Genomic DNA, 576,716 nt, shown 5'->3' with positions numbered 1-576,716 from the left:
GTCTTCAGGTATAATAGGTACTGGGTCTGGAGCTGTATATACTATTTCATCTATGCCCATGCGAGATAAGGCATCCGCCTTTCCGTTTCTGACTCCTGGTCGAAATGTGATTACATAATCATATTCGGCGAAGAAAAGGTTCCACTGTAATTGGCGCGAGGACTGGGCCTTGGCTGTTTTGAGATATTGCAGGTTTCGGTGGTCTGTGATGACTGAAATGGTGTGTCTGGCCCCCAGAAGGTAGTGCCTCCAGGCTTTAAAGGCGGATTTGATAGCCAGGAGTTCCTTGTCCGTGATGGCATAATTAATCTCTGGAGGTGAGAACATTTTCGACCAGAAGGCCACAGGATATAGCTGACCGGTTTCCAGGTCTCTCTGTGAAAGGACAGCTCCCGTTGCGAGACTGGACGCATCAGTTTGAACGACATAAGGGAGGTCTGGAAGAGGATGTCGCAGGATTGGAGCGGAGGTAAACCTTTGTTTAAGTTCCTGAAAGGCTTCTTCTGCTTCTTCGGTCCAAGCAAACTTTTTATTGTTTTTTCGTAATAGTACTGTGATTGGGTGCACAACCTGAGAGAAGTCTGGGATGAACCGGCGGTAGAAGTTCGCAAAGCCCAGCATGCTTTGTACCCCTTTCAGAGACGTCGGTGAAGGCCATTTCAGAATGGCATCTATCTTGTGCACGTCCATTCTGATGCCTCCTTGAGTAAGGATAAAACCAAGAAATTCTACTTCGGTGACGTGAAAAAAGCATTTTTCAAGCTTTGCAAACAAGCGATGTTGACGGAGCTTGGTGAGGACTGAACGAACGTCCCTGACATGATCTTGTTCTGAGGCTGAGTATACTAAGATGTCGTCTATGTACACTAAGGCGCACACATCAATTAACTCCCTTAAGAAGTCATTCATGAAATATTGGAATGCCGCAGGAGCGTTGCATAACCCGAAGGGCATGACTTGATATTCAAACAAGCCGTACGGAAGTCGGTTTTCCATTCATCTCCTTTTCTGACTCGGACCAGGTGGTACGCTCCTCGAAGGTCCAATTTGGTATAAATCTGGGCATCTTTAACTCAGGGATAAGTGGCAAAGGGTAGCGGTTCTTCACGGTGATCTGGTTCAATGCACGGTAGTCAATACAGGTTCTCAAGTCTCCTTCCTTTTTCGATACGAAGAACAAAGGATTGGCTGCGGGGGACTTCGAAGGACGGATTGTTCAGGTAGGACTTATTGCTGTTCTTTAGTTTTGTTGCTATCCTGCATGCCTTTCTTTGTTTAAAATGTCTCTTTTTTCTCCCTTAGGTATGCGCGGCTTCAGCGCGGCGAACTGGCTTGGTTGAGCCCCGCTGGTAAATGATGGCGCATTAAGAGCGCTATGATGCGGTAAGTAAGCGCTATGCGCAGCGTTGCGAAGTCTTGCCTTTGCTAACCTGTGTTTTCCTTCGTTGTAGGTCGTGGTGTTCTTCAGCGCAAGTGGAATTTCCGGAATGGTGCCAGCCGAGAGGCGACCAGCCAGGTAAGCCTTTTGAGCAGTTCGTAATTTGTAAATGTTTCTACAGCTTTCTTTAATGTTGCCTTTATCTTCCTCTTTCAGGTCGTTCTGTCCGGGAGGCGTGCAGATTCGAGGAAGCTGTTCTCAGTAGCTGCAAGTGTTTAAAGATGAAGACTGCAGGTAAGATGCTGCTGCTAATGATGTTCCTTTTGTCTCCTCGCAAGTTCTGCTTCTCTGAGGCTCAAGGGTATAGCTGGACACGGTGAGCGTCACGTTGAAAGCTGCAAAGTAACACAAAGCATGTTCTGCAGTCAGGGTGTGGTTTATATAGCCCAGGTAAAGTAGTACCAGGGAAAGTAGTTCCAGGCCTGCCACACCCAAAACACTAGACCGCATAGCTTGGTTCTTAGGGAACCAAGCTATGTGGATGCCTCCATGTTGGCTGACAATACAATAAAGTAGTTCCCAAGCACATTGTTGTTCATGGTGTATGAGCCTGGTGCCATAGGTGCCAGGACTGGCTCCATGAGGGCTTTTGAAGAGGATGCCAGGCTCTAGAGGCCTGAGTCCTGACTCCACCTGGCCAATGGGTTTGCCATGAAGTAACAGTGTACAGTGACTCCGCCTATGTGACATCTACCGTGCACGCCGGCTTAGCACGCTAGAAAAGGAGGGGCTACCTCCGGGCAGAATTAATATGAATAAAGAATTAAATACACTAAAAGCTGGAAACTGAAGCAGATTCATGGTGAGCTAACACGTGACCAGCCAGGCGTGAAGAGGTACCACCGCCTGATGTCATCCAGAACCCGAGGATGCCATAACATTTCCTGATAAGAGGCTACAATCCCGAGGCCATACCCAGCCAACTAATTGACACATAGCCCTAAGATACTGATTGATGGAAAGGAGGCAGGGTGAATCCTGGGGCACTAGGCACCTGGGTGTCCATTCTGCATGCTGCTAATTAAAGTGGAGATTTATGTCTAGGGGTGTAACCCAGCCAATCACAATGGACCTTGTAATCTAAGGTCCTATAGACAATATAACCAATAGGACGTTGTACTTGTAGTGACGTCTATTACACGTGATGTAGTGGGATGGGTGTAGACGCCCACCCGATAAGAATTAGCCAATCCGCATGCTTTATTACCATATACAGATATAGCACCTATGCTTAAGTTACCTTTTCCAACCAATTATATTGCATGACAAACTTGTAGAGTTAGACGTCATTGATGACGAGTTTTGAGTATAACTACTGCTGTTTGAATGAGGATCGTGGAAGTTGAAGCAAGTTAGGTGATCGCAACAATGCTGATTTCCAATTGTTTCCCTGTTTGATGTACTTGTCATTAAATTGACTTCCCTTTGCCAAACTACTGAGTCCTCATTATTGAGTCGTGTTGGAGTAAGTAAATCCTGCACCCCCATTCCTCACTTGGTGCAGCTATCATGTCTTACAGGTACTTGAGGGTGAGCACTGATCCATGGGCCCGTCAGTGGAAACACTGCCCTCCTGTACACTTGGTAGCATGAGGATGGTTTCGGCTATCGATTATTGATTATGTAATTCTAAGACACCTATAGACCGACGGCACGAAGTAACTCTAGGCCTTCGGCAATATCACAAGTCCTTTTGCCATTCCAGCTGAGTAGACTGAGAAGCTTCCCGTGGACAATGATAGAATAATTTCGAAAAATCTGCAGTGGGTCTGAAGGAACCTGCTTTCCAAGCATAACCCTTCTCATTCCCACGGGCAGCCAATCGGACGAAAGGACCGCAAGAGGCTGAAGAGGAAGGGCAGCGATCCCGAAGTTACAGAGAGGAAAAGATGCGAGCGGTGAGTGAAATAATAAACTTGTCACTTTGGCAAATGTCTTATAAGCATTAGAACAGGTAAGGGAAAGGTAACGGAGGGTGGCGGAGAAAAAATCAAATAGTCAGAAGTAGAGTAGACTGTATATATATAAGGGGAAAATGACTCAAGTATATGAGATAAAAAGTGGTTACCGGGGTAGACACCCGAGATAAAAAGTGGTTACTGGGATAGACACCCGAGATAAAGAGTGGTTACCGGGATAGACACCCGAGATAAAAAGTGGTTACCGGGGGGGCACCCAAGAGAAAAATGAGTGGTTACCGGGGGGGCACCCGAGAGAAAAACAAGTGGTTACCGGGGGGGGGGGCACCCGAGAGAAAAAAGTAAGGATTCGCCTTGTTCCTGCACTTTAATACAGCGGTCAGAAGAAACATGAACCCAGAACCCACATAATAGGGGACGATTAGGCTACGGTGACGATTAAAGACGGCACAAATGGGGTTCGTTTAGACCCCATGGTGGGGTAGTGATTAGAAGGCAGGTATATGTATGACCAGCTGGTGTCCGTCTAGTCTGTCAAGTGTCTGTCATATGTGTTCCGTTGTATGTTGAATCTAAAAACTGCATCATTTATTGGATTTGAAATGAAATTTGGTTTTAGGCGATTCTGTAACTGAGAGGGAATCGCCAATGAGTTGATGTTCTTGAGTAAATTGATAGTATAAAATTCTGGCAGGAAAAGACTGGATTGGAGCTTGCGTGTTTGGTGCTTGCTGATACTATTGGAAGACTAAAACTGCATAGAATATTGTTGGTGACGAAATTGAGAATGGAGGAGGTTACCCCACTTGCACATTTATGTAAGCAGTTACTCAAGCATGCGCCCAAACTTAAAAAGTACAGTACTGAGTGGGTTAAGGGTACTGCCCACAAGATGTTTATACCTTGGTCACAAAATGGATCCTTATCTAAAGCCGTCTTAGAACACATGACGACCTACCTACATGCCACATACACAGGCAAAAAATTGGAGAAACGCCTCGCTGTTCTAGAACTGGGGAAGATGTTCGAACAGGCGAAGGAGGAAGAACCACCCACAGACTGGATATTAAACGTATGCACGGAGGGGGGTGAGACACCTACAGCGCCACCAGCCCCGCCTGAGCTGCAGATCGAGGGGAGTAAGTCAGAGGGACTCTATCCGTTAAGAGAACTAAAGGCAGCCACAGGGTATAGCAACCCCGCATATGAGTCACTTACGTATAGTAGTGACGACAATAAAGGAAAGGACCAGGAAATTATCTTGCCTCCACGGTCCCGAGGGACAAGGAGAGACGCGATGATGAAGGGAAGGACCAGGCACAGAGTTGTGCACCCCTCGTTAAGGGGAAAGAGGAAAAGAAATGGAAAGGAAGTGATGACAGAACAGATGAGATAGCATTCGCAAAAGACGAATGGATGGGAGGTCAGATATTGCTGAAACTTGATGGTAAAGGAAGTGATGATGTAAGGCCGAGAGAGAGGTCTGATGAGGCACAAAGAAGGGAAAAAGAGAAGGAAAAGGAAAAGAGGGAAGAGAGGATAAAAAGAAGAGATAGGCTGAGGCAATAACAATTATATCGCGAAGAGCAAGAGAAACAGCTCGATCGCAAACAGAAGGCAGCCTATGACCAGTACAGACAGGATAATGAAAGATTGGAAGAAGAGCAAAGGGTATGTGAGAAGAGAGTGAAAAAAAGAGAAGAGGAGGAAGTCAGAAGGGCAAAAGAATGTAGGAACGAAAGGATGAGGGAAGTAGATAAGACTAGAGAAGAAGCGAGGAAGCGTAAGGAAATGGATGACGAAATAGAACGTAAGCGCAGACAGAGGGCACGAGATCTTGAATATTTGGAGCGGGTAGTTAAAAAACCCAATCCTGTTGTAGAATGGGAAGGCATAGAAGAATTCTTTCCTGCAAATGACTCGGTAACAGGTACGAGTGGGACAAATATTGAGGATGACTTCGACACCAGAAGCATCGGGGAAACGATTGATAAAATATACGATGAGATAGGGCTGGAACAGATATCCCATGGGGGAAGGGAAGACGAGCACTTGGAGAGCCCTCAGCTATATGACACTGAGGATGTCACCCGAAGTAGTGGGAGCAGGGGACTGCCCCTGGATAGGCTAGAAATTAGTAAGAATGAAGAATATGCAAGGAGTTGCGTGAACTGGGAACAATCCGCGTCCGACTCCGGTGGGGAAACTGAGGACGAGGCACATGAAGAAGGGAGTGTTACGCTCACCTGGTATGCACAGGGACGCCACACAGCCGGGTTACTCACTGGTATGCTTCTCAGCTTTGCCCTGATGTGGTCTGCGGGGAAGGTTCTGCCTGAAAATACAGGAGGACTGTGTCGAAGACTGACCGACTGGGGTAAGTATCCTCCCTCCACCCCGGTATGCTTTCAGTCCCTCTGGTGCCTTCTCCTCACCTTGTGGTAGAATTATGCGTGCTCTCCGTCCTGCCTTCTTTGCAGGAGCGCGTTGTTTTTCATGGGCGAGTGCGGTCCAGTTACTTCACTGACACCGGCCCGTTTGATATTGTTCAGGTAGGTCTTATTGCTTTGCTGTTCATTAATTTAGTTGCTATTCTGCATGCCTTTCTTTGTTTAAAATGTCTCTTTTTTCTCCCTTAGGTATGCGCGGCTTCAGCGCAGCGAACTGGCTTGGTTGAGCCCCGCTGGTAAATGATGGCGCATTAAGAGCACTATGATGCGGTAAGTAAGCGCTATGCGCAGCGCTGCGAAGTCTTGCCTTTGCTAACCTGCGTTTTCCTTCCTTGTAAGTCGTGGTGTTCTTCAGCGCAAGTGGAATTTCCGGACTGGTACCAGCCGAGAGGCGACCAGCCAGGTAAGCCTTTTGAGCAGTTCATAATTTGTAAATGTCTTTACAGCTTTCTTTAATGTTGCCTTTATCTTCAAGTGTGCAATGGGTACATGTGTTTAATTGTGGTGGTGTGTCCATTCTCTAGATGGATAGAAGCAGGTCCCTGTACACACCCAGAGTCTACCTGTGCTGCCAAATTTCTGGTGAGGGAAGTGTTCCTTAGATGGGGGGTGTGTGAGGTATTGAGGTCAGATAACAGGGCTCACTTTGTCAACTCAGTTTTTGAGCAGATCAGCTTGTTGCTTGGTATAAAGCACAAGTTCTCGTCGGCGTATCATCCGGAGGGAAATGGTATATGTGAGAGGCTCAACGGCTTACTAAAAGAGAGGATAGCCAAGTTGAAACTCACATTAAAAAAGGGATGGCTGCACTGTCTACCACTGGCATTGTATGCACTTCGGAACCAACCAGGCTCCGACCATCATCTCACGCCGCACAAGATAGTCACTGGCAGAAGGATAAGGACCCCTCTTACCCCCCGAGATAGAGTTAGATATGATGCCCAGCCAACTAGAGAGGTCTTGGGGACCGAGATGCAGGATTATTTGAACTGCATGACATCCAGCATCTCTCTCATTACAGGCCAATTGCAACGACGACGAAAAGGGCACAGCACAGCACAAAACACAACAGGAGGTGCTGAAACAGACCCAACTCAAAATATATGTACGCCTCTCGTCTTCCCTGGTGATGCTGTTTTAATCAGAAATTATACAAGGAAAAGATGGGACGAACCAAGATTTAATGGCCCGTTCATCATGGAGGACTTCACTCCTTCTGCTGTCAAAATCCAGGGAAGAAGGGCATGGCTCTTCCTAAATGACATTAAACCATATATAGGGGAGAGCCCTCCAGCTGCATCTACCTGTGAAGAAACCACAGACAACGGAGAAGAACCTCAGCACGTGCAGACAAGATCCATGGTGAGGAAGAAGGACGCATGAGCAGAAAAATCAAGGCAAAGTGAACTCTGGTTTGAAAGTGAGGCTTCAAAACTGGACTTTTCCGCTGGGAAAAGAGAGAACGGTGATAAAAGACAATAAAACGAACACTCTGTGCATCACAAGGTGCAGGGTAAAAAGAAGCGCATCCAAAGTCACAACAACGTTTATCATACGAACTTTCAAATCAAATCACCCAAGCTGAGTGAAAAACCTAAGACTCTGATAAACCACAGGCAAGACTTTTCCAAGAGCTTAACACAGAATCGTGAAGCAACCAATGTCAAGACTTTGTTTACAGAATTTATGGTATCTCCCAGCAGAAATCTGACGTGGGATGTGCTCACTTATTTCCAGTTAGTGGTAGTATCATATCCGTCACTCGTGGGGAGAGTAACCTGTGTCACAGACTTCATTCTAGATCCCGCTAACAAGAAAGTAATCTGGCAACTGTTGACCGTCATCGCGGAAGCTTTCACCGAAATACCCGAGCACAGTGAAGAGGACACAAATTCTTCCACCACCGGTAGACATTGATGAACTCACCTTCACGCTGTTCTTTCAAATAATCGAGAAGTGCCCAGCACTTGTCGGAAGGACCATGGACACACGCATCTTTATCAGAGACCCAAGAAACTTAGAACAATTGAACCAGCTATGGACTAAGCTAAATTACTTAGTGGCAATCCACGCAACAGGAAAGTGCAGAGACTGTTTGAATCCAAAGAAAAACTTGTGATCGCGACCCAGCAATACAGGACAAATGTCCCCGTCACCCGAGGACACTCAGTTAGCACATAATGTCCTGTTCAGACTAGTCACAGACTATCCAGAAATGTTGGGAAGGCCTGCAGATGTTGACGTCATCACCTTCCTCAGAGATCCAGCCAATATCTCACACATGGGCACACTCCTCCACGGCATAATGCTCCAGGTAGAGCTATCTAACTTCCAGCGAGAATACCGGAGGAGATTCCAGTGAAACTTTCCGCCGTGGGACAGATCGAGGAGACGGAGAGACAGTGATTTTTCGTTCCGCTGTAGGACAGATCGAGGAGACGGAGAGACAGTGCTTTTTCTTTCCGCCGTTGGACAGATCGAGAAGAGCAGAAATGAGAACTCAGCCATCTTGTTTTTCTTTTACTTTTATTTTTCTTCTATTTTTTCTTATTTTGATGTTTGATTTTTCATGTTTATTTTTACAATATTTTATTTTTGTGTGATTTTTAGCAGTTCCATCTTTTCATTCCTTCGCATTGAACAGGTTCCAGCATGTCCTCAGGACCAAAGCAAATTCGAGGAGTGCACTGGGATTTTACCTATTGTAGGTATGTATAAGGAATGTGACGTGCCAAAGATGCTAGCCTAACCTTTTTCCTTAGTCTAGCGAAAGAACTGTACTCCATATCCAGAGACTACCGTCGTCACCCGCAAGAGGGGAGACACTTGAGAAGCACACATCACTTTAGTAATTCATAAACTCTTGAGCAACGAAAATTGGAGTATGAGAAAGAATTAAACGCTGACAATAGACTTATGTTCGACATGGGGGCCCAGAACAGTACCTTGGTTTTACCACCAACAGAGCGGCGCTCCCGCTTCCCTGGAAGAAAATGCTGCCAGCTATCTTATAGATCTATTATGTGTATATGCATAGTAATTACCATTGTGTTTCTGTCATTAACCATCAGAACTGCATTCTTTATCGGTGCACGAAGCGCCCTAATTTCAGTGCACCCACCAGATAATGAACGCCTGTGTCCCACAAAAACACCCAGACCCTATATAGTTATCCCAGTTCCAAGAAAAACGGATGGTAAAGTAAACGAGCTAAAATTGAATGTAATTAGCAGTGGCACATACACACTTGAGGTAATGAATGAAGAAAAAGGCTGGAGACAGGGTCAGCACGGAACGGATGAAAATGTAGCACTGACCACTGCACGCACCCACACACTGAATGCACACGAACAAGGGCAAGTGTCAATGGCTACAGGGTCTCAAATGATGGCAACAGAAAGCAAGAGATTGCTGACCGAACAACCAGTTCCAGAAAATAGTGGAAGTGAGCAAGAGGAAGCAAGTGAAAGGCTGACTGGAACAGATATAACCAAAGCACTCAAGAAGAAAGAAACTGCTACAAAAGAATTCACTGCAAAGACACAAATGCTGATAGACCATTTGTTCCCGTTTATAGCTAGAGCAAAGAAATTGCATGAGGAACTGAAAAATTGAGCCGCAGTGACTATCGCAGAAAGCACAACAGTTCCTATGAGCACCAGGCATGTGATGAGGCCACACGTAGTACAGACAATACACAGATGGTGGTTAAAGGAGCCCTATGGGAGAATGCAAGAGGGGAAGAAGAGAGACACAAAACCGTCTCCTACCACAGCGGTACAGGTAATGAAGCATGCTCCTCCAACAAGCATGCCCGAGAATCCTCCAGCAAGAAAAAGTCGCATAGGCGCATTTAGAGACGTAGTTATAGCTAACTACAAAAGGACATTGAGGATCAAGAGAAACCCACATGAAGACCATAATGAACTCAACAATTACCTAGACAGCACAGCACATCTAGGAAATAAAATTTGGTACCAACACATGAAAGAGGTCGGAAGAAGTGAAGCTGGGGGAGAATGTTATGTCTGTGCACTCCTACCGTACAGCATGGGAAAACCCAAGATCTTCGTGGCTGAAGAAATTGATGTCCCAAAGGGCACACTGTCACATGTTGCAATGTGTAACACCAGAGGACAGTTCATGGGAAAGGATGCCTCACTAATATGGGCAACAGAAACAGCATATCCCGATGCAGATGACTATATCCAGGACATTAAGACAAGAAACAGAGCCCATACAAGGATTCAATTGATCAGGTATGCCAGGCCAGAAGCAAAAGGAGCAGGAATTAAATGGGAGGTTAACCCGAGATTGAACGTCCGAGGAAAAACTCCAGAAGAAGCCAAAATCTGGAAGAACAGAGGCCAAATGCAGATCTGGGGAACAGTGCTATCCCCAGACGGATGTGAAGCAGGAGTAGTGATATGCCGAGTATGGATGATCCTTGGAGCCTGCAGGGAAGCAGTAGAAAACACACAAAAATTGTGCAAACCCCTGCGGCCAAAATTGGTAAAATTACTTACATGGGTCGAGGATAGAGGAGGACCCCTGCAGATAGTACCATTGGAGAGCCCAGAATTATGCTTCAGCAACAATGGTACAAGGAAGATGGGGGAGAATCAGAACTGCGGACGGATTTTCGAGGCACCAGGAATGACACAAGGAACCGCAGTAATCATGGATCATTACTGGGCGTGTGGATGCAAGGCATACATAAGACTGCCGAAAAAACTGGAGAGGCATATGCACACTAGTGAACGTCACGTTCCCGCACTAGTGATCCCTAAAAATTACCTGAATTTGGACAGTTTTCCGAAAGCAGATGCTCATCTAAGAAAAAGAAGATCTGTGGAACTGGTATCCAGAATTAAAAGAGAAAATTACTTTTCTGCCAAATCAGAAGAAGCATTCCATGCAATCCCCTATGAACACAGGCTGTTTAGCCTCACCTCAACGGTATTCACAACATTGCTCTTACCCCACATCCAAGTTGGAGTAAACGCTAAATGGTTGCAGATAACCAGATGGGAGTTATTGCAGACCATCAATACCACTATAAAAGGATTTACCGCGATCAAAGAAGAACTGAGAGCAATCAGACTGATGACCCTCCAGAACAGATATGTACTTGACATGATCACAGCGATGGATGGAGGTGTTTGCGCAAAAATCAGAGAATCATGTTGCACATTTGTACCATCACACGATGAAGAAAATGGAACCCTAACTGAGGTCATGGGCCTCATTACGACCCAGGAGGTAAGGGGTTAACGGCGCCGTAAAAGGTGTCGGCGCCGTTAAACCCTTACCGCCTAATTACGATGTTCCTTTGCAGGTCCCGACCTTAACGGCTGGTTTTACCAGCCATTAAGAAAGGAACCCGCAAAGGGACTTTCGAGGTAATTACGGTACCGCAATTTGCGGTACCGTAATTACAGCCTTCCCCATTCCCATTGATCCCTATGGGGGAAAAATGGGAATGGGGACGAGCCAATGGTAAATGGGGAATAACCGCCCCGCCAACCTTGGAATGGGGTGGTAATTCCACCATTCACCATGGTGGGAGTTGGTAAAATACCAGCGTCAACCATGGCGCTATTAGCGCCATGGTTAACGCCAGGGTCGTAATGTGGCCCCATGACTATGTTGACAAACCTAAAGAACCAGATGATCGATGAAAGTGATGAAGTGGACGATGACAGCTGGCTTGGAGCCCTGTTCTCATGGGTCCCACAATGGATGGCAGATATATTCAAGATTCTGGGAGCCTTACTAGCAATGATACTGTTAGGAGTCTGTGTTATCAAGATAATCATCACACAGTGCCAGAAAACTGCGAAGAAAGTCATTGGGATGAAAATCATGGTCGATGTCGAACCAGGTTGGAAGCCCAAAGACCTTACTGATGAAGAAATAAGAGACTTTGTGAAAGCCAGTGAATTTGAGCCAGAAGGAACAAAGTTTACGTATCCCAGAAAACGGAGAAAGTACGAAGGAAAATTGATCTATTGCAGCCCAAATGGCCAATGTCAGCTAATGACCTGGAACAAAGACGAACATGTAAAAACAACAGGAAGTTTGAAAGGTGTGATAAAAATATGGACTCCTAAGATGCACACATTCACACCATCGTGTACAAACCCTGAAGATGACGAACAAGACATAGATGAATCAAATAAGATGAATATGAAGAAGGACTTAGAAATGGTCGATGAACCGACCAGAGGGGAGAGTGTAGAGAAGGTCCCATACATGGCCTGCACCCCTGCCCCCAATTTCGAGGTACCAGGAGCATACTCGCCAAGGTATGTGACGTATGAGGAGCAAATGAACCAACAGAGAGCTGCACTGGGATTCTGCCCAGTATACATCTGAAGAGCCATACCTGTTAAAGCGCACATAACCAGACAGCTATGAGCTGCACGATACCCTCTTAGACAACCATACATGCAGCTTAGACGAAATGAAGAGTACCTACAGTCAGTCCACGAAGAGACCCAAAAAGCTTTAATGGAAGGCCAGTGGAAATGACACAAGGGCCTGGACAGACTCGCGAATGAACGAAAACGGCTATCAAGGATAACACGCCAGTGCGAGCAGCTGTGAAAACTAGATGTAATGGACAGAGAAAAGAGATGATGTTGAAAAGTAAGGAAACGTTGCCATAAGGCAAGATGGAAGTAGCTAACCAGTTAACACGTGTAAATAGGCTTGGAACGCAAGAAGCTAAGAAAACTATACTGCTTGCAATCCTTAGTAGAAAAATAGAGCTGCAAGCGCCAACCATATATCTACCTCAATAAGGCACGCTATATAAGTGTGACTCGATTTTGTAAAGCAGAAGTATGCCCAGGCGGCCAGAGGCCTAACAGGCCAGGTTTCATATCCCAGCCAGAGCCAGGAGGAAGAGCGGAATTGAAAAACTCAACAAAGAGCAGCTCATGTCTGGCAAATCAAGGTCAACCAGAGAAAGGGAGGAGAGCGTCAGCTAACAAGAATCAAACTTCAAGAGCATACCAGCCTGCCCCGTGAAGGTCAGGATAAGGGAGGCCCAGGCATATGGCAAGGCCAAAGAAGAATTAAATACACTAAAAGCTGGAAACTGAAGCAGATTCATGGTGAGCTAACACGTGACCAGCCAGGCGTGAAGAGGTACCACCGCCTGATGTCATCCAGAACCCGAGGATGCCATAACTTTTCCTGATAAGAGGCTACAATCCCGAGGCCATACCCAGCCAACTAATTGACACATAGCCCTAAGATACTGATTGATGGAAAGGAGGCAGGGTGAATCCTGGGGCACTAGGCACCTGGGTGTGCATTCTGCATGCTGCTAATTAAAGTGGAGATTTATGTCTAGGGGTGTAACCCTCCCAATCACAATGGACCATTTAATCTAAGGTCCTATAGACACTATAACCAATAGGACGTCGTACTTGTAGTGATGTCTATTACACGTGATGTAGTGGGATGGGCGTAGACGCCCACCCAATAAGAGTTATCCAATCCGCATGCTTTATTACCATATACAGATATAGCACCTATACTTAAGTTACGTTTTCCAACAAATTATATTGCATGACAAACTTGTAGAGTTAGACATCATTGATGACAAGTTTTGACTATAACTATTGCTGTTTGAATGAAGATCGTGGAAGTTGAAGCGAGACAGGCGATCGCAACGATGCTGTTTTCCAATTGTTTCCCTGTTTGATGTACTTGTCATTAAACGGACTTCCCTTTGCCAAACTACTGAGTCCTCATTATTGAGTCGTGTTGGAGTAAGTGAATCCTGCACCCCCATTCCTCACTTGGTGCAGCTATCTTGTCTTACAGGTACTTGAGGGTGAGCACTGATCCATGGGCCCATCAGTGGAAACAACCCCCTCCTGTACAGATGTCTGGGAGTAGAGCGCTTTTATTGGTCCTATTATGTCTTTTGGACAATTCCATGCTGACAGTTTTTTACATAACTTCTGGTGGTTAATCGTGTTAAACGCTTGCTGTAAGTCTACAAAGATTGCTTATATGTTTTTTTCTTTTTTTACAGCTTCATGTTTTAGGAGTTTTAGCATTATCAGATACACGTTTGGGCCCACGTTCTTAGTAAATCCAGTTTGTCTTGGATCATAGCGCCCTTTCCTTGTAGCCCATTCGGTTAGTCGTTTCAGTAAAATTGCAGCAAAGATTTAGCCCAGTGGGTCAAGGAGGGCTATTGGTCGATAATTTGAAGGCAAAATCCTGCTCCCTTGTTTGTATATTGGGATTAGTGTTGCTGTTTTCCAAGTCTTTGGCAGCCAGGCTAATTCTTTGCTGCTGTTAAATAGATATAGACAAGTGTCTGCCCATATTTTTGGATTCTTTTTGATGACTGCGTTTCTGTGGCCATATGCGCCCGGGACTCTTGAGCCATTTAGATGTTTGATCTGGGTTAGAATTTCATCATAATCCTAAATGATGTCCCATTTGGTTAAGGGTTCAAGGTTCTCTTCTTCAATTGTGTTGATCAATCAGTCAGCCTGATTTTCTTTGTCATTGATTAGATTCCATAAGTCTCTGGTGTTTTATTTTGATAGCGCATTAAGCATATTCTCAGCATCGTTCTGAGCTATCTGTGATTGACAGTTTCTGATCCAATTTCTATATTCTTGTTTAAGGTGTTTCATTGGTGTTATCCATTGTTCTGGGCTTATATTTCTTGCTGCTTCATTCTTAATTCATTTTTTTTAACAATCTGGGTATTATAAGCATGAGCATGTTTGTTTCTGTCTTTCTGTCTTCTTACTTTATAGATCTGAAAGGTATTAGCAGTCATTCGTAATCCAGTTTCTCTCTGTCTAACGATGTCATATTGCAGAAAGCTTCATTTAAGGATCCTAGCTGCCGGTCAGTTATACGCAATCTGTTCAATCCTTTGTTTAATTCCAACTGTGGCAGTCGCTCTGTTTTAGCTCGTTCGACTGCCGCTTCCCATCTCATCGCCAATTTATGATGGTCAGTCGTGTGTGAGGGTATTACTTTTAGTATTTTGATTTTATGTCTCATCATATCAGAGACATAACTGTAGTCCAAATGTGCACTTATACCACAACTCATCCATGTAGGTCTAGCTGGTGAGTCATCCATGAACAACCCATTTGTGAGTATCATACCTTGCTTGTCCATTTCGTGTGCCCATGATTGCGCTTTGTTGGCAAAATGCTGCCCATTGTTCGATCTTATCTCCTCGCACATCCCCATCTTTTAAACACCTCCCTCACTAAGAATTTTGCCACAGATCTCGTGTGATTCTTTGCACAGGGTCCCGCCGCAAGCCAACGTGAGAATGGACAAACAACCACAATAAGATACCTATAGTATGTCAACATGATTGATATGCAAGTGCCGGAAGGGGCCTTCCGGCCGAGCTATTGTTCCCTTTAGTTTCTTCAAGGTATGACCAGACAAAAATGTTGGCAAATCATGCAGTTTCCCATAAACTCAGCCACTCTCTCATGCAGATTTGGCACAAACCACCCTTCATCCAGTTCTGCCGCTATACTTTCTTTTGATGCATGGGTGGGAAAGTGCAGCTGTTGTAGTGCTACACCAAACAGTTTTTTGGGCATCAAAGGCTTTCCTCTGCTATTTTGTCACCAAATCAGGTTGGTGGGAGAAAGTGAGCACCCCCTCCAAATATCCTTTTCCTCTTTTGGTACCTCTCCATGTAACTCTATTATTTGGACAATGGGGATGGTGTTGAAACTTTCCTCTCTTTCCTCCCCACCCACTTTGCTCTCTGCAGCCACAAGGGGTACTTTTTCCTCTTCCCCGAGGTATCATTTGATGGTTCCATCGAGTAAATATGCAGCTTCTTTTGCCGCTCTTTCAGTCATTTTGTTCCCTTGTGAAATTCTGTCTAGTTTACCTGTGTGAGCAGTGCATTTTAATATTGTCACTTCTACTGGAACCTTTAGGGCTTCAATCAATTGCTTTATCAGTTCCACATGTTGCACAGGGGACATGCCACTTCTTCTTAACCTTCTCCTTTCCCATTATGCCAACCCTGAATGTATTGTTGATGTAACATAGGCAGAGTCAGAAAAGATGTTAGCTGCATGTCCTTCCATCATATTTAATGCTCTTATCATAGCCGCTAGCTCTGCTGACTGCGTTGAACAGTATGAGGGTAGTATAAATCATAGAATTGAGAGTGTTGCTGTGCCATGGGTTTGTGTTTTGAGAAGACGGGTGGGTAAATATTATTCCATGACCTACCCTTAGTTAACCCAACATTGTTGCAATCAATGCTTCGATGAATGTCACCTCTAATTCTATTGACTAAACAGGTGGGATACCTAACGTGAGAAAGAAGAGAGAGACACACAGTCTATGAAAAAAAGTACAAAATAATTTTGTATTAGCAAGATAAAACATCAAACAGAAAATTGTTTGTAATCATTAAAGGCATAAAGCTGGGGGTCACTGTTGGGATGCTATTACATAGTCCCCATTTATGTAGCACACCACTGCCACACCAGTATGTCTCCTTCCAGCCTCTGGGACAATACTCGATGACCCCTCAATATAGACCATGTCAGCCCTGCTACTACTTCTTCTTTACCTGTATGTTCCCCCTCCATCCTATCCATGTGTGTTGCACAATCGTGTATGTAGTCCCCTTCCTATACTGGTTCTGCTAGGTAGGTAGCAGGGTAGATCACTCTGAACCTTACCACCTCTATAGCTTGGTTTGTTAGGATCACATCGTACCCTGATGCCCTTTGTCTTGTCAATGTACTCTTGGATTTCTCGAGGATGGCAAAACATAAGTGCTCTACGTACAATACTATGGAGCACCCCATGAGGATGGTAGCAGCCTTTTCTATTGCAAACGCTGCAGCCGCAAGCACTAGTTCACAAGGGAAGTGTCCCTGCATCACATAGGTCAAGAAGACCACTGTAATAAGCCAGTGGCTGGTGTCCCTGTGGTTTAGTTTGCGTGAGGACAGCAGTCATCACTGAGCCATTTTAGTGCATTATTTGCAGCCATTTGGCAGTGGTAGCCATTGCGTCTTATAGCTCTGTGAAACTCTCCTTAATTTCAGGTGTCCATTTTAGTTCCCTCTTCTCTTTTTGTGCCTCTTTACGACCTTGCAGTAGGGGTTTGGTGAACGTGGAGTAATCAAACACCCATGCCCTGCAGTAATTGCATAGTTCCAGAAATGTCTGCATCTCCTTCATTGTACGTGCGAAAACTGTTGAGTGAATGGCCTGTACCTCTCGGTGTTATCCTGTGTCCATCTATGGATATTATTTGTCCCAGGTACGCAACTTCTTCCTGGCAATACTGCAATTTCGTTTTGTCCACCTTGTATGCTTTTTCTGCTAGTAGTGTCAGAATATGTACTGAATTTGCTCTACAATCCTCTTCTGTCTCACTACATATCAACAAATCATCCACATACTGAATCACTGTACTTGACGTTTGTACGTTGCACAGGTCCATCTGTATCAGCCTGTTGAAAATGCTTGGGGACTCACAGTACCCTTGTGCTAAACAAGTGTGATCAAATCTGGTTCCGCGATACATAAATGCAGTCAGGTACGTTGAGTCTGGGTGCAAGGGTATAGAAAAGAAGGCTTTATTCAAGTCAATTACTGGGAAGTATTTAGTCGTCATCGGGATATTGCACAATATTGTGGCAGTGTTCGGGACTACAGGAAATTCTGCATCGACCATATCATTCAGGGGGCATAAATCCTGGATAAAACACCATGATCCACCCTTGGATTTCTTTATTGGGTATATTTCTGTGCTACATGGCAACGTGGATGTCTGGATAAAGCCCTGCTGCCATAATGCATGTAAAGACGAGTATATCCCTTCATCTGCTTCTCTGGACAAAGAGGTATTGCTTTGCTCGGGGCAATAGAGCCCCCTCATTCAGTTTTATTTTCACTGCCCCAACCCCTTTCAGTACCCCTACAACGTGGGGCCCCTAGGTCTGTAATTATGCTCTTACTTTTTTTTAGATCCTCTTCTGTGTGTCTGTTGTCTCTTTTCATTACCTGTTTCAGAATTGGTACTGGCTTCTGCATTATTTGAACTGTACACAGTAACTGCATCTGAAAAACCATTTCTCTTTCCTCCTCCTCGTCGGAGAATAACTGTTCATCCGATAGTCCTAGAACTGTCATTGTAGGGTGGATGCATAGCACTGTTCACCATTCCATATTCTCTTTGTCCATCCCACACAAGATCATCATGTCTTTGCCTATCACTACTTCTTCCAGGTGTAACACTGCCATGGTCCCCTTCAGGTCATTCTTCTGGCATTGTGGTGTGAACAGGAATTCTGAAGCCAATCGGAAAACCTTCCCCTGTATTCCCGGGACCCACACCAGCAGGATTTCGACTCCGTACGGAACATGCTTGGGTACAAAGGCTGTACTCGCAGGGTGACTTGAGTGTGTTCTGCCAAGAGGAGGGCGGCCACGCGGGCATAGTAAATGCTGGGAATACTACACACCATCCATTTCTCTGTGAATTATATTTCGACATTCAGTTTGCAGAGTAAATCTCTTCCTAGAATGTTAATAGGAGTGTCTTTGGAATATAGTAATGGTGCTACAAGGTGTTGTGTTCCTATTGTCAATGGTAAATCTTTTGTAACTGGAATGTGACCACCGCCCCAGAGAAGCCCTGCGTATCCATCACCTTGTTAGATAATGGGGACTCCGCCTCCCTGATGCAGGATTTAGTTCTCCTCTGTCAATAAGAAAGGAGAATTCTCTTGGTCCTATTTATCACTGCCACCTTGGCTTCCTCTTTGGGGTTGTCAGTTACTGCTAGGACTAGACACACTCGTGCTTTCTGTGGGCTCCCCTATTGTTGCATGTTATTTGGTGAAAAAGGGAAGGGGTTTGTAGAGGAGGAGGCAAGTACCCCCACTCCAACTGCCTCGCCTACATTACCTACAACGTATGAAGCAAAATATGTGACGTATATTGAACACTTAAACCAACAAAGAGAAGAGAGAGGGTTCTGTGCAGTACCCATAAAAATACCAATACCTAAGAGAATATGGGAAGTAAAGTACCCATTGAGGAAACCATACTTGCATCCAAGACAATATGATGGCAATTTGAACGAGATTCCTGATGAAACAAAGAAACGGAATGACCAGGATGAATGGTGACATCATACAAAGTTGAATTGACACCCAGATAGAAAGATAACCAGACGAGAGAGGGAGACGATTTATAAAGAATAAAGAATTACCAAGGATAAGTGACATCTTGGGATCAAGATGAAGAAACTTATTCCACAAACGTGATGAAGATATTTAATTAGTTTAAATGTGTACAGATGCAATGAAACGCACGCAGCAAAGCAATCATGAAACTAGCCACATGCTTAAATAGATTAGACAGCGCAAGCATCAACATATACCTCATAGATACATATGGATTAAGTGAAGAATGAATGTTTCCACTATGTATAAAGCAGTACTGAACAACGTGAGAAGGCCTCATTTCAGTGTTGCAGTTATAAATAGCAATTGAATTAAGCAGAATCCATTTCAGCTAAGGAGTTCACTGACCCAAGGAAGCCAAGGTCTTATCAAACTAGGAGTTGGCTGACATTGGATACAATTAACGTGAAAGAACAGAAGCTCCTGTTCAAGAAGGTCAAGCAAAAACAAAAAGACATCAGAGGACTATTGAAGTATAAAATCAAATACACGAAAAGGCTCAATTCATGGTGTCCAGTCACGTGATGGAAGGAAGTTGGACGGACGAGATGGTCACACCTATGCACGGAAGCCGGATAGTACCCATACTCCTTAAAAATTCTCAGAGAACAGTACAGATTCAAGGCCAACTTCAAAAGTACTAATTGACACTAGACCATTGAGGTGATAATGGATCCCATTTTAATTGGAGGGAAGCTGGTATCAAGAAAAGCTTATCTGCACCTGGTTGTTCAGTCTGAGTGCTGCTCACGTAGGTGGAAATTACTGAGCTATGACCAGTTATGGGTATAAGAACCCAACTTTTTTATAAAGTAGTTTGAGTCAGAGTATCGAGCGATTGCTGATGTTCGTTGTACTCCCTGTTTTAAGACTTGCATTAAAACAGACAGACTTTGCCAAACTATTTGTGTCGTCTTGATTATTGATGTATGAGTAGAATCTGCATACCCACCCATCTCCAGGGTATTGCTTCTCATCTTAAAGGGCTGGAAGCCTCCAGTTCAGGTTTCCTCCTACAATGCTGACCCCATTGTATTGGGGCAACACGTTTTGCCCTAGTTCCAACTGCCACCGCCAAAGGTTGTGTCCCAGCAGGGACTGCTATCACGCCGTTGGAGGTCCCCCCTTGTATCTGTTTCCCTCCCTGCTGTAAGGATGCCTGTGCCTATTGTGATTTCCCTGGGAGGAGCAGCATCTGTTGCCACTGGGGTTGTACTGTAACAATTCCCAGGTGCTGTACCGCTTGGATCGCCTCTGCCTGAGCCTGCTCCACAAACGGGCAAGTGCGCACCAATTGTCCCATATTCTGACATTTATTTATCTATTTATTGTATATTTGTAAGGCGCTTTTACATTAAGAAAATATGTTTCAAAGCGCCCACAGGGCAAAGGGGAGGGAACATGTGAACAAAGGCAAATAGAATAAACAGATGAACAAGAATTGGGTGGTCCTACTAGGCCTTGTGAGCATTCAGAATGTGCAAGTGCAGGGAGAGAGGGAAGGGACAGGGAAGGGGATAAGTGCGAGGTTTTCCATAGAAGTAAGTGGCAAGGAGTCAGTTGTGCAACAGTAAATGCCTTTCAGAGATCTCTTGATACAGAGTGATCACCTCCCAATAATAGATGCAGGCCTGTGAGAAGCTAGTGGGTGCTGTGAGAAACCTGAAGGTGTCTCACCCACTAGTCCCCGGGGATCTGTAATCCAGGTGGCCAGGACACAGCCATCACTTTTGGATCCAGTTCCTTGGGATGGACCAGTGCGGGAGGATCACCTGGGTGAGGGGTCTTCGGGGAGTGGAATTGGGACACCGGATGTCAGTAGCGCTCTTGCCCTCGTAGTGTAGCCAAGGAATTCTTCTCGCCAATCTACCGAACTAGTCAGTACAATGAACAACCAGAACAATTGATTGGCGGAAAGATGGAATGCCAATGAAGAAACCAGAACCGCATGGAACAGGATACTAGAACGGGATGTCTTCTCAAGGTGTACAGGCAAGACCCCCAGACAGCTGCAATAAGAGCAATAATCACACTGATGCGACTCTATGCCAAAAATGCAGACATCAAAATAGAAACCAACCACTAACCTGTGCGGTTCTTCAGAATCTCCGAATCTCCGAATATCCCCAGGAAGGAATAAGAAGTAAGGTAGTGGCAAACCCAAAACGAAAGGACCAGGAAATCAATCCAGAAATGAAGGCAAAGCAAGAAGCAGGGTGAAGATCCAAGCTGAATGTCCAAAGACCAAAATCTAACCCAACGGCACGAGGACGCCTAAAGGTACATTAAAGGCAGTGTCTAGTCCGTGTACCAATGGTGCAGAGTTCCAATGCAGGAGAAAAAACGGTAAGCGGGAGACAGTACAAATGAGTAGCAGGGCAGGTCCGTGGACGGTCCGAGGTCGAAGAGCAGGGCTGGCAGCAAAAGTACAAAGGAGTAAGCAATGCAGGTCCGTGGACGATCCGAGGTCGATGAGCAGGGCTGGCAGCAAAAGTACAAAGGAGTAAGCAATGCAGGTCCGTGGACGATCCGAGGTCGATGAGCAGGACTGGCAGCAAAAGTACAAAGGAGTAAGCAAGTCGGGTCCGGAGGCAGTCCGAGGTCGAGAAACAGGAAAACAAGGCAAAAGGGACAAGAACCTGGATACGAGAGAAAGCAAGCCGCTAGAATGAGAAACAGGAAAACAAGGCAAAAGGGACAAGAACCTGGATACGAGAGAAAGCAAGCCGCTAGAATACAAGATTCAGAAGCACCGGCAAAACGCACAGGCATGGCTTAAATAATAGTCACATGATCACTATACGTCTTTCAACGTGTACGGGGAAAAGTGAAAGACGTGAGAGGACGCCATCGTCTCCATGCCAACTTCCAAGCTCCCGGCAGACGAGGTCTTAAAGGGACCGTAACCACCGTTCGTCGGCAAATACGAGAACCACAAGTATTAGGTCTCGTGGAAGCCGTGGAAGCCGGATAATTACGGCGTCCTAACACTGATGATTTCTGCCGATACTTGACACCGGAGGGCGAGACACAGTATCCCCTTCCCTGTGACACCTCGACCCCATCCTACCAGGTAGGATACTTAGGAACTCAACCCCTCTTTCGCAACTTGAACACTTTCTCACAGACAGCTCGCTATGAGGAAAAATGAACTAACATCCGAGCTGTATACCTGACATGTCTCAATACAATGGTCAGCCAGGGTCAGGTAATTACAGACCATCACACACACCTAACTTCCATTACACTTCCCCACATGGATAAAAGAACACAAGAGCACACTCTGAGTGAGACAAAGCACGCAAGGAAACAGCAGTTCCAAGATGACAGTTTAACAAGAGGAGAAAGACGGCGAAACAGATTGTTTACATTTAGGATTAGATAGGCATTTTTCCAAACCCTTTTTAAAGTTCCATAAACACCCTTGAACTGTGGTCAATTCTGTCTGTCTTACTGTTGATAGCATGCCTTGCTTACATGTGTATCTTACTCAATTGAGACAAATAGGGGAACCCTAAAATTCCAGGAGCTTAGTCATGGAGCCTCAGATGCCTCTATCGTCTATCGGCACGAAAGAATCCATAGGCGCTGATATCTGTAGCACTATCCCTCCAGGGAAAAGAGGAATGATTCCCACAGACTATGTTTTGATAACCCTCCTGGGTGTTCTATACGATTGGCTCCAAAATCTGTCCTGGCTGTAAACTAGGTCTAGATGTCCAGGCAGGCGTCATCTGTCCCGACTTCCGGGGAGACATAAAGATTCTCATACAGAACCATGGCGAAATTCCATTTGAAGTACATCGTGGGGACAAAATTGCACAAAAAATTCTTGAAAGGGCTCTATTTCCTCATTTTAGAGAGAGTGAACCAGAAGATACTGAGAGAGGTACCTTTGGCTTTGAGGAATCTGATGAACCATCTACCACTGAAGCAAAAAGGAAAGAAGAACCTACCATCCTTCCCGACCTAGCCTTCGTCCAGTGAAATGATCCAGCACTCGCAGAGGCTTTCTTGCAGCTGATTCCTGAAGGGGAAGGATTAGAGAAGGGAAGTCCCTTTTTCTTCCTAAAGCAGGGATTACTGTACAGAACAGAAACATCCACAGATGATGCAGAGGGATTTGAATTTGATACTTGCAGCAACCCTGAGCCAGTGGAGATATTTTAGAGCAGGAGAGATACGGTCTCTGGGCTTGAGGTCAAGGATAAGTTGGAGGGGGCAGAAATAGGAAGAGGGTAGATTAAGGAAGAGGCTGTTGCAGTAGTCCAGCCTAGAGAGTACCACAGCTATGGAGACATTGAGCTTCTGGGGGAAAGTGAGGAAAGGAAGGATACCTCTGAGGAGTGAAGACATGAGATATTTAACGTAGTCGAAAGGCCCTATACCCGGGTCCTCTATACCCCCCTCTTCTGTGCTGTTGGCATCCTCTTCCCACAGAAAATAATCCCCCATGCATGTATTTGCCCTGCGGTGGCACTCCCAATTTAGGTGTGTATTGTGACTGCATATAGCCTCATTTCTGTAGTACATTACCTGCAGGAAATCCCCCCTGCGGTGCTGGTGCTACGGCGGCAGTATCTGGCATGAGCATCGTACCCTCCTTTGTGTACTTTGCCAATTTCTTTGGCACCAGCTTGTTCTCTGCCTTGGCAGCATTTTCCACTGCCTGCCTATCACATTCTTGTTTCCGCTTGCAATAGTGTACTATTGTTGCCTGTATTTCGGTCCAGCCTTTTGCTTCAGTACCCACTATTTTATCCAAAGATGCCTGTACTTCTGTCTGCAACCCTTTTATCAGAATGTGATAGAACAAGGGTATACATTTGTCCTGAGACCTTTGCGTCTCTTGTGTCCATAGGTCTTGTACTCGCTTTATGTATTCTGCTGGGTCATCATGACCTTTCATTTTATGGGCCATTGCTGTCCCCAGGTCATAACTGTCTGGATACATACTCTTCAAGACCTCACAAACATGAGACTGGCAATTAATAAATGGAACCCCGTCATGAGCATGTGTGCTTAATTTTACTCCATTGTAACCTGCCTGGTTCCATATTTTATCTGCCTGTCCTCCTATAGTTGCAGAGAATACACTTTTCATTTTACTGATTGCCAGTGTCACCCCCGCCATCTTTTTCTCGAGTGCCTGTATCCATTTACTGGCCCCAGCGATGAGGCAGGGCAGGCTGCATATTAGGTTGTCTCGGTCCATTGTTTGCCATGGTTCACAATGCGCACCCCCTCTCCCTTTCTGTTGTAATGTCATCACTCGTGTCTTGGGTCCTACCCCTTGCCCTTTAGTAGTCTGTGTTAATCCCATTTTCACCATTGCCACACTGTTGTGGAGGGAGGTGGACCAGTCCCTGTCACTCCAGCCACTGTCTTGTCTTTTCCACTCTTTTCTCCCTCTCCTTGTTTTGTTGGGTGTCCACTCGTCACTGTCCAAATCACTCCATTCTTCCGAGGCTGCATCGTCATTGTCGTCTCCCTCTGCTTCTTTCTTTTTTCTTTCTTCCTCCTAGTCATCTAGTTTAAATGTCATTCTCCCTAATAGCCAGTCCCCCTTGTCTCCCTTGCTTTCCCTCCTGGCTTCCTCCTTTATCACTCGTTCAGCCTCATTGAATAATGCATCCACTTGTTGGTGCGTATTCTCCTCTATGTGTGCTAGATATTTCCGTTCCCCTTTTGTGCACATTTCTTCCCTGCATCCCTATATTTTTCCCCCTGGAATTTCCCCGTGATCTCCCCCTGTGGTTTCTCGCTGGATGTTAGTATACCCTGCTGCAGGTCATAATGTGGGATATAGCCCATAGGGCGGAGGCAAGACCTCGATCTGCTCCCTCCTGCACTCTCCTCTTCTTCCTTTGTCGTTTTTTCGTCTTTTGTTTCCTCATATGCCAGAGCCCCAAGACGTTCTGTCCACTCTTCAATTTGGAGCCCTTGTATTTTGTCAACAAACAGGAATATTTATTTTCTATTATTTTACTGTTGAATGTACCTTCCCCTGGCCATGCATGGAAGCAATGACCTGTTGTCTCCTTAGCCCATTACAAATTGCTATTTAATAGTTTCTCGCGATACTGGGGCAATTTTTGACACATGTGGTACAGGGGGCTGTCCATATAAGCCTCACTCCCACTCAAAGTTCACTCTGGCCCTCTCCGCAGGCCCAACCAGACACTCCAGTCGTCACACTGGCCTTCTCCACAGGCCCAAACAGACACTCAGTGTTTGTATCCAACAGCCTTCTCCATGGGCTCACCGTTCTCTATGTTAAGGCAAAAGCATGCACCATGCCTTCTCTGCACCGTCTGCACTCGTCCACTGCTACATATGCCAAGAGCCCTATTTACACGAGATACCTCCGGGTGTGTGCTCTTCCACCATGTGTCTACATCATAAGACAACACAAACTATTGCATGTGTGTCTCCCTCTATACCCCGTAAATAAAAAAACAACACAACTCTTCCACTATTGATGCAACTATACAATAGCTGGCACTATGCGCAACTACTGTCTAACGAGGTTTGCCACAAACTATGCACATCTCATGCTCTATTGCAGGGGTGCTCACACCTGCGTCAACTCCCTAGTGGGTGGCCCGCACTAATCTCTACACTACTACAGCCAATCGTCCTCCCTCCTCGAGGATGCATCCTAGACACCATAAAGATCTATCCCTCCCCCTCTCATGGGCACACACCACTATGCAGTGTGTTCTTGCATGGTTATACTCATGTTGCTCCGGACCAAACAGACCTTTGTGAACTCGGCATCTGCAGGGCTGCCTCAGTGATGCACGTTATTCACGTCTGCGGTCGCTAGACCCATGCCCCCAAAGAGGATGTCCTGGATACCCTTGGCTGACCGGGAGAAATTAGTATCTCACTGGGCCTCCAAAAATGTACTCAGGGGTCCTCCGATCACACCATTAAATCCCATACTTAAAAAAGGAGCATACACCGGACAAGAAGCAACACTGTATATTACAGCCAGGTAAGCACAAATCAAACAGAGCAGTGGAATAGATCTGATCGATGAGAGCTGACATCTGAATGCACTGCGAACATTAGTTTTCTACCATAGAAATCAACAGTCGGAACTCATTGTAACACTTGCAATCGGCATGTTTGTATACTCAATGTATCCCCGAAATCTTATTTGTTGGTATACATCATATCCTCAATGCTAAACATACGTTAGTAAAATATGATTGGTGCAAATAGTTCAACATTATCCCAACACATCACCCCCATGTGGCTCCACATCGATTCTCAGCCCATGCCGGACCAATTAGTAGTTAGTAAAATAACATTTGTGCTGACCGTCGGAACGTTAATACACTACCATTGGTCAGCACCATTGAGACCCAGGCCTTCATTACAAGGTGGGCGCAAAGGGATAACGTGCACCGGTGATTACACAGGTGCCGGTAATGACTTTGCGCCCCATTCCCATTACCAGGCGTTAAGTCCGGGACCTGCAAAGGGATACTGGGGTCAATAACGGTACCGCAATTTGCGGTACCGTTTTTGCCGCCTTCCCTTCCCTATGGGGGCTTAAATGGGAATGGGGAATGGCTCTGGTGAATGGGGAATTACCAGTCCCTCCGAACTCGGACTGGACCGGTAATTACTCCCTTCACCAGACCGGAGTCGGACCGATTTTGGAGGCAGCCATGGCGCTAATAGCGCCATGGCTGCCTACAAACTCGGAATGAGGGCCCCTGTTTATGGTGGGAAAGGAGACACTCATACAACACCGAATGGATGATGACTTTCGCAAGTCAGGTGGTGGATACTCCAAAGGTTAGCCATCTCCCTGGAGCAGAGTGACTTACCATCTGATTGGCCCTCGCAGAAACGCCACATTCTCTATTTTCCCTTTCCCACCGCCACCTGCCGATGGGCATAGGTTGCCATGTGACTGGTACACTGGCTCAGGTCCATTTCCCATCTACCTGTGTGACTGCTGCATTGGCTGGCCGCTGTGTAATTACATCACCCTGTGCCATTCTAGCTGCTTTGATGTGCCTATGATGAACAGCTTGAGCTCTGTCTCTTTTCTTGGATTAGGCACGCCCCCGGGGTTTCTGTCTTGCATGTGTTTACCAAAGATATTGTTTATTTCCCATCTTGTGCTATTTTATAGAAAAATCCCTTGGGCTGACTGCGCACGCTATGCATTATTACCCCTGTCCTTCACAGTGGGGTCTTCTTTTATCAGGTGACTTTGGCTTGGAGTTCTCTCTTTGGTACTCCCAAGCAGGTGTCCTGTCGGCCCCCTTCTTTACTCTTGAAGGTGGTAGGTGTGTCCCCCTATTTGCCGCTGAATTAGAACCTTTAGTGCACAGTCATAAAAACATGTTCAATAATAAATATTGACGAACATTTAATAAAAAACAGTAGATAGAAAAATATTTAAAGATCTACTTTTGCACAAATAAATATTTTTTATCAATACAGTTTCTCAACATAAAGTAAATGAAACTTGCTTTGGATGAAATTGTAAAGACCACAACACTTTATTTTGATCTTGAAGTCAATGTTTCAAAAAGTCGAAGTTTTGTAGGATGAACCACATTAGCAATTTTTCTGTGAAATGGATTGGGCCCGCAAAACATGTTTGGGTGCCAGCCCATACCTTCGCATGGACAGCACAGTCAGATATTTCACAAAGTCAAATTCCATCTGCTGTAATATTGGCTTGGCAACCCATTGCTTTTTTCTTTTTGTAAAAGCCATGGTGTCAAGTAGCATAGTGAAAGTGCCTGCAGTCTGTGCTTGTTCCTTACCAGTGTTCTCAATTTGTGCAAGGACAGCCAGCCTTGTTAACACCTCTATGCCATGTATGGTGAAATGCAATTTTTAGGCCTGCACTTTAGGCACATATTAAGGAAAACCTCCAAATCACCAGTGTGGCAAAATTTTGTCAGGCCCTTCAAATCTCTGGTAAGTATTTTGTTGCACACAATGTTTTCAAGGGCAGTGTGAGGAGGTGAGCCTTGAACCAACCATTTTTTCTTACGTTCATGCTCCTCACTCAAAGCTCCATGTACACACTTGTGAAAATGCTGGTTTTCCTCCCATGATGAATGTTTGAACAATGGTGGAGCATTGAATGCCACTTTTCAACAAGAATATCTACGGAACCCTCACAGGTTTTTTAACTCCACCAAAGACGGTTGCTGATAGACTGTAACCATTTTAAAAGTTCTTCTGAACCCTTTCTTTACCAGCAGCTGTTCTTTTTTTGGATATTGATTTTTGGAATGTGACTTACATCAAATTGATGTTTTATGTGCTGAATCTTCTCTCACATGGCCTTTGCTATTACGATGTTCCTGTCAGTGGCTATCCATTCTATTTGCATTCCCCCTAATTGCAGAAATTCAATGTATTTAATAAATCATATTTATCCATGGCAACAGAAGATGAGCATTCATATATAAGCACCACAATAGAACTCACAGTTTTTTGGGTGTCCATGTCCCAAAGTGGTAAATGCAGTATTTGGCTGAAAATCCCAGACTGCGCACGGCTCATCACCAGAAAGCCTGACCCTTATGCCTGCAACAGCACTGTTTATGGATATCTGTTTGAGGTTCCAGGCCTGATTTATTAGCGGGGACCAAGTAATTTCTTTGATATTTGTAGTAAGCAGTTTTCGCAAGGAACTCAAGTCCTACAAATTCACAGAAACCTGACATCTTACTGAACGTCAATCCACTGAACAACAGAGCAGAAGAACAAAGTACGTTTCCAGCAGGACGTTTTCCAAGAGTGGGTTTGTGCAGACCATGAACATGTGTTGTCTTGGTGGACACAGCTACCCTTTTTCTTAAGTTTTGTGCCTTTGACTACTCGAGTAAACTTCTCCAATGGCTCTCCACATATCCTCTAACATATCCTGTGGTTGTATTTAATCAATTGTATGATCTGTAGCAGGCAGCTGTCAAATACAAGGTATGTTGGCTCCTATAATAGTCATTCATCCTGCAGTAGAGTGGTTTGCGATTCTATGGTGGTAGATAAGTCCTCCACACTAGGAATAGTGAAGTCAGGGTTCTAAACATAGTCATCGATCAATTCTGAAGATGCTTCAGTTATTTCAATCTGTGAGATTTCGTGATGTTCAGAATGTATTTAGGAAACAGAGAACATTATGTCTTTTTTATTGAAATTGTTTTGAGGGTGTGGATTGTGTGAGAGGATGTGCAAGTCATGATGAAACATCTTCAGTGTTGTCTGACACTTCCTGTGGATGATGTGTGATTTAACAATGATCCATTGCTACTTTCCATGGTTCACTTGTGAAATTCAATTCAAATTCCTGCCACTGGACATTGGCATCTTAACTCGCAACCTTGGGACAAGTATGCTCAACCTCAGACACTAGTTGCTCCCAATTCACATTGGTTTGGCCAGCAACATCATTTGTTAGTGGTGTGGTCTGAGTCTTCCTGCTCTTCTTCTTCCTAGGCCTCTAATACATTAAAAAAAACAAGCACTACTTATTTGACACTTACTGAACATATGAATATTCTTCTTACAATCTAACAGCAATTAAACATTTTCTAAACAGCCACTTAAAAAACCATGAAAAGCTTGGATGGTATTTGAGTCACCAATTTCCTCACCCAACTGTAACAGAGCTTTCACAAAAAGTTGGAAAAAACTAATACTATTCAATTTCACGAAACAAACATACAATTACAACAAGAACGCTATTTCAGTATGGAAAACACTTAACAGACAATCAAAAGTTACATTAAAGGTACAATAGATGATACATGATGACTATAGCTATTATTTGTCTACCTGTGGTCCATGTGTCTCTTCCATATCAACTGCTCCAGTAGTAGACTCCTTGAACATAACACATTCAATGAAAATTGGATAGTAGTTACAGCAATTAATGTTACCTTCTTTGATCACATAGATTACATCTTCATACGTAAAGTTGTCTGATTGTTCATTTTCCACCATTAGTTATCTGTGCAACACAAAAACAGTAAATCACTTGAAGAGATTTTTAGTAAAAACTTTTTTTAAAGTATTCTTCAAAAGATAAAGTAGAACATTAAAAGTGAATTAAAAACATTTAAAAAATACATTTTGAAAGGTACCTGTTGAATGTCACTAATGTCACAGGGATTTGGCATTAAAGGTAGCACTATGCTGTTGTCTTTCAAAAATAAACAGATTAAATTATTGACTCCCAAAATCAGCTGTATTGTCATGTTGATTTTCATGAATGGAACTTTAGATGTCGAGCAAAATCATGTTAATACATACATAGACCATTTTGGGAAGAATATAATTCTTCCACTGTCATAGTATTTTGGATGGATTACTGTCCATGGAGATGTAACTGAGAGAATATGCATTAAAGAAACACCAGAAGACGACATGAATGACAGAATCTTGCTTACAAAGTGTCCAGGATCCAGAGGACACCAAACGCATGCAAATTGGGCCACGAGGACCAGAGATCACAGGAGATAGCCTCGCTTCTTACGAGGCGCGGGCAAAAGCCTGCCAATTCCACCCTGCATCAAGAATGGGTGATAGTACCGCAACAGCGAGCTGCCAGAACGGGGCCCGCGCAAGCTCTACCCTGGACAGTAACGGGATGCCCATCACGCAAACTGGAGCCCGTCCGACACCACTGCGCACTCCTAATGCGGAGCAGACTGCTATGCCGAGCGACAAACGCAGCGGAACACCCTTGGCGGGATAGCGGGATAGCGGGATGTAGCGACAGCCGCCCCTGCTGCACCGCACACACTGACACCTGCCGGTCTGCTGCCATTGGAGCCGGAAACGACCCGGAGCCTCCCAGCACCCGCTAGTCCACAGCAGGACGCGGAAGGCCCCCCAGGGAGCACTGCCACAATACGACTGGATCGACCAGCCAACATCCGCAGCAGCACTAACAAGTAAGCGGGGCTAAGTGGGAGGCCCCCAGCGCAGACCCGATGGCTAGCAAATTCATCTGCCCCCAAACCCACATGAGTGCAAAGGGGAGGGGATCAAAATAAAGTCACAAGGCCGCCACACTACCACCAAGAGTACCCCAACATAGCGCCGCGGGACGCCATAGGGGTTTGGCACTCGAAACCTGCGCTCCCTACAAGTCAACCACCCCCAAGGGGCCGTCCAGCCCCAAGGCAGCACACAGCCTGTGGAACCATAACCTACATGCCAGGCCCGTTCCAGCACCAGACAAGGCAGAGGCCAAGCCAAACTAAGCCCCCCACCCCCAATCAGGGGAAAAGGAGAGACACACGAGACTTATGCCAAGGGAAGGGCAGGAGGGATAGAATCTAAGGAGGAGCCGCCCTGAACCATATCTCTCGGTGGCGCCGCAAAGCCTCCATACCAAGCGCTCACCAAGGAGCAAATCAGACCTGGATCCCTGTAGGACTTCCATGCATCTGTAAACCCCACACAAGTGGCGCCAGCAATTGGTGAGCTCGCCAGCCCAGGGCCACGTGGGTCACGAAGAGCCCAACCCGCTTACTGGAACAGCAACCTAGGGGAGGTCCCTTCACAGGCCCTCTCCCACTCCTATACAAACAGGGGTCAACAACCGCTTCACTAACTGTGCACTTCAACAAAGAACGCTGCGGGAAACCGAACAATAGCCCAGATAAGCAGCAGACCTGCAAGGGCACATAGGGGACAGCGGCAGGAAGCAACAACATAAAAAGCAGCACAACAGGGCGACAAGTATGCCCCTTGAACAGGGGGCCCGGTAGCTCTCACATCGGACAGGGAGGCTAGCCATACCCCAAGACAAAGCTCAGCGAGAACAGTGAGCAGCTAAGCCACTGACTGAAGCCGCAAGGAACCACAGCCCACCATGCCGCCAACCTTCAACCACGGTCTAGCACCAGAGACCGTAGGGGCATGCAAAAAGAAGGTCGCGCCCCTAAGCAGGAGGATTCATTGGTCCCTGCCTCACTCAGCCAACCACAGAGATCTAACAGGAACAAAACGGAGATGGACGTCCAGACTCAACTTCAAACCATCCTGGCAGAAATGAGGATCATAGGACAATGCACCCAAGAAACAAATAACACAGAGCTAGATATTAAGCGCGACTTCAGGACATCCAAACCCGCCTGTCGGCCCAAGCAGAGCAAATCACAGACAATTAACAAAGGATACACGCACTAGAGGACAACCAGACAACAACGGATAATGGCCTAGACAGGGTCATTAGGGTGGTCCAAAGGCTAGGTGAAAAAATAGACGATCAAGAAAATCGATCCTATCGAAACAACCTACGGGTGGTGGGCCTGCCAGAGAACGCAGAGGGAGTTAACCTAGAGACCTACATGTATGACCTCCTCCGAGACTCCCTCCAAATCAAGAACCCTTAAGAACTCACAATAGAAAGGGTACACAGGGCACCGATTCCAAAACCACTTCCCGACCAACGTCCCCGAACCATTACCATGAGCATGCTTCCAGCACAAGATGGAAATCCTAAAAGCGTACAGAGCAGTAAGCCCACTCAGAGCTGGAACAGCAGATATCTGCATTTTCAACGACTACTCACTGGAGATCTCCAGAAGATGTCAGGAATTCAGCATGATCTTTGAGGCTATGAAGGCCTCTGACTATTGCCACTACCTGAAATTCCCAGCAACACAGTGCGTTCAAATCGACAAGCAATGGCACACCTTTGAGGACCCGGAAACAACGTGGCGCTTCCTACAGCAGCAGGAAATAGTCAACACAGACTTTGAACAAATACCACCTGCATCCCAGAGATTACATCAGCTGCCCCCCCGTCCCGCAACCCAGACAGACTACAGATGAGGGGGAAGTGGCAAAAGAACAGCCGCAGACCTAAAGGGTGGGGACCAAAGCACTGAAAATGCAAGGGCAACAGTGCCTCCTCACTACAAACCTCCACCTAGGCCCAAACTCAGGCTAAAGCAGAAAGAACCTCTGGATCCATGCGATCGACGCAACACACACATTCTCAACAGAACACCAAGGTGACAAGCTCAAGACTTTACAACAGCTGCCTGCGGCCGAAAGAGGAACACCGCAGCCTTGTCAGGGACAAGAAGCAGTGAGAAGCACTCAAAACCGGGTGCAACACGGGGAGAGGGGCCACCATGAACAAGGCCCCCCAAACCTCGCACTGGGGCACAATTGCCCGCTGTTGGGGCTGGGTGAGTGGTTAAGCCCACCCAACGTTTGAATCAAGTTGTTTGTTTAACGGTTGTTTGAGGCTCATGTTGGAGCCAAACCAAGTTGCATGCTCCGAACATCGAACACAGCTGGCCACATCATGGTCTCATAAAGGGCACAAAAACACCCAGGCAAATACAATATATTAATAGCACATACACAAAAACATACACATACAGACACTGACATCGAATATCACCCTGGTAACATTTAGCATCCAAGGCCTGGGCCACCCCATCAAACGCAGACGATTACTCAGCAACATGCAGGATTTCCAGGGGGCCATAATCTTCCTCCAAGAAACCCATCTAGATGCCATAGAATCTGGGAAACTACAATGGGGGTGGGTCAGAACAGCCTTCTACTCCCCACAACAGGGGAGAAGAGGGGTATCCATCCTCATCAATAAGCTAGTCCCATTCCGAGTCCAAAATACAATCGCGGACAAAAAAGATAGATACATTCTAATCCAGGGACTCTTGCACCACCACCCATTCACACTTGTAAACGTATACGCCCCCACCGTAGACACCCCCGCCTTTTTCACCAAGATGTTCGCAACAATCGCACAGTACATGGGCAATATCATGCTCATAGGAGGAGACCTCAATAATACCCTGGATCCCATAATAGACCGCCAAGGCACTGCCCCCGGAGGCCCCACCACACTGAAGAAACGAGCAGCCCTCAAATCCCTAATGCAAGCTCTTTGCCTGACAGACATATGGAGAGAGAAACACAAACAAAATCAAGACTACACGTTCTACTCCCACCCACACAATACCTACTCCCAACTTGACTACTGGCTGAGCCCAGCAAACACACTCCACTTGGTAGATGAATGCAAGATCCTCCCAACAGTCCTCTCAGACCATGCCCCGGTCTTCCTACGCATCGCTCTCCCTGACACCGCACAGAAGCCTCCCCCTTGGAGACTAAACCTCTACATGCTCCACTACCCAGTCCTCCTGGAGCACCTCACAACTGACTCCGAGCAGTTCTGGGTATCTAACCTAGTACAGGGCTACACAACCCATAAGTGTTGGGACTCCTTCAAGGCCTACATAAGGGGACAGTGTATATCGCGCTGGACACACGACGCAAGACCTGGGGGGAGGAAATCATCCGCCTAACAGCTGTTCTGAGTATAATCGAGTAGGGACACAAGCGAACAAGAGACAACACCTAAAACTGCAACTGAACAAACTCCACTCCAAAATCAAACAGATCACTACCGACAGGGCCCAAAAGTCCAAACCGCTGAGGACAATGGCCCTCGCTCTAAAACAGCGACAAGCCGTGCAAACCACAGTCAATATACGCGATAAAGGGGGCACCTCACTTGCAGGAGACACCCCAATTCACACTTGGTTTGCAGAGTTCTATAGAGAGTTATACATGGCCCCAGATGCATCTGCGATCCCAGATATAGATCACTTCCTAGACTCCATACAGATTCCAAAAATCCCCACAGGCCACATACCCGCACTGGAAGCACGCATCACAGCAGCCGAAATAACAAGCGCCATTGACGCACTAGCCGCTGGGAAAGCAGATGAGATTCCAATAGATCTTTATAAGGAAATAGGGGAGACATCGCACTTCGACTGGAAGAAGTATTCAATGAAGCAATCGCCTTGGGACACCTTCCCCAATCGATGCACTCCGCAAATATAGTGGTCTTTCATAAGGAGGGGTGGGATCCCGAATTATGCAGATTTTATAGGCCCATATCTCTCATAAACGCAGATGCCAAGATACTGTCAAAGTGCCTAGCCAGACAGATTGAAAATAGCCTCCCAAATATCATCCACAAAGATCAAACCGGAGTTATATGAAATAGACATTCGCGTGACACCATTAGAAGACTGCTACAAGTGGTAGCGGGAGACAGAGACCCAGAAGATCTAATACTCGCCGTAGACGCTGAAAAAGCTTTTGACAAAGTGCAATGGGATTTCATTTTTAAAGTCCTACCGCGATATGGCTCCCCCCCGCACTTACTCCAATTGATCAGACTGCTATACACGGGCCCCACCGCAGCTGTTGTCACCAACGGCATTACCTACCCGGCATTGGAGCTACAGTCAGGCACACGCCAAGGATGCCCGCTGCCGCCTCTATAGTATGTGCTATCCATAGAGCCTATATTGATCAAACTCCAAGAAGACATATGATGGACGGGCATCACACAGGGCGGAGAGGAACACTGTGTATCCCTCTGCACAGACGATATGCTACTTTCTGTCAGTAATGGCCGCACATCCCTCACATACATCCGAACACTCCTTTTGGAAATAGGTCCAATGGCGGGCTACACAATCAACTGGAGCAAATCTGAGATCATGCCACTGCGCCCAGATATCCCATGGGATCCAAGGGGAATAGCCCCTTTTACCTTGCAAATGCACCACATTAAGTACCTCAGCATTAATAGCAGCACCTCTTTTGACAGCATCAAAGACCTAAACTACCCCAGTAAAATATTGTACATATGCCAAGACCTAAAAAGATGGGACACGCTAGCCCTCTCCCTGGCCGGACGAATAAACGCCCTTAAAATGAACTTGTTCCCCAAGCTTACATACATCGCTATGATGATCCCAATCAGCCCAGCTACCGACTCCTTGAAAGAGCTAGACAGTGCAATCGCTAATTTTATCTGGAGGGGGAAGAAAGCGAGAATCTGCTTACCGGTCCGACAGGCCGCTAAACCAAGCAGAGGTCTTGCAGCCCCCTCCCCGAGGGCCTATTACGAAGCAGCGCAGGTCTGTTGGATAAAACGGTGGTTAGACACTTCAGACGGATCCGGCTGGAGGGCAATGGAAATCGGAACTATGAAACCACTAACCCTATCAAAATAATGGCCATTCCCCCAGGCGAGCTCTGCCCCACGTTTAAAGGAACACCCAATTATCGGGCCCACCATAAGCCAATGGCACAAACTCAGGGCGACACAAGGGGTCCAAACCCAGCAGGCCCCATCATGGTCCAGCATTAGGGCAATCCTATCATTCGGACAAACACAAATAATTAATCGCAAACAAGACCTAGAATGGGGCAGAGTACGAACACAGGGGACTGGCTCACATACCACACAATCTGCAACACTATACAACATCACACCGGACAGCCACCACAACCACTGACCCTGGCCCCCTGCAAGATGGAAATGGAACACCACCTAGACACATTCGCACACCTAAGCACCTTCTATCAAATGGCGATTCCGAACAACCTAGGGCGGAACCACACATTAGCGCACACTTGGTCCGAGGACCTAAGCACCCAAATAGAGGTATCGGACATCCGGAATACTTTGCAGCCATACCCCTAATCTCCACCTACCCCAAGAACAGAGAGATCCAATATAAGATCATACAACAACTATACTACACCCCTATAGCACTTCACCAGATGGGAATCGCTCAATCAAACAAATGCTGCAGGGAGTACGGATCCTTAGGCACGATGGGCCACACTCTATGGCACTGCCAGAAACTCTCTGAATACTGGCAGGCAGTACACAGACAGATAGGGGCCATCAATGGGGCTACGGTCGAATTCACACCCGAGGTGATGCTGTTAGGGGCAAAGGCGTATAACTGGCACAAGGACCCTCTAACCCACAGACTCAGAGGATTAATACTATTCACGGCTAGGAAAGTAATGGTCGCCCGCTGGAAGGCTAAGACCCCCCCCTCAAAGTCGGATCGCACAGATCTTCTATCAAAAACATGCGGAATGGAACTAGCGGCAATCGCTAGAAGACAGACATACAACCGCTCTAGGGTGACAAAATTCCATGCACTCACAGACTTGTTCACGTAAGAGGCGAGTGAGAGGAAAAGGGACAAACACCCACACAATCAGGGCAAACAACCACAATATTACCAGGGACCACCAGATCGTAAACCGAATACTTCAATGCATAGTGCTCAAGGACATTGAGGCCTCTAGTCCTCGGAGCAACTCAGTTCGGGGGGCAGGGGGAATGAGATGTTAGGTTATGGTTTATAGATCAGCAACTATTTCTGGTTAAGGGGCATAAGATCCATAATGGGGGGAAGAAGGATGGGGGGACAGCGGATGGAAGCTGAATTGTGAAAAAACGCATACAACACACGCGGGAAGGGGCGCACATAACAACACGTTGTAACAGCCTCAGCCCCCCAAAGCAAAGTAAAGTATTGTACCATGATTTATGAAAGGCCAATAAAAAGATGTTTAAAAAAAAATAGCACTAAATGAAAGGTCAAAATGGACAGAATCGTGGTCTCCTCACACGTGGTGCAAGACTGGAAAACAAGGCCTATTCATTAAGCTCCAGATGAAGATAGCAATGTAGCTTTACTCCCTTAAAGTCCAGAGGAAGAGAACAGTCAGCAAGGTAAACTGCAAAGAAGAAGCCTTGGCTTATGGCTTGACTGATGAAAGGTGGTAGGCTAATTTTCCAAGTGGGCAGTGGTCTGACGTTGTTCTCCGCACCTGGGTTTCATTTTGCTTATGTGCTGGTAATGAGCTGAATGTCCAAGGTTGGGAGAGAATGCCAACCAATCACGAGGGCCTATGTAGCAATGGATCATACATTGTTTGCAGAAGCCAATCCGCTGCAGTCATTCTGCTGTTAATCTGTATTATACGTATTATACGCAATGAACGGTAGTTAAAGGCCTGCCTACCAGATATGGGGCAGCCAATTGTGTTACTAACACCTAATCAAAATATAAGTATGCATGTTCCCTTAACCAATCCCTCCACCTGATATGTTTTTAATATTTGGAAGTAGGCTGGCGTCATAGCTGATGTACATCAAGGTATAATGTTTTTGTGTAATTGACATGTAGTTGAGAGTGAGTGAGCTGCAATCTGTTTATTCACCAAGTTTCCCTACTTTATTGAGCTAATAATAAGTAGTATTTTGCCATATTCTTAAGTCAGTCTGGTTTTGGGTCTGAGATTGTTTATTGGTAATTCGATCGGGCACTTGGAACGCTCCAGGTGCTATTGCACATTTTGGTAGCAGTGCAGATGGTTTTGGTCCAGTCTCCCGGGCCCAGATCCAGGCACCAGATTTTTGACATCTTCCACCATTAGCCAGAAGATCGCAGAGTTTCCTGTGGAGAACGAGAAAAAACGCAAGTGTGAAAACGAGATGGTCAGCAGGTGGAAGAAAGAAATTGTTGCATGCTATTTGGTGAAAAAGGGAAGGGGTTTGTAGAGGAGGAGGCAAGTACCCCCACTCCAACTGCCCCGCCTACATTACCTGCAACGTATGAAGCAAAATATGTGACGTATATTGAACACTTAAACCAACAAAGAGAAGAGAGAGGGTTCTGTGCAGTACCCATAAAAATACCAATACCTAAGAGAATATGGGAAGTAAAGTACCCATTGAGGAAACCATACTTGCATCCAAGACAATATGATGGCAATTTGAACGAGATTCCTGATGAAACAAAAAAATGGAATGACCAGGATGAATGGTGACATCATACAAAGTTGAATTGACACCCAGATAGAAAGATAACCAGACGAGAGAGGGAGACGATTTATAAAGAATAAAGAATTACCAAGGATAAGTGACATCTTGGGATCAAGATGAAGAAACTTATTCCACAAACGTGATGAAGATATTTAGTTAGTTTAAATGTGTACAGATGCAATGAAACGCAAGCAGCAAAGCAATCATGAAGCTAGCCACATGCTTAAATAGATTAGACAACGCAAGCATCAACATATACCTCATAGATACATATGGATTAAGTGAAGAATGAATGTACTGAACAACGTGAGAAGGCCTCATTTCAGTGTTGCAGTTATAAAAAGCAATTGAATTAAGCAGAATCCATTTCAGCTAAGGAGTTCACTGACCCAAGGAAGCCAAGGTCTTATCAAACTAGGAGTTGGCTAACATTGGATACAATTAACGTGAAAGAACAGAAGCTCCTGTTCAAGAAGGTCAAGCAAAAACAAAAAGACGTCAGAGGACTATTGAAGTATAAAATCAAATACACGAAAAGGCTCAATTCATGGTGTCCAGTCACGTGATGGAAGGAAGTTGGACGGACGAGATGGTCACACCTATGCACGGAAGCCGGATAGTACCCATACACCTTAAAAATTCTCAGAGAACAGTACAGATTCAAGGCCAACTTCAAAAGTACTAATTGACACTGGACCATTGAGGTGATAATGGATCCCATTTTAATTGAAGGGAAGCTGGTATCAAGACAAGCTTATCTGCACCTGGTTGTTCAGTCTGAGTGCTGCTCACGTAGGTGGAAATTACTGACGGGCGTTAGAAGCCAACCAATTGTAGGGGACCACGCAGTTAGGGGTCCTATAGTTTGTGTAGCCAATGGGACGTTGTACATTTAGTGACGTTCAAAGTGGCCATTTTGGAGGGAGGGCTTAGTTGCCCCACCTGATGTTAGCCATCCTGTTACCTTTCTTTGATACTCCATGCAGATATAGTACCTATACTTAGTTATTCACTTAGACCCGATCCCGCTTCCAGATAGGTTTTAGCAGTTTGCCACGTAGAATGACGTTGGTAAGGACGCAAGTCAACACGTCAGCTATGACCAGTTATGGGTATAAGAACCCAACTTTTTTATAAAGTAGTTCGAGTCAGAGTATCGAGCGATTGCTGATGTTCTTTGTACTCCCTGTTTTAAGACTTGCATTAAAACAGACAGACTTTGCCAAACTATTTGTGTCGTCTTGATTATTGATGTATGAGTAGAATCTGCATCCCCACCCATCTCCAGGGTATTGCTTCTCATCTTAAAGGGCTGGAAGCCTCCAGTTCAGGTTTCCTCCTACAATGCTGACCCCATTGTATTGGGGCACCACGTTTTGTCCTAGTTCCAACTGCCACCGCCAAAGGTTGTGTCCCAGCAGGGACTGCTATCCCGCCGTTGGAGGTCCCCCCTTGTATCTGTTTCCCTCCCTGCTGTAAGGATGCCTGTGCCTATTGTGATTTCCCTGGGAGGAGCAGCATCTGTTGCCACTGGGGTTGTACTGTAACAATTCCCAGGTGCTGTACCGCTTGGATCGCCTCTGCCTGAGCCTGCTCCACAAACGGGCAAGTGCGCACCAATTGTCCCATATTCTGACATTTATTTATCTATTTATTGTATATTTGTAAGGCGCTTTTACATTAAGAAAATATGTTTCAAAGCGCCCACACGACAAAGGGGAGGGAACATGTGAACAAAGGCAAATAGAATAAACAGATGAACAAGAATTGGGTGGTCCTACTAGGCCTTGTGAGCATTCAGAATGTGCAAGTGCAGGGAGAGAGGGAAGGGACAGGGAAGGGGATAAGTGCGAGGTTTTCCATAGAGGTAAGTGGCAAGGAGTCAGTTGTGCAACAGTAAATGCCTTTCAGAGATCTCTTGGTACAGAGTGATCACCTCCCAATAATAGATGCAGGCCTGTGAGAAGCTAGTGGGTGCTGTGAGAAACCTGAAGGTGTCTCACCCACTAGTCCCCGGGGATCTGTAATCCAGGTGGCCAGAACACAGCCATCACTTTTGGATCCAGTTCCTTGGGGTGGACCAGTGCGGGAGGATCACCTGGGTGAGGGGTCTTCGGGGAGTGGAATTGGGACACCGGAGGGCGAGACACAGTATCCCCTTCCCTGTGACACCTCGACCCCATCCTACCAGGTAGGATACTTAGGAACTCAACCCCTCTTTCGCAACTTGAACACTTTCTCACAGACAGCTCGCTATGAGGAAAAATGAACTAACATCCGAGCTGTATACCAGACATGTCTCAATACAATGGTCAGCCAGGGTCAGGTAATTACAGACCATCACACACACCTAACTTCCATTACACTTCCCCACATGGATAAAAGAACACAAGAGCACACTCTGAGTGAGACAAAGCACGCAAGGAAACAGCAGTTCCAAGAGGGCAGTTCAACATGAGGAGAAAGACGGCGAAACAGATTGTTTAGATTTAGGATTAGATAGGCATTTTTCCAAACCCTTTTTAAAGTTCAATAAACACCCTTGAACTGTGGTCAATTCTGTCTGTTTTACTGTTGATAGCATGCCTTGCTTACATGTGTATCTGACTCAATTGAGACAAATTGGGGAACCCTAAAATTCCAGGAGCTTAGTCATAGAGCCTCAGATGCCTCTATCGTCTATCGGCACGAAATAATCCATAGGCGCTGATATCTGTAGCAGCAGTGAAGCTACTATCCCTCCAGGGAAAAGAGGAATGATTCCCACAGACTATGTTTTGATAACCCTCCTGGGTGTTCTATATGATTGGCTCCAAAATCTGTCCTGGCTGTAAACTAGGTCTAGATGTCCCAGCAGGCGTCATCTGTCCCGACTTCCGGGGAGACATAAAGATTCTCCTACAGAACCATGGTGAAATTCCATTTGAAGTACATCGTGGGGACAAAATTGCACAAGAAATTCTTGAAAGGGCTCTATTTCCTCATTTTAGAGAGAGTGAACCAGAAGATACTGAGAGAGGTACCTTTGGCTTTGGGGAAGCTGATGAACCATCTACCACTGAAGCAAAAAGGGAAGAAGAACCTACCATCCTTCCCAACCTAGCCTTCGTCCAGTGAAATGATCCAGCACTCGCAGAGGCTTTCTTGCAGCTGATTCCTGAAGGGGAAGGATTAGAGAAGGGAAGTCCCTTTTTCTTCCTAAAGCAGGGATTACTGTACAGAACGGAAACATCCACAGATGATGCAGAGGGATTTGAATTTGATACTTGCAGCAACCCTGAGCCAGTGGAGATATTTTAGAGCAGGAGAGATACGGTCTCTGGGCTTGAGGTCAAGGATAAGTTGGAGGGGGCAGAGAGAGGAAGTGGGTAGATTAAGGAAGAGGCTGTTGCAGTAGTCCAACCTAGAGAGTACCAGAGCTATGGAGACATTGAGCTTCTGGGGGAAAGTGAGGAAAGGAAGGATACCTCTGAGGAGTGAAGACATGAGATATTTAACGTAGTCGAAAGGCCGTATACCCGGGTCCTCTATACCCCCTCTTCTGTGCTGTTTGCATCCTCTTCCCACAGAAAATAATCCCCCATGCATGTATTTGCCCTGTGGTGGCACTCCCAATTTAGGTGTGTATTGTGACTGCATATAGCCTCATTTCTTTAGTACATTACCTGCAGGAAATCCCCCCTGCGGTGCTGGTGCTACGGCAGCAGTATCTGGCATTAGCATCATACCCTCCTTTGTGTACTTTGCCAATTTCTTTTGCACCAGCTTGTTCTCTGACTTGGCAGCATTTTCCACTGCCTGCCTATCACATTCTTGTTTCCGCTTGCAATAGTGTACTATTGTTGCCTGTATTTCGGTCCAGCCTTTTGCTTCAGTACCCACTATTTTATCCAAAGATGCCTGTACTTCTGTCTGCAACCCTTTTATCAGAATGTGATAGAACAAGGGTATACATTTGTCCTGAGACCTTTGCGTCTCTTGTGTCCATAGGTCTTGTACTCGCTTTATGTATTCTGCTGGGTCATCATGACCTTTCATTTTATGGGCCATTGCTGTCCCCAGGTCATAACTGTCTGGATACATACTCTTCAAGACCTCACAAACATGAGCCTGGCAATTATTAAATGGAACCCCGTCATGAGCATGTGTGCTTAATTTTTCTCCATTGTAACCTGCCTGGTTCCATATTTTATCTGCCTCTCCTCCTATAGTTGCAGAGAATACACTTTTCATTTTCCTGATTGCCAGTGTCACCCCCGCCATCTTTTTCTCGAGTGCCTGTATCCATTTACTGGCCCCATCCATGAGGCAGGGCAGGCTGCATATTAGGTTGTCTCGGTCCATTGTTTGCCATGGTACACAATGCGCACCCCCTCTCCCTTTCTGTTGTAATGTCATCACTCATGTCTTGGTTCCTACCCCTTGCCCTTTAGTAGTCTGTGTTAATCCCATTTTCACCATTGCCACACTGTTGTGGAGGGAGGTGGACCAGTCCCTGTCACTCCAGCCACTGTCTTGTCTTTTCCACTCTTTTCTCCCTCTCCTTCTTGTTTTGTTGGGTGTCCACTCGTCACTGTCCACATCACTCCATTCTTCCGAGGCTGCATCGTCATTGTCGTCTCCCTCTGCTTCTTTCTTTTTTCTTTCTTCCTCCTAGTCATCTAGTTTAAATGTCATTCTCCCTAATAGCCAGTCCCCCTTGTCTCCCTTGCTTTCCCTCCTGGCTTCCTCCTTTATCACTCGTTCAGCCTCATTGAATAATGCATCCACTTGTTGGTGCGTATTCTCCTCTATGTGTGCTAGATATTTCCGTTCCCCTTTTGTGCACATTTCTTCCCTTCGTGCATCCCTATATTTTTCCCCATGGAATTTCCCCGTGATCTCCCGCTGTGGTTTCTCGCTGGATGTTAGTATACCCTGCTGCAGGTCATAATGTGGGATATAGCCCATAGGGCGGGGGCAAGACCTCGATCTGCTCCCTCCTGCACTCTCCTCTTCTTCCTTTGTCGTTTTTTCCCCTTTTGTTTCCTCATATGCCAGAGCCCCAAGACATTCTGTCCACTCTTCAATTTGGAGCCCTTGTATTTTGTCAACAAACAGGAATATTTATTTTCTATTATTTTACTGTTGAATGTACCTTCCCCTGGCCATGCATGGAAGCACTGACCTGTTGTCTCCTTAGCCCATTACAAATTGCTGTTTAATAGTTTCTCGCGATACTGGGGCAATTTTTGGCACATGTGGTACAGGGGGCTGTCCATATAAGCCTCACTCCCACTCAAAGTTCACTCTGGCCCTCTCCGCAGGCCCAACCAGACACTCCAGTCGTCACACTGGCCTTCTCCACAGGCCCAACCAGACACTCAGTGTTTGTATCCAACAGCCTTCTCCACGGGCTCACCGTTCTCTATGTTAAGGCAAAAGCATGCACCATGCCTTCTCTGCACCGTCTGCACTCGTCCACTGCTACATATGGCAAGAGCCCTATTTACACGAGATACCTCCGGGTGTGTGCTCTTCCACCATGTGTCTACATCATAAGACAACACAAACTATTGCACGTGTGTCTCCCTCTATACCCCGTAAATAAAAAAACAACACAACTCTTCCACTATTGATGCAACTATACAATAGCTGGCACTATGCGCAACTACTGTCTAACGAGGTTTGCCACAAACTATGCACATCTCATGCTCTATTGCAGGGGTGCTCACACCTGCGTCAACTCCCTAGTGGGTGGCCCGCACTAATCTCTACACTACTACAGCCAATCGTCCTCCCTCCTCGAGGATGCATCCTAGACACCATAAAGATCTATCCCTCCCCCTCTCCTGGGCACACACCACTATGCAGTGTGTTCTTGCATGGTTATACTCATGTTGCTCCGGACCAAGCAGACCTTTGTGAACTCGGCATCTGCAGGGCTGCCTCAGTGATGCACGTTATTCACGTCTGCGGTCGCTAGACCCATGCCCCCAAAGAGGATGTCCTGGATACCCTTGGCTGACCGGGAGAAATTAGTATCTCACTGGGCCTCCAAAAATGTACTCAGGGTCCTCCGATCACACCATTAAATCCCATACTTAAAATAGGAGCATACACCGGACAAGAAGCAACACTGTATATTACAGCCAGGTAAGCACAAATCAAACAGAGCAGTGGAATAGATCTGATCGATGAGAGCTGACATCTGAATGCACTGCGAACATTAGTTTTCTACCATAGAAATCAACAGTCGGAACTCATTGTAACACTTGCAATCGGCATGTTTGTATACTCAATGTATCCCCGAAATCTTATTTGTTGGTATACATCATATCCTCAATGCCAAACATACGTTAGTAAAATATGATTGGTGCAAATAGTTCAACATTATCCCAACACATCACCCCCATGCCGGACCAATTAGTAGTTAGTAAAATAACATTTGTGCTGACCGTCAGAACTTTAATACACTACCATTGGTCAGCACCATTGAGACCCAGGCCTTCATTACAAGGTGGGCGCAAAGGGATAACGGGCACCGGTGATTACACAGGTGCCGGTAATGACTTTGCGCCCCATTCCCATTACCAGGCGTTAAGTCCGGGACCTGCAAAGGGATACTGGGGTCAATAACGGTACCGCAATTTGCGGTACCATTTTCGCCGCCTTCCCTTCCCTATGGGGGCTTAAATGGGAATGGGGAATGGCTCTGGTGAATGGGGAATTACCAGTCCCTCCGAATTCGGACTGGACCGGTAATTACTCCCTTCACCAGACCGGAGTCGGACCGATTTTGGAGGCAGCCATGGCGCTAATATCGCCATGGCTGCCTCCAAACTCGGAATGAGGGCCCCTGTTTATGGTGGGAAAGGAGACACTCATACAACACCGAATGGATGATGACTTTCGCAAGTCAGGTGGTGGATACTCCAAAGGTTAGCCATCTCCCTGGAGCAGAGTGACTTACCATCTGATTGGCCCTCGCAGAAACGCCACATTCTGTATTTTCCCTTTCCCACCGCCACCTGCCGATGGGCATGGGTTGCCATGTGACTGGTACACTGGCTCAGGTCCATTTCCCATCTACCTGTGTGACTGCTGCATTGGCTGGCGACTGTGTAATTACATCACCCTGTGCCATTCTAGCTGCTTTGATGTGCCTATGATGAACAGCTTGAGCTCTGTCTCTTTTCTTGGATTAGGCACGCCCCCGGGGTTTCTGTCTTGCATGTGTTTACCAAAGATATTGTTTATTTCCCATCTTGTGCTATTTTATAGAAAAATCCCTTGGGCTGACTGCGCACGCTATGCATTATTACCCCTGTCCTTCACAGTGGGGTCTTCTTTTATCAGGTGACTTTGGCTTGGAGTTCTCTCTTTGGTACTCCCAAGCAGGTGTCCTGTCGGCCCCCTTCTTTACTCTTGAAGGTGGTAGGTGTCTCCCCCTATTTGCCGCTGAATTAGAACCTTTAGTGCACAGTCATAAAAACACGTTCAATAATAAATATTGACGAACATTTAATAAAAAACAGTAGATAGAAAAATATTTAAAGATCTACTTTTGCAGAAATAAATATTTTTTATCAATACAGTTTCTCAACATAAAGTAAATGACTGAAACTTGCTTTGGATGAAATTGTAAAGACCACAACACTTTATTTTGATCTTGAAGTCAATGTTTCAAAAAGTCGAAGTTTTGTAGGATGAACCACATTAGCAATTTTTCTGTGAAATCAATTGGGCCCGCAAAACATGTTTGGGTGCCAGCCCATACGTTCGCATGGACAGCACAGTCAAAGTCAGATATTTCACAAAGTCAAATTCCATCTGCTGTAATATTGGCTTGGCAACCCATTGCTTTTTTCTTTTTGTAAAAGCCATGGTGTCAAGAAGCATAGTGAAAGTGCCTGCAGTCTGTGCTTGTTCCTTACCAGTGTTCTCAATTTGTGCAAGGACAGCCAGCCTTGTTAACGCCTCCATGCCATATATGGTGAAATGCAATTTTTAGGCCTGCACTTTAGGCACATGTTATGGAAAACCTCCAAATCACCAGTGTGGCAAAATTCTGTCAGGCCCTTCAAATCTCTGGTAAGCATTTTGTTGCACACAATGTTTTCAAGGGCAGTGTGAGGAGGTGAGCCTTGAACCAACCACTTTTTCTTACGTTCATGCTCCTCACTCAAAGCTCCATGTACACACTTGTGAAAATGCTGGTTTTCCTCCCATGACGAATGTTTCAACAATGGTGGAGCATTGAATGCCACTTTTCAACAAGAATTTCTACGGGACCCTCACAGGTTTTAGAACTCCACCAAAGAAGGTTGCTGATAGACTGTAACCATTTTAAAAATTCTTCTGAACCCTTTCTTTACCAGCAGCTGTTCTTTTTTTGGATATTGATTTTTGGAATGTGATTTACATCAAATTGATGTTTTATGTGCTGAATCTTCTCTCACATGGCCTTTGCTATTACGATGTTCCTGTCAGTGGCTATCCATTCTATTTGCATTCCCCCTAATTGCAGAAATTCAATGTATTTAATGAAATCATATTTATCCATGGCAACAGAAGATGAGCATTCATATATAAGCACCACAATAGAACTGACAGTTTTTTGGGTGTCCATGTCCCGAAGTGGTAAATGCAGTATTTGTCTGAAAATCCCAGACTGCGCACTGCCCATCACCAGAAAGCCTGACCCTTTTGCCTGCAACAGCACTGTTTATGGATATCTGTTTGAGATTCCAGGCCTGATTTATTAGCGGGGACCAATTACTTTCTTTGATATTTGTAGTAAGCAGTTTTCGCAAGGAACTCAAGTCCTACAAATTCACAGAAACCTGACATATTACTGAACGTCAATCCACTGAACAACAGAGCAGAAGAACAAAGTACATTTCAAGCAGGACGTTTTCCAAGAGTGGGTTTGTGCAGACCATGAACATGTGTTGTATTGGTGGACACAGCTACCCTTTTTCTTCAGTTTTGTGCCTTTGACTACTCGAGTAAACTTCTCCAATGGCTCTCCACATATCCTCTAACATATCCTGTGGTTGTATTTAATCATTTGTATGATCTGTAGCAGGCAGCTGTCAAATACAAGGTATGTTGGCTCCTATAATAGTAATTCATCCTGCAGTAGAGTGGTTTGCGATTCTATGGTGGTATATAACTCCTCCACACTAGGAACAGTGAAGTCATGGTTATAAACATAGTCATCGATCAATTCTGAAGATGCTTCAGTTATTTCAATCTGTGAGATTTCGTGATGTTCAGAATGTATTTAGGAAACAGAGAACATTATGTCTTTTTTATTGAAATTGTTTTGAGGGTGTGGATTGTGTGAGAGGATGTGCAAGTCATGATGAAACATCTTCAGTGTTGTCTGACACTTCCTGTGGATGATGTGTGATTTAACAATGATCCATTGCTACTTTCCATGGTTCACTTGTGAAATTCAATTCAAATTCCTGCCACTGGACATTGGCATCTTAACTCGCAACCTTGGGACAAGTATGCTCAACCTCAGAAACTAGTTGCTCCCAATTCACATTGGTTTGGCCAGCAACATCATTTGTTAGTGGTGTGGTCTGAGTCTTCCTGCTCTTCTTCTTCCTAGGCCTCTAATACATTAAAAAAACAAGCACTACTTATTTGACACTTACTGAACATATGAATATTCTTCTTACAATCTAACAGCAATTAAACATTTTCTAAACAGCCACTTAAAAAACCATGAAAAGCTTGGATGGTATTTGAGTCACCAATTTCCTCACCCAACTGTAACAGAGCTTTCACAAAAAGTTGGAAAAAACGAATACTATTCAATTTCACGAAACAAACATACAATTACAACAAGAACGCTATTTCAGTATGGAAAACACTTAACAGACAATCAAAAGTTACATTAAAGGTACAATAGATGATACATGATGACTATAGCTATTATTTGTCTACCTGTGGTCCATGTGTCTCTTCCATATCAACTGCTCCAGTAGTAGACTCCTTGAACATAACACATTCAATGAAAATTGGATAGTAGTTACAGCAATTAATGTTACCTTCTTTGATCACAAAGATTACATCTTCATACGTAAAGTTGTCTGATTGTTCATTTTCCACCATTAGTTATCTGTGCAACACAAAAACAGTAAATCACTTGAAGAGATTTTTAGTAAAAACTTTTTTTAAAGTATTCTTCAAAAGATAAAGTAGAACATTAAAAGTGAATTAAAAACATTTAAAAAATACATTTTGAAAGGTACCTGTTGAATGTCACTAATGTCACAGGGATTTGGCATTAAAGGTAGCACTATGCTGTTGTCTTTCAAAAATAAACAGATTAAATTATTGACTCCCAAAATCAGCTGTATTGTCATGTTGATTTTCATGAATGGAACTTTAGATGTCGAGCAAAATCATGTTAATACATACATAGACCATTTTGGGAAGAATATAATTCTTCCACTGTCATAGTATTTTGGATGGATTACTGTCCATGGAGATGTAACTGAGAGAATATGCATTAAAGAAACACCAGAAGACGACATGAATGACAGAATCTTGCTTACAAAGTGTCCAGGATCCAGAGGACACCAAACGCATGCAAATTGGGCCACGAGGACCAGAGATCATAGGAGATAGCCTCAATTCTTACGAGGCGCGGGCAAAAGCCTGCCAATTCCACCCTGCATCAAGAATGGGTGATAGTACCGCAACAGCGAGCTGCCAGAACGGGGCCCGCGCAAGCTCTACCCTGGACAGTAACGGGATGCCCATCACACAAACTGGAGCCCGTCCGACACCACTGCGCACTCCTAATGCGGAGCAGACTGCTATGCCGAGCGACAAACGCAGCGGAACGCCCTTGGCGGGATAGCGGGATAGCGGGATGTAGCGACAGCCGCCCCTGCTGCACCGCACACACTGACACCTGCCGGTCTGCTGCCATTGGAGCCGGAAACGACCCGGAGCCTCCCAGCACCCGCTAGTCCACAGCAGGACGCGGAAGGCCCCCCAGGGAGCACTGCCACAATACGACTGGATCGACCAGCCAACATCCGCAGCAGCACTAACAAGTAAGCGGGGCTAAGTGGGAGGCCCCCAGCGCAGACCCGATGGCTAGCAAATTCATCTGCCCCCAAACCCACATGAGTGCAAAGGGGAGGGGATCAAAATAAAGTCACAAGGCCGCCACACTACCACCAAGAGTACCCCAACATAGCGCCGCGGGACGCCATAGGGGTTTGGCACTCGAAACCTGCGCTCCCTACAAGTCAACCACCCCCAAGGGGCCGTCCAGCCCCACGGCAGCACACAGCCTGTGGAACCATAACCTACATGCCAGGCCCGTTCCAGCACCAGACAGGGCGGAGGCCAAGCCAAACTAAGCTCCCCACCCCCAATCAGGGGAAAAGGAGAGACACACGACACTTATGCCAAGGGAAGGGCAGGAGGGATAGAATCTAAGGAGGAGCCGCCCTGAACCATATCTCTCGGTGGCGCCGCAAAGCCTCCATACCAAGCGCTCACCAAGGAGCAAATCAGACCTGGATCCCTGTAGGACTTCCATGCATCTGTAAACCCCACACAAGTGGCGCCAGCAATTGGTGAGCTCGCCAGCCCAGGGCCACGTGGGTCACGAAGAGCCCAACCCGCTTACTGGAACAGCAACCTAGGGGAGGTCCCTTCACAGGCCCTCTCCCACTCCTATACAAACAGGGGTCAACAACCGCTTCACTAACTGTGCACTTCAACAAAGAACGCTGCGGGAAACCGAACGATAGCCCAGATAAGCAGCAGACCTGCAAGGGCACATAGGCCGCATCACACCCCGCTACCGCCCAATGGGACAGCGGCAGGAAGCAACAACATAAAAAGCAGCACAACAGGGCGACAAGTATGCCCCTTGAACAGGGGGCCCGGTAGCTCTCACATCGGACAGGGAGGCTAGCCATACCCCAAGACAAAGCTCAGAGAGAACAGTGAGCAGCTAAGCCACTGACTGAAGCCGCAAGGAACCACAGCCCACCATGCCGCCAACCTTCAACCACGGTCTAGCACCAGAGACCGTAGGGGCATGCAAAAAGAAGGTCGCGCCCCTAAGCAGGAGGATTCATTGGTCCCTGCCTCACTCAGCCAACCACAGAGATCTAACAGGAACAAAACGGAGATGGACGTCCAGACTCAACTTCAAACCATCCTGGCAGAAATGAGGATCATAGGACAATGCACCCAAGAAACAAATAACACAGAGCTAGATATTAAGCGCGACTTCAGGACATCCAAACCCGCCTGTCGGCCCAAGCAGAGCAAATCACAGACAATTAACAAAGGATACACGCACTAGAGGACAACCAGACAACAACGGATAATGGCCTAGACAGGGTCATTAGGGTGGTCCAAAGGCTAGGTGAAAAAATAGACGATCAAGAAAATCGATCCTATCGAAACAACCTACGGGTGGTGGGCCTGCCAGAGAACGCAGAGGGAGTTAACCTAGAGACCTACATGTATGACCTCCTCCGAGACTCCCTCCAAATCAAGAACCCTTAAGAACTCACAATAGAAAGGGTACACAGGGCACCGATTCCAAAACCACTTCCCGACCAACGTCCCCGAACCATTACCATGAGCATGCTTCCAGCACAAGATGGAAATCCTAAAAGCGTACAGAGCAGTAAGCCCACTCAGAGCTGGAACAGCAGATATCTGCATTTTCAACGACTACTCACTGGAGATCTCCAGAAGATGTCAGGAATTCAGCATGATCTTTGAGGCTATGAAGGCCTCTGACTATTGCCACTACCTGAAATTCCCAGCAACACAGTGCGTTCAAATCGACAAGCAATGGCACACCTTTGAGGACCCGGAAACAACGTGGCGCTTCCTACAGCAGCAGGAAATAGTCAACACAGACTTTGAACAAATACCACCTGCATCCCAGAGATTACATCAGCTGCCCCCCGTCCCGCAACCCAGACAGACTACAGATGAGGGGGAAGTGGCAAAAGAACAGCCGCAGACCTAAAGGGTGGGGACCAAAGCACTGAAAATGCAAGGGCAACAGTGCCTCCTCACTACAAACCTCCACCTAGGCCCAAACTCAGGCTAAAGCAGAAAGAACCTCTGGATCCATGCGATCGACGCAACACACACATTCTCAACAGAACACCAAGGTGACAAGCTCAAGACTTTACAACAGCTGCCTGCGGCCGAAAGAGGAACACCGCAGCCTTGTCAGGGACAAGAAGCAGTGAGAAGCACTCAAAACCGGGTACAACACGGGGAGAGGGGCCACCATGAACAAGGCCCCCCAAACCTCGCACTGGGGCACAATTGCCCGCTGTTGGGGCTGGGTGAGTGGTTAAGCCCACCCAACGTTTGAATCAAGTTGTTTGTTTAACGGTTGTTTGAGGCTCATGTTGGAGCCAAACCAAGTTGCATGCTCCGAACATCGAACACAGCTGGCCACATCATGGTCTCATAAAGGGCACAAAAACACCCAGGCAAATACAATATATTAATAGCACATACACAAAAACATACACATACAGACACTGACAATGAATATCACCCTGGTAACATTTAGCATCCAAGGCCTGGGCCACCCCATCAAACGCTGACGATTACTCAGCAACATGCAGGATTTCCAGGGAGCCATAATCTTCCTCCAAGAAACCCATCTAGATGCCATAGAATCTGGGAAACTACAATGGGGGTGGGTCAGAACAGCCTTCTACTCCCCACAACAGGGGAGAAGAGGGGTATCCATCCTCATCAATAAGCTAGTCCCATTCCGAGTCCAAAATACAATCGCGGACAAAAAAGATAGATACATTCTAATCCAGGGACTCTTGCACCACCACCCATTCACACTTGTAAACGTATACGCCCCCACCGTAGACACCCCCGCCTTTTTCACCAAGATGTTCGCAACAATCGCACAGTACATGGGCAATATCATGCTCATAGGAGGAGACCTCAATAATACCCTGGATCCCATAATAGACCGCCAAGGCACTGCCCCCGGAGGCCCCACCACACTGAAGAAACGAGCAGCCCTCAAATCCCTAATGCAAGCTCTTTGCCTGACAGACATATGGAGAGAGAAACACAAACAAAATCAAGACTACACGTTCTACTCCCACCCACACAATACCTACTCCCAACTTGACTACTGGCTGAGCCCAGCAAACACACTCCACTTGGTAGATGAATGCAATATCCTCCCAACAGTCCTCTCAGACCATGCCCCGGTCTTCCTACGCATCGCTCTCCCTGACACCGCACAGAAGCCTCCCCCTTGGAGACTAAACCTCTACATGCTCCACTACCCAGTCCTCCTGGAGCACCTCACAACTGACTCCGAGCAGTTCTGGGTATCTAACCTAGTACAGGGCTACACAACCCATAAGTGTTGGGACTCCTTCAAGGCCTACATAAGGGGACAGTGTATATCGCGCTGGACACACGACGCAAGACCTGGGGGGAGGAAATCATCCGCCTAACAGCTGTTCTGAGTATAATCGAGTAGGGACACAAGCGAACAAGAGACAACACCTAAAACTGCAACTGAACAAACTCCACTCCAAAATCAAACAGATCACTACCGACAGGGCCCAAAAGTCCAAACCACTGAGGACAATGGCCCTCGCTCTAAAACAGCGACAAGCCGTGCAAACCACAGTCAATATACGCGATAAAGGGGGCACCTCACTTGCAGGAGACACCCCAATTCACACTTGGTTTGCAGAGTTCTATGGAGAGTTATACATGGCCCCAGATGCATCTGCGATCCCAGATATAGATCACTTCCTAGACTCCATACAGATTCCAAAAATCCCCACAGGCCACATACCCGCACTGGAAGCACGCATCACAGCAGCCTAAATAACAAGCGCCATTGACGCACTAGCCGCTGGGAAAGCAGATGAGATTCCAATAGATCTTTATAAGGAAATAGGGGAGACATCGCACTTCGACTGGAAGAAGTATTCAATGAAGCAATCGCCTTGGGACACCTTCCCCAATCGATGCACTCCGCAAATATAGTGGTCTTTCATAAGGAGGGGTGGGATCCCGAATTATGCAGATTTTATAGGCCCATATCTCTCATAAACGCAGATGCCAAGATACTGTCAAAGTGCCTAGCCAGACAGATTGAAAATAGCCTCCCAAATATCATCCACAAAGATCAAACCGGAGTTATATGAAATAGACATTCGCGTGACACCATTAGAAGACTGCTACAAGTGGTAGCAGGAGACAGAGACCCAGAAGATCTAATACTCGCCGTAGACGCTGAAAAAGCTTTTGACAAAGTGCAATGGGATTTCATTTTTAAAGTCCTACCGCGATATGGCTCCCCCCCGCACTTACTCCAATTGATCAGACTGCTATACACGGGCCCCACCGCAGCTGTTGTCACCAACGGCATTACCTACCCGGCATTGGAGCTACAGTCAGGCACACGCCAAGGATGCCCGCTGTCGCCTCTATTGTATGTGCTATCCATAGAGCCTATATTGATCAAACTCCAAGAAGACATATGATGGACGGGCATCACACAGGGCGGAGAGGAACACTGTGTATCCCTCTGCACAGACGATATGCTACTTTCTGTCAGTAATGACCGCACATCCCTCACATACATCCGAACACTCCTTTTGGAAATAGGTCCAATGGCGGGCTACACAATCAACTGGAGCAAATCTGAGATCATGCCACTGCGCCTAGATATCCCATGGGATCCAAGGGGAATAGCCCCTTTTACCTTGCAAATGAACCACATTAAGTACCTCAGCATTAATAGCAGCACCTCTTTTGACAGCATCAAAGACCTAAACTACCCCAGTAAAATATTGTACATATGCCAAGACCTAAAAAGATGGGACACGCTAGCCCTCTCCCTGGCCGGACGAATAAACGCCCTTAAAATGAACTTGTTCCCCAAGCTTACATACATCGCTATGATGATCCCAATCAGCCCAGCTACCGACTCCTTGAAGGAGCTAGACAGTGCAATCGCTAATTTTATCTGGAGGGGGAAGAAAGCGAGAATCTGCTTACCGGTCCGACAGGCCGGTAAACCAAACAGAGGTCTTGCAGCCCCCTCCCCGAGGGCCTATTACGAAGCAGCGCAGGTCTGTTGGATAAAACGGTGGTTAGACACTTCAGACGGATCCGGCTGGAGGGCAATGGAAATCGGAACTATGAAACCACTAACCCTATCAAAATAATGGCCATTCCCCCAGGCGAGCTCTGCCCCACGTTTAAAGGAACACCCAATTATCGGGCCCACCCTAAGCCAATGGCACAAACTCAGGGCGACACAAGGGGTCCAAACCCAGCAGGCCCCACCATGGTCCAGCATTAGGGCAATCCTATCATTCGGACAAACACAAATAATTAATCGCAAACAAGACCTAGAATGGGGCAGAGTACGAACACAGGGGACTGGCTCACATACCACACAATCTGCAACACTATACAACCTCACACCGGACAGCCACCACAACCACTGACCCTGGCCCCCTGCAAGATGGAAATGGAACACCACCTAGACACATTCGCACACCTAAGCACCTTCTATCAAATGGCGATTCCGAACAACCTAGGGCGGAACCACACATTAGTGCACACTTGGTCCGAGGACCTAAGCACCCAAATAGAGGTATCGGACATCTGGAATACTTTGCAGCCATACCCCTAATCTCCACCAACCCCAAGAACAGAGAGATCCAATATAAGATCATACAACGACTATACTACACCCCTATAGCACTTCACCAGATGGGAATCGCGCAATCAAACAAATGCTGCAGGGAGTACGGATCCTTAGGCACGATGGGCCACACTCTATGGCACTGCCAGAAACTCTCTGAATACTGGCAGGCAGTACACAGACAGATAGGGGCCATCAATGGGGCTACGGTCGAATTCACACCCGAGGTGATGCTGTTAGGGGCAAAGGCGTATAACTGGCACAAGGACCCTCTAACCCACAGACTCAGAGGATTAATACTATTCACTGCTAGGAAAGTAATGGTCGCCCGCTGGAAGGCTAAGACCCCCCCCCCCTCAAAGTCGGATCGCACAGATCTTCTATCAAAAACATGTGGAATGGAACTAGCGGCAATGGCTAGAAGACAGACATACAACCGCTCTAGGGTGACAAAATTCCATGCACTCACAGACTTGTTCACGTAAGAGGCGAGTGAGAGGAAAAGGGACAAACACCCACACAATCAGGGCAAACAACCACAATATTACCAGGGACCACCAGATCGTAAGCCGAATACTTCAATGCATAGTGCTCAAGGACATTGAGGCCTCTAGTCCTCGGAGCAACTCATTTCGGGGGGCAGGGGGAATGAGATGTTAGGTTATGGTTTATAGATCAGCAACTAGTTCTGGTTAAGGGGCATAAGATCCATAATGGGGGGAAGAAGGATGGGGGGACAGCGGATGGAAGCTGAATTGTGAAAAAACGCATACAACACACGCGGGAAGGGGCGCACATAACAACACGTTGTAACAGCCTCAGCCCCCCAAAGCAAAGTAAAGTATTGTACCATGATTTATGAAAGGCCAATAAAAAGATGTTTAAAAAAAATAGCACTAAATGAAAGGTCAAAATGGACAGAATCGTGGTCTCCTCACACGTGGTGCAAGACTGGAAAACAAGGCCTATTCATTAAGCTCCAGATGAAGATAGCAATGTAGCTTTACTCCCTTAAAAGTCCAGAGGAAGAGAACAGTCAGCAAGGTAAACTGCAAAGAAGAAGCCTTGGTTTATGGCTTGACTGATGAAAGGTGGTAGGCTAATTTTCCAAGTGGGCAGTGGTCTGACGTTGTTCTCCGCACCTGGGTTTCATTTTGCTTATGTGCTGGTAATGAGCTGAATGTCCAAGGTTGGGAGAGAATGCCAACCAATCACGAGGGCCTATGTAGCAATGGATCATACATTGTTTGCAGAAGCCAATCCGCTGCAGTCATTCTGCTGTTAATCTGTATTATACGTATTATACGCAATGAACGGTAGTTAAAGGCCTGCCTACCAGATATGGGGCAGCCAATTGTGTTACTAACACCTAATCAAAATATAAGTATGCATGTTCCCTTAACCAATCCCTCCACCTGATATGTTTTTAATATTTGGAAGTAGGCTGGCGTCATAGCTGATGTACATCAAGGTATAATGTTTTTGTGTAATTGACATGTAGTTGAGAGTGAGTGAGCTGCAATCTGTTTATTCACCAAGTTTCCCTACTTTATTGAGCTAATAATAAGTAGTATTTTGCCATATTCTTAAGTCAGTCTGGTTTTGGGTCTGAGATTGTTTATTGGTAATTCGATCGGGCACTTGGAACGCTCCAGGTGCTATTGCACATTTTGGTAGCAGTGCAGATGGTTTTGGTCCAGTCTCCCGGGCCCAGATCCAGGCACCAGATTTTTGACATCTTCCACCATTAGCCAGAAGATCGCAGAGTTTCCTGTGGAGAACGGAGAAAAACGCAAGTGTGAAAACGAGATGGTCAGCAGGTGCCCCTTTGAAGAAAGAAATTGTTGCATGCTATTTGGTGAAAAAGGGAAGGGGTTTGTAGAGGAGGAGGCAAGTACCCCCACTCCAACTGCCCCGCCTACATTACCTGCTACGTATGAAGCAAAATATGTGACGTATATTGAACACTTAAACCAACAAAGAGAAGAGAGAGGGTTCTGTGCAGTACCCATAAAAATACCAATACCTAAGAGAATATGGGAAGTAAAGTACCCATTGAGGAAACCATACTTGCATCCAAGACAATATGATGGCAATTTGAACGAGATTCCTGATGAAACAAAAAATGGAATGACCAGGATGAATGGTGACATCATACAAAGTTGAATTGACACCCAGATAGAAAGATAACCAGACGAGAGAGGGAGACGATTTATAAAGAATAAAGAATTACCAAGGATAAGTGACATCTTGGGATCAAGATGAAGAAACTTATTCCACAAACGTGATGAAGATATTTAGTTAGTTTAAATGTGTACAGATGCAATGAAACGCAAGCAGCAAAGCAATCATGAAGCTAGCCACATGCTTAAATAGATTAGACAACGCAAGCATCAACATATACCTCATAGATACATATGGATTAAGTGAAGAATGAATGTTTCCACTATGTATAAAGCAGTACTGAACAACGTGAGAAGGCCTCATTTCAGTGTTGCAGTTATAAAAAGCAATTGAATTAAGCAGAATCCATTTCAGCTAAGGAGTTCACTGACCCAAGGAAGCCAAGGTCTTATGAAACTAGGAGTTGGCTGACATTGGATACAATTAACGTGAAAGAACAGAAGCTCCTGTTCAAGAAGGTCAAGCAAAAACAAAAAGACGTCAGAGGACTATTGAAGTATAAAATCAAATACACGAAAAGGCTCAATTCATGGTGTCCAGTCACGTGATGGAAGGAAGTTGGACGGACGAGATGGTCACACCTATGCACGGAAGCCGGATAGTACCCATACACCTTAAAAATTCTCAGAGAACAGTACAGATTCAAGGCCAACTTCAAAAGTACTAATTGACACTGGACCATTGAGGTGATAATGGATCCCATTTTAATTGAAGGGAAGCTGGTATCAAGACAAGCTTATCTGCACCTGGTTGTTCAGTCTGAGTGCTGCTCACGTAGGTGGAAATTACTGACGGGCGTTAGAAGCCAACCAATTGTAGGGGACCACGCAGTTAGGGGTCCTATAGTTTGTGTAGCCAATGGGACGTTGTACATTTAGTGACGTTCAAAGTGGCCATTTTGGAGGGAGGGCTTAGTTGCCCCACCTGATGTTAGCCATCCTGTTACCTTTCTTTGATACTCCATGCAGATATAGTACCTGTACTTAGTTATTCACTTAGACCCGATCCCGCTTCTGGTTTTAGCAGTTTGCCACGTAGAATGACGTTGGTAAGGACGCAAGTCAACACGTCAGCTATGACCAGTTATGGGTATAAGAACCCAACTTTTTTATAAAGTAGTTCGAGTCAGAGTATCGAGCGATTGCTGATGTTCTTTGTACTCCCTGTTTTAAGACTTGCATTAAAACAGACAGACTTTGCCAAACTATTTGTGTCGTCTTGATTATTGATGTATGAGTAGAATCTGCATACCCACCCATCTCCAGGGTATTGCTTCTCATCTTAAAGGGCTGGAAGCCTCCAGTTCAGGTTTCCTCCTACAATGCTGACCCCATTGTATTGGGGCAACACGTTTTGTCCTAGTTCCAACTGCCACCGCCAAAGGTTGTGTCCCAGCAGGGACTGCTATCACGCCGTTGGTGGTCCCCCCTTGTATCTGTTTCCCTCCCTGCTGTAAGGATGCCTGTGCCTATTGTGATTTCCCTGGGAGGAGCAGCATCTGTTGCCACTGGGGTTGTACTGTAACAATTCCCAGGTGCTGTACGGCTTGGATCGCCTCTGCCTGAGCCTGCTCCACAAACGGGCAAGTGCGCACCAATTGTCCCATATTCTGACATTTATTTATCTATTTATTGTATATTTGTAAGGCGCTTTTACATTAAGAAAATATGTTTCAAAGCGCCCACAGGGCAAAGGGGAGGGAACATGTGAACAAAGGCAAATAGAATAGACAGATGAACAAGAATTGGGTGGTCCTACTAGGCCTTGTGAGCATTCAGAATGTGCAAGTGCAGGGAGAGAGGGAAGGGACAGGGAAGGGGATAAGTGCGAGGTTTTCCATAGAGGTAAGTGGCAAGGAGTCAGTTGTGCAACAGTAAATGCCTTTCAGAGATCTCTTGGTACAGAGTGATCACCTCCCAATAATAGATGCAGGCCTGTGAGAAGCTAGTGGGTGCTGTGAGAAACCTGAAGGTGTCTCACCCACTAGTCCCCGGGGATCTGTAATCCAGGTGGCCAGGACACAGCCATCACTTTTGGATCCAGTTCCTTGGGGTGGACCAGTGCGGGAGGATCACCTGGGTGAGGGGTCTTCGGGGAGTGGAATTGGGACACCGGAGGGCGAGACACAGTATCCCCTTCCCTGTGACACCTCGACCCCATCCTACCAGGTAGGATACTTAGGAACTCAACCCCTCTTTCGCAACTTGAACACTTTCTCACAGACAGCTCGCTATGAGGAAAAATGAACTAACATCCGAGCTGTATACCTGACATGTCTCAATACAATGGTCAGCCAGGGTCAAGTAATTACAGACCATCACACACACCTAACTTCCATTACACTTCCCCACATGGATAAAAGAACACGAGAGCACACTCTGAGTGAGACAAAGCACGCAAGGAAACAGCAGTTCCAAGAGGGCAGTTTAACATGAGGAGAAAGGCGGCGCAACAGATTGTTTAGATTTAGGATTAGATAGGCATTTTTCCAAACCCTTTTTAAAGTTCAATAAACACCCTTGAACTGTGGTCAATTCTGTCTGTTTTACTGTTGATAGCATGCCTTGCTTACATGTGTATCTGACTCAATTGAGACAAATTGGGGAACCCTAAAATTCCAGGAGCTTAGTCATAGAGCCTCAGATGCCTCTATCGTCTATCGGCACGAAAGAATCCATAGGCGCTGATATCTGTAGCAGCAGTGAAGCTACTATCCCTCCAGGGAAAAGAGGAATGATTACCACAGACTATGTTTTGATAACCCTCCTGGGTGTTCTATACGATTGGCTCCAAAATCTGTCCTGGCTGTAAACTAGGTCTAGATGTCCCAGCAGGCGTCATCTGTCCCGGCTTCCGGGGAGACATAAAGATTCTCCTACAGAACCATGGTGAAATTCCATTTGAAGTACATCGTGGGGACAAAATTGCACAAGAAATTCTTGAAAGGGCTCTATTTCCTCATTTTAGAGAGAGTGAACCAGAGAGGTACCTTTGGCTTTGGGGAAGCTGATGAACCATCTACCACTGAAGCAAAAAGGGAAGAAGAACCTACCATCCTTCCCAACCTAGCCTTCGTCCAGTGAAATGATCCAGCACTCGCAGAGGCTTTCTTGCAGCTGATTCCTGAAGGGGAAGGATTAGAGAAGGGAAGTCCCTTTTTCTTCCTAAAGCAGGGATTACTGTACAGAACGGAAACATCCACAGATGATGCAGAGGGATTTGAATTTGATACTTGCAGCAACCCTGAGCCAGTGGAGATATTTTAGAGCAGGAGAGATACGGTCGCTGGGCTTGAGGTCAAGGATAAGTTGGAGGGGGCAGAGAGAGGAAGTGGGTAGATTACGGAAGAGGCTATTGCAGTAGTCCAGCCTAGAGAGTACCAGAGCTATGGAGACATTGAGCTTCTGGGGGAAAGTGAGGAAAGGAAGGATACCTCTGAGGAGTGAAGACATGAGATATTTAACGTAGTCGAAAGGCCCTATACCCGGGTCCTCTATACCCCCTCTTCTGTGCTGTTTGCATCCTCTTCCCACAGAAAATAATCCCCCATGCATGTATTTGCCCTGTGGTGGCACTCCCAATTTAGGTGTGTATTGTGACTGCATATAGCCTCATTTCTGTTGTACATTACCTGCAGGAAATCCCCCCTGCGGTGCTGGTGCTACGGCGGCAGTATCTGGCATTAGCATCATACCCTCCTTTGTGTACTTTGCCAATTTCTTTTGCACCAGCTTGTTCTCTGACTTGGCAGCATTTTCCACTGCCTGCCTATCACATTCTTGTTTCCGCTTGCAATAGTGTACTATTGTTGCCTGTATTTCGGTCCAGCCTTTTGCTTCAGTACCCACTATTTTATCCAAAGATGCCTGTACTTCTGTCTGCAACCCTTTTATCAGAATGTCATAGAACAAGGGTATACATTTGTCCTGAGACCTTTGCGTCTCTTGTGTCCATAGGTCTTGTACTCGCTTTATGTATTCTGCTGGGTCATCATGACCTTTCATTTTATGGGCCATTGCTGTCCCCAGGTCATAACTGTCTGGATACATACTCTTCAAGACCTCACAAACATGAGCCTGGCAATTATTAAATGGAACCCCGTCATGAGCATGTGTGATTAATTTTACTCCATTGTAACCTGCCTGGTTCCATATTTTATCTGCCTGTCCTCCTATAGTTGTAGAGAATACACTTTTCATTTTCCTGATTGCCAGTGTCACCCCCGCCATCTTTTTCTCGAGTGCCTGTATCCATTTACTGGCCCCATCCATGAGGCAGGGCAGGCTGCATATTAGGTTGTCTCGGTCCATTGTTTGCCATGGTACACAATGCGCACCCCCTCTCCCTTTCTGTTGTAATGTCATCACTCATGTCTTGGTTCCTACCCCTTGCCCTTTAGTAGTCTGTGTTAATCCCATTTTCACCATTGCCACACTGTTGTGGAGGGAGGTGGACCAGTCCCTGTCACTCCAGCCACTGTCTTGTCTTTTCCACTCTTTTCTCCCTCTCCTTCTTGTTTTGTTGGGTGTCCACTCGTCACTGTCCACATCACTCCATTCTTCCGAGGCTGCATCGTCATTGTCGTCTCCCTCTGCTTCTTTCTTTTTTCCTTCTTTCTCCTAGTCATCTAGTTTAAATGTCATTCTCCCTAATAGCCAGTCCCCCTTGTCTCCCTTGCTTTCCCTCCTGGCTTCCTCCTTTATCACTCGTTCAGCCTCATTGAATAATGCATCCACTTGTTGGTGCGTATTCTCCTCTATGTGTGCTAGATATTTCCGTTCCCCTTTTGTGCACATTTCTTCCCTTCGTGCATCCCTATATTTTTCCCCCTGGAATTTCCCCGTGATCTCCCGCTGTGGTTTCTCGCTGGATGTTAGTATACCCTGCTGCAGGTCATAATGTGGGATATAGCCCATAGGGCGGGGGCAAGACCTCGATCTGCTCCCTCCTGCACTCTCCTCTTCTTCCTTTGTCGTTTTTTCCCCTTTTGTTTCCTCATATGCCAGAGCCCCAAGACATTCTGTCCACTCTTCAATTTGGAGCCCTTGTATTTTGTCAACAAACAGGAATATTTATTTTCTCTTATTTTACTGTTGAATGTACCTTCCCCTGGCCATGCATGGAAGCACTGACCTGTTGTCTCCTTAGCCCATTACAAATTGCTATTTAATAGTTTCTCGCGATACTGGGGCAATTTTTGACACATGTGGTACAGGGGGCTGTCCATATAAGCCTCACTCCCACTCAAAGTTCACTCTGGCCCTCTCCGCAGGCCCAACCAGACACTCCAGTCGTCACACTGGCCTTCTCCACAGGCCCAACCAGACACTCAGTGTTTGTATCCAACAGCCTTCTCCACGGGCTCACCGTTCTCTATGTTAAGGTAAAAGCATGCACCATGCCTTCTCTGCACCGTCTGCACTCGTCCACTGCTACATATGCCAAGAGCCCTATTTACATGAGATACCTTCGGGTGTGTGCTCTTCCACCATGTGTCTACATCATAAGACAACACAAACTATTGCACGTGTGTCTCCCTCTATACCCCGTAAATAAAAAAACAACACAACTCTTCCACTATTGATGCAACTATACAATAGCTGGCACTATGCGCAACTACTGTCTAACGAGGTTTGCCACAAACTATGCACATCTCATGCTCTATTGCAGGGGTGCTCACACCTGCGTCAACTCCCTAGTGGGTGGCCCGCACTAATCTCTACACTACTACAGCCAATCGTCCTCCCTCCTCGAGGATGCATCCTAGACACCATAAAGATCTATCCCTCCCCTCTCATGGGCACACACCACTATGCAGTGTGTTCTTGCATGGTTATACTCATGTTGCTCCGGACCAAACAGACCTTTGTGAACTCGGCATCTGCAGGGCTGCCTCAGTGATGCACGTTATTCACGTCTGCGGTCGCTAGACCCATGCCCCCAAAGAGGATGTCCTGGATACCCTTGGCTGACCGGGAGAAAATAGTATCTCACTGGGCCTCCAAAAATGGACTCAGGGGTCCTCCGATCACACCATTAAATCCCATACTTAAAAAAGGAGCATACACCGGACAAGAAGCAACACTGTATATTACAGCCAGGTAAGCACAAATCAAACAGAGCAGTGGAATAGATCTGATCGATGAGAGCTGACATCTGAATGCACTGCGAACATTAGTTTTCTACCATAGAAATCAATAGTCGGAACTCATTGTAACACTTGCAATCGGTATGTTTGTATACTCAATGTATCCCCGAAATCTTATTTGTTGGTATACATCATATCCTCAATGCTAAACATACGTTAGTAATATATGATTGGTGCAAATAGTTCAACATTATCCCAACACATCACCCCCATGTGGCTCCACATCGATTCTCAGCCCATGCCGGACCAATTAGTAGTTAGTAAAATAACATTTGTGCTGACCGTCGGAACTTTAATACACTACCATTGGTCAGCACCATTGAGACCCAGGCCTTCATTACAAGGTGGGCGCAAAGGGATAACGGGCACCGGTGATTACACAGGTGCCGGTAATGACTTTGCGCCCCATTCCCATTACCAGGCGTTAAGTCCGGGACCTGCAAAGGGATACTGGGGTCAATAACGGTACCGCAATTTGCGGTACCGTTTTTGCCGCCTTGCCTTCCCTATGGGGGCTTAAATGGGAATGGGGAATGGCTCTGGTGAATGGGGAATTACCAGTCCCTCCGAACTCGGACTGGACCGGTAATTACTCCCTTCACCAGACCGGAGTCGGACCGATTTTGGAGGCCGCCATGGCGGCCTCCAAACTCGGAATGAGGGCCCCTGTTTATGGTGGGAAAGGAGACACTCATACAACACCGAATGGATGATGACTTTCGCAAGTCAGGTGGTGGATACTCCAAAGGTTAGCCATCTCCCTGGAGCAGAGTGACTTACCATCTGATTGGCCCTCGCAGAAACGCCACATTCTCTATTTTCCCTTTCCCACCGCCACCTGCCGATGGGCATGGGTTGCCATGTGACTGGTACACTGGCTCAGGTCCATTTCCCATCTACCTGTGTGACTGCTGCATTGGCTGGCCACTGTGTAATTACATCACCCTGTGCCATTCTAGCTGCTTTGATGTGCCTATGATGAACAGCTTGAGCTCTGTCTCTTTTCTTGGATTGGGCACGCCCCTGGGGTTTCTGTCTTGCATGTGTTTACCAAAGATATTGTTTATTTCCCATCTTGTGCTATTTTATAGAAAAATCCCTTGGGCTGACTGCGCACGCTATGCATTATTACCCCTGCCCTTCACAGTGGGGTCTTCTTTTATCAGGTGACTTTGGCTTGGAGTTCTCTCGTTGGTACTCCCAAGCAGGTGTCCTGTCGGCCCCCTTCTTTACTCTTGAAGGTGGTAGGTGTGTCCCCCTATTTGCCGCTGAATTACAACCTTTAGTGCACAGTCATAAAAACACGTTCAATAATAAATATTGACGAACATTTAATAAAAAACAGTAGATAGAAAAATATTTAAAGATCTACTTTTGCACAAATAAATATTTTTTATCAATACAGTTTCTCAACATAAAGTAAATGAAACTTGCTTTGGATGAAATTGTAAAGACCACAACACTTTATTTTGATCTTGAAGTCAATGTTTCAAAAAGTCGAAGTTTTGTAGGATGAACCACATTAGCAATTTTTCTGTGAAATGGATTGGGCCTGCAAAACATGTTTGGGTGCCAGCCCATACCTTCGCATGGACAGCACAGTCAGATATTTCACAAAGTCAAATTCCATCTGCTGTAATATTGGCTTGGCAACCCATTGCTTTTTTCTTTTTGTAAAAGCCATGGTGTCAAGAAGCATAGTGAAAGTGCCTGCAGTCTGTGCTTGTTCCTTACCAGTGTTCTCAATTTGTGAAAGGACAGCCAGCCTTGTTAACACCTCCATGCCATGTATGGTGAAATGCAATTTTTAGGCCTGCACTTTAGGCACATGTTAAGGAAAACCTCCAAATCACCAGTGTGGCAAAATTTTGTCAGGCCCTTCAAATCTCTGGTAAGTATTTTGTTGCACACAATGTTTTCAAGGGCAGTGTGAGGAGGTGAGCCTTGAACCAACCACTTTTTCTTACGTTCATGCTCCTCACTCAAAGCTCCATGTACACACTTGTGAAAATGCTGGTTTTCCTCCCATGATGAATGTTTGAACAATGGTGGAGCATTGAATGCCACTTTTCAACACGAATATCTACGGAACCCTCACAGGTTTTTGAACTCCACCAAAGACGGTTGCTGATAGACTGTAACCATTTTAAAAGTTCTTCTGAACCCTTTCTTTACCAGCAGCTGTTCTTTTTTTGGATATTGATTTTTGGAATGTGACTTACATCAAATTGATGTTTTATGTGCTGAATCTTCTCTCACATGGCCTTTGCTATTATGATGTTCCTGTCAGTGGCTATCCATTCTATTTGCATTCCCCCTAATTGCAGAAATTCAATGTATTTAATGAAATCATATTTATCCATGGCAACAGAAGATGAGCATTCATATATAAGCACCACAATAGAACTCACAGTTTTTTGGGTGTCCATGTCCCGAAGTGGTAAATGCAGTATTTGGCTGAAAATCCCAGACTGCGCACGGCTCATCACCAGAAAGCCTGACCCTTATGCCTGCAACAGCACTGTTTATGGATATCTGTTTGAGGTTCCAGGCCTGATTTATTAGCGGGGACCAAGTAATTTCTTTGATATTTGTAGTAAGCAGTTTTCGCAAGGAACTCAAGTCCTACAAATTCACAGAAACCTGACATCTTACTGAACGTCAATCCACTGAACAACAGAGCAGAAGAACAAAGTACATTTCCAGCAGGACGTTTTCCAAGAGTGGGTTTGTGCAGACCATGAACATGTGTTGTCTTGGTGGACACAGCTACCCTTTTTCTTAAGTTTTGTGCCTTTGACTACTCGAGTAAACTTCTCCAATGGCTCTCCACATATCCTCTAACATATCCTGTGGTTGTATTTAATCAATTGTATGATCTGTAGCAGGCAGCTGTCAAATACAAGGTATGTTGGCTCCTATAATAGTCATTCATCCTGCAGTAGAGTGGTTTGCGATTCTATGGTGGTAGATAAGTCCTCCACACTAGGAATAGTGAAGTCAGGGTTCTAAACATAGTCATCGATCAATTCTGAAGATGCTTCAGTTATTTCAATCTGTGAGATTTCGTGATGTTCAGAATGTATTTAGGAAACAGAGAACATTATGTCTTTTTTATTGAAATGGTTTTGAGGGTGTGGATTGTGTGAGAGGATGTGCAAGTCATGATGAAACATCTTCAGTGTTGTCTGACACTTCCTGTGGATGATGTGTGATTTAACAATGATCCATTGCTACGTTCCATGGTTCACTTGTGAAATTCAATTCAAATTCCTGCCACTGGACGTTGGCATCTTAACTCGCAACCTTGGGACAAGTATGCTCAACCTCAGACACTAGTTGCTCCCAATTCACATTGGTTTGGCCAGCAACATCATTTGTTAGTGGTGTGGTCTGAGTCTTCCTGCTCTTCTTCTTCCTAGGCCTCTAATACATTAAAAAAAACAAGCACTACTTATTTGACACTTACTGAACATATGAATATTCTTCTTACAATCTAACAGCAATTAAACATTTTCTAAACAGCCACTTAAAAAACCATGAAAAGCTTGGATGGTATTTGAGTCACCAATTTCCTCACCCAACTGTAACAGAGCTTTCACAAAAAGTTGGAAAAAACTAATACTATTCAATTTCACGAAACAAACATACAATTACAACAAGAACGCTATTTCAATATGGAAAACACTTAACAGACAATCAAAAGTTACATTAAAGGTACAATAGATGATACATGATGACTATAGCTAGTATTTGTCTACCTGTGGTCCATGTGTCTCTTCCATATCAACTGCTCCAGTAGTAGACTCCTTGAACATAACACATTCAATGAAAATTGGATAGTAGTTACAGCAATTAATGTTACCTTCTTTGATCACAAAGATTACATCTTCATACGTAAAGTTGTCTGATTGTTCATTTTCCACCATTAGTTATCTGTGCAACACAAAAACAGTAAATCACTTGAAGAGATTTTTAGTAAAAACTTTTTTTAAAGTATTCTTCAAAAAGATAAAGTAGAACATTAAAAGTGAATTAAAAACATTTAAAAAATACATTTTGAAAGGTACCTGTTGAATGTCACTAATGTCACAGGGATTTGGTATTAAAGGTAGCACTATGCTGTTGTCTTTCAAAAATAAACAGATTAAATTATTGACACCCAAAATCAGCTGTATTGTCATGTTGATTTTCATGAATGGAACTTTAGATGTCGAGCAAAATCATGTTAATACATACATAGACCATTTTGGGAATAAAATATTCCATATAATTCTTCCACTGTCATAGTATTTTGGATGGATTACTGTCCATGGAGATGTAACTGAGAGAATATGCATTAAAGAAACACCAGAAGACGACATGAATGACAAAATCTTGCTGACAAAGTGTCCAGGATCCAGAGGACACCAAACGCATGCAAATTGGGCCACGAGGACCAGAGATCACAGGAGATAGCCTCGCTTCTTACGAGGCGCGGGCAAAAGCCTGCCAATTCCACCCTGCATCAAGAATGGGTGATAGTACCGCAACAGCGAGCTGTCAGAACGGGGCCTGCGCAAGCTCTACCCTGGACAGTAACGGGATGCCCATCACGCAAACTGGAGCCCGTCCGACACCACTGCGCACTCCTAATGCGGAGCAGACTGCTATGCCGAGCGACAAACGCAGCGGAACGCCCTTGGCGGGATAGCGGGATAGCGGGGTGCAGCGACAGCCGCCCCTGCTGCACCGCACACACTGACACCTGCCGGTCTGCTGCCATTGGAGCCGGAAACGACCCGGAGCCTCCCAGCACCCGCTTGTCCACAGCAGGACGCGAAAGGCCCCCCAAGGAGCACTGCCACAATACGACTGGATCGACCAGCCAACATCCGCAGCAGCACTAACAAGTAAGCGGGGCTAAGTGGGGGGCCCCCAGCGCAGACCCGATGGCTGGCAAATTCGTCTGCCCCCAAACCCACATGAGTGCAAAGGGGAGGGGATCAAAATAAAGTCACGAGGCCGCGACACTACCACCAAGAGTGCCCCAGCATAGCGCCGCGGGACGCCATAGGGGTTTGGCACTCGAAACTTGCGCTCCCTACAAGTCAACCACCCCCAAGGGGCCGTCCAGCCCCACGGCAGCACACAGCCTGTGGAACCATAACCTACATGCCAGGCCCGTTCCAGCACCAGACAGGGCAGAGGCCAAGCCAAACTAAGCCCCCCACCCCCAATCAGGGGAAAAGGAGAGACACACGACACTTATGCCAAGGGAAGGGCAGGAGGGATAGAATCTAAGGAGGAGCCGCCCTGAACCATATCTCTCGGTGGCGCCGCAAAGCCTCCATAACAAGCGCTCACCATGGAGCAAATCAGACCTGGATCCCTGTAGGACTTCCATGCATCTGTAAACCCCACACAAGCGGCGCCAGCAATTGGTGAGCTCGCCAGCCCAGGTCCACGTGGGTCACCAAGAGCCCAACCCACTTACTGGAACAGCAACCTAGGGGAGGTCCCTTCACAGGCCCTCTCCCACTCCTATACAAACAGGGGTCAACAACCGCTTCACTAACTGTGCACTTCAACAAAGAACGCTGCGGGAAACCGAACGATAGCCCAGATAAGCAGCAGACCTGCAAGGGCACATAGGCCGCATCACACCCCGCTACCACGCCATATGGGAAAGCGGCAGGAAGCAACAACATAAAAAGCACCACAACAGGGCGACAAGTATGCCCCTTGAACAGGGGGCCCGATAGCTCTCACATCGGACAGGGAGGCTAGCCATACCCTAAGACAAAGCTCAGCAGAGAACAGTGAGCAGCTAAGCCACTGACTGAAACCGCAAGGAACCACAGCCCACCATGCCGCCAACCTTCAACCACGGTCTAGCATCAGAGACCGTAGGGGCATGCAAAAAGAAGGTCGCGCCCCTAAGCCAGAGGATTCATTGGTCCCTGCCTCACGCAGCCAACCACGGAGATCCAACAGGAACAAAACGGAGATGGACGTCCAGACTCAACTTCAAACCATCCTGGCAGAAATGAGGATCATAGGACAATGCACCCAAGAAACAAATAACACAGAGCTAGATATTAAGCGCGACTTCAGGACATCCAAACCCGCCTGTCGGCCCAAGCAGAGCACATCACAGACAATTAACAAAGGATACACGCACTAGAGGACAACCAGACAACAACGGATAATGGCCTAGACGGGGTCATCAGGGTGGTCCAAAGGCTAGGTGAAAAAATAGACGATCAAGAAAATCGATCCTGTCGAAACAACCTACGGGTGGTGGGCCTGCCAGAGAACGCAGAGGGAGTTAACCTAGAGACCTACATGTATGACCTCCTCCGAGACTCCCTCCAAATCAAGAACCCTTAAGAACTCACAATAGAAAGGGTACACAGGGCACCGATTCCAAAACCACTTCCCGACCAACGTCCCCAAACCATTACCATACGCATGCTTCCAGCACAAGATGGAAATCCTAAAAGCGTACAGAGCAGTAAGCGCACTCAGAGCTGGAACAGCAGATATCTGCATTTTCAACGACTACTCACTGGAGATCTCCAGAAGATGTCAGGAATTCAGCATGATCTTTGAGGCTATGAAGGCCTCTGACTATTGCCACTACCTGAAATTCCCAGCAACACAGTGCGTTCAAATCGACAAGCAATGGCACACCTTTGAGGACCCGGAAACAACGTGGCGCTTCCTACAGCAGCAGGAAATAGTCAACACAGACTTTGAACAAATACCACCTGCATCCCAGAGATTACATCAGCTGCCCCCCCGTCCCGCAACCCAGACAGACCACAGATGAGGGGGAAGTGGCAAAAGAACATCCGCAGACCTAAAGGGTGGGGACCAAAGCACTGAAAATGCAAGAGCAACAGTGCCTCCTCACTACAAACCTCCACCTAGGCCCAAAACTCAGGCTAAAGCAGGAAGAACCTCTGGATCCATGCGATCGACGCAACACACATTCTCAACAGAACACCAAGGTGACAAGCTCAAGACTTTACAACAGCTGCCTGCGGCCGAAAGAGGAACACCGCAGCCTTGTCAGGGACAAGAAGCAGTGAGAAGCACTCAAAACCGGGTGCAACACGGGGAGAGGGATGAACAAGGCCCCCCAAACCACGCACTGGGGCACAATTGCCCGCTGTTGGGGCTGGGTGAGTGGTTAAGCCCACCCAACGTTTGAATCAAGTTGTTTGTTTAACGGTTGTTTGAGGCTCATGTTGGAGCCAAACCAAGTTGCATGCTCCGAACATCTTCCAAGAAACCCATCTAGGTGCCATAGAATCTGGGAAACTACCACGGGGTTGGGTCAGGACAGCCTTCTACTCCCCACAACAGGGGTATCCATCCTCATCAATAAGATAGTCCCATTCTGGGTCCAAAATACAATCGCGGACAAAAAAGATAGATACATTCTAATCCAGGGACTCTTGCACCACCCCCCATTCACACTTGTAAACGTATACGCCCCCACCTCAGACACCCCCGCCTTTTTCACCAAGATGTTCGCAACAATCGCACAGTACATGGGCAATATCATGCTCATAGGAGGAGACCTCAATAATACCCTGGATCCCATAATAGACCGCCAAGGCACTGCCCCCGGAGGCCCCACCACACTGAAGAAACGAGCAGCCCTCAAATCCCTAATGCAAGCTCTTTGCCTGACAGACATATGGAGAGAGAAACACAAACAAAATCAAGACGTTCTACTCCCACCCACACAATACCTACTCCCAACTTGACTACTGGCTGACCCCAGCAAACACACTCCACTTGGTAGATGAATGCAAGATCCTCCCAACAGTCCTCTCAGACCATGCCCCGGTCTTCCTACGCATCGCTCTCCCTGACACCGCACAGAAGCCTCCCCCTTGGAGACTAAACCTCTACATGCTACACTACCCAGTCCTCCTGGTGCACCTCACAACTGACTCCGAGCAGTTCTGGGTATCTAACCTAGTACAGGGCTACACAACCCATAAGTGTTGGGACTCCTTCAAGGCCTACATAAGGGGACAGTGTATATCGCGCTGGACACACGACGCAAGACCTGGGGGGAGGAAATCATCCGCATAACAGCTGTTCTGAGTATAATCGAGTAGGGACACAAGCGAACAAGAGACAAACCCCTAAAACCGCAACTGAACAAACTCCACTCCAAAATCAAACAGATCACTACCGACAGGGCCCAAAAGTCCTATACCAGCTGGTCACAATAATTTTATGCGGAAAGTGACAAACCGCTGAGGACAATGGCCCTCGCTCTAAAACAGCGACAAGCCGTGCAAACCACAGTCAATATACGCGATAAAGGGGGCGCCTCACTTGCGGGAGACACCCCAATTCACACTTGGTTTGCAGAGTTCTATAGAGAGTTATACATGGCCCCAGATGCATCCGCGATCCCAGATATAGATCACTTCCTAGACTCCATACAGATTCCAAAAATCCCCACAGGCCACATACCCGCACTGGAAGCACGCATCACAGCAGCCGAAATAACAAGCGCCATTGACGCACTAGCCGCTGGGAAAGCAGATGAGATTCCAATAGATCTTTATAAGGAAATAGGGGAGACATCGCACTTCGACTGGAAGAAGTATTCAATGAAGCAATCGCCTTGGGACACCTTCCCCAATCGATGCACTCCGCAAATATAGTGGTCTTTCATAAGGAGGGGTGGGATCCCGAATTATGCAGATTTTATAGGCCCATATCTCTCATAAACGCAGATGCCAAGATACTGTCAAAGTGCCTAGCCAGACAGATTGAAAATAGCCTCCCAAATATCATCCACAAAGATCAAACCGGAGTTATATGAAATAGACATTCACGTGACACCACGTCACTGCTACAAGTGGTAGAGGGAGACAGAGACCCAGAAGATCTAATACTCGCCGTAGACGCTGAAAAAGCTTTTGACAAAGTGCAATGGGATTTCATTTTTAAAGTCCTACCGCGATATGGCTCCCCCCCGCACTTAGTCCAATTGATCAGCTATACACGGGCCCCACCGCAGCTGTTGTCACCAACGGCATTACCTACCCGGCATTGGAGCTACAGTCAGGCACACGCCAAGGATGCCCGCTGTCGTCTCTATTGTATGTGCTATACATAGAGCCTATATTGATCAAACTCCAAGAAGACATAGGATGGACGGGCATCACACAGGGCGGAGAGGAACACTGTGTATCCCTCTGCACAGACGATATGCTACTTTCTGTCAGTAATGGCCGCACATCCCTCACATACATCCGAACACTCCTTTTGGAAATAGGTCCAATGGCGGGCTACACAATCAACTGGAGCAAATCTGAGATCATGCCACTGCGCCCAGATATCCCATGGGATCTAGGGGGAATAGCCCCTCTTACCTTGCAAATGCACCACATTAAGTACCTCAGCATTAATAGCAGCACCTCTTTTGACAGCATCAAAGACCTAAACTACCCCAGTAAAATATTGTGCATATGCCAAGACCTAAAAAGATGGGACACGCTAGCCCTTTCCCTGGCCGGACGAATAAACGCCCTTAAAATGAACTTGTTCCCCAAGCTTACATACATCGCTATGATGATCCCAATCAGCCCAGCTACCGACTCCTTGAAGGAGCTAGACAGTGCAATCGCTAATTTAATCTGGAGGGGGAAGAAAGCGAGAATCTGCCTACCGGTCCGACAGGCCGCTAAACCAAACAGAGGTCTTGCAGCCCCCTCCCCGAGGGCCTATTACGAAGCAGCGCAGGTCTGTTGGATAAAACGGTGGTTAGACACTTCAGACGGATCCGGCTGGAGGGCAATGGAAATCGGAACTATGAAACCACTAACCCTATAAAAATAATGGCCATTCCCCCAGGCGAGCTCCGCCCCACGTTTAAAGGAACACCCAATTATCGGGCCCACCCTAAGCCAATGGCACAAACTCAGGGCGACACAAGGGTTCCAAACCCAGCAGGCCCCATCATGGTCCAGCATTAGGGCAATCCTATCATTCGGACAAACACAAATAATTAATCACAAACAAGACCTAGAATGGGGCAGAGTACGAACACAGGCGACTGGCTCACATACCACACAATCTGCAACACTATACAACATCACACCGCACAGTCACCACAACCACTGACCCTGGCCCCCTGCAAGATGGAAATGGAACACCACCTAGACACATTCGCACACCTAAGCACCTTCTATCAAATGGCGATTCCGAACAACCTAGGGCGGAACCACACATTAGCGCACACTTGGTCCGAGGACCTAAGCACCCAGATAGAGGTATCGGACATCCGGAATACTTTGCAGCCATACCCCTAATCTCCACCAACCCCAAGAACAGAGAGATCCAATATAAGATCATACAACGACTATACACCCCTATAGCACTTCACCAGATGGGAATCGCTCAATGAAACAAATGCTGCAGGGAGTACGGATCCTTAGGCACGATGGGCCACACTCTATGGCACTGCCAGAAACTCTCTGAATACTGGCATGCGGTACACAGACAGATAGGGGCCATCAATGGGGCTACGGTCGAATTCACACCCGAGGTGATGCTGTTAGGGGCAAAGGCGTATAACTGGCACAAGGACCCTCTAACCCACAGACTCAGATGATTAATACTATTCACGGCTAGGAAAGTAATGGTCGCCCGCTGGAAGGCTAAGACCCCCCCCTCAAAGTCGGATCGCACAGATCTTCTATCAAAAACATGCGGAATGGAACTAGCGGCAATGGCTAGAAGACAGACATACAACCCCTCTAGGGTGACAAAATTCCATGCACTCACAGACTTGTTCACGTAAGAGGCGAGTGAGAGGAAAAGGGACAAACACCCACACAATCAGGGCAAACAACCACAATATTACCAGGGACCACCAGATTGGAAGCCGAATACTTCAATGCATAGTGCTCAAGGACATTGAGGCCTCTAGTCCTCGGAGCAACTCAGTTCGGGGGACAGGGGGAATGAGATGTTAGGTTATGGTTTATAGATCAGCAACTATTTCTGGTTAAGGGGCATAAGATCCATAACGGGGGGAAGGAGGATGGGGGGACAGCGGATGGAAGCTGAATTGTGAACAAACGCATACAACACACGCGGGAAGGGGCGCACATAACAACACGTTGTAACAGCCTCAGCCCCCCAAAGCAAAGTAAAGTATTGTACCATGATTTATGAAAGGCCAATAAAAAGATGTTTAAAAAAAAAATAGCACTAAATGAAAGATCAAAATGGACAGAATCGTGGTCTCCTCACACGTGGTGCAAGACTGGAAAACAAGGCCTATTCATTAAGCTCCAGATGAAGATAGCAATGTAGCTTTACTCCCTTAAAAGTCCAGAGGAAGAGAACAGTCAGCAAGGTAAACTGCAAAGAAGAAGCCTTGGCTTATGGCTTGACTGATGGAAGGTGGTAGGCTAATTTTCCAAGTGGGCAGTGGTCTGACAACCTAGGGCGGAACCACACATTAGCGCACACTTGGTCCGAGGACCTAAGCACCCAAATAGAGGTATCGGACATCCGGAATACTTTGCAGCCATACCCCTAATCTCCACCAACCCCAAGAACAGAGAGATCCAATATAAGATCATACAACGACTATACACCCCTATAGCACTTCACCAGATGGGAATCGCTCAATGAAACAAATGCTGCAGGGAGTACGGATCCTTAGGCACGATGGGCCACACTCTATGGGACTGCCAGAAACTCTCTGAATACTGGCATGCGGTACACAGACAGATAGGGGCCATCAATGGGGCTACGGTCGAATTCACACCCGAGGTGATGCTGTTAGGGGCAACGGCGTATAACTGGCACAAGGACCCTCTAACCCACAGACTCAGAGGATTAATACTATTCACGGCTAGGAAAGTAATGGTCGCCCGCTGGAAGGCTAAGACCCCCCCCCTCAAAGTCGGATCGCACAGATCTTCTATCAAAAACATGCGGAATGGAACTAGCGGCAATGGCTAGAAGACAGGCATACAACCCCTCTAAGGTGACAAAATTCCATGCACTCACAGACTTGTTCACGTAAGAGGCGAGTGAGAGGAAAAGGGACAAACACCCACACAATCAGGGCAAACAACCACAATATTACCAGGGACCACCAGATTGGAAGCCGAATACTTCAATGCATAGTGCTCAAGGACATTGAGGCCTCTAGTCCTCGGAGCAACTCAGTTCGGGGGGCAGGGGGAATGAGATGTTAGGTTATGGTTTATAGATCAGCAACTATTTCTGGTTAAGGGGCATAAGATCCATAATGGGGGGAAGGAGGATGGGGGGACAGCGGATGGAAGCTGAATTGTGAACAAACGCATACAACACACGCGGGAAGGGGCGCACATAACAACACGTTGTAACAGCCTCAGCCCCCCAAAGCAAAGTAAAGTATTGTACCATGATTTATGAAAGGCCAATAAAAAGATGTTTAAAAAAAAAATAGCACTAAATGAAAGATCAAAATGGACAGAATCGTGGTCTCCTCACACGTGGTGCAAGACTGGAAAACAAGGCCTATTCATTAAGCTCCAGATGAAGATAGCAATGTAGCTTTACTCCCTTAAAAGTCCAGAGGAAGAGAACAGTCAGCAAGGTAAACTGCAAAGAAGAAGCCTTGGCTTATGGCTTGACTGATGAAAGGTGGTAGGCTAATTTTCCAAGTGGGCAGTGGTCTGACGTTGTTCTCCGCACCTGGGTTTCATTTTGCTTACGTGCTGGTAATGAGCTGAATGTCCAAGGTTGGGAGAGAATGCCAACCAATCACGAGGGCCTATGTAGCAATGGATCATACATTGTTTGCAGAAGCCAATCCGCTGCAGTCATTCTGCTGTTAATCTGTATTATACGTATTATACGCAATGAACGGTAGTTAAAGGCCTGCCTACCAGATATGGGGCAGCCAATTGTGTTACTAACACCTAATCAAAATATAAGTATGCATGTTCCCTTAACCAATCCCTCCACCTGATATGTTTTTAATATTTGGAAGTAGGCTGGCGTCATAGCTGATGTACATCAAGGTATAATGTTTTTGTGTAATTGACATGTAGTTGAGAGTGAGTGAGCTGCAATCTGTTTATTCACCAAGTTTCCCTACTTTATTGAGCTAATATTAAGTAGTATTTTGCCATATTCTTAAGTCAGTCTGGTTTTAGGTCTGAGATTGTTTATTGGTAATTCGATCGGGCACTTGGAACGCTCCAGGTGCTATTGCACATTTTGGTAGCAGTGCAGATGGTTTTGGTCCAGTCTCCCGGGCCCAGATCCAGGCACCAGATTTTCGACATCTTCCACCATTAGCCAGAAGATCGCAGAGTTTCCTGTGGAGAACGGAGAAAAACGCAAGTGTGAAAACGAGATGGTCAGCAGGTGCCCCTTTGAAGAAATTCCTTTCCGGTCCCTGCAGTCACCCCGTGGATTGAAGGCAAACTGGTCGATTGGGGAAGAGTCGATACCACGGGACTCGAGCTGAGAAATGGATGTAATTAGAGCATCAAAAGTGGAAAACAAAGGGTATTACCCAAATTGATCATTTCGAATTGACCGAATAGTACAATTGGCCGAATTCGGCCAGTACTATTTGGTCGAATTAAAATGATCAATTTGGGTAATCACTACCAAACATGGGTAATCGGGAGTTGCAGAGGTGTCCCCTGCTCCCCATTTCTGGTAGTGATTGCCTTTGGGGATAGCAGGAGTGTCCCCTCTTCTACACATATGGAGGTGGGGGACAAAAAAAAGCACAAAAAAAGCAGATCCTGAGGCATCGTATCCGACCCACGTAAAAGAGACAGAGCCAATGCCACAGGGTCATAAAAGTCCAAGGTAAGTAGGGGGTGGGCGCTGTGGGTATGGGTGGGGGGGCTTTATAACAGGCCAGTTTTGGCCATGGCAAAATTGGCTTCACTGCAGTTTTGGCCACTGTCAATTCGGCCGCGACCAATTGTGCCACGGCCAAAACGTATACATCCAAATAAAGGTGAGGGATTGCATTGCATGTGTAAATATATATAGTAACGGGAAATTGGTTTTAAGAGAATGAGAGAGATACCTCGATCCCTGGTACTAAGAAGACAGAAGGGCACAAATTACACTCCAAGTGGGGTGTTTTTGAGGGATTCCTGAGGTAAGGCTGAGATGAAGAATGCGCTCCAAGATAGGGTAAAACTGAGATTAGATACCTTTACTTGTGAAAGTAAGAGAAGACGTTTGCAGAAACTTAAAGTGCACATTTGTTTGGGGTTTTCAACATGTTAGCGTAAAACCTTTGATTTGTTTAAACTAAAAGACATAAAACAATGGTAATAATCTGGTTGGTTATCAGACTCAAAAATCAACAGATTGACATCATTCAGAAGAGGATAAAAAATTGAGAAAAAATAGTAAGTGAAATAAGATTCTTAAAGTGTCAAAAATAAAATAGCAGGACAGCAAGAAGTGATAGGACAATAAACGAAGGAATAAAGAGAACATTATTATACAGGTGTTAAAATTGGTTAAAGAATTGTTTTTATTTGGGTTATGAGCGGCGATTGATGTTGCTTGCCCAGATTGATTGTTGTGGTATAATTAATTTGAGTAATAAATGGAATAAAAGAACTGTTAAGTATTGACAGTTGAAAACGACTTGTCATTATGGTGGACACTCCCCTGTTATACTTATGCAAAACATTACTGAGATACACACGCATGATCAGGAACAACCAAGCCAAATGGGTAAAAGGCACTGCTGACAAAATGTTCATGCCTTGGCTCAAGAAGATTCGCTATCAAGAACAGTATTGCAACACATGACAACATACATACTACATATACAGGGAAGAAGTTACAGAAAAAGTTAGCTATTTTAGAGTTATGGAAACTGTATCAAGGTCGAGAAAGAAGACCTGCCCGAGAAGGAATGGATGCTCAATCAGCATATAGGGGAGGACTTAATGCTCTTGGCTCCTCTTTCTTCTCCTAAAGATGATAATACAACTGAAGACAAGCAGGAAATGTGTCCTTTAAATGAGTTAAAATAATAGTGAGGACTATATGACGCAATGAACATGAAGAGCGTGATGAGAAAATGGACAGACAGAAAGAAATAGAAGAAGAAGCTAAAAGACAAAAAGCAGGAAAGGACAAATCCCAGGAAGTGACAATAGTACAGAATGAGTGGATGGGAGCATAGATATTACTTAAGTTAGATGGAAAGGGCATTGATGATGTCAGAGAAAGAGAAGAAAGAGAGGAATGAGAAAAGAAGAAAAAAGGAACAAGAAAGGGCATATAAAGTAACAGAAAAATAGAGGACTCAAAAGGAAGAACGAAGAAGGTATGAAGAACAAAAGAAAGCAAAAGAGAGAATACTGGAGAAGAAACATGACGAAATAGAAACACAGAGATTGAAAGAACGTAGGTTGCAAAGAAGGCAAGAGGAAGAAGAGAAAAAGGAGATGAGAAGAAGGCAAGAAGAAATGAGAAGTAGTAGAGGACAAAGGGATGACAGACATGGGCTGATGAACATGTGGTAGAAGGCATAGGGAAAAGGTTTGGGGATTTATATAGGCAAATGAGAAAGATGGTTATAAAACCAAGGGGAGTATCAAAGGATCTCCACCAAAGGAAACAGGAGAAAGATTGGATGACATAATGATGGACAAACATAGAACACTGTCCTTAAGTAGACTAGATCATGATGACGAGGAAAGGAATAACAGCCATACAAGCTGGGGAATAATGATGTCAGACGAAGAAAGGGAAAAAAAGAAAAGAGCGCGGGAGAAGGCACATGCAGTTTTTTGGTAGATCCAAGCATAGAAAGAAAGGTAAAGTGGTCAGATTTGGAAGACCCAAAAGAAAAAACATCAGAACCGACACCATCTTCTGAATGACCACCAGCACAGTCATTCAGCGCAGGGGATATATCAACACCTTATGTAAGTAGATTAAGGTAATTGCCAGGACGGAGATGAACGGGTGAAACTAGTCCCACCTGGAAAACAAAAAAGCATAGGTGGGTATGATTTTGGACCAGGATTTACACATTTCCAATTATTAGAGAAAGGGGGAGGACGACCACACTATATTCCGTGGCCACAAATGGACAAAAATTATTTGAAATGTTAATTACCTAGTTTGCCTTCAGGTGCAGGAAAATTGATTTATGAGTTAGAAAAATGACAGCGGGAATGATGTTAGCAGTAGGTGTTATGTCAATGACTGCCAGAGCCAGTATAATGGCAGATGAAGAAACAGGTAGGGATGGAAGCGATGCGATGGCCAGAAATACAGTTGACTATCGTTCATCATTGTCAATTATTACAACAGAAGAACAAGAAGAAAGCTGAGAGTAGAAAGCAGGAGTAAGCAAAGTTAGCTCAGAAAATATTTCCAAAATTTGCTATAGAAGGAGCAGTATTGACAAACGGTTAAGGTGCGAGTTACAGCAAGTACTGCCAAGCAATGTAGGGTATTTCATAGATCAAGGTGGGTTTACATTTTGGCCAAGAGGTAGAGGGAATGGAGCAAGAGGAAGAGGCGGATTATCAAAATCCTCAAGGGGAAGGAGGATTTAATGCATGACAGCCACAACAATGTTGGAATTGTGGGAGGATAGGACATATAGACGGAATGTGTAGAAGTAGAGGGGGCATGCAGCAGAACTGGAAAGCTCCAAAAGGGGTGATGGGCTATTCTCAGCAGTATAATACAGACCCACAGGAACAGTATGGCCAAGATCACACGCAGAAGCAGAAACATGCACCGCAAATACAGCAAACCCAACAAGTTCCATTGCAATCACAATCGCCACAAGGGCAACCACAGCAAGCGCCTATGCAGACACAGCAAGTACAAACTCAGTAAGCACAGACACAACAAGCAAGGGTGCCACAATGGAATGAAAATACAGGAGCCTCACAAGCATCCACACACAGGATAGGGAGTGTGACAGTGGTAGGAGGAAATCCTTTCACAGGTACAGGGATGAATTTATATCCACAATAGGAAAACCCACAGAGTGCCTTGATGTGTTCAGTACTATCAGTGACACCAGACCCCTAAAGGTAACCGAGGGTCAGGGTAACATTAGGTAGCGACTCATTCCTGTTATCAAGAGGGGAAGTAGCAGATGTCTGGCATTGCCATGAATGTGCAGGGATTCTCTGGGGCTATGAGCTTAGCTCCTTTTACTGACAAATTACCAATCTCTATTGGAGAACATCACTTGTATGTGCCACTGTTGTATTCTTGGCAGACACCTGTTAATATATTAGGAAATCACTTGATAACAAAACTAAACATGATGATATCTTTCACTGACAAAGTATAGTGTTTTCTACTCCAGGGATACTATATATGAATGCAAGGGAATTCATATTAGCATTTACAGGCCAAAAAGCATTACGAGGTGTCCCTTTAGATCCAGAAGTATTTTAATATGGAGCAAATATTTTGTTGACATAGCTTCTGTGAGAAACCAGAAAGTGTCTCACCCACTAGTCCCCGGGGACATGTCATCCTGGTGGCCAGGACATGGCAATCGCTTTTGGATCCAGTTCCTGGGGCTGGACCACTGCGCAAGGATCACCTGTGTGAGGGGTCTTCGGGGTGTGGGAGTGGGACACCTATGGTGAGACGCGGTAGCCCCTTCCCTGTAACACCTTTACCCCATCCCACCAGGTAGGATATTTCAGAACTCAATCCCCCTTTACAACATAAGCACATTCACACGGACAGCCCACTATGAGAGAAAATGGACTTACACTCGAGCCCTATACCTGACGTGTCCCAATACAATGGTCAGGCAAAGTCAGGCAAATACTGACCATCACACACCCCTGACTTCCATTAAGCTTCCCCACACTGATAAAATGCAGAGCATGAACGCACACTCTGAGCGAGGCAAAGCAAACAAGGAAACATCCGTTTCGAGACGGCAGCTGAACAAGAGAAGAAAGATGACAAAACAGAAGGGGATCGCAAGGAGGGAAGTTCCCTTGACCTTTTCGTCAAGGAACTGTTACTTTCGAGAAACCTCGAGAATAGAGAGCGTAAGACCAGGAAACCAGGTTGAGCAATTTTGCATTGTGTGTCGGAGATACCTAGGGCCTTCCCTCGTCAATAATCAAGGCAGGGAGAAGGGCCAGCACCATCCTTGGCTCCAAGAAAAAAGCAGCGCCAGTGAAAACAACACAGCCAGTGAGCTGGGCAAGACCAGTCTGTGTTGAAGCCAAGGCTGCAAGCAGCAACATTGTGTGGTGAGCGCTGGGACTGCATTGCTAAAACGCGTGTAATAAGAGACACAAGTAAACTTGAACTGCTGATGAGTGATTGAACTTTAAAAGCAAGATACAATACCTTTGACAGAGTGGTCCGGCACTGCATGGTTGCTCAATTGAAGGTCTCTGTAAGATATCCAGCTGAGAAGTAGCAAAAGCAAAAGTGAGAAAAAGGTTACATCAAGAAGAGACTTGAGTAATTGTGAATCAAGTGGTCCTGCGAAGAGTGAAGCAAAATCCCTCACACAGTCGAAAGTCTTCGATTTTCATGAAGTAGAGACAGTTTGGAAAGCAGATCAATTTAGTCTAAGCCTGGTGGAGGGGGACCAATTGAACGTTTTGTGTTGAAGTAGGTCTGAGCCCGGTGCGGGAGACCTTGGGTGAACAGTAAATGACCTGAGAAGTTGTATATGTGAAATCCTAAGAAGAAAGGAACGTTAATGTTTGTCAGGCCCTCTAAAATAAGAGACTTTGAATGTCAAAGAGACTTTGGCACAGAAGGCCCTATTGTTAAGGTTTTGAACTGCATCCTTATGCTAGAGAAGCCGGAGAGTGTGCTAAACTGGAGTGTGCTGCCTTGTCCCATACTGAAAACGTGGGGAAGGGAAGCCAACTTCTTGAATATCCTGACATATGATTTCTTGAACACTTTTCTTTTCCATAAACAGTTTTTCCCACACTATTTGTATTTAGAAGAAAGGACTGCCAATAGGTTTATTAGTATAGGCTGTTTTATTTTGACACTCGACTAGGACTGCGTTATTATTATTTGATAGTTGTAGCTTCCTCCCATTTTTAGATTTAGGATTAGACAGGTGTTTTTCAAACCCAATTGAAGTTCAATAACCACCCTTGAACTGTGATAATATGTGTCTGTTTTACTGTTTGATACCATGCCTTCCTTACACTTCCTAGATTAGTAGGTAAATGATTGAGAATACCAGATACATTTTTGTTTAGGCCAGAAATACCCATGGATGATGATGAAGGACAGGTTATCCCTTTAGAACTAGAAGTAGCAGTGGTAATAGAGGAAAGGGTGGTTGTTCATGGGACAGATGATGAGAGACGAGGATGGGGAGCAATAATAGCTCTTGGTGAGGGATATAGTTAACAGATCTGACAGATGAAGAATTATTTAGAGATGATTATTCAAATGTTGAATTTATATTTTTCATAAATCGCACTTATTGGATTAAAGTTGATAATAGGGAAATAAAATACTGCAGAGAATAGCATTGGTGAAAAAGAAACCATAATTTTTTCAGGAAGATTTAGAAAAGGTGTCAAGCATCTTATGGACCAACCGTCCATATGAAGCGGGTTTATTGAGTGGAGCAGGAGCAGTTCAAATTAAGTTCAAGACTGGAGCAATTTTGCTGCATGCAAAGCAGTATCCCATGTCCAGAGAAGCAAACAAAGGCATATTTGAAACCCTTTCTGCTTTTGTACGGCAGGACATATTTGTGCCATCAGAATCCTCATGTAACACGGCTGTGTACCCAGTGAAGAAATCAACAGGGGGGTCGTGGAGATTTATTCAGGATCTACCTCCTCTAAACAATATTGTCAAAGCAGAGTTTCCTCTGTTTCCGTATCCAGCTATGACATTATTTAACATTCCAGCCGAAGCCAAAAATCTTAGTTATAGATTTTCAAAATGCCTTACTTTCAATTCCCCTTCATGAGGACTCACAAGATTTGACCTTGATTTCGTATAGAAACCAGCGCTGGAAATATACAAGATTACCACACAGGTACTGTCAGTCCCCTTAAATCTTTGATAGGGTTCTTCAGATGGACCTAGGTAACGTACAACTTGAGAGCACAATAATTCAATACGTAGATGATATACCAGTGTGTCGCCAGACAGAAGAAAGGTGTAGAAAAGATTAAGTTCTAATGACCATGCTAGCAGAAAAGGGATACAAAGTAGACAAAAAGAAATTACAGTACTGTCGGAAAGAGGTCCTGTATATAGGACTGCTAATCTTTCAAGAAGGGAGAAAGGTGAAACCTGAGAGAGCAGAAGTGATCATTAAAACTCCTTTTTATGCATGACAATCTAGTAAATACAACAGCTTTATTATTTTCCTGTGTATATTTACACACACGTTTAGAGCAGAGGGCAGTGCAAAGAGCAGGTTACTTGACAGAAAACAGAGGGTTTATTTTTTTTATTTTTATCTACATGGATGTAATTGCAAGCCATGGATAAAAGCCTCTGAAACAGAATGTATTTCTCTGAAGCCTTTAAAAAAATAACTCCACACTGTGATAAAAGGAGTGGTTTATTTCCATTCAGCTTCTGCTGTGTTGCTGCTTAAGGAGCAAACAGAAGCACTGTGCATATTCTTTTTCCTAGTATTTTAGGATTGTAAAATTAATCAAATGGAAAACTAAGTTGCAATTGAGAATTAATATTTTGTAACAAATTATGCTTTTTTCCAGAGTTCCTGTGCTGCGTGCATAATCATGCTAAGGCAGACCATTTTTACACTTATAATTTAATGTACACTCTAATTATAAAAACTGTATGTAAAATGATGACTATGCGCAATCTAGTTTATAGCCATTCAACCTTGCAGTCAATGGGGTACATTACTGTAAATGGTCAGTGGCAGCAGAATCTTTGCTCAGGCTGAGTGATTGTCATCACACCAATCACTAGCCTCTCAAATCTTCAAGACTACAATTAAAACATCCAAGCGCAGTTAAAAAACAAACAAGTTTACATTTTTTATTGAAATAGAAACTCAGCAAAACCTGTCCCTGTGATAATCCAGATAGGGATTTAAAATCATGTAGCACTTCATACATGGTTTGTCCAACATCTAGCCACTGTGATTATTATACCTCAGTCGATACTCAGTTAACCAACCTCTGAAGGATGTTGGCCAATAAAATAGCTCAGCTGGTTGAGCACTTGTTGCTGCGATATGTGCATGATCTGTAGGTTGCAAGTTCGAACCCCGACAAAGCCAACTCAGCCTTTCATCCTTTCAAGGTTGATAAAGGAGTACAGTGCTTTGCCAAAAGAGCTATATAAATGACCATTTGACCATGAGATTAGATATAGAATTTAGCATGGAGTCCTTGCCTCTCTGCACTGTTGTAGTATAACATTGGCATACTATCAGGTAATAGGAAATGAGGACTTTCATTAAACATCAAAAGACAATTCTGCTATGGAACCTCAAAACACACAATACAATAAAATTCATGCTTGCTTTATTTTGTAATTGGTTAGGTGTTTGTGTTTTCAACATTTAAATATATACAGGTGAGATCGAATGACCAGACCTTAGAGAAATAATGAAAGATGCATTCTGTCACAATGCAGAAAGCTGCCGCAAAGTAATGATTTCCATTCAGTTTTTCCACATGTCGGCTGGATGTCACATACATTTCACTCTCTTGCAAAGGAGAAAAGTTATTTTTACTCTCTTGAAATCACATTTACTCTGAAAGTTTAAAAATAGGGTGAAAATACTCCCACCTCAAAATCTTATCTGGAGCACTGCATAATCCATTAGTTTATTATAGACCAAGTAATGAACGGTCTCTATCCTTGCAAACAAGGGAAGGAGGACTATGTACATGACTGCACAATGTATAATGAGGTTTATGACGATATTCCCCATGTAAGAGAAAATGCTCTTGGAGCGGGGAAATTCTATTTACTGACAGTTCTTCAAAAATGAACCAAATGACGGGAGAAAGACATACTGGATTGGCAGTAGTGACGTTTAAAAAGAATGGTGAATTCGTAGTAGTGACGAGTACGAGACTGCCTACACATTGTTCAGCACAGGCTGCAGAATCAGTGTCGCTTATCGCTGCACTCAGGAGACATGAGGATGAGGATGAGGAAGTGACAGTGTACTCTGACTCCGCCTATGTGAATCAACTGTGCATGCAGTATTGTCACGCTGGAAAAGGAGGGGCTTCCTCCATGCAGATGGTACACCAGTGCAACATGCATCTCTATTGGATAAACTCCTTAAGGCACTGAAGCTCCCATTGGCGGTGGTGAAATGTGCAGCCCATACATCATTTTATCACAGAACCAAAGCCACATATGTCGAAGCGAAAAGGGCAGCGTATTTTCCAAATTTTTCGGATTTTGAGGTAGAAAGTGGTGAGCAAATGTTAGGGCGATGTATGATGGTGACGGAAGGTTTTAATATGTTGTCCATTGTACAGTTAATTGACCTACAAGGTTGAGGATCACAGAAGTGCAGGATTTATGAAAGAGACCAAGGTATTCTTTATCCCCCCACCGAGGCTTTATGGAGTCAGGAAAGCACTGGAAAGCCAGTTATGCTTCTGGCATTATTGAAGGTGGCATTGCAGCAGCTTCACTACCCCGCGCATATAACTAGAGTGAGTCTTGCTGCCATGATCGCAGAAGATTGGTTTTTACCAAATGAATTAGAACCCATGGCACAGTTTATTGTGAACTGCATTGTATGCCAGACGTTGCGAACAGTGAGAGGAGCAATTCCAAAACCCAAAATGAACTGATGCCCACAGTATAGCAAAAACATTAGTTGATGAGAAGCATGATTATTTAACAAATATGACCGTTAGTGTTTCTTTCATTTCTCAACAGGTAAAAAATCGGAGGCAAAGGTCGGAAGAATATGGAGGAAGACAGCCAATCAGTTGATCCTATTGACTTACTAAACAACCGAGTCTGTACCCAGGGGACCAAGTGCTTGTGAAAAGTTTTGCACGCACTTGGAATAAGGCCCGCTTCGAAGGACCGTACCTAGTAGAGGGGGTTAATGCCCACCGCTTTGAAACTCAAAGGAAGAAGAGCCTGGCTGCACTTGAATGATGTACAACTCTAGAAAGGAGAGGCCCTGACCCGCCCTGTACCCGCTGACAGTGAAGCAAGAGAAGACATTCTGCGCATGCAGACTAGATTGGCTACCAACAGCCAAAACAAAGACTCATTGGAATAAAAACAATTCAAACTTTCAGCTATTACAAAGTTTGAAGGGAAATAAACTGCAACAGTTCCTGGACCATTGTAGTTAGGCCAAAGAGACAATGGGCCTCATTATGACCCTGGCAGAAAGGGCTTAACTGCGCTGGTAAAGGTGCCGGAGCCGTTAAATTCATTACGCCCTATTACGAGGTCTCCTTGCGGGACCCGCTCTGAACGTCTGGTCAGACCAGATGTCCTTTGCGGGTCCCGTGAGGGGACCAGGGAGCTAACAACGGGCCTGTTATTAACGGGCCCGTTGTTAGCTCCCTCCCCGTTCCCATTGAGCCCTACATGGCTCAAATGGAAAAGGGGGTGGGTAAATTGAATGAGGAATTACTGGGTCCTCCAAGGTTGGAATGGCCCCTTAATTCCTCATTCAAGGAACCCGGACCTGAGTTTGGAGGCAGCCATGTCCTTTTAAGGGCATGGCTGCCTCCAAACTCGTAATGAGGCCCAATGTGTTGGAAATAAAACACAGAGCTTGCACATGACACTTTATGTTACCCATAACAATAATGTTGTACACATTTCGGTCTTACCTAGCTTTGGTAAAATGGCACGTTGTATTTTCCCTGATATTACCAAGCAAATTATCTAACTTAAGAGGGATGCTGGAGAAGATCATGTGGGTATAAATACATACCTTGACAATTCAGCCCATTTAAAAAATAACATGTGGTATCAGCACATGAAGGAAGTGTGGAGGAGAACATCAGATGAGAACTACTATGTGTGTTCTCTCATCCCTTATGCCATGAGCACAGCCAGAACATTTATTGCAAGAGAAATATCTATAAATGACACAAAGTTTTCTCAGCCGTCTAGCATCTTGCATAAAAAGAGGACAGTTTGAAGGAAGATGGGCCATCCTACAATGGAGATTGAAAAAGACATTCTCATATGAAGATGAATACATAAAAACACAGAAAATGGAAAAGGACCCAGATTGGAAAACTAGAATGCTCATATACTCACTCAATGGTATGAATGGAGACCAGATAAGGATTGTTGAACAAAAGAGACTAGATTGTGCAGATACATGGGAAACGCCAGGATTGCCAGGATGCTGTGAGATACCTCAGCAATTAGTACATGGACTGTAGCAACCTGCACAGTATGGGAAGATGAAATGCTAGCATGCAGTGCACACTTATTGATGACTGCACCAGTACAGATAGTGCAAATAGTGAATGATGTATGCCTGAAAGCAAAGCCCAAGAATTTCGAATTATTAACATGGGTTGAGAATGAAGCAGGACCTGTATTCATATTGCCTTTGAAGAATACAACATTATGTTTCAGAAATAAGGGCCTGACTAAAGTTGGAGAAAATAAAGAATGCAAGCAAATAATTGATATACTAGGAATGAATGGATGAACTGCTGTGCTGATAGACCACTATTGAGCCTGTGGCTCCAAAGCCTGTATGCAGATGCCTAAACATTTGGGAGGAATATGCTCTATAGTGATCATACATGTTCCTGCATTGGTAATTCCCCAAAGTGATCTCCATATTGACCATTTTCCAAAAATGGATACACCAAAGAAAGAAGAGGTTGCTTAACCTCATTATATTGAAGGGATAGAATTATTTCTCAGCAAAATCAATCGAAGCCTATCATGACATTCCAGCTGGGCATACATTGTTTAGTAGAACAGCAGTGATATTCACAGTCATATTCATGCCAGTAATTCAGACTGCAGTGAACGCCAAATGGTTAAAGATAACCAGGTGGGAGTTGTTGCAAACAATAAATATGACAATAAAAGGATTTAATGTGATTAGAGAAGAATTGAGGGCCATCAGACTCACGACCCTGCAGAACAGGTAAGTCTTAGACTTGATTACAGCAATGGAAGGCGGTGTGCATGCAATGATCAGGCCTTCTTGCTGCACGTACACACCTGCCCATGATGAAGAAAACAGAACCCTGATAGAGGCAATAACTATGCTGTCAACCCTGCATACAAAACTGGAGGAAGAGGTAAAGGAGACTGAAGATGATGACTGGTTCTCATCGCTGTTTTCACGGGTTCCAACCTGGCTTGCAAATGCCATCAAGCTGCTTCGAGCAATACTAGTGTTAATATTGCTTGGATTCTGTCTTATAAGAATAATCATTGGACAATGAAAAAAGACAGCAAAGAAAGCTATTGGATGAAGATAATGATAAATGTGAATGCTGTGAATGATGAGCACACACAAACTGAAAGCACCTGCCATGCGCACCTGAAGGAAATTTCCCTGGCACTCCCACGAATGAAGTTCTATTAACCCAAGGTTCATAAGAACTATGAGGGACATTGGGTATTCTATCAACTGAGGAGTGTTGCTATTTGTCCTGGAGTGTGTATGAGCACATAAGGAATGCAGGTGATCTGAGGAGGGTGACAAGGATATGGATTCCAAAGAAACCACAGTGTGAAGAAAAGGTGAAGAAAATTTAGGAGGTGGTCGAGGACTTGACCGGACACAGGGAATGTAGAGAGGCAGATGTACACATCATCAGTAGTACCCGCCCCCTCACCTCCATCATATTGGAAGAACAAGTCAGCACCATGCATGACTCTTGGTATCATCTCAATACTGTATCGAAGATATGAGAGACGTTATGCACTAAGACAATCGTATTGCATGTACCCTTGAACTGATGTGGTAGAAGGATGTCTGCATACACCATTGAACATGGAAGAGTTATAAGTGATAACTGCCAACAGCAAAGTGATGTCATGAAGAGGCGATATAAGGACACACTGGGCCTCATTACACGGTAGGCATAGAACCATGGTGCTATTAGCGCCATGGTTCATGCCGATAAAATACTGGCACCGCCTTGGTGGAAAGGGGAATTACCGCCCCATTCCAAGGTTGGCGGGGCGGTAATTCTCCCTTCCACCATTGCTCTTCCCCATTCCCATTTTTGCCCCATAGGACATAATGGGAATGGGGAAGGTGCTAATTACGGCACCGCAAATTGCGGTGCCGTAATTAGCTCCCTGGGTCCCTTTGCGGGTTGGTTTTTAACGCCTGCAAAAAGCAGGCGTTAAATTCCCCAACCCGCAAAGGGACCTCGTAGTAAGGCGGTAAGGATTTACCGGTACTGGTAAAATACCGGTACCGGTAAACCCTTACCGCCTACCGTGTACGGAGGCCCACTGAAACGATTTGCAAATAGTTAAAGAAAGGATATGTGGCTGCAGTAACAAAGTTGCATTAATGAAAATACGAAGAAATCATATATACTCAGAAGATAATTGAGAAGATATGCAATAGATTTGCATACACAGAAATGCAAGGTAGATGAGACAAATAGAAGCTTGCTGCAGTAGAAAATATAACACTGACAAAGAGGCCATGATAAAAAGATGGATGTCGGTTTTTTATAATTGTAAGCGGGAGGGCGCCAAGGAGAGAGACCAAGGCTGCAGAGTTGACACGTGCTGGAAAACAGCGTTGTGCAAAGAACAAAGGTATTTACTTGCCTCAGGATCAAGAATGCCATAGCAAGATGCAATTGCGAGGCACAAGAGGAGTCAAAGAGGATAAGCTACATATGCATGACATATTTCTCTTAGATTAAACAAAGTAGTGAACATTTTCAAGTGCCAAGTATTGAACAATCACATATGGAGAAAGCATATGCAAGACAGGCCAACCAAGTCTCTAGAGGCCAAGACGAGTAATACCACCCAGTATAATTGAATTCAATAGCACTAAATAAAAGGTCAAAATGGACAGAATCGTGGTGTCCTCACACGTGGTAGAAGACTGGAAAACAAGGCCTATTGATTAAGCTCCAGAAGAAAATAGCTTTGTACTTTCACTCCCTTTTGAAGTACGGAGGAAGAGAACAGTCAGCAAGGTAAATTACAAAGAAGCAACTTCGGCTTAGGGGTTAACTGAGGAGAGATGGTAGGCTAATTGGGCAAGTGGTCTGACATTGTTCCCCGCACCTGGGTTTCATTTTGCTTACGTGCTGCTAACGAGCCGAATGTCCAAGGTTGGGAGTGAATGCCAACCAATCATGAGGGCCTCTGTAGCAATGGATCATACATCGTTTCAGTAGCCAATCCGCTGCTGTTATTTTACTATCTGTATTGTACGTAGTCAAAGGTAGTTCAAGGTGTGTCTACCAGATAAGGGGCAGCCAATTGTATTACTAACACCTAAACAAAGTATAAGTAAATATGTTCCCTTAATCAATTCCTCCGCCTGATGGGTTTTTACTATTTGGCACGTAGGATGATGTAATAGCTTACGTACATTGAGGTATAAATATTTTGTGTAATTGAAATATAGTTGAGGGTGAGTGAGCTACAATCTGTTTGTTCACCAGGTTTCCCTACTTTATTGAGCTGATAATAAAGTAGTATTTTGCCATAGTCTTTGAGTCTGTCCAGTTATTTGGTTCTGAGATCATTTATTGGTAATTCCATGGGGCACTTGGAATGCTCCAGGTGCTAATGCACAAGGCAAGCCCAAAAGTCCCAGAACCTCATCAAAGGAAACAGAGATATGTTGATTGAAAGGATGGGGTCTTCAAAGCGGAGTATATAGACAATGGGTCTTCGGTGGCATACTGGACAATAGTCCCTAGAGGAAGGACTACTTTGACTTGAACATGGCATTTGGCACCTTGTGCACTCTCATCCACCCAGCCGCCTTGTGTGCAGCACAGTCACCGGTGTGAACTGCCATTGATACTGGAGGGTGATTGGATGTGGATGAAGCGAGCGCAATAGGCCCGTCATCTCATGAAAGGACACGGAGGTATCTCAATATTATTGCATGCGTGTATGTTGCACTGCAGATTTCCTGATAGCGTGTCTTACACTTTTTGCAGATAGCGCGTTTTGAGTAACTTTTTCTTCTGTGCCTTTGTCGTGAAGTGTGTGTGCTTTGTTGACTGTTTTTACACGTACCTGATATTAGTGAGGGGCACAGAGAAAAAGCACTCTCACTATACTGATCTTCTTCCTCAGAGTGAACGCTCCGTTGGACACACGTCCCAGGCTCCTTAGAGTCTCATTAAGGGAAACGTCAGGCGCTTCAGCACCAGCGCTTCTGTGACTAGCCGGTCTTTGCCGGTCCTCGGCGGACCTCGGCATACATTGGCGTCTTCCTACTATTCCGCAGGGTAAGTGTTTGTATATTCACTTTTGTCATCCATGCGGAGTGTTATTTTAGAGAACTTTTACCCGCCTGCAGGAAAAAACATGTATTTTGTTGGAGTGTTACTACACACTCAAAAAAGCAGCCTTCTTTTTGTGTTTGGGGTTTGTCTCGAGAAACCGACAGGTGCAACTATATGACATGGGCTTTCACACAAATCTTAACATGTTACTAGCAGCACAAAGAGCCACTTTCGATTATAATCAAGTATGTGCAAATGAAACCAGATGTTGCTGCCCTTCTCCCCCACAAGTACCAAAACAACTCCCCGTGTCTCTTGCCCACCACCAATTCTGAAATACATCTTGCTCCTACCCCTAACAATCCAGGACAAACTGTGGCCTTACAGTTGGTGAAAACAGCGGTTTCTCTTCCATCAGTGCCTCCACTAATGATTGAAGGCCCTCCACCTTCTTCAGAACTAGCTAAGAAGGAGGCCAATTTAAGTGGCCAGGCTTGCATGTGCCCCTACGTCTCTCCCCGGCTGGCTGATTTTCTAAGCAGCCAGGGCCATACTCTACCAGTAACAAGTTCTTTACATGACCTAGTACCTCTCCCAATTGAACTACTAAAGGAGGCTTGTAGAATGCCCCCCTTGCACCCTGCGACAAACGGGGCAATCAAAGTGGCTCTTTTGAACACCATGCCCCTTAATAGTAACCATCTATTGCAAAAATAGGCAACATGGTAGGGAGTGGCGTTCATTGCAAAACCCCATCTAGACTTGTTCATCGCTCCTTGTCAACGTCAAGGCTGTGAGATTCTCCATATCAAATTGCCACCTACTAACCAGAGTTGCATTCATACTGCTTTATCGTCCCCCATCTGTTATGGCAGGTTTCAATGACGAAATAACTCAGATATTGAGTACATGTAGTGGGCCAAACTTTCCACTTTCTTCTTAGGGGAATAGAATCGCTGGTGGGGAACCTCAGTGACAAAGAAGCCATTGACCTGGAAAAGGCCTGCATCAACATTTAAAACCTATTTATTAACAGTGAACCCACCACTGCCAAGAACAACATGCTATATTGGGTTGTGACCAGAAATCTTACAGCACTTGTTGATCGTACTACTCCGTGCATATGGTCAGACCACCATGCTGTCAAATTCCGTATCCAGCCTCAGTCACCTCTCCTGAAAACATCTAATAACGTAAAAAAAGTTCTTAGCCAGAAAGTTTGTTCTACCGATATTCAAACGTGCCTGGAAGGTATTATGTCTTCTACAGCTGAAGCTGACTGCGGAAACTCTAGTGAACACTTACTCAAATTTGGTCACGGCTAACATTGGGCACCAAAGGTGGTTCACACCCGAGCTTCATGCCCTTATGAGGGCGAAACGTACTGCGGAATCCAGATGTCTGAAATGTCCATCTGTTGAGAATAATGAGAATTAGAAAGTAAAGGGTAAACTTTACAAATTAAACATAATGGAAACTAAAAATAACTGTTTTAATACCCAGATTAATGAGGCTACAAATAGTCCAGGGAAACTCTTTGAGATCCTCAAATGTCTAGAGAAGCCAATAGCGCAAAACATCTTATTTGTGCCCTCTGGCAGGGCTGCACTACTAAAGTACAGGCAGCCTTTGAAGCCAAAATAACTAAGGCCAGGGATGAAATAAAAAATGCTCCAATTTCTACCTCGGACATGGAGAGTCTACTGTCCACCATGCGTCCTAGGTCATGTCCTGAAAATATGTTCCTGCCCAAAATGTACCTGGAGCACAGAGAGTTATTCGCCCCTTTCCTCATCCACCTGGTAAATTCCTACTTACGGAACAACTACGTCCCAGAGTCAATCAAGGCAGTTACGGTCACCCATCACAAACTTTAACTGTCTTCAGAAGATACTTGATAAGATTGTAACATCACAGCTTCAATCCTTTGTGAAGAATAATGGAGTTCTTCATAACAGGGAATCTGGTTTTAGACCGGCTCATAGTACGGAATCTGCGTTGGTCGAGCTCCAAACAAACATGCTAGGTACCATCGAAAATGAAGGAACAGAAAAGCAGACCTCTTGGTCCTTCATGTCCTGTCCGCAGCTTTGGACTTGCTCGACTATAACCGCCTGCTAGACCCTCTCGGTCTCTTAGGAATTTGTTCTAAGGGAGTCATTGAATGGATCTAATCTTTCCTCTCCCACTGCGTGTCCAGAATATTTTGGACGCGTTTTCATTTCCGGACCCCATTCAATGCATTGTGCCCCAAGGAGCCTGCATGTCTCCTGTGCTATTTAACCTGTACATAAGACCCCTCTGTATGCTTCTGGAGGAATCAGTTATAGTTTTTACAAACTACGTGATTGAGGTGCAGATAGTTCTGAAAGTCAGTGTGGACTATGCACAGGATTAATCCAATCTCATTCAAATCTACAACTTCAGAGGCAAGACTGAGTTTTATCTTTGGCTCTTCACAGGCCCGTGCCAAACTGAATCCAAACTACAAAAGCTTCACAATTACCAACTGTGCAATTCCAGTTCAGAACAAAGTAAAAACTCTGGGCACTCTCTTTGAATCCTCCTTGAGTGCTGACGCTTATGTCAATCAGATTAGTAGAAATTGCAACTACTACCTTAGGTTGCTGCGGACCATCCGTCCTTTGTTTACCGAAAAGAACTGTGCAACTATTGCCCACACAACTATACTATCGTGATTGGATAATTGCAATGCCCGGCTGACGAGCGCAAATACCACCTGCTTAAAGAAATGTCAAGTCATTCAGAACAATGCAGTCCATATCATTAAGACAATTCCGAGGAAGAAACACATCTACAAGCACAGGAGAGACTGCCATTGGTTGCCAGTACAGGGCCACATTAATTTCAGAGTAGGCACCCTTGTTCTCGATGCCTCTTTGGTACTGCTCCACTATATCTAAAGTCCCTAGTCTCCCGGTACTCTCCAACCACATCATTACGCTCTTCCAGCCTGGCACAGACCCATTGCCCCAGATTTAAATGCACTAATAACTTAGGAAGATCTTTCCCTGTTTATTGCAGCGAAATTTTGGAATGCCCTTCCTCTCAAACTTACAGGGTTTTCCATAGAGCTTTAAAAACTTACCTTTTTAAGTAAATAGATCATCTAATCCACTTGTGGGCTTCTTTAGGATCTGGAATCTGTCCTGTCATTATGTTCATCTAAAGTGTAATTGTGCACACCAATGCCCGCGGGCTGCTGGCACGTTATAAATAAATAAATAAAAGAGATATGTTAATTGCAGGAACGGGGTCCTTAAAGGGGAGTCTGGAGACAGCAGGTCCTCATTCACTTACAATGTGTTGGATCTGCTGGTTCAAAAATAAAAACGTTAAAGGCTTTGAATAAATGAGAACAATGATAAGGGATAACGCTTTAGTTACTTTGTGATATAGTATGAATGATATTTAAAAATGATTGATTTCAGTAACAATGAACTTTCTTGAAACAGATGTTATAGCATACATTTTCGAAAATTATACTTTGAGGTGTTGGTGACTTAGAAATTACTTTTATTAAATGTTCATATTACCATACTGATTGTATTTACTATGACAGTAAAAGTGTTATCATTGTTAACTTGTATTGAAAGAGATGTTTATTCAGAAGTATAATATATTCTAATATAGAATACATGAAGGCAAAAAGTAACATTTGAATAAATGAAAAATATATGATTTTCATCCGCCCTTTTAATGAAAGGGATCTATGTGATTATTGCGACCCCCATAATTACGACAGCTGAAAATGAAGACTTTTCTTTAACCCCCCTTTACACCACACACATATGCGGGGGGAGACCCCCACAGCTCCTCCCCCATATTACCATTATATCACATACCCCCCACATATATATATGTTGTAAGGGGGGCTTAAAATAAAAGTCTGCATTTTCGGCCGTCGTAATTGTGAGGGTGACATTTTGGGCCATTACCAATGCAAGTACAGATTACTTTTATATTTTCACTGCAGTGTATGCGCCCTTATTTATGTTGTTGTTGAAAACTTGAGATTTGAAAGAAAAACTGAAAACTTTCAATGAAACACATAGTAAATTGAAATAATTTGAAAAAATCCAATGCAAAATTATTTTATTTATATATCTTTTATCAAAAGTGAAATTTTACAGTAAAATTTCACTTTTTAAAGGAAAGGTTGATGGAATATACCAACTACAAATTATACTGCTGTGGTTGAGGTAATGTCTGTATAAATCCTGTGTAGTGTCCAAAGTCACTAGGGAATTGTTCATGAATGGTTCGAAACGCACACGCAGGTATTACTCGTCAAACGCAGAGTCTTGCTGAATCCACCATGAGAACACTTGATAGGCCACAAGCCTGTACCATCTGTGGAGCAAATACAGAAAAGGTTTTGTTGAATGAATCCAATATTTGCATTTATCTTATTCAGACTTAGTATGTTTGAAAAAAATACCTTTGTGAATAAAGTACTGACAGTACAATTCAATTATTTTCAGTGAAGGGTGATCTAGAAATCGGTACACCCTTTCGAACAATAAAGAGTTCAAGTGGCCCTCCTGAAAGGTGCCCATCTGCAGAAACTCTTTAGTCCCCCGTGCAGCTCCAGCAGTGTGTTTGTGCCATTTAGCAACAAATTTAACTGAGCCCTCCCCAAATGCTCTCTCCATCTGTCCAGCAAGAGTGTCATGCTGATAGTGGGTATACACATGTGTAGATGTTTGTTACCCCTAATTAATAGGGAAGGGACTGGCGAAAAACACCTCAGAGACTACAGGGGAAGGGACTGGTGGAAGAAACGCCCTAGAGACAGAAGAGGCAGTGAGAAAACTATTAAACCAAATTGGTTAGCTAATTATAACAAACTCCTCCTATTTTGCCGGTGCATTCCCTTCGGTTGGAGAGTGCATTGTGTAAATAAAGAGATAGCAGGTATTAAAAATAAGGCGCACACGACAGTAACAGGGAAGGCAACAGATGCGAGACTTATCCGGCCGGAGTACACCCTTCCTGCTTTACCCAGCAGCAACTTGGCTTGGCCTGTGTTATACGGGACACAGACACCATTGTCAGGTTCACATTATCTGCGATCTTCCGTCTGAAGAGAAATGTCTGTAAAGAAGCGGTTACTCACTCATTCTGTGATAACGACCACCACACACAGATAACAGAGTAAGTGCTCCGTGCAGTTATTTTCACAGCCCTATTTATACACAAAAGCTGCAGAAGGAATGTACATGTAGATAATACATGGTGCCACCTTGCCACCAGCTCCTCTCACATGACACCATTTTCAAAGGAGATGAGATAAGCTGAAGGGCATAACATATGAGTCACCCTGACTGTGTCATTTTCATCTAAAAGAAAGATGTCCTGCCTGAGTTAGTGGTACGTACAAAAACAAGACAGCTTGAAAATACGCCTATGCCTCAAACACAAACATAGTCACTAAGCTAGAGCTGAAAAATGGATGCCACCAGATCCGTCTGCACCCAGACTCAAAACCGTACAGGACCTTCGTCACACTAGAAAGAAATCCGGCAAAAAGAGTAAGCCGAATGATAAAAGAGGCAGCACAACAGGCCAGAGCAATTGGTACCAATTGTTATGATGCAGCCCAGAAAGCACTATCGGGTCATAGAGTCTGTAACGGAATTTACGACACGGCACACTCCAGATCAGGACTCTTTCCACTGGCAAGGGATGAGGCGCACAATAAAAATGCTTTTAACTTTATTTATTTTGGATTCTGCTTTGAGAAGTCACCCAACCCGTCTCACACCATGCCATGGACCCTGAACCAGGCCGGTGCATAATAATGAAATATGTATTGATTGTTAAATTCAATTGCAAAATGAAATTTAGGGCAGCAATCACCAGTGTGGTGATAATATACAGCAACATGTTATACTACAATCAATTTAACTTTCTGACATTCGATACATAAATTTGAATGGAAGCAAGATCACTTTGTCCCACTCATGGATGGTACTTCTGTCGTGCACTCTGCCTGCAACACTCACCAATACACCTGCTGACTAAATTCTGTGTGGACTGAAGGGAGTAGCACGGAGTCCTTCATAAGATGGAGAAATCGGTTTTCAAATTCGACCTAGTATCCCAAAATGGGAGGCCAAAACAAAAATGAAACCCTTGAAAAAGGAGCAAAATTGCATACACAGAGTTCACTAGTTATTTAGAGGTCAGTTTATATTTGCAGTACAATAGATAGGATAGGAATTGATGTGGCTGTACTAAAGAGGCAAGGAAGCGGGCAAGCCACTGGGCAGAAAACTAAATAACGTGAACACAGGTGAGAAAAATCGATTTTAGGAAGGGAAACAGTGCAGCAAAATCACACGTGGCAGAATTGCAATTTCTTTTTCTACGCAGACTTTAAACAAGCAAACAACTATGAAAATAGGCCAAGAGTCAAAATTGGAAATCAGTTCTTATGATGGGGAACAAAGGCACATTGCAGATAGGATAATGAAGTGCAAGGATAACTTTTTATGGGGTGACAATATGGTTTCTCTATAGGAAATGTAAATCGGATTTTGTTAAGGAAAACAATAACACGGGTAAAATCGGTTTTGATAGCACAATGACAGGTTCTACTGAGACAATATTTTAGTGGCTAGACAATTAAAGAAAGACACTGCACGCAAGGGGGTTAATTTGCAATTTTAACCAGCTCGCGCCGCATTCCTCTTTATAGGGGAATTCATTACTTTATCTCAAAAATGGTACTAAGGACTTACACAGGTAACTGAAATTATTTGAAAAGAATTACGCTAACACAGAGACTAACCCAGATTCTTCTAAAGACAGGATAAACAGAGGATGCTGACAATTTGGGAAATTACTACCGTTCTTATAGGATTTTTATAGGATTTGGACAGAATTCAAGGTAACAGAGCGGTGTAGGCTGTTATTTTTTTGGGTACTGGGGAGGCTGATGCTTACAAAATGCACTTGAGTTGGGTAATTTGGACAGCTAACCGGGTCTCTGGACAGCGAGGCAAGGATCTGGTCACTGGGCAATGACTGGGCTCTCCTTTAAAGAACAGCTGGGCAACAGGGGTCTGCTTTCTGTGGACAGCGGGGCATCAGCTGGGCAAAGGGGTCTGGTTACTGCATTCTCCCCAAGGGATAAGCAGCCTTTACTCCTTTCTCCCTAAATTATTGGGATGAATCTGGTCTGGATAGGTGGTTCTGAATAGGTGGTTCTGGATAGGAGGTTCTGGATAGGTGGTTCTGGATCTGGAGCAGCTACCTCTGGACCTGGTTCTGGAGTTTTGGAATCTTGCAGGGTGAATTTTTTTAATGTTGAATATCCCTATGCCTCCCTGTCTACCTCTTAAATAGGCAGAGAAACATCATAGCATTTTTACAATATGGGCAGAAGTAATCTGGATACCTGTTGCCTAGGATAGGTCAGCCTCTTAGTATCGCCTCCTCCCTCTGAGCTGATTGGATTGAAAGAAGTGACCTCACCTTGGGTGTATGCATTTTATGATTCCTTTTGTCCCACAAGTGTAATTTTTCACAAAAAGGAGTTATGTAATACAACTTAATGTCTACAATAATCACCATCACCAAAATGAGATAGGCAGATCCAATATTTTCAAGGAATATGCCGGTTTGAACGCCATTCTGTGCGATGTTGCCATTTTTAAGAGAAATATAATATCTACAATTCTGCAGATGTCTACACAAATGCACACTAGCATTTGGCATATTTTCCTCAAGTTTCATGTCTGTACCATTTATGATTCACACCGAAATACATTTTTTCTGCCATTTAAATTCACCACATGATAGGAACAAGTGCTTAGTCTCTTAGGGTTTGTCCATAATGCACATGAAATACTGGTATAATATAATATCACCGCTTATTCAGGGCATTGAGAGACATTTCTCAATATGAAAAGGTCTTTAAATCAAATGGGCTGGATTTGTCCCAAATGTGGGAGGTCTTTCCAACCCCTAGTCCAACTTTCGTCCCTCATGTCAGCTTGCCCAAGGGTTGCCTTGACTCCCCCTTTGAAGTCCTCCAGTTTGAATGTAGAGGAACTCACACTTCTGAGGCCAAACACAGGGCTTCCCCCCATCCTTTGTCCTGGGAGCTGTTCTGCCTGGAAGTCTGGGATAGCCTGTAATTATAAGAACAACAAAGATGATCATTCATTTAGTAAAAACCAAACAAGTTTTAATTGAAGTCACAATTAATTCATCATTTAGACTTAAAAATGCAGAAACCAAATTAGCTGTCAACAGAATATATTGAGAAGCAATGATAGTCCATGTATACAATTCAGAAAATGGCTGACGCGTTTCGGGATAAATATCCCTTCTTCTTGAGCCGAATGGTTTAAACTGGAAAACATAAATGAACGGGAAGTGTTTCAATCCTGTGTTCAACTATACATAACATAGCATTCATAGGTGTATTCAACTATACACAACATTACCAATTGGTTGTTATTATTCGAATATGTATTGATATATCATTCTAGGTACAATCCAAAAGATTCTGACATGCAAGTCAAAGTTATTTTAGATTTAGAGGTTTCTACTGTAGCCAGTGTGTAATAGTGTTCTCACTACACGTCTCCAAATTAATCGGTGACAGGTAATATTGTTTTGAAACAACTCTACAATAATGTTGTTTAGAGTAGGCGTACCTTAAATGTAGAATAAATGGAGTTTTGTCTTACCCTGAAAATGGTGATATGGTTTGTTCCAATTCCTCACACACGGGTTAGAAAAAATGCTCCTCTCCTGAGTATGGAGCACCTAAAGTAAAAAATGGGATATTCATCTGTAACTGGCGTAACCTCAATGCCTGTGATGTAGTACATACTATTAAATCTCCAAGATACGTGATGAATAAAATTGTTGGTACGTTTCAGCATGCAGTATCAGCGAGCATACACAAATAACTGGACTTAGAAAGTGCTAAGAAAAGTTTACTACTGAGTGGCAAGATATGGCTGTAAATGGTTAACTAGCTTACCTCTCAAGTTGAGAGGTTTGAAGAAAGTAAGAGGACTATGACTCATCTCGCTCGAAAAATCTGGCGTTCCAGGCGTTACGGGTGACAACTTTTTAACTGATTGATGTGAACCCATTTATCTTCTGACAGCTCTCCTTTGGGATGGGGATCTTGTAGGGCAGGCCTGGGATGGTGACTTCCTCTCCACTTTTGAACTTCAACGGCCTATGGTAGTAATGGGGCTGATCGGAAGGCTTTCTTTAGGATTGCCAGGGCCCTGGGGGTTACCCTCCTGTTGGGACCGGGGTTGGCAATTGCTGGGATCCAAATTGATTTTGAGTCGGTTGAGAATGTTACTGGGTAAGTAAAAGGCAGAGGGAACACCTTGCACGACCCAACAATTATGCTCTATGCTTTTACCAGGGATAGACATTTTTAGCATACAACTGCTAAGCAGAAGATGTTTGGAACGTGGAGTTTCCAGGCCCTATACCCACTGATAAACTGACTCAACAGAGGGAAGTTTCTGGTCTTTTGGGAGTTCCCTGAATAACGCTTTACTGATGAAGCTTTCTTCACTATTTGGGCCAACTCTGGCGAGAACAGACTCCCTCTCCTCATTTAACTGAATGGGGAGGAACGTGAGCTTTCTAAACTGATGCAGCCCTTGGATATCTTTTCAAGGTATGACATATAGTTACTGTGTTACAGGTACCTCATTGAATTGCTAATATTACTTTCTACATGAGTTGAGTGGAATTGTGCTACCCGTACTTCCATCGTATTTTCATAATAACTTTCTATGGGAATATGGATTGTGATGCCCTGTTACACACCATGGGACTTATACTTTCTGTTAACTGTTATCCACCCGGGTGCTCTCATAACACAATACTATGCTGATAACTGGACACTGATATTTTTCCTCTAGTTCATGGACTCAGGTAACTACATATATTTTTCTTTAATAGGTCTTGATGCATGAGATCTTTTTATTTGAATGACTTGCGGCTTCCCTTGCTGCCTTCTATTTTGACCCCACTACAATACATGTTAACTTTACCTAATTAGGTGAGTCCATATCCGGTTACATTATTATTTCATGACAATCTAATTTTGACCGGTTTAGTTACCTGATAATCCTGTACTATTATTTATGTGTCTTGATCAATTTGGGATTTCTTATCGCAATGCCATTTGGCGTAGCCATTTACAACACCCATGGACAAAGACAACCTTGGACCATTATAAACTTGGGTGACATAACTTTTTGGATTATTTGATTTGTGTTTACCCTGCATAAGCAAAGACTGGTATTTACTCGCATGCTATATAGATCAGTATCAATGGATACACTGTTAAAGTCACGTATGGATCTAAAGTATGAGAAACCAAAAATTCAGAACTGTAAAAGATTCTAAAAAAACTTTGACTATGTTTTTCATCTATTGTTTAGCCATATCCACTAATGTTCGGTTTCTTGCAGATAATGTACCTTTTCAACATGAACCACTTATCACCAACAGTCCAGGTAAGGCTTCTGAAGAAGAGGGTCTTCCCTCGAAATGCCTAAAGCCACAGTATTGCGTATCTTGGATTCAAGAAGAATATGTTTACCTATGATCACATGATGTGATTAAAAAACGTTTGTGTGTTTTATGAAATTCACGCTCTTTGAAATTCTTTTTTCTTGACATGTATATTTGAAACAATATTTATTGAATCCCTTACCCTACATTTATTGATTTCTACCAAGAACCTTCTAACACCATTTTTGGTGGATTGTTGACAGTGTGCGAGAGACAGGAGGATCCCTATTGTTGGATCCTTTTTTTGGTGTATGTATATAACGGGGCTTTTATGCCAAGGCCTTATTTCCTCCCTCGCACCTTGAATATCTGAAAATCAGCCAGTCTGGTCTATTAATTTTGCTTTAAAATAACGAGTATATTTTAGGTGTGCTCCTATACTCCCACTTGCTCTTTAGGAACAGCTGTTCGCCCCTCTTCTGAATCTCAGACACGCTTGGAGCTGGTTTTTCATCACTTTTGACAATAGGACTTGGCTTTTCAGATTGGGAATTGGTATAACATTTCAAGGTATTTCCTTCCAGTGTGGAATGCCACTTGAAACTGGAAGGAAGGTTGATTTTCAGGAATGGAGAGGAGTTCCCATCACCAGTTTGTTGTCCTACAGCAATTACTGTAACGTCAGGTATTTGATTGTTTTGGAAATGAAACTCAATCTGGTCAGATTTGTGTTCAACCATGTGGCATGTACCATTTAAACTGACGTAGTTGATGCTTTGTTTTAATTTTATTGGCCGGTTAGCCTAAGTCCAGAGTAACTTGTTCACACAGTCTATTAGGAGAGACAACTTGCGAAGGATGTCAGTCCCTAATAGACAGGGGGTTCCCTAGGGCGTCATGACTATAACCTGGTGCTTCACCTGGTGTCGCCCAATTTTAATTTCCAAATCAGCAGTCCCCTCAATGGGAATTTAATTCCCGTCGAAGTTCTAGAGTTGTCCAGGAAGAGGGTTGAGAGGTATCTGGTATCTCTCCCCCTTCCTGAATTTAGCTGATCAAAGGTCCTTTTAGACAGAAGAGTGGCTTGGGATCCGGTGTCCACCAGTGCAAAAAATGCACATTGCCCTTGCAATGGGACGGGGACAAAGAATCTACCTTCTTTCTCCTCCAGTGGGCAAAGGTAATGGGCATTTTGAGCAAGCTGGGCTGTTAATTTCTTTATCTTGGACTCCGACATTGTGGGATTTTGGACAGAATTCTTTGTCGGAGTTTGGGAATCTGAAAACAAAATTTGCTGTTCTGATATTTGGGGAGTTTCAGACTCCCCTTTCACTCCTGATTCTGTGCTGTCCCCCCCTTTTTGGAGACAGTCACCAGAATTGATTTGGGAAGTTTGGGAATGCTCTTTTTCCTCTGATCCTGGGCTGCCCCCCGTTCTTAGAGGCAGTCACCGGAATCGGTTTGTGAAGTTTGGGAATCCTCTTTTTGCTCTGATACTGGGCTGCCCCCGCTACTTGGAGGCAGTCACCAGAATTGGATTGTGAAGTTTGGGAATCCTCTTTTTCCTCTGATCCTGGGCTGCCCCCTCTTCTTGGAGGCAGTCACCAAAATTGATTTGTGAAGTTTGGGAATCCTCTTTTTCCTCTGATCCTGGGCTGCCTCCCCCTTCTTGGAGGCAGTCACCAGAATTGGATTGTGGGAAGGATCCCCCCTTCACCATTATGTTCTCTGGATAACAATACTGGGGTTCAGGGATGGGTGATTCTGAATCAGTCCACGCGCCTATCCAGTCTGGGTTCTGGTCTCTTGGGACCCATTTTTCTTTGGGAGGAATTCTCCCGTCCCTGAAGGAGAAGACTTTCTTCCCAGAATCCTCCAAGGATTCTTCCCCTTCAAACTGGAGGATACTGACTTCCTCCACAAAATGGGCCTTTTTGGTCTCTTTGTTTCTCCTACCCACCCTCTGTTCCCTGGGTTGCAGATTTTCGGGGGCAGGAGATTTTAGTTCCGGTTCCGGGCTGCCCAGGGGCGTTTCACGGGTGAGGCAGGAAGCTTCCTCTAAGGGCTTTGCACACCCCTTCCTCCTGTGCCTCCTCCTCTGGAACTGGTGGGTTATCGGGGTTCTCCCCCTGTCATTGTTCCTGGGTGCCAGACCCTTCATTTGCAGTATTCTGTGCCGCCATGTTCATCTGAGAGTTCTGCTGAGCCCTTAACATGCGACTCAGATCCTGGGTAACGTTCTGGACCTGGCGCTCCAGTTGGGACACCCGCTCCGGCTGGTACGGGGGTCTTGGATCAAATGTAGGCTGTTCTCTGGAAGGGTAACTATCCCTTCTCCCGGAGTAAACTGGGTACTGCGGGTTTTCCTGGTAGCCCTCCACCATTGGCCTACCCTCTCCCGATTTGGTGGTCTGGATGCCTGAAAACAGGGAGAGTAAGGAGGGCTATCCTGGATTTTGGGGTTCTGAGGGTACCTAGGGAAAACACTTAACCCAGAATTTGGAAGGTTACTGCCCTCCTGAGGGAAGTTAGGAGGGAAGTTTCCTGGGGCAGTACACACCTGGTTGGATCCCCCTGCCCCTGGGCCGGGGGAGTCCACAGGTACCCCAAGATGGGTCTGTTGCCCTTATACCTAGGGCTAATGTAACTGGCAATGTTAGGGGGCATATTTGTGGGATACCCTACCTGACTACCACCTGCTTGTGATTGATCAGAGGGTCTTCTTTTCCTCTGATTGGGTTGGTTTTGGGAAGGTGCATTTTTAGGCCCCCCCATTTCTAGGTCCAAAATGGGGGCAACCTTCACCTCCGCCACTTTGGTGACAGCAGGGGTGTTGGCTGGTTTAGGGTTTTTAGTTGTATTTTTGTTTTCTACAGGTTTTTGTACCTTGTAGTTCCGGGTAGCCTGCTCTATTACCCAGTCAAGGGTCCTGTCATCATGGAAATCTCTTACCAGTTGTGTCATAATATATTTTGGGAGTGCGTGAAAATAGGTATTTATAAATTCCCTACTATTCGTGCACATCCGCCTAGTGGTTTGCGCAAATGCCCGTTTTAGCTCCTGCACAAATTCTCTTGGGGCCTGATCCTCTCCACACTGCAGATTGTAGGCTGCCTTGTGGGCCTCCTGGGGGTGTCTGTGTGTGGAGAAGTGCTTCAAAATGGCCACCTTATAGGTTGACCACCTTGAATGCTTCTGGTCTTCCAGCCCAGCAAATAAGCTGGTATACTCTGGAGAGAACATCCATTTGGCAAATTCTATGCAATTCTGATTACTTTTTATGTCAAAAGAGGTCATCATCTGTTCCTAAAGCTCCAGAACCTCCCAGACAGAATATTTGGCGTTCTTGTGGTACAAGGTCATGAAACTCCTAATAGCTTTAATCTGTTTAATGGGGTCTTTCACCAGAGCTCTCTTTTGTTTATTAACCGTCTTTTGCCACTTTACCTGAGTCCATTTGCCCTTGGAATCAGAGCTGCTGCTATTTGAGGTCCCCTCTTTATCTTCTAGGCACTCCATGATTCTTTGAGCTTGTGATTTTCTCTCAGAATGGTGGGGCCTTGTTCCTTCTCCCCTGTTGTACTTTGGGTTCTCTGGGTCACTCCCCTTGGACTCCCTCATTCGCACAGGAGAGTAGTCTTCTGACTCCTCCCTGCTCCCAGGGTTGGTGGAGAATCCCCCCTCTGCTCTGATTTGGTGGAGGTTTTTAGAATACTGTTTTGGGGCCTCAATTCATGCTTTTAATTTTCTGCAAAGCGAACCAAATGGTCCCTTTGTAGGTGATGTTTCTGCAGGTCTAGCTCCCTGATTTTCTCCTCGTATGAGCTTTCCTGAGCAGATCCCTCTGCCATAATATTTTTGAACCTGAACAGGGACACCCGTCCATCAATCAGTCTCTGATGGGTGCTGTCCTGTCAGCTCAATTATGTTAGGCCTATTGAAGTCTGGTCGCCTCATGGTTTCTGGCTCATGTGAACCTGTAGGCATGAAGTGAGCGGTGTATTAGGTATACAAGGGGGTAAATGGGTTTGAGGCCCTTGGTACAGAGAGTATCACACTGTGATAAGGGGTGGCCCTGTCCCTCTCTACTGGATCAGGGTCCCTCAGGTTTTGATTCTGCCTAGCATACTCTTTTTCTAACAGCTCAAGTTTCTCCCTCTCAGCCCCTATCTCCTAATTGTAGGCAAAGGCATGAGCCTCTTGCTCAGCTATCAGGGCTTGATCTGCCTCTATTACCGTCTATTGAGCTGCTCCCTGGCTCTGGAGTCCCCTGTTCTCATCACAGAGGGCCTCATTGTCTTTTTGTGCTTCTTGCATGTCCTGGAAACACTAAGACCATTGTTGCTGCAGGAGATGAATTTCCTTTCTCTGCATATTTTGGGCCTCTATGGCCTGCTCTAGATCAAGTTCCATTTGTTTCCTAAGTCCCATTAATGTTTGTACTGTGCTTTTAGGTCAATCAGTCTCTGAAAGTCTGACTCCCTTCTCTCCAGGTCGGTCTTTAATATGCACACTTCCTGGCCTAGGGCATCCTTTTCCTGATACAGGGTGCTAATCTCTTCAGTCAGTTCAGCTCTTTGTTGTTTTACAGTGCCTAACTGCTGGCGTTCTAGGACAGATTCTGTTTGGGAATGGACTTCTTTAATGATTAACATACTGTTCTCATCGTCCAATTTCTCAATCTGTTTTTGGAGAGCATCTATGTCCTCTAAGCAGAGTCTATTGTATTTTATTTGTTGCTTTAACTTTTCCTGACTCTCTTTCAGGGAATCAAGCTTTTCCTGACACTCTTCTTTTAAGGTAGCTAGTTGGGCCTCTTGTTATGCGTTGGTTTGTTGCTGTACTGCCAAATCCTCTTTTAACTGTTTGATGTGGTTTTCAAATTCTACCTCAGAATTTTGGCTCTTTTGCAATTTTTCTTCTACCTGTCTTAATTCACTCTGGATTTGGTTTACGAGCTCAGACTGGTTTTGTGCAAAGATTTCACTTTCTCGATACTTTTCTTCTATGACTATCAGGTGGAAATATATATACGCAGTAAGTTGGACCAACTTAAGCTGCTCCTCTTTGATATTCTGAGTCATATAAAACTCAGTGAGGGCTAGATGCAATAGGCCACTGTCCCGCCACACATCCATGTTTATGGAGACGACCTGTTCATCATGTCTAATAGCCGGGCCTCCTGATCTTGCCCTGCCCATTCCCCTCTAATGAATAGTTTGGACAGAAGGTGCTGCCTAGCCATGTTGATCTCAATGGTGCTCATTATGAAAATGTTCTTCCTTTATTAAATTATGTATATATGAACAAACCTGTACTCTGCTTTTGTCTAGTTCAGGGTTACTTTTACTTAATTTTTACACACAGGCCTGATACTTAGGGTCTAAGTTTTGGGATGGCGTTTTTACAGTGTAACAGTATTCCAACCACCAAAAGTATCACTACCTTTCCTGCGTTAGCCTGCTGTGTTAAGCTGTCACGGTGGAAACCCTTATCTTAATCCCGGCAAACGAGTCCCCACTGTGTAACGGAATTAATGATACAGCACACTCCAGAACAGGTCCCTTTCCACTGGCAAGTGAGGTGGTGCACAATAAAAACACTGTTAACTTTATTTATATCGGACTCTGCTTTGAGAAGGCACCCAACCCGTCTCAGACCACCTCAACAAACACCCCGTGTCGTAATGGACCATAAACCAGACTGGTTTGTAATAATTAAATATTTATTTATTTTTAAATTCAAATGCAAAATCAAACAAATCAAATTTAGGGCAGCAATCACCAGTGTGGTGATAATATACAGCGAAATGTTACAATACAATCAATTTAACTTTCTGACATTCAATACATACATTTGAATGGAAGCAAGATCACTTTGTCCCACTCATGGATGGTACTTCTGTCATGCACTCCCCCTGCAACACTCCCCCAAACACATGCTGACTAAATTCTGTGTGGACTGAGGGGAGTGGCATGGAGTCAGTAATATGATGGAGAAATCGGTTTTCAAATTCGACCTACCATCCCTAAATGGGTGGCCAAAACTAAAATGAAAACCTTGAAAAAGGAGCAAAAGTTCATACACAGAGTTCACTAGATACTTGGATGTCAGTTTAGATTTGCGGTAGAAGAGATAGGATAGGAATTTGTGTGGCTGTACTAAAGAGGCAAGGAAGCGGGCAAGCCACTGGGAAGGGAAACAGTGCAGCAATATCACAAGAGGCAGAATTGCAATTTATTTTCCTACACAGACGTTAAACAAGCAAACAACTATGAAAATAGGCTACCAGTAAAAATCGGAAATCGGTTCTTATGATGGGGAACAAAGGCACATTGCAGATGGCATAATGAAGTGCAAGGATAACTTTTTATGGTGTGACAATATGGTTTCTCTATAACAAATCTAAATTGGATATTTTTAAGAAAACAATTACACGGGTAAAATCGGTTTTGATAGTACAATGACAGGTTCTACTGAGACTATATTTTAGTGGTTAGACTATTAAAGAAAGACACTGCAAGCAAGTGGGTTAATTAGCCATTTTAACCAGCTTGCACCGCATTCCTCTTTATAGGGGAATTAATAACTTTTTCTCAAAAAAGGTACTAAGGACTTACACAGGTAACTGAAATGATTTGAAAAGAATTATGCTAACACAGAGACTGACACAGATTCTTCTAAGGACAGGATACACAGAGGATGCTGACAATTTGGGAAATTACTAGGGTTCTTATAGGATTTGCTATAGGATTTGGACAGAATGCAAGGTAATAGAGTGGTGTATGCAGTTTTTTTGGGGTACTGGTGAGGCTGATACTGTCATGGCCACTTTCCCAGGATCACAGGAGTGGTACCATCAAGTAGAGGGAGTAGTGGGCATCATGGGTCACGCATGTCCCTTTGGGACAATATACATGGGGGGGCCTGATTGGACACAATCCTGGTGCCTCTGGCGCCAGGCTCTTGGAAGGATTTAAACAGGACATTTCCATTATGGGCAGAAGTGCTTAGTATAAACAGGAAATCTTTTATTATGAGTAAGAATACTCTCAAGAACTCTCATTTGTGTACCTAGTCAAGGTGTGGTCTCCATCTTCATCTGCATCTGCACGTGCATCTTCTAACTTCTAGGAGTGGCAGGGTGTGGCATGCAGAACTTTGCTCAGGGGGCGTGGCCTTAAGAACTCAGCTATAAAAGCCAGCCCAATCCCAAGGCACACGCTTCGCATTATTCTGCACCTCCATGCAGCGTAACGCTCATCGTCGCCTCGGATTTATCTTACCTGGAGTTATCCTGCCATCTGCATCCTTGCTTGTCACTGGAGAATCCTGCTCTTACCTGAATGCTATCCTCCTGGCACCGCGGCTCACCTGCAAACATCTCGGAGCGCAGACATCTTCCTGACAACGCAGCTCACCGGCAAACACCCCGGAAGGCAGACAACATCATCCAGGCACCGCGGCACAATGCACTCCATCCGAACTCGCAGCACCTGCCAACAAAAGGCAAAAGATAAAGTTAGACACTTAACAGACATTACGTTAAGGCCTTGCTGCCATTAAAACCTTGCGCCTTCCCTAAAGCCATCACTCACCTGCTGCTGAACATTGCGGTTGCATCCATCTTCCGCTCAGCCGCGTTCCGCGACTCCACAGCCGTTGTTAGGCCGCCTTTCCAACTATTTCGGAGAAAACAGAGAGAAACGTTATTCAGTACAAAACAAGCACAAGGAGAGCAATAACATCAAGACATTGAGAGGGAAAAGACAGACATTGAAAGAAAGCAGAAAGAATGGAAAAGACAAAAAACATTGAGAGAAAGCAGAAAGAGGAACTTAGTCGCAGCCAGACTGGACTAGTACTCAGGAATCAGTGAAGGAACCAGATTCCACCAACAAGCACCCCTGCTAGAAGTAGCAGGACGGAGAGCTCATCATTCAGATTAATCAGGTGAGCCTTATGGGCCAGTACGTGCCCACAGAAATCGCACCTTGGGTCGAAGAGGTTGGGAGATACCACAGTCATCCACCAGCACATTCACGTTTTCCCATATCCACGCAGGAGCAGTGCCACCAATTATCACCGCCCATAACAAAACCAGAAGAGGGAGATCTAACACCAGGGTGGGCTGCAACTGTGCCCCAACACCTCCGCAGAGACCAGGTGAGCATAACAGATACTTACAAAATGCACTTGAATTTGGTAATCTGGACAGCTAACTGGGTCTCTGGACAGCGAGGCAAGGGTCTGATCACTGGGCAACGGCTGGGCTCTCCTTTATGGAACAGCTGGGCAACAGGGGTCTGGTCACTGTGGACAGCGTGGCATCAGCTGGGCAAAGGGGTCTGGTCATTGGATTCTCCCCATGGGATCAGCAGTCTTTCCTCCTTTCTTCCTGAATTATTGGGATTAATCTGGTTCTGGATAGGTGGTTCTGGATAGGAGGTTCCGGATAGGTGGTTCTGTATCTGGGTCAGCTACCTCTGGACCTGGTTCTGGAGTCTTGGAATCTTGCAGGGTGAATTTTTTGAATGTTGAATATCCCTATGCCTCCCTCTCTACCTCTTGTCTAGGATAGGTCAGGCTCTTAGTATCGCCTCCTCCCTCTGTGCTGATTGGAATGAAGGAAGTGACCTCCCCACCAAGCTTAATTTCTCACAAAAGGAGTTACGGAATACAACTTTATGGGCCTCATTACACGGATGGCGGTAAGGATTTACCGATACCGGTAAAATACCGGTACCAGTAAATCCTTACCGCCTTACTACGAGGTCCCTTTGCGGGTTGGGGGATTTAACGCCTGCTTTACGCAGGCGTTAAAAACCAACCCGCAAAGGGACCCAGGGAGCTAATTACGGTACCGCAATTTGCGGTACCGTAATTAGCGCCTTCCCCATTCCCATTATGCCCTATGGGGCAAAAATGGGAATGGGGAAGGGCAATGGTGGAAGGGGGATTTACCGCCCCGCAAACCTTGGAATGGTGCGGTAATTCCCCTTTCCGCCAAGGCGGTGCCGGTATTTTACCGGCATGAACCATGGCGCTAATAGCGCCATGGTTCTCCGCCATCCGTGTAATGAGGCCCTATATCTGCAATAATCACCATCACAAAAATCAGATAGGCAGATCCCATATTTTACAAGGCATATGCTGGTTTTAATGCCAATTCTGTGCGATGTTGCCTTGTACTTGGGTCAATTTCGCTGTTTTTATGAAAAATATAATATTTACAATTCTGCAAATGTCTACACAAATGCACACTAGCATTTGACATATTTTCCTCAAGTTTCATGTCTGCGCCATTTATGATTCACACCAAAATACATTTTTTCTGCCATTTAATTTCACCACATGATAGGAACAAGTTTTGGGTTTCACACAAACCCAAGTCTCTTTGGGTTTGTCCATAACACGCATAAAATACTGACATAATATAGCAGTACTGCTTATTCAGGGCATGAGGGAAATATCTTAATATGAAAAGGTCTTTAAATCAAATGGGCTGGATGTGTCCCAAATGTGGGCGGTCTTTCCAACCCCCAGCCCAACTGTCTTTCCCTATGTCAGCTTGCACAAGGGTTGCCATGACTCCCCCTTTGAAGTCCTCCAGTTTGAATGTAGAGGAATTCACACTTCTGAGGCCAACACACAGGGCTTCCCCCATCATTTGTCCTGGGAGCAGTTCTGCCGGGAAGTCTGGGATAGCCTGTAATTATCACACTTCAAGTCCATGGAAACAGAGCACATGCCCCAGCACGATTCATTCCCTTGGCGGTGCAAAATTAGTCTTTCTGCTATACTGATTTGACAGGAATTCCTGGCCTCAGCCAGGATGATTTGTCTTTTTGGGGGTGGAGGGGGGGAACAGGGCACAATATTGACATTTTTGCAGCACCTCTCCCCACACGTAAAATTGTGTTTCTGTATGAGCTACAGTGTTATTTCACCTTTAATTTTACAAATGTAATTTTCCCTGCTTTGCAAAAGCAGGTTACACACGTATGCTTTTCCTCATATGTTTCAGCTGTATTTAACTTTCTGAAAGGTTCTTAAAAGATCTGGTCACTGTCTGGAGTAGAGATATGCTGAAAATAGTTTCTCGGTAATTGACATGCAGCAAGAAAGAACATCTTTTCTTTTAAGTACTTTTGCGCGTGTTGATTTATTTCAAAAAGTAAATCAGAGTCATTCATACTTAAAGCAGAATTCTTTTGCTTTTCATGGACTTTCCTGAAGAAACAATGCCGTTCTGAAAGGGGTGGCCTTATTTGATGGTGTTCAAAATGAAATACACAGACAGGGCTGTGTTTTACTAGAGCAAAACTGTGTGATGTTTGAAATGAAAGTTGCACCATACGATGTCGTTCCAAATGCAGGTCATTGCAGCCGTGAATGTTTAAATGGCAAAAACAGCAATGTACAGCCATTCTGAATTGGAGTTGTTCTCTCTGGATTCACCTGAAGAAAACAAAATGCAGCCATTCTGTGTAGTGGCAATGTTTAAAGCTTGCCACCTCATGTGCTTAGCAGACAAATACACTACCGTTTTTGGGTGACTGCTGAAATACAGTTTTCATTGTAGGGGGGTTCTGTTGGGGCTGAGGGTCAGTGCAAGCAACAGATCATCAATTTGCTGAAGGCGCACTTGGTTAAGACATGTTTATTACACCATTTGACATTTACTGCTGCAATAAACCCATTGTCTCTCAGCAGACTGCTTAGAAATAACTCTACCAGGCCAAAGTGTGTTCTTTTTCACTGTCCTATTTTTTCACATGCTGGACCAGGAAGGGATCTGGTTCACCGACAACTTTGAAGATGACACCCAGTGTGTCATCCCATTGGAAGGAACCTATGCATTAGACGAAGCCAGATTGAACAAGGCCTATACTTGTATCGAAAACTGGATGGCTGTGAACGGTCTAGCCCTTAATAGATCTAAAACCGAGATAATGATTGTGGGATCCCCCAGCATACTCGCTAAACAGGACTCCGTCTATGGGAGCTTCCATGTGCTAATTTTGTTTTCTTTTTTTCTTTTTGAATTCCCTCTGCATTTATAAAGAAATTATTTCTGTAACAGAAATAATGTCTTTATGGAGTCAGAGTGACTTCAAAAAGAAACAATGGGCCTCATTACGGGTTTGGCGACAACCGTGCCATTGCTACCAGCAGGTTGCCGCCAGACCCGTAATGATTTACAGGCGCCCGACTTCCCGGTAACACCGGGGGATTACAACCCCGGCGGTCTGGGAAGTCAGGCGCCGGCAAATGGTAAGTCCCCATTTCCATAAAGTCCTATCGGACTCTATGGGAATGGGGACCATTGAAGCACCGGCACCGTTAATAACGGTGCCGGTGCTTCCGTGAAAACTATGCGGGTGGGTGCCATTCTGCCCGGCAGGTCTGACCTATCGGACAGGACGGCAACCGTCCGCAGAGCTGTAACATGCCGACCCGGAAACGACAGTGCTGAGGGCTTACCAGCATCGTTGTTTACAGTCCGCCATAGTTGTAATGAGGCCCAATTTCTATTTTAAGTGTTAGGGCTCCCCTCAACCCCATGATGTGTGCCTGTGCGAGTGTATGGTGAAAGGGTGCACACTTTAGTATACGGGTGACTGCCTGGGTGTGCCTGTATGGTGAAAGGGTGCACACTTAAATGTATAGGTGGCTGCCTGTGTGAGTGTATGGTGAAAGGGTGCACACTTAAATGTATAGGTGGGTGTTTGGGTGTGTGTGCCTGTATGGTGAAAGGGTGCACACGTAATTTTATGGGTGGCTGCCTGGGAATGCCTGTATGGTGAAAGGGTGCACACTTAAATGTATGGATGGATGCCTGGGTGTGCCAGTATGGTGAAAGAGTGCACACTTAAATGTATGGATGGCTGGGTGTGCGTGTGCGTATATGGTGAAGGGTGTGTGTGCTTGCGTTCAGGGGCGCAACAAAACCTACATTTCGGGGGCTAACCCTTCAAATGTTGGGAGGGGTGCCAACTTCATGGGCGGTGGGGGAGGGGCAAACTTATTTGTTTGGGTCATCTAATTTCTTTATGCATTTTTATGAGACTATTCTAGTGCAGCTTCAATGTTACAAGAAGTTAACTCTCTCCTTTAAGGTTTAAAGCACCCACTTATGGACTGCTGTGAGAATGAGTGGTCTCCTGTTCCCTCTCTACCCTTCCAATCACTCCCCTGGCATGCAAGTATTAAACCCACATCACGATTTCAATTGCCTAAAAAAATTGGCATTTGAATGCAGGTACTAACAGTGAATTGCTTTATGTTAGTAATTGGTGGGTTCTTGTTAATAGAGAAACCCAGGTGCCGTTTAACATCTGTGTCCTTTTCTGTCTGGCAACTGCTCTGAAGGTCAGCCAGGTCTGGTCAACATAGCCCAACATTTCAGGGGGGGGGAGTGCTGAATCCCAGTCAACTCAATGGTGTTGCAAGCCTGTATTACTTATTGGTAATTTTCATCACTCCTAGCCCTATTCTTCCTCGTCCCAGTGTGTATGAGACAGTACTTGTGTATAAGGCACTCTGCCTCATACACAAGTACTGGGATGAGGTAGAGGTACATGGAAGTAATGCTTGATTTAGCTACCTGTAATCTTCATTACTCCTAGTTCCACTCTTCCTCATCCCAGTACTTACCTATGAGGCAAGGAGCCTCAACCGTAAAATCTGGGGCAAGGAAGAGGGATGTGGAGGTAATTCTGTGCCAAGGAGCTGATTTTGGAGGTTGGGGTGGGAGGGAGAGGGGATGTGTGGGAGGGGCAGGATTATACGACAAATTATAATGGCTGTCCATGTCCAGGCTAAGCAGGCATGATATGTGGTATTAGTGGCTAGAGAGGCATTTTGGTGCAGCCAGTTTAGTCATTCCTCAGTTTGGTATGACTTTTTTTTAATGGGGCATTTATGATAAAGCAGTCCTGCTAAGTGAATTACCTGGCTAGACTGCCATTTGGGTGCTGCCAGTCAGCCGTTTCTCACTGCAGCATTGTATATTTTTCTGGGCATCTGTGATCAAATGATATGATATAAGTCATTTATAACGCACCTGCACACAAGTGTTTCTAGGGGCGACAAGACAGGGGATGGAAGATAGAGGGAGGACAAGACAAACCATCTTACTAAGCCTTGTGTCATTCAGATCGTGCAAGTGCGATAACGAGAAGCGCAAGGGGAAAGGGACGGGGGAAGTGCAAGGGAGAGGGGAGGGGAAAAACAGGGCAGCAATGCTCTGAGTAAGTGCTGTCAGGGCAGCACAGCTCTGGGTAGTGCAAGGAGAACAAGGGACTGTAGGGTTACAATTACAGCCCCTAAGTGCATGGTAGGACCAGTGCAGTGCAGTGCAAGGGTGACTGATCAAGAAAGAGTCTCGACTCAGTGAGACTCTGAGGGTAGCCAAGCAACCAGTCGGTACAGCAGACAGGTAGGTCAGGTTGGCCAGCAGGGGAGGGAGAGAGAGAAAGCAGAGGAGAAGAGGAAAGTTTTGAGCTGCTTCCAGAACTTCAGGTGGTCTGCTAAAGCTTGAGAGGGGCAGGGAGGCTATTACAGAGGGAGGCACCTGTAGAGAAGAGAGATCTACCCCCCCCACTCTCTTCCTGGACAAGTGTCTAACCCTTAAAGAGTTGTAGGTAGCTGAGCGAAGGGCTTGAAAAGGAAGATATTTTGGAAGAGAGTGTTGGATGTAGTGCGGGCCCCGGGCCCAGAAAGCCTTGTGGACAATGCAAAGGGCCTTGAACTTGATACTTGCAGCAACTGGGAGCCAGTGGAGAGATTTCAGGGCTGGTGAGATACGATCCCTGTGCTTGAGGCCAAGGATAAGTCTAGCAGTCCTTTTCTGGATTAGTTGCAGGGGCTGGATAGTAGAGGAAGGCAGATTGAGAAAGAAGCTGTTGCAGTAGTCCAGCCTAGAGAGAACCAGGGCTCTGCAGACAGTGAGCTTCTGGGGGAAAGTGAGAAAGGGAAGAGTCCCTTTGAGGAGGAGCAGCTGGTAGTGGGACTTCTTGGCAATGTCTGAGATGTGAAGAGAGAAAGAGAGTGGAGTCAAAGATGACACCAGTGTTGTTTGCCTCACAGGAAGGCGCAGGAAGAGGGCCCAAGGCGGGCGGCCAGAGTGAGAGAGGGAAAGCAGGGGCAGGCTTCTAAATGAGAAGGATCTCCATCTTACTGACATTAAGGCAGAGATAGTTGGAGGCACATCAATCCTGAATCGCGGATAGACAGTCGGGAATGAGCGAGAGATGAGAGGAGTCTGAGGGGAGCCTGAAGGAAAGCGGAGTGTCATCCGCATAACACTGAAAGTTAGAGGAGAATGTAGAGATCAGGTGGGTCAAAGGGGCCACATAGAGGTTGAAAAACCAGAGTGAGAGGATGGAGTTGGGAGAAAGGGACCAAGTTGGACCTGGGAGGGGCAGTCCAAGAGGAAGGCGGTCAGCAACTCAAGGGCCTGATCCGTGATGCTCAGGTTCTCCTGGAATCGATTGATCAGGATTGATCAGGATAGCATGGTTGACTGTGTCGAAAGCACAGGAAAGATCAAGGAGGATGAGGACAGAAGGAATGCTGTAATCAAATTAGAGAGCAGAACTTCACAGGTGTTCAGGACAGCAGTTTCCGTGTCTCTGGCACTGAAGCCAGACTAGTGGTCATGGAGACAACCAACAGATTCTGTGTGGAGAGTAAGCTGGGAGATGGCCAGCTTTTTCAACAGTTTGCCCAGGAAAGGGGTGATGGAGATTGGCGATAGTTTGCCAGGCAGGCAGGATCGGCAGAAAGCTTCTTGAGGAGTGGGTGCATAAGGGAGTGCTTAACGGGAGAGGGGAAAGAGTGATTACAGAAATCGGTCAAGGCTGGAGCGAGGGTGTCAATATGGTTCTTGATGGTTCTGGTGGAGCAGGAGAGCACCCGTTTGGATGACACTTTCATAGATCAGACTTGTCTGGAAACCTCGTCAGGTGTTGTCAGAGAGAAAGAGGAGAAAGGAGGAAGAGAGGTAGAGATGGCCAAAGGGGGGCCGAGAGAGGAAGAGGGAGAGGAAGAGGAGATGGAGGACAGGATGTCCTGCGTTTTAGCGTAGAAGTGAGATGACAGAGCCATACAGAGGGCCTGGGAGGGAATAGGAGATGTAAAGACCTCAACAGGATTGACCAGTTCTTTTCAGATTTTAAAGAGTTTGGCCGTGTTGTTAGAGGCCACAGAGACACAGGCTTGAATGTGTGTTCAGTTCTTGATGAGTGTTATTGCTTTGACTGCCATTTTGGTGCAACCAGTCTAGATATGTCTAAATGTGGCCTGGCAATCTTTACTTTATTGTTATTACATGTCGACACTGGTCTACGTTATGCAGCCAGTTGGACATGTTTTCATTGTGGCATGGCATTTTTAACAGCAAAGCTTTTATGTTCCTGTGCTCTGTTGGTGACTTGCATCTATTGGATTGGTGTTACCCTACAAAACAATTGCAAACACTCTGGCTTTTTAGCCAATTTTTCTCAGACAGTGTGCTGTATGTTATATTGAAACACATATGTATATCTTTCTCCTAGTGCAGTGTGCGGCATATCCGTTCAGCAGCACGTTTGTGCGTATTGCGCAAGTGTGATAATCTATGCTGGCCCAGAGTGTGGCGTGACTCTTGATTCGTTGCTGAGTTGGGGGGCCCCCTCAGCATGGCTCGCAGGGTGGCCCCCACATCTTGTGTTACGCCACTGTGTTCTGGCTATTTGTATATAAGTATCTGTTTGTGTCTAGTCCGCGCCATTATGCCTGCGGGTCCATTAAAGCGCATTACAAGTTTATAAAGTAATGTCTTACTGCCTGATAGAGTGAGCTCAAAGGGTTCCCCGAAGGTGTGTTTTTGGCGGTTAGGGGCAGGTAGTGGGAATGGCCACAGGGATTGGTATGATCATGGGCAGTCAATTTTTACCGGCATGGCTACCCCCAAACTCGGGTCCGAGTCCCAGAAAATGGGAATTACTGGGCCATTCCGACCTTGGCGGGCCCGGTAATTCCCATTTGCGGGACCCAGACCCGGTACGTCCCCATTCCTATTTCAGCCCCCATAGGGCTCAAAGGGAATGGGGAGGATGGTAAAAACGGTCCCGTTAATAACCAAACCGTTGCTACCATCCTGTTCTGCTAGCGGGTGCCGCGCTGCACGTCTGGTCTGACCAGGCGTACAGAGCTGCACCCGCGAGCAAACTCGTAATGTGGCGGTAGAGTGATAATGACACCGGCAGCACTACCGGCACTGTTATCACTCTACCGCCAGGATCGTAATGAGGCCCAATGTGTGGGTAAATAGCCAAACAACACCTACAAGCTGTGTATCCCTCCTCACATGCCATCTCCCACCTAACTGTAATCTAATGCAATAGTGTTGGCTAATAGGTGGCGCACAATAGGCCAAACTAAAAATGAGCTCCATGGTATGCATACATGCCAACCCGCCCGATTTAGGCAGGATACTCCCGACTTTTCGTGAAAAAATATTGCTATTTTTCACGTTCTCCCACCTAAAATACTTCCAGCCCCAATGCATCCCTATGGGAAAATGTGCGACTCCCGATTTCTCTGATGAAATCTCCCGCCCAGGTGAGTCTTCGGAATGTTGGCATGTCTGGGTATGTGCCAGGTGACATTGTCTTCATTCCTTCAAGCATGCCACAGTACCTTGCCAAGCAGTTGTAAAAGCGAAAGTAAAAGAAAATAGAACACGCCTCTAGTCCAGAGAGAGACCCAGAAAAAGAGAGAGAGAGTGCGATAGCAGCATAGCAATGCCATTATTTATGTAGACACTGGCCCCTCCTCCTTTCTGTTTTTACGAAGCGTACCGTTTAAGGCTGGGCTCAGACAGGATGAGAAGCTTCAAGATGCAGCTCCCTGGTGCTTTCTCAGCCTGCGCCTGGCTCTTCGTGTGCACTGTGTTTCTTCTGTTTCAGGGAGGAAGCACAGCACGCAAGCTGAAGTTTGTCACCGTGGTAAGTAAACAGACCTTTTGCGAATACAATAGTATGCCTTCACGTTAAATATTGCTTAGAAAAGGGGCGTCTAGAACTGAATCTATTTAAAAGGCAAGTTATACACTTTTGAGCTGGAAGTTAGAAATTCAAGTGATTGGTAAGAAAACAGGAGCTATACGCAGCAGTGTTTAATTAGAGATGTCACGTGTTAATGTTTTGTATGCATTAGCAATTATTTTGCTTTCAGATGCTGTGTTCCCCTGCTGTGACGTCATGGCAGAATCTGAATCAACTGCCCAGTGGTCGAAGTGAGCGGGCCGGGTCGGGAGCGGCGCTCCGCTACTTTTAAAAATTTTTTTACTTCTAACAGTTGTGCTACTTTTTGCTACCATTCTGGAACTGTTCTTTTTGAAGTAAAAGCACACTTCTCCACTTTACTACCCGGTGGCAGTTACATCTAATCTGAAATCTGTTTCAACTCAATTGGCTGTCAGCCAGCATGGTTGCAAACCTTGAAACATGTGTTGAACAGTGCCTCCTTCCTGCCTACTATGCCCCCAGGGTCACAGTACCACTACTTGGTATACTTCTAACACTGCAACTGCCATGGCAGGACAGTTTCACCTATGGTGCAAACCCCCCACACGCCCACCATCAGACTTCCGAGTGACAAATGAAGTAACGTATCTCCATAGTTGATAGGTGCCCACCTATAAGTGTATACATAATCGCCATAATCGCCAACAATGTTGCGCAGGCTAGAACCGTAGTGGTCTAACGTAGTAGGTTAGAACCGTAGCTGCATCCCAACTGGTAATGGAACATCACATCAATTCGCCTCCCTATTAGAGCAACCACAGCTGCTTTATCACAGGCACACATACACCGCTCACTACAATACAATAATGCTCTATTGGCAAGACCAAGGATGCACGTGCTGGCCAAACTGGCTGTGCCTATTAGTGGGTCTATGGCGGCGGGTGTTGCTAGATCTGGAAAATATCCGGGGCTGCGCTAATGTCAGGACTGTCAGGACCCAGGGCTTGCTAACTTTTTGATTGTAACCCAAAACAGATAAACAGAGGATGCTGACAATTTGGGAAATTACTAGGGTTCTTATAGGATTTGCTATAGGATTTGGACAGAATTCAAGGTAACAGAGCGGTGTATGCAGTTTTCTTTGGGGTATTGAGGAGGTTGCTACTGTCATGGCCACTTTCCCAGGATCACAAGAGTGGTGCCATCAAGTGGAGGAAGCAGGGCGCATCATGGGTCAAACACGTCCCTTTGGGACATTTATGCATGGGGGGCCTGGTTGGACACAGTCCTGGCGCCTCTGGCGCCAGTCTCTTGGAAAGATTTAAACAGGACATTTCCATTATGGGCAGAAGTGCTTAGAATAAACAGGAACTCTTTTATTATGAGTAAGAATACTCTCAAGAACTCTCATTTGTGTAACTAGTCCGGGTGTGGTCTCCATCTTCATCTGCATCTGCACGTGCATCTTCTAACTTCTAGGCATGGCAGGGTGTGGCATGCAGAACTTTGCTAAGGGGGCGTGGCCTTAAGAGCTCAGCTATAAAAGCCAGCACAACTCCAAGGCACACGCTTTGCGTTATTCTACACCTCCGTGCAGCGTAACTGTTACGCTCACCTGGTATCCACAGGGACGCCACCCAGCCGGGTTACTCACTGGTATTCTTCTCAGCTTTGCCCTGATGTGGTCTGCGGGGAAGGTTCTGCCTTGTGGTAGAATTAGGTGTGCTCTCCGTCCTGCCTTTTTTGCAGGGGCGCGTTGTCTCTCATGGGCGAGTGCAGTCCAGTTACTTCACTGACGCCGGCCCGTTTGATATTGTTCAGGTAGGTATTATTGCTGTTCTTTAGTTTTGTTGCTATCCTGCATGCCTTTCTTTGTTTAAAATATCTCTTTTTCTCCCTTAGGTATGCAGAGCTTCAGCGCGGCGAACTGGCTTGGTTGAGCCCCGCTGGTAAATGTTGGTGCATTAAGAGCGCCATGATGTGGTAAGTAAGCGCTATGCGTAGCGCTGCAAAGTCTTGCCTTTGCTAACCTGTGTTTTCCTTCCTTGTAGGTCGCGGTGTTCTTCAGTGCGAGTGGAATGTCCGGAGTGGTGCCAGCCGAGAGGCGACCAGCCAGGTAAGCCTTTTGAGCAGTTCGTAATTTGTAAATGTCTCTACTGCTTTCTTTAATGTTGCCTCTATCTTCCTCTTTCATGTCGTTCTGTCCGGGAGGCGTGCAACTTCGAGGAAGCTGTTCTCAGTAGCTGCGAGTGTTTAAAGATGAAGACTGCAGGTGAGATGCTGCTGCTAATGATATTCCTTTTGTCTCCTTGCAGGTTCTGCTTCCCCGAGGTTCGAGGGAATAGCTGGACACGGTCAGCGTCACGTTGCAAGCTGCAAAGTAATGCGAAGCGTGTTGTCTTGCTCGGGTGTGGTTTAAATAGCCCCAATAAAATAGTCCAGGAAAAGTAGTCCCTAGGCTACCACACCCAAAACACTAGACCGCATAGCTTGGTTCTTAGGAACCAAGCTATGTGGATGCCTCCATGTTGGCTGACAATAATAAAGTAGTTCCCAAGCACATTGTTTATTCATGGTGCATGAGCCTGGCGCCAGGACTGGCCCCATGAGGGCTTTTGAAGAGGATGCCAGGCTCTAGAGGCCCGACTCCTGACTCCACCTGGCCAATGGGTTTGCCAGAGGGGGTTTTGGGCGAGGGTCGTGACAGTAACGCTCACTGTCGCCTGGGATTCATCTTACCTGGAGTTATCCTGCCATCTGCATCCTTGCTTGTCACTGGAGAATCCTGCTCTTACCTGCATGCTTCCTCCTGGTGCTGCGGCTCACCTGCAAACATCTCGGAGTGCAGACATCATCCTCCTGGCACCACGGTTCACCTGCAAACATCTCGGAGCGCAGACATCTTCTTCCTGACAACGTGGCTCACCCGCAAACAACCCGGAACGCAGACATCATACAGGCACCGTGGCACGACACACTTCATCCGAACTAGCAGCACCTGCAAAGAAAAGGCAAAAGATAAAGTTTGCTGCTGAACATTGCGGTCACATCCATCTTCCGCTCAGCTGTGTTCCGCGCCCCCACAGCCATTGCTGGGCCGCCTTTCCACCAATTTGGGATAAAACAGAGAGAAACATTATTCAGTGCAAAACAACCACATCGAGAGCAATAACATCAAGACATCGAGAGGGAAAAGACAAAGATATTGAAAGAAAGCAGAAAGAAGGGAAAATACAACAGACATTAAGAGAAAGCAGAAAGAAGAACTTAGTCGCAGCCGGACTGGACAAGTACTCAGGAATCAGTGAAGGAACTAGATTCCACCAACAAGCACCCCTGCCAGAAGTAGCAGGATGGAGAGCTCATCATTCACATTAATCAGGTGAGCCTTATGGGCTGGTACGTGCCCACAGAAATCGCACCTTGGGTCGAAGGGGTTGGGAGATACCACAGTCATCCACCAGCGCATTCACGTTTTCCCATATCCACGCTGGAGCAGTGCCACCAATTGTCACTGCCCATAGCTGATCCGCAGGGGACGAAACCAGAAGGGGGAGTTCTAACACCAGGGAGGGCTGCAACCGTGCCCCAATGCCTCCGCAGAGACCAGGTAAGCGTAACAGATACTTACAAAATACACTTGAGTTTGGTAATTTGGACAGCTAACAGGGTCTCTGGACAGCGAGGCAAGGATCTGGTCACTGGGCAGCAGCTGGGCTCTCCTTTATGGAACAGCTGGGCAACAGGGGTCTGGTCACTGTGGACAGCGTGGCATCAGCTGGGCAAAGGGGTCTGGTCACTGATTTCTCCGCAAGGGATCAGCAGTCTTTCCTCCTTTATTCCTGAATTATTGGGATTAATCTGGTTCTGGATAGGTGGTTCTAGAGAGGAGGTTCCTGATAGGTGGTTCTGTATTTGGGTCAGCTACCTCTGGACCTGGTTCTGGAGTCTTGGAATCTTGCAGGGTGATTTTTTTTGAATGTTGTATATCCCTATGCCGCCCTCTCTACCTCTTGTCTAGGATAGGTCAGGCTCTTAGTATCGACTCCTCCCTCTGTGCTGATTGGATTGAAGGAAGTGACCTCCCCGCCAAGCTTAATTTCTCACAAAAGGAGTTATGAAATACAAATTTATATCTACAATAATCACAATCACAAAAATCAGATAGGCAGATCCCATATTTTACAAGGAATATGCTGGTTTGAACGCCAATTCTGTGCGATGTTGCCTCGTCCTTCGGTCAATTTCACTGTTTTTAAGAAAAATATAATATTTACAATTCTGCAAAAGTCTCCACAAATGCAGACTACCATTTGGCATATTTTCCTCAAGTTTCATGTCTGCGCCATTTATGATTCACACCGAAATACATTTTTTTCTGCCATTTAATATCACCACATGATAGTAACAAGTGCTTAGTCTCTTTGGGTTTGTCCATAACACGCATAAAATACTGGCATAATATAGCATTACCGCTTATTCAGGGCATGAGGGAAGTGTCTTAATATGAAAAGGTCTTTAAATCAAATGGGCTGGATGTGTCCCAAATGTGGGCAGTCTTTCCAACCCCCAGCCCAACTGTCTTTCCCCATGTCAGCTTGCACATGGGTTGACATGACTCCCCCTTTGAAGTCCTCCAGTTTGAATGTAGAGGAATTCACACTTCTGAGGCCAAACACAGTGCTTCCCCCATCCTTTGGCCTGGGAGCAGTTCTGCCTGGAAGTCTGGGATAGCCTGTAATTATCACACTTCAAGTCCATGGGAACAGAGCACATTCCCCGGCAGGATTAATTCACTTGGAGGTGCAAAAGAAGTCTTTCTGCTAAACTGGTTTGACAGGAATTGCTGGCCTTAGCCAGGATGATTTGTCTTTCGGGGTGGAGGGGGAACAGGGCACAATATTGACATTTTTACAAATGTCATTTTCCCTGCTTTGCAAAAGCAGGTTACACACATATGCTTTTCCTCATATGTTACAGTCACAAAATGCGGTTTCAGCTGTATTTAACTTTCTGAAAGGTTCTTAAAAGATCTGGTCACTGTCTGGACGTAGAGATATGCTGAAAATAGTTTCTCGGTAATTGACATGCAGCAAGAGAGAACATCTTTCCTTTGAAGTACTTTTGCGCGTGTTGATTTATTTCAAAAAGTAAATCCGAGCCATGCAGACTTAAAGCAGAATTCTTTTGCTTTTCATGGACTTTCCTGAAGAAACAATGCCGTTCTGAAAGGGATGGCCTTATTTGATGTTGTTCAAAATGAAATGCACAGACAGGGCCGTGTTTTACTAGAGCAAAACGGTGTGATGTTTGAAATGAAAGTAGCACCATACAATGTCGTTCCAAATGCAGGTCATTTTCCTGTGCAGCCGTGAATGTCTAAATAGCAAAAACAGCAATGCACAGCCATTCTGAATTGGAGTTGTTCTCTCTGGATTCACATGAAGAAAACAAAATGCAGCCATTCTGTGTAGTGGCAGTGTTTAAAGCTTGCCACCCCATGTGCTTAGCAGACAAACACACTGCCGTTTTTGGGTGACTGCTGGAATGCAGTTTTCATTGCAGGTGGGTTCTGTTGGGGCTGTTATATCACACAAGTCATCAACTTCACAACAGGAGTCAATCCCTGCCCATTAATGAGAGGACCCCAGGCGAATACTAAACTAAACCCTTGATGTACACATCCGAGAAATGCACAAGAAGGCACACGTGCTTCCAAACTGCAGAAGAGAGTGATAGCTGCTCAACAACGTCAAAGGAAACCTTTTCATCAGGATAGAGTGATCCCATAACAGCCAAAGATATATCCCAGGACACTAGCACCAGAGAAGCAGGCAGATACAAGCAAATGAGAAAGCAGCAGAATGGCCTAGGAGCAAGAAACTCACAGTCCGAGAGGGACAGAAACAGCTAACGAGAGACAGTGGAGCACAGCAATTTGCAACTTGAAGAGAGTGAGGTTGATCATGACAGAAGCATTGAGCCAGAAAAAAACAAAGGAAACACAGGAGAAGAGAGGAGAGAATTCTATTCACATCAATGTATGGGCGGACCTAAATGAAAAAGATTTTTGCCTGAATGATTCAGTCAGTATGAACTTTGTTAAATAACAAAGGGGAATGATGTAGCGTTGTGGTACCGCCCTTGCGTCATGTCATTGCAGGTCTGCTATAGGACTGATACAACGCAGGGTGCAGACCGGCAGGGCAGGGCAGAGCAATACACAGAATTGACACGTAGCCACAGGAAGAGTGACTTCTCCCTCCTGCATTCTCTAAATATATAACAATATATACAACGGCTGTTGGTGCTTGTTTACTTATTCAATAATGATAAGCAGATAACCTATCTTTACCACCTGTTGTGTAATACCAAAGAAACTTACTCAAATGTCCACACACTGCTCCCTTGCCTGTAAAACGTTCACTCAAGATTTCGCCCGTCTAATGTCAATCAAGATCCTTACAACAGTGGCCAGTTGTACACTGATGTTGATGCCTGCTCTAATACAATCCTGGAAAAATGATATTGCGTATGTTTTAGGATTTAAAAAAGTATTTAAAATGCAGCACAATTTTAACAGTACTTAATAAAGCTGCCACCATTATCAGAGTGAAAATGTACGCTTCTCGTCTCTTTACTTCTGACAATGCCGGGGAACGAGACTGATGTCCTTGTGGTTAGCGGGGGGTTAGTAGGTCTGGAAAAGGTCCGGGGCTATGCTAATGTCGGGACTGGCGGGACTGGGGGCTAGCTATCATTTTGGTTGTAGCCCCTGAGCTTCTATGCGGGGCTACAACCAAAAGACCCAGGTCTATAGCCCTCTCAGCGCCCGCCCACCAGCAACGCCTCTGGTGGTTAGGATGGGAAGATAGTTTCAAATTGATAGGAATGTGCTCATGATCATGCAGTGGCTGGATAGCTAGCCAAAGGATGTGGTAAGGATATACTCATCCTCATATGAAATCTCCCATCCACCACACTCTATTGCAAATAATTGTGCTTCACTAGTTGGCGCTAAGGTGCAACCTGCAAGTAAAAACTAAAATGTGAAATTCACTGAACACTAATGCAGAGGGGAGTTAAGGTTGTAGACATTCTGAAGTCCAGTAATCCATCACTGATGGAACCAAAGAAAGCTTTACTCCCCCAGAGTCCACTACTCCCATCAACAGCAAGCAGATGTTGTCTAAATGTCCTTCTAAATAATAGTGCTATAATGCACATTCACATATATCAGATGGGGTTTCATATTTGAGTTTTCCCTAAAAACACAGCAGGGACCTGTTAACATTTGCATTTTCACATGAACAGATTTCTGCTGTGTCCTTTTCCTCATTTGCGCAGAAAATGTTAAAAGGCAGTGCACAGGCTTGTACACCAAACTTTGCACTCTGCTGTGCAATTGAAGTACATGCGGCCTGCCATGTAAGGAGTGAGGCGGAATCGTAAGTTAAGAACTTCCCCTCCACTCTGCCATAAATGAAAATGAGCTGTGACGTAAAGGAAATTCGTCAAAATCTTACGCAAGACTTTTTTGCATTTTGTTTACGTTACAGCTCAATAACAAGCATTGGCTAAACATACAGTTTGGGCTTTTGTTTAGGTATTTGAAGGACAGTTGCTAGGCACTGATAATATGGTACTACCTGGCTCGAAGATGTAAAATTGTGCGATTACCTAGACATATGATAGCAATACTTGGAAAATGCCTGATTTGTAGACATAAGCCGCAACTGCTGGCTTTGTTAATGCTTGTTTGTAACTTCAGTGCAAGCAACGGATCATCAATTTGCTGAAGGCGCACTTGGTTAAGACATGTTTATTACACCATTTGACATTTACTGCTGCAATAAATCCATTGTCTCTCAGCAGACTGCTTAGAATGAACTCTACCAGGCCAAAGTGTGTTCTTTTTCACTGTCCCATTTTTTCACATGCTGGACCAGGAAGGGATCTGGTTCAGCAACTTTGCAGATGACACCCAGTGTGTCATCCCATTGGAAGGAACCCATGCATTAGACAAAGCCAGATTGAACAAGGCCTATACTTGTATCGAAAACTGGATGGCTGTGAACGGTCTAGCCCTTAATAGATCTAAGACCGAGATAATGATTGTGGGATCCCCCAGCATACTCGCTAAACAGGACTCCGTCTATGGGAGCTTCCATCTAGGCAACGTGAAGATCAACACACTCAAAAAGGTAAAATCCCTCAGGGTTATTCTAGATCAACATCTCTCTATGAAAGCTCACGTGGGGTGTGTGGTGTCGGGAGCAGCCTACAATCCTAGACTCTTCTTTAACATGCGCCCCCTCATCTCTCAGGCCAATGCCAAAACACTAGCGAGAGCCATAATAGGCGCAAAAATGGACTACTGTTATAGTCTTTTGTCTGGCATTAGCAAAGCCAAAATCAATCACCTGCAGGTGATCCAAAATGGGGCTGTTAGGACCGTTGTGGGACTGTTGAGGCGCGACCATGTCTCAGCGGCAAGAAGAGCTTTACACTAGCTCCCTGTGGAGCCAGAATCTGCTTCCATCTCGCCATGATTACCTGCAAGTGTCTTAAGGGGGCCATGCCAAGCTACTTGAGGGATCTGTTAGTGAATAAGATCCCCTCTAGAATGCTTAGATCCAACAAACTTCAAGTGTTGACCTTTCCAAGAAGTAGAACAAAAAAGGCAGCCTGGAATAACCTTCCGTTGGACTTAAGGCTTGAACAGCAACTGCAGCCATTTAAGAAAAAGCTAAAGACCTGGCTGTTTGCCTAAATTCTGCTTCCTGACGTCCACTTCTTATGGCTCTTTCTGTTCTGGCTATTTGTATATAAGTATCTGTTTGTGTCTAGTCCGTGCCATTATACCTCCGGGTCCATTGAAGTGCATTACAAGTTTATAAAGTAAAGTCATACTGCCTGATAGAGTGAGCTGAAAGGGTTCCCCGAGGGTGTGTTTTTGGCGGTTAGGGGCAGGTAGTGGGAATGGCCACAGGGATTGGTATGATCATGGGCAGTCAATGGGCCTTATTACGAGTTTGGAGGTAACCATGCCATTTTTACCAGCATGGCTACCCCCAAACTCGGGTCCGGGTCCCGAAAAATGGGAATTACCGGGTTGTTCTGACCTTTGCAGGCCCGGTAATTCCCATTCGCGGGACCCGGGCCCTGTACATCCCCATTCCCATTTCAGCCCCCATAGGGCTCAATGGGAATGGGGAGGATGGTAACAACGGTCCCGTTAATAACCAAACCGTTGCTACCATCCTGTTCTGCTAGCGGGTGCCGCGCTGCACGTCTGGTCTGACCAGGCGTACAGAGCTGCACCCGCGAGCAAACTCGTAATGTGGCGGTAGAGTGATAATGACACCGGCAGCACTACCGGCACTGTTATCACTCTACCGCCAGGATCGTAATGAGGCCCAATGTGTGGGTAAATAGCCAAACAACACCTACAAGCTGTGTGTCCCTCCTCACATGCCATCTCCCACCTAACTGTAATCTAATGCAATAGTGTTGGCTAATAGGTGGCGCACAATAGGCCAAACTAAAAATGAGCTCCATGGTATGCATACATGCCAACCCGCCCGATTTAGGCAGGATACTCCCGACTTTTCGTTAAAAAATATTGCTATTTTTCAAGTTCTCTCACCTAAAATACTTCCAGCCCCAATGCATCCCTATGGGAAAATGTGCGACTCCCGATTTCTCTGATGAAATCTCCCGCCCAGGTGAGCCTTCGGAATGTTGGCATGTCTGGGTATGTGCCAGGTGACATTGTCTTCATTCCTTCAAGCATGCCACAGTACCTTGCCAAGCAGTTGTGAAAGCAAAAGTAAAAGAAAATAGAACACGCCTCCAGTCCAGAGAGAGACCCAGAGAAAGAGAGAGAGAGTGCGATAGCAGCATAGCAATGCCATTATTTATGTAGACACTGGCCCCTCCTCCTTTCTGTTTTTACGAAGCGTACCGTTTAAGGCTGGGCTCAGACAGGATGAGAAGCTTCAAGATGCAGCTCCCTGGTGCTTTCTCAGCCTGCGCCTGGCTCTTCGTGTGCACTGTGTTTCTTCTGTTTCAGGGAGGAAGCACAGCACGCAAGCTGAAGTTTGTCACCGTGGTAAGTAAACAGACCCTTTGCGAATACAATAGTATGCCTTCACGTTAAATATTGCTTAGAAAAGGGGCGTCTAGAACTGAATCTATTTAAAAGGCAAGTTATACACTTTGGAGCTGGAAGTTAGAAATGCAAGCGATCGGTAAGAAAACAGGAGCTATACGCAGCAGTGTTTAATTAGAGATGTCACATGTTAATGTTTTGTATGCATTAGCAATTATTTTGCTTTCAAATTAAATGCTGTGTCCTCCTGCTGTGACGTCATGGCAGAGGATTGTTGATTTCTGAATCAACTGCCCAGTGGTCGAAGTGAGCCGGCACGGTCGAGAGCGGCGTTCCACTACTTTTTTTTTTTACTTCTAACATTTCTGCTACATTTTGCAACCATTCTGGAACTGTTTTTTGAAGTAAAACCACACTTCTCCACTTTACTACCTGGTGGCAGAGTTACATCTAATCTGAAATCTGTTTCAACTCAATTAGCTGTCAGCCAGCATGGTTGCAAACCTTGAAACATGTGTTTGACAGTGCCTCCTTCCTGCCTACTATGTCCCCCACCAGGGTCACAGTGCCACTACTTGGTATACTTCTAACACTGCAACTGCCATGGCAGGACAGCTTCACCTATGGTGCAACCCCCCCACACCCCCACCATCAGACTTCCGAGTGACAAATGAAGTAACGTGTCTCCATAGTTGATAGGTGCCCACCTATAAGTGTATCTGTAATCGCCAACAATGTTGCGCAGGCTAGAACCGTAGTGGTCTAACGTAGTAGGTTAGAACCGTAGCTGCATCCCAACTGGTAATGGAACATCACATCAATTCGCCTCCCTAATAGAGCAACCACAGCTGCTTTATCACAGGCACACATACACCGCTCACTACAATACAATAATGCTCTATTGGCATGACCAAGGATGCACGTGCTGGCCAAACTGGCTGTGCCTATTAGTGGGTCTATGGCGGCGGGTGTTGCTAGATCTGGAAAAGATCCGGGGCTACGCTAATGTCGGGACTGTCAGGACTCGGGGATGGCTAGCTTTTTGGTTGTAACCCCTGGGCTGCTATGCGGGGCTACAACCAAAAGACCCGGGGCTATAGCCCCCTTAGCCACCCCCTAGCAATACCTCGGGGGGCGAAACTGGTGCTTTCTGGAGCCTGGCATTTGCTTTGCCAGTGAATTGACAATGTCCTCATTTACTTCAAAAATGTTTCTCATGTTAGTAAATATGTTTTCATGTTAGGAAAAAAGAAAACATTGCAAAATCGAAATAATTTGTTTACAACGCGAGTCTTTTATAAATTAATCTGTTCATTAAATAAAAGCAACATTTCAGCAAAATAGAACTGTGTTAAAGTGGTAGCATTTTGCTATCAGCTCATGTGCTTTGTGCTGAAGGTGCACTTGATATTTGGATAGTCCTGCTGATCTCTTCTGCTTGGCATCTTGCACGTGGTTACCCTCTGATTTCGGGCCTAGGTACTTGCCAACCTTGCCATGCTCCCGCACTGCCTCCTGGCAACCCTTGCAATTGGGTCTGTATCTGTAACTTTACAGTCCCTCCTTTTTTCTGCACTAACCAGACCCCACCCCCCACCTCCCGTCTGTGCCTTAAAACTAGCACTTGCCACTTGCTGGCTGCACTACCACTTGTTTTTTATCCTTTGCTCAGCACTTTCCACTTCTCCCTCCCCCCCTGCACTTTCCCCATTCCCTCTCCCCTGCACTTGCGCGTTCTCAATGTCACTGGGCCTAGTAAGATCATTGTTTTTGTTCTCCCTTGTTCCCCTCCACTGCCTCGTCGCGCTCTGAAACACTTGTGTATGAGCGCGATACAAATAAAATATCATATCATATCCTAACATTAAAAAACACTTTCCCCAGACCTACTTTACACATAATTTACATGCGATCTGGTTTAATTACAGGCCAAATACTTGACAATCTTCCCACGTGGCTTGGTTGCCTCTGGGATTTTTTTTTTTTTTGTGACCTTTTAGCCCTCCATTCTGTTGCTTTTATCTTCATGCAATCTTATTTTTTTTGCCTATGAGGACTTGCATTTTTATTTCTCATTTTGTTTAGGGAAGTCTGCTGAGATCTTCGTTGCTATGTCTCTAAAGTTGCTCCTTCTTGAGTCTTAGTATTTGGTCACTTCCGTCTGCCCTTACTCACTGGACTAACCGAATCCTGCTCGTGGAAAGTGAGTTGGTCTAAGGGATCCAGTGGGGCTCTTCAGCAGCCCACGGTTTGGGTCTATTTGACTTCAAAATTTGGTCGAATTTATTTGACCTTTTCTTCGGTCTAAAATGCGAGGGGGAGGGCCGCGCAAACATCCCACCACTTACTCTCAACCTAATCTATACCCTTACCCACCCCCATATATACATTTAATGAAATTTGACCGAAGAAAAGGTCAAAAGAATTCGACCAAAAGTTTTAGGTCAAATGTTTTTAGGTCTAAGAGAAGGTGGATGAAAGAAACAATAAGCAGCCCTTTGTCTTGAAAGTGTAGGGCTCACGAAGGGCTATATCTACTGATTTTGCACTGCAAATATAATGGAGCAAGCTTATGCAGACATTTAAATATCACGCACAAGATTTAAAAATCGATTCTATTACCCACTGGTATCCAATGAAGAGACCGTCGCCAAGTGGTCCCAGCAAGAAAGGTTAAAAATAAGACGAACCGCTATGTTTTGAACTTTTTGCAAAAGGGAGAACTGTTAAAATGAAATGCCCAAGCAAGAAGACATTGCAGTGTTGCCTTTTGATGTAATTAAGGAGCCGACCACACTTGGTAAATGCTGTAACTCGATAAAAGGGATAGCTCTTCTGAGCAATCGCAATTTAAAGAAGGACGCTTTGACCACTTGACTTATCTGGCATCTAGTGAAAGATCACTTTGCCACCAAAAGCCAAGATGTGTTACTTTTGTGGCATAGCTTATTGGAGATTTGAACAAGATGGGATTGAGAGGTAGACCTTCTTGGCTACAGAACTTGTGTTTTGGTCCAAAGAGAATCACCTCTGTTTTACTAGGATTGAGTTGGAGCGGATTAAGGAGCTTCCATATTTCTGCTTCAGCAAGACATTGTGCTAAGGACTCGTTTTCAGGGTGACAATCTTCTAATTTAATATATATTTGGGTATTGCGTATATCTGATAGGATGCTGGGTTGAAGGCATGGAATGCTGGGCAAGAAGTGAGCGTTCCTCCTCCAGTTCGTCCTCGACCAGCTGCGCGTCCTGCACAGCCAACTCCCGGGCTGTTTTTTGGACAGTCTCACTGAAAAAGTGTAAATTGTTTCTTAGGAGGTGCAAATGCCCTTATGGTTCCACAGTCCATTGGAAATCCTCCCGGAGAATGAGGGGCTGGGAAAGTCCTCTAGGTGCCGGGCTCCTCTGTGTACTTGAAATGATTCTTGGCACTAAAGACACCAAACAAGCAGCATGTTAATGTCATCGCCCTCACAAATGGGAAGCCACTGGAACACCACACAACAAACAGGGAAGAACCCAACACACAGTACTGCATCCCTGTAGCAGAGGTTCTACGTTCATTGGCCAAGTTGTTTTTTTCCGATTAAATGTTTTCTGACAAAATTCCATCGATTTGTTTTCCTAGTTAGGGGAGTTCCCCCCAAGCCCATCCTTCCTTATTTGTAATAAACTTCCCCTTTTATCCCCCTCGCCCCCTCTATTGGTCGATGAGTTTTTTTGATCGAATTTTGACGTACAAAATTCCTTCAGAAAAAAAACGTTGGTGGCAAAACGACGGTATACTGTAGCAAAGAGGATGGGAAATAAACTAGCTACTACCGTGCTGCGATAGCGAAAGAGACGCACCGTATAGCAGTGAAACGTACGCTCCTTGAGGACGAGAGCTGTGTTCTTCCCCCTAACCTTGGGTTCGGGCGCATGACCAGCGTCTTGAGCTCTTTGGTTTCCATTCTGAGATCAGTGCCACCATCATTTTAGGTTGGGCAAACACTGGACTGTGATAAGACTTGAACTGGGGGGAATATGGGGCACTTTGAGTCTCTCGTTCAGTTTTTAGCATAAACAGGACGAGGGTTACATCATCAGAGATTCTGCCATGCAAGTCCCTAATAGACGATCAACACCCCAACACTGCCACGCTGCTAGCACAAGCTTTTGCAAAATGTCTTTCCAGCTCCACCTGCCCTCCCCTCCCCGCCCCCAACTGTCAACATACACCTGAGCGCAGACTTAGGGCACATCCACAGTAGCTGTGCCCCGTGCACGGTGATCCCGATGACGCCTCATGAACCGGCACATTCTTATCCCGATTATGGCACAGGAAGTCATATCATTGGATTCACTTTTTTTTTTAATTGTAACATTTAGTTTATGACAAACTTTTATTACACAACACACATTTAGCTCCCGATCCTGTAAAATATTAGTTATTTTTTTGCATTTCGCCAACCCCCTGCCCCCAAGGTCCAACAATAACGTCATAAACTCTGTCATCGTATTTACACGACTGTCAAAACCTCGTCCATACAATCAATTATTTGCACAAGTTAACTTGTTGTTCTTGCCCACAAGCATAAAAAACCACCACTCCTCCCTCCTCCATGTTGCCGCTTAAGGGGGCAAATTTATTTAGATGCATGGACCGTTTTGAGTTTAATTCAAGACATTCCGTTATCAAATTCTTAGTTGAGTCAACTGAGACATGGCAGAATCTGCATCGATGAAAAAATAATGACGTTAAGTGCATAGTTGCCAACATGATCCATTCCAATCTGTAGGTGCTTACCCAGTCCGGGTTTTTTCTTTGCATTCTGGGACTTGTAGTTCTGCTTTTCCAACTCAGACTACAAGTCCCAGAATTCAAATAAAAAACACAGACTGGATAATCACCTACAGATTGGAATGAATGATGTTGGCAACTATGTAAGTGTGGGGTAAATAAAGTACAAGAAAATGACTGAAGCCAGCAAAAGGCTACTTTAGTTACCAATGCGATATTCACTAAGGTGCTGCCAAGAGAGCCATCCTGTGCCAGGGCACGGCCAGTGGAGGCCATGGGCACTAACTTCTTTTCCTTTGCAGATGGGGAGCAGGTGCAAGTGGATCTAGGTCACCTGGCCCAAGCTCCGCCCACCTGGTGCCTTCCTGCCTGCTGCTCTTATTCACCACTTAGCAAGCCCCGCCCAACTGGTGCCTTCCTGCTTGCCGCTCTTTTCCACCACTTAGCAAGCCCTGCCCACCTGGTGCCTTCCTGCTTGCCGCTCTGTTTCCCTACCTAACGAGCCCTCCAGCCTCTTTTCCTTTGCAGATGGGGAGCTGGTGCAAGTGGATCTAGGTCACCTGGCCTAAGCCCCACCCACCTGGTACCTTCCTGCCTGCCGCTCTTTTTCACCACTTAGCAAGCCCCGCCCACCTGGTGCCTTCCTACTTCCCACTCTTTTTCACCACTTAGCAAGTCACGCCCACCTGGTGCCTTCCTGCTTGCCGCTCTGTTTCTCTACTTAAGGAGCCCTCCAGCTTCTTTACCTTTGCAGATGGGGAGCAGGTGCAAGTGGATCTAGGTCACCTGGCCTAAGGCCCGCCCACCTGGTGCCTTCCTGCCTGTCGCTCTTTTTCACCACTTAGCAAGCCCCGCCCACCTGGTGCCTTCCTGCTTCCCGCTCTTTTTCACCACTTAGCAAGCCACGCCCACCTGGTGCCTTCCTGCTTTCTGCTCTGTTTCCTTACTTAAGGAGCCCTCCAGCTTCTTTTAATTTGCAGATGGGGGGCAGGTGCAAGTGGATCTAGGTCACCTGGCCTAAGCCCCGCCCACCTGGTGCCTTCCTTCCTGCCTGCCGCTCATTTTCACCACTTAGCAAGCCCCACCCACCTGGTGCCTTCCTGCTTCCCGCTCTTTTTCACCACTTAGCAAGCCACACCCACCTGGTGCCTTCCTGCTTGCTGCTCTGTTTCCCTACTTAAGGAGCCCTCCAGCTTCTTTTCCTTTGCAGATGGGGATCAGGTGCAAGTGGATCTAGGTCACCTGGCCTAAGCCCTGCCCGCCTGGTGCCTTCCTGCCTGCTGCTCTTTTTCAACACTTAGCAAGCCCCACCCACCTGGTGCCTTCCTGCTTGCCGCTCTTTTTCACCTCTTAGCAAGCCACGCCCACCTGGTGCCTTCCTGCTTGCTGCTCTGTTTCCCTACTTAAGAAGCCCTCCAGCTTCTTTTCATTTGCAGAATGGGGGGCAGGTGCAAGTGGATCTAGGTCACCTGGCCTAAGCCCCGCCCACCTAGTGCCTTCCTTCCTGCCTGCCGCTCATTTTTACCACTTAGCAAGCCCCGCCCACCTGGTGCCTTCCTGCTTCCCGCTCTTTTTCACCACTTAGCAAGCCACACCCACCTGGTGCCTTCCTGCTTGCTGCTCTGTTTCCCTACTTAAGGAGCCCTCCAGCTTCTTTTCCTTTGCAGATGGGGAGCAGGTGCAAGTGGATCTAGGTCACCTAGCCTAAGCTCCGCCCACCTAGTGCCTTCCTACCTGCTGCTCTTTTTCACCACTTAGCAAGCCCCGTCCACCTGGTACCTTCCTTCAGCTTCACCGTCTTGTGGCCAATGCTGGATTTGACTTTTATGGACTTCATTCATTCATGGTGCGTCACTCTTTCTCAACTCACATGCTGGACTTCCTTTGCATCTTGCACTCATGGTGGCCCTGAATCATGCTGTTCCCATCTTTATCTTGTACCTTGGCTTGCAACATTATGTGTTACTACTGACTTCTGCAATTGTATTCGCTCTCCACTCTTGCTTCTCCACTCTTTTTGACTGCTTACTCTCTGTTCTCTCCTCCTTTCTCTTCTCCCTTTTCCTATCTCCTCCCCTTACTTTCTTCTTTACACTTACTCTATCAGAATTGTCCCTGGACCTAATATGATAGCAACCTCGTCTGTTTCCTCCACCCTCCCATTACTGTTTTTTTCCACCACCCCTCCAGCACTATCTGAAATGTCGTCAGGCCTAGTACAGTAGTCGCCTGTCTGTTTCCATTTCCTTCCCACTCTCCCCCCCTTCCTTATCTATGTCTTAGCTCTTGCACTATCTGAAATGTCGTCAGACCGAGTACGATAGTTAATTTCACATCCTTACTGTTCATGGCCTGTAAGAATGTGGTTGTATTTTCCCTTGTTTCCTCCCTTGCCTTGAAGCGCTTTGAAACACATTGTGTATAGGCGCTATATAAATAAACAATCAAATCAAAATCAAATCCTCTGCCACCTTGACTGGGAGACAAATACTATGCAATTCAGCAAAAGGCAGACAATAGCCTCTCAGAGCTCTCAGAGAGCACTCGGGACATAGAAGATCTTCAAACCATACTGGGGCATACATCTATATATGCCACCAGTTCGGGTTTGCCAAAATACTAGAATGTGATAAGACTTTGACTGGAGGAAATGGGGGCACTTTGAGTCTCTCGTTCTGTTTTAAGCATACACAGGACGAGAGTCACACCATCACAGATTCTGCCATGCAAGTCCCTAACCATGATCAAACCCCCCCCTCCCATACAGCTACTACAAGCTTCTGCAAGATGTCTTTTCAGCTCCACCTGCCCTCCCCTCCCCCACCCGATCACACAACACACCTGAGTGCAGCCTTGGGGCACACCCAGAGCAGCTGTGCCCCGTGCACGTTGATCCCGGTGGCGCCTCATGAACCTTGACCCTGATTATATGAGAGGAAGAGATAGCACATTTTTATCCTGATTATGGCACAGGAGGTGATTTAATTGGGTTAACCAATAATTACGATAAGTGTGGGGGTAATAAAGTACTCAAAAATGACTGAAGCCGGCAGAAGGCTACTTTAGTTAGCAAAGCGATATTCACTAAGGTGCTGCCAAGAGGGCCATCCTGTGCCAGGGCACGGCCATTGGACTGGAGGCCACATGGGCACTAGCATCCATGCTGTCACGTCTACATGTATTCTACATATCTGCAATTGGAGAGCATCTTGCATGTAAAGGAGTGACTGGGGCCGAGTTTTAAAGGGTTAATGGTATGATCCGCCTTTATATTAAGGAGCACACTGCCATGCGGATAAAGGATATCGCACTCGGCCTTCGGCTCTTTCTCTCTACTCGGTTACAAAGAGCATTGATGGTTTTTCGAAAACTTGATAAAAATATTACATGAAACGTTTACAAACATGTGCTGTAGTCCATAAAGCATAGTTGCCAACATGATCCATTCCAGTCTGTTGGTGTGTGTCCAGTCCGGGTTTTTTCTTTGCATTCTGGGACGTGTAGTTCTGCTTTTCCAACTCAGACTACAAGTTCCAGAGTTCAAAGAGAAAACACGGACTGGATAAACACCTACAGATTGGAATGGATGATGTTGGCAACTATGCATAAAGGATCTCACACTCAAAGTGCCTCAACAACAAGCGATGACATTGAAGTTCGAAACAAACTGAACTAAAAGCAGTCACCAAGTAGCATCAACCTGCAATGCTGTTATTTGTTGTAGAGACTGGCCCCTCCCCCCCTTTTTTTTTAGCTCTGTTGATTGGGGACAATGCTACCAATGGCAACTGCTGGTACATGCAGAGTTGCTGAGGGAAATGCCTTCACTGAGTACTACATATCAAGCATTTGACAGCACTGTGAAGCTCCTTTTTACTTTGTGAAATGCCCTTACAGGTCTCCCTTGAGGCAATAGAATTAGGCCTTGCAATGCTGCAGCAGCCAAACTTAGTATTGGTTCAAAGGTATCAGAGCCGTAGCCTGCAGTATCATTCTTCGGGAACAAGAATACATATTGAAAGAAGGGGAGGGGGGTATAATAATAGAATATACGGGTGTATACTAGGCTCCCACTGTTTTGGATAACAAAAAATACTGGAGCACCAACATACCATGGAGTGCCACAGAAGCGTACTCAGGAAGCACATCGGAACGCTCACTTGACATAATTGAATCCGCCATTGATTGCTGACAGGGCAAAATGGAAGTAGGTCTGACATTAAACACTCGGCCCAATGGAACATCTTCTTGCTGCACCTGTTGGGCATAATGGATTATGGCTCATCTGTGCCGAGGGGCAATAATGGAATCAGTTCCTTCTGTACTAGTTGGGCAAAATGGAATTTGCGTATTCTGTGCTAGGCGGGACTTAGGGAATCAGGCCGTGCCATTCTAACATGGCATACCATGTGCAAATCCAGCTGGATAAGTACTGAAAAAGATCAGTACTTGATGGCTACAAATTAAAGTACTTAAACCAGCGGATTGATACATAAAACGGATGAGGGTACTGTAATTAGTGGAAGCCTTTTATTTCAGTAATGGGAGATGGGGTAATTCTTACAGCAATAAGTGGGGCTTTATCTACATATATATATATAAAACGAGGTCAGGGCGCCCCTCTGCAAGTAAAAACAGAGTGTGATAACCTGTTCTGTGGGAATGTACCCACTCAGAGTCCGCAGCCACATGTTTTAGCTCACTGTACCTTTCACAAAGGAGGAATTTCTATTTCCATATCAGTCTTTGTCCCGCCAACTTGAGCAGTCCAGCACCGAAATGCTGTGGCAATCCACCTTTGAACAAGAGTACCAACAGCAACCTCAGACATGTGTTTTCAGCCTAGTCAGACCTCATCATCAGTGAGGTTGAGCTGTGCCTCTCTGAGCACAGTGAGCAAGGAATCCACATCTGGATAACCCTAGGTAACGTAGGGTGACCAACCCCAAGTTCCTATATATATATATATATATATATGAGTAAATCAATGTAGCTAAATAATGGCGCTCTACCTCCTTAGGTGGCTGGTGCTAGAGTGACGAATTTAGCCAAATTCGTAATGTGGGAAAAACACACAAGCCCCTGCGTGGTTGTAACACTGCAAAAAACCACCCAGTGGGCATGTGTAGAAAATACTCCAGCACACAAGACCTAGCTATTTAAAATATTGTATTTATTGGTACTTAATACAGCACATTACAAAAATACAGAGGTGAGATCATACACCTCTGTGACAGCCATAAGGTTGAACAAAACACTCACCCCACGGGTGTAAGGTGGTCACGCGTTCCGCCTGAATGCTCAGGCTTCCTCAGACCTTTAAAATAAGATTTGGCTGCGGTCACTGCTCGCATAATCCTTGGCTTGTAAACACTGACCCTATGTGGGGGCATATGTCTGAGAGCGGCTACCCTAGCTGGTTTCAGTCATTCAATTATGAATAGGCACACTTGTGCTCACTTGTTACACATCAATTGTAATTTGACAATTATACGTTAAAATAAGCAGTTTAGAGCATCTCCATGGTGTAGTTCACATTGCGGTAGTTTACATTAGTGACTCCCTTACGCGTATCTTTTACGCTATTTAGCAATGCACTTACCTTATCCATAAGACTTTGACCGTTCCAATATGGAGGCCATCGTAGGTGATAGATTTCACCATTGTTTTCTTGCAGCAGTCACATGACTGTGTTTGCACGTGATGTGACACGAATGGGGATGCCCTATAACTGCTTTTCTTTTTAAACTCTATGATGTGCAAGCCGCATTTAGATTTTAAAGGTCTGAGGAAGCCTGAGCATTCAGGCGGAACGCGTGACCATCTTCCACCCGTGGGGTGAGTGTTTTGTTCAACCTTATGGCTGTCACAGAGGTGTATGATCTCACCTCTGTATTTTTGTAATGTGCTGTATTAAGTACCAATAAATACGATATTTTAAATAGCTAAGTCTTGTGTGCTGGAGTATTTTCTACACATGCCCACTGGGTGGTTTTTTGCAGTGTTACAACCACGCAGGGGCTTGTGTGTTATTCCCACATTACGAATTTGGCTAAATTCGTCACTCTAGCACCAGCCACCTAAGGAGGTAGAGCGCCATTATTTAGCTACATTGATTTACTCATATTTAGCTTATGGCTGCCACCGCCCTTGACTTCACACACTGGTAGAGGAAACTTTGGAAAAGCCTAGCAACCAGGTATCCAACATTAGTCAAGGTGTGGCCCTCCGTCTCTACATGAGGGTCATAGTGTTTACCTATATTTGGTAAACGCATGTGAGATTTGAATCTGGCTATGTTTTTCTGACCAGGGGGAGACCAACTAAGCACTTCTTAGCCACGATTAAGTGGAGTGAGGAGTTTATAGCACGAGTTGATTTGCCTAGTGCTATCGAGCTTAGTCTATTAGCTATTTTTCATACGGCACATGCAATAGATCTAGCGCGGGTGATAGTTTTTCTAACCCGCAGCTATGACAGACCAGGTTGAAGCAAGGAGACGAGCGGCAGCTAGCATTCTTTTCAATCAAGAGGCAATAACTACTGATACTGAGGTGGACAAGAGTCTTCCAGCAAGTCTGACTGTACAGCAAAAATTGGACAAGCTTGAAAAAATAAAGAAAAAAGAGATATCGAAATGGTGGGAGGCCATGGGCCTCATTACGACCCAGGCGGTAAGTTACCGCCTGGGTCGTAACCTGACCACCATGGTGTAAACTAAGTTTACACCATGGTGGATGGCGAATTTATCACCCCATTCCAAGGTGAGTGGGGCGGTAAATCCCCATTTCCCATTTTACCCTTCCCCATTCCCATTTTTGCCCCATAGGGCATAATGGGAGTGGGGAAGGCGCTAATTATGCCACCGTAAATTACGGTGGCGTAATTAGCACCATGGTCCCTTAGCGCCATGGATTTTAATGCCTGCAAAAAGCAGGCATTAAACTCACCATGGCGCAAAGGGACCTCGGAATCAGGCGTTAAGGGTCGGCGCCCTTTACAGCGCCGTTAACCCCTTAACGCCTGATTCGTAATGAGTCCTCATGACTCTGCAAACATATCTTGAAGTTCAAAGAATCCCTAGAGGCCTAAGAATCCTCACGATCCCTACATTTGAAGATATAAACCCTGAGCTGATTAAAGAATGGACAGACCATACCAATACATGCTCGTTTAAGATGATTGAAAGTTTGGTCAAATATGCGAAAATAGATATAACCAAACTACTTAAAGATATTGAAGTGATGGAGGAACAGCTTTTCACTTCAGAAGAAGGTGATGAATTTAAGAGGAGAATGTCACGTCTGGAAGAAAATCTCGAGAGACATGAGGGAGAAATCAGAATGAGAAAACAACACAAGTTCAAACGAGATCGTATAGACTACGAACAAGGGAGGATTTATACATTTGCTAAGAGGTTTGATAACCCCTTCAAAATCAGACTGCAACAAATGGAAACCAACAATGCCCAAGCATCAGCCCCATTAAGTGAAGAACCAAGCAGCTCTGAAATTAGTTCATCGGAAACAGAAGGAATGGGCTAAACATTTTTTTATTTTTTAGAGGAGTTCAAACTACTACATTTGGACAGCAAATCAGAGAGAAGAGGACAAGGCCAATACAAAGGACAAGGAAGAGGAGCAGCTGCAAGAGGGGGTAGAGGAAGACGAGGCGGGGGAACAAACACAGACAACCAATCGCCCATGGCAACGAGATCTGGAGCCAAGGAGAAGGTGAAACCCCGAGGCAACGAGACCTCCAATTGAACATTTTCAATATTTCCAAAAGAAACCTGACAGATCATGAATCATCAGTGCTTTCCTTGGGTCTTTCCTTAAGCCCCTCTCACATGTTTGATTACACTTCCACTAGGGTAGATTTATTCAAATTTACCAGAAAACTCAAGTTGACCAAATTTCACGCCACTAAGATTGAAGAGAATCTAGGCATTAAGAAAAAACAGGCAGTAAAAGAGGTCTCCATATTATCTGAAAAATATCTGACTAGCCTTTTTTGTTTGGCCAATATGGAAGATACTGTGGAATCCAACTTGGACAATAACGTTGCAATGGATGAGTCCATGTTAGAAGCAACATTTGGCATCTCTACTGATTTGAACTGTCCCACTAAATTTAAACCACAGTCGATTGGACCCATTGACATTTTTGAAAAACTAGTAATGAAAGATCTCAAGAAATGATCTAGTCATATTGCACCGGCCAATCACAATCTTAATCACTCGCAATTCCAGGCATTACAAACTTTGAAAAGCGATCATTCCATAGTCATCCGCCCTTCGGACAAAGGTGGAGGCATTGTTGTCATGGACAGCGACAAATATGAACATGAAGCCAAGAGACAACTCAGTGACAACACCAACTATATACCAATAGAAATGGAGACGCTATCGGACACCAAACTGATATACCATGGAATGTTGAAAGAGTGGTGTGATTTGGAGCTTATAGATCGAGATGAATACTTCTTTCTCAAAAATGCCCATCCGGTAACCCCTCTGATCTACTTTAACCCCAAGATCCACAAAAGCCTTATGAACCCTCCAGGTCGTCCCATTGTTTCTTCTATTGGCAGTCTGCTTGAAAACACATCCAAATATTTAGACTTTTTCTTTCAGCCGTTTGTTTTGAGTCTGAACTCTTACATACGAGACACTGTGGATTTGCTTGCCAAGTTGGAAAACATCAATTGGGAGCCTGGGTATTTGCTAGTGTCATTAGATGTAGTATCCCTATATACCTCAATACAGCACTCAGCAGGCATAAAGGCATGTCAATCATTCTTGGAAAGTAGATCGATAATCTACCGCCAACACAATAAGATGCTATTGAATATGTTGCAATTTTGTCTTGAACACAATTACTTCCTACATGAAAATCAGCTTTTCAAGCAAATACGTGGGACAGCAATGGGGTCATGCATGGCCCCTACTTATGCCAACCTTTATATGGGATGGTGGGAGACTAATCAGGCGTGGACAGAAGAATTGGAATATTGGACCCAACACATAAAAATTTGGTATCGTTTTATCGATGATCTATTTATTATTTGGGATGGGACTGAGTTTGAGTTAAAGGAATATGTGAAGATACTCAATGACAACACATTAAATTTGGAACTAACCACGGTCATCAGCCCACATAATCTGGTATTTCTAGATGTGGAATTCCTGGTAGAGAAAAATATGCTGACCTCCAAATTATACAGGAAACCCACCAGTTCCAATTCGACTCTCCACGCCAAAAGCCACCACCCAAGAACCCTAATAGACTCCATACCTTATGGGGAATTTTTGAGAGCGAAAAGAGCCTGCAGTAATAGCGAGGACTATATGAGTGAAGCCAAAAAAATCAGTCAGAGATTCATTAAACGAGGATATGAAAAGGATGTCATTTTCAAAAGCTTCATGAAAGCAAAAATACCCACTAGAGAATCCTTGTTGTGTAGAAAAGTGAAATCGAAAGATAAAAAATCAGGTTTATCACAGGATATAACCATCAAGCTAAAGAAATCAAAATGATAATGAACAAACACTGGAAAGTCTTGCTCACTGACCCTCATCTCAAGCCAGTTCTTGATGACTTCCCTCAGATTACGTATCGCAAGGCTCCCACGCTTAAAACTATGCTGTCCCTTAGCATGGTAATTAGCAAACCGGCTGACAATTTAGGAATTATTCAGAGTGGAAGAACGGGTTTCTATAAATGTGCTCACTGTAAATTGTGCAATCATGTGTCTAAGGTTCCCTTTCAGAGTGTTAATGGCCACAGTTGGAAATACAAACATAGAATCTCTTGTACCACGAAATATGTAGTCTATGTGATTACATGTACTTGTGGCTTGCACTATATAGGCTCGAAAATAGGTCCTTTAAAGATGTGGATTCTCCAACACTACAGAGCCATTAAAAATGGAGATTTAACATACCCTCTCACTAGCCACTTTCAAGAAAAATATAATGGTGATGTGAAATCTCTATCCTTCACTGGGCTGGCTTATATACCACCCAGCAAAAGATTAGGCAACCGAGAATTGAAACTGAGGCAATTAGAGGCAACACTCATTTGTAAGTTTGACACCTTGAGACCGAAAGGATTGAACATAGATGCAGAACTCTATGTGTTTTTACAAACCTGAGCTTTTCAATATATATGATAATATGAATGTTATATACAACCTTGTTCTTAGATATGAGTTTAAATCCTAATTTGCCATCTGCACACTTGGTAGGGGTAAACTGGAAATACAGGATGAGCCTTTGGCAATTACGCTATATTTATAGCTGTATGATTTGCATTGTATTATTGACATATGAATTGCTATTTGCACATTGGGAGAAGTGAGATATTGACATCTCTATCGACAAGCTGAATCACATATCTAATGAGGCTGCCATCCTTTTTGCACTTTATCATTGACATAGGAATTGCGATTTGCACTAGGGAGTAATAGTTGGATATTTGAAGCATGGGATGACCTTTTGGCCATCACCCTATGCTAGTCTGAACTGTACTCAATAATTTAGGAATTGCTATTTGCACATTGGGAGCAGTGTAAGTTACACATCACGCTGCTGACTGATTTATTTAATAAGGCTGCTTTTCTCTTGCACTTTATCATTATCATAGGAATTGCTATTTGCGCAATAGACATTTTATTGGTGTAATGGAACTTATTTCTGTGTATTTAATGTAGTAGGGTGCTAACTTTGAAGGATTCAATATTTGACTCAGGTATTGCTATTTGCACACTGGGAGGAGCTAGATGATGTATCAATTTTACTCTCCCTTCAGACTCGGGGTTCACTTGTGCATCCACTAAGCAATAGGGCATCTGCCTGTAGGAATTATGTCTATTATAGGCACACTCTCCATAATCAGGGCACTTGCCTTTTGACGATTTGGCTGCGGTCGCTGCTCGCATAATCCTTGGCTTGTAAACACTGACCCTATGTGGGGGCATATGTCTGAGAGCGGCTACCCTAGCTGGTTTCAGTCATTCAATTATGAATAGGCACACTTGTGCTCACTTGTTACACATCAATTGTAATTTGACAATTATACGTTAAAATAAGCAGTTTAGTGCATCTCCATGGTGTAGTTCACATTGCGGTAGTTTACATTACTGACTCCCTTACGCGTATCTTTTACGCTATTTAGCAATGCACTTACCTTATCCATAAGACTTTGACCGTTCCAATATGGAGGCCATCGTAGGTGATAGATTTCACCATTGTTTTCTTGCTGCAGTCACATGACTGTGTTTGCATATATATATATATATATATATATTTTTATTTTTATTTATTTTTTTATTTTTTTTCAGTAAAAAAACTTTGTTAAATGGACGTTATGGTTAAGTTGTGCTACTAAAAACCTATGAAATTCAGTAAAAAAATGTGTTAAAGGGATGTTATGGTTCCAAGTAAAACCGAAAAAACCCCTGAAATTCGCCAGTTATGGTAAGCTATGCAACCATAACTCGTGCCACCATCATGCATTGCTAAGACTAACACCCAGGACATCAAAGATGACATCACAAATGTCTTTGATGACATCACCGATGACATCACATATCTAAATCTCTGTTTTTTCTTTCAGTGATATATCTTAGACAGTAATAGTTAGGAACAAAGAAATCAAAAAGTACTATATTCGTAGACTTATATTTCAAATGTGTCCTTACAATAATTCACTTAGGGTCCACTCACAGCATATGAAATATATGCATAAGAAAAATACACACTGAAAAGATAGCAATGCTTTCTGTGTATGAAGATAATCAGTGAGGTTATCAACACTTTCTTATTGTTCTGTTGTTTTTTTATTACTGTACTTTCCCTGGATGTGTTCATATTTGTATTTGTACTACTTTTTTAGGGTGCAGTCACATCATGTGATATTTGTACATAGGGAAGTACTAGGTTTGAAACAGAGCAATCTTTTCTGTGCATAAAGATAATCATTTAGGTTGTGAACACTTTCTGCTTCTACTGCTGCTTTTTTTGCGTACTTCACTTTCTCTATACATATTTATATTTGTATGTGTTGTTGTGTCATTCTGTTTTGTATGTAGTAATGAAATTATGTAGTCAGTGGTTTTATTAGCTACTTATTACATGTTGCACAGTACAGAAAACTCTAATAAGAAAGCATTTATTATTTCACTATTCAACATGGGAAAATTATGAATATTGCACTTCCATCACTTCCATCATGTATGCTGCACACAATTCTCATATTTATACATGAGTAGCTTAGTACATTCTTAAGAACTTTATAATAGAATGTTATTTATATCAATGCATTGTCTAATGCACTACACAGCTCAAGATATCTATTCCAATGATCCTTAACACTTTTTCTGTCAACATTATAATAAGAATCCCTTGTACAGAGTTTTTATAAAAGGTAAATACACATGTGATGTCATCAGTGATATCATCAATGACATTTGTGATGTTATCTTTGATATCCTGGGTTTTAGTCTTAGCAATGCATGGTGGTGGTGCGAGTTATGGTTGCATAGCTTAACTGGCGAATTTCAGGGGTTTTTAGGTTTTACTTGGAACCATAACGTCCCTTTAACAAAGTTTTTTTACTGAATTTCATAGGTTTTTAGTAGCGCAACTTAACCATAACGTCCCTTTAACAAAGTTTTTTTACTGAATTTCATAGGTTTTTAGTAACGCAACTTACCCATAATGTCCCTTTATCAAAGTTTTTTTTCCTGAATACACATATACATAGTGTGAATTTTGATAGATGTTTACTAGGATTCCCTTACTTTATGTTATGTTATTAGCATTTGTAAAGGGCTCGTTTGCCCAAAGGCATCATGGCGCTGGAAGGGAAGCTACCCAGTCGGAGAAGGCCAGTGGAGTGGTCAGGATTAGAACAGGTTGGTTTTCAACGCTCTTCTGAATCCGAGATGGTTAATAGTGGCCCTAAGAGGTTCAGGGAGGCTGTTCCAGAGAAGGCTCTACCACCAAGCCTAGCCCGGTTAAACCTGGGGACAGTGAGCAGGTTAGAAGTAGCAGAGCGGAGGTTCCGGTCCGGACAATATCGGGTGAATTTAAGCTGCAAAAATTCAGCACCCTGACCGTGAATAGCCCGGTGAACAATACACATAGATTTAAACTGAATTCGTTGGTTCACCAGGAGCCAGTGCAGTTGGCGAAGCACTGGTGTAATGTGGACACCATAAGGGGAGCCAGTAGCCAGCCTAGCAGCCAGGTTCTGCATTTGCTGATGCGATGGATGAGGCTGATAGGTTGAGACAGATAGAGCGAATTGCAATAGTCCAGTCGTGTGAGGACTAACACGGCTACCACAGGGGGGCGGAGGGCTACCGAGATCAAGGGCATAACCCTCTTAAGGATTCTGATCTGGTGGTGGGTGGACTGGCACACGGCCGCAACCTGGTTAGACATAGACAAAGAAGCGGAGAATATATACATATAACATGCTGAACTCCCTGCTAGGGATGTTGATGTCCGCGGACTGCGTCAATATCCGCGGACGGACGCAGATAACATCAACACTACCCAAAAACTCAGGGGGTATCTTAGATTGTTCTATCATGCTATATAAACACTGAAAAAGTTCAAAAAGCAGCACATAAACACATTATATGTAACAATAAATAAGAAAATGGAACCTATATATGTAACACATCAACCATCCATTTAAATACCATATGTACTAAAATGGAATATACCACAACGAAAAACATATGCCTCAAACATAATTACCTGACAGAAAGTGCACAGCTAAGAGCAACAGCAGACCTACACAACAGTAAGAACACCATTTACCAGAAACTAGTAAGTAAACTTCATTTTTCTTATATATTTCTAAACTTTCTGTATTTGGTACACTAAAAGTAATATATATTTTTTTTACACAGAAATGTCCAGTACTTTGGAATGGCTTGAGGTAAATTTCCCACTGAAGTAAGTGATACTAATGGTAGACACTCCTCTATATAAGCAGATTAATAACCATTACTTTATGTGTACTTAACATATATATATATTTTTAACAGACCAATCAAACATTGAAAATAATACACCAAAAGAGACATTAGAAAATACTCTGCAGCGCATGGAACAAAAAATGGACATGCTTATGGAAAATATCAATCTTTTGAAACATTTTGTGGACGACCTCATAAAAGAAAAAATTAAATATCATTGTCCCACATGCACCTGTTCCCCCTCTCCATGTCCCAGTCAACTATCCCCAAACCCTCAACACCAGGAAAAACGTTTTGATGAGACATCCATCCCTTCATCCCCTCTCATCCATCCTCTCCAAACCCCTAATTCCCCAGTGTTTGTGTCAGTTTCTGCTTCCCCGTCTCTTTCATACATTTTATATCTCTATATAATAAAAAAATAATGGGTGTGTTTTAATTTAGTCCTTTGTGTCTTATTTTTTTTTTTTTTTTAAAAAGGCAGTTAAGGTGTCCGCAGACAGCGCGCTTTTCTGTAATGTCCGTAATTAACGAAAATGGGGGTGTCCTGAGGACACTATACCTGTCCGTACTGTCCGCAATCAAAATGGAACTGTTCTTAGAACACTTTTGGGGACCAGAATGTCCACAATTAACCAAAATGGAGGTGTCCTAAGGACACTATACCTGTCCATACTGTCCGCAAGCAAGGTAGAACTGTTCTTAAAACACTTTCGGTGTCCGGAATGTCTGCAATTAACCAAAATGGAGGTGTCCTAAGGACACTATATCTGTCCGTACTGTCCGCAAGCAACATGGAATTGTTCTTAGAACACATTGGGTGTCCGAAATGTTCGCAATTAACCCAAAATGGAGGTGTTCTTAGGACACTTTGCCTGTCCGTACTGTCTGTAGAACATCTACGCACATGCGCACCATACCCATAGGTCCTACGAATATCATGCATGTCCGTAACGGTCCGTATTACTTGTGACGCAATTTTAATTAGTTTGATGACCCGAACACTGTCCGTAGAACACCTGCACGCATGCACACGACCGTTCATGTGCATTTGGTGTCCTGTAGACACCGGTTACCTTCGCGGATGTGTTCGTGATGTCATCATGTGACCGCACCCACTCTGAGCGTGTGTCATGAATTGCGGACACTGTTCGGGACCATGCACATTTTAAAAGTGCTTTCTTGGGCAATCCAAAGTTTTTCCAGTAAATATTCACCATTGCACCTATCCCAGACAATGACCCTGACTTTCTATATACTTTTTGGAACTTTTTGAGCCTTTTTGGGGTGTTCGATCTGTCCGCGGACAGCGCGGATGTCCGCGGAGCCCGCACAAGCACCCCTATAAAAGGCCACACCCCAGAGCTGATCTTTATTCTGTCTTCCTACTATTGAAGATTACCTGCTTTTGCTGTGCTGCCTTTGCTGAAACCTGATGGCATCCATGGCTGCTGTTGTTCCACCTGGTGCTAGATCTGCCTCTGCACCACCCACATCACCTCCATCAATACCACCTCCTCAAGGGCCTGAAGAGGGGAACAGGCGTGAGGAGGTAGAGGAGGATGAAGAGGATGAGATAGTGGAAGTCCCTACTAACAGCACTCACCGTGAGTCTTGGGTTTAGCAGTTGTTTACCATTCAGGGTGGAGTGCCAGTAGCGCGTGCGAACAAGGTCACCTGCAATCAGTGCCACATGTTGCTGAGTCGTGGGAGGCCTGGTTGGTACAGCTTTGGTATGACATCTATGAAGCAACACCTAAGGTCGTTCCACGGTGGAGCCGTTCGCAAGGTTGTACCTTGTGATCAACGTAGTATTTGTATTTATTAGGTTTATATAGCGCTTTACACCAAAGCGCTGCACATTAACAAACACATGATACATTAACATAACAAAATAACAGTAAATGAAGAAGCAAATTACAATTTTGAATCAGCCAACAAAACAGTACGTAGAGCAATTAGACAGAGGGAAGGGGAGAGAAGTGGGCTAGAGCTGGGATGAGGAGGGAGGAAGGGAAGGAGGAGGGAAACGGAAGGGGAGGGTGAGGAAGGGGTGGGGGGAATTGGAGGGAGAGGCTAAGGGGGGAGGAGGGAAACATTTCTGCTCCTGTCACCACAAGATACACTCCTGTGGGAAAGCGCATCCCTCCAGCTGCCTCACAGGCCATTCACGATGCTGTTGACCCTTACCTTTCGAGGGTCACAATATTGTGTATGTACTGCGACGCAGTACTCTGCAGGGGGAGAGTCTTTGGAGTGCTTTCGAGACTATGGTCAAGGAGCATGAGAAGGTCTGCCCACTACCTAAATAAGGCCCACTCTACATCTTCCTCTCTCCACCTGCCCTTCCTTACCCTCCTTTCCCCTCCTCTCCTAGTGTGTTGTGTGTAAAAAAAACAAAAAAAATATAAAACAACAAAAATCCCCCCAAAAAATAAGGCTCTTTTCAGAGCCGCCTTTCACAGTCTAAAAATAGAAGTGACAAATAAATAGTGCAGGGCCCTGTGCATTTTTTAGAAGTCAGCGGACAGTTTTGCGGATATCTAAAATTTTGGGGTGCTGGCCTATCATAACAATTGCACTTTTCTCTGGGAGAAAGCAAAATGGATGGCTGTAATTCCAAAAAAGGTCATAATGCATTTTGTACATTTCTCAGAAAAATCTGATTGCCAGCATAAGTAAGATGAACTCCATCTCTATGAAAAATGTATGTGCTACGAAACATAATATTTTCATAGTCAAAAGAGGACATGCCAAAATCTCTTAGAAAGGCACAAACAGCCTTATTTACATTGCGCCTCGCTTTCTCCATTTGTGGACCAAATGAAGAAGAACGCAGCCACATTTGTCTCTGTGCAATATGAGAAAAAATTACTTGGGAATTTGGAAACACATCCATGACCTTACCAAGTCCTTCTTTCATTGCAAATTGCAAAGAAATCCAGACACATGTCCTAAATTGTTCCCACCACAATGAATTATAATTATGTCTGGATGATGCTCTGTCGCCAAACTACCAGAGAGGTACCAAGTCCAGCCACTTCATTCCACGCGCTCCATGCCAGTGCACTTCCACATGAGGGAATCCAAGATCTGAATCTACTCCACAGCGTTCTGCATGCACCTCCAACCAATGTATCCATGAGTCGCCCAAAATCCATATAATCTGTTTTCTGAAACACACAGCCATAGCTATCTGTTCTTCTCTCAGAAAAAAGACTTTCTGAAAAACTCTCTTCTTACACAACACACCCAGTAAACTTGACTGACCAATCCCTTGCTTTTCTCATTCTCAGTTGCATGCCTCTCCACCCCAAAAACCCCATATATAATACGCGATGTCCACGGATTATCGCCATGTCCGCGGACATATAAAAAAATTCAAGCGTGGTGTATTTGAATTTAAATAGTGTGCCCCATTTCCCCTTTGAGGTTGGCTCTGAAAAGAGCCATTTTTTTGGTTTTTTTTGCAGATGCTTGACAGACACCTGTTCTTTTCTATTTTCTTTTCTTACTTTACTCCTAAAAATCTTCACATTACCTTCTCCAAAGCAACCCTTACATTCCAGAACAACATGACATTTCTCATAAACGATAAAGAAATGCCATCTTCTTTAAAATAAATAGCATTACTGGTATCAATATTATCATTATCACAGAAGGACATACCGCCTCTAAGCATGAAAGCACACATGCCTCAGTTGATTGCACACCTAGAAATGTTTTGCTGAGGACAAAAAACAGAATTATTGTCCCATATTGCCCTAGGTACTAATCCAGAAAAAATAAGTTTGGCATTTGGAAGGATGTTCATTACTGCTTGAACCAAGTGTTCCAAAACTGCCAACAAAGTAGGGGCACTGACATAGCCCAAATGGAAAGCACCATAGTGCAAAACTACCACATGGGGACTGTTCATCCTGCCCTTATCTTCACAAACTTGTACAATTCCCTGTACATTGCAATCAGGCACAGTGCTCCACAAGACTTCCACTCCTTTAACATCAAAATTGTTTGCCACATGCCTACATTGAGAAAACTGCTGTAAACCATGCACAAACATATCCCCAGGCACCAACGCCCTGACTTTCTCCACCTCTGCCATCTTCACTACACACAGTCTCTTTCAACACAAATCCACAACCTCAACATCTGATTGGCTGATTCCTACAGTCCCCTTCCCATGCTGGATTTTCAGGAAAACCCCAGATGTGGCACGCCCTGTCCGCGGACAGCCGTGGTCTACGCTGACCGCGTAACACTTGGACAGCCCTTTTACCCTTTCCAATTCACTCTCTGTGCCATTCCCTCACTGGATACAGCTAAGCAGTCGCATGACTATCCACCAATCACATCCAAGACCTCTACATCTAACTCCATCATCAGAGTTCAGCACTTCAAATGTACTGTTGATCACTCTGAGTACAAGTCTATATCATTGGAAAGCACCTACTACAAAAACTACTGTACAAGTCTCCAAGATTTCTACTTGCAGCTACAGGCATATCCACATGTAAGAACACAAACTACAGGTATGGATATTTCCTGCACAGTACATGAACAACTCTTCTGAATGCATATAAACAGAGTAACTGCAATTTAACCTGTATAACTTATAAAACAAACTTACTGTCGTTTTTCCCATCTGCTTGTCACGCTCACCTGATTCCCACGGAGGCGCAGGTCTGGCTTCGAGTGCTGATGCTTCTTCAATGGTGAAGCGGAGGACTCTGAAGATGGACAGGTAGGGCCCCTCTACTCTGGCTTCTCTGGCTCGCAGGAATATTCCCCTGTGCGTGAAAAGGGAGTATTACCTACTGACGGAATAATGCTCAAGCCTCCCACTCCCTTCCAACCCTCCACGATACCCTTCCACGGTTCCCCGTGAAGTCTCACCTTAGGGTCTGGAAGGATGAGTTCTCCATCCTGCTTCTGATGCAGGGGCGCGTTGAAACCCAGTTACTTCACTGGATTGAGGTTTGATGGGAGTTCAAATAAGCTTGACTATTCAGGTAAGGCGCTGTAAGAGTTCTGTTGCAAGGTCAAAAGTTCAAGCTTAATAATAATGTTCATTGTCTTATTGCAGCAAGCGCTAACGCTTATGTCTTTTTCCCCTTATGGGCCGGGGTTCGGAATGCCGGAGATATGGGGCCGACCCGAAGTGAAACGTGCAGTTCCAATAAATGACAGGTAAGTTCTGGATGAGCGTTGGGGTAATGTCTTTGCATTCGCTCATTCAATGTCTTTGTCTTTTTTCCCCATAGGGCCCGGGGTCCGGAATGCCAGGAAGAGGCAGGACCCGAAATGAAATGGGAATGACCCAACAGGTAAGTCTTAGAAGGAAACTGAGCTTTTCCTATTCCCTTCCTTCTCTCACCTTGTGTTCTTGTCTTTTTCTCTCTAGGCTCTGGGAAGTGGCTGCGGATCCGGATGATTGCTGCTGAAGATGGAGGTGCCCAGGAAAGGTGAGTGAAATGCAGCGCTGCAGCGATCGAAGCGAAATGCTTTTAAAAATGATGTCTTCCCTTTCAGGATTGTCGGAGTGATGTCTGCGTGATGCAGCTTTAGCAGGTAAGGTCTTCTTTCTCTCCAATTCTCTCTTTATCTCCCTTTGCAGGTAGCCCAGGATGCTGACAGGCGTGGCTGAAGTCCAGATGAGAAGCTGACACGGTGAGCGTCCAGCTGTGAGGAGCAGAACAACGCGAAGCGTGAGTTGCTGATCGGGCGTGGTTTAAATAGCTTTGGAAGAAGTTCCAGGTATGTATCCTTCCACCGGTCAGGTATGTGTCCTTCCCCGACCACACCCAGGTGGAAAGTAGTCCCACAGGTAAAGTAGTTCCATTCAGCCCTCAAGAGGGCCTGGATGTAGCAGCATGGTCTGCATCAGGCAAGTGCACATTAAAACACTTGAACACATGTCTAGCTTTATGAGCCTGGCGCCTAAGGCACCAGGACAGGGGTCCAACATGAGCCTGGCGCCTAAGGCGCCAAGACTGTGTCCAAAGGGCCCCAGCTTGGGCCCGCTGGCACTTCCCTGGGGGGAATGATGCCTGCCTCTGGGGTTGCTGGGTCGGACCTGGCTCCTTAGAGGTAGGCATCATGACAGTACCCCCCCTCAAGGCCCCTCCCAAGGATGTTCCCTCCGGGGGTTTTGGCTTGTTCGGAAATCTCCGGTGGAACCTTTGTATTAATCGAGGTGCGTGAACATGGTTACTAGGCTCCCACGATCTCTCCTGAGGTCCATATCCCTTCCAGTCAACTAGATAGAAGAGTTTTGACTTTAACACCTTGGAGTCTAAAATGTCTTTAACTTCGAATTCTAATTCCCCTTCAATTTGAACTGGGTCTGGAGGCTTGGACAGGTTGTACTGGCTTCAAAAGTGATGCATGAAAAACTGGATGAATTTGCATGTTGGACGGTAAATCCAGTTTAAAGGCCACGGGATTGATTATAGCCTTGATGGGATAAGGTCCTATGAATCTGGGATTGAAGGTTCGCGGGCCCTTGAGGGGTAAATGTTTCATTGCTAGCCATACCTGGTCTCCTACTTGGTAAGGAGGAGTTTTACTTCGGTGCAAATCAGCGTTTTCTTTATACTTTTTCTTGGCTTGCTGTAAATGAGTTGCAGCTTCTTTGAAGGCTTGGGTTATTGTGGAATGCAGATGATTTACTGCGGGCATTTCCAGGGTCAGAGGTGGATCTAGGTCAGAGGTCCGAGGATGGTGACCATACAAAGTATAAAAAGGAGTTTGTCCGGTTCCAGAATGCACTGAATTGTTGTATGCATATTCTGCGATCCAAAGGATGTCTTTCCAATTTAACTCGGATTGGTGTAACATGCACCAAAGATATTGCTCGAGAGTCTGATTGGTTCTCTCGGTTTGTCCGTCGGTCTGGGGGTGGTGGCTGGTGGATAACCACACATCTATTTGTGCTAGTTGGCAACACTTCTTCCAAAAATGGGAGATAAATTGACTTCCACGATCCGAGACTAATATGGAAGGGAAACCATGTATGCAAACTATATTCTCCAGAAATTCCTTGGCCAAGGTGGAAGCTGAAGGCAAACCTTTTAAAGGGATAAAGTGGGCCATTTTGGAGAATAGATCCACAATTACAAGAATAGTGTTGTAACCAGCACAAGGAGGCAGGTCAGTTATAAAGTCCATTGACAAGGTGTGCCATGGTGCCGGTGGAATATCCAAGGGTTGAAGTATGCCGGCTGGCCTTTTCTTTTGACCCTTGTTTTGGGCGCAAATTCCGCAAGACAATACAAAAGACTTTGGCCCTCATTACGACCCTGGCGCTAAGGGGTCTGCGCCAGCGTTAGCTTCGCCGACCCCTTACCGCCAACTACGAGTTCCCGGAGCGCCATGGTCATTTTTCCGCCCGCTTTTTGCGGGCGGAAAAATCCATGGCGCTCTGGGACCTTGGTGTTAATTACGCCACCGTATTTTACGGTGGCGTAATTAACTCCTTCCCCACTCCCATTATACCCTATGGGGCCGAAATGGGAATGGGGAAGGGTAAATGGGTCAATGGGGACTTACCGCCCCGCCGACCTCGGAATGGGGTGGTAAGTCCGCCATCCGCCATGGCGTAAAGGGACTTTGCGCCATGGCCGGAAAGTCCGTCGATGGCGGTAAAAATCCGCCAGGGTCGTAATGAGGGCCTTTATGTCTTTTCTCCAAGAAGGCCACCAGAAGTGGCGTTTGATTTTTCCTCCGTTTTAGCGATACCAGGGTGTCCTTCCATTAATGATTCATGATGATGGGCAATAACAAGTTCTTGCAATTCTTTACTTGGCAGAAACAACCGCTCCTGGAAGTAGGGTAAATCATCCTTAACGGTGTAATGAGGACTCTTTTGACTCCATTCCAGTAAGGCTGAAGAGTCTAGAAGTTGTTTTACATGCGTTTGGATGTCCTCAATAGTTTGCAATGAAGTTAGGCCTAAGATTCTTTGTTCAGGTATGATTGGCACAGGTTCTAAACTCGAATTGGGTTCTTCCATGCCAATCCGGGATAAGGCGTCCGCTTTACCATTCTTGCAGCCAGGGCGATAGGTAATTACAAAATCAAATTCCGCAAAGAATAGAGCCCATCGGAGTTGTCGTGAAGATTGAGCTTTGGCCGTCTTTAAATACTGTAAATTTCTGTGGTCCGTAATTACGGTGATGGTGTGTCTGGCCCAGAGAAGGTAGTGACGCCAAGCCTTGAAAGCAGATTTAATAGCCAGTAACTCTTTGTCGGTAATTGCGTAGTTGATTTCAGGAGGAGAAAATGTCCTGGACCAAAAGGCCACAGGGTGTAGTTGGTTAGTTTCTGGGTCTCTTTGCGACAGGACAGCTCCCATGGCCGAACTGGATGCGTCGGTTTCCACAATGTAAGGGAGATCTGGGTGCGGGTGCTTCAATACAGGTGCAGAGGTGAATTTGGTTTTCAGGTCCTGAAAGGCTTGTTCGGCCTCAAGAGTCCATTCAAAGCGTTTGTTTTTCTTTAGGAGAGCTGTGATGGGTTGGACTGTTCGGGGAAATTCCGGGATGAATCTTCGATAGAAATTGGCAAAGCCGAGCATGCTCTGAACTCCCTTCACCGAGCTAGGAGATGGCCATTTGAGGATGGCGTCCACCTTTCGCGAGTCCATTCGGACTCCTTGAGGTGTCAGAATGAATCCGAGAAAATCAACTTCTGTGGTATGAAAAACGCATTTTCCGAGCTTTGCAAATAGTCTGTGCTGGCGCAATTTCTCAAGAACTGCCCTAATATGTTTTCTGTGATCGGATTCTGAAGAAGAGTACACCAGGATGTCGTCAATATAAACAATGACACAGACATCGATAAGTTCCCGAAGAACATCATTCATAAAGTACTGAAAGGCGGCAGGTGCATTGCACAAACCGCAGGGCATCACCTCATATTCGAAGAGCCCAAATTTGGTGCGGAATGCAGTCTTCCATTCGTCGCCTTCTTTTATACGCACCAGGTGATAAGCTCCTCGGAGATCTAACTTGGTGTACACACAAGCGTCTTTCACCTGGTCGATAAGTTCAGGGATCAGGGGCAGAGGATAACGATTCTTAATCGTTATTTGATTTAGGGCGCGATAGTCTATACATGTTCTAAGGTCGCCCTCTTTTTTCGGCACAAAGAACAGAGCTGAGGAGACAGGAGACTTGGACGGGCGAATAAAACCATTGGCTAGGTACTGATCTAAATACTGACGCAAATGCAGGTTCTCAGGTTCCGTAAGAGCATAAATCCTACTACAAGTTAGTTGAGCATTGGGTACCAGATCGATTTGGCAATCATAAGACCGATGGGGAGGTAACGTGTTAGCCTGTTCCTTCTGAAAAACGTCTTGGAATTCTTGGTATTCTGACGGTAGCTGTACAGGGGTGGAAGTTGCTGAGGCTAGACCCATAACTGGATTTCTTGGATAACAAGTTGGTTCACAATCAGGAAAACTTATCTTCTTTGCTCGCCAGTCAATTCTGGGATTATGTGTTTCTAACCAAGGAATTCCAAGAATTACTTGAAATTGTGGGGCCTTGATCACATCAAACACGATTGCTTCCCGATGTCCATCCTGACCCACCAGTGTCATTTCAACAGTGGAATGCGTTACAGGCCCTGAGGCTATTTCGGTTCCATCTACTGTAGTAATGACTGGGTTACTTTCGGGCGGAGAGGGAGCTTAATCCTGGAAGCCAATTCACGGTCTATGTAATTTCCAATAGCTCCACTGTCGATGTATGCTTTTATAGCATGCAACTGCTGAGGCTGTTTTGGGTCCACGAGCACCATTGGCATGACAAAATGCGAGGTCAAAGAGTTTGTTTTCAAGCTCGGCAAGCGGACCCCTACGCTTGTCGGGCTAGGTCGTTTCCCGAATCAGGTGTCAATAAATCGTTATCAGTGGCTCCAACCACCTTCTTAGGTGGTTTAACCGGACAATTTCGAAGAAAGTGACCGGAAGTCCCGCGATACAGATAAAGTTGCATTTGCCGCCTTCTCTCTCTGCATTAATGGTCCTTTAACACCGCCGATTTGCATAGGTTCGGATACGTCGGTACTCTTGAAGTTGGCGTGGATTTTGATCGGTACTCAGGTTTCGTACTTGAACCGATCTGCTTTTCTATTTTGAAGTCTGTGATCAAGTTGAACCACCAAGTCTATGTAGTCTGCGCAGACCTGGGGTGGATCTACTATCTGAGCTAGAACATCCTTAAGCTCTCCGCGCAGGCCTCGATGAAACAATGTGATTCTTTTGTTTTCTGGCCATCCAGTTTCCACAACCAGTCTATTAAAGGTGGCAACGTAGGACAGGAGATCCTGATTACCTTGTCGTAAGGATAGCAGTTCGTTATCAAGGGCCTGTCCTTGAGAGTGTCGAGCAAACAATCTTTCCATGCTGGCCTGGAAACCCTGAAAATTCTGGAGAATGGGATCATCCTGATTTACCAATGGAATAGACCAATCGGCAGCACTGCCACTGAGGTAAGATAGTATAAAGGCTCCCTTGGTCTGGTCGTTAGGGAAGGCCCCGGGTCTGCATAGAAAGTGTAAACGACATTGGTTCATAAAGACGGCATATTTCTTGGGATCCCCCGCAAAACGTTCAGGCGGGGCCAAAGGCATGTGTCCAGGTAGATTGATTTGTACCGGGTTATTCAAACCCATTGATGTGGAAGTACCTCCGGAATTAGGTAAAGGAGTGTGCCCTGCCTGGGCCTGCAATAACTTTTTGGCCAGGTCATCTGTTCTTTTCTTGGATAGGATCAGTTCTCTTTTGAGAGCGTTAGTCTCCTGGCGGGCTGAGTGCACTTCTGCCCGTAATTCCCCCAAAAGCTGGGCCAGCTGATCTGTCTCGGAAGTCTCCATAGCGCCCGGGTGGGAAATTGTGGGTACGCTTCGCATTCTGTCACGCTCACCTGATTCCCAAAGGCGCAGGTCTGGCTTCACGTGCTGATGCTTCTTCAATGGGGAAGCGCAGGACTCTGAAGATGGACAGGTAGGGCCCCTCTACTCTGGCTTCTCTGGCTCGCAGGAATATTCCCCTGTGCGTGAAAAGGGAGTATTACCTACTGACGGAATAATGCTCAAGCCTCCCACTCCCTTCCAACCCACCACGATACCCTTCCACGGTTCCCCGTGAAGTCTCACCTTAGGGTCTGGAAGGATGAGTTCTCCATCCTGCTTCTGATGCAGGGGCGCATTGAAACCTAGTTACTTCACTGGATTGAGGTTTGATGGGAGTTCAAATAAGCTTGACTATTCAGGTAAGGCGCTGTAAGAGTTCTGTTGCAAGTTCAAAAGTTCAAGCTTAATAATAATGTTCATTGTCTTATTGCAGCAAGCGCTAACGCTTATGTCTTTTTCCCCTTATGGGCCGGGGTTCGGAATGCCGGAGATATGGCGCCGACCCGAAGTGAAACGTGCAGTTCCAATAAATGACAGGTAAGTTCTGGATGAGCGTTCGGGTAATGTCTTTGCATTCGCTCATTCAATGTCTTTGTCTTTTTTCCCCATAGGGGCCGGGGTCCGGAATGCCAGGAAGCGGCAGGACCCGAAATGAAATGGGAATGACCCAACAGGTAAGTCTTAGAAGGAAACTGAGCTTTTCCTATTCCCTTCCTTCTCTCACCTTGTGTTCTTGTCTTTTTCTCTCTAGGCTCTGGGAAGTGGCTGCGGATCCGGATGATCGCTGCTGAAGATGGAGGTGCCCAGGAAAGGTGAGTGAAATGCAGCGCTTCAGCGATCGAAGCGAAATGCTTTTAAAAATGATGTCTTCCCTTTCAGGATTGTCGGAGTGATGTCTGCATGATGCAGCTTTAGCAGGTAAGGTCTTCTTTCTCTCCAATTCTCTCTTTATCTCCCTTTGCAGGTAGCCCAGGATGCTGACAGGCGTGGCTGAAGTCCAGATGCAGAAGCTGACACGGTGAGCGTCCAGCTGCGAGGAGCAGAACAACGCGAAGCGTGAGTTGCTGATCGGGTGTGGTTTAAATAGCTTTGGAAGAAGTTCCAGGTATGTATCCTTCCACCGGTCAGGTATGTGTCCTTCCCCGACCACACCCAGGTGGAAAGTAGTCCCACAGGTAAAGTAGTTCCATTCAGGCCTCAAGAGGGCCTAGATGTAGCAGCATGGTCTGCATCAGGTAAGTGCACATTAAAACACTTGAACACATGTCTAGCTTTATGAGCCTGGCGCCTAAGGCACCAGGACAGGGGTCCAACATGAGCCTGATGCCTAAGGCGCCAGGACTGTGTCCAAAGGGCCCCAGCTTGGGCCCGCTGGCACTTCCCTGGGGGGAATGATGCCTGCCTCTGGGGTTGCTGGGTCGGTCCTGGCTCCTTAGAGGTAGGCATCATGACATTGCTATAATCAACTCTCACTGCCAAACCTCTCTGCTATCTAATTTTCTTTTACACACACAGCTATCTAAAATATTATAATATTAAAAGATGGGAGAAATAACATTATAATTATAGAAAAACACAGTATCATGGAAAAGCTCCCAGCTGAAATAACACCACTGCCTACAAATCAAATTTGTCTACTTTATTACTCATACCTTCACAAAAGCATATATTCCATGCTTCTCTATACAATTTCTGCCATTTACCTTATCAAAATATCTCCTAACATTCAATAACATGGCCTTAAAAAACCAAGTGAGTTTCATACACTTAGTATTCTACTCATTTGCAAAGCATATTGAACTAACATATTGTAAGTAAAATATAAAGCCTGCACATAGTCAAATGAAACTGCATTAACACACTATGTTCTCTTATCAAACAAGAATACTAGTACAAAAACATAAAATATATGTCTAAATTAACATCAGTGCTATAAGCACACAATATTACTAACTTCTTTCTTTTACAATTGCAGTGAAGACCACTCTCCTGAAAAACAGCAACATCTGAAGTACAAACAACAACTCAGAAGACACCTGCTCATTCCAATTCAAATAAGTAAGTTCAATACTACCAAAATATTCTTACTGTTACTCAAACTCACTGTGCAGTTGATTCATTGAATTTGTGCACCAAAAAAACAGAGATTTGTACACCATTCTGCCCACAAATCCCCATTTGTTACACAGGGCTTAACAGGCAGAATAGCACACAAATCCATGTTTTCCGATGCACAAATAACATAACTCAGCCCCTAGAATGTTAGTATTACAGAACAAAGAACTGTTTGAAATCTATACCATTAGATTTAGTATTAGTACTTCTCCTCACCATTAGCTTACTTTGTACTGTCATCTGAACCCAAGTATAATAACACACAAAAATAGCCTTCCCAACTAGTTGTAGCTGCCCAATGCACAATCACACACCACCACATACATCCTTACCATCCCACTCACACACTCATGCACACAGCACACATACGTTGCGAAACAGCCCAACGCATACCTTCTTTTTTTTTCAACAGACCCCAAAGTATGCCTACCAAGAACCTAGTCCATAGAAAGCAATGCAGAAGTAGAGCAAATGAAAATAAAAGTGTCCAAAATAAGCATCCATCTCTAGCAGAATTTGTACAAAAAGTTCTAACAAAAGATCTAATAGAGTCATTAAGCGAAACAAAACAAGCTTCCAGTACAAAAACTTTCCCTCCTCTTCCAAAATGTAAAACAAAACAAAAAGTGATTAATAACAATTCAGCTACCACTACTGCTAACACTGCTCTTATAAATCTTGATTTAGTGGCAAGTAACCATACCAAAAAAAGTATATTAGAAAAAAATGTTCTGCCACAGAGTGCTTCAAAATCTTATAAAAACAGGAGAGAAATCATGCACAACCCTTAAAACCTACCGTAGAAAATTAATTTTAGAAGCTTTTATAGACAGTGCAATCCTTCTCAAAAGGAATTTATTTATTTTAGTGTTAAACAGAATGAAACCACTAACAAAACTAACTACTAAATTACAAAAAAGACTTCTAAATAAATGGAATGTCACCAAAAATAACTTCTTAAATATCTGTGGAGGTGAATGGAGTCACACCACCAGCACAGAACCATATTTCAATGAAGAAGCATACAAACAAAAGCAAACAAACATAATTGCCATACATAGCATTGGAAGAGGCTATGAAAAACTTAATAATATCATTATGGAACAAGAAATACTGCTTACAAAAATGTCCCCAGAAAATTCAGTATCCCCTCTCCATTCAACTGAACCAGAACGTCCAGTATACAAATGGCCGTGCACGTCAATGTGTAACATTGGCAAAAAAATCTTTCAAATGTTTACGCCAGTTCCTCAATCAGTATGTGAAAGGCAAAGACAAAATCAAAATGAAACTACTACAAAATATGGATACCTGTACAGTGCGCAAACACACAGGACTACAAGTACATTCATTAGCCTTCATTTCAGGACCTATTTGCAAAAGCACCTTCCATCATATCAAAATGATATCAACACATCATTCAACTATAAGAAATCTAGTCTATAAACTGTACTATGCTAAAAGTCCTGCTTTAGCACTAGCCAATTTAAATAACAATCTTCTACATGGTACAGCCAAAGACTTACTTGAAGAAATAGAGCATATCCTGAGAAAATATTTTGGAAGTGAAAGGCACTTACAAAATGCAATACCTTTACAACAGACTAGCAACAATTGTACAGATGGCAACCTTCTACTACACACATACAAAAAAGAAATACTAAAATTAAAAATACATCCGCTGAAGTACCAAACCATGTGTGTGTGTGTTGCCACAGAACTTTTCATAAACGTAACACAAAAACTGTAGACGTAATATACAAAATAGAAGACAAAGAAGATTCCAAATGGTTTGAATTAGCTCTGTACCATATAGCAGAAAACAAATATGAAATAAATGACCCCTTAATATTTTGCACTTACTGCACTAATAAACTTGACAACAACCAAACACCTTCACGTGCTATCAAAAATAACTTGGAATTATTTCCACTACCAAAACCCCTGCAACAACTCAATTTATATGAGAGCATCATAATTTCAAGCAATAATACGCCTTCAACCAAAAACAGCAAAATTACCTCCCTCTGAATTAGTGAAAGACATTCGTGGCAAATTAGTTTATTTACCATTAGATCTGAAAGAAAATGTGAACACTCTGGGAGTACAACGTCCAATAGAGCAATCTTTAATTGTTTTAGCAAATGGTGTACCTACAAAATACAAAGAAATTTGGCAACAACTCGTAGACTTACATACATTTAGACAAGCCTTGCAATATCTAAAAGACAATAATGAATACTACAAAGACATGAATATTGAAGAAAACTTGATGGAAACCACTAAAATAATTGAAGAGTCACCAGAAACTGGTCAATTTGCTTCTAGATCCTGCTACAGTATCCAATATTTTTGACCATTATACAATTCATCCATTACACTCTAGTGACACCATAGATGATGCACTAGGAACGTACCAAATGCGACAAACCAAAGGATCACCAATCAGCATATGGGAAAAAAGTATAGAAGGATGTGCTTTTCCTCTACTCTTTCCTACTGGAAAAGGAGGAAGGTATGATGATAAACCCATCCAGATAACAGCATCAGAATACCGCTCATTACGAATGTATTCTGAAGATCCCAGATTTAGACAAAATGTGGAATACATATTCCACCTACTCTTTGAAAGTGAACTAGCAATTCTATGCTACGAAGTTGCACACACATTAAAATCAGGTACCCAATTTCAAAATATGTCAGCTATGCAATTACTACAAAAAGTGAAAGAAAAGGATGAGGTTCTACAATCAAGCATAACAAATCTGTTAGCCTACTTAACCAAAGCAGAAAAAACAGAGCTGCAAGACCTCTGGAATTACCTATCGGAAAAAACACTGTCTCAGAAATTGTACAGTTTAGGCATAAAAATGCTCTCCCATAGAGAATGTGGCTGGTATGAAGCTGCAGACCGTTTAACCAGTACTGCTTTATATGGAAAATCTGAAAATATAGTATGGCTAAGTCTTGGTCCTGCTAAATCTGGAAAAAGAGTTCTCAAATCATATGACGACATAGAAACAATAGTCAAAAATGATCCCAACAGCCAAGACATTTTGAAAAACAATTTACTAGACACGTACTACCCAAACAGAAGTACCACTTCGGAAACCATGTGTCTACCACATAGCCCAAAACTTCACATACAAAAATAATATAAAACCCAATGAAAACAAAGGTAGATAGAGTGACAAATTGTGAAGGCAGCTTAGTGAAACTTACCAAAAGAAACTTAATTAATCATATAAAATTGTCATTAAAAACTCCTCAACATAAAGAACTATATTACATGTCCCTGCTACAACGTTTTAAACCATGGAGAAAAGAAGAAGAGATACTAGGTATCTATGACTCTTAGGAAGACGCTTTCAAAGCAAACTGATGTAAACTTTACACAGTACAAAACAATGTTGCACAATGACCAGCAACATGAAGAAGAACTCCAGGCTCAACTAGATAAGGACACTCCCGACAGTAGTCAACCTTCTGTAACAGGAAGCCAAGAACTACTGGGACAGCCACTAATAGCAAATGAGGCAGAATTAGCTATGACAGAATTAGAAAACACCATGTGCCACTATGAAGAAGATACAGAAGACTTAACTGTACTACAATCAAAACTAAACAAAGAGCAGCATACCATTTTTCAAGAAGTAACAAAAGAAATTGCACATGGTGTACAACATGAAAATAAAGAATGTACCTCCCAAAATTACAAACCTATACTACTATATGTCAGTGGTGAAGCTGGTTCAGGCAAAACATTCTTAATCAAAATCATCAGCAAGTTTCTTCAACAATTGACAAACAACAACCTGTCAGCTGTTGTAACTGCCCCCACAGGTTTAGCTGCCTACAACATAGGCGGTGTCACTTTACACTGATTACTACTTCTTCCAGTAGAACACCAAAATAAACTAGAATATTACAAACCTTCGACAGAAGCTGCAATGGAATTATGCAGAGTGTTAAAACAAATGTAAATTATGCTAATAGACATAGCCAGTGAGCATGGTCTTCACCCATGTCCACTGTCCATTTTAAAACACTACTAGACCACTAGGAAGGCTGTGCCCACTCTATATTTTATAACACTTGCAACACTATCGCTCAAAGATGTTAATCAATCACAGACTGCTTTTGACCTGTTTTGACAGTGGTATTGTTGTGTATAAAAGATGTCAGGCATTGAGAACTCAATATTATTTTAGGCAACGCACAGTGAGATTAAATTATTTGGCATGGATCTCACTTTGGTTAAGTAGCGTGCTATAAGCCCTTTCTTTTATGGCAGTCTCTTGGTAACAGTTGTTATACATTGCATGATCCCTACTAACCGCATTTAAGGAGCACGGAAAAGCAAAAACATGACCGGCCCCAAAAATAAAATATGCCCATGTACTTTTGCCCCCATAGCGAAAATCAAAAGCTGTCCCTTGTTATGGGTGTCTGGACGGAAGTGAATAGCCTAAATGTCTGTGAGCCTGATTGGCTGGCTGCCTGCATGAATGCACTTCTGCGTGATTGGTTGACTGAGCCTGGCTTAGTCAGAGTGAATGAGGGTAAGATGTGTATATCTGGGGACCTCTCACTTACCAATTTGTTCAGAAGCTGAAGTCGAAACTTGAAGCTCATTTTTGAAGCCCAGCTGGAAGAAGAAGATTGCTGCTGCATTTCCTTCGAAGTAATCTAAAAGCTGTCGAGTCTGTCGAGGACTGATCCAAGAGAGACCTGACTAGGAAACCTCTCCCCAAGCTACAAGGGACCATCGTGCAAAAACTGCTGTTCTTCATCGAGGCACCCTGGAAGCCAGTTCTGTGAGTCTGATGTCCGGAGAAGAGGTCCGCCGAGAATCCTGAAGAGAGCGCCTGGACATCGAGTTCGTCGAAGTCTGTTGATGTCAACCGGGATTCGGAAAATTTCTGTGCCCACTGAAAGCCAGTCGAATCATGTCACCCAGAAGCGGGGACACCTTGACACTGTACTGTTCAACACCCTGAGCCGAAAGCTCCACTTTTGCCTAAGAACATTTGACAGAGGGCTCCCTTGCCATCACCGTCGACCACTTTGTCCCGCTGGAGAAAGTCGAGGTCGCCGGCTACAGAGGAAGGTCCGCCAGTAGGGTTTCCTACTGCCAAAGCAACTCCCGGCACCTGACGCCTGCTACCGGGCCTGCATCCATCACTGAGTCTTATATTTATGGCACCGAACACTTTGCATCAAGGTTTACCGTATGCCTCATCTTCCCAGGACTTCCACGATCGATCGTCGAAGAGCACCGCAAAGGTCGAAGCTGCAGCATCACTGCAAGTGTTCCACTTTTCTTTGAGGTTCGCGATGCCCAGTGGCTCCTGCTTGAAAGGGAGTACATCCTCGAAGGATCCCGTTGATGAATCGTCGAAGAAACTCTTCCACTTCAGGTACATTGGAGTGGTTGAACTTTTTAACCAAGAAGCAAGGCTTATTAAGCATTTATAGACTGGGCTTGTTCATATTCTTATTACAGGTTGCCTAGTTGGGGGGATCCTCATTCAGAATTGTGCATCTCTATCCAAAGAAAGCATTCTGCCATTGCTTAACTTTAACCTGCCTTTCTTCCATATTGTCTAAGTTGATAGACTTTACTGAAGTATTTGTTTGCCCTATTATAACAGCCAGCAGTTGATGCATTTTAAAGTAATCTAAAGTCTAAGTGTGGTACCACATAGTATTGTATAGATTTTCATTTCAGAATTACCAGAGTACAAAGTGTGTTATTAAATTGTGTATATATCTCTGAACCTTATTTTTTATATAAAGAACCGTGTTAGCACATAACACACACATAATGTGTGGACATTCCTTTGTGGGGGCTTGGGTACTCACTGCACTTAAGAACCAGCCTGCATCACCCCCTTAGAGCTTAAGCCTTGGTTTCTCATCCATAGCTACCATATAGAGAACCTTGGCTGGGGTGCTCTGTGCCTTTACTCTGCCATATAGAGGACAGAAGTACAGATACCCCCCTCCAGTCTTTACACACACTACAGGACATTGCTTATATGTCTATTAGGAGGAAATGTATCCAATGTTTCTTAGCTGCAGAAAGGTATGCAGCTATATGGGACAGTGAATGGGAACCTGATATCTGTACACAGCAGCCATAGGCTAACAGATAGAAACATTATATAAAATGACAGGAGATGAATATCTGCACAAAAGAATCAAACATACAGACACAGTTTGTATGTGCAGCTGGGTGTCCATTAACGCACCAATGTTTATCTGGTTTGGGTGTGTATGATCTTGGCACTGGAACTTAAATGGCTGAGCTGAGCACTTATCACTACTACAATAAGTCATGGACATCACATTGTGTTCGGAGAAGTGCATTACCACTGACAACATACAGATGTTCTCATAATGTAGACAACTGTACGTTGTCAGTGGTGCTGCACCTGTCCAAATAATAACTTAATTTATGGTGACAGTATCCAGAAAAGGAAACCTACATGGTGCCAAATAGGGCCAGAAAAGTAGCCCAAATATAGCCCAACTCCCTCTGGCTGCCAAAAGGCCCCAAATTTGAAAGTACACAGACATGTGACATGATACAGTACTCCTGATTGGGAGAAAATGAGTTAAACAAGCCACTATTGGATTACATCGGTGTAATGGAGCAAGAAATAACATTTACTGTGTCAGCTGATTATGCCACAGCATTTTCAGTTGTCATACCAACCAAGATGTCAGCTTTCTGGCACCCCTTTACTCTTTCTCTTCTCTGTAGCAATGGTGTTGGTGATATTTTGGTGGGTGCACCAACAAAGTGGGTCAGAACCAAAACTGCCTTGCTTTCATGCCAATGCAGATACATCTGTGTTTCAGATCTGCCTTGGCACACACTGATAAGAGCAGCAGAGGTGGGTCTGCGAGCCAACGGGCCATTAAAGGAATGGTCAAGAATAGCCAAACACATGTAGATCCTACAAACAAAAAGCTGGTGATGGATGTGGTCACAGGCAACTTCAGTTAAATATAAATCTAGTGGCTGAGTTGAAGGCACACTTAATTAGGACAAATGTATTACACGTGCAACTGGTACACAGCAGCAGAGAGTTAGCTCAAAGAGACACCAGTGCAATGTGTTTTGGGTGGAGAAGGGCAGGTATGGGGCTGGAAACATGCTAAGGGGCTAGTAGTGCCAAGGGAAGTCAATGGTGGCTAGAAAACCAAACCGCACCCACGGCAGTGTGTCCCTCTCCACATGCCCTCTGTCTCCTTTGGTAATTTCCCATGATAAGAGTTTCAGCTTATAGGCAGCGCTTACAGTGCTACCTAATAGTCAAAACAAAAAACGCATCAGTATCCGTTGGATGCCTAGGAGTGTTTGTGAAGGATGCAGCCGCCCATTCATATAATCGAGGGGACGAGGAAGAAGGGTGAGGGGATGATTACTTATTACTTATTTTTTAGCCTCTCTATACCCATGATTTATAGAGAGGGTTATCACAATGATATGATATGATATGATAGGTTATTTATAATACGCTTAATACCCAGAGGTTTCTAAGCGCAGACCCGGGGATCAAACCTGTGTTGTTGCATGTTGTCTTGCTTCCAAGGCGAGCACATTGCAGCTGACTTATCCTCCCGATGACAATGAGGCAGATTGTCTGTCTTCCGCCCCAAAATTGTGGCTAAACCCCACACTACAGGAATTCCAGCAGTAGTTTCGGAAGCCTGAAAGCTTTGATTAGCACTTACTGGGGAATGAAGAGCAAGTGGTGAGGCGAGAGGGAGAGAGGGCAAGAAAGGGAGGGAGGGAGGGAGGGAGAGAGAAGAGAGAAAGAGATCCAAAAGGAAGGGAACATGTCAGTCACAGTTACATTTCTTATTTGTGAAATGGCTGCCAGTCTAGATTAGAGTCAGTCACATGTATGTGTTTGCTGCATCCTATTGTGTGTATTTGATTGGGAATCAATCTGTTATTTATCTGCAGGGTCTGTTCGGTTATGCCAGACCCAGTCACAGCGAGTGTGACTGTATCAGCGCAGGACTCATGTGAAATTGTTGCTTCTAAAAAACCATGATTGTGAGGAAACTGTTAATCAAATGTCAATAATGTATTCCTAAAATGGCTGCTGGTTCTAGGGCAGTCACCCACCTGCCAGTGCACCACTTCTTAAAAGCGTGTGTGGGTACAGTTTACTAGTTTGTGACATTTTCTGTTCTTCGTGCAGGCAGTTTGCTTCCAGCTATAATTTATTTGCGATCACAACGTATTTCAGGAAATACCTCTATGAGATGTTTATTTTTGTGCAGAAGGGGTTGGTGTACCTGATTGATCTTGTGAATGGCTCTGTGAAATATATATATATTTCTGAGGCTTGTGGAATCTGCTTAGATCACATGCTGTGCATAGGCCGACATCTAGTGGAAGCTGCGGAGTATTACAGTTTGTTTTTCGAAACTCGAAAATGGGCGTCGACACAGGCGTGCCAGTAATACTATCCCTAGTGTGATGTCCACTGTACCCAAGATCCCTCACGCGTCTAGGATCCTCAGATTGTTTTTTTCCGCCATACTGGTCGGAAGCATCTTGCGGAGTCCCCTGGCCTTAGCCTTACTTTTGCTAATTATTGAAGTTTAAAATTATTTATTGACATCCTTCCCCACCCCAACGTCGACCCTCGACACTCGACGACGGCTGGAGAAGACATCGACCGTCGGCTGCTGCACGACGGATCTGGGCCTCGGAAGGCCGCTGGCCTCGGCCCGGGCCTAGTAGGCCGCTGGCCTCGGCCCTGCAAGTAGGGAGAGTGGGGGGTGGTACATAATCTTCACTCTTGGTATATAGGTACACCTTATATATTTCCAACACTTACCAGCCCGCTGCCTCAAGGTGCGTATGGAGGGTACCCCTTTCCAATTCTGCCCCAAGTGCAACCGCAAATACCCTTGGGTCGACAGGCACGCCACGTGCAATCTCTGCTTGCCGAGGGACCACCCCGAAGCGAACTGCAGAGCGTGTAGTAGGTTTAAGCCTAAGACACTTAAGGACCGTTCGACAAAGCGTTGGGCCCACCACGCCAGGCAGGCGGCCATGGCAGCGGAGGGCGCCTTCAGCGATGGCAGCGACGCCGTACTTTCGGACGGCGAGGGCATTACGGCGTCGAAAGACTGCCGAGCGCAGGTCCCCGGCCTCGGAAGGTTGTCCGGCAGGGCGGCTATGGGGAAGACCCCCGGCGACGCAAGCGCTACACACCCTACACACACTAAGCACACTAAGTCCAACCGAACCTCGACGACGTCGACTTCTCGGAAAGAGGCACAGATAGAACGGTCCGACTCGGTGTCCTCTGGGCGCTCTCGATCGAGATCGCCTCATGACGCAAGGCAATCATCCACTCTTGCCAAGAGTGCCTCGCTCCCTAGATTAACGGAAGTTCGATCGTCGGAAGACGAAGACGACTTCCACCCCCAGGCCGCGCTCCAGGAGACCGAGGCCGCAGTTAACACCAGCGAGGCCCCACGCTCGAAACACACAGATACCTCTCCCGACCCTCGACGCCAGGCGTCGAAAGTCTCTGGGGCCTCCAAGGGGCAGGGAAAACATTTTTCCACGCACGGGGAGGGTGGGAAACAGCGGAAAGCACAGCCTTCCACTCCTGTAAGACCATCCTTCCACCCTAAGCAGACAGACAAACACAAATCTACTGGGACATCAACATCCAGCAAGGGTACCCTTGATAAGTCCTCTAAGTTGCCTACTAAAGTCATACCCTGTTCCAAAGAATGGTCCAGTGAAGACATAGACAGGGTCATGTCAAGGATGTCTTCCTTAGCTGATTTTTATGACAAAAACCCAGAACATTTCCTTTCGTATGACCCTCAAGGGGCCACACCCTCAGGCTCCTCTGATCCTATCCCCCTAAGTAAAAAGGCCCGGTTCGAAAGACCTGAACCCTTCGAGGTGCAGCCTTACTCTACTCCATACTCTACTCCACACCCCAGATACCAAGGACAGCCTTTCCCTGAAGGGGACCAGGAGTTTAACATTATGGAGGAACAAACCGGGACTGAATACTATGCGGATGATGAGGACCTGGAGGAGGTAGAAGATGAGCAGGAAATTTACAGAGTAGATTCCCCGGTAGAGAGCGAAGCCCCAGTTACCGACTCGCCAGTTGATAACCAGCCCCTCCTTAATGAAGTTCTCGCTCGCGCAGCAGAGCATTTTCACATCGACACCCACGGTGTACAGGAGGAAAGGGACTTCGCAGAAGAGTTGGTGGGAGAGAGGAGGCCGGTCGCTCAGACCATCCCTATCCTTAAATCCATCCAACGTAGAATAGATCCATCCCTGGTGAATCCTAACCTCACCAGAGCCGTCAACCCCAGAGTCGAAAAACTTTTTCGGGCAGCCCAGTCTGACCCTCTTTATATAAGAGGACATCTTAAACCAGACTCCCTAGTGGTTACCAACACTCGGAAGAGGGCTGGGACACCCTTATCGTCGTCAGAAGCTCCTCCCGACAAGGAGAGCAAAAAACTGTATGGGTTTGGCAGGAAGGTAGCCTCAACGTCCGCCTACCAAGCAAGGATTGCAAACTCCACCACCCTGTTGGCAAGTTACAACTGCCATCAATGGGAAGAGGTCGCAGCGCTCATAGCCTCTGCTCCTGAACCGTTAAAGGGCCAGTTGGCTCGGATCTCGGCAGAAGGGAGAGCCGTGTCTGGTTGCATATTAAAAGCAACTTTCGACGCCGCGGACAACGCAGGAAGATTGATAGCGGAAGGTACTGTTATCAAGAGACATGCGTGGTTACGGCAGTCGGGGTTCAAAACAGAAACCCAGGCTTCATTAATAGACAAGCCGGTGGAACCCGATCTATTGTTTGGAAAAGCGGTCGAAGACGCACTTAAGAATGCCAAGGACGAATACGAGACTCTCAAATCCCTTGGCCAGCTTACCAACAAACCCCCTAACCAGAGGGGGAACAGTAATTTTCGTCGCCCACGCGGCCAAAATTCACAAAGAGGCAACTATGCCCAAGGACAGGGTACACAATGGAACAACAACCAGCAGTCTACCCAAAGTTACGGCAGGGGTAACAAGAGAGGTCGTGGAAGAGGCAGAGGCAGCCCCAACAAGGGAGGTGGCACGCCTCCACCAAAGCAGTGATGCTCAGTTCAGGGTCCCTTCTCACGCAACCCCAGTAGGGGGACGCATTTCCAACTTCACCCAGGCTTGGGAAGGGATCACCTCAGACAGATGGGTGCTGTCAACAGTGTCCACAGGATATTGTATAGAACTACTGCAGCGTCCCCAGAACCACCCTCCACGACAAAGAATACACTCCTTAGAACATCAGAAGATCCTTCTCGAGGAGATCACCATTCTGCTAGAAAAGGACGCGATAGAACTCGTCCCAGGACACCAGGTAAACAAGGGTATCTATTCAACTTACTTCCTTGTGCCAAAGAAAGATTTGACAATGCGCCCAGTATTGGATTTACGGCCTGCCAACAAGTATGTCAAGCCCCAAAAATTCCGTATGACCACGCTACAAGAGGTAATCCCCCTCCTAAAAAAGGGGGATTACATGGCAACCTTGGATATGAAAGATGCTTATTTTCATATTTCCATGCTCCCAGCGCACAGAAAATACTTGCGCTTCAAGGTGGACAGTCGCCACTACCAATTCAAGGTACTGCCCTTCGGGATAGCTTCAGCACCAAGGGTATTCACCAAGGTACTGGCGGTGGCAGCTGCACACCTACGCAGGGAGGCAATCCCAGTGTACCCTTATCTGGACGACTGGCTCATAATGGGGGAAACCCCAGGAATTTGCAGGTCAAACATTCAGAGGACTATCGACCTCCTCCACGAATTAGGCTTCTCTATCAACGAGAAGAAGTCAAGTCTGGTGCCAAGCACCTCAAGACAGTTCCTAGGAGCAATCCTAGATACTCAGAAAGGGTTGACCTTCCCTTCGGAAGAGAGAATTCGGAATATACTACTGCAAATTCCACATTATCAGTCAGGTCAACAAATAACGGTACGCAAAGCAATGCGGTTACTGGGCATGATGGCGTCATGCATTTACCTGGTCCCCCACGCGCGTCTGCGCATGCGTCCCATGCAGGAATGGTTGGCGAAACAGTGGTCTCAGGCAAGTGGTCAGTGGGACGATCTAGTGGTCGTTTCGCCAACACTCGTACAGAGCTTACACTGGTGGACAAGAGAGAATCTCGCAAGGGGAAAACCCTTTTACGATCCCGAAGTACAGGCAGTGGTGACTACAGATGCATGCCTGACTGGGTGGGGAGCTCACCATCTCCACCACACAGCTCAGGATCTCTGGTCTCACTCAGTAGCCAAGAACCACATCAACCTGCTAGAGCTTCTGGCAGTATTCCGAGCGCTTCGGGCGTTCGAGCCCCATCTGCTAAACTTGTCGGTGCAGATCCGGACGGACAGCACGACAGCCATGTTCTATCTGAACAAACAAGGAGGGACTCGTTCGCCAAATCTGTCCAAGCTTGCCCAGAAAATCTGGATATGGGCACTCAGACGGAACATCTTCCTGTCATCACAACATGTTCCAGGGGAGCTCAATTCCCTAGCGGATGCCCTAAGCAGAGACTCCCTCCCAGAAGAACACGAATGGGTCCTTCACAGAGATATCGTAGAAGATCTCTTCTCTCAGTGGGGTTTCCCCACTATAGACCTATTCGCCACAGGCGAAAACAAACAATGCCCAGGATTTGCATCCAGGTTCCCCCAGCCAGACTCCCAAGGGAACGCCCTGTGGATGAACTGGTCAGGGATGTTTGCGTACGCTTTTCCACCAACTCCTCTCATCAGGAAGGTGGTGTACAAGATGAACAAGGAATCGATGACGCTCATCCTAGTTGCTCCCATGTGGGCGAGACAACCATGGTTTCCACACCTACGCAGGATGGGGGTGTGCGAGCCCATCAAACTCCCAGCCTAGTACAACCTACTGTCCCAGCAACAAGGTCTAACAGTGCACCAGAAACCCAACTCAATGAACCTGGCAGCATGGCTCCTGAGGTCATAGAGTTTGGGCATCTCAATTTACCACAGAGGTGTATGGACATCCTAAAAGAATCCAGGAAACCAAACACAAGGCACTGTTACTTTGACAAGTGGAAGAGATTCGTTATTTGGTGCCAGAATAAACAAATCAACCCAGTTGATTGCACTCCTTCCAACGTTGTAACATACATGCTCCACCTGCTGGACGCAGGTTTAGTTTTTAACTCTCTGAAGGTACACCTGGCAGCCCTCTCGGCTTACACCACATCCCATAACAAAGTATCGTGGTGGAAAGTACCAGTAAGTAAAGCCTTCATGGAAGGAGTAAAGAGACTTCACCCTCCTATTTCGAACCCACCGCCAGGATGGGACCTAAATGTGGTGCTAGCTAAGCTCATGGGCCCCCCTTTCGAACCCATGCATAAAAGTAGTCTCAAACACCTGACTTATAAAACGGCCTTCTTAGTAGCCATTACCTCTATAAGAAGGGTCAGTGAAATTCAGGCTCTGTCAGTGCAGGATCCTTTCTTTACTATCCACAAAGACAAACTGGTTTTACGCACACACCCTAGGTTCTCACCTAAATTTATATCTAAGTTCCATGTAAACCAGTCCATCGAGCTTCCGGCTTTCTTCCAGAACCCGCAAAGCTCAGCTGAGGTGAAACTACACACCCTTGATGTGCGTAGGGCGGTCCTCTACTATGTAAATAAGACCAGACCGCTAAGGAAAACAGATCAACTGTTTGTCTCCGTAGCTACAGGCAAAGAGGGGGATCGCGTCTCTAAAGGCGCGATCTCGAAGTGGATTATCAACTGTATACAGCTGTGTTACTCTCTTTCTGAAAAAACTCTGCCTTTTACGCCAAGGGCCCATTCTACTAGAGGCATTGGGGCCACTCTGGCTTTCATCGCAAATGTTCCCCTCGACACCATTTGCAAAGCAGCTACTTGGAGCTCTATTCACACTTTTACTCAGCATTACTGCATTGACACTCATTCCAAGACAGATACACAAGTGGGACAAGCGGTTCTAAGACACCTGTTTGCTCATGACCCTTCTCACATCCCACCTCCTTCTTCTGGTACTGCTCGCTAATCTATGCACAGCATGTGATCTAAGCAGATTCCACAAGCCTCAGAAGGGATACATTACTCACCGTAATCGTATTTCTGATGCTTGTATCTGCTTAGATTCACATGCAACCCACCCTTCCTCCCCTCCGAGAGAAGGCGCATGATTGCTTGTAGTCTTACCTTTCTGTCTATCTGCTTGGATTATCTGTACTCACGCTACTCCTCATGCTTCCTCATGTCACAAAAAATACAATCTGAGGATCCTAGACGCGTGAGGGATCTTGGGTACAGTGGACGTCACACTAGGGATAGTATTACTGGCACGCCTGTGTCGACGCCAATTTTCGAGTTTCGAAAAACAAACTGTAATACTCCGCAGCTTCCACTAGATGTCGGCCTATGCACAGCATGTGAATCTAAGCAGATACAAGCATCAGAAATACGATTACGGTGAGTAATGTATCCCATATATCTCCTCTCTAAAGAATGGCTCCTACTTAACACTCCACAACCCGCATCCACTCCCACCTAGCATGAGATACCTGAAGGTAACTTGTCAGATGTCTTCAGGGAATGGCTTGGATGCCTCAAAGGGAGCTATCCCTGTAGAAGCTAAAATGAGATGTGTACCACTTGCTTTAAGAGACGAAATGGCAAAATAAATAAAAAGATTGGTCAACAAGGACATACTTGAGCCGGTGGAAGCTGTAGAATGGTGTTCGTCTGTAATTGTAGTAAGAAAACCAAATGGTAGTGCCTGTCTATGTGTAGATATGAGAGCACTCAATAGGAATGTCATTGTTGACCCTTTTCCATTACCAAATATTGGAGAGCTGGTTAGTCTCACATCTGGAGCTAAGGTTTTTTCTACCTTCGACCTGGCTTCAGCATACCATCAAGTCATGTTACACCCTGACTCCAAAGACCTTACTACATTCATTACCCATGAAGGGATGTTCAGGTTTAAAAGAATGCAATTTGGGCTCATTTCAGTTGCAGCATTCTTTCGAAGGGTAATGAATAATGTTTTGGGTGATATTGCAGGAGTGTTCTTCTATTAGGACGACATTCTTGTCATGGGTACTTCACTAAAGGATCATGGCATAAAGTTGAATATGGTCCTGAGCAGATTTAACAGTGTAGGATTAACACTACAGAAACCCAAGTGTTGTTTCAGAGTTTCTGAGATTGACTATTTGGGTCACAGACTATCTGGTGAAGGGTTGACACCCACATAGAGCCTGGTGAACTCTATTGTACAGATTGTACCCCCAAAAAACAAGCAGGATGTGTTGTCTTTCTTAGGTGGTGTAGAATATTACACCAGATTCTTTAGAAACTTGCTGATAAGTGCAAGAATATTAGGGCTTTGAGTAAAAAAGATGTTGTCTCTGAGTGCCACTTCAATGTGATAAAGAATTTGTGGAAATTAAATAAACCATGTCTCGTGCTCCAGTTCTGGCTGCTTTTGACACCCCCCAAGTACACTTTTCTGATGACGTAAGAAGGCGGTACAGGACTGGGGGCTGTATTTATACAAAGAGATACAAATGTTGAGAGGGGGATAGCATTCACATCAATCACCCTTAAGGATGCTGAGCTTAGATAATCAGTTACAGAGAAAGAAGTGTTGTCAGTCATGTGGGCCATGAGGAAATATAAAACGTTTTTGTGGGGCAGAAATTCACTGTTCTGACTGATCACAAGCCGATAGTATCAGTTTTCACTTCAAAAGGTCTAGATGGAGTATCTAGACATGAGTAGGTTGGGTGACGGCACTACAAGGACATGATTTTGAGATTAAGTTTGTTCCTGGTATGTGATTCCAGATGTTGAAGAACCTGTGCAGGATGTATTTTGAGTGTGTAAGGACACCATCTCACAGGATGAGTGGGAAAAGGCTGTCAGGGAATATCAAGAATTTCTCAAAGTGAAAGATTTACTCTGCAACAATTGGTCAGGTTGGTCAGGCGATATTGGTCTAGGAGCTTTTCACGGAGGAAGGAATGATTTAAGTTTAGAGGATGGGTACATTTTACGTACTGGTCGCATAGTGTTCCTATGTTGCACCATGGGGGTGCAACATAGTTATTGGAATTGGTTTATACTGGTCACCTAGGGATTACCAAAACTAAAGGTTGCCTGAGAGCTGATTATTGGTGGTGGGGTTTGGATTCTGAGGTGGAGGATATGGTTAAAGGATGCTCGGCGTGTGCAGCGTCTGTGAAAGAGTCTGAAGGCATTTGACTTTTTCCAAATTACCTTGGGAGTATGTTGTACTAGACATTCTAGGTCATTTATGGTCGAGAGGGGATGTCAAGAAATATTTCTTAGTGGATCTTTACTCAAAATGGGTGGAGGTGAAATGTGTGCATGAGGTGTAAGGCAGTGGTGCAATTTATGGATGGAATACTTCAGAGGAAAGGTTTCCCGAATAGAATGCTTTCTGATAATGTTCCATTCTCTTCTAAGGTCATAAACGTTCTTAAAGGCATGGGGGTGGAACATCATAAGACTGCGCTCTTCCATCCCACCAGTAATGGAATTGTAGAAAGATATAATAGGACCCTTATGCAGGGTGTACGCATGGCAGTCGGTTCTGGTCAGTGTTGGGAGTAATGCATTGAAAGGTTGGTATGGGCTTACAGGTTAGCGCCAAACACAACGGGTCTAATTCTGTTAGAGTTTTTAAGAAGAAGAAAGGCTGCCACATTGGTGTGACCTCCATGGTTGGGGAGGATGCATTTTTTGAGTGGGATGAGGCAGCCCCAAGGGACAGAATGGTGACAGGAAATGCTGAAATGAATAGAGTGTATGATAACAAGCATGGAGCTAGACTCTCTGGAGTAGAGGCTGATGAGCGTGTTTGGGTGTGTAGACCATGTGGTGTACTGAAAGAGGAAAGTACGTTTGTTGGTCCTCTGCGAGTGGACAAAGGGTTGGGTGATGCAGTGGTGCTGGCTGGAAGATGGATTCGCATGGAACAAATGTAGAGTAGCTTTGAGACCTATGACAGGTTAGGGATATGGTGTTGAACACTTTACAATGTATAAGGATGGAGGTGTGTTATGTATATGTTTGGTAATCTATAAAACACATGTATAACATTCATACTGTTTTTAACTGTCATGATAAACATGTTTACCAGATGCATTATTTCAGGTGTGTATTTGTTTACCTTGTTGCTATGTGTCTGTCCAGTATCAGCATACCATGTTGTTGGGTTTCCTGGGAAACATGGAACCACCCGGAGTTTCAAACAATGGTGTATTTAAGGCTTGGTGAGTGCTCAGGTTGTTAGTTTACAATCTGGACAGGAGGGCTTTCCTTATGTGAATAAATACCTGTTGAACTTAACCTTGTCTCCTGTGGATCCTTCATACACTACATTAAACATTACAAAAAGATTAATCAAAGTGAAAGCAGAATTAAAAAACAAATATCATTCCAAAGAAATGCTTGAAAAATAATAGTAACCATTTCAAATTGTAAGAAAAAACGTATTATTTAGTACTTTTCAGTGCAAATGCACTCTATAGTCATTATTGTATTTAGAATTTTCCCGTTAAAAATATGTAGTGTTTTTTGCCCCAATATTTTTACATGTCACAATGTTGTTACAGATCAGTGAAAATGTTCTATGTTAAACTGCAGAATAGCAGAAGCATGAACAATCACAAAATAGATCTATTCAGGCGGCATTATATAATGCTTCTTGGCTGATACTGAAACTGCACTGGTTACCTGGCCACCCCCTGATCTCTGGCCCAGGTCCCCCCGTCCGTCCTCCACCAGTCACACACCTGCACTACCTTCTTGGCAACCCCCGCACTTAGGGACTGTTTCTGTATCCCTACAGTTCCACTACCAGCACTTGACAACTGATGTCTGCACTTACCCTTGCACTTGCCACCAGCTGGCCGTATGTTACTTATTGTTATTATTCTTTCTCCCATGTACTGCACTTTCCCCCTCCCCCTTCCCATGTACTTGCGCTATCTGAATGACACCTGACCTAGTAGGATCGTTGTCTGTCTTCCCTCTGTTCTCCCTCCCTTACCGCGTCGCGGCTTGAAACACTTGTGTATAGGCGCATTATAAATGCCATATCATATCATATCATAATATAAAATGTCAGTCTTTCTCTTCAAGATATGGTAATTGACGCCATGTCCTGCGGCATAACCTCTGTAACTTCCCCAAGGTTTATGAGGGTGTACTGGACAAGATGAGGAAACTGTCCTTCACAACCTTCCTCATTTCCCGACTTTGATTGGGGAGAGGGGAGACAGGACACTAAAGTTTTCCCAAATTCTTACTAAAAAAAGTAATTATACAGTTTGACTAATATTCTACTGATGGGGATAGGAGATCGGACATTATTCCAACCACATTCAAAGAGAATGATATAAAGTGATACTAATATTTCACTGTGGTTATTTAAAAAAAAACTGTAACTTGTGTTTCATCCTTTGTTTTTTTAGATTTACCGCCATGGAGATAGGAGCCCAAATGAAAACTATCCTCGTGATCCACACAAAGAAGCCGCATGGCCACAGGGCTTCGGACAGCTAACACAGGTCTGATGGACTGAAATGCATGGTTCTGGCTTAAGACAGTATTGCTCAAATTCCCTACCAGTGTCGGCAATAGTGATGCTGTAGTCATGGTTACGTTAGACTCCCAATAGGAAGAGCACTGCTTCAGATGCTGATAACTATGGCACTGTCGGTTTATAGTGATTGCATTGAATGCCAAAGCATCGACTGCCGTAGCATCTAAAAACAGCAACAAAAAAAAAGCAACAAATGTATTTTTTTTCATTTTTTTTAAATGGGCCCCCCAACTCCTGTGTTTTTTATCCCTTAAAACCCATTATAATTCAAATAAAACCTTTACCTTTGAAAAAAATGCATTCAATGCTTTTTTTCGATGCATTTTTTTCGATGCTTTTGGCATTCAATGCTTTTGCCATTCAATGCTTTGTATTCGATGCAATGACTGGATACTGCACTGTCCTTAAGTGCCAAGGATGAGTATGCTCATCCTTTTTGCATAGACATGCATAATAGTCTGGCACTTTATGAATTGCCGCAAACTCTGGATTTCTTTGCAAAGTGTTGTCAAGTTCCGTCCCACGGGGGTCCACGTTATAAAGGAGTTCCCAAAAAATTGCATTGTCAGTGGATTTTATCACAAGGCAGTATTTGCTCTCAGCTACAGCAAAACTAGGTGGATCGATTTGTATCTGCTTTGACTCATGATCCTTTGTTGGTCTTGTGAAAATCTGTCCAGTCCTTTGTTTTTGATTTATCAAAAAATGGCCACATTTCAGTCAGATATATCTTGGCTCGTGGGCCCTATTTGTGGACTTGTGCATTTGTAGAGCAATCAAGTTGACTAATCCAAAAACAGTCCATGTGATTTTTTCGGGGGCCTGAGAATATTTGTTATTTTCTTTATTTTAATTGTAAAAAGAAAACAAACAAAAAGTAAATAACCAAAGTAGGTAAACACAGTTTTTCAAATCCCTCTACATCCTTATGTGTTTTCAAACATAATACTTCTTTGCATGTAGCTTGTTCAAGCAAATACCAACAATACGGCCCAACCACCCTTCGCTGCATTATCAAATTGGCCATCTTAGGCAAATTGGTACTAACAAATCAGCGCATCCAAAATACATTTAATGCTGAGCCACATCCTAATCGGATTATACATTGCTGCAAAATCCTTTCTGTGAAAGTAGATTTCCCATAGAAGCTCGGGAGCAAGGAAATAGCGGAGTGTCCAATCGCCCTCATGATGCGCCTTCGCATCCTATCTAGACTTGTGCATATCTGTATCAGGTGTTTAGCCATTTCTAGTACCCCTTCTTCACATAGACAACAGCCTCTAGCATCAACGTCAAGGTACATACCCCTGTATTTGCAGGGTATGGACCGAGGTGAACTTCAAGTAGCGATATTTATGCACTACCTGATTATTCAGGTGTAATTTAGAACGCACGATAAGTGCAGCGCTCTCTGTAGCAGGTATTTGCCACTATGTAATTCAGTAGAGAAATTGATTTGTAAAGCTGTTCCCGATTGAGGGCCAATATGAGCCTCTTGTGTAGCTGTATGAAGTGTTTGTTAGTGGCATTACATGGACTGATCAAATGTTTGAGCCACCTGGTTTCGGACTCTACGACTAGTGTCTTTAATACCATACTATCAGAGCCTTGCTTAGTTATTAGACTGGCCCGAAAGATTATACTCAACAGGGAAGAATCCTATCTAATGACCATCTTCCAGTAAATGCTCATGCAGTGTGCTTGCAGTTGTCCCAGGAGGCTAGGAATTTCTAGCTCGCTGAGTAAATATTCTGCCAGAATACTGTTAGGGCAACGCACCAAGATCTTAAGACATATACCCTCAATTTTCCTTTGGCGGTCAGTATGTTTTTCCTCCAGACCTCCATGCCATACAGGAGTACTGGAGGGATTTTGCTTCATATGCTTGAAGAACAGTACGAAAGGAATAACCACTGTGCTTCTTCGCAAATATGCGTAGGGCCCCTAAGTGTTCTAGTGCTTTACTCTCCACCTTATCCATCTGTGGATTCCAGGTCAGTTTGTTGTCAATAGTCATCCCAAGAAAGTCATACGTGCTGAGAACTTTAATTCTGTAGATTCAAAGCCACCATCCGTTAGCGCATTTGGCCGTAGATGGGCGAGGTTTGAAGACCATGACCTTAGTCTTGGGTACATTGATGGTCAAGCTCATATTACTGGAGTACTGGTCCATAGAATTGAGCTGATGTTGCAGGCCCTGTGGGGTGCAGTCAAACACAGTTGTGAGAAGCCTAATCTTGGCAGGCATGCATCAGGAATTATTATGTGTACAGTGAGATCCTCGAGATATAAGTTAAACAAGGTAGCTGCAAGAATGGTCCCCTGTTTAAGGCCAACATAAGTGTGCATAGATTTAGTTACCTAATCGTTCCTGGTAACCCTAACTTTAACCTTGGTATTAGTATAAAGCGATGTAATCATTTTAAGTAGGTCACGTGGTATGCCCCATCAAAGCAACTTCTGTCACAGTAAAGCCGTTGATCATAAAAAGAACATGCAGATCTTGTGCCCACCAATGTGAGGTACTTTTCAGCAAAACATTACTTAGGCAATCCAGTCCGGGAGTACAAGATTTTTTTTAAGAGATCCAATTATTACAGCTAGTTTGTTTGCATGCGCCGCCTATCTGTAGTGTCGAAATTGCCTCTATCTGGAATAACTAATATGCCAATGGTGTGCTCAATATATTCTTCCCAATCAGAACAAGAAACAGCCCCAATTAGAAACTGAGGGGCCGAACAGGGCTTAATTAGTTTCCAAAAGCCTTGTCTGTCATTACCTCAAGCTGCCATTATAAGGGTGCCATTGTGCATGATTTTTCGAAGAACGTTGGCCATGTAATCACTTATGATAGAGATGCCTTCTGACCCTCGTATTCATGGCTAAGGCATGCCCATCACAATGGCTATTAGCAGATCGTATCTGAGCTATTTTTTCCCCAAGAATGTGAGTGACCCGCACAGGCTCTCAGGATTGGAGGTCTCCTGTGTCGAGATCCATCTATGCTAAAATTGGCTATAATGATATTGACACCTTCCATATTGCTTGTTGTGGCTTTGTGGAGTAAATCAGAAGTGCTAGTTAGTTGTTCGCAATTGGTTGATAAGAAAGAAATGCCAACAGAACACCTTACGTCTGAATGACTGTGGCCAGGGGCACCGTAGTTCATCAAGTTGAAATGTTTAAGAGCAACAGAAGGAAGCAGCAAGTTAGCTTCATGTATGTTATCACAACTCCAGATGATCCTGTTAAGCCCTTTGTTAATCTCCACCAGACCAATATTGTCATTACTGATGCCGAGGTGAGCGATCAGTGGGTAATGATCGCTCTACTCTCGAGCAACAACAGAAAGGTCAGTCTCGGGAGAGAAAAGACAAAAGGAAACACATATATAGTCAATGGTGGAAGCACTATTGCTAGTGACTCTCGAGAAGTTGCCCGGGGTAGTCTCCTTCAAACCCTGTCACACCTACTTCAGCATACAAAGCCAATAAGAGCCAAACCGTTTACTCCATTCTGATCCTCGAGAATCATGCACAATTTGTTTAAATACAGGAGTAGGAAGTCCCTCATATGTAGCTAGTTCAGCCAATATCCCAGAGTTAAAATATAACCTAAACACTGTAGTAAGCAGCAGCCCGACTCTCAAGCAGGTTTCCAACCTTGGTAATCAACAAAATATGAGGCGTGCCTGCCGTACTGTAAAAGCAAAAGGAAATATTGAGGCTGAGTACCCCAAAAGGAAATACACCAAACACGGGATTATAAAGATTCACAGATCTTTATTCTATAACTGTACACTTTACAAAGAAACAAAGTATCAGATAGCTATCTGGCCCTCAGTACATCACAGTGAATACCAGCCCATTCGGTGTGAGAAGTGAGAGGTACTGGATATCTAAACATTTACACTTTTTATACAGTTCTGTTCGTAATGTCCAGCCCCCAACAGGTTAATGATACTCGGTCTAGGGTTTGTGCCGAGTTCACTCCTAGTTTTTCCAACTATATGCATATGGATCATTTTCAGTTTACATGTTCAACAAGTCACAATGGCAACAGTGTATTCTCGGATCTAACATTAAGCCTTAACAAACGTCCTATACAATGTAGTTCAGCAAGTGTCCACGTTCAGTATTTAGACAGCATTGTATTTGGTGTATGTCCGCAGGTCGGACTTGTTGGCGCAGGTAATCCTCTGTCTACAAGTCAGACATAGGACAAGGTCTCTTTACTCAACCCAAACATTCGGCCCACGGACAGTTTATGCATTTACTTCTGTACAAAGGTCAGGACGGCTGTTACAAGGGGGAAACACAAAATTACTTAGGGATGGAAATCAAAATGGCGGATGGACCTAAAATGGCGGCTAAGTCGATCTAAGATCGGAACTTTGCAACGTGGATTTCTTCGCAGAGCGACTGGGCTTAGGCCAATATAAATACAATAAGCAACATAGTGTGGGAGCGTCCACTAGAAGAGGTCCAAGATAAAAAGCAAGCGAGAAGAGAATCATCTGCAGAATCGATCTCAGAGAGATTGTATAGACTATCCACACTAAACAGTAGGCCTCCTTTACAGCACCCCTTGTCGCCTTTAGTGGCCAACGGTTGAATGGTCTGTCTGCTGTCAATTTTGATAGCTTCAGTGAGGCAGGTTTCCTGAAGGGCCATTATTTCAAACGCATCAATGCTAGATTTTAACCTAGTGGAACCAAATAGATGTGAATTGCCATGGCTATTCCACAAAAGCACCTTTGTTGTTGCATCTATGGACAAGTCTGTTGGTTGGCGGAGAGAAAAGAGAGAACCATTGGCACCTGCTCACCTCTGATTCTTCTCCAACTCCTGTGTCCAGATCAACTTCAAAAAATGTGTTACGCTTCTAGAAGTCGGGATCGTGATAGGGGCATACCCTGACGGGAGTTGTCTGCAAAGTGTCCTTCTCCTGGAAGACTGTGTATTAGTATTGGCAATGTGCTGAGCGTATTATCTAGCGGTGGAAGTAACAAAGTGTTGTCCTGTATTGTGTACGCTGTCCCCCCTCCAAACTTTCTCCATTGTACAGTCATAACCTAGATGAGCAAAGTCAGAATAATATCCATTAATATGATCTATCGCATAGTCAGAAAGCATGTAGACCCTGTATGTAATGAGGTTAGAATGTCCAATAACTCCACAACCTTTATATCAGACTATGTTATGCAATGCAGAGGGATTATTTTATGTACTAGCTGCAAGATGGCTGAGTAATTAAATTAGAATACTCCATATGAGCAAAAGACACTCTGTATATGGAGGACTCACCTGCAGTCTTGTTTTTCAGTGATAGGTCCTTCATTGCTCGACTTGGGCTCACGTCCCTGCAGACTTTTCCTTGTCACATCCAGTAGATCACAACCAGTACTTCAGGAGAATTTGCAGTTTTAGCTCCAGAATCTCCAAGGCAGATAACTTCAAAGCAGCCAGTCTCATTGCTTACTAGTTTCATTGATCAAGAGTTGGTTGCGAGCGAATAGTGAAACACAGATCTATCCTTACGGTCACATTTATTCTTTTGCTTTGATATGGCCTTGCTTGCCAGTCTAGTAGATCTGTTGTTCTTCATCTTATGGCTATTTTACCTTGTTAATGGGATAGTAGTGGTCCTCGAGTTAGATAGAAATTCCCTTGTCGTGTATTCAACTTCTGCCATCTGATCTCCAATACTATTAATGGCACAGTGTATGCAATGTGCAGGGGTGGGGCTTAGCCTAGAAAGGCCCAGGTCACCAGCCTGTCCTTCTTTGAGCAAAGCACCAGGCTTGGAGTGGGAACTGTGGCCTGTGTTCTTGGGTAGATCTATATCTGATCTAACAGTGTCAATAGCAATGGAGTTGGATAAGATACAGGCCACGTTGAATAGGGAGAAAGTTTGTTGTTGGATCCCTAGGGTTAATAGCACTGGATCAGACTTGTGTCACTTGTGAGAGTGATACTCAGATGTTTACTCACAAAATGATCACTGGGACAGTTGAGTTTTCATATGGTTGGTTTTTGAATGGTTAAGAGAGGCAAATGCTTGCTATGGTCTTGTAGGCAAATATTCGTACATTTGCATGTGAAAGAGAAAAAAGCCAGCACGTGTTTCGACCAGGGGTCTTTTTCAATGTTGACGATTATAGGACTGGGTTGGGTCTGGAGGGTTGATTAGTGGCATGGAGGGTTGCAACTGCTTGATGATGGTGTTGAGCAGGGCAGTATGATTGGTGGAGGCTTTATGTAACTCTTCACAAAGCTTCACTAGCAAAGTTAATAAATAGTCAAGTGCAAGCAATTGGGGGCAAGGGTCGCTAATCTAGCCATCTGTGAGACTAATGGAACAATTGGAGATTCCATTGTTTCCGTCCCCATCTTCCTCGTCCACAGAGGGTGAAATTAAACAGAGGTGGGAAGGAGATGACAAAAGGCTTTTGTCAGCCAGATCAAGCGCTGTGTTGTGAACTGTAACATCATCAACAGATAATAACTTCATAGCGTTAACCTGTTTACGTCCCATTCCTACACCTTTAGCAGGGTGGGATGCTGCCATATCGAGAACATCCATGGCAGCTAAAGAGGAGAGATTGCTCATGAGTGCCAGACCAGCACCCGGGGTTGAGGTAGAAGACAGACCAGGGGCTAAGGCCATGGCCGCAATGGCATTCACAGCATTCACGACTGAAGAAGTAGAAGTATTAAATTGTCTATTCCAAGGTTCCTGAAATATAGTACTCTGTCCACTTCAAGAAGTGTGTGCTCGATGTTCACACAACCCACACCAGACACAGCGTCAAATGTGTGAGAACCATTGGTACCATCTGTATGATAATGATGATTGATTGTGTCATCATGCTGCCCAAACATGATAGGGAAGAGGCTAAGTGCTCCTCAAGATTTAGAGAGCTTGCTCCAAGAGACGCCAGATCAGCTTCTTTTGGCAAATAAAAGAAGCAGGTGATTTTCTGTGTCTTATTATATGCATGTGAGTCAGCGATGCAGGTCTTTGCAGAGCTTTTAGCAGAGCGCAGTAGCCTACGAGACATCTTACTCGCATCAGTCCCGGCATTGCCAGAGAATCCAACACCAGCTTTTAAAGTCTTCACCCCCAGCTTGGCTCAATGTCAATATCAATCAGACCGGGACCTAGACATAGACTGTCTTGTCTGTCTTGTCTCTCCAGATCCGATGGTGCCTCGATCATGTCTGCCTGCCGGTATAATAGCAACTCACACAGCATACGTCAAGCGCTCTCCTATACTAATAAAAAATAGACAAACTATATGAAAGGAGCGTTGAGGCGGGAGAGGTAGCAGTAACTGCACAGCTCCAAAATGTACACTTAGCCAAGACAGGCCAGGACTGACCACAAGTAGCCACAGTAGCACTTCTCTCTTCACATCGCTCACTCACACTCTGGAAACGAGTAATGGCACAGCTCACCTCTAGATTCACAACTCCATCCAGGGAAGTTGTCGGAGGCACAGAGGCACAGTGCTGCTCTCAATGGTCTCTGCCTCTGCCACTGCTTCTGCTAAGTTCTTCAACCCAGAGCGGATATGAGAGGCATATCATGACACCGCTCTCTGGGACTCCAGGCCTCTACCTCGGCAAGCCCCTAAGGGTGAAGTCAAGCACAGCAGGGCTCGCCAGCAGCTGAACTTCTCTGCAATTGTCCTCAGCACACCTACCTTCGCTCCAGTCTAGAGGAAGGAACCCAATGGTGCCAAGCCACACCGCACACAAAGCAAGGAACCCAAACGTTAGCAGCCACTCCCATTGCAGGACAGCATTTTGTAAATGGCGTCATTTTGGCCTCTGGGTTTCCACCGTGGGTCTGTGAAATGCACAGTGAAAAGTCACCAAACTGGGGCATTTTTTACTGAGAATCTATGATAAAGCAAGCATGATAAGTGTTATTACCTGGTTACATTGGCATTTTCATGCAGCCAGCCTGCCCATTTCTTAACATTTCGTACAGGGCAACCTTGATAAAGCAAGCATTAAAGTGCTTGACATGCATCAGCGTCAGACATGAGGACCATCCTCGCCAGCGACAGGGTACCCTCAACTCACCCCTCATAATCTTACCAACTCCACTCTCAAAGCCACTGCAAACATTTCCAAAATGAGAGAATCTCTCCTGGCCTTCATCACACTCCCTCCTCCTACATTTTACACCCCACCTACTCCATCATCCTCTGCCTCTATCTCACACTTTAGTCACACTAATGCTGATGATGTTCTATCTCTACCGATGAAGGCTTAACCCTCTTGTGCCCCATCAAATCCTCTAGGTCCTCAGCTAGTGTTAGGTAAGAATTGGTGCAGTCACACTGTGTGAGATTACACAACACGTATCGCTTGGTATTAGGTAACCCACCCTTTGGAATAGGCCTGTACTACACAAGCTGGTAGTGCGACTGAGCAGCCAGGCCTATCTCAAGAGGGGTAAATGTGAGCTGTAGAACTGTACAATTGAAATTCGTAAATACAAGTATCCAAGTAACACTTACACTCAAGGTTTCAGTTATAAATAGTTATTAATTTATTTAACATCAGTTTTAAATAAGCATTCTTTAAAAAGGCAATTTGTTGTAAAAATTAAAATATACTTAAAAATGACCTTTCAGAATCAAATAAGCCAGTGAATAATCTTTGGATATGCTTCATACACTTCTCCTACACCCGGAGGTGACTTCAATCACAAGGATAGTATTTGCACTTATATATTACACTGTTATACTTTGAAGATTCTGAGTTTCACAAATGAAACGTTAAGGGAAGCAAAAAAGGTTAGAACAGTTTCTCAGTAAATGTGAGGACAACCAAATCGTCCAATGAAGTCTAGATAAGCCTTTCCCAGCAGTACCTGTACACAGCAAGCTGCCACCTATGAGGGACAAACAATACCAAAGTCAATGGATGTAGAAGAGTGCCTTTAGGGAGCCAGGACAGACAAAAGGTTATTTGGAACATAATCTATGGATCTGATGCACTTCTTGGATCAAAGTCTTGCACAAAGTTAGAGCGTTCAGTAAAATCACTTGTAAGGTTACAAGCTGTTAGACTTGTGAGAAGGGAGTTGAAATCAACTCAAAAAGGGAAGCCAATGCAATTCCCAAGTGAGAAGAGCGTGGTTAAAGGCAATGAGGTAAGTATCCCAAGCCTAAACAGTACATCTGGTTAGAAGAAGAATGGTCCAGCTGGATTCCGTCTTGCTACAACGGTGCATTCCCTGGTTCCTGAGCCTCAGTCGTGGGGACAAGAGGGAGAACGGACGTCTGGAGGGCTCCTGCGGCGGTACGTCGGAGGTTGTCGGCAGCGAGAGGCTTTTTTTGGATCAGCAGCATTTTGCAGTTTCAGCGCTTAGCAAACTGCACCGATGCAGATCTCGGACACTTGTTGGACTCTCTCCTCTCCCTCTGCCCTGCACTCTGGTGAGGGGCCTCTGGATCTCGGGGTCCTGCTTCTGAAGGGTCCTTAGGAGTCTCCTGGAGCTTCTAACTGGATTCGGTCTGCGGCAGATGTTGCACTCAACTACAGACACTCAACCCGTGACCTTGGGCTCTGCAGCAATGGAGAAGCACAGCAAGTCGGGGATGGTGCACAGCCTAGGCTGTCAATCACACAGCAAACAGCCAGCCAGCCAATCAGGAATAGTTGCATTCAGGCATACCTAGAGACAAAGGACAGGGAAGTTTCGGGACCCTTCCTCACATCCTGTCCTTCCAGACACACTGAAGCCTGCCAAAGGCAAGACAAACAATGCACAGAGTAAAACCCAAGAAAGACCTCACAAACAGAAAATGGTGAAAAAGAAGACAGGGGACATTTAAACAAAATGGTCCCCCATGTGTGCTGTACTGCAGATGAGGGTTCAGCCTGCGGTAGAAAAGCACAATAGTAGGAAAAGCAAACCACTGACACCAGCCATTTAAAGTAGTGAGGGTAACATAAAACATGTCACATGAGAATGTAGGATAAGGGGCTACTAAGTAACCCCCCAGAACTCCACATAAGATGGCATGTGCTGGACCCACAAAGAGAAAAGGTAAGTAAGGTCAATTTCACTTTACTGTTCTTGGGAACTGTAGTTCACCCAAGAAAAGGTAATTAAACCTTATGAGAAAGCTAAAGGATTTCTCAGTGACACTGCACTGAAGGTGCTGTGTGTTTCTATACAAAATACAAAAATCAGATGCCTATGGAGTTTGTCAGACTCCAAAAACAGTGAAAACACAAAACGCAAAATCCAAATCAGGAAAAAACACATAAGAGAGTGAGAAAAAGGTCTCACTCACTCCAGGGTTAAAATTTAAAAATGCTAAGTCCAGCAAACGAGCTGGAGGTCTTTAAGGTTGAAGGGAATTAGCACAGAATGAAAATTCTCCCTAACAGTTAGTCAAGCCTCTTGCTCCTTTGGTGGTCTCTCACCTAGCTGAACTCTACAAACAGTCCTTTGACTCTGCTTGCTTTCCATCTGTTTTCAAAACAGCCGCGGTCGTCCCTCTCCCAAAAAAGCAACAGGCTGACTCAAACCTACCGGCTAACTTTCACCCTGTGTCTCTCCTTCCCACACTACTCTAAAGTGCTTGAAAGGGTTGTGTTCAACAGTTTTACCAATTTCTTACACGTCTGCAACCTTCAAGACCCCCTACAAGCAGTTTTCTGCTCCTGCTAAACCACTGAAACTGCTCTCATGTATATGTCCAACTTCATTGCCTCTGCTAATCACTCCGAATTAACCTCTATCCTAATTTCCCTTGACCCGCCTGCTGCCTTTGACATTGTCGATCGCTCTGATCTCCTTAATACTCTCTTCTTGGGATTCGCAATTGAGCCCTTGCCTGGATTGAATACTACCTTGCACCTCTCCAATTCTCCATCTCCTGGAGCAACAACACCTCTCAACTCACTCCTCTAACTCTGCCTTGGGCTCGGTCTTGGGTCAGCTCCTGTTTACATTCTACACCTCTGCTCTTGGGGCACCAATCTCCTCCTTTGGGTTCTCATACCAACTCTTTGTGGATGACCAACTCTTTGTGGATGACACCAAATCTTCTTCTCTTTTCCTGAACTCTCCTCTGATCGCTCTATCAACATTTCAAACTGTCTCTCTGCCATGAAATATTGGTTGGTTTTGCACTCTCTGATGTTTAAACTCTACCAAAACAGAGGTGCTCTCTTTTCCTGCCAAAATCTCTGTCTCATCTCTTCCTCTATCTGTCCAGTTCCCACCTGACACTCCCTTCTACTCTTCTTCAGCTAAAAACCTTGGCATCATCTATGACCCTTTTCAAACCCTTCTCTACTTTCATCTACAAAACCTGAACCAGCAGCTCATCTATGATCTTTCAAGAGCTCTGAAGTGAAGGACAGTGAAAAGGGAATGTTCATGTAGAGTACAGTATCCTAAGGTTGCCATGTGTTCAGCAAGCACATCTGGAACACCTTATATCGATGTTTACTATGCTTATAGAGTTTTAAAAAGAGAAGTCACATCTTCTGTCATGTATATGTATACAATAGGACTACTTTCACAAATTCCTAGATGTAGGCAGATAAATGTGATAATGCTAAATATAAAAAACAAAGTACTCGTTATAAAATATGACCAGTTTGGTTACTATAGCACACTCAAGTTTTGCAATATTTACTCGTCTTGATGCCTTATTATCCTCTTCTGTGAGTGTGCATTCCCACTAGTTTGGTAATAGACGGCAGACACCAGCCTTGGCCCTACTTTACCATGAGAAGATGATGCAGCTCCAGCATAGAAGAGCAATGACACATAGAAATATGTTAACATGTACTCTGCTCGGGCAAAACAATGTGCTTGGGGGCACAGTCTTTGTATAGCACCACACCACAGAGAGATTGGCTGGGCACAGTTGCTTTCTCTTAATCAAGCAGAGCTCATGCAACAAGACAACAGGTTTCTCATTGGGGCAAAGGGTGCATCGTCTGTCAACTGATATGACAACTCTGAAGGACAGGTACTCTATCTTAGCTAACGAAATAACTAAAATGAAATTGCTTACCAACATCATCAGGTTACCATGCACAAATGTAACATTTAAACAGTATCAAATAAAGTACTGTCACCCTGCTAATATAAGTACAAAGTGCTGTATTTCTATCATTGAGCTCCAAACAGGTGATCAAGGGCTAAATGTTATCCTGGAAAGTTCTTCTAATTGAGCAATCAACCCATGACCAGCCAATCAATGCAGGAAGAAGTGCATACAAAATTAGGTAACTTGTGTGGCATTGCACAGCTGACTGCTAAATAATGCATTTAACACAGAGAGTGGCTTATTGAAAGAGGCCTCCATTATTAGTACCAGGTTGCAAGCTTTCCAAGTTATGCTATGCTTTTTAAAATATGTGCATAGTTTGTTTTCAGTTTCGTTTCGATTTGCTGGAATTTCCATGCCATATGTGAGTTTCATATTCACTCCTGGATATATTTCTGTTCTAGCTCTTTTAATTTAATTTTTCAAATTGTACATAGACTAATACAAGTCCCATTATGCAAAGAACAATTAGATGCTCTCATTGTATATGTGACAACTTTAGTGCTATGCCATTCGTTTGTTCCCCAGTTAAATCTGACAGTGATTCCCGAAGAGTAGCGCTGCGCTGGTTAATATCAGTAGTAGTTTAGAGCACTTCCTTATTTCTTGACCGGTATGATTAATTTAGCCATTTCTATTTTGGGATTTGTATTCGGACGCCTGTAGCTTTGCTTTTACTAAGATCCAACTGCACACAAACTAATCAGCCAGCACATCATAAAGGAAACAACAGGGATTTTTTGGTTTTACTCATGACATTAAAAAAAGCCAGATTGGGTCCCGCACAGGGGAGCAAGATTATTTGATTCAAGAGGCAGCCAGTCTTGAGAATTCACAAGCAGCTTTACATGTTACAAACCTGCTGAGAGAGAGCTAAAGTCACCATCCTGCAGGAAATCCGATCTAGTTGTGCCTATAACAAGTTGAGAGAGATGTGCAGGAGTTCCTACCCCCTGAATCTAATGTTTTAGTTGAATACTGATTTAACATAGTACTAGAAAACTTTGGAAGAGCATGATCATTTTCCATAATTTCTAGAAGTGCAGCAGGTGGCAGGTCCTACTCCTGAAATACGAAACATCTATATTCCACTCTCTGTTGACCACAGACATTGATCCAGAGACACATGCCTATGTATCCCAGTATTCACTGTGCCTTATTTGTTAGCCATATCCCACATGATCACATTCCACCTAATGCACCTAGAACAGAGTGGAGCATGGTGAACTGAAGATGGACTTTGGGAGTTGTCAGTCCTCTCAGTCCTACCGATAGGGCTACTCACTTAGACTCCTGCTGGTTGAGGATGATGGAGTATGTTTAGAAGCCTGGATGGGGTGGTAGCTGACTCCTTCAGAGAAAGCCAGAGAAGGTGGACAGTCATCGGCTGCAGCCCCCACAGAGCCTAACTTTCTGGGGCCTCATCTGGGGTATGGTTGGCTTTCTCCTTCTGTCGTCCTACCTTGCCACAGTGCCACAGGGACTCTTTCATGAGAGGAGGCACACTGACCAACCAAAGAAAGTTCCTGCATCATCTGCCAGCATCAAGTGACCCTTTTTTTGATGTTTTATTATTGTTTGAAGCTGGTTAAAGTGATGCATTAGTACATGCATATGCTATAAGGTCCTTGTCACTTGCCTATGTCGACAAGAGCTTACATTTTTGAGTTTGCAAACTCCTTGAATTGCCATATCTGGAAATGCTTTTCTTGGAGCAATTCTCTTTAAGAGAAAAAGGGAGGTCCGTGAGATAGGCCAACATTTGTTAGAGATCTTCTATTCTGCTCAAACGAACTGCAGGCTTGTAAACCTATCTGAGATGGATCATTGGGTTGTATCAATAGAATCATCCCTTTTTCTATGAACAAGCACATAGTTGGCTGGGGGAGACTTAAAGAGAGACTAGTCCCAAAACGGATGTGACCTTCTGGAAATTCGGCATGGGTTGCCTTCATGGGTCCAACGTGCTGGGCAGAAGCTGATCTGTGAGTGGGAGGCACAATTGTGCCTGCAGGAGATTGTGATGCTCTGCTTAAACTCTGTTTCAGTCACTGAAGGAAGCAGCAGTCCTTGTGACAATTCAGACACCCCCTCCCCACATGCACATTTTGCAGAGTCACAATTGTGCAAATGGTGACCCCAGACTAGATGGTATCGGCCTGTAGTGCATTTTTGCTGCACATTCACAGATATTGAGGATGAAGAACTGGGCAAGTGACGAGGATCACAGAGCTTGTGACCCACAGAGAACAATCGAACTCTAGAGTGAACTGTTTGGAAAGAGAGTTAGCCCTGGACACTCTTACAAAGCATTGGAGACTAAGTGCTGGTATTCTGGGACTATACTGGGAAACTCAGAAACACAGGAAAGAGGGGGATTGAGGCCTTAGGACTCCAACCGGCCAGGCTGTGTATAAGTAACAGAGGGAAAACTCACATGCTTAGTCAACCGGAGGCTTGAGTATATATTGAGATTGAAGAGGCTTATGTTTCTGCATCATGGTCAGCCAGCTTTATCTGGAGAAGATGATGGTCAGCCAGTTCTTTCTGGGGCAGATGATGGTCAGCCCATTCTTTCTGGAGAAGATGAGGGCCAGCCAGTTCATTCTGTGGCAGATGATGATCAGCCAGGTCTTTCTGGGGCAAATGATGGTCACCCATTTCTTTCTGCCTCCAACTCCCTTAGGGTCAGTCGCTTCTCCAAGCAACGAGTTGGTGGCAAATCACTCTCTTCAGCAGGGGCCTCTCTCTGGAACAGCCTTCTTCCCTCCCTGAAACTTGAGGAGAACCATCTCCGGTTCCGGAAACACCTCAAAATCTTCCTCTTTGCTTCTGCTTTCTCTCCTCCCCTCCCTTGCTGAATTCCTGACTGAAATTGCACTGGTTACCTGGCCACCCTTTCTGATCTCTGACCCAGGCCCCGTCAATTACCCACCTGCACTGCCTCCCTGGCAACCCCTGCACTTGGGGACCATTTTCTGTATCTCTTCAGTCCCCCTACCAGCACCTATGTCTGCACTTCCTTGCACTTGCCACTAGCTGGCTGTTTATGTGTCATATTTATTCCATTTCCCATGTTCTGCACTTCTCCTCTCCCTTTCCCCCCGCGCACTTTTCCTTTCCCCCCTTCCCTTGCACTTGCGTGATCTGAATGACACCTGGCCTAGTAGGATCATTGTCTGTCCTCCCTTTGTTCCCCCCCTTGCCTCGTCGCGCCTTGAAACACTTGTGTACAGGCGCGTTATAAATGCCATATCATATCAACAGTTCTTTCTGGGGCAGATGATGGTCAGCCAGTTCTTTCTGGAGAAGATGATGGTCAGCCAGTTCATTCTGGGGCAGATGATGGTCAGCCAGTTCATTCTGGGGCAGATGATGGTCACCCAGTTCTTTCTGGAGAAGATGATGGTCAGCCAGTTCTTTCTGGGGGAAGAAAATGGTCAGCCAGATCTTTCTGCGGAAGATGATGGTTAGCCAGTTCTTTCTGGGGAAGATGATGGTCAGCCAGTTCTTTCTGGAGAAGATGATGGTCAGCCAGTTCTTTCTGGGGCAGATGATGATCAGCCAGTTCTTTCTGGAGAAGATGATGGTCAGCTAGTTCATTCTGTGGCAGATGATGGTCAGCCAGTTCTTGTTGGGGGGAGATGGGGATTTCTCCAATGGAGAATAGGAAAAGAGTTGTTAAGAGAAAAAGTGTTTTTCAGGTTTTGGTGTGTATTGCCGTTACCACTTTTTCTCTCTCAACCAATCCATATAAGTTATTTAACTCTTTTGGGAGTGATAACTATCTATGTCCTTTGATATCATAAACATGACAGTACTACAGTTGTTGGAAGTGTGAGGTTAAGCTTCCTTTTATTTCTGCATGTATTTATTTGTTTCTCTGCTTTTCCAATAAATAAATAGAGCTAAACAACATTTCTAAGTTACTGCATTTTGCTTTGACCGCTTTACCTCCATAACCAGCAGAGGGCTTTGATGCTAGTATTGCAGACAACTGGATCACACCATTTCCTGCAGCTGGTGGTGTCGGCTGATTCACTCGCATGGGCTAATTTAGAAAAATAGAGTTCATTTCAGAGGTGACCTCCCACATTTGCATTTTTCTTAGCGTAGCGTCCCCGCCGTGTAATTCTGAACATATTCACCACACTTTAAATAGTCACTGCGCTTTTTTTGCACTTCGCAGTGCAAACAGCATAAATGCCAACAGCATTTAAAATGGATTCCTATGGAATCTGTCTCTTTTTAGTAAGTGCTCAAAATTAACGGATTCCACAGAGTCCAATGCATTTATAGAAGCATGAAGGCCTTCGATTTCGGAAAGGCGATAATGTAATCCCATCCCGTACCCCGACCCCGTCAAAAGCAAAGACAATCCCCTGGAGTGTAAAGAAAAGTGTAAGAGGTTTAGTCGGCTGTGAACATATTTAAAGAGTTTGCAGGTTGATTATGTCATCTTAGCATAAACACATGCTAAGTAGTTCGTTTTTTTGTATCTAGTATGTTTACCTTGACTGGTTTAATTAAATATTGCTCAATTGTGTCTATTTGAATGTTGCAATGATTGTCAAATTATGATAGATATTTTGTGCAAGCACTTTAACATTTCTTAATAAAGCATTTTTTTACTTCGTCTCTGAATTTGGATCTAATTTACAGTGTAAATTACTACCTTTTCCAGATGTAAATTACACGTATGTCAGGAAGCAGTTGTATATGTCACCCATAGTCTTCTGCCGCAGCATGCTTTCAAATAGGCCCAGGCCTCAAGACTTCAAAAGACCTCAAAACGCTGAATCCACAGAAATACAGAGCTGTGCAGAGCTCAGGCGATAGTTAGCAATTAGAGCAAAGGTTACAGAGAGATAGGCTGGCACCTCATCACACAACATCCGCAAGATCAGTTGATCCAGAACAATACCCTCCGGTCCGAGCAGCCCTCAATATTCCAAAATGAGATCACATCTCAGTTGCAAGAAAAGACACCCACTTGCGAGAACGGATTATCTTCAAAACCTTAGATTACCCATAGATGCCTCCCCAACTCAGCACCTCCTTACTTGGCACAGAAAATCACAAAAGTTCACTCTTCCCAGCCACTGAGAGTGGCCTATGCACACCAGCTGGTACAGCTAAAATTCAAATGAGCTAAAGGCGGAGGCTCAAGCTTCCCTGCGGTGGCAGCAAACCAATGAAACACTCTTCCACCCGCCTTGAGAGCTGAGCAATTGTACTGGGCCTTCCAAAGAGACCTGAAAACTTGGCTTTTCGCCTAATGCCACTTGGGCTAGCCTAGCGCTTGGACTCTTGCCTGACATTTATTGTGTGTAATTGGTTCAGTAACAGCTCGTGGGCTTAGCGTGCTTTGTAAATGGAAAAATAAATACATACATAAATAAATATTGAGGATGAGAATATTAGAGCGAAGGTACGAGATAGCAGTTCCACGGACGAAGCAGGATACTTACAACGTCATTAAAAAATTTATATGAATATGACTGTCCTTTGTTTGCCGGTGCATTACAATAGTAAGCCAACAAGTTCCTTGAAGAATAACTCAAGAGTGTCCCTGGTGGAAGCAGAAATCCTGACACGCACATTAGGATTAGCTAAAATCCCAATAAATAGGAGTGAATTACATTTTATTCACAGTCCTCCAACACGTGACTCCTAAGTGAAGAATACTGGCTATTCATTAGCTGCCAGCACAAGATAGTACCCCTGCAAGACTCCCTAAAAGAACACACGGGCATTAGCCGCCTTGCATGGTCAAGTACAAAGTAATTGCTCAGTCTCATGGTCTGAGGATGAGGGATGGTAACTTCTTTAAATTGAACAATAGACATTCTAGGGGCCTCTCTCCCCCTACACTACATCTGGGTCATATCTGGATCACCTGTCAAGTGTCCAAGGTTGGTTAGCAACCAGCCAACCAATCAAATTCCTTAGTGCCATGCCGCCTACCATGTATTATGCCAGACAATTGTTTTTATTAGAAAGTATGTACTTTTACTTTTATCAATATTGGGTTAGAATCAGGAGGAGCCATCAGATTCAGTTAACCCAATCAAATGTCTAACCAATATACAAAGTATATGTAGCGGTGTCCATTAACCAATCCCCATCCCCCTAAGGTTTTGTAGAATTGTGATGATGTATGATGCCATATATGACGTGTCCAAGGTACTTTAAGTGTTGTTTTACATGTACTCGAAGAAAGCCCCAAGATCCTAATGCTTGTATGCTGTCCCTGCTTTATTTGGATGATAATAAAGCTGAACTCTGCTTTGCGCTTTGTCTACTTCCTCCTTGAGTTTCGCCCGGATTGATTTCAGTACCTCTGGCATACCAGGGCCCTTTGGGTCCACTTAACACTTGCACCTACGCGAAGCTTTATGCATCCACCCGATCGTTTATATTTATATATATACAGCTACATGTAATGATATCCCCTGAACGTATGAGTGAGCAAGGAAGAGGCACTTGAACTTGCAGCTCATCACTGAACCCACAATGTCACAGTCACACATGCAGCTGAAACTTATATCAGCCTCTACTTTGTTTTATCTAACAGATCGGAATGAAACAACACTTTGAACTTGGGCAGTTCTTCATGAAACGATACAAGGGATTCTTGAATACCAACTATGACCATAAAGAGGTAAGTGTCAATGGAGGGGAAGCAAGAGGGCAATGCCTCGTTCTTGGGTCTTCAACACTTATGCTCATTCATTTGTGTTTAGAAGAGTCACTAGGAGCCACGTATGTAGAACAAGGAACTAGAAGTACATATGAGGCCTAAATTACAAAGGTTTGCACAGGAGCAAGTGAGAAGGGTGCTGGGGAGCATGTCAGATGTGCACATGCTACCTTTTATAAGATTCACAAAGTCTAAAACTGGAACAAACTGGAACTGCAGGAGCATCTTTGAGATGACAAACGTCAGGTGGCTTGACAGGGCCCAAGTAGAGCCAAAAATGAAAGTGGTCCCGAAGTGTGGCCTTCGGCCAGTACTGATGGCTTACGGGGACCAGAGGCATGTCCAGAGGACATGCCCCTGGCAAAGTTGTCAATGAGCATGGCTATATGTCATTCCCAGTGGGAAATCAGGTGGATTGCCATGGACTGGGCAGAGTCCCAAGCCATGGGCTGTGGGTACATAGTGTGGGTTCGGCGTGCCTAGCCCATGGCAAAAGCCAACTAGGTTTACTAGTAAGGAACCTCCAGATTGGCTAGTGGGAAATCAGCCAAGCTAATTCGTGCGTGGCCCTGCAGAAATGTCTATATGGATAGTCACATGTCCTGTGTATTATGTGGGGTCCTGTGGACACTGCACTGCAAACAAATTCAGGTACAACAATCATGAAAAGGATACATTTTCAGTCCATGTGCAAAAAGGTCCATAAAAGAAACCTTCCTCTGGTAGCTTAATTGTCGTTCTGAATGTAAATCGCAAATAGTGAGGTTGAGAAGTGGATGAGAGTGGCGCTGATATCCAGGTATAGCTGCCTGCTTGGCGGTGCACCTGGGACCTTTACCTTATTGCCAACCTCCTTCCATACCCTACAAGACAGAGAGGTTCAGCTAGAGAACATTATTTTTCAGAATCGCAATCATCGGGACTGAATCTCAAACCCAAATTTTACTAGAGATTAGCAGAGCCAGAATATATTCATATGACATCGGTTCAAAAGCACAAAAACCCTCTGGGTTCTGGTACCCTTAAATTAATATTCTTCTGCATTTCCTCATAGAATTATAGTTTCAAGACCAAGGGCCGCATTACAGTTTGTTGGTGCAGGAAAAATGCAGTCCGTTACCAACACATTTTTTGCCAGTAAATTAATGACAGTTGTTTTTACTGCACCTTCAAATCCCGAGGTTGTCCTCAAAATTGAGGATTTAGCGGCAATATCAGAATAAGCGCTTATGATAATTTGACCAAAATCCTAATAGAGTTCTCTGGACTACATAAATGGAGATTTGCACTGCCCTACTCCTAAACGTAATCCTGTAGTAAGCCTACGGAACCAAGTGGAAGTAATGGTACATGAGTTTGCTGGTAATCCAGCATATGAACCACTAAATTGCCTCCAAACTCATAATGAGGCACCAAGCCATCATTGATCACTTGGCCTGTGACATATGGTATCTGAATGGGATCATTGTGCTTGCCTCAAAAGGTCCAACACACCTAAGGCTTGGAACTTGCTCCCTTCCAAGCTATGCGGTCTTACCTCCCTGATTCTTTTCAGAAAACAGCTGAAAACGTGGCTGTTTTCATAACTTGATTGGACACGTCCTTTGCCTCCTTCCTATCGGACTAGTTCTGTACTCTGACCTCACCTACTTCTTACTCCCCCCTTCTGTGTTTCGTGTTGTCCGTCTTGTTACGCGCCCTAATGCCTAAGGGTCCATGACTGCGCTATATCAATATAATAAAGTAAACTAAAGTAAAATAGCAGGACCTGAAGACGCTTTCGAGGTTGACAAAGCAGTTCCACTTCGTCTATCCGCACTTAGGTAACAACCCCAGTATCTGTGTCTCCATCACTGCTCACATACTTATGCATACACTACTTATCCTCAAACGACCCACGCCTAGATTTGTAACACTAGGCGCCTACATTGCGTAGGACTCACCCCAGTACTAGGACTCATCCCAGTACCATATCCACAGCTGTATAGAACTCTGTATATTTCTTGCTAAACCTATTTGATTCCAACTTGTAACACAAGTCAAATGCCTACTTTGTAAATGTATGTGAACACTGTGTATCTCTGTCACACCAGAACCATTATGTAACAATTGTTGTATTGTCAAGCAAAAAAGCGCATAGATACCTAGTGGTTCGGTGAGCTATATAAGCAAATAAACTAAACTAAACTAGTGACACCTGAAGCTTCACTTAAATCCTTCAGCCTTTCCCCTGACAATTCCTACTGGAAAAGGTCGAAGTTGGATTCCCATATATGAGTCATGTGGAGAGGGTTCTCTGTCTAATAGGAGAAAAACCCCCTGGTCACAACCGAGGGAGTTAAAGGACACACGCACCCATAAAAAGACTGAACCATATCGCCAGTCATACCTTAGAACTCTTTGAGAGATCAAACTTTCCCTTCCCATTAGAAGTTACCATACCTCAATTTCCACCTCCCAGCTGCTATCCCACCCCCCATCCCAGGTAGAGGTAAAAGAAGTTTCCCCTCCGGTCGAGGGGCAGACCAGAAATATCACCATAAATATGTTCATTCGGAATAAAATACATCAAACATCATACACAATTTCATAATACACATATTTACAGTAAACAATCAAGTGCAATAAAAATCACGAAGCGTACACAATTTCATAAAACACATTACTGCACAAAGTGAGATAAAAACTAATCAGATGCAGAGAAGAACCACAGAAAATCACAACTAAAACATGGATATATTGCCCACACGTTCAAAGCTTATTAAATATACAGCAACAAGGCCCATATGGCACACATCGAATTAGCAGAAAGAAGATAATATAACCCAGGACGACATTGTACAAATTGACTTTGGGCCTCATTATGAGTGTAGCGGCCTGGAATTAAGGGTGCTGGTAGTAACGTACTGGCACCCATTCCGGGCCGCCAAACTACAAGCCTGCATGCGGGGCCCGTTGCTCCCAACAGGTCTGTCCTGCCGGGCACAAAGGCACTCGCCCACCGAGTTTTCAGGGAAGCACCAGCACCGTTAGCAACCTGACCGCCTGATCTGCCGGGACTTGTAATGTCCATGTAGCACCGGGAAGTCATGCACCAGCAAAGTGTTTAAAATTGAGAGTCCGGCGGCAACCCACCAGAAGCACCGGCAGCGATACAGCTGGACTCGTATTGAGGCCCAATATTGTCTTAGTACAAGAAGAATTGTGTGCTTTCTAATTTGTGTGTATGCAGGGCCACCATGAAAAAATGTAAAGGATCTTCCACAGCGTCATTACATTAAGGAATGTTTGCTTTTAATGGTAAATGCACAAAACAGGCTCTTGTAATTAACCATCTGCCCTGCATCTCATGACTCCAAGTTAAGTATTGCTATAAAGTGTCTATAGGGCTAATTATTGCATTCTTCCGGTTGGCATTTATTAAAAATTCTCTGGATTTCTGCTTATCTTTTACATAAGAAATAAAAATATCTTTAATAGTGCCTGTGCATTAATTAGAGCAAGACTAGTTCTAATATAACAGAGCCACAGGGTTTTGGAAAGATCATCTCTGTTTAAGAGCTCTTTGATAATTTACTGTGTAAGGGCCACCCTAGGATTTGACCAGATACGCAGCCAGTGCAATATCGGTTCCCTTGGCCATTCGTCCTCGAGAAATCCTACACCCAATTCCATATGCACCGAATAATTGGGGTGGCCATCTCCGGAGGCCAAGAGCTTTTTACAGAAATAATTTTCCATGACTTGTAAATCAGACATGTTAAAGTACCCCCAAACCCATGCACCGTGATTAGTATCTGCCTTGGTTTGCGAACCATATACCCTGAGGATCATATTATGCGTTGTCAACTTGAAACAAGGCATTACCACTATTCTTGCTGCCTGTTTTTTAAGTGAGCATAACCTGTCAAATCTGAGGGAAAACGCATTCTAAGGTAGTCACATTCATATAACCTTGGGATCGCTGCACCATTGCTTGGCATTTAAAAAAAAAATGTGTTTACCTCTACTACAAGCCATGCTAGCTGATTTTGCTGAGTTAATGCTTAAATCAAGGTTAATCATAAACTGTGTATAGAGACCAATACATTTTTTAAAAGCTCTGAGTGGGCCTGCTATAAGAACTGACTCTCTGCTTCCCATTCTAGGGTCAGAAACATTCTACTAAGACATTGTTGAATCCCTTTATGTAAAGGGTTAAGAATAAGGGGACTAACACACATCCTTGTCGCACACCTACGTTTACATCAAAACAACGGGCGCATTGTCAATGTTTTCCACTACGCACACATGCCTGGCAATCCATAGGAATGGCCATAAGTAAACTTAACAATTCAGGAGGACAATCTAAGGACCTGAGCAAGCGCCCAAATTTAGTCCTATTAACTTTATCAAAGGTCGTGCTCAGGTACATAAATGCAAGGAATAGAGGTGTGTTTCTAATATGAACAAAGTGGCCACAGGTTTAAGTTACGTGCCTGATCGCCAGTTCCCAAACCTGGCCGAAATCCAAATTGTGTGTCCACCAAAATGTTATTTGTTAGAACCCACTCCTCTAATCATCCAAGCAATGCCCTCCAAAAAATTGTAAAACTAGTGTCTAACTGTGATATGGGTCTGTAAGCAAAAGAACTCGCCCTGTCCCCTTTTTAACAAATTGGACAAATGACTGCCAATTTCCAAGACTGAGGAGTCATGGCAGATTCGAATATAACATTAAAACGAACTGTCATTAACGGCACCCACACCTCCAGCAAATCTTGAAATAGATCAGGAATTGCCTCAGGGCCTGGTGAAGGATTATGCGCCTGGTTAACGTTTGCCAGCGCCACCTTATCCAGTGAGAATTTCAATACTGAATTTGTGGGTAATATTTCTTTAGGTTCCCCTGTTCCTCTGTAAAGGTTTGGAGGAAGGATAGCTCAGGGGAAACTCATTTCTCTTGGAAGCAAGGCAATGCAGCGCAACACAAGTTCGAGTCCCGATCCTATGCTTAGAAACCACTTGCTGGTATTAAGCGTGTTATAAAAAAACAATAATAATAATAAAAGGTTTGAAAGATGATCCACCCATGCCCTTCAATCAACCGTTGTCTCCATACCCTTGGGCATATGTTTGTGCATGGGGGCATTTGTCACAAGCTCCCAACATTGTTTGGAGTCTTTGGAGGAAGAGGCCTCTACTAAATTTTCCCAGGATATCTCATCCATCTCCATTTTGCGCCTTTCCAAGGTTTCCCTATAAGCACCTCTTACCTTAATTATATCTAGTGTAGTAGTGTCAGCCCTCTTTGGTGTGGTAAGAAGTAGCTCTTTTGCCCTTTGTATTCCGTGTAAGACAAACCCCTGCACTATGGCTTTTTTGCTTGGTGTTCTTTCTGAAAGATTTCCTTCATTTTCCACAGTAGGTCATTGAAAGCATCAACAAAAAGACACATTTGGAGATATAATCTCCTGATGAATTAAGGATTGGTCAATCTTAGCCCATTTTTTTTTTCTCCTCTTACAATTCGAATTTACTTCGACATTCTGGATACGCATGACTACTGTGAAGAGCTAGGAATGAGATGCGGACACAGATGACTCCTGTTTTTGGTTATATATTTTAATTAAATAATAAAGGGTTTGGAAAATGCCTCACTATCCCTAAACTAAGAGGCATTTCCCTACCTCAACCAAAACTAAGGATCTGTCCAATGTCAAGATGGCCAAAGCATAAATGTCCTCTGTCCAAAGTCATATCCTAGCCTTGACAATCTAAAAGTAACTCTAAAATGCTGAGGGTAATGTTCCTTGCTTGAAACAATTTGCAAATGTTCAAGTTCAACAAAAAGGTATAAATCCAACAAAAGTTCCAACTGAATGATCCTCACAGTTCCATGGAATGACTTCCTTCACCAGGTTTTCTCTCCAACAAAAACAAAAGTTCAAAAGAATAACCAAGTTCTTTATAATTCAAGAGGATGACTCCCCTCCTCTTGATGTTGCAATTTATTCCAGAGAAATCAACTCCCTTCCCAAATCCTTTTCACATTCAATGCAATCAAAAATCCTAAGGGTATGCATCTACCTTGGGATTCTCTGACTCACAAAACAACACTTGGTGTACTCAAACAACACCTAGTGTACTCCCCTGCAAGATTTCTTTTATATAGTTTCTTGATTAAATTTGGGTGTGGGTCCCAAACTCGCAAAACTCCTGGTGTACTCTCCTGCTAGGTTTGTCTCCACATTCTCTGCAGTTCACTTTGCACACTTGACTTAGCCTGGTATACTCCCCTGCCAGGACTTTCTAATGCAGTTTACTATACACATTTGACTTTGCCTGGTATACATTCCTGCCAGGGCTTTCCCATGCAGTTTATTTCACACACTTGACTTTTCCTGGTACACATTCCTGCCAGGACTTTTGCTTCCCTTCTCGATCTTCCCCAAGTTCGTACTGTGGGTCCCTGACCCCAGTCTCACTGTTTAGGGCTTCCAATTTCATGCCCGACAGTGCTTCGGTCTCCCGACCCTTCCCTGGGCTCACTGGTTGCTTTGTGTACTCTCTCTGTGTCTAAGGTTCGGCCTGGGATGCTTCTCTGACTCTTGCAGCTTTTGCTTGGCTGTCAGGAGGCACCACTTGCTTCCTATCACCCCGCTGCAGCCTCCACAAAGGTTCATGGGCACATCGTTCATCAGGCTGCGTTTGCGCTCCACATTGCTGCTCCATCTCCTGCACCGCTGCCACTCACTGTACTCCCAGTCCCTCTGCTCGGCTCCTCTCACCATAGCTCGGTAAGAAGACGATGAACTCCATACTTCTCTTCCAGGCATGGTTATAAATTGTGTCGGGCCATTGGCTACCTCCAGCTACTAGACCACTGGTGTTGGTTCCCACTAGAAGTAATCATCATTGCTCCTTGTGTCTTTCTCGTCTCAGTTTGTATTACTTTATTTGTTATCTGATATTGAGGAGTATGGTCAGTAGAGTTGTCAAAATGTTGAGGGTAATAATGGCAGTATGCCATTAGAGCATAAGGAATGGAGGCAATACCCCTGAAAGGAAAAGGGGGAACACATGCCTCCCCCCGTGAGTTCCTCCCTCAAATAGCCGCCCCCAGGGTGAGGATCGGGTAGCGGCTGCCGGTCCCTGGCCACATGAGGAGAGGCTATCTCAGGGAAAGGAGTGATGACATCATCTGATTCATCACACTGCATCATAAGTTCTCTGATTTCTAACGCCGCGAACAGCGGACGCGTCTCTGATTTTCAAGCACAATTTGAATTGGGATTGAACCCAGATATATAGACCATGAGTACACTGCTACTGGCGTATAGACGCAATGGACCTTGTTTGACTCTCATATATGAATGACAGAACGCCATTACAACTAACAGATGTAACATCATCGATGACAATAAATTTAAGCATTGCAGAATTTTTCTGCCACCACATTGCATTTGAATCTACATATCGATATTGATAGGATGCAAGCCTTGAGAACGACATGTTTGTCGAAACACACGTCGGCTGACACCGTCAGACAATAAATACTTTCTACCTAAGGACTTTGAATGTCAAGGATTTGACTATATATTACATTTATTCAACTCAGTTTAGTATATACTAACCTAAGGAAGAGCGCGATTTGCGAGTCATTCATTTAAACCTGCATTATAAGTTATTTACTTTGGCTGCCATTTAATACAGAAGAAAAGAGGATAATGATCACTAACCACTCTGAATTCTTGCATATTATGCCATTGCCTGGGAGAAATACAAAAGTAATCAAAAGTGGACCACCCCGATGATTTGAAAAGGTGAGTAAACCAGGTATGTCCGAATGGACTCGACCATTTACAGCCCGAAGGCTCCACTCAAAGAGCCACAGATGAACTAGTAAAGCATTTGCACATGTGCGATAATCCTGCATTTGGGGGTCAAGGATCCCCAAAGAGCATTCCTCTAATTCATCATAAAGCCCCAAAGGGGGCCCATTGGCAATTTTAACATTTAGGTCTCCCCCTAATAGCAAAAGGTTTTGGGATTTTGTTTGCGTTTTTCCCTCCATAAACTCTTTAAATAAGGCTATTATGTTGCTGAAGTTTTTGGGGACCATTATAAAAGTTCACAATCACCGTGCTTTCCCCAGAGGTAGGATTACAACTTAGCATTAGAACATGATTTAAGTTGGTTTCAAAACTTTTAATCCTAAAGTGCAATGAAGCTCAAACCAAAATAGTCAGAGCCCCAAAACGGCAGCTTCTGTTTTTTATTTAACACGGAAATGGGATAGGTCACAACGCCATCTAGAATGAGGTCCTCTAGTGCCCAGGTCTCCTGTGATAGATTCAAGTCATGTTTTTTAGATAAGACACTACTTCTTGATCTAAAAACTTAGATCACGCCCCTACAATGTACTGGGATAGTAAAGCTAGGGAGTCCCAAAGTTTTCTGTTGTTCATTGCTTTTTTAAAAATCCAATGCTATTTTGTCTTGCTCACTTTCTTCTAAGGGGAAGGTCAATTGAACTACATTTGTATATTTCACTTTAAGATATATGTTCACTTACGTGCGTATATTCATGGGTGCCAGCTTTTGACCAAAGGCCTTGGCCAGTGACTTGTTAGTGTTTTAAATTATACAATGGGCACAGCCAAAGGTCATGGCTAGTGGCCCCTTAATATGATAAAAATACAGTGGGCGCAGGCAAACGTCGTGGCCACTGCCCATGGCCAGTTAGTGTTGTAATGTAATCAGTGATTCCATCAGTGATGTGATCAGTGATGTCGTAGATGATGTAATTAGTGATTTCATCAGGGATGTGAACTGCGATGTCATCAGGGATGTTAGCTGTGATGTCATCATTGTGGTCATATGTTGCACAACAGGGGGCATGAAGTTAAGGTGGCTTTAGCTTAATTTCAGGGGTTTTGTTGCGTTAAGTTCTCACCATATATATATATATATATATATATATACATATATATATATATATATATATATATATATATATATATATATATATATATATTTTTTTTTTTTTTTTTTTCAAGGAAAAAACTTAAATTGCATGGACGTTAAGGTGAGAACTTAACGCAACAAATCCCCTGAAATTCAGCTAAAGCCACCTTAACTTTGCACCCCCTGTTGGGCAGCCTATGACCACAATGACGACATCACAGATCACATCACTGATGATATCACTAATTACATTACAACAGTAACCAGCATTAAGGATGGCCTTCGGCCCTGGTCATTGTGCATGGCCAAATTTATTTTAACACATTAATGAGTAATTGTAAAACTAGTGTCTAACTGTGATATGGGTCTGTAAGCAAAAAAACTCGCCCTGTCCCCTTTTTAACAAATTGGACAAATGACTGCCAATTTCCAAGACTGAGGAGTCATGCCAGATTCGAATATAACATTAAAACGAACTGTCAATAACGGCACCCACACCTCCAGCAAATCTTGAAATAGATCAGGAATTGCCTCAGGGCCTGGTGAAGGATTATGCGCCTGGTTAACGTTTGCCAGCGCCACCTCATCCAGTGAGAATTTCAATACTGAATTTGTGGGTAATATTTCTTTAGGTTCCCCTGTTCCTCTGTAAAGGTTTGGAGGAAGGATAGCTCAGGGGAAACTCATTTGTCTTGGAAGCAAGACAATGCAGCGCAACACAAGTTCGAGTCCCGATCCTATGCTTAGAAACCACTTGCTGGTATTAAGCGTGTTATAAAAAAACAATAATAATAATAAAAGGTTTGAAAGATGATCCACCCATGCCCTTCAATCAACCGTTGTCTCATACCCTTCGGCATATGTTTGTGCATGGGGGCATTTGTCACAAGCTCCCAACATTGTTTGGAGTCTTTGGAGGAAGAGGCCTCTACTAAATTTTCCCAGGATATCTCATCCATCTCCATTTTGCGCCTTTCCAAGGTTTCCTTATAAGCACTTCTTTCTACTTCTTGATCTAAAAACTTAGATCACGCCCCTACAATGTACTGGGATAGTAAAGCTAGGGAGTCCCAAAGTTTTCTGGTGTTCATTGCTTTTTTAAAAATCCAATGCTATTTTGTCTTGCTCACTTTCTTCTAAGGGGAAGGTCAATTGAACTACATTTGTATATTTCACTTTAAGATATATGTTCACTTACGTGCGTATATTCATGGGTGGCAGCTTTTGACCAAAGGCCTTCGCCAGTGACCTGTTAGTGTTTTAAATTATACAATGGGCACAGCCAAAGGTCATGGCTAGTGGCCCCTTAATATGATAAAAATACAGTGGGCGTGGGCAAACGTCGTGGTCACTGCCCATGGCCAGTTAGTGTTGTAATGCAATAAGTGATTCCAACAGTGATGTGATCAGTGATGTCGTAGATGATGTAATTAGTGATTTCATCAGGGATGTGAACTGCAATGTCATCAGGGATGTTAGCTGTGATGTCATCATTGTGGTCATAGGTTGCACAACAGGGGGCGTGAAATTAAGGTGGCTTTAGCTGAATTTCAGGGTTACTAATCATGGTCTTCAGTCATGGACACTGGCCACCATCTTCACCCATGTGCACTGTATATTTTAAAACACTAACAGGCAACGAACCATAGACTTTGGTCTTCACCAGTGGCTACAGCTTTCGATTGTGTCCACTGTATATTATATACACTAATCAGCCACTAGCCATGGGGCTTGGGCACAATACTGGCCAATGGCTACAATCTTTGCAAAGCAACCCCCCACCCTTAGAAGAAGCATCCTGACAAATTGTATTCACAAAGCTGCAGAGGTTACAAAAGAAGAATTGTTGTCATGCTGAATTGGTACTTTTGTTTTGACTTCTATCCCTTCTATCCTGCATGGAGGCTGTCCAGGATTGCCATTTGTGCTGTGTTCTTGGTGGTACTTAAAAAGGGAATCTTTTCAGTAACCGAAGAAGGAGCCGTTACCAGTGGATTTTTGTTGGGGTGAACTTTTGTTTCTTTGGAACTTTGCACAAATTGATTTAGAACTTTATTTTGCCTTGGAAGAAATTGACATTGGACATTCCTAGAGGAACGAGATCTGCCCAGGACAAGTAGATGTCATCCAATACAATGGTTATTTGGTCATCTTTTATGTTGTTTATGCTTTGTTTTGATTGTTCTGTTTAGAGTGAGAGCCAGTTTTGTGTGCGCTAGGAGATTTCCGCTAAGATACTAGACTAGGTAGGGAACTCCCTGGTAGAGTAGATTTAGTTAGATTTTATTAGCACTTTTTTCTCTGAAATAAAATCTCAAATACTGAGAAAACTACAAGCAGTTGTGTGCCTCTAATTACTGACCCCTCACACATATAATTAAGTTGGGAATGTAGAAATCGGGTGAAAACTACTTTGTTTGTTCACTCCTTCCATACGCCTTGAGTGTCTCCAGATTGTTTGTGGCCGAGGAAATACTGGCAAACGGGACATACGGCTTAACTCACATTGCATTATGCAAAAAAAGAGGACAATTCCAGGTAAGTTTGGCTTCCTTAAAATTGGCGACAAAGGCAGATTCCCTTTATGAAGAAACCTTATCAAGGAAAAGACAATGCTGAATAAAGTGATGAAATATACAATGTCGGGCCCCAAACGGGAGCTGTAACAGTAACTGCCCATCCATTGTTGAGATGTTCTGACAATGAAGGAAAAGAAATACCCCTTTGCTGGTACAGACCACTGTTACATATTGCTGGAAAGGTGTTTACTTCTCGAGGTTGGGTACAAGGGATAATGGGATGTAGAGCAGAGGCACTTATTGGATTCTCATGGCATCCTACATAAAATGAGAACACAAAATGCGTAGAAGAATGGAAACAATACGCCAGACTGTTGACATGGGTGGAGGACGAAGAAGGGCCAGTACACAAAACAAGGTTAGAAAACCCATTGCAGTGTTTCAGAAATAACAGCACAGTGCAGATAGGGAACAATGTGGGATGCAAACACCTAATGGACATGCCAGGCATAAAAGTAGTCACAGCAGTACTAATGGACCGCTAATGGGCCTGTGGTTCACAACCTTCTATGCAGCTCCTGACAAATTGCAGTGGCATCTGCTCACTAGCAGTGTTTCACGCACCGGCACTGCCCCAAAGCGGTGTGGTGCAAATAGAATACTCTTTAGTAAAACGTGACCAGAAGGAGAAAGGATACAAAAGATCACAATGCAAAAAACAAAACAATTATTTCTCGAAGAATTTTAACTGGACAATATACCATCTGTACACAGGCTGTTTAGAAAGCATCAATGTTCTTTGCGTCTCTCCTCGCCCCAGGCATGCAAATGGCAGCAAATGCCAAAGGGATGCAGATAATAAGATGGGAGCTACTGCAGGCCATTAATGCCACCGGAAAAGGTCTCAATGCAATTAAGGAGGAACCGAGAGCTGTCAGATTGATGTCTCACCAAAGCAGGTATGGGCTAGACCTCCTCACTGCCATGGAGGGAGGAGTTTGTGCAAAAATCGGCTCAATCTGTTGCACATTCATACTTGCACACAATAAGCAGAATGGGAGCTTGAAAGAAGCAATAACTGTCCTTCAAAACTTGCACACAAAAATGGTCCAGGACACTTTTGAAGCTGATGATGAGGACTGGTTCACGGCTCTGTTCTCATGAGTGCCTGCCTGGATAGGTAATGCGTTCAAAATATTAATAGCAGTACTGGTATTGGTACTAACGGGTCTCTGTGTCTTGCTATTCATATTGTCACAGTGTAAGAAAACTAGGAAAAAGGCTCATGATGGCTGTGATATTGGGTAAAGATAATGTGATACAAATCCACACTCAAAAGGTTGAACCACCTCAAATGTACATCATTCAAAGACAGATAAAACCCACAGGGACTATCTTTGAGCCTTCCTTCGACCCATAAAAATATACTGAGCACTGGGTCAATTGTAAATATGATCGGGAGTGCTGCTTTGTGACATGTAGGCCAGAAGGGTATGTAGAAAAAGGAGGCAACCTGTGGGAAGGGGGTCTAAAATATGAATGCCCAAAGATGGGTATGACAGGATGAGGCAAAATTATGTGTGGTCAATAAATTGACCAGATGAGGGAGTGTAATAATGGCAATGAGTTGCACCGGTACTGGCTACGACCTCACCTGTTCCCAATCATGAACGTAAGCTGAGAAATATTCAGTAAACTGTTAGTATACCACAAGAGGTCATGCAGCCACCATTAACAGTAGAATAGGGTGTGCGACACAAGTAGGGCCCACAGTAGTTTGCATTCACATAAATAGGAGGGTTGCAGAATACCCAGACAGGGTTACACAAGTAGTACAGACGTGAGGAGTTAGGGGGAGGGTGCAAGTTGCAGTATGCACAGGCAGGGAACAACGAATTGCGGCATGTAGTGTGAGAAACCTGAGGGTATTCTTACTCCTACTCCCCTTGGATCCTCCATGCAGGTGGCCAGGGAAAGCCCATCGCTATTGGATCCTGACCCTGGGGGCAGACAAGCGAGGGAGGATCACCTGGGTAGAGAACCCTTGGTGATTGGGAGTGAGGTACCTTTGGGAGAGACATGGCTTCCCTCTTATCCTAAGGATGGTCAATCTAATCTTCCCCCGACCTTTATGGGTCATTGCAAAAGTGTTCCACTTCCCTCACCCTTTGAAATGCATAGCAATACTGGGATGAGTAAAAGGCAACAAGGAGCTATGAAGATTACCTCCATTTACTATTCAGGTTCTGAGAGAAAGAAGAGGCCTGAAGGTTAGGCATGGCCCATGGATGCACTTAATTATGGTCAGGCAAAGTGAACCCTTAGCCTGCACCTACAGCCTATTCAGACCACAAAGTTGTATAAAGGTGGGCCTGCAGGAAAAGAAGGCGGTTCGAGGGAGAGCGAGCTGATAGGCGAGTGCGATGGGCCGAGTCACACAGGACCAGATGGAGGAAGACTACAGGCCAAGATGCTGGAGGTCTGCAAGTTGAAGCAGCAAGAGGAAGCGTGGTGAGGGAACTGTGCCTCCAAAGAGCCAGAGAAGTCCATGAAAGGGAGCCGGGAGGCATGTTACTCCCTTTTGAGGTGGTGTCAAGAAAGGGCTTGTTCCCCTCGGATAAGAAAGGAGCCCAGGAGTGTCTGAGGGACAGGCAGTGAAACCATGACCTCAGAGGAAAAAGACATTTGTTGAGAAAGCCAAGAGAACAAAACCGGTGAGTTAAATGCAAGCAGCAACCCGGTATGTGTCTTAGGCGAGTGAATACAAAGTGAACAAGCAAGCAGGTTGAGAAGAAACACAATTCAATTCTCACATTTTTATGACCCTCATATCACATGCACTATATATGATACAACATTTGTGCATACAACACTTGTTCTCTTCAAACATAGTAATCATTGGGAAAAAAATCCTTGATCTACAAGACTGCCTAGAACACGACAAAAAAAGAACCGTTCGGTTATTGGGGAAGAAAACATGGTGGATTGAAAAAACAACTATATAAAAACATGGTGTGGCTATCTTCTTCTTTACCTCCACTCAAAAAAATAATCCAAATGCTCAGAAAACTGTTGCTGTTATATCACACTTTTTTTTCGGATCAAGGTGCGCATTATAGTAAGACGGACATTCAGGAAGTGCAATGTACTTTTTGTACAATAATAGTTAGAGAACTTCAACTTCCATCCACCACCTTGTTCAGGTTCTTTCACATGACAAGAAATAGCCCCTATAGGAAGGCTCTTGTTCAACACAGGTTCAGCACATACCCTCAAAAACCTAGATACAAAAGAGAAATAGATAAATTATAAAATACTATTGAATTTAAACAGCATATTAGTAAAAGTTTTTCTTAAAACATCAAACATTAACTGCCATTAAATCTATATGAAAAATAGTACCAAAGTGTACCATCTGACAATAGTAATAAATATAATTGACACACATTTTATTACGCAGCATTAAAGTAAAAGGTACAAAAATAAATGAAAACTAAACTACCACTTAATCTAAATAAGCCCACAATAGTGCCAATATATACAATCTGATAGCAGTGAAAATGAACCTGACACAATACACCACAAATAAACTTTTAAATATTTAAATCTTTCCTGGTACTTACTTCCACAACAGCCACACACTCAGCATACTGTACTGTGGAGTTATGCAATCAAAATAAGAATACTGCACAAAATGGTGATTTTTATACTTTTCAAAAACGTATATCACAAAAAATGCACTATATTAAAATAAAAATACTAAAATTGATGACACATTTTCACTACAACCTATCACAGACAGCTACACAAATACAACAATGACAACAACCAATAACAAACAATCCAACTCACATAAATCTAGTTTATACCTGCCCAGCATCTCTCGTAGCCGCGGCTATTCAACGCGGCAAAAAATTCTACCTTGCAGTCGCGCCCTTCAAAAGTTTAAATGAAACAAAGGAACACCAAAGCAAATAAAAAGACAAACAGAAGTGAAATTCTGTGCGGTATCATCCACATAACAATATGATTATTGCACAGAAAATATGTATTTTCAATAGACGTGGCTATCACCATAGCTGCGTTTACAAGAACAGCCAATAAAATAATGTCCGGCTGGTAGCCGCGGCTACCACACATTCACAAACCCACAACGTTCCATTTGCCGGCATATACCCGCAGCTGCACAGCATGCCATGTGTACCTGCGGGTAGGAGCGCTGCACATCGAGAGGATGTTGGGTGGCCGTGGGTAAACACTCCAGTCGTTGCTGTTGCTAGGCACGATCCTCAAAACACGAATTGCTCCCCTTTTTGTATAGTCAAGGCTATAACTGTAAAAAAGAAAAAGCAGGTGTTAAAATCCATGGCGTTAAGGGACCTTGTTGTTAATTACGCCACCGTAATTTACGGTGGCGTAATTAACGCCTTCCCCACTCCCATTATGCCCTATGGGGCAAAAATGGGAATGGGGAAGGGTAAATGGGGATTGGGGACTTACCGCCCCGCCAACGTCGGAATGGGGCGGTAAGTCCGCCAACCACCATGGCGTAAACGTAGTTTACGCCATGGTGGTAAAGGTACGACCCAGGCGGTAACTTACCGCCTGGGTCGTAATGAGGCCCCAAAACAGTAAATTATTGCTCATGGAATTATGTAACATAGATGATGATAAAGAGAGCAGAGTATACATGGCAGTAAACTAGTTGGGGATACATGTAATGGGTACAATTAATAAATGGTTAAGAATACAAAGTGTAAAACTCAGTGAATGGGGCATCTAAAACTAGAGCAGGGTGACTCATTTTTGTATTGATTTTCACATGTAATAAAGTCTGAAAACACACAGCCAAAATAGATATGATATGATACACCATTTATAACGCACATGTTTATAAGCGACTCCCAAATATCTACCATGTCAGTGACCTCGGCATTTTGCCATGGCCAGTGATCTTTCCCCCTGACATCACTATACGTATAAAAATAACTTTAAAAAAGAAATTAAAAACACAAACACACCAAAATCTATAGCCACGTGCACAGAACTACTCATACCCTCTGCTATCTGTAGTCCTGTATAGCCTTGAATATAGCCGCGATTATCGGAAAAAAAGGCAGAATAATAAATGCTTTCCTGCCCCCCAAGGCCCTCACAAAGTGCCCCCCTCATCTGTGCCAGCTTCACCACCCCAAGATGGCCTTCTCACCTCCCCTGCCATCTCCGTTTCCCCCCACAACACACAGATTCTGTGACGCAGTTTGCTTTAAGAAGTTGGCTATTCGAGACCATAGCCGTGGCTACATAGACCTTTGTTTTGCAAACTCAGTCCCTGGACCTAGTATAACTCCTAAATTTCACTCAGTGTCCTCCAGCAACCTCCCCACCTCTAGACTAAAGTCATTTGCAATTATGTTAACCTGCAGATAGCTTTTTAACTACTTTTCATTTCCCTTTATCCTCAGCTATAGCCGCGGTTATCTCTTGCATCGAAAGAAAAACAAGATGGTCGTTGTTTAATTTCTAAAAAAAACAGTTTTGGGTAAATCCCAGAGATATAGCCATCTCTTTTTGAGAAGGGGCACTTCTCTATCAAATATTTAAATAAATACTGCACAGAATAACCACAAACCACAAAAAGGCCTCTTTTAAAATACATCGTGCCCAAGTTGTTTCAGACCTGGTCCAAATCCATCCAGCGGTTTGGGCTGTGCGCTTTGGCAAATATTGACCTTGTTTGTATATGGGAAAATTAACGGGAAGTAGGCTGCAATTTTGGCAAAATATTTTCTTTGTCTTAATAACTTACTTATTTTTTAACATATCTTTATGAAACTTTGCAGTCTGGGGATCCCCGGGGGGAGGGGTGGGGTTGGGTGAGTCCCTAATCACTTTCAAAATGTTGCTCAAATCCATTGCTCGAATCAAAAGTCATTAACAATAGAATGTTAAGTGGTTCCTATGGGAGTCCGACTCACCTTATCTATAGGGCAGCTATTGATATGATATGATATGATATGGCATTTATAACGCGCATATACACAAGTGTTTCAAGGCGCGACGAGGCGGGGGGAACAGAGGGAAGAAGATAGCGTTCCTATTAGGCCAGGTGTCATTCAGATCACGCAAGTGCATGGGAAGGGGGAGAGGGGAAATTGCAGGGGGAAGGGGAGGGGACAGTGCAGTACATGAGAAGATAGAATAAATAACAATAGTACAATGGTAAGGTACGGCCAAGTGCAAGGGTAAGTGCAGGCATCAGGTGTCAAGTGCTGGTAGTGGGACTGTAGGGATACAGAAAAACAGTCCCCAAGTGCGGGTGTTGCCAGGAGGGCAGTGCAGGAGTGCGACTGGCGGAGAAGGGGACCTGGGCCCGAGGTCAGAGGGTGGCCAGGTAAACCAGTGCAGTTTCAGTATCAGCCAGGAAATCAGCAGGAGAGAGGAGGAGAAAAAGCAGAGCCAAAGAGTAAGGTTTTGAGGTGCTTTCGGAACCAGAGACGGTTCTCCTCAAGTTTCAGGGTGGCAGGGAGGCTGTTCCAGAGGGAAACCCCAGCAGAAGAAAGAGATCTACCACCAACTCGTTGCTTGGAGAAGCGACTGACCCTGAGGGAGTTGCAGGCGGATGAGCAAAGAGCTCGAGAAGGAAGATATTTAGGAAGAGAGTGTTGAAGGTATTGAGGCCCCATGCCCCATAAGGCCTTCTAGACAATGCAGAGGGTTTTGAACTTAATCTTCGCAACCACTGGGAGCCAGTGCAGAGATTTTAGTGCTGGAAATATACGATCCCTGGGCTTGAGGCCAAGGACAAATTCTCCCAGTCCGGTTCTGGATGAGTTGCAGAGGGCAGAGAGTAGAAGCAGGCAGATTTAGAAAGAGGCTGTTGCAATAGTCCAGCCTAGAGAGAAACAGAGCTCTGGAGACAGTGAGCTTCTGGGGGAAGGAGAGGAAAGAAAGAATACCTCTGAGGAGGTGCAGCTGTTAGTGTGACTTCTTAGAGATGCCGGAGATGTGAGGAGAGAAGGAGAGTATGGAGTCGAAGATGACCCTGAGGTTTTTAGCCTCACAGGTGGGAGCAGGGAGAGGGCCAAGAGAGGCCGGCCGGAGAGTGACAGGAAAGGAGGGTGTGCGTGTGCCTATGAGGAGAATCTCACTCTTACTGGCATTAAGGCAGAGATCATTGGCGGCACACCACTCCTGGATCGCGGACAGGCAGTCAGAGATGAGGGAGGGAGAAGAGAAGGGCGAAAAGAGGTGGCTGAGGGTAGCCTGAAAATTAGCTGAGTGTCATCCGCATAGCACTGGAAGTTGGGCCAGAGCGCGGCAATGCAGTGGGCAAGAAGTGCCAGGTATTATTTGAACAGCCAGGGAGAGAGGTTAGACCCCTTGGGAACACCACAGGTAGAGATGGAGATAGAGGAGAGCAAGGACCCGAGTTGAACCTGGGAGGGTCGATCGGAGAGAAAAGAAGTCAGCCATGCCAGGGCCTGACCGGTGATCCCCAGGTTATCACAGAGACGGTTGAGCAGGATGGCATGGTTGACCGTGTCGAAGGCAGAAGAGAGATCAAGTAAGATGAGGACACAGGGGGAATTGGAATCAAGGTTGGAGAGCAGGTCTTCACGGATGTTGAGGAGAGCAATTTCTGTACTTCTGGCAGCTCTGAAGCCAGACTGGTGGTCATGGAGCCACCCAACGGATTCAGTGTGAAGATTAAGCAGGGAGATGGCCAGCTTTTCCAGGAGTTTGCCCAAGAATGGAGTGATAGAGATTTGGCGATAGTTAGCCGGACAGGAAGGGTTGGCAGAAGGTTTCTTAAGAAGAGGGTGCACAAGGGAGTGCTTCAGGGGGAGGGGAAGACTCCAGTGGCGAAGGAGTGGTTACAGAAATCAGCCAGGGCAGGAGCCAGGGAGTCAATGTGGTCCTTGATGGTTTTGGAGGAACAGGGAAGAACCTGTTTTGACCAGACTTTCATAGATCGGACTTGTCTAGAAACCTCTTCTGGGGAGAACAGGGGAAAGGCAGAGAAGGAGGGAGGAGAGGTGGCCGAAGAGGGGCCAGAGGAAGAGCAGAGAGTAGAGGGAGAAGGGGGAGAGGGAGAGAGAGAGAACAGGATGTCCTGAGTTTTAGAGATGAAATGAGAAGCCAGTGCCGTGCAGAGGGCCTGGGAAGAGACAGGAGAGGTAGAGACTGTGGCAGGATTGGCTAGTTCCTTGCAGATTTTAAAGAGTTCAGCCGAGTTTTTGGATGCTGCAGAGACACGGGATTGGATGTGAGCTCTCTTTTTGGTGCAAACAGAGAGCCGGTATTGCCTTTGGAACAGGTGGCAGGATGTACATGAAACACGCCATTTCCTCTCAGCCACCCTGCACTCGCGTTTAAGGGTGACGAAATCTGAGTCATACCAGGAGTTGCACTTGGCTTTCGGCATTCAGGCGGATCCTCATGACAGGGGCAAGAACATTGAGAGTGTCAGATATAGCAGAGTAGAGCATGGAAAGGGCTGTGTCAGGGTGTGAGGCAGCCAAAGGGGCAGAAGTGAGGGAGAAAGTGGTGGCAAAAGCCTCAACTGACACGCGCTTTATATGTCGGATGACCGAGAAGGTGGGTGGCAGTGATGGAGTTGGCTTGGCCTGAGGGGTAGAGAGGGCGAGCTGGGAGGAAAGGAGGAAGTGATCACTCCAGGAGAGAGGAGTGGTGAGAGGGATAGAAAGGGGAAGTTCTGAGGAGATCAAAACATCCAGAGTATGCCCTGCAGAATGAGTCGGGCCAGAGGGGAGAATAGAGAGTGAGAGAGAGTCGCAAAGGTCGTGAAAGAGTCCAGAGGAAGGGCAGGAAGCATCCAGGTGGATATTGAAATATTGAAGTCTCCAAGAAGGAGGAGTTGAGTGGTCGAGGCCCGGAGGGAAGTGGAGAGGTCCAACCACACAGAGAGGAAAGAGGAGATCTGACAAGGTGGCCGATAGATAGTAGCTACAGTAAGGGAATGGCTAGGAGAGAGAGAGAGAGCCTGCAGACGAGGCATTCGAAAGAGGAGTGGGCCTCCACTCAGGGAACGGTTGGACCTGGGAGTGGAGAGGATCTTGTAGCCATCAAGGAGGAGAGTGTCAAAGCTTGTGACAGAGCTGGCTGTGAACCATGTCTCGGTGAGGCCGAGGACATTGAGGTCAAGTTCCTCCAGAAGACGGCAGATGTCAGAGGAGTGTTTGACAGCTGAGCGAGAGTTAAGAGTGGCAATATGGAGAAGGTTGCCGTCCTTGAAAGACTTCTGGGGAGGGGTACAAATCAGAGGTATGCACTGCGGATGTGTAGAAGAAGCCTGAGGGGGGGACAGAAAGGGAAGGAGGAGAAGGCAAGGTAGCCGAGGAGGAGACAGCAAGGGAATGTGAGGAAGCCCTGGCGGGAGGAGAAGGGACAGCAGGAGAGAAAAGGCAATTGATGAGGCGCGGGAAGCGTCTATCGAAGAGGAGAAGGTTGGCCAGAGGGCCTTGGACCAAGATGGTGCCGTTCACATAAATATTAATATTGACCTTGGAGGAGTGGAAGGAGGCCATGAGGGCCTCCCACCAGGTGCCACTATTAATGGGAGAGGAAGAGAAAGGAGAGAGCACAGAGGCCATATGTAGGGTTCATAGGTCTGGAGAGGGAACAACAAAGAGGATGTCGGTGAAGGTTTGCCTGGAGGAGGCCCTGGTATAGATGTCAGCGATAGGGAGGACTGGGTTGGAGACCAGAATGTCATTTTTAAACTTCTTCCTACCAGATTTAGTGAAGAGAGCAGGATAGTCGATAGAGAAGCAGTTAGAGAAAATCACAGACAGAGAGCACCATAGAGTAGGTGGTGAGAGGAGAGAAGAGGAAGGGGGAGGGAGGGGAGAAGACTAGGAAAGGAAACAGGGCAGGGTGCAAGCATACGAGACAGATAGGTGACCCAAGATGAACATTTGGACAAGACGACAGACACTCAGATTGAAAAAACTATCACACAAAAAAGCCCCACCTAAGTTAGAGAGTCCTAATAGAGGGGAAAAAGGCTTAGGTTCACAATGCAAGTTTAAAATACTTTCCAATGTAATTATTAAGACAGGAGACAAAACACCTAAGTTTGAGAGTCCTAATAGAGAAGAAAAAGGCTTAGGTTCACAATGCACGTTTAAAATACTTTTCCAGTGCAATTATTTTAAGACAGGAGACAAAACACCTAAGTTTGAGAGTCCTAATAGAGGGGGAAAAGGCGTAGATTCACAATGCAAGTTTAAAATAATTTCTAATGCAATTTATTATGACAGGAGACAGACACACGCCTATGTTGAGTGTGAGTGTCTGCTAGGTGGACAGGGGTAAAAGGGTAGTGTGCGGGTCATCCAAGGTGATGGCTGGCCACTGGCGTCCTCTGCGGACACGAGCTTGGACCGCCTCTGTTATTGCTGCCCTTTGCCTAGGGGCCCTTAGTCGCAGGGGCTGCCGGGCAGAGGGCTGCCCAGGAGGGCACGATAAAAGGGCCCAAAGGGCCAATGGGAGGTGTGAGTGGGATGGGAGGCGGAGGAGGGATGAGAGGGAGAGGGGATTGGAGGAAGAACACACGGAACACTAGCACAAACACGGAAGCGGGTCGGGAGTGGGGGTTTCACTTACCATATTGCCGTCCTATAATATATATATATATATATATATATATATATATATATATATATAGGAAGAAGTCCTGACTGACTGACTGATTCATCAACGCCCAGCTCACCTGGGAATGTGAAATTTGGAAGGTACATTGTTTTCATGACGTAGGCACCCACTAAGGAATGATTTTGGGAAATTTGTCCATAAGGGGGCAAAAAGGGGGGTGAATCATTAACTGACTCAACAATGCCCATCTTAAAGCGTTTAACCTAGGAACGTAACATTTGGAAGGTACATTTTTTTCATGATGTAGGCACCCACTAAGGAAGGATTTTTGGAAATTCCACCCGTAAGGGAGCGGAAAGGGGTGGGGGTGAATTCTTTTATGAGGATACCCATATCTTAAAAACCAAAGGTGGTACAGGTGTGAAAATTGGTATTTAGATTCTTCTTCATAAATAGAGAAACGTGTTTTACCATCTTCTGAAAATCCAGTTAAGGGAGGTGGAAAAGAGGGTGAATTATTTTTTTAAGGATACCCATATCGCACAATCCGAATATGTTAGAAAAGTTAGAACGTAACATTTTAAATCTTCATTATAAAGTAAGTTTCTGAACTGCTTCTTAAAATTGGTAACGGAGAGTGTGCCGTATTTGAGAGCAAAATTGTTGTCCCTTGTCAATTCCCTAGCAGACCTAACATCCAAAATTGACCATGATATAAAAAATCTAATGGAGAAATCTACAGAATGGTTATGGGAGCGTGCTATTTTAACGCCAAAGAACAACATGGCTGCCATGATCAATAAGATACTTATTTATTCTTTCCAAATAAAGTACACATTTGTAAACTCAGTGGTTCAAAGTGATGACGCAGTCCACAACCACGTTGAGTTCTTGCACACTTTAAATCCTCCTGGTCTTCCCGAACACAAGCTTCTTCTCAAAGTGGGAGCACCAGTCACATTATTGCAGAACCTCAACCCACCTAAGCTCTGTAATGGCACCAGATTGCGAGTGAAAGCTCTGCACAGAAATATGATTGAGGCTACGGTGCTAACCAGTTCTGGCCAGGGGGGGCTGTGTTCATACCACAAATACCTCTTTCTTATGCCTTCCGAATATCTGTTTCAATTCAAAAGACTTCAGTTCCCCTTAAATGTTTGTTTCGCCATGACCATCAACAAATCCGATGGGCAAACTTTAACCCCTTAAGTGCCAAGGACGAGCTATCTCGTCCTTAGCATTACGTTTGTGTTGCCAAGGACGAGATAGCTTGTCCTTTTTTGCAATACACTTTGTGCAACCCCTGTAAAGCAGGGAACACACAAAAGTGAAATCCAACCCCCGGGTTATGTGAGGAGGAGGTTCCTCCTCACAGCCCGGTGGTTGGATTTCCTTCAGTTTCACGTCAGCACAAGTAATGCGTGCTGACGAGAAACTGATCATTTTCACTGCTGCAGCCATTTTCAGCTGCCGCAGTGAAAAGAGAAGGTGGGTGTCCACCTTTCTCTCCCTCAGTCTGCAGCATTATTGTGCCGTTCAAATCGAGGGAGGTGTAATTTCCCCTCCCAATGACACCTTATTTGAAGCATTGCTGGGCGCAGATCGCTTGATCCGCGCTCAGCAATGCCACTAGACCACTATGGATCTGTTTGTGAAGTGGGGGGTGAGGGGGAAGTTTACAATGTAAGCAGCCCTCTCCTCTCCAGCTCCCAAAGCATGGGGCAGCACGTTTTACCCCCCCGGGGGCAGATGGGCACACTCATTTGCCCATCTGCCCCTAGGGAAGGGGCAAAAAATAAATAAAATAAAAAGGGAAAAATCGTTCATGTGAGGGCGGGGTGGTGGGTGGACACTAATCCACCAGTGATATTGTAAAATGAAAAGGGGGGTGGCCCTCACCCCCCACCCCAAGTGGATGGGTGGGCACCTCATGTAGCCCATCCTGGGGGCAGATATCTGCCCCTAGGAAGGGGTACATGAGATGCCCAACATCCATTTGGGGTGGTGGGAGAAGCCACCAGAAATATTGGCACAGCCCCCACCCAAGCCTGGGGCAGTAGGTTTTTCCACCCCTGGGGGAAGATGGCACACTCATGTGCCCATCTGCCCCTAGAGAAGGGGCAAAACAAAAATAAAAACAAAAAACATTGAAAACATACATTTTTTTGGGGTGTGTGGGGGGCACTAAACCACTGTTGATCATATATAATGAAAGGGGGAATGACCCTCTGCCACCCACCCCAAGTGGATGGGGACATGAGATGCCCCCCATCCATTTGGGATGGAGGAGAGGCCACCAGAAATCTTGGCACAGCTCCCCCAAACATGGGGCAGTACATTTTGCCCACCCTTGTAGGGTGGGCAAATAAATACCTTCGGGGAGGTATTGGCCCACTGCCGGGACTCCCTGGTGGGGAAAAGATGTAACACAAGCCAGGACGGTTGGAGGTGATGTCCCCCGGCCATGGGTCTCCGTTTCCCATGTGGGTGTACTGTCCCCAAGAACAGCAGCAGCGCCAGGGAGCCCCTGGCAGGGTCCCCTTCCCTCCCCAGGGGGAAAGTCTGTAACGCAGCCCAGCCAGCGCTCCAGGATGGGCAGGGGTGATGTCCCTGGCCTTGGGCGTCTGTCTCCCATTGACCGTCCCCAAGCCCAGCAGCGGTTCCAGGGAGCCCCGCCAGAGTCCCCGACCTTTCCCAGAGGGAGAAGCTGTAACGCAGACCAGCCAGCGCTCCAGAATGGGCAGGGATGATGTCCCTGGCCTTGGGCAGCTCTCTCCCATGTAGGTTGACCATCTCCAAGTGCAGCCGCAGTCCCAGGGAGCCCCGGCAGGGTCCCTGACCTTTCCTGGAGGGAGAAGCTACAAGGTAGGCCAGCCAGAGCTCCAGGATAGTCGGGGGGTAATGTCTCTGGCCTTGGTGGGCTGTCACCCATATGGGGCGACCATCCCCAAGTGCAGGGGCTGTCCCAGGGAGCCCCGGCAGGGTCCCCATCCCTTCCCCGAGGGGAATTCTGTAACACAGCTGAGCCAGAGCTCCAGGATTTGTCGGGGGTGTGTGGGATGTTTTTATCCATGCATCCGAGCCCTACCTCAAAACTGTGCAGTACTGACATGGAAAACATCATGATGGCCAGAGCTTCCCAGAAAATGCACAGGGAAATGCATGAAAAATAGGCTGCCACTCATTTTTGCCGATGTTATGGGCACAGAAGGGCACTGCCTAAAACCACCATTGGACTACCCACACAGTAGTCTGAAACCATTGGGAATGGCAATGCTGATTGCCAAAAGCAACCTAGAATTGTGGGGAATTCATTTTCTTAAATCCCAAAAATGGGTGCATTACCAGTACTCACCACTATCAGAAAGCCGGCGTTTTAAAACAACACCAGACTTTTTTTTTTGTGTAAAACAGAATAAATGAACCCAAAGCAGGCCAAAGAAAGACTTACTGAGGGGTGGATACAATGTAAAGTTATATTCTGAAGTGACTTGAAGGTTTATAACAAGACTGGCTGAGCTGTGGATTTCAGCAGTTTAAGTAAATTTGGACTGAAAGACACTAAAAATCTAAATGTTTAAAAGAAATGAGTGACCTACTTTTGAGTGTCACATAGGTTGCAATTGTTTAAATGTCATAGTTTTAAACTTAGAATCGGCATTCTAGCTGCATATGTAAAAATTGTTAGTTTTATTTGAATGCAGAAAACTGGGTAACTAAAAGTGACATTAGCTGGGGCCTGGCTTAAGGAACTGAATTCTGCCCACCAGCTACCCCCCACAGGAGTTGAGACTTGCACAACTGCTGTGTTCCCAGGCCTAGCTGCCTTTTGCTGTTCCCACCAAAAGGGATATGACACTTCTCTGATTGAATTACCAAGGGACTGCTAGAGACTAAACATAGGACCCAGGCAGAGGGTTTATTGAAGTGGCCATAAATGGCTTCCTCTTGAACAATGGGCCTTCCAGGGCCCAGGCAGATGGTTTATTGGGGGACCGTAAAACAGCTTCCTCTTGGCAGAAGCTGGGAGGGGCAGGGCCTCTGAGCCTGGCAGAAACTGGACAAACTGGTTTCTACACCATGTGACTTGGGAAACCACACCCCTGTAGCCAGAATATGGTTTTAGAAAAAGATGAATAACTCATAGTACGGACTTGTCATAATTATTTAAATGATACCATAATTCTTGTGATTTTTCTGCCCACATTTTAAGAGGTTTTTAGAACCGGTGGCATGATCTGGGGGCAAACTAGCAGTTAAGAGGGTATTACTTAAAATGTTTGCATGTGAAAAATCTGACACTCCACCACCTAATGCCCACATGCTTTGCGAACATTTGTGTAAATTCGGGGACAACTCCAATATTGGTAACTTGACCAAAAAGTGAAATATGTTGCCATTTCTCAATGCAAGCTCTCAGGAAGAGCAGATTTGAACAGGGTATATCTCAGGTGATATGCATGATGGGTGCATGTAATTTCAAACCACTGTGTAGCTATGAAATATGTCTTTTTGATCAAATATAGATTGTGTGTAAAGTTGACAGGGGTGGGTTCTCTGTATCATAAACAGACCTCATCATGATGACACTTCATTTCATTCCCCCAATCAAGGGGAAGAGGAGGAAGTGGCCAATGACAGTTGAGAGAGGGGCTGGCTAGTGATGCTGCACACACACCCACTTTCAAAACACATAAAAGCAGACAGTCAGGACAGATAGGGACATGCTATTCCATCTGCTGCGGGACGCTCTGCTGGGAAAATCCATACTTTACCTCCATCAACCTCCAGAGAGCCAACATAGAGACTTCAATCTATCCACCTTCAGAGACCAAGACTTTACTTCAGAATTTGTAGCAGAGAGGTCAACTACAAGCTAAATCCCTCTTTAGCAGGCCTCAAATCATTGCCATTATCACAGCCAGGTGAGCTGTTTGAATTCTTTGCAAGAACTCTTGCCATTTGCCAGAGAGCAGTGTTGTATCCAGAGAGAGACCAGCTGAACCGGAGACTGCTGTATCCGGACCCACAGACCTGATCAGAACCAGAGACCCAGACCAGACCAGCAGAGTAGAGCTGACCCCGACGCTGTGCACAGAGACCGTCCGTGGCGAGGCCCATTTATTTCAAAAATATATTGTGAGTACCTAGCAGAACTGTGCAGAACCAATCTCTTAGTTAAAATAATATAATTCAATCTATTTTAATCTAACCAGAACTGTCTCCTAACTGTCACCTGTCATTTGCAAAGCTGTCACCTGTCATTTTCTAGTTGCAAGCTGTAACTTGTTACTTTGAACTTTAAAAATTTAAAATCTGAAAAACAACCTTCACAAAATCGTTCATTACTCCGTAACCGTTTGTGCTAGAAACTTGGTTCAACTTTCCTCTGAAAGCTTAGAATCTCAGCTTTTCAACAAGCTTAGAACCGACTTCCTACTCCTTATACTTTCTCCGTAATCACGATTCTCGCACCCGCGAATTTTGCCGCGATTTGCGATTTGGCCCGATTTCTTTACTGGTAAAAAGACAGATGCTGTTGCCTGAACTACTAAATTTCGTTTGCCTCTTAAGAACCATCCCTGAATCATTGCTAGAGTGAGCCTGGACTAATATTAACTAGATACCACTCACCCTGAACCTCTAGAGGGAATTAAAAGCATTTTAGCATATTTTTCACTTCATTGCCAGCACATATAAAAGCATTTTGGGCCTGTGTTTCAAACTTCTGTAGTCTAAGCTTGCTGGGGTGAACTGAATTACATTTGATTGCATTTCTGAGAACTGTGTGCTTTCCTTCCATTTCCTTGCATTGCATAAAGGGGGGAGGGGATTGCCAGAGAAAAGTGATTATATTGTTTTGTTGAAATCATATTGAGTATTTTCTGTATTGCATTTTCATTCAACATTACATCCATCTGAACTTATATAAAGTATTCTCTACCACCTTATTCTTCTGTTCCTATTCACAAGTGTGCTAGTGCCAGACTATCCATTATTGATTACTGCTCAGATTAAGTGTGATATCCAATTATTAATTTATCATAAAGTGTGATATATATATATATATATATATATATATATATATATATATATATATATATATATATATATATATATATATATATATATATATATATATTGTTTAAATTCTCAAATAAACCTTTTAACTTGCAAAACAGTATTACTTCTTGGCGGCTCAGTGGGGTCAGGGGGATTCCAAGAGAGGGGTGTTATATAGGGGTAGTCATCCAGAACGCATGAACTGGACATAAAGATATATCAATAAGGGTTTCCATTCAGTATCCCAGACTAGGCATTGACTTAGCTGTAGTGTTGAATTGAATCCTCTTACAGGTGATGTCCCTGGACTTGGGTGGCTGTCTCCCATGTGGGTCGACCATCTCCAGGTCCAGTGGCAGTTCCGTCAGGGGTCCCCATTCTTCCCCGGAGGGAAAGGATGTAACGCAGCCCCGCCAGAGCCCCAGGCTGGTCTTGGGGATGGTCGACCCACATGGGAGACGGGTGCCCAAGGCAAGGGACATCACCCCCAACCATCCTGGAAGTCTGGCTGGGATGCGTTACAGAATTTACCTCCAGGAAGGGAGGGGGACCCTGGTGCGGTTCCCTGTGACTGCTGCTGCACTTGGGGATGGTAATCCCACATGGGAGATGGGTGCCCAAGGACAGGTACATGATCCCCAACCATCCTGGTATTCCGGATATGAAATTGATCAAGAAAGACATCAATAAGATGCCGGGTTGCACAACACACACTGCAGCACCAAACAGACACAAAATAACATCTGGTATTCAAAATTATATATTTTCTTAAAAACAATGTCCACACGAGAAAAAACACAGAAACGCGATTCGCACCTCCACTGGGTGATTGTTTACACTTCACCATAAAATGCATAAGTGTTTAAAAAACATGATTCAACTCTATGATATTACCTGTGTCCAGGACCCAAGCAGAGGAACACCCAATGGCTTAAGAAGTGACCAGAGTCTGTCTCTCCCCTTGTCCCCTGGGCACCTACTGCAAAAGACAGCCAGCCTCAGCAACCCTCCACAATCACATTACATCTATCGTAGTCAAAACTGTAATACATTCATAAGATGTGGAGCAGCACGAGGCAATTGGCTGACCTGAAATTATTACATTGAACCTGGAATTATGGAAAATAGCAAGTTGTAGGCTTTTATATCTAAAAACAGAGCATTATAAACGGTAAAGTTCCAGGTGTGTGCTTCTGGGCACATTAGGGTCAGGAAGAGGGATGCCTTTTACAGCTAGCGTTTCTTCTACTCACAGGCCAGTGTTAGTGGGACCTGTCATAATTATCTTTCCTGATCTGTGTGAGTGGGACCTGTCATCCTTATATTCCCAGGTACATGAAAATGGTACCCAACATATTTATTTGTGGCTGGCAATGTGTCTTATGTGTTGCGGGCAGTCTTCGGCCTGACACGTGCCACCACACCTGAATGAATCCACGGCTGCTCAGGTTCCCCCAAAAGTACTTCTGAATGGATCCTCTATCTGCTAAAGCACTGGCAATACCTGCAGAAAAATAACTCCATGCCTTTTAGAGATAAATGCACACCACCCTTGTGTAACAGATTGGGATTACCTAACGCCATTCCCTCATGCCTAATGAAAGTTAGACCCATGCTTCCGCAACACCTTGACACTGCTTTGTTTAGTTTTCTCCTTGCTATATCTACTGCTGTTGGAAAGGGACCTGTGTCATTGCCTTCTGGCCAGTATCTTGGACATATGCCCTTTACGGGTGTGTGTGCATATATCATAAACCAAACTGTTTTCTCCCCAAATTATTTTTTTTAAATGTATTTATAGACAATTGGTTTATTACAAACCTCTGTCTTGAGATACAATGCAAAAAGAAATAAGAAAGCCTCCTTGATCTCCAAAAGAATATTCACATTTTCTAAAAAAAAAAAGAATCCATATTCTCTAAAAACTCATTACAATTTCTCACAATTACAAACATTTCATCATAAAATCATTCAAATACTTTCCACTTTCTTAATATGCCTGGGTTTAGTTAGTATACAACATTTCCCCCAAGAATTTCATCAGGGCAAATGTTAGCTGTGTATTTTCACCCACCAAGAACAATCTCCACCAATGATCTCTTCCATAGGAAGGGTATCTGTCAATGAATTTGCCTGTGTAGAAGATTCACTTATTAGTTAAGCTCGGGCAATACAATGTGATATGTTTTAAGGTCTCTACGACTTCAACCTTCTGACTGAACCTACAGAAGTGGTTTCTTCACCCTTCTTGTAGGTTGATATGATTTGTTTTGTAGGAAGTATGCTTAGGCGGAATCTCATAAAACAATTTCTCATCTTTTGACGCAGAAACTTTAGTGGGTATTTAAGTATGGCGTTCAATGCTTTGAGAGCTATTCTAGGATCTGCATATAGTCGATGTTGATTTTTTCTTTCTACTGTCTTGATCCAGTCATGTTCCCACAATTTCTCTAGAGTTTGGATTCTCTAGTAAGGTTTCTTTATTGACTCCAAAACTGTTTAAGAGAGTCAGACATTGTTCCTTGCAGGTATTTAACATTGGGAGCTTCTTCCGTTTATTCCGTTAGATACAATCAGATACGGAACAGCCGGAGGCGAGATTGAACATTTTTGGAAAAAAACAAGGTTTTCCATGCGGTCCTTGCATGCAGTGAAGTTAGGCCCAGTTAAAATCTTATTAAGACTATTGGGAAGCCAGAAGGTAAATGCAACATCCTTCTCCAAAAGACACCCTGCATGGCAGACCAAATCGTCCATGGAGTGAAAAGAAAAGCCTTTGCGGCATAGGTTATTATAGGGATCACTTTGGATTTGAAAAAGGTTAATAGCGGGATGACTGAAAATGTCCTGTATTTGTTTTGAATCAGGGAGCCTTAAATTGCAAGGTTCTTCATTTTTCCGTGCAGTTCTCTACAGCAGAATGCTTTGTTCCCACTACAATTTAAATGGGCCTTAGGTATCATATCGAAGAGACCTCGTTCAACCTCTGGCTTCCTAAGTACCATTTATGTGGATTATATTTCGATCCCTTAATCGATTTCAAAACAAGAACATCCGTTTTGGCGACATTTATATACAGTCAGTTTGTATTCATATACTCATTTAGAGCATTTAAACTACGTTGGAGGCCTACGGGAGTCTGGTCAATCAGGACCAGATCATCCACATAAAGCATCCATGCTAATTTTTGGTCGCCCTCCAGCTTCTAGCTTTGCCCATATAAGCTCTCCTTTTATGCTATCAAATCAAATTCCTTTTTTTTAGGTCTTTAAAGGCCAAATAGATTTTAGTTTTGGTTTTCAAGACCCTACCTTTCAAAGAGTTGAGTAGGAATAGTTTGAGATCAGTTCCTACCCCTTTGACAAAGCCTGTTTGTCGGGTGTCAAATCGTTTGGAGACATTAATCCAAGTTAAGAAATGGGTTAAAAGCAAAGCTGAAAATAGTTTCCCCAATACATCTAGAAGTGCTATTGAGCAATAGGTCCCCGGATCGGTTGTATCACCACTTTTAAATATAGGTACTATGATGGAATTTCTCCAAGAATCAGGGACTTCTCCTCGATTCATTAACTGGGTAAACAGGTTGACCATGAATGGACTCCAGATTTCCGGTATTTCTTTATCATATCATTGGTCAAGCCATCAGGTCCTGGAGGCCTAGATTAATTGGCTTTCCTTATCAATCCTTCTATGTCAAGATCATCAAATTCCAATGAGCAAGATTTTTCGATTTCTATGAAGTCGGAGTCATTCCCCCTTCCAAGTTTAGCATGAAGGTTTCCATAGAATTTAACCCACCCGTCTTCTGTTACCACATTGGTTAAAGCTGCGGCTTGGAAGGTAGCGTGGTTATTAATTAAGTTCCAAAGGGATCTAGAATCATTTGTCCCCATTGCCAGAAGCATCGTTTCAGCATCGTCCTGTATCATAGCAGCCTTATGTGCCAAAAGCCCAGTATTTTGGTTTTCTTTTCCTAATTAATTCACAGTTTGCTTTGTTATTGGATTTCTTTAATTTACAAAGATCCCTTTGTAGTTGTTTTTGTTCTATCATGCGCCGCTTATCATATGTATGTCTAAGGGGCCCGCTTGACTTTAATGTCTTGCTGAGTCTGACCATGAATTCTCGTAAGAGAGAGATATAATGAATGTCTTTTAGATTAGTTGGAACGTGCTTAATATATCCCCTCATTAGCCTATTTATTTCCACTGTCTCCATACAGAGATGGTTACTGGCTTGCAAAGCATTTACTTTTGCTGGATATACCCTGGTATTTTCATGATCACTATTCTTTTTACATATTATTCTTAAGGATCTGACCATGCTCAGCATATTTATAGATACAAAGATATAATCCAGGGCTCTCAATGTTACTCCATTCCACCACGTTGGTCTGGCTGGAATGTCACCAGAAGTCCGACCATTCTGGATGTACAATTCTCTCATAAACATTGCATCCCACCAGTGATTTAATCTTTTTTGTTCATAGCTTATACGGTCACTCAAATCATCTGTTATTTTGCCAATCTTATTATTACAGCCCATATTCAGATTCCCACAGATGATTATAAATCCGTTGTTAAATCATGAAGAAAAGGAATCAACGATCTTCATTATTGAGTCAATTAGAAGGTCAGTGGAGATGGATTCAGGATTCCAGTATATGTTCAAAAGAAGCCACTTGGCGTTGTTCTTATCCAGTTCATTCACCCTGCAAAACAGAAATTGAGTAAATGGATTAACATTTCTGGTTGCTATTGCCAGGATAATTGAATTGTTCTTTAGCAGAGTCATCAGACCTGCCGAGGGCCAACCCGTGTCCCCCTTATATGCTGTATTCAAATAGTTACTATACCTATTGAGTACCAAAGGTTCTTGAAGCCAAGTCGCTTGAAGGCACAATATATCAATTTCTTCCGAGAAAACATCACTTTCGTCAAACAATGTAATCAAGTTGTTCCCCCCCAAATGTATAACTAACAATTCCGGAGGCACCCTGAAACCCACCACCTCAGCTAATTTATCATGGATATCCTCCCAAGGCATGCCTGAGTTCCCCACCAGGCAGTGATTGTATTTTTAAAATATAGACTTTGTTGTGTGTCCTCAGCCATCTTCCTGTTCATCAAAGGACACAGAGGAGTGCCCTACGATCCAAGTGGACCTGAAAGGTCAGCGATCACTGTAATGCATTGTTGTTCTTGCGTGACTGATGTCATTTGACCCCCATATTCTTGCAAAGCTTAGATATAGCTTTGTTCCATTTCTTTCTAGCCATATCTATTGTTTTATTGGACATTGGACTTACTCCAATGCCTTCCATTCAGACACAAAATGTATGTCCATCTTCAACAACGTGATATAATATACAGTGAGGAAACGATGTCAAAACAAGTTGTTGCTATTTCTACTCCTTGTATCATTTTACCCTTCCTCTTTTTATTACCATTAGTCAGCTTCCTTTCAGACTTTCTCCCTCCTGTAAATGGTATATCCTCATACCTGGCTGGAGGACCGGCACATGCTTGTCAATACCTACCTCTCCTTCTGCCCTTTGATGACCACCTGGCGTCCTCTAATACTACCCTTATATTTCTTTCCTCATTTACTTCAATACTCCACCCTTAAAGTCAATGCTCTCTGTTTAAGCCAAAGCCAAGACATACGCACCACATGCTATTCCTACGTTACCCCTTTCTACTTCCTTTAAACCTTCTTATATCATGCCTCAAAACCCATTTTCCTCTAAACGGTCAAGTAATCACACTGCTTTGTGCAGTTAGTTATTCTGTTCCCACATGTCTAACGCTGTACCACTGAAACATAACAATGTCTAAAATACAATTGCACCTCTCTATGGTATATACCAATGTGCAGGGTGTGACCCTGTTGTTGCTATCCTGCATGCATTTCCTTCACCACTGAAATAAATGTTATTTGCTCCACCCTTAACTGTTGGGCTACCGTTTGTTTAGCGTTGATGTTGTTGGTATGGCTTACAAGGAGTATGCAATGTACTCTTTCTCTATCTGCACAATATCCTTTATTCCCTATTAGCGCAGCGCTTCAGCGCTGCAAACCATCCTGACAACCCTAACGCTGCAAACCAGTTCTGACCATGACCTAGTCAATGTTTAAATCACCATCCCTCTATGTTAATTTTTTTTTATTGTTAACTCACAATCACGATCTGTTCAGTTCTTTCTTACAAATTCTAACTTTCCCTATTGTTAAGGAGAATTTTCTTATAAGGCTAATTTCCCAAACCTAGTGAGTCCCCCAGCAGCTTTGCTGGATTTTGGGGTTTGTTTTTTTCTCCTGCTAAGAGTGAGACTCTTTTCCTCCCACTCTTAGGCATGATTTGAGGTCTGTCTTTGACTCTTTGTGTGCTTATGGGCCATGGGGTTTTCTTTTTACTCCATGGGGTATCATCTATTTTGTATGTGTATGTTACACAGCACCCTCAGTGCAGTAACACAGGGGTGTCATAGTGACCCCCAAATATAGACTCCATACCCTGGGACTGACTCCCAGGGCATGTAAAGTCACCATTGACTTTACTAGTCCAAAATTGTGAACAGAACCAGTACAAACCATCATATTGTGGAAGTACTGGAAGGGGTTAATTCTATTGCCCCTGGGTCTGTTTTTAAGGGGGCACTGTCCAGTCCCCCCTTGTCGAGTTTCTGGCTGGTGGCAGTGGTTACCACGCAAAATATTCCACCGGAATATTTCCTATGGGATTTTCCCATTGATTTTAAACGCACCACTTTTTGGTGCAATGTTAAAGATAACGCTGGTTTATTTATTTAATATTAAATCAATGGTTGGGTCTTTTTGCCGGAACTCTTTTCTAAAATGGCGTTTGTGTCCGTCTCTGTAACTCTAACCAAGGTCGACTCCTTTGTTCCACTTTTTGGCAGGCTTTTCCACAGAAGCCCTCCAAATGGTGCCGCTCTGTCTGGGTTCCACAGGATGTGTGGGGAGGGGAATTGGCACCCTGGACTGCGTTGCCTTAGCAACCCAAGTCGCACTCTATTCTGATTGGCCCAGTGGTGAGCCGCCCGGCTCACCACTTAGCATGTGTGAGTGACAGCTAGGCTGTTGAATGGGGGTTTTTCTGCATAAAAGCAGGGCCTTTGGGACTGGAACTTCAGAAGTTGTCACAGGACCTAAGAAATCCGAAGAGGGGAGAAGCGCAGCCATCTGCAACGACGACACCACTGGTGAAGCCCTGCTGCAATTACCTCACCACTTTCCCGACGACAAGAGAAGATCTTCTGCTGGACGAGTCTTCTTCCTCTGAGCTGGTGGGACCAACCAGTTGGCCCCTTTCACCTTCCAAAGATGTCTCTTGGTCGAATCGCCCGTGCCAAGGACCCTGGCGGCCGGATAGCCAACCTTCACCACTTTGACCGTGAATAAAAGGAACGCACCTTTTACTGACGAAACTCTGCGGCTGGTTTCATCCCTGTGCATTGCAACGACTCCACGTGTCCTCCTCGACGAGATCCTCTCTTCCCCTGGTCGAAACAATGAACTGCAACCACTGCCAGGAACAACTGCCACCGCTGGAGCTTCCTCTCTCTTTAAGGTACTGTGTCCTGCCTGGCCTTCCTTTCTTCGGTTTGCCCAAGGTGACCCTTAAATCCTTGGCTTTCCAACTGGGTTGGCCCCAGACCTTCTAACTTTACCCTCTTGAATCACCCCAACCTCTTTTGAACATTCTGCAAAGACTTTTAGTGCATTTTAAACAGTGTGATCCTGGGCACATTTCGCTTTGCTCCATTTAAAGTGGGCCTGGCCTATGAACTTTGGCTCTAGAGTGTATACTGCCTTTTTTCCCTTGCTGAGAACTCCTAAAAGTGTTGGGACCTGTTTTATTTCTATGCTCTGCCTTTTTCTCTCCCTTTAACTGAACTATTGGAGTGCCATCAGGTTATGCGCTCACATCTGTTTTAACAAATCGTGGTGTTTTAACTCTGACTTGTCTGATAGTTATCAAGGGAGGTGTGTATACTTTACCTGACTGTGTTTTAACTTGCTTTTGATTTGGAGTGCTAGTATATTGCCTAAAGTGTGTTTTAAATAAATAATTATATACTTTTTATACAAAGCTCTGGTCAGTGTTTGTTTGCTCTACTGTGTTTTTAGCCCTATTGTGTATACTCTATATACTGACCTACTCTTCTTGAGGGAAGTCTGACTGCTCAGCCACAGCTACCAGGTAAATCTTGGTGGTGCAGACTGCTACCAATTGGGTTTACTGCTTACTCCTGTAGTCTTAATCTTTTTGCAGTGTTCCCTAAGGGAACTGCACAGGATTCTGCCTAACACCTATTCAACTTTAATTGATTATTACCTTTTTAAACCCGTGGCATAATAGCGCAGGAACGCCTCCAATTTTCCTTTCCCATCCCCTGGTGCCGTACCTCTTATATTTTACCGATGTTCTTCATTCCAGCCATCCCTGGTTCCTCACTCCTTGCACTCTTATACCGCCATGTGTTTGCTCTTCCTCACAGATCCGCGGCCAAGATGCGGGTAAGAGTTCTTGCTCCACGTCAATTCAAGGTTGCGTTTCCTTAAGCCCCCAGAGGAGCGGTGGGCCGCCCAATATCCTTGTTATGACCTCGCGCACACCCTGGGGCTCACGCACCACTCTGCAGTCGTTCAGCAACTTGATGATGTGTCAATTGTGCGTAATGACAGAAGGCCCCTCGTCCTCCTGAAGCCCCTGTTTGCCACTGTGCCGGCTGAAGCCGCTGTCTAAAGGGGCCATGCTGACACTATGCACACTGGTGGTGGGGGGCTCTGGGGAGAAGCGTTCCTGGCCCAGTTCCTCGATGAGCTCGGACTCCAGCCCACAATAACGGAAGAAGGCGTCGAACTCCGAGAAGGACTTGTAGTAGCGCAAGCTGATGTCAGACTGCAAGCAGTGCACTCTGGCCCCCTGCCGAGGTCCTACGGGGTTCATGAGCATTGCTCTCCGGGGGCATCTGAGGCGGGCATCTGGCAGGGCCCCCGGGCAGCTTCTTTGCTGTCCTTCTTGTGTGGATGCACTCTTGAACTCTTGAATCCAGAGAGGTGCCAGTCTCCATTGCAGAGCCCTGAAAAACTCTCTGCACGAAGCACCCACGGGATGGTCATTCCCCTTGGTCGTGTCACCCTTGGGTTTCTGGTGGTAGAGAGCAAGGAGTCAGGCAGTGTCTGACTCTTGGAGCTGCTCCGCCAGGGGATGTCAGGCTTGCCAGCGAGTTACATGGACTCATTGGGCTCCAGATTCTTGTTCTGGGCTCCTTTGCCTCAGGCGCTCTTACTGCTGCTCTGAGTCAAGCAAGCACCACTACTGTTGCCAGAGGCTGAATTGAGCGTGTGCACCCCACCCCCCCCCGTGCCTGCTAGCTGTGGGCTCTCCACGTACTTTGGTCGGTCTGCAACCAGTCGTTCTACTGCGTTCCCCCGGTCACCACCGTTCACCTCCATCTGCTGCCGCAGGTAGTCGGGTACCCGGTGCAGAGAGGAGCTATACTCAAGGAAAGCATGCTTCAATCCTGCGGGAGCTACCTCCATGGGCTTTTCCACATTGGATTAAGCAAATTCATGGGAGGTTTCGATCTTCTGGTGTACGGTCTGCACCTCAATACATCTAGCACCTCCAGACGCCCACCGGGTACCCCAGCTGCTTCAGAGAGGCAGTAATGTGCAGGAGGCTCCTCACAATTTCTCAATAAAAGCAATTGCTTTTATTTTCCCGTCGCTAAAATCTATTTTCAAAAAGGCTTACTGCCAACCGTGCTCCGTTCAGAGTGGGAGAAATTCCCAGTTAGCTATTGGCCTGCACTAAAGCAATCTTTCTTCAGCCAATTTTGCAAACCTACTCCATGTAGAGAACGATGCAGGGGAAACTGAAAACAAGGCACTTAACTGTCTTTTTCAAATTGACATATTTTAGGTGACCTGGGGATTCGAACCACACTTGCCAGGTTCACATGTCGGGTACTTAACCACTATACCATGTAACCCGGCAGGATGCTAAACAGCCCTGGGAGAGGAATGCCTGATGGCTTAAGGAGTCGATCAAGTCTGTCTTCTCCCCCTTTCCCAAGGGCAACTGATGTAGCAGCTGCCCAGTCTCCACAAACATCTCCCATCACAACCTGGCTGCTTGACAGCCTGCCAGCTTCTGAACAATTACATTAATGATGCCGCCCATTGAGCACGCTGGCACAAGGGTGGTGCGGTAGCAGTCCTCACTCATTCAATGAGGACCTCACTCACAGGGTATTACCTTGTCACCACAGTACAAGATTACCATCCGCTGTGAGAATGACTAATGGTCAGAGAAGGTAATTGATTATAACAGTTTATTACTGACATGGAGTGTAACGGGAGAGACGGCCGAGGCGAACAGAACAGGAGCCTCTCTTTCCAACCATCATCCTCCGAACGTTCCATGGCTCATGCAGGTCACGCAGGGCAAGAACAGTGCGAGCCAATGACGTGACACATCTTTCTCTTTTACATTAAAAACAAATAAGAAAAGAACTTTACTACATTGCATAATCTTTAAACTTCACAGGCGGACCCCTCAATAGGGATCTTGATCTTCCTCTGGACTGTGACCCCTGTACCTCACTCTCTTCCTCTTGTTCACCCTCACTGCCATTACCTGTACCTGATCCTCCTCAACAACAGGAATGTCCTCTGCTCATTCTCTCTGTGATTGTCCGCCAACCTTTGCCATGAACCACACATTCCTTCATCCCATGCACTCCTCCCATCCCGACTGGATGTTATCCTATTCATAGTCCTATCTTTCCCTGTTTGCCAAATACACACATGAACCCCTACACTCACTCACTCTTTTGGGACTTGAAAATCTCGACAAGCCCTTGACCGTTGTCCCTGGCAACTTTATTCTGATCCAATCTCCTTTTTTTATACCAAGCATTTTGGCACCTTGTTTATCATCAGTATACTTCTTCTGATAAGCCTGTTTAACTGCTACTCTCTCTCGTAGCTCTCTTTGCATCTCTTCATCCCACTTGTATTGTCTTCCTTCATCTCTCACCCATCCAGGACTCAACCGACTGCAGGGCAATGTTCCACGTATTAATTGGAAAGGAGATACCTCTGTTACACTGTGGGGGGTAGTTTGCTAAGACACAAAGAGTTCAATCAGCTCTCTTGAAGTTTCAGTTATTCTACACACACATCTGGACCAACTCCTTTGATCTTCTGTTAAATCATTTCATCATACCATTTGATTGGGGATGATACAAGGATGTGCACAAATGTTCCAAATTATGTTCACACAAGAATTCCCCCATCTCTCGTGATTTAAACTGCACTCTGTTGTCTGGCACAATTTTCGATGGAGCACCTTTATTTGCAAATAGTTTCTCTAAAAGTGTCTTCACATTCATAGTATTCACCTCCCATATGGGTTGAACAACAAGCCACTTTGAATAATAATCTATCACGCCCACCAAATATTTGCAATACTATGGCAATACTTGGAAAGGACCTGCTATATCAATAGCTATTTATTTCCATGGCCCTGCAGCCAAATCCACCGGAGTCATAGGACTCACTCGTGTAGTAAGCCCTTTGTCACTATTTTGACACGGAATACATAATCTCACAACCTTTTCTATCTCCGAGTACACCAGAAATCTGCCCTTATTCTTCTCCTGGTAGCTGAAATACCCAGATGGCTTTCACGCATAACTCTGATTATTCTTGCTCTCAATGTTTGGGGGGAATCAACACCTCCCCCCTCACAACACAATCACCTTGAACACATATCTCATCTACAATTATCCTCATTGAGCTTAGGTCACCTCTCAAAGATCTCTCTGTTGGCCAACGCTTGACACAATACTCCTTGGCTTGCCTTAAAGTCTCATCATTCTTTCCTTCTTCACGCCATTCATCTCTTGAAATCGCCTTCTCACCAAGCCACCCCACTTCAGTGTTTATCTGCTCGTCATCCTCTATCTCTGGCACTTCACATTCATCCTCACTAATACCTTCAGATATCTCCATTGGTAATCTCGACAGACAATCGGCCTGCACATTATCCCTGCCAGGGATGTATTCTGTTTTAAATGTATAACCTTGAAGTTGGAATACTAGTCTCTGCAGTCTAGCTGATAGATTCATACCACACCCTGGTGCCAACACATGTAACAACGGATTATGATCTGTTTTGATCGACTCCCACAAAAACACCCTAAAATGTTCCACTGCCCAGGTACATGCTAGGGCCTCCTTTTCAATAACTGAAAACTTACGTTCCTTCTCAGACAATGTTCTAGATGCTTGCTACCACCCGTAACCGCCCATTATCCTTCTGCGAGAGAGTAGCACCCAGGCCCTAACTGCTAGCATCCACACTCAACACACATTTTTTCCCACATTTTAGAGTGGTAAAGCCATTTTAATTTCTTCTTTAGTTTCTTGAAAACATCTCTCTTCCACTTCAGTTCACTCAAACACTGTAACTTTTCTAAGGGCCTCATTACACGGTAGGCGGTAAGGGTTTACCGGTACCGGTATTTTATCGGTACCGGTAAATCCTTACCGCCTTACTACGAGATCCCTTTGCGGGTTGGGGATTTTAACGCCTGCTTCTTGCAGGGGTTAAAAACCAACCCGCAAAGGGACCCATGGAGCTAATTACGGTACCGCAATTTGCGGTGCCGTAATTAGCACCTTCCCCATTCCCATTATGCCCTATGGGGCAAAAATGGGAATGGGGAAGGGCAATGGTGGAAGGGGGAATTACCGCCCCTCCAACCTTGGAATGGGGCGGTAATTCCCCTTTCCACCAAGGCGGTGCCGGTATTTTACCGGCATGAACCATGGCGCTAATTGCGCCATGGTTCACCGCCTACCGTGTAATGAGGCCCTAAGTAATTTATTCAAAGGCTCGGTTTTATCTGCAAAACTTTCCACAAATCTCCAGTAAAATTCTGTCTACCCCAGAAAATACCTCAACTGTTCTACATTCACTAGAGCTGGGGCACCTTGTAAACCATCAATGTGATTTTGATTTGGTTTGATGCTGTTCACTGAAATGTTGTGACCTAAATATTCTACCTCCTTCACACCAAACTTCAATTTTCCACCATGGAGGGTCATGCCACTACCTTCCAATATTGTTAAAACTTCCTTTAAAATACGGTTGTGTTCATCCTCATTCTTACCATGGATCAAAACATCACTCTGAAATGCCTCCACACCTCATCATCCCTTGAAGAGAATGTACATAATTCTTAGGAACACAGAAGAGCACTCACCAAACCAAACGGCATCCTCTTAAATTGATACAGGCCATTAGGTGTTATGAAAGCTGTCAAGGGTTTTGAGTTTTTATTCAACTTCACTTGATGATATGCACTAATCATATCCAAGGTGCTAAAAACTCTTGCCTCGCCCAATAACGGCAACATTTCTTACAGATTAGGTAGAGGATGACAATCAGCCACCACAAACTCATTTACATTCCTCAAATCTACAAATAACCTGATCCTTCCATGAAATGTTCTTGTCAGAACCACTGTGGAAACCCATTCTGCACCCCCAATTGGTTCTATTATATAATCATTTACCATTTCCTCTAATAGTCCTATCTTTCCTCACTCTAATGGGTACCTTGCGCAACTTGCTTCTCATAGGCACAGTACCCTCCTTCAATCTTATTTCATGCACAAATTGACTTAACAATCCCAACTCTTTCTTAAACAATGTTGGATAAGCATCAATTATATATTTCCTCTTTGCACAAAACGTGTTTGTCTTCCCCAGGATGAAACTTCATCTGTAACTCTCCTTGCTGAATCCACCCTAGAATGGGGGCTCCATATTCCGCCATATATACTTTAGCTCTTGTTTTCCTGCCATGGTATTCGATGTCTCCAAGTACATCCCCTAAAATGTTAATTTTTCCACCACCATATCCTCCAGGACTGATGTCAGGTTTGAACATTCTGCATTCCCCCAAAACATCGTTAACTATCTGCAACCCCAAAATGGTATACTTTGAAGATGAATCTGTCATTACTCTCTTCCAGTGACGATCAAATGAGACACCAAGGTACTTTGTGATCTTCCTGATCAAGACATCCATTAACCATTAAAACATAATCGGCTGCACAGTCCTCACTTCCTCACATAACACATCCTTGACAAATGTCCTTTGAAACCACAATTCCACCAGTCTTTCTCCAATGCTGGACAGTTCTTGTTATTAGCGAGATTATCCTCCATCCCGCACCTGAATTAATGTCGCTTGTCGCCTCTTGGTTGGTGCACATATGAACTTTGCACATCCCTTTGTCCTCTTTGTATCACCTTCTTGACTGGCCCAATGGCATACAAATCATCTTGCTTCTCTCAGTTGAGCGCTTTAATGCTTAGCTCTGATGCCTCTATGTTCCTTGCTATCTCTATTGTGGAATGTAATTTAGGAGTGGGTCCTGTCCAAAGTCTTTCTCTAATCTTCTTGTTCAGAACATTCTTCAATATCTGATCACGCATGACTTGATCTTGAGTTATTTTCTCAAATTCACACTTTGCAGTCAAACCCCTTAATGCTCCCACATAGTCATCAATACCTTCTCCAGGTAACTGTTTTCTTGAATAAAAATTGAACTGTTCAAGAACTACATTGATTTTCTCTGCAAACCGTTCTTCTAATCTTGACATCCACATGCTAAATAGATCTTTACCTTTCTCCCCCCGAACCAGAGGTAAATGTTTCATGAGCATCACTGCTTCCACTCCAATCGCAGTTTTTAACAATGACAGTTTTTTAGAAGCTCTTAACTCTTCACCATTCTGTGCATCCAAGTAAGCCTCAAACAATTATCTCCACAATTCCCATTTCATGCTGGGGTTCCCTAGAGACTGTAAAAATGGTCTTGAGACGGTAAAAATGGTAGAGGCGGTTGCACAGCCATATTAAAGTTCCTCATGAAATATGCTTTGTCCTCTTCAATGTTAACTTGAGATATAATGTTTTCCTATGTAATGACTTCTTTGCTTCATTTATTTTATTATTTTTCTTTTTTTTTAAACATGAAGGCAGCACCTCAATAACCACCTTCAGTTCTTCAATAACACCAGCAACCAAAATAATTGAGGTGTTGTTTATCTATTTTTTTTTTTTAAATCAGCCCCTCTTCCCCTCCAATATGCTCCTTACTGACCTCCAGATTGTGCCTTTCCATTCTGCAGAGGGCACCCAGCACTCACAGGGTTAAAGTTCTTGTTGGATTTCCTCCCTGAAGAAGAGGCAGAGATTACACACGTCGCCAAAGTGTGAAACACACAGCTCAGTTCCCTCCGCCGGCCTGCCTTAACTTCCCAGATCCTCGTTGCCACTTGTGAGAAGGAATAATGGTCAGAGAAGGTAATTCATTATAACAGTTTATTACTCACATGGAGCGGAGGGAGAGAGACGGCCGAGGCAAACAGAACAGGAGCCTCACTTTCCAACTGCCACTCTCCGTATGTTCCGTGGCTCGTGCAGGTCACGCAGGGCAAGACCAGCATGAGCCAAAGATGTGACAGCCGCTTCATCCCCAATGCAAGGCTTCATAGGATGAGAACAAAAATTAGGCAAACAAGCACCAGGCAGTCAAAATGCCTGCACCAAACGGCCAAATGGCCGCTCCATGCTCCACACGGCCAGCCGTTGCTGGATGTCATGTGGTTGTAATCTGGTGTAGGGTCTAGTTCTAGCTGGTCATAGCTTGTCACCCTTATAGCAGGCTCCCAAGCCGGCGAAACGGCATTCTGCAAACCAAATCAACTTGCGATGGGCAAGTCCATGATCAGGCTCCCTGCAGGTCCGCTGCAGAGAAGCATCGGTGAGCAGCCCGCTCACGCCCCGTGAGCCAACCTACCTGAATCATTGAACCTTCTCCTATGATGTAACAACAATATTTTCAAAGAGAGTACCCTGGGAGTTATTTACAGATTTTGATTGCTTGGTAAAAACTGCAGGTTGGAACGGGGGGGGGGGGGGGCATCACCCATATGCTGACAGGAGAACTACAAGCAGCCTACCAGGTTCTAACCCCTGACGGAAACCCTTATAATGATCTGAAGTCAGAAATTTCAGAACTAGTTGGTCAGGGGCCGAAATATTATAGAAAATAAATACAGGGGCTTAAGTCTTCTCAAATACTAATGTCACCTATAATACCAGATGCTGAAACCCACACTGTCAGATAGCAATACAAATGCACAGTTAGGGAATGCTTTGGAGGTTTGTGAAAACCCACACCCATAAAGAGCAACACTCTACCCTGGACTGATTCTAAGGCAAAGGTTTCTGATCCTGTACGCTTAACCTGTGATCTATCAGTCGCTCTGTAGTTATATTCTTTGCTGACAGGTGCCCACGCTTGCCAGGATCTACAACTGGGCTAACCTCGTGCATTCTCCCTCCGGATGTACTATTCCGTGAGCTGAACGCCAGAAAACTACAAAAAAAAAAAATCCTCTGTTTTGTATGCTGGGGGCTCTCTGCCAAAAACGAGGGGAGGGATCCCCAGAAGTTTCACAAGGGAAACCTCCTATTACTGAGACACACTTTGTGCTCCCCTCACCAGAGCCTCTGATCACCTCTGGTGCCAGTCGTGCCAGTCACCAATCCCCCTCAGACATTTCTCCTAGAGTTCCAACTGTTGAAATCTGTCAACATGCGACTGACATTCAATCCTTCAGCTGCCACTCAAATGAGGATCACCCAAGTCACATTACCTTCACCAGCACAACACTGCCCCCTGAAGTGAAGAGTGTGTCACCAAAATACCAACAGCAGGCCAATAGAATGTTGTGATATCATTACTCAAGCCAGGAAGGAAGAGAAACGTAAACCTTTACTCACAAGCAACAGCTCCAAAAGCAAAACAACACAGGACAACACCAATCACTAGGCTGCTAATAATGCCAGATTTGAGCAAGCAGTTAAGTACATTAATATGATTTCTAAGATACATGGGATATGAAAGATATATTTTTTGTAAATATCTGATTCGGCTGGTGTAACAAATGGAAGGAAACATTATTGTATTATGTGCTATTGTATGTATGCATATAAATCTTAAAGACATCACCTACAGTTTTTTAATTGAATAACATTGGCCCACAAACACACCATGGGCCTCATTAAGACTCCGGCGCTAAACCATGGTGCTATTAGCACCATGGTCCATGCCGGAGTCCGCCATGGTGGAATGGGGAATTACCACCCCATTCCGAGGTTGGTGGGGCGGTAATTCCCCATGCCACCATAGATCTTCCCCATTCCCATTTTTGCCCCATAGGGCTCAATGGGAATGGGGAAGGTGCTAATTACGGTACCGCAAATTGCCTTACCGTAATTAGCACCAAGGTCGCTTTGCGGGTCCCTACTTTAACGGCTGGTAAAACCAGCCGTGAAGGTCGGGTCCCGCAAAGGGACCTCGTAATTAGGCGCTAGGTGTTTAACAGCACCACAGCCTTTTACGGCGCCGTTAAACACTTAACGCCTGGGTCATATTGAGGCCCCAGGAGTTGTATCGAAGGCAGCAGTTGCACCCCATATTACTACGTCTGATAGACAGACGTTCCAGTTCATAAGAACTTTACACTCAATAGAAAAGCACAAACTTTGCCATTTTCAAAAGTTCTACAAAATATACAAAAATGCAGTTACATTTTACAGGAAATATAGCAAATAACAAAAAAGTAACTTGATCCCAATCAACTATCTCTTTTTCCCACTACCATTAGTGTTGGCCATCAGATGGCACCTGATAAGCTGAGCAAATTCTAGTTCCAATTTCTTAAGCTCTAGTTTTACATGAGCCATTTTCCAGTCCAGTTGGCCATCTTGTCACCTAAGAAGGACAGGTGTCCAGATAACAAATTGGCAAATTCACCCTTAAGGACCACACCTGTCTCTTCCACGGCTGCATTAGACCAAAACATTTCAGGGCAGGAACTGTCCTGGTTGGATGCTGGGTGGTATGCTTCTGCTATGGAAATTTAGATGGTAGCAGTCTAAGTAGCAAAGAACAGTGAAATCTCCATCTGTGTTATGTTAAAGAAGCATGCATCTATTCAAGTCTAACTTCATGCATATTTTATTCTGGTTGCAGGTGTATGTGCGTAGCACGGACTACGACCGAACTCTAATGAGTGCCGAGGCCAATCTTGCAGGAATGTATCCTCCGAAAGGGGTGCAAGTTTGGAATCCAAACATACAGTGGCAACCAATCCCTGTACACACTGTGCCAGAGGCTGATGAACTGGTAAGTGTGAAGGGAAAATGGTGGGTTTAATCAGCTAGAGGCAAGCTGCAGCTACGCCTAGTTCGGGGACTTGAGGAAGCTCCCCACAATCATGGGATGTGAAAGAATGAAGACAAATATGAAGTGCTCCAGAACAGTTTGCATTACTTGTATTGGTGATTATTTTATTATGGGTATTTCTCAAGTGCAAACCTTGCTTCCGGAAGCGACAGAGCGCTGGGCATCACTAGATGTTACAGGCATGCATTAGATAGTTACAGGGGGAAACAGTCCTTGCAACATCGCCTTTATTCCAGAACATGACGTGTGATGTAGGGAGTGTGGGGTGGAACATGGGAGTGAACTGGAAAGAGTGGTGGCCACGAGGAATCCTGAGATGGGGGCATTCAAGGTTGGTGTTAGGCGATGTGATGATTGTGTGCCTTAAAGCGTGTGGTCTTAATTTTATTTCTGAATTGCATGAGAGTGGGGTGATTCTGATGTTGAGGGGTATGCGGTTCCACAGTCAGAGGTCATATACCCACTAGAGGATTGGTTTCCCGGCTCCTTTTTTGGTTGCATTTCTCCTGCTCTAGAATAGCCATTCCATGATTTCTGCTGATGACCTTCCGTGAGAGATGGTGACTTTGTCTGTCAGGTAGGAGGGGAGTGTGTATGATGACAACTGACTTTGAAGATAGATGTGCCTGCTTGCAGGGGTAGCCAGTAAAGTTTGATGAGTGTAGTCCTTTGTTGGTCATATTTGCAGACGTTTGATGAGGCAGGCAGCAACATGGGTGATGCGTCCTATAGATGGTTGGGTGGTGGTGAGAAGGCCAGTGAGCAAAGCATTTCCTCTGTCTCGGTGAGGCAGGTCCCAGGTCTGGACCATGGGTGTAAAGCTATTGTCTGTAAGGAAGGTCTTGATTTTCTGCAGAATGGATAGTTTGTACCATGTTTTCTGAGTATTCTGATGATGCATCTTATTTAAAAGAAATCACTTATTATTCATAATATCTAACATTTGTTTGATAATGCACCACATTTTAGCCATATGGTACAAATGCACAAAATCATTTACACTAAAAGAGTTCCCATAATTGTTAAGAGGGGCCTTCGATAGCGGTACCATTACCAATAGCCCATATTCCGAACTATTTCCAAACGGTATCAGGTAATATCCCCATAAATAATGTTGCCATACATATAGTCACCGGGAAACAGCACAGGTGACATTATTTATGCAGACAATACATGGGGTAAATGGGAGCAGAGGTTGTGGGGGTGTCCCCCGCTCCCTTTAAAACAGGTTCCATATGGTAATATTGCAGCCGAAAAATGGCGCCATTCTTGTATGGCGAGATTTTAGCGGGGATATTATCACATGGATCCTTCCAAACTTGCACATTCAAGCATGAGATGTTTAATGGTCTTTACCATCATGCCACCGCAGAGTGTACATAATGTGGCATTATGATCCAGTCCCTTCCGGGTTTCCGTAACCTCTAATGTATCAACCAGATTGAATTTAAGGTGTATGTGTTCAAAAGCAATCCAATTTTAAGGAAAATCAAGCAGATAAAGGGGGTGAGTGATGCGCTTAAGCTATTGAAAAAGACACTCTCCGCTATACGTTATAGCTGCTAAATCAACCTCATTTTGTTCCCGGCCCAAACCATAAATAACACTCGTAAACACATGCCTAAAACAATGGTACAGGCAGGATCAATTTCACGATTTAAACAGCGCTTGAATGCCTCGGCACCCAACAACTTCAAGCAAGAGGCACCAACTCCACTAAAAGCGATGTTACTGGCTTATGAAGTAAGAGTCAAGGGGGAATGCACAACACCATTCATTAATTTCCAATATAAAAGCATACGTCGCAATTGAAGCTGACTATAGAAGCTGGTAAGTCCTAGCTCAGCGAGTAGATATTCTACAGGTATGCTGCTGAGGAATTTAGTTATACATGTTTAGACATGTCCCTTTGAGTTTCTTAAGTTTGAGTAACATGGCTAAATTCCCAGACTTAAGCGCAATCCGGGGCGGACTGGCCTATAGGTAACTGGAGATTTTCCGATAGGCCTCTGCACCCTGGGCCTCTTTTGTGTGATAATCTATTTTATTTCCAAATGTTCTCAAAGGAAAAGGGTTGGGCATGCTAAAAATGTGTAATATAAGGCCACTTTGAAAATTCTTCACAGGGCCTCTTTTGGTTCCCAGTCCACCCCCTGAGCGCAATACAGTAATATGGTGGTAATTTTGGCTTTATAAACATGAATGATTGAATCGAGGGAATATCCACAATGATTTCGGGCGAATTTAAGAATGGTGCCAAGTTGCTGACGTACTTTAGTCTCTATTTGTCGATCAGGGATAACCATGTCAGCTAATCGTCGATAGTCTCACCCAGATAGTTATATTTGGAAACAATTTCAAGTGAGTGTTCTCTGATCTTCCATGTATAGCACCTTCTGACAATGCAAATATTGGGCTTGAAGACTGTGATCCTCGTTTTATTTATGTTAACTTACAGCGGCTCACGTTCATATGAGCCATAAAGTGAATGCAAGGCGTAAGACCCTTGCGTAAGTCTTTTACGCCTTCTATTTACGTTATGGCTAATATTCAATCATTGGTGGAAAGCAACTTGGATTTTCGCCACCACCTTCCTCTCTGCCATACAAATACTCCAGCATCTGCGTCAGCATGGATTTTCATGCCGGCGCAGATGCTGGAGATCCTTATGGGGTCATTTGTTCACGCTCCCTGCCATGCTCGAGCGTGCACAATTACAATTAAAGCCAGGAGGGTTTCATTTCAATTTTGAGTGCCGCCTGACATGCGATCATGGCAAATAGAGCTTATAATTAAAACTAAACTCTGCCTGGGATGCGAGGATGCCATGCAGTGCTGACTCACTTTGCATGGTGGTGTGCAAAAGAGCAGAGCAAAGGGCAGCATACACTGGTTTGTATGCCGCCTTTTGCCCTCGTAATGAGGCCCCAGGTCTCAGGATGGGTGTGGGTGATCGAAAGCCCACAATGAGCACACACAGTAAACACTACAAATTACTCTGTCAGGTATATACATCAAAAATACATATACATTTATTAAAGGCCTTTTAAATCAAACACAAAGCAAATATCAGCAGTAATAACTGAACCAACACAACACTACTATCAAACATATATACATTAACCAATGGCCTAAAGAGATGATACACAATAAGGGTCCACAACATGTAGCAGCTCAGGAAGGTGGGGGAGGCAGTGAAGAATAGGTTCCCACTATTCGAGGAGGGTCTCCCCAAGAGGGCAGAACAGGATCCAAGAATTGGGAATAGCTCGGTAGCACAGGCTACTTCGATAAAGAAGAGTGGCCCTCAGAGGACACTTGTGCGTAAAAATGGATGAATGTGCCAGAGGCCACGGGTAAGGGTTGCAAGTACTCACCGACCGTCAGCGTACTCTGGACCACACTTCAGCAGTCGAGTCAACTTCGGTTGCAGGTTCAAATCCTGCATTTGTGCAGCGCTGCGGCTTTCAGGGCTGTTTCCAGGGATAATACCGTTGTGGGACAGTGATGATTTCTCTGCTCCTGACGAAGGGATCAGGCCAGTTCTGCTGCAGCAGGTCTGAGGGCACAGGGGGGCACAGCAGCAAGGTGCCCACAAAGTTCATCACCAGAGCTGGGCGACACAGCGACCACGTATACTCAGGTTCAGGCATACTCTCCTAATTCCAGACCTAGGAATGCTAGGTGTACGAAACTTGGCGGGAGAGTGCCTTATACCCAGAGTTTACAGTCTCCAATCTCTCAAGTGTCAACTCGAGGCGGCAGCAGTTGCAGGGCAAAGGTCCCGTGCAAGCTGATCAGTTCACTGGTTGGGCCAGGAACACTTCGAAAAGGCTTGCTTACAGGATAAGTTGGAGGTGGGAGAATAGTTAGCCCACTATTCCAATGGGTCGAAGCGCCTTTGCAGATCTTCTAAGTTCAATCAGCAAAAGGGTGTCCAACGGGGCGACAGCAGGCTCAGGGTGCCAAACCTTCCAGCGGGTCACCAGCGGTTCCTCGGCTCTGCTTCTTGGTTTCAAGATACTTGGCTCCCATCCAAAGTTCAGTGAGAACTCAAGAGATCTACCTGGTATGGGTTTTGGGGGCCTTCTCTTATCCAGAATCTCCTTTGCGCCAAAACGAAGAGGACTCAATGAGAGATCTGCTCACATACAGCCATCCCAGACATGGACCAATCACGGACCATGGTGGTCCCAGTCATTCCCAGCACACCAGACATCCTGGCACCCAGGATGTGTATTGGAAGTAGACGGTCCAGCCCACATCCTTGAGGCACACACACAAGGCATGCAGAAGCCTGCAAAAGCTTCGGTTTTCACTGGGATCTAGGTGACCAAATAAGGATTTTCTTATTTTTCTTATTTCTTTCTGCTCGACCTGGGGAAAGGCAAAGGAACAAGATGGCCAAATGACAGTTCAAAAGACCTTGTGGAATGGCTATTTTGGGGCCGAGCCACTGTCCAGGATCAAACGCGGTAAACGCGATATGACCACAAGAAAGGGTTAAAAATCTACGAAGAAATTACAGCTGCCACCAGCTTTGTTCAAGGGACATCTGTACTTCTACCGAAAAGTCCTTTGAGGGTGTCTATGGCCTTTAAAAGGAAAAGAAGACCCCAGCGCACTGAACTGTGCAACAAAGTGAACTACTAAGGGAAACAATGTCTCCCAGTACTGACTGTCTTTAAGAGCATGTCAGTTTCCCCATAACAAAGTGAGCGAAAACCCAGCAGAGTACAGCAGAAGACTGGACACCACTGGCACAAGTCAGGCTAGGTTGGTCAGACAACAGCAAAATGTTGGGGGGTTCAAAACTTGAGGGGAAATTACACATAAATGGAAATCTTTCCTAACACACAGTTCAACACCACCACAGGGAATGACTCCCTTCCCCTGGCATCTCTTTCACTTTGGTTTCATAGTTCAACACTTTCAGTCTTTCCTTTTGAGGGTCCCAGACCCAAGCTTCCCTATCCCCAGAATGGGGCAGGCTTGGTTCACTCTCCTGCCAAGTACAGCCACGAGGACGATGGTTGGTACTCCTCTCTTTCTTGTGGGATCGGGTCCCAGACCGGTATCTCTCTACTGCTTTGATTTAGCAGACCTGGTTCACCATGAAAAGGATGACTTGGGCATCTTCTCTCTTGTGGTCGCGGGTCCCAGACACGAGTTTCCTACTGCTTTGATTTGGCAGACCTGTCATCTTCTACTGCATTGTTTTGGAAGACCTGGTTTACTTTCCTGCCAGGTACTGCCTTGAAGAAGATGACTTGTAGGGAATCTTCCTTTGTGGGTGCGGGTTCCAGACCTGACCTCTTTTCATTTTGTTTTTGGTGCTCTTAATGCGTTCTTATCTGCCAGGGTCTCCCTCCTCACCCCTGCTCTGTGGGTTAAAAGTCTCCCATGGATTTTATGTGCCCCCACCACCTGTCCCGGCAACCCCTGTACCTTTTGGGGTCACTGCCAGTGTGCTCCATTCAGTCTCAGGTACTTCTGCTTTCTGTTTAGGATTTCTTGTGGCATCTCCCATACTTCGTTGTGCTGCCGCGGCTCTGCAGTATTTGGTTCCTCACAGAATGCATGTCTTCACTCGACTGAGTGGTCTCTGCTTCTCCCTCTTTCCGGTTGGTCTGTCTACGGCGAACTGGCGGGTCAGCATCCTCTTCTATTCTGGATGATTCCTACGCTTACAGTTACTCCAGGGAGGGCTTGACAACATGGTAAGTCCTTCTTTGTTTTTATCATAAGTGGACATAGAAGATTAGACTGTTCATTTAGGTTCTTACCATTACTCTTCCTTGTTCTGCATCTCCTCTTCGTCCCAGTACTTGTTAAGTAGGTCTCGCTAAGGTAGTCCCTTCTCTTCCTCGTCTCAGTAGTTATTAAGTGTTCAGACTTTCATGAAAGCATGGGATATGGAGTTTGGTTTTATGGGACAGGAAGGTGTGCAGGGGGCACGTGGAGAGTTTGCATACCACGTTCTCCCGATATGTTCTCCATGTTCCCCAAAGGGGAAGTCTCTCCCAATGAGATCCTCTCGCTGATTACCACCCCCGGGGGGACTATCAGGTAGCGCGGCTCACTTCCCTGGCTTCATGGGAAGGGGCTCCCCCTCAGCGAGAAGTGACGGCATCTCTGAATTCGTCACAAATGGCACCAGTGTTTTGGGGGGGTTTCTGATTGTGTTTATGACAGTGAAATTATCAATGGAGTGTGATATGGAATGTGAGGCAAGGGGGTTGATGCTCTGTGCGACACCCTTTAAGGGAGCCATGCTGTCACAGGTGGCTTCAGTTATGGTGTTTTGCTGAGGTGAAGATTTGTATTCATGTCAATTAATAGCATTACTGGCGGAGCACACCTATAATTTTTCCACTAACTTGTCCCTTTTCCACAATTTTGTTGAGATGTCATCCCAGTGCACCCTGTCCTGCATATCTTTAGTGGGCAATGCTAGGGAGTATGTACGGACATGCCAAATCATGGAACACCCGAATGTGCTTTTTATGCAGAACCTCAAGATCTCAGTCTGGATTGTAATATATGGTAGGCTGGCATGCAGCTAAAGTTCACATAGCTCCTTTATTTGTAATGTCAATATAAATCAGGTGTATGTGTAAATGGGGTCCCCAGCTTCTCCAGCTATTTCCTCACTCAAAAAACTGCCCATCCATTCTAGATCTTCCCTACCTTCTCACTCCCAAACATTTTGTCACCATTGCTCCGTATCGGAACCCATACTCTCATGATGTCACTGTTCCCCAGCACAACGGGATGTATGCACAAGGAAGAGGTTAAATACTATACAACATAGTATTCCAAGATGCTTTCGTTTTGATCAGTGAAGTCAAGCCTTGGTATGTAGGAGGACAATTCCAAATCTCCTCCTCCAACAGTGTTCTGTTACACTGTCTTCCTCAGGGATGGGTAATTAAAACCATCTCTTCTTTTTTGTTTTCAGAGGCTCTCTGGGCTGACAAATCAGTCCCAGAATATAAAAGTACTCAAGGTGCTCACTGGGTCATTGGATGCAGGCTCCTCACCCACACCCTACCAGGGTTAATGCTATGGTGCCATCAACATCTCAGGTGTTTGCATTAAGGTGCCATCAAGGCCTGACAGTGGGAGTAGTGCAGTTTCTTACCTCCATTAGTTCAGCACTGGGCAGCCTATGCCAGACAGCATGGACAGGTTGGCTAAGTGATTCCAAAGTATCCCTGCAGCTGGGATTTGGGCTCAGTCGGGATAGGGCTACAGGTCCTTTCAGACCCTTGTGCAGACCTAGTGTGGAATACTCATCCTGAAGCCACTGGTTGTCACTCAAGCTATGTCTTTAAGTGAGGTAGATAATGTTCAGGGAAGGGGATACGTTTTTCTCAACTGCAAAGTCTATGCTTTATGTCCTTGTTTTACTTACCCCCGGGTCAACACAGGTTTTCTCCATAGTCCTATCTACGCATTTCATTTTGTTGCTTCCCTGCCATATCTGATTTTGACCCCACTCAAGCCATTGGCTTATCAAACCCACAGTCCCTCTATATCAAACCTATCTAAACCCCTTGTTTGTGGCAGGTGACCATCCCGCATCATCACAACCTCTCCTACTGAAGAAGCGAGATCACCCACATGCCGACTGCATTCCTAGCAGTATTCCATTGGTAAGCATGAGCTTCCACGACCTCAACGCATGAGATACCCGCCTCACCAGCTACTGCTACACTATATGCCTTTGCCTGCATTAAGGCTCGATCAATCGTACGCAACCTCAGAAAGCAGAATTTCTGCCGCAATAACCGTCCCTGGCCATTCTAAAATGGCTGCTACACTGCAAGGCAAACGCTGCTAAGCAACGCGTCTCTAGCTACCTTGACACGCTCCTATTGGATCTCACCGGCTTTAACACCCAATCAGGTGTGCCGGCAGGCAGAAGCCGGCCCTCACCAGAAGCCCAAACTAAAAGGCCAGATCCTGTCTGGGCCTGTCCAAACCGCGACGGGCCGTGGGGCCATCCACGCTGCTCACAACACCACCATCATCAGCTCTACCTGCTGCAACTTGGTAAGCAAAAGCCACCCATTTTCTGGTCCTCATATCTCGTCATTCAGCTAATCCTGACAATGAGCTTATAGCGCCAGACAATCAGCCCAGTGACTATCTCAAAATACAACACCCACAGACTTCTGCTGGTCAACACCTTACAGGCATATAACCTGCGTTCGGCTCGATCTGTCCATGTCGTCTTTAAGCGCCTGATGTAAATGCCCGCGCTGTGCTTTGTCTTGCTAATCCCTACTGCTCGCTATCACCGCTCTGTCCGTCATCCAATTATTAGCCAGTCAAGCAAATTGTATTTCGGCCCATCTGTCACGCAGTTTATCGCTATGCACCTCAGTACTCTAGCATTAGAGCAGGTGAGCCACACGTCGCCTCACATGTCTTGTATCCCCTAGCACTGCATCACAGCCTGTGTTCAAGCCAACAGTATTTGTCATCTACAGCTTCTCACTACGCCAATCACACTTAGCGCCACTTACTGTATACCTTAGCATGATTCTGCAGCACGAAGTATCTAGTATCATGCCAATTGTACCCTATTATACTTGCCTCCGTATCACACCAAGTGTAAGCTAGATATACATGCCTGCAATTATTAACATTACTTCATAACAGCAATTACTAGCATTATTTCTCAGCCTGTGCCAACACAAAGTACTCTGCTCTATGCCAACTGTATTCTATCATACTTACATTGTAATGCACCAACTGTAGCCCGAAATACATGCCTGCATTCTCTTTACATTGCTCTTCAGCCCATGTTAGTACATTATATCTAGCTCTACGTCAACTGCTTGCTCTAGCATAAATGCCTTTGTATTGCATTAACTGTACTTCGCCATACATGCCTCATTCTAGCAGCCGAGAGCATTAGAAGCCGCTCACACAATCGACCCTAGCATAACTCAGAAGGAGCACAGTCATGATGATGCTGTTCCCTAAATTAGCCTACATTCAAATCCTCTTCAGGATCAGGCACCTGTCCACCTTGGCCACCATTAGGAACAACTACCCACTACCTCCCATATTATACCACAACTCCACTCACAGGACGCCAAATATATCTATTTCAATGGAAGCAAGTCTACCTCCCTCGGACCACATACTACCTTCTGGTTTCCTTCCATCCTGCCTTCAAGCAGCACCCAAAGCCAACCTTGCTTGCAAGCAACACCTGATTCCTTACCAACCTCACCTCCACTAATAAACAACCCTGCACGCATCTCACCTTCTCAAGGGTATAAAAAATCAGGTATAACACCCACTATCAATGTACAGTGCCTTCTGAAAATCAGGAACTACAGACTAGGCTCCAGATCCCTGCCAGTGCACTCCACACCCAACTACAAGCACACTACCAAAGTAGTTAATTCCACCAAGAAGCCAGCAATCATTGCGCCCTCCCCTCTTTGATCAGAGGCGCTCTCATTAATGCCAGATCATTGCCGGACCATGCTCTAGACATTGCAGACTACATAACATCACATGACCTTGACTTTTTAGCTGTCAATGAGACTTCATGCTGCGTCAGGACCCACACTTGCCCTTGCCATCCCGGACAACTATTCCATCATCCGTCACGGCAGAGAATCCAACACAACTAAGGGCAGGGAATCGCCTTCATCTCTAAAAAATTGGCTTTAACACCCAATCAGGTGTGCCGGCAGGCAGAAGCCGGCCCTCACCAGAAGCCCAAACTAAAAGGCCAGATCCTGTCTGGGCCTGTCCAAACCGCGACGGGCCGTGGGGCCATCCACGCTGCTCACAACACCACCATCATCAGCTCTACCTGCTGCAACTTGGTAAGCAAAAGCCACCCATTTTCTGGTCCTCATATCTCGTCATTCAGCTAATCCTGACAATGAGCTTATAGCGCCAGACAATCAGCCCAGTGACTATCTCAAAATACAACACCCACAGACTTCTGCTGGTCAACACCTTACAGGCATATAACCTGCGTTCGGCTCGATCTGTCCATGTCGTCTTTAAGCGCCTGATGTAAATGCCCGCGCTGTGCTTTGTCTTGCTAATCCCTACTGCTCGCTATCACCGCTCTGTCCGTCATCCAATTATTAGCCAGTCAAGCAAATTGTATTTCGGCCCATCTGTCACGCAGTTTATCGCTATGCACCTCAGTACTCTAGCATTAGAGCAGGTGAGCCACACGTCGCCTCACATGTCTTGTATCCCCTAGCACTGCATCACAGCCTGTGTTCAAGCCAACAGTATTTGTCATCTACAGCTTCTCACTACGCCAATCACACTTAGCGCCACTTACTGTATACCTTAGCATGATTCTGCAGCACGAAGTATCTAGTATCATGCCAATTGTACCCTATTATACTTGCCTCCGTATCACACCAAGTGTAAGCTAGATATACATGCCTGCAATTATTAACATTACTTCATAACAGCAATTACTAGCATTATTTCTCAGCCTGTGCCAACACAAAGTACTCTGCTCTATGCCAACTGTATTCTATCATACTTACATTGTAATGCACCAACTGTAGCCCGAAATACATGCCTGCATTCTCTTTACATTGCTCTTCAGCCCATGTTAGTACATTATATCTAGCTCTACGTCAACTGCTTGCTCTAGCATAAATGCCTTTGTATTGCATTAACTGTACTTCGCCATACATGCCTCATTCTAGCAGCCGAGAGCATTAGAAGCCGCTCACACAATCGACCCTAGCATAACTCAGAAGGAGCACAGTCATGATGATGCTGTTCCCTAAATTAGCCTACATTCAAATCCTCTTCAGGATCAGGCACCTGTCCACCTTGGCCACCATTAGGAACAACTACCCACTACCTCCCATATTATACCACAACTCCACTCACAGGACGCCAAATATATCTATTTCAATGGAAGCAAGTCTACCTCCCTCGGACCACATACTACCTTCTGGTTTCCTTCCATCCTGCCTTCAAGCAGCACCCAAAGCCAACCTTGCTTGCAAGCAACACCTGATTCCTTACCAACCTCACCTCCACTAATAAACAACCCTGCACGCATCTCACCTTCTCAAGGGTATAAAAAATCAGGTATAACACCCACTATCAATGTACAGTGCCTTCTGAAAATCAGGAACTACAGACTAGGCTCCAGATCCCTGCCAGTGCACTCCACACCCAACTACAAGCACACTACCAAAGTAGTTAATTCCACCAAGAAGCCAGCAATCATTGCGCCCTCCCCTCTTTGATCAGAGGCGCTCTCATTAATGCCAGATCATTGCCGGACCATGCTCTAGACATTGCAGACTACATAACATCACATGACCTTGACTTTTTAGCTGTCAATGAGACTTCATGCTGCGTCAGGACCCACACTTGCCCTTGCCATCCCGGACAACTATTCCATCATCCGTCACGGCAGAGAATCCAACACAACTAAGGGCAGGGAATCGCCTTCATCTCTAAAAACTCCCTAGGCTTAAGAATCATCTCCAACTAGTCCATGGCATCCGCAGAATTACTATCCATTAAACTACCAATATTAGCAAACCGTATCCATCTCATATACACACCCCATAGCCCCACATCCACATTCAAAGAAGACATCTCTCTCCTCCTTATGACTAACACCAAGCCAGGATCACAAGTCATCATTATGAGTGATTTGAATTTAGGCTTTTAGGACCCTAAAGATCCGAAGGCACTCGCCCTCACTAATACAATTTCAGAATTAGGATTCCTACACCGCATCAACCATCCAACAGATAATAAAGGCAGAACCCTAGATTGCTTAGCCGTTCTCAATTGCAATATCAATATTCTCTCCAATACTCTGTGCGCATGGTCAAACCATCACACCACCTCTTTCACCATAAAGGAAGGCACTCAGCCTAACCAGCAGAACCTTGCTGCACCCATTAGTACCAGGAACAAGTGCAATATACCAGCTGAGAAACCACTGCCTTTATTACAGCCAATTATCAACTCCTCGTCTACACTCACTGACCCCACTGCCTTAGTTGACCTTTACAACCACACAGTAGTCAATGCCATTAATACAATAGCACCATCTAAACTGCGCAGATCCAAACCACGTGCGCATCTTAATTCATGGTTCACCCCACATCTCAGAGCCCTACAGAAACTTAAAAGAAAGGCAGAAGCTTGCTGGAAAAGCCTCCCTTCAACAGATAATAAGGATAACGTCATACAAGCATCACTCAGTTACAAAGAGGCAATTCTCCAAGCCAAAAAAGATAGCTACAACGACCGAAATCTATCACCAAAGAACTTTTCAACATTCTTAGAGAGCTAAAATCCCCTGGCCCACCACCAGACACCTGCACCAAAGATATCACCTGGTGCACCAACATTCACAAAGCTTTACAGGACAAAATGTTGATGCTACAAAGTAAAATAGGATCCAAAAATCTCATCATCACTAATATCGCTTCTATACCAACGCCTCCCACATCAGACCAGAACACCCACAACCAATTACATTTCTCCCTCTTATCTATCAAAGAAGTTGAGGACATCATCACGAAACTAAAACCTTCTAAATGCCAGGGAGACATCTGCCCGGCTCCCGTCATCAAAGAGGCAGCTAAGGAACTAGCTCCTTTCATCACGTCCCTTATCAATGCCTCATTTAAATCTAGCATTGTCCCCAATAACATAAAAGATGCCTGGGTACTTCCGCTACTAAAGAAGCAAACCCTAGACCCTAACAACCCCTCCAACTACAGACCCATCACCACAGTACCTTTTCTTCTGAAAATACTGGACCGAGCACCATACCTGCAGATCCAACAACATCTAGAAACAAATAACCTTCTTGGTCTCAGACAATGAAACAAATAGCCTTCTTGGTCTCAGACAATCAGGCTTCAGAGCCAGACACGGGACAGAAACGGCTCTGATTGATCTCAAGACACAATTTGAAGTCCTTAAAGACAATGGGGGTCATTCCGAGTTTGGAGGTAGCCATGGTGCTATTAGCACCGTGGCTGCCTCCAAAATCGGTCCGGGTCCGGATGGGGACTTACCGGGTCATTCCAACCTTGGAGGACCCGGTAAGTCCCCATTCAAAAATCCAATCCCCATTCCCATTTGAGCCCCATAGGGGCTCAAATGGAAAATTAGCTCCCTGGTCCCCTAGCGGCTCCTGCTAAGGGACCTTGGAATGCGGCGGTAAGGGGTTAACGGCACCGGCATCCTTACTGGTGCCGTTAACCCCTTACCGCCAGGGTCCGAATGAGGCCCAATGTCAAACTTGCCATTCTCCTTTGATTAGATCTGTCAGCAGAGTTTGACTTAGTAAACCACAAAGTCCTATGCAACTACCTGATGTCAGCAGCGCATTTCTCAGACAAAGACAACGCTTGGATCCAGTCATTCCTTAGCAATAGATCAATGAGGGTCTTTGCTCCATCAGCTTCCGGAGAGCCAACACCGGTCACCTGTGGAGTCCCCCAAGGTTCCTGTGTGTCCCCAACATCATACAATGTGTTCACTAAGCCTCTATTTGATGACCTTGACTATTTGGGTGTCACGTACACCAACTACGCTGATGATACCCAAATACTCCTCCCTATCACTGTAGACTACGTTACGGGCAGCAAAACTCTTAATGACATCTACCTCATCATACAAAACTGGATGGCTAAGCACAGGCTCTGTCTTAATGACGACAAGACAGAGTTACTCCTCCTAAAATCACCAGCAAAACTTAACAAACTAGATGGACAGTTCATCTCATTCAACATAGACGGGAACAGCATTAAGATCTCCAAGGACGTAAAAGCATTAGGGATTTACATTGACTCTGCGCTTATGCTAACAAGAAAAACCAATGCAATTGCCTCCTCAATGGCCTACACCTGCAAATTAATCACAGCCTGGAGACCATTCATCACCACTCCAAACTGCATCACTATAGCCAGAGCCCTAGTCCTGTCAAAAATTGACTACTGTAATACACTTTTTCTTGGAACCAACCAACGGAACCTAAATAAGATGCAAGTAAATCAAAATAATGCCATTATATCAGCTATGAACATCCCGAGATCACAACATATCTATGAAACCAGGCGTAACCTGAACTGGTTATCAGTCAAGCAAAGAATTGCATTCAAAACCTGTCACTTACACATATGTGTCTCGCTAATCTTGCGCTTAGGTACTTGAGCAATAATATCTCGCATAACATACAAGCTCGACCTACTAGAACTGCACAGACACATTGGGCCTCATTATGACCTTGGCGGAAAGTAACTGACATGACCGCCATGGTGTAAATAGCGTTTCCGCCATTGCACGATGGAGTAAAGTGCGGCCAATTCCGACCCATCGGGCACGAGCATCACGCCATGGCGGAAGTGCAAAGTCCGCGATGGCGGAAATGACCCCAAAACGCCCCTTAACGCCGTCGTACGGCGCCCCAGGTGCAATTCCGCCACCCATCTCAGCGGTCACCGTAATGAGCGGACAGCGCAAAGTACGGTCACCGTAAATATACGGAAACGGAAGTAAAAACATGGGGCCGGAACGGGAAACAGCACGCCGTACACCTATAAAATCAGAATCCCAACACAACCATTAAAAATCCGACCCTGAGACACATCCCAACCCGTCAGCCACCCCAGTTAAAATAATAAAAATGGGAAAAGTAGCCAAAAAAGCTTGCGACCGCAAGCGGCAGGTCCACTTCTCCCACGAGGAACTCACCGTGCTCACAGAGACCCTCCAGGACAATGCCGCCGTTGTCTTCTCGACGCAAATGACCAGGACGGCACTTGCGAACAAGAAGGCCATATGGGCCCTGGTGGCACAGCGGGTAAGTGCGGTGGGGACCGCACCCCGCAACCCACAGCAATGCAGAAAGCGATGGGACGACTTGCGGATACGCGTCCGAAGAATACTTTCGGCCAACCGAAACATCGCCACAGCTACCGGGGGAGGATCGGATTCACCCATCAAGCTGACCCCCTGGGAAGAAATCTGTGCCTCCACCATTGGAATGGAGAGCATAGAGGGAGTCGGAGGGATGGAGAAAGGAGTGCAGACATCCGAAGAATCAGGTAGGTGGCCCAAATAAAACAATGCCAAATCCACAATGTCCAATCATGCGAAGCACCATGTGTCCCCATAGTGCAACAGAAACACATGTCCAGGAGAACGTCCACATACACAGCGCCCTTGAAAAGACCTATTAAAAACATAAATAAGTCAAAATCCTAAAAACACCCTCTACATGTGCAGCATGCACACCCTAACTGCAGGCCGCAATACAACTGCATCCTCACTCCACACAAAAATGAGACCACCTCCAAGGCCCTGACCCAAACCACCCTCAGGTACCACCCCAATGCATGTGATACATTGCCATTCCAATTTCCACAGACCCATGAATAACGCACGCCCTCCTTTACTCCACCACAGGGTCCGATTCAAACGACGAGCGCCAGGACACCCCTACCAGCACACCTGCAAAGAGGGCCAAGACCAACGGCCAAAGACCCTCCACCTCAGCTGCACGGAACAAGACACGGCAGCAGCACAAATCAAGTGGCAGCACACTGGAGGGGACTCCAACAGGCACCCCAGCAGCCAGCATGTCCACAACAGCAGCACCACAGGTCCCCCCAATGGATGCCACAGAAGGCACTGCTTCTGGTGGCAGCAGCACCATAGGTGACACCGCCTTCATGCCAGCATGCTCCGACACAGAAAACGGCGCCGTCGATGTAGGAGCCAACCATGACCTGTCTCAAACCCCCTGTATGTCACATCCCGTACACCATGAGGAAACCACGCAGGGGCACCCACAAGACGACGACTGGCCAACCACCCCAAGTCCTGTGGCAAGGCAACATGAGGTGATCAGCCCCTCTGTGACACCACCGCAAATGGCCATGGCCCAGCAGAGGCAACAGTCCCTCGAGCAGATGATCGTGCAACAGCAGCAACTGGCCACGCTCCTCAAGGAGCATGCTGCTGAATGTGGGGGTTCCAAGGCAGCCATCGAGGCATCTACCGAGACACTCAGGGCAGTAATGGAGGGAAGCACCGAGACACTAAGGGCACAAATGGAGACAAGCACCGAGACACTAAGGGCACAAATGGAGACAAGCACAGAGTCACTAAGGGCACAAATGGAGACAAGCACCGAGAGCCTGAGGGGACAAATGGAGAGAAGCACCGAGAGCCTGAGGGGGGAACTGCATGCGACGTCCAAAGACGTATGTGGTGAACTAGCCGCTGTGCGCCGTGTGCTCACTGAGCTCTCACAAACCCTGAGGGACATGCATGGACGTGAGCAGGCAGAGACATCATCCGTTGCAGGCTCCGTCCAGGGCAGCCCCCAACGTAGATCTGGGAGGAACCTGCGCTCCACAGGCAGGGGTGCCCCTGATACCCGGAGAGGGGGCTTGCAATAGCGTCTGCCCACTGACAATGAGCAACTTTGGACACTGGTGTTCGGGGGGGAGGTAGGAGGGTGGAGGGGGTGTGTTGGGCTTCACTGGTTGGCGGGTCGGTTGGGTGTGTAACATCATTCCACAATTGCAATACAGCTATTCATATCCATCCAATGAGATGCGTGGACATTGTTCCTTGTGTACGAGGCCACACTTGGCGTACAGTCCACATTGTGCATGCACCAGACACACACAGTGCCACAAGTCCCGTGTCCATGTAACAGCCACCAGGCGTGGGTGCTAGAAGCATGCATCTATGATATGCTGACGATTTTCACGGGCATCCTGTGCCTCGTGGACTCCTTGAGGTGCTGCCACATCCCCACCCTCATCATGTCCATCATCAGGTGCCTGCAGTTCTGCGTCAGGGGGCATAGCCACATTCCTACCTACGCACATGTTGTGTAGCATGACACATGCCATGACCATCTTTGCAACCTTCTCATGGCGGTACAGGAGTGCCCCGCCAGACCTGCTGAGGCAGCGGAAACGAGCCTTCAGTAGGCCGAATGCCTGTTCTATGACTACACGGGTGCGTGAGTGGGCATGGTTGTAGTCCTCCTCATGCTGGTCCTGTGGGTTCCGGATTGGTGTAAGGAGCCATCTCTTCAGTGGATACCCGGCATCACCTGTATGTGGACAATAAAGTATGTTGGTGGAATGACATTGCTACGTACGCATCCCCCCCCCTCCCTGCCAGGTCATTGACGCATCACCTACCCCACATTCACATGCATTAAATGAGACTCACCGAGTAGCCAGGATCGGTGCCCTGCGTGTCGCTCCATGTAGCGTGGTATTGTAGAGTTCCTCAAGACCATGGAATCATGGGTCGATCCTGGAAATCGGGCACAACAGTGTGTGAAGATCCTGTTGGAGTCACACACCATTTGTACATTGATGGAATGATACTGTTTCCGGTTGCGGTACTGGACCTCCATGGCATGTGGGACAACCAATTCCACATGGGTGCAGTCGATGGCACCAATGCAACCCGGTATGCCGGCAAGTGCATGGAATCCCACTTTTGCGTTTGTGAGCTCCTGCTCCGAGCGTGGCATAGAGATGTAGTCGTCTGAGTGCTTCAGGAGGGCATCGAGCACTTGGAATAGTGTCCGTGACAATAGTGGCTGTGAAATGCCATGCAACTGTCCGACTGTGTGCTGGTAGGTGCCTGTGGCCAGGAAGTGGAGTACAGACACCACCTTCAGTAGGGGTGGAATGGCGGTTGGGCTGTCTATCATGCTGACAAGGTCAGCGTGTGTCATGTCGACGATGGCGGTTATGGTGTCCCGGTCCAAACGGTAGAGGGTGTGGATCTGCTCAGCAGTGAGGTTGAACGGATTGGCTCGGAGGCGTGGGATTGCGGGCTGCCTGCGTGGTGGTAGTGGCTGTGCTGGTGGCCCTTGCTGCCCGTGCCTTGCCCTCCTCCTGCGTCTCCTCTGTGCGGCCGGTTGTTGTAGTAGTTGGAGTTCGTCTTCTTCTTGAAGTTGGAGTACTTGCAGTGCTATCAGGTCCCCCAGGGCCAACATCGCTAGTCCTGCCGGTAGCATTTTGGAGTGGGTGTGGTTGTGGGAGGGGGTTGGGTGTGCAATTTATGTGTTTTCAGGCTGTATAGCCTCCACCTGTGCTGATTCATCCAACCTGTGGCAGCTGCAGTAACTTTCGGCCGGGCACGTCCCGCACACAAGGCTGCAATTTGACGCATGGCATCTTGCAATTTCGATCATGTATTTGATCCCGATGGCAGTGCGACATTGGTTCATATGTTAATTCTGCTATGGTCCAATTGTTTCACGTACTAGATCTGCAGTCGCGAACGGACTTGTGTGGGGTCAGTGGAATGTAGTACTCGATCAACGGTGGACCCTCATGCAGCACTGTGGCGACGTACACCGACGGGCGGGGTTTACGATTAGTGATTGTAGCCAGTTAACATTTTCACACACAGCCGCACTACATAGATGTATTTGTGAATCCAAGCGTTCACAGATGCCTTTTCGGCGTGATGTTGCAAATGAGGAATTCGAAGGACAGCGCCTTTGGTTTTCAACTAGCGGCGAGGAGACGCCCATAGGTCTGACTGGAAGTGTAACGTTCTATTGTAGAATGTCCTTGGGACAGGGCCCATGACGGGAATGCAATGATTGGTATGAATTGAATGGGATGCGCAATGGCGTGGTGGACGATAAGGCAGGACGTAACCAGATTCATGTCACTTCACTGCACTGGTAATCCGGGCAGGAGCACAGTGGATTTTGCAGACTGCATTACGCACAGACTCAATGGACATTTCTAATGTGATGTGAGTACATATTCAGGCGTTTTCATACCGGGATGAGGGAATGATGAATGGATGCATGGACAGGAGATTGGATTGGGAGTTTGCCGTGTACATGGCTTTTTGGGATCTGTCCCCTTCCCCTGCGCTATGTGATGCAAAGCTGCCATGGTGGGACCAGCGTCTATCTGCCCTTGTTGTACCCTCCCTGTCTCGACGCGCCTTCAGACACTTGTGTCTATGCACGTTAGTATTCCCATGTGATGGATTCTGTTTTGGCAGGCGCATGCACACAGACACTCGTTTGTAATGGTGTATGCTCCTCGATTAATTTCGTTATGATTCGCAAGTGATTCCTGGGTGACATTGCTCCTTTTGAGTGGGCTGCCATGCATGTGGTTGTAGGATTAGTTTGTCGAATGAAGTGAGTGATGCATTAGAAGTCCGGATGCCCATACTGTTTTTTTTATTCATTTGGGTGACAGGTTTCTCCTGCCCTTTTGCCGCTGCCATCTGTACGCCACTCCTGCAGATGGCTTCTTCAGTCGATACCTGCAGCTTCGAGTCAATCAGTGGAGCACCATTACCATCTTATGGGACGATCGCCAATGGCCCACATGCCCTTACGCAGTACTAGTGGCTAGGAGCAACATTTCGACCTTTCAGATGGACTAGTGCCTACTTCATGGGACGGCCCTGCGGTTCGAGGCGCTTCCGTGTTGCCTTTTTGGACGTTAATGTAGCCCCTGTGTACCATGGGGGAACAGGGCGTCACACTGGAAGATGCTGGTCATTTGTTGCGGATGCAGCCCACAGTACTGCTATTATTTGGGAGTTCATTGGCAGATGGCTGTATGGGCTTGGTGTTTATGATGTGCATTAAATCTATGTGCAGTTGTTCACCGTGTAGCGTTGTTCTTTGCTAGTAATGTGGCATATTCAGGTTGTGGGGCACAATTTGTGGGATGATCTGCATTGTGTTCCGGCTTCTGAGTGGAGTTGTGTGGTTCTGGACTGGCCGCGTTTGCCTACGGAGCCAAGTTGGGTCAGGGATGGGGGCTGCCATTCTGGATGTTTTTATGATGTCATGCTCCGGTCCGTTGGATTTGCTTCTGTATTCGTGCCATCTGTGCCCTACAGCTCCCATTGGCCACTCTTGGATGTGCCTGGCTGCTCAGTCACTCTGCCAACTTGTGTGGTACATGCTTATGCTGATGGTTGGTTTGTCTACTGGCATGTGTACAGGGCTGATGCAGTCTCCCTCAGGATACTGCTTTGGATGTTGATTTACACTGGGGGCAAGCGATGGGGGACTTGTGCATTTCACTGGTTGCATGGTGTGACTACATTGCGCCTACGAGGAGTTGTGCAATGTGGCCAGGGAGTGGAGTACAGGCACTCGATGGGCCCATTTACGGTTGGTTCGCGATGCCGTATTTCTCACCATGGCGGAATGGTACTTTCCGCCATGCTTGATGGCGTTCCGTATCTGTCCGCTGGGGTCAGCATTCGCGTACCGTTGCGCCATGGCGGATATTACGGTCTTGCAGGGCGCGCGTGCGCGTGCTTGGTGCAGTTAACGTTGGCGTTCACTGCGGTGTCGCTAATGGCATCGTACTTTACGGTGACGGGTCCGAATCGCAACGGGTGGTATTCGATGGCGGGGTTGCATTTCCGCCATCGATTTTCGGATTCCGCCAGGGTCGTAATGAGGGCCATTGTATCAAGATTCCCATGTTCAAATTACAAAAGGCAGAAGGGAGCAGCTTTCCTGTATTAGCAGCTAAAAGCTGGAATACCCTTCCTATAATGATAAGATCGGAACCAACCTACCATATATTCAGGAATAAGGTAAAGCTGTGGCTTTGCGAGCAAGACATTATAAGCCATACTTAACACTGTTGATTCTCTAATCATACCGCCTCCTGCACAGCCATTGTAATTATTGTATTATACGTGTATGATTGTGAATATTCTGTAAGTAACTTTACAACTTAGTAAGATAAGTGTCCAGATGACCTCTGTGCATTGCCATTGTACCTTGTATGCTTTTTATGTATCTGTGTAAATTAACTGTATGCAAACTATGTAAACTTTGTAAGGTAAGGGCCCAGATGCCCCGGGGCTTGGTGCGCTCTACACATTTTCACCTAAGGCTGCATCAGCCTCCCAACCCAACATGGTTCCTCCTTCTACACCAAACAGGGCACAGGAATCTGATTATTCTGTCAAAATATGAGGAGTAGTTGCCTTCCTCTGCGAAAGCCTTTAATGTGGGAACAATAGGAAAAATTGCATTTCTTGTGCAAGAAGTTCCTAAGTGTCAAACAGTGGAGACAGATGTGCTTGAAGCTTTCATGGCACCCTGAACAGAACTGGAATACCTTTCCCAAAATCAGCAGGAGAAACACCATTGCATTTCTCAGACTAATAGGATAAAGGTGCCAAATTCATTCCCCTCTCTTTTTACCTCTCCCTACCAAGCTTAATCCTCAGTGGTAGGGACTCCTGCACAGTGTAAGGCCTGCTCCACCTCTCCATTCTCCATTACCTGCACTGTCATGAACAAAACAAATGTGAACAACATTGAGCACATGGCTTTCAAAAAAAGTGCTATACATTTAAAGCAATTTGCCTGTAATCTGTGTCTCCAGCAAGACATTGCAGAATTTGCATTTGACAAACGCAAAAAGACAACAATTTCAAACAAGATTGTTTCTTACTATTCAAGTGACTATGGACATGCTTGAATCTACATACAATAATTTGAATAGAGAGTTCAGGGGTTTTTCCCCTGGCTGTTGACAGGATTGGAACGTCTTCTTATCCATCATCACTTCTTCCCAAAGCTGCATACCTTCCAGGCCTTAAAGAGAATATACACCATCTCCCGTACCCCTTTGTCTGCCTTTGACCTTAACCCCAAACCCTGTATCCCAGATTCATGTCCAGCATCCAGTTAGGCATCATTCAACACACTGCTGTCCACTGCTTTAGACCTGGTTGCCCTCCTGAAGAATACCTGATCAAGAGCCAAAATGGTTCACCAATGATATCCTTCAATTGCAGCAACCATTACCCATCCTTGAATGCTCTTGGCAGATCCCACCACTTTCTCTCTTGCCTCCGCCGGCTATTTCACTAAAGAGCCTTCTTCATGAACAAAATCGCATTCATCCATTTCAACATCTCCAACAATAAACTTGGTCCCCTACTCTCCCTATGTGAACCCTTAACCACCAATTCTTCACACTATGCCACCCCATTTTCCTGTCTTTAACTCTCCAGGCACTGAACTCCCATATCATAAATCTACTGCTAACAATACTGGTTCTTCTCTAGACCCTTTCTCCCTCATCTTTAAAACTGTAGAGCCAATGGGGGGGGGGCGATGGCTGGTAGCCGAGAAAATGGCCCTTTATTCCGATTACCGCACCAACTTGAGACCCATAAACAGCCATAAAGCCCTTTTGAACCACCCTGATGCCAGAATTGGATCCCATTCATGAATATTTGCTCATCCTCCAATCTCCTGGCTTTACTCCTCACTGATACTCAATGAGGTATCGCCATTGAAGTCTAAGGGTCTCATAACGAGTTTAGGGGTGAAGTAAAAAAAAAGTGATGCTAACAGAATTACCACCACTTGTATTGTACCATCAAACTCCAAGTTACATAGTTTTGAAGATAATTCCTCTGGGGATAATTCCTCAGAAGGAACTAGTGATGGAGGAATTACCTCCCAAAATAAAGATGTTAATTCGACTCAATTACAAGTTGAAATACTGCCCAAATACCACCAAAAATAAGTGATAATTCCTCCAAAATGTAGGTGCACCTCCATCTAGCAGGTGGAGGTAAATGCGTCCAGATGAAGAAAATGAATCCACAGGTACACCAAATCGGACGCAAAAAGCAATATAAGGGTCTTGCCTACCCCCAAAGTCATGTTCGGGCACCATGCAGCCACTAGCATTTGCATACTTTGAGAAAAGGAAATGTTATTTCGGGTGGGTGAGAGCCCATTGAAATGAATGGACTTGTAGGAGGCTAGGTGGGTGTAGGCATTCATTACAAGACTGGTTACACCAGCCTGAAGCCTGTGAGTTGAGAGGTTTCAGTTTGGGGAAACGAATGTTAATAAAGTAAAATGGCTCATGTAAGGCCATATTTGGTTGTACGTCTGTGACCGGTATACTGCATTTCCGTTTGTTATCTCCCATATGTGTGCATATGCAACTGTTGAATTGTTCTCTGAGTTTGCCATGCTGACTTCCTGTCTGTGTGTGCTGACATCTCTGAGCGCACCCTCGCCATGGTGCACAATCAAGCGGTCTCGTGGAGGAGTCCTTGCATGGAGTTGTGGTGCTGTGGAGCAGCTCAGGTGGAGCTGGAGTTGAACATGCTGTATTGAGCTGCAGAGATGCAATGAGATGTGGGCTGCAAATCTGTGGTGCTGTGGAGCAGCAGAGTGTATTAGCAGAGCTGCAGAGGTGATCGCTAAGGAGGGCTGATGGTGGGTGATGGGCGTGGCCGCCTGAGCGATGTCCATCTTTCATGTGCATTTCACCACCGGCTTTGTTTCATTTGTGGCTCAGTGTGGACTTTTGGTGCAGAGCTGTCCTGGTTCTGCGGCACCCAGATTTCGGTTTGACTTGTTCACCCAGCACCCTCTGACATGAGAATGTAGGGCAAACCCAAAACCTGATCGATAAACAATCACTCCCCAAAGGTTCAAAAATAAATTCACAGTTTGTAAGAAAACAGTTTTATTGCAAGCTAATATGTCCACGAGTTGCAGCCAGTCCCGTAGAGTTGAAAACTGAAACCACTCTCAACACGCCCATTTCAGGTTACATCTTTTATAGCGGAAAAACGCACATTAGCATAAGCGAAACATTCAGATACAACATAATCCCATTTTCCCCATTGGCTAACACCTATAAAAAAAATCGAAACATCCCCTATAGTTCATCCCCCCACTGGTAAGGCATATCTAAATACAACCCTTTACAAAATGACCTAATTGTGCAGTCAGCAGAAAACACTGTGATGTGATGGGTCCACTACATTCAGGCACTTTATTGCAACAATGGACTTTCCCTATTGGTCAAGTTAACTTTGGCCGACTTGTGATGCGCATACCCCTGAGTGAGCCCAATCAGGGGGCTAGTGTGAATAACGAGGTCATCCCTGCCTGGTAATACAATGGCTTCTTCATAGATCAGAACATTTGGCACTCCTGAATGGCTTCTTTGACCTTGCAGCTGTACCGTTTTGACATCACTCCTTGCCTTGCAACTCCCATCTGAGTACACGTTGCACCCCTGGCAGGCCTCCTACTCTCTCTCTCTTGGGAACCAGGTGCTTTATAAAAAAACTGTTCAAGCACCGCTCTTGGGAATTCATTTCTCATATTTGCTCAAACACCTGTAGTTCAAATGACGTGGCCACTTCTCAGTGGGGAAGTGGTACTCCAAAACCTAGCTCTACGTCCTGGCAGTGCTCAATACCAGCCTCTGTTCGCATAACATACCTCCTTCAAAGCTGCAGCACTAATCTAATCATCTGAAACCAACTTCCGTTCCCAGCTCCTACGCGCTGCTCAACCTGACACAATGAACTTGCTATCTGTGCTGCACGTCTCCCTTCTTTCCTCAACCTTGGCTGTCTGATCATGGGCTGGTGGGAAGGATGAATAAACTCTAATTAAATGAGCAGAGCAAAAGCTCCAACAGCTGGCTTCATTCTCTTTCTACCAAAAAGCTGCTACTCCCAACAAGGCCTAATCCAAAATGGCAGAACTCTTGCTCATCCGGCACACAGCCCTCATGTTCCTACAACACAACCCAACCCTACCTTACTGCTAAAAATCAACACATTCTAAAATGTCCTTGCTACGCCCAAAACACCACTTCAATTACTCCTACTACTAGCTACACATTATTAAACACACCCCAAGCTCTAAACTCTAAATATATAGAAAGCATCATTACATTTGTTGCTCCTTTCATTGTGTAAGGCTCTGTGATGTTCTCTAAAAGTGTCCCAACACTAACTACAACAATCACGTGTGCAGAACTGCCAAACCAAACGGCAAAATACTGAAACTAAATAACCAGCTCTCATTGCTAATACAATTTACGCACCCTAAACCTTTTTCCATGGTTAGGGCATTTCACTTGCATCCCTACAAGAACGTGGGACTTAGTTCCATTTGCACTGCTGTGCGCTGGTGTGTACCTGTGCAGTGATGCAGCACTTTCGTTGGCAGTAGCATAGATGGTGACCTGCCCTGGGAGACCGCTGATGTGGACTGTGATTTGTGGACTTGTCTTTCTGCCTTCTCCATGGCTCTATTTTAAGTCAATTCTGCAGATAGTTCAATCAGTGGCTCTGTTTGTTTTATCTGTAAGGTCATGTCTTCGCCTGGACCTCCTCTTCTGCTATGATCAAAAATGGCCATCCATCTGCCGGCTTCTTTTATATATTGTTGTGTACATTGGCCCCCTAACCATACTTTTTAAACAAACGAGGGGTTGGTAGGGTCTGTTTTGGGTTAATAAAATGTTCTTTTATATTTTACATCATTTTCATTATGGGAAGTGTAAGGAACTCGTGGTGACAACAGTAAAGATAGACACAAGTGTTCACAGTTCAAGGGTGTTGATTGAACTATAAATGCAAGGTGAAAAAAAGCGTCGACCATCAAATGAAAAATAAGGCAGTCCTAGTGGCGTTGTGTCAAAATAAAATGGCCTATACTAAGAAAAACCTATTGCCAATTCCTTACACTAATTACAGAAAGAGTGTGGGATAGTATATCAAATTAAAGAAGAAAGTGTTCACAAATAATAAGTCAGGATGTGATTGCCTTGAGGTCTCCCTTCCCCACGTTTTTAGCACGGGACAAGGTGGGACTCTGGAGCACAGCACATGCTCGAGCCTTCCCAGCACGAGCTAACAGTTCCGTATCAGCTATCAGGTTCTTCGATGGTTAAGTCTCTTTATAATTAAAGGTCTCTTGCCTTCGAGGCCTGATTCTCTCTAAAACAAAAACAAAGTTATGTTCTATGAACAATTTGGGGGATGGTTTCACCCCTGGGTCCCCCTCTTCTGGGCACTGACCCCTCAGAACACTTTGGGTGATGGTTTCACCCCTGGGTCCCCCTCTTGTGGGCGCTGACCCCTCAGAACACTTTGGGTGATGGTTTCTCCCTGGGTCCCCCTCTTCTGGGCGCTGACTCCTCAGAACACTTTGGGTGATGGCTTCACCCCTGGGTCCCACTCTTCTGGGCGCTGACCCCTCAGAACACTTTGGGTGATGGTTTCACCCCTGGGTCCCCCTCTTCTGGGCGCTGACCCCTCAGAACACTTTGGGTGATGGTTTCACCCTGGGTCCCCCTCTTCTGGGCGCTGACCCCTCAGAACACTTTGGGTGATGGCTTCACCCCTGGGTCCCCCTCTTCTGGGCGCTGACCTCAGAACACTTTGGGAGATGGTTTCACCCCTGGGTCCACCTCTTCTGGGCACTGACCCCCCAGAACACTTTGGGTGATGACTTCATCCCTGGGTCCCACTCTACTGGGCGCTGACCCCTCAGAACACCTTGGGTGATGGTTTCACCCCTCGGTCCCCCTCTTCTGGGCTCTGACCCTTCTGACATATTCCAGAAATTAAAAATGACAGTTCCTTTTTCAGCGAACTTTGGTTGGTAACTTTCCACCCCTGAATCTCCTTCGGCCGTGCTTGGACCCCAGAAGACATGGGGGACACTTCCTTTTCCCTTGTCGTGCAATGTTCACACTTTCATAAATTTAAATGTCCATTTCACCAAGTTTTCAACCTTTTCCCCTGGTTGTTGGCTTCCCTCTGCCAGGTTCACTCTCGCTGACTTTTGGTTGTCGGCTTCACTCACGTCGAATTTTACCAACAACTCCTCATGGTACTTTTAGACTCTGTCCCTTTTCATTAGCATCCCTCGCCCGGGTTCACTCTTGTTAATTTTCACGAAACACAGTTCATGTGCTAATTTTCAACATGCAGGATTCACTTCCCTTAGCTTTCACAGTTCTCTGTCGGTCAAAGACTTTTGACGGTACAGAGGAGTTTACAAGACCCCTCTATGAACACTTTGACCATTCTTCGCCTCTCCCCAAGGCCTTCTGGTTACAGTAGTCTCTTTAACTTTGGGTAAGCGGCCAGAGTATCCTGCAAAAACACCCACGTGTTGTCGGACTCCGCTGTATCTGGTTTTTTCACTCTTTCTCAATAGTATCCTTTTGCCTTTCGATGTTCAATATATCCTTCGGCTGCTTTTCATTGAACACAGTACGGTTTCTTATCAACACTCCCCTCGTCTCACCAGCTGTGATGAACTGCTTGGCTTTTTGATGTCTTGGAGTCAAGGGTTGTACCACTGAGACCAGCGTCTCTCCCCAGCTTGGTAATCAGCAGAGGAGTGTCTCACGTACGGGCACATCTGTTGCAATACACGTTGGCTGTTGTTCGCAAGACTTCTTCCCTCTGCAGATGTTCTATGGGACTTGGTTGGAAAGGGCAAGGTCGACACTCTGCTTGTCTCCCTCTCGGTCTGCGCCCGTCTTTCTCCTCCTCTTGAACTGCTGTGTTGAGTTAGCTCTTACGTCGTGCGGTCTGCCTTGCTCGACCTGTGCTCTTGTGATCCACCTTTTATGCCTGTGGGGAAGGGAAAGGGCCGTCAGGTGTGTGTGTGATTCTGGTCAATTGCCTGACTTTGCATGACCCAATTTTCTTTCCATACTAGCCATATTTGCATATGTTGGCATGGAAAATCGTCAGAATAGGGTCAATAAAATATGGGACATGTCAGTTAAACGGCTCTGGTGTTAGTCCGTTGTCTTTCCTGTTGTGCGAAAGTGTTCATGTGGAAAAGGGTGGAGCAGTGTTTTGGAATATCCAACGTGGTAGGATGGGGAAAAGGTGTTAAAAGAAGGGGGATACCGCGTCTCTCCCGTCGGTGTCCCACACCCACTCCCCAAGAACCCTCCATCCAGGTGGTCCTCCCTCACTGGCCCACCGCCAAGAACTGGATCCAATAGCGATGGCCGTGACCTGGCCAACTGCATGACAGATCCCCGGGTCCAGCCACAGAGACACAGTTAGGTTTCTCACAGCAGTGTTATTCAACTAATTATATTTTTATTTGTATGGAAGACTTTTGTCTTGTTTTCTTCTTTTCTTTGCTGTGTATGGATTGTCATCAATTCTATTACTGTACCAACTCACTCATTTTGTAAAGTGACTTGTCATAAAATTCTATAAAAGCACAATAAACAAACAAGAGCTTAAAACAATGTTTCAGCAATTTCTTCGATCCATTCTCAGTCCGGGCTCGCAGAACGCTCGGCAAACACCTAAGTGCCCAGCTCACCCACACATAGTGCCGCCATTTCTTTCCAAGACCCGAACACATTAGCAAGCCAGAGGAAGGAGAAATGATCTGGGGGGATCCTTGCTTACCAATTCCAGCGATCACATCACATAGCAGGTGGCTTCGCCCAGCTCTCAGCCCCCCAAACCCAGAGCCTTTTGACTTCAAGGCTGATAAACAAAGTAAGCCCTTCACTTCAAATTGGAAGGCGGCCTTTAATACATTCAGGACATCATCCTCCATGTAGGTTTTTGCTATTGAGTAACAATCCCTTCTAATAGCTTTGACAGAAGTTGTAATTTTGAGAGTTTGCGTGTAGTTTATTAAGTTAAGGTTTCTATATCACAGATTCTTTTAACAAGCGTTGGCAAAGCCAACAGTTTTGACTACTGTATTGGCAGACTCCTGCTTCAATTCATATATTTTAGTTCTTGAATGGTTCAGAGCTTTTCTGACTGATCGTTCACAGTCAGTTTCCCTTCCCCCTTTCTGCTCGGCGCCTGCCCCTCTTTGCTGTGGAGTCCCTCAGGGCTTAGGACTGTCTCCTATCTTATTCAATGACTACATAAGAAATCTCCTGCTTCTTATTCAATCGCATGGGTTTCATTTTTATTCATATGCTGATGATACCCAGATTCTGGCCCGTTTGGACCTGACTAAATCTAAAACAGCCATTAGGCTGAAGAAATGTCTGGAGGAACTTGGAACATGGATGACAATGAATTGGCTCAAGCTGAATGGTAGTAAAACTGAGGTCCTGGGTGTAGGGACCTCTACCCCTCAGCTGTACTGGACATCTGACTTTTGGCCTTCGTCACTGGGTACTCTCCCCATACCGGTCCTGTCAGTTAGGAATCTCAGAGTGCGATTCTCTGCCACTCCGACTATGGATGAGCAGGTTTGCGCGGTCTGTAAATCTGGCCATTTTAAACACAGGGTTCTCCGGAAGAACCTCCCGTTTATTCCTGTAGCTAGCCAGGCACCGGCGGTGAGAGCACTAGTTCTCAGTGTGCTGGACTCTTGTAATTCACTATATCTGGCACAACCCAGCTACCTTACTGGACGTCTGCAGCTGCTCCAGAATGCCGCTGCTAGATCCACCACTCGTCCACCGTTTGGAGCCCATATCACTCCCTTGTTGAGACAACTGCACTGGCTCCCTGTCGCCCAGCAGATTTTGTTTAAATCCATGTGCACTGTGCACCGGGCCTTTTATGGTGTGGGAGCAGATTATTTGCAATCCAAATTTACTCCCTACCAACCTACTCGCAGTCTTCATTCTCAAACCACCTGGCGGGTAGGTGTACCTCGCTCTAAGCTAGCTCATAAGGGAGGCCGTGCCTTTTCGGTTGCCGCCGCTAAGGCCTGGAACAACTTACCCTTCTCTTTGCGTGAAACTACCGATCACCTTGTTTTCTGTCGTAAATTAAAAACCCTGCTTTTTTAAATACTTTACGGTAGTTTACATTGCCTCCTCAGCGCCAGGATGCCCCTGGGTGAACGTGCGCTTACACAAATGTATTTAACATAACATAACAAACATTATAGCCTTGGTATGCAGACAAGGGCCAGTCATAGCAGCAGATCGGGTTGCCCCTGATAGCGCACACCCTCATAAATGCCTGGACCATAACCTAGAGATGTGAGATGCAACTGCACTGCCGTTATGTGCCCAGAAGTCTTTGTACTGATATGAGGTTTCTCACTTGCTATGGAAGAAGCCTTCAGTCTACTACATCCAGACATGCCACAAAGGTACCCAAGAACCCACCTCAGTGTCAGATTTGTAGATTGGAAATTCTGAAAACTGCCTGCAACTAAAGGTGCGAACATAGATCCTTTTCATGTATATATCACATGGCTCTCTATACATTTATTTATTTATTTATTTATTTGCTGGGGTGTTATAAAGCGTCACATGCAACCAAAATCTGCTTCAGAGGGCAAGGCACAAAAAAGGGGAAAAGAAAAGGTCAAATTGACAGGTTGGGCAAAGGGTAAAATAGAAAGGAGCACATAGTTCACAGTAGGACAGGGGCCACATTCTGAAAGGTCCAGTGCAAGATTAGGAGGTAAGACCCGAGTTGCTATGAGAGCCAATGAACTGCCAACAGTGAAGTGCACCGAGAATGACAGCTCCTCTTGAGTGCTCGATTTCTTGCAGAGGAAGAGAGCCCTTTTTTGTAAGGTCAGTCAGCGTGAAATTGTGAAGGCTTTAAGGTGAACTTGAGTGTTTAGAGCCTTCCTGAAGTGTAGGTGATTTTCAGTTAGTCTGAGTTCTTCTGCAAGATCATTCCAGAGTTGGAGACCAATTACACAGAGTCTTTTTCCTACATAACAGGATCTTTTTGGTAATGCCTCCTCGATGCACCCACTGTCTGCGGATGTAGGGTTCCTTATGGGAAGTTATTGGTGGTATTCCCCCGACAAGCAATTAGGGCTATTCTTCCAAATGGCCCGGTGGATAGAGCACTACAATTTGAAAGTTATTCTGGCTTTTATAGGAAGCCAGTGCAGGGTCGTTGACACTGAACATTTTTTTTTTAAATAATAAATGCTGTGGTGAGTTCTTTTTAGTCCAAGGACCAGTTTTCCACTCAGTTATGGACTAGGTGAAGGGCTGTTAGAGACTTTAGACATTGAAGTAGCCCAGTTTGGCCAACACAATTGGCTGGGTTTTTTTGGTAAAAAATTGAGTAGATATGTCAATATTACCCTTACATTTTTTCTGGTGTTTACTCATAATGGTGTGGAACCCAAGTATTTAAGCTAGAGGCCTGCTGCCTGTGCAGATAATTTAGACTAGGACTTCAACGATCACCCACCATTTAGTATCCTGACTAGGGCTGATGGGAGTCCAAATTATCTGAAGAACCAAAGGTTGCAGCCACCTGATTTAGGCCATGTGAACAGTGAGCGTGTGCATTTGGTAGTATCAGGCATCAGCATGTATGTTTACCTTCGTGACGACAGAGACCGATGAAGGTCATCCAATCATCGATTTGTTGCAGGCACCCAGTTACATGGAAGCTGTTGTCTTTGTACCCATTAAGTTGTATCAACAACTGGGAGTCGCTGGCGTAAAGTTGGAAGAATGTCTTAAACTCCATGATGATAGCGGGAGGTATAATGTAGACTTTGAAATGTCCTAAGCACACAATTTATCATTCACTATGATCTCTCCTGCCGGCCCGACAGGCCAAAGATCTGGATGACAACAGGTTACCTGCCCCTGATCTAGATTGTCACCCATCCACCTGCTCCTCATTGTTAAAATGTGTGTGCCCGGTTTGTTCTTTGTGGGAGGTTACCATTGCATCATTCATAATTCAAAGCGCTCAGGCGGAGTCAAGAGAGGTTGCCTGTTGAGTCAAATAGAGTGGTGTGCTCCTGTGTGTGCTCCTGGTGTGCTCCTGCGGAGTGAAACAGGCTGGATTAGAACCTAGGCCTGCGAGACAGCCTGTTCCAGGAGACCCCAGAGAGCAGAGGGGAGAAACGTGGTGACAGTGCCCTGGCAGCACAAGTGAAGCTGTTGAAAGAACGAGTGTTATGGTGCCTGTTGGGGGTCGCCGGCCATGGTCATCCGGCGGGTGCCCCTGGGCGCTATCTCTGCTAGCGCCGTGCAGTCCCACTAGGTGTGGGGGTGGGGGCCTGCCCTGGACATCCGGCGTGGCCCCGGGTGCCATGGGCCTCGGCACCCTGGCGTGGGGTCACAGCCTGCCAGGCCTCTGACTGAGTGGACCTCGGCTGCCATCCTGGCATACGGGTCCCTCAGTGTCTGGGCCTGCAGGCCTGTGCCTCCACGTGTAGGCCTGGGGCCTACATATATAATGAGACACGGACTCAGTCGTTCCTCTTTGGGAGTCTGCAGCCGCTCTGTCTCACGTGCCTGCAGGAGCTCCTTTTATTAGCTTGGGCCATGACACAGTCATGGCCCCTCTTAAAGGGGCAACACACGTGGGAGGAACACATCCCCTTAAAGGGGCAATGCACATTGGGAGGGTCACCCGTAACACTCCTCCTTTTTCATAACAAACAAACAAACGTGGCTGAACATGCTTGCGTCCCACTGGTTACAGAGCGACAAACTACTTCTTGCTTCAGACCGTGCCAAAATAACCACATGCTAAGCTATGACACGGCCACATGCATAAATAACTCAACATGATAACAAAACATCACACCAAACACTTCTAAACCGGCTACGTGGGGAAACAGTCACGGGGTGAGCTGCCGGTGGAATGTAGGCATTTCCCCACAGTTTACAAAACCCTTTATTAACCTGGGGTTAGAACCTGCAACCATTAACAAAACACCATGTTCTGCGGCTGGCGCTATGTACGCCTCTTATATGCGGGGCCACCGCTTCACCTTATGGCTCACTACGGAGACCACTCTAAGCATGTTACTAATATACAGGTCTACAGCGGCAATGCACCGGATCACAGAGTCCTCTTTAGCCAAACACACAGGATTACAGGGTCCTCTTTAAGCAATTGCAGGGCCGCCGGATACCAGTTCGTCTTCTACTACCAGCGTCTGTTCAGGAGTCACTTCCCGGGTCCAGGTCCAGGGAAGGTACAGTTCATGGCCGGCAAAGCCGCACCTGGCGGGTGCCAGGGGCCACATCGGCATAGTTCCCTGCTGTTCAGCGCGGAGGGACCCCGGTCACGGGCGTCCACGCTTCTCCACGGGAGGTTGGTGGGGCACACTGCTGTTCCTTGGGCACGGGGTGACAGGACATCACTTGCCCCCTCTCCGGTGATGTTCCCCAGTCCGGAGCGTCTCCCCCCCCCTTTAGGAGCGCAAGAGGGCGCACAAGCACTCATTCTGAGCTGCAACCCACTTCAGACCCGCGGCACTGTTCCTGGGGTTGGCGTCCAGGGCTGCCTGGTTCCCTGGTCAGATACCCGTATTCCGAACCCTGGGGTCCTGCCTGTATGTCCCCTCCCCGGAGTTGGGGCCCCACACTTAGTTCAGCCCTGCGGTACCCAGAACGCTGGATGCCCTGGTATTCATGCCTGCGACCCGTGAGGGCATGAGGTGAGAGTTCCCCGTTGGCCAAGGTGAGGCCATGGTTGGTGTTGGGTCGATGCCATGCTTCAATTGTTCAGGGCAGTCATTGGTGCACAGAGTCATTTGTCCATTCCGTGCAGCACTCTGGGCACTGCACTCGTGATGAGGTACATGACGCGCAGAGCGCAGCACGCTCAGGTGCACTGTGCCCGGAGCAATGCTGTGTCGTTGGTGGATCAATTCTGCCCTGTGGCCAGTGTCGGCATGGTATATGTGATCACTCACATTCCTCTGCATTGAACGGACTCATCCCGACCTGCCCAGTGCACCGCTTCTTCATGGGAGTGTCAGGGTCACCCGTATTCGCTGGTCCGACCCCTTGGTGGTTGGGCTCAGTGGATCGGTAGGTATATTCCCAAGACCCACGGTGCCCTGGTCCTTTGACCTGATGGCATGCCGGGAGATGTTGGCAGGCAGGGCCACCAACTCCTTGGTCCTCAGATGGTCTGATGGGGGACCTTCGTGGCAGGATGTCGAGGCCACTTGCGGGGCCGGCAAATGCCTTCCATGTCAGGGTGTCCTATTTCCCCCATGGCCCTGTCACTCCAGTGTACAGTGCACAGGGCTTGGGACGCAGAAATGTCGCAGCCCGGGGTTCCGATGCTCACACGGTGTAAGTCCCCTGTCCAACACAGCACCGACTCGTGTTGTGAACTGCCGCACTCGATCAACCACTTGCTACCCATTGTGCCCCAGGTCACCTCTTCAGGCAGAAGCGCACTCCCATGGCAGTGGGACACACGTGACAGGGCGACGCTGGTGATGTGGCACCGAGGGTGGAGCGGGCAGCCACATGTTCCTTGTTCCGCTCCTCTCGCATGGGTGTTGGAGCCCTTCTTAGTTGACTTTGCTGGTTTGGGCTCATTGAAAAGGGGCCCTTTTTATCTCCAGCTCATTAGGCCCACCGCCTGCAGCATTCCAGGCCCTGATGACACCAATGCCAACGTGCCTTGCACTTCAGATCTTGGGTTGGAAAAACTCTGGGCTCGTAGATTTGCCTTATTTAACTGCCCCCTGGCCCGGGATCCTACTAAGGCCTCTATCATCACCGTTCCAACACACGATTGCTAGATTGTTCTCCTCGCCAATCACTGCGGGGCCATGTTTACACTTTCGCTTCTCCGACCCTCTGGAGCCGCGGGGATTTGCATCTATCTGCGGCCCAGGATCTCGAAGAGCAACGGGTTATTTTTCTGTCGCTCGGACACAGAGCCGTCCTGCTTTCTCACCTCCAGCCTGGCCCCAGCTGACATGGAGCATCATGCACCTTTCCAGCTCTGACATAGCGCGCCTTCCATTCACCCCCATGAGGCCAGAGATCACTTTGGGGACACCAGCACCTCGACACTGCAGGGGTGTGCCGAAACAGCCTGAGGCGCTTCCGATTCACACTGCCCTGCCGGCCACGTAAGCCTGTTGGATGATGGGTCGGGGATCTTTCTCCGGCGACATGTTCTTGGTCCTACATGGCTGTCCAAAGCCATTTGCTGTTGTCGCCACCTGAGCATGGAGAGCGCAGAGGGCCATCGCCATCACCTCCTGCTCCGACGTGGAGCACCTTACAATGTGCTTCTGGGTGGCCTGGAATCGCAGCGCCAGCAGCCTGGAAGCTTCCAGCGGTCACAGCGGGTGTCTGCGTCTGCCGAACGCACAGCGCCTCCTTACCGCAACCGCCGGCAGACCCAGGTTGGCTTATTGGGCGCAGTGGACAGCTACTTCCCGCTGACAGGGGCGAGGGCCGGGTTGGACTCCCGCCCCCCTCTTCCTTTGGGGCATGGAACCACTGCCCTCTCCCCAGCGGGAGACCCTCTTCCACCGCGGCATTGGTGTCACGCCGCGCGCGCCACTTACCTGTTCCGGGGGTCGGGGCACTCAGCTGCGGCGGTCTCCCTCCTGGAGATTGTATCCGCGTTGGCGCCTTTCTCCACGGCGTTCCGCGGTCCGGGCTCCCGGCTCCCTGGGCGCGGCCATCTTGAATGTCCTGCGCATGCGCGGAATGTCAGTATTCGACGTTTCGCGCATGCGCAGTGACAAAGGCTTGCGTTCCAAGCCTCGTTTTGGTCCCGGGCTATAATTAGCCTCCACAGACCCGGAAACAACACGTCTCAACGCGGTTTGTTCCGTGTACACGCTCCAGGAGCCCTGCTTAGCCTCAGTCTCTGTTCAGCTCCTGTCCTGTTCCTACTACTTCCTCGTGCCTTGCCTTGCCCTTGCTCCCTATTCCCTGCCTGGTTCCTTGTGCCTGCCCTGTCTTGTTCCTTGCCCCTTTCGGGTTCCAGTCTGGTACTAGGTTTTGGGGTTAGGTAGTTCCCTGCCTGGGGTTCTCCTTTTGGGTTGCACCATTTTCTTGGTTAGGAAGGGTCCGGTCCTGGGGTGGAGCGTTCTCTTCCCCTTTTTCCTTTCCTTCCTCCTTGAAGGGTCAGCCTCCTCATTACATTCTACTGTTCTTGTGCCCTGCCGGTATCAGTGCCATACCTACCACCGAGGATATACCGAAGATCTGTCCCTCAAAACTACTGGTACCGAAGTGGACTTCATCTGGCCTTCTCTGTCAGTGTTTACACTGTCCTGACGTCACGCAAATACAGAGAAGTGCTACCCGTGACGTTGGGAGCTGGTTCAGCTCAATCCTGCCATTTATTGTCAGGAGGGTGTTGGGTCGGTTCCCCGCGTTACTCTCTCACCTTTGTGAAGATTCATCGACAGACTGGCAGCCTCATCTCCTCGCTCCCCAGGAAGAAAAGGTAACCAGCGATCTCGTGACGCCTCCTATAACAATTGGTCGCTCGACTTCTTTTCTCTTCTCAGCGAGGGTGTTGCAGGGGTCGGGCTGACTCCCTCTTCTCTGCTGGTGGCATCAGCAGCCCTATATCTTCTTGGGGCATGGCCTGCCTCATCACGGCACCTGCCGGTCCGCCGGCATCCACTGGGGGTAGGGGCCACCAGTTCTTCACTTTGTCGCCTTTTCCTGTTGCAGGGCGCAGGCACGCTCCGCCCCCAGCCGCACGAGCACCCTCCCTGGAGGGCCGCGGGCAGGCGGAGGCATGCAGGGCATGTCCACTCACTGCAGCGGTGGCCTACAGCTCCACCTCCTCGCGGCTGCGGCCGCGTTATTCTTCTCTCTCCGGTGCCAGGAGATGCTGCACCAGATAGGGGTGGGCCAGGAAGGGCTGCAAATGGGACAAACACCCCGGCCGCACGAGCACCCTCCTCAGAGGGCCGCGGCCGGGTAAATCCAAATTGCCATTCTTCCCGCATCGGCTTCTTGTTGCGTGGCGATGTATGCCACATGCCGCTTTGTTACGGCTTCTGCTCCCCCATGTGCGGCGATGGATGCCGCAAATCGCCTTCATCATCTCCCTGCAGCGGGACGCCGCCGGGTATGTACCTCACCGTGGGGCAGCCCGGGCCAACACTGCCCTTGCCACGGCGGGGCCGAATGCTCCTCTTCCAGTGTACCCCACTGCGGGGCAGCCCGGGCCTACACCGGCCAAACCGCGGCGGTGAGCCGCAGGCCACGCGAAGCCGCGGTGGGGCCGAACACTCCTCTCCCCCCCCCATCACCACTTACATGTAGCCGGGGGGGCAACGCGGACTCGTCGTCCTCGTCGCCATTGTTGGGGGTCGCCGGCCATGGTCATCCGGTGGGCGCCCCTGGGCGCTATCTCTGCTAGCGCCGTGCAGTCCCACTAGGTGTGGGGGTGGGGGCCTGCCCTGGACATCCGGCGTGGCCCCGGGTGCCATGGGCCTTGGCACCCTGGCGTGGGGTCACAGCCTGCCAGGCCTCTGACTGAGTGGACCTCGGCTGCCATCCTGGCATACGGGTCCCTCAGTGTCTGGGCCTGCAGGCCTGTGCCTCCACGTGTAGGCCTGGGGCCTACATAGATAATGAGACACGGACTCAGTCGTTCCTCTTTGGGAGTCTGCAGCCGCTCTGTCTCACGTGCCTGCAGGAGCTCCTTTTATTAGCTTGGGCCATGACACAGTCATGGCCCCTCTTAAAGGGGCAACACACGTGGGAGGAACACATCCCCTTAAAGGGGCAATGCACATTGGGAGGGTCACCCGTAACAGTGCCACTGACTGCCAAGCACTGAAGTGCTGAAGCAAGGTGCATTTAAGAAGTGTCGTTGAGGCATTTCTGGGAATTGAGCGCGCCCACTGCGCATGGTGTTTTTGTTTAACGGCCTCACAGTGCGGGACATGAGCAATGGGAGAGGCAAACAAGAAATGCATGGAAGAAACAGTCAATGATTGACTGTTAGTTGAGCGGAGCTCAGAATTGCTCCATACTCAAGTGAGAATGGTGACGTCAAAATGGCACCTGGAATATTGGCGATTGCTTGGAACGTTGGTATCTCTACTGTGTGAAGCCCAGCGGATCACAGAGTTTGCCATTTTTTGTCGCGAGGCTGGTTAGCGATGGCATGGTTAAAGTAAAGAACCTAGTGAGACGTAAAGGTCGAAATGAGATGTGTTCCCATCATCAGGAAACTGCTTTGCTTTCGGTGTAAGGGAGCGGAAGTGAATAGATCTTTTGTTTGCTCTGGTGGCAGCGGAGAGCTGATCTCCAAAGAAATATGAAGAACATGAAGCTGGGTACTGTGCTGTTTTTCGTCTGCTTCGATCAGAGCTTTGTAAAGACATTTTTGTTTGAAAAAAAGTAGAGGTTTGGAAGCCATGTGCGGCAGCCGGCAACGTTAAATTGTTGCTGCTGTGCTGAGGCTTGCTGAGGTGCTGCGATAGAGAACGTAGTTCCTGGGAATGGGCGGTCTTCTTCTTTTGAAGTAAGTGCAGAACTTCTGCAATGTTGCGGGTGTGTGCAGATTGTCTTCTGTTTGGGTTACACACCGCTCGCACCACACGAGTCTTTGTGAGAGACTTGTTGAGGAAGTGTTTGTGCATGGTCACGACAGAACAACGAAGTATGTGGTGCATTTGTAGTTTTGGGTTACTGTCACACCAGAAAGAACTTGCTTGAGTGGCTATTGTGAGTGGTGTGGTTTAGTGCACAATTGGAGTGACGTTATTCATAAAATGTTTAGTTTAACAACGGTTTAAGGCATTACAGGTTTAGCGTTGCCTACTCAAAGGCAACATATAGAACATTCCCCTGCAATTGAAATGTAGTATTGGAATACATGATATGTTTAGTATAACAACTTTTGAGGCATTCCGGGACTTAGCGCCTCATTACACGGTAGGCGGTGAACCATGGCGCTGTTAGCGCCATGGTTCATGCCGGTAAAATACCGGCACCGCCTTGGTGGAAAGGGGAATTACGGCCCCATTCCAAGGTTGGCAGGGCGGTAATTCCCCCTTCCACCATTGCCCTGCCCCATTCCCATTTTTGCCCCATAGGGCTCTATGGGAATGGGGAAGGCGCTAATTAGGGTACCGCAAATTGTGGTACCGTAATTAGCTCCACTGGTCCCTTTGCGGGTTGGTTTTTAACGCCTGCAAAAAGCAGGCGTTAAATTCCCCAACCCGCAAAGGGACCTCGTAGTAAGGCGGTAAGGATTTACCGGTACCGGTAAAATACCAGTACCGGTAAACCCTTACCGCCTACCGTGTAATGAGGCCCTTAGAGTTGCATTCTTTAGGGCAACATGGACTTGTGGGAACCCAGTATGGCCTTTGAGATGTAGCTACTATATGCATTGTTTGACATGTTGTTTAGCAACCTTTTAGACATTACAGGTTTAGAGTTGCTTCTGTTTGGGCAACATGGACTTTTAGAATCTTTGTCTTCAATTGACATGTTGCACTGGGATTCCTTTATGTTTAAAATAACAATTTCGAGGCATTCCAGGGTTAGAGTTGCACCGTTTTACTAGCAACATGGACTATTAGGTGAATCATTTTGCATGTGTCATTCATTCGTTTGAAATTTCACATCATTATGAAGTGTGTGTGTTACTGTTCACCCAGAGATTTCTGCTGGAGCGACTGCAGCGCTGATTAGCAGCTTGACATTCTATGTAGGGGTGTGTATGTGTGTTTTGTGTCATGGTGTTTGTTTTGAGAGTTATTTGGTGCATGACCAGGAGACTTGTGGGAGTCATGTGGTGTGAATTGATCAGTGCGTCTGGTCTGGTGGTCATGAAACTCTGTGGAGTTTTGAAGTGTTTGTTACCCGGCTCTGTAGAGTCTAGTTCTGCAGCAACTGGTAGGAGACGAGTTATTTGAAACTCTGAGGAGTTTTGAGGTTTTTATTTTATGCTTGGTGGAGTAAGGTTTGGAGCAACTAGGGGTAGGCTAGTTGTTTGGAAACTCTGCAGAGTTTTGAGGTGTTATGTTGTCTGGATCAGTCGAGTCTAGTTCAGAAGCAACTGGTGGCAGGCTAGTTGTTTGAAACTCTGAGGAGTTTTGAGGTGGTTGTTTTTACGGCTCTGCAGAGTCAGGTTTTATGTAACTGGTGGAAGGCTAGTTAGGTAGCTCTGTGGAGCTGTGTATGGTCAGGGATCCCTGCGGAGACCCTGAAGATGCAGGTGCGCTTGCATTTTATGTATTAGGTTTTATTTTTAGGTGGTTCTGGAATTTTCCAGGCTGCCTTTCTTGGTTGATTTTTGAGGTTGGCTACATATCACATTTGTGGCTGTTTCACTCAGTAGTGTATTTAATATAGATGGGCTCAAGTGTCCGGCCAACATTTGAAGCTAGGTGCTGGTGGTGGGTGACTGTAGTGACAGCTGGTTGCCTTTTATTATTGCTGTGTTTGTGTGAGTGATTGATTGGTTTAACAGTGTATGGTTGAGCTCCTGTTTGGAATGAGGAGTTGGTGTGTATATTGTGTGGGTGCATTGTTCCGTTGTTCTGGTCAGATCTGTCCGAGTAGATTGTTGGGTAGTTAGTTAGTTCTCTTGTTCAGTTGAGGCAGGATCTGTGCCAGTCCTGATGTGGGGAGTTTGTGCTTGGGGGTGGCAGCCCCATGATTCACCTGTGACAGGGGTGGATAAAAGGAGGTCAGATGGTTTTGAGGGTTATGGCTGTGTTTAGTTGTTTGCCCAAGGTGGGGCTGGAGGTGCTCCAAGGTGGCAGTTTCGAGGTTCCCTGGTGGCAGGGTGGAGTGGAAGGAGACATGTGTTCTATTTTGGTTAGGAGTGTAGTTGTGTTGGTCGGGTCCTGTCGTGTGTATGTTAGTTACGCTTGATGGTACAATTTTCCGTATGTTTGGAACTAGATAGAGTGTGAGTGTTCTGATTTGGTGAGTGGGTGTCGTGCTGTGGTAGGTGAGGATGGGTTTCTTGTTGTATGTTGGTGTGTTTTTTGCAATAAGAGAAGGAGGTGTTAGAGTTGGTCTTCCTCCTGATTGTATGAGGTGTGCATGGACTTAGACTTCCTGTTGGAATGTGTGTGGTGAGCTTGGAATGGTGAGTGTGGAATGTTTGTGTATGAAGAGGTTCCAGCCCAGGCAGTTGGAAGATGTAAGCCTGAGTGGTGGGAGCCAGTGGGCTCTTGTCCTAATTCCTCTTAATCTCCTTATAAGTGATGACACCTGATTGTAACTGAAGATACAATTAAAGTAACCGTTAGGAGTTCCTGACAGCGTATCCAGAGTATCCTATGTGTGTGGACCCAATGACTGAGAAGCGCCATACATAGGTCAGCCAACAAATACAAAGTTATACATTGGGATACAGTGTCATTGGTTGGAACTGTTTTTGTGGATTAGTGTCCTCCAAAATACAACATTTTGCAGTAAACCCCACTATCAAAATGTTTGCAAATCCTTCCATCCTTCCGTGGTGCAATTTTGCTTGGTCTGTGGGATAGCGCACCATGCACAAGTAACATAAACGTAAAGAAGATTGCTCTTCTATGCCTACAAATACTGATATGTGCAAATTACGAAATGTGATGGTCATATCTAACATGATTTCATTTCTTAAATGTACTGTGTTCTCGTTTGCCTTTCAGTTGTTGGTGCATCCCTTTATCAAGAGTGAAAAGTTCAGCAAACTTCTGAATGAAACCTTAAATTCATTGGAATTTACAAACCTAATCAGTCCCTACACGGTAAATGACCCCTTGATAAACGATGCATGTATCTGATGGCAGTGCTTAATAAAAAAATTAAAAAAGTGCCAAACAAGAAATACTCGAGAGCATAATATGGTGGAGAGTATTCAACATCCCCAATGCGGTGCCCACAGTAGCTACTATCCTGTATGAGCTAGGGCTGACGTCTCTGTATGCCAGGGCCACCTGAAAATATTTGTATTTTTTTAAACAAAATGTTATGGCCCACTTCTAATACCTTGTTTGAGAATTTTAAAGTGGTGGTTTTATCATGTTTTGTTTTTGCTATGAATGCTTTTAAGTATTATTGTGTTAATGTACTTTGGCATTCTCCCCCGTTCCAGGGGCTGGAACGTGAGATAATGACCTGGCAGCCCAATTTATTAGCCCGAGCGAAGCGAGGGCGGCTAACGAGGGCTCTGGCCCATTACCCACCATTGCAGGGGCTGAAACTGGGGATGAAGGCCATTAGCACCCGGGTTGCTAAAGCGGTAACCCGGAGTGCTAAAAAAAAGGATTTTGTTTCCTACAACGGGACGCGCGTTGCATCCCGCTGTAGGAAGGAAAATCCTTTTACAAGATGGCTGCTATGGAAATGGAAGCCCCTCTTTCGTTTCCATGGTGGCCTGCGGGAGGTGAAGGAAAGGACGGCGACGGCGGTAAGTAAGGGGCTGGGGGCGAGGAAAAAAAAATGGAATGGAGTGTGGCGGGAAGATGGCGGCGGGGGAGCCGGCCGGCCGTCAGGTGACTTGGAACGCGGACTTGTACCGGGCTTGTACCGCGTTTTTAGCCATCTGGTTGGCTGGCTCCCCCCGCACAGGTGCTAATGGACGATATTTCATTGACCACCGTGAATTTAAGAGACACCACACTCAATGTAAAGGCAGCTTTGTATAAAAGGGACTGGTGTGTTACCATAGAGAGCTTTCACGCAGCTCTTTCCATGAAGCAACTTTGGCATGAAGATAAACAGCTTGGGCTCTTTCCTTGTCCTAAGCTCAGAATGGACCTTACCAGGTTAAAATGGAACTTATTATTGACTAAGGACACCTTGTTGCGATTTAAGGAAATGTCGCCTGCATCGGCTGGCTGTAGTTTTTTCGAAACACAACATAACTAGAAACGCTTCAGCATATTGTTACACAGTGCCCAGCTCTTTTAAAAGTCAGATATCTATATTTAAACTATCATATAGGCAGGTTTTTGTCGTTTGATCCAGAGATGTTCTGGAGGGCATGTTTGGCTGGGGGATCTGTCTGTCTTGGTTTGGCTGTTTTGCATTTTATAAATTGCTTACATTTGGATAAAATGTAATCGGAACATGCATTTTTAACCCAGGAATTTTTAGATATGTGAAATGTGACTATTAAGTTATCTTTTTAACATTCTTTTTGTTTAGAATTATTAAGGTTGAAATGTGTTTTTAGCCAGTCACAAATCAAATATAAAAAATACTTTCTGAGATAAAGTAATGTAGGAAAATAATAAGTTGTAGTTTAAAAATGATGTTTGCTTGAATTGAACCGATGCAGTAAATACAAATCTAACATCCTCAAAACACAATTTAATTTAGGCACTTACTAATTAAAGAATAAATAAACACACTGAACACAGAAGCAAAAAATAAATACAATGTGCCATTGTGTATTGTTTTCCTTTTTAACTTAGCAAAGGAGGCCGTGGTGGTAGAAGGCAAACACATCAAAATGAATGAAAATAAACAGATTGTCAGATGCAATTTAAATGTTCTATTTGTTCGAAGTACTGTTCTGCCAGCTAAAGTATTTAGCATAAAATGCCAAAATTTGAATTTCACAAAATGCCATAAATCCAGTCACAGATTCTATCACAACTCTGCCAGCAGCTATTTGAGGTCGCCAAGGCTAACATGAGTTGCCCGATCAAATGTACCTCTCAGGCAGAATTCTCATTAGCTCACTTATACCAAAGTCACTGACCTTTCTTTCTTTCCTTGACATTCTTTCTTTCTTTTCTTCGCATAGAAAAGTTAAACAAATGATGTAATACAGTGTTTGCTGGGTGGAGAAGCTACCTTGGTGCATGCTGCATGTGTAAGAATGACTACAAGCAGGTGACCCTATAATGTTACCTTCTGTTGTGCGATTAAGGACTTTTAAAATACATTTGAAAAACCCAGAGGGAATGTGTAGGTCCACATTGCCTTGCATTCTAGTACTTGAAGTCTTCCAATAAAAATGGGTAAAATAAAGCTGCTACTGTACACTTTGTTCTTAATACAGGTCTATATGGATTTGTATGTTTGTCATGTTGGCTTGTGCAATTTGTGCACTTTTCAAATCATCTCAAGTAAACAGAATATTCTTGAAAGCCCAACATAGCGCCAACTAGACCTGATAAGATAGGCGGTCACATGGTTACGTCGCAGACTAGTCTCAAATCCAGCTTCACCACTTAACTGTGACCCTGGGGAAATTATTTGGAAGTATACTCATTGTGCCTTATGTGCTAAAATGAGCCGTCCTTAGAAGCGATCCACGTCACACTGTATGCTATTCCCAAAAAGCCTCCATTCTCGTAAGGCTCCATGCCGAGAATAATAATAATAGTATTAAGATTGGCCATTCATTAATTGCACATGTTTATTTATCTCCATGCTCACTCAGAGCATCTTCTTGAATAATAAATTCCCATGATGATGTCCCTGAGTCTCCAAGACTCTTTTGATGCCATTTACGTTGTGCGGTGATGTCAACACAATGCACATTAGGGAGGTTGTGTCACACAAACCCTCACAAATCGTCGAACTGGCCATGTATAAATGTATGCCGACTAATTTTTAGCACGGTTACTGTTTGTTATGGCCTGCAATCAGAGCAAAGCGCAAATGCCTTACCTATATCCTAGTGAATACGTCATTATTACTAATATGATATTAGAGTTACTGCACTCTAGCGTTCTACAGTGCAGCTCTCCCATGAGAGTTAGAAGCACTGTAAAGAGTACTGGGTTGCAAGCAAGTTGCAGCCCCTCCAATTGAAGTGAATATCATAGGAGAGAAAGAAAGGCCAAGTGATACTGAAAACGAAGTGAATGCAGCATAAACATAGAAGATGCAGACATCAATGGTCTTTCGCAGAAGTGGCGACAGAATTAATAAAACTGAGAAGGAACTAATTCATAGGACGCCATTTTACTGAAATGCCAGGGGTAGCGGAAGTGACATCACACGACCCTTGACCTCTGATGACATCACGTAAAGTGATGTAAGTTGACCCCCACCCCGAAGTGATGGAACACGACCTTTCACATCTTGACAAAACAGGAAGTGGCATTACATAGCATTGTTCCTAAGTACACTACGAAAACTATGGTTACGATATCACTGTAAAGTGATATACATTTCAGACAAGAATGGATCACCATATGTATAGTTAATATCCGTGTGTATAGGCCGATATTACCAAATTACTGTGAATGCAAGCAGACGTCCAAGGCCAAACTATAATGACGTGTTGGCACTTACGCTTAAGTGCTTCATATAGAAATAATATACTTACAATTACAGCCAACCTGTGTTGGTACTCATTTATCAACCTTAGCAGGATGCAAGGCTAAGTAGACCTTGCCGTGATTCGAACCTTCAGATGATACACATATTGCAGCGGCTATAGCTATCAGAAAACCAGCCACTCCAGAAACAAAGAGCAACATGCTGCTGGCCACAGCCCAGGAGCCTCAATTTAAAAAATAAAGGTTTACAATTATCTTTTTTTAGTGGTAGTAAGGACGATCACAGGGGTAGCAAGGGAAACCTCAGGGCAGGGACGTCATTTCACCAAAATGCCAGGGGTAGCGGAAGTGACATCACACGAACCTTGACCCCCTGATGACATCACAGGAAGTGATGCCATTTGACCCCACCCCGAAGTGATATGGGGGAAGCGATGGAACACGACCTTTCACCTGTTGACAAAACAGAAAGTGGAATCACACAGCACTGTACACTACGAAAAATATGGTAACAATATCACTATAATGTGATGTACATTTCATACAAGAATGGAACGCCATATGTATCATTAAGATCAGTGTGTATAGGCCCATATTACCAAATTACTATGAATGCAAGCAGACGTCCATGACCAAATGACCAAATGATAATGACGTGTTATTATTAAGCACTTTATATAGATAAAATATACACCCAATATCACCCAACCTGTGTTGGTACTCATTTATCGACCTCAGAAGGATGATCGGCTGAGTGAGGCGTTTAAGAACAGACTAAATCAGTGACTCACCCCTGAAGTGTGCCTGAAATAAACCTTTAATGACTCTAGCAATTATTTTATAGAATTCTAGAAAGGCACATTTGGTAGTCCTATTCTTTCTTATGTAAAGTCAGTGCTGAAAGTGTTAGTTCTTATTTTTCTTCTTTTTTTTTTTAAGGGGCCTGAACAAGAAAGCCAGCCACGTGGTGCTGGCCACAGCCCAGGAGCTTGCATTACAAAAATAAAATACAAAAAAAAACAAAAAAAACATATTTTTTTTGCTATTTTTTGTAGAGGTCGCAAGGAGACCACAGAGGTCGCAAGGGAGACCTCAGAGGTCGCAGTTGCGACCTCTGGTGACCCCTAAATGACGTCCCTGCCTCAGGGGTCACAGTTGCAACCCCTGGCGATCCCTAAATGACGTCCCTCGACTAATTGATCTTTAAAATCACATGCCAGAAGTGACCCTGCATTCTAGAAGGTAAAAAGCCTCCTTCATATAGAATAGATTACTCCCCAATGCAAGCTTGGCAACGCCTCGCTCACACAGAACATGTCTGCTTGAGGAAAGGCAGCAGCACTGCAAGCTTCCATTTCACAAAGAAGAGGCACAGCATGGCCCGCATTAGTGAAAGCTTTCCTCACACCACACAGAGCACGCATGTCATGACGAACAGGTACATCATGGGCCAGAGCTGTGCAAACCCTCCATCTCAGAGATCAGGACAGCGTGAGCTGCAGGAGTGAAATGTGGCCTCACCCAGTCACCACGAGTCAAAGCAGAGCAAGCTGTCCCCCTACACAACAGGTAACGCGTGCACGTGCCCACAGACTAGCCATGAGGATGTGTGTGTCTGCTATAGACTTCCGGAAATGACTGCTGAGAGCAAATGGAGAACAAATGACACCGCCTGCCGTTTGCTCAAGTGCAGCCCCAGTCATGGAGGGAGGCTCTGAGGTGAGATGACAGGTCGCCAAAACCCACAGAGGCGCGTGTGACTCAAAAGCAAACAACTGTGTGTATGTCGAGTATTGTGTTCCCCAAAAATGCTGCCAAGCTGCTCATATGCATCATCTTCTTGAAGGGCTTTTGTTCCTATAAATGAACCTGAAACCTCGTTCAGTGTAATTGCTTGTGCAGTGGAATTAATTACAATTTAACAGATACACCTAGATTTGAAATGCAGCCAATGAATATCATGTTGGTGGAAACAGGGGTGCCAACTGGACTCAAATGAACACACCACTGATAAGCTGCAGTTCTAACCTCAGTCAGTTCAAGCGATTTAAATGTCATTTATAAGTAGGTGCGCCAGGCTGCGGTCCGTCCGGTGGTGGCTGATGACTTTTTTTAACTAATATTTGTCCCTGATATGGTCGGGCGACCGAGCATAGCGACGGAGCCCACACCACTCAAGCGGGGCTCAAGGGGGTTCTCCCCCTGAGAATTTCTTTTAAATAATCGGTGAAAATGGTGTATTTTAGAGGACACTTTTTAAAAAATTGGTAAAAAGCCAAACGGTTTGCAATTGGGTTTTGTAGGGTAACGCATGAAAAAAAAAACAATAGATGCAAGTCACCAACAGGGCACAGGAGCATTTCTCCAGCACATTTTCATGATGCCTTTTCCCACACTATATGCCAGTATTAAACCTGACAGCGTCTACCTACATATAGTGCATCGCTTGTGTTAAATCGTTCTTCTACAAACAAATACAGGTAAAGGTCTTTCTAAGCATCTTCTACACTCGGTTTAACTTTTTCTTCAATATACACTAGTTGTACTTGGGATTTATAGTAATTGCGTCAACAAGACATGCAAACAATGTCAGGTCTTTCGCTAGAAGACAACTCAAATATTGCAATACATTTTTATACTGTTGAAAAATCGGATCCTTTGAAAGCATAGGATCATAATTTCCACTTCCTGTAAGTGTTTCATCTGCATATACATCATCTTTTAAATGCATTCGGCCTCATTACGACCCAGGCATTGGACCATGGTGCTAATAGCACCATGGTCCATGCCGGTAACTTACCGACTCCGCCATGGCGGAATGGGGAATTACCACCCCATTCCGAGGTTGGCGGGGCAGTAATTCCCCATGCCGCCATGGCCCTTCCCCATTCCCATTTTTGCCCCATAGGGCTCAATGGGAAAGGGGAAGGCGCTAAGTACGGTACAGATAATTGCGGTACCGTACTTAGCACCAAGGTCCCTTTGCGGCACCCTACTTTAACGGCTGGTCTGTACCAGCCGTTAAGGTCGGGTCCCGCAAAGGGACCTCGTAATCAGGCGCTAAGTGTTTAACGGCGCCGTGGCCTTTTACGGCGCCGTTAAACACTTAGCGCCAGGGTCATAATGACCCACATTGTGTTTATCATTTGAAGTGTAGCAAGTAACTTTCTATAGTTCCAGCCACCAGTGTTTGATTTGAAAGTGCAAGGGACATAGATAGCGTTTTGCACTGATACAATTTAACCAGAAGATATCTCATTTTAGTATTATGTGCAGCCATCATCCGTATATGATAAAACTGACTCTTACATCTGCTTTTTTCAAGACAAGCTAGAGAGTGATAAGTGTCCTGTTTTCTCACAAATTTCACAGTCGTATATTCTCTGCAACATCTTGTTCTGTCTGTCAAATTATCGTTTTTTGTGAAAAACTTGCAAGAATATCTTTAAAACTTTACAAGAAAACCTATCAATATTGCACAAAGACTTGTAAATTCATACCACAATTTGTTTTCTAGGTTTTATTGCAGACTGTCCTAAACCTTCTTCTTCTCTACTGACTGTCTTTAGGAATTTTTATTTTTCAGAAATCACAGCATTTTGGACTTCATAACTATGTCCACTCTCATCAATAGCAAGTGTTACATTCCATTGTTGATTGTAACTCTCTTCATTCAAAAGTCTTTATGTATGTGAAGTGTGTTTCCACTCTCCCCCAAAAACTTCACAAAAGCTGTCAAGTGAAAGTACATGAACTATGTGTTTCTTTCTGTAGAGTGTTGTGGTGACCTTAATTAACTTCTTTAGTTTGTTCAACACAAAAATGAACTATTTTCTTTTCATATGAAAAGCTTTTCTAATTATTTGTTCTACTTTTTCCTTTTCTAAAAAATGCTTCACCACATATCTAGATTGTGATTTCACGCATCTCCAAAGATTTGTAAGGACTCAAGACTGGAACATGTTTCTATATATATCTCTTTATTCCTCTGTGTAGAACCAGAAAGAGTTTTTGTTTGTTTGCTCTTAAAAACCTTTTTGTTTCTTACTAACTACTAACAGTATTGATATATTGTTCACCTTATCACTTTGACTTGAAATATTCTTGGTTTCATTAAATTGATTAGTTGGCTTATATCATATTTGAATTTGGCCATTTTCAAAAATATTATCACTAACAGGCATGAGTGTATTGTTATTTAAATAAGTTTGTACAGAAGTTGAAACGTGACCATGAACAGTTCCACATTTAAAAAGATGACTTCCCTGCACACAATCGTTCCTCCTGGGATGTTCTTCACGCCTCTTGGGAAGCATAATTCAGCAATGGTGTAAAGAAACAAATACAATTACTACATACATGCCTAATCTTCTAAAATAAAACAATCCATAAAAGGAAGATCAACTCAAAATTAATAGATAACAGTAGACAGAATGAAGATAGCATGGGTGTGTAGAAACAAAGATGGCAGAAGTAGTGTGTGCATGGCTGTAAAGAATGTGGGCGTTCAGTGGGTAGGCATAAAAAGAATGGTGTAGGGTGGGTGAGTGAGGGGAAAGAAGATAGTGATAGGATGTATGTGTAGGAGTAGAAAAGGCGGTGATAGGGTGGGTGGCAATAAAATGTGTGAGAGTAAGGTGCTGGAAGTAAGGCAAATGCAGATAGGCTGCGTGGATGAGAAAAACAATACTGACGGTATGTACAGAAAATTAAAATAGGGTACACGTACAGACAATGAATGCCAGGCAAGTGGATAGCAGAAGAAATATTGTGTGTAGAATGAGTGGGTGTTGCTAGACAGTGTGGAGGTTAGGTGGGGTAGTGAAGAAAGGGGTAGGATGTTTGTATAAAAGATGAAAGACAAAAGATAGAAGTAGCATGAGTGCACACATAGAGAATGCAGGTGGAAACAGTGAATGTTAGGTAAATGGAAGGAGGGAACAAAACATGAGTGTAGAATGGTTGGGTGGGAATATAGAGTGAGGGGATAGATTGGGTGTGTGGAAATATAGAAGACAGTGGTAGGCTGGTGGATACAGGGTACATGGAAATAAGATGGGTGTGTGAGAATAAAGACAATGGGCCTCATTACGACCTTGGCGGAGGACCATGGTGCAATTTGCACCATGGTCCATGGCGCTAAGCTGCCAACTCCGCCATGGAGGTTGGCGGATTTACCGCCCCATCCCGACCCAGGCGGAGCGGTAAATCCACAATCCCCATTTTACCCTTCCCCATTCCCATTCTTGCCCCATAGGGTATAATGGGAGTGGGGAAGGCGTTAATTACGCCACCGTATATTACGGTGGCGTAATTAACAACGAGGTCCCTTACCGCCATGGATTTTACCGCCTGCAAAAAGCAGGCGTTAAACTCTCCATGGCGGTAAAAAATCTCGTAGTCTGGCGGAGAGGTACGCCATGCACTACGCTGGCGTAAAACCCTCTCCGCCAGGGTCCTAATGAGGCCCAATATGAATAAGTTGAGAGGGTGGAGATACAGACAAAAACAAATAAGATGAGTGGAAGGATGTACAGAATGTACTGAAGTCCACAGTATCAATCCAAAATCATTAACATGTGTAAATAAATAAACATCACTACTAGATGTATATTGAAGTAAGGGGGGAAAAAGAAGTTACCAAAGCCATACTAACAGCATATAACTAATCAAGTAGTTTAGGCAGTGCTTAATTTGTGCCGGTGTCCATCCCCCGCAACTTAATTCATAGGGAGGGCTGAGCACCAGCCCTCTCACCACTTCTGAATTATGTATTGTGTCAGGTCTGCAGTACATACTTTATCTGCCACTCATAAGAGCTTGTGCTTGTATCCTGTTTACACGAATCCATGCCCCTCGTTTGTGCCTTTCCTATTTTAGTACCTGGGAAACTATTTACGAGGCCTTCCCGTGCACACTAACAAGAAAATCTGCACTTCTGTTTTGGGATTATTATAAAAAGCTGCTCTGGCAGCCTCTGACATTTTTTTTTCCACTTTGTTTTTTATTAAACATTTCGGCAAACAACCACAAAACAGAACAAAGAAGCAAAACCAAATCCTGCATCCCCCCGCCTCACACCTCTCCCTCCCCCTACCCTTACCAACAACCAGTCGTATCAGGTGATGAGCACGGACAGCCTAACAAGGAAGCACGCAGTGAGACAAAACATTCCCAAATAACTGACAGAGTGAGATCAGGTACTAGTACAGAGATTCAATGGGATCACAGGTGAAAAGCAAACCCCAGGAAAATCAACAGGCTCGACCAATACCAAAAAGCTATAGCTTCAAAGAGCCACAATCAACACTCAGGAGAACAGTAGACCAATTCAGAAGGAAAGACTCCATTTGATTGTTACTTATAGCTGCTAGCTTGTCATACAAAAAAATGGCTGACAGCTTACTGAGCCACTCAGCTCTATAGGGAGTCGCTACAACCACCTATGGGTAAGAACTTGCCTCATAGTCCGGAGCTGTGACACCAAAAAGAATCTCTAAGGGGTGAAGGGAGGGAGCAGAGCCAACAATACCCTTAATCCAGCTGAGCAGCTCGGACTTATAAACCTGGACCATCGAACACTCCCACCACATATGGTACCAAGTCCCCCGCTGGGAGCACCCCCTAGGACAAAGAGGGGATACTCCCTCAAACATTCTCGAAAGGGTAGCTGGAGGCCGGTGCCAGGAATGGAGCATTTTGAAGCCATGCTCCATGGCTGAGGTGTACAGAGACCCAGACAGAACAGACCCATATATTGCCCTCCATGTCTGCTCGTCAAGGGAGAACCCCATTCTCTCCTCCCAGATGCGCTTCAAGGGCTGTCTCCCCTTTAGGTTGGCCGTAACTAGAGTTTTATATCTTAGACAAGGAGCCCTTTCTAGTCGCCAATGCCACCAGGACTTTCTCAAAGGGTGTAAGGGGACGAGTCAGGTGAGCTATCAATTTGGAACGAGTAAAAATCCCCTTAAGGCGGAGGTATTCAAACATCGTAAGCTGGTCGACACCCAGAACCTCAGAGATCTGATCGTATTCAATAAAGACACCTTGGCGAAAAAGTTGGGCCATCCTCTCCAGCCCCTCATCCGACCACGACTGAGTGTCCCAGAAACCCTTAGCTCCGAAGTTGAAGGGGGGCACCCAGATGGAAGTCAGGGGAGATGGCCAGGAGGACAAGTGCTTATTATCTCTATCCGGCTTCCAAGATCTCCACAGCACAGCCAGAGTTGGATGGCTCCTAAAACGAACCGGTATGGCTTTGGCAGGTGACCAAAGCAGGTCCCTAACCTTTTTGGGGTGGGTGTGAGTATCTTCAATATAAGCCCAGTAGGTGCCCATATCATCCCTCATATGTTCTAGCATCACCTGAAGCTGGGCTGCCTTGTAATAGAGCCTAAAGTCAGGGAATCCGAATCCCCCACAGGTTTTCGGTAAAGTTAAGGTCGAATGCTTAACCCTCACTCTTTTGCCAGCCCAAATCTTTGCACCCGAGACTGCAAAGTCGTGAAGGAAGATTCCGGAAGAGCAATGGGGAGGGCAGAGAACAGATAGAGGAGGCAGGGGAGGATATTCATTTTAACGGTGACATGCGGCCAAACCAGGAGAGAGTCAGCGGCGCCCATTGCGAGAGGTCTTTAGTAATTTTTGCCAAAACCCCGGGAAAATTGGAGGCAAATAGCATACTAAGGTCTCTAGGGACAGACACACCCAAGTAGAGGGTGGCATTATTCTCTATTCTCATACCCTTCAGTTCAAATTTTCCTCTGGTTTCAAGGTCCTTATTTCCCATGGGCATTATACACGGTTTAGAAAGGTTAATCTTGAGACCAGAAAAGGCACCAAAGGATTGGATTAGACCGAGAAGTGGCAGTAGGGAATCGGAAGGGTTGGCCAAGTAAGCCAGGATGTCATCTGCAAAAAGGGACAACTTGAATTCATGTTCGCCACAATGAATCCCAGTAATACTGGGGTCTGATCTAATAGCAATGGCCAGGGGTTCTATTGCCAAGGCATACAAAAGGGGAGACATGGCACATCCCTGTCGGGTACCCCTAGAGAGGCTGAGGGGGGCCAAAGCAGTCCCATTGACCGAAACACTTGCAGAGGGGTGGTTGTACAATGTAGAAACCCACCCACAAAATCTATCCCCTATACACATTTTTCAGAGGACTCTGCACATGTAAGGTCACTCGACACGGTCAAATGTCTTCTCAGAGTCTAGCGAAAGGAGATAGGCCTCCAGGTCACGATTCGAAACCTCAAACATAAGATCCAGCATCTTTCTTATATTGTCTGCTCATTGCCTTCCAGGGATAAAACCAACCTGATCTCCATGGACCAGGGACGGAAGGTGCTTCGCTAATCTATTGGCCAGGAGTTTGGCCAGAATCATAACATCTACATTCAAGAGCGATATGGGGTGATAGGACTGACAGAGGGTAGGATCCTTACCCTCCTTGGGAATTACAACAATAAGGGCTGACATCATGGAGCGAGGTAATTTGCCTGTTTCCAGGGCCTTATTAAACATTTTGGACAGGAATGGAGCCAGTGCAAAGCGGAAAGACTTATAAAACCGCACCGTAAATCCATCGTCACCTGGTGTGGTGCCTCCCTTAAGAGTACCAATGGCATCTACTACCTCTTGTGGCGTGATGGGCATTTCAAGTAGGCCAGCAGCCTCTGAGGGTAGACAGGGAACAGGCAGGGAGTCTAAGAAGCGATCGATATCTGAGACATCCCCCCTGTATCCAGAGGTATACAAGAGCTCATAATATTGATGGAACTGCTCCGGAATCGAGGCGTCATCTAGAGATTTCTCTCCCTCCCCGGAGCGAATGGAGTCTACTCTCCTACTGTTTCTAAGTTCCCTCAGTCTCCAGGCTAAAATCTTGTCAGCTTTCTCGTCTTTCTCCATATACTTTTGTTTGAGGAAGGCCAACTTCCTCTCGGTCTGGCCCACCAGCAGAGCTGCCAATTTGCCCCTGAGCCGCTGAAGCTCGGCCCATTTGCCCGGGAACATTTGCGATCTTTATTTCCCACCAGGCTGGATAGCCCTTATTTTCTCCCTCAGCTTCTTCTCCTCTATGGCCATCTCCCTCTTCCTCCTCGAGCCCATCTCCATGAGCGTCCCCCGGATAGTGACTTTGAACGCTTCCCAGTCCCCCATTACTCCAACTTCACTATTGTAGCTAATGGCAAAATATTTGTTTATTGCAGTCAGGAGCGCCTGGGAGGGCACTTTATCTTGCATATCTTGCAACAGAAGATCATTACATGACTAACCGTGCCTGTCGGTGGGAGGAGGAGGGACTCCCAAACTAGTTATGACCATGTCATGGTCAGACCAAGGGATAGATTCGACCGTAAAGTCTGAAATATGCTCCCGAACCGCAGAGTCCACCAAAATGTAATCTATCCTAGAAAAAACTGAGTGGGAATGAGAAAAGAAGGTAAAATAGGGATCAAGCCCCTGCTTTGGCTCATGGGAGTCGACCAGCCCCAATTCCTCGTTCACCCTTAGAAATGTTGTGGCCAACCTCTTTTGGTAACGCAAATCAGTGTGGGGAGTCGCTGCCCTCCTGTCCCTCTCTGAATCAAGGACCATATTAAAATCCCCACCCACCAGAAGAATACCCTCAGTAAAAGCTGCTACTTTCTTCAACATAGCCTTCCAGAAACAATCTTGGGCTTCTTTAGGGGCATAGACACAAACTGTTGTGAGCAATCTACCTCTCACTTCACCTTTAACCATTATGAAATGCCCCTCAGGGTCAGAGCGTTGGGCTTTTAGCGTGAAGTGGGCTTTAGAAGACACCAAGGGAGCCACCCCCTGCTTCTTAGATACATATGGCGAAGAAAAAGTGTGTTGTATGGATTGAGCCTTCAGATCTGGTTCCCTCCCCTTAACCCAATGTGTCTCTTGTACAAAAAGGAAGTACAACTGGAGTCTGTTGAATTCCCTCACCACCATTGATCCCTTAGCAGGTGAATTAAGTCCATGAACATTTAGTGATCCCACTGTCAGTGCTTGAGTCAATTGAACCATTGGGGAGAAGGATGCATCTCAGGACCCCACATAAAGCACGCAATGGACCCCACAGCCCACCTTGCTTCCATGACCAAAAATCCCAGCCGAAGAGAACTGTATCCCTCCAACACCCCCCAACATCTGGTAATGACAAGAGACAACTTAAGTAAACTAACCAAAGCAACAAACCCATCCCCTCACCCCCCCCTTGCCAGAGCGCCTGCAACCAAAGCAACGGAAACAGTGTCGCTAGACCGGGCCACCTGTGCCTCCTCTCCCGGGCTATCAAACCCCACCAAGCTACACCAAGAGCCCACTCCCCAGCTCTATTTAACACAGACTAAACCAACCACTTCGCCCCCCTTCCCATCCCAGCCCTAGGCCTTGGCACGAGTGACCAAGCAGCCAGAAAGCTAATAAGCCATTACTCCAATGCAGAAAGACTGACTGCAAAGTACAACTCCTACAAAGGGTCCTGGGCCGGCTAACGACTGTGAAAAATATGGCATCCCTAGAAGAAATCATGCCCCCTTCCATAGTGCCATCCGTCGGTGGATGCTCCCGGGGATGCAGGGGCTACCCTTCCGATCTTTCTGTGGCCCCGAACCTTATGCCCCTCCATAGAATTGTTGGTTTTGAGGGGGCTTGGCACACTTTTCCACTGATAAGATCCTTCAGGCACCATGCCGGGTTCACCCAGCAGCTCCCGGGACACTCTGTGAATGTCATCCTCCGTAACTAACGCATATTTGTGACCCTCTAGTTCAAAAGAGAGTGAAAAGGGGTATCCCCATCTGTGGCGCACTCCCCTCGATTGGAGCATTCTGGTCAATGGGAAAGACGACACTTTGCTACGGTGAAGGCAGACAAGTCCTGAAAAATCAAAATTTGCGCAGATTCCAAAGTGACCGGGCCCCTCCTCCGGGTCAGCTCCAGAATTTTGCTCTTCTCTGAAAAGTAATGAAATTTCACTAGGATCGATCGAGGAGATCCACTAGGAGCACCCGCCCTATGTACTCTGTCAATAGTTGGTTTATTAATGTTGGAGTCGTCGAAGAGTGACCGGACAACAGCATTGACAGCCCTGATGATCTCCAGCTGCGTCTCACCTTCTCTCTCCGGAAAGCCCATAAAGCGGGGATTACAGCGTCTCCCCCTATTTTCTAGGTCATCGAGTTTAAGAGCGTGTTTCTCTTCCCTACGCTCCAGCTCAGCCAGACGGACCTCCAACTGGGTCTCAAGTATGTCATTGGAGGAGGTGTTAGTCTTTAAGGCTTGAACTCGATCATCCATGGCCTCAACCTTTCTGTCCAGCAGGTCTAACCTTCCCGTAATGTCCGCCCTGAATCCGCAAATTTCTTCCAGGAGAGCTGCCATGCCCTTAGCGACCGAGGCAGTGTCCATGGACTCTAGGTTCGAGGATGTCGCCATACTGGGGGATGTGGGCGGGGCAGCAGGAGATCGGCAGAACCTCTGGAGTGACTCAGCCCAGCTCATGGAGGAGCAAGCCTCCCTGATCGAAAGCCCAGAGTTTTGCTAGGCACTGGCAAGGGGTTACTGCACAGGAATCGCAACCAGACAAGGAACGGAATAGGAAGACGGCCAAAGTCAAATCAGCACCTACCAGCGTAACAGGTGCAGCAGAGCATAACCATCAACCCTCCTTTGGAAAGGCCCCTCTACAAGCACATAGAAGATCAAGCAGTGATTACTCCGTAGGGCTCCCAGGCTCCAACACTTCACACAGAACAGGCGGAGGTACAGTGATTGGTGCGACCTCCCTAATGAAGAAGCATGAGGGTCTATGCCAGCCAAGCAGGCTTTGGAGCTGTTTAACTTTCAGAGGTGACAAGAGGTGGAACCACTCCTAGATCAACAAAGGCGCCGGAGCGCCTAGGGCCCGCTCTGGGAAAGTGGCTCCAAAGGATGATCTCCACTACACTTGCAAGAGGACTCCACTCAGATCCCGGACCTCCTCACCTCCGGAGGCAGCCAGAACTCCAGCCACCAGAAGAATCTCCTCGATCTGCAGGGTGAGGACTCACAGCACCCGCTCCTCCCCCAAGCTTCTCATAGAGTCCCCCGCACTCCAATGCCCAGTTCTGGGGGGCAGACTCGGGCCCAATCAGTCTTTGCAGAGAGGGGGAAAGGAACGAAGAAAGAAGACAAAAAAATACATGTATTCGCCGGGCCGCAGTTTCCAGGGCGAGCTGCAGCGCGGGGCGTACACACAGCGGGGTCGACCACTCCAGCGACCCCCAGTCACCCCGCAGCAGGATTCCAGGGGATGGGTCCCCGCAGCCCCACAGGCAGCGGTCTCTCTCCCTCCAGCCGATGGGAGGTGCAGAGGCAGCCGCGTCCCCCGTCTCCCGCCGTCAGACACCCACCTCACGGCTCACCCACTCCCGTCTCCAGCTCCTCCGGCCTCTGGGGGGAAACAATCAGGTCCAACCAGCTTGGGGATGGAGGGCGGCCAGCGGGTTCCAGGACGGCACGCAGATCACCACAATGGAGGGGGGGAGAGGCCACATGGACCGAACAGGTCCCCTCCCCCAAACTCGGCCAGAGCACTGAAGCCAGAGAGCGACAGGCAGGAAGCTGGATCCCCTTACTTCGGTGGCAACAAACAGGTCTGGATCCAGGGCCCTGGGTCTCCTTCGGGTACCGGGATTTCTCTCGTGGCACGCTCCGAGGGGTCATGCCACTCTGGGGGGGGTCAGGTCCCTTCAGAGGTCTAGGGGGGCTCAGGGCCCTTTTTTACCAGCCCTAACGAGGAGACCGACAGAGGAGCGGCAGAGCATATCAGCACCCCCTGGTGGCTCCCCCAGCCTCTGACATTTGTTCTCGATTTTAAACATGTGAGGTGCTCATCATGGGCCTTCCTGTATGCTCATCATAAGCAATGATTGCAAAGTGAGGGAATGTGTAATGATGCCATCAGTCGCCCCCGTGCATATTTTCACAATAATGTGCCACATTGATATTTATAAATACACGTCAAGAGTAATTTTAGTTTTTTGCAGAGCGTTGTACATTGAAATTTTAACAGAAATGAATGTGTCCTGGCTTACATATGGTTGCTATTGTGACAATTGTTATTAATTAAGAAAATCGGACCTTGCACGGCCACTGCTATGTCTAAACTATGCAACTGGAGCAAGCACTGTCATGCTGTAACTGTAACATGTGGGGTGCAATTGCACTGCTGATGCCCGTACTGTGCCTATTGTACATGAGGGAGCAGGCAGAGCCAAGCCCATACTGCAACTGCTATTTGTGAGCTGAGACTGCACTGCTGAGGACTATTTATATTAGGACAAGTTGCTCTTGGAAAACCATTATGTGTCCCTTTTACATAAGGGGAGCTTGCACTACTGAGGACATTTCTATGTTCTTTATGAGTGGAAACTTAACTGCTAGGGCTAATGGTATATACACTGTATGTGAAGGAAGTGTGCGCTGGTGACGTGCATGCTGTATGATGAATGCTTACACTTCCTTGGCTCATGCTTACTGAGTCTGAGTTGAGGTTAGGTTGCCTTACACCACTGCAACCCACAGGGCTGTTTTCTACTTGAGTGAATGTCTTAAAGCACTGTTAGCTGCCAAAGATAAATGTTGACCCCGACACATATTATTTTGAAAATTAAGCACTGGGTTTAACACAACAACAACGTCGAGCAAATGAATGCAATCTGTTTTCCCTCATGGATAATCATACAGTAAAATACACTGCAGCATAACAACTCTTTTTAAAACCCACACCTTTTCAAATTACCACACAAAATGCTTTTGAAAACACCATCAGTGGTTATCAAACCACTGTAAAAAATGCACATTTCTCCTGCTCTCTGATCATTTTGTTATTTTCACATGTGCAAGTATACTCAGTGGTTCTATAACATGCACCTCGATGTACAAACCTACATCTTCAAACTGAAATCCATTTTCTTTCCTAATCAACAACTTTCAGCAATTCTTGCCACACATCTTTTAGATATGCAGCAGTGCCACTGTTGTTTTTAACACTTACAGTAAGATACAAAAAAGAACTTCACAAAGCCCCATTAAGAGCATATTAGCAAATAAAACCTTCAGCAAAACGGCGAGAAACAACTTATAAATGCCAACAATGTTCTGTCACAGATAACCATAGATTACCATGGACTGCTGCGTGATCACTCTCCTTAAAACACACAAGTAAACCAGAAAAACCCTTCTTTAAACATCAAAGGTATAGCCTTTACAAACTCAAAAACATGAACTTACTAAACATATATCGTATATAAACCACAGTTCAAATAAAGCATCAAATACATAAAAATGTACCACAGTTCAAATAAAGCATCAAATAGATAAAAATGTACTCTCATCTTCAAATATTCCAAAGAATGAACAGATCTCCACAACAGCCACAGACTCTGCAGCTGCACAGTGTGAGTTCTGCAATCAGAATGACAAAGGTCTACAAAATGGTGGCTATCATACTTTTCAAAAACGAATAGCACAAAAACAGGACTGTAGAAAACAAACTACTAAAATGGGCAACATATTTTCACTGCAACCTATCACATCCAAGTACTCCATTCCGGAAACACCATTTGTTGCATAGGCACCTGACAAATATCCAATAAATAAATAAAATAAATAAATAGTAACCAACCAATTGCAAACGCCAAAACACAGATATCATGCATAGTCCACTCCTGTTATTAGTACACATTCAAACTAAGAATAATTATCCCAGAAACTGAAAAGGAGAACAGATATCATGGCTAGTTTTAAAGCTGTGTGGCTGACTGGAATTAGTTGGCTCCTCTGTCATCTGCCACCTCGAAGACCTTGACCTGGATCTCCTCGCACTCACTGAGACTTGGTTCACAGCCAGCTCTGTCATAAGTTTTGACACTCTCCTCCCTGATGGCTACAAGATCCTCTCTGAACCAAGAACCAATCGGCCCAGGGGTGGCGTGGCCCTGATCTTTCCTGAGTGGGTCCCTGCTGCTGTCATTACTACACAGGCCTATTCCTCCTTTGAATGCCTGGTCCGCAGGCTCTTTATCTCTCCTAGTCTGTGACCACCATCTACAGGCCACCTGGCCAGATTACCCTCTTCCTCTCAGAATGGGCTCACCGCTCGTCTTCTCTCCTTTCCTCTACCTCCAAACTTTCCCTCAACATCCAACTGGATGCTTCTAATCCCTCCTCCGGGCTCTTATGCAACCTTTGCGATTCTCTCTCCCTCTCCATTCTACCTTCTGGTCCGACTCACTCTGCCGGACACACCTTAGATGTTCTCATCTCCTCAGGCATCCCCCTCTCTAACCCTCTTACTACGCCTCTCTTTTGGACCGACCACTTTCTGCTCTCCTCCCATCTGAAACTTCTTGTTCCCCAGATAAGGCCTCCCTAGCGCTGCCACCCTCCTTCTTGGTCATTCGGCCCATGAAGCGAATGACAGCGGCCGACTTTACCTCAACTTTCTCTGCTCCTCCTACTCCTGCGGCTAACTCCCACCCTGACACCTTCATCTTTCCATCTCCAATACCTTGGACATCCTTGCCCCTGTCATGAGAATCTGCATGAAGCATACCTTCAAGTGCAACTCTTGGTATGACTTCGACCTTGCCACCCTGAAACGCAAGTGCAGGGTGACGGAGAGGAAGTGGAAGGCTTTGGGTGAATCCTCGGATGAACTGGTCTGCTACCTGCTCCAAAGGAAATACATACTCCCCGCCTTCTCCAAAAAGATGGTCCATATTCAAGCCCATGTCTCTGCAGCCTCTAACAACACGGCTGAAATCTTTAAAATCTGCAAAGTGCTGGCCAATCCTACTGTAGTCCCCACCTCTCCTGTTCCGTACCAGGCCCTCTGTACAGCCTTAGCATCTTATTTCACCACTAAAACTCAGGACATCCTGTCTTTGCTTTCCTCCTCCTCTCTCTCTCCCTCCACCGCTCCCAGGCCCCCTATAGCCGCCTCTCCCTCTACTCTTCCTTCTCTCTGACAACACCTGACAATGTTTCCAGACAAGTCCGATCTATGAAAGTGTCGTCCAAACAGGTGCTCCCCTTCTCCTCCAGAACTATTAAGGACCATGTTTCCACCCTCGTACCTGCCTTGGCTTATTTCTGTAATCATTCTTTCACCACTGGATCTTTCCCCTCTCTCCTCAAGCACTCCCTTGAGTACCCCTCCTGCACCAAAAAAGCCTTCTGCCGATCCTACCTGTCCAGCAAACTATCGCCTGATTTCTATCACTCCTTTCCTGGGAAAACTCATGGAAAAGCTGGGCATCTCCCAGCTTACTCTTCACACTGAATCTGTTGGTAGTCTCCACGACCATCAGTCTTGGCTTCAGAGCAGCAGGAAGCATGGAACCTGCTCTCCTGAACACCTGTGAAGATCTGCTCTCTATTCCTGATTACAGCTCTCCCTCTGTCCTCATCCCCCTTGGCCTTCCCTCTGCTTTTGATACGGATATCACTTCACCCTGATCAATCGACTCTGTGATAACCTGGGCATCACAATCAGGCCCTAGTGTGGCTGGCCTCCTTCCTCCTGAACTGACTCTTCCAGGTCCAACTTGGGTCCTTTCTCTCATCCACTTCTCTCTCCACATGTGGTGTCCCCCAGGGCTCTATCCTCTCACCCTGGCTCTTCAATGTCTATCTGGCCCCTTTGGACCACCTGATATCCACCTTCTCTTCTAACTTTTCAACTCTCTTTCAGTCTTCCCTCAGCCTCCTCTCCTTCCTCGCTCATTCCTGATTGTCTTTTATGATTCAGGCTTGGGGCACCTCCAATGATCTCTGCCTTAACGCCTTTAAGACTGAGATGCTTCTCATTGGGACCCCTGCTCCCGCTTTCCCTCTCTCACTCTGGCCGCCCTCCTTGGGCCCTCTTCCCTCGCCTTCCTGTGAGGCAAAAAACATTTGTGTCATCTTCAACTCCACTCTCTCCTTCTCTCCTCACATCACAGACCAAGAAGGCCCACTTCCCGCTGCACCTCCTGAAAGGTTTTCTACCTTTTCACCCCTTCCACCAGAAGCTGACTGTCTCCAGAGCCCTGGTTTGCTCCAGGCTGGACTACTGCAACAGCCCCTTTCTCAATCTTCCTAACTCTACTCTTTGCCCCTGCAGCTAATCCAGAACAGGACTGCAAGACTTATCCTTGGCCTCAAGCCCAGGGACCACATCTCTCCTGCCCTGAAATATCTCCACTGGCTCCCGGTGGTGGCAAGGATCAATTTCAAGACCCTCTGAATCATCCACAAGGCTCTCTCTGCCTAAATACCTTCCTTCTAGAGGCCTTCAGTGAGCTACCTCTAAATGTCTCTGTGTCAGACGCTTCACCAAGCAGAGAGTGGAGGATAGATCTCTCTCCTCTGCAAGTGCCACTCTGTGGAACGGCCTCCCTGCCCCTTCAAACTTGAACCCGGCCACCTGAAGTTCCGGAAGCGGATCAAGACCTTCCTTTTCTCCTCTGTCTTCTCTCTCTCGCTTCCTTGCTAACTTACCCGTCTATGGCACCGACTGGTTGCTTGGTACCCTCGGAGTCTCACTGGGCACCAGGCTCCTCCATGATCAGTATCGTTGCTCTTCCTCTGGGCCTACTGCGCACTTAGGAGCTGTAACTGTAACCCCTAAGGCCCCCTGCCTCCTTGCACTTACCCAGAGACATGCTGCCATGGCTGCATTTACTCAGCGCCATGCTGCCCTGATCGCACTTCCCCCTACCTTCCACTGCACTTCCCCCTGCACTTCTCGTTGTCGCACTTGCACAATCACAACGTCACAAGGCCTAGTAGGATCATTTGTCTTGTCTCCCCTCCCTGTCTTGTGGCGCTTAGAAACACTTGTGTACAGGCGCATTATAAATATCATAACATATCATACAGATAATATCGAAATATTAAAAAATAAATAAAAAATGTCACAGCTACGGCTATGCTACCCCTGAACAATCCCTTATAGCCGCGAGTACGCATACATGTTTTGATGCATTCAAAAACACATATAGCAAAGGTTTCAAAGTTAAATTACACAAGCGTTGAGGTGAGGACATGGAATCAGAAAGACATGTAAAATGGTGTGCTGTAACATCCATAAAATAATTTGATTACTGCACAGAAATATATATACTAATAGCCGCAGCTACAAATAGGCATTCATAACCACTGCTACATAAACCCGCCAAAAAACACAACAGCTCATTGGCTTGTGGATAGCCATGGGTATGAATGCCTGCTTGTATCTGGGGGTACACATACTTTTTCAATATACTCAAAAATTATATTAACAAGGTTTCAAAGTTCAAACGACACAAGCGTACACTTGAGGGGATGTAATCAAAAAGACATGTAAAATTGTGTACTATAACATCCATGAAATAATATGATTACAGCACAGAAATTTGCATTAGTATAGCCATGGCTCTGACGACAGTTATAACCGCGGCTACACCAGCCGGCCAAAATACACAATGTCCCATTGGTTTGCTGATACCTGCGGCTATAGAAGTCCCTGAGATGGTGTGACGTTTCATTCACTGGTTTTCAGCCACGAGCATAAAGGTACCCATCGCTATACAAAAAAATAGGCATAAAACAACATTTTCACTTTCAATATTTCAAAACTTTGATGGGTGGCTGTTAAAAGAGCCTTTGTGTTTTTGTGCCTATATATAACCAAAAATACATTTTCATTCAGACAAATACTCCTCTCTATTACAATTGAAACAATCTTGCAAAATGTCTCTGTGCTCTTTCCTTAGATGACTAATTCATTGTTTTCCCAAAAAGAGAAATACCTGTGCTCCCTGTTAAAAATATGTCTCCACAATTTGCACACAAACTACTCATTTCAAATGCTCCATCTAAACTAATATTATAGAACCAGAACATAAAAACGTACTTAGCCAATGCTTTTAAAACTCATCACCTATGTCCTCAACATCACTATTATTCCCATTCTCAAAATTCTCTATTTTTCCACAATCTTCTGAGCAATGAGAATCATCATCTGACACTCCACATAATATATTGACACAATCTCCTTCTGAAATTGCCGCCATTTCTGAATTTTTCAGCAAAAGTATATCTATACCCTCTTTAACTCCACAATCTCCTTAAACACAACTTTCTCAGGAAACTACATATAAACATCAATCAAAAACATGGCCGTGTTTTTTACTCTCACCCTACAATGGACAACTACATTGAGTGGCTTGAAGAAAATTATCCCACTGAGGGGGAAAGAATGAAGGAAGTTGCTGAAGAGAAGCAGCCACAGGAGAGGACGGAACATTCTGGATTGTGTGAGTTTATTCCTTATGTTTATGTAAAATGTGACTAAGAATGATATTTGTAAGCAACCAATATCCTTCTGCATATAGGTATACCTTAGCTTACTGTTTTTAAATGTCTATGCTACCAGCAAAAGTATTTTAAAGTCAATTATGTCTTCAATTTATTAAAATATTTTGAACAGATGAAGAAGTGATTCAAGTATCTAGAAGGATTAAGTAACAGCCACCCAACAAATACACTCGAGAACACGTTAAAAGAAATGAAAGAAATGTTAATGAATGTTAAAAATTATATAGAATCAGTGAAAAAAGACATTAATGATCTGAAATGAATAATAGGTAGTAACAATGCAGACAACTGGGCTGATGAAAAAGATCTATCATGCGTAAATACTAAAATAAAAAGAAATCCCACAACCACTTTCCCCCCAAATAAATATTTTTACAAAAAACTTTGCATACTTATTTAACTTTTAAAAACTGTTATATTTATGGTTGATGAAGAGAAAGTCATTAAAGTGTTACAGTACATTTGCAAAAAGACTGCACTCGATATATCTCAAAATAGAACTTTTCAGGACTACATAAGACTCTATAGAATAGGCTCCCTGGGCCCATAGACATTCATTGTAACCATGGTTACTGGCATAACCATCATTGTACCCGTGGCTACCATGAATAATGCAATTGATTAAGGTCGTATCCCCAGATACTAAACGCCAAATCACTTAGTCGCAGCTATACGCCCACTGGCATTACTGCCATTGTACCTCCGGCTATCATCAATGATAGCCGCGGCTATAATAAAAACATAAACAAATGTGTTTTTAACACACAATTAAGGACCAATTAAGCATTATTGGTTCATTTATAAAGTCTGTGTTTTTGATTGTCTGCTTTTATTACTGAAAACGTAGCCCTTAAAAGGGCCGTTTTGGGGGAGAGGGAAGGAGAAAGGAGAAAACTGTGTAGGGAAGAACATTAGGGTTTAATACATATAACAATAGGTTAAGAAAGGGCACATATTTTTAGGAGATTTTCCATGTTTTTTACTTCTATGTTTTCACAAAAGAGGGGTAAAATTGCCACATAAAAAAAGATAACTACTGGTGGCAGCGAACATGGAGCTTACAAATGATTCACGCCTGGCGTGGTGGAGTGTGCCTGTAATCCCAGCATGAGGCGGGGAGGGTGTGGATGGGGGTTTGCGGCTGCTGTTCGCTGTCCACTGGTGATCTGAGCTGGAGCTATGTGGAGTATATTCTGTGTAACCCCAAAGGGGACTTGTTTCTGGGCCTGGTTCTGTTTCCGTCAAGTGGGATCTACGAAGTACACGAGCAGAGAGCAGGGCCTCACAGACATGACCTCTAAACGAAAAAAGAAAAAAAATGATTCTTACCACACCAGGCAGGGTGGCATCTCCCGACACAACCGAATTGTGACATGTGCAACACATAACTTTGTACTGCAGCAGATTGTTGGCTGGAGGAGGTTCAGTAGATAATGTGGTACCAGCTGAAGACATCACCTCTTTCTGGTGGTGATGTAGCCGGAAGCACATAGGATGTTGTCTGGACAGAGGGGGAGATGTTTCTAAGAAACTGCTGTGCCGACTGAGGCTGTGCGCCTTTAGTTTATGTTTAAAATTAGCTCACTGGTATGGCTCATCAACGTCATCCCAGTGAATTCTTAGTGGGTGCTGAATTAGCACCGAGGTCCCCAGATTTTGAAACAGTGCCAACACTGGACCACTCTGCAGTGTATTTGTGCACAAAGTGAACATGACATCCTCTACCTCCTTCCGGCTATTGTGTTGTTGCACATTAACATATTTCCAGCTCTCTGCTGTTGTCTTCATCCCACAGTGCTTCTTGCGGGGAGGTAAAGCAGTAGAGATCCAAACCACCTCCTTGTCACTGCCATGTTCGGTTGACTTGTCAAACTGGGAGAATTATGAAATAATACAAAAAAAAAAAAACACAAAAAAAGACTTTGCCACTTAAAATGAAAAAACGTTAAAAGAATAGTAGAATATTAAAGGTATACATACCACAAAATACAAGACAAACAAAAGAGGTTTAGGAGTAAGGTGAGAAAAAAAAGAATTGGAAAAATAACGTTTGCAAGTGCAAGTTTGAACAATTCTTGAAGGATTACACAGATGTGTAGGAACCAAGATCCAAAAAGCAATGAGGAAAAGTAAAGGGGCTGCCTGAAAAATATGGAGAGTATCTGTGGCTACTTTCACAAACCAATCACTGATTGCTTTTCGTAGCCAAGGTTATGATGAAATTCATGCGTGCAACATTGATCAATCGGACTGCACTCACTGTGTAACAGCGTCAACGAAAGAGCCCAATCAGGCGGCGCGGTTAGTTGATGCGGCTACGCCGACGCTGTATGAGAAAAATCCACGCATACCACATTGACCAATCAGGCAGCATGGTTCGTAGACATGGCTATGCCCATACCGTATGATGAAATCTGCATGTGCAGCATTGATCAATCAGGCAGTGGCCTTCCGCACTGACCAATCGGACTGCACTCACTATATAGCTGTGTCAATGAAAGGGCCCAATCAGGTGCGCGGTTTGTTAACAGGGCTACGCCCATGCTGGGATCCACAAGTGCAGCTTTTACAGGTCAGATGGTGGGGTTCTGGTGGAATTCTTTGACATGGCTAGGCACATTTGCGCCTTCTGTGCCAACCAATAAAGTTGTGCTCACTATATAGCCTCATCGAGGAAAGGGGCCAATCAGGCGACGCGGTTCATTGATGCGGCTACGCCCACGCTGTATGATGAAATATGCACGTGCAGCATTGACCATACAGCTGGCCAGATTCATTGACACGGCTACACGCATTTACGCCTTCCGCAACAGCCAATTGGATTGCACTCGCTGTATAGCTGCATCAACAAAAGGCCCCAATCAGACAGCACAGTTCGTTGATGTGGCTACGCCTATGCCGTATGATGAAATCCACACATGCGGCATTGACAAATCAGGCGGCAGGGTACATTGACGCAGCTACGCGCATTCCATTGACAAATCAGGTTTCTGGTTTCATTGACACAGGTACGCGCATTTGTGCCTTCCGCGCCAACCAATCGGATTGTGCTCACTACATAGTTGCGTCGACGAAAGGGCCCAATCAGTTGGCACGGTTCATTGACACGGTTCCACCCACGGTGTATGGCGAATGCCGCACGTGCGCCATTGACCAATCAGAACACACACTGAAGCTGTGTGAGTACACATGACAAATATTCCCGTCAACACATTCAACCAATGGCAGCATGAGATGATTAGATGCGGCTTCACCCACACAGTATGACAAGATCCGTGCATGAAAAGTTGACCAATGAGAACATGCGAGATTCCGTAGCCGCAGATATTCACAACACCCAAAGCAAATCACTTTCTATTTATCATTGCTTTCAGTCCTTGCTAATGAACAGTGTTTCTGACTGACTGCAAGAACCGTTGGCTCCTCATACCTTACTTCTCCATCCTTATTACCCATTTTCTACCTAATCCTCTTTTCCCCTGTCTTGTTATTTGTTCTGTTTGACCATTCTTTGTTTTAGGTTTTTTTTCTTTTCTTTTTAAAGATTTTGAATTTTTTGTGGCATTGTCCTTTTTGTGTTGTCATTTTTGGTGTTTTATATTTTCCTCCCCTGTCAGACTTTTAACAGCATGTATGACCCAAGTGGCAGCAGTGAGGTCAATGTGGTCTGGGTTCCGAATCGGTCCACAACACGGAAGAGGGCTACAGGAATGAAGACTACATCTGACAGTTGGAGATGCTTCAGTTTAAAGGCATACTGTTGCAGAAAAGAGGCTGAGGAGGTACAATGCACCTTGTGCCAGAAAATGCTAGGACGTGGCCCCTTGAATGTTCCATCAGAGAGCTTGGGGACATCTGTGCTTATCAATCATCTGGGGATGATGTTGACGATGCATACAGGAAGGACCATCAGCCCCACAAGATCCGGATGCATGGGCCTCGTTCGTTAAGTCAGCGAGCATCTGCCCCTCCTCCATCAGTACTTCCATCTACCATCGCACCACCTCCATCCAACATCAAACCCACAACTTTTGCTACTGGTACTTCAAATCCACCTGTGGCCATACTATACTCGACACCCCATTTTTTAGTGATGAAAATCCTATGCACTATATGCCACGATTGGGTAGTCCTGGGAGGTGCCACGCTAGAGGATTGGTAAAAGACTGTCTCTGAAGATCAGATAAATTGCCATCCCTGTTTTCATTTTAAAGTGGCAATTTTCCGCACTGTTTTTTGGAAAAAAGCAAAATAAAAATAAAAGGAAATAGGAAAACAAATATTTATGTTATGTTATGTTGATTTGTTCCCCGCACTGCTACCAGCGGGGGCAATCTCCAGAAGCTCTATGTTCCTTTTTGTTTTAATCCCTTTGTTACATGTTTTATCCTAATTTTTTTTCCTTCCCTGTACCACCCCCTCTTCCTATCCCCTCTTTAAGGGCCACCCTCTAAGTTAAAAAAATACATGAAATGAAACACTGACTGCTAAAATAGATTACATTTTATGTAGTCTATTTTATAGCATTTGAGTTACTGAAATAGTTTTTTCAAAATCTTTCTTTATAGCAGTGGATATAAAATAACAATATCTCCATTGGTCTGATGAAATCCATGCCTACAAGTTTGCCCAGAAAAGTGTCACAACTATTGCTGTGCGGTGATTGTCGCTTTTGTAGCAGCAGATACGACTTTTAGTCGTTGCTGCGATTATACACGCCTCCAAAACTCGGCATCGATTGGCTTCTGCGGTAGTCGCGCATATGAATTTATATATTTTTTTAGTTACATTACACGGCCCACTGTAGTGGCCGTGTAGTTATGGTTAAGTTGCTAAACCCATAGGAAGAGCACTTTTTGGGCGGCTTATAACTTCGCTCCCCCGGACAAATCTTTACCAAATGTTGCACAAAAAAATGCACTTTGCAAAGTTTAGTGAGGTTTGGTCAAGGGGGGGCAAAGATATAGGGGGGATCCCAAAATTTCTTTTTTTCCCATAGACATAATGGGAAATCATTTCCTTCACGCCTAGAGCCCAAACCACTGGACGGATTTTCACCAAATCTGCGGCAGATGCAGCGACTTGGTCCCGAAAGCGTGCTTTTGTTAATTTGGTGTAAATCCATCCAGTCGTTTTTTTTTTTTAAATGAACAAAACGTAAGGCAAAAAGATTTGTTATATCTATGGGCCTCATTACGACCCTGGCGGTAAGGGGTTTACGGCAGCGTTAGCTGCGCCGACCCCTTACCGCCAATTACGAGTTCCCTTAGCGCCATGGCGCTTTTAACACCTGCTTTTAGCAGGTGTTAAAATCCATGGCGCTAAGGGAACATGGAGTTAATTACGCCACCGTAATTTACGGTGGCGTAATTAACGCCTTCCCCACTCCCATTATGCCCTATGGGGCAAAAATGGGAATGGGGAAGGGTAAATGGGGATTGGGGACTTACCGCCCCGCCAAGGTCGGAATGGGGCGGTAAGTCCGCCAACCACCATGGCGTAAACGTAGTTTACGCCATGGTGGTAAAGTCACGGCCCAGGCGGTAACTTACCGCCTGGGTCGTAATGAGGCCCTATGTCCACTCCGCGTATACACTTCCCTGTTCGCTCTATGGACAGGACACCGATTGGATAAGCGGCTTGCGTCATGTCTGCGGACACGCAACGTGTTGTCTGATTGGCTGGGATGAGGCGTGAGGTGCGTCAAATTGTTGCCCACCATATTGGATGCGCGGACATGCGCTGGAAGTAACCATAAATCCAATTTTGGGGAGTGTGTTGGTGTGTATAAGTGCTTGGAGAGGGTGGGGGTATAAGAGATGGGTCAAATGCTGTATTTGTTCAGGTGGGAGAAGGTTGCGATGTGTTCGCGGTGTCCACAGACATATAAACACTGGGCGCACTACTAGCTATTTTTGTTTAGTATGATGTTGGTTTTGGGTTGTTAGAAGATATGTGGGTGAAGAAGGTATGTATTGAAGAGTTTGTACGTTGGTTGTAATTATTTTTTAGAATGTTAATTGAAGTGGGTAGGTTTTGAGGTGGATGTATTATGTTTTTGGGTTGTGGTTATTTGGTAGGTGTTTGTTTCTATGGGTGTGTTATGCTGTGGTGGTTGTGGACAGGGCCTAAAGTCTTGGGTGCATGGCTGAAGTGCCGTAGGCCTCCGGCCATGCACCCAAGACTCTAGGCCCTGGCTACAACCACTGCAGCATAACACACCCATGTTACCAAAGATTTTGACTGTGGTATGGGGCTGCATAGGGGATATGTTTTCAAAAATGTGTGTACTGATTGGTAGTAGTTTAATAGTGTTTATAGGACAGTGACATGATGTGTCTTAGTTTGTTTGTTAGATTGTGTTCAGAATGTTGGTATTGAAGACTCAGCCTTTTGGGTTGTATTTATTGGTGAGGTGTTCGTTTGCATGGTTGTGTTATGTTGTGGTGGTGGTGAGTATAATTATTATATACCTAGTGTTTCTTTTGGTGAGGCTGTATGAAGAGTTTTGGCCAGGCCATGCAGTCAAGATTGTAGTATTTGGAAAGAAGCGCTGCAGCATAAGATAGCCATGTAAGCAAACATTTTGGATTGTGGTGTATGGTGAGGTGTTTGCTTGAATGGGTGTGTTATGCTGTGGTGTTTGTGAGTCCAATCATTATATACTTACTGTTTGACTTTTTGTGGTTTTAAGCAGGTTTTTCATGCAAATTACCAAGAGGCGTTTTGGAGTCTCTCTGCTAGACATTAATCCTGGTTACGAGAGACTTACCCACAGTCTTTATCTACTTACTATCTTTCACAGAGAAGAAATATCCCAACCATAGCAGTCTTTGTCCTGCCCTGGGGCAGTCTACCTCTGAAATGCTTGGGAATTATCTTCTGAAGAAGCGTACCAATATCAATCACAGGACAGCCCTTGTTTTTTGCATATAGAAGTAACTTTGGGCCTCAACCCTAAATTGTTAGGGGATTCCAGACGTGGACCCCTTGGTCACTATTCTTACAGATGGACAGCTCCACCCTACTGATGAGGTCCAATCAGACCGAAACACGTGTCTGGGGTCATGGGCGTAATTTGGGGACAGGGGTGTTTGTCCCCCCCAACTTTCATGGCACACGATTTTCCCCAGTCATTTAGTTGTGCCACTTATTTTTCAGATGTCATGTCCGCCCCCCAACATTTTCAGCGAAGTTACTCCACTGGGGTTGCTGTTGGTACTCTTGTTGAGAGGAGAATTGACTAGCATTTCGGTTCTGGAATGCACCTGGGCAGGAGAAATACTGATATGATTGGGATATTTCTCCTCTGTAAAAGATAGTGAGCTAAAGATTCTGGGTAAGGCTCTCGCACCCAGGACTAATGTGTGACAGCGAGACTCCAAGGATCCCCCTTGTTTTTTGCATATTTAAGTAACTTTGGGTCTCATTCTAAGTTACATGGGGAATCCAGACGTGGACCCCTTGCTCACTATTCTGAGAGAGACACAGCTCCACGCTACTAATGATGTCCAACCAGACCGAAACACGTGTGTGGGATTGCTGTTGGTACTCTTGATTAGAGGAGAATTGCCTAGCATTTTGGTGCTGGACTGCCCTTAGGCAGGACAAAGACTGATATGACTGGGATATTTCTCTCTGTGAAAGATAGTGAGCTAATGAATCTGGGTAAGGCTCTCGTACCCAGGACTAATGTCTACCAGAGAGACTCCCAAGACCCCCCTTGTTTTTTGCAGTTTTTTCATGACATGGGTAGTTCGAGCAGACATTTTTTATAAATCACTGTAATAAAAGAAAAAAACACATGTTAGTGTAGGTAGTTTATAATGAGTATTGCATTGCATAGTAGATATTTCTGTATTTTGTAGACCCTCATAGTTAGCACTTTAGAAGTACTATAGTTCCAACCAGTGTACTGTGCAATTTGCTCAGTTCCTGTGTTTGTTCGTTAAATCATTGGGTGTGTGGGAAGAAAATCCATGCTGGATTTTAAAAAACCTTTCTACGTTGTGGTACAATACATTTCTTTTATTGAGTTCAGTAGGAGGAATTGAATATGTGTATGGTTTTTTATTTGGAAGTGGTGGTAGTATTGTTGCAGTTAGATACCTGTTGGTGTTTTGTAACTGTTTATTTCTTGTTTCATTTTAATGGCATTTATTTATTTGTTTGGATGTTGCAGAATCTTGGGGCAGGTAGGTACCTGTTGGCGTTTAACTGGTTATAATTTTGAAGGTCATATTTTGTTTACAGATTAGTTAGTCCATTTTGGTTTTAAGAATATTAAGTAAGCATTTACAAGATTTGCTGGCAATCTATGTTTCACAGTAATGTTAGTATCATTACATTTGACCCATCCACAATTGTTTTTTATATATGCAGTGTAGTGACCTGCACTGGTTGCGGTTCCTGCATGGTAGATTATACCTATTGTTGTGAAGGTTTCCTTACCAAGTGATACTTTACCATGTGTGAATCCACTTAGCTTGCAGTTGTTTTTGGTACCATCTGCAGTATAACGTAAAAGTATTACTATTATGTATTTACTATGTGTCTGTATTTGTAAGGTGGGAAGACCCCCACACCATTCACCTCGCTAGTGACCCAAAGTGGGATAGTACAAAGACACGTGTGCAAATTATAGGCCTCTAACACATAACTGTGGTTATGGGGTCAGGGGGCAGCGGCCTGGCCATAGAGGGTTGCAGCAGGGCTTCCTCTGACATTCTCGTACGAGCACATTTTGTCAGGGCTCGAGATTTACTGCTTGCGAAAAAAATGTACGTGCTTTGCCGTGTGAAGAGGAAATGGGCTGAGCTGACAGGTGGTGTGGCCTGACTGTGGGAGTCGCTGTGGAGAGTGCGAAGTTCTCCAGAGGATCAAAGTAAATCCGTAGAAATGTGGACCGCATTGTTAAATGGTAGCAAACAATTCATATCTTTAAAAAAATATTTCTAATGCCACTATGATCTTAAGGGCTATTGGCTGCCATTCTGACTCAAGGTAAGCGCCCTTGAAATTTTGTTTCCGAGCTCAGCAAACCCACGCATCCTACACAGTGTAAGGTTCAATTGTTGTTTGGCCTTGAAACAAAGGGAGGATTCCAAAAGGAATGCTTGCAGGGAGGGATGTAACACTGTAAAATATGATAAGGTTCACCATTCCAAAACTGGACAAAGGAACATGTAATTTCATTTTATGAAAATTTGTTGACCTGAACGGAGTGTCTGTATTACGCCGAGAGAATGGAAATGCCAAATATTATATACGTTTTACTTTCGACGATTTTATAGAGCAACATGTCAACTTATCATTAGCCGACCATTATTGCTGGCTTACATCGTACGTGGTTGTTGTTTGTGTCATATTGGAACGACAAGCAAATACAACCTGTGTGTGTACTTGGCTTTGTCCCGGGCTCCTGGGCAGTGCAGCATCGAGATGCGTGTACTCCACTAGTGGGTTCCCCCAGGTTCCACAAACGCATAATTCAACGCTAATGTTTAATTAAAATTCTATCTATGTGTTCTTTGTGCCTTTAGCTTGCTCCCTCATTGTAGCGTCAGCATCCCATTTCGAGGTGAACATACTGCATAGCAGTAACCTTTGAAGTAAATTGACGACTATTTTTCACGTTGTTTTCTCTGTGTTCCCATTGTTTCACGTACATGTTCATCATTAGTTTTATCACAGGGCTGAATTAATGGGTAAAATGATAAATTGTACTAAAGATTGGCTACTGAGACACATTTCTGTTATCGTTTTTAAACAGGTACATCCTGCCTTTCTGCGATTGTCATCGATTCCAGATACCAACTGATGGGTTTTTCAACCGGCAGCTGCAGATACACGTGAATGGCTGCATAACAGTGACTCTTTTTGGGACGATCGCCACAGGCCATATACTCTTACACGACAGCAGTGATAAGGAGCAACCTGACCTGATGCCACAGCCTTGCGATTCACAGTGCGTCCAATGCGCTTTATATGCCCAAAAGGAACACCGTGTGACTCATGATAAACATTTGTGGATCGAGAATGAAGAAAAAAATTACCCATTTGCTTGATTATGGCAATTGCCGGATGTTCTCGGAGTGTTAATTGTGAAATAAAAGTGCTTTAAAAAATGTACAGTTTTGCTATTTCCTTTAAAAGTATTGTTTTAAATTCAAAATTGGGATGCGCTGTGTTGTGAGATGATGTGTGTTGATATTCCGTGTTCTGTTTCAACTAATGTTATCACGTAGGTGATGACTGGGTGCGTTTGGCTACATTGCCCAGTAACGTTCTGGAGATAGGCAGAGAATATCACTAGGTTTGGTGATGTCAACCTCAGGGGCGGGCCATATGAATGAGTGCCGCCAGGGCAGTCTACCTTGGGCGATGCAGCAACGGATAAGATTATCACTAGATGGTCGTGCCCTGCTGCCTGATTTCGCATTTGTAAAAAAGAGGAAAACTACGGTTAGGTGCATAATGTTTGTACGATCGATCAACATATGCTTAGAAACACATGCCCGAACTTTGTGGACAATAATATTTCTGAGCGCACTATTCCTTCAATAGATCAATTTTTTGCTCCATTCAATGCAGATGATTTTCTAAGGTCTCTGTTTAGTATTATTTTGAATGTTTGTATGGTGTGTTTAAAAAAGAAAATTTGGTAAGTACACATAAAGTAATGGGTCATAATTGGTTTATAAAGAGAAGTGTAGTCTCTACCATTAATATCACTGTTTTCACTCATTTCATCACGAGGAACATTTTCTTCCAGGCATTTTAAAGTACTAGACATTTCTGTGTTAACAAAATATATATATATTATTTTTACTGTACCTAATACTGATGTTTATAAATATATAAAATAAATGTAGTGTACTCACTAGTTTCTTGCTATGTTTTGCTGTTACTGCTGCGTAGGTGTGCTTCTGATTTTTGCTGTGCAGTTTGCGTGAGGTCATTCTTTTGGAGGCATATTTGTTATGTTTTGGTATATTGCATTATGTTGCAAATGTTATGTAATTGGACGGTTGGTGTCTTACATATACAGTTTCCACTTCTTATTTATTATTGAATGTAATGTATTTATGTGCTGTTTTTGAACATGTTCAGTGTTTCTATTGCATGATACAACAATGTAAGATACCCCCTGAGTTTTTGGATAGTGCTGATGTTGACCTAGTCCGTCCGCGAACATACGCATGGTCCGCAAACATCAGACCCACTAGTGCAGGTATGGAGTTCAGTATGTTTTATGTTATATGTATATAAAGTAAGGGAATCCTAGGAAACATGTATCCAATTTATATTGTCTATATTTATATTCAGTCAAAGATCTTTGGTAAAGGAATGTTATGGTTAAGTTGCGGTACTAAAAACCTATGAAATTCAGTAAAAAACGTAGTTAAAGGGATGCCATCTTTGATGTCCTGGATGTTAGTCTTAGCAGTGCATGGTGGTGGCGCGAGTTATTGTAGCTTAGCTTACCATAACTGGCGAATTTCAGGGATTTTTCTCTTTTACTTGGAACCATAATGTCCCTTCAATAACGTTTTTTTCACTGAATTTCATAGGTTTTTAGTAGCGCAACTTAACCATAACGTCCCTTTAACAATGTTTTTTTACTGAATATGTGTATATATATATATATATATATACATATTCAGTAAATATATATATATATATATATATATATGGGTGGGCAGGCATCAAAAGGGTGGGGATTTGCTGAGTAGGGGTATAGAGGATGCAAATATAGTATACCGATAAGGGAGGAGACGGTATGGGTACAATGAGGGTTGAAAAAGTATCAGTATGATGAGTGGGTGGGGTAGTCAGGGTTAGATAAGATAGGTGACACTGTTCTCTTCACATATAATAATCATATAAGTGAGTAGTGAATACAATATAAAGGTATAGAGGGTGTGGATATGCTTTATCAATAAATAAGGGAAGAGACAGTAGGGGTACAATGACAGTAGAACAAGTGTCAGCAGGATGAGTGTGTGGGGGTACTCAGGGTTAGATAAGCCAAGCTGTGGAACAATCTTCCTTTGTTCTTGAGAATGGAACCCTCCTATTGGTCCTTTAGGAGAAACTTGAAAACCTGGCTCTTCTCCTAAGCTCCTAAGAGCCAAGTCACTATTTTACTGCTGAACATCCTGAACATACGCTTCCTACTTTCCTGTTTACCTTTACCTGTACACCCTTTCCCTTTTCCCTAATGTAACTAGCACTTGATGTCTGAGGGTTCAGTGCGCTGCTACAAGTGCAAAAATAAATAAATAAATAATCTGGGTGAGGATAATCAGGGGGTAGTATGGTGGGTGGTTGCAGAAGAGAGGGTGGGATCAGTTGAGTAAATGTAGAGAAGGTGGGATACAAAACGTGCACGCAGGTAGAGACACTACCCATAGCCACAGCAATATGTCCGCAGTGATAAAATCACAATGTGCGCTGCTACAACTTAACCCTTCAACTGTTTCGTCACAGAGCTTGGGCACATCTGTCCTTATCAATCATCTAGTACGTTTCCACTGGAATGATGTTGATAATACATACAGGAGGGCCCATGAGTACTGCAAGGTAAATGCATGGGACTTGTCCATTACATCAGCGAGTATCTGCACCTCCTCCATCACCCCCTCCATCCACCATCGCAAAACCTCCAACCAACATCGAAGCCACAGCTTCTCCTAGTATTCCCTCTAATCCACCTGCTGCCATTCTACCAGCACCCAATGTTTCAGTGATGAAAGTCCATGGCCACAGTAATATGTGCATGTAATTACGTCATAATTAGTGAAACAACATACTTTATGAAAAACAATTAGTTACAGTTGTACGCGTATGTTAATTTCCCAAAGCTATGTGTAAAATAGTTTTTTTTAAATGTGCTGAAGAGAGGGTGCCTGGAATGCCCCTCCCGAAGTGTCAAAAACGCACAAAGTCACTCACTATTCACTATTTGGACAGCCCCCAGGAGGACCAGTGACTGACATGTATGCAGAATAATTTTCTCTTAGACAGCCATTCAAGCCATATCCAATCAATGTCTTTATGGATGCAGGTGCTTCAATATTGGTCAAGGACCCAAATGCCTCCACGGATGACGTTGACTAATGCCGGGAAACCACTGTGCTGACATCATTAGTGACGCCACAACATAGCCATATTAGTCACGAAGTACACTCGCAGCCGTGCACAATGTTACACAAACACACATGTGAATACACGAAGAACATGCTTACACAGTTCTGTAGATAGAGGACAGATACATATAAATACTGTAAAAGCTTTTATTATGTTCCTCATTAGCTAAGTGCAGAAACGCTGAACCCAAGGCAAAGAAGAGACACCGAGCAAGCTTGCAGATGCTTATGACAACTAACCCTATGGAACTACAGGATCACATAAGGAGCCTGGCAGGACCAACTACGACTAACCTATAGGAAGCATAGCATGATATAGATGTGTAGAAATCATAGTATAAGTATAACATGGATCCCATAAGGCCACAAGGCACAGGACAAGAGACGAGGGGAAGCAGAACCAGGCTGCACAGAACAGGAAGGCCAGGGCTCACAGCCAAGGTCAGAGACAAGCAGCACATTTTCCAAACTAAAATGACAATGGGCCATCTGCAGAAAAACAGAATAAATCCTCATAAATTGCAGACCAGAGGAGCTCGATTTCATGGTCCCCAACCACGTGATGCGGCCGGGCTAGACAATGGTTATTCACCCGCGGTGGGAAGACAAACAGTTCTCAGCAAAACAGACATGAAGTGACACATGAACTTGTCTACAACATTGCAAAGTGGAGAGCACTCTCACAGGCAAGGGTGGCACTGCTAACAGATACATTGGGAACACATAGTCATTCCCATCACCTTGAAGAGGTGCACAGAGCACTGAGAATGGAGCTAGGTCCCAGACCTGGGGAGACCAGTTCCAGCCAATCAGGGGGACAGAAATCCAGGGGTGGATGGTAGAGGGCAAGGGCCAATGGTAATCCTGTGACCCTGCAACAATTTAACAGATAGTTTCTTCTGGATAGGCCAGGCCAGCCACCTGACATGAGAAGGCCAATTAACTAAGATCCAAACTGAATTCCATACCATCTGCGCTCATACCTAAAATCTATCCTTTACTTGTTCCTTATCTTACAATTCTGTTTAATTCTTGTTTATCTTCCTCTGTTTTTCCTTCTTCACTTAAGCATGCTACTATTATCCCGATCTTGAAACAGCCTTCTGCTGATGTATCTTCTGCCTCCAATTTCCGTCCCATTTCACTCTTGCCATATCTTTCTAAAATTCTCGAACGCATTGTCTACTCCCTAGTTCCTACCGTTATCTCTCATAGCTCCATTCTTTCTTGTTTTCAATCTTGGTTTCGCCCATGGTACTCTACCGAGACTGCTCTTCTCTCTGTCCTGGACTCTCTTCATTCTGCTCGTCATGCTAAACAGTCTTCTCTTCTTATACTCCTGGATCTTTCTGCTACGTTCGACACTGTTGATCACACACTCTCACTGTCTGCTCTTTCCTCTTTTGGCTTTTCTGGCTCTACCTTTGCCTGGTTTGAATCATACTTATCCCAGAGAACTTTGTCAGTCTCCTGGGCTGGGGCTTTTTCTGAAACATGTTCACTTACCTATAGTGTCCCTCAATGTTCGGTCCTTGGTCCTTTTATTTACTCACTCTACACTTCTTCGTAAGCTGGGGTTATTTCCTCTTTCAGTTTCTCGCATCACTTCTACGCTGATGACACACAGATCTTTCTTTCATTTTCATACTTTACTGATAACATCCATAAATTCAGTGCCTGTCTTCTAGCCATCCAATCATGGATATCAGATCACTTCTTAGTACTTAATGCTGCAAAAACGGAGGTTATCTTTTTCCCTTCATCCACTATTTCTCCTTCTCCATCACCTCCCTTCATATTATTTTCTCCGTCCCAGTTACCTATTTCTTCTGTGGCTCGAAAACCTTGGTCTCTATCTTGACTCAGATCTTTCTTTCAGTTACCATATTTCCTCATCTGCCCATTCCTGTCAATTTCATTTGTATAATATTTATAAAGCCTGTCCTTTTATGACTTTTAAAGCCACACAGCTACTGGTGTCTGCTCTAATCTTCTCACAGATCTTCTACTGTTCTTCTGCACTTTTTGGACTTCCTGTGTCTCATCTAGCTCCTTTGTAATTCGTATTTAATGCTTCTATTTGTATTGTCTGCTTGCTCCACGTGATTCTATCTCCTCTTCCTTGGCTAATCTAGGATGGCTCTATTTTTATCTATGTTTAGTCTTTAAAGCTCTCCATGGTCTTGCTCCCCCCTATCTTTTCTCTCTTGTTGCGTTCTACCTTCATTCTCGCCCACTTCGTTCTGCTTCTCATCATCTCCTTATAGTTCCCGCGCCCCTGTGCTGAATATCGTTTTCGGTGTTTCTTTTAGCACCCTCGAACTGGAACACTCTTCCACTCTTTCTCTGTTCAATCACTGTTTATTCATTCTTTTGGGTCTCTCTGCGATCCTACCTTCTTTCGTCTGGTTAACGAGGGTTACTGCAACAACAGAAATATTCGGTGTTTCAAATGTTAATTCATTATTTGTACCGTGCTTGTTCTTATGTTCAGAGCTTTGCTGTAAGGCGCTATATAAAACCAAATAAAATACATATATAAATACCTTGAAGTCAGCAATCCTTCCACAAATGTAGCACCTTCCTTCTGAATCCAATGGTTGTGTAGATGCAAACTGTATTTCATGCTTGATCAATAAATGGCTGCCAGAGCTTGAAGAGTATGTTGCACTTTGTCCTGTACCAGCATCCCTGACTTTAAAATGGAGCTGGTATTCTCATGGACCCTTCGAGAACGGTACCTTCTTCAGCTTCACTTGTATTGGTGCACCTGACTTCAAAATGGCATCGGTATTCTCGCAGCCTCTCCGAAGACCGGCCTCACACTTGCGCTGCAGTTTGACGCTTGCTTCTGTCCCTCTCGGTAGCAGCGAGCGACTGTATTCTTGCAGCCTCTCTTGGAAACAAAATCCTCCTATTTTCCTGCGGCCTGATGCTCCGCAGCGGCCTGACGCAGCTTAACCACGGCTCTCAAGCAGCAAATACCATCAAAAGCCAACGGCAGTGTCACAATCTCCAGGCGGTATGATGGGGCGTGAAGCTAATGTACATGGGCGTAATTTTAGGGGGGTCGGGGGGACAGGGGTGTTTGTCCACCCCAACTTTCATGGCACAAACAAATCTCCTTTCATAGTTATCTGATGCCCTCCTCACACTTCCAGGAAATTGCAAACAGAGATTCTTGAAATTATTCAATGCATAGTGAAGAATGAATAACTGCCATTCATAATTAAAACTGGGCACTAGAAGCAGGGGTCTGCAACCTTTGTCTCGCCAGATGTTTTGGACTACAACTCCCTTGATCCCTCACCATTGACTCTGCTAGCTAAGGCTGATGGGGGAGGGCATAGTATATACAACTGTTATGGACGGTGTTAAACCAAGGTGATGGCTGCACACATATAGCCGACTGCTAGTGCCATGATATTTAACAATGTAAGGTTATGATATCCAAAAGCATAGCTTAATCTTTGCAAGCATTAATATATGCTGTTAGCATAAAATGGTGGAACAAATTATGTATTGAATTCACAGTCAGGCAGACAACAATGGCCAATGCATTTCGGACACCGATTGGTCCTTCTTCAGGGCGAAATCGGCGTATAAAATAAGATACGAAAACAGAAATAATACATTGAACATCTACATACCTAGAGGATGCCAAATGAGCATGACTTCTTTTTAGTATGTCACAGATCTTTCTATGTTTTAGTAGACACATAAAAGGAAGCATAAAGGTATTCTGGGCCTGATTCACAGAAGTGTTTTATAATGGTCCAACACCATAGGAAAATGCTCTGTGAATCAGGCCCATCGTATCTCCCCCAGTGTCATTAGCCTTGACGTCACAGTGAAGACTTTTTTTTTTTTAACTTTGTTTATTTTAAATCAAGGCAGAATGATAAATACAGACATTATATGCAGTGGTTATATCGGCAAGTTGACCCCCAGTCTTTTAACCCCCCCCTGCGTCCTCTCTCTCCACCCTCCTCCCTGGGTCGTCCGTCCCATAGGCTCTGTGGGCGGGCTCCCCCTTCCCGGGCAGTCCGGCTTGAGCCTCAGCGATTATGAGTCTTCCTCCGGGCTCTCCTGGTTTGTTAAGATCCAGAGGGCCCTGGTGGGTTTATAGGTTAGAGCGGGGAAGCGCTGGTCGAATTCCAGCACTGGGGCCCAGATGTTCTGGAAGCGATGTAGAGTCCCCGCTTGTGCTGCCGTCACCTTCTCCGCTATCAGAATGTCCCATAATTTGGTCCACCATTGGGCAATGTGGGGGCCTTCCGGAGTTTTCCAGGTTCGGGCCACCACCGTTTTCCCTGCCAGTAGGCAGTGAGTTAGTAGTTTCGCTCTGGGTCTGGAGCGCGGGTAGATCCCGGGGATTGGAGCTCCTAGCAGGATCGGTTCTGGTTTCAAGGGAATCGTCGTTCCGGTAATTAGTGAGATGGACCCTAGACACGCCTTCCAGAATGGTTGGATCTTCGGGCAGTCCCACCACATGTGGAAGAAAGAGCCCGGGAGGCCACATCCTCTCCAGCAAGAGTGGTCTATCTGGGGGTTCATATGGTGAAGTCTGAGGGGCGAATAGTACCACCGTAGCGTGATCTTGTATGCGCATTCCCTGTTGGTGATGCAGGTGGATGCGGTATGAGTTCGGGTCCATATGTCCACCCAGGTTTGATCCTCTATCGGGTGACCCAGGTCCGCTTCCCATTGGGCCATGCATCGGGTTCTTGTGGTCAAGAAGTCGCTTAGAAAGCGTCTGTACAGGGTGGATACGCTGCCGCGGGCCGGGAGGTCTTCTAGGGTGAGTTCCAGGGCAGTGGGAGGGCGTGTTGCTGCTTGCAAGGTTTGGGGATGCGAGCACCAGTGGCGTAGTTGGATGTAAGTAAATCTATCCCGTTCCTGGAGTTGGAACTTCGTCACAGTGAAGACTTTTAAAGCTTGTGCCTAAATATTTGGACAGATAGGGTATCATTCATTTGAACTGTCATTTAAGAGACTTAGGGCCTCATTACACCGGTACCGGTAAAACCTTACCGCCTTACTACGAGGTCCCTTTGCAGGTTGGAGAATTTAACGCCTGCTTTTTGCAGGCGTTAAAAACCAACCCGCAAAGGGACCAGGGAGCTAATTACGGTACCGCAATTTGCGGTGCCGTAATTAGCACCTTCCCCATTCCCATTATGCCCTATGGGGCAAAAATGGGAATGGGGAAGGGCAATGGGGGAAGGGGGAATTACCGCCCCACCAACCTTGGAATAGGGAGGTAATTCCCCTTTCCACCAAGGCGGTGCCGGTATTTTACCGGCATAGACCAAGGTGCTAATAGCACCTTGGTCCACCGCCGTCCGTGTAATGAGTTAGATTAGGGCTACCCTCTTCTCTGTCTCTTTACCTAGATAAGCGGCACACCAGCGCCACCTAGAGACAAAAACAGCAGAGGGATAGTTTGTTGTTTCAGTGAGGGCGATAAAGTGAGTTTTAGGCCCCATTATGAAGTAATTAGTGGAATTAATGAACCCCCATCTCCACTTTTGTGTCAAAATAGTTCTTTTATCATTCTGGAATATATTTCAGTGTTTAGGAAAGAGAAAGCTGAAACGTGTACTAGTGAAGGTTCTGTTTTGCTGACCTGTCCATGTAACAGTGAGTCTCTTATCTTGTTCTTGCAATGCTAAATATCACAGCCCTTTCAGCTGTCTATAAGTGTCCATTCACCACCACGGGGTAACCGCCTGCTCCCCACTACCCCGTCCTTCCATATAACAGTTACATTTTAGAGCATCCTGTGCGTGGATGATATTGTTGGCCTGCTCCATTGAATGTGTTTACATTTATTTTACACACTGTTCATAAACAATTTCTGTATAGTACATGAGATGATGAGCGGTGCCCACCCACTCCTTCATTCACACCTGGAGAGCCAAAGGTTGCAGACCGCTGCATTAGAGCAATGTCATCTGTCGTCTTTCACTTTGAAAAAGTATGTTTGCTCGCAAAATAATACATTGCCATGAAAGGGGACGTGCCATGCATTTCATTTTTAAATGCACTTAATTGCTTAATTTGCTCCTTTCATCATTACACATGGCCAATCAGCATTTCAGCTCCATCAATTTCTCTGAGGAGAGACGAGGCCATAGTTACAGAGGTCAAGCACTCACAGCTCAGGAATGGAGAGGCCAAAGTGATACATAGGTTTTCCTTGACTAGCATGAATAGCCATGTAATACAGCTACACACACATCAGAACACCAGAGGAAACGGTGGATAAGCTTACTAGCACTTAAAAGAGTTTAGATGAGCAATTTAGAAATACAGCCTAGTGGATCACTGAAACCCCATAAAATGATTATGAGTGTATTACATTCTTTTCTTGGTGCCCGTACAGATACTCGTCCCAGACCTACCACCAGTTTGAGATGGTGGTAGTTTTGCACCTTCTTATCATCCTTTAAGTCCTGCTTTGCATTTTTGTACATATGATATGAAATCTTTAGTTGCGATTACTTAGCTTTGCACTGCAATCTGTCACTTGTTCTTCAGTAAATTTTCCATTTCTTAATTAACGTGTGTCGACTCTTGGCGGTGGATCACTCGGCTCGCGCGTCGATGAAGAACGCAGCTAGCTGCGAGAATTATGACTCTTGGCGGTGGATCACTCGGCTCGCGCGTCGATGAAGAACGCAGCTAGCTGCGAGAATTAGTGTGAATTGCAGGACACATTGATCATCGACATTTCGAACGCACCTTGCGGCCCCGGGTTCCTCCCGGGGCTACGCCTGTCTGAGGGTCGCTAAAAATAAAAAAAATGAACGTGTGTTTGTATATTGCAAGAGTCACTTTCGTGTTTGTGATCAGCATTGCATCCATTTGCAAATTTGTAGCCTCTTCGTAAATCTGCCCATTGTGTCCAAATCCTGTTTTTCTCATTTGACCACATAAGGCCAGATTCGAGAAACTTTGCACGGGTGCAAGTGCAAACTTGCACGGTATTAGCACTAGGGCATAGTTTGCCCATACAGAATGGTATTAGCACTGGGGTAAACTTTGCCCTGGTGCAAAAATGCAATGAAAATGTATCTTTTTTTGCTCTACAGAAATGTTTGCCCTGGTGTGTGTAACATGTCAAACTTCACTTGTCATGGTGCTACTGTTTTCTAACATGGCCCCATGTTCTTAGAAATAGAGCAAGCTTTGCCCTGTTGCTAATCCCATGCAATGTTGCACTTGCACCGGTGCAATGTTTCGGTAACATGGCCCATGGTGTGATCGTGGATAGGTTTTCCAATGTCCCTCTGCCTCAATTCTGATACCTGCAAAAACAGAGTGTCATGAAAAGTGTCAAATGCTTACATTACGCACTGTATCAATAACATTGGACACAAGACATTATTTTCTTTTCATTTCAGGAAATTAAAAAGAACTTTTACAATTTCACCGGCTACGAGGCAGACCTAATGTTTCAAAAAGCAAAAGTGTGGATGGTCCATGATGCTTTACTTTGTGAGGTATAAAGTACACCTTATTCAACATGTATTTTGTGTAGTGGAAACAGCAGTGGGATTTAATCTCTTAAAGGTAAACAATGAATTTTCATAACTTTTGACTTAATGTGCACAGATTTCGTCTTGACCTACACAATGCTATTCGTTTGTGCAGAGAAAGGGCAAAGCATGTTTGTTTGATTTTAGAAGAGTCACGCTGCGCTATGCACCAAATAAAGAACAACATGAAATGTGACAAGTGGAATTGCAATAATTGCAACACATTGCTGATGAGAATCATGTATGTATTTACATTTCTTTTGAGCGGATGATACTGAGAGTATGAATCCACTATGAATATCAATAGCAACATGGCTCAGTGCGGCAAAAAGCACCCTCAGTTATGCCATGGGGTGTTGTTCAACTCTGGCATAGGGAACTAGCCATTATGCCTTTACAGAGCGTCCTGAGCATGCAATGGGATGGGGTTTAATAAGGCTGCAGGATGCTGCTGATTTGGGCCACGTTGTACTCACCAATCTGCAATGGGTGCTGAATGACATGCCATGTGGTGCTGGTCAGTGAATCACTGGTTCCAGATTAATAAACTATAGAGTGTGGCTTTATAGGGCAATTGGCCCACACATGCATACACAGACACATGTAACCAACGCACAGAGAAACTTACACACAAAAGTGGGCCGCACACAAATATACTCATATACTCACACACACAGGGCATGGAGGCACATACAGACACACAAACACCAACAGACATGGCCGCAAGCAAACACTTTCATCTGTTTACACACAAAACCACAAACATTCTCTGGGATGTCAACTTATTTATTTGCATTTTTAAAGCGCTCACATAGTCCGCGGGCATCGAGGCACTGTTACAGGAATTGTTTTTGTTTTTTAGTTGCGTAATTTTTTTTGTTTTTGTTGTCTTAGTTGCGTATTTATAACATGCTTAAACACCCAGAGTTTTCTAAGCATGGACCCGGGGATCGTGTCGTCTTGCTTCCAAGGCTAACACGTTGCTGCTGAGCTATCCTCCCGGGACAACTTGGTGGTTTCTTTAAGAAAGGCATGAGTTCAAGGGGGCGTGGCCAGCAACAGAGCAATGTGGACGTGAGTCCCTGGTGCTCCGGCGGCCGCAACAAACAGCCTGAATAAATAGCCTGCTACGAGTGGTAAATCTGCCTAAAACGCATATCCTCCGGAAGGTAAGCGCCCCGAGCGCACATGGTTAAAATTCCAGCCCAAAACGCATCGTTTTGAGCGAGTACGGAGCTGCGGGAAGGAGGCGACGCGATTGCAGCATCGCACAAGCAAAATGGCCGCGTTCATCGAGTGAAGCATGACAGCAGGAAGTCGCACTGAGAGATCTGCGACTGTCCCCCGGACCGTAGAGCTGAGTAAAGCAGCATAGATATCGGGCGGCGGCCCCCGTGTGGTCTGTGGAGAGGTTCTGGCTGGTGAAACAAGGCAGGTGGGAAACCCACCACACACCGCGGCGAACAAAAGGAGACAGGCCCCCGTGCGCAGGTCAACCTCCGGCCCGCATGACAGTGGCTGCACCCAGAGCCGAGAAGGGACTGCGCTGGGTGGAGCACAGAGGACTGTTCTGCCGCTGCGGTTGGGGAGAGGAGCCCGTGATTAAAGAGACACCCCGGGAGACAGGACACACCTATGCCCGTGTACTTTGGGGGCCTGTAGAAGACGGGGCGCCCACAGGGAGAGTTTCTGCCGGAACAGTGGGAAAGAGGCAGCGGGAGAAAGCCAGACAGCTCTAATCAGACCCAGCCATGACCTGGACTGGGGTGGCTGTCCTAGATTTCCAACTGGGGCGGCGTACACAGCGGGAGACCCCTTGGCCCTCCCCTGGAACAAACAGCTTAAAATTGAACGAGGCAGCTGGCCCGCACCTAGGGCGCATGGTGATATTGTTCGGCAATCTGTCCCAAGTGGCCTCAGTGTGGACAATAAAGAAGCCCTGCAAGGACTCGTATGCATGAACTGCAGCACACACAGGCGCTTCACGTGCTCGTAACATTTGGACAGAGGGCTGGAAATCGGGAGAAGGCAACCAGCAACTGAGTGTCGCTTGTGGCAGGAAGAGAAAGGAGCAGAAATTGCCCCCCCCTTTGCAATCGCACAGCACCCACACTGGTCGGGGGCAATCCGCATAACAGCCCCACCAGGAGAGGCGCGACACACGACCGCACCACCCTGATGATACTAGTGTACTGAAAGGGGGCACAGACGACTGCACCTGCAAACCTGAAACCCTGCCGCAACAGAACGAACCATGGTTCCACCAGACAGCCAGCCAGGACTGGTGGCCACGGGAAACGCCTGGCACCCGCATCACCCAGACCAAGCACTCACCGCCAAACTAGAGAAGCGCTAGGAGAGCATTATAGGAGCCGCAGCCAACCTCTAAAACAACACAGCAATCGAGACGGAGACGCCCACGCATCGACATTCAACATGGGCAAGGACAAATGCAAAAGACTAATCTCCCACAGCAGCATAGATCAATTTACCACGCCGACAACATGCGGCCAGCCGGAACAAGACCAAACAGACATCATGGGCGAAACGGAGGGCACGATATCACTAAAGGACATCATGGCGGCCATAGCTGACTCGCACGCCTCCATGGAGCAGAAAATGGACGGCATCAGCACGGACGCTTCCCTCCTGAGACATGACCTCCAGAAGCTGACATCGCGCACCGGAGCGGCAGAGCAACGCATATCTGATGCGGAAGATGGAATAAGGAACATAGAACACCTGGCCAGAGTCACAACATGCTTGAAAACCATGGAGGAGCGAGTAGATGAGAACGAGGGAAGATCAAGGCGGAACAACGTTAGAATCCTGGGTTTGCCGGAGAAAGCAGAAGGCCCACATATGGAGCTATTTCTGGAGCAGTGGCTCACAGACATGTTTGAGGCAAACACGTTTTCTAACTTTTTCTCCATCGAACGAGCCCACTGGGTACCGACAGGCCGTCCACTGCCGGGTGCCCCACCTCGCACAATGATTGCCAAACTATTGAATTATCGTGATCGCGATGCACTGCTCCAAGCCACGAGAGCATAAGGCACTCTCACCTACAATGGCTCCAAAATAGCATTCTTCCCAGACTATACCAGGGAAGTGCAAAAGGCTAGACAGTCGTTTGACCAACTGAAAAAACAACTGCAATCACTCAAGGTGAAATACGGCCTGATGTTCCCTGCCCAACTCAAAATTTACCATGGAGGCACAACAGTCCACTTCACCGACCCTAGAGAGGCTTGGAAATGGGCGGAGCAACACATTGGGGGAGACTGGATGGCAACAAGGGGCAACAGAAACAGAACACTCCGTGCCCGGCCGGGTCCTGAACCGCCTGATCAACAACCACCAGCACCGGGAATCGCACAACAGCTTCAAGGATAAGAGCACTGACTCCTGAAATATGTGAGAAGAGGAACCCCCCAACACCCTACTATATGAGGTTCAAGGTACTGTATACTAACTTAATGCTGAACAATTGTACAGAATAGCCATAAAGAGACACACAGTCAAGCGGCCAGCCCAGACGGAAGTCCCCCCGTTACCCCTGGTGTGCCCCCCTGTGCCATCGCACCGGGGTATGTCTGGAACTTACACACAGGGATACAACCCCAACTAGTTTACTTGTTAGTGGGCTTACTCAGCTGCTGTTAGCTGAGACTTGTTGTTGAATGTTTGGCCGACAGATGCTTCGGGTTGGAAGGAGTATAGGGTGGGGGATGGGAAGTTTGTTTAATGACAGTTTTGTTGGGAAAAGGGTCCAGAGATTAAATCCAGAACGCTTTGCCTCAACACTACCAGCAAGCGACACGTGTACACGGTGCTATGAACCAGTGTCGGCTCCTCACCTTTTACTAAATGGCCTCTGCTAACACAGATGTCAGAACTCTGCGACTCCTAACCTGGAATGTTAACGGGATGAGAGGTGGGATCAAGAGGCGACTTATTACACAACTCCTCAATCGGCACACACCGGACGTAGTCTTCCTAACTGAGACACATTTAGCAGGCACCACATGTAACTTGTTCAAACGCACCAAATACAGAATTGCAATACACTCTGGGTTCACCACAGACTCTCATGGGGTACTTATATTAATACACAAACGATTGCCCCTGACCATGGTACGGGTGACCCAAGACACTGGCGGCAGATACGCATTTATCACATGAACACTATGGAATCAAACTATAGCCCAGCTCGGGATCTACTCGCCACTTACACTGATCACCACACTGCTACAGGACATTACACCCCTGATCTCGGGAGATAATTCAGACCTAATAATAATTGGGGGCGACTTCAACAAAGTCATGGAAGTGGGGATGGATCGCTCACACTTAAGAGGAAGAAACCCCACTGTCCGAACCAAACTAGCAGCGTTCACCACGGCAATGGGACTGCGGGATGTGTAGCGGGACCTGCACCCAGACACGAGGGAATACTCCTTTCACTCAGGGGTACACGCCTCTTTATCGCGATTAGACTATTTCTTTCTGCCGGGACCAGATGTTCACAGAGCCTCAAGGGCAACTCTGCTGCCGCGAGGCATATCAGATCACTCCCGCCTGCTAATCGAGTTTAACATGGCTAGACCACGTCTGCCCCCCTCCTGGCGCTTAAAAACTACTACCTAGGCTTCTCAGACTTTCTGGAGCAAATACAACAAACGACAAAAACATACTTTGAACTAAATACGGGTTCGTTGGTTGACCCTGGGATCCTGTGGGAGGCACTCAAACCGGTACTGAGGGGCGAGATATTGTCATGGTCTGCTGCTCACAAAAAGAAACACCAACAGAAATTATCAGAAGCTGAAGAGCAAGTGACCCAGGCTGAACTAAGCCACCTAGCCCTAGACCAACCTGAAACAAATAGAGCACTAATACTTGCCCAAAAACGCTTACAGAATATTGCGCTAGACAATGCTAGGCAGGCGCATAAGACGATGAGAGCCAGAATATATGAGACCGGTGATAAGGCCGGCAAAATGCTGGCATGGTTAGAAAAATGTGAAATAGGCAGCGGCCAGGTCAGAGTAATAAGATCAGAAGGAACTGAACCCTTACTGACTGACCAAGACATAGCCGAGGGCTTCGCAGCCTACTATACAGAGCTATACAGGTCTCCCATATCGCCTATCAATAGCTCGATACTAAATGACATAACCCTCCCCACGCTCAACACAGAACAGCAGGCTCTACTTGAGAGAGATATTACAGAGGAGGAACTGATAGCAGCCATGTCGGAACTTCAGACGGGAAAGACACCAGGGCCAATTGGCTTCCCGATTGAGATGTGGCGTAAAATTGGTACGAACGAGATTGCCCCCCACCTACTGCAAATGTTCCTACAGTCCAAAGAACGGGGATGCCTACCGGCAGACCTCCGGAAAGCCACGATAATAGTGATTCCCAAAGCAGACAAGCCGCCAGACCGCTGTAGCTGATACCAATTTCACTCATCAATAGTGAGACCAAAATACTAGCAAAGGTACTGGCCAACCGCTTACAATGGGTCATCACGACATTAATCCACCCCGACCAGTGGGGTTTTATGCTGAAACGGTCAACCCGCATGAACATTCGTAGGCTGCATACAGTAATAGAAAATGCGCCCACCACCCGAGGCCCCCTAGTTGTACTGGCGATTGACTTTGAGAAGGCTTTCGACTCACCGTACTGGGAGGCAGTCTGGGAAATAATGCGTTGGATGGGGTTTGGTCAGCAGTTCCTGAGCTGGGTGAAACTTCTATATGAACCCCCTGAGGCACAAATGAGGGTGAATGGGTGGCTATCGCAAACCTTCAAACTTGGGAAGGGAACCAGACAAGGTTGCCCCCTATCAGCCATGATATTTGCCCTGGCTATGGAACCTCTGGCAGAGGCATTGAGAACGTCACCGGACTAGTGTGGTGTTCAGTGGGAAGACGGGCAAGAGGATAGAGTCTCCCTATACGCGGATGACCTGCTTCTATACTTAAAAGACCTGCACCACGCCTGCTCCATGATTGTAGACATACTGGACAGATACAGTGCTTTCAGTGGACTAAGAGTAAACTGGTCCAAATCAATGCTGTTCCCAATAGGCACCACAACTTTTATACCACCAGCTAACTGTCCCTTTCGCATAGAAACCGAGCAGTTTAAATACCTTGGCATACAAATCACTAACGACTTAAGCAAATATGTGACCAATAACCTCCATCCGATAACAACCAGATTCACAGAAGATATCAGGCACTGGGTCTCTCTCCCACTGACCCTACTTGGAAGGGCAGCATTATTCAAAATGATGGCTCTCCCACGTTTCTTATACATATTGCAAAATGCCCCATTACACAACCCAGTGAACGAATTTAAAAAGATAGACAACGCACTAAGGAAACTCCTCTGGAATCATGGACACCCACGCATTGCACTGGGCACACTCCAGCGCTCCATTTGGGAGGGGGAATAGGGCTCCCCCGCCTACAGTCCTACTATTGGGCTAGCCAAATGGCAGTGGTTAACGACTTACTGCATGAGGACACACGCACTGCCACACAATAGACTGGGGAGTGCCGGAGGATGCGATAGACCTAAAACTGAACTGCTTTACAAAGCGATTTGCAACTCAACCCCACAGTTTATGCTATCACACATTGCCCGAGTTTGGAAGGACACACACAAGTTCCTGGGATGGGAGGGAAAAAATCACCCCACTACAACCACTGTGGAATAACAGGAATCTACCTGAGGTAAACAAGCTTCCGCGGTGGCGTATATGGTTACAACACAACATCAGCACAGTGGGCGATATAGTAGAGGGGGGCAGACTGGTATCCTTTGACACCCTAGAATCCAGATTTAACCTCCCAAGCACTGAACGTTTCCGATATGTGCAGATGCAGCATGCCCTACAAGCCCACCTTCCAGCACTAGAAGAAATGGCCGAAAGCACCCCCCTCGAAAGAAACAAAGTTGAGGCAAATATTGAGACTAATGTCACGTCCCCCATGTATAATGTAATCACGTCCTTTGCCACCACCGAACTAATCAGCCTAAAAAGCAAATGGGAAAGGGATATAGGATTTGTACAACCGGAAGACTGGGTGGAGGCCCTCATGTACCCTCGGGAGATGGCCATTTCGGCCAGACTCAGGCTTATTCAGCTTAAAATACTACACAGGATTTACTACCCAAGGGTGGCACTATCTCGCTGGGGGAAAACAACTGACCCACACTGTCTACGGTGTAAGAGAGAGGAGGGAACCTTCTTCCACATACTGTGGGACTGCAATCATATACAACAGTACTGGCAAAAATATTGCGATGAGCTCTCACGGGTGCTGGGGAGAACGATACATAGAGACCCAAAGCTACTCCTGCTGGGGGTGGAGGAGGAGGGAGAAGCGTCTCAATACGAGAAGTTGCTCTTATCGACGACCGCAGCAATAATTAAAAGGAACATTGCACAATTATGGGGCTCGGAAATGACGCCACAGTACGAACAATGGGTGACAGACGTCAACATATGTATCGTAATAGAATGAAGAGTATATACAGCCAGGGGGTGTCCAAGCAAAGCAGACAAAATATGGAATCAATGGGAGGAAGCCCAATGACTGTACCAACCTGAACAATGGATGATAAGGCACAGTGTACAAAAGTAATCCAATTTGGCATATAGCGTGAGATACAATGGACATTTCTTCTCTTTTCTTTTTTCTTTGCATTCTTGTCTTTCTTTCACCTAACCAAGGACTGTTTCATTGGTCACTCTAGGTTGAATGTTTATATGAAGAGAAGAATGTATGCTTTGTGATGTTAAGATGGAAAAATAATAAAATGTGTTATCAAAAAAAAGAAAAGGCATGGGTTCCAACACACCCTTCCCTGTGGTATGTGCTTGAACCTGCAGAGTTCTGGAGTTAAGCCCAGATAGTTAGAGGCCAGGTGGATGACAAACATGGGAAGAGAAAATAAATACGGGGAAGTTACATTGACTAAATTAAGGATGTCTCCAACACAGAACAATTTAATAACCACCAGAAATATATGCAATCAACAGAATCCCTCTACAGATAAATGCTCAATAGGGAGGATTCACAATTTGGTAAAAAATCCTGGAATATCAGGGGTTTCCTAAGCTCTACAAAATCACGTGCACACTTTCACAATGATAGAGGCCTGGAAAGACCTGTGGTTTTGCTGGATCAGTCTGCTGCTTTTCACATTGTTGCCTTTAACCTATTATTGAAATGGATCATTTTACAATGCTAGATCAGGATCATCTTAGCACACAATCTTTCACTAAATATGTTTTTTTGGTGAAGGACTTGAATTCTAAAGAACTGCAGTCTTGACAAATCTTCATGCTTGAGCGAAATATGTTGACGAGGCCCACCTATTCTTAAGGGCCCTTTGGGCTCCGCTTTTATAAAAATGAAATAAATACATTTGTATATGTTTTACCAACTAGTGCAGATTCACTACTAAGTTAGTGAGGTTTTGAAAACCTCCGAAAAACCTTGGATATTGTCATGAAGCAGCCCTGTTTACAAAACTACCATTCGGAGTAGAGAATGATTTTTCCTAAGACTGTTAGAATCGGACCCTACCGGAAAAGCTGCGGGGACAGAAATGGACGAAGGCCAGAGATTACAAGCTGACGTGGAGCAGATTGAAAATACATGACCAACAGAGCCTCATGAAGCTAGGACTCTGAGAAAGTCTACCTGTCAGGTGGGGAGAAGGGCCTATTTTTGGAAGGTTGATGGAAAGAGTACCGACAAAGCTGACAAACTGAGAACTGCTGACAAGTGAGCAGGAGCCCCTGAACGGTGTCCCAGAGAACCAAAGACCAGCCAGCCCCCTGTAACAGGTAGAAGAAGCTGCTTTCAAAATACCTCTACCAACTTCTGAATCCAACTCAGCGTGGTGATGCAGGCAATTAATAATCAAGAGAACTGAACATTATGAATCTTGCACCTGGGGGCATGAGAGCAAGTAGTGATAGGCATTGGTAAGCAACCGAGAGAACTATACCCTGAGAATTGTAGTTCTACATATCAGAGACACAGTCAAAACCACAAGAGACTTTATCCCATGCAGCCATGAAGACTGAGGGGAAAGGTCAAATAAGAATCTGGTCACTCAAAATGCTGACAATGAAGGTGAAGACCAACGTCATTCAAAGAAACACTTTCTTATACTTTTAAAACAAAGTATTTTAAAATGTTCCATTCCATGTCCAACATCATCATTGTTAGGAGTGGGATGGGATGGAATTTGACTTAAAGACCCAATCCACCAATGAGAAAATGGGAACCTTTCAATGCTCAGAATGTGAAAATATTGGAAAGACAGGAGTTCTGCTCTGGTTTGTCAGGTTGATTCCACTAGCATTCACTCATCAAAGTAGCTGCTCAAGTTCATAAACGTATCGGATTCTACCCCATGAACAAGTGCTTATAGAGGAATTCGAAATAGCTATGGTAGGTGCTTGCGTTATAGAAATGTATGGATGTTGGAGCCGACTTAATAGACAAGGACTAAAGAGGAAATGTGAGGTGGACCTGTTTAATTTTTCGAAACTGGCTTTGGGGATACAATGAATTGATAGAGGGGTTAGACTTATCTGTGATACAATTGGATATCCAGAGGTGGAAAAGGTAAAATCTCTGGAAAGACAGAGTGATGATGGCAGTGCAACAATACTTTGCTTCCGATAAAGTGAAAAGAAAAAGGAAAGATCAGAAATAGACAGAGACCCTTTGTGGGGCCCTCTATTAATCAAACACCCACTCCTGATTGGAAGGCCCCAGAGTTATCCAATGAAGTGATCCACTCTTACAACATACATTTGCCCCAATTAAACCATATAGGGAGAGGGTTCAAGAAGAACTGGTGTTCTTCACAGGGAAGTGCAACCACTCAAATATAGTTAAATGAAATCCAAAAGGAAACGGACCAACTTGAAATGAGTTGCTGGTACCCAAGCCCGTTCCAAAAGCAGTGATAAAGTAAGCCCATGCACATAACAAGTGAACACTGCCAATCTTGGTATGGCCAAACACAAGACCATATGATTAGTAAATGTTATGAGCCTGGGTTACTATATATCATCTAATGCTACTGCCAGACTTGTCCTATTTGCCAAAATCCAAAAACAAGCATATACAGAAGGCTCTGTTGCAGCCATTACCAGTGATCAAGGTCAGTTTCTAACTAATCACTATGGATAGTATTGGGCTCTTGGATTCATCCAGAAGTGGATGCAGATAAACACTGATCATCTTTGATTATTTGATTATGAAACCTGGTATCCAAAAGATTTCTCATTAAGAAAAACATGTCCCAAAATATCTTGACAGTGGAAGTCCCACATTTAAACAGATAGGTAGATTCTGGGTGAACAGGGGACATAGATTATTTTGAAAGTCATGGAGGAAATATGAAGGTATTACAAATAAAGACACTCCGGGCCTCCATAGTTCATCCACAAACAAACCGCCTCGTAGAAAGGTTTAGTAAAACACTCTCACACACGATTAGAAAAGTTGTCACGAGAGACAGTAAAAACTGAGATGTATTTCTCCCTGGGTCACATTCGCAGTACAGCCGATGCTGCAAGTATCCACAGACTTTTCATTCGTAGATGAAGAAAATGTTAATGCAGTAAAAGTAATATTTATACCATAGATTTCACTTGCTCCACCAAAGTTTGTGAAGCAGTTGTCGTTTTAAAGACACATTCATAAACACCATGAATGTCCAGATGATATGGGATTGTGACCTTTTCTTTGTGTATTTCTGTTCCCACTTTCCTGGATCCACACATGACATCTTTACATTGATGTTGAGACATCAGTATATCTTCGCATCAGTGTAGTATTTTTCTTAAACATGCAGACAAATACACGGTGCAAAGGGGAACATAAGGGTCTCTGCCCATTCTGTACACATGTCAAAAAACAATACTGCAAAACCGATGCTAAGATATACTGATATACTGGGCACCAAGGTAAAGACATAGAGCCCACATTATGCCATAATCCTTCCAAACAGTTCTCTTCCATGCTTCAAAAAGACACACCACCCTGTACAACACTGCTCTCAAGTCCCTAAGACCACCCTCACGCAAACTCTCACACATCATCTCACCCTGGACAACAACATGTGCTATCAACTCATTGATTGAGCACGGCTCACTTTGCCCACTGAACATGGGTTACTTAGACAAAGGCACATCATAGCACACATGTGCATTGTGAATGCACACTAGCAACAGAGTTCCCTCTGATTGTGTGCTCTACGATATACATTATATTGAGTATATAGGGTAAATGAATGTACACTTATTTGGATTGAATCTGAAATATTAGACGCAGAGGTCAAAGTCATACAGTGGTATATCAATTCAGAATTAAGGAAATTGCATTCCACTACTGCCTAACAAAACTGATTTTTGTATTGAACCAATGTGAAATGCTGCTGTGTATCTGTCATACGCAACACAAACATTTTCAACAATGTGACAACCCTCTCTCCTGGAGTGATCACTTTCACCTTTCCCCCCATCTCTCTCTCTCTCTCTCTCTCTACCCCTCAGGCCAGGCCGACTCCAGCACTGCCACCTACCTTCTCGGTCATCCGACCCATGAAGCATGTGTCAGTTGAGGCTTTTGCCGCTACTTTCTCTCCTCCTTCTGCACCTTTGGCTTACTCACATCCTGACACAGCCCTATCTAAACTTCATCTTTCGATCACTGACACTCTTGATGTACTTGCCCCTGTAATGAGGATCTGCTTAAAGCCCAAATCCAAGTGCAACTCTTGATACGACTTTGACCTTGTCACACTCAAATGCAAGTGCATGGTGACTGAGAGGAAATGGAGGGCAACAGGTGCATCCTCTGACAAACTGGCCCGCCGCCTGCTCCAAAGGCAGTACAGACTCTCTGTCCTCGCCAAGAAGAGAGCACACATCCAAGCCTGCGTCTCTGCGGCATCTAACAACTCAGACAAACCCTTAAAATTCTGTAAAGAGCTGGCCAATCCTGCTGCAGGCTCTACCTCTCCTGTTCCCTCCCAGGAACTCTGTACGGCCTGGTCTACTAATTTCATCACTAAATATCAGGACATCCTGTCCACCCTCTCTTCCTCCTCCTCCTCCACTCCTGGCCTGCCTGTGGCTGGATCTCCTCCCTTCTCCTCTTTTCCCTTGTTCACCCCTGTCAACGTTTCTAGACAAGTCCGATCTATGACAGTCTCATCAAAACAGGTTCTTTCCTGTTCATCCAGAGCCATCAAGGACCACATCAACACCCTTGCTCCAGCTTTGGCCGATTTATGTAATCACTTGTTTGCCACTGGAACATTCCCGTCCCCCTTAAGCACTCCCTTGTGCACCCCCTCCTTAAGAAGCCCTCTGCCGATCCATCCTCTCTGGCTAACTATTGCCCAATCTCCATCACTCCTTTCCTGGGCAAACTCTTGGAAAAACTGGCCATCTCCTAGCTTAATCTGCACACTGAATCTGTTGGTTGTCTTCATGAACACCAGTCTTGCTTCAGAGCGGCCAGAAGCATGGAAACTACTCTCCTGAACATCCGTGAAGACCTGCTCTCTAACCTTGACTCTAACCTTCCTTCTGTCCTCATTCTCTTCAATCTTTCATCTGCTTTTGATACAGTCAACCATGCCATCCTGCTCAATCACCTCCGTGATAACCTGGGTAACACTGATCAGGCCCTGGCCTGGCTGACATCCTTTCTCACTGATCGATCCTCTCAGGTCCATCTGGGGTCCTTCTTCTCTTCTATCTCTCCCTCTACCTGTGGTGTTCCCCATGGGTCTAACCTTTCTCCCTGGCTGTTCACCCAATACCTGGAAACTCTTGCCCACCGCATTGCTTCTCTCTGCTCCAACTTTCAGTGTAATGCAGATGACACCCAGCTCTCTTTCAGGCTCCGCTTGGCCGCCTCTACTCCCTCACTCCTTTCAGACTGTCCGCAATTCAGGAATGGTGTGCCACCAATTATCTCTACCTCAATGCCAGTAAGACTGAGATCCTCCTCATCGGAACACCAGCTCCCACCTTTCCTCTCTCTCTCTCTGGCTGGCCACTCTGGGCTCTCTTCTTGCTCATACCTGTGAGGCTAAGAACCTTGGGGTCATCTTTGACCCCAGCCTCTACTTCTCTCCTCACATCTCTGACATCTCTAAGAAGTCAAAAACGATCAGCTGCACCTCCTCAGCGGTATTCTTCCTGTCCTCACTTTTACCCAGAAGCTCACTTTCTCTAGAGCTCTGGGCCTTTCTAGGCTGGACTACTGCAACAGCCTCTTTCTTCCTGCCTCTACTCTCTGTCCTTTACAACTTATCCAGAACAGAATTGCAAGACTTGTGCTTGGCCTCAAGCCCAGGGATCGTATCTCTCCAGCTCTGAAATCTCTTCATTGGCTCCCAGTGGTGGCAAGGATCAAGTTCAAGACACTTTGCATCATCCACAAGGCTTTCTGCTGACTTGGCCTGCACTACCTCCAACTCTCTCTTCCTAAACATCTCCCTTCTTGAGCTCTCCACTCATACACCTCCAACTCTCTGAGGGTCAGTCGCTTTTCTGGGGGCAGATCTCTATCTTCTGCTAGGGCCTCCCTCTGGAACAGCCTACCTGACTCTATCTGTCCCGGGAGGCTAGCTTAACGGCAACGTGCGCGCCTTGGAAGCAAGACGACACGAAGCAACACAGGTTCGATCCCCGGGTCCGCGCTTAGAAACCTCTGGGTGTTTAAGCGCGTTATAAATACGCAACTAAGACAAAAAAACAAACAATTCTTGTAACAGCGCCTTGATGCCCACGGGCTGTGTGAGCGCTTTAAAAATGCAAAAAAATAAAAAATAAAAAAATAAAAAACTTGAGCAGAACCACTTCTGTTTCCGGAAGCAACTCAAGATCTTCCTCTTCACTTCTGCTTTCTCTCTTCCTCTCCCTTGCTGATGACCTGTCTGCTCCACACACTGGTCAACTGGCCATCCTCTGATCTTGGGCCGAGGTCCCTGCATGTCCAATTGCACCTCGCACTGCCTCTTGGCTCCCCCAGCACTTGTGGTCTGTATCTGTAAGCCTAGAGTCCATTCTCTTTGCACTTATGAGTCACCCGTCGGCTGCACTTTCTGATTTACCCTACTGAGCTGTCCGCTGACTGCACTTTGATTACCTGCACTTCTCCGTCCACCCCCCCCTGGCACTTGTTCCCTTCCATTTCCCTGCACTTACACGATTTGAATGACACAAGGCCTAGCAAAATCATTGTTTTGTCCTCCCTCTGTTTCCCCTGCTTGTCTTGTCGCGCCTAGAAAAACTTGTCTTGTGGTGCTTAGAAACTTGTGTACATGCTCGTTATAAATGCCATATCATATACTATACAAGACATCAATTCTTACAAACATATGCCAAATGCTGAGTTATAATATACCTGTGGTTTGGTGTGATTTTTACATACATAAATCTGATTAAAAATTAACATTGCAAAACAAATAGTAATGTGTGATTAAAATCTGAGAGATACATCGACTCAAGATGCTTGAGTTTCGGGTAGATGGCTCATGGTGTAGAGGAAAGCCCAGCCTTCATCAGGACGTAAGTGAAGTAAAGGCAGCACCTCAATTCTGGATTGTGTGCTGATGATAGGAAAAGGAAACATCTCTAAAAACATAAGAATGTCCTATGTCAGAATAAGCTACTGTTTTGTTAAATATAGAAATGTGTTGCCAATGTATTGTGTCAGGAGGATAGGTCAGGGGCAACATGTGCGCCTTGGAAGCAAGACGACACAGAGCAACACAGGTTCGATCCCCGGGTCCGCACTTAGAAGCCTCTGGGTGCTAAGCCCATTATAAATAACCTATCATATATCATATCATGCAGTGCATACTAACTCTGAATTGATAGGTACCTGTTTCAAATTAACATTAGTTCAGGTTATAATTTGAGTAGCAATCTGGATCGTTTGCCTGTTCCAATAAATGGAATCATGGGTTTACACCAAGCCTTCCATTGGGGGCCACAGTCCTATGCATTGCAGAGAGATAAAAATGGATAGAATCGAAAATAAGTTTGTGAGTGGGCCATGTTAGACATGGATGTGATTGTGGAACGGGTGTCAAAGACAGTGTTAGCCTCCAATTCATATTTCATATCTCAGTCCTGCATGAAAAACGGACAAAGAACAGTTCGTGTTAAGGTCACTCAATCTTACATGAAGTATGGCAAAATGCTGTTCTATTCTGGGCAACTGGTGTCAGTATTACCTGTTTGGTTGGTGGTCGCCCATGCGGCTGATTACTCGTATCATGGTGAAGGTGAAGATAATCAGCCATGAGCTACGCTGTTTGTAGGGTGCTGGTGTCACCTTTGCTGTGTGTATCTCGGGTGGTGCAAACTCTCTGTTTTATTTATTTATTTAATGTATTTACTTGTTTTTTTATAATTCGCCTAATACCGTACTTCAGTTCGGTTTCTAAGCGCAGATCTCGGATTTTAACCCGTGTTGTTCTGCGTGGTCTTGCTTCCAAGACCAGCGCGTTGCTTCTGTGCTATCCTCCGTTCACTCTGTTTAATTGTTCCTGCTGCCGAGTCACATCATCTGTAACCTGTTCTATGGAACAGGGGGTACTAACAGCGACTAGTTTGCGGTTACGGGATTGTTACAGTGAAGCTGCGCGGTGGCCATCTTGGAAATGTTAAAAGCTGCGGTCAATTGTATAACTGTCTACGAAACTGGACCATGGTAGGTGTTAAAATATGGTTGCACAGGTGGATTACAGCCAACTATTACCTGGGCAAAAGTGTCGACCAATGTATGTGGTCATTGAGGCTTGTGGAGTAGCTGTTTAGTCTATGAATCCAAAGATGTTCTAGTTTGAAAAACCTGTTGGCAGTAGACAAATTGCTTTTGTCTGGATGTATGGTCTCAATAATGAACTATCTCAAATCATTGTCGTCGAGTGAATGTTCCTGTTAGTGTTTTACTAGCGGTGCTTGGGTATTCTGATTGCGGATTATAGATCTGTGCTCAGAAACCCATGTGGTTATGGTTCGGATTGTCATGCCTATCTACCAGAGATTGTAAGGGCAAATGATAGTGTATTTTTAGGTCTTAGTTCGGCATGTGGTGAATTGTTTGATTAGCCAATGGGCATTATTATGTGTGAATTCTACTGTCTTAGTTGTAAATTGACATAATGCGCAATGGTAGCATGGAAAATATCTGGTTGGGATGATGGTACTTCATCCTAGTACTCTGATTATGGGAGGGACTGGGTTTTCTGACCGGTGCTTCGCTCTTACGAGTTTGCCCTTTGAATTATGCCCCCTTCTAAGAGATTTTCCTTGTTCAGAGACCATCTAATGTCTTTTATTTATATAAAATAGGCAGAGCAGATGAGCTTGGGTGTCCTTTTACACTTTCGACTGCAGGAAATATTAAAAACCAGCCCTGGGAGAGCATGTAATGAAGTAATTATTCTTTGCTTCCTGTAGGAGATACACAATCTGATATTACCAGCATGGGCCACCCCGAAAGTTCGGACACAGTTAAAGGAGCTGACACAAATCACGATAAGTGCAGTGTTTGGTGTTTACAAAAAAGAAGAGAAATCACGTCTTCAGGGCGGTAAGTTCTCAAAAGTGTCTTGTGTTTTTGTCAAAACTAAATGCAAACTATTATTAGAGAATTAAATAAAAACAATAACACAAAATAACCATAACATCAATCTAACAGTAATAACAATACTAACAAAAGTAATGAAAAACTACACAACCACACAGACGTCTGGTAGGGCAGGAGCGCCTCTAAGTGCCTGATGGGCCTGATCCTGTTACCCACGCCTGTCTCACTTTTCCTCTCACCAAACTGATTCTTATTCTTGTCTTGGGGCCTGTCTATAGGTCTCACATGTAACCCTCAGACCATCTGTCGGCTAACCTCCTTGCCATTACAACACAAGCTCATTCCTCCTCCCATACAGCTGGTTGCTTGGCGGCGTTTTAGTGTCTCACTGATACTAAGCACTATCCTTCCAGGGAACCTCCCACTGTCTAACTGCTAGCTCCTCTTCCCCTTCTTCAAATAAGAACCCGTCTTCCTTGAGAGTACTTGTACTTCCTCCCTTCATGCATCATGACTATATTGCTCTCAGTCTCTTTCCTCGCTTCCTACTCCTTCCTGTTCTTCAGCTCCTGTAACTTATTCTCATCTTTCCTCTCCTTCCTGGTGCTCGCCTCCACCAACCTCTTCTCTATTCGCCTCTTCAAGCCTCTTCAGTACTCTCCTCTCCCCCTTGTTGTTCTCCTTCTCAACCTCTTCAGCACTCTCCTATCCTCATAGCTGTCCGGTCTCTTCCAACCTCTTCAGTACCCTCCTCCTCCTTATTGTTCTCTTTTTTCCAAGCTGTTCAGGACTCTCCATTCACCCATGTTGTTCTACTCCCCCAGCTTCTTCTGCATTCTCCCCTCCTCCTGCAGCAGCACCTTCAACCTCCTCCTGCGCCGTTTGCTCTCTTCGTACCCTAACCTCCTCCTGGATTTTCCATACCCTCCAGCAATTTCAGCTTTCTCCTCTCCTCCACCTCTCAATGCTTTGCCGCCCTGCTATCACAAACCTCCAGCACCCACTTTAGATCAGTAGAGACTTTTGTAGGGCCTTGTTCTCTTCCCCTGGCTGAGCTACTTTCTATGCCTTGCAGATGTGTTTGGTATTTGTTTCTAGTTCGAGATTGGTTCCTTGGTACAAGTTCAGATAGTTTAACATGTTTTGTGCTGGGCGCTGCACTCAGCAGATAGAACATTCAATAGGTCCGTCCACCATCTTTGAGCTCTCAAGCACGCGCGTGTGCAATAAAATACACACGCAGAGTTTGCAAAGGAAGGACGGCAGGGCTGGACACTGTTCTACAGGTATTATCCAAATTGACCTTTTACAATTGACCTTTTGCACAATTGATCTAATTGTAGTGGTCCTAATTGAGCTCCTGCACAATTGACCTTTATATTATTTTAGTTATTTTATATATGTATTGGGTTGGTTTTGGATTATAAATAATATAAGGGGATAAGGTGGGGGGTTGCAGGGGTTTTTGCATTGGGTAAGGGGTTGCGGGTAGTATCCCCCCCTTGAGTCACCCCCAAACACACCCTCAGGCCAGGCACGGGACATTTTCACAATACCTCTGGCCCTCAGGTATATAATGCTGCACTCCTCAGGAAAATGTATAAGGTGGCTGATTTACATCAAAACAAGTTTTGAGAAAATTCACTTGGGGAAGTGGTTTAATAACCCGACACAAATTCTAGCCAAGGCAAAATCTGTGGTTGTAGGGAGCAAAACCAGCAATGTGGCTATGTCTCACTCCATAGGCATGAGATAAAATGTTGGTGTATGCAAAGTGTGTAGGCAGCCAAAAGCAGTATTGAATTGTGCATGCTGGCCACTGAATGGTTGGTAGTGCAGTGCATTTGTTATAATATGGACAAACACTATGATATACAAAGATAGAAAACAACAGAGTTTTAGGCCCTGCAGGCTGGTCCTCTGGTCCATTAGTCCCTTAAAAGGGGTTTATGGTCATTGCATCGAAAAAGATGCGTCGAAACGACAATGCATCCAAAAAGATGCATCGAAAATAAAAGCATCGAAATTCTATGTTTTATATTAAAAGTACATATCCATCGAAATGTTTCCATCGAATGGATTTGTACTTTTAAATGTAAAAGATGGCATTTTGATGCGTTTATTTTCTACATTAAAACGTTACATGTAGCCGTCCAGTTCTGAAATTTTAGCACTGGCCAGCTCCTTGTAACGTTTTAATGTGTTTTTGTATATTGGGGGGGGGTTCTCGTCTCCCAGCCCCCCAACCCACACGCCCACCCCCCCTTAACCCTAACCCTAACCCAACCCTTAATCTAGCCCATAATCTAACGCTAAAGCTAACCCTAGCCCCAACCCTCACCCTAACCGCTAACCCTAATCTAACCCTTAATCTAACCCTAGCCCCAACCCTAATCTAACCCTTAATCTAACCCTAGCCCCAACACTAACCCTAACCCCTAACCCTAACCCCTAACACTAACCCTATCCATCGAAATTAACCATCGAAAATGAATCAATTAATATGCTTTTCGATGGAAAGGAAAGTCAATGAATAATGTTCTTTTTTTTTTAAAACACTTTATTTATAATTTTAGAATAAATATACAAAGAACAAAACAACAACATATCCATAACATCATGGATGTAGATTGCAAAATACATAAATCCATTAATGATCATATAGTACAGTTTCTAATTTTTAGAATAGTAATACTCAATAATATTTACAAATCTCCTTTTCACAACCAGTTATTAAGATTCTGACAATGAATAATTTTCGATGGAAAGGTGTTCAATGGAAAGGTGATGGAAAGACCAGATACCCTTAAAAGGACTATCAGCCCTCCATCCCCCGCTGCAGGGCCTTTCTGCAACCCCTTTTCTAACCACCCATATCGACAATGCATCCTCGGTGTGATGTTAGCATTCCTGCAGGACATATGCAATGACACTGTAAGTCTCCAAATACCAGGCCAGTATTCAACTCAGGGGTGTCTCTGTCGCTGCTCCCACGCTGCGTTGAACCATAGAAAAAAACACAGCAACACCTACGCCCTCCTCCTTTAAGATAGCTGTGTTTCTTCTCTGGTAGTGCAGCTATCAGCAACAACTGTGGTGGCTCTATCAAATGCCCATCTGACAAAGTGACTATGGCCCAGAGAGAGAGAGAGAGAGAGAGACACACATAGAAGTACAGATAGGGTGAAGTGGGCGCCGAGAGAGAGAGCAAAAAATAGAGCTAGAAAGATATGATATGATGAGATAGGTTATTTATAACCGTCTTGCTTCAAAGGCGAGCACGTTGTCCCTGAGCTATCCTCCCGAGAGAGAGAGACCAAGAGTGCTAGATCAGCAGAGGATAAGGTGGTGCAGCTACTATGAATGATATTTCTTGAAGGTAGTTAAATTAACCCAATTTTGCCAAAAGAGCATGCCATGATTGAATTATTTCATCTCTTTAAATGTCCACAAGAAAAGTTAGACTTGAGTCTTGATATATTTGCAAAGACTAATTATTTTAATAATTGTTCCACCCAGTGAGTCCTGTAAGCATGGTCAACACAAAAAGTAAAGATGGTCCACTCAACCCCATTTTACAATTTTATTCCACATCGTCACATAATTATACAGATTTTTTTATTTTATCTTCCTTTAGAATTTGGGTACTGCATTATTCTCTGCATAACCTTCTATCCAGTTTTCTTGTATTAGTACCCGGCGAGGGTGAACCAGAATGTAACAAACATTCTGATTGGCCCTGGCCCGGTCCATAACTCGCAGAGAATCCCTCGAAGCTTTAGCTTCATTGACGTCCCTGGCGGGGGAGGGTGTGGCAGCCCCTCAGCTAATGAGGAGGCTCGGAACAGGGTAATCACCGCTCCGATCCTCCGCAGGGCTGGAGGATGCCGTCCTCCACTGCCGGGGATTCAGGTGAGTGTTTTGGCCACCCCCACATCCAAAACCCCCAACAATCTCCTTCCTGCCCTCCCAAGCCAACTTACCTTGTTTTTTCAAGAGCCGATGTGCTGGGGTCTCTGTCCCCAGTGCATCCGCTCCCGATGGTCGCCATGGAAAGGGAAAACAGACTCCGTTTCGGAACAGAAAAAGATTACTATTAGTACCCTGGTCTTGCGGGCCTGGGTACTAATAGCAATATGCCCCTCGCCGCAGGGCCATTATCGAGTCAGGTTATGCCCCGGGGCTTCGCTCAGGCCTGTATTACCTGACTCAGTAATGGCCCTGTGGCTCGGGGCACATTGCCTAATTAATTGAATATATCTACATTTGCTTTATTTATTAATGTGTTCTAGCAAACTTTAGTCAGATTGCCCAAGTGTAGACTGTTTATCAGGCAAAACCCAATAATCATTCAGTAAAGGGCTACACATCTTTTCCATGCTGATCTGTGTCCTTTATATGGCCATATGAATTCATTCATCATGTCCTGTATAGTATTATTACTGTATATAAATGGGATACATTACTCACCATAATCGTATTTCTGATGCTTATATCTGCTTAGATTCACATGCTGTGCATAGGCCGACATCTAGTGGAAGCTGCAGAGTATTACAGTTTGTTTTTCAAAACTCAAAAATGGGCGTCGACACAGGGCGTGCCAGCAATACTATCCCAGTGTGACGTCCACTGTACCAATAATCCCTCACGCGTGTAGGACCCTCAGATTGTATTTTTTCCGACATGAGGTAGCATGGGGAGTAGCGTGAGAACAGAAGATCCAAGCAGATAGATAGAAAGATAAGACTACAAGCATCCATGCGCCTTATCTCAGAGGGGAGGAAGGGTGGGCGCATGTGAATCTAAGCAGATACAAGCATCAGAAATACGATTACGGTGAGTAATGTATCCCTTCTGAGGCTTGTGGAATCTGCTTAGATCACATGCTGTGCATGGATTAGCGAGCAGTGTTAGAAGAAGGAGGTGGGATGTGAGAAGGGTCATGAGCAAATAAATGTCTTAGAACCGCTTGTTCCACTTGAGTATCTGTCTTGGAATGAGTGTCAATGCAGTAGTGCTGAGTAAAAGTGTGAATAGAGCTCCATGTAGCTGCTTTGCAAATGGTGTCAAGGGGAACATTTGCAATGAAAGCCAGAGTGGCCCCAATGCCTCTTGTAGAGTGGGCTCTTGGCGTAAAAGGCAGAGGGCCTCATTACACGGTAGGCGGTAAGGGTTTACCGGTACCGGTATTTTACCGGTACCGGTAAACCCTTACCGCCTTACTACGAGGTCCCTTTGCGGGTTGGGGAATTTAACGCCTGCTTTTTGCAGGCGTTAAAAACCAACCCACAAAGGGACCAGGGAGCTAATTACAGTACCGCAATTTGCGGTGCCGTAATTAGCACCTTCCCCATTCCCATATGCCCTATGGGGCAAAAATGGGAATGGGGAAGGGGCAATTACCGCCCCACCAACCTTGGAATAGGGCGGTAATTCCCCTTTCCACCAAGGCGGTGCCAGTATTTTACCGGCATGGACCAAGGTGCTAATAGCACCTTGGTCCACCGCCATCCGTGTAATGAGGCCCAGAGTCTTTTCAGAAAGGGAGTAACATAGCTGGATACAATTAACTATCCACTTGGAGATGGCACCTTTAGAGATGCAATCTCCTTCTCTGCCTGTAGCTACGGAGACGAACAGTTGGTCTGTTTTCCTTAGCGGCCTGGTCTTGTCTACATAGTAGAGGACCGCTCTTCGCACATCTAGAGTGTGTAGTTTCACCTCAGCAGAGCTTTGGGGTTCTTGGAAGAAGGCCGGAAGCTCAATGGACTGGTTAAAGTGGAATTTAGAAATGAATTTAGGTGAGAACCTAGGGTGTGTTCGTAGAACCAATTTATCCTTATGAACAGTAAAGAAAGGATCCTGCACTGACCATTCTTATGGATGTAATGGCTACTAAGAAGGCAGTTTTATAGGTCAGGTGTTTGAGACTGGCTTTATGCATGGGTTCAAAGGGTGGGCCCATGAGCTTAGCAAGCACCACATTAATGTCCCATCCAGGTGGTGGGTTTGAAATTGGAGGGTGGAGTCTCTTTACCCCTTCCATGAAGGCTTTAACCACTGGTACCTTCCACCATGAAACCTTGTTGTGGGAGGTGGTGTAGGCTGGCAGCGCTGCCAGGTGTCCCTTGAGTGAGTTAAATACCAACCTTGCATCCAGCAGTGACAATATTGGAAGGAGTGCAATCAACCGGGTTGATTTGTTTATTCTGGCACCAGATAACAAATCTTTTCCATTTATCAAAGTAACAGTGCCTTGTGTTAGGTTTCCTAGATTCCTTTAGGATGTCCATACATCTCTGTGGTAAGTTGAGATGTCCAAACTCTATGACTTCAGGAGCCATGCTGCCAGGTTCATTGAGATGGGTTTAGGATGCACTGTTTGACCTTGGTGCTGGGACAGTAGGTTGTACCAGCACGGGAGTCTGATGGGTTCGCACACTGCTAGTCTGCGTAGGTGTGGGAACCACGGTTGCCTCGCCCACATGGGAGCAACTAGGATGAGCGTCATCGATTCCCTGTGCATCTTGTTGACCACCTTCCTCATGAGAGGGGTTGGTGGAAAAGCGTAGGCAAACATTCCTGACCAGTTCATCCACAGGGCGTTCCCCTTGGAGTGTGGCTGAGGGAACCTGGAATGCGAATTCTGGGCATTGCCGGTTTTCGCTTGTGGCGAATAGGTCTTTAGTGGGGAAACCCCACTGTGAGAAGATGTCTTCTACAACTTCTCTGAGTAGACACCATTCGTGCTCTTCTGGGAGGGGATCTCTGCTCAAAGCGTCCGCTAGCGAATTGAGATCCCCTGGAACATGTTGAGATGACAGATAAATGTTCCGTCTGAGTGCCCATATCCAAGTTTTCTGGGCAAGCTTGGACAGATTTGGTGAACGAGTCCCTCCCTGTTTGTTTAGGTAAAACATTGCTGTTGTGCTGTCTGTCAGGATCTGCACTGACAGGTTCAACAGGTGGGGCTCAAACGCTTGAAGCGCTCTGAATACTGCCAGAAGCTCTAGCAGATTGATATGATTCTTGGCTACTGTGTGAGACCAGAGAGCCTGAGCTGTGTGGTGAAGGAGGTGTGCTCCCCACCCTGACAGGGATGCGTCTGTTGTGACTACAGCCTGTATCTCTGGATCGTAAAAGGGTTTCCCCTTTGACAGGCTTTGTACAAGTGTTGGTGAAACAACCACTAAATCGTCCCACTGACCACTTGCCTGAGACCACTGTTTCGCCAACCATTCTTGCATGGGTCGCATGCGCAGGCGCGCGTGGGGGACCAGGTAAATACATGACGCCATCATGCCTAGAAAACGCATCGCTTTGCGCACCCTTATCTGGCGACCGGGCTGGTATAGAGGAATTTGCAGTAGTAGATTCCAAATTCTTTCCTCTAATGGAAAGGCCAACCCCTCTTGAGTGTTTAAGACAGCTCCTAGGAACTGTTTGGAGGTGCTTGGCACCAGACTTGAATTTTTCTCATTTACCGAGAAACCCTATTCGAAGAGGAGATTGATCGTTCTTTGAATGTTTGACCTGCAAATTACTGGGGTGATGAGCCAGTTGTCCAGGTAAGGGTACACTGGGATTGCCTCCCTGCGTAGGTGTGCCGCCACCACCGCCAGTACCTTGGTGAATACCCTTGGAGCCGAGACTATACCGAAGGGCAGCACCTTGAACTGGTAGTGCTGACTGTCCACCTTGAAGCGCAAGAATCTTCTGTTCGCTGGGAACATGGAAATATGAAAATAGGCACCTTTCATATCCAATGTTGCCACGTAATCCACCTTTTTTAGGAGGGGGATTACCTCTTGGAGAGTAGTCATGCGAAACTTCTGGGGCTTGACATACTTGTTTGCAGGGCGTAAGTCTAATACTGGGCGCATTGTCAAATCTTTCTTTGGCACAAGGAAGTAAGTTGAATAAACACCCTTGTTTACCTGGTTGCCCGGGACGAGTTCTATCGCGTCCTTTGCTAGAAGATTGACGATCTCCTCGAGGAGGATCTTTTGGTGGTCCAAGGAATGCATCTTTTGACATGGAGGGTGGTTTCGGGGACGCTCAAGCAGTTCTATGCAGTATCCTGCAGACACTGTGGACAGCACCCATCTGTCTGATATGATCCCTTCCCAAGCTTGGGTGAAGTTGGAAATGCATCCCCTTACTGGGGATGCATGAGAAGGGACCCTGAGCGCAGCGTCACTATTTTGCGGGAGGCGTGCCGCCTCTGCTGGGGCTGCCTCTACCTCTACCACGGCTCCTCTTGTTTCCTCTGCCGTAACTTTGGGTAGTCTGCTGGTTGTTACCCCATGATGTACCCTGCCCCTGTGTATAATTGGAGCCCCTTTGTGAATTTTGGCCACGTGGGCGACGAAAATTACCATTGCCTCTTTTGATTAGGGGGCTTGTTGGTCAACTGTCCCAGGGATTTCAGAGTATCATACTCGTCTTTGGCATTTTTTAATGCGTCCTCTACCGCTTTGCCAAACAGTAGATTAGGTTCCACCGGCATTTCGATTAGGGATGCTTGTGTCTCCGGTTTAAACCCTGACTGTCTTAACCAAGCATGCCTTTTAATGACAGTGCTCTCTGCTATCAGCCTGCCCGCGTTATCTGCGGCATAAAAGGTTGCCCTAAGGATGCAACCGGACACGCTCTCCCCTCCGATGCGACCTGGGCCAACTGGCTCTTTAATGGTTCCGGTGCGGAGTCAATGAGGGCAGCTACCTGCTCCCACTGGTGGCAATTGTAACTTGCCAGCAGAGTGGCGGAGTTGGCAATCCTTGCCTGGTAAGCGGAAGTGGAGGCTACCTTCCTTCCCAACCCATACATTTTCTTACTTTCTTTGTCTGGGGGGGCCTCAGATGATGATAAAGGTGTCCCCGCCCTCTTCCGGGTGTTAGTAACTACCAAGGTGTCAGGCTTCAGTTGACCCCTTATGTAAAGGTCTGATTGGGCTGCTCTGAACAATTTCTCGATTCTGGGGTTTACTGCCCTGGTGAGGTTAGGAGTGAGAGGGGAAGGATCAATTCTACGTTGGATGGACTTGAGAATTGGAATGGCTTGGGCAATGGGTTTCTTTTCTCCCACTTGTTCCTCAGCAAAGTCCCTCTCCTCCTGTGCCCCCTGAGTGTCTATGCGGAAGTGTTCTGCCTCTCTAGTCAAGACCTCATTTAGGAGGAGCTGGTTGTCGACTGGTGAGTCGGTAACTTGAGGTTTTTTGCCGACAGGGGAGTCTATTCTGTAGACCTCTGGGTCATCTTCCTCCTCATCTTGGCCCTCGTCATCCCCATAATAGTCCACCCATTTTGGTCGTCCAACGTTACCAAGTCTGAATCCTCATCCTGTTGTGGATCCTCACTATACTGGGTGTAAGGCTGGATGTAGAAAGAGTCTGAAGTCAGACCTTGCGTTGGAGTATCAAACCGAGGTTTTTTACCAGGGGGCTGCGGGTCCCTAGATCCTGAAGGAGTAGCACCGTCAGGGGTATAGGTGAGGAAATGTTCTGGGTTCTTGGAGTAGAAGTCTGCTAGGGAAGACATTCTAGTCATAACCCTGTCTATATCCTCACTGGCCATTTTTGGAGCTGGGAATTACCATTTGTTGAGAGGGTTCCCCTTCTATTCCTTGTCTGGACCTTTGGGCCTGTACAGGGGTCTTGGATTGATGCTTATCTGAAGACTTAGAACTGTCTTTATGTAACTGTGGTGCAGAAGAAGGGGGAGATGGTTTCTTCTGCTGTTTACCCCCTTCCCCATGAGTAGAAGAGTGTTTTCCCGATGTTTTCACCTTCTCAGTGCTTTTCGACGCCTGGTGTCGAGATTCGGGGGTAGACTCCCTTTGCTTCGAAAGAGGACGACGGGACTCGGAAGCAGCCGCCGAACGGTCTGCCAGAGCTAACTCCTGGTGTGCGGCTTGAGGCTGGCGGTCGGTTTCGTCTTCTGACGAGCGTACCTCCATGACTTTGGTGAGTGAGGCACCTTTGGCAACTGTGGACGGTTGCCTGGTGTTGTGCGGCGATCTTGACCGAGAACGCCCAGAGGACACCGATTTGGTGGACCGCTCTCTGCGTGCCTCTTTCCGAGAGCTCGACACGCGTGTCGAGTCTCGGTTGGACTTTGAGTGTTTAGGTGTAGAAGTGGTGTGGGTAGCGCTCGTGTCGCCGGGTGTGCTCCCCATAACTGTCCTGCCGGACAATCTTCTGAGGTCGGGGACTTGCACTTGAGCGTCTTTCGACACCTCCTTGCCCTCGCCGTCCGAAAGTACAGCGTTTCTGCCATCACTGAAGGCGCCCTCCGCTTCCATGGCCTCGAGGTGCCTGGCGTGGTGGGCCCAACGTTTGGTCGAGCGGTCCTTTAGTGTTTTAGCCTTGAACCGGCTACACGCTCTGCAGTTCGCCTCGCGGGGATCCCTCGGCAAGCAGAGGTTACAGGTGGCGTGTTTCTCAACCCAAGGATACTTGCGGTTGCACTTGGGGCAAAATTTAAAAGGGATACCCTCCATACGCACCCTGTGGCAGCGGGCTAGTGTGTGTAGGAAAAATAAGAGTGTATAGTATGTTTCCACCCCCCACTCTCCCTACTTGCAGGGCCGAGGCCAGAGGCCTTCCAAGGCCCGGGCCGAGGCCAGAGGCCTTCCGAGGCCCAAAGTCCGTCGTGCAGCTCTCGACGGTTGTTTGTTCTCCGGATCGTCTTCGAACTTCGATGTCTCGACGTGGGAGTGGAAGAACGGGGAAATTATATGATATTTTGCAAAATATGGCTGAAAGCCAGGGAACTCTGCGCAATGCTTCCGACAAGTAGGGTCCTACACGCGTGAGGGATCATGGGTACAGTGGACGTCACACTAGGGATAGTATTACTGACACGCCCTGTGCTCGACGCCCATTTTCGAGTTTCGAAAAACAAACTGTAATACTCTGCAGCTTCCACTAGATGTTGGCCTATGCACAGCATGTGATCTAAGCAGATTCCACAAGCCTCAGAAATATTTATATATATGTATTGCCAATGCTTCGAAACGTAAAGGTGTTTTTGGCAGAAACTCAATTTTAAGATGATCACCCTACTAAATATTTGAAGGGTAGCCTTTTCCCTCCAAGCAGCAATTCCCTAACCTGGATGTCCAGCGTTCTAAAATTGACCTTTACGGTGTACTTGAAGCAATTTGGGATATGTACCCTTAATTACTTTATCTGATTATGAACAGTGGAGAGCGTGACTGCAGATTCTATATTATCCCCGTATTTATTTCACATTCTCTCCATATCCAGACACCCATCAGAACAAACTTATAATTCTAGCGAAATAACGTCTATTTGGGGTTGGTTATAGACATCATCTGATAATCAGCATACATTGATAACTTCTTTTCCCATCCATTAAGATGCACGCAAATGATTTCCTTTGCATCGCTAATAATTTGAGACAAAGCCTAGTTTTATAAGTTAACAAGAACAGGGTACAGGGGGCAACCCTATGTAATCCCCCGTTTATTTTTGTCTCCAAGTTTAAGGTTGTCATTGGCTACAATCCGAATGCCTTAGAATATAAAGTCTTAATCATGTTGTTAATTCTGGGTGTTTACATAACAAAGGAAATTCATATTCACACGGTCAAATGCTTAATGTTCCTCAATCATATGAATAGCGACAGTGCCACTTCTTAGTAAGTTATATTAATGTACAATATCAAACAGAGCCATCTGTTTGGGATGTTTGAGATCTTTTGATCTTCATGGACCAGACCTATTATCGTTGTCATTCTATTTGCCAAAATTGTTCCTGTGAGACTCCTACCGCTCCTGTTCGGGAAGACACTGCGCGTGACAACAAACTGAATGACATGCAGGATGCCAACCCACAGCATCCCTACAGACCTGCGCCAGTGGACATGGTATCTAACGGGTTGTGGGACAACTAAAAACAGACGCCAAGCAGGATGCCAACCCACAGCCTCCCCACAGACCCGCACCCATGGACAAGGTATCTGACGGGTTGCCCTCAGGGGCCCATGACCGACAACCGGGGGAACCCGCTGCGGTCTCCCAGGAGAGCCCTGTCAGTCGCTGCAGGGAGCTGCAGGAACACCATGCAAAGGCGGGTCCTGGTCACCGCCAAACAGACTCACTACAGCCACCCGTCCAGTGCAGCCTGAAGGCTGGAAGGCACGGCCAACACCACCCGCAGCAGCTGGTAAGAGTAGGAAAACAGCATGGAGCAGCAGGCCCGTAAAGGCAGGCACCACCACTTCCACGTTCCCACAAACACAGAGTAATGCGGAAATGGTGTCTACGTGAATAATGAAACAACATGAAAATACCTGTTACAAAGATAAAAGGGCAGAGCCCAGTCATTACAGACAGGATAAGGGGAGAGGAGGTACACTTACCAGGTTGACAAACAAAAACAAACCATACGGGTGGTCTGAAAGGGGGAGCCAGCCACAGAGTCAGCACTTTTCAACAGGGGTGGGAACTTCCTGGGTCTTCAGCCAATCAGGGTTGGTGAGGGGATTTAAAGGGCCAGCTTGATACTGATGTGGTGTCATCCCTTTAACAGCCTTTGAAAGAGGAGGTTGTGTGGGACCAGCAGAACTTTAGCTAGGCATATTGAAGGAAAAGAACAGTACCAGAGAGAAGCAGAGACACCACAGGGGAGCTTGGCAGAAGAGCAAGAAGGTCCAGAGTTTGAAGAGAGTATGAAAAAGTACATTATATTGTGAAAAATTCAATAATCCAATAATATAGACTCTACCTTAATCAAATCAGTGGTCTCTAGCCTGTTGGTGCTACCCCCAGTCTCAGAGTTCCCAATGTTCTAATTCAAAAGAGAGGTTGACCGGTAACTGCCACAACGTTTAGGTGACTTCGATGGTTTCAATATGAGTGTGATTTGTCAAGAGCACACAATAAAGGGGAAGAGAGTTCAACACTCTCCCCTGAACCACAGAAGCCGAATGAATTCGACCCTCCCACTGTGGTTGGCACAGGTACCTGATAGGTATAAACAGGTCACCACGTGGCAGCCAATGGGGGGAAGAAGAGTTAGGGAGAGGTTGTGGATAGGGTAGGGGATTTTAGGAACACCGGATAGAGGTTTAGGGAACACCTAGTTTGGCTAGGACAGGGGAAGCAACATGGAAGAAACCCTAACTTCTAATACTTGAACATAGTAACTTGTAATACTCTGTGCATGTAGTTTTCATTCATAACCATTCATGCTTAGTAGCACCTAATATAGGTACACCTTAATACGTGTACTGACTCCTCCTTAATGCATGAATCATATATATAGCAAGCAGGATGAACATAAACAGTTGGGAGAACTCCCACAATGATAAACAATACACATGGCCCTCAGGGCAAGCAGAAGCTACGAGCACAAACATAGGACAAAACCTTGACATGTAACATAAACATAGACAGCATGTGCTCTCATATCCTGAAAATTATCCCCAAAACCCAGTTACCGCACTGGTTAGAGGAATATTGTAACTCAAACAGCAATGAGCCCTGGGAGGAATTAGATACGAACAGGATTGAACCTTGTCATGTCCGACAGCCGTTAATACAGTTCATGGTACCAATACGATCCTGTTATGCTCTAATACTCATGCCCCCATCCATTGTAGCAAGTTCATGTGGTTGTTACAAGCACCTACACCGTGCCACACTACCAGCCCTTCCAGCACTTATTTTATGTCCGGGAGGCCCACGAGCCGTCCCGGACGCAGTCGTGTCACGCCAGCAGCAGCCTACAGCGTACTCTCCGCCCGCCGCCGCTGCCTAATCTTCCTCCTTCGCGGAAATTACGAGGCTGCAGAATGCCATAGTCCTCCAACGCCCGCTCCCTGCTGAAAAGAAAATAAGCCACACCTGCCGCGCGCCGTTGGCCCGTAATAAGATGCTCATAATCACTAACAGCTGGTCCCACGCGTGCGCGGGTTCCAACTACATATTTCCCAAATGCTGCTGAAAATTGTAGTTTTTCCATATATTTCGTGTTTCTAGCCTTTTTAGAGTCTTTTGCACACTCCCCTCTAGCACCAACCCTTATTCCTGACATGATTCCTGCATCACTCCAAGACTCTGAGGCATTTCCCAATTGTAAAACACTGTTAAGTAGCAGTAATAGGATGAAGAATAAGATTTATATCAAGAATGTAAACAATTCTTACTGTGGGCCATCAGGTGCAGCAGCGTTCCCATATTTTAAAGATTTAATGCTCTCCATGATTTCAATGTATGTAATCAGGGCGTCTATCATATTCTTTCTGGCACCTATACGTTTTGGGAGGTCCCAAAAACCCAATAGGGTATGAGATTCCTCTCTATTGTATTGGGAATCATTTTATTTGGTTTTGTTGGTATATATTATCCCAAATACGTCCCTATGTTCACTGTCTGTTGTTCTTATTTCATCAATAAGTGGACACAATTTCATTAATTTAATTTCAGTTTCAATATGCTTTGATTCTCCAGTAAAAAAAAAATTGATCTTTTTTTTGCTGTATTTGAATATTTTATGTGTTACAAACTCCTTGTTTTTGCTCATTCTGTACATTTCTTGGATCCATTCCCTCTTGTAAGTCCTATAGTCACTAGAACCTTTTCCATATTACAAATAATTGTTTTCTACATTTTTTTATTTTATTATTGTGATATGGTTTACAGCAAACCTTACACAAATTCCAAAAGTGACAGTTTGATCATACATAAAATTTGCAATGAAAAATAATAAAAGAAAAAACAATTTAAATCACACAAAATTAACTAAAACATCATTTAAAAAAATGACATAAATCAATTACTAACTAAACATTTTCACCCCACATCAATCTAGCCCAAAATAGATTCCTAGAAAATTCTGAATCAAAGCAGTCAAGATCTTTATAAAACGTAGTTCTACTCACATTAGGACATACAAAGATCCAGTGCCACAAAGTTTCCATGGACCCTGTGGAATTACAAATGTGGCAATTCATTGGAGTACCTACTATCTAAGAAGAATTCCAATGTTTCATCCGTTCTCTGGTAGGCGACTGGTTAAATCTTAAACGCATATGAAGAGCTTGTATTTTACTACATGCAAAATGGATCAAATACGGAGAAAGATGTTCTTTTTCTAAATACATTTTGCATACTCAAAATACGAAGACTATGTTTTTATAGAGTCAAGTGTCAACATCCAGTCATGCCTTAAGAATTTGGATTTTGTGCTTCCAGGGAAATGTAGTAATTCATCCTCAAATTAAATTATAGTGTCTAATAAGTCCTGCATCCAATGTGTGAACAAGTTTATTGAATGGATAAAAGAGTCCTAAACCATTTTGGTTAGGTCACAATAAAGCGAATTTTCATGAGGCCGAAGAAACTTAGTATAGTTCAGCAAATGTCTCCATAAATAACGGGCTTGTAGAGATGTACGGGTCAGCTTGTGACGCATAATTGTGTTGGGTATAATTGAGGCAAAACCAAGAACCTCTTTCCACAGTTGACCTTGAAGGAAATTCAGGTAATTGTCGAGGTCAATAATTTACATGTCAAGCCCATGTAGGAGAACTGGCTCAATCTTCATTTGATAGTATCTAAAAGTAGAGAGAATAAAGAATTGACATACTCTTGAGAGCAAGCGTTTCAAGTGGGATACGAGAGGGCAGGATTTGTCCTTCAAAGTGGCTCTCCACATTGCTATAGAACAGGTGTTAGAAAGATTATACCTCAGGTATTGTAAAGAAGCAACACGCTCTACTCTCTCATCTCCCAAAACCCACCACATTACCTTTGGTTTAACATTGCTTGAGAAAATGACAATGTTTTAGTTGGACCCATTTGCCTGTAAGTTATTAACTGCAGCATATTGAAAAAACGAATCTAATTTGCATTGCAGGCTCAGGGCCATCCTATCAAAAAATATCAAGTCATCTGCAAAGGCCAGGCAATGCAACTTCAAGTGGCTTAGCCTCACTGGTGAAATATTGTTGGCCTGCCACAACTTATCAATATCGCTAATGTACACATTGAATAGTGTTGGGGCCAGTACACAGCCCTGTTTTAGGCCAACTTGGGACGGAATTGATCTAGAGAGAACGCCCTCCCACATTAGACGAATCTTAATAGAGGAATTCTTATGGAGAAGTGCAATGAGCTGTACCAGCTTGGGTGAGACATTGGAATTCAAAGGTTTGGTCCAAAGATTGGATCGTATTATGCAATCAAAAGCAGAGGACATCTCCAAAGATGACACATAGACAGACCCTGTGCGACTGTGTTTAACGTTTTGAAGTAAGTGAGCCAAAACAGTCATGTTAAGGACTGTCCCCATGTTGTGTCTAAACCCCACTTGAAATCTAGACAAAGTAGAGAATTTTCGCATAACTAAGTTAAGATCTCTTAATAAATGTTTACCAAAAAAACCCTACTAATGGAGTCAATTAGCAAAATGGGTCTGTAATTTTTAGGGAGGCCAGGATCTCAATTTTTAAAAACCAGAATAATAACAGATTGAGAGCACGAAGACGGAATGATATGTGTCTCAAAGATACGGTCAACATAAGATTTTATAAAAGGGATCCAGAGGGCTGGAGCGTTCTTCAGAACAAAGGGTGGTAGGCCATCCGGGCCAGGAGCCCTAGATGGTTTTAATTTAGTGATGGCCCACTCAATTTCATCCACTGTCCATGGACAAGAACTAGAAATCATAGGGCCCATGGTCGGATCCTATATTCACAAAAGGAAGTTGGCAACTGAAACTTATACCTAGAAAAATCGACCCAAGTAATTTTAGAAATTGTGCAATCCATAGAGGAAGGGATGCGTCCTGGGGTTTTGTTTATGCAGGCCCAAAATTGATGACCATTAGTAGCCAAAAGGTGTTCCAACATACTATGATTGTCTTTCATATGTAGTTCATATGAAAGGTATTTCACAAAGTTATTGTGGCATTGACAATTATACTTTTTTTGCAATCTGATAATCAACGGATTGTAAACCCTTGACTCTAAGATGTTCAATACAGTTGTGTTTAAGCCTCTTCGAGGCAACAATTTTTAAGAAAACTGGTGCGGGAATTTTTTTACATGTCGAGGTATCATGATCTAGACTGATGCGCTTTAAACAGACAGTAATAATTTCATTACATTACATTGCTCAACTATCCCATATGTGGTTAAATAAATATTCCACAGCAAACCCAGATTGTTAATCACCTCAATCATTATGTTTGTAAATTTGTGGCACATTCTATTATTCCATGTAAGTGTTAATCTGCCTCTATCATGAGAAAGACATGACAAAGTAGGAAACAACTCATGTGCGGAATGAACAAATTTGAATGCAAAATGCAAGAAAAGGTGGTCTCCTAATTGTGGATCGTAAATATTCACTGGACCACTTTTTAACCTTAAACGAGTCGACACAAAGAAATAATCAATCCGCGAATCTAGCGAACCTCTGTGCCACGTTTAAGTAGGAGTATCACTCTGAGTCACCAGTTCAAGTTGGGATAACTCCCAGTCTGCAAAAGAGGTGTACCAAACAGCCCCTGTATTAATACCTGTGTTGGAAGAATAAGGTTTAACTATTGATGCATTCAATTTAGAACCTTCTGCACAGTTTGAGTTAAAGTCTCCCCCAACAATTATAGAATGGCTGTGACCTTTTAATAACCAGGCCACAAAGAGCTCTGACAGGACCAAATGAACAGATTCAATGCTTTACTTGGGGGTATTCCAATACAAATGTATCAACAGTACTTCAGAATTCATTGTGTTAGAAGTAATACCCACAGCCATCACACTGTCTGAAGTGTAGATTAATTCTGTTTAGGGAATTATCTATGGCTATGGCCAGACCTCCACTCAGTCGACCCATGTCGGCTCAGGTGGCTGGACTGTTATAAGTCAAATAACCCTTCAAGTCAAAGTGAGAGGTCATCATCATTTCCTGAAACATAAGAATATTAACATTTCTCATAAAATCCAAAGTGCAAAACATTGTGTTCAAATTAGCCAACCCACAGACATTGCACGACAACACATTGATCAATGAGAGGTTAGGGTTGAGTCAGCCCCTGTCTTAGAATGGCAAATGACTTTAGTGGTGAATCGAACCAAGACCAATCTTGGCCCTCTTTGAAAATGTTGGCAAGTTGAAACCAGCGAGGTAGCAGAGGGGTGAGCATCAGAGTTAGTAGAGGTTATGTCTTCCTCCCTGATTTTCATCCCTTGCAAAGGAATAGATATAAAAGACTTCATCAGGTGATTTGATTTCATATAAATAAAAACCCAAGGAATGTAGGTCGGATCACTGATCCCAAACCATATTGGAGACAATATTTGAATGAAAATAGCACACCATACGATTATTGTTCAACATTGGTAGTGAAATTAAATCAATATCCTCAGAATGTTAGGATCTCACTGGAGAAATCTGTTGGAAGATATCGAACAATTTGGTCCTCTTCATACGCATTGTGACATTCATTTGAGTATTACGTTCCCACCCCAAGATCTTAGAGGCCAAGCATTCATATTGAGCATTTGTCTGACCATTTGGGTGAGGTATATCAATGTGCCTACGGTAGATGTTTGTTCAGATACCACACCCTATCTGGCTTCTGAGGAAGATGCCGGAGTATTAATAAAAACAGATTCTGTAATGCACTCATTAGTGGAAGTTTGAGTTGTTACAGAAGAAGCAAAGGTAGACTTTTTAGAAGCTTCCAAATAGGAGGTGATTTTTGTTTGCTGACCCCTCGCGTGCTTCAAGATAGACATAGGGCCTCATTACGACCCTGCGCTAAGTGTTTAACGGCGCCGTAAAAGGCTTTGCGGGACCCGACCTTAACGGCTGGTCTACACCAGCTGTTAAAGTAGGGACCCGCAAAGGGACCTTGGTGCTAAGTACGGTACCGCAATTTGCGGTACCGTACTTAGCGCCTTCCCCATTCCCATAGAGCCCTATGGGGCGAAAATAGGAATGGGGAAGGGCCATGGTTCAATGAGGAATTACCGCCCCGCCAACCTTGGAATGGGGTGGTAATTCCTCATTGAACCATGGCGGACCCGTTACAACACCGGCACCAACCATGGTGCTAATAGCGCCATGGTTTAGCGCCGATGTTGTAATGAGGGCCATAGAATCTAAAATAGGAAGAGTTGTAAATCGGGCCTTATCGCTCTCGTCCCTTAATACGGGGTGAAAACAAGGATCAGTACCAACATCTATGGTGGTAGAAGTTGAAGAAGAAGTGGTAATGCAATTCGTAATGGCTGATGATGTCACAAGCGGAAGTGCTTCCTTGGGCACTTCAAGGACTCGACTGGAAATTATCATCTCAGAACATAACCCCCTGTCCAAAGTATCCTGGGCACCAATATCAACCATACCATCTACAATAGGCAGTTGGCGTGAAAATGTCCATGAGGAATTATGCCGATTATGTTTAACTGCTGGCAAGTATGTCGATTTGTTTCTCCTTGAAGCTTTCTTTTTTTTTATACAAATTTGTGTTTTAGTGATAGGATCGGTATGGACCGAAAGTACACTTGTTCCCTAACGATACATTTAGAGGAGGTTCAGGTGAGTCGAAGAGCACGGGTAAGGCATGTAGTTTAGAAGCACAGTCCACCCAGGGAGATGGGCTATTGGGGGTTTGAGTGATAACTATGGTAAACGGCATTACAATGTCCCTTTGCTAAGAAAAAACATTAGTCGGCACAAGCACTGAATTATCCTCATTATCAGCAAAAACCAACTGGCACACATTCCCTGGTTTAACAAGATCATTCAAGTTTTGTATACTCTCCTCCATCGATGAGAGTTTAACTGCATTTGCTGTAACTATATCTTTGTTATTATCATATAGTCTCACCAAAGACTCCAAGACTAAGTGTACAGCGGAAATTGAAGCAGGGTCTAGAGAGTCGACCTTCAGTAAAATGTCTGACTGTCTTCTCAGATGGATTTTTTCGATGTGATTCAATGTGATTGTGCAGATTTAATACATCAGCATTTGACAGTTTTTCAATCTTATTTCTTTACATTGAAAATGTGGTCAGTGCCCTACTTACATAGAATGTATATAGACCTCAAACCATGATGACTAGGGATGAGTTGTTATTAACAAGGAAACATTCAGAAGGCCAGTCCCAAAGCCAAATTACATTAGTTGAAGGTAACAATATTTTTGTATCTATTGTTCATCTTCTTTCTACTAAACATTGTGATGCTTACTCCAGTTCAGCCACCTGTGTGATCTTATAAGGTGCTAAGCAAATGTCCAACTCTCATTATCTGCTGCAAAAAGTTACGGATGCAGAAATGGTGTGCATAGTTCCGTGAATGAAATCGGAACATACCACTAAGGCCTAGGCACCTAGGTATGAGAAATTCCAACAAAAGAACTAGGAAGACTTCCTAATTTGTGGTTAGCTCAGGGTGTGCTCTTCCATAAAAGCTGCACGTATTTTCTATTGGCTGTTTATGCTATTTGCAAGAAAGTTACAAAAACGACTTTCAATCACTTTTGTTGAAAGCAGTTCCAGATATTTAATCTTTTCAAAAAGCAGTATGCGTATCCAGATAATTGTCATGGCAATGTGACCTAATGCATTTCGGAAATATAGGCGAATGCCGTCGGGCGTCCTTGCACGCGACACGACATGTCACCTAGCAACGCCGGCCATCATGCTCATTTAGAGCCCTATTCTTAACGACCGGCAAGATCCACAGTAACCTGCACGCCATAACGCAACACACGTCCCGGCAACTGGTTAGTGATACTTTCCATATTTCTCCCAACATATATATGATAATACAGCAATCCAATATCCTTATACACTTACCTTTTACCTTGAAGGTACAGGATCACTTCCAGATTGTGATTCCAATCTCCATGATGTTCAAGGTAACATTTTTGATCTTAGCTATTTCCAGCATTGATTTGTAACTGCGCAAAGCCCCCCGCCCCCTGCCGAATTTTCCTAACACAGCTCCATTATTTTCGACATAGATCCTTGTTTAGGAAGCTACCGGGTAAACAACATTATTTTATTTTGCGGTACAGTTTGTTACTTGCAGTGGGAATACATTTCCCTATATATCCTGACCTGCCCAGATTTTGCTTTTTGCTTTCTGAATTTCTCCATCCATGTTCGGTTTGCGGACTAAATAGCCCCATTGGTATGTACTTATACATATTGGCATCAACTTTCCTGCATCTCATTGTGTGAAAATCACTGGTTGTATTCATTGTTTGTCATGGGTGTTTTGGGATATTATGATAATTGTATTATTAACTGAATTCAAGATACATGGCGTTTAACACTGATGACGGAATTATTTGCAAATGCATTGGCTCACCTTGCCATGACAATTATCTCCATATATTGCACAGGTTTCATTCTTCCATAAATCAATCATCAGCTCTTCCCCTCTACCAATTTCTGCATGCAGAATTTTGGAGAATCTATCCAGACCAGAATTGAGGACAATTTTAAAGTAATCTGCTAGGATATACAGTGAGGCGTGTCAAAGTGTAATAGTACTTTCTCAAAATAGGCTTTCTCAGCAATATTAAGTCCATATACTGAACCTATTATGGATACTGCACTGTTAATTTTAACCTCTGCAATAACACATCTGCCTCCCATGTCAACACCTCGGCTTAAGTATCATTTGTGTCGAGGACACTGCTGGATGAATCCAATTTAATTGAACACTTTCTCCACTTCTCTTCACAATTATTGTGTTTCCTGTAGAAAAACTGTATCATAATTTAACATCTGGATTTATTGAAAAATATAATTTTTATTCCACATTTTATGAGAGCATCTTAATAACCCTATGTCTGTTTGGACCTATTCTATTTTAACCTGCATACCCATTGGAGAAACAACCAACTATGTTCACTAAAACACCAAACTTTAAGTTGTTCAATGTATACCTAACTCAAGGTTGTTCAATTCATACATAACTCGGGAGTACACAATAAGTCCATTTGAGGATTTATTTTCCTACTCTTCCACTCGCTTTACCCTTTCAGTTCCCTAACCGCACCCAGTCCCTCTTCCTACTCAAACACTCCAACAGGTAACCGCTCAGACTATGTGATGCCTATAGTGTCATTCTGCCCCTGCTGTGAAGGATCTCTACATTCAACTGCAGTGATTACTGCACTGTAGTATTCTCTCTTTTTCAAACCTTGTTGTGTGTAGAGGAGGTCCCAAATACAGCCTGCACTCCAACCGTCCATTTTGAAGTACCAGGAACGTTCATGCCGAAATATGTGACATATGTTGAGCAAATAAACCAGCAGAGAGCCGCAGTAGTGCTCTGTGCAGTACCTATCAGAAGAACAGCACCTATTGAAGTACTGATACCAAGGAAACCATGGACATTAAGGTAAACATTGAGAAAGCCATATCAACAAATAAAACGAAATGAAGATCGTCTAAGTACAGTCCCTGAAGAAACTAAAAAAGTCTTAATGGAAGACGAATGGTGACGTCACGAGAACCTGAACTGACTCACATATAGAAGACATGATGACTTAAGAACAATAAGGAGAGAAGAAACGTCATGAATAAAGGATATCGTGAACCTAAAGTGAAAGGACGATGTCAAACGTAAGAAGCTTAAGCCAAGAGCAAAATTAAGATATTCAACCAGTTTACATGTGTACATATGCTTGAAACTGCAAGAAAGCTAAGAAAATCGTGTGGCTTGCTATGCTTAGTAGAAGGATAGTGCGGCAAGCGCCACCTATACAGATCTACCTCAAAAGAAGAATGTTATATAAGTATATTTCCACTTTGCACAAAAAGCAGAATTAACCAAGACTACTAAAGGCCACACAAGAAAAGTTTCACATTCGGCAGAAACGAAACTCAGCAGAGGGAAATCCTGCCAAGGTCGTATCTGTCAAGATGGACGAACAGTAGCTAGAATTTATTGAGGCAAAGAACAGAATATACTGCTCTGAAGGATTAAGATAAGAAGCCGAAGGCAGGTGGTTGGTGAAACAAAAATAAGAAGAGGCAAATTCACGGTGTCTGAATCACATGACCAGCCAAGCGAGCAAAAGTAAGCATTTCACACCTACGCATGGAGCCTTATCGTACCCATCCTCCTTACTTTCTCAGACCAAGAGGCAGACTCAAGGCCAACTACAAGGCAGTAATTGACACACGGCCACTAAGGTGATGAATGCCTGTAACATAAATTGGAGGAAAGCTGGGGTACAGACGTACTCCCTGCACCTGGCCTCATTATTCTGCATGCTGCTAAGAAAAGTGGAAAAGTACAGGTAGGGGTTGGTGCCAACCCAATCACAATGGACCAAGTAATCTAGGGTCCTATAGTTAGTAGAACCAATGAGACGTCATACTGTTAAGAAAGGAAGAAGGCAAGGGAAATGTGCACGGAATCGCACAGTGAACAACTTTGAATCTAACAACGTGCATACAATACCCAAGACTCGTGTATACTAAAACCCAGGAGTGCAAATAGAGTGAAACAATAATACCAATATATGAAAAGGGATGTGGGGTAAGCACTTAGCACCTCCTTATGACTGAAAGGAAAGTCGGCAAACTCCTTACCCACTATGCTATTACAGATACTGACAGCGCTAAACCCACGTAGAGGGCAAGCAAGGACAGGATCTGTGAGCTGACACTCTGGATGATACTGAATAAGGAACTTAGAAACAGTACTCACAAGGACCGGAAAGACCACTTGAATGTCAGTAAACCCACGAACCCAGTTGATCAAACAGGGACCCAGAAGGCTATAACAGCAATGGGTGGAGGATAACTAAATACATAAGACCCAAGTCAAGGGGCAAGTAGGAATTGTGATTATAGAATAGTGAGGAAAACAAAAGGCATTCACACAGGGACTAGTTACAACAGCACCCCACACCTAATAATCAATGGGAAATAAATGCAGAAGTGCAATGGAAAACATGGAATGGATCCCAATAGAAAGTAAGGATCAGGAGCAGGGAAAATGATATCACAAAAGGAAACCTTTCCCACCCATCCAAGGAGAAAAGGCAGGAAGCTAAATCTATAAAGGGAAAGACTAATGCATCACGTTTTTCAGTAGCAAAGGACAGCATCAAAGAAACAGAAAACACAGGCAAACTGGACAGCATCAAAGGGTAAAGCACAGAGAAAGGTTGCCTGCAGACAGAGGAAGACTGAAAGGGAAATCCAGAAAGCAGAAATCAATTAAGCACATAAATCCGAAATCCAGGGCAGAGGAACAAGACACAGGAACTAGGAACTAGGCACAAAAGCTAGGAACAAGGAACAAGGGACCAGTCACAACAGGAACACTGCAACAATGACCAGCACTGGACTGAAGCAAACTGAGGCTTTTAAAGCTGCTTAACGAGCACACCCCTCAGGTGTGCCGCCTGCTGCACCTGCAGCCACAGGTGTTGCCTATCCTCCACCCAACCTTGTCCTGCAAGGGAAGAGGTGAAGCAGTGAGCCAGGCATTCTGGGAAGCATAGTCATTAGATTAAAGTAGCATGCTGGCTGCCAAAAACCTGGAATGGATCCGGAAGGGACGTAACTTGGAAAACAAGGTTTTAGCGCTCCCAATTCATCACAGCACTGTAGCATAAGGTTCGGAGTAAATGTCCAGTAGGGAATAAACCCCAAAACATGCCCCCAAGTGACGGGAACGGGAGCGAAGGGAGCGAGCCGTGACACATACTTTTATTGACGTCTACAGTAGCTAGTTTGTCTAGGTCCTCGGCAATATCACAAGTCCTTTGCCATCCGGCTGAATAGACTGTGAAGCTCCCCGTAGACAGTGGTAGAGTAAAAGTAGAATCTGCAGACAGAGGTCTGAAGGGACCCGTGTTACTCACATAACCCCTTCCCACTCCGACGGGCAGCTAAGCGGGTGACCAGCCGGAGAAGGCGGTGACGAAGGCAGTGATCCCGAGCATCCAGAGAGGAAACATGCAAATATTGAGTGAAAAAGACTAAATGATTTCGCAAAAAGTATATACATTAGAAGATGTAAGGGAAAGGTAACGGAGGGAGGCGGGAAAACAAAATATAGTCAGAAGCAGAGTAGGATATATATATATATATACATATATATGGGGAAGGAAATAGTGACTTAAAGGGTGAATAAAAGTAGCAAAAGAGGATACCGGGGAGGACACCCGAGAAGAGAGAGGATTCACCCAAATTCCTACGCTTTAATATAGCGGCTAGAAGAAACTTGCATCCAGAGCCCCAAATAAAGGGGAATAAATAGGTCACTGCAGTGTTTAAAGACACCGTGTGAAAGGGATCAGTTTAAACTCCATGTCGGGGTAAAATATTAGAGGCAGAGGACTATGTAACCAGCTGGAGTTCGTCTAGTCTGTTAACGTCTGTCTTATGTGTTGTTTGTTGTGATGTCATAGGACGGAAAGTTTTCCTTCGAGGATTTAGCATTAAAACTGCGCGATTGGATATTTGGCAAGTTGTAGAAGGTAACCTGATGTTTATTGAGTAAAATAGAAGATATAACATTTTGTGGAAAAAACAGGATTGGAGCTTGCGACGAGTGGTGCTCGCTCATATTATTGGAATTGTCTAAATAACGAAAGACATAACAAGTGTTGTATAAAGAGAAAGTGAACAGATTTAAGCATGGAAGACATAACTCCATTAGTACACCTGTGCAAGCAGTTGCCAAAACATGCACCTAAGCTGAAAAAGTACAGTGCAGAATGGGTTAAAGGAACCGCCAACAAAATGTTTATGCCTTGGCCACAAGGTGGATCGTTATCTAAAGCAGTTTTGCAAAACATGACGACATACTTGCACTCCACATACACGGGCAAAAAGTTGGACAAACGCCTAGCTATTCTAGAGTTGTGGAAAATGTATCAACAGGACAAGGAAGAGGAACCACCATTAGACTGGATACTTAACGTATGCCCAGAGGGAGGTGAGACGCCCTCCGAGTCACCCGTCCCATCTAAAACAAAAATTGAAAACGATAAGGATGAAGGGTTATACCCGCTCAGGGAACTTAAAGCATCCACAGGGTATAGCAACCCAGCATATGAGTCACCTACGCAAAGTAGTGACGAAAATCCAGATAAAGATGTAGAGATATCACCTACAGAGTCCTGAGGGACAAGGAAAGACGTGAGAACGAGAGAAAAGACCAGACACAGGCAAGTACATCTCTCGATGTAGAGAGAGAAGGCAAAAGATGGAATGGAAGCAAGGATAGAACTGATGAGATAGTTTTCACACAGAACGAATGGATGGTGGGCAGATTCTATTGAAACTTGACGGCAAAGTCATTGATGACGCAAAACAAAAAGAAAAGTTTGACGATGTACAGAGAAAGGAAAAAGAATTGACAGTTGAAAGAATCAGTTATATCGCAAAGAGCAAGAAAGGCAACACAATCGTAAACACAGAGCAGCAAATGAGCAAGACACACAGGAACAGCGAAGGATAGAGGAAGAACAAAGGATACAAGAGAAAACAATAAAGAGACGAAGGGATGAGGAAATCTGAAGGGCAACTGAACATAGAGACGCAAAGAAAGAGGAAGACGATAGGGTCAGAGAAGAAGCGAGGAAGCACGAGGAATTTGATGAAGATGTAGAACGCAAGCGAAGACAGAGAGCACGCGATCTTGAATATCTGGAAAAGGAGGTAAAAAAACCTGAGCCAGTAGTAGACTGGGAAGATATAGAAGGATTCTTTCCTGAGTACGATTCAGTACCAGGCACCTCTAGGGCAAATATTGAGGATCAGTTCGACACCAGAAGTATCGGGGACACAATCGATAGAATATATGATGTTTATGTTTATTGAATTTATACAGCGCTTTAAGCCAAAGCACTTTACAATATGAGGTACAAAAGTGAGAGAATCATATTTACAAACATGAACAGGTCATTAGAACAATAAGTAGAACTATTTACAAGGGGGGGGCAGGGTAGAGGAGGGGGTAGGTGAAGGGAGTTACGGTGTAGAATTTGAGGTAAGGGGAGGGTAAGGGAGGGGGAGGGGGAAGAAAGGAGGAGTGATCTGGTGTCTTCATTGCCCTTAAGTAGTATTTGTTACTAATTTAAGGTCTGAGGGGAAGGAGAGAGGATGGGGGAATGAGGGGGGTGGGGAAGGGGAGGGAAGGGAATGGGGAGTGATCTGGTGTCCTCAATGCCCTTAAGTAGTAATTGTTACCAATTTAGGGCAGAGGGGAAGAGAGAGGATGGGGAATCGAGGGGTGGCTCGGGTAGGAGGGCAGGGTTAGGGAAAGGAAGTCAGGGAGAGTGAAGAAGATGGGCTTTCAGGGAGTGGCGGAAGGATGAGTAGGTAGGGGTAGAGCAGATAGAGAGCGGGAGGGAGTTCCAGTGTTGGGGGGCCAAGAGTTGGAAGGAGCGGAAGCGTGAGGAGGCACATGGGGCTGGGGGTACAATGAGGAGGTAGAGGTTTGCTGAGCGGAGAGAGCGGGAGAGGGAGTAAAATGAGAGGAGGGAGAAAAGGTAGGGGGGCGCCAGGTCATGGAGAGATTTGAAGACAAGACAGAGACATTTTTTCAGTTTTCAGTTGTGAGAGGAAGGGAAGCAAGTCAAGTTGAGAGAGAGTGGAAGAAATAGAGTCTCGAGGGCCGAGGAGACACAGAGTACGGATTGAGGAGTGGTAGATGGATTTTAGGGGAGTTAGGTGAGAGACTGGGAGTCCAAAGAGGAAAGAGGAGAAGTAGAAGAGGCAGGAGAAAATAAGGGAGGAGATTAGAAGTTTGGAAGCATGGAATGTGAGAGAGGAGCGGATCTTACAGATGTTACAGAGGTGGTGGCAACAAGCTCGAGAGGTCAGTGTGATGTGGTTGGAGAAGGAGAGAGAGGAGCCGAGGTGGAGGCCGAGATTGCGGGCATGGGAAGAAATCGGGAGGGTGGAAAGTGGATGAAGGGAGGGCAGAAAGGGAGAGAGTGTTAGGAGGGAAGAAAAGCACCTCAGTCTTGTCAGTATTGAGGGAAAGAAAGTGGGATGACATCCAGCCTTTTATGGCTGTGAGGCAGGAAGAAAGAGTGAGGTGGAGGTCAGATGTGAAGGAAGAGAAGGAAAGAAAGAGTTGGGTGTCATCAGCGTAGAAGTGGTGGGAAATGCGAAAGAAGAAATGACTGGGGAGAGAAGGGAGGTATAGAGAGAGAAAATAAAGGGTCCCAGGATGGAACTCTGAGGGATGCCATGGTTCAGTGGGAGGCTGGAGGAGGTGTGGCTGCCCCAGAAGACAGTGAAGGATTGATTGGAGAGGTAAGAGGTGAGCCAGGAGAGAACAGAGTCTTTGAAGCTGAAGGAGGACAGAGTGCTAAGATGTAAGGGGTGATCAACGGTATCAAAAGCTGAAGAAAGATCAAGGAGAATGAGAATTGAAGATTGCTTAGCGTAGCGAACAGTGAGGAGAGAGTTGAGGACATAGGTGAGGGCTGTCTCAGTGGAGTGTTTAGGAAACCAGATTGAGAGGTGGGGAGGAGGGAGTGGGATGAGGCGAAAGCAGAAAGTTGAGAGTAGGCAAGGCGCTTGAGGAGCTTAGAAATAAAGGGGAGAAGGGAGATTGGTCAGAGGTTCGAGGCAAGAAGAGGGTTAGCAGAAGGTTTCTTCAGGATAGGGATTATGGTGGCATGTTTGAAAGCTGAAGGTGGCGGAGGAGAGACAGATGTTGAAGAAGGTGGTTAGGTAGGGAATAATGAGGGGGTACATTTTGGGGATGAGGGAGGTGGGGATGGGGTCAGAGGGGGCAGCAGTAGGGTGAGTTTTGGACAGGAGGTGTGAGACACATGCAGGGGTGATAGGAGAAAAGGTGGACAAGTTGGCAGAGCTGGAAGAGGGGGAGAGGGGAGGGGGGAGGAGGAAGAAGAGGAGAGGGTGTTGTGAAGTGAGGATTTTGGATGAGAAGAAGTTGGCAAAGTCAGAGGGAGAGAGGGCGGAGTTTGTGGAAGGGTCGGAAGTGGGAGGGGAGAGAAGCCAAGAGAGGGTCTGGAAGATACGGCGAGGATTTGAGGCTTGTGAGTGGAGGAGGCTAGAGTAGTAGGAGCGTTTGGCAGATGAGAGGCAAGAGTCGTAGAGAGAGTGATATGAGAATATGAGAATATGATGAAATGGGGCTAGAACAAGTACCCCAAGGGAAGGGGGAAGACAAGCGCCTGGAGAGCACTCAGCTTTACGACACTGAGGACATCTCCTGAAGTAGTGGGAATAGGGAACTGTCCCTGGATAGATTGGAAATAAGTAGGAACAAAGATGATGCAAGGAGTTGCACAAGATGGGTGCAGACAATGTCAGATTCTGATAGAGAGGAGCAAGAAGAAAAGGAGAGAGAAATAAGGTGTGGAAAATGAGTCCCGGGTGGGAAAGGGATAAGTTGGTTAGACTCTAGGGGGTCTGCATCAAGGGCATCAGAAACAACCACACAGTCAGACCGACACAAAGAAGTATCTCACGGTCAGAGGGGGGTGTCGCCACTAAGGTCATTGCCCAGTAGGCAGCAATGTGGAAATATTACTCCTGCAGTAGACAGGAGAACAATGAGAGAAGAGAGAGAGGGCTATGTGTCCCAATTTCCGTTGCTCGAGAAAGGTGGAGCAAGACCACAGTATATTCCACGGCCACACATGGATCAGGAAAACCTGAAAGATAAGCTTCGGGAGCCGGAAAATGGATACACGAGCTAGAAAAAAAGACAGGAGGGAACACGTTAGCCATAGGGGATATCAAAGGTCTCTTAATCGCCATACTTGGTGATAGAGCTGACGATGTGTGGACACGGGCAGGTTACCCTGGTGTGACCATAGTCAATACTGCGCATGACGGAGCTCCATTTAACAATTGCAGAGCCGCGGTATGGAAAGCGTTACGATTATTATATCTGGATACTTCCGACATGGGAGCTATAATAACACGTAAAATGAAGGAGTCGGAAGACCCGTTGATTTACATTCAGAATTTACAAGACGCGTGGGTACTCGAGACGCAGGAATCTCGGGGGAAATCTATACCTGTGTTCTACTATATATTATGCCAAGGATTACCAGAACCGGTACAGAAACAGCTCAAGAAATTGGTAGGAATCGAGGCCAAGCCGTGGTCGGAAATACAGTTGACCATTGCGCACTATTGCAGGCTGCTACAAGAAAAGAATCGCAAAAAAGAAGCTACACGAAAGGGTGAAGAGGCAAAATTAGTACAGAAGAAATTGTCAAAAAACACCCTTGAAGGAGCAATAATAACTAGAGCAGATGGTTTGAGCACTCAACAAGTTAATAATCCACAGCTGAATAATCAGGGCAATACTGGGTTTTACCCCAGGGGAGAGGATTTAGAGGAAGAGGATGGAAGAATAATCAAGGAGGCTTTCAAAACATGCAAAATGGCAATCAAGATATGTCAAATGGGCAAATGATCAGACCACCGCCAGTATGTTGGTTGTGTGGGATGACAGGGCATTTAGCGCGCACATGCAGAAATCAAGGCCTGATGCAGAACGGCCAAGGAACAAGAGCAGGCATGGTAAATCCACCTGCACAGAATCACACGGTGCAACAGCAAATGCCAGGAGCACTGCAAGGCTCGCAACCCCAGAATTCGATGAGCTTTCCACAAGGACAGTCTCAACAGTCACTGATGCAACTTTCTCAGACAGTAAGTACAGGACAGGCCATGAACCCTGGAATGAGGAATAACACTGGTGATGGGGGAAGTCCATTCACACAGGGTGGGACAAAATTATATATGGACTAGGACAGCTCACTGGGAACCCTGATGTGTTCCATCCTATCAGTGACACCAGACCCTCACCAGGAACCAAGGGTGGATGTCGTTATAGGGGATAAAGAAGATTCTTTCCTAGTTGACACGGGTGCAACACGTTTGTGTATACGTGAAGGCAAATTTTCATTGTCCAGCGATGCTATACATACTCAGAGTTTCACAGGAGCTACTAGTCGTGTTCCTTTTAGAAACGCACTTCCAGTCTCGGTAGGAGAATGTGATATGTATGTACCGCTATTATATTCGTGACAAACCCCAGTAAACATCTTGGGTCGAGATCTAATGATATAATTAAACATGACAATCTCGTTCACGGAGGAGGGCATAGTATGTTCGACTCCAGGAATGCACTATTTGAACGTCTGCGAAATGATTAGAGCATACGCAGGACACAGCTATGAGGGATGTACCATTAAAGCCCGAAATATTTGCGTATGGAATGTGTGTGCTAATGGCAGGGCTGCCAGGCCTTGCTGAGAAAACCATCAGGACCCCAGATGAATTTCTCTTCAGGTCAAGAATACCTATGCACAAAGAAAAGGGACGAGTATTTCCCTTAGTGATACACACAACCACGATACGAGGGAAAATGGCTCTGATCAATGGTTGTGATGATGAAGGCCGACAATGGTGCACAGTAATCGCCATTGAAGAAGGGTACAGATTGACTGACATTACTGATGACTATCTGTTTGATGAGCAAGCAGACGGGGGAGAAACAGCAGTTGAGGTGAACCTCACCTTTTGGGTGAAAATGATCAGAAGAGAGGTGCCTCAGAGAAAGATGTTAGCACAGAACCGTCCTGAATATTTTGAGAACGACATGGCCCAGATGCCTGTCTCAGTGTGCACAACAGGCCCCTATGACGTAGGATTATTGAAAGAAGTCGGAGAAGTGAAAATTAAACTGAAACCAGGAACAATTCTACCAAAAACACGGCAATACCCCATGTCCAGGGAGGCCGATGAAGGAATTTTTAAGACAATTTCTGCCATGATGGATCAAGGCATCTTAGTGACGTCAGAGTCACCATGTAATACATCAGTTTACCCTGTGAAAAAAGTAAAGGGGGGTTGTGAAGACTAGTGCAAGATCTGAGGCCGATAAATGATATTGTGGAAGCGGAGTTCCCTTTAGTCCCTAACCCGGCTACAATCCTATGTAATATACCTGTTGAGGCGAAATATTTCACGGTTATTGACTTGAAAAATTGATTTTTCTCAATCCCATTGCACAAAGACTCACAAGGTCTGACATCATTTACATTCAGACAAATGCGTCTGAAAAGCACGAGGTTACCCAATGGGTAGTGTGAGTCTCCTATCTTTAACAGAGTCCTGCAGATGGACCTAAGCAATATTACATTGGAAAGTGTTGTCTTACAATATGTGGATGACATCTTAATTTGCAGCACGACAGAGGTGAAATGCAGACACGATTCTGTTCAGATATTAACTATATTAGCTGAAAAAGGATATAAGGTTGACAAAGAGAAGTTACAATATTGTCAACAAGAAGTGCTATACATAGGTCAGCTAATCTCTCATGAGGGGAAAAGAGTTACCTGGAAAGGCCTGAAGCCATACTAAACACAGCCAAGCCACACACGGTAAGGAAGATGCAGAGTTTCTTAGGCCTTTGCAATTATGTCAGGGCATGGGTCTTTGACTACAGCTCGTACACCAAGCCTTTGCTTCAGGCCCTAAAGAAGGCACAAGTGACGAAAGGAAAGATTGAATGGTCTGAGACCATGGAGGCACCAATTTTAGGGATTTCCAATTATGCAGAGGAATTCTACCTGTTCTCACACACGAATGGCAGCGTTATGACACCAGTACTCACACAGAGAACCACATTGGGGTACAAGCCCCTAGCATATTAGAGTGGAATTTTGGACCCAGTGATGAGGGGCCATTTCCTGTGCGAACAAAGTAAGCTGCTGCAGCGTTCGCCATCGAGAAGGCTACTACCATTGTAATGGGATGCTAAATGATGTTGTACGTCGAGCACCCACTATTTGCTATTCTAGAGAAACTGAAGGACACACTGACATCTCAGAGAGCTTCTGCTTATGAAATTATCATATCAAATACATCAATAAAAATAGTCTGATGCAAAACAGTGAACCCAGATATGTTCATAGCTGAGCCAGTCACTGAAGGAGAGCCAATACATGACTGTGTAAATTACAGAGAATTCTATGATGGAATTCGCAGAGTAAAGTAAAATGCATTGGCAGAAGGAGAAATTGTCTTCATTGATGGTTCTTCGAGAATCAATCAAAATGATGGCCAGAGATATACAGGTGTTGCTGTGATGAAACACACAGCAAATGGAGAATTTCAAGTACTTCTTAGTGCACAAATACCATCAATTTATTCATCACAGGCTGCAGAATTATTAGCGTTGATACTCGCGGTTCAGAATCACGCAGACCAGGAAGTAACAGTGTACAGTGACTCCGCATATGTGACATCAACAGTGCACGCAGGCTTAGCACGCTGGAAAAGGAGGGGCTACCTCCGAGCGGATGGCACGCCAGTACAGCATGCAGCCCTATTGGATAGACTGATTAAAGCGCTACAGCTCCCAGTGGGCATAGCGGTCGTTAAATGCGCCACCCATATGAAAGGGATAGATTTTATCCCACGAGGAAATCAAGCAGCAGACACGGAAGCAAAGCGTATGGCATCCAAGAGTGACATGATCATGGATGTGGAAGTCGCTGACACAAATGAAAAAATTATAGTCACACAAAGTGCACCTGAAAGCTACAATGATATGGGACAAACGCAGTTAATGGAAGTCCAAGGGGAGGCACCACAGGAAGAGAAGAACTTTTGGAAACGGCGAGGGTGTTCATTAAACCCCTCCGAAAGCTTGTGGTGACAAGACAGCACTGGTAAACCAGTAATGCCTATAGCCCTGTTAAAAATAGCGCTGGAGCAGTTACACTATCCAGCACACATGACAAAAGAGAATATAGCGGCAACACTCGCTGAAGACTATTTCATACTGAACTTAGCAGAGCATGTTGCATTTTTTATGGTGAACTGTATAATTTGCCAACAGTTCACAACTGGGCACACACTAAAAGTAATTAGAGGAGTTATCCCAAGGCCCAATGGACCTTTTCAGCACTTGCATGTTGATTGCATTGATATGATTCAAGTATGTACAGGTACAGGTATTTCATTGTTGTGGTGTGTCCATTCTCTAGATGGATAGAAGCAGGTCCAGGTACATAGCAAGACTCTACCTGTGCAGCCAAATTTCTAGTGAGAGAGTTATTTCCCAGGTGGGGGGTATGTGAAGATCAGATAATGACACTCACTTTGTAAATTAAGTTTTTGAACAGATTAGCTTGTTGCTTGGTATAAAGCACAAGTTCTCGTCGGCGTATCATCCGCAAGATAACGGAATCTGTGAGAAGCTCAACGGCTTATTAAGGGAAAGGATAGCCAAGTTGAAGCTTACTCTAGGGGATGGTTACACAGCCTTCCCTTGGCAATGTACGCACTCAGGAACCAGCCCAGTTCTGACCACCATTTTTCACTGCACGAAATAGCGACAGGAAGAAGAATGCGCACTCCCCTGACACCCCGAGACAGAGCTAGATGTGATGCCCAGTCGACAGGAGAAATCTTAGGGTCTGAAATGCAAGAGTACTTGAATTTCATGACATCTTGCCTTACTGTAATTGCAGGCCAGCTGCAGCTATGACGAAAAGGGCGCAGGGCAGCGCGGAACACAGAAGGAGACACTACTGCCGACACAGCTCAAGGATTACGTGTAGCATCCATCTTCCCTGGAGATACCATCCTGGTAAAGAACCACACGAGAAAAAAGTGGGATGAGCCAAGGTTTAATGGTCCCTTCACAGTGGAAGACTGCACTCCCTCTGCAGTGAAGCTACAAGGAAGAAGAACTTGGATCTTTTTGGGTGACATCAAGCCATACATCAGAGAAGACCCCCTACCTGCACCCAGCACGAAGAGACTACAGACGACGGGGAAGAACCACAGCACGTGCAGACGAGATCCATGACGAGGAAGAAGGACGCATGAGCAGCAGCAAAGCAAGGACAAAGAACTTTTGTGCAATAGTTGTGGCTTCATTTTGGACTTTCCTCTGAGCAAAAAAGGGGATAAGGACATACAAAACGGACACTCTGTGCATCCTAGTTGCAGGGTGAAGAAGGAAAGTGCATGTGAAAGCAACAACATAGTCTGTTGACTTTGAACTTTGGACTGAGGCACACTGAAGCCTTGATTAGGAAAGGATATGCCAAATTTTAATTGAGGACACATAAATTGGAAGAAAATACAGTATCCAGATTCCTTCCATATAGAGACTTTGTTCGGACTCACTCATGGTGTCCCAAAGTAGTGACATCACTAAGGACATTTTAAGATATTTCGAGCTAGTACTGAGATCATAGCCGTCAGTGGTGGGGAGGCTCACCAGCATCACTGACTTTCTTCAAGGTCCTGAAAACGAAAAGACTATAATGAGGCTGCTTACTGTAATTGCCGAACAGTTCCTCCTACTTCCGGAATACAGTGAGGCAACACCAAATTTCCGAAGCAGAGGAAGAAGCGAATACACTCATCAACTTGATATTTTTTCATCTAATTGAAGAGCACCCAACCTTTGTCGGGAGGCACATTGATGTATTAAAATTTCTTTGAGATCCGGCAAACACAGAACGCTTGAGCATAATTTTGAACGGCATCATGATCCAGGTCACTCTCCACACTAACCTAGATTGTAGAAGCCACTCACAGTGAGTATCGAACTGTTCCAAACCTCAGCAAGGGCAGGACAAATGTCCCTGTCACAGAAGATAGCAGATTGGCAAACAATGTCTTCTTTTGCTTTATTGAGGGCTTTCCAGAGCTTGTAGGGAGACCTGTTGATGTTGACGTCCTCATGTTCATCAGAGATCCAGCAAATTATACCCAGCTAAGCATGTTCCTGCATGGTATTGTAGCTGAAATTAAACTCTCCAATCTCCATCAGAGTCTCCGGAGGAGACAGTGAAGCTTTCCACCGAGGGACAGATCGAGAGAGTAACACCAGAAGGTTCATTTTACTTTTTTGGCAAAGACACAGCAAGGCTTCAGGAATTAAGCAAATCAGAGACGTAGACTGGGAACTAATATATTTTGAACATACACAGTAAAGAGACTTACTGAATTATCACCTGATTGTGACATTTTACATAGAGCCAAACAAGAAACTGTGTCCAGAAATAATAGACAATCCAGTGTTCAAACAAAAGAGACAATTGTGTAGTACCTACATCCCACAAACAGAATCCAGAGATAATATTGCTTAAAGGTATATATTAAAAGATTAGTATTACTCAACAGATGATCGAGATTGGGATTCAGAGCAGCAATCTCGTCCTCCCCCAGGTGGAGAGACGTCCGTCCCTTTCTGGAAGTAAATGCTGCCGATGGACTTACAAGGGGATAATGTATCTATGTATTATATTTATCATTATTTTGCTGTCGCTGACAATCAGAACTGCATTTTTTATTGGTGTACAAAGCGTTCCAATCCCAGTGCATCCACCTAATGTTGCATACATGAAACCTACGAAGGAACCCAGAACTAAGTCATTTCAGTCCCTAGAAGATCTGATAATGAAGTGAGTGAACTTGAGATGGATGTGATTAGCAATGACACACACACACACTTGTGGTAACAAACAAATTGAAAAGCCGGAGACAGGGTCGGCAGAGTGTGAATGAAAAAAGGTTACTGACAACCACATGCATGCAAACATTGAATGCGCACACATCAGGCCTAGTGTCAATAACTGCAGAACCACAACCCGAAGCATGGAAGAAGAAGAGACTGCCCACTATGAGAAGTTCCACTACAGGTGAAGGGAAAAGGTAAGGGGAAGAAACTGAACGCCCGAAGAGACAAGAGGAGGTGGTGAATAAACCACCAGAGACAACATTAACAAGCACACATGTTCCATTGGAGGGAACAAGTACAAGTTCAAGAATACAGCCATATACTGGACCAGTGTCACAGTGGATGATATGGGCATTTCTAACCAAAAGAAAAAAGATGCAAGAGGACAAAGAAAGAACTGCCAGACTTCTGTCTACTCAAATAGTACAGATGCGGAGACATGCACCATGGACCAGGATACCTGAGAATCCTCCAGAAAGAAGGAGCCATACAGATGCATTCAGGGATGTAGTCATAGCAAACTACATGAAAACCCTAAGGATCAAGAGAAGCATACACAGTGATGACAGTGAACTAAATGATTACTTGGATAGCACAGCACATTTGGGAAAGAACATCTGGTACCAGCACATGAAAGAAATGGGAAGAAAGAGTTCAGAAGGGGAATGCTTTGTTTGTACACTCCTATCGTATAGCATGGGGAAGTCCAAGACCTTTGTAGCTGTAGAAGTTGATGTCCAGACAGCACACTGTCTCTCACAAGTAGCAATGTGCAAGACCAGAGGCAAGTTCATGGGAAGTGATGCCTCAATTAAATGGGCAACCGAAGCAACTGATCCTGATGAAGATGGTTATGTCCAGGACATAAAGACAAGAAACAGAGCTCATACTAAGAATCATGTGATCAGGTATGAGAAGCCTGGAGTAAAAGGAGCAGGAATAAGATGGGAAGTAAACAAGAGACTGGAGAGTCCAGGAAAGTCTACAGAAGACATTCCTTTATGGAAGAACAGAGGCCAGATGCAAATTTGGGGAACAGTGCTTTCACCAGACAGATGGGAGAAAGGAGTAGTGATCTGTAGAGCATGGATGGTCACTGGAGCCTCCAAGGAAGCAATTGAGAATTCACAAAGGTTATCCAAGCCATTATGGCCAAAGCTTGCCAAACTATTGACCTGGGTCAAAGACAGAGGAGGACCCTTACAGATAGTGCCACTGGAAAGCTCAAAACTATTCTTCAGGAATAATGGCAGAAGAAAGATGGGAGAGAATCAAAACTGTGGATGAATTTTTGATGCTCCAGGAATGACGCATGGAACTGAAGAAATTATGGATCATTACTGGGCATGCAGATCCAAGGCATACATCAGACAGCCAAACAACTGGCAAGGTATATGCACCATAGTGAATGTTCACGTTCCTGCTTTGGTGATCCTGAAGAGAGACCTGAATATTGACAGTTTTCCGAAAGCATATGCTCACCTGAGAAAGAAGAGATCTGCGGAACTAATAACTCGAATGAATAGAGAGAATTACTTTTCTGCCAAAGCAGAAGAAGCCTTCCATGCAATCCCATATGAACACAGGCTGTGTAGCCTCACCTCAACAGTGGTCATGACAATCTTCATGCCAAGATTTCAAGTTGGAGCAAATACTAAATGGTTGCAGATAAGCAGATGGGAGTTACTGAAGACTATCAACACAACCATAAAATGATTCAATGCCATAAAGGAAGAGTTGAGGGCAGTTCGATTGATGACTCTCCAGAACAGATATGTCCTTGACATGATCACAGCTATGGATGGAGGAGTTTGTGCAAAAATCGGAGAATCATGTTGCACATTTATACCTTCTCACGATGAAGAAGATGGAACTCTAACAGAAGCCATAGGTATGTTGACAAAACTACAGAACCAAATGATTGATGAGACTGACGAAGTGGACGACGACATTTGGCTGGGATCACTATTTTCATGAGTTCCGCAATGGATGGCAGATGAATTCAAGTTCCTAGGAGCCCTGTTAGTGATGATATTGCTAGAAGTCTGTGTCATCAAGATAATAATCTCTCAATGCCAGAAAACTGCAAAAAAAGCTAAAGGGATGAAGATCATGATTAATGTCAAGCCAGGTTGGAAGCCCAAGGACCTGACTGTTGAAGAAATAAGAGACTTTGTGAAGGCCAGCATTCACGCACCAGAAGGAACAAAGTTTCGATATCCCAAGAAGCACAGCAATTATGTGGGAAGATGGGTTTACTGCAGCCCGAATGGACAGTGTCAACTGATGACGTTGAACAAAGAGGAACAGGTAGGAACAGCAGGAAGCTTGAAAGGAGTGATAAAGATATGGACCCCCAAAGAGACATTTCTTCAGACCATCATGTATAGACCCAGAAGATGTAGAAAGAATGGACTCAACCAATGAAGCAAAAGAGAAACTGGAAGACCTGAAGAAAGAAGGGAAAGTGGTCGATGAATCGCCCAGAGGGGGGAGTGTAGAGGAGGTCCCAAACACAGCCTGCATCCAACCGTCCATTTTGAAGTATCATGAACGTTCATGCCGAAATATGTGACGTATGATGAGCAAATGAACCAGCAGAGAGCCGCAGTAGGGCTCTGTCCAGTACCTATCAGAAGAACAGCACCTATTGAAGTACCGATAGCAAGGAAACCATGGACAGTAAAGTATCCATTGAGAAAGCCATATCAACAAATAAAACAAAATGAAGATCGTCTAAGTACAGTCCCTGAAGAAACCAAAAAAGTCTTAATGGAAGACGAATTGTGACGTCATGAGAACCTGGACTGACTCACATATAGAAGACATGATGACCTCAGAACAATAAGGAGAGATTAAACGCCATGAATAAAGGATATTGTGAACCTAAAATCCAGGGGCTTGCTATGCTTAGTAGAAGTTTAGTGCGGCAAGCACCACCTACACAGATCTACCTCAAAAAAAGTATGTTATATAAGTATATTTCCACTTTGCACAAAAAGCAGAATTGCCCAAGACTACTAAAGGCCACGCGAGAAAAGTTTCACATTCGGCAGAAACGAAACTCAGCAGAGGCAAATCCTGCATGGAGAACCTAGGTCATATCTGTCAAGATGGACGAACAGTAGTTACAATTAATTGAAGCAAAGAACAGAATATACTGCTATGAAGGATTAATATAAGAAGCTGAAGGCCGGTGGTGGGTGAAAAAAAAATAAGAAGAGGCAAATTCACGGTGTCTGAACCACGTGACCAGCCGAACGAACAGAAGTAAGCCTTTCACACCTACGCATGGAGCCTTATCGTACCCATCCTCCTTAAATTTTCTCAGACCAAGAGGCAGACTCAAGGCCAAATTCAACGCAGTAATTGACACATGGCCACTAAGGTGATGAATGGCTGTAACATAAATTGGAGGAAAGCTGGGGTACAGACTTACTCCCTGCACCTGGCCTCATTATTCTGCATGCTGCTAAGCAAAGTGGAAAAGTACGGGTAGGGGTTGGTGCCAACCCAATCACAATGGACCAAGTAATCTAGGGTCCTATAGTTAGTAGAACCAATGAGATGTACTTTTAGTGACGTCTACAGTAGCTAGTTTGAAGGTAGGGCTTAGATGCCCCACCTGACAGTATTTACCCGATGCTCTTACTCCATTACCATATACAGATATAGTACCTATAGTAAAGTTACCTTTTCCAAACCAATGGAATTGCGTGCCAATTTTTAAGTGTTAAACGTCAGTGATGACAAGTTTTTAGTATAAATGATGTGTTTTTTATGAAGTTCGTTGGGGTTGTGAAGCGAGAAGGAAGACTCCCCATTTTTTGTATTTGTCATTGAACGGACTCCCTTTGCCAAACTGTCGAGTTGTCATTATTGATTTGGTGTTAGAGTATTTAATCTGCACCCCCATCAATTTCACGGGTGCTGCAATCTGGTCTTAAAGTGCTTCTGGGCAAACCCTGAATCTATGGGCCCCGGTTGGGGGTCTCAGAGCACATGTGAATGCCTCCAACATTTCATGTTTAATATATATATATATATATATATATATATTTATATATATATGGTTAAGTTGCTCCCCCTGGACGAATCCTCACCAAACTTTGCAAAAAAAAGTATATGGCCCACTCTGATTTTTTTCGCAAAGTTTGGTGAGGATTCGTGCAGGGGGGAAAAGTTATAGGGGGGGTCCCAAAATTTCAGTTTTTCCCATAGACTGAATGGGAAAAAAAATTTGCTCGCGCCTACAGCCCAAACCGCTGGACGGATTTTCACCAAATTTGGACCAGGAGCAGCGGCTTGGTCCCGAAAGCGTGCTTTTGCAAATTTGGTGAAAATCCGTCCAGTAGTTTTTTCTAAAATGACCAAAAAGTAGGGCAAAAAAAATTAGTGATATCTGTGTTTGGTCCGTGGCCGGACTTCCCTGTTCGCTCCGCGGACAGGACGGTGATTGGGCCAGCAGCTTGCGTGATGTCCGCGGACATCTGACGTGCTCTCTCATTGGATGCGGTGAAAGCGTGCAGTGCGTCTGGCTTCAGAGACGCCCGCCATCTTTCTTTCCCGCATGAGAGGCTTTGTCAGGTCAGCAGGAGCGTGTCTGTGTCCTGTTCCTCCCACCCCCGCTCATGCCCCGTGTCTGCCCCACCCCCCGCACATGCCCCGTGTGTCCTTTCTGCCCCCCCAAACCCCGCTCATGCCCCGTGTGTCCTTCCTGTCCCCCCCACCCCGCTCATGCTCCATGTGTCCCCTGTTCCTCCAGCCCCCGCTCACGCCATTGCACACGGTGGCCAGCGGTGGGCCGAGGAGCGGGATCTGCCGCACAAACTCATGTCCATGCGGCATGTCCGTGTTTTTGTTTGTCCCCCTAACCCCCCGCTCATGCCCCGTGTGTCTCTTGCCCTCCCCCCACCCCCCGCTCATGCCCCGTGTGTCTCTAGCCCTCCCACCCACCCCCCGCTCATGCCCCGTGTGTCTTTATCCCTCCCACCCACCCCCCGCTCATGCCCCGTGTGTCTATCCCTCCCCCCCACCCCCGCTCATGCTCCGTGTGTCTATCCCTCCCACCCACCCCCGCTCATGCCCCGTGTGTCTCTATCCCTCCCCCCACCCCCCGCTCATGCCCCGTGTGTCTCTCTCGCTCCCCCCACCCCCGCTCATGCCCTGTGTGTTTCTCTCCCTCCCCCCCACGGCCGCTCATGCCCCGTGTGTTTCTCTCCCTCCCCCACACCCCGCTCATGCCCCGTGTGTGTCTCTCCCTCCCCCCACCGCCGCTCATGCCCCGTGTGTGTTTCTCCTCCCACCCCCTGCTCATGCCCCGTGTGTGTCTCTAGCCCTCCCACCCACCCCCGCTCATGCCTTGTGTGTCTCTAGCCCTCCCACCCACCCCCCGCTAATGCCCCGTGTGTCTCTAGCCCTCCCACCCACCCCCGCTCATGCCCCATGTGTCTCTAGACCTCCCAGCCACCCCCCGCTCATGCCCCATGTGTCTCTCCCCTCCCCCACCCCCTGCTCATGCCCCGTGTGTCTCTATAACTCCCACCCACCCCCCCTCATGCCCCGTGTGTCTCTATCCCTCCCACCCGCCCCCCGCTCATGCCCCGTGTGTCTCGACCCTCCCCCCGCCCATGCCCCGTGTGTCTCTATCCCTCCCACCCACCCCCCGCTCATGCCCCGTGTGTCTCTATCCCTCCCACCCACCCCCTGCTCATGCCCCTATCCCTGCCACCCACCGCCCGCTCATGCTCCTATCCCTCCCACCCACCACCCGCTCATGCACCGTGTGTCTCTCCCCTCCCCCCACCCCAGCTCATGCCCTGTGTGTCTCTATCCCGACCGCCCACCCCTCGCTCATGCCCGTGTGTCTCTATCCCTCCCACCCACCCCCTGCTCATGCCCCGTGTGTCTCTATCCCTCCCACCCACCCCCCGCTCATGCCCCGTGTGTCTATATCCCTCCCAACCACCCCCCGCTCACGCCCCGTGTGTCTCTCTCCCTCCCACCCACCCCCCGCTCATGCCTCCAGTGTCTCTCCCCTCCCCCCCACTCCCTGCTCATGCCCCGTGTGTCTCTCCCCTCCCCCCCCACCCCCTGCCCCGTGTGTCTCTCTCCTCCCCCCCTGCTCATGCCCCGTGTGTCTCTAACCCTCCCACCCACCCCTCGCTCATGCCCCGTGTGTCTCTATCACTCCCACCCACCCCCTGCTCATGCCCCGTGTGTCTCTATCCCTCCCACCCCCCATTCATGTCCCGTATGTCTATCCCTCCCACCAACCCGCCGCTCATGCCCCGTATGTATATCCCTCCCACCCACCCCCGCTCATGCCCGTGTGTCTCTATCCCTACCACCCACCCCCCGCTCATGCCCCGTGGGTCTCTATCCCTCCCACCCACCCTCCGCTCATGCCCCGTGTGTCTCTCTCCCTCCCACCACCCCCTGCTCATGCCTCGTGTGTCTCTAGCCCTCCCACCCACCCCCGCTCATGCCCCGTGTGTCTCTATCCCTCCCACCCAACCCCTGCTCATGCCCCGTGTGTCTCTATCCCTCCCACCCACCCCGCGCTCACGCCCCGTGTGTCTCTATCCCTCCCACCCACCCCCTGCTCACGCCCCATGTGTCTCTATCCCTCCCACCCACCCCCCGCTCATGCTCCGTGTGTCTATATCCCTCCAACCCACCCCCCGCTCATGCCCGTGTGTCTCTCTCCCTCCCCCCACACCCTGCTCATGCCTCGTGTGTCTCTAGACTTCCCACCCACCCCCCGCTCATGCCCCGTGTGTCTCTCTCCCTCCCCCACCCCCTGCTCATGCCTCGTGTGTCTCTCCCCTCGCCCCCACCCCCTGCTCATGCCCCACCCACCCCCTGCTCATGCCCCGTGTGTCTCTATCGTATCCCACCGACCCTGCGCTCACGCCCCGTGTGGCTCTATCCCTCCCATCCACCCCCTGCTCATGCCCCGTGTGTCTCTATCCCACCCACCCACCCCCGCTCATGCCCCGTGTGTCTCTATCCCTCCCAACCACCCCCCGCTCACGCCCGTGTGTCTCTATCCCTCCCACCCACCCCCTGCTCACGCCCCGTGTGTCTCTATCCCGACCACCCACCCCCCGCTCACGCCCCGTGTGTCTCTATCCCGACCACCCACCCCCCGCTCATGCCCCGTGTGTCTCTCTCCCGACCACCCACCCCCCGCTCATGCCCCGTGTGTTTCTCTCCCGACTACCCACCCCCCGCTCATGCCCCGTGTGTGTCTCTCCCTCCCCCTACCTCCTGCTCATGCCCCGTGTGTGTCTCTCCCTCCCCCACCCCCTGCTCATGCCCCGTGTGTCTCTCAACCTCCCACCTACCCCCCGCTCATGCCTTGTGTGTGTCTCCCCCCCACCCCCTGCTCATGCCCCGTGTGTCTCTCCCCTCCCCCCCACCCCCTGCCCCGTGTGTCTCTCTCCTCCCCCCTGCTCATGCCCCGTGTGTCTCTATCCCTCCCACCCACCCCCCGCTCATGCCCCGTGTGTCTCTAACCCTCCGACCCACCCCTCGTTCATGCCCCGTGTGTCTCTATCCCTCCCACCCACCCCCTGCTCATGCCCCGTGTGTCTCTATCCCTCCCACCCCCCGCTCATGTCCCGAGTGTCTATCCCTCCCACCCACCCCCCTCTCATGCCCCGTGTGGCTATCCATCCCACCGACCCCCCGCACATGCCCATGTGTCTCTATCCCTACCACCCACCCCCCGCTCATGCCCCGTGTGTCTCTATCCCTCCCACCCACCCTCCGCTCATGCCCCGTGTGTCTCTCTCCCTCCCAGCATCCCCCGCTCATGCCTCGTGTGTCTCTGGCCCTCCCACCCACCCCCGCTCATGCCCCGTGTGTCTCTATCCCTCACACCCACCCCCTGCTCATGCCCCGTGTGTCTCTATGCCTCCCACCCACCCCCTGCTCATGCCCCGTGTGTCTCTATCCCTCCCACCCCCCGCTCATGCCCGTGTGTCTCTCTCCCTCCCCCCACCCCCCGCTCATGCCCCGTGTGTCTCTAAACCTCCCACCCACCCCTCGCTCATGCCCCGTGTGTCTCTATCCCTCCCACCCACCCCCTGCTCATGCCCCGTGTGTCTCTATCCCTCCCACCCCCCGCTCATGTCCCGAGTGTCTATCCATCCCACCCACCCCCCGCTCATGCCCCGTGTGTCTATCCATCCCACCGACCCCCCCACATGCCCGTGTGTCTCTATCCCTACCACCCACCCCCCGCTCATGCCCCGTGTGTCTCTATCCCTCCCACCCACCCTCGCTCATGCCCCGTGTGTCTCTCTCCCTCCCACCACCCCCCGCTCATGCCTCGTGTGTCTCTAGCCCTCCCACCCACCCCCGCTCATGCCCCGTGTGTCTCTATCCCTCACACCCACCCCCTGCTCATGCCCCGTGTGTCTCTATCCCTCCCACCCACCCCCCGCTCATGCCCCGTGTGTCTCTATCCCGAACCACCCACCCCCCGCTCATGCCCGTGTGTCTCTCTCCCTCCCCCCACCCCCTGCTCACGCCCCGTGTGTCTCTATCCCTCCCACCCACACCCGCTCATGCCCCGTGTGTCTATCCCTCCCACCCACCCCCCGCTCATGCCTGTGTGTCTCTAGCCCTCCCACCCACCCCCCGCTCATGCCCCGTGTGTTTCTCACCCTCCCCCCCACGCCTGTTCATGCCTCGTGTGTGTCTCTCCCTCCACCCCACCCGCTGCTAATGTCCCTTGTGCGTCTCTCCCTCCCCCCACCCCCCTGCTCATGACCCCGTGTGTGTCTCTCTCCCCACCCCCCGCTCATGCCCCGTGTGTCTCTAGACCCCCCACCCACCCCTCGCTCAAGCCCCGTGTGTCTCTAGCCCTCCCACCCACTCCTCGCTCATGCCCCGTGTGTCTCTAGCCCTCCCACCCACCCCCCGCTCATCCCCCGTGTGTCTCTAGGCCTCCCACCCACCCCCCGCTCATGCCCCGTGTGTCTCTAGCCCTCCCCCCACCCCCTGCTCATGTGCTGTGTGTCTCTCCCCCCACCCCCCGCTCATGCCCCGTGTGTCTCTAGCCCAGTCTCTCTCCTGTTGCCCCCCCACCCCCCGATCATGTCCCGTGTCTCCATTCTGTTGCCCCCCACCCCCCGGTCATGTCCCGTGTCTCCCTGCTGTTGCCCTCCCTCCCCCCTCTCATGCCCCGTGTCTCTCTCCTGTTACCACCCACCCCCTCTCATGCACCGTGTCTCCCTGCTGTTGCCCCCACCCCCCGCTCATGCCCAGTGTCTCCCTGCTGTTGCCCCCCACCCCCGCTCATGCCCCGTGTCTCCCCTGTTCCACCCCACCCCCGCTCATGCCATGTCTCCCTGCTTTTCTCCCCCACCCCCCGCTCATGCCCCGTGTCTCTCTCCTGTTACCCCCCACCCCCCTCTCATGCCCTGTGTCTCTCTCCTGTTGCCCTCCACCCCCTGGTCATGCCCTGTGTCTCCCTGCTGTTGCCCCCACCCCCCACTCATGCCCCGTGTCTCTCTCCTGTTACCTCCCACCCCCCGGTCATGCCCCGTGTCTCCCTGCTGTTACACCCCACTCCTCGCTCATGCCCGTGTGTCTTTCCTGTTCCCCCCACCCCCCGCTCATGCCCTGTGTGTCTCTCCTGTTGCCCCCCACCCCCCGCTGATGCCCCGTGTCTCCCTGCTGTTGCCCCCCACCCCCTGCTCATGCCCCGTGTATCCCTGCTGTTGCCCCCGCTCATGCCCCATGTCTGTCTCCTGTTACCCCCCACCCCCTCTCATGCCCTGTGTCTCTCTCCTGTTACCCCCACCCCCCTCTAATTCCCCGTGTCTCGCTCCTGTTACCCCCCACCCCCCTCTCATGCCCCGTGTCTCCCTGCTGTTGCCCCCCACCCCCTGCTCATGCCCCGTGTCTCTCCCCTGTTACCTCCCACCCCCGCTCATGCCCCGTGTCTCCCTGCTGTTGCCCCCAACCCCCTCTCATGCCCATACACTGGTATCTTGGGGATCTGAGATTTCCATGTATACTTTGAAGCTTTGTAACCATTGATGCCACTGTATATTTGGCCAACGTAGGCTCTGCAGGAAGTTTGGTGGTGCGGCTATCATCTGTGCAATTCTCTTGCTGCTAGATTTTTATCTTAATTGTTTTGCTTTCTGTCCTTTCTCTTCTTTCCTCCATTATGCTCTGTTATATATGTGCATCCACACGGGAGCTCTTTCCCTGTGCTTCCTCCTCCCACGCGCTTTCCTCTGTCTCTGTATGGGCTTCCCTGGGCACCACCCTTTCTGCCCCTCCCTATGTAACGTGACGTATGTGCAGTGCACGCGTCGCTAGTCATTTTAATGGCCTTATAGGCATTCTAAACACTGTCTCTGTGGGACATTCTAGGTATATAGTGTATATGTTATTCAGATGGACTTTAATAAGGGGTGTTCCTATGGGCTCTACTGGGGCATTGAGAGAGTTCTAATTAACGGATTAGACAAAGCACTAAATGTCTGCACCAGAGTTCTCTATTCTGGGAGAGGTAACTGCTAACCAATGTAATGGTCCTGAGGGGCCCAAACGAGGGAGAAGGTCACTGTGAGAAACCTGAAGGTGTCTCACCCGCTAGTCCCCGGATATCTGTCATCCAGATGGCCAGGACACAGCTATCACTTTTGGATCCAGTTCCTGGGGGTGGACTAGTGCGAGAGGATCACTTGGATGGGGGGTCTTTGGGGAGTGGAAGTGGGACACTGGACGGTGAGATGCGGTGTCCACTTCCCTACAACACCTTTGCCCCATCCTACCAGGTGGGATACTTGGGGATTCAACGCCCCACCCCTTTTCTGACACAAGCACGTTCTCATGAACAACTTACTGTGAGGGAAAACAGACTAACATACAAGCCGTATACCTGACATGTCCCAATACGATGGTCAGGCAGGGTCAGGCAATTACTGATCATTACACAAACATGACCTCCATCACACTTCCCCACACGGATAAAAGGTGCAGTACAATAGCACACTCTGAGCGAGGCAAAGCACACGAGGAAGCAGCAGTTCCAAGATGGCAGTTTAATGCAAGGCAAAAGGTGGCGAGACCGAAAAAGAATACAAAGGATGGGCCCTTGACCTTTTTATCGAAAGACCATAACTTTTATGAGCCTTCGAGGATAGAAAACGTTACACCTGGAATCGAAGCTGAAGACTCCTGCATTGTGTGTCGGAGGTACCCAGGACTCTCCCGCATCGATAGTCAAGGCAGGGAGAAGCAGTTGCTGCTGTGGTACTGTCCTAGGCTTTGACAACAAAGGAAAGCCAGTGAAGGCAGCACAGCCGGTGAGTTGGGGTGACTGATATCAACCCGGGCTTTCTGGAACCCAAGGTTGCAAGCAGCAACATTGTATGAAGGAATTTGAAAAGGACAGTGCATGAAGTGTATGTGGCAAGTAATGCAAACCTAATTAATGCACTAAATGAGCGACTGAACTTTGAAACAAAGATAGAAACCGTAAACAGAGTAGTCTGGCACCACCTACATGCTCATTCGAAAGTCTCTTTTAGGTATCCAAACCCAAAGGGGGCAAATGTAAAGAGAAGGAACTGTAAAATGGAAGTGGTCCTGCAACAGATCAAGCTAAACCCTGTGCACTTTCGAATGTCTTTGATACTTGATTGAAATTGGTCTGAGCCCAGCTGAGGAAGACTAATTGTGTTTAAAAAGGAGATGAAAGCCGCCTGACTAAGGGGGAACAAAAGAAAGACGGTCTGTGCCCGGATGAGGGGAATCCGGGGTGAACCATGAGTAACCGGAAAGAATATGCTGGGATCATTTTGCTAAAGAGATCTGAGCCTGACTGAGGGGGATCAAAGGGAATGAACATTGTACTAAAGAGATCTAAGCCTGACTGAGGGGGATCCGGGTGAATAGCGAATCACATAAAGTGAATACTTGTAGAAATCCAAAGAGGAAAATAACTTATCATTTTTGTTTGGTTGCATCAGGCCCTCTGAATGAAGAGACTTTGAGGAGTAAAATAGACTTGCATACAGAATGTCCCGATGTAATGATTGAACTGTATACTCGTAGCTAAAGAAGCCAGAGACTGTGCTACGCTCGAGTGAACCGCCTAGTCCAGTGCTAAAAACGTGGGGAAGGCAGGCCAACGGCCTGAACATCCTGCCATATCATTTTGAACACTTATTTCTTTTTGTAACATTATCCCCCACGCTATTTGTATTTAGAGTTCATTTAGATTGCCAAAAGGTTTTTTAGTATAGGTCCTTTTATTGTGACAAGACACCACTAGGACTGCATTACTGTTATTTGATGGTTGGGTTGTAGCTTGCTCCAATCTATAGATTTAGGTTTAGATAGGGGTTTATCATACCCTTGTTGAAGTTCAATAAACACCCTTGAACTGTGGTCACTTGTGTCTGTCTTACAGTTGATAACATGCCTTTCTTACATGTGGAGGCAGGAGTGGGATTTGACTCACTTGAAACAAATTGGGGAACCCTAACATTTCAGAAGCTTAGCCATAGAGCCACAGACCCATCTGTGGCCACGAAAGAAGCAATAGGTTTTAATATTTGTAGCAGCAGAGAAGGTACTAACCCTCCAGGGAAAAGAGGAATGATCCCCACAGACGGTGTTTTAATACCCCCTCCTGGGTGTTATATAAGATTGACCACAGAATCTGGCCTGGCCTGGAAATTCGGTCTAGATGTACTGGCAGGCATCATAGATCCCAACTTCCGGGGAGACACACAGATTCTCTTACAAAACCGTGGTGAAATTCCATTTGAAGTACATCGTGGAGACAAAATTCCACATGGAATTCTTGAAAAAGCTCTATTTACTTGTTGTAAAGAGAATGAATCAAAAGATACGGAGAGAGGTACCTTAGCCTTTGAGGAAGCTGATGAAACTTCTACGAGTGAAGAAAAATAGGAAGAAGAGTTTACTATTTTCCCCTACCTAGCTTTCGCTCAGCCTTCGCTGAGGATTTCTTACAGGCAATTCCTGAAGGGGAGGTGGTAGAAAAGGGAAGTCCTTATTTCTTCCTAAAACAAGGATTACTGTATAGAAAGGAAACATCCACAGAAGGCCTAAGCAAAACTCAGTTAGTAATCCCAAAAACCCACGGAAAGATCGTACTAGAGATTGTCCATTCTCATCTGACACGGCGACACTTAGGGCAATCCAAGACCCAGGCACATATCAGTGGGAAGGTTTACTGGCCAGGTATCCATGCTGATATAAAAACCTTTATTGAGACATGTGAGATATGTCAAAGAACCAGTACTCACATTCCTTTGCCTGCCCCTCTGAAACCTTTACCAATAATAGAAATCCCTTTCTCTAGGTTGGGATGGATATCATTGGACCTTTGGAAACCTATAGACTGGGTAACAAATATGTACTTGTGATTGTCGATTATGCGACAAGATATCCCAAGGCATTTCCTATGCAGAACAACACCAACCAGCAGATTTTAAAACACCTGTTAACATACTTCTCTAGAGTTGGTTTTCCTGAGGAAATCCTGATGGATCAAGGATCCAATTTCATGAGCAAGCTCATGGGTGAAGTCAAGAAGCTACTCCATATTACCACCTTAAGAACTTCTGTCTACCACCCCCAAACTGACAGATTGGTAGAAAGATTCAATAAACCTCTTAAAATGATCCTGAGGAAATTGGTAGACAAGGATGGGAAGGACTGTGACCGTATGATCCCTTGGGCACTATTTGCAGTGAGAAAAACCCCTCAGACATCCACTGGATTCTCTCCTTTTGAACAACTCTATGGTAAAGAACCTTGAGACGTCCTAGATATGCTCTGGGAAACCTGGGAAGAAAGAGAAGAGGCACCCATTCCCCTTTCTCAAATTGCTACTCGACTGTGAGAGCATATGAGATTTGTTTGAAATCTAGTGTATACTCATATGGAAAAAGCCCAAGCACAACAAAAGTCCAGGTACCACAGAAAAGTAAGTTTAAGATTGTTTTCCATAGGACAAAAAGTATTGGTCCTCTTACCTGTTTTCAGAAAACAAACTTGTCTCTAAGTGGCACGGCAATATGAAATATCAGAACACACAGGAAACTGTACTTATAAGGTAGCCCAAACTTATAGGAAACAAAAGACCCGTCTATACCAAGTACATCTCTTAAAAGAGTGGAAGGAAAATCCTTTAGCCGCCAATGCCACAATATTATCTTGCTTGATCCCAAAGGAAATAGATAACTTCGAATTAATTCCCCAAGTCCTATCTAATTAGCACCAAGAAGATTTAAAGGATCTAGTTATAGCATTTCATGATGTATTCTCGGAGAAACCAGGAAGAATGAAAGGCACCTATCACTATACTAAAACACCTAAAGGAAAAGTGATCCATCTGATACAATATAGACTCCCGGAAGCGTGTAAACAAATTGTGGTTGGGAAAGTAAACAAAATGTTAAGAGCAAATATCATCAAACCCTCTTCAAGCCCTTGGTTCTCTCCTATAATATTGGTCACAAAACCGGACCATTCCTTGAGGTTTTGCATCGATTTCTGCCAAGTTAATGCCATCTCAGGTTTCAATGCTTATCCCATGCCACGCATCGACAACTTAATTGATAAACTCAGGAATGCCTCCTTTCTATCTACCCTAGACCTAACCAAAGGGTACTGGAAGGTCCCAGTACATGGACCTGTTAAGGAGAAGACAGCCTTTTTTCAACGCCCCCTAGGACTGTTTCAGTACGAAGTCCTCCCTTTTGGCTTACACATGGTCCATTCCACTTTCCAACGACAAATGGATAAAATATTACAGCCCTACTCTGATTTCTGTTGAGCTTATATTGACAATATAGTCATTTATAGTAAAACCTGGCAAGACCACCTTTTCCATCGTTTTACTCTTATGAGAGCCCTCCGGGAATACGGCCTAACTGCCAATCCATCCAAATGTAGGCTGGCCCAATCAGCCATGAAATACCTTGGCTTCTTTGTAGGGAATGGTAGTATCCAACCTCAACACAAGAAAGTAAAGACTGTCCTAGATACCCCTATGCCTACTTTAAGAGAGACCTTAGAGCATTCTTAGGTCTAATTGGTTATTACCGTAGGTTTATCCCTAATTTCTCAGACAGATCAGCCAAATTGACTGACAAATTATAGAATGCTGAACCCCAGAAAATTAATTGGACTGACTTGGACGATGTGTGTTACAACAACCTAAATCAAACCCTGTGCCAAAAAACAATCCCAAAGGTAGTAGATTTCTTGAAAGAGTTTGTATTACAAACAGATGCCTCCCTTACAGGGCTAGGAGCAGTCTTGTCACAAATGTGCGATGGATTGGAACACCTCATCTTATTTAGTAGTCACAAACGCTTCCCACGTGAAAATAATTACTCTGTGTTAGAATTATAGGCCCTTGCCAACAAGTGGGCCATTACCCATCTTAGATATTATCTCATAGGAAGAAAGATAACACTTGTCATGGATCATTCTCCCTTAGTTTGGATTAGCCAATGGTAAGACTCAAACCCTCAAGTCATGCAATGGTTCTTAAACCTGCAACCCTACTATTACACTGTGGAGCACCGAACTGTTACACTGTGGAGCACTGAAAAGACAAAGATCAAGGGAACGTAGATTTCCTTTCTCGGTTCCTCTGTGAAACAGATGCGGCTACATCGCATAGGGGAAGGGTATGTGAGAAACCTGAAGGTGTCTTACCCGCTAGTCCCTGGGGATCTGTCATCCAGTTGTCCAGGACATAGTCATCGCTTTTGGATCCAGTTCCTGGGGTGGACCAGTATGGGAGGATCACCTGGATGGGGGGGGGGGGGTATTTGGGCAGTAGAAGTGGGACACCGGATGGCAAGACGTAGTGTTCCCTTCCCTACAACATCATTGCCCCATCCTACAGGGTGGGATACTGAGGATTCAACGCCCCACCCCCTTTTCTGATGAAAATACTTTCTCACAGACAACTCACTGTGAGGGAAAACGGACAAACACCCAAGCCGTATACCTGACATGTCCCAATATGATGGTCAGGCAGGGTCAGGCAATTACTAATCATCTGACTACCATCACACTTCCCCCCACATGGATAAAAGGCGGAGCACGAGTGCACACTTTGAGCAAAGCAAAGCATATGAGGAAGCAGCAGTTCCAAGATGGTAGTTTAATACAAGGCGAAAGACGGCGAGACTGAAAAGGAATACAAAGAATGGGCCCTTGACCTTTTCACAAAAGACCATGGGGCCTCATTACAAGTGCACCAGTCCGGAATTAACGCAGCCGGTATAACCATACCGGCACCGTTTCCGCGTCTGCCTAATCATGACCTGTGAACCCGGAAACAGCACCACCTCCAACCGCCACCGTGGAGTTAAAGCTCCCGTAAACTCTGCCTGCACGGAAACTCCTCCGTTGCCGGCAATACGAAAGACCGCGAGCATCACAACTAGCGCGGACATGGAAACACCGACAACAAAATGGCGGTAATACCGTGATCACGGTGGCGGTACCGCCCCCACAGCGAACATGATGTTAAACTGTGCCTGGTGTCCTGAATCAGGCCACGCGTGCACCATTTCAGCCCAGCTGGACCCAGCAGGCCACTTGGTGCGTACAAAAGGGCCACACCAGCCCAACTCAAAACAGAACCATGCAGGCAGCAGCTCTAGTAGCATTGGGATTGGGCCTACTCAACCAACAGGCAGCACTGCACATGATGGCAGTAATGTTGCAGAGGAGGAGGAGGAAGCGGAGGCGTAGGAGGCGCAGGCGGCAACCAGCTAACCCTGTACCCATGGCAAACCCCATTGTCCAGCCGGCAGCACCCCGCAGGCAGCCTGCAATACCACGCATCAGGGCCTCACCCTGGAACCTCACCCCAGGACAGATCCACACATTATACCGGCTGGACCGTCCACCAATCCTGTACATCACTGGCCTGATAGAGGATGACATCAGCAGCCACATAGACATCCCCACCGCCATCCCCCCCCTGAAGGTTGTGTCTGTACTGCACTTTCTTGTCACCGGTACCTATCAACACACAGTCGGTGAGCTGCACGACCTATCACAACCCTGTTTCTCAATAATCTTGGTTCAGATACTGGATGCCCTGTTGCGCCATGTGTCTGAACAGATTGCCCTACCCCGTACCCTCCCCCAGGTGATTGCCACCAAGTTGGCCTTCCATGCCATAGCAGGCATGCCAAATTGCATAGGTGCACTCGACTGCACCCACATTGAGCTGACAGTACCACGTGCAATTGAAATGGTGTTCCGCATTAGGAAACAGTACCACTCACTGAATGTACAGATGGTATGTGATGCGACGCTAGTGATTACACATTGCTGCGCACGTTTCCCGGGCTCAACCCATGACTCAATGGTACTGCGGAATTCAACATTGCCACGGTACATGGAACGCTATGCTGGACAAAGCACATGGCTATTGGGTGGGTACAGCTGCCAATGCTCCGGACCTGTGTAAGTGGGGTGTGTGTGTGTGACCAGGGCAATGAGCTACGTGAGTGGGCTGCTGCAACTGTACATGCATCACCCCCCGCCCTTCCACTGAACAGACAACAGAACCCAAACTTCACAAAGCAACACATGACAGGTAGCCACAGTGTGGCCGTACACACCCTGCCACCTGACACACACAGCCTGAACTCCTGCTGGCACACACACCTGGAGCCACAGCAAACCCCCCCCATAATATGCAACACAGCACTCACAATGCACATTATGGCTGTACATGAGACGTCCTGCATCTACTATATCATCACTGTGGAGTGACCCTGCCATGTGTGCACATCACTGCACAATGCCATACTCACAAGCCATATGCACACCAATGCATTGGTCAATGTCCAGCTGCCAACCCCCACTATGATGGCCATAGAAGATTAACACCCATCAGTGAAAACACTGCATGACACATACGCATGAATGAACAATGACACAAGATTGCACTGCATCTGATGAAGACATGATACTACCAACACTGACATGTCTCCCACATCTACATCCCATGTAGGAGATTCCGGATATGCACTCACGCCATGGCTGTTGACGCCTGTACGGAGGCCAAGGAACAGGCATGAGGATGCGTACAACAGGGCACATGTCCGCACACGTGGCATGATTGAGAGGATATTTGGACTACTGAAGGCTGTTTAAGCAGATCTGGCGGATCACTGCTGTACAGCCCAGTGAAGACGAGTAAAATTACGCTCGTTTGTGCCATGCATGCTGCACAATCTGTGCCAGCGCAGGAACATTCCAATGCCCCCAGACGGAGATGATAAAGATGGATATGGTGACGGAGACGGAGATGGGGACGGGGATGGGGATGGGATGGCACAACCACCCCCTGGGGGTCCACTAGATGGACAACGAGCACGGCCTGCACTGATTCGCATTTACTTTTGAGAGGCAGCACATCCACAGCATTTCAGGGATATGGTGATGCCACTAAATGAATAAAGGGTATTTCCGTGACCAGACTGTAATTGTCCCTACGGGTCGGCCATGTGTTTTCGGGCATGGATCTGTCGATCGTGGAGAAATTTCCTGTGGACCTTGCCCGACTTTTCGTCCACTAAACAAACGATAAATCAGGCTGCTGTGCGCCGACATTATGTGATAATCCTATCATTTGCCCCATCGCCCTGGCTGACCTGCTTTTGCGGCACTAAATCATATCCCCCGCCCTTGAGCCTGACATCAACACAACATTTATATTCCCCGCCTATCTCCGAGACGTTACTGGGCTGCGTAGCCAAACGCGCCCAGTCGACTTCTACGCGACTTCACACAGAACCCGTAAAACAACACAGATCATCTCACAACACAGCGCGCAACAATTCGGAATATGAAACTATGGTTTAAAAGCAAACAGCAAGATTGTACAATTGGTAAAGTACATTTATTTAACGTCAAATGTTTAGAGCATATTCAGCGATTCGCATTTGTCTTTGCTCTCGATCTGCAAAAGTTCATCTTGAGTCACGCGCTGTTCCTTTGCGGTACACAGGGTGTTGGTTTACGATAAAAGAAGCACTATGGTCGCACTGATAATCGCAAGGCTGTCCCAACAACGTGGCACTACCCCACCATAACGGTTGGTATGTTGCTTCTAGCCGCTAGCACCGCGTAAGGGCATATTGGTCCTTGCCGATCGTCCCATAAAATGGTCAGGGTGGTGAAGTTGTTGACATGGAGCTGCACCTGGCAGCTAAAGAACCCGTCGGCCAGGGTCTGGAAATGATGGCATTGGCAGTAGGGAAGGATGTACCTGTATTAAAAACATGAATTAGTCTCTCCAGCCGATCTTCATTGAAATTATTAATTTAATTTATTGGGCCTGAAACTATTTGCTAGCGAGGATAGTGCAACGGAGTATGTTACGTTATTCCCACTAACCCACCCCCTCTCCTCTGCCTTTTTCAGAGCCGCCTGAGCGCCAGGGGAGCACTTGGGCGTTGATAGTACGCGGTACAAAATGCCACATTGAACGAACAAGTCCAACTTAACCGGCCTTTAACGATATGCTATTGTTAATATATTCTGGGATAAAATCATCTAAAGGGTTACTTACATTAGATTTGCATTTTCCATTGTCTAGGCGTAATGCAGTCCCTAAATACCACTCCGTCTGTGCCAACGATCTTTCTTATAGTGAACAAACATGAAAATCGGTCTCGTTTCTGAAATTTCATCCTTATCATCTCTTACGTTATTGCACCCCTCCTTCAAAAGAAGTCTTTAGGCACGGTGCCTGTCTGTCAAGGTCAAAAAACAATAGAACCTTATACTGCGAGTCGTGGGCCACTCCGGCCCGCGAGCAATAAATCGAAGCAGCTGACCTTCACTGTGAACGTGCATACATTCTTACTTTGCAACATTCTGTGTAAAGCCATCCCTGAGCACTTGAATTCTACACTCCATCTTTGTATATTGTCCGCGTGCTTTGCAGCCCTAGAGAACCATAAATATGGAGATAATTGTCTATTTATGTAAAAGTGAGATTTATCATTTGTTTAGTGGACGAGGGGTCGGGTTGGGTCCGTGGCGAATTCTACTGCGATCGACCGATTAATGTTTGGAAGCGCATGGCCGACCCGTAGGGACAATAAAAATTTGGGACCGGAAATACCATTTAATTGTACTACATATGAAATGACAGATGTCCACTCATTATGGTACTTTTCAAAGGTGTTGTATTTTCGATAAACCAGGTAAGAAAGTGCATTGGGTAGGTAAGCTGTACACCCGTGCCCACCCACCACCCAAACATACACACCCCCAACAAGGCCCCAAACAACTAACCCCCTAATGGACCTCCCCCACCACCCAAATGTACCCACCCCCCTACACCCATGGTGTCCCCGAATGTCATGTTGACTGGCATCCCCACATGCCACTATTTGTGGGTGCGCTTATGCAGTGCTGTGTCCTTGCTGGCTGCTCCAGTCACCCGACTAGAATGCCTCCGTGTCCTGGCAGTGGCAGAGCTGGATGGAGTGGTGCTGGCTGAGGTGACTGTCAGTGTGACTGTGGGCAAACGCCCTTGAAACACCTGCTGGGCTACCAACATTGACTGAGCAATGCTGGATTGCACACTGTTCCCTTCCCTGACATGGTGTGCCAGGGTGACAATGGTTGCCGCAAATCGTCCAATCGACCTGGAGAGCCGCCGCACCGACGTAGCATTGCTCTCACGCTGCAGCCTGGCCTCCTCCCGCTGATGCATGGCCTCCTCACGCTGCAGCCTGGCCTCCTCCAGCTGACTTTCCACCAGCTGCATCAGGGTGGCCTGTTGTTGCTCAAAGTGCTGCAAGCGTGTACTGAGCTCAGCCATGGAGGGAGTTGGGGAGCGCATGGGGCTGTGCAGTTCTTGGGGGCTGAACTGTAGGCCATGGATGGGTGACACCTCATCCAGGTTGTCCCCCTCACCCTGTAGTACTGCTTCGGCCTGCATGGCCGGGCCACTTCCATCACTTGATGCAGCCTCCTCAGCTGTGCAGATGGGCTGCGAATCATCATCCGGGGCTAGGGTGGGTGCCTGCATGGGGATGGTGGCGTATGCTGGTGTGCCTGATGTAGCCGGTGTGCCTGATGTAGCCGGTGTGCCTGATGTAGCCGGTGTGCCTGATGCAGCCAGTCCTTGTGTGCTGGAGCAGCTAGCATCATCCTCCTGTGCAGAAGTGCTGAGTTTGGCGCGTGCAGGTGGCCGCTGCGTTGCCTCTTGGCCGTCGCTGTCACTTGTTGTAAAAGTTGTAAAAGTTCCATGTTTATTAGTTTTGAATTGACTAATGCCATCAAGGTGATTTGATCTTTGAGGCTCTCATTTAGGTGTTCATAGAGCTTTATCAAAGGTGCAGCAGTTATTGTTAGTGCTGAAATTATATTCGGTCTAAGCTGATTGATCACTTGTTCCACTTGTTCAAAACATTCTGTTTGGGGATCGGCCAAACCTTGTAAAGAGTCTTGTTTTATCATATTGTTTTGCCGTCTCACTTTCGGAAATTCCTTTGCAGCTATGAATGAATCTGAATCCGTGGAATTGTCTTCACTTGTCTCAGTGGAGTCAGATGTAAGGCTCCTCCTGGCTATGTTCCCACTTTTTCTGTTTTTCTTCGCTTTTAAATATGTTATGTTTTGATTTTTTTGTATAGAGTAACTTTGTCGCTTTCTGTCCTGCGAGCAGGCTACAGTACTTGGGCTAGTACTTGAGGCAATCCTCCTGCCTTTGTTTGGACGGTCAAAATTTAGAGGTACTCTATGCTCCCAGGAGCCCCTTTCTCTCCGTTTGCAGCTTGTAGCATTTCCTGCTTCTTTCGGCTCAGATAAAGGGCTTATCATTTTGTCATTGTCTGATGTTTTCTTATGCTGCAGTGAGGGAACAGTCAGCTTTGCATTTATTTTTTTAAGATCTTCTATTAGCTTATCAGCAAAGGACAGCGAATTTCGCCTTTCTTTATGGGGATCCCGCTGTTGTTGCAGGCACACACTTAATGGATCACAGTCTGCAAAAATTAAATCATTGGTTGTGAAAAAAACGTCTCCATATTGCTTCTGGATTGTGTTTTTGTGACATGTTGTTTCAATGCTAGCGTGGGTAATTGAGTCAGTCACAAGACACACCTCAGCCTCTAGGCAAGATTGATAATTTTGGGAGGATTTTTACTGTTCATTCAGGGTCAACTCATTTCCTTCTGCCTTCTCTTTATTGTCCATTTTTTGTGATCTGTTATGCAGGTGCAGCACACACCACGCAAGTACCCTGAGCGAAGGGGGAGGAAGGGTTAAAGAGGTTGTTGATTGTGCATTTCTCAACGTTTCAACCCCTACGTGGTAAAAATCATATTTAGAAACATGTTTGTTGCAGCCCTCCGTCTGTTTAGTAAAGTTCCAGACAGGACCTGATGAAATGGTGAGAAGCGCACATGCACTTTCATGAAACGCCGCCAGCGCCCCACACCCTCGCTACACTCCGGGGCAGAGACCGCATCAGCTACACCCGGGCCCACCCGGATGGGAGGCCCGGGGCCGTAAGCTGGGAGGTGGGGGGTTTGTGCTAAGTCCGGTGGGGCAGTGCCTTTTGGCGCTGCCCCACTTAGCATGCACATGGTGGGGTCGGGCTGCTGGGTCCCTTTACAATGGGAACCCAGACAGCGCGTCTCCAAGACAGGAGGGTGAGGTGAGAGGGGCAGGTGACAACCGGCAGTCGCTGCCCCCTGTCACCTCGCCCTCCATACTTCAAAGGCCCCCCTTCCCATCCTGCGGATGCTGAGCGGGGGCCTTTTGAAGTTCAAAGAAGGGGCCGCCTTGCCCCCAGGCCGAATTTTGCCTTTATCTGGCGGGGGCAAGGTGGCCCTTCTCATGCTTCCTCCCCGTCAGCCACGAACAGCAGCAGGACGGCTGCAGGTCCGGGGAAAAGGATCGCCTTGCCTTCGCATTTCACGGATCTCGAACATCTAGAGCCCGGAGAGGTCGGCTCAGCAGTGAGCAGCTACAGACGGAGCTCGAGCACAACACAAGAAGTGAGCAGGCTTGCAGCAGCAGAGCCCCTGTAGCACCGCAAGCAGAGCGTCAGCCTCCGGCATACAAGGACATTGGTTCGAGCCCCAGAGAGAGCGCTAAAAATTAATTTTTGGCAGAACAAGTTTTAAATTTCTCTCCGGCTCTGGGCGGACACTGGAATCGAAAAAGGCAGGTCGCTGAGGTCTGCACGGCAGTGAAAGTCCGCACACGGAGCTCGCAGAGCCCAAAGAAGGCGGGTCCTCGAGCACAACACAAGGAGTGAGCTGGGCTGCAGCAGCAGAGCCTCCATAGCACGGCAAGGAGAGCATCAGTCTCAGGCGTACAAGGACACTGGTTCAAGCCCCGGAGAGGGCGCTAGAATTTATATTTTGCCAAACAATTTTTAAATTTCTCTCCGGCTCTGTGAGGACACTGGAATCGAAAAAGGCAGGTCGCTGAGGTCTGCACGGCAGTGAAAGTCCGCACACGGAGCTCGCAGAGCCCAAAGAAGGCGGGTCCTCGAGCACAACACAAGGAGTGAGCTGGGCTGCAGCAGCAGAGCCTCCATAGCACGGCAAGGAGAGCATCAGTCTCAGGCGTACAAGGACATTGGTTCAAGCCCCGGAGAGGGCGCTAGAATTTATATTTTGCCAAACAATTTTTAAATTTCTCTCCGGCTCTGTGAGGACACTGGAATCAAAGAAGGCAGGCTCCGAAGAGCTCGAGGAGGTCTGCACAGCAGTGAACGGCCGCACACGGAGCTAGCAGAGCCCAAAGAAGGCAGGTCCTCGAGCACAACACAATGAGTGAGCAGGCTTGCAGCAGCAGAGCCTCCATAGCACTGCAAGGAGAGCGTCAGTCTCAAGCTTACAAGGGCATTGGTTCGAGCCCCAGGAATTATATTTGGGCAAAAAAATTTTTTAATTTCTCTCCACAGAGGTCAGCCGGAATTCCCAGACGCACATATCTGCAGACCTGCACTAGAAGGAGACTGAGTCAGAGCCCCAGCATTTTACCTCGCCCGAGAACTACAATAAGGGGGGCAGAGGACCCTGACCCACACAGCAAGTTGGGAAACACTAGGACAACCCATTACCAACCAGCACGCAGAGACCCAAACAGGCAAGAGATGGCCAACGCCTTATCCCTGAAAGACACATTACTCCTGGAATGGGCCAAAGCAGCGGAAGCCGTTCATGGCATGGATGTGGTGCAGGAAAGAATGGCTGAGCTCGCATCCACCAGTCTTAATGAGGATGACGCAGATGCCCTGGAAGAGGAGGTCGATGGCGAGGAGGAGCCAGCAGAAAGGGAGCAGCCAGCTAGGAAGAAGCAGCGCCTTGACGTCCGCAGCATGCCTGCCTCTTCAGACACCCACCCAGGCACCAAAAGAAAAGCAAAATCAGGTACTGTGAAAAGCAATGATTTGGGGCCTATGCTTGAACAATTTTTAAAATGGCATAAGGGTGCGGGTGCTGGGAAAAAGAGGCACAGGGATGACTCGAGCAGCTCCAGCAGCTAGAGTGACAGCACAGACACAGAGTCGGAATCGGGGGGCGAGGAGGACCAGGGCCACCTCAAAGCATGGGTTGGCCCTAGCCATGATGTACCGTCTCCAACCCCTCATATGACTAAATATGGGAGGCGCACGGCCGGCAAAAGTGTAAATAGAAGCCTAAAGAAGACCTTTGCATGGCACATTGAGCGGAAAATTAAGAGAAAGATATGGAAAAAGCAATTTATTGACATTTTCTGCCTATTGGAATATGAAGAATTAGGTTTTGGCATTTCAAAAAGGGATAAGAAAGAGGAAGAAAAAGCGAGAGAAAAGAGGCCCACCCTGGAAAAGAATATTCAGAATTGGGAGGCCTCTTTTCAAATCCTGTCAACCATCCTCTTAAAAAAATTCCCAGAAGAGGGCACCGCATTGATTGCCTACCGCCATAGAATCCTAGAGATCCACAATACCTTTGGGCAGAAATCATGGCTGAACTATGACAGGGAGTTCAGGAAGGAGATGCAGAGATTCCCTGACCTAGGCTGGGAAGAGGAAGACCCCAAACTGTATATTTCCCATGCCTTAAAAGAAAACTCAGCTCAGTGTGCTCAGAATAATAAGGACCAAGAGCAGCAAAAGCAACAGAAGGGATAGAAACAGGCAGCATAACCAGCATAGGTCACAACAAGACAGTGCAAATGCCAACAAAAACAAACGCCCGTTTCGAAGACCGCCCCCAAGGGGGCAAAAAGTGGGGCAGAATTAGGGCAGTTTGGCAACCGCAGCACGGGGGGCAAAGGGAGCACCCCGGGGACCTGCCGGTATTGCAACAGAGGGTCATGCAACAAGGGCACTGAGTACAGATACAAGCACCAATACAGCACATGCAATGGTGACCACAGCAGCAACGACTGCACAAAAGCCTCTCCTTCCAGGCCCAGCCCAAAAGTCTCAGAGGGTAAAAACATGTATTAGTTATAAAATGGGGGCCTCACCAAAAAAATGGACCAACTAATAAAAATGTTAGAGAACTACCCTGACCCTGTAGCTAGATAATTCTTGGGTCAGGGCTTCAAGGATGGATTTCAGATCCCATTCAAGGGCCAGGGATCTCCCACTATACCCAAAAACCTAAAATCTGCCTCTTCCCTAGGCAACAGAATAAGAGAATAAATTGGTAAAGAGCCAATACTAGGGAGGATTGAGGGTCCCTTCCAACACCCTCCTTTCATTGAGTTTTTTATGCTTCCCCCTGGCCCTTGTGCCCAAGAAACAGCAGGGGGAGTTTAGGACGATCCACCATTTATCTCACTCACCTGGAAGCTCTTTCAATGTTGTCATCCTTGCCACTGAGGCTACTGTATCTTACAGCCGCGTGCAGGATGCGGTTGGCTTGGTAAAACTGTCAGGTAGACACGCTCTCATGGCGGAAGCCGACACTAAGTCAGCATTCAGGCTGCCGCCTGTGCACAAGAAGACCTACCAGTGGCTGTGTTTCCATTTTGACAACAAATTCTGTTTTGATAAACGCCCCCCCCCTCCCTCCCCCAATGGGCTGCGCCATCGCGTGTGCCTACTTTGAACAGTTCAGTTCTTTCCTACAAAGGGTACTCCAACAGGCCACGCCTAGAGCCAGAACGGTACACTATCTAGATGATTTCTTCTTCACTGGTCCAGCAGGGTCTCCCATATGCAGCGCATCCATTAAGTTATTCAGTGAAACCAGGCAGGCATTAGGGGTTCCACTGGCGCCTGAGAAGACGGTAGGACACACCACCACCCTGTCATTCTTAGGCATAGAGATTGACTCTTCCAAGAGGGAATGCTGCCTACCCATAAGACAAAATAGAGGACCTTCTAAAGACAATAAGGTTGATGACAGGCAGGGAATAGGCGACGCTACGGGAAATACAGTCCCTTGCTGTGAAGCTCAATTTTGCTACCAGAATCATGTTCCTATGCCGGATCTTTAACAGGAACGTGGAATTAAAAATGAGGGTGGGTTACTAAGCCACACCACCACATCAGATTGGGCAAAGACATAACACTAGACATGGCCATATAGGAATCATTTCTTAACAATTTTAATGGCCAGGTGATATGGCGCAAAACCATGAATGGAGCAGACAAAAGGTCCTTGTTCACAGATGCGGCTGGCAGCAAATGATTTGGGGTATGTTTTGGTAACAAGTGGTGCACTGAGCACTGGCCTCCCTGCTGGCAGAGGAGGGGCTGGTCCAGGAACATCACACTGCTAGAGATATTCCCCATAATGGATGGCACTCTATTTAAGGGGGGACTTGTTGGCCAGCACAGAACTGGTCACACGGTCAGACAACATGGCGGTTGTACACATGTTAAACAAGGGTGCTGCCTCCTGCCCTCTGGTGCTAAAAGTGTTGAGAGAAATGACAAAAAGTCACCCTGGAAAATAACATGGTAATAATTGGGCGGCACATTGCAGGCAAAGATAATAAGGCCGCTGACGCTCTGTCCCGTTTTTTCAGTTCTCCACTTGCAAGGCACTAAACCCACAGGCAGAAGCCAGGAGGACAGCAGTTCCAGAAGAGGTTTGGGCCACCATGGACACATCGAAGGCAACCCCCGCCAGCCAGCCGGTCACAGCTCTCCCATCTGGCAGCAGTTTCATATTACACTAGATTAGCGGTGGCACCCGACCCCACCCACGGCGCACTAACCAGATATGCTCTCAACGGTTGGTCCAAAATGGAAGGGGTCAAGACAGACACCAGGCGCCCCCTCAATTTTGCTAAATTACAAAATTCTGCTAGACACCCTCCCTGCAGTATGCAACAATGCCTACGAGAGCTCTCTATTTAGAGCTGCCTTCACACTCAACTACTCTGGGGCGTTCAGGATCAGCGAGATAGCCTTCAAAAACACAGGATCAGAGGTAGGGCTGTGAAACTGTGTAGGCCCAAAACTGACCAATTAGGAAAAGGGAGGATAATCAACCTGTACCGCATTGAGGAAACAGAATATTGCCCTATCTGCAGCACCAGGGCCTTCACGAACAAGCGCCCCAGCCGGGGGGGGGGGCAATTATTCACACACAAAATTGGGTCTGCCCTCAGTAGATTCCAGGTGAGGTCTGTCCTCAGGAAGACTATAATAGCTATAGGATGGAATCCTACTGAGTTTGGATCCCACTCCTTCAGGAAAGGAGCAGCCACTTCAGCCTGGATGGGGGGGTTGCAAGAGAAAGCCATAAAAGGGAGTGGGGGTTGGAATCGGGGGCTTACAAAAGATACATCAGGAAATACTTGATTTAATATTATCTGCCTCCCTCCCCCCCACTGATTATCTCCTCATCATCCACCCATTTCGGGGGCAATGACTTGCCTCAGCTGGGCAGGACGTTTTTTCTGGCTCAAATCGGCACCTCCCTCAGATCCCTGGCACGCATGCTAAGACTTCGAACAGAAGTGAAGAGGTCAGAAATCATCCCTCGCCAACAGTGGCATGAGGCAGAGTGCAGCAAAGCCATGGAGATTTCTAAGCGCAAACTGAACAAAGCCGTGGCCAATTTCTGCCTTTTTTATCAGGCCTCAAATTTATTAAACATGGGATCTCGGTACACAACCAGGCCATGTTCTGCAATGACAGGGTTCACCTGTCCATTGAAGGTATGGACATTTCACCAGGAATATTTTCTGGTCCCTGGCAGCCAGAGGCTGTACTTAATTCATAAGCTCTTATTTTGGGGGGACCTGGGAGACGCCGGTCAGCATCCCCTCAGGGTGGCGGCGGGGATCAGCCTCGAGCGGGCCCCTAATTGGGATTAGGGCCCCCCGCTCACCTGTTCCCTCTGTCCCCAAAATATAGTATTGTTATCCTTATGTGATGTTATGGCTGGTTTTTCTTTTGCACCATGGCTTGTACTAAAATAAAGCTTGTGGCCAAAGTTTTTTCCACCTCACATCATGGTCGTCAGTCTCCTCATTTCTGCAACTGACATTCCGTATTGCCTGTCTTGTCACACTTGTCATCCATCCGTGTCACCCGCATGCCACTCCCCAGCACAAAAACACTTCCAGGCTTATACACCCGGGCCCACCCGGATGGGAGGCCCGGGGCCGTAAGCTGGGAGGTGGGGGGTTTGTGCTAAGTCCGGTGGGGCAGTGCCTTTTGGCGCTGCCCCACTTAGCATGCACATGGTGGGGTCGGGCTGCTGGGTCCCTTTACAATGGGAACCCAGACAGCGCGTCTCCAAGACAGGAGGGTGAGGTGAGAGGGGCAGGTGACAACCGGCAGTCGCTGCCCCCTGTCACCTCGCCCTCCATACTTCAAAGGCCCCCCTTCCCATCCTGCGGATGCTGAGCGGGGGCCTTTTGAAGTTCAAAGAAGGGGCCGCCTTGCCCCCAGGCCGAATTTTGCCTTTATCTGGCGGGGGCAAGGTGGCCCTTCTCATGCTTCCTCCCCGTCAGCCACGAACAGCAGCAGGACGGCTGCAGGTCTAAAAAACCATCCCTCCCACCCTACAAATAACCGTAAGGAAAAGCTATAGCGAGGGCCAGGTAGAAAATGGAACACAATCATAGCATCAGGGGAGGCTAAAACGCCTCACTTCAAAAAATAATCATAAAAATTAAACTCCAAGAAGGGCCTTCTTAAAATACCGGGGGGTCTTTTTGTCTATTAGTTAATATTCCAGGAAAATACAGTTATAGAAGACCCAGGCGCTCAGAATCCACCAGAGAACATCAATACAGATGGGAGCCCTAGGGGTATAACAAAAGTGAAAAGGAGAGAGGAACTTGAGCAGAAACATGTACTAGTAAGCCTCAAGTATCCACCTCCATGCATGCAGAAGGGGGGGTCTCACCACAAGTGGATCAGGAGCAGGGTAAGTTCCTAGTAAGGCTCCGGAACCCACCCCCTCACAATTTTGTTTATGCAAGATAAGCGCACTGGGGTACGCAAGTGGATCGTGGGCGGGGGAAGTTCCCAGCTAAGCCCTTAGAACCCACCCCAGCAGCAAATTAGTACAACACAAGCACTGAAGGGGTCTCACAACACAAGTGGATCGGGAGCAAGGAACATTCTAGTAAGGCTCTCCTTTTGAACCCATTCCAGCTGTAAAAACAGGCAGCCTTAAGCGCTGAGGGGGTCTCACAACGCAAGTGGATCAGGAGCAGGGTAAAAACCTAGTAAGGCTCTTTGAACCCACCCCGGCTGTAAAAACAAGCAGCTTCAAGCGCTGAGGGGGTTTCATAATGCAAGTGGATCGGGAGCTGGGTAAAAACCCAGTAAGGCTCTTTGAACCCACCCCTGCTGTAAAAACAAGCAGCGCTAAGCGCTGAGGGGGTCTCACAAGGCAAGTGGATCGGGAGCAGGGTAAAAACCTAGTAAGGCTCTTTGAACCCACCCCGGCTGTAAAAACAAGCAGCTTCAAGTGCTGAGGGGGTTTCATAATGCAAGTGGATCGGGAGCTGGGTAAAAACCCAGTAAGGCTCTTTGAACCCACCCCTGCTGTTAAAAACAAGCAGCGCTAAGCGCTGAGGGGGTCTCACAAGGCAAGTGGATCGGGAGCAGGGTAAAAACCTAGTAAGGCTCTTTGAACCCACCCCGGCTGTAAAAACAAGCAGCTTTAAGCGCTGAGGGGTCTCACAATGCAAGTGGATTGGGAGCAGGGAAAAAACCCAGTAAGGCTCTTTAAACCCACCCCGGCTGTAAAAACAAGCAGCTTTAAGCGCTGAGGGGTCTCACAATGCAAGTGGATTGGGAGCAGGGAAAAAACCCAGTAAGGCTCGTTAAACCCACCCCGGCTGTAAAACAAGCAGCCTAATGCGCAGAAGGGGTCTCGTAGCACAAGTGGATCTGGAGCAGGGAAGACCCTAGTAAGGCTCCTAGAACCCACCCCCGAGGAAACAACTAGCCCGCAAACGGAGCGTGGGGGCTTCAAAAACTCAAGTGGATCATGTGTGGAGAAAGTGCCAAATTCATCTCCAAAGAGTGGACCAAGAGGCTAAAACGCCTCCATCCGTGGAAAAGTACAAAACACATGACCAAAAAATCAAAATGGCTCCAAGAACACATCCCGCGGAGGATAAGGTGAATGGCTTCACAATGCGGGGTTTTGTTTTATCAAGAAATACGGATCAAGAGCCATAACTTCAGCGAAAATCACCCTGTGAGCAAGAGAGGGCGCAAGTGCTAAACCTGGTCAGGTTGGACATCAGTAAAAGGCACACAAGCGCACACCTACCCACCTCACTTGGAAAGGACAAGAGAAAGCAGGATGAACCTGCTCCAAAGACAAGCAATTATGAACATGTCACAGCTCACACGCTGTGGCCAAACAATTGTCACAAGCTTTCATATGAATGGCGGCGGGGATCAGCCTCGAGCGGGCCCCTAATTGGGATTAGGGCCCCCCGCTCACCTGTTCCCTCTGTCCCCAAAATATAGTATTGTTATCCTTATGTGATGTTATGGCTGGTTTTTCTTTTGCACCATGGCTTGTACTAAAATAAAGCTTGTGGCCAAAGTTTTTTCCACCTCACATCATGGTCGTCAGTCTCCTCATTTCTGCAACTGACATTCCGTATTGCCTGTCTTGTCACACTTGTCATCCATCCGTGTCACCCGCATGCCACTCCCCAGCACAAAAACACTTCCAGGCTTATGTCCCCCAGAGTTCACAGCCCTGCATGCGCCGAAACGCTCAGCCGCAGCCCCGCTCGCCGGAAGGAAACGAACGGCTGTAGCAACAGCAGCGCATCCATGCGGCATGACAGCAGTACGCACTGGGGGGTTGGGGGGGCGTGTTTACGTGTCGGCCCCCCGCTCCAACGGGCGCCGACTGAAAGTGCCGTAATCCTGCTCGAGTCAAAGGAGTCAATGTTTGTTGTGAGAGTGTAGGGGCCAAGAGCGGGTCCATTTGCACCGCTCTCACCACCCACAACGAACACAAGGAACACTCCCAGACACTATGTGACGCTCCTCGTGAGTAGCAGGATTTTAACTGTTTACTCCTCCTCCTTTCCAATGGAGATAGTGTCCTGTAGACTCTGTTGATTTTAGTTTAGTCTGTTATGTCTATTTGTAGTGCAGTCGAGAGGAATTTCAAGAAAAAAGTTTTGAAGGCCTTGCCCTCAGTGCCTTCTGGCACACCAAGGACCTTTACATTATTGCATCTGCCCTGGATTCCTAGTCATCCAAATAATTGGTTAATAGAGCAATCTCTTTTGCAACATGGGGGTCGCCTCGCTTAGTACTGTGTAAGTCATCCTCTATTCAGGAGATGTGTGAGTCTGCTTCATCCATCCTGGAATATCTTAACCTTAAATGTGTCCTCTGCCTTAATGCAGGACACATCTTTCACCATCGTGCTCATTTGGTCATACAGTTCACATTGCTGAGTCAATTGACCTGTCAGAGAGCTTGTTGTCTGAGGTGTGCATTTTAGTTTTCCTCCTCTGTGAGTTCTGAGATCTGGTGAATTGGTGTGCCATGACGTTCTAACCAGTCTTGGTTGAGGTGTTATAAAGCACTACACAATTTGTCTTTGGACAAAATTCTCTCTGTCCTGCAAAGAGACAGCCTTTGAAATTCCACTAAGCCTTTAGTTCTCCTCAAGTTGTCTGTTTTAATGTCACTCAGCACAGTCTCAATGCACATCTAGGAGCACAATGCTCTGCTGGGAGAATCTTGTTGAAACTGTGTGGGCCATAATGAATAACCAGCTGTGTTATCAGGGCAGAGGAGTCCCTTCTTCAAGTCTAAGGTGACAATGGAGGAGGACTTCAGCGGTATTCTCTCTTGTCCCCACATGCACCGATCTCAGAGGCAGTAGATGCACTGCTGAGCCGCGACCACGATCTCCAGTAATTCCACCTCGTTGCCACCGTCAGTGTGTGTGACGCATCGAAGCTCTGAACTTCTTGCTCTGGCCTCTGTTCATCGATGCTAGACTTTCCTGGGTGGATTAGCTCTGGGAAAGCAGCCACATACTCTCTGATGGATTAGGCAGTGGGAAAAGCAAACAGCAACCTGCGGAAATGGTTTCAAGCATGAGAAATCCCCTTTGAACAGTGTAGTGCACATAGGTCATCACTCCCTTCTACACTGCGCAATAGCGCGCCCAGTACCTGGACTTCTTTTTATATGCCTCTTTATTGTTTTCAAATAAAAATCAAGAACAAAGTAAACAAATGGTTGCCAAAGCTTGATTACACATTGTCGGAAATATATCCATACCAATACAATCAGGCCTCAGAACATTGTAACATGTGGTCAACCCCGAATCAAAGAACAGCTCAGACTCAAACCTGGCGGCTAGAAACAGTAAATAAATAAAAGTATGAATTATGTCCCTCTTTACCCCTCCTTTACCCACCCACCCCCCCCATATTTTCTGAAATTTCTGGGAGCTACACCTTGAAATGTAAATGCTTCTCTCTAAAGACGCACACCAGTCGACCTCTGCGGACCAGCGGCTGAGTCTTGGTCAGTCTGCCGAACCCCACATTGCAGTAACAAGCCTCTTTGCCATTCCCAGCATTAGAGACAAAAGCATTATTCTGTACTTTGTAAACCCTACCTCCCTCCAAATACCCACAGTATCAGCTTCGGGTCACATGGGACCCCAGCAGTGATGTTAATCTACGGATGCACTTCCCCCAGAAGACCTGGGTCTGTTTGGACTCCCGTAACATGTGGAGGAAGGTGCCTTCCCCCTTCCGACACCTCAGACGCGTATCACCATCCAATACCGCCCACCGAGCCATTGCCGCCCATGAACAATATGTCTGGTGGAAAAATGTTTACTGAATTAAGCAGAGCTTGGTGGCTATTCCTATCTCATGTGGGAACATGAGTGCTTCTACCCATTCCTCTGGTTCCAGTAGTCCAACCACCCTCTCCCATCTTTCTTTGAGCCGGGACAGCTCCTGCGCCCCAAACGCTGTCAGCACCTCGTACAGTGTTGAAGTGAATTTAGTGACTATTTGGTCGTGGAAGCGATTGGCTTCCAGTGGTGAGCACTTAGGGACCCCTTCCAGGGCAGGGATCTGGGAGCTGATAGCATGCGTTAGCTGCAACTGTCAGTATCGCTCATTGTTCGAGAGCTTGAACGTGTCTTGCAACGATTCAAATGGAGTGAGTCGCCCATCCCGTACCACATCTGCCAAGGAGCGCACCCCCCATTCTTCCCAGCTCGTGAAGTGGCCCATTCTTAGCATTTCAGGGAGATACCTATTGTTCCAGAGTGGCTGGTTCAGCGTTGGTTGCCCTCCCCATCCCATGTGATGTTGTGCATCTACCCATACCTGGCTGATGTGTAGTGTCATTAAGGATAGCACGATGGCCCCCATGCCCCCCATACAGTACTTGCTTGGGTGCCATCGCTCCCATCTCTATCACGATGTGGGGAAGACTGGGGTCACTGTGTAGCCAGTCATTCATTACACCCAGCTGCCCCACCTATTAATACCTATGAAGGCAAGGCAGACCTATTCCTCCTTCCCATACCGATCGCTAGAGGGCTTTGAGGGCAATGCGTGGCTGTCTCTCCCCCCAATAGCAGCCCTCGTAGAGTGCCCTCATGGTGACAAATACCGACTTGGGAACCAGGAGTGGGGCATTTGGCAGGACATAGAGAAACCTCTGATGTGTCAGCATTTTGAAGAGAGCTACCTTGCCCAGCATCGTCAGTGGGAGAGATTGTCAGTGTACGGTGTCTGCTGAGAATGTATCCATCACTGGCAGCAGGTTAAGTCAAAAGAAGTATAATGGTCTCTGGGTCACCTGGATGCCCAGATATTTGAAGCCAGAGACCAGCCCCCCCCACCCTGCAAAGGGAAGAGAACCGACTTTTGCTGATTTGCGTTGAGTCTGCTAAACCCCTGATTCTCTGCTAATATGTTTGTCACAACGGGACAGGAAACTACTGCGTTGCTCATGTAGGTCAATATAGTTGATCGGCATATAGTGAGACCCGGCCCCCGCCCCCACGTTCATGTGAACCCTGCTCACTCTAGTGCATTCCGAAGTTTAATTGCTAATGGCTCTATGGCGAGCGTGAACAACAGAGGGGAAAGGGGGCAGCCCTGCCTGGGTCCCCGTCCCAAGGAAAAGATTCTGGAAGACACTCCAGTAACCCGTACCACCGCCTCTGGGGATTCATACAACAGTCTGACTAATGGCATGAATCCCTCACCCAAATCCCATCCGGCCCATTATTTCCCATAGGGAGGCCCACCGAGAAAGAGCCAAAGGCCTTCTCAAAGTCCACAGAGAGTAGTGCTAGCGGTTCCAGTATCTCCGAAGCCTGGCTAATAGCGAACTGTACTCTACGAAGGTTCATGCGTGTGGACCTGGAGAGCATGAATCTGCACTGGTCCGGGTGTATCAGAGAGTCGATCACGCCGAACAAACTATTAGCAAGGACCCCTGCTAGGACTTTGGTTTCCCTGTTTATCAGTGATATCGGTAGGTAGGAGGCACAGAGTTCCGGCGGCTTCCTGGCTTTCAGCAGTACCATAATGCAGGCCTTCCTGAAGTCTGGGGGAGGTATACATCCCACCTGCACAGCATCAATAGGCGGTGTATGGGACTGACCACGTGGTCTCCCAGGCACTTCCGGGTTTCCATTGGGAATCCGTTGGGGCCCCAGGGTCTTCCCAGATTGGAGCTGAGAGAGCGCAGCTGCCACCTCTTCTTCAGCAACCTCTGAGTCGAGCCTCAGCGCCTGTTGTTCCGTTAGACAGAGGATCACCTCTGAGTCAAGGATGCACGGTGCATCTGCTGGAGGTCCCTCCAGCCGGTGACTATATAGCTACTCATACAATGATGCAAATACCCCTGCAATATCGCGTCTTCTGTTAATGTCTCCCCCAACTCCTTGTATGGCCCTAACATATCCATTCCCTCTATCTCTCCTCTCAAACCAGTCGAGGGTTTTTCTGGCCGTCCCCAGATTCATGGATTTGACTCTGCACCGTCCAGTGTGCAGACCGTGCATTATCAAGGGCCACATTGCGCATGGATTCCTGTGCCGTGACTAGGGCCTCTTGTAAGACAGGGGACCCTGAGGACAAGAACTCCTCTTCTGCCATCACCGAGAACAACTCTGCCTCCTCCACCTCCCGAGCATGTTGCCTGCATCTGGCCACCACTAGAGAGAGTGCCTCCACCCACAATACTGCCTTGTAGCCCTCTCATAGCATGACCGGGCTATCGACTGACTCCTCATTTAGGGAGAAGTACTCTGCTGTTTTGTGGGATAAGCCCTCTAACACTTCGGGGGTGCCCAGTTAATATGTGTTAAGGCACCACATTGCAATGGGTTTTAAGCTCCATAAGCAGTGGGGAGTGGTCTGAGATCCCCCTAGCCAGAAATGTTGCAGAGACTAGCCTGTGTGACATACCATGAGGAATGAAAAAGTAATATATCCGGAACAGAGAGGAATGCACATTGGAGAAGGAGAACCCTAATTCCGATACATGCATTGTCCTCCATGCATCGATGAGCCCCAGCGCTGCAGCGAAGAAGCGTAGCTTAGTAGGGAGATCTGGGTTTCTGGTACCTATGCGTGTTGTTTAGAAAATCGAGTGTGAGAGGGGAGGCATATACCACCAAAATACCACAGGTGGTCCCATAGCTCACCCTTCACAAAGACAAACCTCCCCCTGAGATACTCCTGAACCGCCCACAACTGAAACGGCAGCTTCTTATGTATGAGGACTAGTGTTCCCCTCGCTCCCCTCGACCAGCCCGTGTGAAAGGCTGATGTATAGTTGGACCTCTTAAAGAACCTGCATTCCAGCCCAGCTAAGTGCATTTCCATCAGGAGTGCTATTCCTGGGGAGTATCTAGTAAGGAACTGGAGCACATGTCAAAAGAGAGACTACCCTGTCATGTGCCATCCTTTACCAGGAATTGTGTCGAGTGTAATGCTGACTAGTGCCCTTCTCCCCGCCCCCCAGTGCCTTGCGAGTCCCGAGATCTGTGTTCCTCCATCCCCCTCTCCTGATCTCGCTAGCTAGGCAACCAACCAAATGCAACTGCAACAGAAACCCCCCCGAACCCCCAACCCATGCATACCCCCAACCAGAAGCACCTGTCGCCCTAACTCCATTTCAAACGGACGTGGGAAGACTATTGCAACTATTACAACCATGTGCCGGGTGACCGCTATTGCAGCTTCAGCTGACATCCAATCTTGCCCCATATCACCACCTGCCTGAAAGATCCAGCACATACGGGTCATTGCTTGTCCAGGAGCCATTCAGCCCTTGTACGTCGCCTCCCCAATTGCAGAGGTATCTGTGTGATTCTACTTGGGTTGCATCTCAAAGAGAACCACGGACGACACTGGCGCTGGTCGCGGCCTTCCCCCCGGTTGCTGAAGACCGGGTGCGGACAATATGTCAGTCTCTAGCCAGGCCCAGGCATCTTTGGGATTATTGAAAAACTGTACCCATGTTAGACCTTCAGCTGTGCAGGAAAAAAGAGGGCATATTTTATACCCAGTGAGTTCAGTTTCCTCTTGACCGAATCAAAGGACTGCCTCACCTGCTGGACCTCCCTCATATAGTCCGGGAAAAACCCGATCTGATACCCATTGTAGGTTATAGGACCCGTGGCCCTTGCAATCTTCAACAAGGCGTCCCTGTCCCGGAAGTTTAGGAGTCTGGTGATTATTGTGCAAGGAGGGGACCTGGGTAACGGCTGGCCCGTTGGAATCCTGTGGGCTCTTTCGATTGAGAACAAATTGGAGAGATTCTTTGGGGCAAAGAGGTCTGTTGGCCATCGTTCCGGAAAGAGCTCCATGCTGGGCCCCTCGTCCATCTTCGGCACCCCCAGGATTCATAGGTTGTTAAACTGGTATCTTCCCTCACTATATTTGGCTCTGCTTTCCAGGTGGGCCAGCTTCTGGGAGACTGCTGCTAGTTGCTTTTCCATTCGATTGAGCGCATCCTCAGAGTCCGAGATGCGCTGCGCTGCTTCTCCCACTCGCAATGAGAGATTCTGCAAGTCTTGCCGGAGAAAGGACACCTCGGCTGAGAGGCGATCGATCTTCACTTCAATGGATGATCTGTACTTCCCAATCGCGTTCATAATATCTGCGAGGGAAATCTGAGAGGTCTGCGTCTGCTGTCCTGCTCAGCATTGCTGGAGTGTGAGCCGTGGTGGGCAGAGGGTCACTCATTGTCGATTGATCTATCTTGTGTTGAATCCCTGCACTCTTGACCTTGTCTTTTACCATGATGTCTGCCTGACCGACCCTGCTGTCCAGTTACCACTCCGCCTCTCAGAGCTTTAAGTGGGCCGGGGCCTGCCGGGGCCGGGCCCCGGCAGTCTCCAAAAAGTGGGGCTGAGCCGGGGCCCTGCCGGGGCCCCCAGTCCCACCGCACGCAACATTGGCGGTATGCATTATCCCGTCGCGACCGCAGCCGCGACGGGAGATGCGCCTGCCATGAAGTCAGGCTAGCTGACAGAAGTGGCAGCCAACCACAGCGATGCTGTGCCTGGCTGCCACTTCTGTCAGTCATAGTAACTGCCTCTGGTGACCCCTCGCGCGAGGGGTCATCAGAGGCAGTTACTGTTCCTTTGTTTCCCCAGGTCGCCGAGGCGTCTTTAACCCTCGGCGAACCTGGGGATTCCTCGACATATTTCGAGGTTTATAAAAGATGGCTTTGAAAGTACACATTTCAAGCCATCTTTTATAAAGCTTTGCCGACGGACAATTTTGTCCGTAGTCAAAGCTTTATAAAAGATGGCTTGAATTGTGTACTTTCAAAGCCATCTTTTATAAACCCGAAAACATGGCCTGAAAACTAGGCAAACCGTAAGGTACGCACACAAATATATATACATGTTATATATCTGTGTGCGCACCTTACTATGGTTTGTGTACTTTGCAGGCCATCTTTTCTAAACATAGAAATATGTATTTCTATGTTTAGAAAAGATGGCCTGTAAAGTACACAAACCATAGTAAGGTACGCACACAGATATATAACATGTATATATATTTGTTTGCAGACCTTGCGATTTGCGTGCTTTTTAGGCCACGCCCCTCCCAGAAGCCACGCCCCCAACTGAGGGCCACCTCTCGATTTCTTACCCCACTTAAAGCCCTACCGCCTCTCCTTCTCATGCACCGTCCCAGATGTCCAGGCCTCCTAGGACGCCCCCTCCTCCCAGCCCGGTGCTATAGTGTATCTGCAAACTCTCTTGCTCAGGGGGACGCCAACGACGTGTCTCTGGGACCTCTCGGTGACTGATGTGTGGCCCCTTCCGACTCTCCGTGTGGATCAATCTCCACCCCTGTTTCGACCCCCAGGCAATTGCTGCCAAACTGTAGTAATGGTAGTACGGCCTTTGCCCCCAATCCCTGGTCACCGCTGTGAGGCCCCAGATAGTCCAAGGTGGGGTGCCTCCCCAAGCCCTCTCCACGGTACTCTGCACTCTGCCTGCTTGTTGGTGCGGTGGCCTGTCTGACCACGGTAGCAGGCCCTTCCTTCCTTTCTGCTGAGTTCTTACACAGTCTTACCAGGATTCCCACCTCTCATGCCCAGGGTCCCCACCCGCTCCCCTGCCAGCTCTTGCAGCCTACCGGTTGTTGTGACCTCCAGAGAGGCGGTCCTCATGTCCAGTTGCCACTCCACTCCCGTATGTGTGGGGCAGATCTACGTGCTCTGATCCCTGACTCTACTTCATCCGGGTGGGGGGGGGGGCTCACAGGTGTAAGCTTCCTGTGCCTCCCTGCTTTTTACTTGCGAGGCAGGTATAAATCAGCCCTGTCCATGCTTTCTCATATTACCCGGCCTTTCAGCCGGCTGCAATTCCTCCTGCTGTGGGGCCTGCAGTCCCAATCGGCCCAACTTTATTGGTGGTTCCCCTACCCTGCTGAGGCCAATCTGTCATCAAATACCCCTCAGGGGGTTCACTGCTGCTGGCCCAGTGTCCTTCTGCTACCTTCAGTTCCTGGGTTCCTGCTGGCTACTGGTCCACAGGCCCGATGCCAGTGGCTTCTCTTCCAGCCGTGCCTGCACCCTCACTCCGCCGCCTGTCCACAACGGGTGCTCCGCTGCAGTCTGATTCTGTGGCGGGCTTGCTTTCCCTGGAGAGCGGGTCTCTTCTACAGTGGGGCTCCCACACCCGCCTCCAGCAATGCGGTCTCCTTCTGCTCACTGCCACTACCGAAGTTTCGCAGCCACGGGAGGCCAGTTGTTCCCCTGGCTACTTGCTGGCCTCCCAGCCACAGGAAGTTGGATGTCACGCTGGGCAAGCGCCAGTCGATCATTGCCACTCACCGGGACCGTCATTCTGGTTTCACCATTAGGAGTCCTGGCTCCACCGTCACCGCCTTAGCACTCCGGTGGCTCGCGGTCCAAAAAGGGCGCCATGCCTGGTCCTCCTCCAGTGGCTCCATATTTCAGGGCTTCCCAACATCGAATCTGCTGGGGGTTGCTGCTGAACAAAGCCAACAGTCTCTGCAACTCTTAGAAGTAAAAGCGAGGCAATTTCTCCACAGGAAACAGGATTTAACATTCAGGATGTTGGCGGCCTCGGCGGAGCTGCAGAGCTTGCGTCCTCATCCACTCGTCCCGCAACAGCGCCCTACCAGTACCTGGACTGTTGATGGCAATCTCTGGCAAAAGTGTGAGTGTTTGGCAAGTGATAATTATCCCTGGGACTGGTATGAGTACACAGACTTTTCTTCCAAATTAAGTTTTATAAGAATTTTCAACACATTAATCATTTTCAAAACATCCACAACCACATACAGTTAATAATTTGGACAAAACAAGACCAACCTCACCCACAGACTCATTGGGACCTAAGCACAGTTTTAAAGGGGGTCTCGAAAATGGTGTAAACATGTTCTCTGACCAACCTGTATTATAGGGCATTATGGCACTGACTCTCACCCTGTCTTTCTTCGGTACAACAACGCCATATTTTTCCAGGTAATTGGGCCAATCCACCTTCAGGTACTTAGGGGCATCATGTAACAATGCTGTCAAACATTCCAAGTGAAAAATGTCCTTCGATTTACATATCCATGCACACTTGGTGGACATGTGGGGCCATTTCCAGTGGTTAACCAGGCATGTACTCGCTGCCATTAGCAAGTTATGAATCATATGCTGTATCGGCCGAAGACGGTCTCCCTCTTCTGATATCCCCAAAAGAATCTACATAGGGCTCAGCCACCTTTCAATCCCCTCCAGGTCTTTTGTCCTTCTTTTATTTTTATTTCTTTCCAGAATGCCTGTGAGTGGGGTCAGCCCCACCACATAGGCCAGTATGACCCCACTATTCCACACCCACCCCAACATCATGGACTACCGCTGGTAAACTTCTTGGACAGTTATCATAGTGTGTATTGCCACCTACCTAGTGATTTTTATCTGTGCATTTTGTATTGGATCGCAAAAGAAGCTGTCCATGCTCTGTGGCACATGTATGTCCACATCTCCCCTGTAATCTCTCTTCCCATGTCTCTCTACCTGTGTCTTTAATACTTTGTACTGTAGCCCCCCTTGTATTCACACTTTATATTATTTCGAAATCAGCCCCTTCCTACTGGTGTGATTATCTATTATCAAATGCCGAAAGTTCCATGCCGAGATGGTAGCATATGGGCTTTTGATGGCAACAGCTGCCAATTGTGTGGTCCCATGGACTTTTTATGGCAGTAGGTGAAGGGTGATAGCAATATCTGTCATAGGATTTTAATATCAGAAAATATCACAGCAGTACCTGGGAAATAATGGAATTACCTTGGCATATAAATTGCACACACTGGTAAACAGTGCATGCCTGGCAAATGACCGTACAATGCTTATGGAAAAGCCAAAACTATTGGCTATGGCAATGTTGCTTTTTGCTTGCTGTGCAAATTGCTTGATTCCTCTCCAACTGTGGATATAGAACATATCATGGACGCTGATAGTAAGGTCTTTGCACCCCTCTCATTAACCCATTGTGATACTTGGCGGAAAAGTCTAGGTAGGCTCAATAAATTGCAGAACGAGTTCAGAAAGATACCTTCAAGATTCAGCCTAGTCTAAAAATCGTACAGTAATCTATGTGGCTTCCATAGACTTGTCTGCCACATTTGACCGTGTAAATAGGAACCCTCGTTGGTCTAAACTGAGCATAAACTGGCTAATTTGAGAATGCTGAATGGTTTGTTGAGACTGATCGTTGGCTTGCATGACCATTCTGTAATTCAAGTTAGGCTGAATGACGAAGCTGGGTTATCACGTAAAATTGAAACTAAGGTAGGCCTGAGGCAGGGATGCATTCTGACTCCCTGCCTCTTTAACCACTATGTCTCAGACGTGGACGAATATGTAAACACTGCCTCTTTTGTTCCCCCAAAATTGTCTGTCTCAAAGTCGCTTGGCTAGCTTATGCCGATGACATTTTATTGTTTCACCACACCCCCATTGGCATACAGCAACCTTTGAACGCAAAGGTTTTTGCCAAAGATAATTCTCTGTTAATTAACATTGGGAAGACTAAGATCATTACATTTGCAAAATTGGGAAAGAGGTCACTTTTTGAGTGTTCTCTTCAGAAGGACACACTGATTCAGATAAGCAACCTAGTTTATTTGGGATTTCCCATCTGCAGCCACCATCAAAAGGTTCTTATCCACTCTGCATTGAAACAGAAAGCACTAACTTTCGTTAATTAGATGATTAAGATTAATGGACAGTATGGTAGATTTTCATTTAAACCAATCTTGATTTATTATGAGAGTAAGGTCATTCCTAAATTTATTTATGGAATGGAACTGTTTTGTCCCTGGATTCTTGCTTACCTTGATATATTAGAGGCCTGTATCTGGCAGAGAGATTTGAGAGTTCCCAACGTAGTTCCCTTGGCAGCAATTCCCTTTGAGTTTGGACTTAGGTGTTTACAGGTGGAGTTATCTGGAGGCTATTGTCACTTTATCGCAATATACTTCATCCTGCTGACAAATCTTTGTATGAGGATTTGAAAAATGGTTTAAGCCGTAATAATGTAAATACTCTCAATATGTTAATGGATCAATGTGATAATACTCTCCTAAATATAGGGAAAAGTGTAAGTGACCTTTGGGAGCATCAGGGGACTGTTAAACATGCATTATTTGAGGACAATGGGAGTGCCACACTTTAAGAATTTCACGAGTATACTTCCGTTGCGTGCCTTTAGTTGGAACATAAACGCCTTGGGGTAGCTGCACCGTACTTGAATATTTTCCCAAACCGATATTATCTAAAGGAATTTTTAAGGTTCAGATGGAATTTTTACCCTACTAGAGAAATTCTCTTATGATGCAAATTGATCTCACGGGAGGAATCCTTTTGTCGGTTTTGTGCAGATAAACTTGAACTGTAAATGTTGAAGCATCTGTTGATTTATTGCAAAGCACTAAAAGTGCTGCACACTTTGTTTTTTAGGAAGTTGGTACATAGTGATGAATGGATTTAATGTGAGTCCTTCTGGTGTAGATGCTTTGGGGGCACGAGGGGGGTACTTATCCCACTTCAGTGGGTTCAGCAGTTACAGGTTTTCTGTGCAGTTTAACACTTAGTTATCTGCAGCAGTATTATCCCGTGTTTTTTTCTTAATAGTGATATTTTTAAAAGTGTGTCTTTTTTATTTTGAAGTCTTTCGTTTTTTAAGATATGAATAGAATTTAATATATGGTCCATTGACATGTGCAGGAATTCATATGCACATCTTCTTGGGCGTCTTGTATTTGTACATCATTTATGATTATTGATTGCTTTTCAAAGTGATTTTGTAATTTTTGAGATTTTGGGAAAGGTTGTAGTCTATTTTAAGCATGTACAATACAAAGAAAATATAACATACCATGCCTGCAAAGGAATGGGTCTTCAACACTGTGATGCCAATTTCACAACAGTAAGTAACTGTAATTTATACTCTACGGAATAAACACAACATCCTCAAATAAAGAGGAATATTCCACCATTGTTTGCCTAGTCATATTTTGAACAGAAATGTACAATATATGATTCATACTGAAGTAGTCGCCATCCATGTCTACTCCAACATGCCAGCTTAAAACCAGTGCAACATGTCAATAAGCGTTTGCCCATTTTGCTATTGTTCTGTCTGTTTGTTTTCTCTTCAGGTGTGCTTGTGACCACCATTCTGAAAAATTTCATCTCTTTTATTGAAACACCGACTGAGCGAAAAATGATCATCTACTCAGCAGTAAGTATGTAATATGTGTTGATTGTTAAATTGCTCTAAAACACATATACACTGTAGTACAGTGAGGTTTTAAAGGCATACGTCACAGAAAATAGTTCAAATGTCTCATTGTCCAGTATCCGTAAGTGCACACCCAGTGGTAAAAAAAAAGTTCATCCAATAGCTACACCAATTGTTCCCCATTCATCCATTCACTTTTCTCAATTAAAATAAAAACAAATGCTTTTAATTGGTTCCCATGTGTTTTTACCATTCATGTTTTCCTTGCAGAATGTTAAATTCTTTTCTAACTCGGTGCAACAGTAAAATACAGGGGGGCAGCAGTCCACCATAACCCGCCAATCCCAACTTCCCACCCCCAAAAAACATTATCCCTTTTCCCAAACTTATTATCTGTACATTTTTTTCAATTATATATTGAAGGTGAATTTATTTGAGGTGAATATTCTGCAGTGAAAAATGGGGGCAGTTAATAAAATCACTGGATAACATTTAGCAGTGTGGCGCTTTACAAAAATTAAAATAAATAACGGTACAGAAGTAATCACATAATACCAAACGACATAAAAATCATTTATACAATTAACGCAGCCGGGTGGACTTGATTGTACATTTTTGCAGACCTATCTTGGGCCATATTACTTGAACTTTGCATCAGTGCAAGTGCATTTGAGTCGAGGCAGATATTGCAACTATGCATATACATATGTTGCATTTTTACGTTTGCCCCAGAGCAAAATACGTGTGAAAAAATATCACTGTACTGGTGGAAGGTGTCTGTGATGTAGGCCCTGGATATATAGATTAGCACTAGAAGATGATTAGATGATTCAGAAGCTGTAACCAAATTAAGTTTGTGGATCAGAACTGTAGAGGAAAGCAAAACAGCTTGTAATATTAGTTGTCTAGGATTGCGAATGTTAACAGCTCCAGGTAACTGATCATACGTTAAGAGTCTCTGTTCTAGGACACCTGGATGAATATATACAGCATGACAAAATAGCATGTGCTTGGTATCCCGTCGATTCATCGACAGTAATTACTTTGTGGTAATTTACTAAGAAGTAATTACTTCAAAATGACTGACAAATATGAGTATTTAAGAGTTAAGTGGTTAAAAGGGACTAATGGGGCTTTTGAGGAGGGGTAGCAATGAAGACGAAAGTGGGTTATGGGGGGATACCCCTAAAGTTAAAAAAATTAAAAAATCGAAGTATTATTTAGAAGTCATTATTTCATAGTAAATTACCACAAAGTAATTACTGTTGATGAAATTACTTGGAACCCATGTACTTATATAAACCATGGTGTTCTGTTCAGGGTCGGATTGGGGCATAAAAGTGTCTCGGGCAACAATGAAAAAGGGCCTTTAGTTGCAAATGGCAATTAATTCCTTTTGTGACAGACTGTTTGAATAGTATCAAAGTTTTTTTTGTTGTTGATGTGATGCAAATTGTGTATTTTAAAGAATAGTCAGAAACACTGGTCAAAACTACTAGCCACATTGTGAAGTAGCTGATCAAACTGGCCCACTTTGACCACAAAAGTGTCCAACACTAGCATTTAGCGTTCTTGTTTCGAGTATTGCCCTGTAGGCCAGTCTGAGCCTGGTTCTGTTGCACAGCTGCAAAGCTGGCATGCCTAACTTTAAAGTGACAAATTAAGTACCTATCAGTATTGGCTTCCTAGATTCAAGGGCCCATATTATAAAAACCGTGTATGGGTGCAGTGCAGTTTTGGACAGTATTTGCACCGGAGATAAATACTCAGGTACAAAATGCATTAGAACCATTTGCACCAGGGTAATTTTTTCCCCGGTTCACATGCATCCTGTGAAAAATGTTACTTGTCCTTGTGCAAACGTTATTCAATGATGTTCTTTCAGGCGATAGGTCAGCAAATATCCTGCATATTGCCTCCCTTTTCTTTTTGCAATATTGTTGCCCATTATATTGGGCAGGAAAGCATGTTCTGATTGAACCTAGATCTAGGCTGGTTATGTACTACGTTAACCAGTAGGGGGAGCCCAAGGAAGAAATTCCCACTGTTTCAGTAACACATTCTTAACTAAATATCCGCTTGATGCCCACAACCGATGGGATAGGACAGGAGAGTTTAGATTTGAAACAATTACTACACAACAGTGCATGTAAAATGCTAGAAATCAGGGTGAGAGATCCGTAGACAACTGTCAAGTTTTGAAGCTATTTTATTTTGCCTCCAAAACGGTTTTGCACAGATGAATATATTTAAACATTTACAAGACTTTCGATAAGCACAAATGTTCTTAGGACAGACATTTCTTTTTCAGGGGAAATACAGTTGAGTATCGTCCTTTTCTATTGTCGAGGAACAGTTTCCACAATGATGCACAAGTATGCAGTACAGGTAAGTGATGACACAGGATTTTTACAGGGTGCGGCCCAAGACTGTGGTAGGTCCGGGGGTACAAAACACAATAGTGTACACAACACTATCTATAAACACATATACACAGGGGTTGTGCCACAAGACATCGACACGGAAGTGTTTCGGCCAAAAAGGGCTGGGTGAGAGCCCGAGGTGGTGGTGGCCTTCATCAGGATGATCACTTGATAGTGGTGCTGTCCGTACATGTAAGCTGTGGGGGAAGTGATAGCTGTCAGGATCTCAGGAGGAAATTAATGATTCATTTAGATATTAATTAATAATGGCTGATTAGAGCCTTAAAATACACTAGAGGTGTATTTTAATGGAACAGCTTACCGTCTACCTTGGTGCAGCGGGGATGCTGTGCGGCGAGTCCTGTTAGGGGTGCCGGACTCTTGGAACCATGTCTGCATTAGACATGAGAAGACTTGTACAAATCGGGTCACGAAGGCAATCAATATAGCCTTGGGTCTCTAGGAGCTGTGAAAGAAAAGGTATGCGTACCGTTATCTTAACACTCGGGGGGGACCTTGTTTTGTTAAAAGCATGGGTCAAAGTACATCCAGCGTGGGATGTGTGAGTATGGTACGTGTTGGACCAAGATCTAGGAACACCCGTGGTGTGGGTGTCTCCAAAGCGTGGTTAAATAAGTATAGCCTGATGATAATGGGGCTATCAGTTCTGCAACCTGCCGACTGCAGGGATCAAGTGTGAATGTTACCGTGAACTAAAGGCATTGGTGACGTCGCTTGCTGTGGTCTGAGGTTACAAAGAAGGTTAAAAAAGCTTTTCCAGTGCGCGTGGTGGGTGAGGCAGAGTCACGTGGGATTGTAGTGCCCGTGTCTTAAGTGACCGTGGAGTAATCCCATGTGGAGGATAATGTCAACATAAGGCGATGCTTTTTACATATCTATGCACGGTGGGGATGGACGTGGATGGCTGCAAGCACCAGGGTTTCAAAACGGCACTGTTGTCTAAAGGTAGCATAAAAGCTGCAGCCGTGCGCGTGTGCATTATTGTGGCAGGGTTAAAAGCAAGCATCTCCAGTGCGTAAGGAAACGCTAAAGAGGGCAGTGAGGCTGGAGGTACACAGGTTGTCTGCCCTGTTGTAGACAAAACCGAAGAACAAGAATAAAAAGCAGCGCAATTTACCGATGCTAATCGATGGCGATTCAGCTCCTCGCGGCAATGGATTCTGCCGAGGAGTGTTGCTGCCATTAGTTAAAAGCACTAGTCCTGCAGGACATCCGGCCAATGGGGTGCCTGCTGGGTGCTGGGGTGAGTATGGCACTCTGGTGTGAATGACGGCTGTCATTATTGGTTGAATGTATTCGGCCAATAGCGTGGGGGCATAACAAAGGTCGAGAGAACCCGTATGCATGTGTCCCCCTAGAAAGGCAAAAAGCTCATGAGGTGGATGACGGAGAAATTTGTGTGGACACAGATGGCCACGATGCAGAGAGGGCGCTGCATAACGTGACACCAGATCTGATTAGTGGTGGCTAGGCTGAGCTAATGGCTACCGAATGCCCTATGTAATAAACAAGTCTAGATCACATTTGAATAAACATATTGTGCAAACCGACTCGAGGCATACAATGATGTCACAGGGTGATGAACACGAAATAAAACTGTGCTAACTGTGGGTAGCAGAGGCCAAGGGATCAAAATCATACCACGCATCGGCGATCAGTGGCTGTGTGGTTCACATGTGAATGTAACAGTTTCCAGGGTGAAAAACACATGCCAGAGATCAGGATTAACAAACCACGAGGAAAACAGCATAGGTGGTGCCTTTTTGGCCGAAACACTTCCGTGTTGATGTCTTGTGGCACAATCCCTGTGTATATGTGTTTATAGATAGTGTTGTGTACACTATTGTGTTTAGTACCCCCGGACCTACCACAGTCCTGGGCCGCACCCTGTAAAAATCCTATGTCATCACTTACCTGTACTGCATACTTGTGCATCACTGTGGAAACTGTTCCTCGACAATAGAAAAGGACGATACTCACCTGTATTTCCCCTGAAAAAAAAAACTTTCGTGCTTATCGAAAGTCTTGTAAATGTTTAAATATATTCATCTGTGCAAAATCGTTTTGGAGGCAAAATAAAATAGCTTCAAAACTTGACAGTTGTCTACGGATCTCTCACCCTGATTTCTAGCATTTTACAAACAGGTACCCTCCTGGGCATATCAGGACTCCGCCAGGCGCCCTTTATATATTCTTACACAACAGTGCAGCATAGGTAATGGATTTCAGTTGGGGGAGCAACTGGGTCGTGCATGTATTACCAGGAACATCACCCATTGTAATGTGCATGGAAGATATGTTTCCTAATGCACATTACAATGGGTGATGTTCCTGGTTTTACCTTTAAGATTCCATAATATGAGCCCGACCTTCAACCATATTCGCTGACACTCACCCAAGAGCTGAAAGGAGGGTAAAACATGTCTGTGATTATAGAATGCCTTGTGCAGATGTCAGTCTGTTGCCAGCAAATGCACTTTTAAAGTGAAACAGCCATTAGTTTGTGAACACTAATGCCTCCTTAGAGAATATGGACATACCATCAGCTCCACGTTGGGGCTTAATTCTGTGGAGAGATCCTAGATAAACTAATGGAGAGAGGGGTTTAATAGCTGCAGATTATCACGGGACAGGTTTATTGTTTCAAGACAGCAGTAAAAAGAAAGACAGCCAGCATGGAGTTGAATACCTAAATGACAACTTAAAAACGACATTGAGCTTACTTTGTCAGAGTCATAGGGGGCAACAAGGTGTGGGGCCCATTTCAATTGCAAAGGTTGAAAGGGCCTAACTCCGGACCTGGCAACAACCACGCTTCTCGTTAATGACAGGCGTGAGGTGAGGTGGTAGTGCAGCCCCCTCGGTTATTAAATTCACGGGTCTGCAACATTTGGCACCCCCAAAGTGTTGGACTGCAGCTCCCCCCAATCTCTAGCCAGCATAGTCAATTGTCTAGAATCATGGGAGTGATTGCCCAAAACATCGGGATAAGCGCAGGTTGGAGACGCCTGCACTAAGTGCTTCTTTTTCTCAGGGCATTCGCTGGCTGTCAGTCCAGGTGCCCGCGAACCGACAGAACTGCATTGCTAGCATTTATTAAAAGCAGTGGCCAAGCAACTTTTTCAGTCTGCTTTTGCAAGACTGCGCCATTTTGGAAAGGAGCATCGCTCTTTTTTTGTCAGTGCAATGAGATGTAGCAATAATGACAGAAGCCAAAAATAGAACAAGCGAGGGGTTGGGTTATCCCCGCAGTGTCTATCACCTGAGTGCTAAATTGCTGCAAAAAAGAGGAGTGAAAATGGTGCCCCTCCCACCCAATCCTTGCCGTATGGAATGATGGGTAAATCCTAAAGATATGTCGGACTGCCTACCCAGCCATGTATGTCTATGACAATCACATCACACTGCATTTGATAATAACTTGGAATAATGAAGTCTTGCAACAACCAAATAAACAACAATACAACCAACAGGATGAGTCAATGAGAGGCAATGGGCACATCTGTGCAGAGAGTGAAAAGTCAAACACTCTGAATCCCGGCACTTAAAATGGCGCTCCCCGTGATTCCAGTGAAAATGGCGCATGCAAGATCTTGGCTACCCAGCACAGGAGTGTAATGTTAATGGTAAGAGATCCCCGCTCGGGAAGGGGGGTATCTGCAAACACGGACACGCGCTGTTCATTATGCGTGTAGTTTCTGTGCGTAGCTTTACAGCTGGCATGCATGGGTTACACCTAGTTGGCATATGCACTAAGGGACTGCCTTCTCTTTTTGTGTTACCATGAGAGAGAAAGCACGTTCTATCTGCTTGCTCGGAAATCCTGAAACCTCTGATAGGGCGGCTGAGCCTCATCGTCATCAGATACCAGGTGCCCCTAATGGGTGAAGCCATGGCCAGGCCACATGCAAGTCAACACCCGGATGTGGTCTGTGGAGGGGTTCAGTATTTGCTCTGGGCCTTGAGTCTAAGACGGACATTTACATGTAAGGAGCTTGTACCCGGCTAGCACATGTGTACAGCTTTTAGCATGTTTTGCATTGTAAATGCATTTTCGTGTTGCTGGTCATATATTTAATATTATGTTTTCTTTTTTATAGTGTTTATATTTTATTGACGTTTACTCATAAGATGGATAGTGAAGTTTTAATACGCATGAATGATTGTGAAGTTTTAATACGCATGAATGATTGTGAAGTTTTATGGATTTTTAAGTTGACATACACTGCTTGGTTGAATAATTTAAGGACGACATATGAAAAGTGAAAATGTAAAAAGTCGTCTGTATTATAAAGGGACTTTAAAATGCGAACAGGGAAATATATAGAATGAATGCTCACACGCAAGAGGGCTTACAAGCAGAATGACAAATAGCATATAACACTAATTCCTCTTAATAGTTCACTAAAAATCCTATTTATTGTAGTCATGCTATATCTTTTTGAGTTTTATTCAAACAAAACCCTGTGCACCACGGTCGGTGTTTCTAAATGGACTGCCACCAGTCTGAGAAAAGATGGTAATGCTAACTCTAGTGACAAAGAGTACACATGACCTTAAGCAAGTGTACCTAGCGGTTACTCCGCATACATGAAACAGCTTTTTGACATACTTTTATTTCCTGCGTTCTACCACATAAGCATATAGAAATATAATCAATTGCTGTTACTAAAACACTCACATACATTGAAAAACAGATAAAAACCTTACACACATAGAGATTTCTTGTTCTCTGCCATTGAAACTACATATACAACTAGACAGCGTGCTACAATAATGCAACACCAAAACAGGTCAATAACCGTGTACTGTAAAAAAAGCAAAAAGTACAATAGACAATTCAGTTGTTCATCACATAGCCCAGTCTGCTACAATGTCCAAAATGATGTATGAACACACGAATGTTGTTCACAAACCCAATTACATTGTGTGTCCCCTCACGAACATCATGGGCCATCTCCTATCACAATATCTACACACAAGTGTGTTAGAAGGCCAACTAGAAGCCCAATGTTTCACACAACAACTGGAATGCCCAAGGGGTGCCAATGCTTCCCGCATGTAACAAGTACCAAGCCACTGCGCTGGGCAGCGGCCACGTGAAGTAAACGTCCCTCCTCATTCCTGGAAATCTAGTTTCAACTAAAACGTCTTCTTTAGGGCTGAAAGGGTTAGTCAATTCCGTTGTGACTGGAAAGTCAAAACACTTCATTACGGCCTTCAAAGGACAAACCTACAACAAAGACAATCACTAATAATACATTGAGCTACTGATGTCTGTTAAACCCCAATAAAAAAATGCAAGCAGGTGCCCTGGTAAAAATGTATTGCCACGTGAAGTAACCTGCACACCAAGTGCACCCTGCACCAAAACACTGAGTACCCCATGAAGGAAAACCTAAATTACTTAAGACGCTTATATCTCAAAGGTGGCACGTTCCATGGCATATGTGTGGAGCCCCACGTCCAAGACTGCAGTACAACAAAAAAACAAATAATTAATCCTGCTGAACGAGTTTGCTCGTGCCATGCCAGCAGGGCTATGGAAAAAAGGGCAATACCTTAAATGAATAGTGGGAGCCCGTCCCCCATTGTATGTTTCCAAACTTGTTCTGAAGCCGGTCTAACAAAGATCCGGTCATTAGGTACTGTATTGTGTAAATGAATCAGAGTCAGGCTACGGCCCACATCCCCAATCATTAGCATCATGCTGAAAAGAATGAACGGAACTTTGTCAAAAAATCAGATGTGTACGTGTCGTAAATACCCTGGAGTGAAGATCAATGTCCACGCACAGACCAGCTGTGCAGCCATAGCAATAAGTCCAGGTTGCTTTATTGTACATAGGTACATTGTTCGGCAGAAACCTGTGCAGGTCCCTTAGGGACCACTGGAAAAGGCTTAGGACTACAGGTGTTGGTAGTGAACCCAATTGGTAGCAGTCTGACCTACCCAGATTTACCTGGTAGCTGTGGCTGAGCAGTCAGACTTCTCTCAAGAAGAGTTAGGCAGTATATAGAGTATACACATTAGGTACCAAAATGCAGTAGCACAAGCAAACCCTGACCAGAGCTTTGGCATAAAAGTATATAATTATTTATTTAAAAACACACTTGTAAAAAATACACTAGCACTAATATGGCAAGCACGTTCAAACACAGTCACTATAAATATATATTTACATCCCTGATTACTTATTGAACAAGTCTTAGTTAAAACACCACTTATTTGCAGACAGAGGTGAGCGCTCAACCTAAGATGGCACTCCAATAAGTTAGTTAAAAAGTGAGGGAAAAGGCAGAATTAGAAAAGCACACAATACCAACACTTTTAGAAGAACCGCAGCAAGTCAAGGAAGGCAGAGTCTACTGTAGAGCAAGAAAGTTCATAGGCCAGGCCCACTCTTGGAGAGAGCAAGGCGGTTTGTGTCCAAGATCACACAGTTGAATTATACTTTAAAAGTCTTTGCAGATAGTTCAAAAAGAGTTGGATCAGTTCAGAAAAAGTTAGTTAACAGGTCCCAGGTCACCCCCGGATAGAGAGTCAAGGATTTACGGGACACCTTGAACAGTCTGTTGCAAAGGAGACCTGGCGGGACACAGTACCTGAAATGGTGAGAAAGCTCCAGCGGGGGCAGTTGTTCCTGGCAGCGGGTGCAAGTCGGTGCTTCATCCAGGGGAAGAGAAGATCTCGACGTGGAGGAAAGCTGGAGGTCGTTGCACTGCCAGGGAAGAAACCAGACACGGAGTTTCCCGGTTAAAAGGTAACTACCCTTTTATTCACGGTAGTGGTGAAGCGTGGCTATCCGGCCGCCAGGTTGCTTGGCATGGGCGATTCGACCACGAGACGGTCCAGGAAGGCGAAAAGAGGGCAAACTGGTTAACCCCACCAGTTCAAAGGAAGAAGACTCTCCAGGATGAAGATCTCCTCTGTCGTCGGGAAATGGTGAGACGGTTCAGCAGGGCTCCACCGGTGGTGTCGTCAGTGCAGGTCGGCTCAGCTTCTGCCTCTTCGGATTCTTTAGGTCCTGTGGCGCCTTCTGAAGTTCCAGTCCCCAAAGCCCTGCTTTTATGCAGAAAACCCCCATTCAACAGTCCTAGCTGTCACTCAAACATGCTAAGTGGTGAGCCGGGCGGCTCACCACTGGGTCAATCACACAAGAGTACGACTTGAGTTGCCGAGGCAACTCAGTCCAGGGTGCCTAAACCCCCCTCCCACACATCCTGTAGACCCAGACAGAGTGGCACCACTTTTGGAGGCTTCTGTGCAGAAGCCCGCCAAAGGTGGAACAAAGGGCTCGACTTGGGTTGGAGTTACAGAGGCGAACACAAACGCCATTTTAAAACCGAGTCCTGGCAAAAAGACCCAACCGAAGAATAAATATTAAATAAATAACCCAGCGGTATCTTTAACATTGCACCAAAAAAGTGGTGCGTTTAAAATGAATGGGAAAATCCCATAGGAAATATTCCAGTGGAATATTTCGCGTGGTAACCACTGCCACCAACCAGAAACTCGAAGAGGGGGGACTGCACAGTGCCCCCTCGAAAAACAGACCCAGGGGCAATCTAATTACCCCTACCAGTACTTCCACAATATTATGGTTTGTACTGGTTCTGTTCACAATTTAAGACTAGTAAAGTCAATGGTGACTTTACATGCCCTGGGAGACAGTAGTCAGTCCCAGGGTATGGAGTCTATGTTTGGGGGTCACTAGGACACCCCTGTGTTACTGCACTGAGGGTGCTGTGTATCACAGTTACCAAAAACACATGAAACCCTATGGAGTAAAAGAGCCCATAGCCCATTAAACACATTACAAAGTCAAAGGATATCTCAAATCATGTTTAAGAGTGGGAGAAAAAGAGTCTCACTCTTAGCAGGAGAAAAAAATAAACCCCAAAAATCCAGCAAAGCTGCTGGGGGACTCACTTGTTTGGGAAATTAGCCTATACAGAGAATTCTCCCTAACATACATTTTCACATCTCCAGTTACTTGCAGGTATTTACAGGATACATGAGTAGGTAGATATAGGCATACATCAAGTATCACAAGAAACACCCACCGGCCATCCTCTCACATCCAGCTCAGGCCCACAACTGACATTCATGGAACACTCACACATCACCTTCACTCAACATCCCCCTGAGCTGTCCATCATACATACACCAACATTCTATCAGCATGCATTCATAGGCAATGAGACTGAACAGGACTAACTCACAAAATAACATCTCTCTTCTTTTTTTTATTTTGATTTAATTGCATTGCAATTTTAACACATTTTTTTGAAATCCTTCAAAAGATTATTTTTCTTTTAAACCAAGTTCAGAATTAGATAGCGGTGGATCGGAGCAGCTTCAATCGCGAGCATTCCCATTTTCACAGTTTCAAAGTAATTTTATATCCAGAGATTTCAGGAATAAAGTCACTCCGGTCACACATCGTCTGTTGTTTCCGCTCGTCAAAACCGACAAAAGGTTGTCTGAGTCGAATGTTCCAAAGTTTTTCAACGGTTCCGCAAGGAACCGGATTCTTTCTGTTTGGAGCCCTTCGCATTCTAGCAATAAGTGCCCGCTGGTTTACACTTGGGGGTTTTCTTCGCAAAAGCGGCACTTATTCAATTGCACCTGGTTTCATATAGCTAAGATTTCGTTAGTTTTCACCTGGTTAACGGGAATCTTAAAAATGTTCTACTTAGCTTTTTGTCCGGGAATTGCTTTAAGTACCCTCTCACCTCATTGAGCTTCATTAGTGTTGTTGGACAAATTGCAGTCAGAGAGTACCTGTTCGCCACTTCCAAAGTATTGATCCAATCGGCCTCAAATAGTTTTTTTGAAACTTTGTTTGGGTTCTGCATCAGCGTTTCTACAGGCAGGTCTAGTTCTTTTAATATATTCAAATTGAACTGTTCCCATCTGTCCAACATCTGGTTCGTTCCCCCTTCTATCTCCTTTTTGATTAAGTCCAACATTTTAGATTCAGGAGCATTTATTACTTTTCTATATAGCATTAGGTTTGCTCTCATTTTGATTGCCAGCAAAGATGACAGACAGAGTTCTCTTCTAATAAGCACCATAGGTGTCGATTTAGACAGCCCCAGAACACCTCTCCAGAAAAAGCTTTCATGTTTCACCTAGATCGAGTTCGGAACTAACAGCATTTCGTCCATACCATACGTCAGAGCAATAGCAACCTTCATCTTGAAGAATCTAAAAATAGGGATGAGGGGAAAATCTGCCGTATTTCCTGTCAATGGCCTTCGCCTGTGCTGTTACATTTTTTCGTTTGCTCCACAGAAAGTCTTGCATGGCTGCTTCCTGTCTGTCGTTACTGATCATTATTCCCAAGTATTTAAAGGTGATCCCTTTTTCTAAGAGAAGACCTTCGCAATACCATGAGAGCTTTGATGTCTCTTTTGGAGTTCTCGCCATTATCAAAATTTTTGTTTTTTCTTTGTTTAGTTGTAGGCTGTTCTTTTTTAAGTAGGTCACCAGATTGTCTAGTTGACGTTGCAGACCATTAGGGGTTAGATCCATCAATATTATGTCACCGGCGTAGAGGAGTCTAGATATCTTGATCCTCCTAACGATGGTGGAAAATGCCTGACTTCAATTGATTAATCTCCATAATCTGCTATATAAGCGTTGTATAGTGTAGGTTGCCCCTACACTATACAACGCTTATATAGCAGGGGGCAGCCCAGCTTAACTCCTCTAGCGGTCTGGATTTCTTCAGACAAACGGCCCTCTGCACTTAGACAAACACTTACAGATGTGTCTTGATGTAAGGCTTGGATCGGTTCCAGAATAGAAGGTGGACATTTCTTTGTTTCCAATTGTTGCCTATGGACCTGATCAAAATCTTGGACCAGGTCAATGAAGGCAAATTTACTGGGGGTCCTCCCTGTAAGACTTTAGCTTTCATAGAGCTCAACAGAAAAATGTTTGTTGTGGTTCCTGAATTTTTTACAAAACCATTCTGAAAAGGGTCTGCATATTCAGTGGTACGAAGCCAAGTTTGGAAAGCGTCTAAGGCCAACGAGGCAAACACCTTCCCCATCACATCCAGAAGTGTGATCGGTCTATATTGATTTGGATCATCCGTTGCTCCTCTTTTAAAAATGGGAACGATGGTTGCTTTTCTCCACGAATGAGGGACCTCCTAGGTGATGTTACAATTTGAGAACATTTTACTCATTATGTTGGCCCACAGCTCTGGATGTTTTTTCGATTCCAAATTACAGATCCCGTCTCTTCCTACAAACAGTCATATTCCACAGGCATATTCCACAACAGTACGCATATTGTAAATGCCGTACCCAGTCCTCAAAGGAAGTAGAAAACCGCCTGATCCTCAATCAACAAGAAAGCTCTGGAACTGTGTATCTTGTAACCCTCTTGCAACCGTGTAACTTGTAACATATAACTTTCTTGTAACTAACTAGCACCTAGATGTCCCAGGGCTTTGTGCACCATTATAAATGCAAAAATAAATAAATAAATAAACGTGATTCTGCAAATTGAATGACGGCAGCTCAGAGTATCGATTACATTTTTGATGCTGTTCAGTAAAGCTTGCAGTTCGTGTTACATGGGCCCTCCCCGGCTAATGAAATGCCAATGGGCTGCAGTGCTGCTGGATATCTGTCAGGTGGCACTGTGCAGCACAACAATCCTGACAAGGCTGGTGTAGAACCAGTCACATGCTTGCCTGAAAAGAAACAGCATGCTGTAGTAATCTGCTTTGCAGGTCATAGTCATCTGTGTGTCAGGATGTTGGAATCTTGGTGTGCGTGCCTGGAATGTGGAGTGTTGGGCCTCTGGGGTGTTCCACGGAGTGACAGTTAGTTTTGGAGCTGGCTTGGTGATGGATGCCAGTGGTTTCACACATAGGTACTTACTTAGCTGTATCTGGCAAAATAAAGGCACTTAATATACTCACGTGTCCAGGCGCAGTACTTCAGAACCGGGAAGGGCCCTACAAGGCATGTTCCATGTACCTCCTGGCTCTCTGGTAGGATGCGGACTGCAAATGCCGAGAACAAGCAGAGCCAGTGAGTGAGAGCACGCGGCGCACATACCTTCCGTGGGCTTTATAACTGTTGCCTGGGGGTTTTGAATAGGGCCGGCATGCAGTACCAGACTGCTTTATTATGTAAAGAGCTGTGCAACTGTTCAGATCTTCTGTTTGCCTTCTTGAGTGCCAGGCTATAATGCAAGCCTATGCAAAAAAGATGAGCATACTCGTCCTTGGTACTTACAGGGTTAAGGTGATGATGTCACAATTTGCAGACCAAAGGAGCAGATTCGACATTCTAGAGACTATGGGAGCTGGGGGGAAGCCGCCCGCTACCTGATGTAAAACCAGGAGGTGATATACAGAGAATACCCCAGAACCTCGCTACCCTCCCTCGTGTGCTGACATCTAATCTGCCCAGATGTCCTTGAGACCATGTAAGGGTAATTTAGGGATTGGGCACCTGCCTGGTGATCCATGAGCCAGGACTACACGCTGTTTGCAGGGACAGTGGCTGTCAGGTGGAGGGCCATTCCCCCAAGAGGCATGTACAGTAATCACGGAGCACTGGAGGATGATGACACAAGCGAGATGATGAGCCATGGTGACGTCAGGTGAATCTCTGGAACATCCAGTATTCGTAGCGCTTCGAAGGCAGAGCCCTGGAGCAACTGAGAGGGGTAAACACTTTACAAGGCACACACGAGAAAGAGGAGGAAGGAGAACATTCTACCACAAGCCACACGGTACCACATTAAACAGTGAGGAGGGAGAAAGAATGGTGGTACGTGGAGTTGTGCAACCGAGAGGTCAGAGTGAGAGGTGAAGAGGAAGAGAGGAGCGGTGCAGTGAAGAAGTTGGAGTTGGAGAAGGGAAAGAACAAGCAGGAGGAGAGGAGAGATGGATATTGGACTTTGTGCAGGGAACCATAGAGATAAAGGAAAGCCAGAGAGTAGTCAAAAAATGAGGAGGTGGAGAAAGCAAAGGAGGTGAAGGTCAAAGGAGAGTACACTTTTTACTTCGAGAAGGGGGGAGGGATATTGACCCAGGTTTTGGGGAAAGAGGTTAAAGTTAAGAGAGAGACTGGCAGAGATGGTGGGTGTGATGTGCATTGTGCATGTGACCTTGGTCACGTGGACAGGTAAATAAATGGACGCGCGAGCCCGCCAAAAGGCATATCCTGCTCCAACAGCCGAAGTATGTCTCAGGCGTTTCATTTATGCACTGCGCACTAGGGCTGCGCTGCGTCACCCTCTCAGGCCCAGCCTCCCTGCCCGAGTTGAGCATCACATTGGCGACGAGGACAGGATATTTAGGACTGCCCCACACAGACACACAACAAAGAACACAGCCTCGCCCAGCCTGGCTGACGACCGCGCTCCTCTGGTATGATATGATATGGCATTTGTAACGCGCCTATACACAAGTGTTTCAAGACGCAACGAGGCGGGGGGAACAAGGGGAGACAGACAACGATCCTACTAGGCCAGGTGTCATTCAGATCGCGCAAGTGCAAGGGTAGAGGGGAAGGGAAAAGTGCAGGGGGAAAGGGAGAGGGGAAAAGTGCAGTACAGGGTTAGTAGAATACAAGATAAATAATAAGGGCCAGCTGGTGGCAAGTGCAAGGTAAGTGAAGACAAGTGCTAGGGAGGAGGGGCTGTAGGATACAGAGACAGTCCCGCAGTGCAGGGGTTGCCAGGGAGGCAGTGCAGGAGAACTGAGAATGGTGAGTGGCCCCGTTGCAGATTCAGTGCAGTTTCAGTGATTTTAGCGGGGGAGAGAAAGCAGAGGCAAAAAGGAAGGTTTTGAGGTGCTTCCGGAACTGGAGATGGTTCTCCTCAAGTTTCAGGTAACCCCAAGGCCTGCTGAGCTACTTGCGCCTTTCTGTGAGGCCCAGGGGAGTGCTGTGGAAAGAGCATTTGATGAAGCTCAAGTAAGTGCGCCGCGCACTGGACCAGCAGGGGGCTCGATAGGCAGCGCCTCATACAGGCCTGTCAAATCACTCAGGCAGCCCACGCAGGCGAATACACACGCGCCTAGCACGTGCTGAACGCCGTGAAAAAAATAAATAAAATAATAAAAACACATACTTTTCTCACTCACGCAACAAGTGAGGCACGCGCTGAGTTGTGAAAAAAAAGAAAAAGAAAAAAACAGACTTTTCTCAGTCAGTGAGTTGGAAGTTCCATACAAGCCTTTATTCCACAATCAAGAGGGTCATTTTTGCCATCCACCTGCATGACTGCCCTCATGAAGCACAGCAAGCACTCACATAAAAGTAAACTTCATGTGCCTGACAACGACTACTAAATGAAAGCCCAGGGAAAAGAAACAAACCAAGGACTGGCCTGTTCTGCCTCACACTGACACCAGGCCCCCACCTTTTACCAAGGGGCCTACCAAGAGGAAGAAAAAACACATGCCACACGCACACAACCCTGAAGAGGTGTGCCAGGTCCCCCCACCCCTCATTTCTGCAACAAAAACAGTGGCCCAAAACCACATAGCCCTACAGAATCACTCATACAGTTACAAGGTGGTCACAGAAGACCACAAACCAGTCTGAGACAAGAGGCCATACCTCGAATACTGGTACCAGAGAAAAAAAAAAAAAAACAGAAGAGCAGCCCACACACACGCCAGGCACCCAAAGCTAGGGCCACACAGAGGCACAAGAGCGCAAGAACACAAGCCAAATTCAACACAACATGGCGGACGTCACAACTCCGCAGAGACAACATAACCGCAGCCTGGACACTAGCACGTGGCTAGACACCTCGCAAGGCACATTTATGCAACCATTCCAACCTTTGGACCATGCACGGGCCTCCATTGGGAGCTGTGGATCCAGCAATTTGAACTGTGCATTTTGACGTGCGATATTGTCAGTGAAGAAAAGAAAAGAGCATTCCTTATGCTGGACCTGGGCACAATGCCACTACGCCTTTTCAATGGATTACCGGACAGAGGCATGTCGGACAACTATGAGACAGCCTAAGACGTACTCACGAGAAAGTTCAAGCCGAAGGTCAGCCCTGACTTCGAGAAGTTCAAAATGAGTCAAGCCAGGCAAAGGCCACAGGAGGGCATTGACGACTTCCACAGTCGCCTGCGGGAGATGGCTCTAGCCTGCGACTTCCCAAATGAAGAATTCTCGGTGAGGCAACAGGTAATACACAGCCTGTCTTCTGAAAAACACAGACGTTCTATTCTCTCAGAAACAGACCTTCCATTGGATGCCATCCTGTCCATAGGACGCCTGAGAGAAAGAACAGACAAATATGCGACAGAAATGGAACAAATCATAAGTCGTTTACCATTGGACACCCAACCAATGAAGAACAACGCATCAACAATCAACGCCTTAAGACAGCAAAGGTCCCGCAAAAGCCAACCTATCACCCGACTGAAAGATTGCATTTGGTGTGGAGGGCAACATGGCAGAAATGAACCATGCTCACCATATGGCACCATATGCCGTAAATGTGGAAAAGACAACCACTATGCATCAGTGTGTTTAAGCTCAAGGCGACCTAGAGACGTATCACCTCAGAGGAGGGATCCTCACCACAGAAACAACGCAAGACCTCGCAGAACACACCCAGACCGCCCTGAGCGACAAGAATGCCAACAGCCCAGCAAGTCCTGCAATAGCAGGCGTGGTTGTGCTTGAGCCATCGACGGTGAAGACACTGATAGCTTTAGCAGTGATGAAGAACAATCTAGTAGTGAACCGTCCCCTAATCATGATGGCAGACCCAATAACTCCAGAAGAGACAGAGTGTATATGATCTCAACAGTGAAACCAGGCCATGGCAATCAGCCGAGTGGGAACAGGTCAGAGCGTTGCACCATTTCAGTAGGAGAGGTCCCAGTGACAATGATGATCAACACTGGGGCAACGGTAAATGTTGTGCCAACCACCAGATTCAATAAACTTGATCCCAAACCCATGCTCCGGAGACGATCCGTCTTACTCTACACATATGGCTGCAAAAAGCCCCTCCCTTTAGTGGGATATTTCAAGACAATACGCTCACACCGCGGAGTCAGCTGCAAAACACGCATCCATGTAGTGGACACCGGGATTGAGACTCTTCTTAGTTGCCCCACAGCAGAACGTCTGGAGGTCATCCAATTCAACCTCGCCATCCAACAGGATGACATCGAGCATCTACTGGCAAAGCACAAGAACCTTTTCACAGGCATTGGCTGCCTCAAAGGCAGGTCCGTAAAACTTCACATAGATCCTAGCATTGAGCCACGGGCTGTGCGACACAGACAAGTGCCCTTCCACATGAGGGCTGCAGTGGAAGCGGAACTCCGCAAACTAGAAGACCTCAAGATCATTGAGAAAACCTCAGGGCCCACCCCATGAGTCTCGCCAATGGTAGTCACTGCCAAACCAAAGCAACCCAATGCAGTCCGCGTATGCATCGACAAGCGACTCCCCAATGCTGCAATAGGGCGAGAGAGGCACATCACCCCGACAATAGATGAATGGATTGTTGATTTGACCGGTGTGACCATTTTCAGTAAGCTTGATCTCTGGTCGGGCTATCACCAAATCCACCTTGAAAAAGAATCTTGTTATATCACCACGTTCTTCTCGCACCTGGGTCTCCGACGTTACCGCCACTTCAATTTTGGCATCTTTTCGGCAGCAGAAGTGTTTCAACATGAGATACGAAAAGTCCTTCAAGACCTATCAGGTGTGACAAACGTCAGTGACGACATCCTAGTTTATGGGAAGACAGAAGCCGACCACGCCAAACGATTTCCAGCTACCCTCCAACCACTAGAAGATTCAGGGCTCATGGTCCACATGAAGAAGTGCGAATTTGGGAAACGTCTGCTGAGTTTCTTTGGTTACGCATTCAACGAGCATGGAGTTTCACCTGACCCTAGCAAAGTCAATGACATTAAGAATGTGCAGGCACCAACCACAGCGACTGAAGTTCTGAGTTTTCTGGGCATGGCCACTTACTGTGGTTGTTTCATTCCGGACCTGGCCACCACTGCTGCCCCCTTGTGTGAGCTTACGAAAGCTAAGGCTCCCTGTCAACGGGGCATCGAACAAGAACAGGCATTCAGGAAGATCAAGGACTCCCTCTCCAATGATGCCACATTGGCGTTTTTTTTTTATACAATCCGAACGACGGAGATGCTTGTTGATGCAAGCCCAGTAGGGTTAGGTGCCGTATTAACGGAAAGGGATAGAGAAGGCACAGTATTCACCATTGCATTTGAGAGCAGGGCACTCACACCAACAGAGAAAAATTACGCCCACATTGAAAAAGAAGCGCTGGCAATCATCAGGGCATGCAAGCACTTCCACGTGTACATTCTGGGACACCCAGTTAAAGTCATGACTGACCACAAGCCGCTTATCCCCATCTTCGGAGAATCAGCACCACACCCGCCTGCCAGGATTGAGCGTTGGCTACTCCAGTTACAACAATCTGAACTGGATGTTCAATATCAAGCAGGTGCTGACAATCCAGCAGACTTCCTGTCACGTCATCCTTGCCCAGCCACCCCCCACAGAATGTAAGGCAGCAAAAGTGACAGAGGAACATGTGTGTCAAGTTATTGCATTCGCCAGGCCCAGGACCATGAAGATTGAAGAAATCCAAGTCGAGTCAAACAGGGAACCATGTCTACAACTGACAAAGACAGCAATCCTCTCAGGTGAATGGAGAACATTTCTGACGGCAGTTGCACGGAAAACAGCCCCAGCTCAAGAGCTATTACAAGAGCTCTTTGGGATACGGCACGAGCTATCAGTCTCACTAGATGGCCTAATCCTTAAAAGACACCGAATCGTGCTGCCCACCTCTTTACATGAGAGAGCCCTCATGCTGGCGCATGAAGGACATCAGGGAATAGTGAAACCGCAAGCATTTCTAAAGTTCCGTGTATGGTTACCCCTACATGCAACGCAAAGTCATGGCCCTTGTAGAAGCATGCACCGCATGCCTATCCACACGCCGACCGGGGCCACCAGAACCTATGGAGTGCTCCACCCGGAGTGACTGTAGGTGGGATACCATAAGCATTGACTAATGCACGATAGCAAATGAGGCATACCTGCTTGTAGCAATTGACAAACACAACAGATACCTGGAGGTTGAACCTGTTGGGTCAACGGATGTCACATCTGTCACCACGGCACTTGAAAAGATGGTATTACCCAAATTGTTTGTTTACAATTGTTCGAATGAACAATTGACCGAATTTAAAGGGTCACAATTGACCTTTTCACAATTGACCATATATATATATATATCCCCTTTGGTTATATATATATATATATATATATATATATATATATATATATATATATATATATATATATATATATATATGGTTTTGGGCGGGGTTGGGTTGGGTGGGGGGTTGTGGGGGGTTTCCCCCCGCATATATGTTACTATTGACCTTCACAATTCGGTCAATTGTGAAAAGGTCAATTGTCATTCGAACAGTTGTAATACGAACAATTCGTATACAACCTAAAAGATGTTTGCGACGCATGGCATCCCATACTCAATCCGGAGCGATAATGGCCCCCCCCTTCACAAGTAATGGATTTAAAGTCTTCATCGATAGTCTGGGGATACGCCACCACCATATCACCCCGTACTGGCCACAGACCAACGGGGATGCAGAGAGGTTCATGGCATCAATCAACAAAACAGTGAGAATTGACAAGGACAAAGGCCGAGCGTGGCTCCCAGAACTCTACAGATTTCTTTGAGCATATCGGCTGACTCCACACTCAGCAACACGTGTTAGTCCAGCAGCCATGATGTTTGGCGTCCTCATCCAAGGAAGCTTACTCCTCCACCATTCCTGGAGGCCTCCACCTGTAGACTTAGAAGGAGTGGAAGCCAGAAGGCACCAACACAACACCAAGGAAGATGAAGTCAGGAGAGCCACCCCTTACGAACTCCAAGTAGGGGACACAGTGCTAGTGAGGAACAGGATCCAAAAAGGAAAAATGTCCCTCCCCTATGAATCTGCACCGTGGATAATAGCGTGCCGGGAACACGGCCTCGCTTCAGCCACCCGAGGGCAGGAAACAGTGACTAGAAATGTTTCACACTTCCAGAGGATCCCGCCAACTCTATGGGAAGAAGGGGATGTGAACCCTAGCTACACTGAAGCACGAGCCTCACGTGAAGGCAGCCCCATGGTCGGAGAGAAGCCAAATGAAAGCCCAACTCAGAAGCGTCCAGATCTGAAAGAAGAAGAGAGTAGCACGGCCATACCGCAAACCCCACACCGAGAACGAGAAGGACGCTACTCACTTCGTAAACGACTTGTACCATCCATGAGACTACAAGGCTATGTATTGAACGGCATCTACGTGCGCAAGAGAAGCTGAACACCAAGACAAGCTCCACCAGACAGCCAAGGGATAAAACTCAGTCTTGATGGGTCTGACAGCAACCAGGTATTTGTACTCTTATGTTTACTGAGTTTTGTTCATCCAAAGTTGAAAAGGGATGTGATGTCCACGTGACCTTGGTCACGTGGACAAGTAAATAAATGGAGACGCAAGCCCGCCAAAAGGCAGTTCCCGCTCCAACGGCCGAACCATGTCTCAGACATTCCATCTATGCGCTGTGCACAAAGGCCGCGCTGCGTCACCCTCCCAGGCCCAGCCTCCCTGCCCGAGTCGAGCATCACAGTGGGGAAGAAAGAGGCAGAGAGAGAGAGAGAGAGAGAGAGAGAGAGAGAGAGAGAGAGAGAGAGAGAGACAGACAGTGATGACGAGGGAGAGAGGGAGAGAGACAGACACAAATAGATGGTGGGAGAGAGAGAAAGAGAGAGACAGAGGCAGTGGAGAGAGAGAGAAAGAGAGGGCGAGAAAGGAGAGCTATAAAGAGAGTGCGTGAAAGAGAGAGAGAGAGAGAGAGGGAGAAAGAAAGACAGTGTGAGAGAAATAAGAGCTACAGAGAGAAAGAGGAAAGAAACGAGAGCTCAGAGAGAGAGGGAGGGACAGAAAGGAGCTAGCCTTGCTGAGGGCAAGATACCCGGCCCCGTGGGTAGGCCCGGTGATCACCTAAACTTGCATATAACACCCTTTATAGGGGGCGTGATGACAATGGCTGAATCCTAACAATCCACCTAGAAAGGAGAAGACATATGCTGTTGGCAAGTGAAACCTAAGGCATCCTAGTTGTTGTGCCGAGATGTGTTGGCCAGGAGTGCCAGCCTTCATCCAGACTATGAAAGATGGCGCTGAACTCTTGCAACATCCAGGAAATGAGAGTCACTTTGTTTAAATCGGCCAGGCCGATATCACCATGACCTGGATATTTCATTTACCTCTCACTTGGTTGTTTACCTGAATCTCTGAAAGGTTATATTGAGACATACCCTCTTGTGTTACAGCAACTCCCCGTTAGCTCCTGTAAGTCTTTTCTCCAACTCATCATGTGTTTTTTTTAAATAAACTAGTATTGTGCCCTAATTATTTGGTCTTGAGCCTTCCATTAATTCCTATCCTTCGGACGCAGTTCACCACCTGTGCTATGGGTATACTTTCCCTTCCCGCCATGCTGCCAGTAGATCCAATTCTGCAGGAGGTGAACACCCTCACAAAATCCCTCATCCATAAACCACCGAGCTTGTACCTCTCCTCATTTCAGACTCTTGAGGGCCTGTCTTGGGTCCTCATCACCAGTATTGTGCTACTTAAAGCTGCACCAACGAAGCATTCATCGGTGTTGTTTAGCAAGAGGGTTTATTTCAGGGTTCCCTGTTGTGGTAAGCAGGGTTCAATGGCAGGACCCTAGAGTAACCCACCTCTAACCATCACCAGGTCAGCCCCAACTGGATCTCATGGACCATCCCTATCTTCACTGTTCCAGAACATGTGCTGCCCCCGAGGGTCCTACCATACGGTGGAGGGTACCAAACGGTGGAGGAAAACAGGATAAGGGAAGGGATGTGAATGTTTGACGGGAAGAACTTGGAATGATCCACCAAGAACATTACAAATATATGCATACACATCTAACAGTGCCCTGATTTCCCTACAAATATTTAGGTGGAGGCACAAGGGCTAAGATCAGGAAAATCTAATCCTAGGAAAATATAACTATGCAGAGTAGCACAGTGCAACAGTAACCCACAAATGACCTACATCTATAAGGTGCTAGGGACTGCCAACCCTACAGATGATGCAACAGGCTCCTGTTTAAAGAGTATTGCAAAAGAACATTTGTCAAAATACGAATTGAGAGTTTGTATACCTATAGGTTCCCAGAAACACCCACCATATAATGCTTAAATTGTGTAGATCCTGTTTATTGTGGACAGGAATGCATTCCCCAGGGTGAGGGCTGCAGACAGGTCAGCTGGTAGCTCTCTGTAACTGCGCACACTAAGTGCTTCATTCCATGTCAAATGTGGAAGTGACATTGTGTATCTCTTTCTTCGACAGCACGACACTACTATTGCAGCCCTCCAGATAGCGCTAGATGTTTATAATGGTCAACTTCCGCCGTATGCTGCTTGCCACTTTTTTGAACTGTATCAAGAAGTTGATGGGTATGTATCTTAAATGAGCTGTTGGAAAGCCATGTACCATGCATTCAATCATTCATTCTCTTCCACAGACTTGCATGATTTTATGGTGTAAGATTATTACCCATGCACTGTGTAGGATTGCAAGCACTAGACACTGGCATCCACCATAGCAGATATCTATCTGTGGGAGAATAGTGTGAGCATTTGTGCTTATTCTACACTAAGGGAGGGGTAACCATTCTCCCACAGATAGATATGTGTTAAAACTCTTCCTCACTTGAGTATGGTCCCCCGATAAAAAGAAAAATAAGTGGAAGTACCCAACAGATGTACTGTATCCACCATGGCAGAGCAAGCCTGCCTAAAAGTCATCATTAACTCTGCTGAGAGAGGTGAGAATGAACCTGAATTTGCATGCTCGTTTCAATTATTACCATCTATGCTGAGACTGCCAACAAGGAGTCAATTGTGATCATATGGGTGTGTCGTAGCCAATACACAGAGGTATCTGCAACATGTATCGCTGCATTATTCCCTTACAGGAAGTGGTGGATCCGGAGTGGAGGCAGCCATTGCGGCAGCATGGCTTGCTCTTCCCTCCCTGGTAAACCCCCACCCCCTTATAGGGGTTGGAAATAATGTTAGCAGAACAAATTGCAAAGTCTGAGCCAACGCCTGTTGGATGGAGTCATGGTGTAGCAAAGGAAGGTTTAGAGTCAAAGGCTACCCTAGTCATGGGCATGAAGGGGGAGGCCACCTAACTGTTGGATCTGGAGCTAGATAATAGCCAGCTTAGATAAAGGGTAAAAGATCACCAATAGCTAAAAAGGTATGAATCAATTTGTCAACAGAAAAAAGTTTTAATTCAACATAACATGAAAGACATGAATTCATAAATAAGCAAGTGCCTTAAGGTAGCACATTTAGTATGCATATGGAAATACATTGTGGTATGCATAAGGATGGGTTAGTAGCATAAGTGACAATTCTTTCTTGTATTTCTGAAAATAAATCATGTAGCAATACGCTAACATTGTCGATACATTGATTGTTGGTGTTTCTGGTTCGGTGCGTGGTAACAAGGAGCAGTTGCTGTTAAGATGGAGCAGCGCTGCGTATGGGCACCGAACTGTCTTCAGGACAAAGATTTAAGGTCAAGACGCTGTTGCAGAGGAAGGACGTGTGCCTAAGGGTTAAAAAGCTGGAATTAGTGGACTTGGTGATCTAAAAGTTCCAGCGAATAGAGAACTGTAAAAGAACGGTGACCTACCAGGGTTATTTTGTAAACGCCATGGCAAAAGACTTAGTAATGGACCAGCTGCTGGTAAATTAGTGCGGCTGGAGGGCGGTCTGCGACGTCAGACAGCAAGATCTAAAAGAAAATGTCCATTGGATACTGTTAGGTGCGTGGCATTTCTGATAGATATGGTGGCGGTGCCTAGTTATTTCGGCTGGTGGAGTTTGAGTCCTAGGTGGAAGTGGATGAGTGACCGTTAGCAGATGGTAGAGGTCATTACTCGTGAGGTGATTAGTCGAAATTATTCAAATGAAAAATGGTTGAAAAACCTTTTCCAACAATGGTGTTTTCCATTTTTCGTGGTGGATCTCTGTGGCATCCGTAGTGGATGGAGAGAAGTGCACGGTTAATTTGAGAAATGAGCAGGTATTGTGAGCCATGTGCTGTGCCTTGTAAAGGTGGCTAAAAAGGTGACTATGGAAGACGTGCACGTGTGTGTGCAACGTGACCAGGCAACAAAATTAAAGGCCTGTCTTGATCGCGGTGGATGGTGCCGCAGTACGCATAGCGGGACCTCAACTAAAAAAGCTACAAAAATGCGTGGAACTGGCGAAACGCTTACCTCTTGGGGAGAGCTGTATCAGACGAGTGCTTGTTCGGATCTGATGTGCGCATGCATGTTAGAAAGGCACTTATTTATTCAGAAATCCAGTGCGAATGTGCCGTAGGCTCGGGTAGTGTTTGAACTATACGTGCTGTATTGCGGCATAGGAGCCGCTGAGCTGTGTTGGACGCCAGAGCCTCTGGGAGCGTGGACACCAGGCACAAGTGTAAATAAATACCAAGGAGTCATGGTGTGTCTGAACCTGCCTCCAGGAAACACCGCAGCCACTGATTATGGCCGTGGTGTGTCTGTGGCACATCTGGCATGCCAGGGGACACCTTTTGTGTAATCTTGCTGTCTGCCACTAGAGATCTTAGCCAGAGACCGAATTGGCAGGAACTGCAGGTCCCATAGAACAAGCTGAAGCTGACGGAGGTGGAGTCCTCTCCTTTTGGAAACCATGCAGGTTTTATGTAGAAATGCAAGGCTGTGGACCTCTGGGAGGGATGACAGTCCTGTACTTTTTCACATCTCAATGCTGAATATCTTCCCTTGACTATTCCCCCACGCCCCAGCCTTTTTTTGAATGCACAAAAAAGGCAAAAGCACACATTGCTGCTGCAAATCCAGGTCAGAGCATCAGCCTGGCCCTCAGAAGCTGCTTATGCAGAGCAATCAGTCTGGCCAAGAAAGAGAGAACCACCAGGTGGAAACCAGACCTCAGACTAGGGCCAAAAGGAATTCTCGGGTAATTCCATGGAACTGCCTACCAGAGTGAAACCAACTTACAAGCAAGGTCGTTTCATGTGACATGCACCCCAGTGTTGCCATGATCTATCCAGCAAACTATGTGGATGCCAGTGTTTCCGATCGTCCGCCTCTTTACCCTTTGTTCCAATATCTGCTATCTGTTTGCCATTCATTCTGCTGTGTGGCAGACAGCAGCTCTGTGACACAATCATCATCTCCTCATTCACTGGTTTGATAGCACACACTTCACAAGCCTTGTGCATCAGGTTTTGGGATATAATGGCCCTACACTGGAGAGCACAGAGGGTGTGAACTGCAACAGGCTTTCGGGGTAGAGGGAGTGGGGGGAGTGGGAAGTAGGAGGTGTACTGTTACAGGTATATGCTTGCGTTAATGTTTTCTATGCTTACTTATATAAACTGGCCCACACGTACTCACTTATGAGTGTGTCTTTTGACTGTACATTTATTTAAAGTATTTGCACCTTGAAACACATGTGTAGGCGCATTATAAATACCCAATAAATAAATAAATACGTGTTTATTGTGTCACAAAAAAATGAGGTAAACCCACAAACCAAACTAAGGCGTAGACTCAGTGGGAATCAAAGAAGCGCACTAAAACACAAGTGCCTTTGACATCTGAGCAGAGCCTGCTGACGCAATTTCGAATCCCGGCAGTGGCAAACTCAGCCTTTCATCCTTCAGAGGTCGATAAATGAGCACCACACACCGTCCGTAATAAGCAGCGCTCAGATGCCTGAGGGTTCGTAGTATGTAAATGCTAAATTATTGTTTACATATTAAAGAGGCAAAAGAAAGGAAGCCTGTCTACAATCCATGGTCACCTGACCAACGAGAAACACAACCAAATCAACATGCATGCATCCGCAATCAAAACATAATTCAATTGACAATAACCAGACTCTATCGTACCATGAAGAATTCTTAACCCCGCACATTTACAAAAAAAAGCGGTGGAAATACTATCAGGCCGATTCATGGAATCAACGTGTGCCAAAAAAACGGCGCACGCGTGCGAAAACGTGCGATTCGCAGAGAAACAGCGAAAATCGCAGTGCAAGTGCGATTATCGCACAGAAAACATCGCACATCAATTCATGGAAGCCCGTGCACGCGCGAAATGTGGGAGGTGCGCTGAAAAAGTGCGCGGCGCACGCTGGCGCACAGGTCATCGAACGCCGTGCGATAAGGCCACAGCGAATTCGCACATAGCGCGGCGCACATAACAAAAGTAGGCGTAACACGGGGCGTCACACGCAGAATGGGGAACAACTCGTGAAAATGTGGGCGTCACGGGGGAAGTACAGGAGGCAAGTGCGCAGAACGCCCACACGCTCGCCTACAACACGTATTCATGGAATCGAATAGGGAAAAACAGCGCACGGCCAAAGATGCGCACAGGCCCATACATGTCCGCCACACGAAAGCAGGCGGTAGCGTCCCTGCGCAGGTAAAAAATGTGCGCCAAAGTCCTACACGCGCGAGAAGGCCCACACCCGATCGGGCCTGGGCGATCGGGCCTGGGGGAGCGTGTGCGTGTATTTCAGGTGTGCGCGTGAAGTTCCACACGCGATTGGGCTGCATGCGGGTATTTCAGGGGTGCGCGAGAAGCTCTCACACGCGATTGGCCTGGGCGCGTGTATTTCAGTGGTGCGCGCGAAGTTCCACACACGATTGGCCTGGGCGCGTGTATTCCAGGGGTGCGCGTGAAGTTCCACATGCGATTGGCCTGGGCGCATGTATTTCAGGGGTGCGCGTGAAGTTCCACACGCGATTGGGCTGCGTGCGGGTATTTCAGGGGTGCGCGTGAAGTTCCACACGCGATTGGCCTGGTCGCGTGTATTTCAGGGGTGCGCGTGAAGTTCCACACACGATTGGCCTGGGCACGTGTATTTCAGGGGTGCGCGTGAAGTTCCACACGTGATTGGCCTGGGCGCGTGTATTTCAGGGGTGCGCGTGAAGTTCCACACGCGATTGGGCTGCGTGCGGGTATTTCAGGGGTGTGCGTGAAGTTCAACACGCGATTGGGCTGCGTGCGGGTATATCAGGGGTGCGCGTGAAGTTCCACACGCGATTGGCCTGGGCGCGTGTATTTCAGGGGTGCGCGCGAAGTTTTACACGCGATCGGGCCTGGGGGAGCGTGTGCGTGTATTTCAGGGGTGCGTGCAAAGTTTTACACGCGATCTGGCCTGGGGAAGCGGGGTACGTGTATTCCAGGGGCTCGCGGGTGTTTTCACACGCGATCGGGCCTGGGGGAGCGGGGTACGTGTATTCCAGGGGCTCGCGGGTGTTTTAACACGCGATCGGGCCTGGGGGAGCGTGTGCGTGTATTCCAGGGGTGCGCGTGAAGTTTTTCACGCGATCGGGCCTGTGGGGGAGCGGGGTACCACTCACCGTCTGCCTTGCGTGTAGAAGAACGCGTAGCCAACACCCGCTGTGAAGTAATAGCGTGTGAACCCCAACCGATGGAAAACACACGCACCGCACGAAAAGCACGTACAGAGAAGCCCTTCCAGGGCAACGCCCGTGTGCGAAACTCCACAGACGCGCTTACGCTGTAAGGGCCTTTGGTCCAATGAAATTGCGTATGCGTGCTGACGCGCTTACGCGCTAAGGCCCTTTCCTCGAATTTCACGCTGACGTGCAGGATTTTCACGTGCCAAATCACTCCGTATCAAGCTGGCCACGCGAAAACACACGGAAGACCACGCTCCTGCCCAGAAGGCCGAATCACTGCCCCCCAGTGCCCCGAGCAGCCTCCCACGTGCCATCTGCTGCTGCCTGCCTGCCTGCTGCCACCGTGCCCTGCCATTTGGTGCCTGCACATCAGCCATCTGCAGGGGTCCAGTTGCTGTGTCCACCCCTGCTGGAACAGAAGACTCCCGACTCGGATAACATCGCTCCACAGCCCAGCCCCAGGACACAGTTGCCCACCCACTCCTGCCCCTGGGGTTGCCATGTCGGGCACATCAACAACTGACACCAGTGGCAACCCCCGGCCAGAGGGGCAGAGGGGCACCAGCTTCACTGCCACCGAAGTTGGTGTCCTGGTGGAGCAAGTCCTGGGGCAGTATGATGCCCTTTTCGGATCGTCCCGCGCCAACAAGGAAGGACGGGAGAGGATCTGGGCCGACTGTGTGGTTGACATCAACGCGGAGGGGGTGGCAACCCGCACCATCCAGAAGGTCAAGAAGCACTGGGAGGACTTGAGGTCCAGGACCCTCATAAAGGCCCGGCGCCTCGTGGAGGGGGGCCGGGGCCGCATGAGTTCCATCCAGATGAGGGTCCTGGAATGCGTACACCCAGCGCTCCACGCCCAGGTCCTTGAGAGGGAGACCCGTCTGGAGTTGAGCGGTAAGTGGCCAAGCATTGCTGTGTGAGACAGGGCATGTTGCAGTGTGCTGGTTGTCTGATACTTGCCTGCATGTGTGACATAGGCCATGTACGCATGTATGTGTGCAGGGACATCATGGTAATGCATGTGCGACCAGTAATGTGTGAACCGCACGGTTGTTGCATGTGTTTAAATGCGACTTGGGGAGCCCTGTGCAGATTGCACACATGAGAGCATGGCAGTCTCTGTTCCTGGACATGGGTGGGGGTGAGGGATGGGTGCTGATGCCAGGTACATATATGGTATCCATGTCTGTGTGCCTGACCTGCGTGTCTGTGACTTGTGAATGCCATGGATGCATGACACATGTCTGTGACAATTTACAGATTCACTGATGCAGCCTAGTCATCCTTGTATGCACTGTGATTGGGGTGTACGGGGCCAGATGGATGTGACTGAGGTGAAGTGTGTGCATGTGATAGGCATGACCCATGATGCATGTGAGTACCATTACATTGTATGATTCGAGAGTCCATTGGACATGTATGGAAGTGTCCATGGCATGCACCATGACTGTCACTGTGTGTGTTTTGCCTGGACTGACACATGTGTTGTGGAGTGACATGATGGAAGTGTACTTTGACAGTGGCACTCATCTGCTATTGCTTCCTGTCTAGGGGACCATTGTACAGTACCCTGATGCTTGTGTTCTATGTCTCCCTCTACGCAGCGGCTAGTGAAGAAGAGGGCGGAGACGGCGCTGTGGAGCAAGGCGGCAGGGATGCCCCCACGGCTGCAGCGGAAGGGGTGGGTGAGCCCCCACAGGGGCCTGCTACGGCGGTAGACGGTGAGGAGCCATCCAGGTTGGTGGTTTCCACAGAGGAGGAGGAGGCCGCCACTGAGGCGCACATGGGGCCTGGTGGGGGCATCCCTGCTGGTGCAAGTGGTGCAGTCCAGGGGCAGGGGCAGGAGGCAGCACAGGTCACCGTGGAGGGGCCTGTGCATGTCGCTGACCCTGACCCTGTGGGTGCACCACCATGCACCAGCAGGGATGCCCCGTCCCAGGCCCGTCCGCAGGTAGAGGGGATGTCCATGTCATCTGACTCCCCTCCACCTGCGGACGAGGGGACCCCTGGCCGTATGGAGAAGGTCCTGATTGGGGTCGCAATGCGCACGGCTGTGATTCGTGATGCCGTGCGTGCTTCCCAGGAGGAGCACGCACGTCATCACGAAGAGCACCGTGCCGACGTGGCCCAATTGGGATCGTCCATGTTCGGGGGTTTCCTGCATGTGTCGGCCAATCTGGCGACCCTCTCCTCCTCTGTGGAGACTATACGTCAGTCGTTCTCCTTGCTGTCTTCCTGCCCAGATGCCACCAGGGCCCCCTGTGGACCTGCCCTGACCAATGCAGCCAGCTCGGTGGGGATCCCATCCCTGCCACAGTTGGGAGTCAGAGGTCCAGCAGGGGTGGACACCACAGCAACTGGACCCCAGCAGATGGAGGATGTGACGGCATCATCGGGCAGGGCACGTGCACGACGGCGTCGGTGGTTTCGATCAGCCTGGATGCCGTCGTGCTGGCACAGGCAGTTGCGTCGGAGGCAGCAGCAGGCTCAACGTGGGAGGCATCATGGCGCGGGGCCATCAACCTCAGGGGTGCAGGCATCGGCCGGAGGGCAGGAGAACCCTGGAATGGGAGTGGCTTCCGTGTGGGAGCGGTTGTGCCAGCAGATAGGTGCGGAGCGGCAGCGGGCAGAGGAGGAACGGCTCACAATGGTCAGGGCAGAGGACTCTGAGGCGGGCTGAGTGCCTCGAGGGTCTTCGCAGGGAGTTGGAGCTGGACACTGCATCATCCCTGCGGGACCTCGGGGCCAGGGAACATGCCCGCCTCCAAGCCATTGACCAGGAGTTCGATGATGCCCTGGCCCATGACAACAACCAGTGAGCCGTCGGACTAGCCCGCTGCCTTTGTATATAGTTATATAGTTAGTGTTAGGTTTCCTTTAATTTCTTTTTTTTTATTTGGTTGCGATTGGACAATGCGCCACATTTTTGTATATAGTTCAGTTTTTAGTTAGTTGTCATAGTTAGGTTTCATTTGGTTGGGCTCATGGACCCGGGATTATCTTGTAAATAGTTCTTCAATGGATCTTTTTATTTTTTGGATTTTTTTCATGGACATTCATCTTCTTTTGGTTGTTTTGCTTTGTGGTTTTTCTCCTTTCATTTCCATTCAAGTTGATTTTCAATACATTTTTATTTTCTTCCTTCAATGTGTCGTATCATCTCATTGCTTTCATGCATGTCATGTTGGGTGTTTTAACATTCACTTGCAGCCATTGTGTGTGACAGACATGTGTTCATTTGCATTATTTACATTGGGTGTGTAACATGTAATTGCCTTTGATATGTGGGTGGATGTGATAGTTGGTTGGGCCTTTTGGCAGGGGAGGATGGCCATTACGGACATGATTGGGGATTGTTGGGACCCAGGTGCAGGGGGGCATGGATGGGACATGGGCGAGGGCCTGGTGGAGGGTGCCCCTGCACTGCTGGGGGGCAGGGGGGTGGGGCACATGAGTTGGACATGGGTTGGGGCCTGCTGGCAGGTGCCCCACAGTGCTGGGGGGTGGGGGTGGTGGGGAACATGAGTTGGACATGGGTGGGGGCCTGCTGGCAGGTGCCCCGCAATTCTGGGGGTGGGGGTGCAAGGGGACATGAGTTGGTGATCATTAGTGCAAGGAGACATGTGCCTTTGCTGGGGGGCATGCCCATGTTGGGTGGGCTGCATGCGGGACATGACCAGGGATGCAGGGTAGTCCCCTGTGGTGTGGGCTGCCTGCAGGGGCCGTGGAGGGTGTACAGAGTACACCTGGGAGGACCCACACTGGCAAATCACATGTAGGACTCCCCGGCACCCCTGAAATACACTTAACCTGCTGAAATCGCATGTAAAACTTTCCGCGCACCCCTGAAATACCCGCACCCTGCCCAATCGCGTGTGAAACTTCCCGCGCACCTCTGATATACACGCACACGCTCCCCCAGGCCAATCGCGTGTGGAACTTCCCGCGCACCCCTGAAATACACGCACACGCTCCCCCAGGCCCGATCGCGTGTGAAACTTCCCGCGCACCTCTGAAATACACGCACACGCTCCCCCAGGGCAATCGCGTGTGGAACTTCTCGCACACCCCTGAAATACACGCGCCCAGGCCAATCGCGTGTGGAACTTCTCGCGCACCTCTGAAATACACGCGCCCAGGGCAATCGCGTGTGGAACTTCTCGCGCACTCCTGAAATACACGCGCCCAGGCCAATCGCGTGTGGAACTTCACGCGCACCCCTGTAATACATGCGCCCAGGCCAATCGCGTGTGGAACTTCTCGCGCACCCCTGAAGTACACGCGCCCAGGGCAATCGCGTGTGGAACTTCTCGCGCACCTCTGAAATACACGCGCCCAGGCCAATCGCGTGTGGAACTTCACGCGCACCCCTGTAATACACGCGCCCAGGCCAATCGCGTGTGGAACTTCACGCGCACCCCTCTAATACACGCGCCCAGGCCAATCGCGTGTGGAACTTCACGCGCACCCCTGTAATACACGCGCCCAGGCCAATCGCGTGTGGAACTTCCCGCGCACCCCTGAAATACATGCGCCCAGGTCAATTCGTGTGGAACTTCCCGCGCACCCCTGAAATACACGCGCCCAGGCCAATGGCGTGTGGAACTTCACGCGCACCCCTGAAATACACGCGCCCAGGGCAATCGCGTGTGAAACTTCACGCGCACCCCTGAAATACACGCACGCAGCCCAATCGCGTGTGGAACTTCCCGCGCACCCCTGAAATAAACGCGCCCAGGCCAATCGCATGTGGAACTTCTCGCGCACCCCTGAAATACACGCACACGCTCCCCCTGGCCCGATCACGTGTGAATCTTCTCACGCACGCGTGTTCCCGACACCCGTAATACGCGTTCCCCACTTTTGCCAGTCCGGTAAACTGGTACAGTGTTGGCGCAGCCCTTTGCGATGGTTTTGCGATCTTGATGGCTTTTCCTTGCGCAAGGGCGTTCTTGGGGGCGTAACTGGCGCTGCTGCAGGGTCGCTGCGCCACTCTGCGCCACGTCTGCTTTTGGAGGCGAGAATCCATGAATACGCTGTGCGCAGGAATTGGTTTTATCGCACGCGGCTGGCGCAGAAATTCGCACGGGCACGCTGTGCGCCAGCCGCGTGCGACACTTTTGAGGGGAATTACATGAATCGGCCTGAAAATTACCACCCATCACCAGTCTCTTTAATACCGTGTGCCACTACTCTGTAACACAATATTCTAACATCTACGGCGCAAACGCTGTGAATTCCTATGGAGTCAGCCTGCTATTTACACAAGCAAAAAGCAGGCAGCGTCTATAGGAATCTATTGTAAACGCCGCCTCCCATGCACCGTGGAGTGCAACAGGGCAGCATACAAGCGTGTACGCCACCTTTTTGCAGTGCCCTTTTGCAGTCCACCATGCAAATGAGGAAAATGACAGTGCCTATGTGCACAAAAGTGTAAACGTAACAGGGCCCTGCTGTGCAATCATGGGGAACTCGAAAGAATTAGCCTCATTCCAAGTGTGGCAGTCCGGAAACAAGGGTGCTGGTAAGGTTCCAAGCACCCTTATTTCCGGACCGCCACACTACGAGTCTGCCTGCAGGGCAATGAGTAGAGAGAAGAGGAGCCCAGAGGGTGAGAGAGTAGTGGGAGATGAAGAGTAGTCAAGCATTTGTGTGGCCAGTAGAGGGACAGGAATAGGGAGTAGAGAGGAAGAGGCGAGGGAAGGAGAAAGACGGAGTGTAATAGCTGCGAAAGGGGAAGAGTGAGGACATTAACATCAGGGACAGAATTGCCTGCGTGCGCAAGTCCTGGGCGTGACGAACTGGCCATCTGAAAAGGGGCCACACCATATTGAAAATCAGAAATCCCAGCGAACTGTTATGATAGGTTTTCCCCAAGACAAGCCAAGAGGGAGTAAGATAGAAAAGACGGAGGCCTCTAGGCCATCCCTCTAGCTAGAGTTATAGATAGTAGGTGTTATCTGTCTCTATAATGAGTAAAGGGTTCCCTTATCCTCGGGCCCTGGGACACGTTATAGACATGCAAATGCCACAATGAATCCTTGCATTGAATTTATTGAAAGATGGTCATTATTGTGCACATTTGTTATATGAACCTTCCGATTTGGTCGACAATCATTACCACCTAGTTTACTCACTTTACTCATTATGGTATATATTTGTTGGTAGCAGGGCTGTATGCCATAGTTCCCTGTTTTTTGCTATTCCCAACAAAAAAGAAATGCCCAGGTAATGTTGAACAGGGAACCACTATATAAAATCAAGTTTGAACTGTTTAGACCAGAAACGCGGGTACATAGACTGACAACCTTTTTCATGGATATGTTACCGAGCTCTAGTTGTCCAGAAGGGGAAGTAGGGAAGTCTGGGCTAGGCAGATGGGAAGCCCATGGGAGACGAGAGAGGGATGGCCCTAGCTGTGTCATATTTGATTGACATATCATCAAGCTTGAGCATCATTAACATTGTAAAATAATAAAAACCCTTGAACCATCCTCCAGAGTCTGGGTATCCTCAAGGCCACCTGCAACACAACCCCTTGATGTCATACATCACGTCCACTATGATGTCATTGCGGATACCCTCTGTGAGCGCATCTACGTTTCATGGACTGAGCAACGGGGGGCCTGCAAGCTAAGGTTGTCGTCACTCTGAACACCTGCCGAATTTCATGGGTTTTGTTGTGTTGAATTGGTTCTCTTGAACTGTGTTTCAACTGAAACATGTTCATTGAACTACAAGCAAGCGTTATGGTATATCTCGCCACACATGGTGAGTAAATAACAATGCCCCACTGGGCCCTTTGTACCAATTCATGTGTTCACTTTGCCCAACTTTGTGGAATTCAGCCATGCCCAATGCCACTTTACACCGTGGTCAAACCCTTCTCTGTCATTTCTTAAGAAACTACCGGGCGGGTTTACAACAAACCCCAAAGGGGATGATCTTTACCACGTTGTGCCCGATTTGTTCCAGGTTGCCCCAAATCCATCCATCCTGTTCTCTGTGGGTAATGAATGCCTCAATGTACCTCAGCAAATTCTGCTCAGACCTCTCATAACAGTAGTTCTACTGTATGCCACCGAGCGCTGAGGGATAAGGCATGCTTCCTCACCAGAAAAGAAGACTTTTCCAGGGAGACAACATGCAGTCCTCAAATGGTGGTCGTTTCTGTAAAGTCCTCCCCAAAACCATAATTCAGAAATTAGTTAGCCGCTGAGGTCAATTGCTCTGGTATCTGTCGCTGCTGGTCAACTACATCCCAGCAATTGAGGTGCCAACTACGAAGGACAGATTTGCCATTTCCTCAGTAGTTTCATACTGCTCTACTAAAAGTCGCTGGAAAAGGGCAAAACACTGCTCCTCCATGTTGGCTAGACTGGGAGTGGGAAACTTCCTTCCTTGAATGGATATAGGATACCTTTGGAAATCAGCGGGTGTGAAGCCCCACAGCTCTTTAATGTGCTTTTTCATTTGTTTCATCTTGTCAATAACAGAAGCTGCGGCCTTTTAGGAAGATGCTTGTCCCTTCAGTTCGGTAATTCAACTAATCAGTTCAATTCCAGTTCCCATTACACATAAATAAGATCACTTGAAGGACAATGCACCCATACCAGGCATGCTTTCCATCCAACTGACACACATGAACAACGATTTGCACCAGTGCGAAAAGTTAAGCCCTTACTCCCTCCGGACAGCTTTCGGTCCACCTCACAAGCACTGATCCTACCCACCTGAATGGGGTTAATGCACTCCTCGAAGACCTTCCATCATCATCCCTTGTGCCCAGATACGACCACATCACCCCGGCCCTCACAGACCTTCACTGGCTCCCACTGCACGCACACATCACCTTCAAGTTTTGCTGAACTATTTATAAGGCAGTCGCCCTCAAGTTACCTCGCAGAGCACTCAGCATTGCCGGCGGACAGTGCACCACCAGAAGCCAGGACACGTGCAGACTTGAAATCCGACGCAGCAAAAAGGAACGGACCAAAAAACAAGCCTTCTCTGCTTATGCCCCAAGACTATGGAACCTCCTTCCCATCGGCATCAGACTCACCCCCAAGTCCTTCAATTCATAAAAGAACTCAACCCGCCTCTTCAAGAAGTATCTCCTCCACAACACGTAGGCCATCACGATGCCCCTCGCAAAACCTGACTCGCTAGACACCGCCTGCCCTCCCCGCCACCCGGTACAGCTGTACTCCTCCTCTGTGCCCCTGTGTATCCTACCCCCCCGCTGAATATCTGTTTGGTTGTTACCACTGACAAGCGCTCCGTTATTCAGCTGTAATGTTATATAGCTCTATAAAGCACTCTGTTATGTATCTGTATTGGTGTATACTTCTGTAAAGCGCTCAGTTGCTTCTCGAAGCTAGGTCGGTGCTCAATAAATACCATACTAATAACAACAGTGAGTGTGAGCGACCAATCACAATGGTCTGCCCCACTTCTACACAGAATGAGCTGAGTGACAGGAGAGGACTCCCCTCCTGTCACTCAATGCATTTATGCTATTAGCGCAATAATGAGAGGTGGTGGGGCCAAACTTCCTATGCCATGCCAGCTTCCATTATTGTGCTCTAAGTACAAAACTACGTAGCAGGGGACGCGCCTCTGGTTAGAGTCACAGTGCAAATGAAGCACCCGGGTGGACTGTGCTGCCTGGCACTCTGTGTGAGATGTACGTTCAGATTAACATTCTAAAAGTACATTTGAATATTAATGCAATGCATACATCTCGCACCAAAAGCTTGAGGGAAACCCCTCCAACCCCCTGCCCTAATGGCCGAGCCACTACCCAATGGCCCCCCTTCTTTTCTTGCAGGTCGATGCATAAAACAGTTTTCAAACTGCCTGAGATGGGCCGTTAACTCACTTAGGGCCTGATTCATGGAATTTTTAGGGTGGACCAAAGTGACTTTGCACCGCCAACAAACAGCCTGATTCACAGAGCGGTGCAAAGTGCATTTTTGCAGTGCAAAGTGGCTTTGGACAGACTGCAATGCTTCAATGTCACTGCACTGCAAAAATACACTTTGCACTGCTCTGGGAGTCAGAGTGTTTGTTAGCAGTGTAAAGTCACTTTGCACCAGTGCAAAGTCACTTTGTACTGCACTAAAAAAGTCTATAAATCAGGCCCTGAATTGTTAAACTTCGGTGTGTACGCAGACCTTCATTCTGCGCAAGAAGTGTCAATTGGCTAGCTGAAAGGCTGCAGCTCCCTTTATCCTGTGGGTTGCAGGGTTCAATCTGGCTGGGAAGACTCTGCCTTTCAGTCTTCTGATTCACACTTTGACCACCATCTGAGGATGACGTTATTGGGATTTTGAAAGCTAATGCATTGTACCATCTCAGCATAATATGTTCAGTTAGTATGATAGAAGGTATCCAAACTTGGATTCGTGCTTTCAAAACTGAACTGACACGGCGACTGCCTTCTAGGATTATACGTTGACGCCTATTGGGCAAGCGCAGTATCGTGCAACTAAGGCGTTGACGGAAGCAGAACTCGCTTTACTTTCCTGCTACATAACTGGTGGACAGTCGTACTCATTTTTTAATGTTAAAGGGAAAGCTGTATGAGCATTCACTATGATCCAGGAAATAAATATTATATTTCTCCCTGTTCCTCGTCCTTTATGCACCGAACACTGCAAGTGCTTAAGAGAAGCAGAGCTGGCAGTATATTGCAGGTTTAATAGGGCGGGAACGTTTTCTCTTTGAAGAAATAAAACGTGAGATGGGACAAGCATGCACCTTCTTGTTTTGAGATTTTATTTCCAGTTTTTCAACTTTTGCTATAACTTTTCAAATATGATAAGATGTATGAGGAACCACTATGATACAAAGGTTGGATACATGAATGCCACACACAATGCTGGTCTGCACACTAATAATACTAACACACCCTGGGTGGAAAGGTACCGCTACTGAAAAGCCCACTGAGGACCCACTCTTCTGCACACAGCATAGGAGTGGTAAGTGTAGCACTCCAGACTATAAGACTGGGGAGGGGACACGGGGCACAGTCAAGCACAACAGTGAGGGTAGGATCGGGTACGGTCACTAACCAACCCTACTAAAAGAAAACTCACCCTTCTCCATGCACCTCTCGAACACGTATCTAAACACAACCATACCTCTACAGCACATCAACCGCATGCACTTCACTACATCACAACAACAAATCACACATAGGCTTGCGTAACAGCACATGACGGCTGCCAACCGAAAATAACACCTACGCTCAGCGGACGGTGTACATCGAACTGGAGCTGCCAACAGCACATCACAGCTCCCTTGCTCCTTTCTCCCGCTCAGTCCTACCTACACCCCCTTACCCTCTTGCTTTACAGATCCGCCAGAGCGCCAGGGGACCATGCCGGTGGTGACAGTGTGCCCTATAAGAACCTTTAACATAACATAACTGGTCTTGAATATTGCCATCCAGTATTTTAATGCACTCTTTCTAAAGGGTGCTTAGCCCATCAGACGCTAAATGTAAGCATGGTGTGCAGGGGAGTTGCTAGGTCTGGAAAAGACCCGGGGCTACGCTGATGTCGGAACTGTTGGGACTGGGGGCTAGCTAGCCTTTTGGCTGTAGCCCCTGAGCTTCTATCCGGGGCTACAACCAAAAGATCAGGGGCTATAGCCCCCTTAGCCCCCCCCTAGCAATGCCCCTGATGGTGTGCATGGTTATTAACATCCTTATTCTATGGAGCACAGCACATTTGTTTAGCTAAAACTGAGGCCTGCCCACCTAAGGTATATACTCTTCTGCCATTACCAGCAATATTTCTGCATATAAAAAGTCATGGAAGTACTGTATGCAGCAAGGATAGGTCACCAGAAATGGGGGAATAGGCCCAAACATCGAAGGGGAGTCATGGCTAATGCACACAGAGAGCACAAAGAGTGAATTCCCCTCGGGGGCTATTTGCTACATAGTTGGATTTACAGATGTCTTACACTTGGCAGCAGGCACGTACAACAATAGCCTGTAATATCATTTAGCATGTCCTCCTTTAAACCAAACCACAATTTGAATCACTTGTACATGTATACAAAGTAACTTTAAAGAGAAAATCGCAAAAAAGGATCATTCAATTAAAAACACTCATGCAAAGAATTAAAGATCTACACAGAAAGCCACAGAAGAGTGTCAACTATTCCTTGATTAGTCTAACAGTTTTGGACATCTCCAAGATCTGCTCAGAATTCAGATGACTTAATTTATTTTACTTTATGTCAGTAAGGGCTGGTTTGATGAGTTACTTACCTCTGCAGCTAGTAGGTCTGACCTTTGTTGCAGAATAAATATTCTTTAAATTGCACAATTTGCATCACATTTCATCAAAAAACTCCCCCCTTGGGGACTAGTCAAACGGTCTGTCACAAAAGGAATGAATTCTCCTTTGCAACTGTGGCCCACTTTTTCATTGGTGCCCGAGACAATGTTATGCCCCAGTCTGACCCTGACAGGCTCCCTTGAGTATTGCCTTCAGGGTGTCCTGATGAGCAAGATCTTTCGCTGCTATGACGTGGGCAAGTGACCCAATGTGTTTGGTATGTCCTGTGCAGTTTTGTTCACAGTATAATCCTGGTTCGCTGTGTTTACGGGGCTCTTTTTAAGTGCGGGGACCTTTTCTGTAATGGTGATTAACGGTACGTAATGGGTCTAATTCCCTGAATGCCATGCCCCTCTTCCTTCGGGGTGTCAGGAGTAAGAGGTTACATGGATCTTGCATTCATATTGATTTGTGTTAATCTTGTCATAGGGAATATAGGGTTTCAACCAGAAAGACTGTGCAGAGTCAATAACAGTAGTCGAAGAAAACTGCCTATGTGCAGGTGCTGACATATAGAAGTGTGATTGAATAGGAAGACTCATCAACCTGTGGATGAAGAAAAAATGGGAACTAGAGAAGGTGGATGAAACACTGACGCACACCTATGTAAAATGGAGTTCTTTTGTCAGAATACATACATTGGTTTGTCGTTATTTTGATTTGATGTTTTCAGATAAATATGTGGTGGCAATATGGGATTAAAATAAATAATGAAACATATATTTAAGAGTACTTTAATTTATTTTATAAAGTGTGCTTATCAGGTTTGGAACTTTGTTGATTTTTTTTTTTAAAAAGCGATAAGGCAAGCATCTGTGCAGTCAGCAAGGAAATGTTTTCTTACTGTGGCATTGCATGTTGGTGTTGAGGTCAAAGTCAACATGATGATTGTTCTTACATGGTGGGTGGAGGTATTTGTGCAGCCAAACAAGGAAGTGGTTCTAGACTGTCGGATTGCCTGTTTTTACTGGCGTCGATGGCAAAGTCAGCAGGGAAGAGTATTCTTACATGGTGATGCCCGGGCACAGGGCAGGGTTAGGCAAGTAATTGCGCAGCAGCAGTACCATGTTTTCTTTCCATGCCAGGAGATTTTCACTGGCATTAAAGGCAAAGCCAACAAGAGAATGTTCGTGCATGGAGATACTGGCATATACTGGCAGAGCCCGCATCAGCATGTTTTATTATGGTGTCATTGCTGTGCATAATACAACTGGCCATGCAGAAAGTTGGCTGGTAAATTTGGGTGGCAGGACTCAGGAGCCAGGCAGACCCTCTTGTTTCTATGCTGTGTGAAAGATTTAAAGTGTGATTGAAACACATGCTTCCATCTTTCACCTAGTGCAGGGCGGCGGCGTACCCCTGCAGCGGCATGATCATCGTGCGCATTGTGCATGCATGGCGGTCCAGACCAGCACGCAGTGTCATGCTTTGCTGCCAAACTTGGGAGGTGGGGTAGGCATGGTACGCAGGAGGCCCTCACATTTTGTGTTACGCCACGGCGAGAGGGTTGACTTTGCTTCTGTTTACTATATATTTTTCTGTCACTTGTCTGTTCATGAGGCTCACAGCTTTACACTACTAAAATAATGTGGCAATATCGTGTTCTCTCTCAGTTCACTCTGTACATATGTGTTCATTTATTTTGTATTCATTCGTGCCTTGAAACAAACCACACGCAGCAAGAATGACTTCCCAGGCGCCCCCTAACTTTCTTCCTTTTCTTTTGGCCATGAATCAGGCGCTACAGCATTGAGATGTACTATCGGAATACCACCCGTGTGCAACCTCATCCCCTCAGATTGCCCAACTGCGATTCGCCCTGCCACTTAGAAGAATTCAAAAAGCTGGTGTCCCCAATCATCAACCAAGGTAAGTGGCCACTGCATGTTTCAGTCGTTGGAGAACGCATGAGATCTGCATATGTCGCATGCATGCTTCTTTCCTCCAACCATGACCAGATTACATATGCAGACGCAAGTGCCCTGAGGTGAAGTGAGCTCTAACCACTTCATTTGCCATATAAAACAGGGTAGTGCCTAAAAACGACTTCTAAGTAGGACGATGCTGCCATGATATTACCAGGGGTTTGATCACACACACAAGACGAGAAAATCCCTGTGCCACACAAAGGACCATTCTAACGTGGAAAAATCACAGCATATATGTACATGTATTCACTGGTTTTCTGTGCAAACCTAACTCTGTGGCTACTGAGTGCTGCACAACAAAGGGAATACTGTAAAAGGACACAATAATATCAATGCAATTAGCAGATAACCTGCTAAGGGTAGACTTAAAAAGGCATGGAAAGAGGCAATATAGAAGGTTACATGTAGTGGCCTAAGGTGAGGGAGGGAAAGGCGGATCCAGTTTTTATGTATTTCTTGGTGTTCCCGTAAGAGTTCACATTATCTAATCTTTTCAGTCCATGAGGCGTGAATTATCTATCGCTTCCCTACCCTTTTACTGCTTATGACAGGAAGGAAAGTGTGTTCTCTTGGGGCTGCTCTCTTTTTCACTCCCCACCCTGGGGTTTCCTCCTTCTTCCCAAGTTCGGATCTTCACTCTTTTTTTCCTCCCCACTGTGGGGTTTCTTGGTGGTCTCCCCACTCAGGGGTTTCTTGGTGGTCTCCTCACTCTGGGGTTTCTTGCTGGTCTCACCACCCTATGGCTTGTTTCACTCTATCGAGGAACAGGTGGACACCTTTTCCCCGATATCTTCCTCTTAGCACCATCCTATTAGAATGACAGACAAAGAACCACAATTGAGAATCCGTGCATGAATCCTTGTAATATTCCTGTACCACGTCAGGTATATGAGAGACGATATGCACTCAGGCAACCATTTAGAGTGTACCCAGAAGCTGACATAGTGGAGGAAAGCTATCAAGAAGGATGTCCTTTGTCCAGCTGTCGGAATGCAGCCATGAACAGAATGGGTGTGCGTCAAAACAAAGTCTGACGACAGCAAAAGGATGTCATAAAGAAGATCTAAGAACCTATGCTGAAATTATGGGAAAATATTTAAGAATGACGAGGTAATTGGAGTACAAAGAGAAACATTTACCCAATGACACAGTAATCATGAACACAAAGAAGAATGAAGTGATTCACTAGTCAATAACTGTAAAAATACGCCACTTGCCTATTTTGTATGCATGTAGGTAGAAGCATGCTGTTGCCATGGAATGTTTCGACGCATGTAATGTATGTCAATGCCACTATGTATAAACAGTGGATTTCTGTTCAGTAGAGGAGGGAGGGAGTGAGTGAGCTCTCAGTGCTATGGTGTGCTGGGTGGGTGTGCTAGCGGGCTCATTGCTAGTGTGACAGCTGAGTGCTGGGGCCTTCGCTTGTTAGTGAGCAGCTGACTTCCCCTGCCATGCATAATAAACTGTGCTCCGTTTAAATATCTATCTCTGTGTGTGTCTTGTGATCTTATTTTGTCTCCATAGTATATCATTTTGTGACTTACAACTTCACTGCTGTCTGTCGTTTCACTATTTTTTGTATTTGTACTTATTGTTTTATATAGCGCTTTAATCCAAAGCTGTTGCTGGTTGTTGCTTTGGTTTTGGTTTTGGTGGAACTTGTCTAGAAGAACAGTACAATACTTGCCAGGTGTATACGATATCCCTGGCATAATCCAGCGTGTCCCTTCTGAACTTTCAACTCTTTCTTTGCTAAATATCTTGCTTGTAGCTCTCAAGCTTGCAATTGACGTCCTCAAGGGTCTTATTGAGTGCCTCCTCTGACTGTAGTACAAGTAGTTGTTCCTTTATCTCATCAATCTCTTGATATATAGTTGTCAGGGATTTGGAAAGTTTTTCTGTAGTAAGAAGGATGAGGTCAAGGGAACATTTGTTCAGGATTTGTCTACACAGACATCAGATTAGACTGCTTAAGGAACTGGCGGAGGACCTCTCCATTGCAATGAAACCGGCAGATAAAGGAGGAGCCCTAGTTATAATGGACTCCAATTTCTACAATCTAATTTGTATGGAACTCCTACTCGAGGGACTCAATAACTTACTTAGAAGTGGAGCAAGATCCAACAGGAGCTGTCATGACCATTATCATGGATACCATTTCTGAAGCACTAGAGATGGAATGGATCACACCTAGAATGGGTGAATATTTGATCAACAAATACCCCATAACACCCGTTCACGCTCTCCAGAAGATCCATAAAAATTCCAACAGTCCGCTTTTTAGGCCGATAGTTAGCAGGCACGGACAGTGTATTCAACCCACTGGCAACTTACTTTGATACTGCATTGCAATAATGGATCCAGACTTCATCCACATATCTTAAGGACACTTCACATTTCTTACAGGACTTCAGTGGAATTCAACAATTGGAACCTAGCATGATCTTGTTTTCTCTCGATGTGACAAGCCTATACACACCGATCCTTCATGGTGAAGACATTGAAGCTCTTGAATGGTTTCTATTGAACAATGATGATATTAAAATTCACAAAGTACTTGCCACTGAGTTTCGGACCATTATTTTGTACAACAACATTTTCTGGTACGAGGGCAAATACTTTCTACAGATTGCGGGGACATCAATGAGTTCTACTGTTGCGCCTACATTCACAAATATCTCTATGTATCATTTTGTGAATAAGTTTATCCTGCACAACGACACTTGGAGTCCAAAGCTGGTCTTTTGGAAAAGGTACATTGACGATGTGTTTGCCATCTGGAGGGACACCAGAGAGGAATTATATTCATTTTTTGAATACCTTAATGACTGCCACAAGAATATAAAATGTACTCTGGAAAAGGAGATCCAGACCTACACTTCCTTGATGTGCTAGTTACACTGAATGAGACAGCCTTGACTACAACAATCTACAGAAAACCCACAGATGGAGCGAACAAATTACTCATGTTCTTTTGGAAGAATTATTCTTTGCCTTACATTTTAACAACTTCCTTCCTAAACATCTCAAGGAGAGTCTCCCTTGCAGCCAATTCCTTAGGCTTAAAAGGATAGTATCTGACACCACCGCACCCATGAAAGAATATGAATGCATGTCTGTAGGGTTCAAAACAAGGGGGTATCAGCCTAAAATTATCCTGGATGATGCTCTCAGAAGAGTGGAGGTCCAACAACAGAGAGATCTCCTACAAACCAATCCTAAAGAGGAGGGTAACAGACTAATACCTACTTCGAAATTCTCAGCTCAGAGCCATCAGGAAGCAAAGGATCATTAAAAAAATGTATCAAATGGATCCTTATCTGAGCAAGCTATTTCCTGAATCTCCTATGATGGCGTATAAGAGAGCGAAGAATTTCAGAGATTCATTAGTGAAAGCAGAATGAGCATGGAAACCTATGCAACAAGTATTACACAAACAGAAGACGGACACTTTCCCATGTCTTAATTGCCAGCACTGTTCCAATGTAATCAAAAGGGGACGCATACGTCACCCCAACACAGGGAAGAAGATTAAGCTACGAAATGTTCTTAGGGTCCTACACGGCGGCAAAGCGCTCTTCTTTGAGACTCCAGAGGACGCAGCAAGGTGGATGGACGGGATGAACTGTCCAGATGGAGCAGCTGACCGAGAGTCAGAGGCGAACGATAATGAACTGATGTTTTCTTCTAGTAGAGGGTCGGGACTGGTGGGCTGATACTGGGTAACGTTCTAATATGGGGCGTGATTTGTGAGAGCAGGAGGGACTCTGATATACAAAGCAATGGGACATGGAGAACGGTAGAATGGCCCGGAGCTGTGATGGCAGAGGGCAGTTGGCAGTAATAATGTGGGTTCACTGGGAATAAAATATGGGAGCAATACCGTAGAACACGACTTCACCCCCCATTAGGTAGTTTAGGTGGGATATTGTAGTATAGTATCCACCTGTAGCAACCTTTGCAGCAACCTTTGCACCAGCGTCAGCAGGGTGGAGGTCGAGAAGCAGGGGAGCCTGAGATCCAGGGATGGAGCTGAGCAACAGTTGGGGAGGAAAGGAGTTGGGAGGGGGGTAGTTGTGTGTAGAGTTTGGAAGTACGGTTGAAGACCCAACAGGTAAGAGAATGCAGCGTATCCAGATATACTGAATAACAATAGAGAATGCATAATTAACACACAGATCCATTAGCGTAGGTGCCGATCTACTCTGAACGCAGGACATATGTCGGCGTTCGATGACACGAACTTCACGTGGCAAATGACAGAGGTATGATTCAGATAGATACTTACCCACCTATGGGTGAAATCATTACAATGATATTTCCCGGACATTGAAATTGATTCTGTTTCCCTCTCTTTCTTCTATCCCACAACGTTGCTGACATATAATCTGCATATGAATGTCACGCAAAGGTATGTTTCATCATTTTTGTCTAATGGATGTTTATATGTTGGACCTGTTTCTGAATGAATACTTACTGAATACACTTTGATAACTCATGATAATAATGCAGTTAATTTTACAGCCCTGAAGATGGTGCAAGTAGGCCTCCGAAATGCATTGGCTGATGTACACTAATTAGTCCCTTGTATTGGACTTCTGTCTCACTATTTGCCATTTGAAGAAAACATCAACACATGAATGTGCATTAAACAATTCCTGTACTTTTCATAAGCTTCATTGGATTTTGTTCTAATTAGAGAAAAAATACTTTTGTATATATAAAGAAAGAAACGAATATGCAAAGGAATTTTCAAATGAAATGAGTAACTAATCTTTACAGCTCCATTGGGAGCCAACTGAGAGCGCCAATTTTAATGAGGTAGTTTCACGTCATTTTTTTTCGCTATTGTAGTTACATGCACCATGTTGAGGTGCACTGTCTGTTGTTTGATGTGAAAACCAATAAAAATGTTTTTTTTAAAAAAACCTATGAGATTTTGCCACTTGCAATACGAAAAATGTTTTCTATGCCTTGAGATGCCCCTGTGGCAAATACTACATAGGCCAGACTACCAGACGTGCTACGGATCGATGGACGGAGTATAAATCCAACATCAGGGGGGGGGGGGTGTGGCTTGGCGGCCATGCTGTGGAGACACAGTGCTTCTGAGCTCCTGCACAATCCAACAAATGGATACGAGGAGCTGGGTGAATCCAGGCCAACAGACCGAGAAACTCGAAGGAGAGGTGCCTGAAGGTCCAAGGCATCGCTAGGGCAACGTTGGAGTGGAACCGGAGGACGAGGAGACAAAAGGAGACCCCAAAGCGAAACCCGTGCCGCCGCACAAAATGGCGGTCGCAACAATGGAGTATTGAGCCCTGGCGGAAGCCGCGGAAGAGGGGAGAGCGTCCAGATGTCTGAAGTCTGCCACCGATGGCGAGGGACACACCGACAGAGACACTGGGCCCCCTGCACAGGCGGTGAGAGGGAACCGGGAGACTTACAGCCCGGGTTGGCACCGGGCCCAGACCAGGAAGACTGGCCCCCTGAAGTGGCAGACAAGGGCGCGAGGGGAGACCAGCGTGGAGTGAGGCAGAGCGGAGAGCTGGAACGCCCGGAGGCGAAGGCCACGACACCAGAGCCGCAAGAGAGGGGAGCGAAGGACGGACAGCGTAGGCGCATGAGCCAGAACAACGAGAAGGCACGAGACCCTGGGATGCCCCCGGAGACCACATAACATCACCGGGAGAGCCAGTGGAAGGCGCGGAGCAGCCCCGGGGTCCAGGGCCAGCGGGGACCCAGCCCCAAAGAGCAGATCTGCCAGAACACCAGAGATCTATGTGGGCGGGCTCCCCAGGTGAATCAAGCGGACAGTGCCCCGGCAGACAGGAGAGAATCCCTGGGCTGTGCGACAGCAACCGGCTGTGCTGACGGACCCCCGACAAGAGGACAGCTGGGACAGCACGGAAACGATCCGAGGACCTTCAAAGGAGGCACGCAGGAGTGGAAGACCACAGAGCAACCAGCGGTCAGAGGGAAGCGGATAAACTGACACAGGCATCACGGGCCAGTACAGCCCAACGGAGCCCAAAATGACAGGCAGCCCTGGCAGGAGGACGGGCGAGGAGAGCGGTGGAATCCATCGGCGATACCGCACGCTACGGGAAGTGTGAGCGGATGCACCCTGGTGTACGGCGACGAAGCAGAGGTTCACCTGAAGGAGACTGTGGGCCGGACCAGCATGCAGCCAAAACAGGAGAGAAGAGCGGGGGAGGGCGCTGCACGCTGGCGATGCGAACACTGAGGCACAGGGCGGTGCCCAACACACGAGAGTAGGGGAACCCACATACCGCAAACAAGCACCCCCTTGTGACGTGGAGGCCCCCTCAAACCGCCCCAGAAGAACAATAAGGGGGAGAAATAAAAATGGCTCATCACCAATATAACAGCAAGGAGGCTGACACAGAGATAGGAGGACCCAGAAACTGCAACCATTAGACATTTGATACAAAGCCAGGGGTCCACACCAGCACATACGGTGGACCAGCAGTGCAAATCAGCAAAAGCATATTACGTGGGAGGACACAGTCCATGGCCTACGATCACTCATCTGCGAGGGCCCGGACCCGGGCGACCCAACAGACCCTGGGCTGCCAAGGAGCAGACTCACCGCTGGAGGAAGGGGAGACGCCCCACACAAAAGAGAAGCCGCAGCCCACAGGGCACAATAACACGGCCCCCTGAGGCAAGACCAGCGGGGCAAGGCACAAGGCACACTACGCGAAAGGGCATGGCCCACAGGCTCACCATCACAAATCTGTTTGCAAGAAGAGAGCAGTCTGACACCGGGACCCATAGACTACCGCTACTCTGTGTTGGGCGCGGAGCCAGGGGCGCACACCAGTAGACAAAGTGGATCAGCAGTGCAAGGCATCACAAGAATATTATGTGGGAGGCCACAGTCCACATGCCCATAATTACCAATCCACAAGCAGGAATAGAGAGAGCCCTGCATCAGAGACACTGATAAAGGCATAAATAGACAAGGAAGACAAGGACGAGGCCGGACAACCGGATAACAGCAACAACGCCGAGACAGGAGCAAGGGGACCCACATACGGCGGTCACACAGTGTTCGACACGTAACGTTGGGCCATATAATCTGATAGGGCGAGTAGCCCTGCCAGGCACACAGGATAAGTGAGAGGCATGAGACCACTGGAGATAGCCACGCATTGACTGGCCGGAAAAGGACGACCCTGGCATCAGGACATGGATAGGGTCACGCCCTTGTAAAGCCCCATGCAAACTGGGGGTTAGCTTAACGAACCAGAGTATCATAGCACACGGAGGCGGGGAGAAGGTGCCTGGACCCCGGACTGGCCCGCAGGCGGCAAGAGGGAGGTGCATCAAAACTGTGGAAGCCACGCCACGACTGCCCGCCACCAACAGGGCCCAGCCCCCGTGGGAGTTCCGGCGGCAGCAGGGAGGAGGCAAGATTGGGGCCCCGACGCAAGAGACTAGGCACCCCCAACACAGAGAGGTCAGAAAAGCAGAGAGGGGGGAAGGGAAAACAAACAAGCATGGAGGCGTTTTCCCAGAAAACAGATGCGCCCCAGGCGGAGGGGCCAGAAGCCAGTACCAGTACAACGGAAGCTGCACAGATTGAGAAGGGGAAAGAAGAGATATGTGTTCTGAAGGCCATAGCGGCGGTGAAAACCTCACTCGAATTGATGCAGTGATAGTGGATGTGGATGTGGGCCTCCTACGGCTAGATGTAAGGAACTTGTCAGAAAGGGTCGGCATGGCAGAAGAGCAGGTGCAGACAAACACAGCGAACATAACCACCACCCAGAGCCAAATGACAGAGGCACTAGACCAAATACGAACCCTGGAACAGAGGGCAGAGGATGCAGAAGGAAGAGCCAGACACAATAATGTGCGCATAGTGAGGGTGAAGAAGGCAGGGACCCCACATAAAATATTGAGCACCTACTGCTCCAAGAGGTGAGAGCAGGGAATCTGTCCCAGGGTTTCGTGGTGGAAAGAGCGCACAGGGCTCTAACCAAAAAACCTCGCCCGGGGGCGGCCCTAAGACCCATGATAACAAAGAACTTCAAGGACAGAGAAAAGATCTTGCCATTTTTGAGAGAGGGTGGGGTCAAAGCAAGGAACGCTGCTAGAATAACTATGGTCCCAGACTATACGGCGCAGGTGCAGAGGCGCAGAGCACAATTCTGGCCAACAAAGGAACGCCTTAGGGCCGCCAAGGTACGATTTATGCTGCTATACCCGGCCAAATTGAAAGTACTACACAACGGCAGGAAATTCTTCTTTGAGACCACAACAGAGGCCCAGGAATGGATGGACCAGCAAGGGATCCCACAACTAAGAGATAGGCATGAGCGGGACAACAAGAACCCCCTCCGATAACCCAAGAAGAAGTGCACTGGATAAATGAGTAACAGTTCAGAGACTCGAACCAGCAGTTACTTAGACACGGGACCCCGCAGTCCCTGAAGCAGCCCGCCAGACCCACAGAAGCGACTCCACAGAAGAACAGAATTTGTGATGCCAGTTTTAAGGCACCACGCTGCAAAGAGTGCACCCGCAGGAGGGAGGGGAGCACCTTGAAAGCGGTGAAGCCTGAGCAGAGGGGGTCGGGGGGCTGGGCGTTTGTTTTTGTTTATAGTTATAGGAGTTGTATGGTTAGTTTGGTTAGGTGAAGGCACTAGGGGAGGAACATGCATAAAATGATCAAGACACTGCAGAGGAAAAAAGAAAGATTGATTAGAGCTGCGCCCTAATACAGAGAACCAGAGAAACACACTGGGGACGAGGACCCGCACAGAAATGATGCGGGAGGAGGCCACTGGGGAGGGGAAGGACCAACACCACCACAACGAGTTGGTGTTAGGGAGAATTCTCTGTTAAGGCTAATTTCCCAAACCTAGTCAGTCCCCCAGCAGCTTTGCTGGATTTGTGGGGGTTATATTTTTCTCCAGCAAAGAGTGAGACTCTTTTTCTCCCACTCTTAGGCATGATTTGAGTATGTCCTTTGACTGTGAATGTGTTTTTTGGGCTATGGAGTCTTTTAATCCATAGGGCTTCATGTGTTTTTGGTATGTGTGTTACACAGCACCCTCCGTGCAGTAACACAGGGGTGTCATAGTGACCCCCAAACATAGACTCCATACCCTGGGACTGAAAACTCTCTCCCAGGGCATGTAAAGTCACCATTGGCTTTACTAGTCTCAAATTGTGAACAGAACCAGTACAAACCATCATATTGTGGAAGTACTGGTAGGGGTAATTCGATTGCCCCTGGGTCTGTTTTCCAAGGGGGCACTGTCCAGTGCCCCCTTGTCGAGTTTCTGGCTGGCAGTGGATGCATAGGAATATTTCCTATGGGATTTTCCCATTCATTTTAAACGCACCACTTTTTGGTGCAATGTTAAAGATATCGCCGGGTTATTTATTTAATATTTATTCCCCGGTTGGGTCTTTTTGCCAGGACTCAGTTTTAAAATGTGTTATTTTCCTACTCTGCCTTTTCTCTCCCTTTTTAAACAAATTATTGGAGTGCCATCTACGGTTACGCGCTCACCTCTGTTTTGCTAAATAAGTGGTGTCTTAACCTAGACTTGTCGAATAATTAAATAGGGAGGTGTATATACTTATAGTGACTGTGTTTGAACTTGCTTGATATATTAGTCCCAGTGTATTTTCATAAGTGTGTTTTAAATAAATAATGATATACTTTTATTTGGGAATATTTACATTCAGATGCCGGTGTGGTCACCAACCACTTATCTGCTGGGCATGTTCCGGAGAGGAGACAAGAACTAACACACTTGGCAAAAATGAAAGACCTGATGACAATACTGGCAAAACGCTGCATAGCAATGGCGTGGAACACAAGCACGGGACCCTCGATAGGAGGGTGGTGGACTGACTTGCACAAATGGGCAATAGCCGAAACATCGGTGTGGACAAGGGCGACGCAGAGGGGAGAAGGCAACAGTGGGGCTTGGATACTAGCATGGAACACACTTGTGCAAGAACTGTTTGGAAGCAATGGAAGAGACAGCATGAGCGGGTCAGGTGGCCGGGCCGAGAACTAATTAGACGGCGGAGGAAGCTCGGAGATCACAAACTGAAATGAGTCGAGCGAGTGAAGGCTGGCCCTCTCGCACCCAGGTGGAATACGCAATATAGCGCAGGAGCATCACGGACAGAGGAAAGAGGGGCCCTGCCGTGAATCGAGCAGATAAAAAATTATAAGGACTCCAACATGAAAGTGCCAGTAGAAATGTGTTGTGTGTGTTGTTGTTTACTTGGTTATTTGTAATATTTTGTGTTGAAAATGCAGATAAAAAAGGTTTTTAAAAAAAAGTCCAACATCAGTATGGAGAATCTCAAATCACCTGTCTACCGTCATTTGAAAAAGGCAAGACACACTGGTGCAAATGAGGTGTGTCATCCAGGAGGGGGTACACCCACTACCGAGGGGAGGCAACCTACTCAAAAGACTCTCACAGATAGAATAGTTTTAGATTTACCATTTGGATTCCATTAACCCACTCGGGATGAATGAAGAATTCTTTTTAGGACCCTACTTGTAAAATAACTGTTGTCTATTAGTGAGTACTCTGGCTGCTTTTGGTCCAATTGGGAGGGTATACTAGTAATCATGCCCCAAACCCTTGAAGTGATTTAAGATGACCCTATCCAGTATTTCATTTTTATTAAATTTGCTTTATATTTGCTATTTATTATATTTGTTATTTTTTTATATTTGCTTCTTGAAACACTGTATCTAGAGGAAACAGGGTACAGGTATCCTTATGTACCTTTCATGTAAGGTCTTGTGTATCATTTTGGGAATTAATAAATTTGAACATCAGACAAATATCTAGATACATTGGGGATATTTGGGATACTAGATGAATACACCACTGTAAATGTACAGCTTATTTTGTCAAATGCTGACTAACCGGCATTTATATATAATAGGAAACATGTGATGCTTCTATGCATATATCATAATCCTGTAGAATATGTATCTACATTAGACAAGATTCACGTCATTGGGAGGTAAAATGTATATAACGGTCCATACCGCAAATGAACTGATATATGGTCACTACTTGTATTACTCAAAGCTTAACTAACTCACCCCATCTTCATGATCGGCTCTGAGTGATTCCTAACACAGTGCACTATCACCTTGTTTACAACATTACAAGTTTTCACATTCATCTAAGATCACAGTGAAAATACAGGTAATGCTCCCCATGACAACTGGATAGGGACTCGCCGGCCATTACGGCTTTCAGTGATGTCAGCACGCCATAATGTACCTGCTTGCCATTAACAACCTTCCCCAACAATGCAGGCTGCAATTCTACAGCAGGCTTTGTTAAAAGAATACACGTGGTGAGTACAGTCGCAAGGATTCATATAATACTGACATTGATTAGGGTGGCAACATGGCTTGATGTTAGGTTCTTTTTTTGGCATTAGAAAATACGATTTGGAGTTGGAGTTTTACAGCCATCTGCTGATCCATAGCCACAGACTGAAAAAGCCTCTTCCCAGCAGGGGTCAAGTCCTAAAAACTGAAGTGGGGGGACTCATCAACAAACGCAATGGGATGTGAGGTAGCCAGAAATTAGCATATGATGGTGAAATATGCACATTTCATTAAATTGGATTTGCATAACCACCCAAATTGAACAGGACGAATCGCATTTGCCTTTCATAAAATCAACACACAGACAATACCAAGAGCGGATATTTTCTTCTAATAATGTTTTTGGAAACTTTAAAAGTTGTGCATGTTTTAAACTCCAACAACCAATACAAATGTTTTCCCTGGGACTTGCACTACCGAAATGCGACATTTCACCTTTAGTTGTTTGTCGTTGGATTATATAGTGTAGTGGTGAAGTGTCGGGCCTGCATACCTGAAGACTGTGGTTCGATCCCGAGGCTGGCTTTAATTCATAAAATCAAAAAGGACATTCAATGTCCATCATTTTAGCTGGGGGGGACTGAGTCCACCCTCTGAATAAAGTGGGGGGACTCCGTCCCACCGCGTGTACCCTCGACTTGAGCCCTGCTTCCCAGAGACTAACGAGCATTGCACGCTTCGTGTGGAGTGACATGTAAGTTAATAGGATGATTCCCTGTATTACCACGGTCTACTTGCATAGACAGGATGACTAGTTACATTTTCCCTGGTCTTTACCCCCTACATTGAAGAGTTTCCTATTTTTTCGAGTGAAATTAGTGACGAGGGGATTGTTGTCCCCATTATACTATTATTCTTTGACATCTAGATGAGGTGAGATTAGATGCTTTGGAATTTGACTATTTTATACATGGGTATATTATTATTAACAACGGGTGACTCCAAATGGCTGCTTTTTCAGAATTTCCTTGGGCATTGGGAATTTGATAGAACACTTACCGATGCTGCTTAAGACACCAATCTGAGATTGAGATGATTAATTAAGCTTCAATTAACTTTTGTATTCTTTAACTTTTGAATATCTGCATTTTCTACATAACAGGTGTATATTGTGACTCACTGAATTCCATTGTCTGTCATACTGCAGCCATATGAAGTAGTCATGACCCCCTGATTAAGAGCGCACCAGCTCAAAATGCATGGGGCATTTTATTAAAGGGAAAACCATGGACACCACAGGACTGTGTTTCAAGGTGTCTTGTTTAAACACATTTACATGACTACATAAATAGCAGTTTTTTGGCTTATTGCTTAGCAAGTGTTATAATCTTACTTCTACATAAATCCACTTGAGACCATTTATCTAACCTCTATAATCAATATTTGGCCTCTCTTAGCCAGTGATAGTGTGCAGGGGACGGGAGTTCCCCTACTGTGGGAACTTTGTTGTTTATTTATAAGTTTAGTGGCATAGACACGTCATGTTCTCCTATAGTGATTGGTAATTCGTCAGTAATAGGAACTAAGTTCCTAGCCCCAGAGAATCCCTGGCATTCATGGCAATGCCAGACATTGGATACTTCCCCTATTAAACACAGGAACAAGTCGCTCCAATGTCTACAAGAAATTAAACTGTCTTGCCTACTATCCTTACCCTGACTCTCGGTTCTTGTTGGGGGTCTGGTGCCACTGATAGTACTGAACCAATCAGGTTGCTCTGTGGGCTTTCCTATTGTGGATATAAATTCATCCCTGTACCCGTGAAAGGTTTTCCTCCTACCGCAGTCACACTCCCTATCGAGGGTGTGGATACTTGTGGAGCTCCTGTATTCACATTCCATTGTGGCACCATTGCTTGTTGTGTGTCTGTGCTTGCCGAGTTTGTACTTGCTTTGTTTGCATAGGCACTTACTGTGGTTGCCCTTGTGGCGATTACGATTGCAACTAAACTTGTTTTCACGTGGTGTTTTTGCAGCACCTGTGTCTGATTCTGCGTGTGATCTTGGGCATAATATTCCTGTGGGTCTGCATTATACTGTGGAGAATAGCCCATCCCCTCTCTTGGAGTTTGCCAGTTTTGCTGCATACCCCTTGGCTTCTACACATTCAGGCTATATGTCCTATTCTCCCACAATTCCAACACTGTTGTGGCTGTCCTCCATTAAATCCTCCTCTCCCTTGAGGGATTTGAAATCTGCTTCTTCCTCTTGGTCCATTCCCTCTACCTCTAGGCCAAAAATTATACCCACCTTGATCTATAGAATACCCGACATTGCTTGGCTGCGCTCATTTTAACTCTTGTGTTGCCACACCTTCACCACTTGTCAACACTGCTCCTTCTATAGCAAATGTTGACAATTTTTGCTGAACTAACTTTGCTTCCTCCTGCTTTCTACTCTCAGCTTTCTTCTTTTTCTTTTCTTGTAGTAATCGACAATGATGTACGATAGGCAAATGCATTTCTGGCCATGGCTTCGCTTCCATCCCTACCTATTTCTTCATCTGCCGGTGCACTACCTCAGGCAGTCCCTGACATAAAATATGATAGAATAATGCTACCGTTTTAACACAGTTCTCTTGTCTCAAGATGCCAATGTTCATGGATCTCCTGAATAAAAGCAACAGGAACTTTATCCTCATCCATTTTCCTTGTCATAATTCCACCCGTGTCTAATGTATCAGGATATTGTACTATAAGCGCCCACCATACATCTGCTCTGCAAATGTTAAATGGCTCTCCATCGTGTGTTGTGTTTTGATCTGTCAACTCGCATATCCTGCTCGTCTCCAAATGTTGTTAGCTCTCTCCCCTAGGATAGCTGCTAGTAGGCCTATATGTCACCCACTGTTAACTTCATTCCCAATGTCATTCTTTCTAACTCGTGAATCAATGTTCCCGGCACCTGCAGTCAAACTAGATAATTTACATTTCAAACTACCTTCGTCCATTTGTGGCCACAGAATATATTGTGGCTGTCCTCCCCCTTTCTCTAATAATGGAAATTGTGTAAATGATGGTCCACAATCGACCCCTCATACACTTCTTGTCTTCCAGGTGGGGCTAGTTTCGCCCATTCATCTCCCTCCTGGCAATTACCCTAATCTACTTACATAAGGTGGGGTTATATCCCCTGCACTGGTGGTCATTCAGAATATGGTGTCGGTTCTGGTGTTTTTTTTTGTTTTGGGTCTTCTAAATCTGTCCACTTTACCCCTCTTTCTATGCTTGGATCTATAGAAAAACTTCATTGCCTATATAAATCCCCAATCCTTTCCCTATGCCTTCTGCGTCATGATCATCAGCCCATGTCTGTTTTATAGGTATCCCTTGCAGTTCCCTGCGGGGCTGTTGTGACCCTCTTTTCTTCCCATCGTTCCTGTGCTTCAATTGCTACTATACATCTATTAACAATGTGCTCTACTTCATCATCCCTTTGTCCCCTACTCCTTTTAATTTTTTCTTCCCTCCTTCAAATCTCCCTTTTCTCTTCTTCCTCTCACCTTCTTTGGAACCTATGTTCTTTCAATCTCTGTGCTTCTATTTCATCACATTTCTTTTCCTCTATTCTCTTTCTCTTTCTTTTGTTCTTCACACCTTCTTCGTTCTTCCTTTCACTTCCTCTCTTTTTCCTTCTGCTGTTTGTCTGCCCTTTCTCGTTTATTTTCCTTCTTTTCTCATTCCTCTCTTTCTTCTCTTTCTCCAACATCATCAATGCCCTTTCCATCTAACTTGAGTAGTATCTAACATCCCATCCACTTGTTGTGCACTATGGTCACTTATTTGGCTTTTTCCTTCTTTTTGTCTTTTAGCTTCTTCTATCTCTGTCTGTCCCTTCTTTCGTCACACACTTTAAATTCATCGCATGTTGACCTATATTTACGTTCTTTAATCTTGCTCTCTACCATGTCCTCACTATTATAAGCGGGGGGCGAATATGTCGAATTAACATCAACCGCTGCTGCTTTTAACTCCTTTTAAAGGATAAAATCCCGGTTTATCTTCAATTGCATAATCTTTAGGAGGATAAAGAGGAGCCAAGGGCATCCCGTCCTCCCCTTTATGTTGATTAAGCATCCACTCCATTTTAGGTAGCTCTTCTTTCTCACTCTGATACATTTTACAAAGTTCTAAAATGGCTAAACTTTTCTGTAACTTCCCTGTATATGCAGCATGTAAGTATGTTGTCATGTGTTGCAATACTGTTCATGATAGCGAACCTTCTTGAGGCCAAGGCATGATCATTTTGTCAGCCAGGCCTTTTACCCACTCAGCATGGTATTTACTGACCTTGTGTGTGTATCTCGGTAGTGTTTTGCACAGGTGTAGCAGGGGAGTGTCCTCCATAATAAAAAGTCGTTTTCAACTGTCAATACTTAACAGTTCTTGTACTCTGTTTATTACTTAAATTAATTATACCACAACAATCGATTCGGGCAAGCACAATAAATTGCTGGCCATAACCCCAAAATAAACAAAAAATTTAAGGCAATTTTAAAGTCTATACAACAATGTTCTTTTTATTCCTTCGTTTATAGTCCTATTCATTCTTGCTGTCCTGCTATTTTATTATTGACACTTTAAGAATATTATTTCACTTACTATTTTTTCTCAAATTTTATCCTGACAGATTGACATCAATCATTTGATTTTAGAGTCTGATAACCAACTAAATTACTATTATTGTTTTATATCTCTTGGTTTAAACAACTCATTGTTGACATTCATAACCCCAAACAAATATGCACTTTACTTTTCTACGATCGTATTCTTACATTCTCTAGTAAAAGTATCTCATCTCAGTTTTACCCCATCTTTCAGTTTGACACGCATTCTTTATCTCGGCCTTGCCTTAGTAAGCTCTAAAATATAGCTGATTTGGAGTGTAATGCGTGCCCTTCTGTCTCCTTAGGACCAGGGATAAAGAATCTCTCTCTTTTTCTTTAAAACGAATCCTGTTACCAGATATATTTACACTTGTAATGCAATCCCTCTGCAGATTTGGTCTCTCTCCTTGAGCCTTCTCGCTTACTGTTATAAAATACAGACATCCATCTTTTCATCATAGCTGCTTCGTCCGTGTGATATTTTTTACTGCAGCAAGCTTCTATGTGTCTAGTCTGAGGTAATAGTATCACAAATTATGGAATGAAGTCCCTTTCAAAATGGCTGCCGCGATTGCAGGGTCGAGTGCCTCAGAGTCCTGGAGCCCTGGACACTTCCTTTGGCCTGTCCTGATTGGCCTCATGCAGGCAATGAATTATGCCTCCAATAGGAGCCGGCAGGCAAAGCCAGCACCCCACTAAGGCCCTACCATAAGACCCACTCCTGTCTGCCGTGAACTGCAGCAAGACTATCTAGAGGGGCATGTGTGCCTTTCCCCTACCGCCATCTCAGCAGCTGATGTTGCTGTAAAGGTAAGCCCTGATGTGCCTGATTCCTTTAGCAGTATCCACTGACCTGCATTGTGTTTTGATCACATATTAGGGAACAAAGTCCCTTTCAAAATGGCTTCTGATGTTGCGGGGTCGAGTGCCTCTGAGTCCTGGATCCCCAACACACTTCCTTTGGTCTGATTGGCCATATGCAGCATTATGCCTCCAATGGGAGCCAGCAGGCAAAGCCGGCCCCACTAAGGCCCTACCCTAAGGCCCACTCCTGTCTGGCCATATGCAGCCATAGCCAGCTCACCGGCCAGGATCCTGCTACAGTCTCCCAAACCAGCCTGCACGGCCCAAAATTACAGTAAAGTAATGGCGCTCCCCTACCTCCTGACACTGGTACATCACATCTTGTAGCCAAACCTGCAGGAATCTTGCGACCAACCCTCCAGACGGACCAAACATAATTGCATGCACTGCCCTCATCCTCCCACTCCTACGATCGGAACATCATCAACAACTGAAAGGTAAGAGGCGCACTAGCACCTCACCCAACCGTCGGAGCGCCCTGAATAACGCTACAACCGACCCACAGTCTGCCCGTCTACTGCCTTCCCTGCCCATTTACAGTCAAACCTGGCCCCCTGCCCTTGACTATGACAATCTCTGTTGCCCATCTGAGACCAAAATCCTTACCGCTGAGGCCTGGCCATTACTGCCACGATCACTGCCTCTAACTGCCTCCTATTGTGCTGCCCTGCCACTCATTGAGCCCTGTATGGCCTCTAACTTGGCCCTTGCCTCCCTAGGTGTCACACTCCCAACCCTCACTATGTTCCTGGCTGCACTGACATTTACCGCCGACTTTGTGCAGTGACGGGCACTGCCATCAGGGAATGCCATCCGGCTTACACCACGGGATGCTCCCCAACTGCCACCACTAACTTTATGGTCTGCGCGTAAACCCCTCCTAACAATGCGCAATGATGTAACATCTGCAACAGTGCTGCCTGCCAGTCTGTACGTGGTCCAGCCTCCACCATTGTTGTGTTTGCCATCTCTCATAACAATGCTATGATGCTTGGTACTGTTCATCCAATATGGGCTGATACCCTACGTGTAGACCACAATGTACCGCCATTTGTATTGCAAAGCCCCATTTGTAATATCGCTGGTCAGACACTGCATCACAGTGTGGAATGGAGCCTCTACACTAGCACTGCCCACCCTCCCTCCACCTACTCTCTTCCTACCTGCTATACAAATCACAGCTGCTATGCTAACCAGAGGAACACCTTCTCCAGTGCCTGAGCCCTTTCTTAAAGCCATAAGCATTCCTTCACAGATCGCTGCGAGTGCTAGCCTCTGCAACACTTCCCTACCCATCCCCACTTCCCCTAGGCAATTCTGGTCAATTGCCTGACTTTACCTCACCCTTATATTGGGACCCAAGACCCCTCAACCTCTCACATCACTCGCAACCTACGTCCCAACAGTACCACCCCCTGCTTGGGTACATCCTGTCGACCCAGACTCTGGTCTTGGACACTTCAAACCCCTCCTAGTGCTTGCTGCCCTCCCCTAGGAGCCAGCAGACTGGCAATACTGAGCTCCCAAACTCTCCCACCATCCCTAAACATGACCCAGCTGACCACCCGCACTACATGTACCACCCACACTAAACACCTGGACTCTTTCAAAAGCGATCTCCTCAATGTAAGATCCCTACGCGCTCATGCTACCGAAATACATGATCTTATCCTTGACTCACATCTAGACATCCTCGTGTGAGAAACCTGAAGGTATTTCACTTACTTGTCCCTGGGGATCTGTCATCCAGGTGGCCAGGACACGGCCATCGTTATTGGATCCAGTTCCTGGGGGTGAACCAGTGAGGGAGGATCACCTGGATGGGGGGTGCTCGGGGAGTGGTAGTAGGACACCAACAGGTGAGATGCAGTATCCCCCTTCTTATAACACCTTTTCCCCATCCTACCACGTTGGATACTCAAACACTCTACCCCTCCCACTTTTCCAACATGAACACTTTCGCACACCACGTAAGATAATGGACTAACACCAGAGCAGTTTACCTGACATGTCCCAATATAAGGGTGAGGTAAAGTCAGGCAATTGACCAGAATTGCACACACCTGACAGCCCTTTCCATTCCCCATAGGGATAAAAAGTGAAGCACAAGAGCACACAACAAGCAAGGCAGACCGCACAACGAGACAGCTATCCAAATATGGCAGTTCAAGAAGAGGAGAAAGATGCCGAGAATCGAGAGGGTGATAAGGAGAGAAACGACCTTGCCCTTTCCGACCCAGACTTGCGAAGCCATTGTAGAAGGAATAGTAAGACTGTGAACAATAGCCAAGGTGTGTGGCAGCAGATGTCAACGTTACACGGAGCATATCTATGCTGAGAAGCAGGACAGAGAGGTCATACAGGGGTCCAGCAAAATCCTCTGTACAGTCGAAAGTCTTTGACCGACAAACCAATGGAAAGCTAAGGAAGATGAATCCCGCTTAGTGAGAAAGGAGAAGGTACTGTGTGGTTGGCAAGAGTGAACCCGACAGAAGGATGCCGACAGGAAGGGGTAAAGCATGTTGCCCTGAAGAACATTGTAATGACAAGAGTGAACCTGATGGAGGAAGGAAAGACATTAAGACTTCTGAATGTGACAGGCAAGAGTGTTTTGTGAAAAGCTGTAGTGAACCCGACAGGCGGAGGCAAACATTCAAAAAGGGTCTAAGCCCGGAAGAGGGGAACCCATGTGTGAAAAGCCATCACCCACCGACATGTGAGCAACAGTGAAAGTCTTTTGAATATAAACTGGACAGAACACGATGGAGGGAAGCTGAATTTCGAGAGGGGTCTGACGGCAGAAGAGGGGCACCCAGGGGTGAAGAATCGCCACCCAAGTGCAATCCTAAAGGAACTTTTTGGTTGATATTTTTTAACACATCAGGTCCTCGGAGGCAAGAGACTTTTTGCAGAAAAGAGAGTTAACCACAAAAGGTCCTTATACCTGAGAACGGAACTGTTGTCTCATGCTGGGAAAGCTCAAGATTGTGCTGTGCTCGAGAGTCCCACTTTGTTCCGTGCTCAAAAGGTGGGGAAGGGAGACCCCTGCTACCACCTCCTGACTTATTATTTGCGAACACTTCTTTCTTTCTTGTGAACAGCATCCCACACTCTTTTTTAATTTAGTTATAAGTATTGGCAATAGATTTTGTTTTAGTATAGGCCCCTTTTTATTTGACAAGACGCCACTAGGACTGCATTATTATTATTTGATGGACGTAGCTTGCTCCCATTTTAGATTTAGGTTTAGATTAGGCGTTTTTCAAACCTGCATATACAGTTTAATAAACACCCTTGAACTGGGATCACTTGGGTCTGTCTTCACTGTTTTCACCATGTGTTCCTTACACTAGCCACCACAGACTCATGGCTACATGAGGCCTCAGGCCCATTACTCTCTTTATCGATACCTCCCAAATACACTATCTTCGAATCCGACCGTATCAATGCGATAGGAGGAGGGGTAGCCCTCATTGCCAAATCCTCCCTAAAAATCAGACCTTGCCCTCTACCCACCATCGCTGGTTATGAACTGCTGCTCCTGAAACTCTCCACTGACCTTCAAACTACCTCTATCCTGCTCCTGATTTACAGGCAACCTAATGGTCCAAGTTGTCCTGACATTGGCATCCCGCTCTTTATCACACCCTTCGTAAAACCTACTACCAAATGTGTCAAACTTGGAGAACTGTACCTGGGCTATAATGATCCTACTAACCCAAAAGCCGCTGTGCTCGTCATGGCCCTCGATGATATGAACTTCTCCCAATTAATAAACTCACCCACTCACTCGAAAGACTGCGTCCTTGACTGGATCCTATCAGCAAACGCCCCCATCAACATATCCAACATAGACATATTTCTCTGGTCCGACCACTTTCTCATCCACTTCAATCTCTCATTGAGCAAACTCATCAGAACCCCAATTACAACTCCCACCCCTATAAAAGTCCACAACCCACGTGATTTGAAACACAAGGATCTCAGACCATCAGTCATAGCCTTGCTCAGAGCCATACGCCAGAAGTTATTGCTAACCAATTTCACTCCTGTCTGCTCCAACCCCTTGCTCTACATACACCGATCATACCCTCTCAAACCCAACAACACCTGGTTTTCTGAGGAACTCATCTGCCTACACAGTGGGGAAAGAGCCCTAGAACACATTTACAAAAACACCCCTCTCCCACCAACTACCCGGTGCTCGCCACCGGGACCAGCATCTATAAAAAAGAGGTTATCAACTGCAAAGCTTATAGTTTCAATGATAGAATCGCCAACACTAGTTCTTTTTAAAAAAAAGATTTCTTTATTAGTTTTTCAACGAAACATAATATCTTCACATGGATTTCAACAAAATATTGTAAAAAAACAACCAATATCTAAAATCCCAGAACATCCCACCTTGAATACATCAAAAACAATCACCCTATGTGAACTATAAAATAGCAGAACAATACTAAAAGTACTCACCAACACACACAAAACATCACAAAAGACAACATTAATGGAAAAGAGGGAGAAGAAAAAAAAGTTAGACTTTTTTTTATTTTATCCTCTCACACTTCTCTTCTTCCCCACCTCTCACCATCTCGCTACTACATCAATCATAAAGGCCATTGAACGATACCCATAATGACAGATAGTTCTCCTCTTTACCTTTATTCCTCATTGAGATCTTATCGTACTTTGATAGAATCTGTAGCTCCACCAACCAGTCCTCAACATTAGGTTTCTTCCTCGTCTTCTAAACCCTAAGGATCAGCTTAATCGCCACCATCACAGCCCTGTCAATCCAGAAATTGTGTTTCCTAGTGCTTGTTCTAACAGAAGAGAATTATTTGCAATCCTTAGAGAACCTGAGACCCTGATTCCACCCAGTGCTGCCTCACGCATCGACAAAGCCTGTTGTACCACAATGCAAGACACCCTCTCACAGAAAATAGAGACACTACTTACAAAGATTACTGGTAAAAAAGTACCTGCCTGTTTGCCAGTATAGCACCCCTACCTGAGGCTGCAGTCTGCGCCAGCAACCTTTCTGCCCTATTGACACCCCAATTCTCATTCAACCAAGTCACACTAGAGCAAGTAACCAACACCATCAGAGCTCTCAAATCCTCCAACTGTAAAGGAGATCCCTGCCCTGCTCATCTAGTAAAGCTTTGTGCTACCACGCTAGCCCCTATCATCACCGAATTTGCCAACTCTTCCTTCCTGAACAGCTTAATACCCCCCCACCATCAAATCCGCCTGGGTCCCATCATTGCTTAAAAAAGAACTCCCTTGACCCTGCCATCCCTACCAATTACCAGCCCATCACAACTGTCCCATTGCTCCTCAGAACTTTGGACTGCCTAGCTTACTCCCAAGTCCAACAACACCTAGAAAAAAACCACCTGCTTGACAAAAGGCAGTCTGGCTTTCGTCCCAAGCATATTAAGGAAACTGCTCTGATGAACTTAAAAATGCAAATGGACTCTTTCTGCGACTCAGGCAAGCTAGCCATCCTCCTCCTGCTATATCTCTCTGCCGCATTCGACCTTGTTGACCATAACGTACTTTATCTCCACCTGAGCCAGGCTCATATCGCTAAGTAGACAATTCCTTTATCCTTTTAACTGCCTCACCCTAGCACGTGCCCTGATCCTTTCCAAGCTTGATTACTGCAATGCCCTCCTCATGGGCAGCTCAACCTTGAACATGTCCAAACTACAACTTGTCCAAAACAAAGCCGTCCGTGATGCCCTTGGCCTAAAACGCTCTGAGCACATTACAGCCATTAGACGAGAATCCCACTGGCCCCCTATCAAAGCAAGGGTGTATTTCAAAACATTGTCCATCGCTCACTGATGAATCCACCAAGAAGCCTGCTCTTATATCAACAGTTGCATCTCCATCAGTGTCCCAGTGCGTTTGCTCCGATCTGCTCACCACCCTACGCTTTAAATACAAAACAGCAGGTGGTGTCAGCTTCTGCATCACAGCCGCTGTGCTCTAGAACTCTCTCCCTGCACACATCAGAAATGAACACTCCTTCAATAAGTTCAAGAAACTGGTCAAGACCTGGCTATTTGACAAGTATGAATAACTTTGGCCCTGCGTCTGCTGCCAATCTTTTTGTGTGTAATGGATCTCTTCCTGCCTATGTTCTAAACGCTGTGATACTCTTGGGTCTGGGCGTTACATAAATGTCCAAAAAATAAATAAATAAATCTATCTTGCGTTTCTGCAAATGTTCATCGACTGCATCTCTTCTCACTTACCTTCTCAGTATATATGATTTCTTCGTATCTGCATAAATGTTACTTTGTTACTTCAATCACATCTTCTTTCTTTAAGTATTTGCATATTGTTTCACTATGTCCTCATATCTTCTCTTCATGACATCACTTTTCTCTTGTCTGATTTCACTTATAGCTCTTATATGTTCATTGGTGTATGCAGATATGGTCTACCATGACAGTTTGAGGGTACATTCGATACGGTTGTGCATAACGTCTTTCATATCTTCGATGAGGTACTGGGACGATACCAGGTGACATGCACAGTGCTTTCTTGTTCTTCCAATATGATGGAGGTGAGGGGGCGGGCACTATAGATGACGTGTACATCTGCCTCTCTACAATGGTCTGAGTTCCTGAAGTGGGGTTAAGGCCGCACGCTGACTGTTCAGACGATGGGGCAGAAAACACCTATGTAACATGTACAAGTGTTTCTGTCTTTCTCTTCTACATACATATGAGAGTTTAAAAAAATCTGCATCAGGGCCCTCTCCACTGGGTTCCAGAACCAGAGAGTGGCACAGAACACATCAATTGTAAATAATTTGTATGCAAAGAAGCTTCTCACTTATAAACCACCATTCAGACTGTAGGGCTCATTCCAAGTTAGCCGGTATATGGTAAAAGTGCCGGTAATAGCTGCTCTTTTACTGGTCCGGCCAAGTACGGGTTTGCTGGAACACAGTTGTCAGAACTTTCAACTGGTATCCTCTGATCCAGAATTACTGGCAAAAATAATACCAGATTTGCCAGAAACCTTCCCCGGTAATACCGGTAAAATGGTATCGCTGGCATATTATGAGATTGAATTTGCCCGTAATACCAGCTGATATTTTCTGGTAATACCGGCAAAACCATGGCAGAGATGGCAACACCTCAGAGCAGCCTATAAATGGACACAGGTGAACGAAATAAGGCTGCAGGTGCACCCAATACACCCAGGTGCACCCAATCCACCCAGATGCACCCAATGCACACAGTCAGAGTACAAAAAGTCCACACCTTCCCCAAAAGGACTTTCCAACTCAACCATTTTTCCAGTCATTGTTGCAAATATGGAGCTGGAGGTGCTGCATGCCAATCTACAGCTGCAGCGGCGGAAGTACCAGCAGATGCAACAGGAGGCCAGGGAGAGAAAGAGGGGGAGGATAACACTGATGGGGATGCAGGTGGCGAGGCAGAGGCGTGCAGTGATCCCTCGCACAAGGGCCACACCCTGGGCCCTCACTGACAGGCAGATACTAACTCTGTACTGCCTAAACAGGGAGACCATACTTGACCTCCTGATCCACATCCAGGTGGACATTGGAAGCTGGATCTATATCAGGTCAGCCATACTATTTTTGGTGAAGCTTGTGTCGGTCCTGCACTTCCTGTCCAGTGGCACGTTCCAGCATTCTGTGAGCTATCTACATGGCATTTTGCAGCAGGCCTTTTCGAGAGGTCTGGTGCAGGTGCTGGAGGCCCCCCTGAGCCATGTGCACCAGCACATCGCCCTCCCCACCACCCAGGCACAGCTCAACGCCACCAAGACCCGCTTCCATGTAATTGCAGGCATGCCCAATGTGGTGGCAGCATTGGACTACATGAATGTTGAGCTCGTACCCCCAATGCCTCAGAGGAGCTCTACAGGAACCGGAAGCAGTTCCATTCCCAGAATGTCTAGGTCACATGTGATGCCAACCTTACCATCACGCACTGCTGGGCCTGATTCCCAGGATCAACCCATGATGCAATGGGCTTGCGTAACAGCAAGCTGCCGGCCTACATGGAGTATCACAGAAGGCAAAAGACCTGGATGTTGGGTGATTACATGTACAATCCCATCTAATTTGCAGCATGAGTGGCAGGCAAAAGGGGGACAACAATGTCACGAATGCATGTCGGAATGGTCCCTGTACATGCAGGACCCACAAGCGCACCCCTTAAATGACATGTCACTACACAAGAGAGTAGCACATGACTGGGGATGCATCAGTCACAGACCGGGCCTATCCAGCCCCAACAGGACAATCACACACAATGCAGTACAGCTACCAGAATGCAACACCTCCCCCTATGCAATGGCAGTGAATACATTGACCTGGCTACCCAGTGTCAAGTCTGGAGATGAATGAAAGCAACAACAACAAAGACCAAGTTCTATACTCAGTCACAGGGGACAACACATTACATGTGATGCACAATTACCTGTGCCTATCCACATGACCGGAACAGGCTGCCAAAGCACACACACATCCGACGTTAACTCTACGGTACAGGCCAAGACAACGTTACCCAATATGACGCCGTAAGTTGTGCCACCCAATGACAGCCCCATGCATGGGATGAGACACTCCCAAACAACTACTGAGGGTCACTACCTTGCCATCAGACCTGGCATACACTTTGTTCACAAGTAATGACCCACACCATCATGGATGCCACACAGACCAACTGCACATGTGACCAGACTCCCATCAGATACCACGGATGGTGGCAATACAAAGGCAGGCCCAGACCACCCACCACAGCATGGCACCCTCACAGTCAAATACCAAAATGTAATGTGTGTTGGCCGTGCACTGTATGCCAGTATTTTCATGTCAGACTAGGCAATATGAAATGGGATATGCATTCACAGTTTGACCATTGAGATGCTGCGTGTCAGGCAATACCACTGCAGGGCATCATAAATCACACCTGTGTCCTCCCCCCTTGTAGGTGACTCTGGATACCCACTGCTTCCTTGGCTGATGACCCCTCTGAGGATTCCCCAGATGCCGCAGGAAATGGCATTTAACAGGGCCTACGTGAGTACCAGGGTAGCCATTGAGCATACCTTTGTCCTCTTAAAGGTCTGAATCAGACGCCTACACCGGTCTGTGGGTGCATTGATGTACAGGCCAGACAAGGCTGAACAGATAGTGCTTGCCTGTGCAATGTTGCATAACATCTCCGTCAGGTGCAGCATACCCCTGCCCCCATATAGGAGCATGCCTCCCCAAGAGGATGATGATGCAGCGGTAAGCGGTCTCATGCATGTGCACACTGAGGGCGTGGAGTCCAAGGATGGGCGCATGGCCCGGCATGAACTGCTTGAGAACTTTTTTGAGTTTACCCTCCACTCTGCACACCCCTTGCACTTTTGTAAATAACATGCACCATCACAGCAAACACTTTTTGAAAAGGAATGTCCAGCCATTGCTTAAGTGAAATTATTTGTATTGTAACGTAAATAGTGGCAACCCCAAACACCCTCTACCCCCACGCTCCCCAAACATTCTTCTTCTGCAAAAACCCTTCTCACCAAACCCCCCCCAGCCCTCGGTGGTGTAGGCGGAGCTTGGTTGGTCATATCCCTGGCCCTGCATGTGCTGCAGGTTCAATTGTATGCCGTGTTTGATGGCCTCAGCTGTGGCAGAGGCAACCTCATTGCCCTCATTCACCCTTTGGTCAAGGGAGACCAGGGCGCCAGTGGCATGTCTGAGTTACCTCAGGGTAACATGTTTGGGGATGCTTGTGGTCTCGTGCAGAAGGGATGTGACCTAGCAGTTCGGGCTGGACTGCCCCTTTTGGGGTGGGACCAAGCCTGATTTGCATATGGTCTTTCCCCTTCTGTAATGGCTTGGCAGGCGAAGAACGATGGTCTGGAGGGTGCCCAGAGCACTGCCAGTGGTTAAGATTCATTCTAAACCTTCCAGCCATCACCTCTTTGTTTTTGCTTTGTCACCCCGAGTGGGACGGGTATGCCCAGACGTGGGTCCCGTGCCTGCTGGGCCTAGAGACCCAAGCTACTCCTCACTGATGAGCCCCAACAAGGGCGATACATGTTTGGGGATGCTTGTGGTCTCGTGCAGAAGGGATGTGACCTAGCAGTTCGGGCTGGACTGCCCCTTTTGGGGTGGGACCAAGCCTGATTTGCATATGGTCTTTCCCCTTCTGTAATGGCTTGGCAGGCGAAGAACGATGGTCTGGAGGGTGCCCAGAGCACTGCCAGTGGTTAAGATTCATTCTAAACCTTCCAGCCATCACCTCTTTGTTTTTGCTTTGTCACCCCGAGTGGGACGGGTATGCCCAAACGTGGGTCCCGTGCCTGCTGGGCCTAGAGACCCAAGCTACTCCTCACTGATGAGCCCCAACAAGGGCGAAACATGTTTGGGGATGCTTGTGGTCTCGTGCAGAAGGGATGTGACCTAGCAGTTCGGGCTGGACTGCCCCTTTTGGGGTGGGACAAGCCTGATTTGCATATGGTCTTTCCCCTTCTGTAATGGCTTGGCAGGCGAAGAACGATGGTCTGGAGGGTGCCCAGAGCACTGCCAGTGGTTAAGATTCATTCTAAACCTTCCAGCCATCACCTCTTTGTTTTTGCTATGTCTGAGTTACCTGGCAGTCATGCAGCTGGACGCCTTCATGCAATCCTGCATCAGGCGCATTTCATCAAGGTGCTAGCGTGCTATGGTGGTGAGTTCTGGCTGCCTGTCCTCAATGGCACACAGGCGTGCATCCAGCGATCGGATGCAGTGCAGTGGCAGTGATGAAGGGCTTTGTGGTGGGCTAGGGATTTAACAATAAGATGGGTATGACGTGTTGTAGTCCTCCTCGTCAGTGGTGGTGACCCTGCCACCATGGATGGTGGCTGTAGTGCCAGTTGTGGTGTTGAGGGCACAGGAACGATAGCAGCATAGGGTGTCCAGACTGTGGCCTGGTCAGGCCTGCCAGTGGTGGCTCTTAAGGCTGGTGTGTCTCCCTGCTGACCAGTGGTGGGTCCACTGACCACTGGTGTCGTGAGGCCAGCAGACACAGGCACCGCTGATGTTCCACTTGCAGTGGTGGGTGCGAATGCTGGAGCAGCTGATGTGGCTGGCAGGCTGGGTCGACTTTGCAGGTCTGGCTGCAGATGTCAACGGTCCAGCTCCGTCACTGTCCCTGGACTGTGTGCCTCTTGGGAAGAAATGACCATGCTGTTAGTCGTCCGAGAAGCATGTCTGTGGGCTTGCAAGATTGTGTGTCCAGCTCTATTCATGTGGCCTATTTGGGGTCTTGGGCCTAATGTGTGCTCCAACATGTAGGTGGTGGGAGCGCAGATTTCCTGTTGGCATGCCAAGTTGCGGTAGGCCAACGATTCATGTCATGGACTTCCTTGCCACCCCTTTATGTTTCTCATGTGTCCATGTGTGGGGCTATACATGTTTGCTATGGTGCTTGTGCATGGCTACGTCTAACTGCCTCCCCTGGCATGTGTGTGTGTGTGTGTGATCTTCCCATTTGCTGAGACTGACATGTGTTTGGCCTGTTCACTTGCACATTAGGTGGTTCAGTGCTTGGGGATGCATGTATTTGGACACAATATTTGCATTTACATGGGGTTTGGTGTACTACCACCTTTGCATTAGGTCTCAGCTCCTACCTCTGCCTCAATGCCCTCCATGTGCAGGATGGAGCTTCATGTCTCCTCTCATGGCATGAGGTGGAAGGCTGCTGCTGTCCCTCCTCCTGTGGCAGCCGTCTCCCTCCTGTGCTGGGAGATGAGGTTCCAGACAGCATATATCATCCAGCGCTTCCAGCAGTCACTCTTCATGCGGGGGACAATCTCCACAGTCGTCACCTTCTCAACCACCTCCTGCCATATGGCAGTCTTTCTTAGATGGCTGGTCTTTCTGTGGCCAGCCCCAAAGAGGTCCTCTGAGTGCTCCACCACAGTATCTGCCAGTGCAGTCAGCTCCGACTCCGAGAATTTTGGTTTGTGCACGCAGATGTCAGGGACTTGTGCCTTCTGGCTTCCAGACATGTTTGGCACCTCCCGTAGCAGTGGAGGGTAGTTAGAGGTGGGGGGTTTAAAGTGGATTGAGTTTTAAAGATGGCCACCGGCGAGCTTCCCATTCCGTCAGTGCCGCTATTTCCGGCGCTGGTAATTCCTGCAGTTTGGATGCTGATATCGGTCCAGCTGTGCCACTATTTCCGGCGCTGGTAATTCCAGCAGTTTTGGAGGTGGTATTGGTATTACTGGCACACATATGCTGGTAATACTGTCGGATGGCTGTCGACGTGGGTGATTCTGGCTTGCCAATATTATTATTTCCGACAGGGGGGTGTGCGCGCCCCAGTGTACTTGTAATTCGCCAGTAATTCTGGCGGCCACCCCGCCAGAGACAGTGATACCAGCATGCCCGAAATGACCTGTGTTTTACTGCCAAACTCGTAATGAGCCCCAATAATTTTACTGACTTCCTTGTAACATATGGGTTACATATACAAATGCTAGATATAAGAACCCTCGTATGCACCATCACAAATTAATTTGATGGAACATATGCAATTCCTATGGCCACATCCGTCCACACAAAAAAAGCTTTGCTGTTCCACAGGGATCCGCAACCTTTGGCTCTCCAGATGTTTTGGACTGCAAATTACATGATTCCTCCAAATTAATATGCTGGCTGGGGTTGATGGGAGTTGTAGTCCACAACATATGGAGAGCCAAAGTTGCTGACACCAGCTATACAAGTTATGATCAAAGTTTGAATTGCCACTGATTTAAGATCCATGTAACGCAACGCCACATTAATGTTTCAAACCCTATTGCAGAGAAATGGGAGAGGTTTGAAGGAAAGTGTTGCTGACTAAAGAATGTCCCTCTACTAGGCGCAATTTCCATGAACATTCAAAGCCTATTTTATGAAATCCTAACATTTTTCTAAAGTATGCATTGCTTTTTATAATTAAACATGGACATCAAAATAAAATGGCAATCGTCCTCTAAGTAAAGTCTTTAATGATGTCAGGACACTTATTATTCCACTTTCCTAATAAATGAAAGGTTAATAAAGTTACCCATCTACAGACAAGCAATAACAAGGCAGATTTATTACTTCTCAAAGATGTTAGATCAGCCAGCAAAGTAAGCTTTTAGAAATTCTGCAGACCATTAGCGTGACACGAATCATTTAATGAAACAAAGCAGGCAGATCCTGCTTCAATGTTTGGATTTACAAAATCTGAACAGCTCCATAGAAGGGCAAATGCCAGATGCTGCACATGTGCTTTTATGACATGGGCCACGAATGCTAGCATGACACATATGTGGAGAGGGTGGCAACATGACCAAAGCATTAGCATATATATGTATCCATCCATAAATCCAAACCTCCCCCATTCTCATCCACAGCATTAGTGTTTGGCTGCACTTATAGCCCCATTATGCATTTTTCAGTATTCGTAGTAGTAATACCGCCAAACTGAATTACTGTTACCTCCAGTGGTAATCGTAATTAAGCTCCAGATTATGGGGTTTAGCCACTCTCCCACCTAAGTCCCGAAGAACTTCATTGATGAGTGTTAGGGAGAATTCTCAAGTATTGGTTATTTCCCTTACCTAGTGAGTCCCTCTGCAGCTTTGCTGGATTTCTAGGATTTATTTTTTCACCTGGTAAGAGTGTGAGCCTTTTTTCCCCACTCTTACATGTGTTTTGCTGTGTGTATTTAACATTTTTGTGTTAATGAACTGTGGAGCCTCACCTACTCCACAGGCATCCTCTTTTTACTATGTGTTACACAGCACCCTTAGTGCAGTAACTCAGGGTTGTCTTTTAGACTTCCCAACTCAGACTCCATTTTCTGGGGCTGACTACTGTCCCCCAGAACATGTAAAGTTGCCATTAACTTTACTAGTCTCTTTTAAATCCACAGTCCCAGTACAAACCATCTTACATGGACTACTGGAAAGGGTTACTATTTATCCCTTTTTGTCTGTCTCTCTTGGAGCATTGTTTTGCTCCCTTTCCATTAAGACCTGGCTGGTGGCAGTGGTAACTACCCTATTTATTCTACCGCGGTTATCTTAAATAACCATGGTATTGTTTTAGGCTATCTTGGTAACCTCGAACTTAATCCCGCTTGACCACATTGTTTTTAATATTGTTCCGGCTGGGTTTATTTGCCATTTCTTTTTGGAAAAGTCTTTCTCGTGTTCGTCTCTACGCGCCAAACCAGGTTTGGTTCCTTTGTTCACCGTCTTTTCACAGGTTTCTGCACAGAAGCCCTCCTTTGGGGCGCCTGAAAGTCTGGGTAGGCAGGATGTGAGGGAGGGGTTTTAGGACCCCTGCCATGGGTTCCCTTGGTAACCTAAGTCGCACTCCTGTTTGATTGGCTGGGTGACTGTCCCCCCCAAGACAGCCACCCTGCTGTGTGATTGACAGCCAGGATGTGTGAATGGGGGGGAAAACTGCATAAAAAGCAGGTCTCTGGGTCTGGAAGAGCAGAGTCGCCACTGGAACGAGAGAACCGAAGAGGAGCTGACAGAAGAGGACCCCTACAATGACTGAACCTCCCGGTGAAGCCCTGCTGCAGGTCCGAATCTTCAGACTCCAACGACAGAGAGGATCTTCCAAGAATCTTCTTCCCTTGAGCTGGTGGGACCAACCAGTTCACCCAAACTCCAAGCCAGGACCCCCTCTTCTGGTTGAATTGGCTGTAAAGAGCTACAGTGGGCCGGATAGCCAGGAAGGTCAGACCCTACTTGGGCTTTAAGGAGCGCACCTTTTATTCGTTGCTTTGCTCTGCTGCTAGTTTCTTCCCTGGGTAGTGCAGGACCCTCCAGTCTTCCTACTTCGTGTCAGTCCGACAGTCGCTTCAGGAACCGTGAGCCTGCTGGAACTACCAGGAACGTCCGCCGCAGCTACAGCTTCTTCTCCATTTAAGGTACTGTTCAACATCCGGTTGTTCGTTTCGTTCAGCCGAGGTGGAAGGGTGTGAAACCTTTCACCAATCCGAGAGCTTATCCTTCTCTTCTCTTTAAGCTAACTTTTCTGCTGACCAACTTCGTTCTGAACTCTTGGCAAAGACTTAACCGCGAACTACCCTGAACTGCGTGATCTTGAGCAAAAGACTTTTGTCCTATTGACTTTGGCTCTAAGCCTGTTTGGCTTGATTCCCTCACTATAGTTCCTCTTTCTAGATTTCCCTGCTTACTTACCTGTTGGTACTGGTCCCTTTCTGCCTAATTTTGTCTTTCCCTCCCTTTTAAATTAACAGAGTGCCATTTTGCTCCCACTTCATTTTGTGAGCTTAACTTGTCTGGAAACTATTGCGAGTGGTGTGGTGTATTAAGAGTGTGATTTTTGAACTGCTTCACTTTGGTGAAATGTTATACAACTGAAGAGTAACTGCTGTCCTTTGTGTAACTATTTGATACTGCTCACTTGCTCTTGAGATAAGTCTGGCTGCTCAGCCATTGCTACCACTTTACTGTGTAGTACAGGCTTGTACCAAAGGTGAATTTGTGCTGCCACTTGTAGTCCTAATTGTGTGTAGTGTTCCCAAAGGGTACTGCATATAATTCTGCTTAACACTGGTGTACAGCGGTGAGGATCAAGTATAGTAAATATACTTAGAGTGCTGCTATTACCTTGGATCAACTAACCACAAGGCTAACATCACTAAACAAGCAACTTTAATCTTGTCTGATATAGAAAGCTACAGTCAGGAGACCCTCCTTAGTTACACTGTGGATTATTTAAAAAATCTGTGTAGGGAAAGGAATCTCTCTGCCAAAGGCAAAAAGTCTGAATTAATTGAAAAGTTTTTAAAGAACAAAAGTCTGGGGAGTGGGTCTGAAATACCTGACTCTCCAGCAAATGTGTAAAATCATGAGGATGATAGTGTATCTATTTCTGATGAGTTAGATGAAGTAAATGTGTCTCCTAATGTAGGCCTCACTGCTCCCTTACCTGCTCAGCAACCTCAACCCTTGTCCACTGGGACCTCATCAGGTCCTACACTCAGTCCTGAATTCATTGCTCTAGAAAAGATGAGGCTTGAACTGGAATTCAAACGTTTAAATGCCCAAGCTGAACAAAAGCACCAAGAACTTAAGCTCCGAGAAATGGAGTTGAATCATGAACTAGAAATGAAAAGATTGTCTCTTGAAAATGCTTCTCTCCCAGAGTCTTCTAGGTCTTCCAGTCCTAAGAGCCCCTGTATGCCTAAAGAAATTGTGGGTATGTATGAGGTTAAGCTTGATGTTTTAGATTGGTTGGCAATGTTTGAATATAACCATGGGATTCAAGGTCTCACAGGGAATCAGTTGCTTCCCTGGCTCTTCTCTAGGCTACCCCCTGTTGCATCTGATGTTGTAATGGAGTTGGGGGAGGTGGATAGGATGGGTTATGAGTGTGTGAAGCTAGCTTTAATTGCTAGCTCTGGGAAGACCCCTTCCCAGTACCTTAAGAGGTTTAGGACCCTCAAAAAGCATGATGGTACCCCTTGGGCTACATGGGTATGTGAATGTTTGAAAAACTTAGATGGTCGGGTTAAGGGTTACAGAGTGAACACTTATGAAGGTATGATAAATCTTGTTTTGTTGGAGTCAATTTATGATGCCTGCTCTCCTGAGCTCAGACAGCACTTGGCTGATTCTAAGGAGATAGATCCCAAGAAGTTAACTAAGGCTGCTGACTTGTGGGTTGCCAACAGGGCTACTCACAAGGATTCTGGGTCAACTCAGAAGAAGGATGACAGAAAGCAGCCAAAGAAAGATAACAAGGAGAATTCTAATACCTCCAATCCAAATGAGGGCCACAAACAGCAACATAAGGGTAAACCCCAAGGGAAACCACATGCGGCTAGTACCCCATCTGGACCCAAACCAGATGGAGGTCAGAACAACCCCCATTCATCAAGACATTTGGGAAATGTTATGCTTGTGAGTCAACTGACCATGTGAAAGGGGATCCCAGATGTAAGGGTAAACCTTCAGGGGTCCACAATGTCTCCTAGCCTTCTCCCCAGAGGAGGAAGTACCTATGGCCAGTGGAAACTTTCACCTACTGGCTGATGAACCCATGAGAGTCTCAGCTAGTGTTTCTTTAGTGTCCCTGGGCTTGTGGGAACAACAACATTTAGATGTATATAATTCCATCCCAGATAATACTAAAGAGTATTATAAAGATAGTGTTCTTGTGAACGGCCAGGAGACCCCTGCCATCCGAGACACTAGAGCCAGCATAACTGTGGTGGATGATTCATTTATCAAGGTGGAGGATGTTGCTAAAGCACCCAAACGCCTCACCAAGTTAGCTGGAGGCCTTGTGCAAATGCTTCCCCAGTTACCAGCTCTCATCCAGTGTAATGATATGACTGTCAAAATACCTGTTAGTGTGCAGAGTGAAGTGCCTGGTAGAGTCCTGTTGGGTAATGACCTGAAAACTCTTGGAGTTGTGTCAAGCACAACCAGGCCTCCCAGTAAAAGGAGACAGGAGCTCACTAGGCCTGCAAGGGAGAGGACCTTGAGAGGCTCTCCAGATGAGGTGATAGAGGAAACTATCACTCCCACTCCACAGGAGTTGCTCACTGCTATTTCTAAGAAGAATGAGGCAAAGGGGAAACCCAAGACCTCAAGGAAAAAGTCAGATAGCACCCCTGTGTTACCAACAAGGACATCCCCAAGATTGTCCAAAGTCACACCTGTGACTCCTCCACCTGCTGAGGCAGAGTGTGAGGTGCAGCCATGTGTGGTTGAACCAGTTTCTGAAGAATCATATCTGGAAGAAGACACTGGGGGTCATTCTGAGGTGGGCGGTAAGGGGATTACTGGCACCGGTAAGGATGCCGGTGCCGGTAACCCGTTACCGCCCTATTCTGAGGATCCCTAACGGGACTCGCTGAAATGTCTGGTCAGACCACACATCCTTAGCGGGTCCCGTTAGGGGACCAGGGAGAAAATAACGGGCCCGCTGTTTGCGGGCCCGTTATTAGTGCCTTCCCCATTCCCATTGAGCCCCATGGGGGCTTGAATGGGAATGGGGAATGGTATTCGGCATGGGGACTTACCCGGTCCGCATAGGTCGGAATGTCCCGGTAAATCCCCATTCCGCCTACCCGGACCCGGTATATTGAACATATACCTCGGAATGACCCCCACTGTCTTAGTTGGAGACCCTGTTGAACATCCTGAGCTGCAGTCTTTACTGGCAGAAGGTGGACCCACCAGGGCAGACTTCAGCAGAGGACAGAGAGAGTGTCCTATTCTTGAAGGTCTTTGACAACAGGCTGCTAACCAACTTGATGGGCAAGAAGTTGGAAAGCACAGGTTAAGCTGGGAAGATGGCCTCTTCTACAGTGAACCGACTGAGTATATCTCTGGGGACTGCAAAGAATTGTAGTGCCCCTTGCCAGCATAGTCCAGTTCCTACAGTTAGCCCATGAGATACCTTTGGCTGGTCACTTGAGCTTCAAAAAGACCAAGGAGCGGCTCTCCCTCTACTTCTACTGGCCTAAGATGCGTGCAGAAGTTGACAAATTCTGTAGGAGCTGTCACACTTCCAAATCTCTGGCAAGAGTGGAGCCAAATTATTCTTTTGGAAGAATGATTCTTCCAAAAGAACATGAGTAATTTGTTCACTGGGTGCCTCTCCCAGTGGTGGAAGTTCCTTTTGAGAGGGTGGGCATTGACATTGTTGGTCCCATTGACCCTCCCACAACTTCAGGGAAAAGGTTTATCCTAGTTGTAGTAGACCATGCTACAAGATACCCAGAAGCTATACCTATGAGAACTGTTATGGCTCAGGCTGTGGCTAAGGCTCTACATGGTATTTATACCAGAGTAGGGTTTCCTAAGGAAGTGATGTCTGACAGTGGATCCAATTTTATGTCCCACGCATGCAAACCATGTGGAAAAACGGTGGTGTCACTTACAAGTTCTCTACAGCCTACCATCCACAGGCAAATGGACTGGTAGAGAGGTTTAATCGTACTATGAAGAGCATGATAGGTGCTTTAGAGAAACCCCTTAGAAGAAAGTGGGACCTTCTACTGCCATGCCTTCTCTTTGCTTATAGAGAAGTCCCTCAGGAGGGAGTTGGTTACAGTCCCTTTGAGCTTCTCTGTGGCCATCCAGTCAGAGGTCTTTTGGTCCTGATTAAGGAGGGGTTGGAGAGTGCTCCTTCCCCCAAGCCAGTCAGAGCGAATGACTATGTGATAGGTCTCCGGAGGAGAATGTCACACATGATGGCAGAAGCTAGTGATAACTTGAAAGCAGGTCAGGTTCTGGTCAAACATTGGCATGACCAGAAGGCCAGCATGGTTGAGTTTACTCAAGACCAGCTTGTATTAGTTATGGTGCCAACACGACAGAGGGCCCTGCAGTACAAATGGATAGGACCCGTCAAGGTTGTGGGCAACCGTGGAGAGGTGAACTATTTGGTGGACTTAGGCAGACCTAAGGAGGCTCCCAGAGTCTTTCACACCAACCGATTAAAGGCATATGTCTCGAGACCAGAAGTGGGAGCTTTGCTTCTAGCTTCAGCTCAAGAGGAGAAGGAGAGTGAACCTCTACCTGACCTCCTCAGAGGCCAACCTTTGGATGAGAAAGTAGAAGGAGTTAATCTCACTTCTCAGCTGACTTCTGAACAACAGGAGGAGTGCAAAGTTCTGTTGAATCAGTTTGGCTCCCTGTTTTCACTTTCTCCAGGCTTGACCCCTTGGGGCCAGCATGATATTCTCACTGGTGACTGTTTACCTGTGAAAAGCAGAGGTCACAGAATGTCAGAGCATGTAAAATCCCACATCAAAGGAGAGGTCAACAAGATGCTTGATTTCGGGGTTATAGAGCCCTCTACAAGTTCATGGTCTAGTCCAGTTGTTCTAGTACCAAAGGCAGGATCCAAGGAGTTGAGATTCTGTGTGGACTATAGAGCTCTAAATGCAGTCACTAAGAGTGATGCCCATCCTTTGCCAAGGACAGATGAGCTGGTGGATAGACTTGGTTCAGCCAAGTACCTCAGTACATTTGACCTAACTTCAGGCTATTGGCAAATAACCCTGACAAACCATGCCAAGGAGAAAACTGCATTCTCAACCACAGCAGGCCACTACCAGTTTAAGGTTATGCCTTTTGGATTAAAGAATGCACCTGGTGCATTCCAAAGGATGGTCAATCAAGTTCTGAATGGGATGGAGGACTTCTGCATGGCATACTTGGATGACATTGCAGTGTTTAGCCCTACATGGAAAGAACATATTGATCACTTAGGATATGTTTTGCAGGCTCTTGAGCAGGCCCATCCGACCATAAAGGCAAGTAAATGTCAAATTGGTCAGAGCAAAGTGCTCTACCTTGGTCATGAGGTAGGAGGAGGTGAAATAAGGCCATTGCCCCGCAAAGTACAAGCTGTGCAAAACTGGTCCATCCCTACTACTCAAACCCAAGTGAGAGCTTTCCTAGGTCTCACTGGGTACTACAGTAATTTCATAGATAACTATGGGCCCATAGCTTCTCCCTTGAATGTGAACTCCCCAAAATTCCATAAAAAGGTTAGATGGAAAGAGGGGTGCACTCAAGCCTTTGAGCACCTGAATAAAGCCCTTTGTCAAGCTCCAGGCCTAAGAGTTCCTGATTATCACCAACCCTTCATTGTGCAGACAGATGCCTCCAATATAGGTATAGGTGCAGTCCTTCGTCAACTGGATGAGAAAGGTAGGGAGCACCCCATTTGCTTCATCAGTAAGAAACTGAAGGAACCAGAAACAAGGTGGATGTTTTGCCATTGTGTGGTCTCTGAAGAGGTTTAGACCATACTTGTATGGATCTACCTTTGTAATTCAGACAGACCACCAACCCTTGAGATGGTTAATGCAAATGAAAGGGGAGAACCCAAAACTTCTAAGATGGTCAATCTGCCTACAAGGGTTTGATTTCACCATTGAGCACAGAGCAGGATGTCACCACCAAAATGCTGATGAACCGACTAGAGGTAGAGATTCATCCAGGAGTGGATTAAATCCTCCTGTCCCTTAGTCTGGGGGGAGGGGAGGGCAGTGTTAGGGAGAATTCTCATAAATGGCTGATTTCCCTTACCTAATGAGTCCCTCAGTAGCTTAGCGGGATTTGTAGGGTTTCTTTTTTTCACCTAGTAAGAGTGTGAGCCTTTTTCCCACTCTTACATGTGTTTTGCTGTGTGTATTGTTCCCATTTGTGTGATCTTGGGCTCTGGAGCCTCACCTACTCCATGAGCATCATTTTTTGTGTGTGTTACACAGCGCCTTCAGTGCAGTGACACAGGGCTGTCTTTTAGACTTCCCACTGACTCCATTTTCTGGGACTGACAACAGTCCCCCAGAAACATGTAATGTTGCCATTAAGTTTATGTAGTCTCTTTAAATCACAGACCCAGTACAACCCATCTTACATGGAGTATTGGAAAGGGTTAATTATTATCCCTTTTTGTCTGTTTCTCTTGGAGCACTGTTTCGCTCCCTTTTGATCAAGACTTTGACCGGTGGAAGTGGTAACTACCCTATTTTTCATACCGCGGTTATCTTATATAACCATAGTATTGTTTTAGGCTATTTTAATAGCCCTGAACATAAACCCACATGACCAAATATATTTTATTTTGGCTCCGGCTGGGTTTATTCGCCATTTCTTTTTGTTAAAGTCTTTCTCGTGTTTTACTCTGCGCGCCAAACCTGGTTTGGTCCCTTTGTTCGCCATCTTTTCGCGGGCTTCTGCACAGAAGCCCTCCTTAAGGCGCCTGAAAGTCTGGGTAGGCAGGATGTGAGGGAGGGGTCTTAGGACCCCTGCCATGGGTTCCCTTGGTAACCCAAGTCGCACTCCTGTTTGATTGGCTGGGTGACTGTCCTTGCCGGGACAGCCACCCTGCTGTGTGATTGACAACCAGGCTGTGTGAATGGGGGAAAACTGCATAAAAAGCAGGTCTCTGGGACTGGAAAGGCAGAGTCGCCACTGGAACGAAAGAGCCAATGAGGAGCTGACAGAAGAGGACCTCTACAACGACTGAACCACCCAGTAAAGCCCTGCTGCCGGTCCGAATCTTCAGAATCCGACGACAGAGAAGATCCTCCAGGAAACGTCTTCCCTTGAGCTGGTGGGACCAACCAGTTCACCCAAACTTCAAGCCAGGACCCCTCCTCTGGTCGAATTCGCTGTACAGAGCTACAGTGGGCCGGATAGCCAGGAAGGTTGGACCCTGCTTGGGGTTTAAGGCGCGCACCTTTTATTTGTTGCTTTGCTCCGCTGCTGGTTTCTTCCCTGGGTAGTGCAGGACCCTCTAGTCTTCCTACTTCTTGTCAGTCCGACAGTCGCTTCAGGAACCGTGAGCCTGCAGGAACTACCAGGAACGTCCGCCTGAGCTACAGCTTCTTCTCTGTTTTAAGGTACTGTGCAAATCCGGTTGTTCGTTTCTTTCAGCCACGGGGAAAGCGTTTGAAATCTTTCTCCAATCCGAGGGCTTGTCCTTCTCTTCTCGTTGAACTAACTTTTCTGCCAACCAACCTCGTCCGGAACCCGTGGCACGAACTTTACCGCAAACTACGCTGAACTGTGTGATCTTAGCAAAAGACTTTTGACCCATTGACTTTGGCCCTAAGCCTTCTCTACCTGATTCTATCACTGTAGTTCCTCTTGCTCAATTGCCCTGAGTACTTACCTATTGGTGTGGTTCAATTTCTATTAACTTTGTCTTTCCCTCCCTTTTAAATTGCTGGAGTGCCATTTTGCTCCCACTTAATTTTGTGAGCTTAACTTGTCTGGAACTTATTGGGAGTGGTGTGGTGTATTAAGATTGTGATTTTTAAAACTGCTTACCTTAGTGAAATGTTATATAACTAAAGAGTAAATAAATGTATATTCTTTTACTTGGAAACCTTGAGTCAGTGTTTGTTTGAATCATAGTAATTGCTGCCCTTTGTGTAACTATTTGATACTGCTCACTTGCTCTTGAGATATGTCTGGCTGCTCAGCCATCGCTACAACTTTTACTGTGTAGTACAGGCTTGTACCAAAGGTGAATTTGTACTGTCACTTGTAGTCTTAATTATATGTGGTGTTCCCAAAGGGTACTGCATATAATTCTGCCTAACAATTCTATACATGGTCAAACTAGTCAGACTCAGGTAATCTTGCTTGGTACTACCCCAAGGTTCTCCCCATATATACATTGCATTACACAACCATACTGCACTAGGCTGTTTGACAGTAAAATACCACAGAGAACTTGGGCTGCAATCATACCCCAAATGTACACTATAACGGAGCACACAAGGCAACCTTATGACATAATTACTCATCATTTGAATGCATTTCTGTATATGTATTATACTTGTATAGTGCACAAAATAGAAGTTAGTTAGTAAGAATAGGGTGCTAAAATACCTTTGTTTATGGGTAGCGAAAATATTTGTATCACCTTTTGCGACCATGGCTAGTGAAATGCAAATCCTAAAGGAAAAGCAGTTTAGCTCTTAGTTTAGGAGTCCTGTTATTTCGTATATGTGATGGACTCTCGGTACACAAGTCTGATCACAGAGCAGGAGTCTTCGCACTGTGCACATTTGATAGGCAAGAAGACATTGAGTGGATCCTAGACCAGAGCCTCAAGCAAAACAGATGCCCAGGAGGAAATGCACATAAACAGGTCGTAGGACAAATACAGGCAGAGAGCAAATGTATTGCTGGGTAGAGAATTCACTTACTGAAGCTATCAAAAGCTGGAATACGGATCCGCCCATCCGCTGTGATACCTGAGCCTGACTCCAAGATGGCAGCCCCTCCTATATGAACACTCGGGCATGAAAGTCAAGAGCCTAAGAAAAATTGAATCATTAGCAGTGGTCCAATAGCCAATTAGAAGTGGGAAAATGGACACACATGGAGAGAATTATATCCATTCAGCATACATCAATCACACAAACTCGACTGATGGGGAAACAGGCCCATCAATCAGAACATTTATTGAAACAATTAGTGCACAAGCCCAAATATAAACAAGCAGCACAAACAAATAGGCTGTGTGGGAGTTAGGAAGACACCAAGAGATCTGGTGTTGTAGGAGTGAGAAGAGCATGGCAAGCAGAGGGAGACCGCAGGAGGTAGGCAAGACAATTAGGCTACACTGTGAGAGCGCTAGGAGGCAAGGCATAGCTACGCCAAATATGCCACACTATAAACAAATTGAGACTTGCAGGACAGAATAGAGCAAGGATCCTGCTAGTGGCCTTGACCCAGAAACTGGCAAGGACCTGTGTAAGGAAGTCATGGATTCAAACAGTGAAGACAGACACAAGTGATCACAGTTCAAAGGAGTTTATTGAACTTCAAATGGGTTGGTTGAATGCCTATACGAACATAAATCTAAGGATGGGAGCAAGCTACGACCATCAAATAATAATAACGCAGTCCTAGTCAAGTCTCTGTCAGATAAAAGGGCCTATATTAATAAACCTATTGCCAATCCTTACTTCTAAATACAAAAGGATGTGGGACAATGGTGTATGCAAAAAGGAAAGTGTTAAAGAAATAATATTTCAGGACGGTTGAGCAGTTGGCTTCCCTTTCCCACGTTTTCAGCACAAGGTAAGGTGGCAAGTTTGAGCTTCGCACACACTCTCGCTTCTTGGCCACGAGGATACATTTCAAAGCACAGACATCAAGGCCTTCTGTCAAAGTCTCTTTTCCAATAGCAGTCTCTTACTGCAGAGGGTCTGTCGTAACAAACAAATCTCAAAGTTCCATTCCTATCAGAATGTTCACATGCAAAAGTTCTCACTTTCAACATTCATCATGGGTCTTCCTCCTTCAGGATGAGACTGCCTTTTTATCACAATGTTCACACTTGGTCTCCCTCGTTCGTGCTCGGACCATGCATCTCCCTCATTCGAGCTCAGATTCTCTTGATATGGATCTCCCTTGTTCGGGCTTGGATCCAATGTTCACACTTGGTCTCCCTCGTTCGGGCACAGACCATGGATCTACCTCATTTGGGCTTGGATCCTCTTGACATCAAAATCTAAGACTTTCGAATGTGCAATGAGTTTTGCTTAAACCATTGTAGCACCGCTTCAATTAACTTCACACAATTGTTCTCATCAATCTTCTACTTTCAGTTCTCTTGGTGGGATACCTTACAGGGACACTTTCAATTGAGCACTTTCACAGTGCCGGACCACTGTGTTAAGGGTATTGTATCTTTCCTTCTCAAGTTCAAACATTCATCAGCAGTTTATGAGCGTCTTTCATCACACGCATTTAACAATGTTCGTTCCACCGCTCGTTAAACAATGTTGCCGCTTGAAACCTTGACATCAACACAGACCGGTCTTACATCGATCTCCCCAACTCACTGGCTGTGTTGATCAATCTGGCGCTTCTTTGTTCTTGGAGCCAAGGACGATACCACAGTGGCTGCAGCTGCTCCTCCCTGCCTTGGTCAGTTATGCTGGAGGGTCTTCAGGATCTCCAGCACACAATGCAGGATTCTTCAGTCTGGTTTCCTAGTCTTACGCTTTCTGCCTCGATAGTTTCTTGAAAGTTACGGCGTCTTGCCGGAAAAGTCGAGGGTAATTTCCTTCTTACGAACCCTTCTTGGTTTGCCGTCTTTCTCCCCGTTCAGCTGCTGACTTGACACTGCTGTTCCTTCGTGTGCTTTGCCTCGCTCAGAGTGTGCTCTCGTGCTCCGCCTTTTATCCGTGTGTGGAAGTTTAATGAAAGTCAGGTGTGAGTGATTGTCAGTAATTGCTTGACCTCGCCTGACCATAGTAGCAGAACATGTCAGATACACTGCTCTGGTGTGAGTCTGTTTTCTCCCAGAGTGGGCTGTCCGTGTGAAAGTTTTGGAGAAGGAAATGGAGGGTATGGTCCCCACCTATTCAGCCTTGTAGAATGAGGTAAAGGTGTTACAGGGGAAGGGTTACCACATCTCGCCATCCGGTGTCCCACTCCCCGAAGACCCCTCACCCAGTTGATCCTCCTGCACTGGTCCACCCCTAGGGTCTGGATCAAAAGGTGATGGCTGTGCCCTGGCCATCTGAGAGAGAGATCTGTGGAACTAGCAGGTGATACACCTTCTGGTTTCTAACAGCGGGGGATATAAACCGAAGAAAAGCGTAAAGGAGGGCTCTGGCTCCAGCTCAGATCCTGCAACCAGCTGCAAAAGCCTGTGATTCAAGACAAGGAGGATGACCATTGCCTGGGGTTTATAATTACTTTAGCCTGAATAGGACCTAGGTAGAGGTGGAGGATCCCTATTCAAAGAGCCCTGAAGCAATTAAGACAGCAGGCTTCAGTGGATTCCAGTCTAGTTTTTTTACTTGTACAGTAGCAGCCCTGCAACCCTCACCTCCACACTTCCCCACACCGGCTTCAACCGTCCCGACCTCTCGATTCTCGCCTAGCGCATAACCTTCCAAGTTCCTCTTATGAAGAACGTTCCATGAATGGTTCCTCACCTGAGGAACGTTCCATGAATGGTTCCTCAGCTAAGGAACATTCTATGAATACAACATGCTCCCTTCCCAAATAAAATATAACATAGTGTAGCCTTAAAGACGAACTCAGATGTCTAATCTATGGGGTTTTTTTTATACGAAATCCACCATGACCATAATGAACTTTGCTTTTGGCCCCAGCATATGTTACAGACCCAGTATGCTAATGCACAGCTGTTCCCACACCCCAGATGAGGGACTAAAGGCGGCGGGAATCAGGGACACTTTGCTTCTCTCTATTTTTATGCCTTTTCCAGAGTTTTACATGGTCAGCATTCCCTAACTGATATCCACACCCGGCCACCAATACCTTTCACTCACTTTCCTCTTTCTACTAGTGATACCCGAGTGCCTTTCGTAGGCCATGTGTGCCTCATTCTCATTTAGAGATGCAGGGGGCACTATCTTATGTCCCCGAAGCAATACTATGTCTTAGATGAATATCTCCTCTCACTTCCCAGAAAGGTCAGTACTTGTCTCCCACCAGCTTCTTATCGGGTCACCATTTAGAGACCCATTCCCTTCCCTGACTTCTTCTCCCACTGTTGCTTGGACATTGCCTCCCTGAATCTAGTTATACACTTGCTAATACCTCGCTTATTTCCATTTCAGAAAAGCAAGAACTTTAATCCGAAATCTGGGTACATACTGTACGATAAAAATAAATTCTTGAGTTTTTACACTCAATCTGGTCAGACAGGGAGGAACCTTTTCCATCCATTTAACCAACAATACTTCAACCAGGTCTTATGGTCCGCCCGCACCAGAAATGGAGTTCCCCAAATGTAACGTCAAACTGATGCATTACCAACACCACAACAACTCCCACTCATTCTGAATACCTAGATTCTGCCTCTGTTATTGATTGTGAAGCATGGCTTATGATTCTCTCTTGTCTGTTTACGCGTTAAGGAAGTAATGCCCCTAAACCCTTCATGCTCGCATCCACCGGCACTATAGCCAGTTCCCCAAATATTATGACCCCTAATTCTGTGGCTGAACATATACCTCCTTTATTGTTCCCACTACCTGTTTACATTCCTACATCCAGTTGAACTTCACCTCCTTCTTCAACAACCTGTGCAAAGGGAAGGTCATTTCCAGAAAATCTTTAACAAACGTATTGTAATACTAATCTAAGCCTAAGAATAAGGCCGCTGCATTCTTATTTATCAGACGAGAGACCTCTTATGGTTTTGATAACCCCTTCCTTCGGTTTCTATTCTTGCCCATTGACCACATGTCCTAGGAATTCTACCTCTATGTACCCAAATGTACACTTAGTAACCTCAATGGTCAAACCCCTCTGACTGAGTCAACTTAACACAGCATGCAATCTTGTATCATGTTCTATCATGTTCTCCCTTTCAATACATTAGTATGACCTTCTGATATACAATGCTACCTTCTACTACCTTTAGTATGTGTCCTCTGTCAATTTGATTTGGTGTTACGCCGCCGACAGGTCCAGCTTTGTGAAAGTATCCGGCAACCGACTGATGTAGTGAACACCTCGAGGTACATCTCCAAAAACTTGGTTTGGTCTGATTGTATACTGAGTACCTGTCATGCTCACCTGGTCTCCATAGGGGCGTAGCACGTAGTCGTATGACCGATATCTGTACTGGCGCAGTTTTGATGGTATGTTGGTGTCCTCTCCCTTTTAACCTCCCCAGGAAGCGTTAGCCTGCAATGGCGAAACAAGATGTTGGCTATGAGTGGGTTGGATTGGCCCCACTACTTGCCACCACCTGAGGCCCGACTCCTCTCCTCCTCACCTTTGAGTTTGATGAGGCTGGCTCTCCGTCCTGCTTAACCTTCAGCAGGGGCACGGTAGGCACAGTCTTTTTCAGGGTGCAGTTACCTCACTGTTCCAGAGTGCTGTTACTGTACTTTTCGAAATGCTGGGATTATCGGGTGAGTATCTACCTCAATAGCAGGTTGGTATAGATGCTCAAAGTCTTATTGTCCCAATGTTTAAACCTATTTGTTTTCTCTTGCAGATGCAGTTTTGGTGCAGAAATCAAGTAGAAGATTTGACTCTCCCAGGATGCTACATAGTTGCCTCCAGGTGAGTATAACACGGATGAAAGGCGCTGAGTGACTGGAATAAATGTTCGTTCAGTACTGAGCGCGACTAAACTGCTGTTCTTTTCCTGTTCCCTTTTGCAGGCGCGGCGCGGTCCCTAGATGAAGAATGGAAGAACCGCTCCAATGAAACCAGGAGGAACGCAGCATCCCGGGTGAGTATCGGCACCTGCGTGGACATCCTTTCAACAGGGGCGGCGATCAGGAAACTAGCTGGAGATGCGACCGATGGACCGGATTGCAGGTAAGTGTTTGGTCGCTGAAGTAACATCTGTTCTTCTCTTTTTCTATTTCCAGGCTCCGATGGATGGAAGCACTGACGGGCGTGGCTGTAGAAGCTTGAGGACAGAGCAGACACGGTGAGCGTTACGCTGCAGGAGTGCAGAATAACGCAAAGCGTGTTCTGCATGCAGGTTGTGGCCTTGTAAGTAGTTCCAGGTAAAGTAGTCCCTTTGCCACACCCTGTCTTCCCAAGAAAAATAGTCCCTCTGCCCCTCCCTGGATTATACCAAGGCCCAGCCTCACTAGGCAGGTTAAATAGTTCCATGAGTTGAGCCCATTTCATGAGCCTGGCGCCAACGGTGCCAGGACTGAGTCCATGAGGCTCTGGGGCGTTTCCTTGGGGCCTGACAAGCTCTTCTGGGTGGTGGAGACTGGGATGGGCCTAACAGCTCAAGGGATTTCGGAGCTCGCACCATGACAGTACCAGTTCTTCCTTAGAAGGATGCAATTTAATAGTCAATGGAGATTGGTCTCTCTACCTAAAACCTCTCCTCCCTTTTTCATCACATAGATTTTTATGGTGGCTAGCCTGTTGCGAAATTCAGTTAGTGCATGGAAGTATCCATTTTGTGAACTGAACACGTTTTTTGTTTTTATACCAGGCGCTTGCAAGTGTATTTTCAGATCTGCCTTCCTTAAGTCTTCCCATTTCTCTACCGTAATGAAAGAGTAAGGTGAACAACTGTCCAGCATCATCGACACTGGAATGACTTCTAGTTGTTTCTCACAACTGGGGCATTTCATTTCTGAAAACTCCTCTGTTGTTCTTCAGATCATCATTACACGATCTTCATCTGAAATGTGTTCCTCTTGTACACAAGCAATCTTCTTGTTTCTGTGGCAGGCAGCTGCACAATGACCTTTGAAGTATGATGAATCCAGGCAATTCAGATGAACTTTCCATAAAGGGTTCCTCATAGGATAAGAAAGAAAAAGCTAGAAGGTCTCACACCCTGGTGCGAATCCAACGAGATCTCCAGGGCAAGAAGGGTAATCTGAGTGGTTTTGCACTAGTAGGAGTGCCAGAGGGATGCAGAGTCCTGAAGGACTGGTCATACTCTGGCTCATCTGACAAGGCCAAGTAAAGATGTGTGCTGGCACACATAAAACACCCTGAAACTGTGAGTGCTTTGAAGAACACTTTCCTGGGTGTGGAAACCCCAGAACTGTGCAGATTAGAATAGGGATTGGACATTGGACTATGGACAATAGGTCATTTTAGTATGCTGCCCTTTCACTTGATTTGAATTATCCCTCCATTGTAACATGTTTACTTGAAAATCTCCTTTTTACATTGGTTCCCCAACAACATATCGGTGAACCTCCAACCCCTCCCTGCAGAGAAGAAATAAACTATTCCGTTGTGTCACCTAATCTCTTATATTCACTTTAACCTTTTAACTTTTAAAGAGTTTTTGGGCTCTCTGGGTTCAGGCTGCCTTTGTTCTGTGGCAGAGACCCTACTGTGCTATTCTTCCAGGCTAGGGACATTTCTGTCATTTACTAGCATACATCATAGGCACTCTTGAAGTACAGGTACCTCCACCAGATAAATATGAGATCTGTGTCTACCTCTAGGAAATCACTTTCAAATGCCTTTGTGGAGACATGCAGACTTGCAGTCTTGCTCATCAAAGAGTGAGTGATTTGGGGGGGCCCTCTCTCCACGTACAGAGAGAAGATCCCAGACGAAACCCCCAAGTAGGAATCAGAGTATGGGTTTGTGTGTTTGCCCCACGTTTGCCTGCAGGAACACAGCTCACATTTATCCGTGCCACAGAAGCAACTCCTCCTGTTAGTCCTTGGCTTCCCTTTGCATAAAGTCTTCCTGCACTTCGTCTCCATTGGCAATAGGTGCAGCCAGACATATTCATCCATGATAGCACAATTTCAATGGTATATAAAGAATTGGCCAAAAGGCAGGTTCTGCCAGAGGACCCTCAGATGGCAGCTCCAGGTAACGTGTTTCTGTCAGTCTGTTTCTGAAGTATCATAGGGGTTTATGTGTTCTCTGTCACTCAAGGAAGGTAGACGTGTTAAGACCTAGACTGTGATTGGAAGAGGGCCTTGGTTTTCAACTGACGTTTTTATGAGACTCCATGGGGTGCAATATATCAATCTTACCTATTATAATGTATGAAGCACTCCAGCTGGGTAAACTAAGTTAGGCTTATTTGATGAGTGTACCCTGAGAACTAGATCACTCTTAGAGGATGACAATTGTTGCATATTTAGGGACACGCATTTGTGGCAGATTTGCACTCTGAGATTAGACAAATTACCAAGGATCACACATTGGTTAAATGGCGAAGCTCGGTCTTCAGCCCAGTCTCAACTTCAGCCCTTGATTGTACGGTTTACCAGTTCTTGCTGTACAGCAAGGGGAAAATATTTTTGAATGTTTTACTTTCATTAACTAAAAGAAGACCTGGTTTTGTAGACCTGCCTTTGGAAATAAATAAATAATATGATAAACCAACGTGATAATATTTTTTTTAAATCCTTTTGGAAATACGTTATGCAAAAGCAGAATGATTATACTATAGCTTTAATTTCTACTACAATATGGAAGTGTACACGTACCGGCATTCTAATTAATGTAAACCTAAAACAATCTCATCTGGGTTTTACTACTGTACTTCAAAGCTTCAAATACAACAAGCAAAATAAATTGCATGATAAGATTACTTGAGTACAATCCTTGACTGACATAGAGCCGCAGATTCCTGAGCACCTGAAGAACAGTTTAAATTTGACAACATTGTTAACCAATTTTGTGTCAAGTAAACACACCTGAAAGTAAGCTTGTCAGAGGCCTGGGACATTTTGTCGTCTCTCTCCTGTCTAGGACGTCATCCTACTTAAATGGGCTAGCAGTCAATTGGCTAAGTATGCCACCAGAATGTGATACTGTTTTTGCAGAAGTCCTCACAGTACTATACATTGGGATAAGATGATTTGTCCACCAGGATCACAATATCGTTCAGTGGCAAAGCAGGGATAGGAGCCTCAACAATTTGGTTCCAAAGTCTCAACTATGGCTACCTAATCACCACTAACGCTTCATGCTCTTCAAAGGTTCGATTACACGGTTTCCTAGTTCCTAGTTTCAATGGCTTTGAAAAAAATCAGTCTAGAATTAGCTCCTGTCTTTACTACGGCTCTGAACTTTACTTTTCCTTCAATACTAGACTCATCCCTCCAGTTCTTAAACACGCAGTGATTTCTCCTCTATTCAAAAAACGTCCTTAGACCCTGCTCTCCAATTATCGGCCTATCTCTCTTCTGTTGTTCCTTATGAAAACTTTTGGAAGCCATTGTCAATTGGCAGCTTAGATGTTTCTTAGAAGACGCTGAGATTCTTGACCCATTTTAATCTGGTTTCCCCCCCCCCCTGCAATGGGTACAGAGTTGGTGCTGGTACCAGTGATTGACAACCTTACAATGACCTTAAACCAGGGTGGTTTTGGTATATTAATCCGTTTGGATCTGTCCGCAGCCTTTGATACCATTGACCACTCCACCCTCTGTTTTTGCGGCTTGAGGAGGTGGGCGTCACTGGTCCGCACTTCTTTGGTTCAAATCCTTTCTTTCAGAGCATACCAAATGCTTTCTTTACCTACTTATCGCTCTTCTCCTACTTTCCTGTACTGCAGAGTTCACTCAGCTATTTCACCTCTGTTGTTAAATTTTTATGTCTGCCCTCTGGCGAAACTTACATATTCTTATGGTAATCGTTTCTACTCTTGCGTGGACGATACCCAGCTGATCTTTCGGATCGACCGGGGGAAGAGGCTTGCCCCTGCCCATCTGAAGAACTGCCTTGAAGACATTGGCAAGTGGATGGGTTGTAACTTTGCGAGAAAACAGATTTGTTAATCTTGGGCACGTCAGCTGAACAGTCGTGGTGGTCTACGGAGTTTTGGCCCTTGTCTCTTGGTCCTTTTCCCATTCCAGTACACTCTGTAAAAAACGTGGGAGTCAGAATCTTGCCCTCCCTTTCGACAGAGCTTCAAATTAAAGCAAGATGTAGCTCGGGTCACTTCATGCTCAAGATTTTGAAAAAGGTCCTGCCGTTTTTACCTACTGATGTGCGTGGGCCGGTTGTCTCAGCAGTAGTTTCAGGGATCTTTGACTATTGCAATGCCACATTACTTGCACAGCCTAAGTATTATAAAAATAGACTACAGATTCTGCAAAATGCTGCCGCCCGTTTAGTTGCGGCTTTACCTAAGTTTGCTCACATCTCCCCAGAGTTGTGAAACCTCCACTTGTTGCCTATTGATAGCAGAATAAAACAAGAGTCACATAGCATGATCCACCGGGTTCTCCATGGCCTGGGGGCTTCCTATCTGAGCAAAATATTTAGCCTAAATGTCCCAGGTAGAAACCTTTCTTCCGCTAACCTTTGTCTGCTCCGGGTCCCTAGGTTTTGTGGAGCTACTATAGGGTGTAGGTCCTTCTCAGTGGTGGCTGCTGCATTATGAAATTCTCTCCCCCTCTGCCTTCACCGGATTGATGATCACTTTTTTTCAGGAAATCCCTAAAGACTGACTTCTTCTGTAGTGTGGGCCAGCCTATCTTTTGGTCGTTTTACTTTAGGTAAGTCTACTTGTTGGGTTTCTTTAAAAGCACCAGGATACCTGCAGGTCACAGTTGCGCTATACAAGAGCTCTTAACATAACATAATATAACATTGTGGGTAGCTACAAAGTTTTTACAACCTTCACCTGAACGGACTGAGCTCCTAACTTGCATGATGCTAAAATAGTTTAAACTCTTTCTGGTACAGATACATTGGTTTGCAGGAGAGTAGGTGTAACGAACACCAACGTTTTTTTTATCAACCTCAGATAAAGGAAAGGCTTGGACTTCCTTGCTTGAATTTGGTACTGTGATCTGGCATAGTAACACAGATCTCTGCAACTAGTGCTTAATACACTGAGCCATCTTCGGAACCATTGTGACACTCAAACGTATGAATATGCACTTTTTATTGTGTTTTAATTTCCACATACAAACAAAACATGTAGAAACCTTTCCCAAGAAACAAAGACATTTATTTTAAAACAATCACAAAATGTGAATATATTAAAAGAGCTAAGAAAATAAATCAAGAAAAAGAAGATATAAAAGAGCAACACGTACAAAGAACAAAGCAGAGGGAAAGAGAAGTGCAAAAGAAACCCAGGAAGCAAGAAGAAGAGGAGGAAAGAGGATACATTCCAGAGTAAATGTACAACGCATTATTGGCTTCAGCTTTTTGATCTACTCCGGCCTTCCCTCAACTACACCCAGTTTTGAGTCTTCCAATGTTCCCAGAATTGTAGAGAGCAGACTGCATAGTGCCTGGATCAATCTCTGTAGGTCCCCACTCATGAGACTGCTCCACAAGGCTTCGTTCCCTACCTCAATATTGAGAGATTTAATTCTGGCTTCTCTCAAAGCCACGCAGCCCATCACCAGGTGTTTTATTATTTCTGTCATATCCCTCCTCCCACAGAGCCTAACATCCTATGTTTTCCCCCACCTCAGTCCAATCTCTCATTCTCTCCAATGCATTTTAATTTTAGGTACTGCACATGGTCAATATATTCCCCAAAGAAAGGTGAAAACGCAACACGAGTTGTGCTCTTGTGAAGGCACATACGTCCGCCTGGATCAAGATCATATTAAGGTCTCAGCTTCTCTTCATGATTGTTTGGCATCAGTCGGTGTCTGGATGGACCAAAATTGGCTCAAGCTTAATGGCGACAAGACTGAGGTGATGATGGTGGGCTGTCCTCCCTGCCCGTCATTATGGACCCCTGCTTTTTGGCCTACTTTACTGGGCCCCCTGCCCTGTCCAGTGGACAAAGTAAAGAACTTAGGAGTCATTCTTTCCACCTCCTTGTCCATGACAAATCAGGTCTCTACGGTCTGCCAATCCGCCCACCACCAGATTAGGGTACTTAAGAGGGTCCTTCCTATGATCCCAGAGGCTATGCGCCCTCCTGTGGTTGCTGCATTAGTCCTCTCACGGTTGGACTATTGCAATTCCTTATACCTCGCTCAGCCGACAGGCCTTCTTCAACGTCTCCAACGTATACAGAACCTGGCAGCTAGACTGGCCACAGGTTCCCCCTATGGAGCTCATATCTCGCCAGTGCTCCGCCAACTCCACTGGCTCCCAGTGGCCCAGCGAGTTAAGTTCAAGTCACTGTGTATTGTCCACCGAGCAATCCATGGCCTAGGTGCTGAGTTTCTTCAAACTAAATTTGTCCGTTATATTCCGGAACACAACCTTCGTTCCCTGAACACCAATCTCTTGGTGGTTCCTAAGTATACCCGGGAAAGACTCGGTGGCAGAGCCTTCTCCATTGCTGCGGCAAGGCTGTGGAACTCCCTCCCACTGCCACTCAAATCTATCTCCAATCATTTGGCTTTCAGGAAAGCACTGAAAACTACTTTATTTTAGCTCTCTGACCACTACTGTGTTTCCCGTTTGATAGCTTCCTCACCAGCGCCATGATGCCCTAGGGCGACCGTGCGCTCTACAAGTTCAGGTAACATAACATAACATAACGTACGTCCTGTAGCCCATATCAGAGGATTTATCGATCACATTGGAACTTTGTTGTGAACAACATCCAGGCAGCTGGCTCAGAATCTCAGTAGCGCACCAGACACTATCACAGCATGTTCTAGTTATGTTTTGTAAAAATTGTGCACTGACTTCTTTCATCAGGCAGTCAGGTGGGACCTCCCAGTGTTGGGGCCCGGGACGCCTGTCCTGTTTGCCCCTCCATAAGGACATCTTTGAATGAAGCTGCAAGTGATGCACCCACACGAAGGTAGCTCTTCCTTGAATATACAGGAGGTGAACCAGGCGAACCACTTGTTTTGCTACTTCCTGATGAGTGTTATTGCAGGAACCAGTTGACAAATCAGATTTTTGAGTGTCTATTTTGCTGAATGACACCAAAACAAAGACATTATTTTCATGTGTATTTTTAGTTTGTTTGGATTGACCACCTCTGTTTGCTTTTTAAGTTTTCTGTAATTTCTGGGAATAAGACTGGTGCCTCCTTGATAATAATACTGGGTCACCTAACAGATCACCACTGCCCTATACCTGAATTGCTATTCACTCCTAAAAGTGGTACAAATATTTCCATATCACAAAGGATAACTAGCTATGAACTCCACCCTAACATTCCAAACAATGGATTGCAGTATGTAGAGGAGAGAAAATAATGTTCTTTTGCGGCTCTCTGCACTTTTTTTATTTGCAATGCACCAGCATCTTCTGGGGAAGAATCCAAGATCTACGGGTCACCAGGTAAACAATATGCACAGGTATATTTACTAGCTTTGTACTAAATAATACCCTGCAGACCCTTGCCCAGATGAGTTAAACTCCAGAAGTGCACAGATTAAACATTCTACAATAAACAGCTCCTTGTCAATTACCGGCTGCAATGTGTCACAGAAAATTAGTCTGTTATCAAGGAATTTGAAAATTAAGTGCCGCAGTGACAGCTGGAATTCTGTCTGCTCATTTAAGGAGGAGGCATTGTGATTTCACAACTGAAGTGTAATAACTGTAATAACTGTATACAGAGTGGCTGTGATGTAATTCTCTTATTACAGGTGTGACAAATCCCGGGATGTCGTCACAGCTTCTGTAGGGGAAGGCCCTTCCCATAAGGCCAGGAAGGTGAGGCTGCTACCCGATAGTCCCCCTGGCGGTGGAACTCAGCGGGTGGATCTCATGGGAGGGGAAGCCCCCTATGGGACCAGTGACAACTACTGTGGGAGAACGCGGTATCCACCTAACACCTACATCTCTCCTTCACCCCCACTCTCTCCACTCCTACCCTCCTGTCCCATGTATGTCTTTAAGATTCAAGAAGTAGAAAGGACTTGGGGCCTGATCACGACTTTGGCGGTAACCCTTAAATCCGGCGGTAGCGGTATTACCGCCGGATTTAAGGGTCTGCCAAATCAGGACTTCGGCGGATTTCACCCCAGCTCTGAGCTGGGGGGAAATCCGCTGAAAATGTGCGCTATTGGGCCAATGGGGAATGGGGATTAACATTACCGTCGAACTCGTGATCAGGCCCTTAGTCGAGGAAGAATAGAGGTGGCTATCATGAAGATCCAAGCCAAGAAAATGTGAAGCGGAAGAGGCGCTGATCCGCAGCGATCACTCAGATAAACTTGCATGAACAGTCTACTCATTACCTACAGACCTTACTGGATACTGACATAAAAACTGACAATGGACTCACCCGAGAGTTCGATGCTCCGGAGAGGAAACACGAGAGGGACCGACGATCAGCGAGGAGAGCAGCCGGAGCAGACCCTGTTACTTTACATATTTATATTGTGCACCTGAAGACCCGGAGGCTTATGGACGCAAGGCAAACAACAACAATATAAAGATCAAAGGAAGCATACAAATTCAGATAGCACCTTGCCAAAAAAAACAAAATTATCTAAAGAGCAGCATCTTCAGTTTTTTCTTAAATAATTCAATATCTGTTTCTCCTCTAAGATCTGGAGGAATTGCTTTTCATGACATGGGGACAGTGACATAAAACCCACTCTTAGCAACATCAGAGTCCTAACATTCATTTTAGTCAGCAAAGCCTCGCTCAAAAAAGCCAGGCTAGAGCCCGCTAGGCATTTATGCCCAATAACAAGTTGACGAAACTCAATCCTTGCCTCGACTGGCAACCAGTGTAATTCTCTCTCTGCTTTGGTGACATGGTCTCTCCGACCCAGTCCAATAATCACTCTAATCACACTGTTCTGAATCACCTGCAGTCTGACACAAACTGCCTTCTTGATGCCAACTAGCAAGTGATCTATTGCAGATCTCCCAATAGCTCTTGCTATTATATTACCATTTTCTTTAGAAATATAGAGGTGAATTTGCGCTAGCAACTGGATGTAGTATGCTGATGTAGAAACTAAACTACTCACTGGCGCATTCATATTTAAGTTTTGATCCAGATGAATCCCAAGTCTTTTTACTTTCTTTATAGTCTGTAAATCGCATGCAGCCACCCGAAACCTTCTGTATTCAGTTCCAAGCTTCACGATTTTTTGTGCAATTCCTACCACCATCAATTCGGTATTTTCCTTATTCAAACCAAGACCATTTTCCAACATCCAGACCTCTATAGCATCATATACTTCATTTATCCTTTTGGTATCCTGCTCATAATGTCCAGAAAGAGTGGTGATACACTGAGTGTCATCAGCATAATTAGTAAAACCAATATCCTTCGTCTCCAACAAATCAAAAAGTGGAACTGAGAAACCAGGCGCACAGATACTGAAGTGGCAGTCTGCACCGGACACGCTGAGTGAACCGAGAGACTGGCTGGAGAGAGCAGCGCAGCACTGCAGGACCATGGGGTCCAGCGGGGAGAGACACGCCGAAGTGGGTCAGAAGCCGCAGACCCGCTGCATCAAGCTGGGACGAGCCGCAGAGTGCCGGCGAGGCAGAGAAAGACACCGGGAAGCCTGCAACCGACCGGAGGGCTGCAGCCAAGACCGTACATTTCTAAAGGTACTTGGGTGCCGGAGTCTATTATTGGGGGTCCCCAGAGGGTGCTTGATACCCTAAAGACAACAGTGTAGGGAAAGGTGGAGAAGAGGATCAATTCTATGGGGCGGGGTAATAAGAGAACCATTATCAATATACTGTATCAAGAAGGATAGGGTCTGGGACCCTTACAAAAGAAGAACATATCATGTAACAAGAGTACCTAATCTTTATGCAGACATTTCCCCACCAATTGTTGAACTGTTTTACAAGCCTGAGGAAGGCTGGGGAAGGAAGACGACCCCCCAGCAGTTGATGTACTGTACCAGAAGCCAGAGGAATATAATTGAATTGATAGTTTATTTATATAGCGCCTATACACAATGTGTTTCAAATCGCTTCAAGGCAAGGGAGGGAACAAGGGAAAATACAATGACATTCTTACAGGCCATGAACAGTAAGGATGTGAAATTAACTATCGTACTCAGCCTGACAACATTTCAGATAGTGCAAGAGCTAAGACATCGATAAGGAAGGGAGGGGGAGATTGGGAAGGAAATGGAAACAGACAGGTGACTACCGTGCTAGGCCTGATGACATTTCTGGTAGAGCCGGAAAAGAACATAAGGTGAGCGGGAGGGATGCAAAAAGGGAGGGGAGGAACAAAAGAAGTGACTATCGTACTAGGCCTGATGACATTTCAGATAGTGCTAGGGGGGTGGGGGGGCAGTAAGGGAAGGGGGAGAAGACAGACAAGGTTGCTCTCGTACTAGGTACAGGGACAATTCTGATAGAGTAAGTGCATAGGAGAAAGTAAGGGGAGGAGGGGAGGAGATAGGAAAGGGAGAAAGGGAGAAGAACAGAGAGTAAGCAGTCAAAAAGAGTGGAGAAGCATGAGGGGAGAGCGTTTACAATGGCAGAAGTCAGTAGTAACACATAATGTTGCAAGCCAGGATACAAGATGAAGATGGGAACAGCATGATTCAGGGCCATCCTGAGTACAAGATGCAAAGGAAGTCCGGCATGAGAGTTGCGAAAGGATGATGCACCGTGAATCAATGAAGTCCATAAAGGTCAAATCCAGCATTGGCCACAAGGCGGTGATGGTGAAACCAGAATGTATCAGGACAGACTCTTGCAGAAGTAGGCTGGAGGGGGCCGGGGGAGCAGGGTAGGGTAAAAGAATCAAGCAAAACAGGCAACACCTGTGTGCAAGAAGTGGGGGGCACAGGGAACATCACGGGAGAACCAGAGGGGGTGGGGATGGCCTGTGGGGACAAAGGGAGGAAACACATGTTGGTACATGCTTACTTGCTGTCTGAGCAGGGGCCGGGCCCTGGGTCCTCCTCGTCCGAACAGGTCCAAACAGGAATTGCCATTTTCTTCGTCTGCCCTTCGCTTTGAACGCCCGGGCGAGAGACGCCCTTGATCTAAGATACCCTAAAGGGAAACCCTGCCTCAAACAGAGAAAAGGAGTGGAGAAATCGAGTGGAAGCGGTCAGGCAGTCTTTCTACAGTGGCTTCTGTGTGTGAAGCAGGTGCTGCAGCGTTTAAAAACACTTGTGCTCTCGCAGAGAAAGTCGCAGAACAAAGGAGTGGTATCAGTCAGGCAGTCCGGCAGCTGGACACCGCCCAGTGCGTGAGATCTACACCTGCAACTCAAGAGTGAGCTATAGCGGTAGCCGTGAGCCGCGAGCTGCAGCTGGGAGACAGTGGAAATCTGGGATTGAGGCAGACCGCAACGCTGAGCCACAAAAACGAGCGGTAAGAAAATCGAATACTGAACATATAAATCTATGGCTCTTTGACAATCATCTCAGCGGGATCAGAGGCGTTGATAGGGTGGGGTTAGGGGGCTATAGCCCTGGGTATTTTGGTTGTATCCCTCAGGGGTTGCAACCAAAAAGGCTTGCTAGCACCCAGTCCCGACAGTCCCAAAATTAGCATAGCCCCGGTTCTTTTCCAGACCTAGCAACACCCGTGGCGGGAGTCATCACGAACACAATGTTGCCACATAGATTTTGCTGAGTAACTGAGGTGGAACTTTTTGGGGAATAGCTTGTGTTCTGACCTGGGCCCGAGTGCAACTGGAGGGGGGACAGAGGTTGTGCCCGGTGTTCCGGGCGCAGCGTTCTCTTCTGATACTACATAGCTAAATACCCAAAAAGATCTGACACAAGCACCTACGAATCAAGAGGTGTGGGTCGTGGATCGGTTAGAAGCTTGCGAATAGGGTGACTGTTGGATAAAATACCCTTTGAACCCTAATTTTGTCATCTAATCGTATATTGACTCACTACAGACCACAACCTAAATGAAGGAACTTCTTAGAGGACTTATAGCTGCTTTGGTCCAAGACTCTCTAAGAATTATTAAGACTCAAGGCTTGCCAAGACTTATTAAGACACTAAAATGTCAAAACTGCGAAATGGAAAGCTGAAAATTACAGCAAAGGGGTGTATAGCTCTGCGAGACCATCAAGAGCTGGAACGCCTATGTGATACACAGAGTCCTTGCTCAAGCACTAGCACCATACTGAATGCACCACAAATAACTAAAGGCACACATTTGGTTACTAACGTGCCTACTGAGGTGAATGATGACAGCTTACTGAACTCGGCATCCCTGATACCATCAAATAAAAGGGAAATCACTGTGAGAACAAACAAAGGGAGTGTGTTAGCTGGGGAATCACTGGAAGGAGCAGGAGCTACGTCAAGTTTAACCCCTGCCTCTAATACAGAGGAGCTTGAGCTTGGAGGAGAGATTCAAAGTCTACCCATGGGAGGGTTAGGCACGGGTGCCTTAGAAAGCAGTAAAGTCCCGACGTGCCCGGACAAGTTATCATTACCCACAGTGAATCATGTTATGTTTGAGACTCCTAACATCACTCAAGAAGGGAACATGCCAAGGACAAGTAATCAACACACTGTTGACCAATTTGGTCAAAACTCATTGAACTGGGGCAGTGGGAACAGATCCTTTATTCACCCTCAGATTTCCCAAAGTAAAAATCAGGAGTTCATGCTGGACCCATCGTTTGAGAAGCTGTGTAACGACATGGAAGGAATCAAAGCTCGGTCACATTGGACTGCCGGAAAGGTGGGCATTTCTGGTGAAATGGGCAACCAAAGAACTGGAAGTAGTTACAATTATGCACTTAGCCCATTGAACAGCTCTTTTATAGAGCATCAGGAATGGCGGGAATATGGCCCATCTCACCCTGCCACACTCCATGAAAATTATTACACTCCCAAAAATCGAACACTAAGGAGAGATTCCAACGTCATGCCACAAGTTGAGACATTGGGCCCTGCATCAATATCTGCTTTGCATTTGGTTTTGGAGTCATTGCTAAGGCTCTATGACAATGTAAAAGAGGTGGTCCAAGCCAACGTCACAAAATTGGACTCTTTGGATCAGAGTCTAACTAGAATATTGCTGAATACCTGGGAACATCCGAATTCTGGCAAGGCATTAATTGGTCAGCCTCTCACTGGAAGGAGGGGGAGCTAAGATACAAACGCCTACCAAAGAGAGTGAAGCGACAAAGATTCCAGAGACGGAAAATGGTGGACTTTTACCAATACCTTCTCTGATTACACCAAATAGTCCCTCACCATTAGAAGAGCTGTTTCTTCTAGAATGGGAAAACACCCCAGAGGACCTAGGCCCAGTACCTGAAATCGAGGTCATGAATGACTCCCTAGAGGAAGACTCAGACCTTGAGGGCTGGGTTAGGGTCAGCAGAAAAAAGAGGAAAGGAAAACCACAAGGGAAAAAAAGACTAAAAACATGCCAGCGCAAAATGGAAATAAAAGAAGTAACTCCAGACATTTCATTAAAGCCCTTACACGGGAGACATCAGATTCTACCCAAAAATCAAAATCAACTGGAATGGGTAACAAAAAGGGGGCTGCTAAAAATCCAAAGCAACCGAAAATTACAATTCTTTGGGAATCCCCAGATACTCTGGATATGGATCTGGAATCTCAAGAAACATCTACTGCCTCTGTCATTTTAGAAGAACAGGAATCCGATGCCCTGTCCACAACTGGGCCATCGACAGTGAAGCCTGTCCAGGCTTCAGTGGAAGAACAGGTGGTCATCGTACCATAGAAGACTAACTTAGACTCTTTTCTTGGGACCACAATGAGTTGGGAGAGCAATGCTCTAATTTGCGTCTGTTCATTTAAACAGAGGCCAAATAATAAAAATCTTTCAAGAAATTCCCCAAGTAAGGGCCCTGCAATAGGAGGATATACTGAGGGTGGGCTTCCCAAAAAAGGTAGCGGAAAGATCGGTCTGCTACTATGCTTCTAACTTCATAGCACAGATTGTCTGGAATAACCGGGGGAATCTTAATACCATTGGCTACCAATTAGGCCAATTAAACTCAGTGGAAGAAATTGAGTCCTTCTTAGCCCTTCTTAACCCCTGCAGCCTCAAATGGCATCAGCACAAGGAACAAATAGTAAATCGTAAACAACTGGGAAAATGGACCTTGAAGAATGGGCATGGCTCGAGTTGGCCTTGTTTGCGTGGATATGTTAAAAAAAATAAAGGCAAAGGAGTCGAGCCTTTGAGGAAGGGTGTTTAACATTAACTACATGGAACAACTGTGGATATCTCAAGTTGAAGGGACTGATTGCTTTGGAACTAAAGAGGGCAGGAGTGCTACTGTTACAGGAGACTATGGCAATTACCCCTTTTGAGTTGGAAGGGTTTCACACCTACAATAAAGTCTCCACTAGGGGACAGCAAGGAAGGCCGTTAGGAGGCCTGGCAATTGTAATAGATCTAAACTGCGATTGCACACACTATGAAATAGAGGCAAACTCAAAGGACCGTATGGCTGTGAATGTATTCCTTCCTACCATAAATGCTAATCTGTTAAATGTTAACCTTTATTTTAACCATTTGAATACCAAAATGGCAGACATCCGGCAGGCGTTAGATCTACTGCTTACGGATTGGTCTGGGAGGGGAGACAGAGAACTTATAGTGGTGGGGGGGGTTTCAACTCTGTGTATCGCCATATTGTATGGGGGGACTGGTAAGTATTGCGAGATGCCCTATTCAGTCTGCACGACAGGTGATGATGTGGAACAATTATCTAGAGCAATGGGACCTTCGGGTTCGTCTACCAGCGGACCAAGAAGCGAAGGACTTCTATACATGGACCCGGGGGGAGAAAAGGACGTGGATTGACCACCTTTTTGTTACTGAAGATCTGGAACATCTCGGTGGTCCATTAGAAAAGGGGGATGGCCCCGGTAGTGACCCTTTCCCCATATGTTTGGCAAACCGACTCCCACTTACAGCTAATTATATACAACATGAAACTGCATTCATTTCGTCAGAAAGAGGGGGGTGGACAGTAAAATCGAACACTAGAGCCTACAGGACATTTAGTGCTTTGTGGGAGAAGGAGATATCAAAAATGGAGTTGGGAGGACAGAGTTTAAACGGTTAATAATTACATCTTCACCTTACTGAACTCTCTAAAGTCTCTTACTAACAGGGGTCAAATTACTGGAGGGAAACAACATAACCATCCCTTTGATGTAAAAGTAAAAATGGCGAAACAGGCAAAGAGGGCAGCCATTAGAACCCTACTTAAGACAGCTCCTGATAATTCCACCTTTAGGGTAGACAAGAAAAGAATAGTGGACCTGCACAAAATAACATTAAGACAAAATGGCTGGGAAAGGTTGATAGATCAAAATCCAAGGTGATCATGACCCTTATCCAGAAAGACACTGCCAACTTCTGGAAAATTCTGGGGGGTTTAACAAATGGTGTGAATAATTCCCTGGAGTGTAACATCACTGCCCAGGAATGGGGAGGGGTACATCACTAAGAGATAGGCTATGCCCCCTGATGAGGGGAATGTATTTAACTCTAGCATGATGGACCAGGTGCAGGGGGTTCTTCAGTGGCACACTGAGGACATCTTCTGGGCAACTGACAGGGCCAACCCTTCAAGGGCTCCGGGCCCAGACAACATACCACCAGCATTGATGAAATCCAGTCCAGAAGCTTGGGCTGGCCCTTTGAGAGATCTGTTCAATTATGTGAGTAAAACCCTTGCAGCCCCTGATACATGGGGAGAACCCCTAATTATCCCTATACACAAACAAGGGGACAGGGGAGTACATAAGAATGTTTTACCAATATCCTTGCTGGATTCTTCCAGAAAGAATTTTGGAACTCTTCTGTTAAGGGAGCTCAAGGGACTCATAATATCGAAGGGTTTGTACTCTCAGTTTCAGACTGGATGGGAACTTCCTTGAATGCCTTTGTCATGTCCCATCTCTTAGCAGCAGTCAAAAAAACCAAGGTACTGACTGTCATGGCATTGATAGACTTGTCCAGTGCCTTTGACACAGTTTGCAGAGCAAAGCTTTGTAAGAAATTGCTGGGTATGAATCTCCCTTTAACGTTGGTGCAGATGGTCTTGCTGCACACAGACACAACTGTCAAGAGTGAGGTTGACTGGGGAGGGAGCCATGACGGACCCCATTGCTACGTACGTTGGTTTGTGGCTGGGGTGTGTGTGACTCCCACTCTTTTCAACCTCAACCTTGCTGACTTACTTTGTGTCTGGGATGGGGGTACTACTAATCCTGCGAATCTGGTCTCAGTGTCACTATACTGCATTGTCTTTTCTGCGACGTGGTCTTGTTTGATCTGACACCGATGAAGCTCCAGAGGAAATTGACAGTTTTTTTAATATGCAGTTGAGAATAATCTTAGAGTTAATGGCCAGAAGTCGAAGGTCATTCTTTTAACGAACAAGAGAACCCCGAAAACCATGACATGGAGGGTGGGTGGCAACTTCCTTGAAAGAGTGAGATCCATTATCTACCCCGGTTATCATATCACCAACACACATTCCAAGGAGAGCTGGAAACTCCTGATTAGGGGCAAGAGAATGTCTCTGCTGGCAAAAATGAAGAGGGTATATACACAACTGTGCCACTTCTCCGTTAACCCTCTTCTCCAAATACTACTTTTCCACTGTGGATGCTACCCTACTTTATGTCCTGGATCTTTGTCATTTTGAGTTGGGGGATTTCCTTTATACCACCCAGAGAATGCTGCTTAAGAAAACACTGGGGCTGTCTATTTCCATCCCGAACGCTGTGATAAGGCAAGAGTTCAGGCTGATTTAATTGGGGACTAGAGCCAAATGGACAAAAACGTAGGTAATGTATCCTACGTTAAGGACAAGGGAATATATGAACAACTTGGGGAGCTCTTCTCTTTTTGTGAGAAATGTACTGTATTCAACATACATACTGTAAGTCCCCACCTGTTCTGAGGAGATCACACAATCAGGTTTATGTAGTTTGTTCCTAACAGCGGGCGCATTATAACAAAGCTTTTCTTTTGATGACCCTATCAAGGTAAGTATTTCACTCATTTGTTCCTTGAATTTTGTGATGGAGGCCCTGGATGATATTTATTTATTTATTTATTTGTTTAGTGTTTTGGTTCAGACAAAACAGTATAAACCTTTCACTTCATACAAAAATCAAACAACAGTAAGAAAAGAGAAAGAAAAAGTTAAAATCAACATTTCTCATTTAAAAAATAAAATGTGTCTTTTTAGAGCAAACTTCATGAAAGCATCACGTCAAAGGAAGTGGGGTAGTTGCTCAGTGTCCGCCATCATAAGTCCGATATTTTTTTAAGTATCAGGGAAAGGAAACCAGTTAGAGCCAATATCGAGGTCTGTCCCTGGTCAACCATCAAGCTAGACCATACAAGTTCATTAACATTTTTCATTCCCAAGTGATTTTCCCTTTCTTTTTGCAGGGCCAGGCAATCAGGGTAAGATAGGGGTTTCATTTTAATTTTGCCACCCACAATGACCCTCTGTGCCTTACTTATGCATCCTTGCACAGGTCAGATGTGATGTCACAACTGGCCTGTAATAAGACACTTATTTCCAGGTTTGTATACAGATATTGCAGGCTGCAATGCATTATAAGGCATTTATTTACAGGCCCTTGTACGGGCATTGCAGCCTGCCATGTCCTTATATGCGTTTTACTGCTTGGTGACTGTGAATCATGTGCTTGTTAATCTTTTTTTTGTATGTCATTTTTAAAACGCTCTAATAAATGTTGGCATGAAATATTAACAGTGATGAAAGTTGTGGGTATACCATTTTTACTAAACCAGATCATCTCACAGTCCTCCAAGACTAAAGAAATGTGTACAACCCTTTGGTAAAGTGCAAATTTATATTTTGGGAAAATGCGGTATCTCAAATATTTTAAGAAAACCACATGGTTATTCACATCATATTTATTTCCCTAGGTGCGGTGACAGGCTTGGCTGTGGCATTGAACTTCCTGTCATTCGTTAACATAGTGCTGGTGTTCTTCCGGGACTGATTCAAGTCTTCTGTGAATGATGGCAGCGACCTTTGACGCTTATGTCTTGCAAATGGCAGAGTGCAGCAGAGAACTGATAAAACCACTCCTTTAACTTTCTGTTTTTTCAGCAAATGTGTTTCGATCCTGTAATGGTTTTCTGCATTGATGCATTTTATAAACTCACACAAGTGTAGTTCTCGTTTCGGTGGCTGCATGATAGTTATGTCTTGAGCAGTACAAAGGTTGATCATACTAAGAGATGGAAATGCAACATTTGAGTACTGTGAGTGGTGGGAGTATGAACGACATGATCCTCAAGACAGCAGTTAACACAAAATGTGGGCCCCCCCCCCTCCAAGTCATGTTGACGGCCCACCTCCAAGCTTCTCAACAAAGAAGGTGGCGTGCCACACTACGGGCTGGCCTGGACCACCACACCTGCACAATGCCCATTACTATCATGCTATTTCAGGGCATGCCACACACTGCACTTGGTGAAAAGTGTATGTTTTTTAATCAAAGCTTAAATCTTAAACCTAATATAGAAATAAGGGGCCGTGCCTGGCACCTGGCACCCAAATGTGCACCAGTTAATTTGAACGGTGTAAATATTTGCCAGAAATACCTGAGAGCAACCAAGCATAGCAATGCAGCTCAAACCTACTAATGTGGGTTTGGGGGGTTCCCCCCCCCCCCCCAAGACATTTTTTTGAATAACGAGTTCAAATGGTGTATTATACAGCAAACTTTCTGTGAAAAATGGTATTTAAAAAAGCCAGACAGTTTGTAATCTGTTTTGAAGGGTAACTCATAAAAAATCTAATAGATGCAAGTCACCAAAAGTGCAGCAGAGCATTTCCCAACGCACTTTCATTGTGCTTTTCCTCACAATGTATGCCAGTGTAAAACATGTTCACTCTGGCTGTGCATATATATTTCCATGTTAGCTGCACCAATATATGAAAAGCGGAAAAGTGGGCACCACCTAAAATTGAAATAATATAAATTCAAAAAACTTTTCAAAAAAAGTATTAAACTTAAAAAGTCCACCTGAAGGTGGTAATTCAAAGAGTCTCTATAGGAGCTGACTGTGTATAACCCAGAGACACCCGAGCTCAATATTATCACAATAGAAAGAAGCCAGGTATGAGATTTGGCGTGGGTTAGCTGACTGGACAAAGTATTTGCATTTAACAACTATACGGGTAAATATAAGCTTACTTGCGCGTGCCATATTTGTGCGCTGTACCAATATATGCCAGTATTCCCATATAAGAACATGCTCATGTTTGCTTTGCACATAATGCCAGTAATGATATTATAAGAAAGTATGTCCAAGCTGGCTCTGCTAATATATGCCAGTACCCTCACGTAAGAACTTACCCCAGGGATGTCATCTAGGGGTCGCCAGGTCCGACCATTGATGTCTTCCTTGCTACCTCTGTGGTCTCGCTTGCTACCCCTAAAAGAAAAAACACCTTTTTTTTTTTACAAATTGATGCTCATGGGCTGTGGCCAATGCCATGTGGCTCTTTGTTTCTAGAGTGGCGGGCTTTCTTGTTCAGGATTCTTAAAAAAACAGGGGGTTCCACAAGTGTAACACTTTGAGCAGTGACCCTAAATAACAAAGACTAGGAATAACAAATAATTTGTCTTTTAGGAATTCCATACAATAATTGCTAGACTCATTACATGTTTATTTCAGGCACACTTCTGGGGGTGAGTCACTGATTTAGTCTGTTCTTAAAAACCTCAAATTCACAATGCAGACAAAATACTCCAAAAAGCATTTAGAGTAGAATAATCATCCATTTCGGACTATGTATATTGCTTTTCTTAAGTTGCAGTTATAGCATGCTTTTTTCTGCCGATACATATGGTGATCCATTCTGGTATGAAATGTTCATCACGTTACAGTGATATTGGAACCATATTTTTCATAGTGTACCTAGGACCAATGCTATGTGATGCCACACCCTATTTTGTCAAGTGTTAAAAGGTTGTGTTCCATCGCTTCCTTTGATGTCACTTCGAGGTGGGGTCAAATGATATCACTTCCTGTAATGTCATCATAGCTCAAGGGTCAGGTGATTTCACTTCCACTACCCCTGGCATTTCGGTGAAATAATATCCCTGACTTAGCCCTGTTGGCTTTGCCATTAAAAATGCCAAATCACAATAAGAAAACATGTCCAAACTGGCTCCACCAATGTAAGCCGGTCAAGACATGAATAACACTTATCATGCTTGCTTTATCATACAAGCAGAGTACAAAATACCATGCCACAGTAAGATATTATACTAGACTGGTTTCACCAAAATGCAAGTCTAGCCACATAATAAGACTTACCATGCTTGCTTTATCATAGATGCACAGTAATAAATGTCATGGCACAGTAAGAAATGGCTAGACTGGCTGTGCCAAAATGCCAGTCTAGTCATATAATAGCACTTATCATGCTTGCTTAATCATAAATGGGCAGTAAAAATGTCATTGCCACAGTACGAAATTACGAGATTGGCTGCACCAAAATACCAGACTGGCTACGTAATAACACTTTTCATGCTTGCTTTATCATAAATGACCCCTAGACCCCCCAGTGCCTTGCACGCACACACATATTCACATCCATATCCAACAATTCACTCGCCTACATACCTTCTCCGGCTCTCACATTCACTCACACGTTCCACACACCCAGAACATTAACACTGCATTCTCCATATCCCCAATCAGAACATTCACTCACACTGCATCCTCATTCACATGACACACGCACTCACACCCATACATACATATGCCATTCACATGAACATATATATATGCACATACATATATATTACATACATACACCATCACATCCAACACGCAGGCACACACACACTCAGACACTCAGACATGCACACATTTTTTTTTAAAAAAAAGGTTTTGTTACCTGGCTTCCTGGCGAGCAGGATCTTCCTGGTTCCTTTTTGATATGGACAAGTGATGGGATCAAGCCCTACCACGCCCCTGCTAATAGTAGGCCCCAGCGCAGCGCTCCCCCCGACTTTAGTCATGATGATGGCTGAGGCGGTTGGGCCCCCACTCTGGACATGCAGTGGTGAAGCACCCTGCTCTGCTTACGGGGGCACCCATTACGACAATGCCTTCAAAAGATTTCAGGCCATTTAAAATAGAAATATCAGAAATCCTTAGAGTGAAACATCAGATTTAACCTACGGATGTTCTGAGCATCATGCAAACTTCCATAGCTAATAAGTGAGTATAGAATAGGCCATTTTAGGTAACAACCCACACATCTAGCATCGCCACCTAGTCACCATCCCTGTTGGTTCATCACCAGTTCAGTGGCGCATATCAACACTCTATGAGTATGCAGCAATTGAATTAAATGCTTGAATTATTTGCTCCATATGAGATATCATTGTTCCATAGGGCAGCACTATTTCAATCCTTCATAATATTGATAGTTTGGATAGGTATTTAATGGCAGCAGTCTATTGAGAAAGCATTTATTGAGCTTTATAGGGCCATCGCAGTCGCACATTGATACAGATGGAGGAGAAGGAAACAAGCATTCCATGGTGAAAGTATAGGTGCTACGGTCCTTTCTGAATATAGATTCACTTATACACTATTTGAATATGGCACTATAGGAATGATGGATAGACAAACATGAATCTGGATTAGAATAATTAATTTTGGAATTACATTTTAAGGGGTGAACAGATCTTTAATTTTAGCTACGCTGATATATTTAGATGAAATTGTAAATTTGTTTTAGGATAATATTGTTATATGATCTTGTTCTTTTTATTGTCTTTCTTTTTTCTCTTTTACTATTGTAAAATTATGATAGTATTTAATGGTTGTGTAAGGTTATTTTTCTAACTAAAACACAGTAAATTAAACGAATAAATACATATGAATTTTTATTCTTGAGTATGGAGATATGTCTTTCACCTTTGTCATTGAAAGATACTGCCAGTGGTATATATTTTTGTTGCATGGAAAGAGGGTATGTATATTTGCTATAGGCCACAATGGGAATATTCTTTTTTTAAAACATATTAACATTGATGCAGTTCTTAAATATATCCTTTGCCTATTTGGCTGGCTGTAATTGATCATTATGAAACAAACTTCAGGACATATATATATATATATATATATATATATATATATATTTGACAGAAAGGGGGTGAGGGGCGCACTCTGGTTCCCAGCTAGGTGTACCTTTCCACAGTCCAATAGATCTTCTCCTCCTAGCGCTTTCTTGCCTCTTGCAATCATCAGGGAGGCAGTCTGTTCAGGTGTTAATGGTTAATACCAATCATGGCCTCAGGGAATTCTGGTTGCTGTGGTCAATTCAAGTAGCCAGGAACCAACTCAACCTCCAATTACACAGTGTAAATCCCCAATTGGGGGGACGGGGGAAAACCAACAGTGTGGCTCTGCTTAGTAGGGGCATGTGTCACCCCGGTGCCGCCACCTCTGGAGCCCGGGACTCCCAAAAACATTTGACAGAAAGGGGGTAAGGGGTGCACTCTGGTTCCCAGCTAGGTGTACCTTTTCACGGTCCAGTAGATCTTCTCCTCCTAGCTGGTATATGACGCTTTCTAGCGCATACATTTTGAAATCAAATTGAACAGGGGCAGATATTCAAAACACTCTGTATCATGATAGAAATTCCATAGTTAGAGTATAGAGATGGCACTGGGTCTTGCTCTTACTAATTCACATGTGGCTTGTTATATTTAGTAGAAAGTACGTGGGTCAACAACAGTTTCTAGGAAATAAGAAGGTCACACAAAAAGGGTTAAATATGGAGCGAATCACGACGCTCGGCAGGTATTTATAAACTTACAGCATGCCCCTTTGGCTTGCCGAGATTTATAATCACTCCGCACTAACATGGCTGCGACCCGCTTAGCCATGCTTACATACGGAGCGGTTCCTTCTGCTGTGGCAGCACAAGACTTGTGTTTCGGTTACTAACAGCAATCGTTTGCGCTCCTCGAGTTGCAAGGAACGATACTAGAAATCAGTGATATTGTTTGTAGATATCTGCAGCGCATTGACATAACATCGCTCCCAGCGAGAGGAGTGGACCAAAAAACGCGGTGGATTGGTCGGAGCGCTCGCAGAGGCGCTTGGTGTTGTCCTAGCAACATTACACTACACAGTGTGGTTGAATGCTCTAATTCCCCACATATATTTATACTCACATTGATATTTTTATATTTATGAATGTTGCAAGCGACTCAGCGAGATGACATATTGGCCCCATACTTGCTTATGCGCTTTCCATAGCGTAACTACGCAGTGGGAAGATACAGGCTTATACTCGAATTACATGAGGATGGGGGCCATTAGAAGTGGGATCTGGCAACACCACATCACTCATCAGTGCTATTTGGTGTTATGGCACTTCGCTAACTAACTCCACTAACTACCAGGGGAAAGGAGTAGCACACTACACCAATATTTGCTGGAGGATTATGGTGAGCGTGCCACCAGCATACACAACTGTGATACATGTTTGCAATGGATTGCCTCTCGTGGCGCATTGTTAAATGGCAATTTTTGCCCCATAGGTAAAACGTGGTTATCAGGATTTTTCCACCACTTCCGGGACTCCTTCAGTAGGCTGAATGAATCACAGTTGTTGAGTGCCCTGTTAATACCCATTCACATTGCCACCGTTGGGAATTACTGAGCAGCCTGTTTGTCTCTCTCGTGCAGGCCTTTTGGAAATATTGCAACTCTCATTGATTTCAAGACAGCTCCTTGCACTTGCACGATCTGAACGTACCATGCCTTGAAGATCGTCTATATTTCCCTCCCTGTCTCCCCTCCTGAATGGTCGTGCCTCTATGGTGGTGGTGGTGCGTTTTTATGCTCTTGGAAAAACTGCAGAATCATCGTCAGACCTATTTGTTGTTATCTACACTGTTAATTGTATTTATGCACCTACTCTCCCTGGACAGACTGGTTATCGTTCAGAAAACTCAAGGGCTCTGAATGACTGTTTTTCTCCCCTGTTCCCTCCCTCCTTGAGCGCCTTGAAACACTTGCCTTGTGTATAGGTGCTTTACAAATAAACGTTACCATACCACATAGCATACCATGCAAAAGGTAAGCTTATTCTAGACAGCAGTTATGCTACATTGGACACAAGGGAAGATATTTGTTCCCCTTGGTTGATATATATATAAATTATATTTGCTTTCAGGAGTAGGTGAATATTAAAAAACACAGAAAGAGAAAGTGGTCCGCCCTAGAGTCCATTATTTGACTGGCTACTACCAAAAGGTATGTAGTTTATCGGTATTGCACCAAAATATTGTAAGGAAAATGCTGAATGCGCGTTTGTTGCGCCTTCAGCATTGCAGAAATGTTGAAGCCATAAATGCTGCACTAGGTGAGCAGGGGTTGCAGGTCCCTCCGGCTCCCCTAGTTCAGCATTTTTGGCTTTGGGGGTTGCAGGGGTGTTAGCTACATACATTAAATGTAGAACGGGGGACAAAAGAAGAAAATCCCGAAAGTTCGAGTTACAAAATGCGAACAAGTCAGCTTTGTATTTTTGCAACTGGAGCCTTTGGGCTTTGTTTTTTTAATGTAGATCCTAGTTTATCAATATATTAAATGATGATATGACGCAATTAGACGTCCTATTGAAATTAAATGTCACGCATCCACTCCATCCTAACAGAATATATGTACATTTGTTTGAATTGTAGACAATGGAACACATTGGGTTGTTGTAAAAAAAACTGGTTATGTACTGCTGAAGGCCGCGATTGGCAGGAGCACCACCTGATGCTCTTTAGATGGATGAAACACACTGTGTCGACTCTTAAGAAGCAATCACGACACTGCAAATAAAGGGCAGGTCAGGGAAAAAGGACTATCTACAGTTTAGGTGTCCCCATATGTGCCAGGGGATTTTTGCATTTTACACACACATTTGTTCCAGCTTGTCTGGGATTTATGTTGAACAGTAGGGTTTTTGTGTCTGTTGAATTAAATATATGTTTACTTGTGAAATACGTCTAATTGTTCATGAATTGTCGGTTGGTTCAAATATGTACAACACATTGTGCAAAGTTTTTAATTTTTGATATATGAATAAAATAGTTTATTTTTGCTAGAGTTCAGTGATTAGGTTAAATTGGGTGGAGATCGTGTGACATCAAGGCCTTGATCACCTTTTGTTTCTGATGCATCTGCAGTGCCTACATCTGCTGGTCAGGGGTAATGGATGTTTGGTAACAAATTAATGGTTTGACATGGCCAGTGGCCATGGCTAGTGGACCCAAAAGAAAGATATTGGTGGAACATGCACAGAGGCCACACTTGAAGGCCTAGGCTAGTGGGACCTCAAGAAACTATGCAACATGTTCGGCTGTGGACACTGGGCATGGCTGAAGGCCATGGCTAGTAGGCCCAAAATAAGGTTTAGTAAAACGCTTGAAATTCAGTGAAAAACTATTTGTTAAGAGAGAGTTAAAGTGATCAGATCTAATGCAACAAACCCCCTGAAATATAACACTCACACTTCAATCAAGTTCACCTCGGAGAAGGAAATGCGTTGCATAAACCAAACAGTGATAGGGGGTAAAGGTCAGGAGTGGGCCAGAGAGGAAAAAAGCAATTGAAAGAAGTGGGGGATCATGGAAAGAGGAGGGGGACGTTGGTGAGTGCCTGTGAGGACAGGAAAGGGTTTGGGATTTTTTAGCATTATCAGGAGAATACCAGGGAAATCCAAGGGCATGGCTAGTGGGCCCCAAAAAAACCTGTTGGTGCAACATGTGCAGAGGCCGAAGACTGTGGCCTCTGCACATGGCCAAAGGCCATGGCTCGTGGGTCCCAACGAGAGCTATTGGTGCAACATGTACAGTGAGTGGCCATGGCCAAAGGCCATGGCTAGAAGGCCCCAAAGAAACCTACGGGTGCAACATGTACAGTTCCATGGCTGAAGGCCATGGACACTGTCCATGGCCAAATAACAGGGCAACTGGGCCCCAAAGAAACCTACTGGTACAACATGTACAGTGGCCATGGCTGAAGACCATGGTTAGTGGCCCCAAAAGAAACCTATTGGTGCAACATGGACCATGACTATTGGGCCCCAAAGAAACTATAGTATAACAAAATCCTTGAAATTCAGCGAAGAAACATTAGTTAGGAGAGAGTTAAGGTGATAAGATTTAACATGAAAAATGCATAGCAACCAAACCTTTGAAATTCAGTGCAAAAAGACCTTGGTTAATAGAGAGTTAAGGTGATCAGATTTAATGCAACAAGACCCCTGAAATTCAGGAATCGCATTTCGAGCAAGTCCTGCTTGACTATGCGCCCCCTGTTGTGCAGCGTATGATGATATCACTAGACTTGCACACGCTACATTTGGCTCCATATGAGAGAACAGGGCGCAGAATACCTTTGAAGCAGCATGGACATTTCAGATGGTGCACCTGGTTGGCCATTACCCATGTGGGAACTGCAGGATATGTGTGCTCACAACTACAGTGAAAGTCTTTGTCCATGGTGTATTCCATTGGACTTTGAGCAAGTTTTCCAACTACAACACGGCTAATGTAATGTATGGCATTAAATGCTGGTATGACCAGCTGTACATAGGCATGACGTCTAAAAAGGTGGCTGTGAGGATCTGCGAACATCGCAGAAGGATTAGGAACAAAGTCCTCAGAGCCCCTTTAGTACATTATTTGGTGGAAAAAAGCAATGGTCCAGAGGAATTTGTGTGGTTTGATTTTTAGATCAACTAAAGCCTGATATTCATGGGCCCTATGACAACTCACCTTTTAACATTAGAACAAACATTGATCCATCGTCTAAAGACCCATGAAGATGGCCTTAATAATGGTTTCCAATGGTCGGCACTACTGACCTGATTCAGATAGAGCGTGTAGACATGTCTGTGAGCAGTGGTTTACATCGGGGCGAGTGAGTGAGAAACCCAGTGACTTTCTCCACCATGACAAGTAGGGCACCCCACCTTTCAAGAATGGCCACTGGTAGTTCAGGGACTTGGGCCAGGAACACATTTCTTCACATTGATGTGGTAGGTTGACCGGCTTTAGCAGGTTGTTTTGGACAGTCTTGTCCGCTCCAAGAGGGTGGTGGCACGGCCCCACACATGGCAGCATGCATGCAAGACTATCAACGTGTGTATCTCTGCTGCGGCCGAGACTACGTTTTTAAACATCCAGCCTCGACCGCACAGTGAGACATAGAAAGGAGCCAGAAGGAAAACAGAGCCCCGCTCTGCGTCTGCGAACGGCAGGATCACAGTAAGAACATGCCGAGCTGATGCTCATGGAATGTGTTTGAATACCTTGTTGCGCATTACTGGGGCACCTGGACAGTGCACATGACCGTATATGACTAAGGGCATGTATTGTGCATGTATATTCATGCAGCCTTGAGAGCTCCATAAAAGTGATTGCGTTCATGCGGTGTTCATCGCAGTCAGAGAAGCGCTACTAATGGACTAAGGAGCACGAGAGATGCACATATTCAAAAAGTGTTTAAAGGGGTTACCATGATTTCCCTTGGCCATAGGTAAGAAATCATTCTTGAAAGCAGATAGCTCCTAAAGCCCTGAGAACAAGTCAGACTGTATGCTTACCAGTCCAACTGGTATGTAGATGCACACCATGATGTGAGAGCGAGCTGGGCAGTTCCCCAGGCTTGGTAAACATGGCACACATGAAACGGGTAGTGTAACATGCTTTTTCGTTTTTTCACCTTGCCTCACACGTCTTCACGTGACTTAATAGCATACACTAGGTTTGAGACTGTAGGGAGTATAGGTCGTTGGCACAGTGATGCCTATGGGGAAGAGGGGCGGTTTGATTCTGATTTTAATATTAGATGCTCAATTGTGGGTACAGCATGCAGCACTGAATCTGCTTGCACATGCCCTGGGTGCGGATATATGCAGAATTTGGTTGCATTTTAGTGATATGTGGTTTCTTTATTGACGGAATGTTCCTTGGCCCTGATGAAGGCAGAGGTCCAGTTAAAGTGTATTGACCTCCAAGCCGACACTCAAGTTGGTCTCTATGAAGTGTTCCATCCATTTGAAACACACTTTTGTGACCTCATGAACTGCTACATTTATTTACCAAAGGTCTGAAGAATTTCGTTTTGGATGCTTTTACTGGCCTAGAGCCGGGGCCAGACAGGAATTGTCACTTTCATTTTTCTTTTGTTCTTTAAAGTTATACATATTTTGTACATTTTCAATTGTATCTTGTCTGCATGTACGTAGGATTGTTTGGGTATGATTGAAGTATGGTTTATGTGTGATGGGGTAGGGTTTTCTCATGTCTAAATATATGAATTATTTTGACTGTTTGCATTTATTTTCCATGAGCTAATATTGTTCGATGTGATTTCACAGCTTTGTGTGTTAAATAATGATTCTTTCAATAGCTTACAGCTTTTGCATTTGTTGAATGGCTATGCATGGGATCCTTTTCTTGTGGGTTTGTGTGCATGTATATCCAGTTACGAAGTACCATAACTCAGAATTGAAGAAAAAAGGTAAAATCTAATATTTTTGGAATCAACTGGACTGTATAAGTGTGGTATTTTCCAAATGTAATAGGTAATTAAGAACAAGCGTGATGATCTTGAGTGTTCCTCAAGCTGACCCTTGAACTGTGGTGACTTATTGCTCAGGATTATCTTTACATCTTTTTCATCTGGCAAACCCTGAATAGTAATTCTGGTAATGTCAAGCCTAGAAGTTGAGTGTGACCTAGTCAAGAGTAAACCGTATGAAAGGTGAGTGTAGGTGGAGAACAAAGGGAAGAGTGTGTAGGTAGCACCCGGCTGACACATTCCGGCATATTTCGAATACCTGGCAGCATAAATTTGAGATGTTCTTCAGATGTGATTGCGCTGTCTTGGAATTGGACCATTTGCAAATGGAGGTGGTTGAAAATGCTTATTTCAGATGAAAACCCTTAAAACCCAATAACACAAAACAAAAACAAAAAAATAGAATCCATTTCAAGTACAGTAATAAAATCAACCTTCAAAATTAAATATCCCATTAAAATCACATCTATATGTATAAAACAAAGTCGTGTCTGTTTGTGGGTTTGTATGTAGCGTTCAAGGGGACCTAACTCCGCATGAACCGTGAAGTCTGGTGTCATGAAATTTGCATGGCATATTCTTTATTTCATTGCCAAAATAATGCAACTATTTCTGACTCGATAGGTCATCCCATTTCCAAGATAATTCATCTTTTTGGTTTGTTGGCTTTGTTTTTTTTGGCATTACATTTTATTGTGGTACACTGCCATCTACCGGTCATTTGTAGAAAGCGCTCATCATCGCGCATCGAAGCTGAAACATGATCAATACCTGATTAATATCTATCCCGAAATTTGAAGATGACTAACAGGGTAATTCATACAAATTCGCACAAAAGTGGCGCACGCGGCTGGCGCACAGTGTCCCCGTGCGATACACTGCGCCAGCCGCGTGCGAAAAAATCCTTTTCATCGCAAAGCGTATTCATGGATTTTAGCCCCCGAAACCAGCCGTGGCGCAGCGACCCTGCAGCAGCGCCAGTTACCCCCCCAAGAACGCCCTTGCGCAAGGAAAAGCCTTCAAAATCCCCAAATCATCGCAAAGGGCTGCGCTAACCATGGACCAGTTCACAGGGCTGCCAAACAGCAAACGCCAAGCGGGGAACGTGTATTTCAGTGGTTTGTGGGAAGTTTCACACGCGATTGTCCTGGGTACGTGTATTTCAGGGGTGCGTGGGAAGTAACACACGCGATTCCATCAGGGCACGTGTATTCCAGGGGTGCGCGGGAAGTATCACACGCAAAAACAGTAGGGTACGTGTATTCCAGGGGTGCGTGGGAAGTAACACACGCGAAAACAGCAGGGTACGTGTATTCCAGGGGTACGCAGGAAGTAGCACACGCAAAAGCAGCAGGGTATGTGTATTTCAGGGGTGCGCGGGAAGTATCCCACGCGATTCCAACAGGGTACGTGTATTCCAGGGGTGCGCGGGAAGTATCACACGCAAAAGCAGCAGGGTACGTGCATTCCAGGGGTGCGCAGGAAGTATCAGACGCAAAAGCAGCAGGGTACGTATATTTCAGGGGTGCGCAGGAAGTATCACACGCGATTCCATCAGGGTACGTGTATTCCAGGGGTGCGCGGGGAGCACCACACGTGAATTGCATGTGTGGGTCCTCCCAGGTGTTTCCTCTACACCCTCCACGGCCCCTGCAGGTGGCCCACACAAGAGGGGCCTTCCCTGCACATGTCCCGCAGGCACCCCATCCACCATGGCCATGCCCCCCAGCCAACCCACATGTCACCTTGCACTACTGCCCACCAACGCATGTCCCCCTGCACCCCCAGCCACCAGGGGCACCCTCCACCAGGCCCCCACTCATGTCTACCACCACCCCCACCCCCCGGCATCCAGGGGCACCCTCCACCAGGCCCCCACTCATGTCCCCCTGCACCCCCACCCCCCCAGCATCCAGGGGCACCCTCCACCAGGCCCCCACTCATGTCCAACTCATGTCTCCCTGTACCCCCACCCCCCAGCAGTGCAGGGGCAGCCTTCACCAAGCCCCCACTCATGTCTACCACCGCCCCCACCCCCCAGCAGTGCAGGGGCAGCCTCCACCAGGCCCCCACTCATGTCTACCACCACCCCCAGCATCCAGGGGCACCCTCCACCAGGCCCCCACTCATGTCTACCATCACCCCCACCCCCCGGCAGTGCAGGGGCACCCTCCACCAGGCCCCCACTCATGTCCAACTCATGTCTCCCATCACCACCATCCCCCAGCAGTGCAGGGGCAGCCTCCACCAGGCCCCCACTCATGTCTCCCACCACCCCCACCCCCCAGAATCCAGGGGCACCCTCCACCAGGCCCCCACTCATGTCCAACTCATGTCTCCCACCACCCCCCACCCCCCAGCATCCAGGGGCAGCCTCCACCAGGCCCCCACTCATGTCCAACTCATGTCTCCCTGCACCCCCACCCCCCAGCAGTGCAGGGGCAGCCTCCACCAGGCCTCCACTCATGTCTACCACCACCCCCACCCCCCAACAGTGCAGGGGCAGCCTCCACCAGGCCCCCACTCATGTCTACCACCACCCCCACCCCCCAACATCCAGGGGCACCCTCCACCAGGCCCCCACTCATGTCTCCATCACCCCCACCCCCCAGCAGTGCAGGGGCAGCCTCCACCAGGCCCCCACTCCGGTCTCCCACCACCCCCACCCCCCAGCATCCAGGGGCACCCTCCACCAGGCCCCCACTCATGTCTCCCTGCACCCCCACCCCCCAGCAGTGCATGGGCAGCCTCCACCAGGCCCCCACTCATGTCTCCCATCACCCCCAGCATCCAGGGGCAGCCTCCACCAGGCCCCAACTCATGTCTCCCATCACCACCGTCCCCCAGCAGTGCAGGGGCAGCCTCCACCAGGCCCCCACTCATGTCTCCCACCACCCCCCACCCCCCAGCATCCAGGGGCAGCCTCCACCAGGCCCCCACTCATGTCTACCACCACCCCCACCCCCCAGCATCCAGGGGCACCCTCCACCAGGCCCCCACTCATGTCTACCATCACCCCCACCCCCCAGCAGTGCAGGGGCAGCCTCCACCAGGCCCCCACTCATGTCTCCCATCACCCCGATCCCCCGGCAGTGCAGGGGCACCCTCCACCAGGCCCCCACTCATGTCCAACTCATGTCTCCCATCACCACCATCCCCCAGCAGTGCAGGGGCAGCCTCCACCAGGCCCCCACTCATGTCTCCCACCACCCCCACCCCCCAGCATCCAGGGGCACCCTCCACCAGGCCCCCACTCATGTCCAACTCATGTCTCCCACCACCCCCCACACCCCAGCATCCAGGGGCAGCCTCCACCAGGCCCCCACTCATGTCCAACTCATGTCTCCCTGCACCCCCACCCCCCAGCAGTGCAGGGGCAGCCTCCACCAGGCCCCCACTCATGTCTACCACCACCCCCACCCCCCAACAGTGCAGGGGCAGCCTCCACCAGGCCCCCACTCATGTCTACCACCACCCCCACCCACCAGCATCCAGGGGCACCCTCCACCAGGCCCCCACTCATGTCTACCATCACCCCCACCCCCCAGCAGTGCAGGGGCAGCCTCCACCAGGCCCCCACTCACGTCCAACTCATGTCTCCATCGCCCCCACCCCCCAGCAGTGCAGGGGCAGCCTCCACCAGGCCCCCACTCCGGTCTCCCACCACCCCCACCCCCCAGCATCCAGGGGCACCCTCCTCCAGGGGCACCCTCCACCAGGCCCCCACTCATGTCTCCCTGCACCCCCACCCCCCAGCAGTGCATGGGCAGCCTCCACCAGGCCCCCACTCATGTCTCCCATCACCCCCAGCATCCAGGGGCAGCCTCCACCAGGCCCCCACCCATGTCTCCCACCACCCCACCCCCCAGCATCCAGGGGCACCCTCCACCAGGCCCCCACTCATGTCCAACTCATGTCTCCCTGCACCCCCACCCCCCAGCAGTGCAGGGGCACCCTCCACCAGGCCCCCACTCATGTCCAACTCATGTCTCCCTGCACCCCCACCCCCCAGCAGTGCAGGGGCAGCCTCCACCAGGCCCCCACTCATGTCTACCACCACCCCCACCCCCCAGCAGTGCAGGGGCAGCCTCCACCAGGCCCCCACTCATGTCTCCCATCACCCCCACCCCCCAGCATCCAGGGGCACCCTCCACCAGGCCCCCACTTATGTCCAACTCATGTCTCCCATCACCCCCACCCCCCAGCAGTGCAGGGGCAGCCTGCACCAGGCCCCCACTCATGTCTCCCACCACCCCCACCCCCACACCCCAGCATCCAGGGGCACCCTCCACCAGGACCCCACTCATGTCCAACTCATGTCTCCCTGCACCCCCACCCCCCAGCAGTGCAGGGGCAGCCTCCACCAGGCCCCCACTCATGTCTCCCACCACCCCCACCCCCCAGCAGTGCAGGGGCAGCCTCCACCAGGCCCCCACTCATGCCCTACTCATGTCTCCCTGCACCCCCACCCCCCAGCAGTGCAGGGGCAGCCTCCACCAGGCCCCCACTCATGTCTCCCACCACCCCCACCCCCCAGCAGTGCAGGGGCAGCCTCCACCAGGCCCCCACTCATGTCCCCCAGCCAACATGTCACCACACTGTAGATCCCTGGCCCTTATGGTCAGCCTCCAAATGCCAAACACCCACCTGAGTATTGCATCCACCCACTTAGAAATGGCAAAAACATGATAGAACCCCAATTGCAAGTTTGCAAATGAACACATGTCCCTCACATACACCCAATGGGTGTCAGTGAATGTCAAAACCCATATCATGATATGCATGAAACCAATGAGATGATACTACACATTGAACTTTGAAGAAAAAATATGTATTAAAAGCAACATAAATTGAATCAAAAATAAACAAATAATAATGGAAATTTAAAAAAGAAAAAACAGCAGGTCCGTGAAATAATGCAAAACCACAAATCATAATGCAAAGGAAAGGTGTCCAAAGTCACAGTCCACAAAAGTAAATCCAATGGAAAATTAAAATCGAAAACCATTGCTCCATGGGGAAATCATAAAAAAAATTGAGAATCCAAAAGTCAACTATATACAGATAAACAATCCAGGGTCCATGATCCCAACCGAAGAAATGAAACCTATCTAATAACACTACCTAAAAAAAAAACTATATACAAAAATGTGGCCCATTGTCCAAAAGGTCCAAAAAAAATTCAAAACCAAAGGAAACCTAACACTAACTACAGAACTATTTACAAGGGCAGCGGGCTAGTCCGACGGCTCACTTCGGGATGTTCCGGGCCAGGGCATCATCGAACTCCTGCTCAATGTCCCAGAGGCGGTCCTCCCATAGCCCCGAGGGTCCGCAGGGCCGTCCACATGTTCACCCCAAACTCCTTGCGGATTGCCTCGAGGCAAACGGGTCTGGACGTAGGCATCGCTGCTGGTGCAAGATGATGCAGTGACAGGATCAGGGACAGGATTGCACACAGGCACCTCCGCGGCGACCTGTGCTGCCTCCTGTCCCTGCTCCTGCACTGCACCACTAGCACCAGTGGAATCCCCACCTCCAGACCCCGTCTCTGTTGCTTGCACGGCCTCCTCCTCCACCAAACCCCCCACCAACCTGGATGACTCCGTGCCATCTTCCCCCGTTGGGCCCTGTGGGGTCCCAGCTGCCCCTTCTGCTGCCGAGGAGTCCAACTCCGACCTCCGCCTCTTGGACCTCCCCCCGGCAGCTGCGGCCTGGGACGCGGCACCGGACTCCTCACTCCCCGACGAGATCACAACCTGGGAAGGGAGACGGGCCTTGCGTCTCCGGCTGGTGGTGCGATCCCTGCCTCTGTGCTCCACAGCACCTTCTCCGCCCTCTTCATCAGTTGACGCTGCAGACAGGCAGAAATAAAACACAGGCATCAGGGCACTGTACAATGGACACATACACACATGACAGTTGCACATGAGTGGCATTGGCAAACCTCAGACATGGCATCACAATTGGCAACACACATGTCATTTCAACTTGCACACATGAGCCATACCACAGTCGCATCGCAACTGCCAGCACCATCCATACACATACAACAGCATGAGCAGGCAAAGGTGAGCCAGACATCACATTCAACACAGGGAGTGCACTACACATGCACGCATACCACCACACTTGCATGCATGTGGACACCTGTTAGGGAGAATTTTCTGTTTAGACTGAATTTCCTAACCTAATGAGTCCCCCAGCAGCTTTGCTGGATTTCTGGAGTTTGTTTTTTTCCATCCTGCCAAGAGTGAGACACTTTTTCTCCCACTCTTGGACATGAATGTGTGTAATTCCTTTGAATGTCAATGTGTTCTATGGGCTACGGGGTCTTTTATTCCATAGGGTCTCATATGTTTTGCTATGTGTGTTACACCGCACTCTCCGTGCCGTAGCACTGGAACGTACTAGCCGACCTCCATCATAGACTCCATACCCGGGGACTGACTACTGTCTCCCCGGGCATGTAAAGTCACCATTGGCTTTACTAGACCTAAATTTACTAACAGAACTAGTACAAACCATCCTATTGTGGAGGTAGTAGTAGCGGTACTTCAATTACTACTGGGTCTGTTATTCGAGGGAGCACTGTCCCGTCCCCCCTCGTCGAGTTTTGGCTGGTGGCAGTGGAAACTACTTGTTATATTCGACCCCGAATGCAACCCTATGGGATTCGTCCCATTGTTGGAGATTGATACTTTTTCTCGTTAATCTCTAACATACCACCGGTCTACTTATCTTAAATAAGTCTATCGGATGGTATTTTCTGCCAGAACTCGGCTTTTTAAAATGGCGTCGGTGTTCGTCTCTGTGACTCCTAAACCAAAGGTTGAGCCCTTTGTTCCACTTTTGGCGGGCTTCTGTACAGAGACCCTCCAAAGTGGTGCCATTCTGTCTGGGTTACCACAGGGGTGTGGGAGGGGGTTTAGGCACCCTGGACCGAGTTGCCTTGCCAACTCCGGTCGGTCACACTCTGGTGTGATTGGCCCAAGTGGTGAGCCTCCCTGCTCACCACTTAGCGTGTTTGAGTGACAGCTAGGCTGAATGAATGGGGGTTTTCTGCATAAAAGCAGGGCTTTTGGACTGGATCTTCAGAAGTCGCCACAGGACCTAAGAATCCGACGAGGGTAAAGCTGAGCCGACCTGCAACGACGACACCTCCAGTGGAGCCCTGCTGAACCGACTCACCACTTCCCGACGACAGAGGAGATCTCCCTGCCGGAGAGTCTCTTCCCCTGACTGGTGGGAACAACCAGTCCCCTTTGCTTTTTCTTCGCCTCAGGACGCAGTGGTTGAATTGCCCGTGCAGAGCACCTCGGCAACCGGATAGCCACTACCCGTGTACCGTGACCAAAAGGTGGTGCCTTGTGACGGAGCACTCCGCGGCTGGTCTCTTCCCTGGTGGTGCAACGATCTTCAACTTTCCTTCGACGACGAGATCATCTCTTCTCATGGCAAAGACCGGACGTGCATCCACCACCAGGAACAACTGCCCCCGCCAGAGCTGTCTCTCCACAATCAAGGTACTGTGTCCGCCTGGCTTCCCTTGTTGCCGGATAGAGTGAGGTGTCTTAATCCTCGCCTCTCCATAGGGTCGCCTCCAAGCTTTCTCTAGCGTGTTGTTCTGAACTGGTCCAATCTGCCGATAACAATTTGCTACAAAGACTCGAACGCATTTCCACTAAGATACTTTTTGGGACATATCACCTTACCTCTCTCCGAGTGGGCCTGGCCTCTGAACTTTGGAATCTACAGTGGTTCTTGTCTTCTCACCTTGCATCTTTGTTCTTACACGTATTGGTATCGAGTTGATTTATTAACCCGCCTTTTTCTCTCCCATCCTAACGAATACTAGAGTGCCATCTAGGTTAAAGCATACACCTCTGTCTGCAAATAAGTGATGCCGTTGAACCTAGACTTGTCGAACTATTGTTAGAGGGATTGATCTTTTTCTCATAGTTATTGCGATTGAAGTTGTCTGCCGTATTAGTGCCAGAGTGTTTTATATAGATGTGTCGTTATAAATAAATACCTTTATATCTTTACACCGAAGCCTTGTTCTGTGTTTGCTTGTTCTACTGTGTAGATTGCCCTATTTTGTATACTCCACATACTGCCTAACTCTTCTTGAGGGAAGTCTGACTGCTCAGCCACAGCTACCAAGTGAATCTGTGTGGTACAGACTGCTACCAAGTGGGTTTACTGCCAAACACCTGTAGTCCTAAATCTTTTGCAGTGGTCCCAGAGGGAACTGCACAGGTTTCCACCTAACAACACCTCAGCCAACTGTCGCAGTGTTCCGATGGGCCTCCATGTCACATCTGCCAATCAGGCTTCCCCATCCCGCTGTCACATGCATCCATGTTGCATCACTGTTGCACCCTTGTCAAATACACACACATGCACATGTACACAGTGCTGATACATGCAGCTGAAAACAACATACATGCGTGACATCACGAACATGCCTACTTACATACACATTCATCCAAACATGTGTGCCTACACAACTGCAATTGGCATGCAAGCCTACACACACAAGCACCATCCATGTCTCACACATGACAGCCCTCGCATGTGTTAGCCTCATGGCCCTGTACACCCCCACCCATACTCGGCCCCATACAAACAGATGTGCAACCGGCACACTACTGGCACATCACCACACGCACAGCTTACAATCATGATGCATGTACACTTACCGCTCGACTCCAGACGGGTCTGCCTCTCAAGGACCTGGACGTGGAGCGCTGGGGATATGCGTTCCAGGACCCTCATCTGATCTTCCGACAAGTGGCCCCGGCGCCCCTTAGCATCCGCTGCCTTCAAGAGGCGGCGGGCCTTGTTCAGGGTCCTGGACCTGAAGTCCTCCCAGCGCTTCTTGACATGTTGGAAGTCGCGGACTGCCACCCCCTCCGCGTTGATGGCAGTCACGATGTCCGTCCAGATCCGAGTCTGTCCTTCCATGTCGGCGCGCACACTTCCGAAGAGGGCATCATACTGCCCCAGGACTTGCTCCACCAGGCACTGAAGCTGGTGCCCCTCTGCCTCTCTGGCCGGGGGTTGTCAGTGGTGCCAGATGTTGCAGTGCCCGACATGACAACCCCAGAGGCAGGAGTGGGTGGGCAACTGGGTCCAGGGGCTGGGCTGTGGAGCGATGGAATCCCAGTCGGGAGTCTTCAGTTCCAGCAGGGGTGGTCACAGCAACAGCACCCCTGGCTGATTTGCAGGAAGCAAATGGCAGGGCACGTGGGCAGCAGGCAGTCAGGCAGCAGCAGATGACAGGTGGGAGCGTGCTCGGGGCTCTGGGGGGCAGTAAATCGGCTTTCTGGGCAGGAGCGTGGTCTTCTGTGTGCTTACGCATGGTCAGCTTGATACAGAGTGATTTGGCACGTGAAAATCCTGCACGTCTGCGTGTAATTCGAGGAAAGGCCCTTAGCGCGTAAGCGCGTCTGCACGCACACGCGATTTCATTGGCCCAAAGGCCCCCATGCGCAGCTATGACGTCACGCGCATGGCCGTAGAGAATGGCGCGTGTAAAAAAAAAAGATACACGTCCGAGTGTCAAAGCGTGTAATTGGTGGAAATGGCCTCATCGCGTATGCGCGTCTGTGATGTGTGTATAAAAAGGTATGTGTAGAACGCCATTTCCTTGTACGTGCTTTTTGTGGAGAGCGAGTGGGTGAAATCTGTACTTCTTGTCAGTTCACACGCGATTTACTTCACGGTTCAAGTTCGTACTCCCTGTTACCTCTGACAGCTTTTTCTCTTTTCCTCTTTTTCCTGGGCCTGTTTCCTCAAACAGCGTTCCCTTCTACTGTTGTCCTGTCTCCTCAGACAGCATACAATTCTTCTTTTGGCGGGGGTGTTGCCAACGCGCACACGCGCATATTTTTCACGCTTTTGTTCCTGGCGCACGTATTTAACATCTGTGCTTGCGCCGTATGTCGCATACCCCTTCAGAGGTCATTCTAGGCTGCGTGTGACACGCATACGTTCATTTTTGTGTTTCTGGGTGCCACAGCGTAGTGCAGGTTTATTTTTCCACACACGTGGTCTAGGAGGGGTTGCGTGCACCTTACTTCCCTTTTTTGGGGTGCCTGTGCGTTGCGTGACCCGTCATCTTTCCCCAGGGGTGACATACAGCCTTGCTAGAGCACTAGGGTACGATTACCACCTGGTACCCAACCCCTTTGACCCCCAATTGCCCAGCACAATAGTTCACATCGACTCCCATATGCACAATAACATCAGTGCCATGGCTGGGAGGCGAACAAGCCGTAAGGGTGGCAAAGGTGGCCGAGCCCCAAGTGGTGGCCGTGCTGGATCCGGTATGGGACGTGGCCGTGACTTGCAGGGCGCCCCTAGCCCCCCATGTGTGGAGGAGTAGTCAGGGACACCCATGCCTCCCCCCCCCTGGTTGAGGGTAACGTGGCTGACACCATCCATGCTCAGCTCTTGTTGGACCAGCCCACTGTGGAACCAGACCTGGCACAGGGTGACTCCTTGGCTGACTTCCAGGTCAGCAGGTCTAGGCCACGTGCGCCGGTGCCCGTTGGTGTCATCAGGCCACGTGGATCAGGGGCAGCTAGGTCATCTGCTGCCCCGCGTAGGCAGGCTGGGGAGGCTGCAGGGACAGCTGCGGCTCCATCCACCCCACCTCTCACACACCCAGCCAGGACAGTGTCGGTCCAAGTCCATCATGCTGACATTCCCCCTGACACCATCACACTTGAGCTAATGCCTGCACCAACTCCCATGCTGAGTGTGCAATCCTACACTCCTAGTACAGAGTCCACCGGGGCTCCTGCCCCTAGTGTCCAGAGTGGCGTAGGACACTCAGGATCCCCACCACCTTCCAAGCGGAAGAGGAAGAGTGCTCGTCCAGTAGAGGCTGATGCCCCAGACACGGCTACACAGTCCGGCCTGTCAAGGAAGCCCAGCTTCAATGAGGCCGAACTGAATGCACTTGTAGAGTATGTGTCCGCACATGACCGCAAAATGGTGATTGTTGCAGGATCCAAGACTACACCTGCACAACGTCAGGCACACTGGCAGACCATTGCGGACATCATAAGTGCCCTTGGAATCGTGAGGTGCACAGCTACTGAATGCTACAAGCGCTGGAATGACCTGAAGCGCAGGGCAAAGAATAAGCTGGCCTCAAGTCATGCCGCAACTCTAGTGACTGGAGGTGGGTCTCCAGCAGACGACATAGAACTCACTCCACATGAGCAGGTTGCTGGGACCTACGTCACGAGGAACAGATCCAAGGCGTGGGAGAACTGGCAGATTACGAGGCATTGACCGGTGAGTGCACATGCATGTGTGTGTCATCCATGTGCATGGTGTGTGTGGGAGGGCTTCTGTTTGGGTGCCAGGTGAGGGTGTGTGTGCCTGAGTGGTTTGCGTCACCCATGTGCCTCTTCCTATACATTCTGCGCACCAGAATTTGGGTATAGCAGCATCCCTTCTGCCAACATTAGACATCCAGCCCAACACCACGCCAGTTGCCCTTGGAGTGTCATCTTGCCACAACATTGTTGCTTATTTACCTCGGTTTATTCAGGCAGATTGTTTGCATACCACCACTTTTACTCGGGATTTCTCAGTCCTATTGTCACATGTCTGACATGGCTATGGTACAGTGGACTGGCTTAGTTTCCTGGACATGATTTGTTTAGACATGTCCCTGTGCTACAGGACCATTTTGGACTGGCAGCTGCAGGTTAAACATTCGAACCATTTCAATGAAAAAATCAATTACATTAGCAAAGTGGACTGAATGAACAATTGGTGACATCCTCTCCCTCTTCACTTCATGGCTAGGGTACATGCCATCTGTGTGATGGCATGTGTATTTGACCTGCCAATCACTGGCCAATGTGTGATGCCACTGCTAGGCAGCACGCAACAAATGTGTTCATCTTCCATCTTGGTGTCATCAATGTGTGCCACCTGCTTCCCCTTCACACGCAGTGATGGTGCATGCATGGGAGGGTTTTAGTCATGTGGGACATGTGTCAATCAAGTACTGTTTCTGTAGCCTCTCAGCCCTAATTGTGTGCCATAGTGCTAATGCCTGTTTCCATTTGTTTTCTTTTATGTCTTTGCAGGGGATGACGCACTTGATACTGCTGGGGTTGTGGAGATGGTGCAGACCCAGGAGGGGTCTGAGGGCCAAACGACCACCAGTGAGGGACGTGGTGTGGTGGTGGGTGAGAACCCACAACTGCTGCAGGTCGTGCTCTCAAGGGGTGTCTCTGGCTGCACCTCCCCCGAGCTGTATTCAAGTGTCGATTCGGATGATGTGACCTATGTGCCGTCGCAGGTGAGTGTTCCTGGGAGGGATTCTGTTCTGTCCGCCCCACCTGCACCAGGGTTAGAACCCTCAATGGGGATGTCAGTGGTGGCAGGTACGCCTTTGGTGGTTAGAACCCTCAATGGGGATGTCAGTGTTGGCAGGTACGCCTTTGGTGGTTACGGATGCAGGGTCACACTCCGCAACATCTGATCCTGTTCCTGAGCCAGCAGATCAGAGGGGGAATGCAGTCCTGCAGCCTCAGGCAGTGCCGGCACAGCAAGGCGCAGTCCGCCTTGCCCCAGACAGGTGTGGTGCCCGCCGACGTGGTGGCCGTACGCCACCTGGCAATACCGCATGGGAGCAATCCATATACGGTATGGCAACCCAACAGGCAGCATCATCAGAGATGATGGCTCAGGCCATGGATAGGTTGGCCACTTCCATTGTCCCCCCCGAAAGGCTGATGGAGCGACTACAGCAGGCAACCGACTCCATCTACCAGTCACACAGGGAGGACATGTTGGCCTCCGACAGGGACAGGCGGGCGGCATTGGCGACTCTGCAGGAAGCCATTTCCATAGAGTCCCAGGGCCACAGGGAAGCCCTGAGGGTGGAACTCCTTCACCTCAGGACGACTCTTGTTGAGCTTGAGGCTTCAACAAACAGGACAGAACAGCAGCTGGAGCGTCTCACACGTACGCTCTCAGCTGAAATGCAGGCAAATAGGGCGGAGGTCCGGGCATCCCGTGAGTTGTTGCATGGGGACCTCCGCACACTTATCCTCCAGATCGAGACCTACCACACCCGCATGCTTGCAGCCATGGAGGAACAGACTAGGGCTTTGCGTGGGCTGCCTCCCATAGTGCCACCACCTCCTGATGCAGCTGCAGAGGGTGATGCGAGCGACAGCAGTGATACTCCCACAATAGGGTAGCCGTGTAGGCCATGAGCCCATGGAGGTGTTTTTTTTCCTCGCAAGATCCATACAGGTGGGTTTTGGTGTGTACCCTGTCCTCGGACCTCCTGGGTGGCCTCCCCCACCCCCCCGGGCCAATTAATGGCCATTTTTGATTTTTTTTTTTTTTTTTGGGACAGTGGCGCTAACACTGTATACTTGGAAGTGTTCGGAGGGCTGGCATCATCAGGTAGTGAGGCTAGCAAATTTTTAAGTCTGTAATGTCATGTTTAATGTAGGTTGAAGGTTGTGTAGGTGATTGGTATTCTTGGTAAGTATTTGGTAATGTGTGTTGTAGGTCCTGCATTACTGTGAGCATTTCATGTGTGGACATGTTTCCATTAGGGACACTGTAGCTGGTGACACTTGGGGCATGTTGTGGGGATTAATTTGTTTCCTTTCACATTGCATGACATGCCATGGTGTGTTGTGTGGCCGGGGTTGGGTGACATGGCACTGTTTTCATGTAGTATTTTGCGAGTGGGTATTCATTTCTGCAGCATGGAAGTGTCTTTTGATGACACTGCATTGGTGGTGTTTGTGTAGGTAGGGATGCACACATTGTGACACTTCCACATGAACAATCTCAGGCTGCTATGGTTCTGACAGTTGACTGTCCCTTTGTTCGTCTTAATTGTAGGGTCGAGTCATCATTGCTTTTCAGATGGTATGTGCCAGGGCTGTGTGCACTCCACTGGGGTGTGATTTCTATGTGATGTAATTAGCCACCAGCTGCGTACGGGCTACCTCACCCTGTGCCCTCTCCCCTCCCATGCGCAGCGGGTGTGCATGTGGTTGGGGATGTGGGGGCACCACCATGTCCACAGCCAGGCCCCGGCATGTTGCAACATTGTGCAGGACACATGCTACCACTATGAACCTGCACACTACTGGGGGCACATATAACAGCTGCCCGCCAGAACGGTCAAGGGAGCGAAAGCGTGACTTGAGCACTCCGAATGTGCGCTCCACTATGCCCCGGGTTGCAATATGGGCTGTGTTGTATCTTACCTCTGGAGGCGTGATGGGGTTCCGAATTGGCGTCATCATGTGGGTGCTCAGAGGGTAGGCACTGTCCCCTGGTGAGGAGGTGATGGGTATCATTAGTGGGGTAGTGACATAACTCTGCATCTGACATGCATGCATGTGCAGTGGCATTCATACTCACCAAGCAGCCATGTATCGCCATGCCGCCCAGCTTCTAGGTCCCGGCTTAGGGTAGACATTCGGTAAATGAAGCTGTCTTGAGTGGACCCTGGATAGTTGGCATATACTGAGGTGATGATTCCCTTGGCATTACATACTACCTGCACGTTGATGGAATGCCAGTGCTTGCGGTTCCTATAAATGTGCTCAGATGCCCTGGGGGGGACGTAGTGCCACATGGGTGCAGTCAATGGCACCTAGCACTTTTGGGAATTGTGCCACACCGTAGAAATCGAGGGTGGCAGCCTGCCTTTCTGCAGGTGTCCTGGGCAGGTATATGTGCCTACGGACTGATGGGCGTGCAGTGATGATGTTCAAGACCTGGTGTAGGCAGCGTGACTGCGTGGCCTGTGACACCCCACCCACTATGGCACTTGTCCGCTGAAATGATCCTGTGGCCAAGAAGTGCAGTACATTGAGGACCTTCTCCAGGGGGCTGAGTGCTTGGGAGCACAGGGTGGGTGATGTGAGGTCATCCTCCCACTCACTGACCAGGCCCAGTATTATGTGTGGTGGAAACCTGTACCTTCCATACACCTGGTCATCAGGCATCCCAAAAAGGCTGGTTCTGGGAGTGAAAATTCTGGCCCTCACTATCCTCCTCCTCCTCCTCCTTTGGTAACCCACGGCCACTGCTGCTAGGAACGGTATATTCATCCTGGCCTCAAAGCTTGTTTGTTGTTTGCGCTCACTTTTATGCTGCGCGGGTCGACGTACACCTGCTTCATGCTGGCGTACGTGTTTCAGGATTGGACCATTTATTTTTCGGCGTGTCGTAGGCGAACGTGTGAATCTTCCCGCCCACCCCAGGAATACACGTAGCACGCTCTCCCAGGCCCAGTCGCGAGTAAATATTCCCGCCCACCCCTGGAATACACGTACCCCACTCTCACAGGCCCAGTCGCGTGTGGAAGTTCACGCGCACCCCGAAATACATGTACCCAGGCCAATCGCGTGTGGAACTTCCCGCGCACCCCGAAGTACATGTACCCAGGCCAATTGCGTGTGGAACTTCCCGCGCACCCCGTAGTACACGTACCCAGGCAAATCGCGTGTGGAACTTCCCGCGCACCCCGAAGTACACGTACCCAGGCCAATCGCGTGTGGAACTTCCCGCGCACCCCGTAGTACACGTACCCAGGCTAATCGCGTGTGGAACTTCCCGCGCACCCCGAAGTACACGTACTCAGGCAAATCGCACGGCTGGGGGAGGCTGCCCCTGGTGGCTGGGGGGTGGGGGTGGTGGGAGACATGAGTGGGGGCCTGGTGGAGGCTGCTCCTGGTGGCTGGGGGGTGGGGGTGGTGGGAGACATGAGTGGGGGCCTGGTGGAGGCTGCCCCTGGTGGATGGGGGGTGGGGGTGGTGGGAGACATGAGTGGGGGCCTGGTGGAGGCTGCCCCTGGTGGCTGGGGGGTGGGGGTGGTGGGAGACATGAGTGGGGGCCTGGTGGAGGGTGCCCCTGGTGGCTGGGGGGTGGGAGTGCAGGGGGACATGTGTGGGGGCCTGGTGGAGGGTGCCCCTGCACTGCTGGGGGGTGGGGGTGGTGGTAGACATGTGTGGGGGCCTGGTGGAGGCTGCCCCTGGTGGCTGGGGGGTGGGGGTGGTGGGAGACATGAGTGGGGGCCTGGTGGAGGCTGCCCCTGGTGGCTGGGGTGTGGGGGTGGTGGGAGACATGAGTGGGAGCCTGGTGGAGGCTGCCCCTGGTGGCTGGGGTGTGGGGGTGGTGGGAGACATGAGTGGGGGCCTGGTGGAGGCTGCCCCTGCACTGCTGGGGGGTGGGGTGGTGGGAGACATGAGTGGGGGCCTGGTGGAGGCTGCCCCTGGTGGCTGGGGGGTGGGAATGGTGGGAGACATGTGTTGGGGCCTGCTGGAGGCTGCCCCTGCACTGCTGGGGGGTGGGGGTGGTGGGAGACATGAGTGGGGGCCTGGTGAAGGCTGCCCCTGGTGGCTGGGGGTGGGGGTGGTGAGAGACATGAGTGGGGGCCTGGTGGAGGCTGCCCCTGGTGGCTGGGGGGTGGGGGTGGTGGGAGACATGAGTGGGGGCCTGGTGGAGGCTGCCCCTGCACTGCTGGGGGGTGGGGGTGGTGGGAGACATGAGTGGGGGCCTGGTGGAGGCTGCCCCCGGTGGCTGGGGGGTGGGGGTGATGGGAGACATGAGTGGGGGCTGTTAGGCGGAAACCTGTGCAGTTCCCTCTGGGACCACTGCAAAAGATTTAGGACAACAGGTGTTTGGCAGTAAACCCACTTGGTAGCAGTCTGTACCACACAGATTCACTTAGTAGCTGTGGCTGAGCAGTTGGACTACCCTCAAGAAGAGTTAGGCAGTATGTGGAGTATACAACATAGGGCAATTCTACACAATAAGACAAGCAAACACGCAACAAGGCTTCAGTGTAAAGATATAAAGGTATTTATTTATAACGACACATCTATAGAAAACACTCTGGCACTATTACGGCAAACACTTCAATTACAATTACTCTACGAAGAAAAAGATCAATCCCCCTAACACTAGTTCGACAAGTCTAGGTTTTTACCAGCATCACTTATTTGCAGACAGAGGTGTATGCTTCAACCTAGATGGCACTCTAGTATTTGTTAGGACGGGAGAGAAAAATAAGCAGGTTACGAAATCAACACGGTCCCAATACTTTACGGACAAATGCAAGGCAAAAAGGCAAGAACCACGGTAGATCATAAAGTTCAGAGGCCAGGCCCACTCGGAGAGAGGCGAGGCGATATGTCCCAAAAAGTATCTTAGTGGAAATGCGTTCGAGTCTTTGTAGCCAATTGTTATCGACAGATTGGACCAGTTCAGAACAACACGCTAGAGAAAGCTTGGAGGCGACCCTATGGAGAGGTGAGGATTAAGACACCTCACTCTATCCGGCAACAAGGGAAGCCAAGCGGACACAGTACCTTGATTGTGGAGAGACAGCTCCGGCGGGGGCAGTTGTTCCTGGCGGTGGGTGCACGTCCGGTCTTTGCCAAGAGAAGAGAGGATCTCGTCGTCGATGAAAAGTTGAAGATCGTTGCACCACCAGGGAAGGGACCAGCCGCGGAGTGCTCCGTCACAAGGCACCACCTTTTGGTCGTGGTACAGGGGTAGTGGCTATCCGGTTGCCGAGGTGCTCTGCACGGGCAATTCGACCACTGCGTCCTGAGGCGAAGAAAAAGCAAAGGGGACTGGTTGTTCCCACCAGTCAGGGGAAGAGACTCTCCGGCAGGGAGATCTCCTCTGTCGTCAGGAAGTGGTGAGTCGGTTCAGCAGGGCTCCACCGGAGGGGTCGTCGTTGCAGGTCGGCTCAGCTTTACCCTCGTCGGATTCTTAGGTCCTGTGGCGACTTCTGAAGATCCAGTCCCAAAAGTCCTGCTTTTATGCAGAAAACCCCCATTCATTCAGCCTGGCTGTCAATCAAAATACGCTAAGTGGTGAGCGGGGAGGCTCACCAATTGGGCCAATCACACCAGAGTGCGACCGGAGTTGGCAAGGCAACTCGGTCCAGGGTGCCTAAACCCCCTCCCACACCCCTGTGGTAACCCAGACAGAATGGCACCACTTTGGAGGGTCTTTGTACAGAAGCCCGCCAAAAGTGGAACAAAGGGCTCAACCTTTGGTTTAGGAGTCACAGAGACGAACATAAACGCCATTTTAAAAACCGAGTTCTGGCAGAAAATACCATCCGATAGACTTATTTAAGATAAGTAGACCGGTGGTATGTTAGAGACTAACAAGAAAAAGTATCAATCTCTAACAATGGGAAGAATCCCATAGGGTTATATTCGGGGTCGAACATAACAAGTAGTTTCCACTGCCACCAGCCAAAACTCGACGAGGGGGGACGGCACAGTGCCCCCTCGAATAACAGACCCAGGAGTAATCGAATTACCCCTACTAGTACGTCCACAATAGGATGGTTTGTACTAGTTCTGTTAGTAAATTTAGGTCTAGTAAAGCCAATTGTGACTTTACATGCCCGGGGAGACAGTAGTCAGTCCCCGGGTATGTAGTCTATGAGGGAGGTCCGCTAGGACGCCCTAGTGTTACAGCACGGAGGGTGCGGTGTAACACACATAGCAAAACATATGAGACCCTATGGAGTAAAGGACCCCATAGCCCATAGAACACATTGACATTCAATGGAATTACACACATTCATGTCCAAGAGTGGGAGAAAAAGAGTCTCACTCTTGGCAGGATGGAAAAAACAAATCCAGAAATCCAGCAAAGCTGCTGGGGGACTCACTAGGTTAGGAAATTCAGCCTAAACAGAGGATTCTCCCTAACAGGGGCCTGGTGGAGACTGCCCCTGGTGGCTGGGGGGTGGGGGTGCAGGGAGACATGAGTTGGACATGAGTGGGGGCCTGGTGGAGGCTGCCCCTGCACTGCTGGGGGGTGGGGGTGGTGGGAGACATGAGTGGGGGCCTGGTGGAGGCTGCCCCTGGTGGCTGGGGGGTGGGGGTGGTGGGAGACATGAGTGGGGGCCTGGTGGATGCTGCCTCTGCACTGCTGGGGGGTGGGGGTGGTGGTAGACATGGGTGGGGGCCTGGTGGAGGCTGCCCCTGGTGGCTGGGGGGTGGGGGTGCAGGGAGACATGAGTTGGACATGAGTGGGGGCCTGGTGGAGGCTGCCCCTGGTGGCTGGGGGGTGGTGGGAGACATGAGTGGGGGCCTGGTGGAGGCTGCCCCTGGTGGCTGGGGGGTGGGGGTGGTGGGAGACATGAGTGGGGGCCTGGTGGAGGCTGCCCCTGGTGGCTGGGGGGTGGGGGTGGTGGGAGACATGAGTGGGGGCCTGGTGGAGGTTGCCCCTGGTGACTGGGGGGTGGGGTTGCAGGGGGACATGTGTGGGGGCCTGGTGGAGGGTGCCCCTGCACTGCTGGGGGGTGGGGGTGCTGGTAGACATGTGTGGGGGCCTGGTGGAGGCTGCCCCTGGTGGCTGGGGGGTGGGGGTGGGGGTGGTGGGAGACATGAGTGGGGGCCTGGTGGAGGCTGCCCCTGCACTGCTGGCGGGTGGGGGTGGGGGAGACATGAGTGGGGGCCTGGTGGAGGCTGCCCCTGGTGGCTGAGGGGTGGTGGGAGACATGAGTAGGGGCCTGGTGGAGGCTGCCCCTGGTGGCTGGGGGGTGGGGGTGGGGGGAGACATGAGTGGGGGCCTGGTGGAGGCTGCCCCTGCACTGCTGGGGGGTGGGGGTGGTGGGAGACATGAGTGGGGGCCTGGTGGAGGCTGCCCCTGGTGGCTGGGGGGTGGGGGTGGTGGGAGACATGAGTGGGGGCCTGGTGGAGGCTGCCCCTGCCCTGCTGGGGGGTGGGGGTGGTGGGAGACATGAGTGGGGGCCTGGTGGAGGCTTCCCCTGGTGGCTGGGGGGTGGGGGTGGTGGGAGACATGAGTGGGGGCCTGGTGGAGGCTGCCCCTGCACTGCTGGGGGGTGTGGGTGGTGGGAGACATGAGTAGGGGCCTGGTGGAGGCTGCCCCTGGTGGCTGGGGGGTGGGGGTGGTGGGAGACATGAGTGGGGGCCTGGTGGAGGCTTCCTCTGGTGGCTGGGGGTTGGGGGTGGTGGGAGACATGAGTGGGGGCCTGGTGGAGGCTGCCCCTGGTGGCTGGGGGGTGGGAGTGGTGGGAGACATGAGTGGGGGCCTGGTGGAGGCTGCCCCTGGTGGCTGGGGGCTGGGGGTTGTGGGAGACATGAGTGGGGGCCTGGTGGAGGCTGCCCCTGGTGGCTGGGGGGTGGGGGTGCAGGGAGACATGAGTTGGACATGAGTGGAGGCCTGGTGGAGGCTGCCCCTGGTGGCTGGGGGGTGGAGGTGGTGGGAGACATGAGTGGGGGCCTGGTGGAGGCTGCCCCTGGTGGCTGGGGGGTGGGGGTGGTGGGAGACATGAGTGGGGGCCTGGTGGAGGCTGCCCCTGCACTGCTGGGGGATGGGGGTGGTGGGAGACATGAGTGGGGGCCTGGTGGAGGCTGCCCCTGGTGGCTGGGGGGTGGGGGTGGTGGGAGACATGAGTGGGGGCCTGGTGGAGGCTGCCCCTGGTGGCTGGGGGGTGGGGGTGGTGGGAGACATGAGTGGGGGCCTGGTGGAGGCTGCCCCTGGTGGCTTGGGGGTGGGGGTGATGGGAGACATGAGTGGGGGCCTGGTGGAGGCTGCCCCTGGTGGCTGGGGGGTGGGGGTGCAGGAAGACATGAGTTGGACATGAGTGGGGGCCTGGTGGAGGCTGCCCCTGCACTGCTGGGGGGTGGGGGTGGTGGGAGACATGAGTGGGGGCCTGGTGGAGGCTGCCCCTGGTGGCTGGGGGGGTGGGGGTGGTGGGAGACATGTGTGGGGGCCTGGTGGAGGCTGCCCCTGCACTGCTGGGGTGTGGGGGTGGTGGTAGACATGGGTGGGGGCCTGGTGGAGGCTGCCCCTGGTGGCTGGGGGGTGGGGGTGCAGGGAGACATGAGTTGGACATGTTTGGGGGCCTGGTGGAGGGTGCCCCTGCACTGCTGAGGGGTGGGGGTGATGGGAGACATGTGTTGGTGATCAGTAGTGCAAGGTGACATGTGGGTTGGCTGGTGGGCATGGCCATGGTGGATGGGTTGCCTGTGGGACATGAGCAGGGGTGCAGGGTAGTCCCCTGTGGTGTGGGCTGCCTGCAGGGGCCGTGGAGGGTGTAGAGGGAACAACTGGGAGGACCCACATGGCCAAATCACGTGTAGCATTCCCCGGCACCACCGAAATACACGTACCCTGCTGAAATCGCGTGTGAATCTTCCCGCGCACCTCGGAATACACGTACCCAGGCCAATCGCGTGTGGAACTTCCCGCGCACCCCGAAGTACACGTACCCAGGCCAATCACGTGTGGAACTTCCCGCGCACCCCGTAGTACACATACCCAGGCTATTCGCGTGTGGAACTTCCCGCGCACCCCGAAGTACACGTACCCAGGACAATCGCGTGTGGAACTTCCCGCGCACCCAGGAACACACGCACACGCTATTTTTCACACAGCGGGTGTCCGTGTTTGTCGGTAACCCTTTGCACCTCATTTTTCCTAGAGGGCCACTGTATGGCCCATTCATCATGGCTGTATAAGGGTGCTTTTTGTTAGCGCACATTTTTTTCAATCGCAGGGGCGCTACCGCCTGCTTTCTTGTGGCGTACTTGTTTGGCCCTGTGCGCCTCTTTGACCGTGCGCTGGTTTGCCCTATTCGATTCCATGAATACGGGTTGTAGGCGAGCGTGTGGGCGTTCCGTGCACTTGCCTCCTGTACTTCCCCCGTGACGCCCATATTTTCACGCGTTGTTCCCCATTCCGAGTGTTACGCCCCGTCTTACGCCTACTTTTGTGATGTGCGCCGCGCTATGTGCGATTTCGCAGTGGCCGTGGCGCACGCTGTTGGATGACCTGTGCGTCGGCGTGCGCGGCGCACATTTTTAGCGCACATCCAATGATTTTCTCGCGCACGGACTTCCATGAATCGATGTGCGCTGGTTTCCTGCGATTTTTGCACTTGCACTGCGATTTTTGCACTTTTACTGGGATTCGCACGTTTTGGCACCTCTGCGCGGGAATTTTCGGCACACATTATTTCCATGAATCGACCCCATAGTTATAGCACAAACCCAGTCTTTAAAAACAATAACCAATAGTGGGGCGAGGGGGGGCAGTGTTAAGTATTTTTTGCAAATCAGTTTCAATACATGCTTCAACCTTACCGTGTTTTCTGAAGTTTAGTTTCCATGCCTGCAGAGCCTGTCTTCAGCTACTCGCACCTGTGGACAATAGCAAGAGGATAATAGTAAGCCAACAGCATTTACAAGTCTAAATGTATGTTATGTGAGAGGCAATTATTTGCTTCCCAAGATTAAACAAATACTGGGAACCCGAAGTCCAGTACAAGCTTTGTTCGCGTTGACTCCGGAATACAGAAATCAAGGAGGATGCTTAGCTAGTAATTAGTCCATCTGAGGTTCATCCGGGATAATATGCAGTTATCACAATAGTAGCGTTCCCATCTGTTTGGTGGTGTTTCGCCAAAGTAAAGGTAATGTTTGCGCTCTGCCGTCGTTCACAAGGTTACTGACCCTCCAAGGACATCATTAAGTGATATTTTGTTTCGGCGTCCGTGATTTATTTATGGGCTTTGTGATTAGTTTGGTGCTCACATCAGTCTGCAGTTTCATAGCAGCGACACCACACCTTCATTGAAGGAACGGAGTGAATTGAAAACGTACTTACCTTGTTTTACTGTGAATTCTCTTCAGCTGTGCGCAAGCCTTTTCACTTGGGTGCAAGGCCTGTTAAAAACAAAAACATTCACTTTTATGTTTAACCAAAGAAAGAACATTCAAACATGGATATTAAAGACAAAGGCATTCGTATTTCTGTTAAACCAAAAGAACATTCAACAAGAATACACATATTTTACTTTGTTACATTAATACAGAGATGGATTAAAACAGACTGCCGCTTTGTCAAAGCTACAAGTGTTTTGTTACCTGGAGAAAGGCACATGAAGAGTTAAGCTAATGGATTATGAACAAGGTTCTACCCCAACATTCCCTGGGAAACTGCATTACAGACATCTACAGCATTTAATTAAATTTAATTGGCTTTTTATAATGCACCTAATACCATACCTGAGTTTGGTTTCTAAGTGCAGATCGGGGATTCAAACTGATGTTGCTCTGCGTAGTCTTGCTTCCAAGACCAGCGCATTGCCCCTGTGCTATCCACTGTCACTACATGATAGACATCTACAGAAGACTAGGCTGGTAAGCACTGCTTGGTACATTAATTCCTACCAAAGATCTCACAGCAATCAGAGTTAATGAGTTCCTGACCTGAAAGCCCTAAATATTGCTATTCTTTTGTCCACAGGGGAATCAGTCCATTCACCCTTACCAAGACCACTGAAGACAAGCAGACGCCATCGCAGTTTCCACTCCATCCCCACACAAATATTGCTATCTCTTTAGAGGAAAGAGCGAGTGTGCATCCGCTTCGTGCTACACACGTTTATTTCATTAAGACGTTTGGGTATGACTCCTCAGTCCTGAAACAGCCAAGGCGTACGCAGATAACCAAAGGGTTATCGGTTGCGTAACCTGTGATGAGTGGACCATATGGTCTGTCAACTACGCCTAGACCGATGGCCCTGCATGGAAAGCAAATGAAAGGAGGAATCAAGAGTGTAAATCTTGCTTTGGTGAAACAGAGAAACTACCCTTGGCAAGAGGGTTGGGAAAGAACCCAATCTTTTGAAAATTGTTGTATTTGAACTTTGAATTTTCTGTCTTGAAGTTGGGGAACAGAACTCCAAGCACTCCGCTACTGGCTGCTGCTGGGGGCTGGCGCAACACCATTTCCCCTGAGCTGGAGGGTCTGGGATTGCTCTGTAGCCCTTGCTGGGGAGCGGCACACTGACGTTTCACCATCCGGTGCCAGGAACGGACTTGGACCTTGCCACAATCTATTAACGTGAGTGGCTACAGTGTGGTGACTCAGTGCCGGGACACATCGCTTCATAAGCGTAATCACTCCACCATAAGTCACACACAGGGCAACATATTATCATTTTCATTGTGCCTCGTGGGCCCTGGATTGCTACCTCAGCTGGGGTGAGACCCTGACCACAACCTGCAACGAGGACACTAGGGCGCATTTCCATTATATTGGCATCTGTATACTACATGGATGCGGACTAGTCGTTCTTGTTGTAGCCTTACAGTGTGATAAATACGCAACCATAACCCACATCGCAGTATAGCCCTGAACATTGCTTGGAAGACAATTGCATACCCAGATTACCCTTCATCTGTCATCGGCCAGCCATATAAAATACAGATAAAACCAACGGGCCAGATGCAGTGTTCCCACGGACACCCCATATCATAATGCCTACTTCCGTTGAACCACAGTGAGAACTGGATTGTGGTTTTGGCTTGCACCTAGGTGATCACAGACCCGCAAACGATGTTATTGCTGACGGCTTGGGCACTCACCCCGAGCACAAACCCCTGGCAGCGATGCACACCCATTTCGAAGGTTCCAATATTCATACAACTCGGGCAATATGTTATGTTAACTAAATTTGTTAAGCGCACGTATGCCCAAGGACACCATGGCGCTGAGCGTGAGCAGGAGTTAATTACTTACCATACTCTAGAATAAGAGTGTTTTCAATGATCGAAGAAAGGAGAGGTGGTCCACCGTCTCACGTAGGATAAGAGGAAGAGCATTGCATGCTTTAGCGGAAACCACGAAAAAGCAAGCCTGCCCATCCGAGACAATCTGAACCGAGGGACCACAACAAGAGAAGCAGACTGGGAGTGAAGACAACGGCTGGGGGTGTAATGTGAAAATTTGGCACAAAGGTATTCTGCCCCAAGGCCATAAAAAGCACGATGCACAATACACATGGACTTAAACAAAATCTGGATTTTCACTGCAAGTCAGTGGAGCTGTCTCAACAACGGGGCCATATGGGCTCCAAAAGGGGGACGAAGAATGGCCCTGGCGGCAGAGTTCTGAAGCAGCTGGAGCCGATTGATGAAGTAACGTGGCTGTGCTAAATAAAGCGAGTTACAGTAGTCCAGCCCACTCATAACAAGCGCTGCCGCCACTGGGGCCTGACACTTGGTGGGAATAAAAGGAAGGACTTTCCTTCTTTCTTTCTTATCGTGTAAATAAGGGCGAGCTCCCTCGGAGGCCACCGTGACCTGCAAGGAGACAGGATCAGGGTGAACCCCAAGGAGCAAGCTCCCAAACAAAGTCCAGGGAAAATGCCAAAATAGGAAGAAAAAACCCTGGTAGAAGAGTGATGAAAGTTGCTGAAGTTATGTCTTCAATGTAGAATGAGTAGACAAGTCTTGTTCAATACAACACAACAATAGAAGTCCAGGTAAATCCCTCAGCATAGCTCAACTCAGATATCATTCCGGTAGATAATAGAATATGGCTGGAAAGCCTACGTTAAGAACGTAGAAGAGGCAGTGCCCGAGAGAAGTGGAAACAAAAGTAATCAGGTAAGAATGAACAGACAGAGATATGAAAGTAAACCACAGGATATCGGAAGGTGTAAATATCTAAGTTTATCCTGCTTAGATGGAATGGATAGAAGAAAGACACCTGGAACCACCAACAAGTATCCACCGAAAGCGTAAACTCCACAATCCAGATGGACCGGTTACTACGGAGATAGACGGAAGAGAGACGGTAGTAAGACCGTCACTCACCGAAAAGGAACACCAGAAAGACCGTGATCCTGCACGAAGACCGACCGGATCAGGTAAGAGGCAAAGAAGAAAAGAAATGGAATACCAATAGTCTACGGAAAGCCCCGAGAAGAAAGATAACACCTACGTAGCAATAAGAGAAATTAGATTCAGAGTAAGTCAGCATGGAGAGCAGTCCGTAAGCACCCAGAGACAGAGTCGAGGAAGTACTAGAAAACAAAATGACAAAGAGGAAAAGGAAGAAAAGTCCAAATACTGAAATTTGGCCACGGAGAAAAGTAAACAGAGCGCTAGTACCAAGCAATAGTGCAGCAGCGAAGGTCCAGACAGATACGACGTGAAGCGTACCCGGAAGTGACATCATTTATAACTACGGCGGCCATTTTAGGAGTAGACTAGACCGCTAGAGGCGGTCTGAACGAATGATGCCACCCAATCTCCATTCGTTTCAATGCTTCCAATTCCGGAATGTGACAGTATGCTCCCATCTCAAACCCACCCCTCCCGGCTTGGCTGGATACAGGGAATGAAAATGCCAATCAGCCGAGGAGCATGGATGTTGCGAGCCAGCTCCCAGGTCCGTCTTTGAGTAACCCTTCCAGTGGACGAGGTAATGCACTGTTCCTCTTCTGTACCTTGAGTCCACTAATCGTTCCACCTCATACTCCCCAGACTCTGGATCATGAGTTGGTACAACCTGAGGGACTCCTCTTCTGTAGGGGTCCTTGATGTAGGGCTTGAGAAGGGACATATGAAGCACTGGATGGACTCTCTGTAGTGGAGGTGACAATTTCAAGGGTTTATCTTGGAAACAATAGGGAACGGCCCAAGATAACTTCCCCTTGGGGAAGGGGAGAGAATTTCCCCTTGTGCACCCATCTAGGCAGATATTTATTGGACAGCCAAACCTTAGTGCCCATCTTCCAATCAGGGTTTGGTCTGCGATTGGGGTCAGTCAGATGTGTATATCTTTTGCAGCTCTCTTCTAAAGATTCCAAAGCCTTCTTATGAACCTGTTGAAGAGTGGATAACAAACTGTTTACCGTAAGAGAGTTGGTTGAAGAGAAACCACTCCAAGGTAGATGACACGGATCGTAGCCATAAGTGCAAAAGAAAGGGCTCATGTGGATGGGTGAATGTTGTGCGTTATTGTAAGAGAACACCACCATGGGAAGGTAGTCTGTCCAGTTGTCTTGTTCGGTATAGCAAAAACAACGGCGGTATTGTTTAAGAGTTGCATTTAACCGTTCCGTTTGACCATTTGTCTGGAGGTGGTACCCTGACGAGAGTGCTCTGTGTATGCCCATCTGTTCACATAACGCTAACCAAAATTGAACTGTGTCCCTCGATCCAAAATAATCATTCGAGGGATACCATGCAATCGCACAATCTCCTTAAGAAAGATCCTGGCTGTTTCCAGTGCTGAAGGTACCCGGTAAGAGCAGAGAAGTGTGCCAATTTACTGTATGTGTCAACAGTAACCATGATGGCTGTACAGTGTTTGGAGATAGGTAAGTCAACAATAAAGTCCATCGAGATCTGTTCCCAGGGTCGAGATGGTAAACTACCTTGCTGAAGCAGGCCAAGTGGTTTCTGTCTGGACACCTTACTTGAGGCACAGACAGGACAGGCTTCTACAAATCGTTTAACATCCTTGTACATGGTAGGCCACCAGAATTGTCTAGTGAGCAACTTCAAGGTTGCGTTTTGTCCCTTATTGCCTGACACAGGGGTGTCGTGACACCATTGTAGAGCTTGCAACTGTAGAGAAGAGGATGGCAAGTAAATAGCCCTTTCACGGAATAAGATCCCTTTCTGGCATGTTAAGTCTCTGGGAATACCATCTTTCCTGATTGTCTTGGTGGTGTTGCGCACTTCTTGAATGAAGGGAATGACCGCATCAAGAAACAATTGATTGGGAAGAAGAGGTTCATGACAATTATAGCTACCAGACCACTCTCCGAGACTCCTAGACAACGTATCTGCCACCACGTTGTTGGTGCCAGGAACAGAAGTAATGTTGAAATCAAAATGAGAAAAGTAATATGCCCATCTGGCATGACAGGAGTTCTTGCACTCCGTTTGTTGTAGTAGTTTGAGGTTGCGGTGGTCTGTTCGGAACAAAAAAGGATAAGCGGCACGCCACTCGTTGCAGGCTTGACGAATGCCTAAGAGTTCCTTTTCTAGAACTGAATAGCTCTGTTTGCTGAAAGTCAAAGTGCGGGAGTAGTAGGCCACCGGGTGTTCAGTTCCTTCCTTCTCTTGGATGAGGACAGACCTGATAGCCCCACCCGAAACATCTGTTTCTAGTATAAATGGTTGTGTCTGATCAGGTTGTATCAACACTGGGGCACTCGTGAACACGGTCTTGAGAGTCTGAAATGCTTCTACTGCCGCTGGAGAGAACTTAAATACTACCCCCTTCTTGAGTAAGGAGGTAATGGAAAGGATAATGTCAGAAAAGTTGGGGATGAACCGTCTATAAAAGTTGTCCAGTACCAAAACCCTCTGTACCTCCTTCACTGAGGTGGGTTGTTCCCAGTTCAGAATCGCCTTCCCCTTGTCTGGATCCATTTGGACCCCTTCTGGGGTTAGGATCAATCCCAAGTAAAATACTTCAGATGCCTCGAAGATACACTTTTCCGGTTTGGGGTACAGTTGATTCACCCAGAGTCTTCCTAGCACCTCTTTAACATGTTTTCGATGTTCTTCTAAGGTCGATGAATAGACCAGAATATCGTCCAAATACACAACCATTGACAAGAATAGTAAGTCTGCAAATATCTTGTCTATGAATCTTTGAAATATCACTGGGGCATTCACCAGGCCAAAGGGCATGACCCAATATTCATAAAGACCCAACGGGGTCCTGAAAGCGGTTTTCCATTCGTCTCTGCTTTATATGCGTAGCAAATGTACAAACGTTTTTCTTTCCTGGATGAGAACTGAATCCCGGTACCAGCATGGCTGATCTTCTCAAGACCGTCAACACCCTCGACTTGTTTACGTTTGTTTTGCACTTCAGCCGCTATCAAGTTAGTAAGGGCAAAGAGGCTGTCAGGATGGTCAACTTCTGCAGGTTTAGGGCTTAAGGGTTCAGTTGTCTGAGCCTTAGCCTGCAGTGAGTCTTCAACCGAAAAAAGTGTATTTGCTCTATTTTTTCACTGTTTTGGACCACCTTTTGGCATAATTGTGCATGTGTCAATATCTGATCAGTGGACAGGTCATAAATTGCCCCTACTGCCTGTGCAAAAGTTTGAGGAAAGCTAAAAGTAGGTATTACTACATCTTACTGTTGTGTAGAGTGGTCATTCATCAGCATAGTTGCTGTTTGCGTTGCTACTGAAGCTGTGGTACAGATGCCGATATTCGGGTGAGTAAAGCAACCGCCCTCTGATTTGTATTTCTCAGCAAAAATATAGCCTTCCAATTTGTTTAATTTGAATAACAACTCAAATAGGAAAGCTTTTCAATCCTGTAGTTTGTAATGTGTGTAGTCGTGCCCATTGTCTAATAAATTGAGCACTCTTGATAATACCGGATAAGAGGCCTCTAAGTTCAACAAGTCCTCGGATGGATTTAATAGATCAAACCCCAAAGGGGGAATAGCATCCATCTTAAAAGGACTGGGTGAGCTTTGATCGATTTGTACTGGGGCACCTTTTTCATTATTAGGAGGCTTGCTTTTTGGTGAACATATCGATGTCCCAGTTGTTGACAATTCATCCAAGAGCGGGTTATCATGTAATTTATTCATATCAATTGTGGGATACACCTCTCTATAATGGAGATGAACATTTGCAACTTTCCCTGCCGCTGCAGTGACTGGGGTAGAGGAACCCACTGAGAGTCATACTCATTTTTCTAATCCTGCCATCACTGCAGGGGCAAGGATTGATATGTCTGAGGGGGATCGTCTCTGTTCCTCTCCAGTGTCAACCAAAGAAGCAGACAACCCATTTTCTCGCATACTCAGGAAACTTTTTATAGTTATATGATCTGAGTCATTGTAATCCAGAGTGTCTAGGGAGAGCAGGCATAGCCCTGTTTTTTCACATAGTTCACTCTGTGCTCGCGCATAAGCAAAAAGTACCTTATGAGAGATAGTATCTACATTTTGAGCGAAGGGTAGTTTGTCAAAGTTTAATATTCCAGGAACTTCACTAAAGTCTGAGGTTACTGCGATGTTACATGAGGACTTTTTTGTTTGTTTTGTATCCTCCTTATTCATCGTATTTTTACTATAGTGCTGATTGTTTTTGTGCAGGCATTTTAACAATTTGCCCACTTCTCAACTTGGAAGACATCCTAAATTGTTAAGATCTCACTCACAATGCAGGAGCGACACAAATTACAGTATCTATATGTTTTGGGGCCGCCTAAGTGCATCTTCCGCTCCCAAATGATATTGGTGAGACCAAAAATACCCTGTTTGCAATCAATCACACAAAATAACCAATTATTTGTATAGCATGAATACCCCACCCAGAAAACTCACACTCAATACTTCTCGTTTATCTTGAATTAGCCCCCAGAATAAGAGCGTAGCATGGAACAATAATTCAAGTGTCATTAGCTAAGAGTAAGACTAGAAGGGTTTCATGATCACATACGAGCTCCGGGTTACCTCTTCCCCTAGCATCCGAACAGCTAAACAGCCGGTCAACTTACAATGCACTTCACATGTGCACACCGATGTAGGTATGCACCTGGTTCTTGTAGGAACTTCTGGGTGGGAGGGGGCGGAGCCAGAGATTGTCAGCCACAATGAAACTTAGTAGTTGTAGTCCAGCGTTTCGCCGCACAAAAACTACAGAAAGCTTCCTCTTGTGCATGCAAGATCTTTAACAGGCGAACAGAAACCCAGGGCAAGAAAGCACACAGCAAGAGAACTTGAAGCAGAACCTGCAGCCAAACAGCCGGTGCACTTACGATGCACTTCACTTGCGCACGCCCATGTGCACGTGCACCCGGCTCTTGAAGGGATCGTCAGCCACAATGCAACCCAACAGGGTAGAAAAACACCCTATGTTCCGCTCTTTACTCGAGCTTCATCAGGCTAGAATTACAGATGGACACATAAACAACCTCCCACGAAAGACATGGCTGCATGACGTTATCTGCGCTAACGATATTGAGGAACTTTATATTACCTTAGTGCCAAGCGTCACCAAACCTAAGAACATATGGTCTGCTTTCCGGGTGTATCTAGCCAGGGCTGACCCATCCCCCTGAATCGAACTGTCAGTACCCCCAACCTTTATGATGCATGTCTATAAGTGTGTATTCAACAAGGTTGTATTATATTTTGGCCATGCTTCTTTACTCACTGTACGGTAATGCTGTCGATATGTACCAAGTGTAATAAATAAACAGTAAAAAAAAAAAGATAGTTTGATTACATGGTTTTCGATGAACATTGCAGACCAAAGGAGTTCATTTATATCTACATTTTTGAAAAGATGCTATTCTTTCACACAAATTGATGTTCGTCTATCTACTAGCCATCATCCCCAAACCGACGGACCAACTGAACATACTAATCAGACCCTAGAATAATATCTTTGTTGTATCCTGCCTTACACAGACCAAGACTGGGTTGACCTTTTATGGGTGGTGGAACGTGCATATACCAATACCACACATAGCTCCACGGGTTTCACACTTAACTATTTTTTACATGGTATGCATCCCTGAACCTCTGTTTATGATCCACCAGAAGCATTTGAAATGCCCACACTGCAACACTTACATGAGACAATCAAGCATACAATACAACAAGCAAAGACTCAGTTACAACAGGCCAAGGAACACTATAAAACACAATCAGATTCGAAACGTGAAGCAGCACCGAAGTACCAAGTCGGGACCACATCCGCATGAAGGGGCCTAGGAACTTTCACCCACGATATATTGGGCCCTATCATATCACCAACATCATTAATTCAGTTGCTGTTAAGTTAGCGCTACCCAAGTTTCTCCCAATATCTCAGTCTTCCATGTTTCATTGCTAAAACCACTACATTCAGGTACACGCTCTACAGTGACTAACCTTCCCCTTTTGATGGTGGAGAACCTGACTATGAAGTGAAGCAGATTCTAGATTCCAAATGGGTGAAGAATAAATTGTTCTACCTCATTGATTGGAAGGGTTATGGGGTTACTGATAGTATTCCAGCAAACGGAAACCCTGGCACGCCACTGTGAGAGGGGCCTTGTGGTGGAGTACTGTAAGGAACTCATTACCTCACACACTATTGTCCAATCCTTTAAACACGTGGACAGATATAATTCATAAAATACATTCTTAGACGGCCGTCACAGTACCAGTAAGAAAACTCCAAGATGGCCATGGGTGATGCAGGACATGCAAGGTACACACGTGCAGTTTTAGAGAACCCCAAACTTTAAAAACCCTAACCAATAGGGGGCCAGTGCTAAGCGTTTCTTGCAAGACAGTTTCAATACTTGCCTCAACGCTTAGCGTGATTCCGAAGTTTACAGAACTCGTCTTCAGCTTCTTGCACCTGTGGAGAATAGCAAGAGGATCACAGTAAGCCACCAACGTTTACAAGTTTAAATTTATGTAAGTCCATTTAGTGCATTGTTCGCGCTGACTCCGGAATACGGAAATCCAGGAGGACGCTTAACTTGTAACGAGTCCATGCGAGGTTTGCGTGGGATATTATACAGCTATCACAAGAGGAGCGTTCCCATCTGTTTGGCAGCGTTTCGGCTTGAAACAATTTGTTGTATACAAATATGTAATAAATAAATAAAGTAAAGGTCACTTTGGCGCTGTGCCGGTGTTCGCGAGGTTACTGAACCTCCCAGGCCGTCATTAAGGAATATTTCGTTATGGCGTCTGTAACTATTTACGGGCTTTTGAATGAGTTTGGTGCTCACACCAGTCTGCAGTTTCATAGCAGCGACACTGCAAACTGATCAAGGAACGGAGTGAATTGAAAACGTACTTACCTTCTTGTACCGTGAGTTCTCTTCAGCTGTGCGCAAGCCTTTTCAGTTGGGTACAAACCCCGTTAAAAATAAAGACATTCGTTTTTGTGTTTAAGACATTTGCTTTTTCTTTTTTTTTTGGACTCAAAAAGCCCTGCAAAGATTCGTTTTCAAGGTTTTCACTGGCACATAGGGCCGTGATCACCAAAAAGACGAGCAAGTAGAGCACAATACGAGCAGACATTCGCTTTTCTGTTAAACAAAAAGACTATTCAAACAAGGACACACATATTTTACTTTGGTACATTAAAAGAGGGATGGATTCAAATAGACTGCTGCTTTGACAAAGCTACAAGTGTTTTGTTACCTGGAGAAAGGGCGATGAAGAGTTAAGTTAATGGATTGTGAACAAGGTTCTATCCCGCATTCCCAGGGAAACTGTATTACAGACATTTAAAGCATTTAATGTAATTTAAATAGTTTTTTTTATAACGTGCTTAATACCATACCTGAGTTCGTTTCCTAAGTGAGGAGATTCGAACCGCTGTTGCTCTGTGCAGGCTTGTTTCCAAGCATTGCCCCTGTGCTATCCACCCTTGACTACAGACTTCTACAGAAGACTAGACTTGGTGCATCAATTCCTACCAAAGATCTCTCAGCGGTCAGAGTTAATGAGTTCCTGACCTGAAAGCCCTAAATATTGCTATTCTGTTGTCCACAGGGGAATCAATCC

General features: G+C 46.2%; 1 protein-coding gene, 1 long non-coding RNA gene and 1 other non-coding gene across 3 annotated transcripts; 2 read left to right on the top strand and 1 right to left on the bottom strand.

The window, feature by feature from the left end:
• Window positions 1-129,667: 129,667 nt before the first annotated feature.
• On the top strand, window positions 129,668-536,641 carry LOC138570103 (prostatic acid phosphatase-like). The gene is made up of 11 exons (XM_069648716.1): window positions 129,668-129,882; window positions 180,306-180,401; window positions 199,111-199,197; window positions 245,549-245,701; window positions 286,950-287,048; window positions 330,515-330,613; window positions 347,193-347,325; window positions 427,528-427,610; window positions 450,529-450,635; window positions 468,781-468,911; window positions 532,644-536,641. The coding sequence occupies exons 1-11, from the start codon at window positions 129,760-129,762 to the stop codon at window positions 532,718-532,720; spliced, it is 1,188 nt and encodes a 395-aa protein (XP_069504817.1). The 5' UTR covers window positions 129,668-129,759; the 3' UTR covers window positions 532,721-536,641.
• Window positions 329,745-329,898, top strand: LOC138570467 (5.8S ribosomal RNA). Its single transcript, XR_011303516.1, has one exon. It is a non-coding gene; the product is annotated as a 5.8S ribosomal RNA (ribosomal RNA).
• On the bottom strand, window positions 429,851-431,271 carry LOC138570104 (uncharacterized). Its single transcript, XR_011303400.1, has 3 exons — window positions 431,172-431,271; window positions 430,356-430,499; window positions 429,851-430,230 (listed from the first exon to the last, which is right to left on the bottom strand). It is a non-coding gene; the product is annotated as an uncharacterized lncRNA (long non-coding RNA).
• Window positions 536,642-576,716: the final 40,075 nt, after the last annotated feature.

The sequence above is a fragment of the Ambystoma mexicanum genome, chromosome 2q, assembly GCF_040938575.1.
Source record: "Ambystoma mexicanum isolate Mex_15411 chromosome 2q, UKY_AmexF1_1, whole genome shotgun sequence".
Lineage (NCBI taxonomy): Eukaryota > Metazoa > Chordata > Amphibia > Caudata > Ambystomatidae > Ambystoma > Ambystoma mexicanum.
The sequence above is the reverse complement of the archived record's forward strand: the minus strand, read 5'-3'. Positions and strand labels throughout refer to the sequence as shown.

Excerpts from the sequence above, each read along its gene's own strand:
- LOC138570103 (XM_069648716.1), top strand. The coding sequence starts at position 129,760 with ATGAGAAGCTTCAAGATGCAGCTCCCTGGTGCTTTCTCAGCCTGCGCC. Across the intron at positions 287,049-330,514 it reads ACCTAATCAGTCCCTACACG|GAAATTAAAAAGAACTTTTA; the intron begins GTAAATGACCCC and ends TTTTCATTTCAG. Across the intron at positions 427,611-450,528 it reads AAATGATCATCTACTCAGCA|CACGACACTACTATTGCAGC; the intron begins GTAAGTATGTAA and ends TTTCTTCGACAG.